A 467,109-nucleotide genomic window follows, 5' to 3' on the forward strand; every position below is an offset into this window, starting at 1 on the left:
CATCCACGGAGCCCCTCCAAGACCTATTATAGAGAAGCTCCTAAACTACAAAGACCGTGATACTATCCTGCGCCTGGCCAGAGACAAAGGTGAACTCCACTATGATGGTGACATAATCCAGCTGTTCCCAGACTTCTCCCCAGCAGTACAAGCCCAGAGAAGATCATTTGCAGGAGTGAAGCGTAGACTGCAAGACAACCAACTGCTCTACTCCATGTTATTCCCAGCCAAACTACGTATCCAATATGATGGGAAAGCACAATTCTTTACCTCACCAGAGGAGGCATACTCTTTCCTAGATTGGCTCGGCTGTAGAACGGCAGATAACTATCTACAACCACCCAGAAGAGAACGCACAAGGACGAATCCACCATGAAATCTCCTTAGACCTGACCCCACTCCGCTCATCAGAACTCAGTGACACACACTGGAAGCCCAAACACGATGTTGCAGGTGAGCCTTACTACCTGGGAGGATGCTAGCACCCCAAGCACAACCAAGATCCACTATGTTGTTATTAGGAAGGTATAAAAATACTGGCATGTTGGGGGTTGCCCATGTAAGGGGAGGGAAAACAAGGGCAAGTTGGGGATTGCCCGGACCAAGAATACGCACAGTTCTAAACATGCACTGCTCGAAGCACAGCACCTGAGATCCGACCTCGCCAAACCCGATGTCCCCAGACCAACCAAGACTATCTACGCGCCAACGATCCACAATCAATGAAGGGATACTACAACCTAACCTCAGCCACAGTCTCCACCAGAAAATCAGCCAGAACAATAGACACCAACCAGCAAATTCAACCTAGCTACATCGAACATTAGAGGAGGCAACGAGCCGACCAAAGCTCGTAAAATAACACAAAACTTGAAAAGACACAAGATTGACGTAGCCTTGATTCAAGAGGCACACCTTCTCCACAGCACCGAAAATGGCTGGGCCCGAGATTGGGGCTGTCATAGATATTTTGTGTCATACTCCTCCTTCGCCAGAGGGGTCGCTATCCTAATCGATAAAAATGTTTCATTCAGACTTATCTCAACAGACAAAGACACGAAAGGCAGAACACTCCTTGTACGAGTAATCATAAAAGGCAAGGAAATCATTCCGGTCAACTCCTACGGCCCAAACACTGATGGCCCAAAAAACTTTGACTGGGTGATGTCACATCTGGAAACCGCAAGATCGGTCACAATCATATGGGGCAGAGACTTAAATACACTGCTAGACCCGACAAAGGACAAATCTCACAATCAATCGCGCCCCCCCCAAAGCTAGTCTTCGACGCCTACAACCTCAGAGACATTTGGAGACACGAACATTGGGAGTCCCGCGAGTTTACCTATCACTCCTGGCTCCACAAGACCAGCTGGAGACTAGACTTCCTACTCGTATCCCAACACAGTCAGCTCCACTGGGGACAAAGCCAAATCCTGCCCAGAACCCTATATGACCACTCAGCAGTGTTGGGTGTCCTGACCCACGTTTGGACTATTATGCTACAACATTTGGTGCTGTGGGCTTAGGAAATCCAAGAGGGCGGAAAAGCCCACATTTGCGCCAGAATCCTGGAGAACTGTGCAGTTTTGCGCACAGCAAAAATGGTCCCCTGACATGCCACCCACCAGTGCAAAGAAAGATGGTTCTGTTCAAAACCCGTTTTATTAATGTCAAAAATTGCTAAGATCATGGGCCCGGAACCACCAAACAAAAATCCAACTCTGGTTGAGTGTTTTACTTTACTCTACTACAGATCCACATCAATGCCATGTCAAGCAAGGATCATATACTATCAAGTAAAATCCTTTCCTTTTGAAATGTATTAATTCAAGACAGCTGTCAAAAATAGGTGCAGTACCGCATTGGACACTGACCGGCGCTGGCGCTCTATAAATCCTGACAGGAGAGCTGTCTTGCAGAACTGTGCAGTGAACAGAAGGGGGTCTTATGTAATTAAAAGTTCAAAAGACAAGCCTTTCCAAAGAACTCTTAACACCCCAGAGACCCACACCAGGAGGCAGGATATCACATGGCCCTGTTAATTGAGAGGGAGGGGTTTCTCCTCCAGCCTGCAGGACCCAACACAATAGTCTCTTTCAATTGAATGGGATATGCTGATTTGGCTGTGGACTGTAAACAGAGCTCTGCCTGAAAGAAGAGACATGTGATCCCTGACTCACTCAGTTCCTAGGGGTGGGCCAGACACTTTTTGTGAATTAAATTGAAGGCAAATATATGTTTTATAAAAACACTGATAACTAATTGTAACCAGATGACAGGAATGTACAATTTGGAGATCCTTAAAATGGAATATGTATCTACAATTTGAGACTAAACTCAATTCTGTATGATGTTCTGGGACCGAACCCTGCAATGTATTCATGTTGCAGACACGGGGTTCACGCTAGAAAGATGAACATTTACTGGAATATGTGTAGAGAGACAGGGTACCTCTGTGTAAATTTGGGTAAAAGTCCAATATTGGGAAACCAACCAAAAAGAGCAAAATGTTGTCATTTCTTAATCCAAGCTCTTAGAAACATCAGAGTTGGAACAGAGACTACCTTATGTGACATATGATGTGTGTATGTAACTTCAACAAATTGTGTATCTGGGAAATATGTATTTGGATCAGAAATAGATTTGTGTGCAATTTGACAAGGGGAGGATCCTCTGACCATAAACCTACCTCATCACTCTGACTCACTGCTCCCTTCTCAAATCAGGTCAAAGAGAAATCCTTGACCTATCAAATCGTGAGTGGGTTGGGCAAAGAAAGTTAGCATCCAACCCCATTTTCAAAAGACATAAAAAGAGCCACTGGAAGCCAGACAGGGACATTCACTTTCCACTTTCTTGCGGGATGCTTTGCCGGGAGACTCCAGACTTCAAATCCATCAATCTCCAGGGACCAGAACTTTGAATCCAGACTCCAGAACTTGTAGCGGAGAGGCCTGAATCCACAAGCTGAATCCTTTTTCAGCAGGCCTCAAAATCATTTGAAAATTATTCAAACAGCTGGGCTGAGCTGTCGGATTCTGGCCTAGAACCCTGTGCCAGAAACACCCAGAAAGCAGAGCTGTATCCAGGACCGCAGACCGGACCCAGACCAGATCGCTGTGAGCAGAACCAGAGATCCAGAACAGACCAGACCAGAACCAGAGATCCAGAACCAGAGAACCAGTACCAGAAACTGCCCAGAAGTCCAGTCCAACCTGTTGACCAGATCCGTGACGAGGCCCATTTCTTCCAAAATTAGGAGTGAGTACCCAGCTAGAAATGTGCAAAACCAATCTCTTAGCTTAAAATAATCTGATTCAAAACATTTAACCTGTCCAAAATTGCATCATAGAATCATGTATGCCTTCTCCGATTTTAAACCTGTAAAAGTGTCATTTTGCCATTTTGAATCATTATTTCATTTCGGAAAATCTACCTTCACGAAATCGTCTGTATCTCTTGAACCGTTTGTGCTAGAAGCGAGATTTAACTTTCATTATAAAGCTATGATTCTAGGCTGTCCAAAGAACCCAGAGGTTCGTATTCAATATACTTTTTCCATAATCACGCTCAACGCACTCAGAAAAAGTGCCGCGATTTGCGATTTGGCTCAAATTTCTTCACGGTCAAAATAGTAGCTTCTTGCTTTCCTTTGCTGAAATTCGTTTGCAACCTGACAATCAGTCATAGAGCATTGCTAAAGTGATCATGAACAAATTTGAAGTAGCTATCACCCACCCTGAATCTCTTATAGAGAATTAAAATCATTTTTAGCATATGTTTCCCTTCTTTGCATACCACCTTTAAAGTACTTTGCCTGTGTTTAAAATCATCCCTGTTCTCTAAGCTTGCTAGGGGGGGGGGGACTGAATTCATATTGTACATTTGATTGTATTCCTGAGAACTGTGTGCTCTCCCTTCCATCTTCTATTGCATAGGGGGGGGTGAGTTGCCAAAAGGGGAAAAGTGATTCTATTACCTTTTGCTGAAATCATATCAAGTTTATTCCTGTGTTGCTTCTTTTCCACCTTGCATGTCCTTGTACCATATAAAGCATTCTCAGCTACCTTATCCTCTATACTACTCCTAAGTAATTACCCAGTGTGCTAGTATCACATCATCCATTGTTGATCACTGTCATATGTCTAAGTGTGATATCAAATATTAATTTATTATAAAAGTGTGATATATATCTATTGTTTAATTTTTCAAATAAACCTTTTTAATTTGCAAAACAAACCTACTTCTTGGCTCAGTCGAGTCAGGGGGATTCTAAGAGAGGGGCGTTATACAAGGGTTCATCATCCAGATTATAACTTGTCATAAAAATATATAAATAAGGGCTTCCCTTGAGCAATCCCAGACAAGGCACTGGCTTAGTGGGAATGCTTGATTGGAGTCATTAACAGAGTGGGGTCTCGTAGCCGGGGATTCTGGATTAGATCTATCACTTGTGCAGATTAATACAGTGTGCTAAGTGACAGGATATATAAATTCTGTTGGATCACCACGCCGTGTTACACTGTAAAAACACCCCTCAAAGGAACGCTCTAAGGAAACAGTCTGTTTTGCAAAATAAAATACGAAATTCTGTAAATCAGGAAGGAAATCAAGTTCCAGAATGACGACGTTGGTAGATATCAAAATAGCCAGAGAACACCTCTTACATAAGCTATTTGTGAGGGGTGAGTGGGCTCATCAGGACCAGGCGGTCTGGTTGCAGGTAATCGCACCACAGATCACTGAAACAGGGTCAGATATATGGAGGGATCAGGTTCCCTTACATGTGGCCCTGAGTGAACTATATATGGCCCCTAAGGCCAAGGATGAGCACAACATGATGCCAGGGTAGCGGCATATTTATATCTATAAATGGGAGCCATGCAGGACAAATGTGCTGAAGGCCAAGATCTGGCGAGTAGGCAACTGCTAGCATTACAGAAGGCCCAATCTGATCTGGTCTCTTCTGAGCAGAGGCTGAACAAAAGCCAGGAGTCCATAAATGAGAGTAGACAGTACATCATTAAATTAAAGGAGGATATGGATATCCTGCAACAGGAAAAGGCTGACCAGGATACCAGAATTCTGGCCTTGCAGAAGGAGCACCAAGACAGTTTAGACTCCTTACTGCAGTGCCAGAAAAAGCTGGAGCAACAGATCAATTTCAACAGAGCAGGTAGCCACCCTGCAAATCCAACTAGACAGAGAAAAAGAGGAAAGCAATAAATTGATTTTGAAAGACCTGGATACCCAGGCAGAGTTTGATGAAGAGCGCCAGAAAGCTGGTGCCCTTCAACGGCAGAGGGTCGACCTGGCGGCACAGATGCAGGCTCTTACTCAGGAAAGGGATACCTTAGGCCAGGAAGTCTGCCACTTAAAAAGAAAAATTCAAGAAAATCACTTGGCCCTCCAGGGACTGGGTGACCTCCAAAAAGAGCATCAGAACTTGGTAGAGCACACCAGGAGGGTGGAAGATGCTCTGACAAGAAAGGAGCAGGCCAGTAGGAATGGTGCCCAGGAGGTAACCACCCTGCAGCAAAGACTGGCCCAGTATTCCAGGACCAACCAGGAAGTGCAGAGAGAAAATGAGGCTCTCTGTCAGCACAATGATAGGCTCCAGCAACAGGTAGCCATGCAGGAGAGACTGATAGAGTCTAGTAAGGCCTTAACTGAGGAACTGAAAGAGCAGGCACTTGCATTGCAACAGGGAGCAGGGGCTGAGAGAGATGAAGTTCGCTGGGAAAGGGAAACACCTGAGCATAACCTCAGGAGCCCTAGTACCAGAGGCCTTCATCTCTCCCAGTCCTTGGACTCTGCCACCCCCATGTCCCCTGGCGCACATGAGCACAGGGCCACAGGGAGGGCAGATTACTATCCGGCCAAAAGTATGGGGTTCATAGGCCAGTACCTCCCAGGAATGGATGGGCGGGCAACTGGGTGTGGGCACCCAAGCACAGTGCAATTTAGTGGGGAACCCCAGGAAAGTAGACCCACTAAGGGCATCCTAAAAACATCTGCCCAGTTAGGTCAGTGGGGGTGGTACCCATCAGATCCTAGCAGCAAGGAGGGATCTGAAGACTCCTCTGAGCGGCCCAGGACACAGGAGACCAGGTGCCCACATTCTGCCAGCCATTCCCAGGCTCACAGAATCCGGGAGAGCCTGGAAGATCAGACGGGCACCTCTGGGAACAGTGCTTCTGAGTCAGAGGAGGAATGGACCAGGGTTACCCGAACCAAAAAGGCCAATAAGGCAAAAAGGGCCTTGCTTAAGGACCCCTTAAAGCAGATCAAGGCAATCAGGAGTGTCATCACGCCTTATCACAAGAACGCCAAGTATTCTGTTTGGGAACACTTGGAGCTCTATGAGCAAATGATGGAGACTTTCCATTTGAAGGACAGCAGTAGCTGCATTCAGTATGTCAAATGGACATTCTCCCCAGAATACTCCAGTTTCTTTGCGGGGCTGGAGGACCAAAAACATTCAAGATGGTCCAAATATAGGGTGGCCATCTTGAAACATTTTTCTGTTCACCGGAATCCCCAAGAGGCTCGCAAGGCAGCCTACAATTTGCAATGTGGGGAGGATCAGTTCCCACAAGAATTTGTGCAAGAATTGAGGCGTGCCTTTGCGTAGACCACCAGAAGGGTGCGCACGGAGAGCAGAGAATTCATCAACACATTTTTCCATGCTCTCCCCAAATACATAATGACCCAGCTCGTGAGAGATTTTCACGAGAAAAGATCTTTAGACTGGGTCATTGAGCAATCCAACAGCATCTATGAGGTGCAGAAACCAGGGGAAAATATGAATCAGCCCAAAAACCCCAAAACCAACAGCACCCCTGCTGCTGCCAAGGTGGCAGAGGTAAAGGTTGCCCCCGTTTTAGATTTGGAGATGGGGGGACCTAAAAACCTGCCTGAACAAAAAAATGTACAACCCAGAAGGCCCTCGGGCCAGTCACAGACAAGGAGTCAAGGAGGTAGTCCCACAAATGGGGTCCGCCGCTCCCCTGACTATGTAAATCCCCGCTATAAGGGAAACAGTCCAATCCTGGGTTATGTGTGGACTCCTCCGACCCAAGGGGGGGAGCCAACCAAGCGCCTAACCCAGGGAACTTCCCTCCACACTTCCCTCAGAGGGCAGAAATTCACCAATCCTGGGCAGAACTTGTTCCCCAGGTATCCACCCAACTTCCAGCCCCAAAATCATCCATCCTTCTTTACCCACTTCCCTGAGCCCAGACAACCTAATCCGGGAGAGGGGAGGCCAAGGGTGGAGGGGTACCCAAATCTTCCCAAACCGGGGCACTACCAGAGAAGGGATAGCTACCCTTCCCGGGATCAGCCCAGGGGAGAAAACAGAACCCTGTATCATCCTGAGCGGGTTTCCCAACTTGAACGCCAGGTCCGAAATATGGCACGGGATCTGGGTCACATACTGAGAGCTCAACAGAACCCTCAGATGAGCATGCCAACGTGGAATGCCCCAAACTCTGGGCCTAGTGCTCCAGAACAATGACGGGGGCAGCATCCCGATAACCCACTGGTTCCCAGGGAGGAGGCACAAGGGGAAGGGGGTGTAAAGCCTTGGAGGAAGCTTCCTTCCCAACTTGTAAACAGCCCCTGGAAAACCAGGAAGCGGAAACAAAATCTCCTACCCCTGGAAGTCTGCCACCCAAGGAGCAGAGAGGAGGTAGGAGAAACAAAGGGCCCAAACAGACCCATTTTGTAGAGGAGGTACAGGTCTTCCAATTTGAGGGAGAGGGATCCTCAGAGGATCCTGGGAAAAGGATTTTCTCCTTCAGAGATTTGGGAACTCCTCCCAGGGAAAAATGGGTCCCAAGGGATTCCAACCTAGACTGGGTAGATGTGGGGATTGAGCTGTCGCCGCCCATCATTCTATCCCAGAACCAACAAGACCGAATACCCCTGGTTCAAACCCATCCAGGTAACTGCCTCCAAAAAGGGGGGGGGGCGGCCCAGAACCGGAACCAGGGGAACCCGAAACCATTTCAAGTTGCCAACTTTTTCTTTCAGATTCCCGAGACTCTCCACAGAATTTTGCCCAAATCTCTTCTCTCTTAATGTCCACAACCAGAAAATTAGCCCACCAGTTGTCCAAAAATGTGCATTATCTGTGCCCCCTTGAGGAGAAGGAGGGAAGATACTATGCCCCGGTACAAGTACAGGGGCAGGGTACAATTTTGGCATTGGTGGACACTGGATCCCAAGCTACCCTTCTGTCCAAAAGGGCCTTTGATGAACTAAATACAGGAAGGGGGAGAATTACCATATTTCTCTCACCTCTCTACCTGGACAACTCCAGAACTTTGACGGGAAGGAAATTCCCGTCGAGGGGACTGCAGATTTGGACATCAAAATTGGGCGACACAAGGTGAAACACCCGGTAATAATAGTGACTCCAGAGGGCACCCCTTGTTTACTAGGGAATGACCTCTTGAGAAGGTTGTCACCCCTAATAGATTGTGTAAACAAGGTCCTCTGGACCCAGACTAGCCGACCAATAAAATTAAAAAAGAGTGTCAACCATGTTAGTTTAAACAGCACCTGCCACATGGTTGAACAAAAATCTGACCAAGTAGAATTTCACTTCCAGAATAACCAAATTCCAGATGTGACAGTAATAGCAGTAGGACAAAATCAACATTCCTTCCAGTTTAAGGTGGTATTCCACACTGGAAGGAAACACTCTGAAATTCTTTACTAATCCACAATCAGACATTCCCACTCCGATAGTCCAGAAAGATGTGAAATCAGCTCAGAGCCTGGCTGATATTCAGCAAATTGGAGAGCAGTTGTTCATCCCTGTTCAGTTAAATGATGGGAAGGACTCTGTTCTTGCCCGAGTGTGTGTGAACAACGGTAAGAGCTTCATCAGCAAAGCCATTTTCCGCCAACTCCCAAAAGATGAAGCCATTCCCACATTCAAACTGATAGACAAATGGGAAATGGATCTGGAAACACCCAATTCCAAACATCTCCTGCCAAGCAGGTGTATGCTCAAAATCTCCATTGGCAACAAGAGCATAGTCCATAATTGTTGGGTCGTGCGAGACGTCACTGCCACCTTTTACTTATGCAGTGACATTCTCAATCGCTTTTCCATTAGTTTGGACCTAATAAACTTCAAAGCTTGGTCCCGATAAGCGGATAATCCCATGGGCTTTGATGATCCAGAAAAAGCATTTAGGTCAGCTCAATTGCTACCTTATGCAGTTGAAATTCAGATTAAGGAGGAAGTCACCATCTCAGAAAGGACCCGACAATCCTCCCTGGAAGTGAAAGTTAAAAGAGGACAAAAATTGAAAAACCCTGATGCTTATATGCATCTAAATGCTTCTCTCCAACAGCAACGGTTGGGGGTAAACCCAACTCCACTAGTCAATATAGAACATGACACCATTCCAATAGAGGTGGATAACAGTGACTTAAAGAGTATTACTTTAGCCGCGGGCACCATTATTGGAATGGCGGTTGATGACTGACATTTCTCCATTGATTTAGGAAATGAACTGTTAGGACCAATCCCCAAGGACTGTTTTGACAGTGACAATGATGACAATACAACACCAGACAGGATCTTTACCCGGCATGGGGGAACTTCCCGCTGTGCACTTCTTGCCCTTATGGTAAGGAAGATGTGACTTGTGACTTCAGAGGGGATGAGGTGATTTTCCAGGTCCATGAGGGCTGCCTTGCTCACCTGAAGCCTCTGGTCCAAATCAGCACTCTGACCAAGGACTTCTCCTCCCAGCTGGAGGAGGCCGTGGAGATAGCAAAACCAGAAGTCTTTCCAGGCTTCAGGCAGATGGTGGAAGAGAGGGTCAACCTAGCTGATGCCTGTGTGACTCTGGAACAGAAACAAAAGTTGAAACAAGTTTTCTTGGATTTCCAAGATCTCTTTGCGGTAGAGTCATATGACTGTGGTCGCACCGACATCCACACAACAACAATTCCCACGGACCATGGCATGACTCCAGTGTTTGTGAAGCAATATCGCTTGCCTCTCGCATCAATGGGGTCCCTTACTGAAATAATTAAGAACCTTGAGTCCCAGGGAATAATCCGTCCAGTCCACAGTACCTTCAATAATCCGGTGCTGGGAATATTGAAGCCAAACGGCCAGTGGAGACTCTGCGCCGACCTTAGGGTGCTCAACAAACGGGTCCATACTTCCCGATGGCCTCTGCCCTACATTGACCAAGGGCTGGCCCAGATTCAGGGGTCACAGGTATTCACTGCAATAGACCTGACCAATGGATACTGGACCGTGCCTGTCAGTAGGGAGGACCAATACAAACTGGCTTTTACCTTTGGGGGCCAGCAGTACACATGGACTCGAACTCCCTTCGGATACCTCAACTCCGGCAATGAATTCAACATTTTCCTACATAAGGCCATGCCCGACCTGGGTACCAGGGCTAACCTGGCTTATGTAGATGATGTCCTCATCAAAAGTTCATCGGTGGAGGAACACATAGCGGAGATCCGTTATGTTCTGACACAGTTGAGGGCCGTCGGAGCAAAACTTTCCTTTCAGAAAGCACAGTGGTGTAGAACCTGTGTTAATTTCTTGGGGCATGAGATTACTCCTCAGGGTCTCTGTCCCCAGGAAAAGAATGTGGAAGCACTTCAGAAACTGAAAGACCCCACAACTCTGCGGGAACTAAGGAGCCTCCTTGCACTGACTAATTACAGCAGAAAGTTCAATATAGGGCTACGCAGAGATCACCAGACCGCTGATTCATCTCTTGAAGGGGGGGGTCAAGTGGGAATGGGGTCCAGAACAATCTGAGGCAGTAAGACAACTCAAAAGAAGCCTCTCACAAGTGCCCTGCCTAGCTTACCCTGTCAGAAACAAGGAGTTTTTCCTGGAGACCGGGTTCTCTAATACATGCTTGATGGCAGTATTATACCAAAAGCATGACAAGGTCAATAAAGTAATCTCCTATGCGAGCAAAACTTTATCCTCTGTGGAAGAAAAATTCAACGATTGTGAGAAGGCACTCCTGGCAACGGTGTGGGCATTGAAGAATTACCGCCCGTTCATCCAGGGGGAACACATCATAGTGGAGACTCCACACCAGCCTCTGCAATATCTCCAAAGTGACAGGCCGGAAATGTGAGTAATTCCTGAATTACTTCCTGGATTCTGTCAATGCAAGGCTTTCCTGTGGAGGTCTGATATGGCCAAAACAAGAAGAGTCCCCTCGCGCAAGGTCTGGCTGACTTGCATGATTGTGCCAGAGAAAACTGTCTCGAGGACGAAAGTCTAAAAATCAAGGACAACATGGAGGCATACCTTAATTCCCCACACAAAGTCCTTGAAGAAGACAAGTGTGAAGGAATACCCACTGTCTATGTGGATGGATGCTCTTACCATGTTGACAACAACGGGGAGAAAGAACTGGTGGCCGGCATAGGGAATGCATGGGTGAATGAGTCCCCAGAACCCTCCGCTGCGTACAAAATTGGTCCCCGAAGTAGTCAGGTGGCAGAATTGATGGCCTTGTATCAAGCCATCCTCACTGCTGTCCAACATCAACTCCACGAACTGGTCATAATCACAGACTCAGATTATGTACGGAACGGGTTTGTGGAGCACCTGGTTAACTGGAAAACCAGAGGCATGTTATGTGCTAACAACAAACCCTTGAAACATGGGAAGTTGATCCAAAACATTGATGATCTGGTCACATCGAATGGGATGACCATCTACTGGAAAAAGATCAAGGGTCATTCTAAAGTAGAGGGACCAGACAAAACTGGAAATGAATTAGCTGATCAGCTGGCCAAAACCGAGGCCATCCAAGGGGATCTAATAGAGATTGAGTCCCTGTTGGGGGAAATCCAGGTCACGGCTATCACTAGGTCCAAGACAAATGCTCACAATGATCTTTCAACTGCACAATGGAGTAAGGAGACCCCTGATGCTGATTTAATTACGGCTCAGAAGGGGGATCCAATAATTGTTAAGTTTTACCAACACATTGAGGACCCTGAGAACTTTCCCCTGACGGATACCGATTACATTGGGAAAGAGGCCCTAAGAGTGTTGATGAAATGTCCAAAAATGTTCCGAATCCAAGACGGGTTGTTGGTATGGAAATCCCAAGCTGGCCATGATCAGTGGGTGGTTCCTACCTCATTCCAAAGCCTGATGTTAAGTCACACCCATGATGCGGCCACAGCCGGTCATAGGGGGTTTCACACAACACTGGAAATCTTAAGAGAGGTTGCATACTGGCCACACATGGGGCAGGACCTTGACCAATACTTGAAGGGGTGTCTGGTGTGTGCACAATTTCAGCCATCATCCCCCACACACCGTGCGCCTCTCCAAAAGAGGGGGATGACACTGCCATGGTCAGATTTGCAAATCGACTTCGTAGGCCCTGTGATTCGCTTATCTCGGGGAAACAAGTACATGTTGACGGTCACATGCTTGTTTACCAAGTGGGTGGAATGTCTCCCGGCCCCAAACTGCAAGGCAGAAACAGCAGCTGCCCTGATGATTAACCACATCTTTTCCCGTTTTGGCCTACCTCAAAGGATTGAGTCAGACAGAGGTAGCCATTTCACCAGCGAGGTAATGACAAAGATGTGGGAGATACTGGGGGTCAAAAGGAAGCTACATATTGCTTACCAGCCAGCCTCTTCTGGTGCAGTAGAGAGATACAACAGAACCATTGTGAGCATATTAAAAAAGTTTGTGGCAGATTCTGGGCCAAGTTGGGATATCCGATTACCTCTTGTCCTAATGGCCATCAGATCTACCCCTTCATCAGCAACTAAAATGTCACCATTTGAGCTGATGACTGGACGCAAGATGGTGCTTCCCCAGCATTTGCTATACAGGACCCAAGAGCAGACATTGATAAATGCCTCCACAACTCATGAGTATGTGGAGAATTTAAGGAAACACCTTCAGCATGCTTTTGCCTATGCTCAGCGGAATCTTGAAAGATCAGCTGATAGCATGAAAACCCATTACGACCTGAAGACAACCAGGAAGGAATATAATGTGGGAGACCGGGTCTATCTATACAATTTCCAAAGGAACCAGGCCAAACAGCGACAATGTTTGCCTACATGGAAGGGACCGTTTGAAATTATAGACAAGATCTCCCCAGTTGCATACAAGATCTGCATCCCCAAAGGTAGTTTGGCGGAAGGGGAAGACAAGTGGGTCCATATAAATCAGCTAAAGTGTTGCCATCCCAGGCACACTCTGCAGCAACTGGAGGAATCATCTGGAATCCCAGAGGGGGCTGCTCCAGAGTAATTCAGTTCCAACCCTAAAATATCCCGCATATAGTCTCTAAAATATCATGATTCTGGTATGAAAATGTTTCCTGTTATATCTTGTTTTTTAAAATAAGACTGCAAAATGTACCCGGATGTATAAAATGTATATGTTTGCCACACCATTAATAGTGGTGGAAAAATGTCTAGGAATGTGTATTGCCGCTTTGCTTTATCATCCTAGGAGAGATGAAACCATGGAGACTGACCAAGGAGAATGACCCGGGGACCGGGAGCAAAGATCCGAGGGGCCCAGTGTACCGCCCAATATTCCCATCAGGACAGGCGAGGAGAACCGATTGATCCAACCGGATGGAGGAAAAGATGCTGAACTGTGCCATCTGCGGAATTGGAAGAAGATGAGACGGACATACCAGCGCGTGGATCAAAACATCCTTTGCACCCGACTCCCCCTTGACTCGAAATCAAAGCGCAGTCGGGCGGGGGGGCTTGTTGGGTGTCCTGACCCACGTTTGGACTATTATGCTGCAACATTTGGTGCTGTGGGCTTAGGAAATCCAACAGGGCGGAAAAGCCCACATTTGCGCCAGACTCCTGGAGAACCGTGCAGTTTTGCGCACAGCAAAATGGTCCCCTGACCTGCCACCCACCAGTGCAAAGAAAGATGGTTCTGTTCAAAACCTGTTTTATTAATGTCAAAAATTGCTAAGATCATGGGCCCGGAACCACCAAACAAAAATCCAACTATGGCTGAGTGTTTTACTTTACTCTACTACAGATCCACATCAATGCCATGTCAAGCAAGGATCATATACTATCAAGTAAAATCCTTTCCTTTTGAAATTTATTAATTCAAGACAGCTGTGAAAAATAGGTGCAGTACCGGCATTGGACACTGACCAGCGCTGTCGCTCTATAAATCCTGACAGGAGAGCTGTCTTGCAGAACTGTGCAGTGAACAGAAGGGGGTCTTATGTAATTAAAAGTTCAAAAGACATGCCTTTCCTGAGAACTCTTAACACCCCAGAGACCCACACCAGGAGGCAGGATATCACATGGCCCTGTTAATTGAGAGGGAGGGGTTTCACCTCCAGCCTGCAGGACCCAACACAATAGTCTCTTTCAATTGAATGGGATATGCTGATTTGGCTGTGGACTGTAAACAGAGCTCTGCCTGGAAGAAGAGACATGTGATCCTGACTCACCCAGTTCCTAGGGGCAGGCCAGACACTTTTTGTGAATTGAATTGAAGGCAAATATATGTTTTATAAAAACACTGATAACTAATTGTAACCAGATGACAGGAATGTACAATTTGGATATCCTTAAAATGGAAATTGTACCTACAATTTGAGTCTAAACTCAATTCTGTACTATGTTCTGGGACCGAACTCCTGCAATTGATTCATGTTGCAGACATGGTGTTCACACTAAAAAGATGAAAATGTACTGGAATATGTGTAAAGAGACAGGGTACCTTTGTGTAAATTTGGGTAAAAGTCCAATATTGGGAAACCAACCAAAAAGCGCAAAATGTTGTCATTTCTTAATCCAAGCTCTTAGAAACATCAGAGTTGGAACAGAGACAACCTTATGTGATATATGATGTGTGTATGTAATTTCAACAAATTGTGTATCTGGTAAATATGTATTTGGATCAGAAATAGATTTGTGTGCAATTTGACAAGGGGAGGATCCTCTGACCATAAACCTACCTCATCACTCTGACTCACTGCTCCCTTCTCAAATCAGGTCAAAGAGAAATCCTTGACCTATCAAATTGTGAGTGGGTTGGGCAAAGAAAGTTAGCATCCACACCCATTTTCAAAAGACATAAAAAGAGCCACTGGAAGACAGACAGGGACATTCACTTTCCACTTTCTTGTGGGACGCTTTGCCGGGAGACTCCAGACTTCAAATCCATCAATCTCCAGAGACCAGAACTTTGAATCAGACTCCAGAACTTGTAGCAGAGAGGCCTGAATCCCCAAGCTGAATCCTTTTTCAGCAGGCCTCAAAATCATTTGCAAATTATTCAAACAGCCGGGCTGAGCTGTCGGATTCTGACCTAGAACCCTGTGCCAGAAACACCCAGAAAGCAGAGCTGTATCCAGGACCACAGACCGGACCCAGACCAGATCACTGTGAGCAGAACCAGAGATTCAGAACAGACCAGACCAGAACCAGAGATCCAGAACCAGAGAACCAGTACCAGAAACCGCCCAGAAGTCCAGTCCAACCTGTTGACCAGATCCGTGACAAGACCCATTCCTTCCAAAATTAGGAGTGAGTACATGGCCTGTTTGTTTTGTTGTGTTAAAATCCAAAAATAAAGTTTTTTTTAAAAAAATGATTGTACAGATGCAGCAGCGCAAGTAGACAAAGTATTCCTAAAAGCTAGCTATGTAGTGAATCGATTGCAGTGATGCACCAACGTATATACATAGGAAATGTAAGGACTATGGATGATTCCACAACGCACTTTAGCAGAGATGGATCCTGTGAGCAGAAAGACTTTTTCAGTGTGTCGCAGTTAGAAATCAGAAAACTTAACCATGGCGGTAGATCAAAGATAGGCTTGGTTGAATCAACACCAAGAAGTCAAGACCACCGTGGGCCTGGATGTGCGTACAATTACAGAACTTGTGAAAAGATCAAACCTGTCTGTTTTATGTGAGGGGCGAGAAGACGTCAGAGGTTCATCAAATAGTAGTATTTTAAATGCAGTAAGACTCGAAAACATGGTCTACAGTCACGTGGTCAGATGAAAATAGACACTATGATGAGCTGTATCGAAACCAAGAAGACAGAGTATGCTGTACCCCCTCGTATTCTCAACCACATAGAACATTTCCAAGGCCGAGTTCAAAGCCTTAATTGACTAGTAGACTGCAAGAGTGATGATGGATGCCAGCGCTAAATTGGTGGGAAGCTATCGTTATGACCAGCCCACCAACACCAGTGTGCCAGCCTGTGTGCTGATTGCGCAGGTGGAATATTACAGAGGGGTACAAGGGTGCCAACCAATTATAGAGGGAAACTTAATAGAGAGCCCTATAGTTTGTATAACTAATGGGATGTCGAGTATTTCATGACGTTCATAGAAACCTGCACTGGAGGTTTTAGTTGCCCACCTGGTGTTAGACACCCGATCACCTTCCCTGAAAAGTATGGAACGTATACCTAGATGTTCCCTGTAAGCCTATCACCATCCCAAGTAGGTTTTTTGTAGTTTGCAACAGAGATTGAAGTCAATAATGATGGGTTTTTTGTATATAACCTGCTTTGTTTATGTGTTGCATTAAGTGTGAAGTTCGAGCGAACGTGTTGATGTTCGTTGTAACTCCCTGTTTTAGATAATTGATATTAATACAGATGCACTTTGCCAAAAAAAAAACCTAGGCTACGGCGTACTCTATTTATTGTGGCCTCACCTCGCAATACCTCTTACTTGCTTGGCCACACTCAAGTCAAGTTCTCAATAACTCCTTAACACTCAACGTCTTGAGTTAATTCCCATTCTCTGTTACTTCTTCTAAGCTACTTATATTTCATCAATAAATATTACTTTTCAAAAAAATGGGAAGGGGGTTGCTCCCATAAGTCATAAAAACTGTTAAGACCGTCAGCAGGTAACCTCAACATATTTTTCTGAGAAGGATTCCCTATAAGTGAGAAAAGGTGGTTTTTCTAGAAAACTTTTCAGAAAACAATCACAAAAATAATGTTCCTAAAATGCATCCCCCAAAAATTGATTTTTAAATAATTTTTAAAAAATGTTGAAGACCCTCGAATTTTTACTCAATTTCCATTTTTTGGAAGATTTCCAAAAAGGGACTTTGAAATATGTTTTTCTGCAAAATTGCCAAAAATAAAATTTTCCAATTCACTCCCCTGGCGCCAAGGCCTTCTGCCATGCTGCTAGGGTCTGGGAGATCCCTTCCCTTACTGAGGTGTGAGCATCTGCAGTTTGACCCCACTTCTCCCCTCTCCCAGAACCCCATAGCATAGCTTACCTATATCTCCAGGAGCTTTGGACTTGAAGAGATGTCATCCTAAGCCTCCTGGCTGTAGCTCGCCAAATGTTCAGGAGGGTCCAACCATCCCCACCCTATCTGGGCCTTGGCATCTCTGGGGTCAGGAAAACACTCTGTAGCAAGCAGGACACTCAGGCTGGTTTCAAGAAGTCATCAGGCTTTATTTCTTCCAACAGATGATACACAGGATACATCCTCAGAAACATCTCTGGACTCTTCTAAAATTACTAGGCTCACTCATCCTTATATACACATCTAGAGAGGTGAGGTAATGGTGTGGTCACAAAGACAACCCCTTTCCTGTCTGTGATTCGTTGATTTATATGGCATGATCAATGTGCTGTTCCTCTCCCTACTTGTGATTCGCTGGCCTATCTGCCACTCGGACCTAGTCTAGACCGGTTTTACCCACTCATTCCCCCCACCCGTGTCCCCTTGGATGAACTTCTTATAAAAAACTGTCCACTGAGGTCAGAGTGAGTTAGCATATAGCGACCATTTTGTCTGCTCAAACAAGTATCCATTTTTTAGTGCCTGATCTTGTCACAAAACCTAAAATGGCAGATCACTTATAAAATATCTGACAAACCCAAATTTGCCTAAAACTTGGGACCTGCTCTAATTTGATTTAGATTCTTTGATAATATATCATAACATTTACTACCTGACACATTCTCTACTGTACATGATATTCTGACTCCATAAACTAAATCATCCCTTAAAGCGCTTTCCTGCAAAGCACTATAATTCTAGTTTCTGCAACATTTGAAGGCATTGATCACCCCACCAAGTTATCTGCACTCGGTTTGAGGGGGAGTGGGTCTATCTCCACCACATTCAGTTTGAGGGGGGTCTAAGCACTTCTGTACACACGGTAGAGTTGTCAATTCTTGATAAGACCAGAGAGATGATTGTGAAGGTTCTGTGTAGGAAGGAGAGGCAGGGGAAGATCCCTCTGAGTAGCCTCAGGTGATGAAGCATTTCTTTACTGAAGCCTTGACTTGTGGTTCCATTGAGAGTCTGTTGTCCATGAGTATTCCCAGATTTTTTACCATGTCTCGGGAGGATAGCTTAGGGGCAACGCACTTGCCTGGGAAGCAAGACGACGTGGAGCAAAACAGGTTCGATCCCGGGTCTGTGCTTAGAAACCTCTGGGTATTAAGCGTTTTATAAATAACCAATTACATTACACTGCTGATGCTTTTGGTTGGGTTCCCATGGCAGGCAGCCAGTCCCGTTATGAGTCTGTTGCGTTGTTCTCTGGGGGTGAGATCAATATTTCTGTTTTGGTCGGATTTAGCTTGAGGTTGTTGGTTGTCATCGAGCTGTTTGTGTCGACAAGGGAGTTGTGGAGGTTGCTGTTTGGGTCTTGGGTTGTGGCTATCTTGACAATGAGTTGGGTGTCATCTAAGGGGCACTTTGAGGAAATCTCACGTTTCCATTGTCAAATGGATATTCTGCAACCCAAAATGAAAAGACAAACCATTAAGTGACACACTTGGTGCAGCAGTGCTCCTGGCTCCTCTGCTGCTGGGCACTGGCTTGGTGCAGTGTTAGCAGGCAACTTGGAAAATTAGCAAGTTCTGCTCAGTTCAAAGTGGAAAGGCCACCTCATCATTACCTCAGTCTTGATTGGGAGGTAGGGGACCACAGGCCAAAGCTGTTTGCTGGCCACAGGAGAAGTTGGGAATCCTAAAGCTGAAAGCTGCAAAGACAGCTCAGCAGGTTAGGCGACTGCTGCCGAGATGTTATCGCTTTAGACATGTCTGTACATTGTATGGCTTTTTTCCAATTCCTGCTTGTGAATGTGCTGTAGAATGTGTTGTTTTAACACGAGATGGGTACGACCCCCTGATTTCGCTCAGTGTGGCAATTTCTGCCCCGTAGCGAAAATCAAAAGTTTGCATCCATGACTGTTTAGTTCTTGCACCCTTCTTTCTCCACACATTTGTAGAATGAAAAGATATACACATGCCCCTAGATGTGAGACCCCTCTCTCCCCCTGACTGCATGAGCCCCTCTCCTACCTGGGACCACCCTTATCTGTACTTACTCGCACTTATGCAGCGCTGGGCATTGGACCAGAGTTTCCCGGATGCAGGATCCGGCAAAACATGTCTCCACCGATTTCAGACCCGAGTAATACATTTAGGGGCCGATTCATGGAACAAACGTGCACCGAAAATCTTCGCGCGATCAGGCGCAAGCAGGCGCAAGCAGGCGCAAGCGCAAAAAAACAGGCGCACGCGTGCGCCACATTCTATGAATTACCCCCTTAGGTTTTTAGCATTGTTGATGTCCTTTTATTGCCCAGGCGGGATTCGATCTCGTGTCACCTGCACACTGTAAATGATTTACAGACAATACCACTCGACCACCTGGAGAGGACATCTGGGAATATGCCTGTTAGGATTATAATATGCATCTGGGAATATGCCTGTTAGGATTATAATATGCAGAAAATATTTCAGCACAGCTTTGAAGGTTTAAAAGGTGTGCACCTTTTTTACTGTCCGTGCAACATTACAGGAAACGATCCTCCTCTTTTGGGTTATTTAGTTGGAGTTAATTCATCTCCTGAAAGGGAAATGTTAATTTATGGGGGTGGGACTGAGAAAAATCTCCTGAGTCACCCCCATACCCTCACCACCTCCCCTCCAGCTGCATCAACTCCCCCCCCCCCCCCCAACTATACACTCTTCTGGTGGGATCCCATGGATATTAATGTCCATTTCCAGCACTGCTCTTACGTCTGCCTATCCCACCTGCTCCTATTTCTAAACGCTCTGCCCAATGCCCACCAGCCCTGCCAGCCTACACCCATCTCTGATAGTAGTACTTTTACGTTCTATGTCTCTGGGCGCTATAGAGGGACCTGTCGGCAAACATTACTCTTCCGTCGATCCCTCCCCCCCCCCCTCCCAGTTTCAGTTGCTCCCTAATCCAATCTGGTCTGAGGATTGGCAGTGCACCCCCTCCCCCTAGTAGACAACACTCGCTCTGCCCCCTTGCAGCTAGAACCCCAGGCGATGGCGCTGGGGGAGGGGGGAGACTGCGGCAGCCAACACCCCTCTCCTAGCACCGGTTCAGCTGGAGGGCCCCATGCAATCCCCACCTCTCTCAGTGTCTCTCCAGCCGTTCTGGCAGTCGCAGGCAGCAGGGTGCTGCAGGGAGGGAGAAGCAGCCTAAAAGATATGATATCTGATATGCATTTATAACGCGCCTACACACAAGTGTTTCAAGGCGCGAAATGGACGCAGTGGCTTTGATGCGCCCCTCACCACCTTTGGTTAAATCTAAAACTACCCCAGATCCGCTGTCACAGGTACAGGAGATCGGAGCAGCCCAAGTAAGCCCAGCTTAGATTTCTTCTGAACCCCCTTAAGAGGCCCCCACTACCCAAGCTCGCCTCTACGCCAGGTCTAGAAGCGCGTGTTAGCATGACAGGGGGAGCCCAGCCACGCTGTGATCTGCGGGTTTGCACAGACCCCTTCCCTCCCCCCTTCCCTGGGTGTAGTTTACTCAGCCCCTCCCCCTCCTCCCGCTCTGACAGGTAGGGGGGCTGGCTAGGGGGGCGGAGGAGGCTGGGATCGCCCGGCTGCCACCGTCTTCTGATATTATCACTGCTCGCGGAGCCTTCCCCAGTTCGCGGACAGCTCCAGCAACAGGAGCCAGGGAGCGGTCCAGACTCTGCTCTCTCCTCACCTGGGGCTGCCTCCCCGAGCCTGGCTATCATCTAGAACCGCTCTCCCCCTTCAGTCTGCTGGGGCGCAGCTCCCACGTGCCCCTGGTGACGCACCCCCCATTTCACAGAGAACCGTGCAGCCGGCGTGTTCATCCTCGCGCGCCCCCTTCATGTACGCCACCCACCTGTTCCCTTTGAGGCGAGACCTGACACTTTCTGGAAGCATATACTCTTGTTATCATGCATGTGTGCGTATGGGCCCCCTCCTTGGAAGACCGACGCTAGTCCGTGCGTTTCAGCGGACGGGTAGAAAGCCAGCCCTCGTGGTCGCCGGTTGCTGCGTTTGACAGTCGGCTCGAGCGCTGCGCGTCTTGACCTGCGGATTATTCAAAAGTAAGGACCGGGGTACCAAGAAGTTCACACTGGGACCCCACCGGAGCGTGCTGGATGTGTGCACCTGTCCTCGACTTCCCACCCTGGCATTGAGCCAACACAGGTGAGTGCCCCGCTTACTTGCAGCGAAATGTCCGCGCAACGTTAGGGCAAAGCATTCGTGTCCCCTTTTGTAGCGCTTCTCTTGTCAGTTGCGTTATTCTAGCAGCAACTAGTGAGCTCGCTCCCCGGGTGCACATGTATTTGCGCATCCCTACAGGCATGGCACAGCTTCGAATGAAACTAAGATAGCTCTTTGTGTTAATGCCCCAATTACTTACCATTAACCCCCATGACTCCAAGTCTTCCTCGTCTCTGTCGCCTGCCTTGCACTGGACCGGGACGAGGAGGTTGCCCGCAACGACTTATGCAGGTCACAGCTTTAACCCCTGTTGGGAAATCTGGGTGGCTTTCTGCACACCCCTCGAAGATGGGTAGGCGACCGGTGCAAGTCTGTCCCCATTTTCTGAATTCCGGTGAGTGTGGCTCAGCCTTTCATCCTCCCGCAGTGGATAAAAGGAGTGCCGCAGAGTTCGTGTGTGCATTCTCATTGCTGTGAAACAGCAGAAGCCACCAGCACCCACGAAACGGACGCATTTGTATTCTCTCCCAAGGGCAGGTGGTTAAATTGCTAACACGTGTGTGATCCTGGCCAAGAAACTCTTATGCTTCCTGATATGTGAAAAATGAGAGTGCTTAGCAATGACCCAGAATGACAATGTAACCACTGGCCAACGTAAAGGCTCTCACTTGTTGCATAGGTACTCCTCCATGCTGGAGTGTGGGTAGGGTATGCACTGCTAGATGCTGCCCTATGCCCCTGCACCTCTTCCAACCGCGTTCCTTCTAACCACGGTGGCGCGTATACAGCGCTTCAATCCCCTAACCCATGGCAGGAGGCGCTATACCAATGCAAGGTAACATATAAAGGGCAGTTTGAGCTGCACCGCATTCACCCATTCTGCCCTTGTTTTTTGTTTTAATTATAATTATGGGTTTCTTGGCGTTGGGTGCAGTGAGGAGGATGATAGAGAACGAGGGACATCCCTGCTGTGAGTTCCAAACCTTTTCATGCTGACCCCCCACCCACTTCTCCCCCAAACATTTGGGCAGTTAATGGACACGAGGCTCCGAGAGATGAAGTGACTTGCCCAAGATCACACGAAGTGGTTGCATACGGTAGCCAGGATACTTCTGATCTCACAAACGAGCACTTAGCCAAGGTGTCATCTCACCTGACTTCGTGCGACAAACAGTGTAAAACGTGTCTATGATTGTTGGGCGTCTTTGAGGGATGTCTGTTTTTGAGGAGGCTAGGTTTTGCGCGGCTCTGCCTTCGGAATAGGACATTACGCAGAGCTTTTGTTCGGGCGTAATAAAGCTACAGACTGTGAATTCTTTATTGAGAATGTGCACTTGCGCAGTTTTTGTGTCTTGCTTATAGGGTGAAATCCGTTCATTAAGGCCCGCAGGGGGCTGCGTGGGGTGTACAGTGTCACGTGGATTGCGTGCAACCTAAAACAAACCCTTGAATCATAGGTGATTGGAGCGCGTGTCTCCCTCGAGACTAACAGGAATAATTCATGTAGGTTCCCTGCCCCAGACACGGCTGCAACTTCCATAAAAAGCCGCATTCCCGAGGGCTGATCCAGTAATCACAGCCAAGCCTCGCGTCGCTCTCCCTTCACGCCGCAGGGGTCCTGTTCCTGATCTCTCACAGTATTGGGCAAATCTCCTCCTCCCACAAATCCCCTCCCCAGAGCCCGACATTGTACAGCGCTCCGCCTTTACCCACCCTTTCCAAAACAACACAATCGCCGTTTCCCCCATCACTAAAATAAATGCAGCCTCCCGCGCAACCCGAGAAAGTAGCTGAGTGGGTTAACGTGCCAGCTGCGTGCGTACGCGTTTAAAGTGAGACGCCCTGGGTCTTTCAAAGGAGTGCTGCTGCGTTGGGCCCTTGTAACGCCGGGTACCAAGTCTGTGGCAGAGATGCTGGTGGCGATGTTAGTTTAAGGGCTAACACAGACCCCAGACGGTGCACGGTGACCCCAAAAAGATGTCCCTTTAACTAGGAAAGTAATTATTAGCTCAGGAAGGCAATGGCGGTGTTAAGTTATAGGTTTAAAGCGCGAGGGCTGTGCCAGGGTGCGTCTCTTATGCAAAAAGACGTGTAGGCTACAGTGGCAAGATATCAAGGGTCCAGGAACCCTGGGTGGACCTGCCTGGCGAAAGCGAGGGCGAGCCTGGGCAGCCAGCTGCCGGGTGACCCGGGTGTGCGTCCGCATCGCTCATGCAGAGGCTTTGCAGCCTCAATGAACACGAGCATGTAGACATTGCACGCAGTGTCTTGAATTAGCTTCTTGCCGCTTAGGAGCGGCCGCGAGAACCATCACAGAGGCTGAGATGTCCCTGGAGAGATGGGAAACTGTGACACGTAGATTCTACACTGATCATTGCGGCAGTCGCGCAACCCACTGAGGCGTCTTAAGAGCAGACGCGGGGCAGCTCGCCCCCCACATGGGAGACCTATGCACGATATTCAGGGCAGCCGAGAGATGTGTGGGGGCGCCGAGCAATGGGGGGACCCTTCGAATTTCACCAAATTGCTTGAAAGTAGTCAACATGATGCATAGATTGATATATATATATATTTATATATTATTTTTTTCAAACGAAAATTGAGCCCCTGGACAGGGCAAAACCAGCGGGTTGCACGCCCGAGAGCAGCTGAATAAAGAGAATCCAATCTTCAGCAAAATGAAAGGCTTGATGGCAAAAACAGGCAGCACCAAATGTTCTTTATTCATCAAAAGTGCGTAAGAAAGAGGAACCTGAAATAACACGACGACGTGTTTCGCGGTACTCCGACCGCTTGTTCACGTATATATATATATTGTATTTGTAAACGGTGTTACTGCATAAACATACAGTTCACAGGGTTTACTTGATACATGTGTCCAGTGGGTGAGCAGTTTTCAGACGCTAATCATATCCTTGATGATCTCAAGCTTTATTTATTTATTTTGGATTTGTAGAGTGCACTACAGCCCACAGGCATCAAGGTGCTATAAGGAAATTTACAAAGGCTTGCTTGAGGGTTACAGAAAGCGGCCCATGGACAGATGCTTAAAGGCAGTTTCATAAGTTACAGTTGCTCATAGGTTACATTACATAGTACAGTGAGTGCATAGCATTGTGTGTCAAACCCATTGCTGTACTGCGGGTTAATTTCAGGACTGACAAAGCCAGAAAGACCTATGAATTCAAATGCATGCACATTTTCAATACACTGGCAGGGGGCTTGAACAGACAGCGCGGTTTCATGAGTCACTATTCCAACTAATAGACTTTCATAGAGATACAGGGATCATAACATCCAGACCTGACGCTTTCCATCATTTTTCCCAAAGCCAGTCACAAACATTCAACTGGCACTGTACTAGCCCCACCAGCCTCCATAAGGCTATGCATTGTTGTCAAACTCCCTCCAACCCAGTCCCATCTGCCAAAATCTTTCCAGAAACGTGTCATGGCCCTTTTCCCTAGTCATACCCCCACCCTTTCCACTTGATTGGGATGTAACACAATCCTGATATGGTATTTGACACAAAGCTACCAGACTGGGCTCCACAGGTCACAGGACTAACACATAAACTGGCTGCATATCCCCTCTTTCAGACCTCTAGAGGCGCACGCCTGATATGTTGATGATTGTGCTACCACTGATCTTGTAAAGGGACTGGCCTGACATACCGAGCTTCAACTGCACTGCACATACAATGACTGACACCCAAGCAACCCCTCCTGCCTTCCTGAGAGCACACTAGCAGGGTGAGCTATTGTTTCATTTCCTTTCCCTTCTCTCCACTTTCACTGACCCTTGACCTTTTTTAACACAGTGTGCCATTTAGGCCTTGAAGATTGCAATGTGCAGGGGGGGAAGGTGGAGGGGAGCTGAACACCCACATGCCTTTCTGAGCAAAACTACAAATCCGGTATAGACAGGCACAGGTAACGGGGTATGTGCAGGAGGGGCTGTGTAATCTGTAATGCTGTGATGTTTTCCAAATGCTTCATTCCATCTCTGCCTGAGGAAGTGGCGACACTCCATGAAAGCTTGCAAATATGCAAAATAAATGACTTTGTTAGCCTAATTAAGGTAAGGTATCGACTCGTTGTTTCTTTCTGAATCAACATTCTATTCAACACTTGGCTAACATGTGATCAACTCTACAAACGTTGGGAACGCCAGTGTTATGGTACCAGTACCCAGTCCAAATGAATTCATGCCCTAATGGAAAGTCCAGTACACTGTAGTGATGTAGTGTGAGTTAAGGTTATAATTGCAGTCTGATGTGCTTTGATAAAGGAATTACTTCAATTTGACTGTGTGCTTGTACCTAAATTGGTATTCCCAGCCTTTCTCTGCTTTACATTTTGGACTGAGTTTCTGGATCTTAACATCGGCATTCCCAACCTTTGGGTGCTTTACATTCTGTTACCTTTGGACTAAGAGTCTGTTCATTAACGTCAGCATTTCCAAACTTTGGGTGCTTTACATTCTGCTGCCTTTGGACTAAGTGTCTGCTCCTTAACGTCGGCATTCCCAACCTTTGGGTGCTTTACATCCTGTTGCCTTTGGACTAAGAGTCTGTTCATTAACGTCGGCATTCCCAACCTTTGGATGCTTTACATCCTGTTACATTTCTACTGTCTGTTCCTTAAGGTCGGCAGTCACCACCTTTGGATACTTTGCATTTTATTACCTTTGGTCTGAGTGACTGTCCCTTAAGGTCGGCAACCATCAGCTTTGGGTACTTTGCATTTTGTTACCTTTGGTCTGAGTGTCTGTTCCTTAAGGTCGGCAGTCACCGCCTTTGGATACTTTGCATTTTGTTACCTTTGGTCTGAGTGTCTGTTCCTTAAGGTCGGCAGTCACCACCTTTGGATACTTTGCATTTTGTTACCTTTTGACTGAGTACCTTTGGTCTGAGTGACTGTCCCTTAAGGTCGGCAGTCACCACCTTTGGGTACTCTTCATTTTGTTACCTTTGGTCAGAGTGACTGTCCTTTAAGGTCGACAGTCACCACCTTTGGATACTCTGCATTTTGTTACCTTTGGTCTGAGTGACTGTCCCTTAAGGTCGGCAGTCACCCCCTTTGGGTACTTTGCATTTTGTTACCTTTTGACTGAGTGACTGTCCCTTAAGGTCGGCAGTCACCACCTTTGGATACTTTGCATTTTGTTACCTTTGGTCTGAGTGACTGTCCCTTAAGGTCGGCAGTCACCGCCTTTGGGTACTTTGCATTGTGTTACCTTTGGTCTGAGTGACTGTCCCTTAAGGTCGGCAGTCACCGCCTTTGGGTACTTGGCATTTTGTTACCTTTGGTCTGAGTGTCTGTTCCTTAAGGTCGGCAGTCACCACCTTTGGATACTTTGCATTTTGTTACCTTTTGACTGAGTACCTTTGGTCTGAGTGACTGTCCCTTAAGGTCGGCAGTCACCACCTTTGGGTACTCTTCATTTTGTTACCTTTGGTCAGAGTGACTGTCCTTTAAGGTCGACAGTCACCACCTTTGGATACTCTGCATTTTGTTACCTTTGGTCTGAGTGACTGTCCCTTAAGGTCGGCAGTCACCCCCTTTGGGTACTTTGCATTTTGTTACCTTTTGACTGAGTGACTGTCCCTTAAGGTCGGCAGTCACCACCTTTGGATACTTTGCATTTTGTTACCTTTGGTCTGAGTGACTGTCCCTTAAGGTCGGCAGTCACCGCCTTTGGGTACTTTGCATTGTGTTACCTTTGGTCTGAGTGACTGTCCCTTAAGGTCGGCAGTCACCGCCTTTGGGTACTTGGCATTTTGTTACCTTTGGTCTGAGTGACTGTCCCTTAAGGTCTGCAGCCGCCGCCTTTGGATACTTTGCATTTTGTTACCTTTGGTCTGAGTGACTGTCCCTTAAGGTCGGCAGTCGCCACTTTTGGGTACTCTGCATTTTGTTACCTTTGGTCAGAGTGACTGTCCCTTAAGGTCGGCAGTCACCACTTTTGGATACTCTGCATTTTGTTACCTTTGGTCTGAGTGACTGTCCCTTAAGGTCAGCAGTCACCCCCTTTGGGTACTTTGCATTTTATTACCTTTTGACTGAGTGACTGTCCCTTAAGGTCGGCAGTCACCACCTTCGGATACTTTGCATTTTGTTACCTTTGGCCTGAGTGACTGTCCCTTAAGGTCGGCATTGCCAACCTTTGGATACTTTGCATTGTGTTACCTTTGGTCTGAGTGACTATCCCTTAAGGTCGGCAGTCACCACCTTTGGATACTTTGCATTGTGTTACCTTTGGTCTGAGCGACTGTCCATTAAACTTTGCCCTTTCCAACTTCTATGGACATCACCTTTCATTGGCAACAACATTAACACTTTAAAAAAAAGAAATTCCCACTGATTTCCTCTGTTGTATATTTGTGTTGCACTAAGTGTTAGTACATCCGTGTGTGTGAACATGAATGCAGGCATGTGTCATGTGCGCAAGCGTTCATTCCCAACACAATGCATGTGCGCATTGCTTGATGTTTCTGCGTGAATGTTGCATGCATGTTGCATAGTCCTCACTTGTGATCCGTGCTTGCGTTCATGCTGAGCTGAGCGCCACGAATGTGCACAGTGCGGGTTGTCAGTATTGCTCACATTTAGTACGAGTGTGATGTGCCTATTCTGTATCCTGTCCATGTATGCATGGTATCTGCATATTGCCTGCATGCTCTGCACACATGATGCATGTGTGTATTACACAGACTCTGGTATTATCCCTGTGTATTTTTTGTGTGGGGTGTATATTTGTAGGGGGCTGTGTTTGTGGGTGGAATGCCGTGCATGTGGGGGCATGTATTTGTGATGAAGGTGGGTGTATGTTTGTGTGGTGGATTAGTGCAGTGAGCGTGTGCATGCATGCACTGTCTTTCTGTGCAGGCTTTTTCTGTGTATAGTGTCCACGCATGTTGTCTGTGCACACATGCAGAGGCAATGCGCTCGTCTTGGAAGCAAGACGTCGCAGAGCAACACAGGTTTGAATCCCGGGTCTCCGCTTAGAAACCTCTTCGGTATTAAGCGCGTTATAAATAACCAATTATATATATGCTCTTTGTCCGTGTTGTCTGAGCACATCATTTTCAATTGCAGTGCACCATTCCACAAGTACACACCCTGTGTGTAGGGTCACTGCGTGTTGTCCGTGCCTGCTGTCTTGGGCTATATTGTCAATGTATATTTGGCACCTGGGCATGCAGCTTACAGGTATTCCAAGCGCGTTGCTCGGGATCACATTACACGTGTTTGGTCGATGTGTGCGGATCACACTGTTTGTGTATGGCCATTGTCCTGAATTGTATTACGCAGTCATTGTTGGCGCATGCGCTGGTGGCGATGATGTGGGTCTGTATGTGCATGCGTCATCCACAATGGGGTGTATTACTTGATACTACACCTGTACTGCGCTTGTTCAAATGTATTGATGTGTTTCTATTTTTCATCAGTGACTATCGGCAGCTTGGTTGCTATTTATTTATTTGTATTTGTATAGCGCACTTACAGCCCAGAGGCATCGAGGCGCTGTTACAGGAAATTGTTATGATTTTGGATAGGTTTGCCGGTCCCGCTAGGGCAAATTGTTTGCCGAAAATCCCATAAATCGAAGCAGAACTTGAGATGTAACTCTCTAAAAAATGATTTTTTTGGAGTGTTCGAAAGCAGAATGCAAAAAACAAACGTTTTTCCACAATGTGTTTTCTACATTCAAGTGTTCTTGGAAATTCACCAGATTTGGCGATGTGACCAGATCAGCCGCTTTTCAAGTTTGTCGACCCTTCATGGACAAGGTCAAAAAGAAAAGGGATTTCTCGTTTTCCTCTGCACAGTGGAATCTGTGTCATTTCTGTGACCCCCAGAAGTCCAACATCCCACTTTACACCACATACATCTGCAGGGGGAGACCGCCACAGCCCCCCATACTTGTATCATATCCCATACTCCTCTCCCACATATATATCTGGTGTAAAGGGGGTTGGAAAAAAAAGTCTGCATATTCGGCAGTCGGAGTTCCGGAGGCAACATTTTTGTATATTTTCAGCAAAAGAATCTATGTCATTTCTGCGACCCCCAGAATTCTGATAGCCAAAAATGCAGACTTTCTTTTTTAAAACCCCTTTACACCACATACATATGCGACCCTTAACTGTAGTGACGCAAGAACAATACTATAAAGTGTTTACTATAAGGGTCTGCAATACCAACTCTTACTGGAATGGTTAAGCTGAACCCTCCATGGGAAGAGGACTTTTTCAGAAGCTTCTGACTTTGGTGCTATTGGGCAAATCTTCTCAAAACGTTCAAAATAAAATATGCAACATTTTGTGTACTTCTGTCTGGGAGGGGCGGGGGGCAAAGTTCTGTCAGGCCATCACAAAACTTGCATTTTATGTGCAATTTTTCATAGGGCATCCTTGACTTCCACATGCAGCACAGCAAAAACTGCTTAAAGATTCACACCACACTTTTGCAAGAAGCTGGCATCTGGTCTAGAAAGTATATTTCGTAAAAATTCACCCAGCTTTAAAAAAAAAACGTCATCCAAAAGTAAGCAAAATCCAGTTATGTATATGTATGGACATTGGGCCTATTTGAGCACACAGAGGGTGGTTAAGGGGCTTTGATTGGCCAATTTGCATTGAAGGACCTGGGGTGAGAATTTTAGTAATGGGCAACCAGATGTGATAACTGAAACACAATCAATCTCATTGGTGCATATTTCTAGTTTGGTTTAATGGGTGGCACTTGCGCAAAGTATAGGCCGAAACTATTGCATTAGAGTGCAGCTAGGGAGAGATGGCATAGGAGGAGGGAATCAAAGCTTGAAGGTGTTGTTTGGTTATTTGCCCTCATGCTGATCCCTATGGCCATTCCCACCCAGCACCTGCCCCCCCGTACCCAAAACGCCTTCTCCTGGGAAAACTTTGAGCCCACTTAAATCAAGTTTTACCATCAAACTGTGCCCTCAAAGTGCATGCCATTGTTTCAGTGTTTTAGTGTTTTTTCAAAGCAGTCTTCTGAGAGTTAATGACTTAATTGGAGTTGTACACGGGCTACTGGTGTAATACAAATGTCTTAACCAGGTCTGTCTTCAGCCACTCGATGTATAAGCACTGAGCCTGTCCTTCACTGAAGTCCTGGTAAAAACAAGAATTGGCAAATCCAACAGTTTTGGCTTGTGTACAAGTATTACACATTTGCCAGGCACTTCTATTAGATGCCCAGGTTCTCGCACCATCTTTCACTTGCTACCATCAATGGCCAGTTGATACCACTACAGAAGTGCCTGGCAATTGCCTTTGCCATGCCTACACAAAAGCCCAAACTGTTGGCATTGCCAATGCCTTTTTAAAAAGTGGCCCCACGACGTGGCTTGCTCTTCCTCCTCGTCCCTAGATAAGGCCAGCGGGTGCCCCTGAGGGGCCACACGGACCTGATCCACAGCCCCTGGACTCTGCCAGTGAGGCGGGTGGTGGCATGTAGGCTTTAAGTGAGGTCCACAGGTTTGAGCCAAGATTCAGACTCCATTTGTGCTAACCTTCGAACCAGTGGAACTGATGCAAACCCACTGACGGAATATATGAGGCTTGTGGTAGCCCGCCGAGCGGACATGGTCACTGGTGTGTCCTGGACATGGCGGCAGCATTGCAGTGGCCATTCCAGGCGTCTTGTAGGTGGACGGGAAATGGCCAGAGGCACAGTCTGGCCAAAGAGGTCACTGGGCATTGCTGGAACATCTTCAATATATGTCACTGGAGAGGAACCAGAATATGATGGTGAGGGGGTGTAGGGTGGCAACAGGTAGCTGGCACTAGACAGCACACACTCTACATGTTCTCTTCATAAATCGGTACAATTAATTTGAGGCACATAGAAATGGAGCGAGTTGCTCTTAATCACACAACTTTGGCCAATGGCCAAATTCGGGATCACACTGGAATCCAGGTCTCTGATCTCGAAGTCACTTATTTGCCCTCTTGACTCCATCAACTTCCCACAATAAAAAAAACACTTCTTGCAAATCACCTTTGTCCAATTCAACACGTGCAAATGCAAAATAGTGCAGTTTGCGTGTGTGCAAACTGAGCCCGACTTTTACCAAGTGAATCTCGCATGCAGAGTCATATAATTCCTTTTATTTTATTGGTGATTTCCAATAGCCAAATTGCAGACAAAGTTCATGGTACTTATTGTACCACTGCAAATGCTCAGTTCGTAATTTGCACACCCCTATATCTTCAACTGAATAGGCAGGAGGAGTTTGTACCTTCGTTAGCACCCAAATTGCATGTGCAAAATGAGTGTGGTTTGGGAAGTGGCAAAAGCCTGGTCGCAATTTGAAGCTGGTCCAACCTGGCATAAATCAGATTTGGAATCAAAACAAATCTGCCGGGGGACATCAAACTTTTTTCAAAGCATGATTCCCTGAAAGTCTTTCATTTCTTCTACCATGTGACACCACTTTCATTGAAAAATATTTAAGGGCCGATTCATGGAATTATCTGCGTGGAAAATCGGGACTTTGTGCACCAAGCCGCATGCAAAATCATGTTTGCAGATTCATAAAATTGACTGAGCGCGACTTTTTCATGCTTTGCGTGGACTTTGTGCAGGCTCAGCAAGTTACTGCGAGAGGCAGAGACACCAAGCAGAGCGTGGGCATGGCTTGCACAGAGAACAGGGTAGGGACAGAACGCAGAAAATGAGGAAGAACAAGGGTAAATGTGGGCGTTATGAGGGACGGCCCGCAGGAAGTCCATCGCACGCCCACTATTACGCGGAACAATACGTATTCATGGGTCCGACCGTGCAACATCTCAGTGGGGAAATGGCCACGCAAAGCCCGCATACTATCTGCCACCCATAGGCAGGCATACAGGCACTTGCGCATAGGATTCAGGTAAGATCGGATGTCAGATTTAGGGGTGCGTGTGAAAGACCAAAGAAATATCAAGGCTTAGTACCACAAAATGAAATACACCAATCACAGCCTGAAAAGATACAAGTATCTTTTATTTCTGTACAGTCAAAGCAAAACAGATAGCTATCTGGCTCCCAACACCTCGCAGTGTTTACCAGCCGACACAGTGAGGAGAGAGAGCTGGACATCTAATCACAGGCATATTTATACTATTTCTGAAACATTGTCCAGCCCGTCTCCACACTAATAGGTTACTGGCTAGAGTTTGTGCCTAGTTCACATGTCAAATATTACAATATTGTACAAGGGATCAAAACAAGTTTGCATGTCCATGAAGTTACAATAAGATTGTTGGTTTCCTAATTCACGGTAAGCCTTGTCCCAAGAATCGCTACAATGTAGTTCAGTCAGACCTCACGGTCTGAGTTTGTTTTCCATTGTCTCTTTGTTTATATAAGGATGAGGCTTGTGAGCGCAGACACCACTTGGATGGCAGTTCATTTCTAGTTACAAGGTTTCTTTACATTGGTCAACAGTCTGCTCTCGGTCAGCCTAAACATTAACAGAACTCAAAGGTCGTCAGCTTGGCTGCAAGTTGAAAACACAGTCCACCATTTTAGAGCATCGAAACAAGAGTTGAAATCAAAATGGCGGACGATTCTTAAAATGGCGGTGACATCGATAAAAAAACGGAACATTTCAGATGCGGTTTTCTGTATAACGCGAAAGGGCTTAGGTCAATATTCATAATAAGGAGGTACTATATGATTACGGTTTAACAAACCCTCCATTCCCTTTACTCAAAACCCTACGTCTCAATGTCCGTACATCCTGAATCACATTCTTCAGAAATATCAATCGCCATTAGATCCTTGATAGTGATATCCTTCATTAGAAAAACATTAGTCATTTTCTCGGGTGCATGTATTTTTGGTCCTAATGTACCTACAGTTTGCGCACAACATCCCCCTAACATCGAATATATGGCAGGAAGACATTGTATGCAACAACAACAGAACAATAGAACACCAACGATTACCACAAAGACTGAAAGGAGTTTCCATCCCCAAGACGGTAGAAAGTCCCAGAACCAAGCACTAAGATCCCAATTTCCCTCAAGAACATGTACTTCTGTACTTAGGATGTGCAGATTTTGTATTGCCTTGAGTATGGTAGGGAAAGAGTCAGGAGCGAAAATGCAACAAGCAGATCCTACCAATTTACATACTCCACCACGCTCAGCCAGGATGACGTCTAACACCATCCAGTTCTGTAGAGCCACTAATGTGATTGCTTACTGTTCCAATGTCATATTGTATAGTATATTAGTGGCTTTGTTGATGGTACTCTCCAATACTCTTGCCAGTCTCCTAATATCCTCAGAGTTCATGATCTGTCCCCAAAATGGCACAAAAGATTTCGCTACCTCACCCATGACCTGTGAAGGAGTATCACCATTAACGTCCCGCCTTGGACAAGCTCTAGAGACCTCAGAAGTGCTAGCTACATATACCCCTGCTAGCAAGATACCCAAATAACAAGTACCCTGCCAATCTCTAGGTAATAAAGGATAAGCTTCATTGCCACAGCCAAAATAAACGGGATCACCTACATACAAAGGTCTGTCCTCACTAGTTAGATTTGCGATGTTGGTGCAACTCTCAAAAGTACCCATTGACTGAGAACCATCCCTTTGTATGCAGAAGGAAACAGAGTTAGGGCTATGAGTGATAGTATAAGAAGGAGGCATGGCATCCCAGTTGCCTACGGGAGCCATCCTGAAAGAAATTAGCGATTGGAAAGGCCTGGAAAATCTATCGGAAGGCCTAATAGAAGCAACATTGAATTTGCTGCTATTTGCAAAAAGGAAACATCCCAAAGGTGTCAGGACTCGTTTCTCAAACTCATTCAAATTAGTCCCATCAAAGTTCCCAGAAATATTATCATTCCAACGACCAAAGAATAATGCCCTTAGTAAGGCGTAGCATGCAGTAGTCAGATGAAGAGGATGAATATACTAGCCCAACCCTTTTCCCCTGTGCTGTGGCAAATGTGAACACACCCAGCAATTTGTTTTGTTTAGAATCGCATGTGTGGCATCATGATTAATAGGAGAGTGTTATTGTGGTAACTCTGTCTGTGTTGGGAATCCCTAGGAGGTAGAGTATGCAGGTACATGAAAATTGAAGACCTAGTGGGTACAGTTTCAGTTGGTAACAAAATCTCAAGTGGACGCACCCCCTCTAAATACCACAACCCAAGCGAAAATACAACTGTCAGACCGATTAATATTATAACAAGAAAACAATGAGTCTTCAAGGACCATGATCTTTGATGAACGGATTCTTTGTCAGCCACACGACCAATAGCTTGCTCCGTACGAGTAGAGTTAGGAAAGGACATTCTTCCTCAAAGTTTGTTTCAAAAAGTTTCTGCGACAGACTCCTTAAGTTCGTTCATTGGTGATCTCCTGACCACGTGGTTTATCTTGATAGAAGGTAACTTTGCCAGTCCTGGCCACTTACTTATGTTTCAGCGAGAGTGGCAAGGGACAGTCGTTTCTTATGGGCACAGCCGTGCTGTGGGTGCAGATCGTATCTCAAGTTTTGAGTTAACTGGACACAGTATTCAGAAAGGAGCAAATGCTCCACGTATTTCATTCGCTTGGGCTTTGGCATGTTCCAAATATTGGTTGTTCTCCCCATTACTTTTTCATAGGGGGAGAGTCCAGTTCTTGTTTGTAGGGTGGTCCGCATGGACAATAAAGCTACCGGTGAGGCATCTGGCCATTTCAAATTGCTACTGGCACAGATCTTAGCTACCTTATTCTTTAAGATACCATTATGGCATTCTACAAGCCCAGCACTCTGAGAATGTCTGGCAGAATGGAACCGTTTATCGATCTGTAATCCCGCGCATATTTGCAGAATAACAGCAGCGATAAAATGTTGACCATTGTCCAACCAAATGACCCTTGGCAAACCAAACCTAGGAAAATATTCCTTAACCATGGTTTTCGCTGTCGTTATTGCTGTGGCATCTTTTACAGGGAATGCTTCGACCCACTTGCTAAAGGCACAAATGACTACCAGAACATACCTATAATTCTGGCAGCGCTCCATTTCGATGAAGTCAAAATGTATTACTTCAAAGGGCACAGAGGGGGCACCAAAATTACCCCTCGGTGTCGATGTACCCTTTCTCACATTATGCTGTAAGCATACCATGCAATTTTAGATCAAACTCTCAGCAGTCGTTGAGATGTTTACATTGACCCAGACAGGTTCTAGCAATTTACACATTTTTCTAGCACATATATGAGTAGGACCATGAGCCATCGTAACCATTGCGGTGATATAAGCATTGGGTAGCACCCATCTATTCTTTATTTTGTCCGCCCAACACCCATACCTCATCCAAACTTGCTAAACCCTCAGCGCAGTGTTTAAGATCTTCTGAAGTGACATCAGCTTGAATATCTTTTATCAAATCAATTCCTTCATCTAATATACAAGTGTTTGTGGCTTCTTTAGTGACATACGTTTCTGAGTATAAATCAGTGGCAGTCTGTTTGGCTATCCTGTCAGCAAAAGCATTTCCTCTCCCCCGCATCATCTGTTACTTTGTGATGTGCAGCGGACTTCATGATTGCTAGTTGAGTAGGGTACCATCACGGTTAAGAAGTGACCTAAATCCATACCCGCACTTTGTTCTTCGGCTGCAGCAGCAGCAGCAACAGCTCTGAGGCATCTCGGCAAAGCGCATGCAACAGGATCAAGCATGGAGGAAAAATAACCGCACAGTCTATACTTCCCCCGTGTTCCTCCATTAACACAGCCAAAGCACATCCATCACATTCATGCACATACAGAACAAAGGCCTTATCATAATTTGGTGTGCCCAAAACTAGTGCTGAACACAGTGCAGTCTTGAGAAGATCAAAAGCTTTCTGGTGTTCCAAGTTCCACGGTAATGGCAAAGAAACGCTCTTCTTTGTCAATGCCAACATTGGTTTTATCACTAGTGAAAAAATAGGGATCCACTGTCCACAGTAAGAAGCCATTCCTATCAAGGCTCTGACCTCTTTCTGTGTATTTGGGACAGACATGCTAGCAATGCTTTTTATCCGTTCAGGTGTCAGTCTTCTTCCCTCCTTTGATAGGAGATAGCCTAAATAGGCAACGTCCTGTCAACAATATTGAAACTTTTTCAATAAAGCATTATGCCCATGCTCTGATAGATGAATAAGCAGCAACACGGTGCCCTCCTTGCAAGCAACTTCTGAGTCTGCAGCTAAAAGAAGACCATCAACATACTGCAATAATGTACAAGTAGGAGGCAACTCAAGTGTATCTAGATGCTCCTTCAAAACTCTACTGTAAATACTCAGACTTTCCATGTACCCTTGTGGCGCATGGGTAAATGTAAACGAGCGCCCCCCTAAGGTGAACGCAAACAAATATCTACTATCCATGTGTACGGGAATACTAAAGAAGGCATTCTTAAGATCCACCACACTGAAATGAGTAGCAGAAGCTGGGATCATTATTAATGGCTTCAAAACAATTTTAACAGGTAAAATTTGCAAAATGCTGACATCATTGTCATCAACCGCCCATAAACACGCCAGAACTTTACTAAATTCAGGCGGTAAAGGTCTAGTCAAAAACTATGAGGCAGAAGATTGCTGGGGTGAAATCGTCAAACATACTCCATCCGAAGAACAATGAATTACCGCATTTAATTCCTTCAATAGATTCAACCCCAAGAAATTCTCACCACAATTCGCTGCTAGAAGAAATGGACAGTGCTCCATGAATGGCCCTAGTGAAATCGGTACCGGCAGAGAAACCAGACTAAACGGAAAACCCTACAGAAACGTTATTCTGCCCTGACAATGGAATATCTGGAACCCGTGAATGATCAATGGAATACTTCTGTGCGCCCGTATCTATCAAAAATAGATGCTTCCTATTCCCCACCTTCATCTCAACGTAGGGCCCTTTTTGATCGACGGGAATAGGTACATTTTCCAGACCCTGCTTCGGGCTGTCCTAGCGAAACAATATATCATCAAAGACAAGATCCTCAGAAAGATAGGCAGTTGAATGATTATCAAAAATATTTCTGCTATCTATACTAGTTTGACTGTCTTGCAAGAATGACTGTGGATTTGGGTGAACTGGCTTCTACCAGGACCCCCTACCCCAGGGCAGCCTCTGGATCATCTACCCATGACACCATATGTGTTATTCGATCTCTGCTGAAGGATCGGGCATTGTGCTCGCCAATTACCCTCTTGTCTGCAATAAGCACATTGGTCACGTGTACAGGACCCAACTGTGTATTACTCGGTGGAACAAACTGGCCTCTAAACTGTGTACTCCCACCTCTGGTTCCTCTATCTGTTGCAATAATAATTTGCTTTTCAGGTCTCCCTTTTTCTTTTCAATCCTCTCTTTTTCATTATTGACCCTATTTTCGTAATATTGAGCCATATGCAATACTTCGGATAGCGATTTAGCTTGCCAAGCACGTTCGGAAGTCATGATTTGTGATTGAATATCAGGCAACAATCCACGCACAAATTTAACCACAAACAACCTTTTCCCTGACTCAGTGCTTAAATCTTGTCCACTAAAATCGGAAAATACTTGTTCGAAACGATTAAAAAATATGCCAGCACCTTCAGATTTCCCTTGGGTACAAGCAGTGAGTTTGTCCCAAACTATCCTTCTCTCTGGAACTAGAGTCTTTAATTTAATTACTATTCTGTCTGGCAGTGTCAGTATCGCCTGTGGTGGTCCTGCACCAGCTTTCCTTTCTCCATCTAACCGTACTAAGTTAACCCATGTGTCACCCAGCCTTGCCTGATCATCTACAGTTCTAATCTGTTTCCATAAATCAGCAGGTAAGATCACAGGGAACAACAAGTCTATATCAACTAGGGTGAAAACTGACGAATGCAAGACAGATTCTATTTCTTTATAAAATCCTGTTGGATTTTTCCTAATGTCTAGAATCGACTGCCTAATAGTGTTCACCTCCTTTCTAGAGAACAGGACAGGAACAAATTGCGATACATAGTGAGCTTCAATAGTAGTGGCTGTTGCGCCTATTGCAGCATTTGCTGGAATCTCAACTTTGGGAACAAATGTCAGAGGAACCTCACTCATAGGCAACTGAGAAGTAGGCAACTCCGAAGGTTTCTTAAGCAATAAAGCCAGATCAAGCGCTAAAATGGTGGAAGCAGTGTCGGGCCCAAAAGGCTCTCTTGTAAATAATCATCAAATATGCGGGACAACAAATCTTTTTCTTCATACACTCATCCTGCAGATACTCTACCATTACCTGTAACACTTTCTTTTGCATTTATGGAGCATACTGACTGAACGTATCATATACTTCCATGGGAGATATCGAAACATCTGTAATCCATTGACGCACATCCCTTTTGCAAATCCGTGTCTCTTCACTCATTGATTTACAAGAAGGACGAAACCGTTTCTGCACATACAGAGCGTCCAATCTATCACCATCTGTTTCATCATTCTGTAATCGATCTAACTCCCTCTTAAACTCAAAAACCCTCTCAACATGCTCATGTACTTTCTCCGCAGTGTCCCTTGAGTAAACTAAGACATTGAAATCGCTCAACCCTTGTGGGACATCCATGTCCATCAAATTATTCCACATTTAAGCCAAGTGCATTCCCATCCCCTCTATAAAAATATTCTGTTCGGGAATACTTTCTTGGTCAGAAATTGTAGCTAAAACAGCTGATTTTTCACCTTCTTCTATACATTTCTTAGCCCATACATACAATTCCCTCTTTCTAGCTTTAGAAACTGTACTACGAGTCACTACTTTTGATTCAGCACTCGCCCCTTCATCTGCTACAAGCAGAGCAGAACCGCTTGGGAAAGAAAGATCCTGTACAACAGGTAGTGGAGACACTACCACTGGCAACAAAGACAGAATCACAGGAACAGTAATAGTCAGTAAAGGTGGAGATTCATAAGGCGAAACAACAATAGGAAGTGGAGCAACAGCTGGCGGCAGAGGATCAACGGGAGGAACAGGGGGAGGTGCAACAACAGGAAGAGGTAAGACAACAGGAAAAGGTACATAAGGAGGTGGTGCAGTGGCACCAGGCCTACGTTCATTTAAAAGTTTATCAATTAGCTCATCTGAGACATGAAAATCTTTAGACGGATATATTTTCTGTACACCAAGTTGAAAAGCCCTATCCATGTTTCTAACAGACTCTGACTGTTTTTGTTGATCATACAATAATGGCTTTTCTGAATTAGACATATGACGACGTGCATGCTTCTCTATACTCTTAAGTTGCTGCATTGCTTCTTTTTTCCAATTTTGAATTACATCAAATGCAGCAGGTCTAGCTTTTTTCTTTAACAATATGGACTCTAAATACTCTATACGGGCAATTTCAAAACTACCATTGATTGGCCACTGAAATTCGGAAGCATGTCTGTGCCAAATATCGTTGAATACTATACTACCAATGCCGTACTTACAGTACATAGTGCATGCCGGCAACCCCTCGTGTGGCGCCGGACGGCCAAATTCCAAAGATTGGCTGTCTCTGCGGAATAATCCCCTGAAACAGGCAGACAATTTCCAAGGCATATCAGATCACTGGTGTTACCTGGCGTCATTTGAACTCGCGAGTGCAAAACTACAACCAAATATCAGGATACTTAGGAATCGGGGCACGACTCACCTGATTGAAAAGGACAAAGGAGGTCCGATCAGATTACAAAGGACAAAGGACCCTCGTGGTTGGTGATTTCGGCAAAACTGGCCGCCTCGATATGTGGACCCTCATCAAGATGCCCTCTCGAACCGCGTGCTCACCGTCCAGGGATCCGATCATGCAGTACTGTCGAGGTGTCACGTCTCATACAAAGGGGCCCCCTTTTTTCTCACCGTCCGCTCCCGGTCCGATAGCCGCATCTTCTCTTCAACGAGGTGGCATCAATCTTGAGGGTCCCTATTCGGGTGCCATCTGAAAGAACAAAGAAATATCAAGGCTTAGTACCACGAAATGAAATACACCAATCACGGGCTGAAAAGATACAAGTATCTTTTATTTCTGTACAGTCAAAGCAAAACAGATAGCTATCTGGCTCCCAACACCTTGCAGTGTGTACCAGCCGATACAGTGAGGAGAGAGAGTGCTGGACATCTAAACACAGGCATATTTCTACTATTTCTGAAACATCGTCCAGCCCCTCTCCACACTAAAGTTAATGGAGGTCATTACGACCCAGGCGGTAAGTACACCAACTTTACCACCATGGTGTAAACTATGTTTACACCATGGTGGATGGCGGATTTACCGCCCCATTCCAAGGTTTGTGGGGCGGTAAATCCCCATTTCCCATTTACCCGTCCCCATTACAATTTTTGCCCCATAGGGCATAATGGGAGTGGGGAAGGCGCTAATTACGGCACCGTAAATTACGGTGCCGTAATTAGCACCAAGGCAGTTTAGCGCCATGGATTTTAACGTCTGCTGAAAGCAGCCGTTAAAACTGGAATCAGGCGTTAAGGGTTAACGACGGCGTTAACCCTTAACGCCTGAGTTGTAATGAGGGCCACTGTGTGGAATCAGAAAATACAATATTAAGGCTTTTACACCATGCAAAGAGAAATACACAACACAGGCTTGTAAAGATTCCCAGAATCTTTATTGCAATTCTGAACAGTTTACGAAACAAAGAACACAAATAGCTATTTGGCCGTCAGTACTTCACAGAGACCACCAGAAGGTTCAATGTGAGCAGTGAACAGGAATTGCTAGCTGGACATCAGCATATTTATACAGTTTCTTCATAACGATGTCCAGCCTCCTACGAGTTAATCATGTACTGGGCTAGGGTTCGCGCCAGGTTCATTCCTAATTTACATATCTCGTGCATGCGGTTTACTTCTTAATACATTTACTAACAAGCACTATGATTCTCTGGGTTTAACTTTACACTCTTTACACATTTGTTTCAATGCAGGTCAAACAGATGTTTCGCATGTCATGTTTAAATAGCATTATTGTTCTTATATACTTGTAGGTTAACATCGCTGACTCAAGTAATCCCCTGATCCCGAGGTCAACAAAGGACAAGGTCTACATGACCCTAACATGTAGCCTGCAGGGAGGTTGGACATTAACTCGCCTACAGAGGTTGAAGAGGTTAAGTAAGAACAAGAGAACATAGGTCGGCCATTTTAGGCCACAGGTGACTTTGCACGACTAACTAAGATGCGGCTTTAACCTAAAATGGAGGCTCGATTAACTTAAGGTTACGACCTTGCGGTGCGGATTTCCTCGCAGAGTGACTGGGCATAGGCCAACATACACAATGAGGACGAAACAATATTATATCAGTTTTAACAAACCCTCCTTTTGGCCTATGCCAAGCGCTAAACTACTTCCAATCACTTTACGACTAACTCCACATTTCAACATCTCTACACCCCGAATCATTATCAGACATATCTATTGCCATCAGATCAGACACTAGTTTCTTTCAACACATACTCCTTGGAAACCTTATCTGGGTGTATATTTTATGCCCTAATACACTTGTTGCTTGCACGCAACACCCCCCTAATACCGAACATATACCAGGGAGACACTGTATACAACAACAAAGGAATAGAAAACTACCCAAGATAATCAGCAGGGCCGAAAACAACTTCCATCCCCACGACCGCAGGAGGTCCCAAAACCATGCACTAAGTTCCCAGTTTCCCTCAGGAACATGTACTTCCGAACTAAGAACATGTAGATTTTGGATTGCCCTAAAGATCGTTGTAGAGGCGTCTGGTATGTAAACGCAGCAAGTGGACCCCACTAATTTACATACTCCTCCACGCTCTGCCAGAATGACATCTAATGCCATCCGGTTCTGAAGAGCTACTTATCTAATTGCTTTCTGTTCTAACGTCATATTATAGAGTATGTCAGTGGTCCGGTTGATGGTTTTTTCCAGTACTCTCGCTAGTCCCCTGATATCTTCTGAATTCATAATTTGGCCAAAAAATGGCACAAAGGATTTCATGATGTCTCCTAGAGTTTGCGCTGGAGTATCCCCCTTCACATCTCGTCGTGGACGAGTCTTCGAAATTTCTGCAGTACTGGCAATAAATTCCCCAGGTAATAGAATGCCTAAATAGCAGGTTCCTTGCCAATCCCTGGGTAACCACGGAAATGCCACATTACCGCAAACGAAATAGACAGGTTCACCTACATACAGAGGTCTGTTCTCACTAGTCAAATTCGCAACGTTGGCGCATCTCCTAAAATCACCCATTGACCGTGTTCCATTCCTCTGTATGCAGAAGGACACTGAATCGGGGCTATGGTTAACAGAATAAGATGGAGGCGTGGCATCCTTATTGCCTATAGGAGCCATTTTGAAAGAGATCAAAGACTGAAAAGGCAAAGACAATCTATCAGAGGGCCTAACAGAAGCAACGTTTGGCTTACTCCTATTTGCAAACAGTGAGCATCCCAGGGGCATCAAAACACGTTTTTCAAAACTATTCATATTTGTACCATCAAAGTTCCCTGCGATGCTGTCATTCCAACGGCCAAAGAATAGTGCTCTAAGAGAAGCATAACAAGCAGTTGTCAAAGGTAAAGGATGAATTTACCAACTTAGCCCCTTATCCCAATGTTGCGGTAAATGCGAGCAGATCCAGCAGTTGGTTATATTAAAAATTGCATGAGTGGCATTCATTATTAACAAAAGAGTATTATTCTGATAGTTCCGTCTATGCGAAGAATCTCTAGGCGACAAGGTATGCAATTGCACGGAAGGAGTAGGTATAACAGATACATTTTCAACAGGTAAAAAGTCCTCTAGCGGATATGCTTCCTCCAGGAACCATAACCCAAAACCAATAGTTACTACAAACCCAGTTATTATTGCTAAAATGCAACAATACATTTTCAGGGTCCCCTTACATGCTTGATCATTGTCTCTGCTAGTCACATATTTATCTAAAAGTTCAGTGCGAGCATTAGTGGCTGCAGGCATCGTAGTCTTCAATCGAAAAACACCAATTGTTTGTTTGCTGGCGACTCCAGTCGCGCATCTTCTTAATGTCTTTCCCACAACCCTTAGCCAACAGAATCCTTTCACACAGTCGGGCCAAAAGGCAAGCCCTCAAATGATTTCCTCAATCGCACAGTCAAACCGTGCCGTACGTCTATCTTCTTGGACGTAAATTATATTTTACAATTTCCGGTGCTGAAGGGTCAGAAAAATGTATGTCGTCACTTCCCGCTGGAGGTGTCGAGTGAACAGAAATAGGATCAGAAAATGGATGATCCGGAAGAACCACTATTAGAGAGTGCGGAGACAAGATGGCCGTTTTGTCTGGCCTTACGAACTCTGGAACGGTCTCCGATACTCTCTTGTCGGTTCTTGCTGTTTCGGGCATGTTGGTTACAGCATTGGAAAGGGATTCTGTGTCTTCTGTATCGTATGGCACGGGCTGCAGGATCCGTTTGGTGTGTGTTGCATGTATCCAGTTCTTTCGCCCTGCTACCTGCACAGCAGTCTGGGTGACTAGCAGGACCTGGTAGGGACCCCTCCACCAAGGTGCAAGGCAATCCGACCTTTCGAAAACTTTTGTGAGGATCCAGTCCCCTGGTCGTAGACTGTGACCGGGACCCTCGTACCATACAGGTAATGCCTCTCGCACCTGGTGATAAATTGAAAATAGATTTTTAGTCAACTGGTTACAGTAATCTGAAAGAAGCACATTCTCTATATCCCGCAATGAGTGACTCTTTGGCATACCCCAAATATTAGCAGGCCTCCCCATTACCACCTCAAAGGGAGAGAGCCCAGTCTTAGTTTGAGGGGTTGTTCTCATCGACAACAACACGATCGGTAAGGCGTCCAGCCATTTTAACTTGGTGCCAGCAAACGTCTTAGCAAGCTTGTTCTTTATAATGCCGTTGTGCCTTTCCACTAATCCGGCACTTTGGGCATGTCTGGCTGAATGGAACCGTTTATCAATCTGCAATCCCTCGCATATTTGTAGGATTACAGCAGCGATAAAGTGTGGCCCATTATCCGACCAGATGACTCTTGCTAGCCTGAACCTAGGAAAGAACTCTTTCAACAGAGTTTTTGCCGTGGTTATGGCTGTTGCATCTCTAACAGGGAAGGCCTCAACCCACTTGCTAAATGCACAAATGACAACCAGTACGTATTTAAGATTGTTACAACGTTCCATCTCAATAAAATCAAAGTGGATGACCTCAAACGGAACAGAAGGTGGAGCGAAACTTCCTCGTGGAGTCGAGGTACCTTTTCCTACATTGTGCTGCAAGCAGACCATGCACCCTTGGACAAAGCGCTCCGCAATTTTGAAAGTTTTATCATTGGCCCATACACTATGTAACATTTTAGTCAATTTACGCGCACAGACATTGGTCGGACCATGATCCATAATGACCATCATTGTAATGTAGGCGTCTGGGAGTAACCATTTTCCTTCAACATTGTCCACCCAACACCCATCACCATCCAATCTCCCTGCACCCTCGACCCATTTCTTGGTCTCCTCTGCAGTAGCATCTGCTTGAATGTCTTTTACAGAATCGATACTTTCACCGAAAGTACAAACATTTACAGTTTCCCTTACAGCATATATTTCTGAACTAAAATCAGTGGCAGTTTGTTTAGCTATCTGATCAGCGAAAGCATTCCCTTTCCCTATATCATCTGTAACCTTTTGATGTGCTGTACATTTTAGAATGGCTAACTGAACAGGGAGTGCGAGCGCTGAAAGTAATCGCACTATTAAAGTGCCGTGCTGTATTTTTGTGCCATGTGAGGTCTAGAAACCTCGTTCTTTCCAAAGCCTACCGAAGTTGTGAACTACCCCAAAGGCATACTGACTGTCGGTATATATATTTACTGTAAGCCCTTCAGAAAGTTCACAAGCTCAAGTTACTGCTATAATTTCTGCGGCCTGCGCAGAATTATGCATAATTCTATTGGTTTCCACAATCGTGCTTAAGGTAGTGACGGCATAAGCAGCCGTGGATGTACCATTCGGAAGTTTGAAACAGGAGCCATCACAAAATAGCTCTCCTTGTGGTCTATTCAAAGGCGTGTCTTTCAAATCGATTCTACCTTTAGTCTCTTGTTCTGTAGTGTAAAGGCAATCATGTGACGTTTCGTCACCATCAACAGTATCTTGCGAGACAGGTAAAAGTTCAGCCGGATTCAATACACAACACCTCTGAATGCGAATGTGGGGAGCAAACAAGATCAATTTGTATATTGCCAATCGTGCGGAAGTAAGGTGTTGAGTTTGAGTTCTATTTAATAAAATATCTACAGAGTGAGGTACCCTTAGGGTTAATGCATGACCCAGGACCATTCCCTCGCTCTGTTTTACAGACGCAGCAGCAGCAGCGACAGCTCTCAAACATCTCAGCAAAGCGCATGCAACAGGATCAAAGACAGATGAGAAATAGCCGCACGGCCTATTCTTCCCTTCATGTTCCTGCGTTAACACAGCCAAAGCACATCCATCACGTTCATGCACATACAACACAAAGGCCTTTTCATAATTTGGAGTTCCTAAAACCGGCGCTGAACACAGCGTGGTTTTGAGCAAATCAAATGCTGTCTGGTGTTCCAAAGTGCATGGCAATGGCAAAGAAATGCCCTTCTTTGTCAAAGCCAGCATTGGTTTAATCGTTAACGAAAAGTTAGGGATCCACAATCTACAGTAAGAAGCCATACCTATCAGGGCTTCCTTCTGCGTATTTGGGACAGACATGCCAGAAATAGTTTTTATTCGTTCAGGTGTCAACCTTCTTCCCTCTTTTGACAGGAGATAGCCGAAATAGGCGACCTCCTGACAACAATATTGGAATTTTTTGAGTGAAGCTTTGTGGCCATGTTTTGCTAGATGACAAATCAACAACATGGTGCCTTCTTTACAGGCACTCTCAGAATCAGCAGCCAAGAGGAGATCATCTACATACTGCAGTAACGTGCAAGTAGTAGGCAACTCAAGAGTATCGAGTTGCTCTTTCAATGCTCTACTATAAATACTTGGACTCTCAGTGTACCCTTGTGGTGCACGAGTGAATGTGAACGAGCGTCCACCTAGGGTAAACGCGAACAAACACCTACTATCCTTATGTATAGGAATACAGAAAAAACGAGTTTTTGAGGTCAACAACGCTAAAGTGTGTGGCAGAAGCCAGAATCATAGTTAGTATCGTTGTAACATCAGGTACAATGGGAAATTGAGGAGCCACAATTTTGTTACTAGCACGCAAATCAATTATAAACCGAAAAGGAATCGCATTATCACCTTTTTTATATACTGGCAAAATCGGGCTGTTACACAAACTACCTATAATTTCCTCAATTACTCCACGATGTACAAAATCAGAAACTATACATTTCAAAGCCTGTTCGCCTTCAACTGAGATCTTATATTGTGAGATGCGAGGCAATTTTACTCCATGTTTCAGAATAATTTTAACAGGTTCAATTTGAAGAATGCCCACATCATTATCATCAATTGCCCATAAGCATTCCGGAATGTTACTGAATTCTGGAGGTAAAGGTCGAGTCAAAAACTGAGAGGTGAGTGATTGCTGAGGTGAAATTGTTAACCGAACTCCGTCCGGGGAGCAATATATTACTGCATTCAATTCCTTCAGCAAACTTAACCCCAGCAAATTCTCCCCACAGTTTGTAGTAAGTAGAAATGGACACTGCTCCGTGAAGGGACCCAGTGTTATTTGTACCAGCAAAGAGACTGGACAAACTACAGGTGTGCCTGAAAACCCTACGGAGACGTTGGACTGCCCTGACAGGGGAATGTTTGGAACCCGTGAATGGTCAATGGAACACTTTTGTGCTCCTGTATCTACTAAAAATAGATGCTTCCTATTTCCCACCGCCATCTCAACGTAGGGACCTTTCTAAAACACTACATTTTACATGATTTGGACTTTTGCAACGTCTATCTAGAAAATTTTTCTGCATTGAGAGGACTGACTTTGAGCGCAAGACACTCCCCCAAAGCTTAATCTTCAAACTATATGATTACGGTTTAACACGTGAACACAGCCGGGGTTCCGATCTCACTTAGGGGTGGGCGTGCACTACGTAGCGGGGTGCAGGGACGGTTTACGGGGGTTTCGCACGCAGATTTTCCGAGTTTTACCCGAGTTATGATAAATCATATGCATGTGGTCGGGTGCCACTAACAGTTACGGGGACCCCGTACAGGGTCCCTGAGAAACAGGCCTGCTTGTGGGGGACTCCACGTACTGCTTAAAGGGTGCATGTATTTGTGCCTGGGGGAGCACGCAAAGGTAGCTGTTTTTGGCTTTTTTTTCTTTGCTTGGGGACAAGTTGTGGGCTTTCCGGATGCGACTTGGCTATACGATTACTTTGCACAGACAATTCCATGAATACGCGGAGGATGCATTTTTTATTCTGCGTGCAGGCTCGTGCAGTGTCCTTCTTGGCACGCTGCCCTTGCAGGATAAATGCACACTTTTCCATGAATCAGGCCCTCATTCTTTTCACTTTTCAAATCCATGGTGAAAGGTGCTTTTTTGCCCCGGATTTGCACCTTGTTCGTGGATCTGCTTGCTTCTGACACATTCATTTTGCTGTAGCTGCAAGATGCACACTGTTCCCCTTGAGTCCTTGTGAAGCACCACTACATGCAATTTGCATCCCCTACATTTTGTGTTCACAAATTTATTTCTTTGAGAATTGGTCTCTATAGGACCAATTAATGGAATTATTTGCGTAGAAAATAAGGAACTTGTAGGCTAAACTGCGTGTGTAACCCATTCGTCGATTCATGGAATTGAAACTGCAGTATTTTCCTTGCAATTGTGTGGATTTTGCAGTGGCCCGGCGCGCCCTGGCGTTGGGCCAAGTGCTTCGCGTGAGACACCATGCAGAGCGTGGGCGTGGCTTGCACAAAGGGCTGGGAAGGGACAGAACAAAGGAAATGGGGAAGAACATGCGAAAAAGTGGGCAGTACGAGGGATGGCCCACAAACAGTCCATCCCACGCCCACAATTACATGAAATTACAACTAATCAAGGACCCACCCGTGCAGCCTCTCAGCAGGGATATTGCAACGCAAAGCCCTCAGAACATTCGCCACCCGAAGACAGGCGTAGAGGCACTTGCACATAGGAATCAATGTGCAGAGGTGGGATTGCATGTCGGATCTGGGGGTACATGTACGCAGCCGGACTTCTGATGTAACTTAGGGGTGTGCATGCGCAGTGTAGAGTGGTGCAGGAATGGATTACAGGGGTTCGCACACAGATTTTTTAAGTTTTTCCTGAGTTACGAAAAATGATACGTATGTTGTCAGGGTGTTGTTGACAGTTGCGGGGGACCCTGTGCAGTGGCCCCTAGGTGCAGGCCTGCTTGCGGGGGACCCCACGCAATGTTTACATGGTGCATGTATGCCCCTGCGGGGAGCAGGCAAAGGTAGCTGTTTCATGCTGTATTGGATTTATGTGGGGGCGTGTCGGGGACATTCCGGCCATGACTTGCGTAAATTGTTACTTTGCACAAACAAATCCATGAATACGAAGAGTGCACAGAAAAACGTCTGTGTGCAAGCTCATGCAGTGACGGTATCCGCACGCGGACGTTGCAGGATTTCTGCACACTTTTCCATGAATTGGAACCTATATGTATAGATTGTAAATCGTGGGACCACGCCCGTAAAAATGCAAGTTGGAGCACCAGTGCACCAAAGGGTTGGTTGGTAGTAATTATTATCGGACAAGAGGGTTCACTATGAGTTTGGCTATAAGGGTCATTCCAGCAGCATTTTAAAAATACCACTGGGATTACCGCCTGCCAGGTTCAGGGTTTGAAGGTATTCCCTTATACCAGCAGAGGTAAAGTACTCCAGCGGATATTAGCCTAAAGTCTGCCTACTTTGACCCTGACCTCAGAGGTGGTGGTAGAAATGTTACCGTTTTTACCCCTCCCGGAAGCATTGGCAAGCACACCTCTTCACCATCAATGCATTGAAAAGTATGTACACTGCGCCACTGTAAGGGGGTGTAAAGGCAGGCATCCCTGGCACCCCCTGGCCCCCTCAACCCATCACTGCTTTGCCAATGTAAGCCATGAAGGGGTCACTCTGGATCTTTCTTCTGTTGTGAAACATGCTACAGTAGTGGTTTGAGCCACTGATGTAAACTATGTTCCACCTTGAAGGTGGAAAGGGACATGCACATTAAAGAGTTTCCCACTGATATCAGGGCCGGGAGGATAGCTCAGGAGCAATGGCAAAGCAACACAGGTTCGATCCCCAACCTCTGGGTATTAAGAATAACCAATTAAAAATTACAATTGTGGCTGGAATAACGCCAGTGCTAGTCCAGAAATCCCATCACCACCAGTTGACAACTCTGAATAAGGCGAATTTGTGAAAATACTGCGGTATTTCTGTAACAAAATAAACCTACAGAACTCGACTCCCTAAGTCTTTTATTTTTATTTTTAATCAGACATTGTCCCATCCCACACTGAGAAATGTGACCGTGCTCTGGAGTACTATGACAGGGATATCATGTAGAGGGACATGCACGAGGCACAGGATCAGACGGGCGTGCTTTCTTGGCTCGCTCATCGACGGTCTCCTCTCCTGTCAATGAAACCCGAGACCTGCGCTTTACAGTTTTGAATGCTATTCTGTTTACTAATTTGTGGGCTCTCAGAGCAATAGTCCAGATTTTTTCACCTCCTTTGTGCCGGTACAGATGGGATGGACACTGTGCAAAGCAGTCCAACCCTGCCCCAAATGGAGCATCCTGCCCTAAGTGCTACTCGGCATCCTATCGAGGAAAGCATGCGAAGTGAACTTTCAATGCCTAAGGTAGCTCAGCGAGTTGAGCGCTAACACTACAACGGCTATATTCCACCGGCAGGACACAGGTTTGGATCAAAGCGGCTCGACTCAGCTTTCCATCCAAAGTCGATAAACTTCATACCATGAAATTGTCTAACAGCCACTATTATCATAGTGCTTTGAAGTAAAAGGAATCCGATGTGAAGTGCTATATGACATTAGTACTTTGCGTGGCACTGGGAGCCTGGGTTAGCATGCCAAGATGCCCACCGCCTCCTAGAAAGGAAGGTTGGCGACAAATTACTGAAAAATAACGCTGGGACTTTAACCCATGACGTTCTGGTGACCACACAGATGGCAGCAGCAAGTGCTTAACCCACCAAGCTGTCCAATGGTGAGCAGCAAAAATACTGAATGGACAATGATGAACTTAAAACATGGAGGATCATAGCGAGTTACTGTGATGCTGGAAATGCATCAGAGGGACAGGGCCTCTGAATCCTTGTCCTTTACTGCTTTTTATCGTGTGATCTGTCATGTTTTCTGCCCAGGAGAGATGTGGGACTCCTGGCAGTGCAGCTCTCTCTTTTGGTTTGGTGAACAGACCCATGGGATACCCTTATGGCACCCATGGGTAGGGGTACAACCCTGTGCCCCTAGTGTATGTTTTTGGGCACCTGTGGGTGGCCCACAGAGCAGGGTATGGGCTGGTGGCAGCTCCATGCTGAATTTGACAGGTGCTCTGGGTGTCCTCCATTTTGGGATACCCAGGCCCTGCCATGGGGATCAGTTGATTCCTGATAGGAAACAAGATGGCCCCTGTGGCCTCTTGGTTTCTATTGCCTGTTACCTTGTTTTCCCAAAGTCCTGGGAAGCCCTGACTCTGTCCCTTCCCCCTGACTGGCTGGTGGGTGGAAGTTCCATATATGGTGTTGTTGTGAAGGCCCAGCTAGACTGACTGGAGCCTTCCCAGTGACTGTATGTTGTGGGTACCTCCTGTGGGTGGGACCTGGGTGAATGGAGTGTGTGACCAATATACACTCCTTGTTGTGGTTGTCTGGTTTCTGGCATGAGAGACAAAGACTGAGACAGCCCCGCCCGAAACTGGCCTGAATGCAGTGTGTAGTGTTGAATGGCTGGGTACTTGTCCCAATCCACATTCCTTGTTGTGAGTGTCTGAAAGGGAGGAGTGTGGCCTGAATGCACTGTGTGCCTGATTGGGTGACTGACTGCATGAATGCCCTTCTGTCTGATTGGCTGCTGAGTGTGTGCCAGCAGTGTGGATGAGAAACAGAATAGTAAATCTGGGGACCTCTCACCACTGGTAGAGGGGTTCAGGGAACGTTCAGAAGCGTTCAGAAGCGTTCTGGGGCTGAGTCTCCACTCTAAGAGTAACTGGAACTGCTGATCCTCGATGTCCAGCTGGAAGAAGAAGACTTGCTGTTGCATTTGCTTCGACCGATCCGAAGGCTGCCGAAATCGTCGAAGACTGACCCGAGAGAGGACCTGGTAAGGCGCCCTCTTCCCGTGCTTCGAAGGACCATCGAGCACCGCTCCATCTTCGCCAAAGCGCCCTGGAAGACAGACCCTCGAAAGGCTGCAAACCCGAGACGGGACCGCCGAGGAGATCGAAGTGAAGCACCCGGACATCGACGCCGTCGAAGTCCATTGCCGTCGACCAGGGTTCGCAGGTTTGTGTAACCGCTGGAGGCCCGTCGAAGTTGTGTTGCCCAGCCGTGGGAACCACTTGATGCCGTGCCGCCGACGACCGGAGCCGTCCGCTCCTTTGCCTAAGAACATTCGAATCGAAGGACTCCCTCGTCCGCACCGTCGACCGCTTTATCCTGCCGGAGAAAGTCGAGGACGACCAACGCGCCGAGGAGAAACCTGCCGGTGGGTTTCCCGCCACCCGAAGACCACAAAGACCCTAATGACTCGACGCCCTTGCTGGGCCTCCGTCTCCACAATCTTTGCGGTCCAGAACTATTGTCACCGAGGTGCCCCGCATGCCTCCGCCTTGCAGGACGCCGACGCTCCGACGCCGACGAGCACCGCTCGGACGAAGCTGCCGCCTCATCGACGCCGTTCTACCTTGTTTGTCGACGGACGTTCGACGCCCCGTGTCTCCCGCTTGAAAGGGAAGGCATTCAAGAAGGGCCGTCGATTCCCCGTCGCCGAACACTGAGTTCCTCAACGCTTCTCGACGCCTCTCGACGATCCGTGACTCCCGCTTGAAAGGGGGTCGCTCAAGAAGGATCTGTCGACGCCTCTTCGAAGAACTCGACTCCACCAGGTACATTGGGGGGGTAAAAACATTGCAGGAGAGAATAAGACTATTGAACAATATATGGACTGGGCTTGTGTTATATCTCTTTATTTTACAGGTTGCCCAGGTGGGGGGATCTCCACACAGAACTGTGTCCAGTAGCTAGGGCCAGTATTCTGCCTATTGTTTCAACCATCTTTTATCTCTCCTCTCTCTATTGCTGGTTTCCTTCTTATTGATCTGTGTGCCATTTCTACAGTATTGTGAATGCACTTTAATGAGGTCTAATATTAGTGGTACCACTTTAGAATTGTAGATATTTACCATTATTGATTTTCCTGAGCACAAAGTGCGTTATTGTGATAAGTGTACATAACCCTTGAATATTAATTATATAAAGACTGTGTTTTCAGTAATACAGTGTGTGGACATTCCTTTGTGGGGGCTTGGGGATACACTGTACTTAAGAACCAGCCTGCATCACCTCCTGAGAAGCTAGGCCTTGATTGTTCGTCCATTGCTACCGTACTAGAGAATCTTGGCTGGGGTCTTCTGTGCCTCTCTTCTACCATATAGGGAGCAGAGGTACAGACGCCCCCCACCGGTCTTTCTTGACAGTTACAAAGATGGAGAAAGAAAACATGCAGGTACCACTATTTTTTTAGGGAGTTTATGGCACTGGCGTGCCCCAAACATGCCAAGGAGTGGCTGGGCGAGGAATATAGCCTGCAGTGTTCGGATGGGAGGGGTAAGTGCCAGGCAGAGGCTAGCGCTTCATTAACAAATTAACGAACCCAGTTACTACAAAAATAAAACGATTTCGATTAAAAAGGAAAATACAAAAAAATAGGAAGTACACTTGCCTTGTTTATTTCTGGTCTGGAGAGTGTGGCCTTCTCCTCGCGGCCTGGAGGGGGCGCCATTCATCTCCCTGGGGACGCTACTTTGAATACCTGACACTAATTGTTCCCAGGGACGCTCCGAAGTGTTGCTACAAAGAGCCGGCCGATCTAATATTTATGGGGAATTAACCTTCTGAGATGGCCCCGCCTGGCACGGGCTGGGAAGCAGCGTCTGGGCGCGAGCGCGGCTCCCTTTCATCTCGCGCCTCGGATGGCAAAAGGGTTTTAACATCGATTTTCGCTTCTTTTCCATTTTGTCTCCTTGAGATGGGGCCGCGCGCCCAGGAGTTCACTTCCTCTAATGCCCGCCCCAGTTTGAAGGGTTTTATCGTCATCAGTGCTGGCTCGACACATGGTCAGTGAGTCGTTGCTACTGCACAGCACGTTCTGCACCCCGAGAGTGGCACGGCGGTATAGAGTGGTACTTAAGTACCACCGTGACTCGCTTCCCTTTAAAAGCTCATAGGGTGCACACAAAAAAACCCAATGAAAGCCACTCCAATAATTGAGTGGGCATGGTGGCTGAAAAATAACACACATAGCTGCAAGAAACAGATGGGGTGGAGTGGCAGAGCAATTCCTGGCTATCCGAGCCCTCAGAATACCCCCATCGGTGGTTGAAAGAGTATGTGATATCAAAAGCCAGTCAGATAGCACAGCAGGTAGAGTGCTCGCTTAGACATCCAACGCAGGTTCGAATCCCAGCAGGACCAAACTCAGCCTTTCATCCTTCTGAGGTAGATAAATGAGCAGCACACACAGTGGGTAATAATTGAGGGGTTGTAGCTGTATAAATCATCATTATTATTATTAAAACCCTCTTTGAAGGGTCCTTGGCTCACGCATAGTAGCGTAGACCAAGCTCAAGGGCTTAACTTCACTGAGATTCCGCTGGATGCAGGGATAGCAAATGTAAACATTTACATTCTCTACGGTGAAAAGAACTTTACGTTCAGATCAAGTTGCCATTTAAACATCATGGTGCAGAGACGCAAAAAGAAGCGCAGTGAATGCGCTTGTTTCATTTGCGCTACTTTTAGAAATGCGCAGGACCCTTTACTCTGAAAGGTGAACTGTGCATTTCAGGAGGGGCTGGACAGTAGAGCAAAGATGCGCTGCCCAGGCCGCTTGCATACATTATGACGGGGGCATTCTGCTCGCTCACAGGGAGGGCATTCTGCTCGCTCACAGGGAAGGCATTCTGCTCACTCACAGGGAGGACATTCTGCTCACTCACAGGGAGGGCATTCTGCTCGCTCACAGGGAGAGCATTTTGCTCGCTCACAGGGAGGGCATTCTGCTCGCTCACAGGGAGAGCATTCTGCACGCTCACAGGGAGGGCATTCTGCTCGCTCACAGGGAGGGCATTCTGCTCGCTCACAGGGAGAGCATTCTGCTCGCGCTCACAGGGAGAGCATTCTGCTCGCGCTCACAGGGAGAGAATTCTGCTCGCTCACAGGGAGGGCATTCTGCTCGCTCACAGGGAGGGCATTCTGCTCGCTCACAGGGAGAGCATTCTGCTCGCTCACAGGGAGAGCATTCTGCTCGCGCTCACAGGGAGAGCATTCTGCTCGCTCACAGGGAGGGCATTCTGCTCGCTCACAGGGAGGGCATTCTGCACGCTCACAGGGAGGGCATTCTGCTCGCTCACAGGGAGGGCATTCTGCTCGCTCACAGGGAGAGCATTCTGCTCGCGCTCACAGGGAGGGCATTCTGCTCGCTCACAGGGAGGGCATTCTGCTCGCGCTCACAGGGAGGGCATTCTGCTCGCTCACAGGGAGAGCATTCTGCACGCTCACAGGGAGGGCATTCTGCTCGCTCACAGGGAGGGCATTCTGCTCGCTCACAGGGAGAGCATTCTGCTCGCGCTCACAGGGAGAGCATTCTGCTCGCGCTCACAGGGAGAGAATTCTGCTCGCTCACAGGGAGGGCATTCTGCTCGCTCACAGGGAGGGCATTCTGCTCGCTCACAGGGAGAGCATTCTGCTCGCTCACAGGGAGAGCATTCTGCTCGCGCTCACAGGGAGAGCATTCTGCTCGCTCACAGGGAGGGCATTCTGCTCGCTCACAGGGAGGGCATTCTGCACGCTCACAGGGAGGGCATTCTGCTCGCTCACAGGGAGGGCATTCTGCTCGCTCACAGGGAGAGCATTCTGCTCGCGCTCACAGGGAGGGCATTCTGCTCGCTCACAGGGAGGGCATTCTGCTCGCGCTCACAGGGAGGGCATTCTGCTCGCTCACAGGGAGGGCATTCTGCTCGCTCACAGGGAGGGCATTCTGCTCGCTCACAGGGAGAGCATTCTGCTCGCGCTCACAGGGAGGGCATTCTGCTCGCTCACAGGGAGGGCATTCTGCTCGCTCACAGGGAGAGCATTCTGCTCGCGCTCACAGGGAGGGCATTCTGCTCGCTCACAGGGAGGGCATTCTGCTCGCTCACAGGGAGAGCATTCTGCTCGCGCTCACAGGGAGGGCATTCTGCTCGCTCACAGGGAGGGCATTCTGCTCGCGCTCACAGGGAGGGCATTCTGCTCGCTCACAGGGAGGGCATTCTGCTCGCTCACAGGGAGAGCATTCTGCTCGCGCTCACAGGGAGGGCATTCTGCTCGCTCACAGGGAGAGCATTCTGCTCGCGCTCACAGGGAGAGCATTCTGCTCGCTCACAGGGAGGGCATTCTGCTTGCTCACAGGGAGAGCATTCTGCTCGCGCTCACAGGGAGGGCATTCTGCTCGCCCACAGGGAGGGCATTCTGCTCGCTCACAGGGAGAGCATTCTGCTCGCGCTCACAGGGAGGGCATTCTGCTCGCGCTCACAGGGAGGGCATTCTGCTCGCTCACAGGGAGGGCATTCTGCTCGCGCTCACAGGGAGGGCATTCTGCTCGCTCACAGGGAGAGCATTCTGCTCGCGCTCACAGGGAGGGCATTCTGCTCGCTCACAGGGAGAGCATTCTGCTCGCGCTCACAGGAAGGGCATTCTGCTCGCTCACAGGGAGAGCATTCTGCTCGCGCTCACAGGGAGGGCATTCTGCTCGCTCACAGGGAGGGCATTCTGCTCGCTCACAGGGAGGGCATTCTGCTCGCGCTCACAGGGAGGGCATTCTGCTCGCTCACAGGGAGGGCATTCTGCTCGCGCTCACAGGGAGGGCATTCTGCTCGCTCACAGGGAGGGCATTCTGCTCGAAAGTAAAGAAGAACAAATGTTCCCGCTTTTTTGGGGACAGAAACGCAAGTGTGAGATCCACGGTGAATCCGTGGCTCTCACACGTGCAGAAGAAATCATGACAGGGTCAGAAGTGATCATGTATGGATTTGCGCCCCTCCCTGCGCCGATTCCCTACAGGGCTGGGGAAGAATTCTCGATGCAATTTAAAATGTGCGGAAACGTCACCTGATTTGCAAAAATGCCCAAACGGGGTGAAAACGAGTATCTGACAGTGTGCGTCTAAGGTGCTGCGCTCAGATGTCCTTTTTTGGGGGCGCAAGGGCGCAAGTGATGAGATGCACCTCATCACGTGCGCCCCCAAAAATGTTTGGCCCCATATATCTAACTAAACACCATCACTCTAAATCATTAGGAGCAAACATGTTGAAAACAGAAAAACATAACCTTAAACGGTTTTACAAAGAGGGTTCAAAAGAAAGCAGATCATCCAACATAATCCAATTGGATTAAAAGATCCCCCCACAGCTGTGTTACTAAAATCAAAAACAAAAGAGAGACCATACAATCATAAGAAGTGATCACGCATCCATGTGTCAAGGAGAGGTCATGAGAAGGGTGGGGCCCATGGGCTGAAGACTTGACGAGAAGCCGGTCCACAACCACGGTCGCACTGGGCCACAAAATTGTCTTGGGCACCAATGAAAAAGTGGCCCACAGTTGCAAATGGCTATTCATTCTTTTTTGTGACACTGTTTGAATAGTACCCAAGGGGGGAGTTTTTTTAATAAAATGTGTTGCAAATTGTGCAATGTAAAATGTAAAGAATATTTATTCTGCAACACTGGTCAAAACGATTAGCCCCATGGTGAAGTAACTCAGCAAACTGGCCCACATTGGCCAAAAAAGTGGCCCACTTTGAACAGAAAAAGTGGCTGACACCAGCATTTTGAGTTTTTGTTTCGGCCATGGGCCTATTGCCATATAGGCCAGTCCGAGCCTGTCCACCAGCATGAGCAGACGCACTCCCCTACGCTTGTGGGCGATAACATTCATTTCATATTGAGTTTTTGTTTCGGCCATGGGCCTATTGCCCTATAGGCCAGTCCGAGCCTGTCCACCAGCATGAGCAGGCGCACTCCCCTACGCTCGTGGGCGATAACATTCATTTTCTATGCTCGGGCCACCAGGAGCACAATCAAACTCTCTTTTAAACATGTTTATAATACAGGTGCCACCCGTGTAAATTCTTAACTTCTAGGTCTGTCTTGTGTCTACCCTGAATTCTGTGGCATTTTGGCTCTACGCAGACGATGTCTCAACACTTAAGGCCCGTTTCGTGGAATTTGTTGCACGGTTCAAAGTGACTTTGCACTGATTTTGCACTGAAATATATACTTTGCACAGTTCCATGAATCAGGGATTGTATCTGCAGTGCAAAGTCACTTTTCTGCAGTGCAAAGTCACTTTGGACCATGCAAAGAAATCCATGAATCGGGCCCTTAAGGTACAATTAATACCGGTGCTAAGTCTGACTTACTCATAACTTACTCCTGGAGAATAACTATTGGACTCACAAAAAAGTTACTGTGAATAACTCTGAACTAATTCAGGTTTTATCCAGGAGTGGGACGATAGGATTCACAAAAACGTGACTATTTATAACCCTGACTTACTTTCAATTTACTCCTTTAAAGATATACTATAGGATTAACAGGCAGGTTACTCCTGACTTCCTCCTGGTTTACTCATGAAGAGAGACTATAGGATTCACAAACAAGTTACTCTGAGTAACTCTGGCTTTCTCTTGACATACTCCTTTAATGAGAGACTATTAGATTCGCAATGAAATTACTAGTGATTTACTCTTGATTTATTCCTTGACAGAGACTATTCGATTCACCAACAAGGTACTACGAGTCACACTCACTTACTCCTGACTTATTCCTGAAAAGGAAGGAGTAAGCCAAGAGTATAACGAGTTACCACCAGCAATTTTCTGGTGATTTTAGCAGACTCCTTTCAGGAGAGAGTTTCTCGTGTTATCATATTTGCCAATCAGACAGGTTTTAAATTAGGCGTATGCCATATTGGGTAGTTTCACTTGTGTGTGAAATTAAGTACTGGCAATTTCACAAAATTGGCAAACGGTTATAAAATATAAAAAATGGAATCAGTATATTTTTGTGAGACAAATTGTACAAACAAGATTTTTTTTCAGGCTTCAAAATCCACTGAATTGCCGGAAAAAGAGAGCAAACGCCCTGTCTCTGTGTTGCACATATTTTGTTGATAAAAAACGAAAACAATAAATTAGCCTCTGCTGGATTTTTTTTCCAGCTATTTTGTGGTGAGCATAATTGTGCAGCTTCATAAAATGATACGTTGTATATATGTTGTCCCATTTCATTTTCACATACTCAGAATTTGATTCCACTTACATGGACTGCCAGGCCGAAGGATTTCCGCTACATCACTTGGCTTCCAGGAGTTTCCCTACCGGCATCAAAAGGACCTGGTGGCTAGCCTAGGCCACTTTGGGGTACATTTTAAGGCCCCAGGCAGAATCTCCCTACCATCAAAAGCCGCATTTAAACAAGGCCACAAAGACGGCTGTGCTTTGGTCTAATTGGTACATATGTGGTAAGCTTCAAACATCACCAGCCAAATAATGGCTGCATTTGCCTTATTTCCTTTAAATCCTAAGAAAAGGGACCTGCGTTCAGAACTGCTACATTTTGCTGTTCTGCCATGTCAATACTAAAAGCTGCGCCCAGCAGTCAAGAAGGTATTACAGTTTGTTCTTTTTCCATTTTAAACACTCCAAAGTTATGCGCTCCATGGAAACACACCCATCCTCGTATATTTCATCTGATTGCCTAGAAGTAAGCCAATACATCTCCAGAACGGCATTATGTTACTGACAAAATACATGAAGAGCAAAGAATTTTGTTTTCACGCAAACACGACTTTTGTGTTCCTTTGAAATAAATCATTACACTCAAATTGCATCAGAGGAAAGAGCTGGCACAACCTTCTCTCTTTTCCTATGTCAATTTCAAAGAAATTCTTTCCAGTATCATGTCGTGTCCATAGAACTGCATTTGTAACTAGAAAGAACGAAAACACCACATGCATGAATTTGCTTTTGGAAAATAAGCAAAAATGTTGTTTAAAGGTGAATGTCAAATGACAGCTGTGGCTCGCACAGAAAGATTATTTTATATTGTATATGTGGGTGGAGGGGCTGCAAAGTCATGTACATTATGCTCTTATTCCCTCCACAAGACTTCAATCAGCCTAGCCGAGGCCCAGGAATTCCAGTCAAACCAGTTTGGCAGGAAGCCTTGCCTTCCACATTTCACACCTAATAGTTAACTGGCGCTGCATGGGCATGTCCTGGGAGTGACAGTGTGATAATTACTGGTTCTGCTAGACTGGCAGGCAGGACTGCCCAAAAAGACAAAGGAAGGGAGTGAAGGCCAGTGTTGATGCAGAGGTGCAATGTCCTTCAGCACCCATTTCCCAAGATGTCCTTTGTACAAGACGATCCATGAGGAAGACAATTTGGATGTGGACTTTTGCAGGACTGCCCACCCAGTGACTAATCCAGCCCATTGACTTTAAAAATTGTTGTACATTAAGACATTTTTCCCAGAACCCTAAATCAACAATAATTATTATGCCAGTATTTCATGGGATTTTTGGACAAACATAAAGAGACCAAGTGCATGTTTCTGGCACTTGGTGAACTGGAATGGCAGGAAAAATGCATTTCAGGGTGAATTATAAATGGCACAGATTTGAAACTTGTTGAAAAGATGTAAGATATTGGTGGGCATGTGTGTAGCTATTTGCAGAATTTTAAATATTACGTTGTTCATGAAAATGACAAAATTGTTCTGAAGGGAGATGCAACATCACACAGAGTTGGCAATTGGACTGTCCAATTCCCTGTGACATATGGAATCTGCATATCTATTTTTCAGGATGGTGACTAGTATAGATTTGAGGTTTTGCTCCATAACTCATTTTGGTAAAAATAAGTCTTGGGGAAACAAAGAAACACATAAATACACACACATAAAATGATGTCATTTCTGCTGAACCAATCAGCCCAGTGAAATGAGGGGACCCTGGGAGACTGCCCTATTACTGCAGAGGGGTAAGTCCAGGGTACTCCCCCCCCCAGGTTGTAAACTAATTATGTCATTCTGACTATTTAAGGGGGAGACAGGGAAACACAAGGGATTGAGACTCAAAAACCAGATCCAGAGGCAGCTGATACCATCCATGCAGAAACACCCATCCAGATCCAGGCATAGCCAAGCATCCAGGGAAAAAGGAGGAACGTCAGCTGATCCCATATAGGAGAGCCCAGTGACCATACCTTGCACAGCTGACCCATCACGCTGTCCACAGAGACCAGACCTTGCCCAGCCGATCCCATCCAGGAGAGCCCAGCTGTCCCAGTGACCAGATCTCTTGACCATCGCTGTCCCAGTGACCAGATCCCTTGGCCCTATTGTCCAGAGATGTTGCTCGCTATCCAAAGTCTGAAACTCAGGCTTAGCCTGTAAATATCACATAACCCAGTACCCAAAAACTACATATCCAGCTCTTTTAATTTTGCATCCTATATAAAATCTCATTGAAAGTCCCATATTGCATACCCCTCTCTTTTGAATCCTACATCTCTTAGAAAATTCTATTGAAAATCCCAATTTGCCAGTATCATCTGTTTGCTTTTCCACAGAAGAATCTGTGTTAGTCTATGTTCGTTTGCACATTCCTTTTATAATTTTGTCAGTTATCTGTGTAAGTCCATAGTATCATTTGAAGTAAATCACTTAATTTCCCCAATGAAAATTCACGTTCATTATTGTTTTCCTTCGAAAGTAACAATTGTGGCGAGGGTTTTAGTAATCATATTATGACCTGGGCGGTAAGGGATACCAGGCACCCGTAAGGGGACCGGTGCTGGTAATCCCTTACCACCCTATTCCAAGGTCCCTTACCACAGTTCCCTTACGGGTCCCGCTAAGGAGCCAGGGCGCTAATAACGGTCTTGCAAGTCGCAAACCCGTTATTAGCGCCCTCCCCATTCCCATTGAGCCCTATGGGGCCTCAAATGGGGAATGGTTTTTTCAATGGCGACTTACCAGTCCCGCCAGGGTCGGACTACACCGGTAAGTCCCCATTGAACGAGACCGGACACGGGCACGGTATGGGAGGCAGCCATGGAGCTAATAGCTCCATCGCTACACCCATCTCGTAATGAAGCCCATAGTCTCAACAGAAATAGTCTAGCGCAACAAAACCAAATTTGCCTGTGCATTGTGCTTTTCTATCAATTCCGATTTGCATTATACAGGGCATACAGTGGAGTACCTGACCACCCAGACATCTAGTGTGCCAGTCAGCTATTTTACACTCCCTCCAGCTGTTTACTGTTCTACACCTGACCACAGCAGGGATTTAAAACAGGGCTTCTGCTATGCTTCCACAATCTGGAATAACCTCCTGATGCATATAAGACTAGAACAAGTGTTGCTGCATTTTAGAAAGGAACTGAAAACCCAGCTGATCGAGACAAATCCAGTTGGTTGCAGACTACGGAGCTCTGTAGCCCCATATATTGCCATCTGTAAGGAATTGCCATGTGGCAAGATTGCAAAGCCCTTGTTTGTTAAATTTCTATTAACGAATGTAATGATGAGGGTAATTCCATCTCCAGAAGCGTAATCTGACAACCGATTTCCCCTTTTACCTTGACTCCATGCCAAAAGCATAGTGCACTCACCCTCTGATGCATCAGTAGCCTGACACGAGGTGCCTGCTCTACTTGTGGCACCAAGAAGGTTTGAGGGTCACAAGATGCCCACTTGACAGCTGCAGTGACAGCCTAGTCCCTGCAGCACAGGGGTGGCATTTAAGATATGCCCCCATACCCAAAACTATGATGATCATAAGTAATCCATGCTGGTGGCGGGGTAACCGCTAGTTTAGGCAAAGTGCACAGCCCTATTTGATATGACATGATATGGCATTTGTTACGCGCCTATACAAAAGTGTTTCAAGGCGCGATGAGGCGGGGGGACAAGGGGAGACAGACAACGATCCTACTAGGCCAGGTGTCATTCAGATCGTGCAAATGCAGGGTAGAGGGGAAGGGAAAAGTGCGGGGGCGGGGGAGGGGAAAGTGCAGTACAGGGTTAGAAGAATATAAGATAAATAATAAGGAAAGTGATGTACAGGGTTAGTAGAATGCATGATAAATAATAAGGGCCAGCTGGTGGCAAGTGCAAGGTAAGTGCAGACAAGTGCTGGGAGGAGGGGCTGTAGGGATACAGAGACAGTCCCACAGGGGTTGCCAGGGAGGCAGTGCACGGTAGAGTGGCTGGGCCTAGGACCGAGATCGGTGAGTGGCCCGATTGCAGATTCAGTGCAGTTTCAGTGATTTTAGCAGGGGAGAGGGGGAGAGAAAGCGGAGGCAAAGAGGAAGGTTTTGAGGTGCTTCCGGATAGGTAGATGGTTCTCCTCAAGTTTCAGGGAGGCAGGAAGGCTGTTCCAGAGGGTGGCCCCTGCTGCGGAGAGAGATCTACCCCCAACTCGTTGCTTGGAGAAGCAGCTGACCCTGAGGGAGTAGGAGGCGGATGAGCGAAGAGCTCGAGAAGGAAGACATTTAGGAAGAGAGAGTTGAAGGTATTCAGGCCCCAGGCCCCAGAAGGCCTTGTGCATAATGCAGAGGGTTTTGAACTTAATCCTCGCAGTCACTGGGAACCAGTGTAGTGATTTCAGTCCTGGAGAGATACAGTACCTGGGCTTGATGCCAAGGACAAGTCTCGCAGTCCTGTTCTGGATGAGTTGCAAAGGGCGGAGAGTAGACGCAGGCAGATTTAGATAGAGGCTGTTACAGTAGTCCAGCTTCGAGAGAACTAGGGCTCTAGAGACAGTGAGCTTCTGGGGGAAGGAGAGGAAAGGAAGGACACCTCTGAGAAGGTGTAGCTGGTAGTGTGACTTCTTAGAGACTTCAGATATGTGAGGAGAGAAAGAGAGTGTGGAGTCGAAGATGACCCCAAGGTTTTTTGCCTTGCAGGTAGGAGCAGGAAGAGGGCCAAGAGAGGCCGGCCAGAGAGCAGCAGGGAAGGAGGGAGTGGGTGTGCCGATGAGTAGAATCTGTCTTACTGGCATTAAGGCAGAGGTCGTTGGTGGCACACCATTCATGGATAGCAGAAAGACAGTCAGAGATGAGGGAAGGGGAAGAGGAGGCTGAGGGTAGCCTGAAAATTAGCTGGGTATCATCCACATAGTACTGAAAGTTGGGGCAGAGAGCGGCGATGCGGTGGGCAAGAAGTGCCAGATACTGGTTGAACAGCCAGGGAGAGAGGTTAGATCCCTGGGGGACACCACAGGTAGAGAAAAAGATGTCAGAGAGGAAGGACCCCAGTTGGACCTGGGAGGGGTGATTGGAGAGGAAAGAGGTCAGCCACGCCAGAGCCTGACCAATGATACCCAGGTTATCACGAAGACGGTTGAGCAGGATGGTGTGGTTGACAGTATCAAAGGCAGAAGAGAGATCGAGCAAAATGAGAACACATGGGGTGTTAGAGTCAAGGTTAGAGAGCAGGTCCTCACGGATATTTATGAACATGGCTGCCACAGCGCATTTGATATCACACATGTGTCAGCCCCTCTGTGTGAGATCTGCTGGTAAAGGTGATGTGTATTCTGGTCAGCCGGGTGTAGACTGCCAAATGACAGGGTAGGAACCTGGAGGGCTGGGCCTCCTCTTTGATCTGTTTGTGAGGGCAGGTAGCACCCTCCACCAGAGACAGCCGCACAGCATTCAGCTATCCTGGGCATCAAATGAGCACACCCCTTCTAAAGGAGTGGCAGAAACATCAAAGATGGGAGAGAAAAGGGACATTACACATATGTGGTGTTGAAACACATAAGTGGCAAAACAAGTGGAGGTGAGCAAAAGAGGGTCCTCTGCCAGAATTAATCAGGAATGATCTGCAAATACAGAAATATCGAGAAAAGATTGAACACACACCATGAACTAGGATTCTTTCTATGAGACGGATGGAATGTGTCCCTCTAGAGACTGGTTTGGTCATCATTGCTCCTGTTTTCATCCAGGATATATCTTTTTGTAGCTAGCGATTTAGCTAGCACCCCTGGAACTACGCTGCGAGGGCTACCTTCTCCAGTCTGTAGCATCTTCTCTGTTCTTCCTTCGGGCTGATTCTTTTTTACAGTGTTCTCTATTTGTTCTACGTGCAGATGTTGTGTTTGATTAAGGTATATATATTTGTATAGAACCATGACTGAACATTCCCTTTATTTTAGACGGTGATTCTGTGTTGTTTGGATCACTACTGGTTCACCTTCACACCCCTCATAAGAGCATAGTCTATCCTTGGCACATCTAACTACAAAAGGCAAAGGAGGTATATCTCTTAACTGTCCCTGTTTTACCTTTATGATTGAGTTGTGTTTTGGTTTGTAGAAGTCTGAGGGCTGATGGGGTCATTTTACCCCTTCTCCTCTTTGTACTCATGAAAAGCAGAATCCAATTAGTCACACAATCCCCAACAACACTCTTATCTTCTTCCTCCCCCACATTTACCCACTTTCTGTATCACTTCGCATCTGGCCCCAATTTGAACTGCGATTTGTTGCTTTCAGGTAACTTTGGGCTATATAATATAATTTAAAACATATGATCTCTTTTCATGTCAGCAGTCCCAGTTACAGTGTTGTCACAATTTAGACGTGATGAGTGGATATTAAATAAAATTAGACTGCTACAATGATCTGTGAGAAACCTGATTGTATCACCTACTCCCTCTGGATCTTCCATTCAGGTGACCAGGGAAGGGCCATCGCTTTTGGATCCTGACCCTGGGGGTCGACACGTGAGGGAGGATCACCTAAGTGGAGGGTCACAGGGGATTGGAGGAGAATACCCAAGAGTGAGACATGGTACACCCCCTTTCCCAATTATACACCAACCCACTCTCCCTAAATCTTAATGAGGTATTTCCAATCGCACCCCATCTGCCCCTGCCCATTTCCAATTAGTTCTAGGATGAAGAAGATGTGATCAAGAGCAATGAGGATTACCCAAAAACAACATAGGAATACAAAGTGAGGCCTACCATATAACACCTTTGAATTGTCCCACTATAGAGTGAGGCAAGGTCAGGTATTTTTCAATTGTGCACACCTGACTCCACTTGACTCCACTGAGGACTATAAAAGGTGTGGTTCTGCACAGGTGAATGAGCGAGCTGGAGGTGCAGTGTGGCGCATTGGGAGCCAAGCAGCAGAAGGAAGCAGTGAGGAAGACCAGGAGCACCTGTTGAAGAACAGAGTGCCAAGACGCTGACCCGGTATGCCAGAGGGGGTGCAGCTTGGCTAGGGAGCCGTGTCTTCAAGCAGCCAGAGCGAGGTACTCGACTGCAAACTGCTGGCTGTGTTTAAAGAACTGCTTGTTCCCTTGGGACCTGTGCTGCTCCCAAGCATCTCACAGGGGCAGGTGATGAGACCTTGACCTCGACCTAAGCAACAGGAGGAAGACTGCTTGCCAGCACTGCACTTACCGGTCAGTTTCACAAGAAAGGAAGAGAGAAACTCGGTAGCGTGCGGGTGGCTGCAGAAGAACTAAAACGTTGTTGCAAGCGGCATGAAAGCAAAGAAAGTTCAAAGGAAAGCATATTGCAAGAAAGCAAGAAGGCAGAAAGAAAGCAAGGTTGAATGCGCTAGACGCGCTGAGTTAAAAGAGGAAATTAATTTTAAAAGTGAAAGGTGCTAGAGGCGAAGAGACAAGAAAAGTGAAAGAAACAATGAGATGGTGCAAGCGACCCCTGAGCAAGGAAGGGGTGCAAATGACCCGAAAGCAAGGAAAGGGTGCAAGTGACCCAAAAGCAAGAAAAGGGTGGGAGTGAGCACGAGAAGGCGGAAAGTGGGAAAGAGGCACAGTAAAGTGAAAAGGAGCAAGAAACAGGTGCAAATGTGCACAATTGCCCATTAAAACAGGACAAAAGTATGAAAGGCATGGAAAGTATGAAAAGGGGTGCAGGAAACCCCAACAAAGGAAAGTTAAGAGACTTTTGAAAGTAGAAGAAAAAGAGAGGTGCTATTCATCAGAGTGCTTGCGCTAAGGAGGAGCAAATAGCCTGGCGTTCTCGAAAGTCTCTTGTCACTGCTGCCCCTTAACGAAGAGCACATCGAGACAAGCTGAACTTTTGTGTTACATAAAAGTAGGCCTATTCTTGGAGAAGGAAACCCTGAGAGGCCCACTAAGGCTGAATACTTATTTGAAAAAAAAGAGGCATGAGCTTGGAGAAGGGAACCCTGAGAAGCCTATGAGGAACTGTGTTGTATTTTGTTTGAAACTTGGAAGAATTGAAGCTTGGGGGAAAGGAATCCCAAGGAACCAGAGACCTTGAAAGTTGTTTGAAAATATTGCAAGAATCATGTGAAGATGTTTTGTACTAATTTTTATGACATTGCCAGAACTACACCTGGTGGTAAAACAACCTAAAACCAGCTTTTGTTTATATTTCTTTTTGGAACCACTATTTTCTTTTAAGAAGACTTCCTACCACATTTTGCCAAAGAGTGAGGGCAAGCATAGGCTTAGACACAGACGGATTTTCTTTTGGATTTACAAACATCGATGGCCCTTAGAAACATCAGCTGCGGGAACTATCCCTTTACGGTTAGGGCTCGTTAGGTATTACACCATCTCCAGAACTTTATTAAATAAAGGTTTTCAAACTGTTACTTTTGAGTCTTTGTCTCTCTTGATACCATGCCTGTCTCACAGAGCTTATAAAAGTGTGTTCCTCCCAGTGTGACTTCACCCCACGCATTCTCCGCACAGCATCCCTCCCCCTCTCCAATGACATCACCATTTCCTTTCAGTGGCATCACAATGACCCCTTCTTCCCATAATGGCATCACAGCCCCTTTCAAGTGACCCCACACTTTATTATCAAAAGCTCTCTCAAGTGCCACTGCACTGACTTGTCTCTCCACAGGCTATATACGCGGGGGAAAGGGCGCGGGAGTCTGCCAACTTGATCCCAGCTACACCAGACTGCACGAAACTCAGTTGGCGGCCACCTGCCTCCCCACCATTCATCTTTCCTGACCCCCAACAAACCCCTGCAGGGTGAAGCCCATGGGGGAAAGGGTGCAGGAGTCTTGCGCTTTGATCCCAGTTGCAGCAACCTCCAGGAAACTCTGCTGGCGGCCTCCCCCACCCCCATCATTCATCTTTCCCGCCCCCACCACCTTCCCCAGCAGGGTGAAACCTACCGGGGAAAGGGCGCGGCAGTCTAGCACTTTTATCCCAGCTACAGCACCCTGCAGGAACCTCCGTTGGTGGCCACGTCCCCCACTATTCATCTTTCCCGGCCTCTGCACGGAGGGTGAAGCCCGGTTCGGGGGGGAAAGGGCGTGGGAGTTTGGCATCCCCCCGGGAGCTCGGCGTACGCAGGATGAGGGGGCATACCACTGGCCAATTAAGGTATCGAGACTGGACCAGCATTCTGGGAATGGACCAAACAATGGGAGACGAGGTGATAAATTCGAATCTTCTGGAATCATACCCAGAATTAAACTGGGCCTTGGCACCTATGGATTTAATGGAATTTGAATGTGTGGAGCCGAAACAGTGCCCTGCTAAAGACTTTGCGTCCATTTTAAGCCCCGACCCACAGGACCTAACCAAACGAGGAACCGTTCCAAGAATACTCTACTGCAGAGCTCTATCCATTCAAGTACCCCAATATTATCTGATCCATCTACTCAGCACTCTGTTGCCCAGCTGTTGAGGGGGAACCCGCATCTTGCAGATGCCAACGTAGAGCTGTTTTTTCTGGAATTTGGGGATTGTAAAGAGGTTACTCATGGTTCTCATTGAGGCCCAGGAGATAGAGGGAACTTTGGGGGGATACCCAAAGGGACTGGCAGGTGTTATTGGGGCAAATCAACCATCTGAGGTCCACCTGGATATACCCATCAGCATCACGAACCCGAGCACAATAGGGATTGGCTCCACAATATGGATTGGGTCCAAGGATTGTCTCGGGAGGATAGTTTAGGGGCAACGTGCTCGCCTTGGAAGCAAGACGACACAGAGCAACACAGGTTCGATCACCGGGTCTGCGCTTAGAAACCTCTGGGTATTTAGTGCGTTATAAATAACCTATCATATCATATCACCCGTGTAAGCAGAGATGCCATCGGCTCCGATAGGAACACGAGGATCCAGGGGCATTTGATCCCAATGGACTGTACAGCCCCGACCGCAAGCTCACAGAACCTACATGTGTAATTGCCAAAGCAGCCCATACTCAGGGGAGTAGACAAGGAACCCGGGGTCAAAACCTTACGCGACAAGCCAGCTCGTGGTGCCAGGCACATAGTTCAAAAACATGCCGCATATTCTGTTTGCCCCAGAGCTGTCAGAGCGCAGTTTGGGCAGGGCCCAAAGAGAGGTGTGGCATACTCACAGCAAGTCCCCAGATGACCTCCAAACTTTCAAAAACCTAGGGAGGACCTGATGAATAAAAGTTTGCACTGGCTCCGTGCTGTACGGGGTTGCCTTTTTGTATCCAGGGAGGCCATCACCAATTGTATTAGATTGCATTGCCACGGAGAGAGGGCCAGGGCTTTATTCGGGTACATCTCAGAGACCAGAGAACAGCTAATGGTATCCTGGGCATTAACAGGAAAGGCCCAATTGTGCTATTTCAGATTTGGGGTTGTTTTAAAGCAGATTAAATGTTCGAGGGAGAAACGACCGAAGATTATTTGTTCGAAATAATCTTTAGTCGTTTCTCCCCTGAACATTCCCAAAGTGTCCAAACCCCTAGACCCCCCCCCCCCAGCCCCCACCTACCCACCCCGGTTTTGTGTATGAAGTGTGTACTTTTATGGCCTTACGGCTGAATAAAGCTAATGATGGTGACTCTAGATATGTGTATCACACGTTTGTAGTGCCTACTGCTTGCAAGCACGTTTTTTGGCGCAGTGGCATACAGACCCGCGCCCACGGTGTCTGATTTTAATTTTAATTTCCCCTTTCCGATGAAACATTTTAAAAACCATTTCTCCGTAAATGATTATTTCAACATAAATTCACTGCTCAAGCCAGGGCGATTAAGCATTCGCTGGAGGGAGCCCAGCCCTCGGGCTCTAAATATAGGAACGCTCTGGATTAATGTTACCTGCCCTGCTCTTAAATAAGCAGTGATCTCATCCACGCGCTCCTTTCTGCCAGATCACCCCTGAGAAGGACAATGAGACTCGGTCCATTTAGAAAGAAAGCCAAACCATTATCACGACTTGAAATGGGATTAGAAATGTCTCATTGGCTGGTTGAATGCCCTGGCATACGTTGCTGGGCCCTTTCCCTCTAGGTCAAAGGTTCTAATTCTTTCCAGGTCAGTGAGACAGTGTGAGTAGTTATGTAGTCCCATGCGCAAAAAGGATGACTGCATAGCCGTCCAGTGCTGCAGCTGGGGGAACGCTACTTGCACTGCTGCAGTTCCTTCTCTCCTTATATTGTGTGTGAGGGAAGATTGCACTGCTTCAGCCTGCGCTGTACCTCCCCTGAGTGGATGAACTCTTCTTGCACTGCGGCAGTACCTCCTCACTTTATATTGTATGTGAGGGAAGCTTGCACTGCTGCAGCACGGACTGTACCTGCTCTGAGTGGATGAACTCTTCCTGCACTGCTGCAGTTCCGCCTCTCTTTATATTTTGTTTGAGGGAAGCTTGCACTGCTGCAGCCTGGAGGTCTGTACCTATTCTGAGGGCATGAACCCTTATTGCACTGTTGCAGTTCCTTCTCCCGTTATATTGTGTGTGAAGGAAGCTTGCACTGCTGCAGCCTGGACTGTACCTGTTCTGAGAGGATGAACTCTTCTTGCACTGCGGCAGTACCTCCTCACTTTATATTGTATGTGAGGGAAGCTTGCACTACTGCAGCCTGGGCTGTACCTATTCTGAGAGGATGCACTCTTCTTGCACTGCTGCAGTTCCTTTTCTCTTTATATTGTATGTGAGGGAAGCGTGCACTGCTGCAACCTGGGCTATACCTGTTCTGAGAGGGTGAACTCTTCTTGCACCACTGCAGTACCTTTTCTCTTTATATTGTATGTGAGGGAAGCTTGCACTGCTGCAGCACGGACTGTACCTGCTCTGAGTGGATGAACTCTTCCTGCACTGCTGCAGTTCCGCCTCTCTTTATATTTTGTTTGAGGGAAGCTTGCACTGCTGCAGCCTGGAGGTCTGTACCTATTCTGAGGGCATGAACCCTTATTGCACTGTTGCAGTTCCTTCTCCCGTTATATTGTGTGTGAAGGAAGCTTGCACTGCTGCAGCCTGGACTGTACCTGTTCTGAGAGGATGAACTCTTCCTGCACTGCTGCAGCTCCTTCTCCTGTTATAATGTGTGCGAGGGAAGCTTGCACTGCTGCAGCCTGAACTGTACCTGTTCTGAGAGGATGAACTCTTCTTGCACTGCGGCAGGTCCTCCTCACTTTATATTGTATGTGAGGGAAGCTTGCACTGCTGCAGCACGGACTGTACCTGTTCTGAGAGGATGAACTCTTCCTGCACTGCTGCAGCTCCTTCTCCTGTTATAATGTGTGCGAGGGAAGCTTGCACTGCTGCAGCCTGAACTGTACCTGTTCTGAGAGGATGAACTCTTCTTGCACTGCGGCAGGTCCTCCTCACTTTATATTGTATGTGAGGGAAGCTTGCACTGCTGCAGCACGGACTGTACCTGCTCTGAGTGGATGAACTCTTCTTGCACTGCGGCAGTTCCTCCTCACTTTATATTGTATGTGAGGGAAGCTTGCACTGCTGCAGCCTGGACTGTACCTGCTCTGAGTGGATGAACTCTTCCTGCACTGCTGCAGTTCCGCCTCTCTTTATATTTTGTTTGAGGGACGCTTGCACTGCTCCAGCCTGGAGGTCTGTACCTATTCTGAGGGCATGAACCCCTATTGCACTGTTGCAGTTCCTTCTCCCGTTATATTGTGTGTGAAGGAAGCTTGCAATGCTGCAGCCTGGACTGTACCTGTTCTGAGAGGATGAACTCTTCCTGCACTGCTGCAGCTCCTTCTCCTGTTATAATGTGTGCGAGGGAAGCTTGCACTGCTGCAGCCTGAACTGTACCTGTTCTGAGAGGATGAACTCTTCTTGTACTGTTGCTGTTCAAGCTCCCTATATATTGTGTGTGAATGAATCTTATTTTACTTGTGTCTGAACTGCAAATTGTATGTGTTTGGGGAAACTTGCACTGCTGCAGCCTGGGCTCTACCTGGTCCGAGTGGATGAACTCTTCTTGCACTGTTGCAGTTCCTTCTCTCTTTATATTTTATGTGAGGGAAGCATGTACTTTTTAGGCAGAATCCGGTGCAGTGCCCTTAGGGACCACTACACACAATTAAGACTACAGGTGGTGATAGAAGTTTTACCTTTGGTACAAGCCTGTACTACTATGTCATAGTGGTAGCAGTGGTGAAGCAGCCATGCCTATCTCAAGACCACAATTACTGTGACTCAAGCAAACACTGACTCAAGGTTTCAGGTAGAAAAATATAAGTACATTTATTTTTAAACCATTCGTTATAAACACAACACTTCTATGAAACTTCAATAAAAAACACACGTTAAATATACTACAACTAACCAATTCACCTTGCACAGTAATTCTCAAGGTAAGTACCCTGTGTTGGAATGAACCGGTGTTAGGCACAAAACACGTTACCGCAAATACGATTCCGATCACTTTTTGACAGTTCGGTCTACTAAACAAACGCGTATCCGTGACATGAAATGCTACCGGTGCAAAAACACACTTAGCACCTGAGATACCCAGAGGGAGTTGGAGGCAAAAATCACAGGCAATATTTTGGTTAGGCAGGCAGAATCAAGAAACACTCAGAGACAGGAGTTCAAAAGTCAAAGGGCCGGAGCCAGGGTCAACAGACACCGGGGCCAGTCGCCGAAGATCACACGGTCAGACAGTTCACGATTCAACGCAGCCAAAAGTACTTCGATATTGTCAATGTTCGGAAGCAAAAGTTATAAGAAGGAGGGAAGACAAGGGCAAGCCTTGAAAATGAAAAAAAGGGATTCACCCAGTTTCCTCAACAGAACACAATACCTTGTTCCAATGGTGCAGCTGGTGCCCTGGCAGTTGTTCCTATTGGTTTCCCGCAGACCCACGATTCCTGGAGCTTCGTCGAGAAGGAAGGACGTCTGAAGGGGGTCTGCACCACACAGGGATGAGGCAGGCAGCAGCGACACGGAATAAAAGGTGCGCTCCTTAAAAACAGGAGAGGCTCGTCAGGTGACTATCCGGACCACTACAGTAGTGTGCAGCGATTTCGACCACGGAAGAGGATCTCTGGCTGAAGATGATGAGCTGGTTATCCCCACCAAGCTCAAGGGAAGAAGACTCCGGACTGGATCTTCTCTGAGTCGTTGAAGGGCAGATAGCTCAGGACTGCAGCAGGGTTTCACCGGGACGGGGTAGTTGCAGCAGCTGTCGTTCTCTCCGCTTCTCTTCGGTTCCTTTTAGCTCCAGTGGCGACTCTCTGACTTCTAGCCCAAGAGACCTGCCTTTTATGCGAAAAAACCCCACTCATGCAGCCTGGCTGTCAATCACCTAGCAGGGGGGTTGTCCAGCCCAGACAACTACCCTGGCCAATCATGACAAAGTGCAACTTGGGTTTCCTAGGATACCCTGTGCAGGGGGTGACTACACCCCTCCCTCACATTCAGCCCACCTAGACACCCAGGCGCCTTGAGGAGGGCTTTTGAGTGGAAGCCTGCCAAAAGACAGTGAACAAAGCAGGCAAACCTGGTTTGCCGCGCAAAGTAAAACACAAGAAGGACTTTAACAAAAAGAAATGGCGAATAGACCCAACCGGAGCCAAAAGAAAGACGATTTAGTCAAGCGGGTTTATGTTCAAGGCTAATATAATAGCCAAGAACAGTACCACGTTTATCTAATATAATCGCGGTAGAAAAGTTAGGGTAGATACCACTGCCACCAGCCAAGTCTAAGGCCCTCATTACGACCCTGGCGCTAAGGGGTCTGCGCCAGCGTTAGCTGCGCCGACCCCTTACCGCCAACTACGAGTTCCCGGAGCGCCATGGTCATTTTTCCGCCCGCTTTTTGCGGGCGGAAAAATCCATGGCGCTCTGGGACCTTGGTGTTAATTACGCCACCGTATTTTACGGTGGCGTAATTAACTCCTTCCCCACTCCCATTATACCCTATGGGGCCAAAATGGGAATGGGGAAGGGTAAATGGGTCAATGGGGACTTACCGCCCCGCCGACCTCGGAATGGGGCGGTAAGTCCGCCATCCGCCATGGCGTAAAGGGACTTTGCGCCATGGCCGGAAAGTCCGTCGATGGCGGTAAAAATCCGCCAGGGTCGTAATGAGGGCCTAAATGTTAAAAGAGTGAAACACTGCTCTAGGAGGTACAGATAAAAAGGAATACGAGTTAACCATTTCCAGTACTCCATTGAAGATGGGGTGTACTGGATCTGTGGTAGATTAACTAAGTAAAGTTAATGGTAACTTTACCCTTTTCTGGGGGACAGTAGTCGCCTCAGAAATGGAGTCTAGGGACGTCTCAAAGACAACCCTGTGCCACAGCACTGAAGGTGCTGTGTGACACACACAAAGAAGGGGGCTACTGAAGTGGTGTACTTCAGAGTCCACACTCACAAAAACAGATGGAAACACCTAGCAAAACACAGGTAAGAGTGGGGGAAAAAGCTCTCACTCTTACCAAGTGGAAAAAAGTAACTCCAGAAGTCCAGCAAAGCTACTGGGGGACTCACTACGTGAGGGAAATTAGCCATAAATGAGAATTCTCCCTAACACTCGCACCCGCCCAGACTAAGGGACAGGAGGATTTAATCCACTCCTGGATGGACCTTATACCTCTAGTCGGTTACAAACATCCTAGAGAGACCATCAGTATTTTGGTGGTGACTTCCTACTCTGTTTTCAATGTTACAATGTAAGGTTTTCCTTTGTAAGCCATATGACCTACACACCCTTTGAGAGACATCTTTCTTTTTGTAAATATAGGGGATCTGGTTGACCAGTCCCTCAGAAGTTGATATAACTCCTAAACCTGTGATAGGCTTTTTCAAGGGGTCCTTATAAAGGATTCCCTTAGATCTAGAGTGGCCTCCAGGGTTCCTAAGCACCTCTCATTTGGGAGCAGGTTGGGTCTCAGGCATCTTGGTTGGAGGGGCTGGGGACAAGCAAGATACATGCTTCCCCTTCCTCTTAGATCTAACCTTACCTATTTTAGGAGTTTCTCTCCTAACATTAGGATTTAAGTTGGGGTCTTCTGTAGAAGGCCCAACAGTCTGAAGGTTTTTGGCCTTAGACTTTTCTTTTCTGGTTTTCCGCCAGCACTGAGAATTACCAGTTCTCTTAGGTCTAGAGAGGGGTCCAGTTGGTCTATCCACCTCTTCCCCAAAAGCAGGGGAAGTCAGAGACTTTAAAACTGGGGGAACAATGATGGAGTTTGTTTTAGGCTTCCATTACCCTAACATACTAGCCTGAAATGTGCCTGGGTTAGAGGTCAACCTACTAACACCAGGGCTTGTAGTGGGTTTCTCTGTAGAGGTTCCCACAGGCTCAGAGTGGTCCCTTAAGGTGGCCTCTCTAGTCAATTTGGTGTGGTTCTGCTTCTCCATACTGGGAGGCCTGGGAGTACTGGATACTACTCCTAGAGTTTTTAGATCATTCCCCAACAGGACTCTCCCAGGCACCTCACTCTGAATACTGACAGGTATCCTCACTGTCGTTTGGTTGTACTGAATGAGAGCTGGTAGAATAGAAACCATTTGGACAGGGCCTCCAGCAAGTTTGGTGGGGCCTCTGGGTGCCTTAGCAACATCCTCAGGCCTGAAAAATCTTTCATCCACAACTGTTCTGCTGGCCCCAGTGTCTCTCATGGCAGGGGTGTACTGACCATTGACAAGAACACTGTCCACATAATACTCCCTAGAGTTTTCAGGAATGGAGTCATACACATCACTATGTGGTTTCTTACCCAGACCCTTGGACTTTAAGGATACAGTTGTTTGAAGAGCCAAAGGTTCTTCAGCCAACAAATGAAAGGGAGCTCTAGACATCTGTACTTCTTCCTCTGGGAAGAAGGCTGAGGAGGTAGTGCTGACCCCTGCAGGGTTACCCTTGCATCTGGGATCTCCTCTCATATGGTCAGTTGACCCACAACTACAGCATTTACCAAATGCTCTCTGGAATGGAGGTCTTTCCTGACTTACCTTTGGTTTGGCACCAGGAGGTACACTAGCCCTGTTTGGTTTCCCTTGTGGCTTATCCTAGTTATGTTTGGGGACCTCTTCTGGATGTGAGGTATTGGAATTCTCTAGGTGGTCTTTCTTTGGCTGCTTCCCCTCATCCTTTTTCTGAGTAGCCCCAGAATCCTTGTGAGTAGCCCTGTTGGCAACCCACAAGTCATCAGCTTTAGCTAGCTTCTTAGGATCTATCTCCTTTGAATCAGCCAACTGCTGTCTAAGCTCAGGAGAGCAGACATCAAAAATAGACTCCAACATTACAAGATTCCTCAAACCTTCATAAGTGTTCACTTTGTAACCCTTAACCCAACCATCTAAGTTTTTCAAACATTCACACACCCAGGTAGCCCAAGGGGTACCATCATGATTTTTGAGGGTTCTAAACCTCTTAAAATACTGGGAAGAGGTCTTCCCAAACCTAGCTATTAATGCTAGTTTCACACATTCATAATCCTGTTTATCCTCCTCCCCCAACTCCATTACAGCATCACTTGCAACAGGGGGAAGCCTAGAGAAAAGCCAAGGAATCAACTGATTCCCTGAGATACCTTGAATCCCATGATTGTACTCAAACATTGCTAACCAATCCAACATATCAAGTTAAGTCTCATACACACCAATCATTTCCTTTGGCATAAAGGGTCTCTTAGGGCTTAAAGACCTAGGGGACTCTGGGAGAGAAGCATTTTCTAGAGACAGTTTCGTCATTTCTAGTTCAGGGTTCAGCTCCATTTCTCTGAGTCTTAACTCTTGATGTTTCATGGCAGTTTGTGCATCAATACGTTTCACTTCTAATTCAAGTCTCATTTTCTCAAGTGCAATAAATTCAGGAGTAAGTGTAGGACCTGTGGGGGTCCCTGTGGACAGAGGTTGTGCATTCTGAGCAGGCAGGGGAGTAGCAGGCTTTCCTAGCAAGGACTCATCTACTTCTTCACAATTAACACTCTCAGAATCAGAAACATCAAAATCCACATTTGCTGGAGTGGTAGGTCCTTCTGACCCACTCTCTAGACGTTTTCCCATTAACTTTGCAACCAGTTCAGATTTCTTTCCTTTACCAGAGATATTCTTATCCCTACACATGGTTCTCAGAACCTCAGCAGTGTAGAGTAAAAGACTCTCTTCAGTGTAGTTTTCCATATTTGACATGATTTCTTAGTTAAATAGAATTAGTGGTGTTAGCCTTGTGGTTAGTTGAACCCAAGCAACAGCAGCACTCTAAGTGTAATCACTCTACTTCCAAATCCTCACCTCTGTACACCAGAGTTAGGCAGAATCCATACAGTGCCCTTAGGGACCACTACACACAATTAAGACTACAGGTGATGATACAAGTTTTACCTTTGGTACAAGCCTGTACTACTATGTCATAGTGGTAGCAGTGGCGGAGCAGCCAGGCCTATCTCAAGAGTATATGAGCAGTAGCAGAGATTGCACAAAGGGACCACAATTACTGTGACTCAAGCAAACACTGACTCAAGGTTTCAGGTAGAAAAATATAAGTACATTTATTTTTAAACCATTCGTTATAAACACAACACTTCTATGAAACTTCAATAAAAACCACACGTTAAATATACTACAACTAACCAATTCACTTTGTACAGTAAGTCTCAAGGTAAGTACCCTGTGTTGGAATGAACCAGTGTTAGGCACAAAACACCTTACAGCGAATACGATTGCAATCACTTTTTGACAGTTCCCTTTACTAAACAAACGTGTATCCGTGACATGAAATGCTATCGGGGCAAAAACACACTTAGCACCTGAGATACCCAGAGGGAGTTGGAGGCAAAAATCACAGGCAATATTTTGGTTAGGCAGGCAGAATCAAGAAACGCTCAGAGACAGGAGTTCAAAAGTCAAAGGGCCAGAGCCAGGGTCGACAGACACTGGGGCCAGTTGCCAAAGATCGCACGGTCAGACAGTTCACGATTCAACGAAGCCAAAAGTACTTGGATATTGTCAATGTTCTGAAGCAAAAGTTATAAGAGGGAGGGAAGACAAGGGCAAGCCTTGAAAATGAAGGGAAGGGATTCACCCAGTTTCCTCAACAGAACACAGTACCTTGTTCCAATGGTTCAGCTGGTGCCCTGGCAGTTGTTCCTGTTGGTTTCCCGCAGACCCACGATTCCTGGAGCTTCATCGAGAAGGAAGGACGTCTGAAGGGGGTCTGCATCATACATGGATGAGGCCGGCAGCAGCGACACAGAATAAAAGGTGTGCTCCTTAAAAACAGGAGAGGATCGAATAGCTAAAAGAAACATTGCGCAGCTATGGGGCTCAGAAGTCACTCCACAATATGATCAATGGATATCGGACATAGACGCAATTATCCTAATGGAACGTCGTGTTTACCAAGCAAGAGGTTGCCCGAGCAAAGCAGACAAAATCTGGGGGAAATGGGAACTAACGTTGTGAAATGCACACATACTGAACTAATGCAACCCGATGAACAGCACTATCGCCGCCCGGGGCTTAACAATTATGTCAATAATACCTCTCACCACCCTAAAGAACCAAATGTGAAAGTGTCAATTGATATTTGATGTGTTTAATGTTTCCTGCACTTCTACCCTCACTGGTGCTCCGAGATGGGTGCACATATATGCAGCAGTACCTCAAACAGCTCTACCACATGTATGCAAAGTTATATGTTTGTGAGTTAAATGTCATTGTATTGTAAGACGAAAATACAATAAAATATGTTATCAAAAACAGGAGAGGCTCGTCAGGTGGCTATCCGGACCACTACAGTAGTTTGCAGGGATTTCGACCACGGAAGAGAATCCTCAGGCTGAAGAAGATGAGCTGGTTATCCCCACCAAGCTCAAGGGAAGAAGACTCCCGACTGGATCTTCTCTGAGTCGTTGAAGGGCAGATAGCTTGTGACGGTTTATAGTCATAATGTCGACAACAAAAATGTCGACAGTCAAAAAGTCGAAAAAAAAATGTCGAAAAAAAAAATGTCGACTTTTTTTTTCAATGCATTTTTTTTCGAAATGGGGGGGTTCCCCCCCCCCAGCCCCCCTTTTTTAAATTTTTTTTTTAATTTTTCCCTTTTTTTTAGACCCGAACCCCTAAAATAAATATATAATTAAAAAAAACGAAAGTCGACATTTTTTTTTTCGACATTTTTTTTTCGACATTTTTGTCTGTCGACATTTTTTTTTCGACATTATGACTGTCCACCGCTCGTGACTGCAGCAGGGCTTCACCGGGATGGGGTAGTTGCAGCAGCCGTCGTTCTCTCCGCTTCTCTTCGGTTCCTTGTAGTTCCAGTGGCGACTCTCTGACTTCTAGCCCAAGAGACCTGCCTTTTATGCGAAAAAAAAACATTCACGCAGTCTGGCTGTCAATCACCCAGCAGGGGGGTTGTCCAGCCCGGACAACTACCCTGGCCAATCATGACAAAGTGCGACTTGGGTTTACTAGGATACCCTGTGCAGGCGGTGACTACACCCCTCCCTCACATTCAGCCCACCTAGACACCAAGGCTCCTTGAGGAGGGCTTCTGAGCAGAAGCCCACCAAAAGACAGTGAACAAAGAAGGCGAACCTGGTTTGCCGCGCAAAGTAAAACACAAGAAGGACTTTAACAAAAAGAAATGGTGAATAAACCCAACTGGAGCCAAAAGAAAGACGATTTGGTCAAGTGGGTTTATTTTTGAGGCTAATATATTAGCCAAGAACAGTACCACGTTTATCTAATATAATCGCGGTAGAAAAGTTAGGGTAGATACCACAGTCACCAGCCAAGTCTAAATGTTAAAAGAGTGAAACACTGCTCTAGGAGGTACAGATAAAAAGGGATACAAGTTAACCCTTTCCAGTACTCCATGGAAGATGGGGTGTACTGGATCTGTGGTAGATTGACTAAGTAAAGTTAATGGTAACTTTATCCTTTTCTGGGAGACAGTAGTCGCCTCAGAAATGGAGTTGAGGGAAGTCTCAAAGACAACCCTGTGCTACGGCACTGAAGGTGCTGTGTGACACACACAAAGAAGTGGGCTACTGAATTGGTGTACTTCAGAGTCCACATTCACAAAAACAGATGGAAACACCTAGCAAAGCACAGGTAAGAGTGGGGGAAAAGCTCTCACTCTTACCAAGTGGAAAAAAAGAAACTCCAGAAGTCCAGCAAAGCTGCTGGGGGACTAACTAGGTGAGGGAAATTAGCCATAAATGAGAATTCTCCCTAACACTCGCCCTCCTGCCCCAGACTAAGGGACAGGAGGATTTAATCCACTCCTGGATGGACCTCATACCTCTAGTCGGTTGCAAACATCCTAGAGAGACCATCAGTATTTTGGTGGTGACTTCCTACTCTGTTTTCAATGTTACAATCTAAGGTTTTCCTTTGTAAGCTATATGTCCTACACACCCTTTGAGAGACATCTTTCTTTTTGTAGCTATCCCTAACAGCACTGATGCAGCCTGCACTGCACCTTTTCTGAGAGGATGAACTCTTCCTGCACTGCTGCAGTTCCGTCTCTCTTTATATTTTGTTTGAGGGAAGCGTGCACTGCTGCAGCCTGGAGGACTGTACCTGTTCTGAGGGCATGAACCCTTCTTGCACTGCGGCAGGTCCTCTTCACTTTATATTGTATGTGAGGGAAGCTTGCACTGCTGCAGCCTGGGCTCTACCTGGTCCGAGTGGATGAACTCTTCTTGCAGTGTGGCAGGTCCTCCTCACTTTATATTGTATGTCAGGGAAGCTTGCACTGCTGCAGCCTGGACTGTACCTGTTCCAAGTGGATGAACTCTTCTTGTACTGTTGCTGTTCCTGCTCCCTATATATTGTGTGTGAATGAATCTTATTTTGCTTGTGTCTGGACTGCAAATTGTGTGTGTTTGGGGAAGCTTGCACTGCCGCAGCCTGGAATTGACCTGTTCCGAGTGGATGAACTCTACTGGCGCTGCTGCAGTTCCGTCTCTCTTTATATTTTGTTTGAGGGAAGCATGTACTGCTGCAGCCTGGAGGACTGTACCTGTTCTGAGGGCATGAACCCTTCTTGCACTGTTGCAGTTCCTTCTCTCTTTATATTTTATGCGAGGGAAGCTTGCATTGATGCAGCCTGCACTGTACCTGTTCTGAGAGGATGAACTCTTCCTGCACTGCTGCAGTTCCTTCTCCTGTCATATTGTATGTGAGGTAAGCTTGCACTGATGCAGCCTGGACTGTATCTGTTCTGAGAGGATGAACTCTTCTTGCACTGCTGCAGTTCCTTCTCTCTTTATTTTGTGTGTCTGAGGGAAGCTTGCACTGCTGCAGCCTGAACTGTACCTGTTCTGAGAGGATGAACTCTTCTTGCACTGCTGCAGTTCCTTCTCCTGTCATATTGTATGTGAGGGAGGCTTGCACTGCTGAAGCCTGGGCTCTACCTGGTCCTAGTGGATGAACTCTTCTTGCACTGCTGCAGTCCCTTCTCTCTTTATATTGTATGTGAGGGAAGCTTGCACTGCTGCATCTTGGGTTGTACCTGTTCCGATTGGATGAACTCTTCTTGCACCGCTGCAGTTTCTTCTCTATATTGTGTGTGAGGGAAGCTTGCACTGTTGCAGCTGGGCTGTACCTAGTCTGAGTGGATGAACTCTTCTCGCACTGAGGCAGTTCTCCCCCCTTTATATTGTATGTGAGGGGAAGATTGCACTGTTGCAGCCTGGAATGTACCTGTTCTGATTGGATTAACTCTACTTGCACTGCTGCTTTTCCTTCTCCCTTTATATTGTGTGTGAGGGAAGCGTACATTGCTTGTGTCTGGACTGCAAATTGTTTGCATGTGAGGGAAGCTTTCACGGCTGTTGCATGTGCTGTACCTGCGCCTTTCTTCTCAACTCAGTGCTTTGTGTTTGCACGATTCTTTTAGCTCCAGGGCCACACATATTCCAGCTTAAATACCTGTGTGGCATTGGGTGGGGTGTTGGGTGGAGAGGGGGAGACAGAGTATAACATGGTGCAATTTCATGCAGTATAAGGTAGACTTCTAGTGGTGTTAGAGAAGGGAGGGGCAAATAGTTGGAGGGAGGCAACGTGTCAGTTTACCACGTGGCTGCACTAGCATGGTCACCTGGTTGTATGATTTTACCAGCATCAGTAGTGTAGAGAAGGAGCCAAGTACCCGCCCTTCAAGCATCTTGCCCATATTGCCTATATTTTGGGAACCAAAGTGTGAAACACGTGCATACCGATACCAAGGAGAATCCTGCAAGTAAGGTACTCATTGAGAAACCCATATCTGCATACTCAACAATATGATGGCGGCCATTTGAATGAAATCCCAGAAGAAAACAGAACAAATGAACGAAAGAGCAGATTGGTGATATTACACGAAGCCAGGCTGACGCACACAGAAGAGATGCAGAGATAAGAGAATGTATATATTCTATACAGCATCAAGAAAGTATCAAAGATAAGTGACATCGCCGGCTCGAGATGAAGAAACCTATGCTACAGAAACGATGAAGATATCAGGTTATTTTACACATGTACAGATGCAAAGAAACGCAAGCAGACAAAGTATTCTTGAGGCTAGCTTTATAGTGAATAGATTGCGGCAAGGGCCAACGTATACATATATAGGAGTAAGTAAAGAATGGATGATTCCACTATGTGTTATAGCAGAGCTGGACTAGAGAAAGAGAAAGAAGGCCTTTTCCAGTGTGTCGAGTTGAAAAGCAATGGAAATACAGAAATTAATCTCAGAAGGGCGAGGCTGGACCAGCCCCAGGAAGGCAAGGTCGTATAGAACTAGGATGAGCAGACATTCGTTAAAATTGTGTGAAAGAATGAAACTCCTGTTTGGAACACATGGATGAAAAGAAGGAAGACGTCAGAGGTTCATTAAAAAATAGTATTTTAAATGCACCAGAGCTCAAATTTGTGGTCTTAAATCACATGGAGTGATGAAGTTGAACAAACATGACGAACCACACCTACGCAGGGAGGCAGAGCAAAGAACATTTCCAAGGCCAAGTTCAAAGCCTTAATTGACACAGACCACTGAGGTGATGATAGCTGATATGCTAAATGGTGAAAAGCTATGGTTATGACCAGTTTACCAGCACCTGGAAGTCCAGCCTGTGAGCTACTATCGTAGGTGGAAAAGTACTGACGGATGTAAGAGTGCCAATCAATTGTAGGGGGCCGCGTAATAAAGGGCCCTATAGTTTGTGGAACCAATGGGACGTTGTGAATTTAGTGACGTTAATAGTGACCTGTTTAAGGGGAGGGCTTAGTTGCCCCACCTGACATTAAAGAGCCTATCACTTTCTTAGACTAGTATGGAACGTATATTTAGATGTTCCTCTAAGCCTATCACGTTTCCCACTAGGATTTTGTAGTTTGCCACGTAGGATGACGTTAGCAAATACATAGGTTGACGTCATCAATGACGAGTTTTTACTATAAGTATGAGGTTTTTTATGAAAAGCATTGAGACCATGCTGTGAGACGTCTGTTGATGTCCGTTGTACTCCCTGTTTTAGATAATTGACATTAAAACAGTCAACGTTTGCCAACTACCTGAGTCGTTTCGATTATTGATGTTTGAGTATCTTCTGCATCCCCATCCATCTCATTGTATTGCTACCTCGTCTTAAAGGGTTGGGTCGGCTGTCCCGGTTCAGTATGCAGCGCTGTCCGCTCGCCCAGTAAGGGGATAACACGAATGGGTCACAGGGACTTAGTTTGGGATCCTGGAATAAGCCGCAGTGGTGTTTGCTCAGATTCTTACCAATTTTTCCTGGAGTTTTGATGAAATGCTGTCATTACCTTCCAGGGACTGCATACATCTGGTAGCTTAGGGAGGAAACCTTCGGGCTCTGGACCCACCTCCCTTCAAATCTCCCTGGGGTTAAAAGAATGATTCCAGGCCTCATATGTTTCAGCAGGAAGCCCCCCTCGGCTCACACTCCCAGGAGTTAGCCACGGGGCTTGTACTTATAGAGAAATCTGACACTGTTTGCTGACTGCGTTTTGCATGAGCAGAGTTTGTGAGGTGCTGTGTTGTGCTAGGCAGGTGCAGGGAAGTCGTTTGTACTGCTGTCTGTACTGTACCCGACCGTGTTTGCGATTTTACTCTTAATGGGTGTGACCCAGGGCTTTAAGTGGGCCAGGGCTAGCCTTAGCAAAGCTCTGGCGGTCTTCAAAAGGGGCTCTGGATCTGGGGCTTCTCCGGGCTCCCCCCCAACCACTGGCTAGCCCTAGAAGTGCTAACAATTCAGGCAGCCCTGAGACGAATAGGCCTGCAATGTCAGAGATTCTAATTAGAAATAAACAGACAGGCCCCATCCTCAAAGTCAGCCCTTTAACCACAAGGCTATATTGAGTTAAGGGCTGCCTGAGAGGTTTGGCACCTCTCACAAAGAAACAAAAGGTGGGCGCTGCAAGTCTTTTGGTGCGCCCTCTCCTTTTGTTTGTTAATCACCGGCTCAGAATTAACAAAACAAAAGGACAAGGCACACCAATAAACTGCCCTCCCCAATTAGGCCATGCCCCTTCGTTATAACCCCCCTTCAAAACCTTGCCCCATTAAAAAAATGATATTTCTTTTATAAAGCGCTTAATACCGGAGACAAGTTTCTATGCGCTAAACCAGGACTCGAACCTGTGTTACTATGCCTTGTCTTGTTTCCAAGACAAACGCGTTGCCCCTGAGCTATCCTCTCGGTCTACATTTAAAGGAGTGCTATGACCGAGCTGCATCTGTGATAGTGATATGCACGGGGAAGCTTTCAGTGCTATTGCCTGTGCTGTGCCTGCTCTTGTTGCCTGTGCTGTGCCTGCTCTCGTTGCCTGTGCTGTGCCTGCTCTCATTGCCTGTGCTGTGCCTGCTCTTGTTGCCTGTGCTGTGCCTCCTCTTGTTGCCTGTGCTGTGCCTGCTCTCTAGTTTGTTAATGTATCCTTCATGGCTGTGGGCCATGCTGTTTCGTTGGTCTACACGGACGAAGCTTTCAGCGCTGGTGCCTGTGCTGTGCCTGCTCTCCTGTTTGTTAGTGTATCCTGCCTGGCTGTGGGCCATGCTGTATCTGTGATCTGCAGGGGGAAGTTTGCAGTGCTAATGTCTGTGCTCTGCCTGTTTTGTGTGTGTTTTTTTTCTTCTGCAGTCACAAATTTGAGAGACTAGAGGATAGTGACGTATATTTTTGTCTTGGGCCTCTTTGCAACAGCCCTCTTCAGAACACAGCCTACAATATGGTATTATGTGTGCAAAGGGTCCCTTGTTTTTCCATCTTCATCCATTTATTGTACCTAGACGCATGTCTTTACCAATTGAACCTAGACATACCACAATTCGATTTTTGTATCAGAAAATATCACAATTTTATTTTCATATAAAAATATAGAACATCTTTCAGTTTTTTTAATATATATATATATATACGAGAAAACACACACTTAATTTGAAAAGATAATCATAAAGAATTTTTTCTTTTTCACTTGTTTTTCTCACATTTTTGTCATATTAAAGTAAAAAAATGATTCTATTCTAACAGTCATTCTCTTAGGGCAAAACATTAAGAAGCAATTCATTTTCAATCTATTGTGCTATTGGTTTAAGTTACACCACAAGATCTTGTCTGTCAATCTCATCTACTATATGATATCGACTGATAGTCTCCTTCTTGTTTTCGCATAGATGGCATTTCATTCATCCATTCTTTCATTACTCCAACAAACATACCCAACATGTTTCATTCCTCATCTCAACTCTCACACTTATTTTCAGGAAATTCTTCATGGGAAGAAAACACAATACAAAAAACACAATTTCTGTTTCAAGATTGCTCCTTGTCCTCAATATTCGCCTGGTTTGAGGATCTCCTTTCTTGTCCCTTTTAAGTACTCTAGGTCAACCTCTGGATGATGTTCTGTGAAAAAACAAGGTATAAAGATGGTTCTTTTAGTAACCAATCTTACAATGTAGTTTAACTTCTACATCTTTTTAGATAATTTCTGATGGGTGCATTAATCCCTATCAGTTTTCTTTTTCACCATTGCATCCCTTTTAAACTTGTTCGTCAAACCTTCACAACATGTTACTGGTACCGCTCTCTCCTTTATATCCCCCTCGTAATTTTGTTTGGAAAAGCTTAAGTTACATTTTCTGCTCACATGTCTGTCAGTTTGTATTCTTGGAAAATCTTATCAAATACTCCAAGGCTATTCTTCACGTTACACTGTCACTGCAACATACTGATGCAGCTCTCTCTTAAGCGCCCCCCTTGCTCATTTGATTGGTTACTTATTGTTCCACAATCTTTAAAATAAACATCTCATAAATACCTGTAGGTTATTTGCAGTTGAATTACTCTTTCACCTCATATGTCTGCCAAATCTTTATTCTTGAAAGGACTTTTCAATCCCTCAGAGGCTTTTCTTAGAGTATTCCACTTCTTCTTATTGTCTGTGTACTAACTTGAAAGAACATCATTTCACCTGTCATTCTAGTCAGCTATTCATAACTTTCGTCACAGTCCCTTATTGTATCTTTATCTTCCTTTATCTCATTAAGAGTTGTTCTTTTTCACAGTGCTCGATTCGAGGGATATCTAGCTTTTCTTTTAGGGTTGCATCGATTGCAGCGGCTTATTGATATCTTCTTAATCAGTCTTGTATTGATGAAATATTCAGGTTTTAATTAGGAGTATCTCCCTCTCATGTGCATTTCATCAACCTACTTAACTGGCTACTTCTGGCCATATGTTTTATTTGACTTACCTTCAGTGGTTTTCCTGATAGTTCCCGTTCTCTTCCTATGTTGAGACCCGCGCTCTGGAAATTTCCACTCCTGCATACTTTTTCCTCACGCTAGGTCAGCCTTTTGTTTCAGCATTCTTTCGGCGTCTTCAACGTCCTGTTTATCTATTGCTGCCGCTTCATAGGAGCCCGTGCTGGAGGAGGCGAGTCCTTATCTTTGTTTCTATTGCTGCCTCTTCATAGGAGCCCTTGCTGGAGGAGGCAAATCTTCCTCTTTGTTTGGGTCCTTCTTCCGCGTCTCCGACGTCCTGTTTTTTTGTTGCTTTCTCTTCCCAGGAGTCCGTGTTGGAGGAGGCAAGTCTTCTTCCTTCTTTAGGTCCTCCTTCCGCGTATTAATTCCACTGTCCGTTCCCTTCCGTCTGCCGAGCCTTGTGTCTGCTGTATTCTCAGTCCTCCGTGATTTCTATCCATAATGACGTCATCATGTCTCATTTACGTTTTTAGGGTCCTTTTTTCGAGGCATGTTCTATGTTTTTCTTGTTTCCTTGGTGATTTCTTCGAAGCTGTGCCCTCATTCAGCACTAACATTCGCTTACCTTTTCCTCTCTGCTCCGTAGTGTGCAAGGTTGCAAATAAAGGGTCGCTGTATAAGACTCCTTTTCTCTTCCCTATTGAAGGTGATCGTGATGATTTCTTCAGGGGTGCGTTTTAATTCAGCACTTGTACTCGCTTACCTTTTTCTCTCTACTCTGCGATGGATGAAATTACATTTGATATTTTCTTCTGCAGAACATTATCAAATGCTGCATCTGCCTTCTGAGTGAATTCTGCCAAAATGCATAATGGAACACAAAGGGGAGCATTTGGTAGCCGCCCCTTTGCAGAATTGCGCACACCCTAATTCACAATTCCCTGTGCACCCCTTAGCACTTTTGAGCATATCGCATTTGCGTGTGCACAGTGCAACCATTTATTCAAGTATGCACTGCTTTACATAGGGCCAGAAAGATTTGGTCCAATTTCAAGATTGTCCAAAGAAGGGCTGTTGCTAGGTCTGGAAAAGATCTGGGGCTACGCTAATATGGGAACTGTTGGAACTCAGGGCTAGCTATAGCCTTTTGGTTGTAGGCCCTGAGATTCTATCTGGGGCTACAACCAAAAGACCTGGGGCTACTGTTATGAAGATGCGGCAGAGGCAGGTAAGTTTTATATGATTATTTATTTAGGTTCATAGGGAGGAAGAAGACCCCCACGCTAAAGGGCTCCCCTTCCTTCAGCTCTCTCCACCAACTGACAAAAACTCGAACAGAAACAAGAAACTGAGATGAACATTCTATTACATCATAAAGGATAACATGTGCTGCATAAGGCCACTTACAATACCTCCCAAGCAGGGTAAAATTACTGCCCTAGTAAGAAGCAACACAACACATCTTCCCCTTTTTTTTAACTCAATTTTTCATTTCATGCAACCTTTCGTTAAAACCATCTAAAATGATGTCGCTATAAACGGATAAAATTCATTAAATCGACTAACAATTTCACACAGAGAGGATCACAGTTTATCAATCTCGCATCCCAACTCCCGGACACAGTCTCATATAAACTTACACATGCCCTCTCCTCACAGATGCAATTCTATCTTTATTCCACACTTGCCCTCCAGACACACGTACTGCCCCCTTCATGACCACCACAACCCTGACAGGGTCCGAATAAAGCGGATCTCCTTTCATTTTCACAACTCCCTTCTTTATTCTGACCCAATCACCACACTCCACGCGTAATTCCTTTTTTCCTCTCCTCAAGTTTTCACGTGCGACCCATTCAGACTTTTTCTTCACCAATGACTTTCTCACTTCATCCACAACCAGATCAGAGTCCCTACATCTACCAAGCCATGGTGGACAAGCCATGGAATATGGTTTCCTTCCCCTCATGAGCTCAAACGGGCATAAACCGGTTGTGGCATGTGGCGCCATCCTCAAGGCCCACATTCTGTTCTGTATCACAGCCAATTTGTCCAAACCACACTCCTCTCCCATTCGTACACTCTCCATCATACACCTAATTATCCTTTCAACTACCCCATTTGACTCGGGATGGTACAATGAAGTCCTCTTATGACCAACCCCACATTTCCTCAAGTAGTTGTTAAAGTTCTCCCCAATAAACTGCGGACCATTGTTCGTCAATACAGTTTCTGGTAAACCTTCATTTGCGAAAATCTCCTGTAGAACCTTTATCATATTTTCACCAGTAATGTCCTTTACAATTTTAAAATCCACCCATCTGGAAAAGAGGTCTACAACCAATACAATAAATTTACCTCGACCATAACCTAGATCCACAGGGTCTAGTATGTCCATGGCAATATCACTCCATACTCTAGACTGGAGACCAACGTCCACCAAAGGCTGCTTTCTGGCTACTACTCCCTTACCACTCTTCTCACAGAACATACAATTTGCCAGACAATTCTCTACCTCCCTATCAAAACCCGGCCACCAGTAATCTTCTCTCAACACCCCTTTTGTTTTGGTAACTCCAATAAGACCACTGTGAGCCAGGTCGATCACTTTCCTTCTCAATCCAACCGGGACTACCGCCCTCCCCCATCTGAACAAAATATTATCGTTTACAGATAACTCATCCTTCACCTCCCAATATGGCTTCATGCCCTCCGTCAACTCCAATTTAGATGGCCATGCTGCCGACGCAACATAGGGAATTATCCACATTATGGTATCATCTCTTTCCATCTCATCCAACCACTCCTGTTTGGACACAATACCATCAGTGTTGACAAACACTAATTCCATTTCTTCGCCTTCCACAAAGTCGGGATCAGCCACCCTTATCCTTGACAGACTGTCGGCCAATACATTTTCCTTTCCGGGTATCACTTCCATCCTAAAGCAATGTGTCTGCATCCTGGTGACCCAACCAGCCACCCTACGTGAAACCTTGTCAAGGCCTTTATTTTCAAAAATAGTTTTATGGGGTTTGTGATCCGTGCGTATCACAAATTCAATACCCCACACAAAGTTTCTGAAACGTTCCACAGCCCAAAAACATGCCAGGGCCTCCTTTTCTAATACAGAGTATCTTAACTCCGCTCCCTTGAGACCCCTCGAAGCATGGGCTATTACCTCTTCAGAACCATCTTCTTGCTTCTGGGATAACACAGCCCCCAGCCCACTCTCACTAGCATCAACTGTGATAATGGTTGGCTTTCTTGTGTCGTAACACCCCAATGGGCGAGCCATATTTATTTCTTCCTTTATTCTATTAAATTCCATATCACACTGACTATTCCATACAAAATCAGCACCTTTCCTTAGGATTTTTCTCATTTCCTGCACCTTGTCCGCATAGTTTATCACAAATTTATGATAAAATTCTGTCATTCCCAAGAATGAGCGCAGCTCACTCTTGCATTTTGGTTTCTCAATGACTCTTACGGTATTTACCATGTCTTCTTTAGGCTTAACACCATCCCCTGACACTTCATGACCCAGATAGTCCACTTTTGATACCGCAAACTTACATTTCTCACCCTTCAATGTGATACCTCTCTCCTCAAATATTTTCAAAACTCCCGTAGGTTCCTGTCATGCTCTTCCAGTGTCACTCCACTAACCAACACATCATCCTGAAAACAAAACACCCCCTTCACACCCCTCAACAGACGATCCATGATTTTCTGAAACACGGATGAGGCAGACGCCAGCCCAAACGGCATTCTCCTGAACTGAAATACACCTTCATGTGTCACAAATGCCGTAACTTTCCTACAAGTCTCCTCCAACTCAACCTGATGATATGCTGATGTCATGTCCAGTTTTGAGAAGTACCTTCCTCCACCCACCTTGGACAACAACTCCCCCATGTTGGGCAAGGGGTGCCTGTCCACCAACACGCATTTATTTAACTCACGCATGTCAACGCATAGTCTTAAATCTCCCGAACTTTTCTTTACAATCACCACCGGGGAGACCCACTCAACCCCCCCAGCTCTTTCAATCACTCCTGCTTCCAATAACTTCTGCAACTCTTTCTTTACACTGTCCCTCAAAGCAAAGGGCACGGGTCTGAGTTTCACCACGGTGGGTATGCGACCTCTTTTTAACATTATCTGGTGCTGAAATCCTCTCACTTTTCCCAACGCCTCATCAAATACTTTCCCGTACTCCGACATATACCGGGCATGAGTTGAGAGTACTTCGGATACCTGCAATACCTGCTCTGGATGATTCGGATCGAGTCTGATCCCTAAGTTCTTCTGCTCTCTCCACCCAAACAATGATTGTCCCTTCTTGGTAACATACACCTTGCCATCACAGCTGCGTCCTTTGAACTCAAACCTACTCCACACATAACCCATCAACTCAATGCGATCTTGGTTATACCCTCCAGGATTAATGTCGGGCTCTGACAACGCAGACACTACTCCACACATTTCACGCTCAAATGCACTCCTGGACACCAGGGTTATTTTCGATCCCGAGTCAGCCATCATGGATACCTTACACCCGTTCACCGTTAACACAGCATAGGGACGCTCACAGTCCCCACAATCCCCACCATCGGTAACTACATTAATAGAATTAACGATAACATTTTGTGACGGCATCACAACTTCATCATCTGATGACCTCCCATCTTCTTTCTCGTCTACGTATAGCACTTTCCTTTGGGCTGACTGTCCAAACTGGTAGTTGCAGCATGACGCAAAATGTCCTCTTCTTTTGCACTTGGTGCATATACTCTTTCGCCCTGGGCACACAGCAGAAGATGCAAAGTGTGTCGCACTGGCACATTGATAACATAGTCTTTCGTCCTTCCTTTCCTCTTTCTTCTCATACTTCTGCGTCAAGTCTTGATTCCTCTTTTCTTCTGTATTACTCCTCCCCGACTGTCTGTTTCTTCCCCTCCTTTTGTTCTTTCCTTCGGCCACCGTCAACACCTCCGGTTTACTTTCTTTGGACTCACCTCCTTCGGTTTTGGAGAGTTTGGCCACACATGCCAGGGAATGTTCCACGCGTTTGGCCAAATCCAGCACCTCGTCTAAGTTCGGCTCATCTTTAAGCCACAGTTCCTCCCGTATCTTATTTGACCGACAATGAGTCATGAATTGATCACGAATATGTTCGTCGAAATTACCCTGAAACTTACACGTAAGGGCTAGGTGTCGCAACGCTTTCACATAATCCTCAACGGATTCACCATGGGCTTGGGTGCGCATTCGGAAGTTATATTGTTCCAAAATCGTGCTTCTTTTTGGGCTGAAATGTTTATCAAGCTTCACTAAGGCTGCTTCGAACTCATTTAATTCATCCCCACTTCCATCACTTGCTAGCGGAGGGAGGGTCTCAAAGATCCTTTGGCCTTCATAGCCCAAAAAGTGAAGCAATAGCGCTAACTTCCTTTCACTGGAATATGCCGTTCCCCCCGGCTGCCTTCATGTAATGCATGAAACCCTTTCGCCACTGGGGCCAGACAATCTTCGCCGCGCCTGGGGTAGGCATAAATATGGGGGGACCTGATATCCCAGGTAAAGCTGCCATATTATGTGCTGGGCGAAAGCAGGCTTGATCTATTCTATTTCCCCTTACTTAATGGTGTCTCTTTACTGGCACCTCTGATGTCTCTCACGGAATGATCAGTGTCAACCCGCACAGGTATGCAGCGCATAGGACGTGCACCACTCCTCTAGCACCAGTGGTGATGCACCAATTCAGTCTTCTATGGTTCTCTGATCCTTCCAACGATTTTAGTTTGCTCCTCTATTATGTGACATTGGGTAATCTCCACGGCACTGAATTCACTTCTCCTGCAATTACATAGAATACGGTAATGCAGCACTGGGCGCTGCTTTCCTCAAGTTCACTCTCCGCCTTCTCCGTTCGGATCCTCGGGACCTGGCTGTGGGGTGGGCGTCAGGTGGGGAAACGGAAGGAAAGGCCGTGGCAGCCCCCCCCCCGCTACCAGGTCGCGGTATTGAAAAAATGAAGTGCACTTACTGCTGCCGAGGCGAGAGTGTCAGCATTCAACGGGTCCGGCACGGGGCCGCTCGACGCTGGGGCCAAGCGGAGCGGCCCCTCCGGGTTGCTCTCCCGGGGCTGGGGTCATTTCTCTTGCAGGGACGGCGGCGCTCGTTGGGCGCAGGGACTTCAGCTCCCAGCGGTGGGCCACTTAGCACAGGGTTGGCGGAGCGGCCAGCAGGCGGGGCCCGTCCTACCCGCCGCGAGTTGCTGACAAGCGTTCCTCTCCGGAGGCCCAGGCACGGATCAGCGGGGTCCCCACCGCAGGACACTCGACGCCGGCGAGGCAGAGCGTACCTCTCGGTTGGGACGGCCGGAGGACCGCAAGGAGGAGGTTCACAGCGCCGCGCTCAACGCAGGGGCTCGGCGGAGCGGCCTCAGGTTGCAGCAGGGGTCTTCCTTTCATCTGCCTGCCATGGCTTCACATCCCATCCTCGTCGCCATTGTTATGAAGATGCGGCAGAGGCAGGTAAGTTTTATATGATTATTTATTTAGGTTCATAGGAAGGAAGAAGACCCCCACGCTAAAGGGCTCCCCTTCCTTCAGCTCTCTCCACCAACTGACAAAAACTCGAACAGAAACAAGAAACTGAGATGAACATTCTATTACATCATAAAGGATAACATGTGCTGCATAAGGCCACTTACAATACCTCCCAAGCAGGGTAAAATTACTGCCCTAGTAAGAAGCAACACAACAGCTACAACACCCCATCCCCCACACCCCCCACACCCCCCTAGCGACACCTCTGGACTCTCAAAAGAAACTCTGCAAACAGCAAGCCACGGATCCTGGGGTCCAATACAACTTCTTGATGCCTTTATCAGTTCTTTACCCTACCTTCAAAGAAATCAATTAGGCCAATATCAATCTGCTCGTGTGCCCTGGTAATTAAGGCTTTTAGAACGCTTTCAGGAGCAAGACGCGAGACTGCGCGTGCGCAATTGAGAACTGAACAAGGGAACAAGGCAAGGCAGTGCAGCCAGAGCCAGCAGGAAGAGGGCGCCCGCGGGAGCAATGGGGACCTCCAGATCGAGCAGCTGATCAGGGACCCCCGCCTGAATGGAGCTGGAAGGAGACGTGGAATTCACTCTGGCAGCCCAGGGCCCGGGGCCCTGCATGGAAAGACTTGCCCAGCGCATACACCAAACTGGAAAGATGCACAGCTCCAGAGACAGACTGACATCCAGAGACGTACCGACATGTCACCCCAAGCAGTTCAAGAGGCAGCCACAAGCATCCAGTCAACACAGCTCAAGAGACAGACTGACATCCAGAGACGTACTGACATGTCACCACCAAGCAGTTCAAGAGGCAGTCACAAGCCTCAAGTCACCACAGCTCCAGAGACAGACTGACATCCAGAGACGTACCGACACGTCAACCCCAGGCAAGTCAAGAGGAAGTAACAAGCTTCCAGTCAACACAGCTCCAGAAACAGACTGATGACCAGACATACTGACATGTCACCCCAAGCAGATCAAGAGGCAGTCACAAGCCTGCGGTCAACACAGCTCCAGAGACACTGTCATATCACTCCATGCAGTTCAAGAGGCAGTCACACCCTTCCAGAGACCTACCGACATGCTACCTCCAAGCAGTTCAAAATGACTCCCACACCTCCAGTCAACACAGATCCAGAGACTTAGACATGTTGACCCTATGCAGCTCAAGAAGCAGTCGCACACCTCCAGATAAGAATGACATGTCATCCCCATGCAGTGCACGGCGAGTCACACATCACCAGTCAACACCTCTCCAGAAAAAACCTAACATGCCATCTCTATGCAGTTCAAGAGGCAGTCACAAGCCTCCAGTCAACGCAGCTTCAGAGATAGTCACCCCATTCAGTCAGGCCCTTACAGAGACATACCGACATGTCACTCACCTTGGAAGCAAGACGACACAGAGCACCACAGGTCCCATCCCCGGGTCCGCGCTTAGAAACCTCTGGGTATTAAGGGCGTTATAAATAACCAATTACAAATGACCCCCAAACAGTTAAAAATGAGTCACACACCTCCACTCATCACAGCTCCAGAGAAACTGACATGTCACCATATGCAGTCAGACCCCTCCAGAGACATACCGACATGTCACCCCAAAGCACTTCAAGAGGCAGTCACAAGCATCCAGTCAACACAGCTCCAGAGGCAGATAGACATGTTAACCCTTTGCATTTCAAGAGGCAGTCACACACCTCCAGATAAGAATGACATGTCATCCCCATGCAGTTCAAAGCGAGTCACACATCACTAGGCAACACAGCTCCAGAGAATTAACATGTAGAGACAGGCTGATATGTCGCCCCCATGCATTTCAAGAGGCAATAGCACCTCCCAGTCAATGTTGCTCCATGGATTGGCTGACATGTCTGTGAGGAATTGAACCATACACACGGTGGGTGTGCGCTCGACTGGACTTTTTTTTTAATTTAAAATGAAATTGAATGATGGCAGATCAACCTCCAGAAAATGTGTGGGGATAATTCACACACATTCTTCATTGCTCACTGCACAACATACACATGGACTGTGTACTCTGGTTGTACACAGCCTACAGCCGCCACCCCCTCTCATATTTAGTTGATATATAACATCCAAGAGTAGAGCATGTCATCTCAGAAGGGGACGGGCAAAGCCTTCCTCCTGCCATGGCCAGCCTAAAAATTGTCGAAGGCTCCATGGGGCACCCTGTCCTTTTGTGTAAGCACTGCAGAATGGTGGCAGCAATTACCATAATTAACTTACTAATAGAGTATACTTCACACAGGCCCACATGGACCTGTCTGCAGAGGTTAACAAAAGACAAGAAACCCCCAACAATCTTTGATTATGTATTTACAGTAGTCATCCCTGCAGGGGGACCCCATTTGGAAGGTACAAGTATGTGGTTTGCCGTGACCAAAAGTCTGGTCTCGTTACAGCTTCAAGGGAGACCTGCTGCTTTAATCAGGAACCACAGAGAGCTCAATTAACCAGAGAGATCCTTTGATCCACAACAGACAGGAAGATGGGTGGGACTTAGTATTACATGTTTTCACCCCTTTACCTTTTCTGTTGAAAAGCACTCTGGTTATGATCTCATGCATACAGGAGATTGTTGATGATAACCCAGGATTGGTTCATTAAGGTAGGCTAAGCCTTCACCAATCACTGGCCATTTGGCTTTAAAAGAGGGTTGAGCCCCTCTTTTGGACAGGTCAACTGAATACTTCGCAAGGAGTAACAAGAAGGACTCATTTGGACCCTGGCTGAAGGTACAGACTGCCTTACAGCTTCTGCCAATGAATGAAGGCCAGGATTTCCAAAGAGGGAAGCATGATCCCTCCCCTAAACATCTCCCAGGGAATAGAGGGAGATACTGAATCCAGAGGACCCTCTAGCAGCTCCAGAACCAGTACCCACAAGCACACAGCGTTCCCTGCTAGGCTTTGCAAGCAAGACTCCTAGGTGGGAAGTGCCAGAGAGTCTCTGAACCAAACCAAGGACAAGGCTGTTGCCTGCAACACTCTCCTTAGTTTTGAGTCATCTGCCTCAAAGGATGGTACAAGTCCATTGAAGAAGCTAGGAGGAGTGCATGGACAAGCATCAACCAGCATCTGCCTTAAAGGACATTTTGGAGCCAGTCGAGCCCCTCAAGCTGCAACCGACTGCACCACTAACTGTTGTCATGCCACAGTCTCTAACGTCGTCTGAGACGCCCTTACCAGTGCTTCAGACCCGCCAAGCAGCACTGAAACAACGATTCCTGGACCAAAGCTGCCATGTAGGCCAGACTGCAGCCGTCCATCCAGTGTCGCTCGACGAACTGCCTGCCGCCTGATACCCGCAGCTGTCTCCCATCTTGAATTCTGTCACAGAAGCTGGAAAATGCCCTGAAACCAACTCGGGCCTGTCAAGCACCAAGAACCTCTACAAGCACAAGGTATATTGTGGATCAGTCCCCCTGAGCCTTCTCTGAAGGCCCCTAGTGAAATTGTGTACAACCCATTGCTCCCGTTGTGTTGAAATGAAGTATCCTTGAACTATTGCGATTAATTACTTTACCAACTACCCTCCTGTCAGTATCCAGAGTGCATCCCTTTGCCTTTGTGAAATTATCTTTCCTCTGTGTTCCTTTTACAGGGTAGGGTTTTATTTTGTAGTGTGCCCGAGCTGTCTGTTGTGATAATAATAAAGTAGATATTTGTATACAACCTTGACTGGCAGTCTCTTTTATTATTGGGTAATAACTGTATTCTCAATGTGTTGCAACTAACCAACAATCCAAGACCTAGCAGAGATAAACCTGTTTTTCTGTCCACGTTACCAAAATTAGAAAAGGATGCTTATCATTTGCTTGTGTTTCAAAACTGTTTGGATCCCTTTTGGTGTAATAGAGGTGTGGGGGCTCATTGATGGTTTAGAAACCGATATTCATCCCTGGACTAGTGGTGCCCCGGTTGTTGACTTGTCACAATGTCATCTCTATGCAATTTGATTTTTACTTTAATTTGAAAATGCTTTACAATTGATGTTTGCATTATAATTATTGTTAGATATAGTGATCCCCCACTGTGTTTGGGGGCAGACAGGGCATGTAATGGCTCACTAGCCTGCCCCCAAGGTAGGACTGTGCAAAGCAAGGGCATCAGGGAGTGATCACCCGCTAGTTCACGGGGCAGTCACGTGGCTTCAGCAACAGGATGACATGTCATTCCCATAAAGTTCTAGATAAGCCGCACATTTCTACTCAACACAACGCCTGGGACAAGCGCAGGCGTGATCGCTATTTGCATCTTGGGGTTCTGCCTAAGGTACAAATGTCTTGAAAGTATTTTTTTTCGGCTCTGGCACTCTGCGCATATTGTTTGCACCACATTTTCCAAAAAACAACCTGAAAAACAAGATGGCGGTCAGACTGTTCCCGCGGCTGTGAGGCAGGTGGCCGTGCCCACGCAGACTGCCGGAGGCACGCGTGCAAGTCAGGTGGTGTGGCAAAGGCAGGACAGGTGTTCAGGATTCCGGTAGGTCTGAGAAGGGGGAAGGGGGAGGTCCCAGAAGAAAAAATGGCGGTCACGCAGGGGAGGTGCAAAGGTGGTGGTAGAGAAAACACAGCCACCTGATTAGCCAGGCACTCTCCCCAGTTGCGAATGAGCACTTATCACGTTTTCCTATTCAACGTTTTCCTATTCAACGCCAAGATATGATGGAAGTGCCAGGAGGGTGTTATGTAAAACTATCAGCAAACCTTGCACTTGGTCGCTTCCATCTATTGCCAGCACCTTTGTATTTGAGTCTCTCTCTGTTGGCACGTTTTTACCAAGGCTGGAGTTGTCTGTCTTGCATAGACCAACCCCTTAAGTGCCAAACACTATTATGCTCGTCGTTTTTGCATAGACTTGCATAATAGCCTGGCACTCAACGCTTGCAAAATGCTAAGTCTGTCTGCAAACAATCGGTCTGCTGACTAAATACTCCACATGCCGCCACCTGTCCCCACATTCGGTCCAGTGCTGTAAAGTTTTTGCATAGCAGTGGCACTTCATAAATCACCATTTAAATTAAATCGCATAACATTTGCCTGTGCTCTCTGTAACTGCATTATAATTACCTGGAGCTAAGAGATACTGGTGGTCAGTGCTTTAAGTGGGGTAAGAAATTGAGGGGGGGGCTCATTTGGTGGCGTGGCTTCCATTGTGGGCATGGCCTGAAAGGTGCATAGTAAGGTGCGCAAACAAATATAAATGCATAGATGGCTTGAAACGTACACAATTCAAGGCATCTTTTACAAAGATTTGCCAACGGACAAAGACCCCTCGGGCTCGGTGATCTGTGCTCTGCAGAGCAGAAAGATCACAGAGCCTGAGGCGTCTTTGACCCTCTGCAAACCACAGGGCTTTGTGATCTAATCTACAGATTAGATCACGGATCTCCCAGGTTTGCTGGGGGTCAGTGACCTGGGGAGGGGAAACAAAGGGACCATAACTTCCTCTTGTGACCCACACAAGAGGAAGGTACAGTGACTGACAGAAGTGCCAGCCAGCCACAGGATTGTGCTGTGGCTGGCACTTCTGTCAGACTACTACTGCCTGACTTTAAAATGGCGGGTGCATCTCCCGTCGCAGCTATGGCCGTGGCGGGATAATGTGTCCTGCCATGGCGTGGTGGGTCTGGGGGGCCCCTGCAGGGCCCCAGCTCAGCCCCACTTTTTAGAGACTGCAGGCCTGGCCCCAGCTGGCCACGGCCCACTTAAAGCGCTGCTTTTGGTTTGAAAAGTTTGTGAGCACTGTAAGAGCACAGCATATGGGAAGCGCTAAGACTACGAGTCTTAGAAAATTACCCACAAAGCTAGTTCTGTTCCTAGCGAGGGTCACTGACACAAACCAATAAAAGAAGAATCCTGACACCAGTGATTAGTATCAAGAAAAACATAAATAGGACTAAAATCATAGAATAATTGCCTCTTAACATTTATTCATATGTATGCGGACACAAAGTAGCATCAAATATCAGGAAATTTGATCATTGATTATCATAATGTAAATTACAGAACTAATATACGCAACCAGTGAAGGGCCATTGGCCAATCAAATGGCTGGAACAGCTGGTGAGAATAAACATTCTCTGCTCGATGTTCCAACCACCTGAGTCCCTTCCCCGGGTGGCGCCATTTCTTTTTTAATGCGGGGAGGCTGTCTCTCCCTGTTGCCTCCCCACCCGCTAAACCAAATAAAACCTCTCCCCCACCCTCACCCTTCCTCCACAGTTACCTGCAGGACCGGAGCTTTGATCTCCGGTCTGCTGCAACTCCCTGTCCGGCCGCCTCCCTCGAAATAGAAAAGGATTTAACCATCTTTTTTACATTTTAAAAAGGAAAGCCATTCGCACCTCGGATGAACACAAGGATGCAAGGAATGGCTTTCACGCCCCGGTGGGTGGACATGGTCGGTAATGACCCACAGCCTTGGCCGAAGGCCTTGCTTTGCTCGGGCCTACCATGGCTCGGGCTGGTGGGGCGTTACCGGCCATGTCTGCCCCACCATCGGGGCATGAAAGCCATATTCTGATCACTGTGTTAGGGGCAATAGGCCTAATAGGAGAACAGCCGCAAGCACCCCAAATCAAGAGTGAGGGCCATCCCTGTCACTAAATAATAAAACCTGAAGTTCTTACATATAGGCTCTCAGCTCCTGGGAATCCTGCTGTAAGCTCTTGGGCATCCATGTTTTGTTCCGCTAAAACACTTTCCATCACAGAAGCACACGTTTCTGGATTCACTCACCCCAGAAGAGGGGCCATTCAGTTCCTCTAACACAGAAGAGTAAAGGTTTGGGCAGTCATAGGGACTGTGACAGATCAGCATCAGGTTCACAGAGATGTCACTGATCCAAACAGAGGCAGAAAGGTGTGGAGAGATGCTTCAACCAATCCCACCACTGCCACCAATGTCACAAATCACCTTCCGGGACACCAGTGGTCCAGGGATGAATATCAGTTTCCAAACCATCTATCAACCCCACACCTCTAGTACACCAGGGGATCCAAACAGATAGGAATAAAAGTGAATTATAAGACCTCCTTGTCCAATTTTGGTAACTGTGATGGAACGGCAGGCTTATCTCTGCAAGGTCGTGGATCATTGGTTAGTTGCAACACATTGAAAATACAATTATCACCCAATGATAAAAGGGACTGTCCCGTCAAGGTTGTATAAAAATATCTACTTTATTATTACTACAACAGACAGTTCTAGCACACTACAAAATACAACCCACCCTGTAAAGGAACACAGAGGACAGACAGTTTCACGACGGAAAGGGAAGCACTCTGGATACTGACAGGAGGGTAGTTGGTAAAGTAATCAGTCTTACTGTTCAAGGTTATTTGGTTTCAGCACCAAGAAGGCAAAGGGTTGTTACTGTCTCTAGGGCCTTTTGGCGAAGGACCAGGGGGGCAGAACCAAAATGTACCTGGTGCTGAAGAAGTTCTTGGTGCTCGACAGCGTCGAGGCCGTCCCAGGGTGCTTTGCAGCCATTGAGACAGAGTTAGAGGAGGGAGACAGCTGCGGGTATCAGGGGCAGGCAGTTCGGCAAGCAAGGATGGACAGACGTCTGCAAGCTGGCCAGCACTGGGGCTCGTGGCCAAGAACAATAACTGCTGGTTGGTGGATCTGGAATGCTGGTTGAGGCTTCTCAGATGGCTCAGGTGACTGCAGCATGACAACAGTCAGCGGTGCAGCCGGTTGCGGTTCGAGGACTCAACTGTCTCGAAAATGTCTTTAAAAGATGGACGCTTTTTCATGCTTGTGTGGCACGCCTCCTAGGTTCTTTGCAGGACTCGTGTCATCCTTTCAAGGTGGACGACCCAAAGCTTAGGAGAGTGTTTGCAGGCAACGTCCTTGTCCTTTGTACAGAGACTCTCCGGCACTTCCCACCTAGGAATCTTGTGGCAGAACCTATCAGGGCATGCTGTGTGCTAGGTGGGTACTGGTTCTGGAGCTGTGGGATGGGTCCTCTGAGTCTGGTATCCCCCTCTGTTCCCTGGGAGATGTTTAGGGGAGGGATCTTGCTTCCCTCTTGGAACTCCTGGCCTTCCTTCACTGGCAGAAGATGTAAGGTAGACTGTACCTTCAGCCCAGGTACAAATGAGTCCTTCTTATTACTCCTTTCGAAGTCATCGGATGATCTGCTAATTGAGGGGTTCAGCCCTCTTTTAAAGCCAAATGGGCCCCAGTGATTGGTGCAGGCTAAGCCTACCTTAATGAACCAATCCTGGGTCAGCACCAACAATCTTCTGTTATGCACGAGGTCAGGACCAGAGTGCTCTGCAACAGGAAAAGGTGAGAGGTGTTAACATATACCTAAGTCCCACCCTTCTTCCTGTCTGTTGTAGATCAAAGTGTCTCTCTGGTTAACTGAGCCCTCTGTGACTCTTGATTAAAGCACAGGTCTTCCTTGAAGTATGTGGTGAGAACAGACTTCCTGTCTTCCTCAAATCACATACGTCTCCCCTGTGAAAGGGATCAGCTCTGCAGGGGTTTGCCTATGCTAAATAGTGGACCGTGACATGCATTTCACTGCCTTTCATACAGAGGGGTGGGAACTAGCTTCAAGTTGACACATTGCATAACAAAGGGGCATTAGCCCTGCCTTTCTGTTGCCTGTTCGGCAAGCAAGCCCCCTCGGCAGGCTTGCCACAACTATCTCTCATTAGTATGCACTGCCACCAGCCAGATTAAACAAAGGGAAAGCAGATCTATGGAGCCGTTGATATTTAAATTAGGATGCCCATGGCTGGGGGAAGGTGTGCCTTCCCCGTTCTTGAGATGCTTTGATGTACCTGTGGCTGTCACATTGCAGCTGAATATGACATGGGAAGACAGCGCCTGTAGGCTGCGTCTTCCTGGAGTACACGTGACTATGCTTTTCGTTCAGGAAGCAGATGACATGTGTGCGGAACGGCCTCACACATTTCTCAGAGGTTGACCTCCAATCATTCATTTTCATTATTAAAAAATCAAAAAAGCCCAGGCGAATGCACTCTCCCCGTGCGGATGGTCAAATTCCTCACAAGAGCACTTTGAAGGTACAGTATGTCAGGGTCCAGGGAACAGAGTGCCTCTCACTGTGTTATTGTGTGCATTTTTACCCAGTGTTCACTCCCTCTTTACGATGGAAGGAGTGGAGGGAAGTCCTTGCGTGATTCTGATGGTGTGTGAAAGGGGTTGCAGTGTTGGGATTACCTCTCTGGATGATGTCAGTGTCTGCCATTTCTGTCTTGCAGAGTGCAGGATTGGTAGACTGGATTGCATGAGCCCACCCTCCTCAAGGTCCTTACCTCCATCTCATGGCACCTGAATATGGCCCACGAGCTTGACGCATTTGAACTGCAGCAAGATGCCTGCTGTGTTTCTCAACCAATAGATGACTCGGTGAAATAATGCACACCGTAGCCTGTTACAAAGCTTATGTGTGTGCGGTTTGGCATCTGAGAAGTCACCATCAGACTAAGCACAAAGGGCTCTCTGTAACCACATTTGGGAGGAGGTTAAGGAGTGCATAGACATCTGCACGCTGGCATGAGGTGATCTAACCCACCCTGGAATCATTGAGACTCTCAAGATGGTGCTGCAGCTTCTCCTGGGTGGAGGTGGATCCAAGCATTTACCATTAAAATTCCCATCTGTATGAATTTTCGAGAATTCTCTGTGACTCTTGGGAAGAGGTGCTGCTTGGTGAGGTCATAAGGTCATTGGAATGTTAGGCCCTGCTATGTAATGAACGCAAGATGGCGATAGCAAGTCTTGTATTTCATGGGAGTCTTGAAAATCCTAAGAATACTGCGACTGTGGTGCTAAGTGGTTAACCCCCTGCAGGGTACGAGCAGCGTGCTGAATTCTTAGGAACCACCCTTTGAGGTATAAACACAATTGCACATTGGGACCACCCAGTGCAGACAATTCTAGTGTCCTGAGGATGTGTCACCAATTATTTACAGTTGTCTGTGTGTGTGAATAAAACGACCCATGATAGATGGTGCTTGAAGTGTTGGGTCCAACATCAGGGTGTGCGGAGGTGGGGAGGAATGGGAAGCATGACAGAATGTATAGGGCCCTAGTATTACCAATGGTCATACTATGGCCCTGTTGGGAGTTTGTTATATTTAGTCACTGTCTGATTGTCTCTCTCTCTTTCCATTTTGCAGACTTTGATTTCTCTGGTGATCAAAATTGAGCCGATGGAAGAAAAAACACAGAAGGACATTTGATGGCTATTCGTACTTCTAATACAGTCTTTAGCAAGATCCACCAACTAGAACAATTCTCAAATGTCCACGACATCTAGTAAACAAAACACAGTGTATCTTAAGTCTTACTTGGGTTATTTGCATTTGAACAGTACTGGCACAGTAGTAGGTGCCTCACACTGTCTACAACTAAGTCTTCCTTCACCAATATTACAAGGAATTTGGTGGTGGACACCATGGAGAAGACCTATTCTTTGACTGCCCACTATGACGAGTTCCAGGAAGTAAAATATGTCAGCAAGTACAATGCTGGCACCACCCTCTCCAATGGCTTCACTCTCCAGGTAACACCCAAGAAGCAGAAGAAAGGTCTTCCACGATGGAGCCGTAGGGAGGTCTGCCTCCTATCAGGGTTGGTCTTTGCCGCTGGCCTATGTGTTATCTTGGGGTGCATGTTGGTGCTGAAGTACATCGCCATGGACCAGGACAGCTACTGCCTGGAGGACTGCCAGGAGAAGAAGGCCTTCAGCCGTGCCTCCAGATTTATCAACAGCAACATTGACCCCACCATTGACCCTTGCAAGGACTTCTATTCTTTCGCATGTGGGGGGTGGCTACGCCGATATGGCATCCCAGAGGACAAGCTCATCTACGGAACCATCGCAGCCATCGGGGAGCAAAACGAGGAGAAGCTTCAGTTACTGCTGATGCAGCCGGTCAAGAGGAACTACCGAGCTTCGGCCGAGCGGAAGGTCAAAGAGTTTTTCAAGTCCTGCCTCAACATGAAAGAAATCGACCACTTGGGGCCCCGCCCCATGGTGCATGTCATTGAAGACTGTGGAGGATGGGACCTGCCAGACAGCAGGAGGAAAGCTATGTGGGATTTTGATGAGCTGCTCTACAAGACACAGGGTGTCTACAGCACAGCCGTGTTCTTCTCGTTGACGGTCAACCTGGACGACAAGAACTCCTCCAGATATGTCATTAGGGTAAGTGAATATGATTGTATTGAACTATAATATATTCTATTGTGGATATATGTAATGCTGCATTTGGGATGTAATCACATTAGGACCCAGTAGGTGTAATTAGATGGGGTTGGTAGATTCTTTGGGAATGTTAGTTGAACTGTTTCTCTTCCTAGTTGACTCAAAAGGGATGTCTACAGTCTATGGAGTCTTGCAAGGAAAGCTCTTTCCACCTTCAGACACAAATGGTCTTTAGGATTTGAAGATGGTCCAGATGGAATGGGTTTAATCCTGTCCAACACTTGATTTTATCACAAAGGAAGAAGCTGCTCCGATCATAGCACATAGCAGGAAATGTAAATCGGGCTATTTTGAATTAGTACATGAAGGTTCCACTATTTGCAATATCTGAAGGTGAAGCACAGTTAGGATTCAAGATATGCAAAGTTAATATGTATGAGAACATTAACCTATATTTAATTTGAAGGAACAATATTTTCATATTCTGTGGTTATTGTGAAACTTGAGTGGTTTTACGGTTGAATCAGTTGATTAGCTCGTTTCCTAGATTCAACAGTCCCTGCTCCCCTTCCCAAAAAGGAAGCTATTCCCTTTGCAGAATCCTGGCCCAAATGCGGAGTAGGTTCCTCTTCTACAGTTATGATGTACTTTCAGTTTGGGTCTATTTCACATTTGATTGAATTAATTTCACATTTTTTCGGTCTAAAATGCAGGAGGAGACTCCCTGCAATCCTCCCACTTCCCCTCAACCTAAGCTATACCCTTACCCACCCCATATATTTTTAATTAAATTTGACCGAAAAAAGGTAAAAAAAATTAGATCAAATGTTTTAGGTCAAATGGTTTTAGGTCAATTATGCTAATACTGTATTTTAAGAGTGCTAGTCCTGCTATGGAGAAGGACGTTTTGCAAATGAACAAAAGATAGCTTGCTGATGGAGTCTACAGGAGGAGCGGTGGTCCATGGCCTAAGTTGTCGACAAGTGAAGCAGGAGACCAGAGTTCTAATCCCAGCTTTCCCAGGTGGCTCAATTTTATTATCCTGGGAAAATAATTTTATCTTCCTGTCGCTCATTTCCCTTAGCTGTCAAAGTTTAAACCTCTTAAAATAGCCCAAAACATAAAAGTAAGTTATAAATACTGGACATTTACCCTATCACGGTGTGTAATTATGATCAGAATTTCAGAGTGTAGTAAGCCACTTCAGCTAAGAAGCCACAGATGCCACCACACCACCCAGTGGCCATTACAGGTGGGTGTTTCTTTGCTCTTGCATTATTTTGTGAACCCACCATAGTATTGATTGGGCCTGGTGGACATAATATGCTGACTTCTGTTAGTGTTATCTCAGGTGAGACTCATGAAAACCTTTGTGTACGGCATGGACCACACGACCAACGCCTGCCGTGTGCTGTGAAGAATATCAGACGTTTCACTCTTCCTCACAGCAGTGTCATCCGCCTCACCTTTACAGGGTTAACATCTCCCGCCTTAGCCAGATCATCTTTTAATGCCGTAACCTAAGTGCTAAGGACGAGTATGGTTGTCCTTTTTGCATAGACTTGCATAATAGTCTGGCACATAAGGGGTTAACCGTAGAAGCAGATCAAAATAAAGTCCCATTTCTGCTGGCCTCTCTTTGCAGAAACGTACCTACCCAGTGTGGTTTATCATCTTCCACTCTATACCTGCTGCTGCATGGGCAAGTCCTCATCTGCGGCCAGGCAGCACCTCCAAATGCAGGACGGGCCAGATGTCCCACACTGTGGTTCAGGGGAGGAGGGCTACCTCACCCACAGTGGCAGACTTCCATTGACAGGGACCGAAATGAGCAGTGGTCTTGACTAGCAGGCGGCGCAATGAGAGCTGATGGTTCAAGCAATGACCGTGTCGCTGCTTCCCAGATGTCTCCATATATCTTCCAATAATAATCGATTTGGCTTCTTGACCGTCCGCAGTTGCCAGATTAATTCACTTGAGCCCTTCTTGGCAAAAGCAGCTAGAAAGCCTAAGAACGTGGAGATTGGGGATCTCTCTGAACATTTCAAGAAAGCTGATTTAAATAAGACAACTCAACTTCAAGTGTATTTCGGAAAGTAAACGGCCTTTCCATAAAAACATCACTGCAATAATATGAAATAAGCAAACAATTACAATGCAGAATACGGAACACCACATGAGTTTGTATCGGGGGTCACCTCGAAAAACTCACCAAAATATTACTAAAGTATTCAAAAATGAGTGTACGCTGCTGCAAGAAGTAACGCAGTTTTATTCAGGGCCCCAGACTCAGCAAATTCAAACAGATCGCAGACCAGAACTGTGTGAAAAGGCGCTGTCAATGAAACGCCCCTAAATCTAGAACTATTGTACAAGGCAAACTAATTAGTATTCGTGATCGTGCGACATGAACAAATCTCCCCACTTAAAGCTGATTGGTCTTAGCACTTCCAACGCTTATAGGAAAGCAAACATTATGTTCAATAATTGAGTCGAAGAACCTTCCCACACTGCCCTCAATTATAACATGTGATGTCACAATCCAGCCCCAATTCCCACAGCAGAAAGTTAATTCATTGAAACTTTTGAGGTGACCAGCAGAACTTTAATCATCTCCCCTGATCGCCTAATCTCTGTTCACGTGAGAAGAGTCAACCACCATGTCACCCCCAGAGCCTTGAACCATGGACGCACTGCTACACAAATGTTGCATGTTGGGGATACTCTAACCCTTTTCCCAGGGAAAATGTCCTACGGAGCAATTTGAAACCGCTGTGTTTCTTTTTCGCCCTCATTAAAAAAATCATATTTTACAAATTATTTTGAATTATAAAATGGTCATGCATTCATTATTCGTTGGCGGAACCTGTGAGCTTTAATCTGTGACCCCGAAAACTAACAACCATTGTATACTTCTTTCAGCACTGACTTGGGATCGCAGGCTCTCTACTAAGTCAAAAGCCACAGCCGCTTTTTCCACACACAAAAGGCTAACACACGTTTAATGCAAAAGCAAGCTTTTAAAGCTTATGTACCGTGTTCTGTTCTACCACTAAGTTTGATTATACTTGCCTGTGCCCCTGTATTTATGGATTCGTTTTATTATGGGTTATATTTTACAACTATCAGAAAGAGCCCTCTGCCCTTTTGCACTGCTACACTTGCAGCTTATAAGTGTGCTCCTTTATACTGCGTTTACAAGTTCATAAAAAGATGTAAAGTAGAGTCACGTAACACATGGTGTACAATAACTTATGTGTCCAATACAAGTCCTTCACTGAGAGCTCCAAGCACAATTGGCAAAGGACGACTTACAACATAAAAGATTGTAAAATGGTTCATGTTGCATCGAAACAATGGCATAAAATACTTTATGAACGGGATAGTAAATATTTTCTTTTACAACAGGCACGTTTAAAAAACGTAAAAGTGCCAAAGCCACTTTTGGTGAGTTTGCCCATAGTCAGTAGACTAAAGCTGGATGATATTGTAAACAATCAGTATCTCCTAATATAGGGATTAAAATTACCTTTCGAATATGGATTTAAACAGGACAGAAAAACAAAAAATGCACAAGGTCCTCTGTTAGTGCAGAGCACAGCGGACAAGATCGATCCATACTAGTACACCCTGTCCATGATTCCATTTACCTCCTCTGCCCCGCCACGTAAAAGCGAAGGGTTTGGAATGGAACATGCTTTGTAATATGATCCACAGATCCATTTTTTCAGGAGAGTCTCCCATCAACTGATGAGGAGCGCCTCAGACTCTCATTGCCACTTAACGCGTTCATTTGATCCACGGTGACCCCGTCACCTCTCGTTGCTAATAGTCATTTAAGACTGGATTGATTTCAAGATGGTGCCAGCAGAGAGGTTCACCATGTTGCGCTGAAAGGGGAAAAAAGCACAGCATTGTTTTGTGAAAGAAAATTGGATTGGGGTGATGATTAAAAGGCATACATTAAAGGCCTGAGGGAGGTGCTGGTTTATGCAGAGAAGGTCCAGAGCAGGGAAAGGGGTTCGTGGATTCACAACACTCTTTCTAAAGGAGGGATGCGGTGCACCCAAAGCTGCCAATTCCCTAGTTAGCTGGCACTTATGAGCGCCAAGAGGAGGGGTGGTGCTCTGACTTACAATCAGGGGAGCATACGTGTTTCCTTCAAAAGCATTATAATGAAAAAAATGTGGCACCCCAACACATTTACTAGGTCAGAATTTGGAGTATTCTCTCTTCAATAGATTTTTTTTTTTAAATGAATAAGAATGTGTTCATTTTCATCCATAAATTACAGAAACAAATGGATGCACCATCCTGGGACTGACAAGTCACATTTAGATATTGAAAGACTTCAGATGGCAAAGTACGCATGGGCATCGCCCAGTAGCCACTGTGCCCACTAGCAACTGTTTTAAGTCTTCATCCTGTGTATTGGCCCCTTATGCTAGTTAAATAAATGCATTCAGGAAGATTACGCAATGCATTCAGAATCTGTGTTACATGCACCGTTTAAAGGTGACTTCCATAGTTTAAATGATTGTTGCTTAAACAACCTTGAGTGCTACCTCAAGTACCAGGGCATTGCCCAAATATGATAGGGTGAAGCTGATAATGGGATGCTTACTGTGACAACATATCAGAGGTGTGACGCCAGCATGCCAGATTAGATAGACATTTGCCAGGATTGCTGTCAAACTGCTATTCTGACAGTTTTAAAATGGAAGTGCCATGTTCCATATTGGCATGTCATGAGATCCTAGATTTGGTCCAATTCATCAAAGTCTCATGCTAAGTTCCATCTTAAACCAACATAAATTCAGTGCCAGTTTCATATTTTTCCTGGAAATAAAAGCGCCAGTCTCACATCTTCCCCGGGAAAAGACCTTGCCAGTTCCTATATGGCCATGGCACTGTCAACCCATTTCATGTTCTTTTTTACATGTCAACAGAAAATAAATATGCGAGTTTGGTTTTGCCCCCAGAAAAGTTCCATGGCCGTTTCAGTGGTGCCACGCCAGTGGTGGACCAGTTAACGTCATTATTATATTAGAGTCCACATGCCTATAGACAATTGTGCGGCCTGAGATGCCAGGTGTCTTGCCCCTAGCACATCTCCACAACAGTTCCCCATTGCCTCAGAAATGTGTGCCATGTCAGTTTGAAACACTACATTGAAATAGAGGGTTGCACACCAGATTTCCCCAATACCATAATACTCGAGTCCTGTCTTACATAGTCTGGACCCTGATCAAGGATCTCCACATGTGCCAAAACAAATACTCCAGAGTGTTACTCTCTGCTGTGCACGGGTATACAAGACCGTGGTATGCAAATGAAGACACCTTTACTTTTGCAATATAACTCAAAGATTATTTGACTTTCTTTATTTCTGTAATATTAAATTCTGGGTTTCCATAAATGCGCCTATTTTGATGAACTGCAAGTCAATAAACATCTTCATGGGGCAACCCAATTGAAATGACATGCCACACTCGAAATGACATGCCACACTCAAAATGACATGCCATTACATGTACATGTTTCGATCCATGTCGATCACCCTCAGGTGGCCATACAATTACAAAACATGCATAAATATCCTAAAGCTATTGTTCATGGTCTTACGCAATCTGTCAGATGTCGTGTGATTTTGATGTGGCATGTCATTTCGAGTGTGGCATGTCATTTCAAGTGTGGCATGTCATTTAGAGTGTGGCGTGTCATTTTGAGCGTGGCATGTCATCTCCAGTGTGGTGTGTCATTTCCAGTGTGGCATGTCATTTTCAGTGTGGCATGTCATTTTGAGTGTGGCATGTCATTTCAAGTGTGGCATTTCATTTCGAGTGTGGCATGTCATTTCGAGTGTGGTGTGTCATTTTGAGTGTGGCATGTCATTTCGAGTGTGGCATGTCATTTTGAGTGGGGCATGTCATTTCGAATGTGGCATGTCATTTCAAGTGTGGCATTTCATTTCGAGTGTGGCATGTCATTTCGAGTGTGGTGTGTCATTTTGAGTGTGGCATGTCATTTCGAGTGTGGCATGTCATTTTGAGTGTGGCATGTCATTTCGAGTGCGGCATGTCATTTTGACTGGGTCGCCCAAAGAAGATGTTTATTGACTTGAATCTTAACAAAATAGACGTATTCATGGAAACACAGAATTTAACTATACGGAAATAAATAAAATAAAATAATCTTCTGAGTTATTATACAAAAGTGAAGCGGTGTTCATTTGGATACCACCAACCTGTAAACCAGAGAGTAATATTCTGGAGCATATGTTTTTGCAATGGTAGTTCAAATTGCCTCCAGGACATTGGAATTCTAGACTCAACAGAGCCATGCCAGTGTTGTCCCAGGTAAGCACAATGCCATGGTAATTTCTACATGGCCCCCAGAAATCGTCCTTCCCATTTTACACCATCCCCAGGAAAATGCAATGCAAGGTATAAAAGGGCAGTGTCATTATTATCCCCAGCTAAGCACGTTGCTACATTTCCCTCAGATAATTGCCATGTCAGTGTTGCATTGCATCTTCAAAAATGCCATGCAAATGACATCTGTCCCATGAAAGAATGGCCTTGAGGTGCTTTGCTGGCGGGTCGGGCATCTTGCTGGCTCTCACTTCACCAAGTAGCATACTTGTTTCACATACCTTGGTGTAGGAATCCAAGTTCATGGGCACACTATGGCGCACATGCGGTCTTTCATGTGGGCATTTTGTGGAACTTTGAAGAGAATCCGTTTCAACTGTGCCATAAGCATTTCACATTGCCTAGTTAAAAGCCTGGCCGTAACCTATGGATAATAACAATGTCACTTTCACAGTGCCTCCTGAAAATGATCGTGCCAGTTTCAATGCAGCCATGTCATTTTGTGCCAGTGTTCAGCATACAGTCGTCTAAGATTTCCCATGCACCCTCGAGAAAATGACCATTCTCAGTATCCCATTTCTTCCAGACATGCGTCATTCCACTTTCAACGGTGACATCCCAGTGTTACCCCAGCCGAGCAGTTTGCCATATTAACCACAAAGAATGTTGCCCCAGAAAAGTGTCATGCCATTTTCAATATTCCAATGCCAGTTGTGCCCCAGCTGGGCACACTGTCATAATATTTTCTACATTGCACCATTCACGCAAAACAGCTAGGAACTCTCATTGGTGCTGTGTGTCTCCTTTTACTTTCTGATAGGAGTGTTTCCAAAGTGTTCAATTAGAGTGTGCCATGCGATGCGTCTTGGAATGATACATTTCTATTGGAAAATATTGTATATGGTTATTCTAGGTTTGATCATGTGATTTGGTCATCAGGACACGTTTTATGTTCTCATTATGGCTGCAATACTTAAACTTCCACATTTGATGCAGTATTCTCAAAAAGCAAGAATTGACACACAAATCGAAAAGAACAGGTAGTTGTAGACCCTGCTGCCTGGTCCTTTTGTCCTTTACAAGATCTGACGTAACACCAAGACCCTCCCCCCCGCCCCACAGAACCTATCCACGTACGACCAACCGCCTTCCATACTGAAAAAGCACCCTCCGTGGGATTCCAACATTCCTGCAGGGCATATGGTATGACGTCCTTTTGCTGAAAAGGATTTTTTATTCGATGGAATTTTTACAGAAAAAAATCAGTTGAAAGAACCCCTTGAAATATAGAGGGGTGGGGGTAAGGGGATTAAAGGACTATGCAAGGGGGTTGGTGAAGGTATATAAATATAGAAAAGGGGGAGTTTGAGGGAGGGGGGAACTCCACCCAAAAAAAACATTCCGATTAGTTTTTACAATGACATTTGTTTGGTAAAAATTCCATAGAAACAACTGTCAGAAAAACGACAAAGAACTGGATATATGCTATGACAATATATGTCTCCAACTAACAAGACAGTCTCTACCGCCAGGGATGCAACCATCACTGCAAGGCAGTCTCCACCTCCAGGGATGCATGCGTCACTGCAAGCCAGTCTCCACCTCCAGGGATGCATCCGTCGCTGCAAGCCAGTCTCCACCTCCAGGGATGCATCCGTCACTGCAAGCCAGTCTCCACCTCCAGGGATGCATCTGTCGCTGCAAGCCAGTCTCCACCTCCGGGGATGCATCCGTCGCTGCAAGCCAGTCTCCACCTCAAGGGATGCATCCGTCGCTGCAAGCCAGTCTCCACCTCAAGGGATGCATCCGTCGCTGCAAGCCAGTCTCCACCTTCAGGGATGCATCCGTCGCTGCAAGCCAGTCTCCACCTTCAAGGATGCATCCGTCGCTGCAAGCCAGTCTCCACCTCCAGGGATGCATCCTTCGCTGCAAGCCAGCCTCCACCTCCAGGGATGCATCCGTCGCTGCAAGCCAGTCTCCACCTCTGGGATGCATCCGTCGCTGCAAGCCAGTCTCCACCTCCAGGGATGCATCCGTCGCTGCAAGCCAGTCTCCACCTCTGGGATGCATCCGTCGCTGCAAGCCAGTCTCCACCTCCAGGGATGCATCCGTCGCTGCAAGCCAGTCTCCACCACCAGGGATGCAACCGTCACTGCAAGGCAGTCTCCACCACCAGGGATGCATGCGTCACTGCAAGCCAGTCTCCACCACCAGAGATGCATCCGTCGCTGCAAGCCAGTCTCCACCTCTAGGGATGCATCCGTCGCTGCAAGCCAGTCTCCACCTCCAGGGATACATCCGTCGCTGCAAGCCAGTCTCCACCACCAGAGATGCATCCGTCGCTGCAAGCCAGTCTCCACCTCCGGGGATGCATCCGTCGCTGCAAGCCAGTCTCCACCTCCAGGGATGCAACCATCGCTTCAAGCCAGTCTCTACCACCAGGGATGCATGCGTCACTGCTGTTCTAATTCTAGTTGGATGGCAAAACAAAAGAGGCGATGGCTGGAAGGTTTAGAACTAACTTTAACCTCTGGCACTGCTCTGGGCAGCCCCCCAGACCATCGTGCCTCAGCAGTGATCGAAGTGAGCGGCAACGGTCGGGAGCGGTGTTCCATTACTTTTATTTTTTTCGGTTGACCATTCCTCTACTTTTTAGGACCATGTTCACCATTCTATATTGAGGATTTGTCCATGCATGTCCCTGTGGAAGTGTAACGTTGTAATTGGAGCCTTAGTTACTGGTCACTTAGATAATTGCAATGCCCCGACCCCAACACTTTGTCATATGTTGCACTAGGCTTCCGCCTACCCCTGCCGAGACCACAGTTCAACTACTTTTTTCTGCACACTTCTACCACTGTGCCTCAGACTGCCAAGCCACTACAAAAAGGGGAAAGACCATATGCAAATCGGACTTGTTCTCAACCCTAAAAGGGGCAGTCCAGCCTCAAGAAAAGTATGCTCTGGTGCAAAGTTATAAAAAACAAAAACAATTATAATTCCACCAACCTCTAAAAATGGCCATATCATTTTAACAGCCCCTCCAAAATATTCCCATTCCAGTAATAGAAATGATGTTATGTTCCATGCAGTCTTCTGGAAGGGCACCCCCACGTTCAGTCAGCTGGGAGAACCAAAGGGGTGTACCCAGTGAAAAAGGGAGAGAGTTCTTGTTACCATTTTCCACAGCTGCGCCAATGTGTGCATTGTCCTGCGGTGTGCCTTTGTAATGCATACCAAAGTTAGGCCATTTTACTGAAAAGGGATTTTTCCGCGCATTTCCTGTTGCCTCGGTTATGCAGAATGACATGACAGTCTCTACGTTGCCCCGAAGCCAAAACGTTGCCTCTGGAAAATTGGCTCACACGGTTCAGTAGTTAACCAGTGGCTGGGAAATGTAGGATCATTGCCACGCTGTTTTCCAAATTGCCTGCAGAAAATGACTGTAGCCGCCTCTCACTGGCTTCAGCACACTGGTGTGTCAGTTTCAACAGTGTCATCCCACAGTTTCCCCAGGCGAGCACAGTGTCATGATCGTTTATGTATTTCCTGCTAAAACTTCTTATGCCAATTTCACAACACTTCTACAAAATGAGCACCCCAGATGTCCGTTTCCCAGAGAAAAGGATTGTGCCACTTTCAAGTTTCCCCAAGAATTGAGCATGCAATCGTCAATATTTTCCCACAAAGGAGGATCTTGATTTCGTCACCTGGATGTTGTTCTGCCGGTTTCACACACCAGAAAATAAAAAGAAAACCAACACTATTACATTTCATAGATATGTTCAGGATGCTCCTTAATAATGCTGAAGAAGTGACGTGCTAATCCAACGTTGCTGAGATTTCAACCTGGGAATACACGTTGCATCCACATGTCTGAAGTGAGTGCTCAACCCACTGAGCTATCTCGCTGGCTTGTCGATGTCACAGTTACCTTCCCCTCAGAAAACTCACATGCTTGTTTCACATTTCCCACCGTAATGTAACACATGCCACACGTATTCCAATTGTATCACAAGAAAATAGCCTCATGTCACATTTCCCTGTGAAAATTGCCCTCTGCTTAAGTACCCCTATGATGGGCAATGCTGTAGGGCCTCCCAAAGCGAGGCGGGGTAACTGCTGGTACCATCCCGCAGGCCCAAGAGAGGAGGCCAGCTTCCCCCCATCCAGAGCTGGCCCCTCTCCGCTCCACCATTTAGACAGGAGACAGCAGTCTCCCCCATCATAAAGCAAAGGAAGGGTGAGGTGAGAAAATCACCTCACCCTTCCACAAAGCATCAGGGTGCTAAGCGCCCTAAGGAAGCTAACAAGGCAGGCAAGGAGAGCAATAACACCACCCCCCCTGCCTGGGAGGCCAGACAGTTGGCTCTGCCGGCCTGGGGGCTGGGTCACAGCCCCCAACAGATACACTTCAAAGACCCAGGGCTCTCCTGGGTCTTATAAAAAAGAGCTACCTGATCCACAGAAAACACTATCTGTTTGTAGACCCTAAACGGGGACTCAAACAGAGGTGCACTGTGAACTCAGTGTCCTCCATTTTTCCCCCTTTTCCGCAAATCCCTCCCACCCTAGAAAAGAAGGGAGAAGAACAAAGGAAGAGAGGAACATGACACTGTACGGTGACCACAACAAGTCGTGGGACAAGAAAGGCGGCACCGGCCAGAGGGGGCTACCTCTGGACCCAGTGCCCAAAAGTACGATATTATTGGGATATATATATTTGTTATTGTTCCCATAACCATATCTGTAACAATAAAATCCTACTGCCTTTTATTGCCAACACTTGCAAACCGTGTGGTCCAACTCACTTATTGCAGGGTGGGTGGGTTGGATATGGTACTTGCATGCATATTGGCCATCAGTTACAAAGACTGCACACAGACACACGCAATCTGTCTCACTTCCTCACCCACACAAAGGCTCACAGACATGCAACTTTGCACACACACAAACACACACAAGCACACACACTTTCACCTGGCCTACACATCTATGCAGCCTTATTTCCCGCACAGTCCTCGGGTAAAGGGACTGCCCCCCTGGGCATTAAGCAGATTTCTTCCTCGGTGGGATGTACTCACTAATTGGTGACTCCCTTCACCCCCGTCCTTGCATATGTGGCGGGTCTGGAGAGGAGATCAGCGAGGTCTGCTTATCGAGCTGCACACCAGTCGGTGACATGCAAGGACATAGTGCAGAAGGAACCGGTGACCCTGACCTGTGGTTACATTAGGGAGCAAAGGCAGGGAGTTGTCTGCTGAGGTCATCGCCTGGCAAACCTCTACTCCTTGGCAGCCTGCCCTCCGCTGCACACATGTGTGCAATAATGGTGTACTTCACTTCCTCCTGCTCTGTCCTCATGCGTCGCATATCAGCAGAGACCCGACAGTCATTACATTTGCAAGCAATCAGCCTGGCACACGAATTCTTGTTATTGAAATCAGTGACCACGGCCTTCAATTTACTTGGCATTCTGGGCCAAGTGTCCGAGAGACACTCTAACGCTAATGCACTCTAAATGTGGAGCGGGGTGCGACCTGGTGGCGACCTGACACGCTCATACATAGGGGCTGGAACCTTGTTGTCATCCATGGACGAACCCCCACTAAACAATGGCAATTGTAAGCACACCAAGGAAGCCTGTGTGTGCATGTTCAGTGCCAAGATGTGTTCCTTATTAATGGGGTTAGTCCTACACCCCTACTTCGGTATCATGAGGCCACTGGGGATTCAAGTTAGATATGAAAGTTTGCCAAAGCGATTAAAGCCTATATTCACTGATTCCATATCCAGGTTGCCGGATACAAGGCTGATGTATAAATTAGGGGTTGCAATTTGTTTTCCAAAACTGAGCTTTAAGAAGTTAATTAAGTGCACCTTTGCAAGTACCCTTCTCTTTTACTATGAATTTCAGTCCAGTCACTGTTGGGTTAATGTTCTGCAGATTCCATTTCCTGGGAGGGGCCTACCCTCTGCAATTTCTGAGACAGATGCGTGAATAGCACCTGAACATTGCCCCCCTCGAGGCCCACAGCAGCAGAATGTCTAGCTGTCCTGCATGAACTCAAGGTACGGTGTGACGAGGCAGCCAAAAGAGTATTTGGGGAAACAGGTCTCAGCCAGGTCAGGTTAGGGAGGTAAGGGGTTGCAGCATTTAATGAGTCTCGACCAAGTATCTCAGTATTGGGGCTAAGCTATCTTACTGAAATTGATATTGGTAGCCAGTTTGTGGCTATGGTACAATAAGTGAATTTGAGGGAAAGGAGAAGGAGCGTGACAACTCACTAATCTGATAGCCCCTGGCCAGAAGCCACAGAAACAGTAACATTTTTGGGGGCTAGAGAATAAGTGTTCTTGGCTTCAATCCTAGAAGCCAACCTATCGGGATGGGACTGCCAACTCCCTGGCTAGTCTCCCAGGAATAGAGGGCCTGTGATGTCCTACCCAGTCTGTTATCTGCACCATGCTACCTAGACCTCTGGACTTCCTTCCTGGGCCAGCCCGAGAACCAATGTGGCGACTAGAGGCCCAAGTGAGATGATAGGATTTTCTAGGACAGGGGATGTGAACTGAAAGTGTCCCCACTCAAATTAAACAGAGCAGCCGAGACCGCTAGAAGCAGAAGTGCAGTGACTCTAAGCCGTGAGCCTTGGTGGTGTGAGCAATTCGACCATTCGCACTGGGGGAGTGAACTCGCCTGGGATTTTTTCAAATTTTGTAAGAAATTGAATGATGGGAGATCAACCTCTGAAAATGTGTGGGGCTAATCTGCACACATTTCCCTATGCTCGCAGCACAGTTAACACATAGTCAAGTGCACTCTGGGGGTTGGGGCACAGCCGACAGGCACAGTCCTCTCTGTCACATTTAGCTGGAATGTGACAGCTAGGAGTGAATGAAAACCTTTCAGGAAGGGGTAAGGCAACACCTTCCTCCTGCCTTGGCCAGCCTAATTAAATATCGAAGGCTCTGTGGATCCGCCGTGCCCATTGTAGTTCTGTGTGGTGGCAGCGCATACTGATGAGAGTTCATTGAAGCACACCTGCAAAGAGGCCTGGTCGCAGAACTAACAAAGGGAAGGAAACCCCAACGCCTATTTGATATGCAATGTGTCAGCTTGAAGCTAGCTCCCACTCCTCTGAATGAAGGGCAGTGGATGTCATGTCTGGGACATCTGTTTACAGTAGGCAACCCCTGCAAGGGGACACCCTCTCAGAGGGAAGAAGTATGTGATTTGATGGAGACAGAAATTCTGTTCTCGCCACAAACTTCAAGGGAGACCTGCACTTTGATCAGGAGCCACAGAGAGCTCAATTAACCAGAGGGACACTTTTATCTACAACTAACAGAGAATGGGTGGGACTTAGTAGTACATGTTGTCACCCCTTAGCTTTCCTGTTGCAAAGCACTCTGGTTTTGACTTCACACATAACAGAAGACTGTTGTTGGGGGCCCGGGATTGGTTCATTAAGGTAGGCTTAGCCTGCACCAATCACTGGGGCCCATTGGAATTTAAAATAGGGTTCAGCCTCTCTTTTGGCAGATCATCCAACGACTTCGAAAGGAGTAGGAAGAGGGACTCATTTGGACCCTGGCTGAAGGTACAGTCTGCCTTGCAGCTTATGCCATTGCAGGAAGGCCAGGATTTCCAAGAGGTAAGTAATATCCCCCCCTAAACATCTCCCAGGTAACAGAGGGAGATAGCAAACTCAGAGGACCCATCCAGCAGCTCCAGAACCGGTACCCAGCCAGCACACAGCATGCCCTGCAAGGTTCTGCCAGCAAGCTTCCTAGGTGGGAAGTGCCAGAGAGTCTCTGAACAAAGGAAAATGCTGTTGCCTGCAAACACTCTCCTTGGCTTTGGGCCGTCCACCTTAAATGACGACACAAGCCCTGCGAAGAAACTAGCATCAACCAGAGTCCATCTTTTAAGGACATTTTTGAGGCAGTCGAAACCCCTGAACCGTGACTGACTGCACCACTGACTGTTGTCACGATCTGCCAACCAGCAGAGAAACAGCGATTCCTGACCCTGAGCTTCCATGTAGGCCAGCATGTAACCGTCCATCCAGCCTTGTTTGCCGAACTGCCTGCCGCCTCATACCGACAGCTGTCTCCCATCTTGAACTCTGTTGCAGGAGCTGCAAAGCGTCCTGGAACTTACTCGACGCTGTTGAGCATCAAGATCATCTCAAGCACCAGGTACATTGTCTATCCTCTGTGTTCCTTTACAGCGTAGGTTGGATTTTGTAGTGTGCTAGAACTGTCTGTTGTAATAACAATGAAGTAGATATGTTTACAAAACCTTTACTGGATAGTTTCTCTTATTATTGGGTAATAATTGTATTTTCACTGTTTTGCAACTTAACCAACGATCTACGACCTTGCAGAGAAAGAAAAGCCTGCCTTCTGTCCACGTTACCAAAATTGGACAAGGAGGTTTATAATTGACTTGTGTTTCCAAACTGCTCGGATCCCTTCTGGTGTACTAGAGTTGTAGGGCTGATTGGTGGTTTAGAAGCTGACATTCATCCCTGGACCCCTGGTGACCTGAAAGTTGATTCGTCACAGCTGGATACAAGAGCTGGGGATGGAATTTCTATGTGCAAAGATGCAATCCCATTAGTGCATGGAGGCTTTAGGATTCAGGTCAGTGTGAGCCTGAGCTATAACTAACACACCTTCAGGATTGTGTTCTTGAAACCCGGCATTCATTTTTTGATCATCATTACAAGACCCCAAAAAGAGAATCTCATCACCTGGGATTTATCCTGAAAACCTCCTGGTAACCTGGTTTCTCCCTTGCACACCAAGCGAGAAATCAGAAACATGTTGGATTTTCAGGCTACCCCTCATTAATATTCATGTGTTATGATATGATAGGTTATTTATACCGAGAGGTTTCTGAGCACAGACCGAGGGATCGAACCCATGGTGCTCCGTGTTGTCTTGCTATCAAAGCGAGCATGTTGCTACCAAAGCGAGCACGTTGCCCCTGAGCTATCCTCCCAACACACTGCATACAATGATTCTAAATGTATGAACTTTTTTTCTCATGGAAATTAAGGGGGATATCCTGAAAACTCGTCAGCATTCTTGCCATCGAGGCCTGGAGTTGGACAACCCACATTGGCAGAAAATATCACACTGGATGATTACAGCTAGGAGGGGGATGGAATGTGAGGAGGGGCATACAACGTGTAGATGTAGTTTGGTTATGTACCCACCCAATGGCTCTTCATGGCCTTGCCGGTCCCTACGGCCAGTCCCACCCATCACGTGCCCCTGCCCAACAAAAGCATATTTTCTATATTGCTTTTTCAAAAAGAAATTAGGCAATCTATACAGCATTTTTTCGTCTTTTTCCATCTGAATGATTTTTAGTTGCAATTAGTTAATAATGTGGACTTTCTTTAATGATAACCTTGCTTTAGAACGTACTTTATTGAACTAATATCTCTATTCCTTTTTGAAATTATAACACCTGCATCCCACATCAATGCTGGGATATGTACGTTTTCGTGGTCGGACTGTGCTACTTACTGGTAAGCCAAAGAGAACTTGAATGGTACGTTTTGACTTGCCTTTGTCGGCAAACCTCCATAAAGGTTTTTTCCAGGGTCTGAGCTGATTGTGTTAAGCCACTATCCAACTTTTGCCCTCAGAGTGGAGGATACTTAGGGCAAATAACATGCCTACCCCTCTTTAGAGGGCGGATTTCCCTACCTACTGACTACAGCAAACTCATAGACCGTCCTTAGGTTCCAGCTCCATCTGCACTACACATGTCCATGCACACTGGAAGCTCCTAGTCTCTCCTTAGTCCCCAGCTCTGTCTTCCTTGAGGTTTGAAGGGGGTATGCCAGGAAGTGGCACAGTTGTCTGGCATGCGGAAAGTTGACTGGCTGGCCAAAAGCTGGAACCGGTTCCTGTGTTCTTTAAACATGACACAGGAATGTGGTTTTGTAAAGACACCTTCACATGGCCCTCTCCATCACTGCCCCTCATCCTCGGCTCCCGTGTGAAGCAGCCCCTCTCCACAGAGTGGGCTTCGTACACAGCCTGGGCGCCTCTTCCTGCTGCAGGAACCCCAGGCACCATACACAGCTGTTAATTAATGAAGTGTTTAAGCGCTGGCGGAGACCCGCAAGTGTGGGACCGATTCATTAATTAAGGCTCGGCTGGGGACGGAGGTCTCATTAGAAAATATGACTCCTTATTGACTCAGTGCGCGTCCGCAGGGGCTGTTTCGAGCAATGTGCAATTGCTTTTAATGTGTTTATTTATTTACGAATGGCTGGGCCCGCCCTGTGTTCATCTGCTCTCTGCAAGTTAACGGTGGGGTGTGATGTGGGACTTGCACGCTGCCCTGAACATGGTACTCTCCCACCCGGATTTTGAGGATGGTGAAGACACTTCCAGTGTGACCCCCCACCCCCTGCTGCAATCGCACCCCTGGGAATCGCAATACAGTACAGTAGAAACATGCTTTCTTCGCATGACTGCACAAAACAAGCAACTGACGATTTCCACCACATATCTGGCATATAATATTCCTATCCAGAGGGCCACTGCCTAATTTGTTTGTATTGTGTTCATATGTTTGACGAGGTGCTTAAAGCAGTGGTGTCTCCAGGAAGGGACAGAAGGGGCCACAGACATAAGTAGGGCGCCGCCTCTAAAAGGGCAATGTGTATGCTTTTCCTAAATTGACGCGGGCAAAGTAGTCCAAAGTGGCCCGGGGGAGGTAAAAATCGTGCATTTATAAAGCAAGCAAATCAGTTTCATCCATGTACATATCTAACGATATTGTCTCATGCTATATAGATATTGAAAATATATATCCACATATCTCCAAAACGCCCTACCCCTGACTCTTTAGAGACAAATAGTCTGCGGGGAGTAAAGGGCGCAGGGTATCTCCTAGAGGCTGGAGCCTCTCTCTGCTTCTGTTGTTGCCATCCTGCTGGTCCCTACCACCCACCCGTGGAATTGTTAAAACTCCCTGCTTCCCCGCGAGGGTAAAGCCCATGGGGAGTCAAGGGCGCGGGTTGTTTGCATCCCGCAGGGGTGTTCGTGGCCCGTGGGGTTCTGTTCCCTACCTCTCCGAAGCTCCAGCTATTGAGTTCTATGCCGTGCCCTGAGGACTGCCGCTCAACTGAATGTACCGACGCCCAAAGCATAGTAGTATCTGTGACCTGCTGCATCAGTATCCAGACTTGCAGCACCTGCTCTACCAGTGGCACGTGGGAGGTTCAGAGGCCACAGATGCCCTGCGATAGCCAGGGCCCTGCAGTGCAGGGGCTGCATTTAAGATATGCACCTCTGTTCCAAAAACGGCATACTTGTGGGGATCCTGTCCTGGTGGCACACTACACTGTAAATATAAGCCAGACCCGAGTTAGGGTATGGTGGCCAGCATCTCTCAGAGTTATCCCAGCCACATTAAACTGATGTTGCACCTGTGTTAGCACTGTGGGCCCAGTTCAGCTGTGAAAGGATTGTGTATTCCTCACAGACAATACCGACCCATGCCCACCGGCAGGGCCCTGGCGTTGGGGAGTTGCTTCTCTTTGTTCCTTTGTAAAGGCAGGTAAGACCCTTTAACCCTGGGACAACCACTCTTGAGGGAGCTTGACTGGGAACAGAAACCAAGAGGAACACCCAGTCACAGAGAGCCAGGCCTCACACCAAGGTGCTGCATTTCTAAAAGCCTTTCTTCTTAAGAGAGAAGAGAAGGAGTGGAACTAGAGTAGCCAGGAGAACACTGTTCAAGGGAAGGAGACTTCCACCATTTTGAATCTCTCTGCCTCTATTTCTCTTTCCTGTCCCCTCCACTTCTTCTGTTGCAAAGCACTTTGTGTGTGAGATCAGAAGGGCAAAGTCTACACATTTCAAGAGCAGGGATTGGACCCCTAAAGCAGGCTGGCTTTAGTCCAATCACCTGGAGACTTTTCCCCATACAAGAAGGGATCTGTCACCACTTCTTGGAATCATCTTGAAGCATCTTTGGATCATCACTTGAGAAGATTCTGTTGGTCCCTGCTAGGCTAGCAGCCCTGCCCAGACTCCTCCAGTTGTGAGGTGAAAGCAGGTGTTCCAAGGCAGAGGTGAGCTGTGTCTCCGAACCATCTCCAGGGACCGCTGTGGTCAATCTGCTGCTGGAACAGAACCTGTCCCTCCCGTGTTTGGCAGCCCGAGAACAAGGACCCTGGGATGGGACTCCCAGCGACCTATGAAGTGACCTGCTGCTGGAGCAAGACCGCCTCTCTGCCAGCCACAGTGGTACTCAGGACCTCACCATCTTTAAGGACCCCCGGAGTTGTGTGCCAGCCTCCCTCATGTTTGGGAGCTTGATAACAATGACCAATCTTGTCCCTAGGGTGGGACTTGCGGCAACCTAAGAAGTGACCTGCTGCTGGAGTAAGACCGCCTCTCTGCCAGTCAGAGTGGTACCCAGGACCTCACCATCTTTAAGGACCCCTGGAGTTGTGTGCCAGCCTCCCTCGTGTTTGGGAGCTTGATACAAGGACCCATCTTGTCCCTAGGGTGGGACTCACAGCAACCTATGAAGTGGCCTGCAGCTGGAGCAAGACCGCCTCTCTGCCAGCCACAGCGGTACCCAGGACCTCACCATCTTTAAGGACCCCTGGAGTTGTGTGCCAGCCTCCCTCGTGTTTGGGAGCTTCATAACAAGGACCCATCCTGTCCCTAGGGTGGGACTCACAGCAACCTAAGAAGTGACCTGCTGCTGGAGCAAGACCGCCTCTCTGCCAGCCACAGTGGTACCCAGGACCTCACCATCTTTAAGGACCCCTGTAGTTGTGTGCCAGCCTCCCTCGTGTTTGGGAGCTTAATAACAAGGACCCATCTTGTCCCTAGGGTGGGACTCGCGGCAACCTAAGAAGTGACCTGCTGCTGGAGCAAGAACGCCTCTCTGCCAGCCACAGCGGTACCCAGGACCTCACCGTGTTTAAGGACCCCTGGAGTTGTGTGCCAGCCTCCCTCGTGTTTGAGAGCTTGATAACAAGGACCCATCTTGTCCCTAGGGTGGGACTCGCGGCAACCTAAGAAGTGACCTGCTGCTGGTGCAAGACCACCTCTCTGCCAGCCACAGCGGTACCCAGGACCTAACCATCTTTAAGGACCACTGGAGTTGTGTGCCAGCCTCCCTCGTGTTTGAGAGCTTGATAACAAGGACCCATCTTGTCCCTAGGGTGGGACTCGCGGCAACCTAAGAAGTGACCTGCTGCTGGAGCAAGACCGCCTCTCTGCCAGCCACAGCGGTACCCAGGACCTCACCATCTTTAAGGACCCCTGGAGTTGTGTGCCAGCCTCCCTCGTGTTTGGGAGCTTGATAACAAGGACCCATCTTGTCCCTACGGTGGGACTCGCGGCAACCTAAGAAGTGACCTGCTGCTGGAGCAAGAACACGGCTCTGGCAGCCACAGCGGTACCCAGGACCTCACCATGTTTAAGGACCCCTGGAGTTGTGTGCCAGCCTCCCTCGTGTTTGGGAGCTTGATAACAAGGACCCATCTTGTCCCTAGGGTGGGACTCGCTGCAACCTAACAAGTGACCTGCTGCTGGAGCAAGAAAGCCTCTCTGCCAGCCACTGTGGTACCCAGGACCTCACCGTGTTTAAGGACCCCTGGAGTTGTGTGCCAGCCTCCCTCGTGTTTGGGAGCTTGATAACAAGGACCCATCTTGTCCCTAGGGTGGGACTCGCAGCAACCTAAGAAGTGACCTGCTGCTGGAGCAAGACCGCCTCTCTGCCAGTCACAGCGGCACCCAGGACTTCACCATCTTTAAGGACCCCTGGAGTTGTTTGCCAGCCTCCCTCGTGTTTGGGAGCTTGATAACAAGGACCCATCTTGTCCCTAGGGTGGGACTCGCGGCAACCTAAGAAGTGACCTGCTTCTGGAGCAACACCGCCTCTCTGCCAGCCACAGCGGTACCCAGGACCTCACCATCTTTAAGGACCCCTGGAGTTGTGTGCCAGCCTCCCTCGTGTTTGGGAGCTTGATAACAAGGACCCATCTTGTCCCTAGGGTGGGACTCGCGGCAACCTAAGAAGTGACCTGCTGATGGAGCAAGACCACCGCTCTGCCAGCCACAGCGGTACGCAGGACCTCACCATGTTTAAGGACCCCTGGAGTTGTGTGCCAGCCTCCCTCGTGTTTGGGAGCTTGATAACAAGGACCCATCTTGTCCCTAGGGTGGGACTCGCGGCAACCTAAGAAGTGACCTGCTGATGGAGCAACACCGCCTCTCTGCCAGCCACAGCGGTACCCAGGACCTCACCATCTTTAAGGACCCCTGGAGTTGTGTGCCAGCCTCCCTCGTGTTTGGGAGCTCGAGAACAAGGACCCATCTTATCCCTAGGGTGGGACTCGCGGCAACCTAAGAAGTGACCTGCTGATGGAGCAACACCGCCTCTCTGCCAGCCACAGCGGTACCCAGGACCTCGCCATCTTTAAGGACCCCTGGAGTTGTGTGCCAGCCTCCCTCATGTTTGGGAGCTTGAGAACAAGGACCCATCTTGTCCCTAGGGTGGGACTCACGGCAACCTATGAAGTGACCTGCTGCTGGAGCAAGAAAGCCTCTCTGCCAGCCACAGCGGTACCCAGGACCTCACCATCTTTAAGGACCCCTGGAGTTGTGTGCCAGCCTCCCTCGTGTTTGGGAGCTCGAGAACAAGGACCCATCTTGTCCCTAGGGTGGGACTCACGGCAACCTATGAAGTGACCTGCTGCGGGAGCAAGACCACCTCTCAGCCAGTAACAGTGGTACCCAGGCCCTCATTGTGTCTAATGACCCCTGCAGTTGTGTGTCAGCCTCCTGCATATTTGGGAGCTTGATAAAAGGACTGATCTTGTCCCTGAGCCCCTGGATTGGGACTCACAGCTCCCTGATAGCAAAGACGGCTGGTATCCTAGTGGTTTTGACCATTGAACTGCTCGGAGTGTATTTCAAGAACTGTTCAACACATTCAAACCAGCAGAACCCTCCGTTGCTGCCTTTTGCTCTTTCCCAATCTTTGCACATCGCCAAGAAGTCTGGACTGGCACTGACGAACCACCGAGAACTGCAAAAAAGGTACCATTGACTGCTAACTGCCCCCATGGTCCTTTTGTGTGCCTTAGAGACTGGTTAGGTCACTTTGAACTTTTTTTGCTCACAAATGCATATCCTTTTTCAAGAACATTGTTGCTTTGGCTTGCCTTTTACCCCTGATTCATTGCGCAGAGTGCCACATCTGCTACCTTTGCTTTTTCCGTGTTCTTTCCTCAAGGGTGGGTTTCGTGTAGTGTTTTTCTAGTTAGTTATTATTGCACCTGGTGTGTCTGATTAAAGTACATATTTTAATAGAAACTTGATTGGGCCTTCCTTTATTTTGGACTGTTACATTCTGCTGTTTGGGTTTGCAACTGAAGCACATTCACACCCCTCTTAAGAGCCCACGTTACCACAAAATGCGAAGGAGGTATATCTCTTGGCGGTGCCTAGTTTACCTTTACGATTGTGTTGGCTCTTGTTTTGTAGAAGTGTGAGGGCTGAGTGGGCATTTAGGCCTCCACTCGTCCTTGTACTCCTGCCGGGAAGAAGTCAATTTGTCACACCCACTCTAATATGATCTGATATGATATGGTATTTATAATGCGCCTATACACAAGTGTTTCAATGTGCGATGAGGAAAGGGAGGGGGAACAGAGGGAAGACAGAGACAACGATCTTACTCGGCCAGGTGACATTGAGATGGCGCAAGTGCAGGGCATGGGGGGAGGGGAGAAGTGCAGGAGGGGGAAGGGGCAGGGGGCAGTGCAGAGGAAAACAGTAAAATAAAAAGACACTAAATAAATGAAAATTGCAGCCAGCTGGTGGCAAGTGCAGACATCAAGTGTCAAGTGCTGGTAGGGGGCTGTGGGTACAGGCAGGTGCTGAGAATATCTTGCCTGACAGCAGCCAACATTCTCCCCCTGGCAACACTACAGCTAGGGGCAACCTTGACAGTATGGCTGATGCGGGGGGCTGGCCAAACAGGCACACAGCAGCACATCAAATATTGTAAAAATATAAAGGCTTATAGATGGATAAGCTTCCAGAAGAGCGGTGAACACTGGCAAGTGGTCCACGGAGATGGACTCAGATAGGAAAAGACAGCTCAACTGATGTAGGCCATTGTTTGAAAGCTTCAGTGAAAAACATGAACACTGGGGGGTACCCATCTTGAAATATATATTTCATCTCCCCCTATCGATCCCAATGCTCTCACTGGAAGCCCATTCTCCTTGGAGTATGTGGATAACGTAGGAGAGGTAGAGGGGAGACCATACAAAATACAATACCCTTCCTTAAACTATCCAATTGAAAATACCCCATAGTAAAATCAAGATGGTAAAAATGAAGCGCTAAACAAACTAACTTTACATAAAAATGTAATCAGAAATAATAAAGTACAATCAAACAAGGCAAAAATATAAAAAGTAGCCATAATGCTTCCATAAAAAGAAATATTGAGAAAAGAATTAAGTTTGAAAAGAGAGGAAGCGTTCATTTCAAGTGATCATAATATAATGTGGGTGCCTGTACTCCCAGGATCCCAAAGCTGTGCCATACACAACTCAGTGTCAAAGAATAAGTGGGGAACCCCCTGTTGTTCTGGTACGTCCACATTAACAGAAAGCATTTTTGTTAAAGTTACACTGTGAACATTGCTTTTAACCTGCCCCTTTCTCTTGCCTCATGCTAAGCAAACAGACACCTTTACTCTTTTGCCTGCCTCTGATGTGTGTTCTTTACATTAAATGCATGTCAAAAGATCAAATACTGTGCTCTATCACCTCTTTCCACTTTATACGGATGACATTTGTTTAAGGAAATTCCGCCACATAGAAGTTGCAGTCTTAATTTGTATTGTCTTCCTTGAATATTTGCCGGGCTTGGTTCTGTGTCTGCCATATATATAGAAGGTGAACATAGTCGCTCGTGCCCCAGCCAAGCTTTTCACCACCATTGTGCACTGACCAGTCTCCCTGCTTTCAGAGGAAAAGAGCCAGAAGGCAGGTGGCTCGGGCCACCAGTGCTTCCCACTGCACCTCCCCTGTACACACCATTGCCTGGTGCACACCTTTGTCCGTCTTCAGGAGATCAGCCCCGTCCCACCAGCAGCCATTTGAGACAACCTCCATGTTACTGTGAGAAATGGGGCCACAAACCCTGGATCCTCTACAAGGAAGGCAGTGAAATGGACAATTCATTCTTCACTGGCAGGACATTGGAGCGTCGCCGGAGAACATTGTGAGCACAGAATGCTGCTGGAACAAGCAGTAGGTCATATAGAACTAGTAGCTTTTTATTACGTTGATAGTCCTTCCTCTCAACCTTGAGGAAGCTTCGGAATGCTGCGAAACATCCTGGAATATCAAACTGTCCAGCAAATGCCTCCTTTCTAAACAAGATGGGTCCACATCTTTTCTTGGCAGCCCTGTTCCCAAGCTCACACTTTTCCACGAGTGAATCTGACTATGAGTGAGTTAGCGAATGACTGGCCGACTGAGTGATAGTGAGCGAGTGAGTTAACAAGAGTGTGAGTGACAAACCATTAGTGAGGGTGCCTGGGCTGATGTTTATTAATACACGTGTGGTCGTCAGCTGATGCATTAGATTACTGGAACAAAGTGTGTTTGTAGGTCATTGCCTACAGATCCGTATAATGCACACCAATATGGCCTCTGGCCTCAAAAGGTCAGACTATGCCCTTCTTTGGGGTCAATGTTGACAGTTGGGTTGTTTTTAGAATATTCAGTTGGCAGATTACACACTTCGCACAGTGCACTGGTATTGTTAAAATGGCCACCTTGAAACTGGACTCCATGACGGAAACAGACAAAGTGCAAGGCAAAACCCAGCTTTACTACCATCAAAATAAAGCAGGGACAGCATACACTCATGGAATTCCTAGTGCTCTCACTGGTTACATAAAAAACAATGGTTTCAACATTTGTCATAACTGACATCAGACTGTAATCTTAGTTACCAAAACCTACGGGGATTGGTTAATAGAGGTGATTACATATACATTCTATAGGAGTTAACATTCTAATTGGGTAACGCTTGTCTGATGACTCCTCCTGCAGTCCACCTCTTAAGTGATAAAGGTAAAACAGCCTAATCTCTACAATATGTAATTGGCTTGCACCATACTTCATGGGCAGCATAACATTGGAGATTTTCATTGTTGTTTTTTTACTAACCAACCTTGGACAACTGACAGGTCGTCAACAGATGAGTCAGACAGGAGGAGGGGAGAGAAGTCCATGGACTGCTTTCCTTTCAATTAAAGAAGATCCCATCCGTCATTCCTAGGCCATAAGCCACAGTGATCATTTTGTATTTGGCCTTGTGTGGCGCCTTATCTCTGGAGATATGTATGAGAGTAAGCAGGTGTTCTATCTGAGTGTGTTGCTAATGAATAGACAGTGTTCTTCAATCATGGGTCACACGTGCTGGGACTGTGTTTGGAAATGTGTCGCCCTTCATTTATTGGGAGTTTAGCTAATATTGATGTGATTGTTATGTTTTCTCTTTCCACTGGTGACACTCTTGAGTTATTCATTATAGAGTATGTTGGCTTATAGTTGTCCTGCACCTGGTTTACAAGGGCTGGTTGTATTCTTATAAATCTTTAATTCAGCTGGCAGCATCCTTCTTGCGCCCCAGGAATTTCTATCTCGTGCTTTCACTGTAACATTCTGATCCTCCCTTAATTCGCAGTAACCTTAGATGTGGTGGCCAACTCCTGCCTGAGCTCTGCATGGACATGCATTTCTGTGGCTTCAGCATTTTGTGTCCTTGTGAAACCTTGAGGTTTCTCATTTAATCAAAAGCGTATTGTGGCTTCCATTTTGGAAAATATGGCTGCCCATTACTGTTGCATTTCTACATTAGTGAGCTATATTTGTTTGTCATTTAAGTTGCATTCAATGCATACATTGTGTATGTTAGTATTCTTCATGTCGGTGGATGTTGTGTTAAAATGCAACATGTATAAATGCATGCATTACCTAGTGTACGCCTTCTTCATGTTGAATGCACATTTGCTTCATATCTAATGCATGCACATGTATGGTCACAATGTTAGTTTGGTTACTTGTGCCATCTTCAGCTTAGATCATGTCCATCTCCCGCTGTACCTGGCTGGGATAAGATTGCCTTATTGAGTAACGTTTCTCACCTGTGCTGTATTGGGCTGGGGGCGGGTGGGGGGGGGCAGAAGCTATGAATTATGTATTCATCTGCCTCCCAACAGTATGAACTTATTTGCCTTGTAATTCCAAGAAACTTCTCACTATTTTGTCTTATGATCACTGCTTTCATGTTTATAGCTGTTAGCCTGTAAAACAAGCATGCATGAACAGAGGGACATATGTATGGACACAAGCACATGTGCCCACCTCACACATAAAGTTGAGGACGGAAGGTAAGATCAGTGTGCAGATCCCAAAGTTCTTATTAGAAAGTCTAAAAGACAAAGTGTAGATTTGGCTTCAAGTCCCAATTTATTGGTCATTAGACAGCCGACACGTGTTTTGACCTTTCAGGCCGTTCTCAAGGCATGATTCCAATGTCGTAGTGCACAGAATGCTAGGTCAAGCAATAGAGTTGTTGCCCTCCAATGGGTATCTTTGTATTGATGTGAAGTATCTGAAGCAGGTAGCTCCGAGATGATAGAGGGGTTAAATCCCCATCTCCATGTCGTAATTAGTAAATTAACACTGGCGCCGTGCCCCAGTCTTTCCTATTGTTGCACCTCACACATATGCTCACCTACATTTTTATTTGCTCGCAGACGCTCCAGCGATCACGTCACCTACAGAATCAAGGTGACCTATGTGAGTTGGCATGAATCCAGGTGCAACCGGCTTCTGATGTGTCAGCGTCTTCTTCGCAGACCTTCAAGTATCCCTGGTTGTAGTGACATAACCGCTGGCATTCCTATGATTTGAGGCGGATAGAAAAAAGCTTTATCATGAGACCACCATCCACCTGTAATCCCCTAGACCTGATCACACCCCAACCATCCACTCTCTTGATTCGGTTTGAGCGTTAAGTGTTCATGCAGTACAATATAAAGTGTGATAATTTATCACATGAAATGCAGGTTTGTGCCGCACCACTGTCAATGCCAAGGTTTGGCTGTATTATGTCAGCAGAGTAAGGGTGACTAAAGGGAACTGAAGTTAAGACCTGTGCGGTGTGCAGACCTGATCTAAACCCTGCAGGAGTTTCTGACATAGCAGGTTGAAGGGTTATTTACAATATGAGTGTGGCATGAGAGCCTGAGTGTTTGCTTGGATTGGCCCTGGCAGGTGGTATATATGGTCCGTCTGCTGTTGGAACCTCCATGGGGGTTGTTCTAGGTGGTTGTCTTCAACATGGTTGGTTGTTGGTCGGTGTGTTAGCCAATGGCCTTTTGGGGAATAATGTGATTTGTGTCTCAATGAGACCACTTCCTGGAATTGCTGTGTTGTTTTGTCCCCAAGTTTGTTATCCTTGTTAGTGCGAGAGGCGGTGATAGGGCATCGGTGGAGTGGCCAAGAATGTGGGTGTGCAATGCGACGACTCACCCCCTGGACAGTTAGATTATGGTGCTCCCTTTCATCGTGTGTATACAAAACTGTGGGAGCCCCTCAACTGACAACAAGCACGGCCAAATAAGCTGCTTGGTGGGTTGGTTCCCACTCAGGAGAGTATACAAGCCTGCTTCAGCTCACTGTACCTGTCACAGAGGAGAAATGCAAATGGATAAAGTAGTCTGGCCCCACCCTATTGGGCAGTCCATCACCGAAATGCTAGGCAATTCTCCTCTGAACAAGAGTGCCAACAGCAACCCCAGACACGTCTTTTATCTTTTTGGGCCTCATCAGTGAGGTGAAGCTGAGTCTTTCGGAGACACAGGCCCTCATTACGACCCTTGCGGAAATCAACCGACCGGACCGCCATAGCGTAAATAGCGTTTCCGCCATTGCCCGATGGAGCAAAGTGCGGCTCATTCCGACCCATCGGGCACGAGCACCACGCCATGGCGGAAGTGCAAAGTCCGCGATGGCGGAAATGACCCCAAAACGGCCCACACTGCCGCCGTACGGCGCCCTAGGTGCAATACCGCCACCCATCTCAGCGGACACTGCAGTGAGCGCCAACCGGAAAGTACGGTGACCGTAAATATACGGAAACGGAAGTAAAAGCATGGTCCCGGAACGGGAAACATCCCGCCGTACACCTATAAAACCACAAATTCCACACAACCATTAAAAATACTACCCTGAGACACATCCCAACCCGTCATCCACCCTAGTGAAACCAAGAAAAATGGGAAAAGTAGCGAAGAAAGCGTGCGACCGCAAGCGGCAGGTCCACTTCTCCCGTGAGGAACTCACCGTGCTCACGGAGACCCTCCAGGAGAATGCTGCCGCCGTCTTCTCCACGCAAATGACCAGGACGGCACTTGCGAACAAGAAGGCCATATGGGCCCTGGTGGCACAGCGGGTAAGTGCGGTGGGGACCGCACCCCGCAACCCACAGCAATGCAGAAAGCGATGGGACGACCTGCGGATACGCGTCCGTAGCATACTTTCTGCCAACCGCAACATTGCCACAGCTACCGGGGGAGGATCGGAATCACCCATCAAGTTGACCCCCTGGGAAGAAATCTGTGCCTCCACCATTGGAATGGAGAGCATAGAGGGAGTCGGAGGGATGGAGAAAGGAGTGCAGACATCCGAAGATTCAGGTAGGTGTCCCAAATAAAACAATGCCAAAACCACAATGTCCAATCATGTGAAGTATCACGTGCCCACATAGTGCAACAGGAACACATGTCCAGGAGAACGTCCACATACATAGGCCTGATAGCACACTTTAAAACTCACATCAAATACATAAATAATTAAAAATCCTAAAAACACCCTCTACACGTGCAGCAGGCACACCCTAACTGCAGGCTGCCAAACAACTGCACCCTCACTCCACACACAAATGAAACCACCTCCAAGGCCCCGACCCAAATCACCCTCAGGTACCACCCCAATGCATGTGATACATTGCCATTCCAATTCCCACAGACCCATTAATAACGCTCGCCCTCCTTTACTCCACCACAGGGTCCGATCCAAACGACGAGCTCCAGGACACCCCTACCAGCACACCTGCAAAGAGGGCCAAGACCAACGGCCAAAGACCCTCCACCTCAGCTGCACGCATCAAGACACGGTAGCAGCACAAATCAAGTGACAGCACACAGGAGGGAACTCCAACAGGCACCCCAGCAGCCAGCATGCCCACAACACCACCACCACAGGTCCCCCCAATGGATGCCACAGTAGGCACTGCTTCTGGTGGCAGCAGCACCATAGGTGATACTGCATTAATGGCAGCATGCTCCGACACAGAAAACGGGGATGTCGAAGTTAGATCCATCCATGACCTGTCTCAATCCCCCTGTCTGTTCCATCCCGTACACCATGAGGATACCACGCAGGGGCACCCACAAGACGACGACTGGCCATCCCCCACAAGCGCTGTGGCAAGGCAACATGAGGTGATCAGCCACTCTGTGACACGACCGCAAATGGCCATGGCCCAGCAGAGGCAACAGTCCCTGGACCAGGTAATTGTGCAACAGCAGCAACTGGCCACGCTCCTCAAGGACCATGCCGATGAATGTGGGGGCACTAAGGCAGACATAGAAACATCAACTGAGACACTTAGGGCAGAAATGGAGAGAAGTACAGAGACACTAAGGGCACAAATGGAGAGAAGCACCGAGAGCCTGAGAGTACAAATGGAGAGAAGCACCGAGAGCCTGAGGGGGGAACTGCATGCGACGTCCAAAGACGTATGTGCCGAACTTTCCGCAGTGCGCCGTGTGCTCACTGAGCTCTCACAAACCCTTAGGGACATGCATGGACGTGAGCAGGCAGAGACATCATCCGTTGCAAGTTCCGTCCAGGGCAGCCCCCAACGTAGATCTGGGAGGAACCTGCGCTCCACAGGCAGGGGTGCCCCTGATACCCGCAGAGGGGGCTTGCAATAGCGACAGCCCACTGACAATGAGCATCTTTGGACACTGGTGTTCGGGGGGGAGGTAGGAGGGTGGAGGGGGTGTGTTGGGCTCACTTGGGTGGCGGGTCGATAGGGTGTTTAACATGATATCACATATGCCATAAACAATGCACGATCATGCAATGAGATGTGTGGACATTGATCTTTGTGTACGAGGCCATTATAGGCGTACAGTCCATATTGTGCATGTTCCAGACACACACAGTGCCACGAGTCCCGTGTCCATGTATCAGCCACCAGGCGTGAGTGCTAGAAGCATGCATCTATGAGATGCTGACGAATGTCACGGCCCTCCTGTGCCTCGCAGACTCCTTGAGGTGCTGCCACATCCCCACCCTCATCATGACCATCATCAGGTGCTTGCAGTTCTGCGTCAGGGGGCATGGGCACATTTCTACGTACGCACATGTTGTGGAGCATGACACATGCCATGACCATCTTTGCAACCTTCACATGGCGGTACAGGAGTGCCCCGCCAGACCTGCTGAGGCAGCGGAAACGAGTCTTCAGTAGGCCGAATGCCTGTTTTATGACTACACGGGTACGTGAGTGGGCATGGTTGTAGTCCTCCTCATGCTGGTCCCGTGGGTTCCGGACTGGTGTGAGGAGCCATCTCTTCAGTGGATACCCGGCATCACCTGTATGTGGACAATAAAGGAATTTTGAGGAATGCCATTGCTACGTACGCACCCCCCCCCTTCCTGCCAGGTCATTGCCGCATCACATACCACACATCATCATGCATGAAATGAGACTCACCGAGTAGCCAGGATCTGTTCCCTGCGTGTCGCTCCATGTAGCGTGGTATAGTAGAGTTCCTCAAGACCATAGAATCATGGGTTGATCCAGGGAATCTGGCACAACAATGTGTAATGATCCTGTTGGAGTCACACACCATTTGTACATTCAGAGAATGAAATTGTTTTCGGTTGCGGTACTGGGCCTCCATGGCATGTGGGACGACCAATTCCACATGGGTGCAGTCGATGGCACCAATGCAACCCGGTATGCCGGCAAGTGCATGGAATCCCACTTTTGTGTTGGTAATTTCCTGCTCCGAGCGTGGTAGAGAGATGTAGTCGTCTGCGTGCTTCAGGAGGGCATCGAGCACTTGCAATAGTGTCCGTGAGAACAGTGGCTGTGATATGCCATGCAACTGTCCGACTGTGTGCTGGTAGGTGCCTGTGGCCAGGAAGTGGAGTACAGACACCACCTTCAGTAGGGGTGGGATGGCGGTTGGGCTATCTATCATGCTGACAAGGTCAGCCTGTGTCATGTCCACAATGGCGGTTATGGTGTCCCGGTCCAAACGGTAGAGGGTGTGGATCTGCTCATCAGTGAGGTTGAACGGATGTGCTCGGAGGCGTGGGATTGCGGGCTGCCTGCGTGGTGGTAGTGGCTGTGCTGGCGGCCCTTGCTGGCCCTGCCTTGCCCTCCTCCTCCTCGTGCTTTTCCGCCGTGCAGCCGGTTGTAGTTGGTGTTCGTCTTCTTCTTGAAGTTGGAGTACTTGCAGTGCTATCAGGTCCCCCAGGGCCAACATAGCTAGTCCTGCCGGTAGCATTTCGGAGTGGGTGTGGTTGTGGGAGGAGACTGGGTGTGCAATTTATGTGTTTTCAGGCTGTATGGCCTCCACCTGTGGTGATTCATTCCACCTGTGCAAGCTGCACTCCCCTTTGGGCGAGCACGTCCCGCACACAACGCTGCAATTCGACGAATGGCATCTTGCTATTGCAATCATGTATTTGTACCCGATGGCAGTGTAACATTGGTTGATATGTTCATTCGGCTATGGTCCCATTGTTTCACATACTATCTTTGCAGTCGCGAACAGACTTGTGAAGGGTCAGTGGAACGTAGTACTCGAGTAACGGTGGACCCTCATGCAACACTGTACCGAGCTTCACCGACGGGCGGGGCGTCCCATTTGTGAGTGAAGGCAGTTGCCATTTTCACACACAGCCGCACTAGATGGATTACTTTGTGATTTCAAGCGGCCACAGATGCCTTTTCGACGTGATGTTGCAAATGAGGAATTCGAAGGGCGGCGCTTTCGGTTTTCAGCTAGCGGCGAGGAGATGCCCACAGGTCTGACTGCAAATATAACGTTCTATTGTTCAATGTCCTTGGGACAGGGGCCATGGCGAGGATGCAATGATTGATATGAATAGTTTGGGATGCGCAATAGCGACGTGGGCGATGAGGCCGGACGTTCCCAAATACATGTTAATTCACAACACTGGAATTACGGGCTGGGGCACAGTGGATTTTGCAAGCTGCATAACGCACAGACTCAATGGAAATTTCACATGTTATGTGAGTATGGAAACAGGCGTTTTCATTCCGGGATGAGGGAATGATGTATGGATGCATGGACAGATGATTTGATACAGAGTTTGCCATGTACAGGGCTTCTTGGAATCTATCCGCCTCCCCTGCGCTATGTGATGCAGGGCTGCCATAGTGGGACCATCGTCTATCTGGCCTTGTTGAGCCCTCCCTGTCTCGACGCGCCTTCAGACACTTGTGTCTATGCACGTTACCAATCCCATCTGATGGATTCTGTTTTAACAGACGCATGCACAGGTACACTCGTTTGTGATAGTGTTTTCACCTCGATATAGATAGTTATGATTCGCAAGTGGTTTTTGGGTGGTGATGATCCTTTGGAGTGGGCTAGCATGCATATGGCTGTGGATTTGGTGTGATCATTGAAGTGAGTAATTCAAATGTAGTTCTGATGGCCATACTATTCTTTTTCATTTAATTTGGTTGACAGGTATCTCCTCCCCTTTTGCCACTGCCATCTGTATGCCACTCCTGCAGATGGATTTTACTCCCGACACCTGCTGCTTCGTGTTAATCAGTGGAGCAGCATTACGATCTTATGGGACGATCGCCAATGGGCCACATGCCCTTACGCAGTACTAGTGGCTAGGAGCAACATTTCGGCCTTTCAGCTGGACTAGTGCCTCCCTATTGGGACGGCCCTGCGGTTCTAGGCGCTTCCATGTTGCCTTTTCGTACGGGAATGTAGCCCCTGTGTACCATGAAGGAACAGGGCGTCACACAAGAAGTAGCTGGTCATTTATTGCGGATGCAGCCCACAATGGTGAAATGTGTTTTGGAGTTCATGGCCTAATGGCTGTATGGGCTTGGAGAATTTGTTGTGCATTAAATTTCTATTCTGATATGAACCGTGTAGCGTTCTTCTTTGCAAGTGATGTGGCATATTACTATTTGGGGAGCGATGTATTGTGAGGAGATCTGCATTGGGTTCCAGCTTCGGGGTATAGTTGCGTGGTACTGTGCTGGGCGCGTTTGTCTACGAAGCCCAGTGAGGTCAGGAATAAGGGCTGCCATTATGACTGTTTTGATGATGTCATGCTCAGGGGCGGGGGATTAGCTTTTGTGTAACAGATGCCGGTCAGCCAGTTGGATTGGTGGAATGATGTGATTATCGGAATATTGCTGGTCACAGGTTCCTGTGTTTGCGTGCGTTTCTTGGTGGGAGACTGAGGTCATGTCCATTTGTATAGCTTCTGTATTCGTGCCATCTGTGCCCTGCAGCTCCCATTGGGCCCTCTTGAGATTCATTTGTTCGTTGGCAGGCATGGATGACTAGTACATTTCACTGGTTGCATTGTGTGACTTCATTGCACCTACGGGGGGTTGTACAATGTGGCCAGGGAGCGGTGTACAAGCACTCAGTAGGGCCGTTTACGGTTGGTTCGCGATGCCGTACTTCTCACCATGGCGGAATGGTACTTTCCGCCGTGCTTGATGGCGTTAGGTGCATGTCCGCTAGGGTCGGAATTCGCGTACCGTTGCGCCATGGTGGTAATTACGGTTTGGCATGGCGCGCGCGCGTACTTGGTGCAGTTAGCGTTGGCGTTCACTACGGTGTCGCTAATGGCATCGTACTTTGCGGTGACGGGTCATGATCGCACCGAGCGCTATTCGATGGCGGTATTGCATTTCCGCCATCGTTTTTCGATTTCCGCCAGGGTCGTAATGAGGGCCACAGTGACTTAGGGTAAAACCCCAAGCGTTTCAATATGTGCAGAGGTGTGGGAGCCCCTCTACTGAGAGTGAACATGGTTCAAATAACTTTTTCTATGGATGTACCCCACTCAGCAGGGCCTACAATCAAGTTTTAGGTCACTGACCCTTCACAGAGAAGAACTATTAATTTGCATGCCAATCTGATCCCGCCCACAAGGGCAGTCCAGCACCGAAACGCTAGGCAATTCTGCTCTGAACAAGAGTACCATCAGCAACCCCAGACACGGGTTTCAGGTTGTGGGCAGTGCAGGAAATGGTCCGGAACAAGACGGAGTGGCGCTCCGGCAAAAAATGTCTTGCCGGAGCCCCCCTCCATTGCAAATTCTGTGCCTCATCGAGCAGACCCCTTTCAGAAGACTCAGTGCTCAGCGCTCTGAAAACAGTCTGCTTGTTCTAGAGCAACCTGCTCCAGCTGCACAACCCAGTCTTCATTGACCGTTCAGAACACTCAGTACTGAAGCCTGCATAAAGAAATTGCAGAAGCAGCACATAGTTTTGCAGTATGTCCTGCATTTTTCAAACATCTCTTTATCAGGGTGAATATTGTGACCAATCGTAATAAGAACATTCCATTATTCGCTTACAAGGTTTCCTTAATGAATCACTTTAAGACATGTTTAACATTTAAAATTGTGGACATTAGGTTGTTCCCATAATGCTTTCTGCTTTTATGCAAATCGCCAGGATTGGGTTCCATATGCAACCTGGCCAGGGGGAGCAGCCCTTGGCCCCGCCCCCTCCTTCCCAAAGCCCTGCCCCTCCTAAGAAGTGACGGTTCCCCTATGAATGTTTTCCATTTCCAGCTCTGGTTGTGGGGCCTCCCCAGCGAGGTGAAGCTGTGCCCCTCTAAGCACAGGGAGCAAGGGGTCTGCATGTGGGTTACCCATAGGAACTTCCATGATGTGTTTTGAGTTGTGGCCGATGGGGATCACATGAGGACGAGTTATCAGAACTCCACCTTTGCAAACCTGAACCATCCTTTCGTGCAGGGGTGTTGCTAGGTCTGGAAAAGATCCGGGGCTACGCTAATGTCGGGACTGTCAGGACTCGAGACTAGCTAGCCTTTTGGCTGTAGCCCCTGATATCTATCCGGGGCTACAACCAAAAGACCCGCGGCTATAGCCACCTCAGACTCCCCCCGCCCACCTAGCAACGCCTCTGCCTTCGTACATCAGTGTTAACAGGTGCTTAAGTCCAATTTGTGTAAAGTGAACCTCTACTACAGCCCCCAGAATGCATTGGTTTGTTATATGAAAGAATAGGACAATAAAAGCAGTGGCACAGTGTGATCAGTTCACCACATCGCGTCCAAACAGTGAGAATAGCGTAGCTGCACGCCCAATCCCAGCCTCCTGGAAGGGGGGCTAATCGTGGGTCTCCGTCGGCTGTAGAAGGAGTGCACTCGAGGCCTACACTGGTGAGAACTGCGAAAGTGCAACGTGCACAATTCGTCAGGTTATTCGGCCGGCCTATGACGCTGAGCGCCAATTTCCTCGCCAGAAGACATCCTCCTCAGAGAGCCACTGGCGTGAGACAGCCTCTTTCAGGCGTGACTGACCATGCGCCCCCCCCCTACAGCAGCCCTCCCCACCCCTGCCAGCTGACTCTTTTCTTTAGTGGCCGCTTCATTCATAGGATTCACTCAGAAATGAAAATAGTATATTCGGGGGATGTGACTTGGAGTTAATTGCCCCTCGGAGCCGAGACGAGGCTGCGGTGACACTCACTGCCTCTGCTGACAGCCGCCATTTGCATAGCAAAAGCCGAGCCGTCAGAACTGCAGAGTGTGGCGTTACGTGCATTAACTACGCAAATGAACGTGGCTCCCAAGTAGGGTGGGGGCGCGGGAATTGGCGCATCGCGCACTTCTGACGCTTTCTTCTTCAAAAATGCACGGTAGAGAAAGCACGTGGAGTGTCAACTATTGCCCACAGACTGGAACGTGATTTCGTTATTTGTGGTGCCTTATACGGCGCCACATGAAGGAAAATAAAGACTTCGAGGCACCAAAAAACGGCATTAGGGATGCAGTGTAGAACAGGACCAAAAAGTGTACGAAAAGAAGTCGTGGAACTATGGGCCTCATTACGGGGTTGCCGGAAAACCCGCCGGTAGGCGGCAGGTAGTAACAGCCGTACCGCTGCCTGATATCCCAGTGCCATCGGATTATCGCACCGGTGGCGGTAACGGTTACTCCCCATTTCCATGGAGTCCCATGGGACTCTATAGAAACGGGGACACGGAAGCAACGGTGCCAGTATTTCCAGGACAACCATGCCGGTAGGGGCCTGAAACGGGTGATCTGTGGCCCGTACCGGCAGCGTTGTAGTATGGCGGTCTAGAACGGGTGACGGTACGTTAATTCCGGCAGCCTTATTTCCGGACCGCCACACTTGGAATGAGGCACTATCTTCCCTACTGGCCTGCCCCAGCGCCCCACAAACCCCATTGCCACACCGCCATCCATGCACAATACAAACCCCCAAACACATGCGGCAGCTGTTTAAGTGAACGTACAGTGCACTGAAGTGCAACATTCAACTTCTTCCTGCTCTTTTATTTTCAAGCTAAACCATTCCAGAAACGATTTCTTTTTAAAAGTATAGGAACAGTAGAAATGTAATTAAAAAAGTAGAGGCGCAGCGCTCCCACCCACTTCGACCACTGGACCAAGACCTGGGTTCGACCTGGGAAAGGGGAAACAGACGCGGAGGGGGTGAGGGTGCATCATTCTACACAAAAGCCGAGTTTTCCCATTCTTGAAGGCCCAGTGGGACTCATTGCAAGATTGGTGGTCAATTGGCCGGAAATCCGCTTCCTGTTACCGCCACTCGGTCTCGTGGCTTTACCATGGTATTACATCCGTGTGGTGGCATGGCAGTGTAAATGCCCTCTTCTGGAGTCCATGCTACACTAGGGGGGATTTCGTTTTGGATTTCCCACAAAGCAGTAATACCGCCCTGTAAACCTGCCCATATTTGGTGGTGTAGTGGAGAATTATTTTGCTGGAGGTGAAAACCCCACTTCACCTCCAAACTCAGAAATCAGAGGTGCAGTAAAATTGTCAGTTATTCCGTTACCGCCAAAACAAGTGGTGGTGACAGAATTACTGCCACATTTTTACAGCGCCAACGAACTCGTATTGAGGCCCAGTGTCTGGTAGAGTTCTTGAGTGCGTTGCAGATCCATCAGTACAGTTTTGAAAGGACCGCAGGTTCGTTATTATTCAGCGGTCATAAAGTCTCGGTAGGGCCTGGACAGGACAGGCCCACCCAAAATCTGTAAATGCCCACTCGGCGTGTAGTGATGCGTTGGCAATTACAGTGCCTATCTGCGTGGAGCGTGTTAGACGGAGGCCTGTGGAGCAGCTGAGGAGGCAGCGGCTAGTTTCGAAGGAAACAGCAAGTACGGATAAAAAGTGTTTTTGTTTGTGTATGCGTGTATTGTGTGTGTGAGGATTGTATGTATGAATGAATGTATGCGTGCATGTGTGTAAGTGCATGCGTTTAAGTGCATGTGTGTATGCATGTATGCAACAGTGGGCCTCATTCCGAGGTTGGTGGTAGTCATGGCGCTGTTAGCGCCATGACTAGCACCATTAACGGTACCGTGTCCGTCCTCGTTCAATGGGGACTTACCGGTCTAGTCCGACCTTTGTGGGACCAGTAAATCCCCATTGAAAATGTCAATCCCCATTCCCATTTGAGCCCCCATAGGGCTCAATGGGAATGGGGAGGGTGCTAATAACGGTACCGTAAATTACGGTACCGTTATTAGCTCTGAAGGCCCATTGCGGATCCCGTCCATAATGCCTGGTAAAAGCAGGCGTTAAGGACAGGGCCGCAAAGGGACCTCGTAGTAGGGCGCAAAGGGTTTACCGGCACTGATGTCCTTAACGGTGCCCGTTATCCCTTTGCGCCCTACTCGGAATGAGGCCCCGTGTGTCTCTAAGTGCCTGCATTTGAATGAATGCAGTATGAATGGTGTACATGGGTGGGGGGGCACGTGTGAATGTTCTGGGTGCTGGTTTGATGAATGACAGAGAAGCTCTATGGGTTCATATATATATATATTGGTGAGTGTATACCTCTGTTTATCAGTGTATGTGTACATCACTTTGTGGGCCTCATCACGAGTTTGGCGGTAGCCCTTAAATCCGGCAGTAGCGCTGTTACCGCCGGATTTAAGAGTCTGCCAAACCACAGCTTCGGCTGATTTCCCTCAGCTCCGAGCTGGGGGAAATCTGTCGAGATTTTGCCGATTTTCAGCGTGTTTACCACCAGCGGGAAATCCGCCGGTGGTAAAAGCGTGAAATTTCCCCATTGAGCCCAATGGGGAATGGGGAATTCCTGAATCGGCTCAATGGGGAATGGGCAATACCCGTTCCGCCAAACCTGTGATCCGGCACTAATAGCGCCGGTGGGTTTGGCGGTAGGGCTAATAACACCAGCGCTTTTAGTGCCGGCGTTACCGCCCAACTCGTGATGAGGCCCTGTGTCTGTTACCTCTGTGTGTGTATACCTCTGGGTTTGTGCTCAGTGTGTGGTTGTATATCTCTGTGTATGTGTATCTATGGGTGTGTGTCTGTGTGCGTATATATATCTCTGAGTATGTTTTTCTACACTTGCAGAGTATTGGCATATAGTGGCATATAGTGGGCAAAGGCATTATGAAAATGCTTTTAGAAAATTCTCCTGTGCTTTGTTGGTGACTTGGCATCTAATGGACTTTTTCTGTGTCTTATTCTTTACGGCCGATTGTAACCTGTGTGGTTTTTACCTTATTTACCTTATTTATCACAGAACGGAGCCTGTAAAAAGCACAATTTTAACTCAAAATTAAAAAAGAAAATCTGTGGGTAACCCCCCCCATGAACCCCCTTTGAATGGTTTGCATTCCTTTGCTACACTCAATTGCTTCTGCGCATTTGGCCATGGTCAGAAAAAGCCCCTTCCATCTGTTGGCCCCCTTTAGGGTGGCCCCTAGTATATTAGCTCCAGGTCCCACTTGTTACACAATCTTGCTGCACCTCTGTCGCTCCTAGGAGGGACGTGTGACGAATCAACTTCCAGGGCACCAGTGATCCAGGGATGAATATCGGTTTCTAAACCATCAATCAGCCCCTCACCTCCAGTTCACCAGAAGGGGTCCAAACAGTTTGGAAACACAAGCAAATTATAAACCTCCTTGTCCAATTTTGATAACGTGGACAGAACGGCATGGTTGTGGATCGTTGGCTAGTTGCAACATAGCGAAAATACAATTATTACTCAATGATGAAACAGACTTTCTAGTCAAGGCTGTATAAAAATATCGACTTTATTATTATTACAACAGACAGTTCTAGCACACTACAAAATGCAACCCACCCTGCAAAGTAATGAAGAGGACAGACAGTTTTGAAAGAAGGAAAAGGGTTTCACTCTGTATACCTACAGGAGGGTAGTCGGTATGGTAAATAATCGAACCTTTCAAGGTTACTTTGCTTCAGCACAAAGGGAGCAATGGGTCATAAAATGTCACTAGGGTCCTTAGGAGAACAGAACCACAATGTAGCTTTCTGCTGTAGACGTTCTTGGTGCTTGACAGTGTTGAGTCAGTTTCAGAGTGCTTTGCGGCTTCTGCAACAGAGTTGCAGAAGGGAGACAGCTGTGGCTATCAGGCGGCAGGCAGTTCAGAAAATGAGGCTGGACGGAAAGCTGCAGGCTGGTCTACACGGTCGGCTCAGAGTTAGGAATCATTGTCTCAGTGTTGGTCAGCCGATCTGAAGTGCTGGTCGAGGCGTCTTGGATGGCATTAGCGACTGCAGCTTAACAACAGTCAGTGGTGCAGTCGGTTGAAGCTCAAGGTGCTTGACTGGCTTGAAAATGTCCTTTACGGTTGGCATCCGTAGATGCTTGTTGATTCACTCCTCCTAGCTTCCTGACTGGGCTCCTGTTGTCCTTTAAGGCAGGTGGCCCAAAGATGAGGAGAGTGTTGCAGGTAACAGCCTTGTCCTTAGTTTGGTTCAGAGACCATCTGGCACTTCCCTCCTAGGAAGCTTGCTGGCAGAACCTGGCAGGGCACGCTGTGTGCTGGCTGGGTACCGGTTCTGGAGCTGCTATAGCATCCTCTCTATTCAGTATAGCTCTCTGTTTCCTGAGAGATATTTAGGGGAGGGATCTTGCTTCCCTCTTGGAGGTCCAGGCCTTCCTTCACTGGTGGAAGATGTAAGTCAGACTGTACTTTCAGCAGGGTCCAATGCTGAGTTCTTCTTGCTAGTCCATGCAACGTCTTCAGATGGTCTCCCTAAAAGAAGGGTTCAGCCCTCTTTTAAAGCCAAATGGGCCACAATGATCGGGGTAGGCTAAGCCTACCTTGATGAACCAATCCTGGGTCCCCACCAACAATCTCCTGTATGCCTGAGGTCATAACCAGACTGCTTTGCAACATAAAAGGTAAAGGGATGAACACATGTAGTACTAAGTCCCACCCATATTCCTGTCTGTTGTGCATCAAAGGGTCTCTCTGGTTAATTGAGCTCTCTGTGGTTCCTGATTAAAGTGACAGGTCACCCTAGAAGCTGCGGTGAGACCAGCCCTTCTGACTTGTGCAAACCACATTCTCGTACCTTCCGAATGGGGTCCACCTGCGGGGAGGAGTACTGTAAACATCTATCCCAGACATGGCAGTTCACTGCCCTTGATACTAAGACGTGGGAGCTGGCTTAAGGTTGATAGAGTCGCATATCAAAAGTTGTTGGGGTTTTCCTGTCTCCTTTGTTAGTTCTGCAGCCAGGCCCCACAATTCTGCCCTCTTCATATCATTATACCCCCATGATGAAGCCAAAGGCTTTACCGCTCTGCTCAGTTTTGAGATGCTTCACACTCCTCAACGATTAGCATCTCTCTGTGAACCTTAATAACCGCAGAAATGGGGTGAACGATGGATCAAATGGCCCAAAGAACGATGTCATGGATATTCAGTCTCCTGGTTTTAGACAGTCGGCAGCAGGTTGACAGCGCAATGGGTTAATGCACCTACTGCAGCTATGTGTAGCCTGGATGCAACACACCACTTTTGTTACTATCCTCCAGTCCCCTAAAATGTGGAGGCTAGCTCTGCCCCGCTTGGGGATAGCCTGTTAAATGGCCTGAACCAAGGGGGCCATGGTAATGTCAGAGCTTCAGTGCCCAAGTCCAGCATATCGAAGAACTAGGGTCACGGCTCACTTCTAGGGTATCAATCCAGCCCTTTGCACCCCTTAAAGTGTGGCATTGTAGCTCTGCCACAGCAACTTGAATTTGCTCTGGGCATCTGCTTGTACCTTGGTAACATGCAGCTCATGTGGTTGTGTGACTGTGTCATAGAAAGAGGCACATAGTTGCAGTTTGTCCACTGTCTTCTCATGCACGGAGGAGAACTGTGCATTATGCTGGATTGCATTATCTGCAGCCCAATATGACCATTTCCATTAAGCGTCAGAACGCGCAACCAGGCTGTTAAATGTCTGCATCTGTCCCCACCCCCACACAGAGAGCTGAAGAGACCCTCTGAGGTCAAATAGTGCCAAGGGTTTATCGATTCCACTCCCCAGGGGATCAAAGGGCTTACCGAGGAGAAAAGTGGAGAGAACACACAGGGGGTTCTGAATATTATGGCTCCCTATGCAGGTGCCTGGTGGTGACTGGATTTGGTACATCAGTGATCTCTCACTAGGTAAATAACTCCAACTTAGATTAACTGTATTATAATGAACTCTGTGTGGATATCCTGAAAACGTGAAGTGGATTTAGACTTGAGGAATGGGCTTGGCGACCCCTGAAGATGCTGGCTGCACTTCCTTAATAGCTTTCCCAAAGGGTTGATCAGTAGCGCAGGCTTGCAAACAACCAGAGACCTGAAGACACTGCTGGGGCTATACCAGGGGGGTGGGGGGAGGGGTGGGGGAGATCTGCCCATTGCAACCAACTGATCGCACCAGCCAAACTCGGCCATGGGGACATGAAATGAAGGGACACAAGCATGCACTGTTGTTAGGAAGGGACAATATGCGTCCGGGACGCTGACTGCGCGCAACACCTTGGAGATATGCATAGCCACTGCTTCTGGCCCATTCTGGGATAAAATCCTGCAATAGTGGCCTGTAGGGGGCTCTGTGATGGCCCACCACATCAGAGGCGCAATGCACAGGCGAGGGACTTCATACATGTGTGCACTTCAGCCCTCGGACTGTTAATCACCGGCTCATTCCAGGGAATGAAAATTCGACTTAGCTTGCGGAGCTGCAACAAGGAAAGCCCAGGTTCCTCGGGCGCACCCTAGTACCTCCAAGCTCTACCTTGGGGGCCCAGGGACTGTGAGCACAATCTGTGCATGCTTCCGTTTGAGCATGAGCTGATATGATATGATACAGCATTTATAACGCGCCCGTACACACGTGTATCAAGGCGAGGCAAGGGAGGGGGAACAGACGATGGACTGAGACAACGATCTTACTAGGCCAGGTGACATTGAGATTGCGCAAGTGCAGGGGAGGGGCAAGGGGGAAAGTGCTGGGGGAAGGAGGAGGGGGCAGTGCAGTACATTGGATAACAGTAAAATAAATAATGACAATAAATAAAAAGTGCAGCCAGCTAGTGGCAGGGGTAAGTGCAGACATCAGGTGTCAAGTGCTAGTAGGGGCTTTGGGGATACAGAAACAGTCCTCGAGTGCAAGGGTTGCCAGGGAGGGTAGTGCAGGTGTGCAGCTGGCGGGGGGGGTCCTGGGCCCGTGATCAGAGGGTGGCCAGGTAACCAGTGCAGTTTCAGTTTCAGCCAGGAGGTCAGCAGGAGAGAGGAGGAGAGAACGCAGAGGCAAAGAAGAAAGTCTTGAAGTGCTTCCGGAAGTGGAGATGGTTCTCCTCGTTTCATAGGGGCAGGGAGACTGTTCCAGAGGGAGGCCTCATCAGTGGGTTTTTTCAAGCATTTGCACATCTGAGGTGCATAGATGTCCCTAGATGGGAGTGTAGGGGGGAAAATTGCCCCCCCTATTGGCTGCTTGCCTCCCCTAATTTGTGGCATGCCACGCTCGCGCCCCCACCTCTGGGAAAGAACTCTTTCCAGGAGCCGCCTGCGCTCAGCTGTCATTCGCGCGTTTGCAGGCTCACTTTGCCTAGCCCGAGGTCTTTCTTCTGGCCTGAAAGCGACACCACGAATCACTGGGCCACGAATATCACTGCGGTGGGGGCCATCGCTGCTAAAAGCAGGCTACCTACATGCTGCGCACACAAATGTTTTCCAAATGTACATCTTAAACTTGTATAGAGAAAAACAAAAAGGACGTTTCCAAACTGAAACATGCGCTTAAACCTACATTCAATATTTTTATTTAAAATGTGTTTCTTTTTTTGTCAGACTACCACACAAACACCCTGTGATTTTTGTGCCCCTTCCTTTGTGTTTTATCACAAGATATATTTCTAAAGCTGTTATATGCTTGTCAACCTCCTTAATCACAAATAAATGCTTCTATTTTGCGGACAGCAGTTATTAGGAAATTTAAACCATGGGTTCATGGGTGCCAGCTTTTGATTTTCACTATGGGGGCAGAAATGACCCCACCCTCACCCTGAATATAAGCAAACTACCACCTCAACCCATCCCCTGGCGGAAACCATTTTATAGCACTTTTTCTTTTTTCTTGTTTAAAGGAATTGCAAACAATCATAAGATTTACTGCCAGTTTTAAATATATAACATCTTAGCAACAGTCACTAAACCGGCTGAGCTACCCTGGTAGCCTTCTATTTTAGGATATGTCTATGGATCCCTAATGTGTTAAATATTGCTGCATTAACAACAGTGCAGTTCATGTAAATGATTTCAAAGTCAATAGTATTTAATCTCTGTCTACACTGACCGTGTGCATAGATTAATATATACTGATGGGAGAGGCACACCGACGAATGGGCACCCTCACCCATTATGGAGGAGCCAAGGTTCCAGACCAGTGTAAACACTGAGCACTCCCTCAGCTGCTTTTTGCAGCTGAGGAAGCGCTCCCCGGCTGGCTTGAACTGTTAAAGGAAAACGTGATTTCCTTTTGACAGTTCTGTTCCCCAGCCTTGCATATCTAATGAGCCATGCAAAGCCGGGGGTGTTTTGCTTCCCCAACATTGCATGGCCCCCTGGGGATGCTAGCTTAGGAACTGCATGTTTGTATGTGCGATGGGAAGCTCTATTGTGCCTCCTCGCACATTCAAGCAGAGTGAGCCACTTCGTCATCAGTGCTCTAGCTCTTGTGCACATGTGCATGAGCCAGGAAGCGCTCATTGCTTCCTGCTTCCTGTTCATGCTACACGGAAGCTGGAGCACTTGGAGAGAACATCAGTACTGGGGCAGAAGGTATGTGCATGTATGTGTTTATGCTTGTGTTGTGTGCAAAGAGTGAGTGTATGATGATAGGTGTGTGTGTGTGAATGAGTGGCTACATGCTGCATGTGAAGGTTTTGTGAATGTGTGTGTACATGTGTTTGTACTGGGACGTGGAACTTATTTTGGCAGGGGGTTGGGGGTTGTGCATCAGCCAAAATCAGCTCCCCGTGTGCAGCGCTGGGGAGGCCCAAGGGATCAGGCATGGTATTTTATTTTACTGCCCATCTATCAAAGATTCCTAGTAGAAAATACCATGCTTCCTTGGGCCCCACAGCACCTCGCATGCATACATAATCACATTGTCTGTGTGTGAGGTGCTGGGGGAACCAGAAGGCAGGCATGCTTTGTTGTATTGGGCATCTTTGATAAAGCATGCATGGTGTTATTATCTAGCTAAACTGGGATTTTAAGGCACCTAGTCTAGCCATTTCTTTCTGTGGCAACATATTTTGTATTGGGCATCAATGATAAAGCAAGCATGATAAGTGTTATCAAGTGGCTAGACTGACATTTTGATACAACCAGACTAGCCATTTCTTATTGTCGTATGCCAATTGTACTGGGCATCTTTGATAAAGCAAGCATGATAAGTGCTATTGTGTAACTAGACTCGTATTTTGGTGCAGCTAGTCTAGCCATTCCTTACTGTAGCATGATATTTTGTATTGGGCATCTTTGATAAAGCAAGCATGATAAGTGCTATTGTGTAACGAGACTCGTATTTTGGTGCAGCTAGTCTAGCCATTTCTTACTGTCGCATGACATCTTGTATTGGGTATCTTTGATAAAGCAAGCATTATAAGTTGTATTATATAGCTAGAATGGCATTTTAAGGCAGCCAGTTGGGACATATTTTCATACTTTGGCAGGGCATTTTTAATGGTAAAGCCAACTGGGGTATGTTCTTACGTGAGGATACTGCCTTGACAGAACAAGTGTGGACATGTTTTCTTATAGTATTATTACTGGTATTATGCATGAAGCAAACATGTATGTCTGCTTAAATGGGAAGACTGGGATAGATTGGTGCAGCCAGCATGGAAATGTATGGGCGCAGCCAGTATAAACATATTTTTATACTGGCACATATTGTGGGAAAAGCAAACTGAAAATGTGTTGGCGAAATGCTCCTCTGCACTATTGATGACTTGCATTTATTGGATGTTTGCATGCTTTTCAGTATGAAAAACCAATAGCAAACTGTTTGGCATTCCACCCAAGTTTTGCACCATTTCAAGTCATTATTTAAATAGAATGTTGTGGGTGGGAAGCACCCATCCCCTCTTAATTGGTTCAGGTTCCCTCACTACATTCTGTCACACAGGCATATTTGGGGGACTTTTTTGTGCCCCTTCAATTAACAGATTCACCGGCCACCTCTGGGGTGAACAGCTGGAATTTGAAAACTATGAGCAATTCTACCGGGGCTAAGTGAGATTCCTCCAACCATTGCATTTTAGGCCGGGAGGATAGCTCAGAGGCAACGCGCTTGTCTTGGATGCAAAACAACATATAGCAACACAAGTTTGAATCCCAGTCTTGTTTAGAAGCTTCTCTCCGCTATTAAACGCGTTATAAAAGAACAATTATACTTATAAAGAGCCAAGCGAGCAGTGGCCTGCTTTCCCTCTGTACTTGGCATCTTTTATGTGATATTTTATCTGTTAAACAGACTGTCCTTGACTATCATTTGAAACGGAGTTATGTGTGATATCTCTTCTGTTAAACTGACTATTTTTGACTAGACGTTATTTACAGCTGATCCGGAAGTGAGGTCTCTTCTGCTAAATGCACATTATTTGAAGCTGTGCTGGGAGTGATATCTGCTTGAAGTCAAATAATGCAGTCTCTTACTGAGTGCATGGGGCATTTTTGTAACTGTTAAGCATGAGTTCACTTTTTAGAATGCATATCAACTTGATGCAAAACATTTATTGCATTAAGCCTACTTTGAACATTCTTAGTGACACTTTTTTTAACCAGATTGGTGAAATATAGGTATACTTAAACCAGTTTGGCCTATTGGTGTGTCACCACCCTGCGTCACCATGTTGTATTTTTCCGCCCCGGCTTGCCCACCCTAATACTGATTTCTAGTGACACCACTGTCTGTGGGTGGAGTTTCCTGTGTAGACTCTTATATGGGTTGTCCAGGAGCTGCTGCCCACAGACCCGAAAGGTACATCAACCGTGCGTCCTTGCCGTGCCTACCTGCATCCAGCACCCAGTTATCCATTGGGGTGCTACTGCACCTGTACTGTGCCTTTAGTCCCACATGCGGGGCCACATTGCGTGTTAAAGCATTTCTGTAAGTTGAGTTCTAGATGTCCGTGTGGTAGGAGCTTGAGTCACGCCTTTTCTTATCTCAATGGCCAGTGCCGCCCCTAGTCTACCAGCGCCCTGTATGCAATTTTGGGCACCCCTACCCCGCCCCAACGGTCTAACAACACTGGTGCATTATTTTACCCCCAGGCGATAGCTAATAGATTTAAATTAACATGATGGCTGGCCGGGAGGATAGCTTAGATGCAACGCACTTGCCTTGGATGCAAGACAGCGCAGAACACAGGTTCGATCCTGTCAAGGACTGCAGCCCCCAGCTGTTCAATCAATCAAGAACCACAGAATTTGAGTGAGCCACCTGCTGTCCTTGATAGTGGGGTTACGGTGCAGCGTGTTTTCCACACAGGCAGCTGCCATGCCAGACATTGTGTGAGCTCGCAGTGCTCTTTATTTGTAGCGCCCCTCTGCTACTGCTCCACTTGATTGACACTTGAGGCGGCTCTATCAATGGTGTAGGCTGGAGAGGGCCTTTCCTTCCCTCTCTTCCTCCTCTGATGCTACCACGAGCACAACCACATCTGCATGACTGTTCCACGGTTTGAGCCTTTTACCAAAAATAGACCTTTTTGGGGTTTCTCGGACATTGAAGCAGGGGGCCTAACTTATATCTTCTAGACCGTCTTTGACTCTCTTGAATTCGCTGGCCAAAGCCTCGGGGGAGTAGCCCCCTCTTGACTGCCCTCACTTCTTAACCATTTCTCTCTTTCTTCTTCACGTTTCTGACCCAAGCGAGTCCTCTTGGTCCCAACAGTCCCCTTAAGTGTGGGAGTTCGTCCAGGCAGAACCATTGCATTTAGGAGAGGACATTTCTTCAAGCGAGACTTGATAAACGGGGAAGTGTGGGAGCGTATCTGTGCCAGTGTCATGTCATGCGCTTTCTGCGGTTCAGGCCGGAATCCCACCTCTTTCCAGCAAGGTGAGGGTTTCCTTTGGAAGTTCTGGATGGATCCTGACCCCAGTGTCTGAGCTTCCCTGGAGCCAGGTTCTGCAGCTCTGCCCACATGCATGAGCAAGCAAAGGATCCTGTTCGCTCCTTCGCATTATATTTGGTAGCGGGAACGAGCACAAGGCAGGATGAGATAGGTTGGTTTATAATCCAGCTCGGCACATTGATCGAAAATGAAGATAAAATGCAAAGCGTCCAAGCACAGGTGTTGATGGGGAACCTATTTTTGAAGTCAGATAATATGACGTAGTCCCAGTGCCATGAAGGCATCGTTCTCCACCAAAACAAAATAAGGACGTCTTTCAGCAGTTCATTCCCAGGCTAGTAGCTATGACACACATATCTCAGTGGCACAAGTTGGGCCTGACTACAGGTTTGGTGGTCTCCCACGGGTAAATCCGATGGTATGCCACCAAACGTAATTACTGTTACCGGCACTTGGTCTGCCGGAATTACCAGCAGATTTCAAGTGCAGTAACAGCAGTTACTCCGCATTCCATGGAGTCCCATCAGACTCCATGGGGGGAGTTGCCGGCAATACCGCTGCCAGTAATACCGGCAGTTTTTGAAGTTGGGTTCCGGAATTACCTCCAGCTCCAAGCTGAATGTAATTCCGGCCACCCCACCACCAAACTTGGAGTTTGCAGGTGCCGTAACGCGCCATTAAGCAGAATTACCGGCACATTATCACTGCACTGACCACATCCTAATGAGGCCCAAGGTCTTGGGTTGAAGCCTGGTCTGGATTTTCAACCTGTTGTCCGTGGGATTTCCCCGCATGGTCAAACTATGTACAATCAGTAGCAGTTTTAGGTGGGACTATCTCCTCCACCTCTCCGCTACATCCTAAACTGTGAAAGGTTTTTCTTCAAGAGGGTCCCTTTATATAAAAGATGTTCATTGACCTTGGTTGAATGCACAGGGGCCCGCAAGTTGGCAAAGGCATCCATTTTCCTTCTTCTAAGGGTTGCAATGCTTTTTGCCTCCTCAACAACCTTTCAGCAAAGCCAGGACATGGACACAATGGCTCTTCTTTGAATGGCACAAGCAGAGAATGGAAATCATTCTGAGCTGGCACTGCCATGCCTTCATGGCAGAGGGTTTGGGTTTCTTAAAAAGTCTAGCTTGTTGGGGGATTGCAACAGCCTAACTGGCAGGCTTCAGTGTTTACCTGAATGGTAGGATCAAGGGTGGCACCAGGAATTGGAAGCTGACACTTCCAAACTCTACATTGAGGAGTTCCTGAAGGCAGGCTTCACTTTTCCTGTTTCCGGAGACTTCCGGAGAGCCGGACACCGCAGACTTCAGCCTAGATGGTGCCGTCCTTCTAGGAACACACGTCAGCCTAGGAAACGTCACTGTGAGGTTCTTCTGCATTTCATGCTTTCTGGGATCCGGCTGCTTTTTGCTAAACTGGGAATGTTTTATGGTAACATGAAGGCAATCTCGGGAGGATAGCTCAGGGGCAACGTGCTCGCCGTGGACGCAAGACAACACGGAGCACCACAGGTTCGATCCCCGGGTCCACACTGAGAAACCTCTGGGTATTAAGCATGTTATAAATAACCTATCATATCATATCAATGAACTGTAAAGTCAGAAATATAAGAATCCAAGCACTGCATGGGGTGGAATAGGTGCTGACCACTTCTCATTATCAAGTTGTGGTTCTTGTCTGTTTCACTGGATGAGGTGGGCCTCCCTTGTGTTCAAATTTTTTTGGTTGCCTTCATCTACCCCAGGGCCTAGATAGAGTTGGACACTCACTTTTGCCATAATGGTAATTGGCACATGGATGTCCTTATTGTCCTCATCTAATCCAATCAGAATTCTTGGAAGGCAATTATCCTTTGTTATCGACCTTATTCCAAGCATTCTGACTTCAGCAGAAGCCATGTATAACAGCATAATATACCAGTAGCCTTGAAGACCACAGGAGAGGGAATGATGCCTTACGATAACATCCTTCTCCAATGAACTGCCATCAGCTTTGCCTCTGGCAAAAACTATGGGCAGACAAATATCCATCAATAATGACCTCACCCGCAGTCTATGGAGCTTAATTGAACACTGATAGAGAGAGCTTGTGGATAGAGTGTACTGTGGTGGGTGAACCATCTCTAGAAGATCCCTGCAGTCGGGAAATACCCAAATGTTGTGGTATCTTTTCTTCCCTGATATACGGAGACCGAGCGCAGGGACGTCATTTCACCAAATTGCCAGAGGTAGCGGAAGTGACATCACACGACCCTTGACCCCCTGATGACATCACAGGAAGTGATATCATTTCACCCCCCCCAAAGGGATATCACAGGAAGTGATGGAACACAACCTTTCACTCGTTGACAAAACAGGAAGTGGCATCACGTAATATTGTACACTACGAAAAATATGGTTACGATATCACTATAATGTGATGTACATTTCATACAAGAATGGATCACCATATGTATCGTTAAGATCCGTGTGTATAGGCCCATATTACCAAATTACTGTGAATACAAGCAGACCCCCATGACCAAATGATAATGATGTGTTATTATATAGCACTCACGCTTAAGCTCTTTATATAGAAAAAATATACACCCAATATCACCCATCCTGTGTTGGTACTCATTTATTGACCTCAGAAGGATGAAAGGCTGAGTTCAGGCGTTTAAGAACAGACTAAATCAGTGACTCACCCCCTGAAGTGAGCCTGAAATAAACCTTTAATGAGTCTAGCATTTATTGTATAGAATTCCAGAAAGACACATTATTTGGTATTCCTATTCTTTCTTATTTAGGGTCACTGCTGGCCCTCCCGTTCTTATTGTTCTTTTTTTTAAGGGGCCTGAACAAGAAAGCCAGCCACTCCAGAAGTAAAGAGCCACATGGTGCTGGCCACAGCCCAGGAGCCTGCATTACAAAAAAGGAGGTCGCAAGGGAGACCACAGAGGTCGCAAGGGAGATCTCAGAGGTAATATTGTCCCTGAGAGGAGGCCCCTCAGTCCAACTTGGCACCAATTTCTAGGTTTGGGGAGGCTAACAGTTGTTGCTTTGCTAATAGTGGGGTGGAGAGATGTGCCTGGCTTCCCCGGCACCAGACCCTCAGCCCTCTGGTTACGGGTGTCTTTATAGGACAGGAAGTGATGATGGGACCAAGCAGGTACATCGGAGGTTGTACCTTTGATCCCGATGTCTGCAAACTCCTCCCCTGCTTTCCCTCCCTCTGGCTTCACCCTTGCTCATGGTATTTTTCTCAGAAGACTGGTGTGGTGATCCTGGGTAGAGGGCACCGTACGCCTGGGGTAAAGATTTGGAACCTTGAAACCTCTACGGTGCTGATTCGAGACACTATAAAAGCATTGCAACATAACATGACATTGTGAGTCCTAGAAGAGAAGGGGGGCTTTTGCCAAGTTTGTAGATGGACTATTGTGAAGGGCATTAAGTGTTCACGGATGTTTACTGTAGCCAAAAAAGAGGGTGACAATGATGTGTGCATGCCTACTGCTCCTTGGTGTGCCTTGATGCTGCAGGGCCATATTGATGTGTAGAAGACCACGACGGATCGTTAAAGATACACTTGTTGTCTGTTTGCAGTGCTCATTGTCATTCTGCACTTCTCTATGGCTCCTTCAGCACCAGCTGTTTGCTGGACAATTGTTTGTATGGAGTCCCTGCGAGTCAGGCACTTTAAAAGACGGCCTTAAAGATAATTTGTTTCCTACTTGTGGCGTTCATGGTCATTTCGGAGTGTGCCACCTCAACCCCCAGTTTACGACCTGGCGGATGGCCAAATGTTTATATTGACCCACCGTGAGGGGCGCGGGTGGAACGTCTGACTGTTCCACCTAAATTGTGATTCACAGCAGCCAGCCGCAGTGGGCACCCTGGCACACGCTGGTCTCTGTGGCATGACAGATGGAGACTGGTGTTCTGATTAGCCTTCTGGAGACTGACCCGGCTGCTGGGAGGTTGCCTTGTCGTACAAGAGTAACGTGTTGGAATGGCGTGTGTCGTTTCTGATTTGCACAGTGTTACAGGCTGCTTGGCTAGGAGCCAAGAGGCCAAGTGGCGTACACCAAAGTCCTTTGTGCTAGGGAATACTGAGTGGGGTCACCACACCATCAATGTCATTTGTGAGGAGTCAACCATCCACACGGTGGGCGTGCGCTTGCCTGGGCTTTTTTAAATGTTTTATTAAATTGAATGACAGTAGACCAAACTCAGGAAAATGTGTGCACTGAATCCATACACATTTTCCTATGCTCACAACATGACAAATGCATAGACTGGTGCTCTCTGGGTGGACACAGCCACAGTCCACCCTGCCATATTCAGTTGGAATGTGACAGCCAGGATTGCACCATGTCATCTCTGGGAATGGGAGGGCTGCCATGGCCAACATGATTAACTAATAAAGGCTCCATGGATCTGCCCTGCTCTTTTATTAGGCCCTGCAGTTGGTGGCATTGGTTAACATACTAATAGAGTGTACTTCAAACAGACCCATGTGGGGCCTGGCTGCAGAGGTTAACAAAGGAGACAGGAAACCCAACAACCTTTCTTATGTAACTGTGTCAACATAAAACCCGCTCCAGCCTTCAGAATCAATGACAGTGAATTGTCATGTCTGGGGCTGGTGTTTACAGTATGCCCCCCGGTAGAGGTGACCACATTCATAAGATGCGAGAATGTGGCTTGCAGGAGCCAGAGAGTCTGGTTTCACGGCAGCCTTATGAGAGGCCTGCCACTTTAATCAGCAACCACAGAGAGATCCATTAGCCACAGAGACTCTTGGATCAACAACAGACAGGAAGATAGGTGGGACTTAGTATCACACTTTTAACACCTTTACCTTTCCTGTTGCAAAGCGTTCTGGTTATTACCTCATGCATACAGGAGATTGTTTGTAGGGACCCCATGATTGGTTCATAGAGGTAGATTTAACCTACACCAATCACTGTGGTCCACTTGACTTTAAAAGAGGACTGAGCCTTTCTTTTGGCAGATCATCTGAAGACTTCACAAGAAGAAAGAAGAACTCAACATTGGACCCTGGCTGAAGGTACAGTCTACCGTACATCTTCTGTGAGTGAAGGAAGGCCAGGATATCCAAAGAGGGAAGCAAAATCACTCCCTTAAACATCTCCCAGGGAACAGAGGGAGATACAGAACTCAGAGGATCCACGAGCCATACCAGAACTGGTAGCCAGCCAGCACACCGCATACCCTGCTAGGCTCTGCAGTAAGCTTCCTGGATAGGGAGTGCAGAAGGTCTCTGAACCTACAACCAAGGACAAGGCAGCTGCCTGCAACACACTCCACAGGTTTGGGCCGCCCGCCTTAAAGGATGACAAAAGCCCATTGAAGAAGTTGGGAGAAGTGCATAGACAAGCATCTGCCACTGTCCGCCTTAAAGGACATTTTCGAGCCAGTCGAGTTCCTCGAGCTGCAACCGACTGCAACGCTGACCGTTGTCAAGTGGCAGTCACTTAAAGACAACTGAGATGTCTCGACCAGTGCTCCAGAACCACTGATCAGAACTAAGACAATGATTCCTAACCCTGAGCAGCTGTGTGGGCAAAGCTGCAGTCATTCGTCCAGCTTTGCTCACCAAACTGTCTTGTCGCCTGATACCCGCAGCTGACTCCCATCTTGAACTCTGTCACAGAAGCCTACAAAGCACCCTGAAACTGATTTGACCCTGTTACGCACCAAGAACACCTACAGCACAAGGTACATAGTAGTACTGTCCCCATGGTCCTTCCCGGAAGGCCCCTAGAAACATATTAAGACCCATTGCTCCCTTTGTGCTAAAGCCATGAAGTGGGAGAATGGAAGACCAGGCTCCCGTCCTTCACCTCTCGCGCTTGGCCTAGAGGGTCACGGCCCAGACACCCGCCGCGAGAAGAGTTCGTCCAGTTACCAGACGACCAGGTACCATGGTACAGGAACATACGGATGTGTCCACCTGCCTGCCCAGCAGCCCGCACTGGCCGTGCCGACACCTGCGGCCCGGATCAGCTAGACTAAAAACCACACGTCGTTAGAGATGCCATGACGACCTAGACAACGGGAAGCACATCTGTATAAATATACACACTTAACATTCCCACACCAATCTACACGAAGAATATACTCAGTGCTCTGACGTAGGCGACAGGCATATTCACGGACATGCATCTTTATTATTTTTACATAGGCTTTCAGAGTACAGAAACGCAAGACGCATCATGAACTCATCTATAACGCTTGCTCATGCTTCCCTTGAAACCCGTTACCACCGTGAGAGGTATAATGGAAACGCGATATTGGTCATGGAAATATATGCCACTATAATCTAAAGCACCCATGCACGAAATGGATCTCTTATGCACCAGGCCCAAGTAGGCCTCAAGCAAGAGTTCCGTGGACATTAACAAAGCAAAAGTCAGGTTGCTGATCCTGCAGAATGAGCCTGGTGGAGCACCCAGCCAAGGTCGCAATGTTGCAAACCCACATCCAAGACCAAATCATCAAAGGCACGATGTTGCAACCTCGCACTCCGCGTACCAACGTTAGAATCATATCTACAAATTAAACCAGACACACAGTGGAAAAACAATATTAATTGTGCAGAATTCTGCCTCAAACACGGTCCCGCCTCACGTGACCAAGCCGAACCTGACGAGATGCCAAAGCCCAGGAGAGACAGGGCGTCTGGGTCCCGCACTACGAGACACAGGCCGGGACACTTGAAAGGCTCAATGGACACCTGCTGCAGTGGGAACGGTCAGCTCCCACCTATGAATAAATCCTCACATTGTCTGCATGTACCCATATTGAAACATTGTTGCAAACACGGGTACACCGAGAGCTGGGAACAACGGTGGTCCCAGGCTGGGGAGCTCACGGATGCACCAATCAGAACATGGGGCTCTTATCTCAGACGTCAGTAACATTAGCCAATCCTCAGGGGTCTTCATGTAACAATTCTTATGTATCTAATTGAAGGGACAACCCAGATATACCACCTGACTACACCTTGACCACTAATATCATCCTCTATATGTGTACTATACTAACCCTACCACTCGAGCAACCAATTAAGAGTGGCGGTAGGTTTTTGTTAACTTTTTGAAGTGACGCAAGTAGCGCGTCATATTACAGTAAAAAGGGCCTGCGAGCCCCACGATCGTGTGTGTGTCAGGACGAACGCGTACGCTCCTTGACCCATCCCTGCCGTTTGCATAATAAACAGCAGAAGTTGCCTTGCTCCTTGTGTGTGCCTCATACTCTGTCTCGATCCGAGATATACACGGGAGGAGTTGGGGCCTCCCTGCCCGGAGGTCTGCGGGCGGCCCGGCCGACCCCGGCAGAATTTCCCCCCGACAGCCAATTAACCTTAAACTGTTGTGATTATTAACCAAACTGACCACCCTCCAGTCAATATCCAGAGTGCACCCCTTTTCCTTCTTTGACACTGTCGGTCCTCTGCATTCCTTTAAAGGATGGGTTGTATTTCGTAGTGTTGCTAGAACTGTCTGTTGTGATATAAATAAAATAGATATTTTTGATCCTACCTTGACCGGACAGTCCCTGTTATCATTGGATAATAATTGTATTTTCGTTGTGTTGCAACTAACCAACGATCCACGGCCTTTTCGGAGATAAGCCTGCCGTTCCGTCCACGTTACCAAAATTGGACAAGGAGGTTTACAATTTGATTTTGTTTCCCATCTGTTCAGATCCCTTCAGGTATATTAGAGGTGTGGGGCTGATTAATGGTTTAGAAACCGATAGTCATCCCTGGACCACTAGTGCATCATTAAAGGAGAGAAATAGGCAAGTTGGGCTTCTCTTTCTTTGCAGTCTTTCTGAAGCACAAACAAGGCTGGTGTGATGGAATGCTGGTATGGGCTACTTCAGTTAGTCCTACTTTCAGCTTTTGACCAACTCTACCACTCAGAATGGCCAACTGTCCCATATTTGCCAGACTGTCTCGATTTCATCAACTGTGTCCCCCGTCCTGCACACAGCCTGTTAGGGGTGGGCCAAATTCACGTCTTTGGACCTCTGAAGCAGCATGAGCTGTCAAAGCTTTCCAGGAAGAAGTTCACACGTTTTACATGTGATGGTTCAGAGCACAAGGCAGTACAGTGGCTCCAGTTTGTGTCAACAAAACATGACAATATGAGAGATTAGAGGTTGATGGCCCAGGCACAGTGATTCCTGGGAAATGTCCATTGTCCCTTGAGATGAGCAAATGGCGGCTGATAGTAAATGGGAGACGAGCATAACACTGCATGCTTTGTGAAGTGATGGTTAGCACAAAGGCATTATGTTTCCTTGCATTCGTTTTCATTGCGAATACAATTTTAAAACTTAAATGAGATTTGTTTAGACACACATAGATCAGCAGGCTGCTGCTTCAATATTCCTTCTCGTTGGGGAAAATAAAGCTACATTCATATTCTTTTCGCTCTGAATATTTCTATAACAATGTATATATTGTCAGGTTAGATTATTATGTGATCTGAGTACTTTTCAAAGTATTGACAAAAAAGCTGGGAAGATATGTGGTCAAGTGCTTAAATCACAGACTGGGCCCACATCCTGATTCACTACTTAAGCACAGTGTGTGATCTTGGGCAAATCATTTAATCTCACTCTGCCTTACCTGCCAAACTTAGGAGTCCTTAGAAGTGATTAATTGCACAGGTAATGCTTTTTAAAATCCTCTCTCTCATGCTTTACTAAACTATAGAGTTGTTAATATTAATAATAGTGACCATTCATATATGGCACACCACAAATTTGGTTGTCTCTTGGCTTACTCATGGAAACCTATTAAAATGTGTAATGATATTTGCTGTAATGTCACTTCTGATGATGTCAGTGCATATGCAAATTAAGGAGTCATTGTGTATTTTTCTGCAGAGAGCCTTGGAAATCCCAGAGGTCCTGAAGAAAAATCTAACACGTTGGTGTTCGCATAACAGTCCCACAGGGTTGTTTTTGTGTGCTGTGTATGTTGTTATGTTACTTGGCATTTATATAGCGCCTTATGTATCATTGGTATTACCTCAAGGCGCTGTGTTAAAATGCCCTTCACCACTAATGTTACCATAAAAGTGGATGGCGGGAGGGGCGAGAATAGTACCACAGGGACCCCCCACGAGCCACAAACTGCTTCTGAGGCACCAGCACCTCCAAAGTGGCATGCGAAAAGATTTTGTAAACGGGGGTTGAGTGGCTCTGTCTTCCACAGCTCCACCGGCCTTCTAGAGTCAAAGGCCATCCGCTCTGGCGGCAGGCCCAGTCTGCCAGCGCGGGCCAGGAAGCTAGAGTGTTCCAGCCCTGGGATCCGAGCCACCGATAGGCGGCAATCTGCAAAGTGCTGCTCAAGGTCGCGGCGACCTTCACGGAGCAGTGCCAGGAACCCCTCCCTGGCTGCGCCCGCCCTGCCCTCATCCTGTTTCCTGGACCCAGCGGGGCCTGAATCGGAGCCAGGCTCCCGCCTTCATTAGCGTCCATCACTTGTGCTGTCACCGCAGGAGCGCGGGCCAGAAGTAGGCTTGCAAGAGGCAGGTTTTTTTTTGTGTGCTATTTTACTGTAAATTCTCTTCTTTTAACCTCAAGAGAAGTGTTCTTTTTTTAATGATACATGTACTTTGCTGATTTAGGAATGTTTGCCACACGTTGGTTGGGCGCCTGATTTGAAAATCTGCGGTTAGTCACACCTGGAGGGCCGACTCCGATTTTCACCCGAGTAAGATCAATTGACGAATTTCAACAACATTATTATTATTTTTCGTCTTTGAATGTGCCAGGGAGTGGTTCAGCCTAGATTGCAAGTGGGTGGGGCGAAGACTGCATTGCTGCAGAGAAAATACAGACTTTCACGGATTCGGACCCCCCAAGAGACTGCTGCGGGTCCTTCTTTAGGCCTCACTTAGTGTGCAGGATGTTTCTGCAACACCATGGGACATCCGTAGGACCAGAAGTCCTTGACGCAGCCCATGGCTGTACGTTTGACAATGGCTGTCACCCCTGCAGTGGGGGGCAGACATGGGGGGGTCAAGTCCTAAAAATTTAAGTGGGGGTACTCATCATCAAATGTAATGGGATGTGAGGTCGCCAAAATTTAGCATATCAATATGCACATTTCATTAAATTGGCTTTGCATAACCACCCAAATTGCACAGGACGAATGGCATTTGGCTTTTATAAAATCGACACACACACAAAGCCCAGAGAGGATTTTTTCTTCTAATAGTGTTTTGAAAACGTTAAAAGGTGTGCATGTTTTAAACTCTAAGAACCAATGCAAATGTTTTCCCTGGGACTTGCAGTACCGAAATGGGACATTTTATTTTGAGTTGTTTGTTACGTTTTATCAGGTTGAATAGTGCAGTGGTGTAGTGTCTGGCCTCCAAACCTCGCGATTGTGGTTCGATCCCCGTGGTTGACTTTAATGCATAAATTCGAAGAGGACATGCAATTTTTCTCATTTTAGCTGGGGGGGACTCAGTCCACCCTCTGAAAAAAGTGGGTGGACTCCGTCCCCCCACGTGTACCCTCGACTTGAGCCCTGGACATGGCCTTTAATGGCCCCCCAACCCGCTCGGACCTCAGCGAGGGCTTTGGCCCGTTAAAGGCCACGTCCGCCCCGCTGCGCACAGTGGTCGTGAAAGCCATTCACACCCCTGGGTGTATCCGGGGGAACACATGCTTTCTTTTTTTCTTGGGAGATTGGCTGTGCAAGCGATGCAAATATCCAGAGAGAAAAAAACACAAAAAACCAAGATGGATGCCACCATAGGGTAAAGGGACTAAGTCTCTTTTCCATTTCTATGTGGATGCTGGGAGCGGGAGGAGTGCGACGACCAGAGCACAAAGGTCTGGTCCAGCAGGTAAGTGGGGAGGGAGAGGGTGGGGAAGAGGTTCAGATAGTTTTGGGGAAGGGAGCAACAGGGTGACACTGCCTGTTGCCTCCCCACTGGCGCTACCTGGGGAAGTGCTTTGGGTGGCTTGAAACAGCGGGCAGAGAAAGTGCATCCTCTCCCACTGACAGCATGTCCACTTGGCACCATTGAGCTTAAGACCACTCCTCACCCTCAAATTCCGACCTCAAACCTCCTTATGGCCCTCCAGGGGACATCTTAGATGCAAATAAAATAGTGTGTCGTCTGCATACAATTCAAATGAGATTCCCAGATCTGCCAGCACAACCATCACTGGTGGAGACAGTGCGGAACCCTAAGGACCCCGAAGAGAACCTGAATTCCCACTCTCTGGTCAGGACCGTCCAAGAACAACGAGAACCTCTCAAATGCTGCCCCGAAGAAACCGGTCTTCCCGAGTCAATGCGACAGGAGAGCCGGGCTGATGATGCTGAGGGCCGCAGAAAGATCAAGGCAGAGGTAGAGGGGAAGAAACCCTTCAACCCCCAAAGCTCAAATATCATCCTAAACAGAAACGAGCAATGGGCCTCATTCCGAGATAGGAGGCAGCCATGGCGCTAATAGTGCCATGGCTGCCTCCAATAACGGTACCGAGTCTGCCCTCATTCAATGGGGATTTACCGGTCTAGTCGGACCTTTGCGGGACCGGTAAGTCCCCATTGCAAATACCTTTCCCCATTCCCATTTGTGCCCCATAGGGCTCAATGGGAATGGGGAAGGTACAAATATTGGTACCGCAATTTGCGGTACCGTTATTTGCTCCCTGGACCCTTTGCGGCTCCCGCTAAGGCCGCCTGGTAAAACCAGGCAGCCTTAGCGGGACCTGCAAAGGGATCTCGGAATAGGGCGCAAAGGGATTACCGGCGCCGGTGTCCTTAGCGGTGCCCGGTATTCCTTTGCGCCAAACTCGAAATGAGGCCCAATGTCTCCATGTAGTGCCTGGGAGGCCCCTGGACATCCAGGAGGCACACTTCCTCTACAAACATTTGAAGATAAAATGTGACCACCCAGCTTTAGCACTGGCAACCAGCCGAGAGCTGCAAAGGGTGAAAAGTGCTCACCACTGAGGAGTCTCAAAAGATTTCTGGAGCCTAGGAGCAAGCTCAGATTTTTGTAGCAAACAACTAGGAACACAAAGAGAGTAGCGATACCTGGCATATCATGCATACATCTCTCTCTTGGTCACTTGCTCTCTCACACTCTCTCTTACACTCTCACACTCTTTCTCTCCTAAAGTGAGGGTGGGAAGAGTCTTTTTTTGGTATAACGTCCTTTCATCGCGGGATGTTTTTTCACTGGGTTTTTTTCCCGCACATTTTTTAATGAAAAAAAAACTCATTTCATTTTTTAGGGTGGTTGGAATAATATATCTTTGGGGTGTGGGTGTTCAGGATCATATCAACAATAAAAGTGGATGGAGGTTTGGGGTTGAAAGCCCACAAAAATAAAAAATATGCTGAGTTTTTTTAGTTGAAAAATCCGCTGTAAAAATCCCTGCTAAAAAACATCCCGCGATGAAATGACATAGAACCAGTTTTTTCTCTTTTTTTGCAAAAGAAGTAATTAAAACACACATTATTCCATTGTACTAACATTGTAAAGTGGCTTGTTTCAACATTTCACAATGTTTGTTTCTAATGTTCACTTACAGTATATATTTTGGTCATATTAAGAATGCTACACTTGTCTCACATGGAGCAAAAGCATTATCAAGCATTATCAAAACCGAGAATAACCAGGTAAATAATTTTCTGATAGAAGGTGTAATTCCAAGATGGATAGTGTGGTACACTCCTCTTGCACTCTTCTGAAACATTCTCATGAGAAAGAGGAAGGTGGCAAAAAGTACCAATCAGGGTTACTGGCTGCTTTGCATAAAATCATAAAATCACTTTGGGAACAGAAGAATGACCGCAGGTTTTTACATTTGAAAAATATATCTGTGATAAACGTGCTGTATGCTTGAATGTGGGGCGCACAGTGCCTCAAACACGTTACGGATCCAGACCCCACAGAAGGACCTACAAAGCAAGTCCTTGAGGCCCAAATCCTGCCCCACCACCTCTCAGAAACTAGGGGTATTTTCACAAAATGGGTTCCAACTCTAAAGGAAAGGCAGGAGTATTAGACTGTGCCATTAGTGGAGACTGGCGAAGTCATTATGAATGAATAGATACATGAATAAATAAGAGGAAGGAAGGTAGGGAGGCAGAAGGGGTGGCTGGAGAGAAGAATACGTTAGAAGAGAGAAATAATGCAATGAAGCAAAGAATGGGAAGACAGAGAAATGCACGGAGAGAATGAATGACATAAGTGGGATGTGCGTGAGTGGGGCATGGATGAAGGAATGGGAAGAAAGCCTGAGGGGGTAAAGGAAGGAAGCAGGAAAGGAAGGAGCAATATATGAAAAGAAGGGTAAGAGGAAGAGAGGTAAAGAGGTAGAAAAGTCAAGAAGGAAGGAACAAGAAGAAGGGAAAAAGGATGGTGAAAATGAAAGACATGGATGTCACACAAAGGAGAATATAAGGAATGGGAGGAAGGAAGAAAGAAAGAAAGAAAGAAAGAAAGAAAGAAAGAAAGAAAGAAAGAAAGAAAGAAAGAAAGAAAGAAAGAAAGAAAGAAAGAAAGAAAGAAAGAAAGAAAGAAAGAAAGAAAGAAAGAAAGAAAGAAAAGAGGAATGGAGAGTGGACACTGGCAGGTCTGGCAACGTGTGGCCAGGGGAGGTTAACATTGTACAAGTGGGGGAAGGGAATCTTTCCCCCAGGAACATTTCTTTAAGAAAATAATGAGTGCATGTTACAGTTCAAATGTCCCAAAAATGGGAGTGAAAAGACATAGGGCCTCATTCCGAGTACAGCGGTAACCCTGCCGGTGCTACCGGCGTTTACTGTTGGACTCAGAATGAATTAACGGTGCCTGACTTCCCAGTAACACCAGGGGATTACAATCCTGGGGGTCGGGAAGTCGGGCGCACGCAATTTCGTAAATCCTATTCCCATAGAGTCCTATATGGGAATGGACACGGGAGCACCGGCACCGTTAACAACGGTGCCGGTGCTCCTGTGACAAGTCTGCCTACCATGGCCAGAACCCAGCAGGGTCAGACTTGTTGGGCACAGCGGTTTAGGCAGGCAGACTTGTAGTTTGCTGGTCTGGAAACAACGGTGCCGGTAAGCTTACCGGCACCGTTGTTTCCAGACCGGCATGCTTGGAATGAAGCCGATAGAATGTAAAATCGGTTCTACAGGGAACCAAGAAATTCCCCAAGAGATGGCAGGTCACCAACAGCACACAGTTTTGCCCAATATCCCTAGCCCTGCCCCAGGTCTGTCCCAGGTGTCTTTCATTGCCCCAGTATTTGCTATTTGCCCTTTATTCTGAGTTCTGACGGAACTAGTAAAATCAGTGCCAAGCACTGCCCCGGAGAGAAGCTCAGGTACTACAACCAAAAGGCTAGCTAGCTCCGAGTCCCACCAGTCCTGACAGTAGCTTAGCCCCTGATCGTTTCCCGACCTAGCAACACCCCTGCACACATGTGTCTCTCGGGTCCGACTTCTACCCTAGTTTGCCCCTCATACCACGTTCTGTCCCATTCTGCCCGGCCGCGCTGAGTTATTCTAAGTTTCAACAAAGAGGAACTCCGAGAGACCCTCCAGGTGCTGCGTGCTCACTTCTAGGTCACACAGACCATCTTATTACTATTATCAAATGAAGATATATTTCACATATGTTTTAGCAAACATTGCATAAACTTAATGCGATGATTCAGTGATGTCAGCATGCATACCGAGGAAAACAGATGTGTCTGTAACATCTCATTACATGTTGTTTGTTAGTAGCGCCCTGATGCCTGCGGGCTGCCGGCGCTTTATAAGCATCCATAACATAACATAACATAACAAGAAAAGCCAATGCATGTCAGACCATCAGTGGCTGACAGAACAGAGAATGAGAAAGAAATATACAGAAAAATAAGGATACACCCTGCAGGGTATCAAACAATAAACATATTATAAACATGTCACAACATGTGTAAGAATAGACCGCATTTGGCTAATGCATACCTGTGCTGCATATGGAACCAGAATCATCAATCAATAATAATAATCATTTTGCATTTATATAGCGCTATGAACCCTCGGGTATCTGAGCGCTGCTTATTTAGTACCACACACTCACAGTGTGTGGTACTCAATCAACCTCGGAAGAATGAAAGGCTGAGTTTGGCCCTGCCGGGTTCGATCCTGCGTCAGCAGGCTCTGTACGGATGTCAAAGCGATCGCTCTACTCGATGTGCCCCTTGACCGGCTATATTGCAGACAACGGCACAGAAGGGCCTGTATGATGGCGCAACACATATGTATATTGATATGTAGGGAAAACGGAATGCAAAATGAACAAATGATTCAAAAGTACAACAAAACTAATGCTTGCATCACTGGTCTACTCAGCAGTGACATCCTTCAAAGGGTTCTCGGTGAAAACGTCCCCAGGAAAATGCATGTGGTCCAATACAAAATAAATAGAAAATGAACAGTGAACCTATCTCCAACCACATCACCAGCTCACCACGAAGTGCATAACCCTTTCCTTAATCCAAACACTTGCTCGAACACTAGCCTTACCTTAGCTGCAACTCTATCACTTACCCGAATGCTTACTTTATCCCAACCACCCGGTTTCTCCTAACCGTTATCCTACGCCAACATCACCAGCCCTCTCCAACCTCCCTATCTCTTTCTTTAAAATGTACTCAAACCATTAAGCTATTAACCCTAGCCATACCATAACCCCTACCCTAACCCGAAACCAGGCCATCACAAGCCTAGTAAATGCTTCTTTACCCTAACAATGACTATATCAACACTACATTTTTGGCTACTTGTCAGTTGTATTTTTTTACTACTTTTTTCACTGAAGAGGTATTTTCACCACAACCTTTTCACTGACTCCATTTTTGTTGGCTACTTTTTCGCTAGATAACCTTGAAATGTATGAAGCACGATGTGTTATTGTCAACCTATTGGAGGTAGCAAAAATGTAGACCGCGACCAAGGACCGTTGTCAGCCTATAAGGGTACATTCAAGCAACACTGTATCATCGGCGTACGAAATCCAAGGTATGGTGCTGGGTCAAATTTTGGGGGGAAATTATGGCAAGAGTTAGGAACATCCTCCCTGTCATATACACATAAGTTAAATCGCAGGGGTGCCAGGACACCCCGCTGCTTCAAGCCACGATTACTTTTAAAGGACCTGGAAAGTAGGCCTTCCTGTTCCAATCTCAAAGTCACCAAAGTGTCCGTACACATGTGCTTTATGAATTGAAGTAGTGGGGGAGCGATGCCCCAGCCGGCCAATGTCCCCATCATTTATCATGAAATACACAATCAAGCTGGGGGTGCTTCTTTTCTGTTCTTTTTTCTGACTCGTCTTTTTTTTCTGACACCCCCAGAATCTGTTTCCCTCGCTATGCATTTTAGTATAAATTATTAAATCACTAAATCATCACATTATGTGTATACGGTATCCAGTGAAAATGGTGCCAAATATGTAGTGCTGCTTGGGTAATTGTTAGGGTTTAAGGAGGGTTGTGCGGACTTGCGATGGCCTGGTTTAGGATTAGTTCTGAGTTTAGGGTAAGGCTAGAGTTTGGGTAAGTGTAAAGATTTTGGTCTGAATTTGGGAAATAGTTAGGGTCACAGTGGTTGCTGCAGGGCTAATAATGTTGGGGTTTGATTAGTTGTTAGGGGTTAAGTGTCAGGGTAAGTGTTAGGGTAGGGGTTACAGTGAGGCTAGGGCTAATACTTATGTTTTGGGTAAGTGTTAAATAAAGGGATTTGCCCAAGTGCCAAGTTCTACCCCAAATTGCCCCTCACGGCCTTGTTCTGCTCAATTTGACTTTCAGTTCCAGTGTCTGGATCCATTTGACCCTTGGTGGCGAGTTATATCCCAGTTGCCTGTTAGTCATAGGTTCTGCCCCAATTTGTGCCTCCCTTTCTAGGACTGCTTCAATTGGCCCTTCTCCTCAAGTTACCCCCTAAATGTCCCCTTCATGCCTTGCTCTGTCCCAGTGTGCCATCCAGTGTCTACTTATTTCCCAATTTGCCATCAGTGGCCAGTTCCAGTGGAGGATTTTCCTAACGTTGCCCCTCCGTCTAGATGTGCCAAATTGTCCCCTGAGAGGACACCGTGCTTGTCTGATTTGCCCCAGTGCAGAGTTTGGCCTTGTCGCTGAAAGACCATCAATGCATAGCGCCTCACCACGTTCGCACACAATACACTCCATAAGCCCACCCACAGTCGCGAGCATTCATACTCTCTCACCAAAACGCACGTGCATACATGCACACACTTTCATTAAAAAAATGGATTCTCATCCTGAATCCCCAACACCGCTTCTGCCCTCTCCTCCAGCTCCCCTAAAGGCCGACACTGAGTACTGACTCCTCGTGTCCAGAAGAGTTTGTGACATATCGAATTTGATGACTCAGGTTGTGCTATTCTGCGCATACTGGGACTCCAAACCTGATGCCCCGAAGGCCTCCTGTGGACAATGCCCCTAAGTGTCGCCTTATGCGCTCAATGGTAGAGGCTCTACCGGGCTCTATGTGGGAAGACGCCTGACCTCACACATTTATTTATTTGAATTTGTATAGCGCACAACGGCCCTGAGGCATAGTGGCGCTGTTACAGAAGGTTTTGTTTAATACACACATGCGTGAGTGAAGGAGCAGTACAAAAAAGGCATAGAGTACATTATATACAGAGAGGGAAGATGTGCATGTTATTTGTACAGTTCATGTAGCAGTGACAACATCTGTAAATGCATATTGGGGGGGTAGTTGAACAGGTTGGTTTTTAGTAGTTTGCAGAAAACATTGTATGATTCTTCATTTCTGAGTGCCGCAGGGAGGGCATTCCAGTTCTTGGGGCTAGGTGTAAGAAGCTGGAGCCACCATCTTTTACCCTTTTGTAAAGTGGGGCCTGGACCTGGTTGGCGAGATGATATCTGATAGGTCTAGATGATGGGTTGCGGGTGATCTTTTCCGAGAGGTAAGGAGGGGCGTTGAGTGACGGGCACTTGTGTGTGATGGCCATAGTTTTAAAGAGGATGTGTTCTCTGATGGGTAACCAGTGCGCTTCTTTCCTGGCCGGGGAGATATGTTCCCTTTTGGGTATGCTCAGTGCCGCTCTAAGGGCATTGTTTTTTTGTTACATAGGGAACTTCAGAGGTACCTGTCTCTCAAGGCAGAAGGTGGCATGTCATGCAGAGCATTGCTGTGCCAGGTTTACAGACTACTGCACATTGCACAGAGGTGGCCTGTGAATACTGGAGTGGCACTTCACCAATGCCCATTATGGGCGGGCCACCGCTGTGTGTGGTCATCCCTGTCCATGCTGTTCAAAGGCAGCGGGAAGCAAGGTAGACCTGTGGACAAGCATCACAGCACAATCGGGGGTTCCCTGTGCCACCTGTTATTTTCTCGATAACTTCTGCCCTTCCTTTAATTGGGCTCACTTTTTACTCGGTTCTCTTTCCCCCTCCTTCCATAGGCTCTTCTTTTGCTGGCTTCCCTGTGCCTCTTTTCATAGGCTCCTCTTTTGCTGGCTTCGCTGTGCCTCTTTCCATAGGCTCCCCTTTTTCCTAGTTTCCCTGTGCCTCTATTAATAGGCTCCCATTTTTGTTGGCTTCCCTGTGCCTCTTTTCATAGGCTCCCCTTTTTCCTGGCTTCCCTGTGCCTCTTTTCATAGGCTCCCCCTTTTGCTGGCTTCCCTGTGCCTCTTTTCCTAGGCTCCTCTTTTTGCTGGCCTCCCTGTGCCTCTTTCCTTGGGATCCCCCTTTAGTTGACTTCCCTGTGCCTCTTTTCTTGGACTTGCTCCCACTTTTTCTGACTTCCTTGTGGTGCCTCCTTGTATACCACGTTCCTTGCTTCCCGTTCCAGGTCTTTCCCTTGGTTTCAGGTATTCGGGATTTCATTTGCCCCACACGATACAACAGCCACAACGATTAGCTTCAACAATGCGTGTTGCGGGATCATCATTGTCCATTTATTTTGACGGTGTGTGTCTTTCAGTGTGTGCCATTGTCGATGGAAGTGTGATTGCCAGTCATCAAATGCGCATCTCTGTGTATGTCCGTGTGTGTGGGTGTGTGGGTGTGTGTGTGTGCGCGTGCATGCGCGTGCGCGCGCGTGTTTGTGTGTTTGTGTGTGTGTGTGTAAATCTTCACAAAAAAGCTCTGAGGCCGAACTGTAAATTAAAGCAAACCCACAATATGCGAGAAGTGCCTTTTGGCTGATCTTAACAATATATTTTATTGAGCGATATTTTTCTCTGGGAAAATAATTGCCATGCTGTGATTATCGCTGGCAATATTATTGTTGGCGTTGTTTAATAGGGAATAGTTTCTCGGGAACTCAGAAGTATCACATTCTGTGCTCTCTGGTAGCTGTGCTTACAAAGCCTTCCTCGTTATAAGACCTTCTACCCTGATGATAAAATAAAGGCTTCATGAGCTGGCTGCATGTTTTCGTGAACATAATTATATGTGTTTGCAATGTAGTAAAGCAAAAGGGAGTTGTGTGCCTCATCGTAGTATTGCACTTTCAGCTCCATGGATAGCACGCTCCCTGCATTTAGAGGGTGTGTGTGAGAGAGTAGGCGGGCGTTATATTCAGCACCATGGATAGCACGCTCCCTGCATTTAGAGGGTGTGTGTGAGAGAGTAGGCGGGCGTTATATTCAGCACCATGGATAGCACGCTCCCTGCATTTAGAGGGTGTGTGTGAGAGAGTAGGCGGGCGTTATATTCAGCACCATGGATAGCACGCTCCCTGCATTTAGAGGGTGTGTGTGAGAGAGAGTAGGCGGGCGTTATATTCAGCACCATGGATAGCACGCTCCCTGCATTTAGAGGGTGTGTGTGAGAGAGTAGGCGGGCGTTATATTCAGCACCATGGATAGCACGCTCCCTGCATTTAGAGGGTGTGTGTGAGAGAGTAGGCGGGCGTTATATTCAGCACCATGGATAGCACGCTCCCTGCATTTAGAGGGTGTGTGTGAGAGAGAGTAGGCGGGCGTTATATTCAGCACCATGGATAGCACGCTCCCTGCATTTAGAGGGTGTGTGTGAGAGAGAGTAGGCGGGCGTTATATTCAGCACCATGGATAGCACGCTCCCTGCATTTAGAGGGTGTGTGTGAGAGAGTAGGCGGGCGTTATATTCAGCACCATGGATAGCACGCTCCCTGCATTTAGAGGGTGTGTGTGTGAGAGTAGGCGGGCGTTATTTTCAGCACTATGGACAGAGCAAACGAGGAGGGTGTGTGCAAATGTTAGCACTATAGATAGTGAACATTGGGAGTAGGTCCAGTAGGGGGGTGTGTTTTTTTCAGCACTATGGATAGTGCACGTTACGTGTGGTTGTGTGTTACTTTCAGCACAGAGAATAGCTCGGATAATGTGTGTGCCTCTGAGTGAGTGTAAAGCGTGTGAACACTCAGCACGGTGTCTAGGACACGTTCACTGTATGTATTATTCAGCAAGAGATAATTTCCGCACCATGGACTGTTTGCATTAAGAGTGTGTTTGTGTGTGTGTTACCTTCAGCGCCCTGGACAATGCACATTAGATGGGGGTGTGTGGTACTAGCACTACCATGGACAGAGCACACGAGGGATGGGTATGTGCAACGTCAGCCCCTTGGACAGAGCACACAATGAGTGGGCGCCTTTACTTTCAGCTCTATTGTCCATGCACAATAGATATGGGCGTGCTTTACTTTCAGGTCAATGGGGGGGGGGGGGTGTGTGTGTGTGTGTGTGTGTGTGTGTGTGTGTGTGTGTGTGTGTGTGTGTGTGTGTGTGTGTGTGTGTGTGTGTGTGTGTGTGTGTGTGTGTGTGTGTGTGTGTGTGTGTGTGTGTGTGTGTGTGTGTGTGTGTGTGTGTGTGTGTGTGTGTGTGTGTGTGTGTGTGTGTGTGTGTGTGTGTGTGTGTGTGTGTGTGTGTGTGTGTGTGTGTGTGTGTGTGTGTGTGTGTGTGTGTGTGTGTGTGTGTGTGTGTGTGTGTGTGTGTGTGTGTGTGTGTGTGTGTGTGTGTTAGGTGCACGTTCCCACGTACATATTTCCGCAATAAATACATTCAACAACATGAACAGCACGTATTAAGAGTTGCACGTGTGTATGTGCGTGTTACTTTCATCAACACGGGGAATGCTCACTTGGGGTGGGTGTGTGGCACGCTCAAAACAATTGACGGAGCAAACTGGGAGGGTGTGTGTGCACCTTTTAGTACTCTAGGCAGAGCGCATGAGGATTCGGGGTGTTACTTTTAGCACTGTGCACAGTGTGCAGAAGAGTGGGGGAGGGGTGTTACTTTCAGCACCACGGGGAGCGCACATTGAGAGAGGTGATGCCACTTTCAGCACAACCGGGAGCGCACATTGGGAGCGCACATTGGGAGAGGAGAGGAGATGCCACTTTCAGCACCACGGGGAGCGCACACTGGGAGCGCACATTAGGAGCGGAGGTGCCACTTTCAGCACAACCGGGAGCGCACATTGGGAGAGGAGAGGAGATGCCACTTTCAGCACCACGGGGAGCGCACACTGCGAGCGCACATTAGGAGCGGAGGTGCCACTTTCAGCACCACGGGGAGCGCACATTGGGAGAGGAGATGCCACTTTCAGCACCACGGGGAGCGCACACTGGGAGTGCACATTAGGAGCGGAGGTGCCACTTTCAGCACCACGGGGAGCGCACATTAGGAGTGAAGGGCACAGGGAAGTGATGAATAGGACCTCTACCATGGACACTAGGAGGAGTGGGTAGATAGAGGGCTGTAAAGTGAGCTCTGGATCCCCCTTTCGGGGAGGGGGAGATGCCAGTGGTTGGTACGTGTAGACTTCGGAATCCACCCCTGTACCTTCAAAAGATGGACGGCGTGAGATTGACACATAGATGTTGTATTTTTTGCGTTACTTTGTACTATTTTCTAACAGGGTATGGAGAGCTACAAAATGACATGTTATGTTTTATGTTTTTGTGTAGTGCACTGTTGCCACAAAAGGGGCTTTTTAGTGCTATAACAGTATAATATAAAGTGATATGGTTCTGTGTAGAGTTGCACAGAACAAAAAAACGAAAGCTGCTAAAACGTGTCTTCTCGATCAATTGTTCTTGTGACGAAAGACATGGAGCCGATCGCAAATAATTAGGGAGAGTGTGTGGGCTCGCCTGCAGGTACAGAAGACCGAGGACCTTTGGCTCGTTAAAGGATGCATTGGTTTTAGTGCATGAACCAGAGGTAAAACATGAAGACCTCCTACCCAGTCTACGTGGAGAGAGAGAGGTTATCAGACCTCCTACCCAGTACACACGAAGAGAGAGTGAGAGGTTATCAGACCTGCTACCGAGTACATGTGGAGAGAGAGTGGGAGGTTATCAGACCTCCTACCCGGTATACACAAAGAGAGAGTGAGAGGTTATCAGACCTCCTACCCGGCATACACGGAGAGAGAGGGGGAGGTTATCAGACCTCCTACCCGGTATACACGAAGAGAGAGTGAGAGGTTATCAGACCTCCTACCCGTATACACGAAGAGAGAGTGAGAGATTATCAGACCTCCTACCCGGTATACACGAAGAGAGAGTGAGAGGTTATCAGACCTCCCACCCGGTATACACGGAGAGAGAGTGAGAGGTTATCAGACCTCCCAGTATACACGGAGAGAGAGTGGGAGGTTATCAAACCTCCTACCCAGTATACAAGGAGAGAGAGAGGTTATCAGACCTCCTACCCAGTATACAAGGAGAGAGAGTGGGAGGTTATCAGACCTCCTACCCAGTTTACATGGAGAGAGAGTGGGAGGTTATCAGACCTCCTACCCAGTTTACATGGCGAGAGAGAGTGGGAGGTTTTCAGACCTCCTACCCAGTATACGAGGAGAGAGAGTTGGAGGTTATCAGATCTCCTACCCAGTCTACATGGAGAGAGAGTGGGAGGTTATCAGACCTCCTACCCAGTCTACATGGAGAGAGAGTGAAAGGTTATCAGACCTCCTACCCAGTCTACATGGAGAGAGAGTGGGAGGTTATCAGACCTTCTACCCAGTATACACGAAGAGAGAGAGGTTATCAGACCTCCTACCCAGTATACGTGGAGAGAGACTGAGAGGTTATCAGGCCTCCTACCCATTATACACAAAGAGAGAGTGAGAGGTTATCAGACCTCCTACCCAGTATACAAGGAGAGAGAGTGAGAGGTTATCAGACCTCCTACCCAGTACACACGAAGAGAGAGTGAGAGGTTATCAGACCTGCTACCGAGTACATGTGGAGAGAGAGTGGGAGGTTATCAGACCTCCTACCCAGTACACGCGGAGAGAGAGTTAGAGGTTATCAAACCTCTTACACAGTACACATGGAGAGATAGTGAGAGGTTATCAGACCTCCTACCCAGTATACATGGAGAGAGTGAGAGATTTTCAGACCTCCTACATAGTATACATGGAGAGAAGAGTGAGAGGTTATCCGACCTCCTACCCAGTATACATGGAGAGAGTGAGAGGTTATCAGACCTCTTACCTAGTAAACAAGGAGAGAGAGTGGTCATAAGACCCCCTACCTAAAATATGTGGAGAGAGTGTGGGTATCAGACCTCCTACATAGAATACACAGGGAGAGAGTGGTTATCAGACGGCCTTTATAGAATAAAGGGGGAGAGAGGGGGAGATGTTAAAATACCTCATACCTAGTACACATGGAGAGAGAGTGGTTACCAGACCTCTTAAATAGAAAACATGGAGAGAGAGCAGTTATCAGACCTCCTACATAGCCTACATGGAAGGAGAGTAGTTATCAGCAGTGGGTTCATCAGTCCTCTGTCCGAGAGGCGGTCACAATCCCTTTACAAGTCTGCTGTGCAGGTCTGCATATGCAGTTCCATCGCACCACAGACTATCATCCACCCCTGCCACATTGCTGCAAACCCACATTACCTCCAGGTGGAGCCAAAGCCCTCACAGAGATGGCATGAAGATGTATGGACCACCCCTTACCAGTGTCCCGCCTCGTTTATGGGTAAACTAGCCATTCCCAGCATAACAAACGCAGTTCTAGCAGATCTTAAAGGTCAATATAGATTGTTAATTCTCAGTTCTGTCCCCCTTCTTAAATATCGGAAATTACCACTGATCACTTCCAGGAAGGGGGTATGGGTCCCTGTGACTTAATAATGGTCATTGAAAAGCCGGAACGTAAAGGCAAGTGTCTTCTTTTGAATTTGAAAGGCATATTTGTATCAGATGGAATGAGAGGTATGCAGGTATAAGAACAGCATCTAAGTTCCATCGATTATACGGGCCTCTATGATGTGTCTTTGTAGATGCGTAATTTCAAACTTGTTTCATTGCAGCGTCCCAGTGATGGCATAAGGTTGCATAGTACCATAATTACAGCACCTACTTTCTGTTTTAGCTCTTGAGGAGGCATTCGTCCTACAGCGTTTGGTCCTACAGCATTTCGCTCTTTAGAGACTGCAACGTTGAGCCGGTAATTAACTGTTAATTGACACTGGTACCGCTGTGCCCTCTGAGAAGTGAAGTGGGGTGGAAAGAAGTAACTTGAAATTATTCCAAATGTTTGCAAAAGTGGAAGGTGAAGGTGACTTTGCAGAACTGTGCTCATTCTATTGTGAAGCGAGTTGGGGGTGGAAAGGAGTAACTTGAAATTATTCCAGATGTTTGTGACAGTGGAAGGTAAAGGTGACCGCGTAGAACCATGCTTATTGTAAAGACTGGACGGGGGTTATCTGTACTATGGCAGAGTAGAAGCACAGAGCACCTCAGCCAAGGTTCTCCATTGTGGTAGCAATGGACGAGCAATCAAGGCTCAAGCTCACAGGAGGTGACGCGGGCTGGTTCTTAAGTAAGTGTAGTCCCCAATCCCCCACAAAGGAATGTCCACACACCATGTTATGTGATAACACAGTTCTTTATATAAATAAGGTTCCATATATATACTCGATCAATAATACACTTTTTGCTTGGGCAAATCTTATATGGTAAATATGTGGAATATCTATGTGGTACCGGAGTTAACTCTTGACTCATTTAAAATGCACAAACTGCTGACAGTTTCAATGGCATATAAGTCAAATAGTAAAGAGAATCAACATCAGGCATAGGAAGGAATACAAGTTAGGTTAAACAATGGCAGAATACTTTGTCCCTACCCAAGACACAGTTCTTTGTGAGGATCCTCCCCACCTGGGCAACCTGCAAATAAAGTGTATCAACAAGTCCAGTCCATATATGTTTAAAATAGTCTTGTTTCCTGCTAAAATGTGCTACTACCCCAATGTACCAGAGTATAGCAGAGTTTCTTCGACGGTTCGTCGACAGATCCCTCAAGGGTGAACTCCCTTTAAAGCAAGAGCCACCGGGCATCGGGAGTCCACGAAGAAAATGTGAGCACTGTTGTTGAGAGAGCAACTTCGACCTTTGCGGTGCTGGTCAACAATCAGTCGTGGACATTCTGCGAGCACTAGGTGTACGGTGCACCTCGATGATGTGAGTTTGTTTCCACAAAGCAGATCGATGAAGAACGTACGCCTGGCAGTGGGCCTCGGGTGTCAGCATTGCGTCAATGGTCAGTACTCGACCACGGCTGGCTTTCGGATCTTCGTTGGTCTATGTCCTTAATAGGGTATGGAGAGCTATAATATGACATGTTATGTATTATGTTTTTTTATAGTGGACTGTTGCCACAAAAGGGGCTTTTTAGTACTCTAACAATATACTTTAAAGTGATATGGTTCTGTGTAGAGTTACACAGAACAATTAAAGGAAGAAAATGCTTAAATGTGTCTTCTCGATTAATTATTCTTGTGATGAAAGACGTGGAGCCGATCGTAAATAATTGGGGAAGAGTGTGTGGGTGCCATTGCAGAGATAGAAAGCAGAGGACCTTTGGTTCTTTAAAGTATGTACCACATTGGGTGGCGGGAAACCCACCAGCAGATTCTCCTTGGCTCGTCAACAACCTTGACTTTCTCCAGCAAGACAAAGCGGTTGACAGTGATGGCAAGGAAGTCCTTCATTTCAAAATGTCCTAGGCAAAAGTTGGAGTGTTGCGGCTCCGATCATCGAACAGCACGGCGCCAAGCTGTCCCTGCTTCTGGGCAACATGACTCGACTGGCTTCCAGCAGTTACGGAATTCCTCCGAACCCTGGTTGACGACGGTGGACTTCGATGTCCGGGTGCTTCACTTCAGGATTCCTCGGTGGTCCCTGTCTCCAGTCAACAGGCTTTCTGGACTGGCTTCCAGGGTGCCTCGGTGAAGATCAGCTTTCTGCACTATGTTCTTTCGTAGCTCGGAGAGAGATCTCCTAGCCAGGTCCTCTCTCAGATCAGTCCTCAACAGACTCGACAGCTTTTGGATCGGGTCATAGGAAAGCCGCAGCAATTCTTCTTCTTCCAGCTGGGCTTCAAGGATAAGCAGCCTCAAGTTTCAACTTCAGCTTCTGAACAATTCTGATAAGTGAGAGGTCCGCAGATTTACAGTCCTGTCCATCATTCACAATGCTGAGCCAAGCTCAGGCAGCCAATCATTCAGAAGGGCATTCATGCCAATCAGGCTCACAGTGCATTCAGGCCATTCACTTCCACCCAGACACCTATAACAAGGAATGTGGATTGGGGCAAACACCCAGCCTTTCAGCACACCACACTGCATTCATGCCAGTTTCGGGCAGGGCTGTCTCATTCTTTGTGTCACACACACAGATACCAAACACCCAGACCATGAAGTGCATATTGGTAACACACTCCATTCACCCCGGTCCCACCCCAAGGGTGTACCCACAACATACAGTCACTGGAAAAGCTGCAGCCAGTCTGGTCTGGTCTTCCCCACAATACCGTACATGGTTCTTCCACCCAACAGCCAGTCAGGGGAAGGGACAGTCAGGGCTTCCCAGGATTTTGGGAAACCAAAATAACAGGTAATAGAAACCAAGAGGCCACAGGGGATATCTTGTCTCCTATCAGGAATCCACTGATTCCTATGGCAGGGCCTGGGTATCCCACAATGGAGGATACTCAGAGCACCTGTCAAATTCTGCATGGAGCAGCCACCAGCCCATACCCTGCTCTGTGGTCTACACACAGGTGCCTAAAAACATATTTATTTATTTATTTATTTATTTGTTTATTTATTTGGATTTGTAGAGCGCACATCTGCCCGGGGGCATCGTGGCGCTAAAGAAGTCTTACTTGTTACAGGCATACATAGTGAATATACAAATAGACAGATTTGCATAGAAGCATATTTTCATACATTTGCTGTTATTTCCAAATATACAGTGGTGAGAATACAGGTGAGGCAGGGTTAGTTGAACAGCGTGGTTTTGAGTAGTCTACGGAAGGCATGGTATGATTTTTCGTTCCTTAAGGCGGTGGGGAGTGCGTTCCAGTTTTTGGGTGCTAGATGTTGAAAGCTGGACCCTCCGGCTTTGCTTCTTTTAAAGGTGGGTACATAGGTCTGGTTGGTCATGTGTGACCTGGTGGGTCTAGTGGAAGTATGGGGGGTGATCCTTTCAGAAAGATAGGGTGGGGCATTGGCAGAGAGGCATCTGTGGGTGATGGTCATGGATTTGAATAGTATGCGCTCTTTTATAGGTAGCCAGTGTGCTTCTTTTCTGGCTTGGGAGATGTGCTCCCTTTTTGGAATGCTTAGGGCTGCTCTTAGGGCATTGTTTTGTGTGACTTGCATTTTTTTAATGTTTTGTGCAGACGTGCCCAGAAAGAGGGCGTTGCAGTAGTCCAGTTTGGTACCTACTGTGGCTCTGGCTACATTCAAGCAGTTTTTCGAGGATAGGAAGGGTTTAACGGCGTTGATTATCTTAGTGGTGAGTGCAGCAGAAGAGGCTACGGCATTGACTTGCCGCGTCGTAGAGAGAGTGGAGTCAAGATATACTCCTAGTGTTTTTACTGCAGTGGAGACTGTGATGGTGGAGTTATCAACGTTAAAGGATTTGTATAGAGGCGGGAGTTTGTTTAGTGTTTCTTTGGTGCCAACTAGTAGGATCTCTGTTTTGTCCCCGTTAAGGCAAAGTCCATTGGCTGCCATCCAGGTTTGAATGGCTGTGTATATTTTTGTTAGTGCTGCGGCGTCTTGTTCATATACCCCAGTAAGGGGGAGCAGGACTTGTGTGTCGTCAGCATAGTTGGTGTAGGCTATGTGGCGATGGTCGAGGTCATTGAACAGTGGGAGGGTGAAAATGTTGTATAAGGTGGGTGCAGTGCAGGATCCCTGTGGGACGCCACAATGGATAGTGGTTGGGGTAGCGTTTGCCGAATCAGAAAAGACTTTCATAAGTCGACCCTCGAGGAAGGATTTGACCCAGGAGACGGCTTCAGGCGAGAAGTGAGCTTCATTTTTGAGTTGCGTGCCTAGGATGTCATGGTTGACCAGGTCGAAGGCAGCAGATAGTTCTAATTGAAGGTGGAGAGCCGGTTTGCCTTTGTCCATGATGTCGTTAAGTTGGATTTTAAGGTCTAATAGGGCCGATTCGGTCCCATGCCCCGGGCGGAAGCCCGATTGCCTTTTGCCTAAGATGCGATTTTTTTCGAGGTAGTGCTGTATTTGTGAGTAGGCGACTTTGTCGAGGATCTTGAGCAGGAAGGGAACTGTTGTGATGGGTCTATAGTTGTTGGCGTTTTCTGGATCTAGAGTGGGTTTCTTTAGAAGAGGGCGCACCCAGGCTTCTTTTAGGCTGGTAGGGACTGAGTTTGAGTTGAAGGAAGCATTGATGAAGGATTTGAGGAATGGTGCTAGTGTTTCAACGCAGTCTTTGACTAGTTTGGCGGGGCAGGCGTCGCCTTTGCAATTGGAGGGTTTGATTCTGTTGACGATATCGATTACCTCTTTATCTGAGACTTCTCTAAATTTGAAGGGTGTGATGTGACTTATCTTTTTGTTCTCAATCACTGTTTCCTTTAGGGATGCAGCTAAGATTTCCTGAGTGAGATTTTTGTGATGGTTTAAGATTTTAGCTTGGAGGAGTTCGATTTTTTTTAGAAGGGCTGATTGTATGGTGTTACACCAGGCTTGGTCTTTGATAATCTCTTGGGACTTGGTGGCCGGTGTGGAGAGTTCCTTGAATATAGCGAAGAGCTCTTTGGATTCTGAGGTGGCGTTGGAGATTCTTTCATTATATGATGCAGATTTAGCTGCTATGATGCTTTTTTTGTATTGGGTGGCCAGTGATTTGTAGGACGATAGTGAGGAGGCATTGGGTGCTTTTTGCCATACGTTGAGGGCTTTGCGTTTTTTAGTTCGTAGTTCTTTTAGTTCTGCTGAGAACCAGGTATTGGAGTGTTTGGAGTTTTTGGATTTTTTCTTTTGTAGGGGGGCGATGATGTCTATGGCAGTGCTAATGGTAGTTTTGTAGATATCTGCCAGTGCAGCTGGGTCAGATGAGGCAGGCAGGTTGTTCGTGAGAGGGACTAGATAGGGTGCGATGCTTTCTTTGGTGAGGTTCTTGGCGCTCCTGGCCATGGCTGGGGGTGCGGGCGTAAGTTTTCTTTCTGAGTTGTTAGGTAAGGGGATGAAGAAGTGAATGAGAAAGTGGTCGGACCATGGGGTAGGCGTGGTGGAGCTGATGTCAATGCCACAGTTGTGGTCAGCTACCCAGTCAAGAGTGCGGCCTTTACTGTGGGTAGGATGGAGAACTTTTTGTACAAAGCCCATTTCTTGGAGAGCTTGTGCTAGCTTGGTGGATGGTTTATCTTTCTGGTCGTGGAGCCCCAGGTTAAGGTCTCCTAGGAGAATGGTTTTGGTGGTGGTTTTAAGGTTTTCACCTAGCAGGTGTGTGAGGTTGTCCTGGAAGTCCAGTAACGGGCCTGGTGGCCGATATACTAGATTCTAAGGCCCTGTTTGCCCCTCTGCACTCAGTCACATCGGCCAGGTGGCGAGGACAGGAGCCCCCACCATCCCGAGCCCAGGACCAGCTCATCTGAGCTGCTGCACCGTGCCACGAGGCACGAAGAGGATCGCCTCCCAGACAGGCCCCCTGCCAGCACGAGCATCCACCCCTGTGCTGCCCACCCCTCCAAGAGCGCCAATCCACCGCCCTGCTGCCCACCCCTCACCCAGAAGCGGCCCAGGTCGCGCTCCTGCAACCGCGCCGACATCAAGGAGAAACAAAATGTCGGGCGCGATGCCCCCACCCATGGGCGCCATGAGGTTAGCCCAAGGGTCTCTGTTCACCACAACCAAAAAGAGGAAAAGCTGCACTGCCAGGAATCCCACGTGGACCCCTGTGCAGAAAACAACACAGAACACACATGAGAGGGAGTACAGGGCAAGGACATGGAGGCCATGTCCCTGCAATGCATTTCCAGCACCACACTCATTAGGTTTGTTAAAATGATAGCTGTCATTGAAGTGGAAGGGCACACAGACGTGAACTTTGCCATTTGGACAGCAGAGGAGCACCCTAACATTGATGAATTACATCAGCCGAGTACGGAAAGATACCTAAGCAGTTTATATAGATAGATAGAAAAATAGATAGATAGATAGATAGATAGATAGATAGATAGATAGATAGATAGATAGATAGATAGATACAGAGGTACATTGTCCAGTAGGCTCAGCCCTGCAGCTCTCAGAACTCCTAATTTCAAACACTGAAACCTCAGGTGACATTCCCACTACAGAGAGCCCTGCTCTCCACAACTTTCACTCTTCTCCTTGGCTAGGATTACATACTGTTTTCAGTTCCAGAGGCAATTAGATGGCGGCAGCGAGATTGCACAGTCCTCTTTAAAGACACCTTCTGACACATCAACACATCTGCCAAAGTGTCTTAAAGGTGCCACCCATTGCAAAGGCGGCACCCTACAAAACCTCCATAAGCAAAACTCTCTGGTCAGGTAGCTCGGTAAGTTTAGTGCTCCTTGTCCTGTGTTTTTTAGGTGACTAGTTCGCAAGCCAACAGGGTCACTGTATCCGTTTATTATTCAAAAGTATATTGAGTGAGCATCGTTAAGTTGGGTAATAATAGCACCTGCTAGCTATAGTGCTGTGAAACGTAGAACGTGAAGTAGTGACGCTACAAAGCGCACACATTCTTACAACTCTCAAAGTTTAAAGTGACATCAGAATGCGCCAACTTAACTGCAATTCAGCATCACGTTGATCTACGTGGGTGGATGGTACTAAGTTGGCACACAGAACTTCTTTTGTGTGTAGTATTACCCTTGCATTTCTTAATATGTAGATATGTATATCACTATGTTGGCATACAGTGCTCTCTCTCTCTCACTGTCTCTCTCTGTCTCTAACTCTTTCTTTCTCGCTTCTCTCCTTCTCGCTCTGTCTTTCGTCCAGCTTCTCTACCCCGTACCTTTGGCTACTTTGCTGACCTATAGCACGCAGCTCTCTACGCGGCTGCTCAGGTGAATTAGAGGAAGGCGCCCTTCCGCGGGGCTCGTCCCATCTGTGCAACTTACACTGCTAGACGCATTGATGATCGGCCCTTCCTACCCCTCACCTCCTCATCTTTATGGAGTACCCCAGGTCTCTATGCTTGGCCAATCCTCTTCTGACATCACACACTTTCCCACTCTTTTACTCTCTTGTTTGACACCCGATGTTCTCGTATTTCTTCTCTTTTCTATGCTGTATGCACAGTCGTCACCATTCTGTTGCTTCGAACTTTGTCGTAATCTGTTTTTCTAAAACCAAACGAGTGACTCACTTGATGTGTGTCTAATGTGAGTGCCTAATGTGAGTGCCTAATGTGAGTGTGTCTAATGTGAGTGTGTCTAATGTGAGTGTGCCTAATGTGAGTGTGTCTAATGTGAGTGCCTAATGTGAGTGTGCCTAATGTGAGTGTGTCTAATGTGAGTGCCTAATGTGAGTGCCTAATGTGAGTGCCTAATGCGAGTGTGCCTAATGCGAGTGTGTCTAATGTGAGTGCCTAATGTGAGTGCCTAATGTGAGTGCCTAATGTGAGTGTGCCTAATGCGAGTGTGTCTAATGTGAGTGTGTCTAATGTGAGTGCCTAATGTGAGTGTGCCTAATGTGAGTGCCTAATGTGAGTGTGTCTAATGTGAGTGCCTAATGTGAGTGTGCCTAATGTGAGTGTGCCTAATGTGAGTGTGCCTAATGTGAGTGTGTCTAATGTGAGTGCCTGATGTGAGTGTGCCTAATGTGAGTGCCTAATGTGAGTGTGCCTAATGTGAGTGTGCCTAATGTGAGTGTGTCTAATGTGAGTGCCTGATGTGAGTGTGCCTAATGTGAGTTCCTAATGTGAGTGTGTTTAATGTGAGTGCCTAATGTGAGTGTGCCTAATGTGAGTGTGTCTAATGTGAGTGCCTAATGTTAGTGTTTCTAATGTGAGAGTGTCTAATGCGAGTGCCTAATGTGAGTGTGCCTAATGTGAGTGCCTAATGTGAGTGTGTCTAATGTGGGTGTCCCTAATGTGAGTGTGTCTAATGTGAGTGCCTAATGTGAGTGTGCCTAATGTGAGTGCCTAATGTGAGTGTGTCTAATGTGAGTGTGTCTAATGTGAGTGCCTAATGTGAGTGTGTCTAATGTGGGTGTCCCTAATGTGAGTGTGTCTAATGTGAGTGCCTAATGTGAGTGTGCCTAATGTGAGTGCCTAATGTGAGTGTGTCTAATGTGAGTGTGTCTAATGTGAGTGCCTAATGTGAGTGTGCCTAATGTGAGTGCCTAATGTGAGTGCCTAATGTGAGTGTGCCGAATGTGAGTGTGTCTAATGTGAGTGCCTAATGTGAGTGTGCCTAATGTGAGTGCCTAATGTGAGTGTGTCTAATGTGAGTGTGTCTAATGTGAGTGCCTAATGTGAGTGTGCCTAATGTGAGTGCCTAATGTGAGTGTGCCTAATTTGAGTGTGTCTAATGTGAGTGCCTAATGTGAGTGTGTCTAATGTGAGTGTGCCTAATGTGAGTGCCTAATGTGAGTGCCTAATGTGATTGTGCCGAATGTGAGTGTGTCTAATGTGAGTGCCTAATGTGAGTGTGCCTAATGTGAGTGCCTAATGTGAGTGTGTCTAATGTGAGTGTGTCTAATGTGAGTGCCTAATGTGAGTGTGCCTAATGTGAGTGCCTAATGTGAGTGTGTCTAATGTGAGTGCCTAATGTGAGTGTGCCTAATGTGAGTGTGTCTAATGTGAGTGCCTAATGTGAGTGTGCCTAATGTGAGTGTGTCTAATGTGAGTGCCTAATGTGAGTGTGTCTAATGTGAGTGTGTCTAATGTGAGTGCCTAATGTGAGTGTGCCTAATGTGAGTGCCTAATGTGAGTGTGTCTAATGTGAGTGCCTAATGTGAGTGTGCCGAATGTGAGTGTGTCTAATGTGAGTGCCTAATGTGAGTGTGCCTAATGTGAGTGTGTCTAATGTGAGTGCCTAATGTGAGTGTGCCTAATGTGAGTGTGTCTAATGTGAGTGCCTAATGTGAGTGTGCCTAATGTGAGTGTGTCTAATGTGAGTGCCTAATGTGAGTGTGCCTAATGTGAGTGTGCCTAATGTGAGTGCCTAATGTGAGTGTGCCTAATGTGAGTGTGCCTAATGTGAGTGTGTCTAATGTGAGTGCCACCCTGACACTGTGGCAGAAGTGGGGCCCTGGTGCACCTCTTGGCAGGTGACAGATTGGGGAGGTTCAGTGCCCCTTCTTCCAACTTGAACACATGTTACATACATGATTACTCACTGCGCGGCCCTGAATTCTGTCCAGGAAGGAGACTGCTGGCAAGCTCCTCAAAAGTGCCCCGAACCTTCATTTTCGGGGCTCCGCTTCAAAGGCTTATATTTTCCCTGCTATGATCCCTACATATTTGGGCCTCATTGCACCCCGTTTTTTTTACATCCGCTAGAGCATTGGACACCTTAACTCATGTGTCTCGTGCCACGTGTGTACCAATTACATGTACAATATATTGGGGACCATGTCTTCTGCCAGCCCTTTACGGGTTGCAGTTTCTGTTGCGCGCAGCGGACCTCTTTATGAGTTTGGTAATAATTTGGCGGTATTTGCATGGAATTACCCAAAACTCATTGAACATTTCCGCCGCTCAGTCCTGCGGATTTACTGAGGGATTACCAGGGCCAGCCCTAGGCATGGGCAGTCTGTGCCTTCGCCCCAGGCTCCACGTTCTTGGGGGCCCCCCGCATCCACCAGCTGCAAAGAGTATATGAAATAATGCAAATTGCTTTAAACGGGGGCTGCGCGTCTGCGCTGCTTCCAGACGCAGGGCTCCCGTTTTAGCGCGGCCGTGCTTTCAGCTCCCACAACCCTGTGACTCTCTTCTAGACACAGACATCCACTCTGACCACCTCTACAGGAGCCCATCAGTCCCTGTGGTGTCTCACAGCTAGGATTTGTCACGCTCTTTGTTTTAGCAGAGCGTTTAAAGTGAAAGCTTTTTTAGAAGTATTTTTTATTTAAGAACCATTGTTTTGGACAAGGCGTTCAAAAGAAGTATTTTATTTTGAAAGCACACACAAATAAATGGTTGCTGCCCAAATATATCTTCTTTGAAGAGAATTAAAATAAGTTAACACACATTTTGTAAACTATCTCTCGCTAGTTTTGATGTGTACGCTTTTAGGTGTGCCAAACAGGTTTATTTTTTGTAGCACTTCACATTTCACTCCCAACACATGAAGCACCATGTAAAACACCCCGATTACCTTTTCACATCATCTCTTGTTATGAGTCTTTTAATCTTGAAAGAAAGCCTACAAGGCATTTTTTATCCTTTTGCACAGTTGCATTCTGGTATTTGATGTCTTGAAGATGGCGGGAAATAACGCAAAAGTTGTACTCTTTCTGTCTAACATTTCTATAACGATTTTTTTGTTTCTGGAGTACTTGAATGATGATGTGTCTACTTTTCAAGTGCTGTTAATAATTCAAAAAGAGTATTGTTGAAAGCCAAACATTGGCCCGAGGAGGGGAAAGGAGCACAGGGCAAACTGCTTGTGATGAAGGTTCATCAATGAAGATACTGAATAGATTGTTCTCCCTGGTCCTTTGCTGATTTTCAGGGTACAATATGAGCGTACATGTGAGTTGACAGCGTCCCCCCACTTTTTTCACGGTGTGGACTGTAACACAACTTTCAGGTCACCAGTGATCCAGGGATGAATATCGGTTTCTAAACCATCAATCGCCCCCACACCTCTAGTACACCAGAAGGGATCCGAACAGATTGGAAACACAAGTAAATTATAAACCTCCTTGTCCAATTTTGGTAACATGGACGGAATGGCAGGCTTATCTCTGCAAGGTTGTGGATCGTTGGTTAGTTGCAACACAGTGAAAATACAATTACTACCCAATGATAAAAGGGACTGCCCAGTCAAGGTTGTAAAAAAATATCTACTTTATTATTATCACAACAGACAGTTCTAGCAAACTACAAAATACAACCCACCCTGTAAAGAAACACAGAGAACAGTTTCAAGAAGGAAAGGGGGTGCACTCTGGATTCTGACAGGAGGGTAGTCGGTAAAGTAATTAATCATACCTGGTTCAGCACAAAAGGAGCAATCGGCTGTAAAAATTCACTAGGGGGCCTTTGAAGGAGGACCAGGGGGACAGAACCACAATGTACCTTGTGTGTGTAGTAGTACTTGGTGCTCGGCAGCGTTGAGTCAGTTTCAGGGTGCTTTGCAGCTTCTACGACAGAGTTCAAGATGGGAGACAAAAGCGGGTATCAGGCAGGAGACCGTTTGGCGAGCAAGGCTGGATTGACGGCTGCAGGCTGACCTACACAGCAGCTTGGGTTCAGGAATCGTTGTCTCAGTGCTGGTTGGTGGGTCTGAAGCACTGGTCAAGGTGTCTCAGATGGCGTGAGCAACTTTGGCATGTCAAACGTCAGCACAGCAATCGGTTGCAGCTTGAGGGGCTCGACTACCTCAAAAATGTCCTTAAAAGTGAATGCTAGTGGAGGCCTGTCAGTGCTCTCCTCCCGGCTTGTCATCCTTTAAAACAATGGCCCAAAGCTGAGGAGTGGTGCAGGCAATGGCCTTGTTCTTGGTTTGGTTCAGAGACCCCCTGACCCTTCCCACCTAGGAAGCTTGCTTGCAGAGCCTAACAGGGCACGTTGTGTGCTGGCTGGGTACCGGTTCTGAAACTACTTGTAGGGTCTTCTGGATTCAGTATCTCCCTCTGTTCCCTGTGAGATGTTTAGCAGAGGGAGGGATCTTACTTCCCTCTTGGAAATCCTGGCCTTGCTTCACTGGCGGAAGCTGTAAGGCAGACTGTACCTTCAGCCAGGGTCCAACATGAACCCTTCTTGTTACTCCGTGCAAATACTTCAGCTGATCTGCTAAGAGAGGGGCACAGCCCTCCTTTAAAGCCAAATGGGCCCCAGTGATTGGTGTAGGGCAAGCCTTCCCTAATGAACCAATCATGTGTCCCCACCAACAATCTTCTGTTAATGCTAAGGTCATAACCAGAGTGCTTTACAACAGGAAAGGTAAAAGGGTGAAAACATGTACTACTAAATCCCACCCATCTTACTGTCTGTTGTGGATCAAAAGGTCTCTCTGGTTAATTGAGCACTCTGTGGCTCCTGATCAAAGCGCAGGTCCCCCTGGAAGTCATAGCGAGAACAGATTTTCTGTCTCCATCAAATCACATACTTCTACCCTCTGAAAGGGGATCCCCCTGCAGGGGTTGCCTATTGTAAACAGCTGTCCCAGACATGACATGCACTGTCCTTCATACTGAGGGGTGCGAGCGAACTTCAGGTTGGCACAGATGTATATCAAAAAGGTGTTGGGTTCCCTGTCCACTTTGTCAGCTCTGCGACAAGGACTCTCGCAGACCTGCTTCAAGTAACTTTCAACAGTATGCGTTGCCACCAGCAGAACTGACAATAGGCAGGGTGGATCCATGGAGCCTTTGATATTTAATAAGGCTGGCCATGACAGGAGGAAGGGGTTGCCATCCTCCTCTTGATGCTTTAAAGTACTCCTGGCTGTCACATTCCAATTAAATGTGACAGGGAGGACTGCACCTGTAGGTGGTATCTGCCCAGAGCACACAGGTCTATGGGTTTGTCATGCAGTGAGCATAGGAAAATGTGTGCGGATTAGCCCCATGTATTTTCCGAGGTTGATCTGCCATCATTCAATTTCTTAAAGAAATATAAGAAAACCCTGATGAGTGCACACCAACCGTGCGGATGGTCGAATTCCTCACATGGACGCCACCCCCCTCGGGTGTTTTTGAGGCTGGAATGAAAGAAAAGCTTGTTTGCTCAAGTGTTCGTCCACTAGGATTGAACCCAGGTGCTAAAGTTCTCTTGGCACACACTTAACCACAGGACCACATTAAAGTGCTTCAACGCACATGTCTTGTATTCGTATTTTGCTTCGAATGGAATATTTCAATATAGATTTTTGGGTTTAAAAATGGCGCACTTTTTATACTTTGCCAGCAGCGTTGCAGGAAAATCTCCTCTATCAGGTTATTTTTGGGTAATTTATGATTCATTTTTGAAAGATAAGGCTCACTTGTTTTGTTGATTTTCTTCTATTAGGGAAGGCCAGTTGAATTATATCTGCGTATTTCACGTATAGACCTCGAGGCAATCCTCCAGGTGTAAGCTTCAGAAATGGACACAGTACTCCAGGTGCAGTCTCCAGAACTGGAGATAAACCAACAGACCTCGAGGCAACACTCCAGGTGTAGCCTTTAGAAATCGACACAGTACTCCAGGTGCAGTCTCCAGAACTGGAGATAAACCAACAGACCTCGAGGCAACACTCCAGGTGTAGCCTTCAGAAATGGACACAGTACTCAAGGTGCAGTCTCCAGACCTGGATATAACTATCAGACCTCGAGTCAACACTCCAGGTGTAGCCTTCAGAAATGGACACAGTACTCCAGTTGCAGTCTCCAGAACTGGAGATAAACCATCAGACCTCGAGGCAATACTCCAGGTGTTGCTTTCAGAACTGGACACAATCCAGCAGATTAGGCCTCCAGAACTGGAGACACTACTCCAGTCATAGCCTTCCGATCTGTCCAGAATACTCCAGATGTTGCAGTCAGACGTGGAGAGAACACACTGGGTGTAGTCTCCAGAACTGGAGACTAACCATCAGACCGAGAAGCAAAGCTACAGATGTTGCCTTACAAACTAGAGTCAATAGTCCCGATGTGCAGAGTTGAACTCTGTTTTGTACCTCTCCTCATCCACCCACGTCTTGGTCTCTCCTTGCCTTTGTTCAATGTTAGGACCTTTGAATCATTAGAGAACCACACAATCCCCATCATGCTTTTAGTGGCCACTGCTCCCCCACCCCCATCCTGTCCAGGGTTGTCGCAGCAGGTGAGATGTGTCCGTGGGTTGAGGCCCTGCTACTGAAATGTGTGTGCAAACTGCAGTACGCAAGTTTGAAAACTGGTAAATTCACCGAGGCATCAATACGACTAATACTGAAGGTTGGTAATGGGAACACCCAGGTTTGCAGTGCTTCGAAGATGAAAGCCGCGGCAGTCGGTGCTATAAATTATTATAGATTGAGTGGAGCGGCAGTCCCGCTGCCAGGAGTGTGCTTCGTCGGGCAGTCAGAGAATGATTGACAGGCTGCGGCTACACGCTGCTGCACAGGTTATTGTCACCTGCCGGCAGTGTAACGCGAGTCTAAGCATAACACTGCGTTCTGCAGTGCCTCCAGGATTGATTTCGGATCCAGGCTTTCAATGGCTGAGCAGGCGGCCGCTCGCTTCCCTGGGAGGCGGGCAGGGCCGTAAAGCACCGAACAGGACACAAGCTACTGAGCTTGAACAAAGTGCTAATTGGTTACAGCGGGCGGACCGCGGGCTCAGGACCCCGGAGGTCCCCGGATCAGGCAGCATTTAAAGGCGCAGGACACCCACAAGCACCTGCCGCAAGCACAGCCATGCTGACAGCCAGCCACGCAGACTAAGGCACGGCAGACGAGCGAGATATTGAATGAAGAACGTGACAGTGCAGTGGCGTGTGTGACATGACAAGCGATCTATCCTGCAAAGCCCCGCAACTCTGTCTGCTCAAATGACGTTGTCTGGCTACTTGTAATGCATTGTATGTAGATATGCATGCATGTAGCTATGTATGATTGGCATGCATAAAGCTGATCTGAACTGAAAAAGGGCTCTGGGGGCGGGGACTATAGGGTGGAGTGATTCGGTAAGGAATTGGCAAGGTGTTTCTGAAGAGTAATGTAATGTATGTGAATGTGTCCTATATTAAAGCGCTTTAGATGAAAGTGCTATACATTTATGTAAATATGGCCTATGTAAAGTGCTTTAGATGAAAGTGCTATATATTTTTAAAAAGAGAGTAGCATCTCCAAGTCCTTCCAGGAGTGTAGGGTGGACATCGTATATGTGTAATAGTGGTAACGTACATTAAAGTGCTTTGAAGCAGGAGGAATCTTGATATATAAGGCTGAATGTGTCTATGTTTGTCCGGCTATACAAATCTACACAGTTGAACCCACGTCTACCAAACTTTGCATGGATTCCTCATTTGTCTGGGGCAGGATTGTAGTCTATGTTTGGTTGCAAAAAATATACTCCGTAGACACCCTCGTTTACTGAGGCTCACCCCGATTCACTACAGTAGGTACTCGAAGGAGGCAAAATTCCGAAAAGTGTCTAAAGCAAAATGTTCAATATGTCAGTTATTACTGTACAATTCTTTACTACTATGTAGATTTTTTTTTTTTTTTAAATTACATTTTTTTTTGTCACACCACCCCAAATATGGGAAATGGCAATGTTACAGTTTACTTAAGTTTATTCACGAGAAGAGAGCACAATCAATCTTTCTTGGATGTTTTATTAAATGTGCTGAAGCCATTGAGTGACTAAAACATGCTGTACAAAACACGCACATCACTTGGAAAAGCTCTATCTAATGCAAAGCGAAAATCAATATCAAGAGCTTCTGAAACACAACAAACAGCAGCACGACTTGCCGACCAGAGGACAGGAGCAACTTTCTCCAGGGCAAATGAGATGCCAGACCAAACTGAAGCAAGACTTGCTGACATGAGGTCAAGAGCAACATCCTCTAGAGCACATGAGACAACACTTCATCAAGGCACGGGCAACGCTGGGTACCTCAGCTAGTCTGGTATAAAATGCAATATATATAAACCTAGTATTATTATGCCACTTGTATTTCTGTTTCTCTTCATATAATATCAGTATTAACAATTTGCGTTCATGTACCAGAACTAATACAATATGAGACTGTAGATACAACTTATCATTTTCTGAGTCTATTTGATTTCTACTACCCCTCTTTTCATCAACATGTTTCTTTTCTCCTGCGTGTCTATAGAACATTCTTCAGTATATTCTTATTATGGGAATGCGATGCTCACATTAAATTAGTTCATGGCAAGTTGTTAATGTTCCCTGTAGTCACATCCAATTGTTCTCGTTTTCAGTTGTTTCCACTGCACCATTCACAATAATAAAATTGAAAGAAGAGATATGTTTTAGACATCAATTCCTTTTTTGATACTCAATTTCACTTTGTGAAAACTTAGTATAACTAATGTTACAAAATGACCTCTTCTTCTCATAGAAGATACACTTTATATTTTGGTCTTCACATTCTGCTCCTAGTCTAATACTCAGTGCTCCCCCATTAAAGTTACAGAATATTTGCACTATTAATCGCTGCCGTACAGGAGTCTTCTCACCAGTTCAAGTCTACCACTACCTCCTACACAGTACAGCTTGTCTTTCAACGTGTCTTGCTCAGTTTTAGGACAACTTTCTTAGAATATTTTGTTTAAACCCCCTTGTTAATTTCTCATCCTATGTATTAATTTTTGTCTTGCTTTTTATGGATTATCTGCAGAAACATAAAGAACCTTTTCGTTAGCACACTATCTATCAATGTATTTGTTGGTTTTTTATCGTGAAACAATGTGGCTGACACTTAAAAAGTGCTCCAGTATTGTTGCTCGTCTTATTAAAATTCGTCCTCCCGCAGATAACAATGTTTGCCATTTTGTTGCCATTATATACCCAAAGTGGACTCTTCCTCACTTTCTATTATTCACTACTATGAGTGGTAGCACGTGTTTCCCTCTACGCGGCCGCCTTACTCTGTTATTTTGCGGTGCCCAGCAGAGTATCTTCAATGATGTTTTCCAGTTTTTATTGGACACTTTATTTCTCGTCAGATTCACTGCTTACAGGCATACCATTTGCCCCCACACTGCATACTTTAATTGCATGACAGCCATGTTTTACTGATGCCAATGGTTTAATAAGGCGACCATCTTAAAGTGGAAGTGATGCATGGGGACTGCACCCGAGTTAAGCACAGGAGCAGGAAAATGTTATGAGGTTTATCAAGAGTACTAATGTTTTTTAAAGAGGTGCAGATTGATAAACAGGTTCACTTCCGAAACCCCAATACACAAGCAGGAAGAAGTGTCTGAACAAGAACGGCTCCGAACTCAACCGCACTCGTCCAGAGGGTGACCACAAAGGTTCAAAGGTAATTGATGAGATGCTCATAAACAATAAAGCAGCAAGTCAAATATCAATTTAATGTAACAAATTTCAAAAGACAAAGAAATAGTGCAATTGGTTTTTGTAAACAGTCTGAATCCCTCAAAGTAGCCCCCGCGGGGATAGTCAAGAACACTATGAAGCAGGTGGGTAACTGCGTAAACAATCCTATGCATTTCAGGACAATCATGCTGCAACCTCAGGGGTGTACCCACATTTTTTCCTGAAAATAACATTAATAATAGTTTTGTGTTTATATATTTTATTAATTTTATTTATTTCATTTATTTATTTTATTTAGGTAGCGCCCAGACCCACAGGTATCACAACGCTTGTACAATATCAGAGAATAAGGGCATAGCAAAACAGTGTGCTTAAAATATATCCATGTTACACATATTTGTTTAATAACCAGGTTTTTAAGAGTTTTTTGAAGACTTGTGTCGGGGGGAAATTCTGCCGGGGTCGGCCGGGCCGTCCGCAGACCTCCGGGCAGGGAGGCCCCAACACCTCCCGTATATCCCAGGTGTGAGATAGAGTATGAGACGCACACAAGGAGCAAGGCGACTCTGCTGTTTATTTATGCAAAACGGCAGGGATGGGTCAAGGAGCGTACGCGTCCGTCCTGACACACACACAATCGTGGGGCTCGCAGGCCCTTTTTACTACATTATGACGCGCTACTTGCGTCATTTCAGAAAGTTAACAAAAAACCTATCGCCACTCTTAATTGGTTGCTCGAGTGGTAGGGTTAATATAGTATACATATAGAGAATGATATTAGTGGTCAAGGTGTAGTCAGGTGGTATATCTGGGTTGTCCCTTCAATTAGATACATAAGAATTGTTACATGAAGACCCTTGAGGATTGGCTAATATTACTGACGTCTGAGATAAGAGCCCCATGTTCTGATTGGTGCATCCGTGAGCTCCCCAGCCTGGGACCACCGTTGTTCCCAGCTCTCGGTGTACCCGTGTTTGCAACAATGTTTCAATATGGGTACATGCAGACAATGTGAGGATTTATTCATAGGTGGGAGCTGACCGTTCCCACTGTAGCAGGTGTCCATTGAGCCTTTCAAGTGTCCCGGCCTGTGCCTCGTAGTGAGGGACCCAGACGCCCTGTCTCTCCTGGGTTTTGGCATCTCGTCAGGTTCGGCTTGGTCACGTGAGGCGGGACCGTGTTTGAGGCAGAATTCTGCACAATTAATATTGTTTTTCCACTGTGTGTCTGGTTTAATTTGTAGATATGATTCTATCGTTGGTACGCGGAGTGCGAGGTTGCAACATCGTGCCTTTGATGATTTGTTCTTGGATGTGGGTTTGCAACATTACGACCTTGGCTGGGTGCTCCACCAGGCTCATTCTGCAGGATCAGCAACCTGATTTTTGCTTTGTTAATGTCCACGGAACTCTTGCTTGAGGCCTACTTGGGTCTGGTGCATAAGTGATCCAGTTCGTGCATGGGTGCTTTAGATTATAGTGGCATATATTTCCATGACCAAGATCGTGTTTCCATTATACCTCTCACGGTGGTAACGGGTTTCAAGGGAAGCATGAGCAAGCGTTATAGATGAGTTCATGATGCGTCTTGCGTTTCTGTATTCTGAAAGCCTATGTAAAAATAATAAAGATGCACGTCCGTGAATATGCCTGTCGCCTACGTCAGAGCACTGAGTATATTCTTCGTGTAGATTGGTGTGGGAATGTTAAGTGTGTATTTTTATACAGATGTGCTTCCCGTTGTCTAGGTCGTCATGGCATCTCTAACGACGTGTGGTTTTTAGTCTAGCTGATCCAAGCCGCAGGTGTCGGCATGGCCAGTGCGGGCTGCTGGGCAGGCAGGTGGACACATCCGTATGTTCCTGTACCAGGGTACCTGGTCGTCTGGTAGATGGACAAATTCTTCTCGCGGCGGGTGTCTGGGTCGTGACCCTCTAGGCCAGACGCGAGAGGTGAAGGACGGGAGCCTAGTCTTCCATTCTCCCACTTCAGTCCCCCCTCTGGTCGACTTGTCGACCACAAACATATCCTTCTCGTTATCTCCTCTTACCCTCCATATCTTAGTTATCCCGCCGAGATGTCCATAATGGTTTACATGATCTTCAAATGACCAATACATGTATTCACATGTTCCTCCAGGAGTACAATATACCCATCTTCCTATGTAGCTCCTGGGGTTCCTTGGGTTTTCGATCTTCACTGATGGTGGGTCTAGATGATTGGTGATAATTTGGGTGCGCAACTTCTCCCTTTCTTGTATTATCACACCTGTATGCTGGCCGTCATCTGCTGGCATTAAGGGGTGCATTCCCACCATTTCCAGCAACTCGTCAGTCGTGCGTGCCTTCCGGGCCTTCCAAAACCTAATTACGATCAGGGCAGCTCCAGCCAAAATAGCACATCCCACTATTATTTTCAGTCCATCTGACAGCCAAGATGGCATCCATGACCATAATAGTGAAAACCAGCTCTTATCCTTGTTCACACCGTTACTTTCGTCCATCATTTTGGAGTGCATCTGGGCCAATTGTGAAACTGCTTCTGTCAGCGTACCATTGTCAGCATCGTTGGCAGGTATGAACGTGCAGCAAGATTGTCCTATCTTTGCACAAACTCCTCCTTCCATTGCTGTGAGGAGGTCCAGTACATATCTGTTCTGAAGTGCTACCATCCTTACAGCTCGCAGCTCCTCTTTAATTGCGTTGAACCCATTTACTGTTGAATTGATGGTCATCATTAGTTCCCACCTGGTTATTTGGAGCCATTTTGCGTTTGCGTATGCCTGCAGTCCCGGATGTATTATTGAGGAGAAGAACATTGCTGCTCTGCTGAATAGTCTATGTTCTGGCGGTATTGATGTTAGTTCCGTTTCCGACCTTCCCCACAGGTAATTTCCTGTCAATGGCTCTCCTTGTCTTTTTCTCCTGTTTAGGACAGTATCATTGCTGTTGGTCCTGTTTCCTTGCTCCTTCTGGAGTGGTGCAGATCTCTTTCTTCTCTTATCCCCTTCATCCATTTTAGGAAATTTTGCCACATCTACATGCTTCTTAGGTACCACTAGTGATGGTACATTGACGTGTACCATTGTGCACACACCATTCCACAGGGGAGGCAATGTATGATATGCCTTTTCCCCACAGGCCCAATAATGGTCCATTATTACTGCTGTTCCCGCTCCCCCCTCAGGTAACTCCATCACGTTTGCACAATTGGTGTTATATCCTACGTCCACCTCTCCTTTATGCTGGTAGCATACTTTGGGTGCAGTCAATGGTAGTATAGTTATCGGGTCTTCATCTTCTTCTACCCATGTGAGCATTGGTACATACTTGATCCACGTCGTCCAACATCGATGATTGTGTGTCTCGATAGTTGAGATAGTTTCTTTTGTTATCATGTTGCTGCCAATCACTCCTATCTCCCAGCTGTTGCCCAGGAACACCTTTCCTGTTATCGTCAGTAGCGGCCTTTCCCAGCATCCTTGTTTACCCGGAACTTCAGTGGCGTACCAATCACATGGTAGGTACTGCAGTGTTACCTTCTTTGTTTCTCCTTTTGCAGGGCCACTTGTTATGTACCTGAATGCTTCAGCATGTAAACTGGTCTTGTGATAACTCAGATAGGTCTTGAGGAAGTTGTTTTCATATGGGTATGAGTCTCGTGTTTTCCATGTCATGTGCACTACTGTTCCTTGAAATCTTCCTTTCGTTTGGAACAGGGCCAAATATATTACGCACTGTGCTGTTTTTTCATCTATTTCTGTGGCAACAAATGTTCGTGAAGCGCTCATGGCGTATGGTATTAAGGAGCAAACGTAACAGCTATCCTCAGTTGTCTGCTTACCAATGCGGGTCATGTGTTGGTACCATATGTTGTTTGTGACGTGTGCTGAATCTTGTACATAATTATCAATACCTTTATTGTCTGAGTATGTGCTGCGCTTAACTCTATTTTGCTTGGGTGCAAAATTACTATTACCACCTGACGTAACACCTGTTGCAGCAGGGGACGGGGGTATATTAAGGTTGGGTGCAGCAATAAAATCAATAGCATAGCTGTACTGCCAGACAGAAGCAGCCAAGAACCCGGTGATCATAAAAATCCCTATTATTTTTATTACATATGCTAATTTCACCGGCATTTTGCTCTTACCTTGCTGCGGTCCTGGCAGCTTATTCTTGCGACGTTACAGTTGCCCGCCTGAAAATTCTCAAAAGTGCTGGTTATTAAATGTTAGTTTTGTTACCTTTAAGCTCTCCCTATTAAGTAGTCATTCAGTGCCCAGGCGAAGAGCTGCTCCCATGCTACTCTAAGTGATGGGTCTCTTAGCACTGGCAAGTATGGGTGGAGGTGGGGCATGTGATATTCTATGGCCAGGAGGAAGGCTATGTAGTATACACGTACCCTTCTCTTTTTTAGGTATGTTGGCCTCTTTATTTCGTATACAAATTGGTGTGACAATTCTTCTGGGTAGTTATCGTCTGGCAGCACCATCTACGCCTGTACACTGAACTTGTCAATTAGCTTTTCTTAACAATACAATATTACGCAGTTCCTGTATGTGCGAGAGAAAAAAAAGAGAACATTCACGTGTTTACATGTGTATTGGTGTGCGCAATGTCCTTTAATTTTAGTTACAATTGTACTTAGGAGTCAATGGGGGGGGGTTTTGCGCTCAGATGGCGAAAGTATTTTTACTCTTTGAGCGCGTGACCATGGGGTGGGCAGTATGGGGATCACCCCTTTCTTCGTCAGTTATCGTCCCCGAGAGAACAATTGGGTCGTTGTCTGTGGTGGAACTTTCTTCCGCTGTCGGCGATGTTGTTGCTGTTCGTCCAACGGACCTGTCGTTGGCGCTGGGGCGGGTCTGCAGTTTGTAGATCTTTACGTCATGTAGGTGGTTCCAGGCACGCTTATCCTTTAGTTTTACTGCTCTTGTTGATACGTCCTCTACCAGATGGGGGCCAGTGAACCTCTTCTCGTGCCACCTTCTATTGAAATTGCGAAGTAGTACGTGGTCACCTTTGGCAAGTTTGCAGGAGTTCTCCTTTCCCAATTCCGTACTTTCGTCTTTTTCTTGATTGCTGGTGGACCCGCCCCGTGTGCGCTCGAGCTGTTGAGACACAAACACCACACTAGTAATCAAAGAAGACACATATTGATACATTTCATCTCCTAGCACATTCGCTGAACTTTCGTTATCGGTGAATGCCCTTGACGTTGGAGTTAGGGGAAGGCGCATTTGACGTCCAGTAACCACTTCGTGAGGGGTGAGGTGGTGGTCGGACCCTGGCCTGTTTCTAAGTTCAAACAATGCCAACGGAAGGCAATACAACCAACTTTTCTTTGTTGTTTGTTGTATTTTAGCAATTGCCTCCTTCAACAGGCCATTCAGGCGTTCACATACACCATTAGCCTGTGGGTGGTATGCACATGCAAATTTGTGTTTAATGTTCAGCAGGGATGTGATATGCTGGAACATTTCATTTGCGAAATGGGGGCCGTTATCTGATCTTAACACCTCGCACACTCCCCATCTGGGGAAGACCTCCCTTACTATGAATTTGGCTGCTCTAAACGCATCAGGGTGTGAACAGGGCCCTGCTTCAATCCACCTAGAAAATGGACATACTACTACAATCATATACCTATTGCCTTGACAGATGTTGATCATATCAACATAGTCAATGTGAAGGTGCCGAAAAGGTCCTTCTGGCCGGGGTATTGTACCTCTTATCACTTTTAAAGTATGACCGGCCGTAAACTGTTGACATGTGAGGCAATTGCTGATAAAATTTGACACATGGGAGGTTAACTCGGGACAAAACCAATCTTCTCTAATTCGTGCTGCAATTATTTCCTTGCCTGTATGGGCAGGGTGATGTAATTGGCTCAAGGCGGTATTTAACAGTGCCACTGGTATTACAACTTTCCCAGTGCCACCCTGGCGCCATAGTGCGTCGGTTGGTGACATTGTGCATCCTCTTTTCACCCATACTTCTTTTTCGGCCATTGGTGCAGCAGCTTGTAGCTCCATAATCTGTGTGGCTGGGAGATGGGTGTACCCTTCTCTTATTAACATCTCCCTCGCTATTCCCCTCCCTCTCCCTCTCTGTGAGTCGGTGGGGTTCCATATCTCACCAAAATATGCAGCATATTTCGCATGTGCGTCTGCTGCTGCATTTCCTTTTGATACATAGTCTTCTCCATTGGTGTGTGCGGTGCATTTTACTAGGGCTAGTTCTTGGGGATCGTTTATTACTTCAATTAGTTCAGCCAACAAGAGGGCATGTTGTACTGGAGTGCCATCAGCTCTCCTAAACCCTCTTCTTCTCCATTTTGATAGCCCTGAGTGGACAGTGGATGTAACATATGCACTGTCGGAATATATGGTTACTCTTTTATTAAAACTTTCCTTTAATGCCAATATGAGTGCAACGAGTTCCGCCGCTTGAGCAGAGTAATGCTGTGGTAATTGTACACACTTCATAGCCACACACACCGGCGCCTCCATCATTTTTACTACTGCTGCCCCAGTCCGTCGTATCCCATCCCCTTGATCAATAGTTGATGACCCATCAATAAACAAAAGCTCACCTCCCTCTAGTGCGTTTTCTTCAACTTTCCTAGTACATGAGTATAGTTCAGTTACTTGGGTGCAGTCGTGGGCGTAATCTCCTTCTTCAATTACTTCTGCTAGGAACCTTGCAGGGTTAACCGTGCTACATCTAACAATTGCTAGTTCAGCTTTAGACAAAATAATCTCATAACCTGATGCCCTCTGTGTTGTTAATGTGGACTTAGGTTTATTCAATATTGCAAATAGTGCATGTTCCACAAATAGTGTAGTTGGACACCCCATAGTTATTGCTGATGCTTTTTCTACTGCAAAAGCAGCTGCAGCGAGACCTTGTTCACAAGAGAAGTGGCCTAACATTATAGGGTCTAAGTGACCGCTGTAAAATGCTACTGGTTTATAGCCCATGCTAGTTTTTTGGGCCAACACTGCTTTCATCACTGCTGAGTCGCAATGTGAGAATATAAAGAATCGCCGCTCATAGTCTGGGGATGCCAGTACTGGAGCAGTTGATATTGCGTCTTTCAATTCGTCAAATGCCTCCCTCATTTCCATAGTCCATCCCAACCTTTTCTCCCCTTTATTTGCTTCCTTCAAACCCTCAAGCAGGGGTCCTATGTATGAGCTGTAGTCAAATACCCATGCTCTACAGTAGTTGCACAGCCCCAGAAATTGCTGTAGTTCTCTCACAGTCTGTGGCACGGGAGTGCTTGAGATGGCCTGTGCTCTTTGTGGTGCAATCCTTCTTCCATGTTGGGATATCAGTTGGCCAATGTAAAGTACCTGTTCCTGACAGTATTGTATCTTTTCCATGTCTACCTTGTACCCCTTTTCTGCCAGTATCGTCAACATTTTTAAGGAGTCCTCTCTACATTTGCTTTCGTTTGTACTACAAATTATTATGTCATCCACATACTGTAACACTGTGCTTTCCACCTCAACGTTACCCAAATCCATCTGTATTACTCTATTGAAAATTGAGGGTGATTCACAATACCCCTGTGGCAATCTGGTATGTTTCCACTTTGTATTTCGGTAAGTAAAGCTTGTCAAATCTTGTGAGTCTGGGTGTAATGGTATTGAGAAAAAAGCATTTTTAAGGTCAATCACTGTAAAACGTGATGCTTCTGCCGGAATGCCACACAATATTGTGGCCGGGTTTGCTGTTACTGGATACTCTGCTTCTACTATGTTGTTCAAGGGTCTGAGGTCCTGTATGAAGCGCCAAGACCCCCCTTTAGCCTTGCGCACCGGGTACACAGCTGTGTTACATGGTGATTCTGAGGGGACCAATATGCCATTGTTTATAAGGGCCGTTATGGTTTCATATATTCCCTCATCTGCCTCTTTTGACAATGGGTACTGTTTCACTCTTGGTAGTATTGCACCCTTTTTCAACTTTATCCTTACGCCCCCTATGCTTTTTATGCATCCTACGTCATAAGGGCTAATAGTCCATAATGATTTGGGCACCTTTGACATATCCTCCTTAAAAAATGGGACTGGGGTGCCTGCGGGTGCCTCAAGTGCCATGGCAATTTTCTGTGCTATTTGTTTGTGAGCCACTCTTAGCCATATTTCTACACTCATCATGAACACCATTTCATTTTCTTCCTTTTCTTCTGAGAACAGCTCTTCATCTGACACCTGGGTCAACCTACATCCTTCTGCTAGTGCTATCACCGCCCTCCATGCTCTCCCTTCTGTATCTTGGGCGTGCACAGCAACATAATCAGCTGTTGCAATAATGCTCTCAATGTCCACTGCAAACACCTTCCCTTCTAGTTCATTACCTGGTGTTTCTGGTCGGAATAGATAGGTTGCTGGTCTCCTCCATATTTTCCCTTCTATCCCTGGCATCCATGCAAATGCCATGTCAGTGCCATATTGAAATATCTCGCCATCTACTGGCTCCGCCCTAATCGCTGTCTGTCCACAGTATGCTTGCAAAATCTGTCGTGCTGCGAGCATATTAATCCCTGGAGTAGAGCAAATTATGCCATCCTCTGTAAACGAGATCGTCATGTTCAACCTGTTCATTATGTCCCTCCCCAGTATATTTACTGGTGAGGCGCTATAATACAAAAGTGGAACTGACAGATCATAATCTCCAATAGATAACGGAACGTTATCAGTAAAAGGAACCAACCCTTTAGCCCCAGAAAATCCTTGGGTGTTCATGGCTTCGCCTGACATCTTAAATTTACCTTCCCTTATGCAAGACCGGGTTGCCCCGGTGTCAACAAGAAATGATAATTTTTTGTCACCTATCGTTACCTCTATGCGTGGTTCCTCCGCACTATTAGGTGTTACTGACAGGATGGGACACACCAAGGCCGTCTGTGGGCTGGCCTATTGGGGGTACAATGATTGGCCATTCCCTGTGTAAGGGTTGTGTCCCAACACCGTCACCCCACCCAATTGTGTTCGTTCATTTTGTGGTGGTGGTTGTATTAACGCTACTTGTTGTTGTGGCGGTGGCAGATACTGTGTTATTTGTTGTTGTGGCAGTGAATAAGTTTGTTGCTGTTGTGGTTGTTGTGGTTGGCCACTCCCTTGTTGTGACATCTGCTGCTGTTGTATGCCCTGCTGTTCTTGTGATGTCCTAGATTGTGCTTGTTCATTCCATGCTGGTGTTCCTGGCCTGACCCTACATGTACGTGACATGTGTCCTAATATTCCGCAGCTCCAACACACGGGTGGTTCCCTGTTTTGCCATGGGAAGCTCCCTGCGTTGTCTTGGTATACGGGTTGCCCTGTGGAGTAGTTGTTTCTAAGTCCCCCAGCCTGTTGTTGGGTATTATATCCATATCCTCTCCCTCTCATAAACCCTCCTCTCCCTCTGTTATAACTATAATACCCAGTTCCTTGCATTGGGTACCCTCCTCCCATGTTTGGTGCATGTAATTGCAGAGGCGGCACTTGCTCTATTACCCCTTGTGGAGGCGCTATTTGAGCGGGATCTTGTGCAGCCACTACTTGCGTTGGGCTTTGGGCCATTGGTGTGGGCGTAGTTATTAGTGCCCCTTCCATTGTGTATTTAGTAAGTTTTTTCTGTACTAATTTGGCCTCTTCTGTTTTCCTATCCTCTTCCTTTTGTTTCATTTTTCCTTGCCATGTTCTGCAGTGATGTACTATAGTCAGTTGTATTTCTGGCCATGGTTTTACTTCCATCCCCACTACTTTCTTTAGTTGTTTTTGAACTCCTTCTGGGAGCCCTTGTACTAGTATATGATAAAATATGGCTGGTGTTTTGTCCCATTGTTCTCTAGTTTCCATGCGCCACTTCTCTTGAATATCCTGGATATAATCAACAGGATCCTCATTTTCGCCCATCTTACGGGAAGTAATGGCTCCTATGTCTGATGTGTCTGGGTACTGTACTCTCAGTGCCTGCCATAGCGCATGTCTGCAATTTGCAAATGGTGCCCCATCATGCGATGTGTTCGTTATTGTTACCCCATGGAATCCCGCTCTTTTCCAGATGTCATCCGCTCTATCCCCTAATATTGATATTAACAGGCCCTTCACGTCTCCTACTGCTAGTTTCTGTCCTGCGGTGTGTTTTTCCATTTCATATATCCACTTACCTGCACCTCCACTTAGTGATGGGAGCCTACATTTTATATTTTCCTTATCCGTATGTTTCCAAGGTACATACTGTGGTCTAGCCCCTCCTCTCTCTAGCAGTGGCATTAAATTCTGTCTTTCGTCACCCTTTACGCTCCATAATGTTGAGTCTTCACACCCCTCCTCTTCCCCCATTTCGTTTACTACTTCAAATTCTTCCTTACTACCTCTGCTCCTACCTCCCTCTTCTTCCTTTCCCCTTTTTTCATCATTTCCTGTGTTCAATATAGGTATGTTTATTTGCCTGTCTTGCCTACGACTAGGGAGGTCCCTAAGCCGACATGCATAAGGTGTAAGTTCATTCATGAAGGGCGCGAGCTTTATTCTGTGCAGAGAGCGCGCGGTAGTTGAACATGTAGGGCGTGACGTGGGAGGGCGCGGTGGTGATGTGGGTGGCGTGGTTTCATTGATTTGTGTTTCCCCTATTCTTTTCACTTCCTCCTTACTTCTCTCCAGCTCCTCCCATCTTCTACTCATCCAGGGCGAATCTATGTTTGTTCTAGTAAGGTATAGTTTATCTAAGCTTTCCCTTTCACTCTTCCTTCCATCCTTCTCCACTCCTCCTTCCTCCTCACTACAAAAATCATTCATAAATTCCACCCCCCACTCTCCCTTTTTTCCTTTTATTGTTACTGTTTTTAAGTCTATTAAGTCTCTTTCTCCCTTTCCGTTGTTACCAACTGTTCCCCTTTGTGCTGATGTTGTTGCTACCTCTCTATTTTTATATACATCTCCCCATTTTTCACTCTCCCAACCCCTCTCTTCTCTTCCTCCTTCACTCCTCTCCTCTATTTCCCTACTATTTTCCTCCCTTTTCCTTTTTAACTCCTCCATTACTTCGTTGCTCATCTGTTCCAATATCCTTTCATCCTCTTTCTTCCTTTCCCATTTCACCCTTTCTCTTTCTACTATACTCTCTATTACCTTCCCCTCTTCATACTTCTTAGTTGCCTCTGATATTATCCTCCTCCTCCATATTTCCATTTCTTTTTCCTTTTCTTCTTCTTCCTTCTTCTTCTCTCTCAGCACTACTCTCGATATCCTATCTGCTGCTCCTTTTACCCTTTCAGCTTCTCTCTTTTTCTCCTCACTTCGTTCCCTTAATTTTTCCAATTCGTCCTTACCTTCTTTCCTTTTCCTCACTCTCTCTCTTTCCTCCCGCTCAAGTTGTTTAACCAGTTCATTCTGCTCATCCCTTAGTTCTGCTAATCTTCCCTCCAAAATCTCTTCCTTCTGCCTTAGTAGCTCCCCTCCCCTCATTTCACTCTCTCTGGCATTATCCTCGTTTGTTCTCTCTACCGCCTCCCTTTCTTCTCCAGTTAGTGAGCCTCGTAACTTCAGCAATATCTGTGCAGCTATCCACTCATCGTTTCCTATCTCTACAGTCTGTTCTTCTCTAATCCTTCTGTCCCCCATTGGTATCTTCCCATGAGCCACATATGGTGGAGGGCTGTATGCCGGGTTTGAGTATCCTTCAGCCGCCCTTAACTGTCCTGCTATTTCTCCTAATTCTCTTAAAGGGTACAACCCTCCTCCCTCTGTTTTCACTCCCGGTGTTATGGGTATCCCATTTGTCGGTTCCTTTTTTATGTCGTCTGATTTATCAATCTTTTCTCCCCCCTGTCTTTCGTTCCCCGTATTCTTTGTTCTTTCGCACTCCTTTTCCCCATCCGTTCCTTCTTTCTTAATCTCCTTTTCTTCCGGTGTTTCCCCCATAGTGAACATTCCATTCGGTCCTGGTCTAGACCCCTGGAACATCCTCCATAAGTTAAACACCTCCACATGGTTTGCTAACTTCTTCCCCTTGTATGTATTGTGCAGATGGTTTAGTAGTGAATGTTGGGCATATGGATCGAAACTGCCATTAGGCGGCCATGGTGTTAGCATTTTATTGTCTGTCCCCTGGGTCCACTCTATGCTGTACTTAATTAACTTCTCCCTATGTGGTGGCAGTGTGGTGCATATGTGCTGTAGTGGGGTAGTGAGGGTGTTCCCCCACCCTCCCGACCCTTTCCCGTATGACATAATTTCACTCCCCGTGTTGCCCTTCCCCTCACTTAGCAGTTTACAATATACAACCTTGTATTGCTTACCTCGCCCCGTAAGTGTGGGGACTTACGATAATCCTCTGACAAATTATGCAATAATAATAGGTATGATGTTATAATATATATTCCTTCCCCTACGGCCCCCTGCGGCCGAAGCGCACGCAGCCCCCTGCGGCTGCGTACCCCTTACGATGATATTATACAGTCGTCCTGTTTCTCCGTTCTCCTCCCCCTTTTACATTTGCCGTGGCCGGCGTTCTCCGTGCGCAGCCACGCCCCTTTCCCCTTCTTCTTTCTATCCACTGGTTTATAGTTTATCTCCGTACCAGCTCCTTTATCATGCTTCTCTTTCCCACCACTCTGAAATCCAAAATTCCTTGTGCTCGCTATATCCTATTAAATCCCTACTGGTGACGTCACCTATTCCTTCGAGCTACTGGTATATACTTGTTATGGTTTTTTTTTTTTTTAAGTTCAAAATACACTTACAATCTACCCCGCTAACCCTACAGCTGTCTTCCTGTCTCTCCTGGAACAAGGTAATCTCATCAATATTATAACCGGACTGCGCACGCTGCGTCGCCTCGCGTGTGATACGCCCCTCAACAGGAGGGCTTAACCAGCCAATTATCTTCCGTTTTGGGCAACTATGTGACTAGCTACCGGCCACAGGGAAACGTCATCTACCTATCGAGTTTCTTGCTCGAACAATAGGGAACCTCATCTACCTATCGAGTTTCTTGCTCGAACAATAGGGAACCTCATCTACTCATTGATCAATAAATGTCAAGTCGTAGGAAACCACACACACCCATCCTCACTCTTAATCGCAATTTAGATCATCAGTGTCTTACGAGCGGCTGCACGTGATGTTTTCGTGCCCCGCCCCCCTCCTTCGCGTAACGTTAGCTCACTTGTTACGAGCTGCTGCACGTGATGTTTTCGTGCCCCGCCCCCCTCTTTCGCGTAACGTTAGCTCACTTGTTACGAGCGGCTGCACGTGATGTTTTCGTGCCCCGCCCCCCTTTTTCGCGTAACGTTAGCTCACTGTTCTCGCACTCGTTTCGCTACCATTCATTCCATTTGCACCACTCAGTTAAACCTTCGCCGCACATCTCTACAATACCTCCCCCCTCCCTTATTTACTTCCTCCCCCTCCCTCACAATTTCGCATTGCTTGTTGTGCGTGTCATGCTCACCAAGTTCTCTCGATGCAGGGCCGCTCGACTGCGTGCACCCTCCAAGCGGCTCGCCACCTCCCCTCGTCTGGACCACGTCTGGACACTCGCCGACCGCGGGCGGGATACTTCTCAACCGGCTCCCGAGGGCCAATATCCGGATTGCGCTGTCCGGTCTTCTCGCGGCTCCGCGATGGTCCTGTAGTCCTCAGAAGGGGGCAACGGCAGAGGGGGCCGCACCGCCGGGCCTCCTCGCAACGGGAGTGCCTGGAAAACTAAAAATAAAAGTTGATCTTAAACAGATCTCAGCAGTGCCTCCAACTTGTCGGGGGGAAATTCTGCCGGGGTCGGCCGGGCCGTCCGCAGACCTCCGGGCAGGGAGGCCCCAACACCTCCCGTATATCCCAGGTGTGAGATAGAGTATGAGACGCACACAAGGAGCAAGGCGACTCTGCTGTTTATTTATGCAAAACGGCAGGGATGGGTCAAGGAGCGTACGCGTCCGTCCTGACACACACACAATCGTGGGGCTCGCAGGCCCTTTTTACTACATTATGACGCGCTACTTGCGTCATTTCAGAAAGTTAACAAAAAACCTATCGCCACTCTTAATTGGTTGCTCGAGTGGTAGGGTTAATATAGTATACATATAGAGAATGATATTAGTGGTCAAGGTGTAGTCAGGTGGTATATCTGGGTTGTCCCTTCAATTAGATACATAAGAATTGTTACATGAAGACCCTTGAGGATTGGCTAATATTACTGACGTCTGAGATAAGAGCCCCATGTTCTGATTGGTGCATCCGTGAGCTCCCCAGCCTGGGACCACCGTTGTTCCCAGCTCTCGGTGTACCCGTGTTTGCAACAATGTTTCAATATGGGTACATGCAGACAATGTGAGGATTTATTCATAGGTGGGAGCTGACCGTTCCCACTGTAGCAGGTGTCCATTGAGCCTTTCAAGTGTCCCGGCCTGTGCCTCGTAGTGAGGGACCCAGACGCCCTGTCTCTCCTGGGTTTTGGCATCTCGTCAGGTTCGGCTTGGTCACGTGAGGCGGGACCGTGTTTGAGGCAGAATTCTGCACAATTAATATTGTTTTTCCACTGTGTGTCTGGTTTAATTTGTAGATATGATTCTATCGTTGGTACGCGGAGTGCGAGGTTGCAACATCGTGCCTTTGATGATTTGTTCTTGGATGTGGGTTTGCAACATTACGACCTTGGCTGGGTGCTCCACCAGGCTCATTCTGCAGGATCAGCAACCTGATTTTTGCTTTGTTAATGTCCACGGAACTCTTGCTTGAAGCCTACTTGGGTCTGGTGCATAAGTGATCCAGTTCGTGCATGGGTGCTTTAGATTATAGTGGCATATATTTCCATGACCAAGATCGTGTTTCCATTATACCTCTCACGGTGGTAACGGGTTTCAAGGGAAGCATGAGCAAGCGTTATAGATGAGTTCATGATGCGTCTTGCGTTTCTGTATTCTGAAAGCCTATGTAAAAATAATAAAGATGCACGTCCGTGAATATGCCTGTCGCCTACGTCAGAGCACTGAGTATATTCTTCGTGTAGATTGGTGTGGGAATGTTAAGTGTGTATTTTTATACAGATGTGCTTCCCGTTGTCTAGGTCGTCATGGCATCTCTAACGACGTGTGGTTTTTAGTCTAGCTGATCCGAGCCGCAGGTGTCGGCATGGCCAGTGCGGGCTGCTGGGCAGGCAGGTGGACACATCCGTATGTTCCTGTACCAGGGTACCTGGTCGTCTGGTAGATGGACAAATTCTTCTCGCGGCGGGTGTCTGGGTCGTGACCCTCTAGGCCAGACGCGAGAGGTGAAGGACGGGAGCCTAGTCTTCCATTCTCCCACTTCACTTGGTATGATAGCTAATTTCTCATGTGATCGAGGAGGGTATTCCAGAGGGTGGTAGCAGTGTTACAAAAGCTAGTGCCTCCCACACACTTGAGGTTGAATCTGGGAGTGAGCAGAACGTGGCTGGATAAGAAGCGGAGGGATCGAGTCACTAGTTTCGCAGAGATCCAGGGGATGAGGGAAGAGGGGGCATTCTGTTTCACACATCGGTGAGCGATGGTTAGTGGTTAGTATTTTTAATTTGATTTGTGCTTTTATGGGAAGCCAATGCATCTCCCTTCTTGTGCTGAGATGCGGTCGCAGAGATTTAAGCTCACGGCTGCTCATAGGGCCTTATTCTGTAAGAGTTGCAGTTTTGCAAGTTTCTTGCAGGAGGTACCAGAGAATAGCACATTGCAGTAGTTGAGCTTACTGCCAATAGTGGCTTGTGCAAGAGTGAGGCAGTTTGGAGGAGAAATGAATTTCCAGCTCAATGAGATGAAGATGAGCTTGGCAGTGTAGGCTGTGCTGGATGCCAATGCATTGACATAGCGGGACATGTTGAGTTCAGCATCGAGATAAACAGCCAGTGTCTTCACATGCTTGGAGACGTAAATGGTAGTTCTGTTGATGGGGAAGGAGGAGAAGGATGGGTCCAAGGAGCTCAGACGATGAGAGGAGCCCACGATGAGGAGCTCGATTTTCTCATCATTGAGACAGAGGTTCTGGAAGGCCATCCAGATCTGAATACAGTAAGTCTTGTTGATCATTTCGACATCCTGGGCTACTTTGTTACTAACAATATTGAATTTTCATAAAGAAGCCATGATATTTACAAGCACAATAAACAACAAACAGACACAACCTTGAGCTCATATACCTCTGCCAGAGAGAATGACAAATGTAGTGTAACTACTCATCTAATACTAAAGGGGTATACAAGATTAATGCATCAACAAAAGAAATGATCCTGTCCTGAAGAAGGCCAAGCAAACTATTTGGAAAAAGACACTAGACATAGTGTCAAACAGACAATATGGCCGAAACATGTTAACTATCTATAAGACCATAAATCAGAAAGTCTTCTATATAATCAGAGATCAAGTCAGGTTTCTCTGTGTGTTTTGTGATTGAAAATACCAATGAAAAAATATGTCATCAATGACTCTTGTAGAAAGTTATCCGAGAGCTATTTTGACTGCTAAATATACATTTATGGTATTGATGATGAATTACATTATAACAACAGAACCGCCACCAAATAACCCCACTGTGTTTGATTCATTATTTGTTTTGTCTTCTGATTCCCAGTATCTGTGAATCTTATGATGTGTGATGTTTTATATATATATATATATATATATATATATGTGTGTATTGATGTATAATAAAGTATTTTTTCTTATATAGATCACCAACCTTATGTCTCGTGGCTGAGATAATTTTGAAAAATGAATTTTGAGTAAAAGGTTTTTTAGATAATTGTCACCAGTCAGAGGTGCATGGGCCGAGAGAGGGGTAATCAATTTCCCATTTTTGTATTTCGATTTCCATTTTTCCCAATTGGAAACTGATCCCCCATAAACAAAAAAGAAGGGAAAATACAAATTTTTTGATACCAGGAAAGGAGACCTACAAATTAACCAATATCTGTCAATAAAGTCTTAAAGAGATACAAACAAACGAGCATCTCTAAGAAAGTGTGTAAAGCCACCATCGCACCTGTAGTGCCATTCACATAACAACATACACCTTATTCAAAGAGATTGAGAATCAAAGTGACACAGCGGCTCCGTGCCTGTTGGTCCACTATAAAGAAAACAGAAAATAAATAATAAGGAATAGAGGATACCCAAAAGAACTTGGCAAACACCCAAAAGAGCTCAAAACGGAAAAGAAAACTGTACCTCACACGATATGTCTTTTTTCAACACGACCAGTTATACCTAAGAGTAGGCTGTTACCAAAAGAAATACAGACAAAAAGGCAGTAAGTGAGCTGCCAATCTTCAGAACAATGCTAAAAAAACACTTTCTAGCAAAAGGGGAGTAATCTACACTCACCAGTGTTCACCCATTGTCTCGCGGTATGTAGCGCCGGTATCACCGAGCAGAATACCGGATTGCCGGCTCTATTGCCAAATTAATTATGTCAGGAAGTCACGTGTATTGTCACTACTTAGATCACAAGAGTACCAGGGCAGACTGACCGCCATATTGGAATGGCTGAGCATTTCTGAGAAAAACCCTTAAAAAAGACAGAAAGGCCGAACAGAATTAGCCAAACCCATTATCTAGGGAAAGAAACTCGACTAAAAAAAGGATAATGTACTGCCCATATCACAGGGAATGCTCCTGGGCGTTTGGCTCTGTTGCCAGATACACCATGACAAAAAGGTCGCAAGTGCTCCCAAAGTGTAAACCTCAAAAGCATGTGGACGGAGCTACCGCTCTGTGGGTGTGGTAGGAACTATTGATAAAAGCCATTAACCAATCAATAAGCAAAAACGATCAAGATAAGTCTAGTATTAAAGAAAAGTACTTGAATAGAAATATTAAGAAGAGCAAGGCAAAGAGAAGATAGGATATGAAGAGAAAATAAAAAATGCGACAGAAAAAAGTGACAATCGTACTTTGAAAATTGTTATTAAAAAAATGGTGAAAAAAGAAAATTAGGCCAGCATCTGCATCAGTGGGCGCTGGGTGCCCAGCTACCAAGGAAGCCAGGCAGCCGGACATCACCACCAGCAGTGGCTGCCCCAAAATAAACTATCACCAAGTATAAAACAGGTACCAGTCTAAATACCCCACAGTGCGCAGAATCAGCTGTAGGAAGAGTCATAGTGATAAACTAAAATAAAGAGAAATAACTAATCAGTCAAGTTTCTTGGAGACTTTACACATAAACAAAAAACCAACCAGTGAAAACAAATGTAAAATAACGGGTAAGACAACGCTCAAGCAAAATAAATACATATCTCCTTTGCAGGAAAAACAGTCTCACCAATCAGATAAAACAATATAAATCGAAATCCGGATGCATGCCTTTGGGGTGAAGAGAGGAAAGTCTGCCCATCCGCCATGCTTCCCGTTGGTGCATTAGTCTGGCAAGGTCGCCGCCTTCCCTGGATGGTGCACTTGCCCTAAAATGCCAACTTGTAGTTGTGCCAGCGAGTGTGTCTAGTCTTTGAAGTGCATCGCTACTGGAGAGTGTGGGTTCTGAGTCCGAATGTGTGGCTTGTGCTCTGTCCATCTTAACTGAGCTTCTCGTGTCGTGAGGCCTGCGTAGAACAAGCCACATGGGCGTTTCAGTCATTGGTTGAACCACATGTGCATGCAGACTTGGGTGAGGGTGATTGCTGGTAGGCCCCTTGATGATGTTATAACAGTGCTGACACGAGTAGCACGGAAAGGTGCCTGATTTGGTAAGCCTCGACTGCTGAATACCCTGACATACTGCATGGACTAAAGACTTTCAGGCCCAATCATTATTCTTGTAAGCAAAACTAGGTTTGTTGGGAAAGAAGTTGGCAGTAATGTTATCATGTTGCAGGATATTCCAGTGTTTTGAGATAATTTTCTTGACCCTGGTGCTTTGGCGTGAGTGGGTGTAAACATACACTCTACCAGGTGCATCTCGTTGGGTCTCTCATGTAACAGAACATCACGTGTCAAGCTTTCTCCTTGAAGACTGTTAAGACTGTAGGGTTGTTATCTCTTGTCCGGAATCGTTCTAACATAAGTCCACCTTGATTGCCATACCCAATGGCGTCAGAAACTATATGGCGAAGTCTCACCAGTTGACTAAAAGGGTAACCCTTCCAGGGTGCTCAGGGGATGAAAGCTTAAGGCATGTGGAAAGTTATTCTATGCGTTGGCTTGGTAAAAAGTGATGTTGTAAACTTCCCCTCAACAAATCGCAAATGGGTATCCAAAAAATGTATTGCATTCTTAATGCTCTCATGTAGAGAGTTCAGGTCCTCCAAAAAGGAAGGTAATTCCACATGTGTCCCTTGCCAGACTCCAAAAATGTTGTCTATATACCGTTTATAGAAAACCAGATGTCCTCTAGCCCTCTCAGTCGACTGTATCATGTGTTGCTCAAAAAAGCGCATGAACAGGGGGACATCATTTTGAAAGCGAAAAAAGTTATTATTCAATGTCAGTTTCAGTAGGGTTAGTACAAAGCTCTTATCTGCTGGTTTGTCTGACATTTCGGTGCCAGACTGCCCTTGTGGGCGGGTCAAATACTGATATGCAAATGGTTATTCCTCCTTTGTGAAAGATACAGTGAGCACAAAGCGATGGCTGCAGACACTCAAAGTGGGAAAAAAACACAGAACAGCTTATTATGCCATGTTCTTTTTAGAGAGGGGTGCCTGCTACCTTTTTTGCATTGTGCAAGGAGCCTGGGGTTACTCACCAGAAGTTACCTGGGGAACCGAGACGTGGACCCCTTATTCAATGTGCTCAGAGAGGCACAGCTCCACATCACTGATGTGGCCCAACAAGGCTGAAAGACATGTCTGGGGTTGCTGTTGCTACTCTTGTTCAAAGGAGGTTTGCCTGTCATTTTGGTGCTGAAATGCCCTTGTGGGCGGGACAAAGACTGACATGCAAATGGATATTCCTCCTTTGTGAAAGGTACAGTGAGCAAAAAGTGATGGCTGCAGACTCTCAAAGTAGGACGAAACCACAGAACAGGTTATCATGCCATGTATTTTCTAGAGAGGCGTGCCTTCTACCTTGTTTGTACATATCTGCTCCTATGGTTTTGTGTGGCAGGAGAAACCACTCCATGAAACTCAACCCCACATCATTTGACATTGACGTATATAAACTGGTCACATTAAAGTTCAATTGCCTTAAAAAATCTCCTGTATCTTTCAAAAAGGAAGGAGTAGATGCAATCAGGGGCTGTATAATCTTGTCGATGTATTTGGAAAGTGGCTCAAATATACTTTCTGTTGCTGCTTCAATAGAACAAACTGGAGGGTTTACTACAGATTACGGCATTTTTGGCAATGCATACAAGATTGAAGTGAGGGGGTTCTTGCATGTCAAAAAGCTCTTTGTTTTGGCTGAAATAAGTTCATTTAGTTCGGCTTGGTCTAATACTTCTTTAATAAACAGTTGTATAGCTTGTGTAAAATAACCATCTAATGGTAAGTAGGTATTGGTGTTCCTTAATTGTCTATGACTTTCAAGGACATAGTCCATTGTGTTGAAAACAACCGAGGCACCCCGGCTATCTGCCAGCTTGAACATAATAGCCAGATTCTCAGCTAGATTTTTCAAGACATTCCATTGATTAAAACTCAAACTGTCCCTACTGATGGACCTAAAGTGTAACTTCTTAAGGTCATTTATAACAATTTCCTCAAATATATCAACCGGTCTATTAGCTACAGGTGCATAACATTTACTTTTGGGTTTAAGTTCCCCAAAAGCGCGAGAATCTTCTTCTGAAGATGATGGCAATTCTGTCATAGCAAAAAAGACTGTCATTTTACGAAGAAATTTGTGTAAATCAATACATTCCTGAAACAGGGTTGAATCATGTGTTTTGACCAGTGATAATCCCAATGCTAGAGTTGGTTGCTGGAATTTTGTCAATATAATGTCAGAGAGATAGACAAGGAAGTCTTGCGTGAGGGCTGCTTGCAAGGCAGTCGTTTTCCTCTGCCATCGTCTGGTACCAGACCACTTTCTAAAAAAGGGGTAGGTGATATTAGTGTAATTTTACTTGTCCCAGTTGGACAAATGATGGTGTCAGGAGCGGGAATTAAGATCTCTGTAGTGGTAGAGGGAGGAGATGCTTTGCAACTAGTCAAGGCCGGTGCTACCTCACTATCACTACTTGGTTGGTATACCAGATGATGAAGAGCCAATCTTGGGTTGATTGGATGAGGGTTTTTTGGAGTAAAACTCCTGCCAGGTCTAGAGGATGTGTATTTATAATCTAGAGTATCACGTCTACATTTCCTCTGTTTCCGTTCCTCTAGAATCTTCTGGAAGCCTTCTAGCTTAATATTTACAGGCGCCCAAATATAATGGATTTCTTCCCCACTCATTAACTGTGATGAGCTTAATTTAATAGAATTATTGTCACCGTCTAGTGATGATACATTTTGATGCAATTCTTCAATAGTTAGAAGTATAAGATCTAACGAGCATGTATTCAAAATGGCACACCACTTCTTCACAAATTGCGGACTATCCTTAGAGAGAGACTGATGTAGTGCTATTCTCCTCACCCGTGGAACACGTTGCGCCTTGTATTATTGACTCAACATCGTAGCTGTCGTTTTGTAAAAATGTCCCTACGAATTAGATGCTCTAATTGCAATATTAAGTGATCAGGATTGTCTTTAAATTGTTTGTCTTGACGGGTCCCTTTACTGAGGCCGAGTATGCGGGTAGCCCCCTCTGCTGAGAAAGCTAACATTTCTGCACTCTTATCAATCAGGTGATCAGTCTTAGAAAATGACATAATATATCAATTTTAATCACGATAATCAGATGATATAATATATAGATTATTAAGTAAATTGGTGCATACCATTTTTTCCTCATACTGCATACTTTAATTGCATCAACAGCATGTTCTAATAATGCCAATGGTTTAAAGTGACCTTAAAATAGCCCTTCTGGCTTTTAATTTACCCTTCATTTCCATGTCATTGATTTCCATTGATAACTGACCAGCGTACTCTGGCAAATAGGTATTACACAGATTGTTTCTCTGGTTTTTCAGATTTATGTATGTGCATTTTCAGGCATGTCCTGCCTGTATATTCTTTTACAGAATTAATCAAAATATGTTTTGTCTGTTTTCTAGGTTTTGCTCAAGTTTCCTTCTTTGGCTAAGAAATAGCCAGTCTATAAATACATTGAATCCCTTTCTTTGGCTTTGAAGACTGAAAGGCAATTGCTGCTCCTTTTGATGTAGTATTGCTTTTCAACTGCCAGCATTTAAATATGGTTTCTGAATGATGTGTGGCCATGCTTGAAGTGAAAGGCCTCAAATAAAACCCTGGATGTAGGTAAAGAGTAAAATGTAGTCTTCTTTCAGGGGGTGGTCAAATGGGATCCTTCTGGGATCTCTTTAGTGCAGGTTCTGCTTAGCACTAATATCAAGAATGGAAAAAGGGCTACATTTGATGCAGTTTCTCAGGATATGCTAGCAAGTAATTTTTTAAGGGTTTTTTCTAAAATGGCAGGGCACATGCCTACATGTCACAGCATTTGTAAATAGTCGTCTAGAAAACTTTAACTGTGGCCTTCACTGAAATGCAGCCCAGCATGGATGCCAAGGAATTTTATGACATTTTTACAGCATGTTTTTTTTGTGTGAAATGAATGTTCCTCTTTTGAAAATATGAAACTTACAAGAAATTTGAAATCCAAATTTCAAACACTGTGGTGAGGTTGCACTAATAGCTAAGATTAGCACCACAGATCGTGGGTAATAATAAGCAGCGCTCAGATGCCTGAGGGTTCGTAGCGCTATATAAATGCTAAAGTATTATTATTATTATTATTATTGTTATTATTATTATTATTATTATTATTATTATTATTATTATTATTATTATGTGCCAGTTGGTGTCTATTTTCTAAGGTTTTGCAGCGAGAGGGAAGTCAACTGGAAAAGCTGGAGACTCTAGTAAGAGGCAGGAGACTTGGTTTATGTCATCCATAGAAACCCCCCATGTTTTTCCTGCTGGACTGCACCCCTCTTCGACCTTGAGTGAGGGGTTAAGCCCCAGAATGTTTGTCCTCAGACCCTCAGGTGTCCAGTGGCATGTGAGCTTCTTTTGGGAACTGGACTGCTGTAAACAAGGTCAGCCATGACTGTCCCCACCCACGGGCGGCCATGTGGAAAGGTCACTCGCAGCTGTTTGCAATCCAGAGGTGCTGTGGCTGTTTCCGGCCTCAGCACTGCTGCGAATAGCGAAGGTTCTCCTCTGGGGCTGTGGCAAGTGTAAATTAGAAGGCAGGCGCCCTCCCCCATGTAGTCCCCCCTCCACAAGGCCACCCTTCCAAGGCGTGACGATGCCTACCAGGGTTGGACTGGGAACCACAAGGTATGTGAGAGAGCAGCCCCACGCCCCCCCCCCGTGTCTGATGCATTGCGCTTGCACAGTGAGGACAGGGGTAGTGCCAACAGCTTCTCTGCCCCTGCACAGGCCTCAGCCATGTGGCTCAGTGGACTAATGCCTCCACTAGAGGTGCCTGTGTTTGACCGCACGGTCGCAGGTTCGAATCCCACCAGGTCCACTCAGCCCTTCTTCCATCTGAGGTCAGTAACATGGGTACCATTAAGTTGGGTAACAATAAACATCTGTTATCTGTCAATAGTGCCAAGGTCCCCCTCTGGGGGTGAAGGTGCGTTCTGCAAATACACCTGTTATGTTATGTTGCAGGGCCATTATTTATTTGGGGGTGCTGTAACATGCTACATGCCTACAAGATGCTTCAGAGCGCCATCTTGCACCGTACAGAAATAGAGAAACACAGTGGCCTGGATCAGGCTGCTATCGCATCAGGCTGTGAGGCAAGCATGAATTCATGGCTGTACGCACCCCCTGAACCCGCCCCTGTGGCCCTCGAATGCCAGAGGACGGTGCTGCCCATTGCACGAGGTGGGTGGGGTCCATGCTAGCTTCTGAGGTCCACTGGCGCCAGCCCACCCCAGAGCCCTCTGTACCGTGGGCCTCTGAGCTTTCTGACAGCCCCCAGTCGGGGTGTCCTGCAGGGCCTCGCCATCACCATTGTGGATGGTCTGGCACGGTTCCAAGTGTTAATACCGCGAGATAAACCACCCGCACGTGCAGAGTTTTCCAGCAAGCCAGTAATGCATTCATCATTTTTACAAATTCTGATGCTTGTGCCACACCATCTGCTACTGCATTATCGTGCTTTGCCCACAATGTGCCAGGCAGAATAACTCGCCCATCACGTCGCCGGATTTCCGTTTTTCAAGCCAAGCTAAAGTGTCCTTCTTTGAAACACTTAGATGGAATTTCTGGATGCCCCCCCGCCCCCCGCCCGCCTCCGCTTCCAAAAATAGCTAAGGATTGTTTCAAGAGCTGGGGAATCCGTTGTCCAGGACCAGCCGCAATCTGTTCACCTGTGCAAAAACCGGCGCCCGCTTCACTTGTTTTAACCCAAAGCTCCTGGAAGGCCAGGGAGCAGTGCTTGGCGCTGTTGTGCCCACTGCTCCTAGATGAGGGCGGAAAGTGGTTTTGGAAAGGACCCCACATACAGTGTGTGGGGCAGAGCAACAGAATGGGTCCTTGCAGCTCCCTTGTAGCCGAGGGCTGGGGGCCGGCATCGAGGCGCTGGCCTGGGGCTGGGGGTCTGCAGTCTGCTCTTTCTGCTTGCTGGGAATGCTAAGGATATTGATCTTGTATGGGTGGACTATTCCATCTGCGCTGGGGGGGGGGGGACTAAGCACATGCATGAGTGTGGGGACTGAATGAGCTCCCATGACACCTCATGTTCTCTGTGCAACCCTGGCGCATGCGCATGGTGTTGACAGCAAAGACCAATGCTGTTGTGTCTCTTTCCCACTGACATCTGCACCAGCCACGCCCAATAACCTGAAATATCAATACGGCCTCAGAAATGCTCCTGCTTGGAGGTGTACCAGGTATGATGTGGCATAGATTTTCCCATCGCTGCACAGGGGTTGTCCCTCTTTGTTTGTCCCAAAGTTTTGGACTACACCTCCCATCATCCCTAGCCAGCATAGTCAGTGGTGAGGGTCATGGGAGTCATAGTCCAAAACATCTGCAGAGCAACAGGTTGCAGAGCCCTGCCCTAGCACGTCACAGATTCTGTACTCTTCAGCTGCACGGACAGTCGTCATGTATGTCCCGGCTTGTAGATCCGTGTGTAGGGTTTCCACATGTCAAGCCGAGCTCCTGCGGTCCTGTGGGCACACCCCTTGTAGACTCCATTACATCTGGGAGAATATGTTGATACGAAGCTTTTCCCCCAATTTATCAGCATCTGAAATACTTGGAACGTGGGCACACGTGTGAATCCACTCAGGTAGTTCCAAGAAAGTGCACTGTTGCAAGTCTGCAAAGTTGGATTGGTGAGTAAAGAATTCTGGGGGAACTGCAAGAGTTTAGTTTTACCCTCTTAAGCCTGAAGTGCTTTTTTGTGCTCCAAGACATGAAAAGAGAGATAGCTTAATTGTTTTTGTGTTTCTAAATGTGCATGAAAACAATTTAATTCATAGGGCCTTAAGACTGGTCAGGGTTGAGGAGTCTCCAGGCTCTTGAATAACCGGTGTTCGCTTTTCATAGCAGTAATTGTATTCTTGACTTTTCAGTACGCTCATGTCCCATGTCAAGCGTGAGTAGCCAATCCAGTCCTGTTCTTATTTGTTCCTTTTAACTCTGGGATTGCAGTTTTGCTTGTCCACCCTAATTGCAGGAAAGGACCCATTGCCACGGGACCAGTCGAACGCTCTGATTTTCTAAAGGTGGAAGCTAAGTCCATGCTCAGCCCACTGGGCTGCCTCACGGGGAATGCCTTTACTATTGGGACGAGGAGAAAGAGATTGCTGTGGCCAAGGGTAGGAGGTGGGCGGGGTCGGAGGATGTACAATAGCACCACTGGCTGAAACTGAAAGTGTCACAAGTCAAGAGTGAGCATGCCATCAAGCTCTTTTCCCCCCAGTATTCAGGGTAGTCGGAGTACCCCTCACACCTTACTTGTGATGCCATTGACATACACACATGCCAGTTGCCACAGGTCATTTGGGAGTTGACCATCCCTTCCTGATTTTTCTTTGCATTCTAGTACTTGTAGTTTTGCAGTTGCCATTTTAAACCCAGAGGAACAATTCCTGTGAAGCAAAGAAAAAACAAGAAATGATGATGGCATGGGGCATTTTGGTATCTACAGGCTTAAAATCTTGGTGCCTGTATTAAACTCACTGTGCAGCCATGTATAGTAATTTCACTCGGTTATGTGTGATCTTACCGACCACAATTACAAAGTGGTAAATTTCATTGTGGACGAAACACCAGAAAACACCAATTTATTTTTGTTTTTTTTTAATTTGGGCGGCCACCCCCATCCGGCCTTTTTTCCATCCTTTTAAAGCCTCCCCATCCCGACCCATTTTAATCCCTTACCCCACTACCCTTTATATATTTATTTAAATTTTTCTGTGTTTTTTAGTGTTATTGTGCACTCTTTTCTGTTTTGTTTCAGATAAAATGACTGGATACCATTTCACTGTAGATCACTAAGCGGCACCAATTTATTAAGGCGCCATTTTGAAAGTGCTGAATTTGAATAAGCCAGGGTTGTTACTCGGAAAGGAAATCCTAGCAGTTTATTCGCTCTGGTGATGTTCAGTGTCGTGAAAGGAATGGTGAACATGTAGTAAAACCGGCATTCTTTATTTTAAAGAGTTATTTTGTTTTCTTTTGCCATGGAGAGACAATAACAGAGAGAACCCGGTAAGCGCCGATACCGACACCTGTTTCGCCCATACCGGTTTATCAAGGCAACCTAATATTTCAATACATAAATTCTGAACCTTGGCATGGCTAAGTACTTTGAGTTACGGTAGACGCATGGGTATTTTCTATCTTCCAAAGAGTATTCCTGTGCGCTCTTCTGCAGAATGCTCATTTCTTACAGGAATTAAAGATATGCTCAATTGTATTGGACCCAACCGTGGCCAGTTCAGTAATCATGTATATGAGTCCAGTCCAATCTGCTTGCTCATTGTGTCCATTTTGCATTAAATGTTGGAGCGATGATCCATTTCCCCCTAATTAGGCTGCGCTTCAAGGTTGGTAGTTACTTGTCAATGATTCTACTCAAGAGAGTTAGAGTAACATATTTTATATATTTTATAGATCGACCAAGATGGCCTCACACTGCCAGAGCGAACCCTATACCTTGGACAGGACGAGGAGAGTGAAAAGGTGAGAGAACTTGGCCCCAGTCACAGGCATCACTTTTGGGGTAACCCTTGTTTTTCAAGGTGACACCCTCCCATCCTCACCCTGATGGCATGCGCCCCTGTACACCATGGTCAAAGGAAACGCTGTGTCCTGAAGCATGTTGGCGCCTGTACCTGGAAAGCAGCCACACCGAATTAGAAGGTCAGGCAAACGACTAGCCAATCATGTAAACTCGTGTGCAGTAGCAGACGCGGCCCAATGGAGGGGATGTGGTTTTTGGTGGGTGACAACATGGATTAGTGGAGGAGACTTGACACAGTGCAGGAGGTGTGGTCTTGTAGAGTTCTAATCTAGTTGAGTAAGTGTGATCCAATGGAGGACATATAGTTTGTGGGGGAGTTGTGATCAAGTCGAGGAGACTAGTTGAATGCAGGACGTGTGGAATGTGGGCTTGATGTTTTCTAGTTTAGGAGAAATGACTCCTGGGTGAAACATGGGCTAGTGGTGAAGATGTGGTCGAATGGAGAGATGTCGGCTAGTGAAGGAGAATTCTTCTAGTTGAGGGTATGCAGTATTGTAGAGGAAGTGCAAGCGCAGGATGTGACCCAGTAGAGCAGCAGAGGACTTGTGAAGGGGTGGCTGTCTCCTGGAGGAGTTGTGGTCTCATGGGTGTGGTCAAGTGAATAATAGGTGGAATAGTGGAGGGGAATACTTCTAGTTGAGGACAGGGAGTCTGGTAGAGGAAGAGGAGCCCAGTGAAGGCGGTGTGATACAGTGGATGAGTCGTCCACCTGTAAGAGATTTGTGGTCTCATAGGTGGGCTCTAGATGAGGAGATGTGGTCTACTGGAGGAGAAGCCTTCTAGTTGTGGCCAGGCAATCTTGTAGAGGAAGTGAGGTCCATTGAAGGGGGGGTGTTCCAAACGTGTACTTTCAAGGGACTTTTTGTCTCCTAGTGGAGTTACAGCCTCATGAGTTTGGTCTAGTCGAGGTAAGGATGTCTGGTGAAGGAGATGTGGTTCATGGTAGGATGTGTTCTAGTGGATGAGTTGTGATCTCATATGTGTGATCTTGTGGGGGAGATGTGGTCTAGTTTGGGAGATGTGGTCAAGTGAAGGAGAATCCTTCTTGTTGAGGACAGTCAGTCAAAGAGTGGAAGTGAAGTTCCTGGTTTATAATCATTACATCAATAATCTACTCTCTTAAACCGTCCAAATGCCAAGGCGACACTTGCCCAGCCCCTATCATTAAAGATGCAGCCAAACAACTTGCTCCCTTCATCACCTCCCTCATCAACGCATCTTTCACCTCCAACATAGTGCCCAACAACCTCAAGGACTCCTGGGTTCTTCCTTTACTTAAGAAGCCCACCCTTGACCCTAATGTCCCCACCAACTACAGACCCATAACGACTGTACCCTTCCTACTAAAAATCCTCGACAGAGCTGCCTATCTCCAGATACAGAACCACCTTGAGAAAAATAACTTACTAGGACTCAGACAATCAGGATTCCGCCCCAAACACGGCACTGAGACCGCCCTGATTGACCTTAAGACACAGATGGACAACATTAAAGACAATGGTAAACTAGCACTCCTTCTCCTCCTTGACTTATCGGCCGCCTTCGACCTGGTCAACCACGACATCCTCTGCAAACATCTATCCTCAGCAGCCAAATTTTCAGATAACGCCAACGCATGGATCCATTCCTTCCTTAACAACAGATCCATGAGAGTCTTCGCACCCACAGCCTCTACCATCCCAGCCCCAGTCACTTGCGGTGTCCCCCAGGGCTCCTGCGTCTCCCCCACTCTATACAATGTATTCACGAAACCCCTCTTTGACATACTGGACCGTTTGGGTGTCATCTACACCAACTACGCAGATGACACCCAAATACTGATCCCTTTAACAGGCGACTACTCCACCGACCTCACTGCTCTCAACAACATCTATTCCATTATCCAAGAATGGATGGCCAAGCATGGCCTATGCCTTAATGACGACAAGACCGAGCTTCTTCTCCTAGGTTCCCAACCCAGACTTAATAAACTCGACAAACTCTATCAAGCATTCACTATAGACGGCAATAACATCATCGTCTCTAACAGCGTCAAAACCCTAGGAATCTACCTCGACTCCTCCCTCACACTGACAAGACAGATCAATTCCATCTCATCAGCCACTGCTTACACTTGTAAACTTATCAATGCCAGCAGACCTTACCTCTCACCATCCAACTGCATCACCTTAGCCAGAGCGCTAGTCCTTTCCAAAGTTGACTACTGCAATGCGCTATACTTGGGAACCAGTCAGAAAAATATCAACAAACTACAAGTCATACAAAACAACGCCTTGCGAGCAGCCCTGAACATACCCAAACATGAACACATCTCGGACGCCAGACGCACCTGCCATTGGCTATCCATACCACAAAGAATTGAATATAAAACCATCTCACTCACACACAAAAGCCTAGCTAACCAAGCACCCAGATACCTATCCGACAACCTCAAGCACCACACCCCAGCGCGCCCTACCAGATCAGCTCAAACACACTGCTTAAATATCCCAAGATTTAAGCTCCAAAAAGCAGGTGGCTCCAGCTTCCCCGTGCTTGCCTCCAAACTTTGGAATTCACTTCCACTCGAGCTGAGATCTGAACCGTCCTTTCACAGATCTAGACACAACACCAAAACTTGGCTTCTATCCAAAGAAACTGCCTAGCCCTACCGCACTAGCATGCACCAAGACTGTAAATTTGTAAATATGTAATCGATTTGTACATTTCTGCTGCATTATTCTTGTTGTATTCATTATTCCTGTTGTATTCATCGCAAGCGCCTGGATGCCCTAGGGCCAGGCGGCGCTATACAAATAATAAACTAAACTAAACTACATCGAAAACAATAATGTCGAAAGTCAAAAAATAGAAAAAAAATGTTGAAAAAAAAAAGTCACATTTCTTTTTCATTACGTTTTTTATTCGAAATGGGGGGGTACCCCCCAACCCCCCTTTTTTCTATTTGTTTTTGTTTTACCCCTTTTTTTACTTACTAAACCCAAAAAATACATATAAATAAAAAAATAAAACATTCAACTTTTTTTTCGACATTTTGTTTTCGACATTTTTGTCTTTCGACTTTATTTTTTCAACTTGTTGACTGCACACCAAGTTCTCTAGAATGCATGTGTGCCGATGGAGAAGTGAACGCATGAAGGATTTGTGTTCTGGAGTAGTGGAGGTCTCATGGGTGTGGTCTTGTGAAGGAATTGAGGTCAAGTGGAGGAGGGTATTCATATTTTAGAAAAGGAAATCTTGTGGAGCTAGTGAAGCCCAGTGGAGTGGTTTTGGTCCAATGGAGGAGTAGTGGGCTTGTTGTCTTCTGGAGAAGTTGTGGTTTTATGGGTGTAGTCATGTGAAGAAGATATGATGAAATGTGGTCAAATGGAGGCAATGTGGTTTGTGGTGGAGATGTAGTCTAGTGGAGAAGAATACTTCTAGATGAGAAAAGGCAATCTTGAAGAGGAAGTCTAGAACAGTGCAGTGGGCGGGGTGTTCCAATGGAAGAGAAATTGACTTGCGAGGGACTTGTGGTATCCTAGAGGAGTTGTGGTCTCTTGGATGTGGTCTAGTGGAAGGCATGTGTTGCATGGTAGCATGTGTTCTAGTGGATGAGCTGAGGTTTTATGGGTGTGGTCTAATGGAGGAGGTGTGGTCTAGTGAAGAAGAATCCTTTTGGCTGTGGACAGGCAGTCTTGTAGATGAAGTGACTCCCAGTTGAGGGGGCATGATCCAATGAAAGTGCAATGGATTTTCAAGGGTTTTCGGGGTCTCCTGTAGGGGTTGTGGATTCATGGACGTGGTGTGGGAAAGGAGGCATGGTCTTCTGGAGGTGGCATGGTCTAGTTGAAAGAGTGTGTTCTTGTGGTTGAAGGAGATTCTCATTGAGGAGAAACATCTTAATGCAGGAGATTTTTGTGAGTGGACTCTAGACTAGGAAGTCTGGTCTAGTGGTGGATCGTCTCTCCACTTTTCCCCTAAATTGTGGCATGACTGGAGCTTAAAGGAACTACATTGGGGCATCTTCCCCCACGGCTCTTGCAAAGGGTGGCATTGGATTCCCGCATTGAACTCTGCCCGAGAGAATCCATCTCCAGCAGAAGAAGCAAGGGAGGGTGTCCCTTGAAGTCTCTGGTGCAAGAGACGCCTCAGGTTCTACCATGATGCTAGAGAACTAGGCAACATAGCTGCCATCACCATAAGTATATTCCAATAATGTTTCCCTTTGCCGTAAATCTTCCCAACTTGAGAATGTCTGTAGGGGCTACAAAATCGAAGTGCATCCTCAAAAGATGGCGCCCAGAATTAGGTGTCGAATATACCCGTGATAGACCACAATTGAGGGGTCACGCTGTAGCATCCATTTTCAAAAGAATAATAGGTGCACACATGCACCGAAGCACCTGCTGTCACTTGACGTTATGCAGAAGAATTTGTAGCAGACACACTGTCCCTGAACGATACGTTTTCAGCCCAGCTCCCTCAGTTTAGCAAATGGATATAATACAGAACACCCAAGAAAAATAACTTGAGATCCATGTATCTGTAATAGGATCTAGAGTCTGGTAATAGAAGTCCTATTCAATGTGTCATCTCTGTGAATGATGCGTAGCTGTAGCCAGAGGAGCAGCAAAAACAGACGAACTCGAGCACAAATGGCAGTGCCGTTAACCAGACAATGTGGTCCTTTTCATCAACAAAGGGATGCCCCAAGGGGTTAATTCAGCGAGACGGGCATGGAATAAGAGTCGTGGGCGATAGCTTGATGGAACACGGCACAATGTCTAGGGCCCCTGTGTGTATGGAAACTACTGTACCTGAAGTTACCAAATCTGAGGTTCATGGACCCCTGTGCCCTTCTACCACTAGTACAGAGCCACCCCGACATTATGCTGCCAGAATCCATCCTTAAGCACCTGGACGTGCATTTTCTTCTGTACGACTGCCCTGCTGCGAAGTGACACCCCAAACCGCAACACGGTCAGAGAATAATGCTGTAGAATGCCAACCAGTTCACAAACCCATGCTAAGGCCTCAAAGACTGATCATCTCAGCTGCAGAGCTGTGTCAGCTGATAGCTGCATCCATGCAGGACCTCACAGTCCACCCTCTAGCCAGATCCTCCATCATAAGGGACCCACCCTCTGCAGAGCTGTGTCAGCAGAGAGCTGCATCCATGCAGGACCTCACAGTCCACCCTCTAGCCAGACACTCCATCATAAGGGACCCACCCTCTGCAGAGCTGTGTCAGTATGATAGCTGCATCCACGCACGACCCACAGCCCACCCTCTAGCCAGATACACCATCATAAGGGACCCACCCTCTGCAGAGCTGTGTCAGTATGATAGCTGCATCCACGCAAGACCCTCAGCCCACCCTCTAGCCAGATCCACCATCATAAGGGACCCACCCTCTTCAGAGCTGTGTCAGCATGATAGCTGCATCCATGCAGGACCCACAGCCCACCCTCTAGCCAGATCCACCACCATAGGCGACCCACCCTCTGCAGAGCTGTGTCAGCATGATAGCTGCATCCATGCAGGACCCACAGCCCACCCTCTAGCCAGATCCACCATCATAGGCGACCCACCCTCTGCAGAGCTGTGTCAGCAGATAGCTGCATCCATGCAGGACCCCACAGTCCACCATCTATCCAGACCCTCCATCATAAGGGACCCATCCAGACCTTCCGATAGAGCTCCTGCACATCCTCTGCAGAGCTGTGTCAGCAGGATAGCTGCATCCATGCAGGACCCCACAGCCCACCCTGTAGCCAGACCGTCCGTCATAAGGGACCCACCCTCTACAGAGCTGTGTCAGCTGATAGCTGCATATATGCAGGACCCACAGCCCACCCTCTAGCCATACCCTCCATCATAAGGGACCCACCCGGGACTTCCGATAGAGCTCTTGCACACCCTCTGTAGAGCTGTGTCATTGTGATAGCTGCATCCATGCAGGACCCACAGTCCACCCTATAACCAGATCCACCATCATAAGGGACCCACCCTCTGCAGTGCTGTGTCATCGTGATAGCTGGATCCATGCAGGACCCACAGCCCACCCTGTAGCCAGACCTTCTGTCATAAGGGACCCACCCTCTGCAGAGCTGTGTTAGCTGATAGCTGCATCCATGCAGGACCCCACAGTCCACCCTCTAACCAGATCCACCATCATAAGGGACCCACCCTCTGCAGTGCTGTGTCATCATGATAGCTGGATCCATGCAGGACCCACAGCCCACCCTGTAGCCAGACCTTCTGTCATAAGGGACACACCCTCTGCAGAGCTGTGTTAGCTGATAGCTGCATCCATGCAGGACCCCAAAGTCCACCCTCTAACCAGATCCACCATCATAAGGGACCCACCCTCTGCAGTGCTGTGTCATCGTGATAGCTGGATCCATGCAGGACCCACAGCCCACCCTGTAGCCAGACCTTCTGTCTTAAGGGACCCACCCTCTACAGAGCTGTGTCAGATGATAGCTGCATCCATACAGGACCCACAACCCACCCTCTAGCCATACCCTCCATCATAAGGGACCCACCCGGGACTTCCGACAGAGCTCTTGCACACCCTCTGCAGAGCTGTGTCAGCATGATAACTGCATCCATGCAGGACCCACAGCCCACCCTGTAGCCAGACCTTCTGTCATAAGGGACCCACCCTCTGCAGAGCTGTGTTAGCTGATAGCTGCATCCATGCAGGACCCCACAGTCCACCCTCTAACCAGATCCACCATCATAAGGGATCCACCCTCTGCAGTGCTGTGTCATCGTGATAGCTGGATCTATGCAGGACCCACAGCCAACCCTGTAGCCAGACCTTCTGTCATAAGGGACCCACCCTCTACAGAGCTGTCAGATGATAGCTGCATCCATACAGGACCCACAACCCAACTTCTAGCCAGACTCTCCATCATAAGGGACCCACCCTCTACAGAGCTGTGTCAGCAGATAGCTGCATCCATGCAGGACCCCACAGTCCACCCTCTATCCAGACCCTCCATCATAAGGGACCCATCCAGACCTTCCGATAGAGCTCCTGCACATCCTCTGCAGAGCTGTGTCAGCAGGATAGCTGCATCCATGCAGGACCCCACAGCCCACCCTGTAGCCAGACCGTCCGTCATAAGGGACCCACCCTCTACAGAGCTGTGTCAGCTGATAGCTGCATATATGCAGGACCCACAGCCCACCCTCTAGCCATACCCTCCATCATAAGGGACCCACCCGGGACTTCCAATAGAGCTCTTGCACACCCTCTGTAGAGCTGTGTCATTGTGATAGCTGCATCCATGCAGGACCCACAGTCCACCCTATAACCAGATCCACCATCATAAGGGACCCACCCTCTGCTGTGCTGTGTCATCGTGATAGCTGGATCCATGCAGGACCCACAGCCAACCCTGTAGCCAGACCTTCTGTCATAAGGGACCCACCCTCTACAGAGCTGTGTCAGATGATAGCTGCATCCATACAGGACCCACAACCCACCCTCTAGCCAGACTCTCCATCATAAGGGACCCACCCAGGACTTCCGACAGAGCTCTTGCACACCCTCTGCAGAGCTGTGTCAGCATGATAACTGCATCCATGCAGGACCCCACAGCCCACCCTCTAGCCAGATCCACCATCATAAGGGACCCACCCTCTGCAGAGCTGTGTCAGCATGATAGCTGCATCCACGCAAGACCCACAGCCCACCCTCCAGCCAGACCCTCCGTCATAAGGGACCCACCCTTTGCAGAGCTGTGTGAGCTGATAGCTGCATCCATGCAAGACCCGCAGCACACCCCCAAGCCAGACCCTCCATCATAAGGGACCCACCCGGGACTTCTGATAGAGCTCCTGCACACCCTCTGCAGAGCTGTGTCATCGTGATAGCTGCATCCATGCAGGACCCCATAGCCCACCCCCCACGCGGGACTTCCGGTAGAGCTCTTGCACATAGCTGCAGAGCTGTGTCATACACAACGGCTTCCACTGCACATGACCTGGAGCCCAGGCTCCACCCATCTTCAGCACCAGCCGCCTGCCACTCTTAAGAAGTCGCCGGGAGATGCCCCTCCTGAACACAGGCAGCCCTTCATCTACCCCGGACCCAATTCAGAGAGCGTTTTCCCCAACTAAGGAATTATCCAGGCCTGGTGCAGCTGATGGTCTCGTGATAGAACTATTGAACTTTGCCTAACTGTAAAAAAAATGTGTCTGGCTTCATTTCGATTCATCGTGCCAGTTCGCCATTTCCCCAGGCTTCAATAAACGTCAATAAACGTTCTGTGCTTGGCCTGCCTCAGTGGCACAACACAAGATTGTGTAGTGGAGGGTGGGGGCTGAGATGAACACTACCCACACAGATGTATAGTCAGTAGGAATATTAATAGCCCGCCACAGTGTAGGTGATGCAAGGTGTCAGTGACATCCCTTTTATGTCTCTCCTAGCAGACACAGAACAACAGTTAGTCTTAGGCAAAAGGCCCTAATTTTCATATATTTTGCCTTGGTCAGGGTTATGTGGCTTCTTGCCCTGCACCACGCCCTCCCCATCACAGAGTGCATCATTGACTTGCTCCTCAGGTTCCAGGTGATGTGAAAGGCGTTCTGCACAGAGTTTTCCTGCTTAACCACGGATGGCTGGATCCTGGATCTAGGGCCTTGCGATAGCTCGTATAGGACACAGTCAAGCGCAATGCCTCCTCTTTCCTGAGCTGCCCATTGGAACAGTGGCCATAGCAACACAAAAGAGGTGATGGCTGGAAGGGTTAGAATTAATCTTAACCTTTGGCATTGCTCTGGGCAAGCTCCAGACCATCGTTCTTCACCTGCCAAGCCATTACAAAAGTGAAAAGACCATATGCAAATCGCAACCCCCCAAGGGGCAGTCCGATGGAATAGTGACACAGTATAACTGTATTTCACACCTTAAATGCACCCTACTTAGCATTCATGACATGCAGTGGCATTCAGCCACCGCTGGAATGTATGCACATGGCATCTACGGGGCAATCGACCATTGGGTTGAATGATAAATGCTAATGTAATGAACCATGAAACTATACCTTTGGTTATTGATTGTCTTTTGTTTTTTTACCAGATTTTAGCTGCATACAAGATTTTTATGGAAAAACTGTTGGGTCTTCTTGGAGCTGACAACGTGCAACAGAAGGCAGAGGAGATCCTCCAGCTGGAGCAGCGGTTGGCCAACGTAAGTGTTTATGCCGCATGCGCATTCCTCGGCCATATGCTGTGAGTCTGGCGGTCCTGCTCGTTTCAGGATCTAAGGGAGCCTGCTTTGGGGGTGATAGATCTGCTGAGTCTTCGCCACCTGTTACCCCTTGGTAGCAGCTGTGGTCCCCGACTTCCAAACATTCATGAAGCCAGTGCACTTTCTAGCCCGGTGACTGCAGGACACCCAAACTCAAAAGTGGGAACTTGACATACGAGGTTCTTCCTGGAACCAGATGCCCCGATTGGCCCATCCGCACTGACTCAGATGTGTGGAGGAATCCAGGAGAATGAGGGTTTAAAGTGTGCTCTTCCTCTGAACCAGTTTCCGGAAGGGATGTAATTGGCTCATGAACCTAACGTTGTGCTGTCCCTTCGGTGAAGACATTCAGTTCACACCACCTGAGGTCAGCCATTACGCAGAGTGTTGAAGATGTGTTTGCTGCTTTATGCCCACCCATCTCCCAATCTAAGCAGCAATCCTTACACTTCTGACTTCATTCCTTTTCTGGACCATCAAGTGTGGGGATCTCCAGTTCTTGGCCCAACTGAATCATGAACTGATTGATATTGAGGGACCAATCAATTTGTCTGGGGAAGGGAGATAATGATGGCCAATGGAAATTGGAAATCATATGATAAAATACTTGATTAAAAGGGAGTTTAGAGAAAGAAGCTTAAAGGACACAGAATCACCTCCAATGGCATCTACCAGGATCCCTTTGTTGGCTGCCCATTCACACAAAAGAGGACCTTTCAGTTCTGGATCTCACCACGAAATGATTGGCCCATCAGGTGCCACAATGGATGCCTAGTAACCCGACTGATCCATGGAGGTGGCCATCTTGGTAGTCCAAAGGTCTAGATTTGTACTAAGCAGATCTCATGCATTGTCAGGGGATTTTATATTTGCTTGCCTCGCTACCACCCATAGCCATGGGCGTAATTATAAGGGGGGACAGGGGTGTTTGTCCCCCCCCAACTTTCATGGCACACCATTTTGTCCCCATTCATTTGGCTGGGGCACCTTTTCTACAGATTTCATGTCCCCCCCAACTTTTTCAGCAAAGTTACTCCACTGCCCATAGCCCTTTCTCTTTGGGATTCCAGGAACTGCCTTAAATCTCATCTTCTTCCCTGGTCTCCTCTTCATCCCAAACACACGTGATGATGTAAAGTTACACCTGCATCTGGCGACTCCTGTCTGCAACATCTGGGAGTGCATGCTGTACCCTTTACCCCTGGTCTGCACTAGACCACTGGTGTGCACTGCATCTCAGTGCTATTAACAACATTTGCAGTTTCTATTTTGTATCCCCTCCTCTTTCCCTTGGTTCAATTATAAGAGTATATTATTTTACGTTTTAGTATGTATGTATTGGATATCCTATAGTACACGTCGAGCTGGGGGGGCAACCAGAGAGCGATGTACACGTGGCACAGTAGTGGGTGCAATATGGAGATGTTTACAGGTAGGGGATAAATGGTGCCCCTCCCCCTGTTAAATTATGACACAAAAGTGCTTTAAAATGCATTTATTTTAAGCAAAAAGGGGTTCATTCTGGCCAAATAAGTGCAAAACTGTACTTTTTGGAGCTTCAGAAATCCACAAGCATTGAGTCACGTGGGCATATTGTTGGAGGACAGTTTAGGGTTTCACTGGCAGGCAGGAAATAATGACCCCCCGAAAGGGCGGAGTGTGAGGGTCTGAGCAGGTCCAGGATGGGACTGCGCCGAAGTGCATGTAGGTAGCAAAAGTGGCCCTGCGCTTCACTACCAGGACCTAAGTGTGTTACCAGTGTAGAATGCTCACAAAACACTTACTCTGCTTCTGTTAAATGTAATGCAATGCAATGTACCCGGGGCTAGTACAGCGCATTTATTCTCATTCAATGGCCTCTTGGCTCTCAGAGGTCGGCGTCCTTTGACTCACCCCTCCGCCACAGCCAGCATAGTGACTGATGGAAGTTGTAGTGCAAAACATCTGGAGAGCTGCAGGTTGCAGGCTGGATCTGCAATGGGGGCAAGGGGTAAAGAGCAGTTAGTGGGAGCAGATTGTGAGGAAGATGTGAATCCTGCGATGATGAGGAGTAAAGATTCCGAGTTAGGCGCTTTCTGGCCTCTATTGCGCAATAGCGAGATTCGCCCTGCAAACATGGGCCGGAGTGGGAATGTAACGTGGTAACGTGGTGGCTGATAGGTCAGGTAAGAGTGGCGAGTGTCTTGCGGGTGGGTTTGAGCAGCTGAGCTGCTGCTGGGGTTCTCTTAGTTGGCTGATGTATGGAGTGTAGCCTGGTTCAGAACTCTAAAGATGGCCTGGTGTGGTCCTATTGAATAACAGTATCAGGTGTTCATGATAGTTTCTCCCTTTTTGAGTATGAGTTCAAAAGATTTGGGTATAGGTGATGACCGGTTAGAGTGTCTGCTTATTGACGTGTGATCTGTCGGTGGAATGTCCGAGTTGGGGTTTAGCCCAGGACCTCCGGTGATATGTCTCTGATGAGGGTAGAGGGGCAGTAGTGATTGCAAAGTAGCAGTCACTATGTGATAGGAAGTACGGTGAACACCCCAGGGCAGGTAAAGGACCACACGCACTCTATTGGCTCGACCTCTAGGAACAGTGCTCTCAAATGCCAGTCCTGGAAGCTTCGCCTCAGAGAGCGTCATGTGACCATGGGGTCTCCTAGAGCCTTGGTGGCCAACATCACAAGAGGGATAATGAACGGAAACATTGATCAGGAATATACACTCCAGAATACAGCAGCCTTGTTGCCCTGCTAGTTTGTTCTTGTTGAGGGGTGCCAATGGTTCATGGTGTGTGTGATATCTGGTTCATGTCAGTGTCTAGGGGTTCATGTCTAGGTTAATTGGGTGTTATCCTAGGCATGGTGACTATGGAATAAGCAGTACCAAAAATTGTGTTCATGATTATTTTTGATTTGTGTGGAATTCTGCTGTTTTATAATTAGGTGCAGCACTTTTGTTATATCAGCAAATGGAGAAAGTTATTGACCTCCTCCCAGCCAATCAGAATGTTAAGAGTGCAGTCAACAACTACTGATATTGACTCAATTGGGAAGATTCTGTCTTTAGAAGCAGACATGGAAACAAAAATGCAATTTCCAGTTAGGATTCTTTTCAACCAGACACTTCCTCTCTAGGAGGACCTTCTTTACTGCAACCTGCTATTCAACGCATGAAAGAGAAAACTAAAACACTTAACATGCATTCACTTGCTTATGAAGAACCTGTTTACTTTTACATGGATCCACTTCAACCAAGTTGCAGTTGAAATGCTTAATAAATCAAGACAGGGATGTTATCTAAATACCATAAAATCAAACCACATTTAATTTACTAATTCAGTTGTCTGTTTACTTTTCTCACTATTAAAGTAACATTGTTTACTTTACAGACTAAACTCCAAAACAAGTATTTCTACTACCACCATGTGCTAACAGCTTTACACACCTTGGGAAGGTACATTATCGCTTAGGATAATGGCCCTTCCACAACTTATCGCCCTCATCTTCGTCTCAGGCCATAAATTGATTGAGAGTCATTATCTCGCTATAATGACCCCTTCCTAAGTCTATAACCCTATAGTCATTTGCCATTGTTTGATAGCCTAAAGCCATAGCATTGACCAAGGATTCACAATCGAAAAGAAATAGTGGATTAGAATTCAAGAACAGAGCTTTAAGTGGGTGGGGTCCACAGGGCTGGAACCCAGCAAAGTGTTCAGTTCTTCTAATCCAGCCTCCCCCCTGAGGTTATAGAAAACTGTGGTTAGATTTGTAAGCCTCTTCGGACATCTCACTCCTCTTCTGTCATCTCACTCCTCTTCTGTCATCTCACTCCTCTTCTGTCATCTCACTCCTCTTCGGACATCTTGCTCCTCTTCTCTCATCTCACTCCTCTTCTGTCATCTCACTCCTCTTCTGTCATCTCACTCCTCTTCTGTCTTCTCACTCCTCTTCTGTCATCTCACTCCTCTTCTATCATCTCACTCCTCTTCTGTCATCTCACTCCTCTTCTGTCATCTCACTCCTCTTCTCTCATCTCACTCCTCTTCTGACTTCTCACTCCTCTTCTGTCATCTCACTCCTCTTCTGTCATCTCACTCCTCTTCTGACATCTCACACCTCTTCGGACATCTCGCTCCTCTTCTCTCATCTCACTCCTTTTCTGACATCTCACTCCTCTTCTATCATCTCACTCCTCTTCTCTCATCTCACTCCTCTTCTGACTTCTCACTCCTCTTCTGTCATCTCACTCCTCTTCTGTCATCTCACTCCTCTTCTATCATCTCACTCCTCTTCTCTCATCTCACTCCACTTCTGACTTCTCACTCCTCTTCTGTCATCTCACTCCTCTTCTGTCATCTCACTCCTCTTCTGTCATCTCACTCCTCTTCTGTCATCTCACCCTCTTCTGTCATCTCACTCCTCTTCTCTCCTCTCACTCCTCCTCTGACTTCTCACTCCTCTTCTGTCATCTCACTCCTCTTCTGTCATCTCACTCCTCTTCTCTCATATCACTCCTCTTCTGTCATCTCACTCCTCTTCTGTCATCTCACTCCTCTTCTGTCATCTCACTCCTCTTCTGACTTCTCACTCCTCTTCTGACTTCTCACTCCTCTTCTGTCATCTCACTCCTCTTCTGTCATCTCACTCCTCTTCTGTCATCTCACTCCTCTTCTGTCATCTCACTCCTCTTCTCTCATCTCACTCCTCTTCTCTCATCTCACTCCTCTTCTGTCATCTCACTCCTCTTCTGTCATCTCACTCCTCTTCTGTCATCTCACTCCTCTTCTGTCATCTCACTCCTCTTCTCTCATCTCACTCCTCTTCTGTCATCTCACTCCTCTTCTGTCATCTCACTCCTCTTCTCTCATCTCACTCCTCTTCTGTCATCTCACTCCTCTTCTGTCATCTCACTCCTCTTCTCTCATCTCACTCCTCTTCTGACTTTTCACTCCTCTTCTGTCATCTCACTCCTCTTCTCTCATCTCACTCCTCTTCTGACTTCTCACTCCTCTTCTGTCATCTCACTCTTCTTCTGTCATCTCACTCCTCTTCTCTCATCTCACTCCTCTTCTGACTCCTCACTCCTCTTCTGTCATCTCACTCCTCTTCTGTCATCTCACTCCTCTTCTCTCATCTCACTCCTCTTCTGACTTCTCACTCCTCTTCTGTCATCTCACTCCTCTTCTGTCATCTCACTCCTCTTCTCTCATCTCACTCCTCTTCTGACTTCTCACTCCTCTTCTGTCATCTCACTCCTCTTCTCTCATCTCACTCCTCTTCTGACTTCTCACTCATCTTCTGTCTTCTCACTCCTCTTCTGTTATCTCACTCCTCTTCTCTCATCTCACTCCTCTTCTGACTTCTCACTCCTCTTCTGTCATCTCACTCCTCTTCTGTCATCTCACTCCTCTTTTGACTTCTCACTCCTCTTCTGTCATCTCACTCCTCTTCTGACTTCTCACTCCTCTTCTGTCATCTCACTCCTCTTCTGTCATCTCACTCCTCTTCTGACTTCTCACTCCTCTTCTGTCATCTCACTCCTCTTCTGTCATCTCACTCCTCTTCTGTCATCTCACTCCTCTTCTCTCATCTCACTCCTCTTCTGACTTCTCACTCCTCTTCTGTCTTCTCACTCCTCTTCTGTCATCTCACTCCTCTTCTCTCATCTCACTCCTCTTCTGACTTCTCACTCCTCTTCTGTCATCTCACTCCTCTTCTGTCATCTCGCCCCTCTTCTGTCATCTCACTCCTCTTCTGACTTCTCACTCCTCTTCTGTCATCTCACTCCTCTTCTGTCATCTCGCTCCTCTTCTGTCATCTCACTCCTCTTCTGTCATCTCACTCCTCTTCTGACTTCTCACTCCTCTTCTGTCATCTCGCTCCTCTTCTGTCATCTCACTCCTCTTCTCTCATCTCACTCCTCTTCTGACTTCTCACTCCTCTTCTGTCATCTCACTCCTCTTCTGTCATCTCACTCCTCTTCTGTCATCTCACTCCTCTTCTGACTTCTCACTCCTCTTCTGTCATCTCACTCCTCTTCTGTCATCTCACTCCTCTTCTCTCATCTCACTCCTCTTCTGACTTCTCACTCCTCTTCTGTCATCTCACTCCTCTTCTGTCATCTCACTCCTCTTCTCTCATCTCACTCCTCTTCTGACTTCTCACTCCTCTTCTGTCATCTCACTCCTCTTCTCTCATCTCACTCCTCTTCTGACTTCTCACTCCTCTTCTGTCTTCTCACTCCTCTTCTGTCATCTCACTCCTCTTCTCTCATCTCACTCCTCTTCTGACTTCTCACTCCTCTTCTGTCATCTCACTCCTCTTCTGTCATCTCACTCCTCTTCTGTCATCTCACTCCTCTTCTGTCATCTCACTCCTCTTCTGACTTCTCACTCCTCTTCTGACTTCTCACTCCTCTTCTGTAATCTCACTCCTCTTCTGTCATCTCACTCCTCTTCTGTCATCTCACTCCTCTTCTGTCATCTCACTCCTCTTCTGTCATCTCACTCCTCTTCTGTCATCTCACTCCTCTTCTGTCATGCTGCCTGTGCACTTAACCGCCAAAGCCTGCAGGCACCGAGATGCAAACGGAGCCAATTACATACATGAACACCTCGGTGACTACTCTAGTCCCCGAGAAATGAAAACCTTTGTTTTGCTACATTTCCGCCTTCCACTTTTCTGAGTGAAAATATTTTCACGTGTTTTTGTTTTTTCATGAGCAGCTTCCTGGAGAGTGTATGTTTCAGTTTTTTGGGGGTGGCCAGAAATAATGAGAGTGGACCCACTGTTTTTCTGTTTTGGCGGCTGCAGCTGTGCCATGCAATGCACACAAACATTGCCACGGCAGGCACAATAACCCAAGAGCTATCTTACTGGTATGGGAAATTCTGACCTGCAGGGTATAAGAATGCCATGTCACTAGGCCCTCGTAATATCTGGAGCTGTCTTTCAGAGCAAGGGCCCTGGACTAGTCTATTTGGATTTGATATTTTATTTATTTATAGTAATTATAGTTCATTATATTTAATAATAATCTTTATTGTGATTAGTTCAAATTGAACTTTACACAAATACTTTTGTCAATCAAACAATTAAATTCAAACAATTCATCTTCAATAAGCATGCAATCAATCAATTAATGTACACAGTTTAAATACATAAAATCAACATACAATCAACATACAATCAACATACAATCAACATGCTGTAACACATTCCAGTATAGCCACTCATTTCAACTTTGAATTTCATCTCAGTGTTCAGAAATTAGATGGTATACAGTCTTTATAACGAACATTTAATAAAGAATGACTATATAGTGAACATTTTCTAATGAAAAAAACAACAAAAATGTATGTGGGTTTAGGGTAAAGGGTTCAATCTTGTGGGGAAACGGTTGGGGTCGGTTTTTAGCTTAGGGAAACGGGAGTTTGAGAAGCCACTCTCCCCCAAAAATAAAAATATAAAATGCATGTTTTTTCGTTATGTATTAATTCGTTTTTAAATGATTTGTTATGAAGACATGTAACCAACATTACAGTTCGTTTAAAATAGATCGTTTAAAACATTCTGTTTCAATTGTAGCAAGGCAGACGGTTCATATGTGGTCTGCGTTTGCGCTCTTGAATAGGTTAAAATGACGGCCCTTGCCATTACCTTAGCCTGATGTGCCCGCCTTGCCAGGCAACCATTTCTTCACCTGAAGCAAGACACGATATAGTGCGATTTGCGATGAAATGGAGCCCATATTCCGACAATAGTCCCAGAAGCATTCAGATAAGACAGTCGTTATTTATAGATGTTTCTCCCTTTTATGCAGGTAGATTTTCCAAAACCTAAGTTAGAAAAGGCTGCACCAGTCCCCTTTGAAGTTCCTGTCCCAAATGCTGTTTCATGACTTGTTATGGTCACCTCAATTTCTCATCCCGCTCAAAGCATTGTTTAGAACCTCAGCATTTGCTGAAGCCTTATAGTGATGTTCATACCATCACTGCTGCCTTACAGAACATGTTGAGGTACTCCTGAAATTCCAACCGACGGACACAGGCAGGTACCACTACCAGAAACCTCCATGCAACCCCAAATCCCTACTGAAGTCCTGCCCCTTTCTTTTAACTTTAGCCTAAGTCGGAGCTCAATCTATTCTATGGAATTGATGTCCCAGGAAAACAACTCCCAGAATGCAATAGATGAGGGAATGAAAGCACATGACTGGGTTATGATGTCCCTGATGACATGGACCTTACGTGCAGGGGTGTGGGACATCCACCTGGACCGGCTGTTTCTCCAGGTCCGGCATCAGGTTGAGCACCATTCCAGACTTATCTGGATGTGCCTTCCGGCGATTCTGGCTATTACTGGGCTGCCCACGTGACCCCGAACATATGAAGTGTACATTGCAATCCGTATTATGGGATGAACTATCAGCTCACAGCACTGAGTGTTTTCATCCACAAAATGTGACTGTAGGAAAAACCCTGGAAAGGAGGCCCCACCAGGACAGTGCAAAAGCTGCAGAGTAACTAACAATCGCATGCACTTATATCGCACTTAATCACAATAATAATAATGTGTTCTTATACAGCACTTTATGCTGTATTCCTCCAGCTTTTAAGCCCCCCCCACAGCACTTGCACGATCTGAATGACACTTGTCCTTTCCTCCCTCTGTCTTACCCTCCCTTGTCTTGTTGTGCCTAGAAACACTTGTGTACAGGCGAGTTGTAAATGACTTATCACATCGTAAAGGTGTTTTTATTCTATATGCATTTGTACCCAGTTCATCAACCACACACCTCATTGTGCCAGAAGGATAGCTCAGGGGCAACATGCTTGTCTTGGAAGGCACACATTGCTGAGCAGCATGGGTTCAATTGCCAACCATGCCTTTGGAGGTTGGACTCTGGCATGAAGAGTGATATAAAAACCCTATTTAATTTATTTATTTTTTAGGAGGATACAAAGGTAAGTGAGCTTTGCCGGGGATTCGAACTTGTGAACTCCAGACTCCAAGAAGGCCCAGCTAGGATTCAAATGAGTGTCCTGCAAGCAGAGCAAAGACCAGAAGCAGGCCTGAACTGCTCTCATATTTGGAAAAACTAATGGCTATTTGTGGAGAAATCGGCTTCAGTGCAGCCGAAATTCGCATTCCCCTTTCGATTAGAGTGCGCGTGGTGGGAGTGCCCCTTTATGATATATGATAGGTTACTTATAAAGCGCTTAATACCCAGTGGTTTCTAAGCGCAGACCCGGGGATCGAACCTGTGTTGCTTCCTGTTGTCTTGCTGCCAAGGCGAGCATGTTGCCCCTGAGCTATCCTCCCGAGACCAATAAAATAATTAAAATAAATAAAAACACATTATTTTTAATATATTTATTATTAGGCTTACAATATTAAGTAACTTGGATGGGAGTGTTATAACATCTCAGTGCCATGATGTACCTGGCAAGTGGCACACCTCGATTAAAAAGGCTGGGCCCTCATTCATTGGAGCCATTTGGGAGCCTCACTTTGCAGCTAGCAGCACCATATTGGTTTTAACGCGTCCCTTTCCACGAAGTCTATAAATGACTTTAATGACCCAACCGTCATTTCAGACATGTCCCTACCGACTTCAATATTAGGACTCAGCCCAAACACCTTGTAGTTTAAAGTATTCTTACTTTATAATTGCTGCTGACCCTCCCTGGACTGGAACCGCCACCCCGCTTTCCCCAAAACAGGGACAGGTTTTTTTTTAATTAAAAAACTGTCGGGATGGGGAAACGGGGGGCCCAAGTCCCGGACTGTCCCGACAAAAGCAGGACATCTGGTCACCCTAAAATAAGCCTGGCACTCGAGAAAGAAACTGGCATAACATATGACATACACTACGGAGCGAGGGCCATGGCAACTGGTAATTAACTTAATATGTACTTGTAGATTTCATAGCAGAAAGGCCCCCATCCTTCGCCTGGAAGTGGCAATAGGGTGCAATGCCCTGCTGGGGTGGGCTTTGCTTCTATGCAGGCCCCCACGGTGGCATCTGTGATGGATGAACGTGTGCCACCCAAGCTTAGCAGCCTCTAATGATAGCTGAGCTCCCATGGAACAGCGAAGGGGAGAGTAATTGAATTGAAAGTCTCCCAAGGGTAAATAATAGTGATTTCAATTATGGGCCCCAGTGGGGGGCGGGTGTGGGGGGCCAGAAGTGTGACTCCATCAGGAGGCGTGAGATGATGTCGATCTGATGGAGTGAGGACAGACAAAGCAAGAGGGACGGCAGCAGACACCCACCAGGAAGACTGGCACTGGCTCTGATGAGGGTGACGGTGGACGGGTTGGAGTGCTAGTGGCCACGCGAGCGTCCATGCAGAGCCTGGGTCCTTTTATTAACCATTTGCATGCAGAGGTTGTGATCTGTCAATATTATTATAATTATTATTATTTATTATCATTATTATTTATTATTTTATTTTTTATTATTTATTTGTTTGTAAGGCACTGAAAGCCCGCAGGCATCAGGGCACCACATAGAGACATTAACTTACACATAACAGTTGACCACGTAATGGACAGAACACAAGACACTTGGGATGACCACGACACAGAGAAGGACAAGTCATACTCCGGGATGACTAGTTCATTTGAATAGGAGGGTTTTTAATTGCTTTCGGAATCTGAGGAGGTTTGATTCGGATCTCAAGCTCAATGGCAGTTTATTCCATTGCTGAGCTGATCAATTGGGGAAGGCTTTACCTAACCCATTTGTTTTCCCATGAAGGTTTGTTGTAACAAGTCCTTGCATCTCAGATCTAAGGGTATGGGTGGTGGTGTAGCCCACGATCTTGGACTTCAGGTATGCCGGTGCTTTACCGTATAGGCACTTGTGCGTGATTGTCGAAGATTTAAAGATTACACGGTCTTCGACCCTAAGCCAGTGCGATTCCTTTCTTGCCTCACTGATATGGTCACTTTTTGCTTTGCGCTTGATTATCCGGACAGCGTGGTTCTGAATATGCTGGAGTTTTGTCAGGCATTGTTTACTGGCCCCCAGTAGTAGGGCATTACCATAGTCCAACCTAGATAAAATGGTCGCTCTGGCAATGGTAGCACAGTTATGTTCACTCAGAACAGGTCTAATGGCTTTTAGCAGTCTTAAGTAGTATGAGCAATTTTTGTTGACATAGGAGGTTTGAGCATCTGAGCACAGAGAGGCTTCTAGCGTCATGTGCAGGGTTTTTACGCTAGTCATTACTTGGATGTGGGACTCTTTGATCATGAAGGCATCACAGCCGGATGATAGTTTAGCCCTGGCTTGTTTGGACCCGAAAACCATCATCTCTGTTTTCCTTCCGTTCAAACACGTCCAGCTATGATCCATCCATTGTTCGATGATGTTGTATAGTTCATTGACCATTTTGTTGTCTTTTACGTGGTCTCCACTCAGTTCCACTACCAGCTGAGTGACATCAGCATAATTCGTGAAAAAGGTATTGATGTTATCTAAGACCTCACACAGGAGGCATATATATAGGTTGAAAAGAAGTGGCAAGAGACTGGCTCCCTGGGGGACGCCACAAAAGATGTTAGATTCGCTAGAAAATGTGTCGCCCCAGTGGACTCTGGCAATTCGGTCTGCTAAGAATGACGATAGCTGATGAAGGCTTCACTAGAGCAGTTGGTGATTTTCTCCAGAGCTTCCTGTAGTAGTTGGTGATCTAGACCAATATACATTGGGGAGGAGGGATAGCTCAGGGGCAAGACAATGTAGAGCAGCACAGGTTCCAATCCCGATTCCCACGCTTGGAAACCACTCCTGGTATTAAGCGTGTTACAAATGACAAATTCCTTATTACATTGACAGGTGCATGCAGTATCTGGGAATGGCCTTTTCCATAAACATGGCGAGTCTTTAACATTGGAGTCTGGCCATGACAGCATTGCACTGATAAGCATGCAGAAGGTAGAATCAGGCAGTGGCAGCATTGATAAACATACAGAGGGTAGAGTCTGGCCACAGAGGCATTGATAAACATGCAGAGGGTAGAATCAGGCAGTGGCAGCATTGATAAGCATGCATAGGGTAGAGTCTGGCCACGGCAGCATTGATGAACATGCAGAGGGTAGAGTCTGGCCACGGCAGCATTGATAAACATGCAGAGGGTAGAGTCTGGCCACGGCAGCATTGAGAAACATGCAGAGGGTAGAGTCTGGCCACGGCGCCATTGATAAACATGCAGAGGGGAGAGTCTGGCCACAGCAGCATTGAAAAACATGCAGAGGGTAGAGTCTGGCCACAGCAGCATTGATAAACATGCAGGGGGTAGAGTCTGGCCACGAGAGGATTGATAAACATGCAGAAGGTATAATCTGGCAGTGGCAGCATTGATAAACATGCAGAGGGTAGAGTCTGGCCATGGGGGCATTGATAAACATGCAGAGGGTAGAGTCTGGCCACAGCAACATTGATAAACATGCAGAGGGTAGAGTCTGGCCACGGTGGCATTTATAAACATGCAGAGGGTAGAGTCTGGCCACGGCAGCATTGATAAACATGCAGAGAGTGGAGTCTGGCCACAGTGGCATTGATAAGCATGCAGAAGGTAGAATCTGGCAGTGGCTGCATTGATAAACTTGTAGAGGGTAGAGTCTGGCGATGGCAGCATTGATAAACATGCAGAGGGTAGAGTCTGTCCATGGAAGCATTGATAAACATGCAGATGGTAGAGTCTGGCCACAGCAGCATTGATAAGTATGCAGAAGATAGAATCTGGCAGTGGCGGCACTGATAAACATGCAAAGGGTAGAGTCTGGCCATGGCAAGATTGATGAACATGCAGAGGGTAGAATCTGGCCACAGTGGCATTAATAAGCATGCAGAAGGTAGAATGTGGCAGTGGCGGCATTGGTAAACATGCAGAGGGTAGAGTCTGGACACGGCAGCATTGATAAACATGCAGACGGTAGAGTCAGGCAACAACAGCCAATGATAAGCATGCAGAAGGTGGAATCTGGCAGTGGCAGCATTGATAAACATGCAGAGGGTAGAGCCTGGCCATGACGGCATTGATAAACATGCAGAGGGTAGAGTCTGGCTATGGCAGCAATGATAAACATGCAGAGGGTAGAATCTGGCTATGGCAGCATTGATAAACATGCAGAGAGTAGAGTCTAGCCACGGCAGCATTGATAAACATGCAGAGGGTAGAGTCTGGCCACGGCAGCATTGATAAACATGCAGAGGGTAGAGTCTGGCAACGGCAGCATTGATAAACATGCAGAGGGTAGAGTCTGGCTACGACAGCATTGATAAACATGCAGAGGGTAGAGTCTGGCCACGGCAGCATTGATAAACATGCAGAAGGTAGAATTTGGCAATGGTAGCATTGAAAAGCGTGCAGAGGGTAGAGGCTGGCCTCAGCGGCATTGATAAACATGCAGGGGGTAGAGTCTGGCCACGGCGGGATTGATAAACATGGAGGGGGTAGAGTCTGGCCACGGCAGCATTGATAAACATGCAGAAGGTAGAATCTGGCAGTGGCAGTATTGATAAACATGCAGAGAGTAGAGTCTGACCACAGCAGCATTGATAAACATGCAGGAGGTAGAATCTGGCAGTTGCAGCATTGATAAACATGCAGAGGGTAGAGTCTGGCCACGGCAGCATAAACTTGCAGAGGGTAGAGTCTGGCCATGGCAGCATTGATAAAAACGCAGAGGGAAGAGTCTTGCCATGGTGGCATTGATAAAGATGCAGAGAGTAGAGCCTGGCCTCGGCAGCAATGATAAACATGCAGAGGGTAGGGTCTGGCCACGATGCCATTGATAAACATGCAGAGGGTAGAGTCTTACCACAGTGACATTGATAAACATGCAGAGGGTAGGGTCTGGCCACGACGCCATTGATAAACATGCAGAGGGGAGAGTCTGGCCACAGCAGCATTGATAAACATGCAGAAGGTAGAATTTGGCAGTGGCAGCATTGAAAAACATGCAGAGGGTAGAGTCTGGCCACAGCGGCATTGATAAACATGCATGGGGTAGAGTCTGGCCACGGCAGGATTGATAAACATGCAGGGGGTAGAGTCTGGCCACAGCGGCACTGATAAACATGCAGGGGGTAGAATCTGGCCTCAGCAGGATTGATAAACATGCAGGGGGTAGAGTCTGGCCACGGCGGCATTGATAAACATGCAGAAGGTAGAATCTGGCAGTGGCAGCATTGATAAACATGCAGAGAGTAGAGTCTGACCACAGCAGCATTGATAAACATGCAGGAGGTAGAATCTGGCAGTGGCAGCATTGATACACATGCAGAGGGTAAAGTCTGGCCACGGCAGCATTGATAAACTTGCAGAGGGTAGAGTCTGGCCATGGCAGCATTGATAAAAACGCAGAGGGTAGAGTCTTACCAAAGCGACATTGATAAACATGCAGAGGGTAGAGTCTGGCCACGGCGCCATTGATAAACATGCAGAGGGTAGAGTCTGGCCATGGCGGCACTGATAAACATGCAGAGGGTAGAGTCCTGCCATGGTGGCATTGATAAACATGCAGAGGGTAGAGTCTGGCCACAGCAGCATTGATAAACATGCAGAGGGTAGAGTCTGGCCATGGCGGCATTGATAAACATGCAGAGGGTAGAGTCTGGCCATGGCGGCACTGATAAAAATGCAGAGGGTAGAGTCTGGCCATGGCGGCACTGATAAACATGCAGAGGGTAGAGTCTTGCCATGGTGGCATTGATAAAAACGCAGAGGGTAGAGTCTTACCACAGTGACATTGATAAACATGCAGAGGGTAGAGTCTGGCCACGGCAGCATTGATAAACATGTAGAGGGTAGAGTCTGACCATGGCGGCACTGATAAACATGCAGAGAGTAGAGTCTGGCCATGGCGGCACTGATAAAAATGCAGAGGGTAGAGTCTGGCCACAGCAGCATTGATAAACATGCAGAGGGTAGAGTCTGGCCATGGCGGCATTGATAAACATGCAGAGGGTAGAGTCTGGCCATGGCGGCACTGATAAAAATGCAGAGGGTAGAGTCTGGCCATGGCGGCACTGATAAACATGCAGAGGGTAGAGTCTTGCCATGGTGGCATTGATAAAAACGCAGAGGGTAGAGTCTTACCACAGTGACATTGATAAACATGCAGAGGGTAGAGTCTGGCCACGGCAGCATTGATAAACATGTAGAGGGTAGAGTCTGACCATGGCGGCACTGATAAACATGCAGAGAGTAGAGTCTGGCCATGGCGGCACTGATAAACATGCAGAGGGTAGAGTCTTGCCATGGTGGCATTGATAAAAACGCAGAGGGTAGAGTCTTACCACAGTGACATTGATAAACATGCAGAGGGTAGAGTCTGGCCACGGCAGCATTGATAAACATGTAGAGGGTAGAGTCTGACCATGGCGGCACTGATAAACATGCAGAGAGTAGAGTCTTGCCATGGTGGCATTGATAAACATGCAGAGGGTAGAGCCTGGCCTCGGCAGCAATGATAAACATGCAGAGGGTAGAGTCTGGCCACGGCAGCATTGATAAACATGCAGAGGGTAGAGTCTGGCCACGACGCCATTGATAAATATGCAGAGGGGAGAGTTTGGCCACGGCAGCACTGATAAACATGCAGAAGGTAGAATCTGGCAGTGGCAGCATTGATAAACATGCAGAGGGTAGAGTCTGGCCACAGCGGTATTGATAAACATGCATGGGGTAGAGTCTGGCCACAGCAGGATTGATAAACATGCAGGGGGTGGAGTCTGGCCACAGCGGCACTGATAAACATGCAGGGGGTAGAATCTGGCCACAGCAGGATTGATAAACATGCAGGGGGTAGAGTTTGGCCATGGCGGCATTGATAAACATGCAGAAGGTAGAATCTGGCAGTGGCAGCATTGATAAACATGCAGAGAGTAGAGTCTGACCACAGCAGCATTGATAAACATGCAGGAGGTAGAATCTGGCAGTGGCAGCATTGATACACATGCAGAGGGTAAAGTCTGGCCACGGCAGCATTGATAAACTTGCAGAGGGTAGAGTCTGGCCATGGCAGCATTGATAAAAACGCAGAGGGTAGAGTCTGGCCACGGCGGCATTGATAAACATGCAGAGGGTGGAGTCTGGCCATGGCAGCACTGATAAACATGCAGAGGGTAGAGTCTTGCCATGGTGGCATTGATAAACATGCAGAGGGTAGAGACTTGCCATGGTGGCATTGATAAACATGCAGAGAGTAGAGCCTGGCCTCGGCAGCAATGATAAACATGCAGAGGGTAGGGTCTGGCCACGATGCCATTGATAAACATGCAGAGGGTAGAGTCTTACCACAGTGACATTGATAAACATGCAGAGGGTAGGGTCTGGCCACGACACCATTGATAAACATGCAGAGGGGAGAGTCTGGCCACAGCAGCATTGATAAACATGCAGAAGGTAGAATTTGGCAGTGGCAGCATTGAAAAACATGCAGAGGGTAGAGTCTGGCCACAGCGGCATTGATAAACATGCATGGGGTAGAGTCTGGCCACGGCAGGATTGATAAACATGCAGGGGGTAGAGTCTGGCCACAGCGGCACTGATAAACATGCAGGGGGTAGAATCTGGCCTCAGCAGGATTGATAAACATGCAGGGGGTAGAGTCTGGCCACGGCGGCATTGATAAACATGCAGAAGGTAGAATCTGGCAGTGGCAGCATTGATAAACATGCAGAGAGTAGAGTCTGACCACAGCAGCATTGATAAACATGCAGGAGGTAGAATCTGGCAGTGGCAGCATTGATACACATGCAGAGGGTAAAGTCTGGCCACGGCAGCATTGATAAACTTGCAGAGGGTAGAGTCTGGCCATGGCAGCATTGATAAAAACGCAGAGGGTAGAGTCTTACCAAAGCGACATTGATAAACATGCAGAGGGTAGAGTCTGGCCACGGCGCCATTGATAAACATGCAGAGGGTAGAGTCTGGCCATGGCGGGACTGATAAACATGCAGAGGGTAGAGTCCTGCCATGGTGGCATTGATAAACATGCAGAGGGTAGAGTCTGGCCACAGCAGCATTGATAAACATGCAGAGGGTAGAGTCTGGCCATGGCGGCATTGATAAACATGCAGAGGGTAGAGTCTGCCCATGGCGGCACTGATAAAAATGCAGAGGGTAGAGTCTGGCCATGGCGGCACTGATAAACATGCAGAGGGTAGAGTCTTGCCATGGTGGCATTGATAAAAACGCAGAGGGTAGAGTCTTACCACAGTGACATTGATAAACATGCAGAGGGTAGAGTCTGGCCACGGCAGCATTGATAAACATGTAGAGGGTAGAGTCTGACCATGGGGGCACTGATAAACATGCAGAGGGTAGAGTCTTGCCATGGTGGCATTGATAAACATGCAGAGAGTAGAGTCTTGCCATGGTGGCATTGATAAACATGCAGAGGGTAGAGCCTGGCCTCGGCAGCAATGATAAACATGCAGAGGGTAGAGTCTGGCCACGCCAGCATTGATAAACATGCAGAGGGTAGAGTCTGGCCACGACGCCATTGATAAATATGCAGAGGGGAGAGTTTGGCCACGGCGGCACTGATAAACATGCAGAAGGTAGAATCTGGCAGTGGCAGCAATGATAAACATGCAGAGGGTAGAGTCTGGCCACAGCGGTATTGATAAACATGCATGGGGTAGAGTCTGGCCACGGCAGGATTGATAAACATGCAGGGGGTGGAGTCTGGCCACAGCGGCACTGATAAACATGCAGGGGGTAGAATCTGGCCACAGCAGGATTGATAAACATGCAGGGGGTAGAGTTTGGCCATGGCGGCATTGATAAACATGCAGAAGGTAGAATCTGGCAGTGGCAGCATTGATAAACATGCAGAGAGTAGAGTCTGACCACAGCAGCATTGATAAACATGCAGGAGGTAGAATCTGGCAGTGGCAGCATTGATACACATGCAGAGGGTAAAGTCTGGCCACGGCAGCATTGATAAACTTGCAGAGGGTAGAGTCTGGCCATGGCAGCATTGATAAAAACGCAGAGGGTAGAGTCTTACCAAAGCGACATTGATAAACATGCAGAGGGTAGAGTCTGTCCACGGCGCCATTGATAAACATGCAGAGGGTAGAGTCTGGCCATGGCGGCACTGATAAACATGCAGAGGGTAGAGTCCTGCCATGGTGGCATTGATAAACATGCAGAGGGTAGAGTCTGGCCACAGCAGCATTGATAAACATGCAGAGGGTAGAGTCTGGCCATGGCGGCACTGATAAACAGGCAGAGGGTAGAGTCTTACCACAGTGACATTGATAAACATGCAGAGGGTAGAGTCTGGCCACGGCAGCCTTGATAAACATGTAGAGGGTAGAGTCTGACCATGGCGGCACTGATAAACATGCAGAGGGTAGAGTCTTGCCATGGTGGCATTGATAAACATGCAGAGAGTAGAGTCTTGCCATGGTGGCATCGATAAACATGCAGAGGGTAGAGCCTGGCCTCGGCAGCAATGATAAACATGCAGAGGCTAGAGTCTGGCCACGGCAGCATTGATAAACATGCAGAGGGTAGAGTCTTACCACAGTGACATTGATAAACATGCAGAGGGTAGAGTCTGGCCACGGCGGCATTGATAAACATGCAGAGGGTAGAGTCTGGCCATGGCAGCACTGATAAACATGCAGAGGGTAGAGTCTTGCCATGGTGGCATTGATAAACATGCAGAGGGTAGAGTCTTGCCATGGTGGCATTGATAAACATGCAGAGAGTAGAGCCTGGCCTCGGCAGCAATGATAAACATGCAGAGGGTAGGGTCTGGCCACGACGCCATTGATAAACATGCAGAGGGGAGAGTCTGGCCACGGCAGCATTGATAAACATGCAGAAGGTAGAATTTGGCAGTGGCAGCATTGAAAAACATGCAGAGGGATGAGTCTGGCCACAGCGGCATTGATAAACATGCATGGGGTAGAGTCTGGCCACGGCAGGATTGATAAACATGCAGGGGGTAGAGTCTGGCCACAGCAGCACTGATAAACATGCAGGGGGTAGAATCTGGCCACAGCAGGATTGATAAACATGCAGGGGGTAGAGTCTGGCCACGGCGGCATTGATAAACATGCAGAAGGTAGAATCTGGCAGTGTCAGCATTGATAAACATGCAGAGAGTAGAGTCTGACCACAGCAGCATTGATAAACATGCAGGAGGTAGAATCTGGCAGTGGCAGCATTGATACACATGCAGAGGGTAAAGTCTGGCCACGGCAGCATTGATAAACTTGCAGAGGGTAGAGTCTGGCCATGGCAGCATTGATAAAAACGCAGAGGGTAGAGTCTTACCAAAGCGACATTGATAAACATTCAGAGGGTAGAGTCTGGCCACGGCGCCATTGATAAACATGCAGAGGGTAGAGTCTGGCCATGGCGGCACTGATAAACATGCAGAGGGCAGAGTCCTGCCATGGTGGCATTGATAAACATGCAGAGGGTAGAGTCTGGCCACAGCAGCATTGATAAACATGCAGAGGGTAGAGTCTGGCCATGGCGGTACTGATAAACATGCAGAGGGTAGAGTCTGGCCATGGCGGCACTGATAAAAATGCAGAGGGTAGAGTCTGGCCATTGCGGCACTGATAAACATGCAGAGGGTAGAGTCTTGCCATGGTGGCATTGATAAAAATGCAGAGGGTAGAGTCTTACCACAGTGACATTGATAAACATGCAGAGGGTAGAGTCTGGCCATGGCAGCATTGATAAACATGTAGAGGGTAGAGTCTGACCATGGCGGCACTGATAAACATGCAGAGGGTAGAGTCTTGCCATGGTGGCATTGATAAACATGCAGAGAGTAGAGTCTTGTCATGGTGGCATTGATAAACATGCAGAGGGTTGAGCCTGGCCTCGGCAGCAATGATAAACATGCAGAAGGTAGAGTCTGGCCACGGCAGCATTGATAAACATGCAGAGGGTAGAGTCTGGCCACGATACCATTGATAAATATGCAGAGGGGAGAGTATGGCCACGGCAGCATTGATAAACATGCAGAAGGTAGAATTTGGCAGTGGCAGCATTGAAAAACATGCAGAGGGTGGAGTCTGGCCAAAGCGGCATTGATAAACATGCAGGGGGTAGAGTCTGGCCACGGCGGCACTGATAAACATGCAGGAGGTAGAATCTGGCAGTGGCAGCATTGATAAACATGCAGAGGGTATAGTCTGGCCACGGCAGCATTGATAAACTTGCAGCGGGTAGAGTCTGGCCATGGCAGCATTGATAAAAACGCAGAGGGTAGAGTCTTACCACAGCGACATTGATAAACATGCAGAGGGTAGAGTCTGGCCACGGCGGCATTGATAAACATGCAGAGGGTAGAGTCTGGCCATGGCGGCACTGATAAACATGCAGAGGGTAGAGTCTTGCCATGGTGGCATTGATAAGCATGCAGAGGGTAGAGTCTGGCCACGGCGGCATTGATAAACATGCAGAGGGTAGAGTCTGGCCATGGCGGCACTGATAAACATGCAGAGGGTAGAGTCTTGCCATGGTGGCATTGATAAACATGCAGAGGGTACAGTCTGGCCTCGGCAGCAATGATAAACATGCAGAGGGTAGAATCTGGCCACAGCGGCATTAATAAGCATGCAGAAGGTAGAATCTGGCCACAGCGGCATTGGTAAACATGCAGAGGGTAGAGTCTGGAAACGGCAGCATTGATAAACATGCAGACGGTAGAGTCAGGCAACAACGGCCAATGATAAGCATGCAGAAGGTAGAATCTGGCAGTTGCAGCATTGATAAACATACAGAGGGTAGAGCCTGGCCATGACGGCATTGATAAACATGCAGAGGGTAGAGTCTGGCTATGGCAGCATTGATAAACATGCAGAGGGTAGAATCTGGCTATGGGAGCATTGATAAACATGCAGAGAGTAGAGTCTAGCCACGGCAGCATTAATAAACATGCAGAGGGTAGAGTCTGGCCACCGCAGCATTGATAAACATGCAGAGGGTAGAGTCTGGCAACGGCAGCATTGATAAACATGCAGACTGTTGAGTCTGGCCACGACAGCATTGATAAACATGCAGAGGGGAGAATCTGGACACGGCAGCATTGGTAAACATGCAGAAGGTAGAATTTGGCAGTGGCAGCATTGAAAAACATGCAGAGGGTAGAGTCTGGCCACAGCGGCATTGATAAACATGCAGGGGGTAGAGTCTGGCCACGGCAGGATTGATAAACATGCAGGGGGTAGAGTCTGGCCACAGCGGCACTGATAAACATGCAGGGGGTAGAGTCTGGCCACAACAGGATTGATAAACATGCAGGGGGTAGAGTCTGGCCACGGCGGCATTGATAAACATGCAGAAGGTAGAATCTGGCAGTGGCAGCATTGATAAACATGCAGAGAGTAGAGTCTGACCACAGCAGCACTGATAAACATGCAAGAGGTAGAATCTGGCAGTGGCAGCATTGATACACATGCAGAGGGTAAAGTCTGGCCACGGCAGCATTGATAAACTTGCAGAGGGTGGAGTTTGGCCATGGCAGCATTGATAAAAACGCAGAGGGTAGAGTCTTACCACAGCGACATTGATAAAAATGCAGAGGGTAGAGTCTGGCCACGGCGCCATTGATAAACATGCAGAGGGTAGAGCCTGGCCATGGCGGCACTGATAAACATGCAGAGGGTAGAGTCTTGCCATGGTGGCATTGATAAACATGCAGAGGGTAGAGTCTGGCCACGGCGGCATTGATAAACATGCAGAGGGTAGAGTCTGGCCATGGCGGCACTGATAAACATGCAGAGGGTAGAGTCTGGCCATCTCGGCACTGATAAAAATGCAGAGGGTAGAGTCTGGCCATGGCGGCACTGATAAAAATGCAGAGGGTAGAGACTGGCCATCTCGGCACTGATAAACATGCAGAGGGTAGAGTCTTGCCATGGTGGCATTGATAAAAACGCAGAGGGTAGAGTCTTACCACAGTGACATTGATAAACATGCAGAGGGTAGAGTCTGGCCACGGCGGCATTGATAAACATGTAGAGGGTAGAGTCTGACCATGGCGGCACTGATAAACATGCAGAGGGTAGAGTCTTGCCATGGTGGCATTGATAAACATGCAGAGAGTAGAGTCTTGCCATGGTGGCATTGATAAACATGCAGAGGGTAGAGCCTGGCCTCGGCAGCAATGATAAACATGCAGAGGGTAGAGTCTGGCCACGGCAGCATTGATAAACATGCAGAGGGTAGAGTCTGGCCACGACGCCATTGATAAATATGCAGAGGGGAGAGTCTGGCCACAGCGGCATTGATAAACATGCAGGGGGTAGAGTCTTACCACAGTGACATTGATAAACATGCAGAGGGTAGAGTCTGGCCACGGCGGCATTGATAAACATGCAGAGGGTAGAGTCTGGCCATGGCAGCACTGATAAACATGCAGAGGGTAGAGTCTTGCCATGGTGGCATTGATAAACATGCAGAGGGTAGAGTCTGGCCACGACGCCATTGATAAACATGCAGAGGGGAGAGTCTGGCCACGGCAGCATTGATAAACATGCAGAAGGTAGAATTTGGCAGTGGCAGCATTGAAAAACATGCAGAGGGTAGAGTCTGGCCACGACGCCATTGACAAACATGCAGAGGGGAGAGTCTGGCCACGGCAGCATTGATAAACATGCAGAAGGTAGAATTTGGCAGTGGCAGCATTGAAAAACATGCAGAGGGTAGAGTCTGGCCACAGCGGCATTGATAAACATGCAGGGGGTAGAGTCTGGCCACGGCAGGATTGATAAACATGCAGGGGGTAGAGTCTGGCCACAGCGGCACTGATAAACATGCAGGGGGTAGAGTCTGGCCACAGCAGGATTGATAAACATGCAGGGGGTAGAGTCTGGCCACGGCGGCATTGATAAACATGCAGAAGGTAGAATCTGGCAGTGGCAGCATTGATAAACATGCAGAGAGTAGAGTCTGACCACAGCAGCATTGATAAACATGCAGCAGGTAGAATCTGGCAGTGGCAGCATTGATACACATGCAGAGGGTAAAGTCTGGCCACGGCAGCATTGATAAACTTGCAGAGGGTGGAGTCTGGCCATGGCAGCATTGATAAAAACACAGAGGGTAGAGTCTTACCACAGCGACATTGATAAAAATGCAGAGGGTAGAGTCTGGCCACGGCGCCATTGATAAACATGCAGAGGGTAGAGTCTGGTCATGGCGGCATTGATAAACAACAGAGGGTAGAGTCTTGCCATGGTGGCATTGATAAACATGCAGAGGGTAGAGTCTGGCCACGGCGGCATTGATTAACATGCAGAGGGTAGAGTCTGGCCATGGCGGCACTGATAAACATGCAGAGGGTAGAGTCTGGCCATGGCGGCACTGATAAAAATGCAGAGGGTAGAGTCTGGCCATGGCGGCACTGATAAACATGCAGAGGGTAGAGTCTTGCCATGGTGGCATTGATAAAAACGCAGAGGGTAGAGTCTTACCACAGTGACATTGATAAACATGCAGAGGGTAGAGTCTGGCCACGGCGGCATTGATAAACATGTAGAGAGTAGAGTCTGACCATGGCGGCACTGATAAACATGCAGAGGGTAGAGTCTTGCCATGGTGGCATTGATAAACATGCAGAGAGTAGAGTCTTGCCATGGTGGCATTGATAAACATGCAGAGGTTAGAGCCTGGCCTCGGCAGTAATGATAAACATGCAGAGGGTAGAGTCTGACCACGGCAGCATTGATAAACATGCAGAGGGTAGAGTCTGGCCACGACGCCATTGATAAGTATGCAGAGGGGAGAGTCTGGCCACGGCAGGATTGATAAACATGCAGGGGGTAGAGTCTGGCCACAGCGGCACTGATAAACATGCAGGGGGTAGAATTTGGCAGTGGCAGCATTGAAAAACATGCAGAGGGTAGAGTCTGGCCACAGCGGCATTGATAAACATGCAGGGGGTAGAGTCTGGCCACGGCAGGATTGATAAACATGCAGGGGGTAGAGTCTGGCCACAGCGGCACTGATAAACATGCAGGGGGTAGAGTCTGGCCACAGCAGGATTGATAAACATGCAGGGGGTAGAGTCTGGCCACTGCGGCATTGATAAACATGCAGAAGGTAGAATCTGGCAATGGCAGCATTGATAAACATGCAGAGAGTAGAGTCTGACCACAGCAGCATTGATAAACATGCAGGAGGTAGAATCTGGCAGTGGCAGCATTGATACACATGCAGAGGGTAAAATCTGGCCACGGCAGCATTGATAAACTTGCAGAGGGTGGAGTCTGGCCATGGCAACATTGATAAAAACGCAGAGGGTAGAGTCTTACCACAGCGACATTGATAAAAATGCAGAGGGTAGAGTCTGGCCACGGCGCCATTGATAAACATGCAGAGGGTAGCGTCTGGCCATGGCGGCATTGATAAACAACAGAGGGTAGAGTCTTGCCATGGTGGCATTGATAAACATGCAGAGGGTAGAGTCTGGCCACGGCGGCATTGATAAACATGCAGAGGGTAGAGTCTGGCCATGGCGGCACTGATAAACATGCAGAGGGTAGAGTCTGGCCATGGCGGCACTGATAAAAATGCAGAGGGTAGAGTCTGGCCATGGCGGCACTGATAAACATGCAGAGGGTAGAGTCTTGCCATGGTGGCATTGATAAAAACGCAGAGGGTAGAGTCTTACCACAGTGACATTGATAAACATGCAGAGGGTAGAGTCTGGCCACGGCGGCATTGATAAACATGTAGAGAGCAGAGTCTGACCATGGCGGCACTGATAAACATGCAGAGGGTAGAGTCTTGCCATGGTGGCATTGATAAACATTCAGAGAGTAGAGTCTTGCCATGGTGGCATTGATAAACATGCAGAGGGTAGAGCCTGGCCTCGGCAGCAATGATAAACATGCAGAGGGTAGAGTCTGACCACGGCAGCATTGATAAACATGCAGAGGGTAGAGTCTGGCCACGACGCCATTGATAAATATGCAGAGGGGAGAGTCTGGCCACGGCAGCATTGATAAACATGCAGAAGGTAGAATTTGGCAGTGGCAGCATTGAAAAACATGCAGAGGGTAGAGTCTGGCCACAGCGGCATTGATAAACATGCAGGGGGTAGAGTCTGGCCACGGCAGGTTTGATAAACATGCAGGGGGTAGAGTCTGGCCACGGCGGCACTGATAAACATGCAGAAGGTACAATCTGGCAGTGGCAGCATTGATAAACTAGCAGAGAGTAGAGTCTGACCACAGCAGCATTGATAAACATGCAGGAGGTAGAATCTGGCAGTGGCAGCATTGATGAACATACAGAGGGTATAGTCTGGCCACGGCAGCATTGATAAACTTGCAGAGGGTAGAGTCTGGCCATGGCAGCATTGATAAAAACACAGAGGGTAGAGTCTTACCACAGCGACATTGATAAACATGCAGAGGGTAGAGTCTGGCCACGGCGGCATTGATAAACATGCAGAGGGTAGAGTCTGGCCATGGCGGCCCTGATAAACATGCAGAGGGTAGAGTCTTGCCACGGTGGCATTGATAAGCATGCAGAGGGTAGAGTCTGGCCACGGCGGCATTGATAAACATGCAGAGGGTAGAGTCTGGCCATGGCTGCACTGATAAACATGCAGAGGGTAGAGTCTTGCCATGGTGGCATTGATAAACATGCAGAGGGTACAGTCTGGCCTCGGCAGCAATGATAAACATGCAGAAGGTAGATTCTGGCCATGGTGACATTGATCAACATGCAGAGGGTAGAATCTGGCAGTTTCGGCATTGATAAACATGCAGAGGGTAGAGTCTGGCCACGGCAGCATTGATAAACATGCAGAAGGTAGATTCTGGCCATGGTGACATTGTTCAACATGCAGAGGGTAGAGTCTAACCATGTCAGCATTGATAAACATGCAAAAGGTAGAATCTGGCCACGGCAGCATTAATAAACATGCAGAGGGTAGAGTCTGATCACAGCAGCATTGATAAACATGCAGAGGGTAGAGTCTGGCTAGGATATCACATTGTTTGTTGCAGGGAAAAGCACAGAAAGGACAACGTAAGGGTGAACATTATTCATATTTGTCGAACAACCCAGTTTTTACACATTTTGTGATTCGTTTCTGATGTGCAGTGCAAGAGAGTCCCAAAGGGGGGGCGCTACGCTTTGACACAGAAACTGACACCTCCTCTCTTTCTGTTGTATCTCGATGTGAGTAGCAAGATTATAGCGGCGGATCTTGCCGCGTGCACATGCTGTTACAAGGCAATGGTGTTATTGAGGTAGAGTGGAGCCCCTTTGTAGTTGTTTTGGTGTGCCATAGTTGGAGTTTTGAAGTCAATGCATGCTTTAATGGGTAGCGAGTGCACCTCTTGGTCAATTGCTGAGATGTGCTCTGATCTGTGTAGGCCCAGAGCCGCAGGCATCATTTTGTTCTGAAGTAATTGGCGTTTCACCAGGTTGGTTGCACAAGTGCCCACGAGGAGTACCTTACAATAATCCGATTGACTGAGGATAGGGCTTTAGCACGAGTAAGGCAGTTACTAGGGAAGAGGAATTGTCTGGTCGGGGAGATGAATTGTGTGGTGTGTGCCGTAGCCGAGGACAGGGCATTGTTAGCTTTGGTCATTGTCATCTCTGGGTCCAAATGCATATCCAACATTTTTACATGTTTCAGGACTGATATCACAGCTTCATCAATGCAGACGGTGGAGAAGGCTTAGTCGAAGCTTTTCAGTCGGTAAGGTGAGCCCACAATGTGAGCCCACAATGAGCAGCTCAGTTTTATCATCATTAAGGCACAGGTTGTGGGTGGCCATCCAGTTTTGGATGGTATTGTAGACATTGTTTATGAAATCAGAGTCACTGGAATGGTTACCAATGATAGGAATGAGGATTTTGGTGTCATCTGCGAAACTGGTATAGATGATCCCAAGGGAATCCAGGAGGTCGAATGGGGGTTTAGTAGAAGTATTGTAGAGGGTTGGTGAGAGGCAGGAGCCCTGGGGAACACCAAGGGGCACCATTATGGGGTCAGCAGCAGTGTCGCCGATGAATACTCTTGAGGTGTGATCACTGAGAAAGGACTTGATCCAGGTTAGGGCCTCTGTGAGCGACTGCTTATGACTACTCTGTGTAATTCCACTGTACCTGACTGCCACCAAGGAGGGATGAGGGTGAGTGTGTTGGAAGGTGTCACCAGGATACTGCAGGCCCTGCTCGCTCTGCGTCCGTCATACAAGTGCTGAATCCACCTCTGATCAGAGGGTGGCTCATGGCTCCACTGGGAGGTTTTACAAAATGGGGGGGCCCTGCTGCTCTGGGATCAGGTGGCCTCCAATAGCTGCCACCCTCGCTCAATGCATCCTGCATGTGCCATCATCCTGCTCTCCAGTGCTTTAAGTGAAGTGAGAAATCGAGGGGGGCGGTGGCCTAAATGGTGGGCATGGCACTGAAGTGTCCCCAGCATGGAACAATAAAAAGGTGCCCATTTTTGCCCTCTGGTTGCTTTTATTTTACTTGTCCCGTGCTGGGGATGTTGCCGCTAACCAGCCAGTGTTGCCTTGCACTGTGCTATTTCATCAGTACTCAGTTTCCTTTGTTTCATTCAATAGGCTATTTGACACATAAGCCCGCTAAAGGCTTTGTGTGTCAAGCAGTTTATAGAACGAAACAAGAGAAAATGAACACTGAAATACTGACTTGTCACCAGCAGGCCTCAGCCCCAGTACAGGACAGTAAAAAAAGTATTCATTGTTTTGGTCCCTTCCTGGGGATTCCAACCCAAGCCCTCCTCTCACTAGCCAGTGCCATTCACTGTGCTATTTCTTAAATTCATAGATGCTCAATTTCTATTGTTTATTCAGTAGACTGCTTTACACATACAGCCCCTAACCAGCTTTATGTGTCAAACTGCCTGCTGAAAGATCCAGCATCTCTGAAATAGCACAGTGCTACATGACACTGGCTTATCGCCAGAGAGCCAGGAAGGCTTTGGGTTCAAATCCCCAGCACGGAAAATTTGCAGCCAGGGCCGCAGGAACAATCTCTGCACACAGTCTGCTCCATGGGTCATGGACATGCACCTAACCTTTCCTCTATCGATTCCCAGCTTTCTTATCGAAATTGTGAACTTCATTCAGATGTGCCAGGATTGTCCATGTGAACACCTTCTGCTTCTTAGCTAGGGGACATGCTGGCGGCATTTTAAAAGAGACTGCCCTTATTACGAGTTTGGTGATCCGGAAATAAAGGTGCTGGTAGCAACGGAGCGGCAAACTTTCTGGACCGCCAAACTATAAATATTCCGATAGGGCCGTGGAACTCCCGGCAGGCTTTTCCCTTAAGCACCGGCACCGTTACTAACCCACCCCAATTCCCAAATCCAGACATTGGACTTCATCAAATTGTGTAAACAGTATTACAAAAGCATGAGGTCCTATGAAAGAGCAAACCCTTAACCCCACCCCTTAATTCTGTGTGTTTACGTTGTATCTCCCAAAGACTACATCAAAAATATTGATGATAAACATTTTGAGGCAGGTTTGATCTTGGGCATTGCTAGCCAGATTTACGTTAATCTCCCTAGCCTTGCGGTCTTCACGCGTGTCCTCTGCTTACAGTGCATGATGGTGGGTGGGCTCCATCCCCTTCTGCTCTTTGCAGGAGGAGGACTTCTGAAGTCATTTTAGGTGCACTGGTGATTGACTGAACCTGTGATTTTGTCCTTTTCTCATGCAGATCACCATCTCTGAATACGATGATCTGCGCCGTGACATCAGCTCCATGTACAACAAGGTGACCATGTCTGAGCTGCAGCAGATCGCCCCTAATGTGAGTACATTGCACACGTCTTCCCTCCCACTGCGGGGGTAGCAGTACACCTGTGCACCAGGGCATGGCATGAAGTCTTTATGACACTCAATCGTGAGCAGAATCTGTGACTGCGTTGTTGGACTGGTGATACATTACATAGCTGTATGTTATGTTATGTTATGTTGATTTATACAATGCACGGCTACCACCCAGGGGCAGTCTCCAGTCGCACTGTAATGTCAAAGGTACAAGCATTGCCTCAAGGCGCTATCTGCTGCTTTATCAGGTAAGAGGTCTTAACTTTTTATCACATATTCATGGGTCTGATGTACAGAGCTTCTTTATTAGATGTCCATACAGCCTGTAATTCATCTTATCTTGTGTCCATAGCCCCGTTATCTTGTATCGCCAGAGCTGCCAGCGGTTCTCACAAGTACCATTGGTCGGTGTTCATCAGCCACTGTATTCAGCGTCCATATTTCCTATAAGCATCATCTTTCTATATTGTGTTATAGCCCCACTACAGGATTCCCTAGCCACTCTCTAGGGCCCCCTAGCCTCCTTGTCAGATGACCTAGCTTCTCTGTTGGGTGTACTTGCCAGTTTCCTGGGTGGCCGAAGTCCCTCCCCCTTCAGGTGTCTAATCATGTGGTCTTCCTATTCTGACTATTCTTTTCATATGATGCCCCAAGTTCTACTTCCAGTGGGCCTGGTTCTTTTATCAACTACCACAAGTACTCAGCATGTTTTTGGGTATCATTGTGGCAGAGCATGGGTGGGAAGGTGGGGCACCCCCCCCACTGGTCTCCCCCTTATGCCAGTGCACTCACAGCCTCCCGCTGATGCCCTATTATCCCCCTGCCCCCTGGCACCAAAAGCTGTCTATGCCACTGGTCTAACCCCCTCTGTCAGGTGCCCGCTCCTCTCTTATAATGACCATAGCCCTTGTGGCATGTGTGCCCCACTCTCTCTCAGGCAGCGATGCCTTCTTTCATGTGTCTAATCCCCTCTCTGAGGTGCCCCCGCCCCCCTCTGGGATTTGACCCTAGGTCATCCATCCTGTGTCATAAACAGCAGGAACCTCATCCGGGTGACTAATCCTCTCTTTGATGTGGGTTGCCCCCTCTATTAGGGGCCCTCAAGAGTCTATCCAATAGTTTGTCCGAGTCATGAGTTTGAGCCTTGAAACACCATTTGCTGTATAGGCACATTATAAATACCCAATACATAAAATGAGTCCCAAACCTTCCGCCAGTTAACCCTTTGCCTTATTTGAGAAATCCATCTGTCCAGCAAGTGATGCTGTCAGGTCAGACAGGGACATAAAATAGTGTCTGGCAGTAAGCATTGGCACAGGGTCCTGATTCCAAAACGGAAATTTTGTGGGGTTTCACAACAAACTGAATAGTTCCCTTGGGATGCCTTTTAAGGAAAAATATGTAGAAACTGTTGGTACTGAAAATACATCAGGACAGTAATATTGGTTTAAGCCTCTATCTGCTCAGTGTTTAGAAAAGTGTCCCGCGTTGGTCTCTTTGGGCCTCGACCTATTGTCCGATGGGCAGTTCCAGTCTGATTGATATTAAATGTTTAGTCTTTTAATTTGGTGAGATCTGCTTTTCTGCACAGGGGGTGTAATTGGTTTCCTGTGTGGAATAGATGGAGGAACATTGGGAGGGGGTGGAGGGGCTCTACTGCCCTCCCCCTTGTGGCTGAGGCCTGCAGCACTTTTGTGACTGCTGCATTTCACTCTGACTCCATGTTGTGCTCAGGGAAGCTGGTTTCTCTGTGCATTGTGGGAGGTTGGGGTGTTTTTGTAGCCCCTTCTGTGCCCCTCTACTAGGAGCGTCATTGTTTAATGTCCCAGGAGTGTTTGCAGCTGGTCATTCGGGTAAGGTGAGGAAAATACTTTCCAGGAACCAATCCGGCAGAACCCTGAAATGTCCTACTCCCCTGCTGCGGGTTTGGGCATGGAGGGGAAAGGTTGGGGCTAAGTCCCCCAGGCGCAAGTAAATTAAATAATCTGGACGTGTGATAGCTACAAAGGAATCTCTGAAATAATAACTACGCTATCTGCAACTTGCTCTCACTAAATACGGTCCTTCAAGATCTTTACGTTCCTCTGGCACAAACTCTGTGTGTGTCAAGCGCTTTTCCAATCTGCGAGCTAGAGGCCAATCTCTTTCCTCAGCTGGCTCCCTACTATGGAACAGCCTCCCCCTTCCTCTTCATCTTGAGCCGGATCCCCTCAAATTCTGTAAACTCCTCCTCAAGACCTTCCTTTTCACCTCCTCCTTCCCTTCCTCCCTCCCCTGCTAAACCCCACAGTTGCTGAGATTGGTGACCGGGGCCCGTATGTATTCTCCTGGGTCCTGGCCTCCCACACCCAATCTCCTTCAGCCTCCGCCCTCTCCCAGCACTTGCCTTGCCATACACTGGCTTATGCCAAAACAGGCCTGCACTTACTTATTTTTTGGAAGTTGACCACTCTCACCAAATCACCAAGCAGCTGCTTACTCCCTAGCACTTCCCTCTGTGGTACTCGTAGCACTTACCACCACTCCCTCATCCCTTCTCCCTCTCTGCACGTGCACATTCTGAATGCTCACAAGGCCTAGTAGGTCCGCCTCTATCTTTCATTGTTATATTTGCTTTCATTCCCATGCTCCCTCCCTATTGCCCTGTGGGCTCTTTGAAACACAATTTACCTGATGTACAAATTATGAAGGAAGACTTGAGAGAGAAGGTTCAGACAGCTAAGCCTGCGGCTGCCTCTTGGCTGGTTTCACGAGGCCAGTGGGCATCCCCAAACTCTGTTTTAGCACTTAGAAGGTCTCCATGTTGGCAGCAGGGTTGGTCCTCTCCAGTGGGGTCAGCTAGTGTGTGCTCAAATACTATTCCTACATCGCTGTCTGAAAAACCTGGTGCAGCAAACAATGCCCTCCCTTGGAGAAATTGTTCTCTGTGCACTATTCCTCCCCGAATTGGAGCAGCTCTTTTAATTCAAAAGGATAGAAAAATAATTCTTTTTCTAAATTCTCCTAATTAAAAGGACCAATTAGGAAGCTTCCCTTAGGGTTCCAAGCAATCAGCGAACAGTCAGTGATTAAATCAGAGTCTGCATCGCTGGCTTAGTGGAGAATCTCCATGCGTCGTATTGGCTGAAGCGCTTCACTGACAGTACTACCAGCCAATCAGCAATCATGGTGCCGAATTCAAAACCACAAAAGAAAATGGTCTTTTGTGCTTAGAATTTCCACTGCGGTTTCGTGGTTTTTAAGTGAGTGATCCCACATGGGTGACCCTGGGTTCTGGCCTTATGTTTGACATTCTAGAATCCTCTTTCTACAAAGAGAGCAGCGTGTTCTGTCCTTCAGTCAGGCACACATGCCACCCCGCCCTCCCTGCAATTGAGGTGAGGGGCAGGACCTCCGTCATAGCTTTTTGTAAGTTTGAGAGGGGAGCAAAGCCATTCCAGAAACCGCCGGCTTCAGAGTGTTACTGTGTTGTGCAGGAAAATGTATGTGCACAAACACAGCAAAACTTTAAAGTTGCTAGTTTCAGGAAAGGCTTCCCTCGCCTCTCTGCCTAACAAAAATCAAATGCACACATCAGCCCCCTCCCCACGGATGCGATCGAACGATAACAACGTTATGCCGAGGTGAGGGGGCTGCTGATGTGCACACTTGCTTTTTGTTAGGCAGAGGGGAGAGGAAGCCTTTTCTGAAACTGGCAGTGTTAAAGGATGTTCCATGTTAGCTCATTATCTATGTATGCATGTGTGCAAGGTGTGTGCATGTGATGTATGTGTGAATGAGCTAGTGTGTGTGAATGAGTGCATGATTAATGGGGGGGCTGGATGCACATGTGATGATGAATGGGATGTTTGAGTGAATGTGTAAATGTGTATGTGCATGTGGGTTTATGTGTAATGCTGGGCTGAGGAGCTGATTCTGGGCGGGTAGAGGGAGGGAGGTGGAGGTGTGGTCATTGGCCGGAGAGGGATGTGGGAAAAGGGGGATTTTGCAACACATAACATTTTAGTGGACATCCATAATAAAGTAAGCATGATATGTGTTATGTGGGTAGAATGGCATTTTGGTGCAGACAGTCTAGTCATTTATCACTGTGCCATGACTTTTTTGTTTACTGGGCATCAATAACAAAGTAGGCTTGGCATGTGTTATTATGTGGCTAGACTGGTGTTTTGGTACAGCCAGTCTAGCCATTTCTTGGCATTATGCTCAAAGCAAACATGAGTGTGGTCATATATGGCAATATTGGCATATTTGGGTGTAGCCAGAATGGAAATGTATGGGCCCAGCCAGCATGAAAATGTGTATACTGGCATATAATGGTATAATGTAAAGAAATGTATGCTTTGTACCTCATGTGGAAGTTGGATCAGTGTCACACCGTACTTGCACATGGTCCCATGGTGGTCAATTTTCCTTAAAGGGTGATGCCTGATCGGTTACCTGGGCTTTAGATATAAAAATGATCAAAGCAAATAAATGTGTATGTTATCTTTCAATCTAATCACTTTGTCATTTTCACTGGCATATTTCGCTTTAAGATGTATCATTTGATACTTGGACCCCATGCAAGAAAACCCTGGGTGTAGTACAGAGCGGGAGGGACCTCCAAGTTTGCCCCACCCATTTCCTGAAGTGGCCCCTCCCAACACCAGTTAGCCCCTCTAAAATGTAGGTTTCGTTGCGCCCTTGCCTTCAATATGGTAGAGTGAGAGACTGTCAAACTGTGGCTCACTACCAGTACCTAACAGTGTGAAAGGGTGGGGTAGCCTGTTTCTCACCTGCATTTTGTTAACAGAGTCAGAGACAATCCATTAAGTAGGATACAAAATCGAAGGGGAGGGAGGTACTGTGGGAAAGCGGCGTGGTCAACTTCTGCTGGGGATAGCCTAAAGGAGGGGCAGGTGACCTCAACAAAAGGGCCACCTGTCCCAAACAAACAGCACATAATGAGGCCCTATAAACATGCACTTTGGAACCCCGAGCATGGTCTCAGGTGGTCTTGTTTGCATCCCCTCTGCATAGTTTAAATACAACTCTCTCTGGTTCACTTTCTAAATGAAGCTCTGTCTATAAATACATCTTTTTCTGACGATCTGGCCTTGTGTACTAAATAGCTTATCTTAAGTGCTCATTTAGGGTTTCAGCTCCCTTGTGGTCCGCCTGTGCCTTGATAATCTGTTGCTTGAATGCTCTGCAAGGAAGGACTAATAGTATCTCATATTTCAGAGCGAAGCTCCAGTCTCCTCCAACTAAAGTCTATGGCCCTCATTACAACACCGGCGCTAAACCATGGCGCTATTAGCACCATGGTTGGTGCCGGTGTTGTAACGGGTCCGCCATGGTTCAATGGGGAATTACCACCCCATTCCAAGGTTGGCGGGGCAGTAATTCCCCATTGAACCGTGGCCCTTCCCCATTCCCATTTTCGCCCCCTAGGGCTCTATGGGAATGGGGAAGGCGCTAAGTACGGTACCGCAAATTGCGGTACCGTACTTAGCACCAAGGTCCCTTTGCGGGTCCCTACTTTAATGGCTGGTGTAGACCAGCCGTTAAGGTCGGGTCCGCAAAGGGACCTCGTAGTAAGGAGCTAAGTGTTTAATGGCGCCGCAGCCTTTCACGGCGCCGTTAAACACTTAGCGCCAGGGTCCTAATGAGGCCCATTGTCACTTTAAATGTACTTATGCTGACCTTTAACGGCAGCTTCTAGTAAGGCGATGGCAAACTAAGAGTCGTATATACAACACTGGAGCGAGTTCTCCTTTGGGAGTCAGGTGCTGGCTCCCTGGCAGGCTGGCTGCTTCCTTGTACGTATTTCTTTCACAGTGTTCCTATCGCACTAGTAGACTTTGACTAAAATCAGTCCTTGAGCTGTGGCTCTGCCACGGTTCGCTCAGTCCAAAGGGCCCCTGGTACTACGGGGACTGAGGGGGCCGGCACACCCCTGCCACATTCACAAGCTGTGGCTAAACTCGTATTTTCTGCTACTGGGGCTGGTGTAGCCCAGGAAACAGCATGGTTCTAGGAGAGTTTCTGGAGACTGTCGGGGCTCTGCACCTGCTAGGCCCGGTAAACTTAAATCCAGGTTGAAGCTCTCAGGTTTCCCAACACCATGCATGAAAAGGCAATCCAGTCCTAGTGTTGCATGGAATTCTGGGGCATTTAGTTGTCCTACATTTCAAACGGAAAGAAAAAACTACACGTTCCAGAATCCAATGGTAGAACACAGTACTGTATGGCCTTCTCACGCATGGCCATGGGGGACTTGAGAGTTCTGGAGGATATGGAAACCAGAAGAGCTACTGAATGCGTAGTCTGGACATATTATACATTAATTGTAAGTGGTTATTTATATTGTGCTTAATACCCAGAGGTTTCTAAGCGCGCACACGGGGATGAAACCGTGTTGCTCTGTGTCTTCGTGCTTTCAAGACGAGTGTGTTGTCCCTGAGCTATCCTCCCGAGACCTGCTTGAAAGAGTGTAAGAGGTCCAAGCATGAGGGCCCTTGAAGAAGCCACAAAAACCCTCTGGGTTGTGTCAGATACCGCTAACCCTCCATTGGAGCCCTCGTTTAGTCTTCGACAGATGCTCCCACCGAGGGCCTCTGTTATGTGCCCACAGTCAGTGGCAGAGCCAGGGTGGGGGTAGGGTGAGCGGCCGCCACCACTTAATCCCCTCGGGTGCCCAGTGCATGCTTGGTGCACCCCCTACCCTCCCGCGGGTGCCCTATTATCCACCCTGGCACCAAACGCTATCTCCACTACTGCCTACAGTCACCCCCCAACGGTATGTGTGTCTGCAGAACCCCCTACTAGTTGTGCAACTCTTCTGATTGTTAGGCCCATCCAGGCTCTTTTTACTTTGTATTTTTTACATTCTCTGAGCCAATTTAATTCTATTGCATTGTACTGGCTGCACATTTTCAATGTGTGCGATTCACTGTCACGGATTATCATTTATTTATTTAACTGCAATGGTAGTATCGTTTGTTTTAAATGAGCCTCTCTGTGGCCCTCTATATTGATGATGGTGGGCAAGGTGTGACCACCCGTTTCCCTCTCTCAGGCGTCCATTTCCTCCTTGCAGGCATCTGTAGCTTCTCCATCATGGGACCTCAGAACCCCTGATATACTCTCGATCTTTGTGAGTCCAGGTGGTTGGTCCCTAAGCCTCAAGGACATTTAGGGAGATCCCGAAGGGCTCAGCGTTACGTGGCCTGATGTAAACCGAACTCTAAGCTCAAGCAAGATGCTTCCGGTGTCCCGTATTTACACCGCCAGTTAGTCCTCTACTTCCACGTAATTACTTCGAAAATACTTCGAAAATATATAAGGGGTTGTTGGTAAAGGGGCCAAAAGGGGTTGGGGGATTTGGGATCAGGGTAGTAGTGTAGGGGACCAGGGGTACGGGGAAACCACCCCCCAATTAAAAAAAGAATCGTAGTAACATTTCGAAGTAATTATTTCAAAGTAAATTATTTCATAGTTATTACTGACCTTGAAATGACACGGAACCCTGTGTTCACCTTCTGGTAGCGAGTTGGGCTTCTCAGGCTGGAGATGAGTGGAGAAGTCATGGGTGCGTTGCGGCTCCTCAGTCCTAGATGGACTGCGATGGGCCATAGGTCTGTTTAGGTTCTCTGGTTTGACTCCAAGCGTTATGTAGAACTGAGCCCTTGCTTGGTGCTTGATGAACAGCCTGGTGGTAGGGAGGTCTTCAGTGCACGCAAAGCATCTGGATGACTGGTTCCACCAAGAGGCACTGGGACCCAATGCACGGTGGAAGGAGAGGGTGCTACGCAAACAGGGACCTAACAAGGAGGGGTGTTAGCAGTAGCAGCAGGATTGGGAGGGGCACAGGATGGCCCTTCAAAGGGGTGACACGTGATGGCACTGGTGCAAGCCCGCAAACAGCCCAGTGTGGAATTGTCCCGGCAGGCAACGCAGCTAGTGGTTGCTGCAATGGATTGGCCTGGACTCTAGTGAGTAGCCGGAAAAGTATACTTATGGTCGAGCAGAGGCGTAGACAGGGCAGGGCCTGAGTGGGCAAGGCCCACCAAAAATCTGTAACTCAGCAGCGCTGTGCGGGCATTTACAGATGCTAATGTCCCTGTGGTGGGCCCAATTACATTAGCTTCAGGCCCCACTTGTTAGACAATCCTGGCTATGCCTCGGTGGTCGAGTAGGCATGGGCAGACAAGTGGGAGGGTGCTGGCATTGCACCTCAAACACTGGAATAAGCCTGCCCGCAATTCCAGCCAGGCGAACGCAGACCCCAGAAACTGTGGTATGATTCAGAAGTGTCCTGACAAAGGTTACTTGCAGTAATAGTGCAACGAGGCAGGTCGCACGTGGTGGACACCCACTGCACCAGCAGGACATTCTTGCCAGAAATCTGGGGATCCCCTCCCACTACTGAGAAACGTCTCATAAATACGTGGATTCTGCCAGGGGTCTGCCACTGCGGTGAGTGCCTTCGATTGGCATTCATTCACGCCAGTGTTAGCAGCACACAGGAGGTAGTGATAGGGTGGCTATTTCTTTCAGCAGTAGAACGTGGCATCACTTGCCTAGCACCTGCCAATGAGGTACACCTGACTACCTTTGAAGTGCCTATCCCATGAGCTTGATTGATTCAGTTCACAATCAACACTGCCGTCTGGTTGCCCGGGATTGTGTTGGGCAAGTGTCCAATAGCAATGGTCCTTCACACATAGCAATAGTCAATAGGGCTCCTGGCTAAACCCTGATCTACCCAGGTTGGTCAAATAGTGAAAATAACAAATGATCAGGGTGACCAAACAAAGCTAACGCACTCTAATATGCATTGATTCATCACATTATCAATCAATCTTTTTGGTTAGACAAATCAGTTTTAGTTTTAACCACATTTTTTACAAATACATATTCGTAACCGGACAAAATTCAACAGGTCAAACTGTGGTAAAAGTACAGTGCCCATACATCATGGAGTGACATTTTGGTCCATGTATTTTAAACTAGACAGGCATAAACAAAACATGGTCCCTTGTAACATTTTGGGATCAAACAATCTGGTTCATACAGAACAATGTTAGTGTAAATCAATTTACAATAGTGACAGTGTTTGTGCTAGACACTCATTGAGAGGGATGTTGACACAGAAGTGTTTCGGCCAATTGATAGCTGGTCTATTGTGCTGAGAAATGGATAGCCTTCATCAGGACAGAAGGGAACGTATTGGTGTAAGAGTGTGTATGTTCATTTGGATAGTAGTTCATTAATTCAACTGAACATTTAATGCTATTTACTCATAAGAAAGAAAAAATACCCTCCATCTAGAGGGGTGATTTTTCTTGCCGTGTTTATTTGATTTCACATGGTATAGCTCCATCAATGTGTGACCTGGACTGGACTGGCATATAGGGAACTTTGGAGATTTCCTGATATTCCTCTGCACCCTGGGCCTTCTTTGTGTGGTACATTATTTTATTTCCAAATTATCTCAAAAGGAAAAGGGTTGCTGAAAATGTGTAATATGGGGCCACTTTGAACATTATTTCCAGGGCCTCTATTGGTTCCCAGTACACCCAGTGTGTGCCTACACTGAATCCATGCAAGGAGAAGGGTAATGCAAGTACAAATATACCCTGCAAGTGGGGGCTTTCCAACATAAGGTCACTGCTGCCACCTGCTGTGAGCGTATATTGATACACCTGTGAATTGCAGCACCAAATTAGACGTGTGCAACTCGCACATCCCTCCAATGACTGGAAATTAAGGAGCCATTAGATAAATGTGCCAACACTTTATCCAAAACAATAGTACACAATGAAAGCTATGGTGGCACACAGCACGGGCTTAACTAGACCTAAAAGCTGTATGTCAGGTTTAAACAGGCTGCCGCTAAGGTAGACAGCATCGCTCTATCGAGTGTCCCCCACCCTTCCATTCGGTGCCCAAGTAACCCCTTCATGTGACGTCACTATCCCCTGTGTGAAGCTTCCACAGACCCTCTCCCAAGTGTTCCCCACCCCTGCATCATATGGTGAGCTCTTTCATTCAAGTGGCCCTGTCCCCTCTTTATGGGGCCCCAAGCTTCCCATTGGGTGTCCTAGAACCTCTGACCTGCTCCCCAAGCCACTTGTCTGCTGCCCTGGTCCATCTTTCAGTAGTTTTATGTCCTCTATATGGTGCGCTTGCCCCTCACTCAGGTTTTCCAATCCCTATGTTAGATACCCAAGACCAGATGCCCTAGCACCTCCTCTGCCAGGTACCCTAGGCCCTCTGCCACGTGCTCCAGCCCCTCTGCCAGGTTCCCTAAACCCACTGTCAAGTGTTCATAATCGCTCTATCATGTGCTCTAGCCCCTCTTTCAGATACCCTAGACCTTCTTCCTTGTTTTCATAGTCTCTCTGTCAGGTTCTCTAGCCCCTCTGTCAGATACCCTGGATCTTCTTTCCTGAGTCCATAGTTTCAGCCAGGTGGCCTAGCCTCTCTGTCAGATGCTCTAACCCCTCCATCAGATACCCTAGACCTTCTTCCTTGTTTTCATAGTTTCTCTGTCAGGTTCTCTAGCCCCTCTGTCAGATACCCTAGACCTTCTTTCGTGTGTTCAAATTCTCTGCCAGGTGACCTACCCTCTCTGTCAGGTGTTTGCGTCCCTCTGTCAGATACCATCAACCGTTTTCCTTGTTTTCATAGTCTCTCTGTCAGGTGTTCTTGTGACGAATCAACTTCTGGGGCACCAGTGGTCCACAGATGAATATCAGTTTCTAAACCATCAATCAGCCCCACACCTCTAGTACACCAGAAGGGATCTGAACAGATTTGAAACACAAGTAAATTATAAGACCTCCTTCTCCAATTTTGGTAACGTGGATTGAACGGTAGGCTTCATCTCCGCACTGTCGTGGATCGTTGGTTAGTTGCAACACAGCGAAAATACAATAATTACCCAATGATAAAAGGGACTGTCCATCAAGGTTGTATAAAAATATCTACTGTATTATTATTACAACAGACAGTTCTAGCACACTACAAAATAAAACCCACCCTGCAAAGGAACACAGAGGACAGACAGTTTCTCTAGGGACAGGGATGCACTCTGGATACTGACAGGAGGGCAGTCAGTAAAGCAATCAGTCGCAACTGTTCACGGTTATTTGGTTTCAGCACCAAGGGAGCAAGGGGTCATAAATGTCACTAAGGGCCTTCGAAAAAGGACCAGGGGACAGACCCACAATGTCCCTGGTGCCTGAGAAGATCTTGATGCTCTACAGTGTCAAGTCGGTTCCAGGATGCTTTGCAGCTCCTGTGACAGAGTTCAAGATGGTAGACAGCTGCTGGTATCAGGCGGCAGGCAGTTCGGCAGGCGAGGCTGGATGGACGGCTGCAGGCTGGCCTACAGAGTAGCTCAGGGTCAAGAATGGTTATCTCTGTGCTGGTTGGTGGATCTGGAACGCTGGTCGAGGTGTCTCATACGGCTTTAGTGACTGCGGCATGAAAACAGTCAGTGTTGCAGCCCGTCACAGTTCGAGGGCTGGACTGCCTCGAAAATGTCCTTAAAAGATGGATACTGGTTGATACTTGTTGTGGCACTCCTCCTAGCTTCCTTGCAGGGCTTGTGCCGTCCTTTAAGGCAGACAGCCCAAAGCTGAGGAGAGTTTTTGCAGGCATCAGCCTTGTTCTTTGTTCACAGACCCTCTGGCACTTCCCATCTAGAAAGCTTGCTGTCAGAGCCTAGCAGGGCACTCTGTGTGCTAGCTGGGTACCGATTCTGTAGCTGCTGGATGGGTCCTCTGAGTCCGGCCTGGGAGATGTCTAGGGGAGGGATCTTGCTTGCCGCTTGGAAATCCTGGCCGTCCTTCACTGGTGGAAGATGTAAGACAGAATGTACCTTCAGCCAGAGTCCAAATTAGTCCTCCTTCTTACTCCTTTCAAAGTCGTTGGGTGATCTGCCAAGTGCGGAGCTCAGCCCTCTTTTAAAGCCAAATGGGCTCCAGTGATTGGTGCAGGCTAAGCCTACCTTATGGAACCAATCCTGGGTCCCTGCCAACAATCTTCTGTTATGCATGAGGTCAGGACCAGAGTGCTTTGCAAAAGGAAAGATAAGAGGTGACAACAATTACTCCTAAATCCCACCCATCTTCCTGTGTGTTGTAGTTAAAAGTGTCTCTCTGGTTAACTGAGCCCTCTTTGGCTCTTGATCAAAGCGCAGGTCTCCCTTGAAGTTTGTGGTGAGAACAGATTTCTGTCTCACTCAAATCACATATTATGTCCTTCTGAAAGGGGTCCACTATGTAGGGGTTGTCTAGGGTACATAGTGGACCCAGACATGCCATTGAACTAGCTTCAACTTGACACATTGCATATCCAAGAGGTGTTAGTCCTGCCTTCCTCTTGTCCATTCCAATTAACTACTATTAGTATGCACTGCCACCAGCAGTTTAGACAATAGGAAGGCAGATCCATGGAGTCTTTGAAATTTTAATTAGGCTACCCATGGCCGGTGGTAGGTGTTGCCTTCCCCCTTCTTAAGATGCTTTGATGTACCCTTGACTGTCACATTCCAGCTGAAAATGCAGGGGAGGACGGCGCCTGTAGGCTGTGTCCTTCTGGAGTACACATTACTATGCGTGCAGTGAGCAGGGAAAATGTGTGGGGAATGGCCTCACACATTTTCGGAGGTTGATCTCTCATCATTAATTTTTATTTCCAAAAAATCAAAAAAAGCCCAGTCGAGTGTACACTCCCTGTGCGGATAGTCGGATTCCTCACAGTTCTAGCCCATCTGTCAGATAACCTAGACCATCTTTCATGTGTTCATAGTCTCTGCTTGGTGCCCTAGCCTCTCTGTCAGGTACTCTAGCTCCTCTGTTAGATACCCTAGACCTTCTTTTGTGTGTTCATAGCCACTCTCTCATGTGCTCTAGCCCCTCTATAAGATACCCTAGACCCTCTCTTGGATGTTCCTAGTGCCTCTATCAGGTGCCCCAGGCCATTTGCCAGGTGCTCCAAACCCTCAATCAGATACCCTAGACCCTATTTGAGGTGTTCCATGTCCTCTGCCAGGTGTTGCTACTCCCTCTACCAAGTAACCAGTTCTATCGGGTTTCCAGTCCCTCATTCCGGATGCCCAAATCCCTTTTTGTTGACCTCCCAAAGAGTTTTGCTTGGGGCTCGCCCTCTTAGGGTTCCCATCTAACCCATAGTTTCTGAATCTGACTTGCAATTGGCAGGTAATTTTCAGAAGCCCCCAAAGCTGCATGTAAACTGAAGAGGCAGCACCACTGATTGTTCGATGGCAGCCATCACCTGCCACACCCCCTTTGGGACACCTAATATTGCTGCTGTGGCTGGCTGTCTTTAGATTAACACTGCAATCCTTTGATTCTTCTCTCTCTTTTTCCCTCCATAGTGCCTCTATTGCTACTAAACTTCTTTTTTCTCTGGTCTTCTCATGCATTGATTACTACGCATCATTATTACTTGGTCTCCCTGCTTGTCATCGTTTCCCTCTTTGATCTATTTATAATTCTTCTATTCGTATTCTTTTTTCTCTACCTCCCTGTCCCTCTATTACTTCTTCTTTACTCTCAACCTCACTACTTTCCTTTGAATCCCGTCTTTTGTATCATTTTCTCTAGATTGTTTTTAAGTGTACTCACGGCCTGCCCCCCCCCCTTTATCTCTCCTCTTTACTTTCATTCTATGTTCCCTCATGCTCCTTGCAATCTCAGAATCTATTTATTTTGACTGTTCCTAAGCCACCTTGTGCCTCGTCTCGTTTTCGTTCTTTTTCTCTTTTAGCTCCCAATTTGAATTTTGAATCATTTATCAGAATGAGCCAAACAAACTTGATTGTGTCTGTGCACTGATGGCATAAGTAACAGTGAGTCTGCAATCATCACGATAGTATCCAATTATATAGTAAATTGCACAAGCCTGAAACAAATCGTACATGTTCCCTAGCAAAACAAGTGGGTCTTCACAGCCTTGCGGAAAGCAGTGAGTGTCTTCAACTCTCAAATAGTTCCTGGTAGCTTATTCCAAAGTCTTGGTCCATATACCCCACATCTTCAGTCCCCTTTACTCACATCTTTAGACCGTGGGACCTGCAACAGGTTCTTGCCACTTGAGGGTAGTTGACGACATGGAATATAACTCATAATTTTATCCGATAGGTACCTTGGGGCAATTTTATTCACACATTTGAAGACAAGGAAGAGGATTTTAAAATCTATGCGCTCTCTCACCGCCAGTCAGTGTAACAATCTTCTTAGATTCGGGATGGGAACTGAAGTTCAAAAACCTTAAGAGCCAAATGTTGCAGAACCCTGGCAAAGGTCTAGGAAGCAACAACCACTCCCAGATTAAATAGAGGGGCTTGCTGTTGACTCTGCTTTTTGTTTCTGCTGAGTTACTCCTTTTTGAAGCACCCCCATTACCTCCAGATTGCTATGTTTTTCTCAGTGACTTAAAAACGCAATAATGTGCTCTGGGATGGAAAACAGCATTAATAATGCGTTAGTACCTCGTTGCAAGGCCTGGTATGTGGATTACAGGTCCGAGAGCCCGAGTTATTGGCCCAAGCAAAGCTATTATCACCCTGGGTTACCGAAGCGTGACCCGGGGTGTTAAAAAAATTAAGTATTTTCATTCATTGGTCACGGCGCGGTGCACGTCCCGTTTAATGAATGAAAATACTTTTCAAAGATGGCCACCATTGTTGTAGAAGGCCTGGCTTACGAATGGAGCCCATCTTTTGTTACCTTGGTGGCCAGATCAGCGACATGACCTGAAACTGTTGCGGTGGCGGGTGCCACCCTAGCAACAATCTGGTAAGTGGGTCAAGGGAGGGGGGGTAGGAATAGATATTTTTTTAAACAAACTGGAGGGTGGAGGAAGATGGCTCTGCAGGGTGGGGGAGGCAGCCTGTGGGTTCCGTGGATCGCAGGCTGTGATCAGAGATTCCAGTTCACAATCTGCAGAACCTGATTGGCTGTGCCCCCTACTAATACAGCAGATTGGCCCTTATCAGGAAACCTGCACGTTTGTTGTTAATTCAGAGATGTGTTTCTCAAAACACTGTGATGCTTTGACGCTTTCACTGGACTGTGAACGTCTTCACAGTCACACCCAAACACCCCACGATAAACTTCAAAATGCTAGCGCTAAAAAACAGCGGAAGCTACGGTGTTCGGACCGGCGCCTTATACACTTAACGGTACAGTCACATCGCTTCATGGATCACAACCTTAAAATGTTGCAACTGGGGTCTTCGGACGTGGGGGACTTCTCCAAGTGCTGCCCAGAAGGGAAGTCCAATAGAAATATAGAGGAGTGGATGAATCGTGTGGAGGGAAATGGCAGGGGTCCTGTCATTTATAGGGTCACATGAGGACAAGCCCTTGCCATGGGGCATGTGTCTGTCGATGGCCATGCAAGGGTTGGCAAAGGCCGCTGCCCTTCTTGCGGCCCTCTCCACACTGACTGGAAAGATGGAGGTTGCTTTGGAAACTCATCAGAAGTTGGACTGCCTCACGTGTTGGTGTTGAAGGCATCGGGAGGATAGCTTAGGGGTAACGTGCTCGCCTTGGAAACAAGACGACACAGATCACCACAGGTTCGATTCCCGGATCCGCGCTTAGAAACCTCTGGGTATTAAGCGCGTTATAAATAACCTATCATATCATATCATACATCCATACAGCCAGTGTGAAGAGGTGTGCAGTGCTGTGCAAAGTTTCGTGGGTTGTGTTACCCACCCCGTGTTGACGGAGATTGGTGGTTCAATTAAACCAATTCCTTTTATGAACTGTTTATGATTAACTCTAATTTGTGACAATTATACTATATTCCTCAGTGTTTGTCTTACACGCATCTTTTTGTGCTTAAATGGTGACACTGTTCAATTGGTTTTATGTATTACTGGGAAAGTTATGTATTTTGTGCTTTGCCTCGAGAAGATAGCTCAGGGGAAACGCGATCCGCGGAGTAACACAGGTTCGATCCCCGAGTCCCCACTTAGAAATGTCCGGGTATTAAGCGCATTATAAATAACCAATCGTACTCAGTTATGTAAATAGGTTTTTGTTTTCTTTCAAGTTTTTTTGTGTTTCTACACATAAGTGTTTGTTCTATGTTTAAGTCACACATGGTATTTGTGGTCTATGTGTGTACGTTTTTGAATGTCGCCTTTCATCCTTAATGTAGGTTTTGTTCAATGTTGTTGATTATATTAAACAATCAATTGTGTTGATATGTAAGTGTGTGTGTGTGTATAGTTGTAGAGGACTTAGTCCACACGATTTAAAGAATATCTAAACACTGACTTCATCTGTGTCTAATTTCTAGACATCATATAGTGGTTATCTTTTCTTTGGCACATATGTGCTGTGCAAAGAACCCAATGTTTTCAATGAGCAACAGGGGATGTCATGGTGGTCCTAGCAGGGGGTGGGTAGAGTGCACGAGTCTCTGCATCCCCCTGGTGAAAGGTTGGCATCTGTGCTATTTGGCAGAGTCTGCTGGGGTCTGTTCTTCAGGGGGAGACTCGTGTTCCCAACTGAAGTGCCCTCAGGACCTGGGCTTGAGTGCTGAGCGATGGTCTATGGCGGAGTGCGCGGGAGGGGAGGAGGAGGCTCCCGGCCTGCCGCTTCCACACGCCTCTTGATCTGCTGGGAAGGAGGCTACTGACAGGCCGCCGGGAGGGGGTGAAACGACGCTTACTCTCTGTATTAATAAATGATGGGCTGGGACGGCGATATTTATCTTTACTACAGAAGAGACACCTCGTGGGTCTAGGGCCATTCATCTCCATAAGAGGCGCGTGTCAGAACTGAGGCAGCCGAGCGGCCCTCGCCCCTCCCTCCCACGTACCCCGGCTCCCTCACGCTCCCGGCCCTGACTTCTTCTTTCTCTCTGCCAGAGATATTCTGGCAGTGTGTTTTTTGGATGCCAAGGCTTTCGCGTTGTTACGGACAAACAAGGCAGGGTTGTGAGAGTTTATCTACCAGCCTATATCCCGGTTTAGAATCTCAATCAAATTCTTTTGATCACCATCCTTTTCACAGAAGAGAAATGTCCATTACATGTCAGTCTTTGTCCTGTCCAAGGGCAGTGCCAGGCAATTCTCTCTGAACAAGAGTACCAACAGCAACCCCATACACGTGTTTCGGCCTGGCTGGGCCTTGTAAGTGAGGTGGAGCTGTGCTTTTCTAAGAACAGTGAGCAAGGGTTCCACGTCTGGATTACCCTAGTAATTTAGGTTGAAAATCCAAAGCTACTTTAATATGCACAAACAATGGGGGGTTCTGGGAGTTTCTCTATCTGCCGTCCTATATCCCAGGTTAGAGTCTCCACCAGATTCTTTAGCTCGCCATCCTTTTCACAGAAGAGAAATTTCCACTACATATCAGTATTTGTCCTGCCCAAGTGCAGTCCAGCACCGACATCCCAGGCAATTCTCTTCTGAACAAGAGTACCAACAGCAACCCAAGACACGTGTTTCAGACAGGTTGGGCCTCGTTAGGGAGGTGGAGATGTGCCTCTCTAAGAACAGTGAGCAAGGGTTCCACGTCTGGATTACCCTAGTAATTTAGGGTGACAATCCAAAACTACTTTAATATTCACAAACAATGGGGGATGTGGGAGTTTCTCTATCTACTGGCCTATATCCCGGGTTAGAGACTCAACCTGATCCTTCAGCTCACCATCCTTTTCGCAGAAGAGAAATTTCCACTACATATCAGTCTTTGTCCTGCCCAAGGGCAGTCCAGCACCGAAATACCAGACAATTCTCTTCTGAACAAGAGTACCAACAGCAACCCAGACACATGTTTCGGCCTGGTTGGGCTTCGTTAGTGAGGTGGAACTGTGCCTCTCTAGGAACAGTGAGAGAGGCACAGCTCCACCCTACTGATGAGGTCCAACCAGATCAAAACACGTGTCTGGGGTTGCTGTTGGTACTCTTGCTCAGAGGAGAATTGCCTATTATTTCTGTGCTGGACTACCCTAGGGCAGGACAAAGACTGATATGTTTTGGATATTTCTCCTCTGTGAAAGATAGTGAGCTAAAGACTCTGGGTAAGTCTCTCATAACTGGGACTAATGTCTGGCAAATGGACTCCCAGGGCCCCCCTTGTTTTTTGCATATTTAAGTAACTTTGGGTCTCACCCTAAGTTACTAGGGGAATCCAGACGTGGACCCCTTGCTCACTATTCTTAGAGAGGCACAGATCCACCCTACTGATGAGGTCCAACCAGACCGAAACACGTGTCTGGGGTTTCTGTTGGTACTCTTGTTCAGAGGAGAATTGCCTAGCTTTTCGGTGCTGGACTGCTCCAGGCAAGGGCAAAGACTGATATGTTTTAGATATTTCTCCTCTGTGAAGGATAGTGAGCTAAAGACTATGGGTAAGTCTCTCGCAACCGGGACTAATGTCCAGCAGATGGACTCCAAGGACCCCCCCTTGTTTTTCGCCTTATTACTCCAATGTATCTGGTTGAAGTTTTAAGTCGCGTTTAAGAATACATCTTGGTCTGCGTTACATGCCGCTGCTGTCTCTCTTATTTATAGCACGTAAATGCAACATACTCCCATGATCTGGTCACCGTCACTTTCCCTCGCTCCACCCTCTCCATCTCTTTCTCTCTCCCTGTCTCTCTCCCTCTCTGTCCATCACCCCACTATCTCCAGCTCTCTTTCTCTGGCTGTCTCTCTGCCTCGCCCCCACTATCTCCATCTCCCTCCCTCTCTCTCTCTCTCTCTCTCTCTGTCTCTGTCCCTCGCCCCACTGTTTCCATTTCTCTTTTTGGCTCACATTTCTTCTCTCTTTCTCGGTCTGTTTGTTTGACTGTCTCTCATTTTCTCTTTCTTTTTCAGGTTCACTTTCTTTCTCCACGCATGTTCTCAGTGATGTGTGTCTCTTTCTCCTCTCTCCCTCTTTGCAGTTCTATTCCCTGCTTTATTATTTTGCTTTGATCTTTCTTTCTTTCAATGCAATCTCTCTCTCCCCCTCTCTCTGCCTCTGTCCCCATACTATCTTTGTTGCCTTTTCTCATTCTTTCCCTCTCATTTTCACTCTAACTCTGTACCGATCGTTCTCTCTCTTTCCCTCTTTGTCTCTCTATTTCTCCCTCCCTTTCTCTTTCTCTTTCTCTCTCCCTCTCCTCTCATTGTCTATATGTTTCTTCCTCACTGCCTCTCTCATTCCGTCAATCGAGCTCCCTCTTTAACAGTCTGTAACTTTCTTTCTCCATCTCCCTCATTTGCATTTTTCCCCAACTCTCTCTCCATCTCTGTCTCTCTCTCCTTGACTCTCTAGTCTGTCTTCTGCCTGCTTGGATGACATGAAAACAACATACTCGCTTCTTCAGGCCTTGAATAACATGATGCAGGCCACTGCGAAGCAAGGACTGACAGACGTCTGTGTTTGTCTCATGTGGGGTATGAAATAATCAGCCAGTCCAGGCTGGCAGGCTCACATCACATTGCATTCTGGTACTTATAGGCTCAGCTTAATAATGTGGAAAGCTGCAAATATACAGGAAAGCTAAATGGCATGCAGTTACAGTCCTGCACATAAGAGCCCTGACTCTGCATATTATTTAAGAAACAGGTGTGCAGTGGGTTGTCTGCATTAGTTGCTTTAGTGGTATTGTGGCCGATGGAGGGGCACCCAGTGGTGCTGGGATAGAGATGAAGCAGGCCACGGTTACTGTCCAATGAAAGGAACTGCAGTAAGGAACCGCGCAAGTCTCCACCTAAGAGCAAACGTTTAAGATGAAAGGAGGAGGAATCTAGTCGCCTAGGTGATGGCAGTCTGCATTTTAAAGCAAATGTGGTGCTGCAATGGGCTTCACTGACTCCTTGCTGAGATAAACAGACATGGGGGTGAAATGAAGTCATAAACAAGGAAAGGGAGCGCATACAATAATGAGGAGGAGAGTGTGTACCACATTAGGCTGAGAGTGCCACTACTGCCTCAAAGCCCTAGGAGCAAGCTTTTCTCCAGCAGAGGCATTGCTATACTGGCGGCGTGGCACTGGGCATTGATCTTCCGATGGCCATTACAGTGCCTTGTGTAACATGGGGCCACCTGGCCAGTGCCCCTCACCATGATGCTGCCCACCCTTCCCTTGCTTGAGTGATGCCCCCTCCCCATGCACTAACAGATGCACGAGAAATCTCAGTGCCATCGCAGCTTGGAGAAGGACCATCATGATTGCAGCTCCTCTGCTGTCTTGCTCTGTAGAATGCAGAGGAAACATGCCTGAATCCCCTGGCCCCAGCTTTACCAGGCCTCCCTGCACAGAAGCCTGGCCTGCCCGCTGAAGTCACAGGCCCCAGCTTCACCATGCCTCCCTGCGCAGATGCTTGTCCTGCCTGCTGAAGCCACAGGCCCCAGCTTCACCAGGCCTCCCTCAGAGCCGCTGCACCGCACCAAAAGATAGCAAGAAGGTTTCTCCGTGCGAGGCTGCCCTGCGCTACTGTGCCTGTCATCTCCTCATCTCGAGCCAGGCAACACAGTTGAATCTAAGCAACCCTTTCTAGTGCGGCACACGCCATTTGAATGCCTTCATTTAGCCCGAGTCAGACTGGTTTTAGTGCTACTCTTGCACAGCCGGCGGACTTCTGACACCTTGATTTTCACCAACCTGAGGGCCCTCCAAATTGTTGTTCAACAAGTACCCATCCAATAAGTAGCGGCTCCATTTCTGAGAGGCTGATCCCTGGCTGCCCGGGGACACGTGCTGTGCTCTCCTTGCTAGTGGAGGGCTCCAACCCCTACCTACATGGGCTTGTTTCAGTCCCTACCTACTATTTGGGATCAAGTTTAATCTTTCTCCCTGTTCCCGCCCTGATGAAGGCTGCATTTTAATCAACCTGCCCGGCAGGGGGCTAATCCGAAACGTGACATGGATGTTTGTTTCCACAATAAACTGGAAGAGCCTACTTTTTGAACTATTTTTTGAGCTAATTCTTGGCTGAGCTCTACTCATTTCGTTTTCAGGCTATCTTCACAACACACACACGTCGGCAGACCTGCATTTATGGAACTGCGGAACCTGGAATATTAATTAAGGTCGCAGTTTTCCTCTTTTTTTCCTTTCATTTCTTACTAATCTTTTTTGTGTATTCATTTATTTCAAAGATCTGGTGCTTTATTCAATAAGGTCGTTCTGTGTTTTTTCTGCTTGCATATCTATTTCGAATGTATATGTCCTGATGATTATTTTTTTTTTTACTTCATTGAATTTTGCTTTACTTTTTGCTTTCAAGCTCTCTATTGCACTTGTGTTTAAATTTGTCACACTTTCTTTCATGTGATTTTTTTAATTTAAGCAAAAATATTTTGGAATCTGTTTCACCAATTGTTGCGCCATTGATGGCTGCTAAGAAATAAAAAATAAAAAATAAAAGATCCCATTCAAAAAAATTATTAAAAAATCCTTTTTAAAAAAAAACAAGGAATGTTTTCAGTATTGAGAGTGGCATTAAATAAATGTGATATCCGCTGTTAGGATACACCATAACTAAAAATGTCTTTTAAATTACACTCAATTTTTTCTATAAAAGCATAGTGGATACCATTGGTATAACGATTTTCATATGTCCCAATCCATAGTATGCCTTAAGGGACTATCCCTACCTCTTTTTATGTATGAAGAAAACTCCCTGTGCAGAGGCCTGGTCTGCCTGCTGTATCCCCAGGCCCCAGCTTCACCAGGCCTCCCTACACAGATGCCTGGCCTGCCTGCTGAATCCCCAGACCCCAGCTTCACCAGGTGTCCCTGCACAGAAGCCTGGCCTGCCTGCTGAATCCCCAGACCCCAGCTTCACCAGGCCTCCCTACACAGATGCCTGGCCTGCCTGCTGAATCCCCAGACCCCAGCTTCACCAGGTGTCCCTGCACAGAAGCCTGGCCTGCCTGCTGAATCCCCAGGCCCCAGCTCCACCAGGCATCCCTTCACAGAAGCCTCTTCACAGAAGCTTGGCCTGCCTGCTGAATCCCCAGGCCCCAGTTTCACCAGGCCTCCCTGCACAGATGCCTGGCCTGCCTGCTGAATCCCCAGTCCCCAGCTCCACCAGGCCTCCCTGCACAGAAGCCTGGCCTGCCTGCTGAATCCGCAGGCCCCAGCTTCACCAGGTGTCCCTGCACAGAAGCTTGGCCTGCCTGCTGAATCCCCAGGCCCCAGCTCCACCAGGCCTCCCTGCACAGAAGCCTGGCCTGCCTGCTGAATCCCCAGGCCCCAGCTTCACCAGGTGTCCCTGCACAGAAGCCTGGCCTGCCTGCTGAATCCCCAGGCCCCAGCTTCACCAGGCCTCCCTGCACAGATGCCTGGCCTGCCTGCTGAATCCCCAGGCCCCAGCTTCACCAGGTGTCCCTGCACAGAAGCCTGGCCTGCCTGCTGAATCCCCAGACCCCAGCTTCACCAGGCCTCCCTACACAGATGCCTGGCCTGCCTGCTGAATCCCCAGACCCCAGCTTCACCAGGTGTCCCTGCACAGAAGCCTGGCCTGCCTGCTGAATCCCCAGGCCCCAGCTCCACCAGGCATCCCTTCACAGAAGCCTCTTCACAGAAGCTTGGCCTGCCTGCTGAATCCCCAGGCCCCAGTTTCACCAGGCCTCCCTGCACAGATGCCTGGCCTGCCTGCTGAATCCCCAGTCCCCAGCTCCACCAGGCCTCCCTGCACAGAAGCCTGGCCTGCCTGCTGAATCCGCAGGCCCCAGCTTCACCAGGTGTCCCTGCACAGAAGCTTGGCCTGCCTGCTGAATCCCCAGGTCCCAGCTCCACCAGGCCTCCCTGCACAGAAGCCTGGCCTGCCTGCTGAATCCGCAGGCCCCAGCTTCACCAGGTGTCCCTGCACAGAAGCCTGGCCTGCCTGCTGAATCCCCAGGCCCCAGCTTCACCAGGTGTCCCTGCACAGAAGCCTGGCCTGCCTGCTGAATCCCCAGGCCCCAGCTTCACCAGGCCTCCCTGCACAGATGCCTGGCCTGCCGGCTCCAACTGTGCAGCCATCTCTAGTGGGCCTCCCTACACAGATGTGAACAAAGTGTTTTTTTGTGCTAACTCAATTGGACCGTGTGCCTTCTTTACGCTTGAGTTCTCAAAACATGTTGCAGAAATGTGAGGCAAAGAGCAATGACCCCAACCTCTTGTTATAGCAATGGGAACCAGTTGACCTCACACAATAAAGAACTGCGCCACACTTGTTCCGTGTGAAATAATAATTGTTTTAGTGTTTAAAGTCACACAAAAAAGAAGGTAGATGAAAAACAGTGCCAATTGGATTACATGTGTTATCCATTAGGGCACTGTTTTTTTTCATTTCTTTTTCAAAAGGAACAAGTGTGGCGCAGTTCTTTATTGTGTGAGGTCAACTGGTTCCCCCTCCCTACACAGATGCCTAGCCTGCCTGCTCCAGCTGTACACTCATATCTAGCAGGCCTTCCCTGCACAGATCCCTGGTGTAACAGTTTATTGAGAGGCCACCCTCAACACGGGGTGTTCCTTCCCTCCCCAAGCCAGGTGTCGCACAATAAACTGTTTAATGCCAGTTCTTTATTCAGCCCGTTTTCCAATTCATCTCATACCCCTTGGATCCTTCCCCCAGAGCTACCAATGAGCCAAGAACCAGGCTGGTGTGCAGGAAATATATTTGTTTTTATTTGGAAGATAATGGAGATCACTCTAAATGACACATGCCACCTTCTTTGCTGTGAATTAACAGAAACAGTTTACATATGCAATGCTGTGCAATTTCGATTTTCCTGTGTGCTTTAAAGGCTAGCAATTTGGTTTACAGAGGTGTACATATGCACGTGGCAATTATTATTTTACCCACACCTTTGCTTTAAATTAAACACAGGGTGATGTATCAGCTGGGTCTTCAGACCCCCCCTACTTTGGTCTGTGTTGAGGTAGTGGGATGAATGATTTGGGAATTTTGGATTTCAGACCCACCTGCATTTAAAGGCCTAAGGGGGAAGGATTGAAGGCAAGCAGATTTCCCTCCTTTTGGTTTCAAAGGGCGCAATTCTACTTGCATTGAAAACCTTTGTTTAAAGTTCAGGAAAGCCAGGTGCATTTCAGGACCCTCTGGGAGGACAGGGCAGGGGTCTGGTCACGCCAATCTCAAGGATGGTCCCCAGCTCTTCACCATAGGACCAAGTCAGCTTTGCGGTCTTCCCATCAATAGGCACGTCCACCCAGATGCAATTTCAGCAAAATCTCATTTTGGTGTTTCCTTGCGGCTGTCAAGTGGTAATTCCCAGCAGCTCTTCCCTTCTCTCATAGTGCATCCACTTTATATACAAGTGATGACACCATCAATATCTCAAAATTGAGCAGTGCCCTGCAAGAAATCCTGCACCTTTGATTGGTCCTTCATATTACTCTCCAAACCCCAGTCCATCCCCTGTCTAAGGACTGGTTCAACAGAAATATTGCAACTCCCCTTTGAAATTCCTTTTTTTTCTTATGTCAGCGTTAGCCAAAAAGTAGCTATGTGACAAAACTTTGTGATTTACTACTAACTGCCATAATGTATATATTTTCTGATTCAGATAATCATGGGGAATTAAATAAAGTGAGAGCTGTGTCAGCATCATTTTGCACGGGCATTTGGCAATTTGTCTGCCATTTTTACAAAAATCATAATAGTTATGTACATGCAATTTACTCTCCACATACCTAACTTTACCATCCACCAGCATGCCAATTCTGAAATTCGGGCATGTCCAGAGCAGCCAGAAACGCATGTTAGCTTGCCATTACATGTTCCTAACTTGCAGGTGGATGTATTTTATTTCAACAAATTGCCTTGAAACTATCTAACAAATTACATATACATGTATGCAGCACGACCTGCGGTTTCTGAGAAAATGCAACAATTTTGATAGTCCACTTAACTAAGGGGTCATCTTCATATGTGCAAATGTGAACTTCCCTTTCTCCAGACCATTTGCCATTCCTGTGCAGCATGTGACAAAGCTTCCTGGACTGTGTTTTTATTAGCCTCTGTGCTGTTTGAAATTGGTGGCAGCTGGTCATAAACGTTTGGGAGGCCTTGGAAACACAGAGATCTCCCTCTTTCCCCACATTCCAGACACACACTCGCTATGCCATTTGTCTTGCACAGAGTCAAGCCTTGAGAGACAGCATGTCTGAGTGACAGTTTGTTTTCAGTACCCTTCAGCCAGGCCACATTTTATTGCAGTTGGAAAAAGTTGGTATACGCACACCAGGCTTGCAGTGGCTGCAAGCCATTTGCGAATTCTGCCCAGAGACCCACCGATTATCCTTGGCTGAAAGGAACTCACATATTGCATTTTCTAACATCAGCCTTTCTTTTTTGGCATACTGTGTTTTTTACTGATCAGGGTTCACTTTGCTTTTGCATCAATGGATTTATTTTCTAGTCACATGGATTTTTTTAAAGATGATGGCTGAAGGTGATGATGATGAAGGTGAAGATGATGGCTGTTTCGTCCAGTCAAAAATACTCTTTTAATTATCTGCTATTTGTTTTTCTGCTGAAAAGTGGATCTGAATTGTCACCGTGCACCACCTTTTGATGGGTGAAAAATGCAGCATTTATGTCTCAGACAGCAATCTGATGTGCTTTTCCAATCTGCACTTGGATTACATTTTATTTAGCTTTCTCTGGATTTCAACTGCAGAAAGGCACCCACATAGTCTGCCAAGATGGGCTCATTTTCTGCGTGAAGGTTCTGTTCTTTTTTATGAAGGCTGGCAGGTCATTTTTCCAGTGGGCTCTTCCGTTCTGATGGCTTAGGGCCATTGATTACACCCCACACTGGCCTACCTGCTGCTGCTGTAGACCCGTCCCTACCATACTTCCTTGCACAGATGCCTGGCCTGCATTAAAGTTGCTGTCTTTTTTCTCAACGTGATTCTGTAAAGATTTATATTTTGCCATGGCAGTTTATTATGTGATATGCACATTTAATGTAATTTTGATAAAGCAAAGTGTTAGTTTAGCCCTGCAAAGACAAACATGAACACATATCCATACCAACTAGCGCTGGTTAGATGTGTGGTCTAGTGCATAATTTCCATCTAGTTATCCAATCCTGGTTTCCCCACTTAACCAAAGTGTGGGATCCTGGGCAGTCATTTAATCTCACTGTTCCTTATCTGACAAAATTATGAGTCACTAGAAGTGATTGAGCTTAGAGTGTAGACTGTAGCATAACATTGGAATTGCCGAAGATTATGGCTTCTGAAAAGTGAGCATTGTTTTGTTCTTGTAACCTAGTCACCATAGAAATAAATATTTATTGTTCCCAAATGTATGGGTTGCCCTGAGCATCTTGCTTACAGTTGCTGTTATAAGATGACAGAAGTTTCATTAAATACACATTAGTCTTTTGCATCTAGTCATACTTTAATTGAGATCAAAATAATCGAAAAAATAGATAATGCAGCAGCAACAGACACTTTTGCAAATATAAAACCTATGAGAGTGTGATTTAAACAATGGAGATATACATCAGATGGTACGACGTTCTTTCATCGTCAGGCATTGCAAAGCCTGCAGTTTAAACGTGTTTGCCAGTTCATAGAATTTTTGGGGGGGTGGTGGGAAAGGGTAGATAAGTGGTTGGGTGGGTTGGGTATAGGTAAAAATAGGTGCAGGAGGGGAGATTGAGGGGATTGGGGGTGTTCAAGGGGGATTGGGGGGGCACACCCCAAAAAACAAATAAAGAACTGTGAAACACGTTTCAATTGCAGGCTTTGAAATGCCTGATGATGAAATGACATGGAACCCCTGAGATAATGATGCTGGATTCGTTTTTGAAATATTGTCTCCTTTGCGCTGTCTATGTATTACTTTTAAGCAGTTTCATTGTTTATATTGCAAACCCAACATATTCTATGATTGGTATAATTATGTAAACAAACTCCAGTCGTAAACTAAGTGTGGTAAGTGCTGGGCAGTGGGAGAACGATGCTTAGTAGGTATGATGTTTCCTTATGTTACAGGCATGGATTTCATCACTTCGGGTGGGGTTGCAGCACAGGGTTTGTGATATAGGGCACACGCTAGAGTTTCAGCCTTGGCACTATATTGCCTAGATACTGTCCCGGAGAGAGGGCCCACAATAAGTGAGGGAGAGGAGAAAGTATTCTATTTACGCTACAATGCAGGGTTCTGAGGTCCATACTACGTGGTAATGGCCTGCAGCTCAAGGTAATAGAAGTCCTTACCTGTCAGAAAAATGGGGCATTACCGCTATTAGCATCCTGGGGCAAATATCAAGTATGCTACGAGTGAGGTAGAAGAGCTTACACATGGAATGGGGGGAAACCCACAATCCGGGTATTCTGCTTATGGGGAAAAAAAACATGGCTGTCGTGCAAGTGGAAGCCAGCGTTCTGAGCGGAGTCCCATTCCTGTTCCATGGCATGGGTGTTGAGGTGCTAGCGAGAGTAAAGGGCCTTTGTGGAAGACTAGGCCCGTGCAGTGCTACTTTGGGGGTATGTGGGCAGCAGGAGGGTGAGCAGCGGGAAGGAGCAGGGAAGAGGTGGCAGGTTCCAGAGGCAGGCCAGCAGATAGGGCACACAGGGTCCAGGCACAGGCAATCAGGGAACTAGGCACCAGCCACCAGCTCTGAACGCGGGCCTGCCTCTGTTAAGAAAGCCTGCCTTCATTCAAACCTGATTGGCTGTCGCACATGTATTTATTTATTTATTTGCACCGAACATCACTAAAAGGCCGTATTTGTGGTATTATGTGTCCTGCGATGTCATGAAACCTGGGCTTATTTCCACAGGTTTTGAGTAAAAGGTTCAGGTGGAGGCACCGATGGAATTAATTGCCGAACATGCCTGTCCAATGGGCCAGGTGGGCGATGCCACAGAGCTGCCAGCACTACCCATTGGGAGCGTGCTCGTTTGAGCCTCTATGCAGATATTAAGGGGGTCGGGGGGAAGAGTGGCCCAGGGCAGGGCAGCAGGTGCCCAGGGCACTGGTGGCAGCAGGCACTGGCAGCGCATTTCTTCTTGGTGGTGCTGAATATTGAAAGAGAAAAGGACAGAGCGTTTTTAGAGCGAGGAGAGTGCTGAAGGGTAGGGCGAGACGTAAAGGGATAGAGGGGCGAAAGATCAGCACACGGGGAGGGGTTCACTCGGCTTCACCAGTGATCACTGTGCCTCCCCCATCACTGTAACCGCCAGGTGGGTGACTGCACACCTGGAGGCGTGGGGCAGCCTGGGCAAGGTTTTATATCCACACGTCAAGACATTTCCTGTTTCTGTGAGTTAGCAAGTCCTTGCACCTCTTTTTTTATTTCTTGGACAACCTTAAAACTTTTAAAGTTATTTTCCCTTCCCGAGTGGGAGCTGCAAAACACTTTGCAGGTGAAAGCCGGCAGATGGTCCTCGGGCAGGCGAGGAACTCAGTGTGGATTAACTACTGCCCAAGTGGTGGTGGGAGGAGGTGGGTGCAAGGAGAAAGGAAAGGCTGGCAGCACTGGCAGTCTAGGGGGCATACCGCTCAACCTTTGTGAGTCGCCAGAGTGGGCGAAAGCAAATTATAAGGAGACTCATTTCTGTTAGGGAAGTAGCGTAAGGACAGTGTGTGAAAGCCTTGCGCGAGACCTTTGAGCGTGTTTCTTACACCGCGCCCCATTTCTATTAATGTGTATGGGGGAGAGGCGGAGCGGGACGCAGCTTGCATTTCTGCCACCTCCCTTCCTCTCTGCCATGCAAATACTCTTGCATTTGCCCTCGCTTGCATTTGCATGCTGGCACAAATGCTAAGAATGTCAATGCGGTTCACCGGCTTTATGCGCAAAAAGCTGGCACACCCGTACATGGCAGGTGGCGTTTACTTCTTTTGCATGTCAGAGTGCAAAACTGCAGGGCCGCCTTTTGCCCTGCACTTATGCCCTGCAATTCGCCTATGTGTATGTCCACATAAAATGACCACGCCTCAATGAAAGGAGCTCCACTGTGTTTAGCTGGTGAGAGCCCGTTGAAGTCTATGGAGAGCTGTTGGGCTTGTGGTGTGTGTCAGTTGCCTCCATGGTGGGTCTCACCACCAAAAAACATGTGAGTTGAGAAGGGGCAGAAGGTCTGTGTGCATAGATAACAGACACTTAAGGGGTACACTGGTACATCTACACTACACCCTCTGCCTTTCCTCCCCTGTTGGTGAGTGTAGGCCATGAAAGGTACGCGTAAACCCTCCATCTGGTGGTGAGCTGAGTATCTGCTCACAAGCCTGATGAGTAATTGTGTGTCCGCGCGGTAGAACTCCACAAACATCCAGAACATAGTCGCCACACACGAGCAAAGAATGGTGCATGAACCTTCACGACGTATGTGGCGTCTATGCGTACACCGTGGGCTCGGCAAAGATGGACGCCTTCATTGCTCCATTGAGTTCAATGGATTACACCTGCTTTTTACTGTCAGTGGAGAAACGGGCACTGAGTAGGTGGGACTACAACGCTGACCCCTTTCTAGTTAGTGGCATAAGGAGTTCATGTGGGGTAACTCAGGGGAACTCCTCCACACACCCTGATTGGGAGTGGGTTGGATGACAAGAGTGAAAACCTCGTTAAACCCTTTTGACTCACACGTGCCTGGATCAGAATTAGAGGGCTGTTATGTTACAGTCCAAAAAGAGCACTTGTGGTCCCAAGCTGCACTGCAGGGGGAAAGGGGCAGTGAGTTTGGCGTCGAGAGCCCCCACGCGCTCTTCCACCACCGAGCAATATAGAAACAAAAGTGTACTACTCGTAGCATCAGGGGGCGCCAAATCGGAGGGAGGCAGGTAGGATCTGTGGGGAAAAGGCTGGTGTACGAGAGGACTGCCGCAGGTGTGTGAAGAAATGCCAGGCCACGAGAGCTCACGCCAATGGCGTCAAGCAGATTAATATTAAAAAAGACACATGGGGCCAGATTCATGAAGCGCTGAGATGCAACCATTCAGATGCCCTTTTTCACCCCTTTGCACATTTGCATTTATAAACGAATCCCGAAGGAAAGCACTTTTAAATGCACCGAAATAAGGCACATTCTCCAATGGAAGTTTGAAACAGGTGCAAGGGTATGTGTAAATCATGTTGGGGTCATTTCTGACCCTCTCTTGTATTTTCCTTTAAGTGTGTTATCCATGATTTAAACTGTGGCTGTCACCCTTGTATTTCTATTCCCCAAACAGGGATAGAAATGCTTTTTGTTGTTGACAATCCACAGTGATGGGCAGTTAAAGGGCCCATCACTGTAAAACGCACTCCCAGCACTCACAAGGGAGATGGAAGCCAGTCATGCATTTGTGTTGGCAACACGACCCTTACACTAATGCATGCAAGAGGGCCAGACCATGTGTTTTTGCACAGCTTCACAGCCCCAAGAATTGCGCAGGTCACCTTTCAGAAGAAGGTGACCTACGCATTTCTAATAGTAACACAAATTACACGAGCACATCCTATGCACTCTTCTAACGTGTGCTACTTTTTTGACAATCCGGGTACGGAATGTAAACAATGTTTAGATAACGTAAAATGCAAATGAATTATGAAGCATTGAACAATACTTTTGAAAAATGTGAAATCTACAGCGTTCTTTCAAACGGCTTATTTTAACAAAATAATCAAGTGTAATTATCAAAACTCGTCAGAGTGATCCACTTGCACGAGTTGGTTCCAGCTCACCCCAAGTGGCACTGTGCCCAAGCGCCCTCCCTGGGATGCACCGTCATGATTGCTTGTGTAAGTAGCGTGCACGTATCGAGGGCTAATGCCTCGAGACTGCAGTGCCCCTCCGAAGCAGGGTGAAGGTGCATTGCCGCGGGGCGTGTCATGGCTGAGAGGCGCCCCTAAGAGGAAGAGAGAAATGGGGAACGAGGAAGACAGAGAGAGGAAGGCAGAGAGAGAGAGAGAGAGAGAGAGAGGAAGGTAGAGAGAGAGAGAGGAAGTTAGAGAGGGAGAGAGAGAGAGAAAGAGAGAGAGACAGAGGGGGGAACAGAGAGAGAGGAAGGTAGAGAGAGAGAAAGGGAGAGATGAAGATAGAGAGAGGGGGGAGCTAGAGAGAGAGAGGAAGGTAGAGAGAGAGAGAGAGAGAGAGAGAAAGGGAGAGAGAGGAAGCTAGAGAGAGAGGGAGCGAGAGAGAGAGAGAGGAAGAGAGAGAGAGGAAGGTAGAGAGAGAGAGGGAGAGAGAGAGGAAGAGAGAGAGAGGAAGGTAGAGAGAGGGAGAGAGGAATATAGAGAGGGGGGAGATAGAGAGAGAGAGGAAGGTAGAGAGAGAGGGGGAGATAGAGAGAGGGGGAAGGTAGAGAGAGGAATGGAGAGAGAGAGAGAGAGAGAGAGAGAGAGGGGGGGAGGGAGAGAGAGAGAGAGGGAGAGAGAGAGAGAGAGAGAGAGAGAGAGAGAGAGGAATATAGAGAGAGAGGGGAGCTAGAGAGAGAGAGGAAGGTAGAGAGAGAGAGAGAGAGAGAGAAAGGGAGAGAGAGGAAGCTAGAGAGAGAGGGAGCGAGAGAGAGAGAGGAAGAGAGAGAGAGGGAGAAAGAGAGAGAGAGGTAGAGAGAGGAAGGTAGAGAGAGAGAGAGAGGAAGATAGAGAGAGAGGGAGAAAGAGAGAGAGAGGTAGAGAGAGGAAGGTAGAGAGAGAGAGAGAGAGAGGGGAAGGGAGAGAGAGAGAGGAAGGTAGAGGGAGAGAGGGGGAGAGAGAGAGAGAGGGGAGAAAGAGAGAGAGAGGAAGGTAGAGAGAGAGAGGGGGAGAGAGAGAGGGGGAAGGTAGATAGAGGAAGGGAGAGAGAGAGAGAGAGAGAAAGAGAGAGAGAGAGAGGGGAGATAGAGAGAGAGGAAGGTAGAGAGAGAGAGAGAGAGAGAGAGAGAGAGGAAGGGGGAGAGAGAGAGAGGGGGAGAGAGAGAGGGGGAAGGTAGATAGAGGAAGGGAGAGAGAGAGAGAGAGAAAGAGAGAGAGAGAGAGAGAGAGAGAGAGAGAGAGAGAGAGAGAGAGAGGGGAAGGTAGAGAGAGAGAGACTTTTCTGTCTTTGGAGGTGTGGGAGTGCATGCAGATGCATGTGAGTGTGTATATCGGAGTGTGAGTGTGCACAGAGTGGGGCAAGGTGCGTTCGCCCAAGTGCATGTGCATGATGCTTATGCCACACACATGCACGAAGGTCATGGGCACAAATGGGTGGAATGAGCGTTGGCACTTGCACGTGGGCAAGATGTCGGATGGGATCCCACATGTTGGTATATGAATCAGGGGCACGGAAGGAGCCACGCCCAGCGCCCCCTCGTGAGTCCATGCCTCTCCTTGTGTGGAGCCATGTGCACTGCCCTGTGGAGGCTCACATGCATCCCCGCATGTGGGCCCCTGCTCACCACCATGCACACATACACAGCTGCTGCAGAGAGAGAGAGAGAGATCAAAGCGTGCCTGCTTGTAAGTTTGCTTGTGTCGCCCCATATGCAGTATTTCACGTGGGGAGTTTCTCCGCTGCCCAAAGAGGTTGGAGTGCAGAGCTCAAGAGGGCAAAGGATTGGAGTGGCCTGATGCTGGCTTGTGGAGGCCTTGCTCTAGGGTATTACAGATTCCATTTAAGGTTTTCACTCCTGCAGTGCTGTGCAGACACTGGGGCAGTACAGTCTGTCTTTGGACAGACTCCGCTCCAGCAGCTCTTTCCAGCCCTAGACATCAAGTGCAGTGTTTGCCCCGCAAGGTGCATAAGAGTGACATTGCTGAGCCCAGGCCTTCCCGAGCCATGCCCTAGAACTGTGCTGGACAACCCCCGTCCCTCCAGATGTTTTGGCATACAACTCCCATCACCCCCAGCTGGAAGAGTCAGCAGTGAGGGATCATGGGAGTCAGGAGCCCCAACTCCCGGAGGGCTGCAGGTTCCCCACCAGTCCGCGAGAAGGGTTTCAACCGCGTAACTGTGGGGGAAGCAGGTGTCTGCATCCTCGCCAGGAGCCGTGCATTGGGGAGTAGGTGGACGTCCACATGCTGGGGGCATCGCTTATGCATGAGCGCTGCAGTGTCTGTGTGGGAGAACATTACACTGTGTGCCTGTCCGTGCCCAGAGTCTGGTCTGCATGCCAGGTGGCAGCAAGTCTGGCTGCTGCAAGAGACCCCTGTAGCTTGAGCTCTTGCACCCATGCAGGTACTGGAACCCTGCTGGGGGGCACTGGTACTCCACTACCACTGACATCTTGCTTGATCCCTGCTGCTTGGTGAGCCTTCATGGCATCTCTGCCCTCTTTCTTGGCACGGGAGTTGTCCTGCTGAACGCTCAGTGCTAGAGCGAGGCGAGGGTCCACGGTCCCCGAGCATCAGCACTGCAGGGTGCCCTGGTGAGTGACCCAAAGTGCTGTTTACAGCAGAGAGAGGGGCAAATATGTAAGATCGGGCACCTTAGCAAGTCTGCCTCTGTCCCTTTACGCGTACTATCACTGCAGGCGCGACAGTGGATTTCTAGGCACTGTAATTGGACTATCAGCACTTGGTGGTGGCTAGAGGTCTCCCACTCTTCACCTGCTCCAAGCCAATCATCCCTGGTGGCCCCACCTGCCTGGGCAGAAAGCCCATGTATAGCGCCTCCACCGCACACCCTCTGGGATGCTTAGGAGAGTGGCAGCACCACTGTGAATTTAAAGCCACAGCACAATTCTGTCAATGAAAGAACGTGCCGGCCTCGCCCGGAGTCTGGGCCTGACAAAACCTGGCACGATCGGTTTTATTATTGAACCCCAGCTTTAGCTGATTCTCAGGGAGGTCCCCAACCCCGGTTTAGGAATCATGATGGGATCGTACCCAAGGGTTAGGTGTGCTATATAAATGTAATAAATAAATAAACAAGCCGCAGAGTACCCCAGATCTTCATTTGTAATCAATAAAGTTACGTCCCCTGCCCTTTATGGGTGTCACTGTTCCACAGCGACCCAATTCTCAGGGTCCTGACCCCAACTGGAACTTTTGATCTCCAGCTGCCCCCTACCTGCACCCTTTATTTGCCTACCTCTCACTCCCTCCCTGGCGTAATGTGCCAGTGTCAATTTGTCAGACAATGTTCTGCCATAGACTGTAATGGGCTACCACTGCACCCTAAGGGGGATTTCTAGGGGACCGAAGACTTGGCATGAGATCCTAAGAGCCGCTGTGTTGAATGTCAGGGCTAAGGATCTTTCTAAACTGCTCCAGTGACCTCAGATATGTGCCTTCTTGCTACATGCTATCATGTCTGTAATGCAATAGCTTAAAACATGATTTCTCAGATACTGCCGGGATCCAGTGGGCCTCCAGTCTCTGCCTGTGGTGAGCACGGGATCTTTTCTACTTAAAATAGAATATCTTGACATCTCTATGTTTCATTGGCTTGGCACACACCATTAAAGCACCGAAACTTGTTTTAAGGTGGCCTGGCCCTCACTATGTTTTGTCCTTTTGAAAACCTGGTGAGGGGCCTGGTTGGAAGTTTGGGGGATACCCGAGGTATTTCTGCGGAACTGCTGCCAAACTCCTTTACGGTTAGTCACTCAGACCACCAGATCCCTTGGTCAGGAGGGGGGGGAGGCTGGTGTTAGCAGTCATTTTTGGAGTCCAGAAGAGTCCCTTGGGGATTTGGTGGATTCTGCCGGGGTAACTCCTGGATATCCTTCATTTTGCCGCAGCGTGAAATTGCCGAATTTGAAATGCACGCCGTCGTGAAATCCCGATACTCCCACCCTCGCCCCTACTCACCTGTTGGTGGCACACCTTATTGGGTGCCGCCGACTGCCCCAGCCCTCTGCGATGCTAATTCCCTTCACTTACGTGGATGTGAACCGGCGCCGCAGGGTCCTCTTTTTTTTATTTACAAAAAAACGTTATTGTAATGGGAACGGGGGACACCCCCGCAAACCCAGCTCCCCTTGTTCACTGTAATGGCACCAAATGGTATATTTGTTAGAAATGTTCGGCTGTACGATATTTTCGTACAACCGAAATTCGAACAAATATACCATTACGTTTTTTTTTCTTCGAACAATTCTACGGAAACTGTCATTCCTCCCACGGTAAAACCAGCCACTACTGGAGGCCTCTCTTCCACTTTACCTCCGACCTTTATTTGGCGGTGCTGGAAAGTGGCAGTAACAAAAGGACCGCCATTTTATTGCCACATGCCAACTCGTTATGAAGCCCTATGCATTTTAAGCGGGGCGTGTGTGTGATTCTTTGTGTGTGGTGGTCAGAATCGGCACGTGTGCAAGTGGCAGGAACAATGACGCAGTTAATGAGCGTGACAAAATGCCCATTCCTAACCCCCTTCATCTCCTCTCATTTCTTGTCCAAAATAGTTGAAATGGAAGCGACTGCTGGACCGAATCTTTCATGATAATTTCTCCGAAGAGGAGGAGGTGGTGGTGCTGGCAACAGACTACATGCAGAAGGTGTCCGAGCTCATCAGGACCACCCCGACTCGGTAAGGTGGGACTGCGGGCAGTGGCTGCTACCGAGGGGGCATGAAGGGATGCAGTGGGCAGAAAAGGGGGTCTTTTTTCTCTAATTAAACAGAGACATTTGCTATTCTGCGTTTGTTTACTAGGTAGAGGGTAACAGACAATGGTTGCAATAAACTATCTATATGTGTTGCCAAATGCACATTGCAATACTTTTGAAGAAACTCCCGCCACTCTCACGCCGCGTGGCGGCATACACTGAGGTATTTAACTTCCTCGGCTTGTTCACAGATAGGGGTGGGCAATGGGGTATCCGCACAGGATTTAGGGTACTAACACGAAAACAAAGCACCACACTTCCTCCACTTCGCTACCACCAAATGCCTGCGGTGTTGCAGAACACAGAGCTTCTGCGAACACAGAACCTTACCGCCTAAAGCTATAATCAAGCAGTGTTCATCCCATCCGATTGGCCAAAAGATCTGACTTTGTATGGTGCATATGTCCCAACTGAATTTGAGAAACTGTAGAGCGTTCAAAAACTAGCATGCAAATTAGTGTTTGGTGTAGAGGTGGCCGGGATACTTCAACCCTTCCTACCTGGCCAAGCATACCATAAGAAGCGTACTTCAATAAGGGCTAGCAAGAGCAAGCCAGTCCTAGCTGGGGCAAGGGTCCCCTCGTGTAGACTTTCCTTCAGTGATGGTGGGTAGAGGTGAACGTGATACAAACATTCTCTTCCTTCCTTGCTTTCTTCTATTGTTTGTGGCTTCATGATAAGCTGGGATCACTTTCCAACACAGGTTACAAAAACATAGCTAATCATCACAAGAGAGCTGTATTGCATAATCAGCAACACGCTTAAACACGCACTGGCAATGCCAACAGTTTGGGCTTCTGTGTAGGCATAGGAAAGGCACTTTCCAGGCACAGCTCTAGTGCTATTAACTGCCCATTGTTGGTAGCAGCTGCAAAATGGTGCAAGTACCTGGGCATCTAATAGCAGTGCCTGGCAAAAGCTTAAAACACGTGCACAAGCCAAACATTTTGGCTTTGCCAATGCTTGTTTGAAAAAGACCTTCAGTGGCTTTGCCAATGCTTGTTTTTAACTGGACTTCAGTGAAGAACACACCGTTTTTATAAATCAAATGGCTGAAGGCAGGACTGATAAGACATGTTTCTGATACCAGTAGCGTGTTTACAGCTCCAATTAAGTCATTCACTCTCAGAAGACTGGTTTGAACAATCACTCGCAGACACTTGAGTGCAAAATTTGATGGTAAGGCTCGAATACAGCTAGATCAAAGGGTTCTCATGAGTAGATGGTTTGGACGGGCAGGAATGGGTGGGCATGGCCATAGGGACTAGCATGGTCATGGGCAGACAATGGGTGGGCACATTCCCGCCCAACACCTCTAGGCTGTCTGTCCCTCCTCATATGCCATTCCTCCCTATCTGTACGCCAATGCAGAAATCACTGCTTCCCGACTGCACTCAAAGGGTTTCTAGGCACTCTGCCACACATGTCCAGCAACGGTGTTTAAACATGGTGGCACCCAGTTTAGCATTATAAAGATCAAGTCAGCCCTGTGATTGGTGTACTTGCAAGTCAAGCTTACTGACCATGAGAGCCTGTATTCCTACTGAGCAACCTCTCATTACCAAGTGGCGCCATTACAAAGCGGCATGTCACCAGTGCACATCATTCTGGTGGAATTTTGGTTCTTTTACCGTAACAGAACAAACCGTGGCCGAAAAGACCATAGTGGAAATACAGTTTCCCCATTACCCACTCACCCCACCTTACTTTGCTGTGTGCCGTCGACTTGCTGTTTCCCTGCAATGCAAGTTCACATTCGCTTCTGTGATCGGGAACCGGCGCCGCAGAGTCCTTTCCTTTTTTTGTTTTTTGCTTTACGCAAACGGCTGCGGGAGGCGCTTCCGCAACCCCCGCTGACCGTATATTGAACAAAGGTGCAGGGGACACCCCCGCAGCCCCCGCTGCCCTTGTTCACTATAATGCCACCAAATGGGAGATGTGGTCCAAATTTTCGGACGTGCAAACTTTTCATACAGCCGAAATTTGACCAAATCTACCATTCGGTAATTTCCTTTCGGTCATTTTGGCCACTTCCATTCTGGTGTTTGTTTGTTTGTTTGTTTGTATTGCGCACCAGACCCTGGGGTATCAGGGCGCAGCAGTTACAAGAAGGTACCAAGCTTAGGCTACAGAGTTACATATTACATAAAGGGAAAAACATCTTAGTTACAAATGTACACAAATTTACACGTAGAGTACATGTAGATAAATGTCAGTAAGGCAACAAATATATTTACAGACCTTACACTAGATTGCAGCTCCTTCAATAAGGAGTGAACGGGTCTGAATTGCTGAGAGGTGGCCATATAGAAGATGGATGTACTGAGTAGTATAGGTGGGGATGGCCACAATCAGTGCTGGTCAGAAGATTTAAGCCAGGAGATAGTGTTGGATCTAAAGTTCAGGTAGGGTTGGGCTTCTCGTAGTGAGTGTGGCAGGGCCTTCCAAAGCTGGGTCACTTTGACAGGAAAGCTGCAGCCTCCAACTTTAGATAGCTTAAATCTGGGAATAGAGAGGGAGTTTGAATTGGCTAGTCTAGATGATCTGGTTGAGGTCCGCCTGTGGAATCTTTCAGAGAGGTTGCTGGGAACTGCATTGTTCAATGCTTTGTGGATCATCTACACAGATTTTAGCTGTATTTTGTCATTGGTGGAGAGCCGGTTGTTTTGTCATCTAATCTCGGAGATATGCTCTCTTCAAGGTATTCCGAGTGCTGCTCTATGTGCGTTATTTTGGAGAATTTGAATTCTCCCAATGATGGATATGTTGGAACCTATGTAGAGTGTGTTACAGTAATCTAGCCTAGACAGAATGAGGGCTCTGGCCAAGATGATGCAGCTGTTGTTAGACAGGAAGGGTTTGCCAGTTCTAGTAAGTTTACAGGTGTACGCAGTTGTGGAGGCCAGAGTGTTGACTTATTTGGTGAAAGATAAAGTGGAATCAAGATAGAATCCAAGGGTTTTTACATCCTTAGCCACTTTTATGAGGTTACCATCAATTATGAAGGTGGAGTATTCAGGGCCTAGTTTTCTGAGGTTGGACGGGGTGCCCAGGATGATGAGTTCTGTTTTACCATCATTCAGGCATAGACCGTGTGTAGCCATCCATGCCTGGATGCTGAGGTACGCTCTGTCCACCAAGGCCAAATCCTCGTTGTAATTCCCAGAAAGTGGTAAGAGAATCTGGGTATCATCTGCATAGTTCGTGTAGGTGATACCAAGAAGGTCCACATCATCAAAAAGGGGCTTGGTGAATATGTTGTACAGGGTGGGCGAGACACATGACCCTTGTGGCACTCCACATGTGATAGGGATAGGGTCAGCAGCAGCTGAGAGAGAGAAGACCCTCATAGTTCTGTTACTGAGGAATGACTCAATCCAGGTTATGGCTTCTTTGGAGAAGTGTGCTGCAGAGTCGAGGTGACCGCATAGGACCTTGTGATCCACGAGGTAAAATGCAACTGAGAGGTCAAGGAGCAAGAGTAGGGCTGATTTCCCTTTGTCCCTTAACTCGTCAACCTGTGCCTTCAAGTCAATAATCGCAGTTTTCGTTCCATGTTGAGGGCGAAAGCCTGATTGGCGAGCTCCTAAGAGGTGATGTGATTGTAAGTATTTCTGAATTTGAGTGTAGGCCACTTTGTCTAGTATCTTTAAGAGGAAGGAGACTGTTGTGATTGGCTATAGTTAGTAGGGATCTGGGGATCTAAGGTCGTTTTATTTTAGCAGTGGGAGCACCAATGATTTTTTGAGGTTAGTGGGGATGGTCCCCGTTGCAAATGAAGCATTAATAAGCTTTGATATGAAGGGAGCTAGATCTCTAGCTGCGTCCTTGATGAGCTGGGCTGGGCAAAGGTCTCCTTGACAGTTGGAAGGTTTGAGTGACAGTATAATTTTTTCTACCTCAATAAAAGAGGTTTTGGAGAAGTTGAATCGGGTAGGTTGGTTGTTGGGGCTGTAGGGGGAATTGTTAAGGGAGGGTAAGGTTTTTATAGAAGCTTTTTTTGGGGCTTTTTTTATTTTGGAGGGTGGTTACTTTGTTAGTGAGTGCAAGTTGGATGTCTGAGCACCATTTTTTGTCTTTGATGCATGTGTCAGGCACCTGGATGGGGGTCTCAAGTTCTTTGAGTATTGTGAATAATTCTTTCATGTTGGAATTAGATTGGGAGATGTGGATGTCATAGGATTCGCATTTAGCTAGGCAAATTTCTTTTTTGTAAAGGGATGATATCTTGGTAAGTTTAGACCTATTAGCTTCGGAGGTGTCATGATTCCTGCCCCTCATGTCCCCAGCCCTCCAAGATGTCAGGCTGGAGCCAGGCCACAATCACCTACATGGCCCTCAAGGGCCTCTCCATCCGTCCAAAGACCCACTTGGAGTCATACTTGGCGCTTGTGGCACCAGACTCACTCACCCCCATAGGATAACATTGGGGATTGGACTTGTAGTGCTTTGATGGGGACAAGATGGATGCCCCCACATATTTCGGTTCCCAGAACTGCATGTGCAGTCTAGTCTTTTGGGTGTGGTTCAGCCCAGAGACACCTGGGATACCGAGAGACTATTTAAGCCACGCCCAGGCTGAGAAACATGCTTTGTGTTTTCTGCACCTGCAGCGTGACACTCACCGTGTTCGGATCGGTCTCCAGTAGGCCTGCATCTTTCTTCTGTGCTCAGCTCCTGCAAGAACAAGAACACCGTTAGGAACAGCCTTACCTTGCGGCGCTTCTGCCCATCATTCATCGCTTCTTCTGTTCTGCGGGCATCTTTGGCGGTGTCATTCCCATCCCGGCACGCCGCTTCCTAAGGAAAAGGGAAAAGAACAGAAAAAAGGCATTAGTAAGCATTCAGCAAATCTTCGCTTATTTTTAAAGACTGTACGAGCTTCAAACGCTTACCTGAATCCCAGCCACTCTGGGGGAACTCTGTCTCCAGAACTTCTCATCCATCTGCAAGAGGGAAAAGACACTCCAGGTTAGCGTGGAAACATCTAGAGGCGCTGCATACCGTGCTTACTCACCGCATTTCTTCTTCATAACCGGCATCCACGCTGAAAACGTCGCGGCACCTAAAAGACACAGAAAAAGAACTCAGTTCAATACAAATACGAAAGGGTCGCATCATGCATCGTGCTCTCACTCACCTTCAGCGCTACTCATCGCAGTAGCACGTCGCCATCCCCGGATTATGGCCATCATCTAAGGAAGGAAAGGAACGAAATTAGAGAACTGTTCAAAAGACTCATTATACTTACATGTCGGACTCTTGCCAGGGAAGTAACTAGACAGCAACGAGCCCGCATCAATCAACGCGCCCCTGCGCTGAAAGCAGGACGGAGAGCACACTTTCCAAGAAAACAAGGTGAGCTGTGGATCAAAGGGAAGGGTTGTACCCCGGGGAAGAAGGGGTTCAAGCACACAGAGACAATAGGGAGTTGAACTCTACCAATCCTGTGTTTCAAGCCCAGTCTCCAGTCGAGTAGACTAAAGGGAAGGGTTCGAGGTCGTAAGAGGTCAGAACAGGCTGAGTGACATCCCCATGGATACCAGGTGAGCGTTACAGAACACAAAGCCTCACATCAAAATCCACCCGGGCGTCATGGAAACATCAGAAACCGACCAGTTAGCCCACATGTTGGGGCAGCTACGTTCCAAAGTACATGCAACCAGGCAGGAGACCAACACCCTGAGGAGAGAGCTGATAGTAACCAAAGAACGCACTGATGATTTAAGCCAGCAACCTCTCCAGTCACAAGCAGGGCATGCACCATTGCCAGGAAGCGTGCCCCCGATGCCAGCACCATCAGCCAATCCCGTTCAGATAACCCTTCCTGGGGCAGTTCCCTTGGCCCCGCCCGAACGATTTACGGGGGATCCCAAGAGGTTTGCAACGTTCATGAACCAGTGCCGCCTGCACTTCCTTTATAGACCAGTGGCCTTTCTGAATGACCAATCATGGGTCGCTTTTGTGCTATCCTACCTGAGAGGTAGCGCCGCAGACTGGTCTGTATCCTTTGCTGCATGACTTCAGGGGCTTTCAGAAGGAGATGGAAAAGCTGTTCACCCATCGTACTCAAGGCCAGGCATTAGACAACGAACCTCTGTCCCTACGCCAAGGAAATCAAGACCTATTAACATACATAGCCACGTTCAATAGACTCGTAGGTGAAGCAGAATGGCCAGTGGAGAAGAGACCCATGTTATTTCATCAGGGGTTGTGGGGGGAGCTCAAGGATGTTCTCGCACACATAGTGAACCCCCCGAAAGACTGCTCAGAATTAATTGACCTAGTTGTTCGACTGGATCATAGGTTGCAGGACCGAAGAGCAGATTGAACCAGACCGGACCCTCGCCCTATGTATGTGCGTTCAAAGGACAATATTGCCCATACAACGGAAGGTTCAGGAGAACCAATGAAAATCGGGGGCTCAGATCCCCCTTGACTAAAGCGGAAAGGGATAAAAGGAGACAGCAGCAGTTATGTATGTACTGTGGAAGGTCAGGTCATTTCCATAAAGAGTGCCCTGTGAAGCCACCGAGGAGGACGGTAGGGGCCACGGACAAGGAAGATACCATCAAGGAATCGGAAAACTCCCCAGCCCGGCAAGTGTAGGGGTCCACTTGTCGAGCGAAGAAAGTGAACTACAGACCTCCCATTTTGCACTATCTGTGGTCTTGATCAATCACCAACAATCATCTCGGATGCACGCAGTAAGAGCGTACATTGACAGTGGAGTCGTTGGGAATTACATCGACCAGGATCTTGCGGCAAAGATGGGGCTTCCGTTACGCCCTAAATCAACCACTGACACTGTTACCACTGTTGACGGCACGGAAATAGCTTCTGGTCCAGTATCCCAATGCACTGCAGCTTTAACCCTTCTGTGCCAGGATGGACACCAAGAATCTATCATTTGCAACCCCATTAAGGCACCACAGTTCCGGTTGATTTTGGGAATGCCATGGTTGGTAGCTCACAATTCTCGAATCGATTGGCGAGCAAAAGAATTGGCCTTTCCCGAGACTTGTGCCCACACATGTTATCGCCAAGAGAAACAACCAATAGACACCAGAACCTCCATGCTTGCGACTGTGGCAATCGGCGCCCTACCAAGTGAATACCAGGACTTTCAAGATGTCTTTCAGAAAGAACAGGCTAATACCCTGCCACCGCATAGACCATACGATTGCCAAATCGACCTGATACCCGGCGCACAAATCGATTGTGGGCGAATTTACGCATTCACAGAACCAGAAAACCAGCACCTGAAGGCCTATCTTGACCAATGCCAGGCCAACGGGTTCACCCGTCCCTCGAAGTCTCCAGCAGCCAGTCCTCTATTCTTCGTACCGAAAAAGGAGGGGGACTTGAGAACGTGCATCGACTATCGCGCACTGAACCAGATTACTGTAAAAAAACACTACCCACTGCCACTGATCCCTGAATTGCTTGATCAAGTCAAAGATGCCCAAACTTACACAAAACTAGACCTGAGGGGAGCATATCACCTTGTTCGTGTAAAACAGGTGGACGAATGGAAAACCGCATTTCGCACCAAATACGGCTTGTACAAATATCAAGTAATGCTCTTTGGCCTTTGCAACGCACCTGCAGCATTTCAATACTTCATGAACGATCTCCTAAGGGAATTGATTCTCTGTGCTCTAGTGTACATCGATGATATTGTAGTATATTGCGCATCAAAGCAGGACCACGTTAAACACGTACGATCCGTATTGGAGAAACTCCGTCAACACCAGCTCTACGCCAAGCTCAAAAAGTGCTCATTCCACGTCTCCGAGGTGGAATTCCTGGGCTTTATTCTCAGCCCGAATGGAATTCGAATGGATGTACGCAAGGTAGATGCTATCCTGAACTGGCCATCCCCAAATTCATTCAAGGGGGTTCAAAGTATGCTGGGTTTTGCAAACTTCTACCGCCGGTTCATCCCAGGATTTTCGCAAACCTCCATCCCATCACGTCATTGCTAAGGAAAAGCAACAAAAAGTTCCATTGGACAACAGAAGCCGAGGAAGATTTCCAGGAACTCAAAGCAAGATTCACATCTGCCCCAATCTTACGCCACCCTCACCCTGATCTCCTATACCTGGTGGAAATGGACGCCTCAAGCATGGCTATGGGAGCCGTCCTCTCACAAAAGGACCCCGAAACTGGCCAGTTACACCCTGTTGCCTTCTGCTCGCGTTAATTCACACCCCCTGAACTCAATTACACTATCACAGACAAAGAACTCCTGGCCATTAAGTCAGCCTTTAAGGCGTGGCGGCACTACCTCTTGGGCGCCAGACACACAATCACCGTAATAACTGACAACCAGAACCTCCAGTACCTAAAAACAGCAAAGGCCCAATCCTCACGACAACTAGATATGGCTCTTTTTTTGCTGAATATGACTACGTGATTACATTTCAACCAGGGGTGAAAAACGGGAAGGCCGATGCCCTTTCCCGTATGAGGGTGGAAGAGCAAGGGTATCAGACCCTTGACCCAATAGCAATCATCCTGAGTGACAAGCTCCTAGGGATCACAGCAACCATAACTCAGAAAGAATTACATGAAGAAATCCAAAACCTGATGAGTCCGGAGCAATTACAAGCGTGGAGTGCACAAGGAGAACATTACACGATAAAAGATCAGTTGCCCTACTTCGGGAATCGTTTATTCTTACCAAACCAAGAACTACGAGAACAAGTCATGTCCGGTTATCATGATTCCTTGATCGATGGCCACCCCGGAATCCCTAAAACCCTAGCCAAGGTAAGACGAAATTATTGGTGGCCCACCTGGCGTAAAGATATTATCTAATTCATTCTATCTTGTGGAGTGTGTGCTCAAAACAAGTCATCCAAGCAGAAACCGGCTGGGCTATTACAACCATTGGAAATCCGACCAGCACCCTGGCACACGTTGTCCCTCGATTTTATTACTGACTTACCACCCAGTCAAGGGTTTAACACTATTCTTGTGGTCGTGGACCTATTTTCAAAAATGGCACATTTCATTCCTCTTAAGGGGCTCCCAAATGCTTCCACTGTGGAAAAGGTATTTCTTGAAGGCATCGTACAGCTCCATGGGTTTCCTTCAGTCTTAGGGCCTCATTACACGGTAGGCGGTGAGCCATGGCGCTATTAGCGCCATGGCTCATGCCGGTAAAATACCGGCACCGCCTTGGCGGAAAGGGGATTTACCGCCCCATCCCAAGGTTGGAGGGGCGGTAAATCCCCCTTCCGCCATTGCCCTTCCCCATTCCCATTTCAGCCCCATAGGGCTCAATGGGAATGGGGAAGGCGCTAATTACGGCACCGCAATTTAGCGGTGCCGTAATTAGCTCCGAGGTCCCTTAGCGGGTTGGTATTTAACGCCTGCAAAAAGCAGGCATTAAAGTACCAACCCGCTAAGGGACCTCGTAGTAAGGCGGCAGGGATTTACCGGTACCGGTATCCGGTACCGGTAAATCCCTACCGCCTACCGTGTAATGAGGCCCTTAGTCTCAGACCGAGGTCCTCAATTCGTATCTAACTTCTGGAGAAAATGCTGCTCTGTGGCCCAGATCGACATCCGACTATCCACCAGTCACCATCCCCAAACGGATGATCAAACTGAGAGGACAAATCAGACGCTCGAGCAGTATCTGCTTTGCATGTTACACCAAGCTGAAGGAAGCTGGTTCAACCTATTAGGGATAGCTGAATATGCTTATAATAATTCCCTACACACTAGCACTGGGCAGACACCCTTTTATACCATGTATGGCAGTCACCCACGTACTTCTGAGTTGGACGTTCCTACAACCCTGGAAATGCCAGCAGTCAAAACCTTGCACACAACCATTTCTCAAACCTTTAAAAGGGCAGCTGAACACCTACTTCAAGCTAAGAATCGCCAAAAGAAGTTTGCTGATCAACACTGAGCAAAGTCCCCCAACTACCAAGTGGGAGACAAAGTCTGGCTGGCGTCTAAACACGTGTCCATTAAAGGAACCCGAACTTTCCATCCAAGATACCTGGGTCCATTCACTGTCACCTCCGTGATAAATCCTGTGGCGGTCAGACTAGCTTTGCCTTCAAACATGCAGATTCATCCTGTGTTCCACGTGTCTCTCCTTAAACCTGTTCAACCTGGGACTCGGGTAACAACGCCACCGCAGCTAGTAGTAGTCGCCGGGGAGCCAGAATTCGAAGTCGAGGACATCCTGGATTCAAAGTACGTCAGATCCAAATTATACTACTTAGTAGACTGGAAGGGGTATGGTCCACAAGACAGGACATGGGAGCCTTGTGAGTACATCCATGCACCTTGCTTTCCTAGACGATTTCATCAAAACCATCCAAACAAACCAGGACCAGACAGAAGAGCCACCTTCAGAGGGGCCTTGGGGGGGAGTGCTGTCATGATTCCTGCCCCTCATGTCCCCAGCCCTCCAAGATGTCAGGCTGGAGCCAGGCCACGATCACCTACATGGCCCTCAAGGGCCTCTCCATCCCTCCAAAGACCCACTTAGAGTCAGACTTGGCGCTTGTGGCACCAGACTCACTCACTCCCATAGGATAACATTGGGGACTGGACTTGTAGTGCTTTGATGCGGACAAGATGGATGCCCACACATATTTCGGTTCCCAGAACTGCATGTACATTCTAGTCTTTTGGGTGTGGTTCAGCCCAGAGACACCTGGGATACCCAGAGACTATTTAAGCCATGCCCAGGCTGAGAAACATGCTTTGTGTTTTCTGCGCCTGCAGTGTGACACTCACCGTGTTCGGATTGGTCTCCAGTAGGACTGCATCTTTCTTCTGCGCTCAGCTCCTGCAAGAACAAGAACACCGTTAGGAACAGCCTTACCTTGCGGCGCTTCTGCCCATCATTCATCGATTCTTCTGTTCTGCGGGCATCTTCGGCAGTGTCATTCCCATCCCGGCACGCCACTTCCTAAGGAAAAGGGAAAAGAACAGAAAAAAGGCATTAGTAAGCATTCAGCAAATCTTTGCTTATTTTTATAGACTGTACGAGCTTCAAACGCTTACCTGAATCCCAGCCGCTCTGGGGGAACTCTGTCTCCGGAACTTCTCATCCATCTGCAAGAGGGAAAAGACACTCCAGGTTAGCGTGGTAACATCTAGAGGCGCCGCATACCGCGCTTACTCACCGCATTTCTTCTTCATAACCGGCATCCACGCTGAAAACGTCGCGGCACCTAAAAGACACAGAAAAAGAACTCAGTTCAATACAAATACAAAACGGTCGCATCGCACATCGCGCTCTCACTCACCTTCAGCGCACTCATCGCAGCAGCACGTCGCCATCCCCGGACGCCGGCCATCATCTAAGGAAGGAAAGGAACGAAGTTAGAGAACTGTTCAAAATACTCATTATACTTACCTGTCGGACTCTTGCCAGTGAAGTAACTAGGCAGCAACAAGCCTGCATCAATCAACGCGCCCCTGCGCTGAAAGCAGGACGGAGAGCACACTTTCCAAGAAAACAAGGTGAGCTGTGGATCAAAGGTAAGGGTTGGACCTCGGGGAAGAAGGGGTTCAAGCACACAGAGACAATAGGGAGTTAAACTCTACCAATCCTGTATTTCAGGCCCAGTTTCCAGTCGAGTAGACTCCAGGGAAGGGTTTGAGGTCGTAAGAGGTCAGAACAGGCTGAGTGACGTCCCCGTGGATACCAGGTGAGCATTACAGGAAGGGTTTAGTCTCCAAGTAGCCTCACAGTTTCTCTTCTTTTGTCGTAGGTTTTTTAGGTGCGGAGTGTACCACTTATTCAAGTGGGTTTTAGGTTTGCTTGGTCTCAGTTTGACGGGGACGATGGAGTCTAGAGATGATGACATAATTTTATTAAACTCTTTGACCAATCTTTCAGGAGTAGTGTTGTCCGGGAGTGAGTTGAGGGTGGGGAGGATGGTGGGGATGAGTCTTTCCACTGTGATATGCTTTTTGTTCCTAGTTAGCGTAGGTGGGGCAATAGGTACAGGTATAGGCATGGGTCTGCTGGTAGAGAGCGTGAATGATAACAATGAATGGTCCGTCCATATTAGGGGGGAGATAGTGGAGGTGTTCACCTGACAATTATAGTCCGCTACCCAGTCTAATATTCTCCCTTTATTATGCGTAGGCATATTGATTCTTTGGGTTAGGCCAAGTTCTTGTAAGATGTTGGCGGTTGTTGTGGCATGTTTGTCTGATGGGTCGTTGAAGCCCTAATTAAAATCGCCTAATAATAGAACTTGTGAGGTATTCTCGAGGCTGTTAGATAAAATGGTGTAGATATACTCCTCAAAAGTTCCAGTGGGACAAGGGGGTCTATAGATCAGGTGGATGGTGAGGGACTGGGAATTGCCCAGAGGTAGTTTGACTAAAATAGCTTCGTAGGATTGGATATTTTCGGGTGTGGCCAGTCTTATAGAAAAGCTGGATTTGTAGATGATAGCAATGTCTCCTTTCTATCATGTCTTGAGATTGTGTAGCCATCTGGTACAGCTAACATGAGTATGAGACCTGCTGCGGCATGCAGCCAGGTCTCGGTAATGGCGAGAAAGTCTACATCTTCACTCACGATCATATCAGCAATCTCTGTGGCATGTGCCACCAGGGACCTGGCATTAATTAGGGCCCCTTTGAGGGGGTGCTAGAGTGGTCTGAAGACAATGTATGGTGGATTACAGGTTCTTTCCCTTTATGTTTGTGAGCAGTGAGGTGTTTGGTAGTGGCGTGTGTGGCTGGGCGTTTGTTTGGCAGGGTGGAGCTAGTGGGGATTTGGCCAGGCAGCGTAGGAGGGGTGGTCTTTGGATAAAGTGTCGGCAAGGATCTGGTAGGAGGTTCGAAGATTTTAGCAAGCCTGGCACAGAGTCGTGTGTTCCTTATAACTGTAGTGCAGGGATTACTTGTAATAGGGTTTTGGGAAGTCATGGTAAGATTAGTTAGGCTCGGGTAGTCACAGGGGTCCGAGTTAAGGGGCCAGGCAGAATACAGTACAAAGCTCAGAAGGAAAAATAAGGCACTGTGGTTAATGACTGAAGTCAACATACTGGGTTATGTATATAACGGTGCAGGAAGGAGAATCTTGTCCTAATGCAGAGGGCAGATTAAGTTTGAAAACTTTCAGTGAAGCATGTGCACAGAGTGGGCTAGTCTAACTAGTCTGGCGTTGGCAAGAGTTCAAGCAGGCAGAGCGAGGCAGATCTAGTACGGCTACACAGTCTATCACCGGCAGGGGACGAATATAACAACATAGTAATCGAGAACGTAAGCAGGGTCTATGCATAGGCATTAGCAAAACAGTGCTGTTGCAAATCTGATAGGTGTTGGCACAAAGTAGGCTAATCTGCCGTAGGCGTAAATTCAAGCGGGAAGAGCTATGCAAATCATTACATTGGCACAATAAACAGTGATGAAGCAAATCTAATAAGTATTGGCTAAAAGTAGGTTAGTCTACCGTAGAAGTAAATTCAAGCAGGCAGAGCTATGCAGATCCTGTCAATCATAGGTAGGGGCCGGCTGCAACAATGTCGTAAATAGGGATTGTAGGCAGAATAGGCTGGTGGAACTTTAGCCCCGACAAGCATTGCCGAGGCGTGATTAGGTTATGTATCAATAGGAGAGTGTTATATGTGGGCGTAACCCGTGATATATCATAAATATGATCAAAACATTGACTCTACATAAGAATAGGCTAGTCCCGCATTCGTTGCGAGGGGACGTTGGGTAAAGATACAGGTAACATCAGCCGAATTACATATGCTGGCTAAGTGATATATCATATAGAGGTTACATAACATGTACAGGTAGATAATGGTGGCAGTACAGAGCGGATTGTGCAATTGGAGTAGTATAATGCAAGTAATACCATGCCGCGCTGGTGGGTGATGTAGAGTTGCAGGTTTAGTTCGGTGCTCATAGGAATATGTTCGTGAGGTGGGGCACAATGGCGGCAGACTAAGGAGTCTTTCCACGGATTAGGATAATGAAGCTTAGTTTAGTTTGTTTATTTGTAGAGCGCAGCCGAACCCTAGGGTAACTGGTCGCTAATACTTAGGATCAACAGTGGTTACAGAATGTTGCACATACATCAGAGGATTAGGCATTAGGCAGATGTATATAGTACAGTACAGTGAGTGGTTCACAGGGCGTAGTTACAGAGTGGTCCAAAGTGTGGCATAGTCGGTTGTTGCGGGTACCGGGTTACAGTTTGGTTCTCCACCATCATCGCATACATATGATACAGCTAACATAATGACTGACAAAGGCTTAAATAAGATGGTGGGCCAGTTGGGCGTAGCTAAGTGCAGTGTCCTGACTATTGTTGGTTTATGAGCAATTCCTTGTAGTTGGTGTTAGGCGCATATTGGTAAGGCATAAACAGTACTTACACGGGCATGGTCTGTGGCTCCACCGGCCTATACAGGCACAGACAGGCCTGTGCCTTATTGGTGTGTTTTCCTCCACTGTGAACATCCAGACTGGTCTACTAGAACAGCTAATAGTCACATATTGCAGTGAATAATGCAGTCAAAGTGGAACATTCTACCCTTTCTAACATTTTGCTTTTGAAATAAATTTGATAAAAACATTTGCTTTACTGATCTTTCAAATGTAGGCCCTTAATCTATGCTACCACCAAGATTTTAATGGATACGTTTTTAAGGGAGGTAGTTCTTGGGTAGCATGTGGACACTTCCACACACTATGCTGGTTGTCCAGCAGAAAGTACAGTGTATTAGACCACAGGCTCTCTGCAGCACCTCCCTTACAGGTCAAGCATGCCACATGGCACCTGAGAGCCCTGTCTTGCTGCACTGTAGCTGTTCCAGGGGCCATAGGTGGCCTGTCAATTTCAGAAGAACCTCCTATGGTTGTCCTGCATATGGTTGGGAACCCCTTCTGTAATGGCTTGGCAGGCTGAAAAATGATGTGCTGGAGGGTTGCCCGGAGCTGAGCCAGAGGTTATGATTTATTCCAAATCTTCCAGCCATCTACTTTTGGTTTTACATTTTGCTTGTAAACGGGACAGTCTGAGCTGGATCATGGAAAGGTCAGTGAACGCATGAGGTGTTAGTCTCAAGATTCAGGGGCGCAAGTCATGAGCAGAAGTCGCAATGGGACGAATTAAATAATGTGCATTACAGCACGACAGATCAATTTCTAACATTGATGAAACTAAATATTAAAAACAAATTATTATAATTAAAAACATATTTTGCTAGGTGAGTCCCTGTTTACTTTCTATTTCTGGCTGCTGTGTCACACTGCAACTTGAAACCCTTTGCAAAGATGTCTGCAGAGCTTAAGCCTTAAGTTGGGCTGCGCTACCAATGTGAGCTCAGATAACCCATAAAAAATTATGCTGTCAAGTGGTTTTTCTGGTTGACAAGGGGTAACATCAGTACGCATTATACTTTAGGACGGTTTTCCTTCCCTTACTAGCATCCCTTACTAGCTTCCTCACATACTGGGACACGCAAACTGTTCATACGGTTAAATCAAGCCTACGGGCTTCACGTTCAAGAGCGTAACCACTAGCTCACATGCTCTCTGGCGCATACCAAGTGGTATTCTAGCGGTTCTCCAACCACTTCCCAGAGGCGTAGCAAAGTGGGCTATTGTCCCTTTCCTACAAACCCCCACTTTTAAAACATACTTGTGTGAAGTGGCGTTGTTTCAATTGGGGCCACAGGTCCCCCCCCACAAAAAATCCAGGAACGCTGGGGGACCAATAGTCTAAAAGCCACACATGATTGGCATCAGAGGGGCTATATTTCTGAAAAAAATCGCGACTTTTTTTTACCCCCTTTACACTGCATATATATGCGGGGGAGACCCCCCGCAACCCCCACATATTACTATATTATCAAATACCCCCCCACATATATATGTGGTGTAAGGGGGGTGTTAAAAAAAAGGTGGGATTTCGCCCGTCGGAATTATGAGGGCGACATTTAGGGCCATCACCTATTTCGAGTGGCCGGGCAACCAAGAGCTTTATTTCTGAGTGATTTTGATCAACTAAGTGTAAATATATTGCACTTTTCAGAGGCTGGAGCTCAGTTTGACCTCGTCAGACTACTGATGCATTTTGGGACTGGCCAGACACCCAGGGAGCATGTTATGTCCAATCTAAGAGGGATACATTTGAAGCACAGAAACCAATCCTGCGACCGCCCCACCCCACACAACCCACACAACCCACCCCCTGCACTTACTTTCTTGGGGAGCACACTTTCATGTGATGTCACATCCTGCTCATCAATGGTTAATCTGCTTCCCCCAAAACAGAACATCATCAGTAAAGCCCTCATTTAACTCTTGCCAGACTACTGTGCCTAGCGCGGCACACACTGAATTGCCCCTTAGCTTGGTCCTGGCACCGGCACTGCTGAGCCACGGTTTCCTCCTAACAGGAAAGTGAAATAAATGACTCAAGACAATGTTTGGTGGGCAAGGGGTCATGCCTCGGTCATGAGCCTGGACTGCGTAAGGAGCTTATCAACCCTCTCTGCCACTGGCCTAGGTCCAGCTGCCTTGGGGTCTCCGCCTACTGACCCAGTGTGTGAGTGGGTTGTTGAGGTCCACGCTGGTCTTGGGTATGTTGATGTTTGTCGCGACCTGAGGTTTACAATCTGCCACACATTCATTTAATGTCCTCTCTCTCCCCCCTCATCCAGGGTATGTGGGGGCCTCCTGCTCTTCCCACATTTGCCTGTGGGGGATTACTATGAAAAGCCATCATTTTTTTAGCCCATCTGCGTCATTGCTGAAGAGAATCAGCCATACCCAAATCAACGTGGGTCCACGCTACGAAAAGGAGCTGTCAGTCCAAAATTATAGGGTGTACCCCCTTTAGATGGGTATACAAGCTAGCCCAAACACTTTTAGGCCTTGTGCCCTACCAGTTGGGCCTGACTACTCACAATGTTACCAAGACTGAGAATGATTTGTGTATAGCGGTAAGGAAGGTTCCCCAGAGCAATGCCAGTGATTATGATGAATACACAGCTTTCAATCCATCACTTACTTTTGCCATTAGTCTGTCTCCCTAAGTGAGCGAGTGTGCCGACATGGGTTCCGGGATTGCCACGCCTACGGAACCAAGGTGCCCCTCACTGATTAAATGCCACAATGCCAAGCCATTTCTGGGGCTGCTTGAGTTCACATCCTAAGGAACATGGCCTATCAGTTCTGGCTGGGCGTCTCCTGTGGTGCATTATATATGACTACTACATTAGTGGTGGTGGGATCAAATGGCTGGTCCCCTTCTGTAATGGTGATCAATGTAAAATAATGATGGTATGAAATGTTGCCCAGAGTAATACTAGAGTTGCTGAGGCAGTTGAAAGCTTCCATCAATCACTTTTTAGTTTTGGTGGAAAATGGAGTTTCATAAAAAAAAAATCTACGTAGGCCGCACGTAAGGCCTCTGACTTCACTTCCTGTGATGTCACTTTCTATGACATTATCTGGGTCAAAAGTAGCGCCATAAAGTTAGGCCTGCCCTAGAAAATGTCAAAGTTAGGACCTTGGATGGTAAGGGGTGCAAATGGGCCAGTACGACCGATAAAGGGAGTTGTGAAATGACTAATAGAATGGGGCTCTACCCTGTGAGAAGAATGAAACATTTTAGGGTAATGATCAAAGGGTAAGGTACATTGGGTCAAAGGGCGTGGCCTCTGGGTCATAGCCTTAGGTGGCCTGGCCCTAATATGGTCCACTGCCTTCCATCCACCTTTGTTCTTTCTCACTGCAGATGTCCCCTGACAGCCTACATGAGACTGCCTGCACACCGTGATAAAACTGCATGGGGTGCCTTCGGAATCTATCGAGCTCATGTTGAGCCCATGGAGAGGCCATAACGGCACGAAACCAGCCTTCCTGCAACGACCAAAGAGACTCTCCTAGTGTACAAAGATGGCGGCCGAGCTGGCTCCATTACACAAGCTCTGAGACCCAACATCAGGGAAAGCATCTGAAGAGAGCCAAAAATCCAGCCCGCTCTTTCAGAACCTGCTGGGAGCTGCAGCATCGCAGAGTAACTCATCGAGAGTTCTCGCTACAATCCAATTGGTGGCTGGGGGGGGCCGAGAATTCGCAGGCTAGCGGCCCGCAGCGCCATTTTGGAAGATGGCGTGGTGTGTACATTGGCCCACTTCAACTGACCCCAACCTCCGCAGGCGAAAGAGGATGGGAGTGAGGAGCGTGACTGTTGCCAGCGGCCACAGTGCTAATCCTGCAGGCCAGACGCCGCTGAGGGTCAGGGTGTCCTCCTTGCCAAGTCGAGTGGCCTCCCCCAAGCCCCCACTGGCCTGCTTCAGCCTGCTTGCGGCTCTCCTGGTGCTGCAGGAGCGGCAGCTGCCCTTTTTGGAAACCTCTGAGTCGAGACTTTCCTAACGGACCAGTCCTCATCTAGTGGGGTTCAGCAGGGGCCACAAGTATGTCACACGGCCACCCGGGGGAAGCTGGAAATCACTGCAGCGATTTTGCTGGGCTTTGCAGACTGGCTGGCTGCAGGCACAGCGAAGTGGCCCCAATAGTGGAGGGCTCTTGATGGTGCACCCCACTTCTGAAAGCCTGGGAGGCCCTGCTACCCCAAGCATCTAATAAGTAGAGACTCTGCAAGCATCAAGCTCCCCATCAGCACATCACTACTACACAGCAGGGAGGATGATGCTGTGCTTGAAGACCGGTCTGAAGCAAATTGCTGGGATCATGACCAGGCTGTGGAGGAGTAACAGTCACATTGTTGTGAGTCCTAATCCATCACCTGCTGCAAAATCTTCAGTACTTCCAGAGAGCGGCCTTTGTTACAATGGCCAAAAATTGAAAAATGGGGGCAGAAGATGGCGGCTGCTGCTTGACCACCACCGGGAAACCTAATCCAACTAGAAGGGAGTACATTGTGCCCCCGCAGAGATGACACCACTAGGTTCACCCCACCGAGTCACCTTCCTTCCTCCTCTGCTGCTGGAGCAGTGCAATACCCTGTTTGGTGACCTGTGTGACATTTTTCACCTGATCTTGCTGCTAGGCTGCCTAATGAGGTCATTGTGCATTGTGCAGTCTCTCCCTCTCTCTCTCTCTCTCTCTCTCTCTCTCTCTCTCTCTCTCTCTCTCTCCCCTTACATCTCTCTGCCCTCTCCATCCATGGTGCTCCCCATTCCCCTATTTACTAAAAGAAACAGCTACTCTATCACCTATCCTACCTCTCTTTTGAAGCCTGGTCGAAAAAAAGTTCAAGAAAAAGCTCCTTTTCTCCAACCCAGGACTGCCCATCGTTGACACCTACTTCAACGCTTCAGGCAGAATCACTGACATCCTCTTTGTCGTTCCCTCTCCGTACCTATGGACTCCCCAAATGGTCTCAGTCCTCTCGCCTTTCGCTTCTGCGCCCATTACGGGTGGCACCTGATGGGAAGTGCTCTTGGCACACTTCCCATCTTCTAGGTGCATCATTAATGCCTATCACAATGGCACCGTTATGGCCCGGGGCTGTCAGCCTAACCTTCTCATTCTTGATAAGAGTCTTCTATCGCTCATCAACTTCCTCCTTTCTCCTGCCACTCCTTCTTCTGCCAAACCCCTGCCCTCTTTGCCAACACCGATGGGTGTACCCCATCCCTGTAACCCTGCTCGGAAGACCGTAAAAGGTGACAACCAGCTTCACTTAGCTACCCTCAACTCTCGCTCCTATTCTGGATTAGTTCAAGGGGGCAAAGGGAGGAATTAGGTAGGTTGAGGAAGAGGCTGTTGCAGTAGTCCAGCCTGGACAGGACCAGAGCTCTGAAGACAGGGGGTCTCTTTCAAGTATGCCAGTCCGGAAACAACAGTGCGGGTAAGCTTACCAGCACTGCTGTTTCCAGACCGGCATACTACAGGTCTGCCTGCCGGAGCCACCGTGCCCAACAGGTCTGACCCTGCCGGGCACAGCAGCCATGCTAGGTAGACCATCATGGAAGCACCGGCACCATTAGCAATGGTGCTGGTGCTTCCGCGGTCCCCACTTCCATGGGAACACCATTTTACTGGCGCCTGACTTTCCGTTCCACCGGGGTTGTAATCCAGACCCGTAATTAGCCCTATTGAGTTTTTGGGGGAAGGTGAGGAAAGATAGAATGCCTCTGAGGAGGTTCATTAGATGCTTCTCAAGACCCTCCTTTTCTCTTCTTTCTTCCCTCTCCCCCTCCCCTGCTAATTACCCCCTCTGCCGCATTGACTGGCTGCATGGTCCCATCTGAGTGCTACAAGGCACCAGGCCCTCCTGGCCTAGTCTACCAAGCACACAAGCACACCGGTCTCCCTGACCCCGCAGCTTGCACATGCCCTGTGTGCCCCGTCCCCTGGCTAGCTTGGTGCGCCTGGTCCATCCCCGTCCTTGTGTGGTCCTCGCTCCCTGCATTCCCTGCATCACCTGGTACTTTCCCACCTGGCCTCCCCTTAGCACTTGCCTAGCCCCAGGGGCCCTCTTCTTCCCCTCCTCCTCGCCCCCTGCACTTGCTTGCCGCCCCCCGCCCCGCACTTCCCTCTCGCCCTAGCATTATCCCTTCCCTTTCCCTCCTCCTTGCACTTCTTGATACTGCACTTGCACGACTCGAATGATACAAAGACTAGTAGGACCATTATTGTTGTTTACTTCCAAGTTCCCCCCCCCTTTTTTGTCTTGTGGCACCTTGAAACACCATTTGCTATATTGGTGATAAATACACAATAAATAAATAAATAATGTGGACCTGCATGGTCCTTCCAGGTCTCTGCCTCCTAGAGTCAGGTAGCATAGATGCAGGAGTCAGTCACTTGTCATGTCACGTGTATCACTGTGCGCCAGCCCTGCGCGCCTTTGCTCATGGGAGGCAGCGACCTTGCACGGTCCACCCCGTAGCCCTGTCCAGTCCTATGTCCCTCGGTCCTCTCCTGCCTCTTTGGATCAGCAGAGGCGAGGGCTAGAAGAGGCTTAGAGTCTTGTCTCAGGGCTGGGCTCATCACATGCAGAAGGAGAGTGCATTTAGCTAATGGGCATTGATCTGTGGTGGGACCATGTGCTCTGAATGCCAATGTGGCCATCTGCAGTGTGGTTACTGGGCAGGTCTGGGCACTCCTCTCCTCCTTTCCCTCCTCTCCCTTCCCAACAGCTGCCTTCTACTGCCCCCTTCACCCTGTCCATGTAAATTTTCCTGGGGTGTTTGTTGGAATTATTATGAAACATAAGGGTTAGCAGTGCTTTAAGTGGGCCGGTTCTAACCGGCCCTAAGAACCTGCTCTTCTTATTTTTTGCCTTAACGGGGGCCTGGACTGCTCCTAGTTTGAGGAGAGTACTTATTTCCATGTCCCAGATAGGCGAGCGTTCACACTTTCTCCTGTGTGAAAGCGCAGCCAGTCCCATCCTCCTGAAACCTCTCGCAGAGGTGGAGGTTTCATTTTGTGTTAACAAAGCATTACGATAAGGGCAATTAGAGGTTGATAGCCCAGGCACAGGGGGGCCAGGGGAAGAACTATTGTCCATTAAGAGGTGTGAATGGGATGATGATAATATATGGGAGGGGTGCATAAAATTGCACATTATTGTGTGATATCAAGACTTTGGGCCTCATTACACGTTAGGCGGTAAGGGTTTACCGGTACCGGTAAGGGCACCGGTACCGGTAAACCCTTACCGCCTTAATAGGAGTTCCCTTTGAGGGACCCGACCTTAACGGCTGGTTTTACCAGCCGTTAAAGTCGGGTGCCGCAAAGGGACCTCGGTTCTAATTATGGTTCCGCAATTTGCGGTACCGTAATTAGCGCCTTCCCCATTCCCATTATGCCCTATGGGGGCAAAAATGGGAATGGGGAAGGGCCTTGGTGAATGGGGAATTACCGCCCCCACTCACCTTGGAGTAGGGCGGTAATTCCGGCATCCACCAAGGCGGACACGGTAAAATACCGGCGGCAACCATGGCGCTAATAGCGCCATGGTTACCGCCTACCGTGTAATGAGGCCCTTTAGCAGGAGACATATTGGGCCTCATTACGACACTGGCGCTAAGTGTTTAACAGCGCCGTAAAAGGCTGCGGCACCGTTAAACACTTAGTGCCTTACTACGAGGTCCCTTTTCGGGACCCGACCTGAATGGCTGGTCTAGACCAGCCGTTAAAGTAGGGACCCGCAAAGGGACCTTGGTGCTAAGTACGGTACCGCAATTTGCAGTACCATACTTAGCGCCTTCCCCATTCCCATAGAGCCCTATGGGTCGAGAATGGGAATGGGGAAGGTCCATGGTTCAATGGGGAATTACCGCCCCGCCAACCTTGGAATGGGGTGGTAATTCGCCATTGAACCATGGCGGACCCGTTACAACACCGGCACCAACCATGGTGCTAATAGCGCCATGGTTTAGCGCCGGTGTTGTAATGAGGGCCATTGTGTTGCATTTTCTTTCAATCTGAATACAATTTTAAAACCCATTTTCTTTCACTGTGAAAACATTTTTAGAAACGTAAACAATTAAGTACACTTTTACTGCGATCTAATCAGGATGAGTAAAATAAAGTTAGTCCTATTTTTCCTCAATATATTTTTTGGAGGGATTTACATAATGTCAGGTTAGTGTTTTATGCAAGTGTTGCACTTTTAAATGCATTGCTATTAGCATATTATTAAATCGTTTTAATCCCAAACCTTAACAAATACTTATATTAACTATAGATGGCAAGATATGTGGGCAAGCGCTTAAATCCCCTACTGGTCCCACTTAAGGAAGTGTGTGATCCTGAGCAAATCATTTAGTTTCACTGGACCTTATCTGGAAAAATTGGGAGTCCTGCGAAATAAATCCTCCCAAACAATGGGCCAGATTTAGGAGGTAATTTTCCAATTTCCCAGGGCGGTAAATGGAGAGTAAAAACTATGTGTAAAATGTGTGCACATGGTTTTTAACCACATTTGTCACTCCAGGGAAATTTCAAGGTTTTTAGTGGCTTGGTTGGGTACACAGAACAAAACCTACATGCCCACCCCCCTCCACCATCCGCCTTTCAAAAATATGAATGCATATCCGTCAGCATCCGATTCTGACGATAGCAAATATGCACTAATATGCACTAGATTCCTCTGGAATCTGCCAGCTTTGAGCAACTGGTAAACGCTGGTGGATTCCATAGGAATGAAAGGAAATGGGGTTACACATCTGAAAGTCTGCAGAGCACCTGATGAGGATGACCAGGCCTGCAGTTAGGTTACACATCTGAAAGTCTGCAGAGCACCTGATGAGGATGACCAGGCCTGAAGTTAGGTTACACATCTGAAAGTCTGCAGAGCAGCTGATGAGGATGACCAGGCCTGCAGTTAGGTTACACATCTGAAAGTCTGCAGAGCACCTGATGAGGATGACCAGGCCTGCAGTTAGGTTACACATCTGAAAGTCTGCAGAGCACCTGATGAGGATGACCAGGCCTGCAGTTAGGTTACACATCTGAAAGTCTGCAGAGCACCTGATGAGGATGACCAGGCCTGCAGTTAGGTTACACATTTGAAAGTCTGCAGAGCACCAGGGTAGAAGGCAAGTTGTACACCTCCCTGCTCACTGTTTCATTCATGCAGCCACTGTGTGTTCCTCAGCAGGTTTCATTGGGGAACGTGACTGTTTGTCAGTGACTTTTCTCTTTAAGCACCCTAGTTTAGGCATAGCAGAAATTGCAGAGAGGGTGTGAATCCCAGCCTTTTAACCAATGTGTGATCCTGGGCATCTCATTTAATCTTGTATTGCCTCACCTGTCAAAATTGCCAGTTGCTAAACCTTTCACAATTGTCAGCCCTTCAGAGTGATTTCATTCTCAGGGTATAATCTTTAAAAAATACTCACTGGTGGTTTTGTTGGCTATATACAGTGTTGCTTCCTCTATAATGGTAGTGAGCATTGATATATTGCACCCCAGAGCCATTTGTTTATTTTCTCTGTAAAGGCAGCACTACTTGAAAACCATGCCCCCCTTTTAATCTCAGTCTGTTTGGATACGGATACCTTTTTGGTATCTTCAAATTGTCATCCATTCTCCATGCTATGGCATGTGTAGCTTCCCCCTTGCTTCCCATTGGTCGCCTGCCTCCATGCTTGGACACGTTTGCATTCTGTGATCAGCTAATCTGAGTCATTTGTCTATTTTAGATTACGTGCCTCTTTTTCATACGATCTGCGTCCTGCATGTATACTATGTCCGATATAACTTCCAGGTCGCTCCTCTTGATGAAATGTTTCCTGTACCTATGCTAGAACACAAGTACCCTTGTTTTAGACGGCTGATGTTGCCCTTGGAATGCTACTTTTTTAATCATTCTGATTACAGCAAGAATGAAGAGGGTAAGGAGACTGAAAGGGAGTTTGCCATGCTTAGTTTGATCTCTGCAAGCAGCAATCAAGCTAGGGGTTGTGATCGCGACGGGTGGGGGGCACAGCAAGTTATTCTATATCCCTTAATTCCTTTGGTCCAGTGGAGGGGGGCCCGAAAGGTGTCCATGCCCGGGGCCGGAAAAAATGGTTAAAATGGCCCTGCATAGCTCGTAGTTATTCGTATGGAATTAGTGTCTTTCTGGCGCTTGTTTCCTTCAAAGCCTGCGGATTTTTATATTACATCACAATATTGGTGCTAAAACTGGATGCGTTCAATCTATGATTGATCGACTCCTTTGAGGGGTGACTGCATTAGGTTAGCAATCAAATTTCACGCGAATGACTTGCAAATGCACCATTATACTGAGCTTTTGGTTGGAATCACTGATTGCAATGTTTCAGTGTGCCAGGGCCGCAAGGCGGGAGCTCAGAAAAAAAGGACACACACAGACAGAGACAAAGAGAAAGCGATAAAATAGATGCTGAGACGCAAAGAGCAAGAGACACATAGAAAGTGATGCAAATAGAGAACTGCATGGCTGGGAGAGAGGGGGAATTTCATAGAGCTGGGAAGGGGAGACCCAGCAGAACCCCAGCACAAGGGCTATTATTGGACCTTACTGCGACTAAGCCCTGGCCCACTTAAAGCCTAGGTTGGTGAGTACATGCACTTATTCTTTTTCCATTTAAAGCACTGGGGGCTAGAAGCCTCTGTTGTAATAGCTGGACCGAGAGACCTAATAATGCAGTTATAGAAGCTGCAGAAACAGATTAAGGGGAGGAGATGGAAGTCAGGCTCGACAAAGGCCCCTCGAGCACATGCAACATACGCCAAAGCGACCATTTCAAAACCACTTCCACATTCTCCTCCTCAATGGTTGTACGCCGCGGACACGCGCGCTAGCGAACAAAGAGGAGCGGCCTACACTGGTAGTACAGGGGGCTGGGGACTGGAGCGCGGAGGGCCAACACGGGGTAATGTGACGGGCCCACCCATTGAAACTGTGAACAACACCCCCACCTTTGTAAATACCCCAGTCCAAAAGCAGAACCTTAGCGCCTGCCACTGCAAAGACTTGGAACCGCACCCATAGGTGGCCAGACACCCAAGGTATGGAAGTGCCCCCTCAAGTGTTCTTGAAATGGCTCCTATTTATGAATCGCATTCACGGGGGCAAGATCATATTTCAAAAGTGTCACTTTTTTTACCAAAAAAAGTTCTACAAACTAAATTTCTACAAAATAATAAGATTTGTAGCAACAGTGCCTGTCATTTAAGCCATACTAACGCAGTAATGCTCTCATTGGGAGACAGTACAATATTGTGTATTGACTTTCTTTGTACCACACTGCCTATCATAAAGTCATAAAGTGTGGGGGGAGTGGGTGTGTGGGGGTGCTAGACATTATGGAAGAAGGAGAAGCCACGAATGGAGGGGTACGCCCCTTATCCAGCAATACATGAGACTAATTCAGCTCACCTAGAGAGAGAGAGAGAGAGACAGAGAGAGAGAGAGAGAGAGAGAGAGAGAGAGAGAGAGAGAGAGAGAGAGATTGATTTTGATGCCTACACAAAATCCACATCTACTATCCATGTCATGGCATGTTTAATTAGTATTAACAAACTAATGTCCTGCTCTGGTATTATCTGTAATACCCAGAGAAGCAAATAATATTTGTACTAATCCCAAACAGGACATTAGTTTATTAATTATAATAAATTCCAGAATATTAGGATGCAGAGCGTATCCCCTGAGTGTATAGAATGGCATGTGTCATTAGCATTATCTAAATATGAATAGTGTTTGTTTTAAAGGGAAATAAACTTTGGATATATCCTGCTTATTGGGCAAAACCCTGCACACCATGTCTCCCTTCTTTGTCTCACAGCTAGCCTCCAATTCCATGAGCAAACGGCCTCCTCACTCCATTCACCCTGAACACTCAGTTCTCCCGCCGCCTCACCCCATTCACCCTACACTCTCGCTTCTCCCGTCTCCTCGCTCTATCCACCCTGCATTCTCGCTTCTCCCGCCTCCTCGCTCCATCCACCCTGCACTCTCGCTTCTCCCGCCGCCTCACCCCATTCACCCTGCACTCTCGCTTCTCCTGCCACCTCACTCCATTCACCCTGCACTCTCGCTTCTCCCACCTTCTTGCTCCATCCACCCTGCACTCTCGCTTCTCCCGCCGCCTCACCCCATTCACCCTGCACTCTCACTTCTCTCGCCGCCTTCCCCATTCACCCTGCACTCTCACTTCTCTCGCCGCCTCACCCCATTCACCCTGCACTCTTGCTTCTCCCACCACATCACTCCATCCACCCTGCACTCTCGCTTCTCCCGCCTCCTTGCTCCATCCACCCTGCATTCTTGCTTCTCCCGCCTCCTCGCTCCATCCACCCTGCACTCTCGCTTCTCCCGCCTCCTCACCCCATTCACCCTGCACTCTCGCTTCTCCTGCCACCTCACTCCATTCACCCTGCACTCTCGCTTCTCCCACCTTCTTGCTCCATCCACCCTGCACTCTCGCTTCTCCCGCCGCCTCACCCCATTCACCCTGCACTCTCACTTCTCTCGCCGCCTTCCCCATTCACCCTGCACTCTTGCTTCTCCCACCACATCACTCCATCCACCCTGCACTCTCGCTTCTCCCGCCTCCTCGCTCCATCCACCCTGCACTCTCGCTTCTCCCGGCTCCTCGCTCCATCCACCCTGCACTCTCGCTTCTCCTGCCGCCTCACCCCATTCACCCTGCACTCTCGCTTCTCCTGCCACCTCACTCCATTCACCCTGCACTCTCGCTTCTCCCACCTTCTTGCTCCATCCACCCTGCACTCTCGCTTCTCCCGCCGCCTCACCCCATTCACCCTGCACTCTCACTTCTCTCGCTGCCTCACCCCATTCACCCTGCACTCTTGCTTCTCCCACCACATCACTCCATCCACCCTGCACTCTCGCTTCTCCCGCCTCCTCGCTCCATCCACCCTGCACTCTCGCTTCTCCTGCCGCCTCACCCCATTCACCCTGCACTCTCACTTCTCCCGCCTCCTACCTCCATTCACCCTGCACTCTCGCTTCTCCCGCCTCCTCACTCCATTCACCTTGCACTCTCGCTTCTCCCGCCTCTTCACTCCATTCACCCTGCACTCTCGCTTCTCCCACCTTCCTGCTCCATTCACCCTACACTCTCGCTTCTCCCACCTCCTCGCTCCATCCACCCTACACTCCCGCTTCTCCCACCTCCTCGCTCCATCCACCCTGCACTCTCGTTTCTCCCGCCTCCTCGCTCCATTCACCCTGCATTCTCACTTCTCCCGCCTCCTCCCTCCACCCACTCTGCACTCTCGCTTCTCCCGCCTCCTCGCTCCATCCACCCTGCACTCTCATTTCTCCCACCTTCTCGCTCCATCCACCCTGCACTCTCGCATCTCCCGCCTCCTCGCTCGATCCACCCAGCACTCTCGCTTCTCCTGCCTCCTTGCTCCATTCACCCTGCAGTCTCGCTTCTCCCGCCGCCTCACTCCATTCACCCTGCAGTCTCGCTTCTCCCGCCTCCTCGCTCCATCCACCCTGCACTCTCGTTTCTCCCGCCTCCTCGCTCCATCCACCCTGCACTCTCGCTTCTCCCGCCTCCTCGCTCCATTCACCCTGCACACTCGCTTCTCCCGCCTCCTCGCTCCATTCACCCTGCACACTCGCTTCTCCCGCCTCCTCGCTCCATCCACCCTGCAGTCTCGCCTCTCCCACCTCCTCGCTCCATTGACCCTGCACGCTCGCTTGTCCTGCCTCCTCATTCCATTCACCCTGCACTCTCACTTCTGCCGCCTCCTCGCTACATTTACCCTGCACTCTCGCATCTCCCACCTCCTCGCTCCTCCATTCATCCTGTACTCTCACTTCTCCCGCCTCCTTGCTCCATTCGCCCTGCACTCTCACTTCTCCCACTTCCTTGCTCCATTCACCCTGCAATCTCGCTTCTCCTACCTCCTCGCTCCATTCACCCTGCACTATTGATTCTCCCGAACTCCTTGCTCCATTCACCCCGCACTCTCACTTCTCCCGCCTCCTTGCTCTATTCACCCTGCACTCTCGCTTCTCCTGCCTCCTCGCTCCATCCACCCTGCACTCTCGCTTCTCCCACCTACTCACTCCATCCATGCTGCACTCTTGCTTCTCCCGCCTCCACGCTCCATTCACCCTGCACTCTCGCTTCTCCCATCTCCTCACTCCATCCACCCTGCACTCTCGTTTCTCCCACCTCCTCACTCCATCCATGCTGCACTCTCGCTTCTCCCGCCTCCTTGCTCCATCCACCCTGCACTCTCGCTTCTCCCACCTCCTCACTCCATCCACGCTGCACTATCGCTTCTCCCGCCTCCTTACTCCAGTCACCCTGCACTCTCGCTTCTCCTGCCTCCTCACTCCATCCACGCTGCACTCTTGCTTCTCCCGCCTCCTTGCTCCATCCACCCTGCACTCTCGCTTCTCCCACCTCCTCACTCCATCCACGCTGCACTATCGCTTCTCCCGCCTCCTTACTCCAGTCACCCTGCACTCTCGCTTCTCCTGCCTCCTCACTCCATCCACGCTGCACTCTTGCTTCTCCCGCCTCCTCACTCCATTCACCCTGCACTCTCGTTTCTCCCGCCTCCTCGCTCCATCCACCCTGCATTCTCGCTTCTCCTGCCTCCTTACTCCATTCACCCTGCACTCTCGATTCTCCCGTCTCCTCACTCCATTCACCCTGCACTCTCGCTTCTCCTGCCTCCTCACTCCATTAACACTGCACTCTCGCTTCTCCTGCCTACTCGCTCCATCCACCCTGCACTCTCGCTTCTCGCGCCTCCTCGCTCCATCCACCCTGCACTCTCGCATCTCCCGCCTCCTCGCTCCATTCACCTTGCACTCAAGCTTCTCCCACCTCCTCGCTCCATTCACCCTGCACTCTCGCTTCTCCCGCCTCCTCGCTCCATCCACCCTGCACTCTCGCTTCTCCCGCCTCCTTGCTCCATTCACCTTGCACTCACGCTTCTCCCACGTCCTCGCTCCATTCAGCCTGCACTCTCGCTTCTCCCGCTGCCTCACTCCATTCACCCTGCACTCTCGCTTCTCCAACCTCCTCGCTCCATTCACCCTGAACTCTCGTTTCTCCCGCCTCATCACTCCATTCACCCTGCACTCTCGCTTCTCCCACCTCGTCACTCCATCCACCCTGCACTCTCGCTTCTCCCGCTGCCTCACTCCATTCAGCCTGCACTCTCGCTTCTCCCGCTGCCTCACTCCATTCACCCTGCACTCTCGCTACTCCAACCTCCTCACTCCATTCACCCTGCACTCTCATTTCTCCCGCTCCCTCCCACACACGGATTGCGTTCTCGTCAGACTTTGGACTTCAAAGAAATCTCCATAACTCTCAACTCTCGCCCTTCAGCACTTCAACTATCTGCTTTTCTATTTTTTACTTTTTAGAATGAATTTTCAAAGCACTTATTTTTTAATCTAGGTTTTTGTAAAATGAGAGTCGCGGCACGAATTTGTCAGAGTTGAGGTTTATTGTTCAATATTTTCTCTGGACATCATCCACGTGCATTGTCCGCTGTCCCACAGAGGATCCCTATGAGATGCGGGGTGCGGAAGAGAAAAGGTTTACTTCCAACAAGGGTGAAATGAAGAGGCATTGCCAGGGTGGGGCTCAGGGGGCTGTAGCCCCGGGTCTTTTGGTTATAGCCCCAGATAGATGCACAGGGGCTACAACCCAAAGGCCAGCTAGCCCTGAGTCCCGACCGTCCAGACATTCGCCTAGCCCCGGATCTTTTCCAGACCTAGGAACAGCCCTGGTGAAATCGGCTCTTATCCATGACTGTGAACTGCTGAAAGACCTGTGAATGGCTGTAATTGGCACGGCCATCTCTTTCACACTCTTATCAGAGCATTTGCAGTCAGAGGCATCGTGCTAGTGAAGGCACGCACCAATAAACGTGTCTCATAAAAAGCAAAAGTAAAGAGGACACATCCCATCAGGGAATGAGACCAAGAGAGGAGTTGCAAGGATGACAAAGTTTATATAATAAAAAATGCCAGCAAAGAACTCTGCTACCCCAGAGCGCTTTGCCAAAAATTACACAGGCAGCACATTATAAGACGCAATTTCATCATAAATGACATCACTACATATAGTCATAAATCACAGTGCTGTTTGGAGGGGCCATATGGCGCAGCCTGCTCTATAGGGTATTCAGGCTCTAATTGGCCGCTGCTTCCCAGTTGATTTTGTGGCACATGGGTCAGCTGAGCTCATCTCCTCGGTGAAGGAGAATAGAATAATGGCGAACGTCAGATCCTTGCATGAATGGGGGTACTCAGAGATAAGGGATTAATATATTGACATTCCGACCTCTACATTCAGGGCTTCATTGATACGGAGGGTCCTGCTCCCAGGTGACTGCCCTGGGGGTATGATCTACTGTTTACTGTCCCTGGTGCCTCATGATACCAACAGATGTGTATTGCATTGTGGAGAATATATTGCGGCACAGGATTAGAGTTGTGGTTGGTGTCCTGGAATGGTCAAGGCAAGGGGGTCAGATGTGTATCGACATGAAAGGCATTGAGGGGTCGGGGTTGAAGGACACTGGGCCTGGTAGGGTGGGGGTTAAGAGGGTACAGGCAGTTTAGTGGATATGGATGAGCACTGGTGCTGGGGCCTGCGTCGGTTTTCACGCTCTGCAGAGAGCCCATTCTACGAAAAAGATAATAAACAATTGCAATAAATGGCTGGACTTGCGAGAGAACAAGGCTTGTGCGGAGCAGGTCTGGGACAGCGATGGCTTGGGCCTTCTGTGAGAAATGCTTGGGTGGGAGGGCTGCAGGAGGATGAATGTTTGGGCCTATTAAAAAGATGGCAGCTGCTCTAATACAAAATGGCGTCTCCTTACAGGGACATATGCTATGTTATTCGTGTAATTCTATATGTTATGTTGTGCGTGTTGTGTACGGCGGGGTGGGTGTGTCTCCCCCCTTTGTCTACATGCAATGTTGTAAATGGTTTCAACCCAGCACTCCACCTAAGTCAATGCCTAGTATGGGATGCCCAATGGAAACCCTTATTTATATATTTTTATGTCAAATGTTCTTTTATTTCTGGGTGATGTACATTTATATAACGGCACTCTCTTTGAATCCCCCCGGTCTCACTGAACCAAGAAGGTTTGTTTTGCAAATTAGAAGATTTATTTGAAGAATTGAACAATATATATATATATATATATATATCACTCTTTATAAATATGAACAATATCTAAATATCACACTATCATGAATATGAACAATGATCAGCAATGGGTAGTATCACAATATCAACAATCTCTTTAATCAATTAGGAGTAGGAATAGGAAGAATAATGTAGCAGAGAATAACTTTGTATGGTTCAAGGAAATGCAATGATATGAAAGAATGCAACACAGAAATAAACTTGATGTGAATTCAACCAAAGACAATGTAATCACTCTTTCCCCCTGTTATTACTCACTCCCCCCAATATGCAATATGAAGAGATGGAATGAGGGCACACAGGTTTCAGGGTTAACAATCGACAATTGCAGTTTCAATCCCGATTCCCCCCCAGCAAGCTTAGAGAGAACAGGATGATTTTAAACAGGTCAAATACTTTTGAATGTAATATGAAGTGATGGGAAAAATGCGAAAAATGATTTTAATTTGCTAAACAGGATTCAGAACTAGTGAGAGTTGCTTTGGATTGGGTCAAGTAAACACTAGCAATGATTGTAGAATGATTAGCAGATGGAAAACGAAATTCAGAGGTTAAAAGCAAGAAATAGCTATTTTACCTGGAGTGAAATTGAGCCAAATGCAAATACGCGGCAACGTTTCCGCGCGCGAGATATGCGATTACGGAAAAACTATAAGGAGTTGGAAAGCGGTTAGTTAGTTTTAAAGCTGAGGATGTCAGCTTCAATTTGACATTTAGAATTCGTTCCTAGCACGTACGGTTCAAAATTACAGAGGTTTTAATAAAGGTATATTTTTCTCAAAAGAGTCAAGGTTTCAAATTGAAAGATGCGCTGTTGAAGATTTGGAACAAAGATTTCTTAACACTAAAGAGTCTATGGAGCCGCAAACTACACGGACAGCACAGCCACCTATCCAGAGGTGCCTCCGGATGGTTTCTATCTGCCTGAGATGATTGCCTTTCTCCAGAAAATATATATTAACGCCAAGAGGATTATCACTACAATTATCATAGGATTATGTGGATGAGAGAAGAATTTAAGATAGACAAAAGAGATTCAATAATGCAGTTATGGATTGTTGGAATGGTTTGGATTGGGTTACTTAATACTAAGAGATGACTATGGACAGTTCTATGCTAAATACTCACTACTATGGCTTTGTAATTGAATGGACCTGTCAAAGATCTGGTCAAAGGTTTGGCTTGAATTCGCTCGCCACCGGACAGGATTCAGGACACCTGGACTGCTCTGAGAAAGGCACTCTGGTCTGCACAGGCTCTTGGACTGGATCTGACGGGTTCTGGGTTGCACCTCTGCCGAACTGGATCTGGATCTTGGGTTCTAGCAAGGGCTTTTGGCCAGAGGTAACCAACACAGCACAGCCAGGCTGTTGAATTGATTAGGCCCCGTGGAAGTTTAGGGGTTAAAATCAGATTGCAGGATTTTAAAAGCCTGCTGAAGAGGGTTCAGCCTTTTGGGTCAGGCCTCTGCTTCAGGGATCTGGAGTCTGGTTCTGGAGATGGGTTCTCCCTGCAGAGCGCTTCGCCGGTAGATCAGTGATGAGTGAATGTGTGTCTGTCTGGGTCCTCAACAGTCCCTATTTATCCATCTTCCAAAGGGGTGGGGAGGCTGATTATGCTATGCCCAACCCTCTAAGGATCTGATAGGTCAGAGAATTCCTCCTCTACTGATTTGAGAAGGGAACTGTGTGTCATGATGTGTCATCATGTGTCAGAGTGACACAGTGTTTAGGGTGCAGAAAAAATCCCTCCCCTTTGTTCTTACCCAGAAAATCTATTTTCCCCAAAAACATATTTCCAAGATGCACAACTTGTTAATAATACATAATTACATGACAGATTGACTAAGGTACGTTTCTGTCCAAGACTGCTCTTCCTACGAGTTTTGGTTCACATGAACAGGGTGGTGTGTTCTCAGTGGGGGAAAACCTCTTTGAAGTTTTAGCTGAATCAGGTTACCTTATAGTCAAATGTGAAATTGTTCCTTGTGAAAAATTACAGTTACAAATTTAAAATAAGAAAACATATCTTCAATTCCAGTCTTTTTCAACATGAAAATCAATGTGTGGCACCCTATATTGCATTTGATGGAAGTCCCTTCTTTGGAATATTTAGCTTTTGAAAAACAAGTTTCACCTGACAGGTTTAGAGATCGCCAGCTTCTGACAGAGGCGAGTAACAGTATTGCACGCATTTTTGAAATATTTCTTTCCAGCAAGCATCTTTAAAGTGGATTTTGTTCTGATAAAATATACTTCTGCTGACATATATATATTTATGTGGATTCTTGAAGTAGAATGATGTTCAACACCCAACAAGGAGCTTGGATCTTTTGGGTGGTTTGTGAACCATGATTATTGCAAATTTGACAACCAAGAAAAACAGATTTCCACAGCTCTGTGTTTCTTTTGCAGTCATTTTGCTCTGTGGGCAGCCAACTGATGGGTTTTGGCAGTGGTCTCCTGTGTTACCACTGACATAGGCAAAAGTGGATGGCGGTCTATTTTTCAGATTTTTTCTGTGCACTTCTGGGTGATTTTAGCAAGCAGAATGCTTTCCGGCGGCCATTCTGATGTTACTGATGCAACCAGCACACAGGAATGTTGCAGGGCCTGGACTAGTGGTGTAAAAACATCCCACAAGCCCCCCCTTGCGATTTGGCATTGATCATCCATCAATGGCAATTCGCAAGACTTTGATGTCAGTTTCATCTCTTCTGATTCCAAAAATGGCAAAGTTCTTCCTCTTTTCCTCCATCAGGAGTGGATCGATCGGTTCTCCTCGCCAGTCCTGATGTGAGTATTGAGAGATACTCCGGGCCCCTCGGATCTTTCCTCCCAGTCCCTGAGTAGTCCTCCTTGGTTAGTCTCCATGGTTTCCAATCCTAGGATGACAAAACAAAAACATATTTGTAGACATTTCCCCACCACTATTAATGTAGTGGGGAGGACACATACATTTTTATAAATCAGGACACATTTTTATTATTGTATTTTATAGACTACATGGAATATTTTAGAGTTGGAATTTTATGGAACTGGAGTGGGCCCCCTCTGGGGTTCCAGAAGACTCCTCCAGTCGCTGCAGAGTGTGCCTAGTTGATTAATATGGACCCGCTTATCTTCCCCCTCCACCAAACTGCCCTTGGGGATGCAGATTTTGTAGGCGACTGGTGAGATTTTGTATACAATTTAAAAAGGACCCCTCCAGGTAGGCAAAAATGTGCGCTGTTTGGCCTGGTTCCGTTGAAAATTGTATAGGTAGACCCGGTCTCCTACATTGTATTCTTTTCTGGTAGTCTTTAAGTCATAGTGGGTCTTCGTGCTGTCTGCAGATCTCTCTAGATTTTGCTGAGCATAGGCAAAAGCATGTTGAAGGTGTTTTCTTAGATGTTCAACATAATCATGAGTTGTGGAGGCATTAATCAATGTCTGCTCTTGGGTTCTGTAGAGCAGATGCTGGTCAATCACCATCCTGCGTCCAGTCATCAGCTCACACGGTGACATTTTAGTTGCAGATGAAGGGGTATATCTGATGGTCATTAGGACAAGAGGTAATCAAATATCCCAACTTGGCCCAGAATCTGCCACAAACTTTTTAAATATGCTCACAATTGCTTTGTTGTATCTCTCCATTGCACCACTAGAGGCTTGCCAGTAAGAAATGTGTATCTTCCTTTTGACCCCAAGTATCTCCCACATCTTTGAAATTACTTCGCTGGTGAAATGGCTACCTCTGTCTGACTCAATCCCTTGGGGTAGTCCAAAACGCAAAAAGATGTGGTTGATCATCAGGGCAGCTGCTGTTTCTGCCTTGCAGTTTGGGGCCGGGAGACATTCCACCCATTTAGTAAACAAGCATGTTACGGTCAACATGTACTTGTTTCCCCTAGAGGAGAAAATCACAGGCCCAATGAAATCAACTTGTAAATCTGACCATGGCATTGTCATCCCCCTCTTTTGGAGAGGCGCACGGTGTGTGATGGATGTTGGCTGAAATTGTGCACACACAAGACACCCCTTCAAGTATTGGTTGAGGTCCTGCCCCATGTGTGGCCAGTATGCAACCTCTCTTAAGATTTCAAGTGTTGTATGAAACCCCCTATGACCGGCTGTGGCCACATCATGGGCGTGACTTAACATCAGGCTTCGGAATGAGGTTTGGACCACCCACTGATCATGGCCAGCTAGGGATTTCCTTACCAACAAACCGTCTTGGATTCAGAACATTTTTGGACATTTCATCAACACTCTGAGGTCCTCTTTCCCTATGTAATCGGTATCCGTCATGGGAAAGTTCTCAGGGTCCTCATTGTGTTGATAAAACTTACCAATTATTGGATCCCCTTTTTGAGCCATAATAAAATCAGCATCTGTGGTCTCCTTACTCCACTGTGCAGTTGAGAGTTCATTGTGAGCATTTGTCTGGGACCTAGTGATAGCAGTAACCTGGATTTCCCCCAACAGGGACTCGATCTCTATTAGATCCCCTTGAATGGCACCGGTTTTGGCCATCTGATCAGCTAGGTCATTTCCAGTTTTGTCTGGTCACTCTACTTTAGAATGACCCTTGATCTTTTTCCAGTAGATGGTCATCCCATTTGAGGTGACCAGATCATCAATATTTTGAATTAATTTCCCATGTTTCAAGGGTTTGTTATTAGCACATAACATGCCTCTGGTTTTCCAGTTAACCAGGTGCTCCACAAACCTGTTCCGTACATAATCCGAATCTGTGATTATGACCAGTTTGTGGAGTTGATGTTGGACAGCAGTGAGGATGGCTTGATGCACAGCCATCAATTCTGCCACTTGACTAATTCGGGGACCAATCCTGTACGCAGCAGAGAGTTCTGGGATCTCATTCACCAATGCATTCCCTACGCCGGCCACCAGTTCTTTCTCCCCATTGTTGTCAACATGGTAAGAGCATCCATCAACATAGACAGTGGGCATTCCCTCATACTTGTCTTCTTCAAAGACTTTGTGTGGGGAATTGAGGTATGCCTCCATGTTGTCCTTGATTTTTCGACTTTCGTCCTCGAGACAGTTTTCTCTGGCACAATCATGCAAGTCAGCCAGACCTTGCGCGAGGGGACTCTTCTTGTTTTGGCCATATCTGACCTCCACAGGAAAGCCTTGCATTGACAGAATCCAGGAAGTAATTCGGGAATTACTCACATTTCCAGCCTGGATTCTGTCACTTTGGAGATATTGCAGAGGCTGGTGTGGAGTCTCCACTATGATGTGTTCCCCCTGGATAAACGGGCGGTAATTCTTCAATGCCCACACCATTGCCAGGAGTGCCTTCTCACAATCGTTGAATTGTTCCTCCACAGAGGATAAAGTTTTACTCGTTTAGTAGATTACTTTATTGACCTTGTCATGCTTTTGGTATAATACTGCAGTCAAGCATATATTAGAGAACCCTGTCTCCAAGAAGAACTCCTTGTTTTTGACAGGGTAAGCTAGGCAAGGCACTTGTGAGAGGCTTCTTTTGAGTTGTCTTACTGCCTCGGCTTGTTCTGGACCCCACTCCCACTTGACCCCCTTCTTCAGAAGATGAATCAGGGGTCTTGTGATCTCTGCGTAGCCCTCAATGAACTTTCTACTGTAATTAGTCAGTCCAAGGGAGCTCCTTAGTTCCCAGAGTTGTGGGGTCTTTTAATTTCTGGAGTGCTTCCACTTTCTTTTCCTGGTGACAGAGACCCTGAGGAGTAATCTCATGCCCCAAGAAGTTGACAAGGGTTCTACACCAATGTGCCTTTTGAAAGGAAAGTTTTGCTCCGGCGGCCCTCAACTCTGTCAGAACATAATGGATCTCCGCTATGTGTTCCTCGACAGTTGAGCTTTTAATGAGTGCATCATCTACATAAGCCAGGTTACCCCTCTCACCCAGGTCGGGCATGGCCTTATGTAGAAAAATGTTGAACTCATTGCCGGAGTTGAGGTATCCGAAGGGAGTCCGGGTCCATGTGTACTGCTGGCCCCCAAAGGTAAAGGCCAGCTTGTATTGGTCCTCCCTACTGACATGTACAGTCCATTATCCATTGGTCAGGTCTATTGCAGTGAATACCTGTAACCCCTGGATCTGGGCCAGCCTTTGGTCAAAGTAGGGAAGAGGCCATCGGGAAGTATGGACCTGTTTGTTGAGCTCCCTAATTATTTCAGTCAGGGACTCCATTGATGCGAGAGGCAAGCGATATTACTTCACAAACACTGGAGTCATGCCAGGGTCTGTGGGAATTGTTGTGTGGATGTCGGTGCGACCACAGTCATATGAGTCCACCGCAAAGAGATCTTGAAAATCCAAGAAAACTTGTTTCAACTTTTGCTGCTGCTCCAGAGTCTCACATGCATCAGCTAGGTTGACTCTCTCTTCAACCATCTGCCTGAAGCCTGGAAAGACTTCTGGTTTTGCTATCTCAGCGGCCTCCTCCAGCTGGGTGGAGAAGTACCTGGTCAGAGCGCTGATTTGGACTGGTTGCTTCAGGTGGGAAAGGCTGCCCTCATGGACCTGGAAAATCACCTCATCCCTTCTGAAGTCACAGGTCACATCTTCCTTACCATAAGGGCAGGAAGTGTACACCAGGAAGTTCCCCCAATGCCGGGTAAAGATCCTGTCTTGTGTTGTGTTGTCATCACTGTCACTGTCAAAACAGTCCTTGGGGATTGGTCCTAACAGTTCATTGCCTAAATCAATGGAAAAATGTCGGTCATCAACCACCATTCCAATAATGGTGCCTGCGGCTAGAGTGATACTCTTTAAGTCGCTGTTATCCACATCTATTGGAATGGTGTCATGTTCTATATTGACTAGTGGTGTTGGGTTTACCCCCAACCCTTGCTGTTGGAGAGAAGCATTTAGATGAATATAAGCATCAGGGTTTCTCAATTTCTGTCCTCTTTTAACTTTCACTTCCAGGGAGAATTGTTGGGTCCTTTCTGGGATGGTGACTTCCTCTCCAATCTGAATTTCAACTGCATAAGGCAGCAATTGTGCTGACCTAAATGCTTTCTATGGATCATCAAAGCCCATGGGATTATCCGCTAATGGGGACCAAGCATTGAAGTTTATTAGGTCCAAACTAATGGCAAAGCGATTAAGAATGTCACTGCCTAAGTAAAAGGCGGCAGTGACATCCCGTACGACCCAAAAATTATGGACTATGCTCTTGTTGCCTATGGAGATTTTTAGCATACACCTGCTTGGCAGGAGATGTTTGGAATTGGGTGTTTCCAATCCATTTCCCGTTTGTCTATCAGTTTGAATGTTGGAATGGCTGGATCTTTTGGGAGTTGGCGGAACATGGCTTCGCTGATGAAGCTCTTACCGTTGTTCACACACAATCGGGCGAGAACAGAGTCCTTCCCTTCATTTAACTGAACAGGGGTGAACAACTGCTTTTCAATTTGCTGAATATCAGCCAGGCTCTGAGGTGATTTCACATCTTTGTGGACTATAGGAGTGGGAATGTCTGATTGTGGATTGGTAAATAATTTCAGAGTGTTTACTTCCAGTGTGGAATGCCACCTTAAACTGGAAGGAAGGCTGATTTTCAGAAATAGAGAGGACCCCTTCCCCATCACCAGGTTGTTGTCCTACTGCTTTTACTGTCATGTCTGGAATTTGATTGTTCTGTAAGTGAAATTCTACTTGGTCAGATTTTTGTTCAACCATGTAGCATGTGCCATTTAAGCTAACATGGTTGACACTCTGTTTTAACTTTATTGGTAGGCTAGTCTGGGTCAAGAGGTCCTTGTTTACACAGTCTATTAGGGGTGACAACCTTCGCAGGAGGTCATTCCCTAGTAAACGAGGGGTGCCCTCTGGAGTCACAACTATGACCGGGTGCTTCACCTTGTGTCGCCCAATTTTAATGTCCAAAAACGCAGTCCCCTTGACGGGAATTTCCTTCCCGTCAAAGTTCTGAAGTTGTCCAGGAAGAGAGGTGAGAGGAATTTGGTAATTCTCCCCCCTTCCTGAATTCAGTTCATCAAAGGCCTTTTTGGACAGAAGGGTAGCTTGGGATCCAGGGTCCACCAGTGCCAAAATTGTACCCTGCCCCTGTACTTGAACCGGGGCATAGTATCTTGCCTCCTTCTCCACAAGGGGGCACAGATAATGTACATTTTTGGACAACTGGTGGGTGAGTCTTTTAGTTTTGGACATTGAGGAAGAAGAGATTTGGGCAGAATTCTGTGGGGATTCTAGGGAATCTAAAGGAAAAAGGTGGCAACTTGAGATGGGAGAAGTTTTGAGTTCCCTTGGTTCTGGTTCTGGGCCGCCCCCCTTGTTGGAGGCAGTCACCAGGATGGGTTTGAACCAGGGGATTTTCATGTTGTTGGTTCTGGGATTGGATGATGGGCAGCGTTAGCTCAGTCCCCCCATCTACCCAGTCTGGATTTGAATCCTTTGGGATTCATTTTTCTTTGGGAGGAATTCCCCCATCTCTGAAGGAGAAGATCCTTTTCCCAGAATCCTCTGAGGATCCCTCTCCTTCAAATTGGAAGATCTGTACCTCCTTCTCAAAATGTTTTTTTTGGGTTCTATGTTTCCCCTACCCCGTCTCTGCTCCTTGGGTGGCATACTTTCAGGGGCAGGAGATTTTGTTTCCAGTTCCTGGGTTTCCAGGGGCTGTTTACAAGTGGGGAAGGGAGCTTCCTCCAAGGCTTTACACCTCCCTTCCCCTGGGAACTGGTGGGTTGTCGGGGTGCTGCCCCCGTCATTGTTCTGGAGCACCAGGTCTGGAGTTTGAGGCATTCTGTGCCGGCATGCTCATCTGAGGGTTCTGTTGAGCCCTCAGCATGTGACCCAGATACTGTGCCATATTTTGGACCTGGCACTCTAGCTGTGAAACCCGCTAAGGCTGATGCAGGGTTCTCATTTCTCCCCTGGGCTGATCCCAGGAAGGGTAGCTATCCCTTCTCTGGTAATACCCTGGGTTGGGAAGATTTGGGTACCCCTCCACCCTTGGCCTCCCCTCTCCTGGATTAGGTTGTCTGGGCTCAGGAAATTGGAGAAAGAAAGATGGATTGTTCTGGGGTTGAAATTTTTGTGGGTACCTGGGGAGAAAGTTCTGCCCAGGATATGGGGAAATTCTGCCCTCCTGGGGGAAGTGAGGAGGAAAGTTCCCTGGGTTAGGTGCTGCTTGGTTGGACCCCCCGCCCTTGGGCTGGAGGAGTCCAAACATAACCCAGGATGGGTCGGTTCCCCTTGTGGCATGGACTAATATAGTCAGGGGAGTGAGGCATCCCATTTGTGGGACTACCTCCTTGGCTCCCTGTCCTGTCTTTGACTGGCCCGAGGGCCTTCTGGGCTTGGAATTATTCTGCTGTGCAGGTGGGTTTTTAGGCCCCCCCATCTCCAAGTCTCAAATGGGGGCAACCTTTACCTCTGCCACCTTAGCAGCAACAGGGGTGTTGGTTGGTTTGGGGCTTTTTTGATCATTCTTGTTTTCTTTGGGCTTTTGCACCTCATAGATTTGGGTGGCCTGTTCAATGACCCAGTCTAGCGATCTTTTCTCATGAAAATCTCTCACTAGCTGGGTCATGAGGTATTTTGGTAGAGCATGGAAAAAAGTATTGACAAATTCTTTGCTGTCCGTGCGCACCCTTCTGGTAGTCTGCGCAAAGGCGCGCTTTAATTGCTGCACAAATTCTTGTGGGGTCTGATCCTCCCCACATTGCAAGTTGTAGGCTTCCTTGTGAGCCTCTTGGGGATTTCTGTGTACAGAAAAATGCTTCAAGATGGCCGCCCTATAGGTGGACCATCTAGAATGATTTTGGTCCTCCAGCCCCGCAAAGAAACTGGAGTATTCTGGTGAGAATGTCCATTTCACATACTGAATGCAGCTAATGCTGTCTTTCAAATGGGAAGTTTCCATCATCTGCTCAAAGAGCTCTAAGTGCTCCTAAACATAATACTTGCCGTTCTTATGATAAGACATGATGACACTCCTTATTGCCTTGATTTGTTTTAAAGGGTCCTTAAGCAAAGTCCTTTCTGCCTTATTGGCCCTCTTTGTTCGGGTAACCCTGGTCCAATCATCCTCTGACTCAGAGGCAATGCTCCCTGAGGTGCCCATCTGGTCTTCCAGGTTCTCCCAGATTCTGTGAGCCTGGGAATGGCTGGCAGAATGTGGGAACCTAGTCTCCTGTGTCCTGGGGCGCTCAGAGGAGTCTTCTGATTTCTCCTTGCTCCCAGGATTTGATGGGTACCCCCCATTGTCATAACTGGGCAGAGGTTTTTAGGATGCCCTTAGTGGGCCTACCCTCATGGAGTTCCCCACTAAACTTCACAGTACTTGGGTACGCATACCCAGATGCCCGCCCATCCATTCCTGGGAGGTACTGGTCTATGAGCCCCATACTTCTGACTGGATAGTAATCTGCCATCCCCGTGGCCCTGGGCTCATGTGCGCCAGTGGACACGGGGGTGGCAGAGTCCATGGACTGGGAGAGATGAAGGCATCTAGTACTAGGGTTCCTGAGGTTATGCTCAGGTGTTTCCCTTTCCCAGTGAACCTCATCTCTATCAGCCCCTGCTTCCTGTTGCCATGCAAGAACCTGAGCTTTCTGTTCCTCAATCAAGGCCTTACTAGTCTCTATCAGTCTCTCTTGCATGGCTACCTGTCTGTGGAGCCTGTCATTGTTCTGACAGAGAGCCTAATTTTCTCTCTGTGCTTCCTGGTTTGCCTTTGAGTACTGGGCAAGTCTTTGCTGCAGGAGGGTTACCTCCTGAGTCTTGTCCCTACTGGTCTGCTCCTTTCTTGCCAGAGCATCTTCCACCCTCCAGGTGTGCTCTAACAATCTATCATGCTCTTTTTGGAGGTCACCCAGTCCCTGGAGGGCCAGGTGATTTTCTTCCAGTTTCCATTTTAAGTGACAGACTTGGTACTCCTTCTGCAAGGCCAGTATTCTGGTATCCTGTTCTGCCTTTTCCTGTTGCAGGATACCGATATCCTCTTTTATTTTATCTATATACTGCCTGCTTTCATTTTCTGACCCTGGCTCCTCTGCAGCCTCTGCTCAGAAGAGTCCAGATCAGATTGGGCCTTTTCTAATGCCATCAGTTGCCTACTTGCCAGATCTTGGCCTTCAGCATATTTATCCTGCATGGCTCCCATAGATAAATATAGATATGCCTCTATCTTGGCAATCTTATTTTGCTCATCCTTGGCCTTAGGGGACATATATAGTTCACTCAGGGCCACATGTAAGGGACCCCGGTCTTTCCAGACATCATACCCTGTTGCAGTGATCCGTTGTGGGATTGCCTGCAACCACACATTCTGGTCCTACTCAGTCCATTCACTTCTCACAAATAATGTAAAAGGTGTTCTCTAGCCATCTTGATGTATACCAATGTCGCCATTTTGGAAATATTGATTTCCTTTCTGACTTACAGAAGTTTTTTATTTTATTTTTGCAAAACAGACCATTTCCTTAGAGCGTTCCCTTTTGAGGGGTGCTTTTATAGTGTAACACAGCGTGGTAGCCCAACAGGGTTTATGTATCCTATTAGTTATCACACTGTTAAGCTGCACAAGTGGTAGCTCTAATCCAGAAATCCTGGACACGAGCCCCCAATATGTAAGTGGTTTCAACCCAGCACTCCACCTAAATCAATGCCTAGTATGGGATGCCCAATGGAAACCCTTATTTATATATTTTTATGTCAAAAGTTCTTTTATTTCTGGATGATGTACCCTTATATAACGCCCCTCTCTTTCAATCCCCCCGGTCTCACTGAACCAAGAAGAAGGTTTGCTTTGCAAATTAGAACATTTATTTGAAGAATTGAACAATTTATATATATATAGATCACACTTTTATAAATATGAACAATATCTAAATATCACACTATCATGAATATGAACAATGATCAGAAATGGGTAGTATCACAATATCAACAATCTCTTTAATCAATTAGGAGTAGGAATAGGAAGAATAATGTTGCAGAGAATAACTTTGTATGGTTGAAGGAAATGCAATGATATGAAAGAATGCAACACAGAAATAAACTTGATGTGAATTCAACCAAAGACAATGTAATCACTCTTTCCCCCTGTTATTACTCACTCCCTCCAATATGCAATATGAAGAGATGGAATGAGGGCACACAGGTTTCAGGAATAACAATCGACAATTGCAGTTTCAATCCTGATTCCCCCCCAGCAAGCTTAGAGAGAACAGGATGATTTTAAACAGGTCAAACGCTTTTGAATGTAATATGAAGTGATGGGAAAAATGCTAAAAATGATTTTAATTCGCTAAACAGGATTCAGAACTAGTGAGAGTTGCTTTGGATTGGGTCAAGTAAACACTAGCAATGATTGTAGAATGATTAGCAGATGGAAAACGAAATTCAGTGGTTAAAAGCAAGAAATAGCTATTTTACCTGGAGTGAAATTGAGCCAAATGCAAATTCGCGGCAACTTTTCCGTGTGCGTGAAATGCGATTATGGAAAAACTATAAGGAGTTGGAATGCGGTTCGTTTTAAAGCTGAGGATGTCAGCTTCAATTTGACATTTTCGTTCCTAGCACGAACGGTTCAAAAGTTACAGAGGGTTTAATAAAGGTAGATTTTTCTCAAAAGAGTCAAGGTCTCAAATTGAAAGATGCGCTGTTGAAGATTTGGAACAAAGATTTTTTAACACTAGGGAGTCTATGGAGCCGCAAACTACACGGACAGCACAGCCACCTATTCAGAGGCGCCTCCGGATGATTTCTATCTGCCTGAGATGATTGCCTTTCTCCAGAAAATATATATTAGCGCCAAGAGGATTATCACTACACTTATCACAGGATTATTTGGATGAGAGAAGAATTTAAGATAGACGAAAGAGATTCAATAATGCAGTTATGGATTGTTGGAATAGTTTGGATTGGGTTACTTAATACTAAGAGATGACTATGGACAGTTCTATGCTAAATACTCACTACTATGGCTTTGGAATTGAATGGACCCATCAAAGATCTGGTCAAAGGATTGGCTTGAATTTGCTCGCAACCGGACAGGTGTCAGGACACCAGGACTGCTGTCAGCAAGGCACTCTGGTCCGCACGGCCTCATGGACTGGATCTGACGGGTTCTGGGTTACAGCTCTGCCGGACTGGATCTGGATCTTGGGTTATAGCAAGGGTTCTTGGCCAGAGGTAACCAACACAGCACAGCCAGGCTGTTGAATTGATTAGGCCCCGTTGAAGTTTTGGGGTTAAAATCAGGTTGTAAGATTTTAAAAGCATGCTGAAGAGGGTTCAGCTTTTTGCGTTAGGCCTCTGCTTCAGGGTTCTGGAGTCTGGTTCTGGAGATGGGTTCTCCCTGCAGAGCGCTTCGCCGGTAGATCAGTGATGAGTGAAGGTGTGTCTGTCTGGGTCGTCAACAGTCCCTATTTATCCATCTTCCAAAGGGGTGGGAAGTCTGATTATACTATGCCCAACCCTCTAAGGATCTGATAGGTCAGAGAATTCCCCCTCCCCTGATTTGAGAAGGGAACAGTGTGTCATGATGTGTCAGAGTGACACAGTGTTTAGGGTCCAGAAAAAATGACTCCCCTTTGTTCTTACCCAGAAAATCTATTTTTCCCAAAAAACATATTTCCAAGATGCACAACTTGTTAATAATACATAATTACATGATAGATTCACTAAGGTACGTTTCTGTCCAAGCCCCCTCTTCCTACGAATTTTGGTTCACAAATGACAATTTTTCGCGCTTTTGGGCTGTTACTCAAAGTCAGTTCTGTACCAATTTGTACACATGCATACACATTCCATCTGGGCATATTCCTGGAAATGTTCATGTTCCTAACATAATCACAATTGCTAGAATATGAACTTTTTCGTGGTTCAATCTCTGAAAGTCACAAAATTTCCAGAGTAGTTTCTACTTGTGAGCAATATTTTCATTTTAATAATCTCTAAATTCCATATTTGTGTCAGTTTGGTACAATATTTTATAAGTCTTTTCCCAAAACATACAGTTACTTCAGTTTCAAATCTACATTTTCAGTCTGGCCTGCCTCCAAGGCAGAGAGTCACATGGGCTTGTCTTCTTGGGCAGTTGGTGTCAGTCACACCCGAATTAGCATTTTCTTTCAGTTCAAGGAACCCATTGTCTCTTTCCGAGAGCAGCAGAGGAAGTCTCCTCCCCTTCTCATTAGCAACCCCATGAGATATTCTCTCCTTTTGGTGGGAATGAACAGGGTGTTGAGTTCTCAGTGGGGGAAAGCCCCTTTGAAGTTTTAGCTGAATCAGGTTACCTTACAGTCAATTGTGACATTGTTCCTTGTGAAAAATTACAGTTACAAATTTAAAATAAGCAAACATATCTTCAATTCCAGTCTTTTTCAACATGAAAATCAATGTGTGGCTCCCTATATTGCATTTGATAGAAATCCCTTCTTTGCCATATTTAGCTTTTGAGACACAAGTTTCGCCTGACAGGCTCAGAGATCGCCAGCTTCTGATGGAGGCGAGTAACAGTATTGCACCCATTTTTGACATATTTCTTTCCAGCCAGCATCTTTAAAGTGGATTTTGTTCTGATAACATATACTTCTGCTGACATTATATTTATGTGGATTCTTGAAGTAGAATGACGTTCAACGCGCAACAAGGAGGTTGGATCTTTTGGGTGGTTTGTGAACCATGATTTTTGCAAATTTAACAACCAAGACAAAGGGATTTCCACACAGCTCTGTGTTTCTTTTGCAGTTATTTTGCTCTGTGGGGAGTCAATTGATGGGTTTTGGCAGTGGTCTCCTGTGTTACCATTGACATAGGCAAAAGTGGATGGCGGCCTATTTTTCAGATTTTTCCTGCGCACGTCTGGGTGATTTTAGCGAGCAGAATGCTTTCCGGCGGCCATTCTGATGTTCCTGATGCAAGCAGCACACAGGAATGTTGCAGGGCCTGGACTAGTGGTGTAAAAACATCCCACAATGTATTTACTGCGGGAAAGGCGAGGGGGTGGGATAGTACCAAATAAAAGCTCCATTTACTCCCTTATAAGGAAAGGTGTAATATTGGAATGTTCAGCTTACCCCAAGTCTGTTTTTAGTTGTCATGATTTACAATCATTACTAAGTTCTGTGTACTTGGGATGGTACATGTGATTTACCTGTGACCTTTTGTATTTCCAAATATTGGCGTTGGACTTTCTTGAGTACTACAGGTACAGAAGCCAATCCAGCTCACTCCAAGGTCAGCCTGAACCTACCGATTAAAGCACATGGTCAGAGAGAGCCATGCACCCATCACAACACCCTCCATTTTGTGTGCCTGGCGGGCCCCAGAGCTCACCTGCTCCCCAAGCCACAAACTCACCCACCGCACCAGAGCCTGCACACATACCTGCCTGCCAGTCTCTCCGGCTAGAACCACTCCCCCATGCTGCTCCCCCTAGCCATCCATTTAAATGGAAGCATAACTCTGCATGGAACCCCACTTCCATTTTCATAGCGGATCATTTGGTGAGTTTTGTTTTGTCCGAAAAAACTGGTTGTGCCTTCGCGCGGCTAATTATTTGAGAGAAAGAAATTGCTGTCACTGCTCCTGTTCGCAAATCCGGTGTGCCAATACCATTAATGTCCCCTTACATGTGGTAATGTTCAGTACTCCTAATTCCCAGTATCACCACAGTCCTTGTGTGCGGTTCCTCCTTCTCCCACCCGGGCTGGTGCTTGCGGCCTTTGCTGAGAAAATCAGAACGTGGGTGGGAGGGACTTGTATGAATTAAACTAGAAATAGCAAAAGGTGTACGTTGAAGGAGAGGATGGGCAGGGCCTTCATTGTGTATGGACTGTGGTGAGAGGGGGATGGGTGGTAATCACTTGCTCCACATGCCTCATTCACTGTGGTCAGGCATATTAACTCGGGCCCAGGCCTTGGTCCCCACCCACCCAACCCATAGTACAGCCCATGGATTGAATGTTCATTGCCAGAGCTGGAAATGGAAAACATGTATTGCGGGAACCGTCACTTCTTAGGAGGGGTGGGGCTTTGGGAAGTAGAAGGCGGGACCAAGAGGCCTGGCCCCCGGCCAGGTTGCGCAAAGCAGTATCTCTGAATGGAACCGAAGCCTGCCAATTTACATAAAATCAAAGAGCATTATGGGGAAAAACATAATGTCCACAATTTTAAATGTTAAACATGTCTTATAGTGATTCATTAAGAAAACCTTTTAAGCAAATAATGGACTCTTCTGTTTTAATTGGTCACAATATGCACCCTACTAAAGAGATGTCTGTAAAATGCAGGATATATATACCAGTTTGAACAGTTGTTAATTTGTATGTGACTTTTGCTGTCACCCTGAACATTCTTCTGGTCCAATTCATGGAGTTTTTGCTTTGATTCATTGAACTGTGCAAAGTGTATTTTGTCAGTTCAACGTTATTTTGTACTGCACAAATAACCACTTGCACTGACTTTGCACTGCAAAAATACGCTTTGCACAGTTCCATGAATCAGGGCTTGTGTCCGCAGTGGAAAGTCACTTTTGCGTGTGATAGTTGTTAAGGAGAGCTGAGCTGTACATATGAGGAAGGTCAGTGATTACTAGCGCTATATGCATGTGTCTCGAAAATGGATGCCTGAGGTCTTTGAGTTGTCCTCAAAAGTGTGTATAAATTTATGAGGGTCCCTAATCCTGCTGGACATATTGAGTGCCCTCCGGCTTCAAGCGAGAAGCGGCCCTGGGAGAGTTCAGTCCACTGAAAGGGGAGTCAGGGCCAAAGTTAGGCTGTTTGCAGATTGTCTGTGGCGGGTTGGAGTGGGACAGGGAGAGAGTAATGGTGTCTCCCCACCCTGAGCACGCACTGGATCTTCCCGTGTGGGAAGAGAGAGGCTGAGTCTGTGGCATGCCCAGGGTTGGTGTGGACATTATCGTGGATCTTCTCGTGTGGGAAGAGAGAGGCTGTGTCTGTGGCATGCCCAGGGTTGGTGTGGACATTATCCTGGATCTTCTCGTGTGGCAATAGAGAGGCTGTGTCTGTGGCATGCCAAGGGTTGGTGTGGACATTATCCCGGATCTTCTCGTGTGGGAAGAGAGAGGCTGTGTCTGTGGCATGCCCAGGGTTGGTGTGGACATTATCCCGGATCTTCCCGTGTGGGAAGAGAGAGGCTGTGTCTGTGGCATGCCAAGGGTTGGGACATTATCCTGGATCTTCCAGTGTGGGAAGAGAGAGGCTGTGTCTGTGGCATGCCAAGGGTTGGTGTGGACATTATCCCGGATCTTCCCGTGTGGGAAGAGAGAGGCTGTGTCTGTGGCATGCCCAGGGTTGTTGTGGACATTATCCTGGATCTTCCCGTGTAGGAAGAGAGAGGCTGTGTCGGTGGCATGCCAAGGGTTGGGACATTATCCTGGATCTTCCAGTGTGGGAAGAGAGAGGCTGTGTCTGTGGCATGCCAAGGGTTGGTGTGGACATTATCCTGTGCTGTAGGGCACACTCCAGAGCCACACAGGAAAGCAGCCTGAGATTATGCTGTTTATTAAGGGAGACGAATCTCTTTCTGGGGCACGAGGTCAGTGCAACCTCCCCTCCACATGATCTCATGATGGCGGTCCTCCGAAAAGAAGAACAGGTGCAGCACGTGAAGGTAAGATGCCAGACAATTACCCCTCTGGAGAACATCGGGCCTCATTCCGAGATTAGAGGTAGTCATGGCGCTTTTTGCGCCATGTCTGCCTCCAATAACGGGTCCGGCACTGGTGTTGTCCAATGGGGACTTACCGGTCCATTCCGACCTTGGAGGGACCGGTAAGTCACCATTGGACACACCATTCCTCATTCCCATTTGAGCCCCAATAGGGCTCAATGGGAATGGGGAGGGTGCAAATAACTGGCTCACGAATGGCAAGACCGTTATTTGCGCCCTGGTCCCCTAACGGGACCCGTAAGGGACGTTTGGTCCAACCAAACGTACCTTACGGGTCCCATTAGGGGACCTCGGAATCGGGCGGTAGGGGATTACTGGCACCGGTCTCCTTACCGGTGTCCGGTATCCACTACCGCCCGACTCGGAATGAGGCCCATCTAGTAGATGAGTACTGCCTCCCATGAGTACTGTATTCCATGAGTACTGCCTCCCATGAGTACTGCCTCCCATGAGTACTGCCTTCATGAGTACTGCCGCCCACGAGTACTGCCGCCCACGAGTACTGCCTCCCATGAGTACTGCCTCCCATGAGTACTGTATTCCATGAGTAATGCCTCCCATGAGTACAGTATTCCATCAGTACGGCCTCCCACGAGAACTGCCTCTCATGAGTACTGTATTCCATGAGTACTGCCTCCCATAAGTACTCTATTCCATGAGTACTGCCTCCCATGAGTATTGCCTCCGATGAGTACTGTATGCCATGTGCTGAGGCCTAGGCGGCCTAATGGAATGCCACCAATCCTTGGCCTCAGTAGCTTCCCTGGTCCCTGGCCGCCTTTGCTTCTTGGCATGATATATTTTATTGCAGAGGGTGTCTGCCCCCAAATAGCTCTCTCTGGGTGTGGCTTGAAAAAGACTACCACCTTGCCCAATAAACCCATGTTCAATCAGGTCCTTTCCCTGAAAGGCTGGCGGGCTGGGCTAAGTCAGTCACACGTACCGTGGAGCCACTCTTTCCCTGCCCAGTCGTGCTTTATCTCCCCATTATTTCCCTGAAGCCCAGCCCCGCCTCTGAATCTATGGCACTTGCTCTTGATCTCAAGCGCTTAAAGTGCAGTGTGCTGCTGATTGGGAGAGAGTGTTTCCCTTCTGCTTCCATCATCATCCTCAGTGATTGTTCATCTTCATCAGGCAGACCCAAGAGATCTGATCATCCCTGACATCATTTGACCTCCCCCCACAGCTCCCACCCGGAGTAACTTGATTTGAGGCTCTCTGTGCCTGACAGTTGTTTCTTCGTGGACAAGGGGGAGGGAGCGGGCATTACATCATTTGCCATGGGCGTGCGCGTGCATGTGTGTCTCGAATCAATCGAGCTCATTCCTAAGGGTGGTGGGAAAGCCATGAGGGGCTGCACTTTTCTACAGCACTGCTCGGTCTTGGCCTCTGCTATAGGCTTTCCTGTGTACGTGAAATTAGTTGGTGGTCTTAGACTGGCTCCCAGTGGGTGTGGGGGGTCCCAGTGTGACCCCCATCACTAGCACCGCTTCCCCAATGTCGCACTAGTTTGCGTAGGGCGGGGGAGGGGGGTGTTACAGAATACTGCGCTGCTGGAGTATTTTGCATGTCTTCTTGTAAGGGAGACCCCCATTGGTGGTCTTCACCATGAATAAGGGAGCGCAATAGTGGGAAGGGGTGTCAGTGATCCTTTTGTTGCAGGACTTCCCATAGTTCCTTGTCCCAATCGTGCGCTCCTCTCAAAAACTAACTTTCAACCTGTTTGGTGAGGGATGTCACTGGCATTTTGAGGCTCATGTTGGTCAGTGGCGTAACGTGAATAAAAGGCGTAAAAGCCTTGCATAGGGCTTTTCTGCCTTTCGGTCACGCCACGCAACAGGTTCATTCATTTGCATAGCGGAGAGGAAGGGCGGAACGCCACTTGCGTTTCCTCTGCCTCCTTTCCTCTCTGCATACAAATGCCCAAGCATTTGAGCCGGGGAGCTTTTTCATGCCAGCGCAAATGCTGGGGATCCCTATGAAGCCTGCCGGCTTTACACATTTGCACGGCGCACTGGAAATGACCAACATTTGCCAGCAGCGACCTGGCTCCACCTCGGTGCAAACATACAAGGTCACACGCGGCGGCGCACTGGAAATGACCAACATTTGGCAGCCGCGAGCTGGCTCCGCCTCAGTGCAAACATACGAGGTCACACGCGGCGGCGCACTGGAAATGACCAACATTTGGCAGCCGCGAGCTGGCTCCGCCTCAGTGCAAACATACGAGGTCACACGCGGCGGCGCACTGGAAATGACCAACATTTGGCAGCCGCGAGCTGGCTTCGCCTCAGTGCAAACATACGAGGTCACACGCGGCGGCGCACTGGAAATGACCAACATTTGGCAGCCGCGAGCTGGCTCCGCCTCAGTGCAAACATACGAGGTCACACGCGGCGGCGCACTGGAAATGACCAACATTTGGCAGCCGCGAGCTGGCTCCGCCTCAGTGCAAACATACGAGATCACACGCGGCGGCGCACTGGAAATGACCAACATTTGGCAGCCGCGAGCTGGCTTCGCCTCAGTGCAAACATACGAGGTCACACGCGGCGGCGCACTGGAAATGACCAACATTTGGCAGCCGCGAGCTGGCTCCGCCTCAGTGCAAACATACGAGGTCACACGCGGCGGCGCACTGGAAATGACCAACATTTGGCAGCCGCGAGCTGGCTTCGCCTCAGTGCAAACATACGAGGTCACACGCGGCGGCGCACTGGAAATGACCAACATTTGGCAGCCGCGAGCTGGCTCCGCCTCAGTGCAAACATACGAGGTCACACGCGGCGGCGCACTGGAAATGACCAACATTTGGCAGCCGCGAGCTGGCTCCGCCTCAGTGCAAACATACGAGGTCACACGCGGCGGCGCACTGGAAATGACCAACATTTGGCAGCCGCGAGCTGGCTCCGCCTCAGTGCAAACATACGAGGTCACACGCGGCGGCGCACTGGAAATGACCAACATTTGGCAGCCGCGAGCTGGCTTCGCCTCAGTGCAAACATACGAGGTCACACGCGGCGGCGCACTGGAAATGACCAACATTTGGCAGCCGCGAGCTGGCTCCGCCTCGGTACAAACGTACGAGGTCACTGCTGTCAAATTACGATGTTATATTAAATGAGCTCCTTTAGGGTTCCACCTGGGAAGTCTGTTTGGATGAGACAGAACTTTGCGGTCTTAGATTTTAGCCTAAAGTTCTGCATTGGTTATCGATAGCTACGCTGTCTTAGTCTGTATAAGGGTGGGAACGTTTGTTGTCTTAGGTCTAAGCTTTCGAGATGTCTGTTGCAAGGGGAGAGTTTTGCAGTCTTCAGTATGCGCCATATAAGTAAGGGACAGCTCTGCTGTCTGGGCTCTACGTCTGTGTGGTATGTGTAGGTGACGGAGCGCTCCACTCTCTTATATCTGAGTGTCGAAGTTCTGTGCAGGTGAGGGATAGCACTGCTGCCTCAGGAATGAGCCTGCAATATCTGTGCAGTATGATGCAAAACTTCACTATCAAAGATACCTTTCTATCAACCTCTTGTTACCTAGGGTACAGCTCTGCTGTCTCAGGCACGTGACCCGAGAGACAGCTCAGCAGGTTAAGGCATAAACCTGTGTATTTCATGTGTTTTTATATGGTGTTGCTCTAATTTCTGAGGCTTGCACTTGGAAGATTTGCTCTGTAAAGTGATCTATCTGAAGGGGGGCCGCCCTGCTGTGCAACGCACCTTGACGAGATGTGTGTCATAAGGCAAGAACCCCTCAGACCGGAGCACCCCGTGAGATAGCTCCACTGCCTTAGACCTGCTTCTGTAAATATGTCGGCACTGAGCAACAACTATGCCGGTGTTAGCACTCGCATTCAATAACTATGCAGCTCCCCAGATGTTTTGGACTACGACTCCCATGATCCCTCATCATTGACTGTGGTGGCTAGGGTGAATGTCCTTGTGGTCCAAACCCCTGGAGAGCCGAAGGTTGCAGACCCCTCTTCTAGGGAGACACTTGAGGGTGAATCTGCTGCACCTGTGTGTGGATAGAGATGTCTGTCATGAGTATAGAGTGTGTTTCCAGGTACTGCTGAATGCCATCTTCTGGGCCAGGCCCACAGCAGGAGGATGGCACAGCACCAGCCCTGAGGGTTCTGGGCCTGTGTGCCCTCTGGTATCCTCTAAGTCCAGAGGCCGGGTGGCAGATCCATGCCCTTGCCGCCAAGTCCACGCCTGCAAAAGAGTGGGCTTTCCCTGAAAGTACCTCCTTCAATAGGACAGAGTGTGTTTCCGAACAGGTTCCCCCAATACAAAAGGTTCGAGAGGCATCCATCCCCCTGTCATAGTGCATCCCTAATTATTTTAGGGTGCCAACACACATGGGAAGTGGAGCTTGATGGTCTTGGGGGGAGGTGGTCCTGAAGAAGCAGGAGTACACTTGGGAAGGGGGTAGAATGGGGTAATACAAATGTGATGGTGTTGAGATTGCATTGTGCCCCCTGCTGGGCTGTAGCCTGCCAACGCCTCAACTAACCCGTATCTCCTTTGTCTTCTCCCCACTGGCTTCCAGGATCCTGCACAACTACATGCTGTGGCGCATCGTGGTGGTCCTGAGCGAGCACCTCTCCACGCCGTTCCGCGACGCCATCCACGAGCTCTCCAAGGACATGGAGGGCACGGAGAAGCAGGTGGAGCTGGGCAAGATGTGCCTGAGCCAGGCCAACAAGCACTTCGGGATGGCGCTGGGCGCCCTCTTCGTGGAGGAGCACTTCTCTTCTTCCAGCAAGGCCAAGGTGCGGGTGCTGCTGGTGGTCCTTGTAGACACTGCGAATAAAGGGAAACTCCATTGCACAATCCCTCAAAATAGTCAAAGAAGCCCAGGCTTTGTCCAATTGGAATTGGTTATTAACGCCCTTAATACCCAGAGGTTTCTAAGCGCGGACCCGGGATCGAACCTGTGTTGCTCTGCGTCGTCTTGCTTCCAAGGCGAGCGTGCGTTGCCCCTGAGCTATCCTCCCATAAAAGCCACACAGTCAGTATAGCCGGAAAGTGCCCGAGTGAGGTATGTACGTTCAAACTCAATGTGGCAAAGCGAGTCAGCGCAAGGTCACAACCAAGTATCCTGAGCAGAACCCAGTGCATTTGTGAACAGACAAAGCATTGTGAGACCGGTGGTCCTTCAACGTTCATCTCACATAGAATATCCGGTACTACCCCCGGGAAACGTGTCTGCACCATATGGGGGCGTGGGAAGAGTCCACCAGGTGACATGTTTAAAGATCTACAAAATTAAAAAATAGATGTCCTTGGGCCTTACTTATTACAGAAACAGGGCACTTGTGCTAGTGCAATTTGGCACAGTAGTGGCACTGCCCTAAAACTACCCTAGTTTTAAAATCTATTCTTTCAATGCATTTTTGCACCAGGGCAAAGTGTGTCCTAATACTGGGCAGAGTTGCACTTAACCCCAGTACACAGCTTCTGTAATATGGTCATGTGACTTCATGGTGGCTTATATTTCCATCTCTGAGCCGCAGTTCTTTTTTCTGATGGCCTAATTCCGACCACCACCCTGTGGATGTCTGCTTCACAGAGCCTACATCTGACCTTACCCACCCTGTGGATGTCTGCCATCCCAGCCACTGGATGTCTGGATTATGGAGACCTCATCCTGACCTTACCCACCCTGTGGATGTCTGCCATCCCAGCCACTGGATGTCTGGTTTATGGGAACCTCATCCTGACCTTACCCACTCTGTGGATGTCTGCCATCCCAGCCACTGGATGTCTGGTTTATGGAGACCTCATCCTGACCTTACCCACCCTGTAGATGTCTGCCATCCCAGCCACTGGATGTCTGGCTTATGGAGACCTCATCCTGAACTTACCCACCCTGTGGATGTCTGCTTCATTAGCCACTGGAAGTCTGCTCCACGGAAGCCCAAATCTGCCCTTGCACACCACGTGAATGTCTGCCATCCCAGCCACTGGATGTCTGTTTCACCTTGGCCTGAACCAGGCTTTCCCCATCCCTTTGATGTCTGCATTGCAAGACACTGTAAGTTTGCTTCACAGTGGCCTAAAGCTGATGTTGCCTAAACAATTACAGACATGTTTCGCCCCGATTAGCGTTTGCTAGAAGGGAAATGTGAATACCGTCCATATATATTAATATCACGGACGGACATATCACACCACTCATAGACTCATAGACTTCAATAGTATTCCTCTGATCTGGGTGAGGGTGGGCGGTGGGGAGGGTAAGGCCGGACACCATTGGGGGCCAGGGGCAGTGGCGCAACAGCCATTGGTCAGATGGGCTTTAGCCCCCCCCCCCGCCCCACCTGAAATATTGAGGGTATGTTGACTTGACCTGGCTGAGGTAGAGTGCCGGGACAGGACACAGACAATAAACGGTGTCTGCGGCCGCACAGTTAACAAAGACCCAGCATGCGGGCATATTTAGCCAATTGAAATGGTGATGGAGGATTAGTCATTGCATGTCAGGGGAGTTATTGGAAGGATTGGGTGGGGCAGGAAACGGTTCATTCTCACGGCAGTTCTAAAGTGCGTGGTTTCAGATGTGAAGAAGAGAGTTAACTGCTTGTAACATTGAAGCTTCACCAGAAGCGTCTCATTAGAATGTGTAAATCAGTTAAATACCCCCACACGAGTAAGTGTACCGCTCCCCTAAGGTCTCTGGTGTTCGTGCCTCCCCCAACACTTCAACGGTTAGCCCTCCCTCACCCCTTCCCCGCCCCCAAACCCCCACCCACCTAGAAATGTCAGTCTAGGTCTCTAGGCGCATCTCCAGCCAGGGAAAATATTTAGCAGGGCAGTGGCTTTTCGCCGATTTCGGGATTTCTGCGGTTTACTTCTCACTGTAAAGTTCGTTTTTGTCCGCCCTAATCTGGAACAATCCAAAATATCCGAACATATTCGCTTAAAGCCTGGCCACTTACTCTCGGCCGTACATACATTCACCCGCTCCAGTTCCCGTGTTCGGCAGGACGATCTCTAGAACAGAGAACGGCTGCCATCTAGTGGTCATAAAGAGGCATGGCATGTGAGCATGGCTCCCGTCCAGCAGACACATCTAATCTGTGCCGTTCCAGGGGCCACTAAAGGAGGTGATTATTTGGGCGGAACAGCGTGTTGGAAATAGATGGTTTGGGTTTACGCCCTATGTTTTGCTTTCAGTTCACAAATAAGCTTTGCAGCTGCTTCTCCTGCACATAGATCGGGGCGGTTTTGTATTCTGTTGGGCACCACGGTTATTCTTGCGTGTGTCCAGTGCCCTGCTCGTTATTTTTTGGAGATAATGCAGACAGAGATATTGAGAAAAAGGCAAGTTTAGAGGTCTGTGCACCCCCCCCCACCTGTCTCTCCCCTCTCTGCGTCTCTCTCTTGCCTTCTCGCCTTTACTGCGCTCTTTGCCTGTCTATTCGTTAGCTATTTTTTTCCTCCATTTCCTCTCCCTCTCTTTCTCTCTCTCTTTCTTTGCGGGGAACTTTTTTCTCACGCTCTCTTTCTATCACCCTTTCTTTTCGCACTATGTATACACGTCTGTCGCCTTTCTTTGCACTCTTTCTCGGTCTCTCTATTCATTTGCTTGGTGTTTACCCTGTATGTCCACGATCTCTCTAGAAGGGGCACTCTGTTCTCTTTCTGTCCCTCTATCGCCCTCTCTTTTCCCACTATGTATACACGTCTCTCGCACTCTTTCTCGGTCTGTCTATTCATTTGCTTGGTGTTTACCCTGTATGTCCACGGTCTCTCTCGAAGGGGCACTCTGTTCTCTTTCTGTCTCTCTATCGCCCTCTCTTTTCTCACTATGTATACACGTCTCTCGCACTCTTTCTCGGTCTGTCTATTCATTTGCTTGGTGTTTACCCTGTATGTCCACGATCTCTCTAGAAGGGGCACTCGGTTCTCTTTCTGTCTCTCTATCGCCCTCTCTTTTCCCACTATGTATACACGTCTCTCGCACTCTTTCTCGGTCTCTCTATTCATTTGCTTGGTGTTTACCCTGTATGTCCACGGTCCCTCTCGAAGGGGCACTCTGTTCTCTTTCTGTCTCTCTATCGCCCTCTCTTTTCTCACTATGTATACACGTCTCTCGCACTCTTTCTCGGTCTCTCTATTCATTTGCTTGGTGTTTACCCTGTATGTCCACGGTCTCTCTAGAAGGGGCACTCTGTTCTCTTTCTGTCTCTCTATCGCCCTCTCTTTTCTCACTATGTATACACGTCTCTCGCACTCTTTCTCAGTCTGTCTTTTCATTTGCTTGGTGTTTACCCTGTATGTCCACGATCTCTCTAGAAGGGGCACTCTGTTCTCTTTCTGTCTCTCTATCGCCCTCTCTTTGTTTAACTGCATTCCTCTACCCGCGTCTCCCTCCAATGTATCCCCCTTATCATCTTTCCATCCCTGTCTCCCCCTCTCTTTCTCTCTCATTCCCTCGCTCTGTTTCTTTCTGTCTCTCCCTGACCTCCTCTTCCACACACTCTTTCTTCCATGTCTCTGCCATGCTCTGGAATTGGAGGTGCATTCTCACTTATGGGTCCTACCCACTGGAACTCAATCAGAGTCTTTCTGCATCAGACTGGACCCTCAATGCAGTACAACCGTTAGGACCATGTCACATTCCCTGTCATCTGGAACCAGCGGGGACCCAATGGTCCTTGATAATTAAATATGCCAGATAATCTGAGCCAAAGACATACTTGCCTCATGAAAACATTTCACACAGATGAGCGCTAGACTATCACTATATACAGAAGGACAGACATCTGGCCCTCCCCTCGCTACCTACCTGCCCTGTGTGTCTCACATCCATGTTCGACTGTCACACTGTACAATGGCAACGGCCTGTACACTGAGCTAAGGGTGCGTTTGCTCACTGTACACGAGTTTGCATTACTTTACTTTGAAAGCCTCCTCCCAACTAAGGGACCGGCTATCACACCGTAAACTAAAATAAAACCGAACAAACTCTTAATAATAATGTTTTTGCCACTTAGATTTTCAGTTCACTGAACTTGTTTGACCACCCCTGTCCCTCACCTTCTGTTACCAACAGCACTCACCTGTATACACAGTCTGTTCTTGCCTACACCACGCCTGAAACCATCTTGGCAGTCACATTCCGGAGTCTGACCTGGGCTACAAATTATAGAGATGCCCGGGCAAATAATCGAGCCAACTTCCACCATTGCCCAAGCGCGCTCCTCAGCCCGTCACGCATCCAATATTGCAATACATTGCAAATTAACACACAATTCTCCAAATCTACCTTGGAGGCACTACCCGATTATTAGAACACTTTAGGACATATCAGCCTCCTCCCTTTTGCAGAACCATAGTCCATCTAACAGGGCTGAACATACCCATGCTATCACAAAACATTCTCCCACACTCGTTCCCTCCATCCCTGTGATCGTAGCGTCAATTCCCTGCTTTCCTATCCTCTTATGTTCCCTCGCACAATTCCTACCCACGAGCAAGCAAAGCTCTGATTACTCCTGGCGTGGGCACAGTGCGTGTGAGCCTAGGCCGCTCACACCACTACAGTGGTGCTTTGGTGCAGTGCAAAAACATCTTAACAGAACATAACCAAATACTGGCTTTCTGACCAGGAGATTCAGTGACGAAACCCATCTCCTCCAAAACAGATGTTCCAGGTAAATGAGCAGTAACATAACCAAATATTGGCTTCCTGCTAAACAGATAGTTGTTCCAGTTAAATGACCCCTGGGGATTTTTCGTGAGTACTTGGGTGTCCAAATAGGTTATAAAGCAACACTGATTGTAATATGTATATTCACGATTTCTCCATGGTGGGCCCATGTGTAGAAAATATATATGTACCCTTTAACATACACAACCTGGACGTTGCACCGGGCTAGAGTTCATGACCTCAATAACCTTTCCACCTCCACCAATGGCCTTTGCAGCCACATATAAGCTCTCCAGAAAAGCTGCTGCCCCCCCCCTTTCCGGTAGATGGAGTGGAGGTTTGGTTCTGCATGCAGGGGATGGTGTGAAGATCAGAACAGCAAATCTGTTATCTGGCTTCAAAACGTAGTTATCTGGCATTTTATGAACCTAATGGCACTATTACCATGATTGACAGGTTCTGGTTAGTGGGGTGCTGATTAACAGAACCTTAACACCTGATCCTCGGCTATAAGTTCAAGTCTAGGGACACAACCCTAGTTAAGAGACAGGTCAGCCACAGAGGTTTGAAGAGTATAGAGGACCAAAACTACTGGGCCTCACCGGTTCCATAAAACCTCAGGCATGTGGACGATCCGCTATCTGGGCTTTTACATGCAACTAGGGACAAAATATCCAACCCAGAAGAAAAACGGGCATTGTTGGTGCCTTTTTCACTGACTGGAGAAAACAGTGACATTTTGATGTGAAAATGCACTCCTTGCAAGAGAGCTGCCCTTCCTGGCGACTGGCGATTCTTTTCTCCAAAAGAGACACTGACTCAGATACACATTTCACAGCTTATTAAATAAGTGCAGCATATTTTAACTCTGAAATACCGCTGATAAAATTGTAATGAAGTATTTCAGGTTTTGCATCCCTCTCTCTCTCTCTCTCTCTGTCTCTCTCTCTCTGTCTCTCTCTCTCTCTCTCTCTCTCTCTCTGTGTCTCTCTCTCTGTCTCTCTCTACCTCTCTCTCTCACTCTCTCTCTCTGTCGCTCTCTGTCTCTCTCTGTCTCTCCCCCCCTCTCTCTCTCTCTCTCTGTCTCTCTCTCTCTGTCTCTCTGTCTCTCTCTCTCTCTCTCTCTCTCTCCCTCTCTCTCTCTGTCTCTCTCTCTCTCTCTCTCTGTCTCTCTCTCTCTGTCTCTCTGTCTCTCTGTCTCTCTCCCTCTCTCTCTCTCTGTCTCCCCCCTCTCTCTCTCTCTTTCCCTATCTCGCCCTGTCTCTCTCTCTCTCTCTCTCTCCCCCGTTATCTCTCTCTCTGTCTCTCTCTCTCTATCTCTCTCTCTCCCCCCTCTCTCTCTCTCTCTGTCTCTCTCTCTCTCCCTCTCTCTCTCTCTCTCTCTCTCTCTCTCTGTCTCTCTCTCTCCCTCTCTCTCTCTCTCTCTCTCTTTCCTCTTTTCCTCCTTCTGGCATATCTTTCCATATTTCGCTTTACTTCTCCTTCCTGTATGCACATTTCTCTTGATAATGTCCTCTCCACCGACTCCAGGTGTCTCCTCCTGGTCTCCTCTTTGTCTCGAATATGTCCTCCAATCTCCCCCTGATGTCTCACTCCGCTCTCCTCCTTGTGCCTCCCTTTTCTGCTCCTGGTTGCTCTTTTGAATATCTCCCCCACTACTCTCTAATGTTCCTCTCCCCAGCCTTCTTGTTTCCTCGTCCCACGCCTACTTTGGTTTGCACGTGGTTCTCCTCCTCCACTCACCCAACGCCCCTTCTAATGTCTCTCGGTTCTCCTCCTCCACTCACCCAACCCCCTTTCTAATGCCTCGCGGCTCTCCTCCACCACTCACCCAACGCCCCTTCTAATGCCTCGCGGCTCTCCTCCTCCACTCACCCATCCCCCTTTCTAATGCCTCGCGGTTCTCCTCCTCCACTCACCCATTCCCCCTTCTAATGCCTCGCGGTCCTCCTCCTCCTCCACTCACCCAACCCTCTTTCTAATGCCCCTCAGTTCTCCTCCTCCACTCACCCAACCCCCTTTCTAATGCCTAGCGGTCCTCCTCCTCCACTCACACAACTCCCCTTCTAATACCTTGCGGTCCTCCTCCTCCACTCACCCAACCCCCTTTCTAATGCCTCCCGGTTCTACTCCTCCACTCACCCAACCCCCTTCGAATGCCTCGCGGCTCTCGTCCTCCACTCACCCAACCCCTTTCTAATGCCTCACGTTTCTCCTCCACTCACCCAACCCCCTTTCTAATGCCTCGCGGTTCTCCTCCTCTACTCACCCATTCCCCCTTCTAATGCCTCGCGGTCCTCCTCCTCCACTCACCCAACCCCCTTTCTAATGCCCCTCAGTTCTCCTCCTCCACTCACCCAACCCCCCTTCTAATGCCCCTCGGTTCTCCTCCTCCACTCACCCAACCCTCTTTCTAATGCCTCGCGGTTCTCCTCCTCCACTCACCCATTCCCCCTTCTAATACCTTGAGGTCCTCCTCCTCCACTCACCCAACCCCCTTTCTAATGCCTCCCGGTTCTACTCCTCCACTCACCCAACCCCCTTCTAATGCCTCGCGACTCTCGTCCTCCACTCACCCAACCCCCTTTCTAATGCCTCGCGTTTCTCCTCCACTCACCCAACCCCCTTTCTAATGCCTCGCGGTTCTTCTCCTCCACTCACCCATTCCCCCTTCTAATGCCTCGCGGTCCTCCTCCTCCACTCACCCAACCCCCTTTCTAATGCCCCTCAGTTCTCCTCCTCCACTCACCCAACCCCCTTTCTAATGCCTCCCGGTTCTCCTTCTCCACTCACCCAACCCCCTTTACAATGCCTCTCGGTTCTCCTCCTCCACTCACCCAACCCCCTTTCTAATGCCCCTCAGTTCTCCTCCTCCACTCACCCAACACCCTTTCTAATGCCTCTCGGTTCTCCTCCTCCACTCACCCAACCCCCTTTCTAATGCCTCGCGGTTCTCCTCCTCCACTCACCCAACCCCCCTTCTAATGCCTTGCGGTCCTCCTCCTCCACTCACCCAACCCCCTTACTAATGCCCCTCGGTTCTCCTCCTCCACTCACCCAACCCCCTTTCTAATGCCTTGCGGTCCTCCTCCTCCACTCACCCAACCCCCTTTCTAATGCCTTGCGGTCCTCCTTCTCCACTCACCCAACCCCCTTTCTAATGCCCCTCGGTTCTACTCCTCCACTCACCCAACCCCCTTTCTAATGCCCCTCGGTTCTCCTCCTCCACTCACCCAACCCCCTTTCCAATGCCTCTCGGTTCTCCTCCTCCACTCACCCAACCCCCTTTCTAATGCCTTGCGGTTCTCCTCCTCCACTCACCCATTCCCCCTTCTAATGCCTCGCGGTCCTCCTCCTCCACTCACCCAACCCCCTTTCTAATGCCCCTCGGTTCTCCTCCTCCACTCACCCAACCCCCTTTCTAATGCCCCTCGTTTCTCCTCCTCCACTCACACAACCCCCCTTCTAATGCCTTGCGGTCCTCCTCCACTCACCCAACCCCCTTTCTAATGCCTCCCGGTTCTACTCCTCCACTCACCCAACCCCCTTTCCAATGCCTCTCGGTTCTCCTCCTCCACTCTCCCAACCCCCTTCCCAATGCCTCTCGCCACCTTCTGTTTGGTTTGTCCCTGGTCTATACCCTCCCCTTTTTGTACACCTCATAAACCGTCTCACCTCTTGGCCTCATCTTTGTGTTATTGTACAGGTGCCTTTCTGAGGAAGGCCTCCGCCATCTGGAAACTTGTTAATGTACTTCATTTCTGAACAAAAATTATATCCCCTTTCCTCAATTAAATCCAAATACAAAAAATACCTCTTCTCCTTTCCGAGTGTCCTTCCTCCACCCTTTGTTTTCTCTACTTCCCACCTCCCTTTGTCCTTTCCTCCTACTCCTCCTCGCCTCAGCCATTTCTCCTCCACTGACGTCCGCTGCTCTTTGTCTCTGGCAACCTCCTGCACAACACGCTGGCCAACTCCTTCCACAAAGGTCACTTTGGAAGTATCCAAATCTTTCACAAGGTCATGGCCTCTCCGCTTAGCCCCCCCCTCCGCCCAACCCCCGTGCAGAAATGGCCAACCCGTTATCTTGTGATTGATGTAGTACCAGTACAGGAGTGGCAAGTCTTGAATCCACAAAGCCCCCAATTATAATACTTTTCCACCTCAGTACCGGGCCACCCATACATAGACTATTGGCGGCCCGGCCGCCATCTTTGTTTCCATCTGCGTACCCGGGACACTGGCAAGGAGCGAGTTGCACAGGTTTCTCCTCTGACCGCTGTAGTGGGTGTGTCTCCCTGAACGTTGCCCCCGGCAACCAGAAACACTTCAGGACCCCTCAAACTCCCCTCTACACCAATCTCCCCCCTCCTATGACCTGCAGCCAGACTGACCTGCCACATCAGCAACAGAAATTTTACATTACAACTTCACTAGTGCCCAGACCTGTCACACAAAACTACCAGACAATAGCTCCTTAACAGACACCAAAAAAGAAATCCCCGTAAAAACTTAACCCAAAAGAAAGGGGTGGGAGGGTGGGACAATCTCCAAGTCCAACCGTCGCCTGCCTCCCGAACCTTCCCTGGAACCTTAAATACCCAAGGAGGCGCTCTGCCCCCCACGGCCACTCGGGGCCCCCCTTTTGGCTTACTGCACAAAAACCCAGACTCATTTAAAAGTGGAAAAGTTTGCTTTAATGTCACAGGCCAAAGCTTACAATTAAACGCTTACCTGGCTCCATGGCCTTACAGACTAAAGAACTATTTTAAACAACCAATTAAATAATTAAACATTTTCATTTTCCCCTAACAAATAAATAATTAAATAAAGCCACTTCCTCCCTAACTATCCCTTGGACCCTACCGTCTCCTTACCCCTTTTCCAGGCGTCCCGCTTTCTCCCGGGGCCATGCCCCTCCAGGCTCAATACCTGTACCCCCGGGGTGGCTCGCTTGTGCAAACAGCACCACCCCATCCTTTCCCGTGCCATTCCCCCATTGTGCTTACCTCCCCCCACATCTAAAGGGGCCTATCCCTCCCTAACTCCCCTTCTCCCGTTATTTCCCCTACCGCCCCCCTCAGAGACCTATCATCCACCAGCCCCTTCTTACTTGCTCCCTGTCCCACCATTGTGCACTAAATATTCTTAATGTGCACTAAAATATGCACCTTGAAGCTAAAATAGCTACCCTTAGCCCCCGAGCCAGTGCCTACCCGTGGACCAGTACCCCTAGAACTGTGTACCTGAAAGAAAATGAAAATCCCAGAAACAAAATGCAAAGGGGGGAGCTTAGCAATAAAGCTATCCTAAATAGATTCAATTATCAATAACAGACAAATATTACCCCAGAATTATGCTTACCTATTTAATTTTTATATTATGGTTATTATTATTATTATTATTATTTTTTTTTTTTAAATCTTATTAGAATAGCCTGCCCTTGTAAACACCCCCTCCCTACTCCCTTGACAAGTTCCCCAGAGCAAAAATCCCCAAACCACAAGCACAAAATAGTGCTAAATAAACTGCGGTGCACACTGCCACCTAGCGGCGAACAAGCAGTACCGCACCGCTCCCCCAGAAAAACAATGTGGTCCCTTTAAGGTAGCTGCACTGCCCTCTATGAAACGGAGCTGCTACCGCGCCCGCACTCACAAGCAGGCGCTGGGAAAACAACACGCACTGCAAACTAACTGGAGCGGGACCCCTGCAGCGGAGGCACTACTGTCTGCTGTGGACAAATTAAAAGAGCCTGACACGTTGCTCGCACCCCGCCCTAAACAAAACACCTCCCCCGGGTATGGAAGAAATCTTTCCTTCCAAACCACCAACTAATTTGTGACAAATGCAACCCCCCGAGCCACGGCAGGGCTCCAGAAGAAAGACCGCTGAACGCCCTGGCCACATCAAGGTAAGAAATTGGAGGTACCTTATTTACAGTACCTCTGGCTAAATTCCCAACAAACTTTTTTTTTACTAAACTGCCTACCCAAACAACCCGCTGATACTTATCTACCCTGCTCCTCACTTCTACTCACAAACCCCACACAGGCCCAAGAACAGGGAAGGCTTGGGAGGAGGCGACTAGGACTGAACAATCTCTAAGTCCAACCGTCGCCTGCCTCCCGAACGTTCCCTGGAACCTTAAATACCCAAAGGAGGCGCTCTGCCCCCCACGGCCACTCGCTGGCCGTGTGCAGCGCCAAAATAATCCCGGGGGGAAACGCTTTGCGTTCCCCCCCGGAGCCCCCCTTTCGCCACCATACAGCATATGTTCCCGACCCGCGAGGCTCATCTTCTGCCAGCATTGGCTGCTCCCAGCCTGTTGATGTGGACTCAATACATCAATTGCCCGGGATTGCCACGGGCATCTCCTAAAAGGGCTGAGCCAGCTGAGACCCAGCGACCGCCCTAGCCTTTAGTCCTGGGGAATGTCGGGGTGGTGCAGGGGTTCCCCTGTGCACTTCCTCCAGGACCAACAGCCCACCACAGACGGCTCAGGCTAGGGGGACTTAGTTTCAGTGTTGAAAAGTAATAACAAACGATTACAATAATACACTTAAATATAGTACAGCCTGAACAGCATGTAGATGTTTTGAAGAATACACAAACATGGGGGATGTTTGGATACTCTTGGATAATGTCTCTCTCTCTCTCTCTCCTCTCTCCCTCTCTCTCTCTCTCCTTCTCCCTCGCCCCCTCCCTCTCTCTCTCCTTCTCCTTCTCCCTCTCCCCACCTCACCCACCAACCCCAAGTGGCAATAGGAATTGGTATAGCACTAGGGAAAACTTTTCCATGGCTCAATTTATTTTTAAAGCATGTGTGTTTTAAAGTTAAAAATTCTTTGTCCTGCGATTAAACAGTGCAAAATTGGACTTGCCCCGGTGCACAACTTCTGTGACCTGGCCCCTGGATGTTCCAGGTGTTAGTGTTTTGTGAGAGATATGAAATTAAATAAAAATGTATGTAACTCCCAGTAACAGAACACGTGCACTTCGAAGAGAAGTATAGTGCACACTCCTTTTGGAACACGAGGAAAAAAGGTTCATTGGAAAATTAAACTTTCTCACTAATCCTTTGTTTTGAAACTCTTTTCTTAATATGTAGCAGCTGTAAGTGCAACTTTTAGTGTCACCGAGCACATGTAGTCGCCTCAATTTGCTGTGGTTGCCTGTGCAAAAAAGATAATTATTTGGTATTAGATTTACTATTAATCGAACCTGTGTTGCTCCGTGTGTCGTCTTGCTTCCAAGGCGAGCACGTTGCCCCTGAGCTGTCCTCCTGAGATTGATAGCATCATGCTCCGAAACAGCCATTGAGGGGTTCTGGTAACACATGTAATACAATAAATTCATCAAGAAAGCGTCCTGACCCTCTTTTCAAAGATTCCATAGTTGGGACTCCCATGGTGTCATTTATGATGGAACACAACTTATTGCAGACAACGCAGAGCAACACAGGTTCGAATCCCAGGTCCGTGCTTAGAAACCTCTCCGGTATTCGCTGTACTGTAATTAGGGGTTTTTCATACTGCGCCAGCACCACCATGGCAGTCCTTCAGAGTTGGTCCAGAAAGTGACACCTCGTACGCCCTCTGGGGGCAATAGAAAGGGGCAGCAGGCGAAAGCAATGGCGAGGAGAGGCTAAACACACATGATGGAAGGTTTGCACCTGTAAATAAGGGAACGAGGGGTTGGGCTTGAGGTTGTGATCCTTTGCGTTGCTCGTAGAGTCCGTGCAGAGCGATCAAAGCCGAGCACGGATCAGGAAAGGGCGAATCGTAACGCTCTTGCCACAAGCGTTTACATGCGCGGGCGGTTCGTTGTACCTACAAGGAAGTAGTGACATGAGTCCGTTGAGTGGTTGCATGATGTCACACTCACTTTGCATCAGTCTTATGTGCAGAAATGTCATTACCCACCAACACCACATGCCAGATCCCTCATTATCTTACAAAACACCATGCACACCACCTTTGGACATCATTTCAAACAGTGCCAGATTGAAGCCTGGTGAGGGTCCTAGGCAGTCGAAATTTCAGGGGCCCCCCTCGCAAATTACTTTAACTCTGGTTTTCTCGAAACTTCTAATCGTGAATATTCTACTAAGGTCTGGTGTCGGCGGGAACTGTTGCAGCATGCTAAATCACACAAAGCTTTGTTTCTGGAGGTTTCCTATGCACGGCACTGCGCACGCTCTAGTGGGATAACATTGAACTAAGTAGTGTGCACGCCGGCCACCAGATGGAGATGACCATCGCTATTGTACATTACACGTATGTAGTAGTTTGCAGCGGATATTTTTACAAACTGCCAGCTGCCAGAAGATGAGCTTTTAAGAGAGAAACTGTTATGCGAATCTGATGTCTCTGGTTTACGTACTTTACGTTGCAATGGGTACATTACATTAATACAGTATTTTCTCTATAGAGTCTTAAATGTAAAGTTTTCGCTTCTTTGAGTCGATTCATTTTTTTTCTCTCTTTTGGAAACAATTTATGAACGCTTGATTGTCATTTTCTTTCATGAATCAAATCAATATTATTTTGATTCGTTGTTGCGGGGCCCCTAAAAGGAGTGGGGGCCCCTAGGCCGGGGCCTACTTTGCCTATTTGGTAACACGGGACTGATTTCAAACCATGGTTATTATGTCTGATGTCTGCTCTACCTGTAGTCGCCCATCACCTCTGTACTAGTAGCCGTGTCGCCTTGACTTCGCTAGCAAGCCATGACACCGAAAGGCGAACGGTTTGTACATGTTACTAGAACCGCCAGGCAGCATTTTGGCACGTGTGCCCCACTTTGTTGTGTCATATTGCACATAAAAAGCAAAGTGTTTTTGAGGCCTAGATTGAGGACATCATACCATGAATTAGAGGTAATTATTTACCGACATCATTGCCATGCGTTTGGGGGCGTTGAAGGTGCTTCTGCTTATGGAATAGTAACAGATAACATGTCTTGTAAATAAGTACAATTATGATCTCTCTGGCAAAAGGCACGAATTAATATCCAGCAACCTGAAAATGACAGCCGGTGGTAGTGGCTCTGTTCAGATAGTTTTAAGGACCTCCCTAGTAGATAGGTGGTTTGCGGGAGGTCTCTATTGTTGACCCTCTGGACTCATTTCACCGCTTTGGACTGAACTACATTAAACTTTCCCCAAAAATATACAGCACCTGCTGAATTTTTTTTTTAGGATTTCGTGGGGTTATGGCAAGAAGGGCCAATGTTATAGAGTGGGTCCAAAAAGACAGAATCTCATTTAAATCTGAGCAAGGAATGCTTGCGTACGGATAGGCCAAAACCCGACTGATGCCAAAACTTGGGTTACAAACTGGAGATATGGCTAGCGTAAAGCTTCAATTCGTTTAATTAAACTTCCTGCAGCGGTTTTCTTAAAATGTTTTTTTTAAAGTGAGCTAAAAATATGATAAGGATCTTTCTTCCACTGGGTCTGCGGGCAGTTCCTGGATCCAAATTGAAGTGGTTATGCAGGAACGTGATTGGTGGATGCAAGAATGAACTAGTTCCCTCTGACAGCCATCTAAGCCATGTCATGCTGGACCCTTTTCATGAGTAGATGTTCAGTATATCATTTTCATTAGGGAGAGGGTCTAAGTTGACCCAACGGTTGGGGCTTATGCAATTTCTACACATGTATTTTTTTGGAGATTTTGTAACATGTTTCAAGCAGACATAAGTTGCTCTTGAGGGACAAAAGAAAAAGGTTTGCGTGAGGTAGGGTAGGGATGGGAGGAGTGGACTAGAAGGCCAGAGAGAAAAGAAGCAGACAGTGGGATTTCTTTGCGTGCAGCAAGTGCTGCGCCCAGGCTCCCAAACTAAACTCGGGTGTCTATAAACCCCCATTACAGTGAACCTCTGGCTGAAGCCTTGGTGCAGCAGCCAGAGTTCATGAACACATTTAAGCAGTGCCTTGCAGGGTTATGGGGGCATATGCTGGCTACTCCCTCGCAGACCCTGGCAGCGCCAATGGATGCTGCAGAGAGTGCATGCAGGTACCCTTTGCCCGCTAAGAGTGGCTGCATCCCATGCTCGTGTGCATTGCGGGCAGTTTTACCACACAAAGTGTATGGCCAGGGGCCCTTCGGGCACATTTACTGTGCCTGAGGCACGGCTCCAGACCACACCCAGAAAGCACTGCAGGGCCACAGACCCGCCATACACAGGTAATGACACCACACACGACATCATGGATAGCATCTTAAATGAAGTCATTCATTACAACACCAATAACGTCACCATTCACTTAGTCAAAAATATCAATACGGTCATGCTGTTAGTCTCCTATGCAAAGGGCGTCCGCTACAACAGGGACCTGCACTCCCTACTCTACCACAGTACTCACAAAGCATGCCCTGTGAGTACTGTGGTACAGTACTGACTGTGGGCCATGGCCATCCCTTGTGGGTACTGTGTTACAGTGTTGAGTGCGGGCCGTGGCCATGCCCTTTGGGTACTGTGGTTCCATGTTGAGTGTGGGACATGGCCATGCCTTGTGGTACTGTATAGTGAGTATGACTTTTCATCTGAAAACACTGCTTCTTTTATCATCTGGCTGAGCAGGTGCAACAGCTGGTGGAGGACATCAAACACATCCTGGATCAGAGGTTGGATGAACTGGACTGGATGGACAAAGAAACCAAATCTGCTGCAAGAGCCAAGGTAATCGGCTGGGGATCTGGTGGGACCGGATGCACATGGCCCAGATGGTACCTTGGAAGGACTTGTAAAATATGGGGGACAGTAACATTCACTAATGGAGAATGGGTTAGGGCGCCAGGATTGGCGACCTCTCACACCACCTTCTCCCCTGAGAAGGGCCATCACCAGAAAGCTTCTGATTGGATGATGTTCCTTGTTATGATGAGCTATACCACTGCTGCGGCATGCACAGCAAAATGCTAAAAAGGCATCAAATACGTGTTTGTGATGGGTAGGGTGGTGATCTAAGGTAGATCATGATTTGGGTTGGGTAGACTTGATCCTGGAGGGTACCCACTCAACCCCTCTCTTTTTCAGCTGCAGTACATGATGGTGATGATTGGGTACCCAGACTTCCTGCTGAAGCCCGAGGCGATCGATAAGGAATACGAAGTACGTGGGGCGACAGAGAACAACGGTGCTGTAAGAGGAAGGGCGAGTGTGAGGCGCTCCACTGACCACATCTACCTCTTCTCTTTCCTGCAGTTTGAGGTCCACGAGAAGGAATACTTCAAGAACATCCTAAACAGCATCAGGTTCAACATCAAGCTCTCGGTGAAGAAGATCCGGCAGGAGGTGGACAAGTCCACGTAAGTATTTTCCAAGGAGAGAGATCATGTGACTAGAAGTGCGGCCATATTGGCTGGAACCATAGCTTGGATGGAGGTGCAGGGAGCAGGCATTCTGGACACCTGGATTAAGGTCCCTTCTCGTGGCCCAATGGTCTGGCTCACAGATGGATGGACGTGATGAGTGCAGCCATGGTGATATCCTGAGGGGGGTGCTGAGAGCAGGCTTGCAGGTAATCAAGTGTAAGGTCCTTCATAAATGCCTGAGGGTCTGGCTCACATCTGGATGGACACGATGAGTGCTTCTTCAGGTGTAAAACTCTTGTCAAATTTCAAAGCTTTCAAAAGACCACTAGTCATTGCGGGCCAACAGCAGTATCTGGATGGAAGTCCAGTCAACATCAATGTTGGTTATGTGTCTTTCACTGACATCAAAGGCTGATCTCCCACCTGTCTGGAAATTGTGGGTGTGGCCAGTGTGGCTATTCCATCTAATTCTCATGCCATAGCCTGGCAGGCTGGGTAGGCGTCATGGCTGGTGACCGAGGCCACATGCGCTCAAAACGTGGCCCAAGAGTAATCGATTGCTGATTTAGTTCTGATAAATTTTCTCATGAAAGAATTTTGGAAGAAGGAACAGCAGCAGGAGTTATTCAATTGTGGCAGGTTTTCAGGCAAGGAAATGGTACCAGTGGACGCCTTTTAAACACACGTCAAGTCTGAAGAACTGAGTAAGATGAATGAATACAACAGACAATAGATGATAGTTTGCATAGTGTTAAAACATTGTAGGTTCTGTTGCCTATATTGAACCCTCTACATACTACAAAATACTTTGAAGGTCTACTAGACGAGTGTAATATTGTAATTGGTGATTTATAACAAGCTTAATACCCAGAGGTTTCTAAGCACGGACCCGGGGATCGAACCTGTGTTGCTCCAGTTCGGCTTGCTTCCAAGGTGAGCACGTTGCCCCTGAGCTATCCTCCCGAGAGTGCACTCCCGTTAATGAAGAAGGCTGCATAGCTCACATGATGGCAGATTTTTGGATTATGCCTCTGGGATTTAACAGTTTGTGTCCCTCTGGACTTCAAATAAATCCTAAATTGGATGCAATATTTGCTCCCAAAAAGCGTTAGAGAGAATTGATGACAAGGAAAGTCTATTGGTTCAACGGCAGCCTGCTCTGTCTTCACAATCACCAGAGCCCTTCGTTGTTGAAAGCCTGGTACGTCTTCCAAAATAGCGATAGTAGTCCTAACCTAAAGTCAACCCAAGTCACCCGTTCGCAAGCGTACCCTCTTCAAAACATTGTCCATTACCCACAAATGTCCTTCTAATTCTGCCACACCTTGCGATGAAAATCTCCAGAACACAGTCTTCCAGGCCAAGAAGAACCCCCTATGCCCACCGACTCCTTCAACCCAAGGTCAGAGGAGCTAAAGCCGGTGGTTCCTACTTCCCGTACATTGCGGCCAAACTGCGGAACTCACTGCCTCCCGCACTTAGAGCGGAACCCTCATACTGGTATTTCGAAAAGCCCTCAAAAGACTGTTGTTTCCGTACAATGTTCACCTGCCTATTCCTCACCTGCATGTTTGCTGTCTTTCTCCCCCTGTTTATACTGCAAAGAACTGGTCTGTAACAGCGCCTCGATGCCTCCGGGCTGTATGCGCGCTGTATAAATGAAAAAATAAAATAAATAAATAAACGTGTAGTCTCATGAAAATGAAGGACGTAGCATAACCCCAGTAACAGAGGACCCAGACAGCTGCCTCTTCAAGGCCCAGTTTTGTAATTGAATTGTCAAGTCTATATAAACCTGCCTTTACACGGTATGGCAGCCTATATAACCTGCAAAGTATTGCATTTGGTGGGACGGGCAAAGGGTCGGATGCATTAGGATGCATGCGTGCATACGTACACTTGCAATAATCTGGTTATTGATCCAAGGCGTGGACCGATGCATGGTCCACGTGTGGCGATTGGGTTGTGCACATCCAGTTTGGCAACTGCGGAGGCATGAGCTGCCCTCAATGGGGAGTCCTCCAGGGGGTACAGTTTGGCCACCATTGATCTAGCCAATGAGTTCCTTTCCGGAAGTACGGGTGGAGCATGTGGGATCTGCACCATTTTGTGCAGATTTGTAGCCTTTCTTTGTGAACCTTAGCCATGGATTGGCAACAACGACATGTGAGACCCTCCTTATAGCCACAGAGGAGTTAGAGGTACCATAGGGCAGCATTACCACAGCTAATGTTGCACCAACCCATCTCTATTGGGATAGGGGGCAATAAGACCCCTGCTAACTCAGCCCAGGCCATTAGTAATGAAGCTGCCACCAAGGGTGCCAATTGGTGGCCGTCGGCCAATAAAAGACTAATTGAAGCAGTCACTCATTTTATATTGGCTTCTGATAATGTCAGGCATGCATGTCAACTCCACCCACAACCCTCCGCCCCCCGAAAGCACTAATGTTGTTGTGTTTTGATTGGTGTTTTTCTGCAGGTGGCTCCTCCCACCCCAGGCTCTGAATGCATACTACCTACCCAACAAGAACCAGATGGGTAAGTCAACTGTAAAATGGCTCTGGTGGTGGGACAGCATAGATTGTGCCCTCTGTGGTTGCATGCCCACCGGCTTCCACAGGGATCTCTTAACTGAGGATGCAACCTCATGCTGCTGCGTGATCACCAATGCACATGCCCTCCCCCCCACAAATGTGATCAATAGAACCTGGCCTTCCATAAGTAACCTATAATCAAAGGGTTATTGATAACCAGGAGCTCTGCGTACACTCAAGCGTTTACTCTCATTAAGAGCAATTTGCGATCATTGGGGCCCACGCATTCTAAACTCCTCTTAGTTCGGTCCCCTGAGGGCTTTCACCTACAGCACTTTGAGACCATGTCAATGGGAAAAGGCACTATACAAATGACACATTACATTGCCTTACCTTGGTAGCCACATGGCATTGGGGTCAAAGAAGCATTTACTGCTAATCAGGAAGCTGCGTCCCGATAAAACCAAATGGAGCCAGTGGGTAGAAAAGAGGTAAGACCTCGGTTTACTCTGGGACTTTATTTATTTATTTATTGTGCATTTGTTAGGTGCTTATACAGTAAGTCAATTCTGTTTCAAAGCGCCCACAGGGCAACAGGGATGGAACATGGGATTGAAAAACTATGAATGCAGTGGAAGATAAAGACGAACCTTCTATGCGTTGTGGGTATTCAGAACGTGCAAGTACAGCGAGAAGAGGGCAAGTGGGGGGTGAGGGCAAGTGCTGGAATGTCCGTGCTCGTGGGTGAGCAGCAGAAGAAGTGCATATTATAGAAGTGCTTTGCGGCCGGAGCCGCAATGGGTAGAAAGTGCAAGCCTACAGGTTTGAGGCCGGTGGGTGCCGAGGCAAGTGCTGAGAGGTAGGCAGAGGCTGGGGCGATTGGGTATGGGAGGCCAGGGCCCCGAGGATACTTAAGGGCCCTGGCCACCAATCACAGCGACTGTGAGATTAGGAGAACAGGGATGAAAGGAAGGAGGAGGTGAAGAGGAAAGTCTTGAGAAGCTTCTGGAATTTGAGGCAGTCGTGCTCAAGATGAAAAGGGAGGGGGAGGCTGTTCCATAAGAGGGAGCCAGCTGAAGAAAGTGATCGGTCTCTGGCCCTCTGTTTAGCAAAATGCTTTACACACAGAGAGTCAGTATCAGAGGACTGTAAAGGCCTAGAGGGAGAGTGTTTAGCAAGAGGAAGTTGCAGATAGCGTGGTCCCAGGCTTCAGACAGCCCTGTGGATGATGCAGAGAGATTTGAATTTAATCTGTGCCGCATCCGGGAGTCAGTGAAGAGTTTTTAGGGCAGGAGTGGTGTGGTCCCAGGGCTTACGGCCAAGGATAAGTCTTGCTGCTCTATTCTGGCTTAGCTGGGGGGGTCGTTAAGTGGAAGAAGGTAGATTCAGGAAAAGGATATTGCAGTAGTCCAGTCTAGCGAGAACCAGGGCTCAGATAACATTGAGCTGCTGGGGGAAAGTGAGAAAGGGGAGAATTCATTTGACAACGAAGAGTTGAAAGTGGAACTTCTTGGCAATATCCTGAGTGTGAGGGAGGAAGGAGAGAGAGGAGTCAAAGATGACTCCAAGGTTTCTGGCTTCAGAAGAAGAAGCAGGGTGGGAGCCCATAGAGGGTGGCCGGAGTGCAGAGAAAAAACGAGGGAGCAGGGGTCCCAATGGGAATGATCTCAGTCTTGCTGGCATTGAGGCAGAGAACGTTGGAAGGACACCAGGACTGGATGGCAGATAGGCAGTCAGGGATGATGGAGGATGCAAGAGGGTCAGCAGAAAGTTTGAACAATAGTTCTCTGTCACCCGCGTAGCACTGGAAGTTGGCAATGAAGGAGGAAATGAGGAGTTCTAGCTGAGCAAGGTAAGTGTTGAAGAGCCAGGGGGAGAGGTTTGAGCCCTTGGGGACTCCACAGGTGGAGAAGGAAGCAGGTGAGGACAAGGTGCCCAAATGATTTTGTTCTAATGGTCAGTTAGGAAGGAGGTAAGCCAGTCCAGCGTCCGCTCCGAGATACCAAGGGTATCATGAAGCTGTTTTATGAGGATGGAATGGTTAACCGTATTGAAGGCAGAGAAGAGATCAAGAAGGATTGGACAGTTGGACAGTTAGAGTCCAGAGATCCCAGCAGTTCTTCACGGGTTTTCAGGAGAGCAGTTTCCATGCCTCTGGATGCAGATAGATGGTTGAGACCACCAACAAGTTCAGTGTGTGAGGTAAGTTGTGGAAAGGCCAGCTTCCCCAACAGTTTCCAAAGGAAGGGGGTGATAGAAATATGGCGGTAGTTGGCTGGACAAGTAGGGTCTGATGAAGGTTTGTTCAGGAGGGGATGGCACAAGGGAGTGCTTGAGGGAGGATGGGAAAGATCTAGTGGCAAAGAGTGGTTGCAGAGATCAGCAAGTGCAGGGGAAAGCGAGCCAATGCTGTCCTTGATGGTTTTGGAGGAGCAAGGGGACTCCTGTTTGGACGAGACCTTCATGTAGCGGAAAACTCTGGTGACTTCTTCAGATGTGACAGGGGAGAAGTTGGAGAGAGAGGAAGAAGGAGGGTGAGAAGCCGTAGGAGGCAAGGGAGTGAGGAAGGGGTTGGGCGGGAGGGTAGCAGGGGTGCTCAGGATGGCTAGTTCCCTGCAGATTTTAAAGAGTTAATCTGAGTTGTTCGATGCACCCGATATCCATGCCTGGATGCAAGCCCTTTTCTTGGCATGGATGGAGAGTCAATATTGCCTATGGAACAGGCGCAGGGACGTCATTTAGGGGTCGCCAGAGGTCGCAACTGTGACCTCTGAGCTCTCCCTTGCGACCTCTGTGGGGTACCTTGCGACCTCTGAAATTTTTTTTTAAAAAAAGATATATATATTTATATATTTTTTTGTAATGCAATCTCCTGGGCTTTGGCCAGCACCATGTGGCTCTTTACTTCTGGAGTGGCTGGCTTTCTTGTTCAGGCCCCTTTAAAAAAAAGAAGAAAAATAAGAACAGGAGTGCCACAAGTCTAACACTTTCAGCACTGACCCTAAATAAGAAAGAATAGGAATACCAAATAATGTGTCTTTCTGGAATTCTATACAATAATTGCTAGACTTATTAAGGGTTTATTTCAGGCACACTTTAGGGGGTGAGTCACTGATTTAGTCTGTTCTTAAACACCTCAACTCAGCCTTTCATCCTTCTGAGGTTGATAAATGAGTACCAACACAGGTTGGGTGATATTGGGCTTATATTTTTTCTATATAAAGCCCTTAAGCGTAAGTGCTATATAATAACACATCATTATCATTTGGTCATGGACGTCTGCTTGCATTCACAGTAATTTGGTAATATGGGCCTATACACACTGATCTTAACAATACATATGGCGATGCATTCTTGTATGAAATGTATACATCACATTATAGTGAAATCGTAACCATATTTTTCATAGCATACAATGCTATGTGATGCCACTTCCTGTTTTGTCAACGGGTAAAACGTTGTGTTCATCGCTTCCCGCGATATCACTTCGGGTGGGGTCAAATGACATCACTTCCTGTGATGTCATTAGGGGTCAAGGGTCATGTGATGTCACTTCCGCTACCCCTGGCATTTTGGTGAAATGACGTCTCTGAAAAGGCGGCAAGCCAATTTGTCAGAGGGTGAGCCTGAGGTTTGCCACTTCCATTCCACAGCTGTGCACTTACGTTTCAGGTCTGCAAGTTCAATGTCATACCAGGTGTTAGGTTTGGACGCGTGTTTCAGGCGGATCCCCATGACTGGGGCAAGAATGTCAAGGGTGTTTGTAATCACCAAATGGAGGTTGCTCAGAGCAGATTCGGTCGTAGAGTCTGGGAGTTGGGAGGATGAAGTTGGATACAAAGGCAGCAGCTGACACTTGTTTCATTGGACGGATGTTCATGAGCACGGTTGGCAGGGCTTTTGGAGGGGTGGTCAAAGGGCTGAGGGGAGTGACCAGAGGCGGGGAGAGAGAGAGGTCAGAATGGAGCATCCAGAGTGTCTCTAGCCGAGTGGGTTGGACCAGAAGGGAGAATCGAAAGGGATAGTGGTGTGCAAAGGTCAAGGAAGAGAGCGGATGCTGTGACGGCGGAGTCCAATTTTTGTTTGCTGACTGTATTATTTAATTGCCCATGAGGAGGAGATTAGATGTGGTTAAGAGTAGGTGGAACAGAAATCAGCCCATTCAGAGAGGAACAGGGTGGTAGTGCCAGGAGTCCTGTAGATGGTAGCAATGGTAAGAGAGGAGGAGTGAGCGATGACCAGCTTGCAGACCAGGCTCTAGAAGGAAGAGTAGAGCTGGGTGGGTATGGCGGAAGAAGGAAACCACTCAGGGAAGATTAGGGCAACCCCACTGACGGCATGGTAACGTCATGGCTTGGAGATAATCTTGAAGCCATCAGGGAGAAGGGAGTCAAAAGAAGTGACTGAGCTGCCATTAAACTGTATCTCGGCAACAGCAAGAATGTTGAGGTCAGTGTCTTCAAGAAGGAGGCAGATGTCGGCAGAGTGTTTGTTGGCTGAGCGAGCGCTAAGAGTAGCCAGCTGAAGGAGGTCTACGCCTTTGAAGGTTTTCTGAGGTGGAGAACAGGGGCATGGTACACCAGTGAGAGGGGGGGGACAGAGAGAGTGGTAGGGAGAAGTTAATGAAGTACGGCAGGCGCCGGTCAAAGAGGAGGACGTTAGGTTGAGGACCCTGAACCAAGATAGTGCCTGTGTGGTCGTCATTAATGATGCAGCGTGATGATGAGAAGCTGGCCAAGAGGACTTCCCACTTGGTGCCACCAATAATGGGTGACTACCTGTCTGTGTTTATCGGGGCATTTACGACTTCAGTCACCTCCAATCAGACGGCAGGCGGGCGTTGATAGCCACATTGGCTCGTAATCACAGGTGCTTTGCTTGATAAAGCCACAGGGCTGAATTCACGGTGATATTGCAAGACCTCCGTCTGAATGCTCCACTGTTTGTGTGGCGAGAGACGCATCACACACTCACTGGTGCACTCACAACCACATCAATCAGTCATCACCATGTCAAACGGCCCTTCCGCAACTTTCCTCGACTGTTGTTTTTCAGGTATTAAAAAAAGAACCCAAAGTCTTCCCGTTTATCAGTGCCTTATCAATAATCTTCCTAGGACTGCGCTGCTGGATACTAAATTTGAAGCAGAAAAGTCAGAAGAGGCTGGTCTGGAAATTGCACCCATCTCAATATTTGGGGCAGCACTGCATTCCTTACTGGGAGCGAGCGTGGCTGCATTTCTGAGGATGGCACTGTGGGTTATGCGCTCTCTGCCTATCGCTGCACACACGTTGACCCAGTCCTTACATTTACCACACAAGTAATCTGTATTGCTGGGGGTCCACTTGACTTCATCTTGGTTAGCTATGTGACTTCTTTTTTAAATCCCAAATTTTCCGCAATATCACAAGAGGATTCAGAGGTGACTCGAGATTTGGGAAAGAGACATATTGAAAAACCTCCATCACATAATCTCGATTGTTTTGACCCCTTGGATCAATGGTTCCAGTTGCTTTTATGACATGCAGTCCTCGTGCTTTCTTCCTAAAAGTGTCTTATTTATTTATTTATTGTCTTGGGTAAACCCAGCACTGAATTTGGTTCATTGTTGCTAGTTTCCCCAAAAGGTCCTACTCACAGCTGATCTCTTCCACAAAAATAGGTTGGTGCCCTTCCTAACTGGAGTGGACCATGATAACATCGTCCATATAAAGTGCTGAGGTTGCCTATGGTGGCACTGCGGCCATAGAAACACAAGACACATTTGATACATTCTCTCCATGACATGACTTGGGGCACCATTGCAAGATGTGCAGGAACAGTAAAGACAAACCGAAGAACCGATATCCCGCACCCCCAAAACCGGAGGGCCTCATTCACAGCACCATCTCCAATGTGGTTTTGCCATTATAAAACACTTCTGTGAATTAAGCAACTAGTGTCAATTGGGGCCGGTGGTATAAATCAATAAGCATACCATTTCATTTATTTGACTCACAAAACTTAATATGTAGAAACAGTTCAATACTAAACAGAATCATCAATATACACAAAGGACAGTGTGGTAACAGTAAAGCGGGGGGATTTTAGAATGCCCCCTTCTTTCCTGCTCTGCGCAGTAAGGCGTGTTGCCTTCCGCATACCAACTTCCACTCAGAATGCCGGCAATTGCCCTGGCAGAATCAGCACATGCATTTATTCCACCTGTCCTCCCTGGTGTCCAATTGGATTGCTAAATGGGGAAGAACAATTACCCTAATCTGGCAGAAAATGGCTGTTACCGCATGTGGTAACCATACTTGAGTTTGGTGGTATTAGTACAGTCAACACAGCCAAAATTGTCCTGAGACCCCTGGAATAGACCATGTTGCCCCTTTCGATCAAAATGTTTCAGATTGCCTGGATGATATTGGGTCTCATTACGGGTCTGGTGGTATTACCCATGGTTATACCGCCAACCTCTTTTTCTGTTCCTTCAGTTTGTAAATACTGATTATCACCTGATTTTGAGTTGGCGTTACTCCATATTTTTGGTGTCCTATTGGGGGATGATAGGTGGTGCGGTAATACCGCCAACTATTACTGAGAAATTGCCACCACATTACTCGCCTGCTTTACCTCCACTGGCAAGCAGATGGCTTTTCTGGGGTTGGGTTGCCAAATCCTAAAATCAGGAGCAGTAAAACTGGCCGCATTTCCAAATACCTCCTGTCTGACCTCTGCTGCCAAACCCATGAAGAGGCCTTTAGTGTGTCCCTGAAAAGGTGTTTGTTCGGATGAAGGCTAAGTGTGCCCTGTTCTGTCCACTTCTATGACATGCCCCGGTCCCCTTTATGGATTGTTAAGTCCCATGTTCACATTTTCTATGAAAGGGCTTGTTGTCCTCCATGTATCAGTGAACCCATTGTTGATTGCTTACATTAAAAGCCCCCTCCTCAGTTCCTTTACAAAAATGTGGTGATTACCTTTGCAGCTTAGTGGGTCTCTGTTCTTACTCTTAAGAGGAGGGTTCTTCTTCCTTCCTCAAGTTGGTCTAAGTGTAATCTGAACTCTTGCTTCAAAGTTTCGGGTCACCTTCTTGGTTGAGCCCCAGTATGTTTGGATTTGAAGTCCTTTTTTCACCTCAGGTTTATGGGGTCCATATCTGGACACGTGCGTATGCAATACATGTAGTGTTGCTTCTCTGAAAATAGCCAGGAGACAATGAGTTGCCATCAAATTCAATAACTCCAGTTAGGCGGATTAAAATGGCGGGCAGGGGATGATTGCTCTCACTCTTCCTGTGGGGTTGAGAACCTTGCAGGTCCTTCTGGTATTTTTTGTAGTGACCCTGCTTTTCTTTCTTTCTCAGTGTTCCCAGCTGGGATTCTGCAGCCAACCCTCTACGATCCGGATTTCCCACAGTAAGTACTTACTTTATCCCCTTTCGCGCCTTGAAACACTTGTGTATAGGCGCGTTATAAATCCCATATCATATCCCTTCTACAGTATTTCTGTGATCCTGGCACTCACTCCTGCCAGATGAAACGAGACATCAGAGTCAGTTCCTGGAAACAGTGAACTGTGTGAGAAATTTGGTGGCTCTTTAAATCCTGGGCTGGGGTCCTCTGTCTGTCAGGAGTGCTGGGGATGGATCTCGCTTAAACACAGCATTATAAGGCACCATATACCCTACCCTGATCCCCAGGATTCACTCAGGAAGACTCAAAGTGTCAGTCTGTAGCAAGACTGTGGGCCTCATTACGAGTTTGGGCATGGATAAGGGCATGGATAGCCCCAAACCCGGGTCCGGGTTCCCTGAATGGGGAAATACCAGGCCATTCCGACCTTGGAGGGCCCAGTATTTCCCCATTCAGGGAACCCGGACCCGGTCCATCCCCATTCCCATTTGAGCCCCCGTAGGGCTCAATGGGAATGGGGAGCATGATAACAACGGGCCCGTTAATGACGGGCCCGTTGTTAGCATGCTGGGCCGCTTGTAAAACCAGACGTCCAGACATTTACCAGCGCCGTTAACCCCTTACCGCCCTCCTCGTAATGAGACCCTGTCATTCCCTGTGTGTACCTTAGAAGACATCTCATTGCTAAGGAGTAGAAGTGAAAGGTACCAGGGGATGCCAGCGGCTAACATCACTTGTGTGCTCTTATACCAACAGGTCTCTCAATTACGGGGGGATCGGGACCATCATTGGCCATGAACTGACGCACGGATATGACGACTGGGGTAAGCCGGCCAATGTCTACGCGTAGAAACGCTGTACTCTGTCACATCACGCAAGGGCTTGACTTAACCAGACTACACACCGGCCACTAAAGGTTCTGCATGCCGGAATGTGGGCCCACTTTGTCCGGACTAAATTACATCTCAGTTTTTACCTGTGGCTCCTCTTTCATTGATTACCCACATGAAACTGGGCACCCTCAGCAGCCCTTTCCAGCTCCCCATCACTCATTTAGACCAGAGTTGCCTCCCCTGGAGGGTAAGCACACAGAAGGTACTTTGTGATGGATTCTCCAGGTACCGAGAAGAACCACCAAAAAAGAAAGACCTTGTCCAGGGGTCCCCTGGGAGGTCCTTCCTGAGGGCAACAGAACCTGATTAGTGAATGAAATGTCTTCTCCGTGAGATAATCAAGAGTGATGGAAAGGGTCTGGGGGGTCGGGGGCTGCCTGTTTAGGCATTCTCTTAGCACACAAGTATACACGTGTGACAACGCTGTCGCTCTACCACAAGCAAAGTCGTGTTGGCACACTGGGTTTCTGTAGTATCATTTGCTTATTTGTTTTGTGGAAGTGCAAAAAGGCTCTAGTGGTAGAAAGGCACTTTCTTTTAATCATTTTACAATTTACAATGTATCCACCTCTATCATACTTTTTTCTTCAGTAAAATAGTAGAGTTGGACTCTCCAACCCAGAAGAGAGTGACACTGAATCAGAATTTTTGGAAATCCACAGAGAAAAAGCTTGAGAAAAGTAATTACATTTCATTAATTGCAGTTGGGATAATTTGTATGTGTGTTGGGAATTCTGAAAACCTGACTGCTTTCTACCACATAATGAGCATAATGAGTCAATGATCACAACCTTCTTAGATCTGTGTAGTATATTGTTTCAGTGTTTCTGGTCACCTCCCGCCCTCTTCCGGAGCATTGCTTTTGTGGTGTATGGTAGTTCTTGTGTATCTCACCAACCTGCCGTGCCCCATTTTAACCCGCTGCTTTGCAAGGATAAGTGAACATGCACGAGCCTGCCCAGAAAAGCACAACGAGCAGCTTGTCAGGCATAGTTTCAGAAGCCCCCCAGGATGCCCATGGATTTTGTGGTGCTCTAACCTGTGTTCAAGTGTCATTGTGTCAGGAAATCACACTCAAAAAATGTTTCCCTGCGCTTGAAGCCCCATGGTGGTTTGAGGAGCCAATCGGGAGTTTTGCAGTGTAGAGTGGTAGTTTGATCAGCCAATGAAGACCCTTGAAGTTCCAAAGAGAAGTGTAAGGCTCTGTGAAAGCATCACACCACGTATTGTTCCCTCGTGGGTTTGCTAGGGTGCTAGAGGCGAGCTGAACATAATAGTGTAGTGGACTTCATTTCAGGAGTGTTGGGCAGTCAGCATCTTCCACCTGTCCTGAGGGTTGTTCTTGGTTTTGGAACAGAGATGTCTTGCCATAGTTCACCAGGATGTCGTGAAGGGTTGTTTGAATGCATGTGAATTGCATGACATCGCACTTAGAAAAGAATCTACTACAGCCAAACACAGTGGACCTGGCAGCACTCGAGACTGTCTCACACTGGACACAGGCATGGGAGCAGCTTAGGTTCTCAATGGCTAAACGGAGGAGTACTGCTGGTCATGCGTTCCAATTACTCAACCACAGCTGAAGGGGATCATCGTCCCTTTCCAGATGGCATGTTCAACCAGACATCCAGCCTCATGTTCTAGAACTGCAAAAGTGAGCACATCAGCGGAAACACCTCCCTGAGTGACAAAGCATACAGGCCAACAGGCTGGGGGGCCTCCTCAGAAGCTCAGAGACCTTGGGCAGCAGCTGCTACTGAGTTGGTGTGAGGCATGCTCCTTCCAGTGCCCGGCTATAACTGGCACAGTCACCAGCCAGTTCCCGACACTAGCAATGAGCACTAACTGAAGCCCCCTGCCGTGATGACGATGCTGAAGCTTGTTTCTTATATAATTGTGATCTCACACTCGCTGAAACCTCATTTACCCGAACCTTAAAGATTGAGAGGTTTGGCGTGATCAAAAGCGCAGACGTTAGAGGGATTAATGTTTTGCTTAATCATGTTGGCACTTAATCAGGCACAGCTTGCCTCCACGGCTTAGTAGGAACCATTCGAAGTAAACCACACGTTCTCCAGCAGAAGGCCTGGTGTCTGGGGTGCCATGTGTTTTGTCTGTTGACACAAAGAGGCCACTGCATTCTAGTTGTGTATTCTACAAATTCCTTACAATGACATAGCCCTTTTCTTTCAACTCTACAAGGTTTAGTGCCTTTTTCATCTCGTTCGTTCCCCTCTTGGTGCTATAATTTGTACTCTTTGTAATGATAGGTCCTGTGGTTTTCATGACTCATTGAGCTCGGGTGTTCTGTAGAGTTGGAAAGACTGGGGTCACTTCTTTGACCTAATGTCAGTGATGGAAGTGAGTTAGAACGGGTCGGGAGAGGTGTTTCACTACTTGTACATGTATCTGTTCACCATTCCTCTACTTTTCACAACCATATTCACCATTCTATGTAAAGACTTTGTCCATGCATGTCCCTGTGAAAGTGTAAAGTTGTGTAATAGGAGCCTTAGTTACTAGTCACTTAGACTACTGCTGTGCCACGGCCGCAACACTTTGCCACATGTTGCGCTATGCTTCTGCCTACCCTCTCCCCTTCCGAGGCCACAGTTCCACTACTTTGTTCGGTCCACTTCTACCGTTCGGATCTTTGTTTGAAAGGTGGTGCTCTCTTTGGCTTGGCATTGTCCACTTTGCTTTTTGGGTGGGAAGGCTGTGGGCTCCTCTTTGGCTTGGAGTTTTCCACTTTGTTTGTTTGGTGGGAAGGCTGTGAACTCCTCTTTAGTTTGGAGTTGTCCACTTTTCTTGTTTGGTAGGAAGGCTGTGAGCTCCTCCTTGGCTTGGAGTTGTCCACTTTGCTTGTTTGGTGGGAAGGCTGTGAGCTCCTCCTTGGCTTGGAGTTGTCCACTTTGCTTGTTTGGTGGGAAGGCTGTGAGCTCCTCTTTGGCTTGGAGTTGTACACTTTGCTTTTTTGGTGGGAAGGCTGTGAGCTCCTCCTTGGCTTGGAGTTGTCCACTTTGCTTGTTTGGTGGGAAGGCTGTGAGCTCCTCTTTGGCTTGGACTTGTCCACTTTGCTTGTTTGGTGGGAAGGCTGTGGGCTCCTCCTTGGCTTGGAGTTGTCCACTTTGCTTGTTTGGAGGGAAGGCTGTGGGCTCCTCTTTGGCTTGGAGTTGTCCACTTTGCTTGTTTGGTGGAAAGGCTGGGAGATCCTCTTTGGCTTGGAGTTGTCCGCTTTGCTTGGTTGGTGGGAAGGCTGTGAGCTCCTGATTGGCTTGACATTGTCAACTTTGCTTGTTTGGTGAGAAGGCTGTGAGATCCTCTTTGGCTTGCCATTGTCCACTTTGCTTGTTTGGTTGGAAGGCTGTGAGATCCTCTTTGGCTTGGCATTGTCCACTTTGCTTGTTTGGTGGAAAGGCTGAGATCTCCTCTTTGGCTTGCCATTGTCCACTTTGCTTGTTTGGTGGGAAGGCTTTGAGCTCCTCTTTGGCTTGGCATTGTCCACTTTGCTTGTTTGGTGGTAAGGCTGTGAGATCCTCTTTGGCTTGGCATTGTCCACTTTGCCTGTTTGGTGGGAAGACTGTGAGATCCTCTTTGGCTTGGCATTGTCCACTTTGCTTGTTTGGTTGAAGGCTGTGAGATCCTCTTTGGCTTGGAGTTGTCCCCTCTGCTCTCATGTTGGGAAGGTGGTGATCGCAGCCTTGCATTGATGCTCTGCTTGTTTGTTTGAAGGCTAGTGGTTGTCTCTCATTTGCTTGGAGTGCTCTATTCTGCACTCTTGCATTTCTTCTGCAGTCTAACTTGGGTGTTTCCAAGTAATGGTCTTGCCCACCTAAATCTGTTCGATCAAAATCAGTGTGTGCGTCCGTGGTGTGCACTGTGTGCCAAGGGCCCAGGGCATCAGACAGCCTTGAAGTTCTATGCAGAGAACCCAGTTTAATATTCAATTTCTAGAAGAGCTTAGTATGGAATTTATAAGGTCCCAGATGGTTCTGGTGATTGGTTTGCCTTTTGGATAAATGCCACATTGTCTTAAAAAACACTAGAAAAGCTGCAAACAATTTAGAAAGTAAAGCGTGTTACAAGATGGTCCTGGATCTGGAGGGCTGGTGTGTAATGAGATGGTCCTGGATTTGGAGGGCTGACGTGTATTGAGATGTCCTGGATCTGGAGGGCTGGCGTGTAATGAGATGGTCCTGGATCTGGAGGGGTGGCGTGTAATGAGATTGCCCTGGATCTGGAGGGATGGAGCGTAATGAGATGGTCCTGGATCTGGAAGGCCATCATGTAATGAGATGGTCCTGGATCTGGAGGGCTGGTGTGTCATGAGATGGTCCTGGATCTGGAGGGCTGCAATGTAATGAGATGGTCCTGGATCTGGAGGGCTGGTGTGTCATGAGATGGTCCTGGATCTGGAGGGCTGCCATGTAATGAGATGGTCCTGGGTCTGGAGGGCTAACATGTCATGAGAATGTCCTGGATCTGGAAGCCTGGCATGTAATGAGATGGTCCTGGATCAAGAGGACTGGCGTGTAATGGTTGCCAGTCAAAGGATCGACAGTGAAAGGGTCGACAGGTCAAAGGATCAAATTATTTTTTTTCCACATATTTTTTTTTTTGGGGGGGTCCCCCCAAACCCCTTTTTTGCTAAAAAAAACACTTTTTTTCCCTAAACGAAAACCTAAAAAAATATATATAATTTTAAAAAAACCTGATCCTTTGACCTGTCGACCCTTTGGTGTCGATCCTTTGACCTGTCGACCCTTTAGATTCGATCCTTTGACTAGACACTGCATGGTCCTGGACCTGGAGGGCTGGCATGTAATGAGATGGTCCTGGTCTAGAGGGCTGGCGTGTAATGAGATGGTCCTGAATCTGGAGGGCTGGCGTGTAATGAGATGGTCCTGGATCTGGAGGGCTGGCGTGTAATGAGATGGTCCTGGATCTGGAGGGCTGGCGTGTAATGAGATGGTCCTGGAACTGGAGGGCTGGCGTGTAATGAGATGGTCCTGAATCTGGAGGGCTGGCGTGTAATGAGATGGTCCTGGATCTGGAGGGCTGGCGTGTAATAAGATGGTCCTGGATCTGGAGGGCTGGCGTGTAATGAAATGGTCCTGGATCTGGAGGGCTGGCGTGTAATGAGATGGTCCTGGAACTGGAGGGCTGGCGTGTAATGAGATGGTCCTGGATCTGGAGGCTTGGCGTGTAATGAGATGGTCCTGGATTTGGAGGGCTGACTGCTTTAAGAAGCCTTCAACAGCCGCTTTTACAGGACAGATTCGGCTGCGTGGGTTCTGGACACATCTTTCTTGAAGACTTTCTGATGATTGTTGCCAAGCCTGTTCAGGAGTCCCAGGCATGCATAAAGTACTTGCCTATGCAGTGCCTGTGTTTTATGGGTGTAGGGTCCACTGAAAGTGGACATTTTCTGTGTAGAATGGATACATATTGATTGGAGTAGCAGGCACCAACTGTGCAATCCATATAGAAATAGCTCATTGTGTTTAACCCGAGTCATATCTCTTCCCTCCCGCATCATGATCCCTTGTACTAGAACCTTGGGCTCTCCAGATGTTTTGAACTACAACTCCCGTCATCCCTCACAGTTGACTGTGCTGGGTTGGGATGATGGGAGATGCAGTCCAATACATTTGCAGAGCCAAAGGTTGCAGACCCCTGTGGTAGGCATCTAAAGATAAAAAATCCTTTGTTTTTTTACTGGCAACTAATTGTGGTAGTAACAGTCTCTACTTCTCGATAACTAGTAGAAATGCATAGCCGTAGAGGTGCTAAAGTGCCAGGCCAGAATTATGTGATATCAGTCCTCACTTTGTCCACCAAGAATATGGCCTCCAGCATGTATGACCTCCAAGCATGTATGACCTCCACACGCCTGGTTTTATTTATGTATTTATTTTTATTTATTTTTACGTTTGTAGCAGCGCACAAGAAATGAGGGCATCTGGGCGCTAGTTGCGAGCATCATGTAACATTTAGAAATCATTGGGAGGAAGGCAAATACATAGTCAGATCAGCAAAAAGGGTACTTGAACAGATATGATATGAGTCATTTATAGCTGCCTGTACACAAGTGTTTCTAGGTGTGACAAGACCAGGTAGCGAGACAGAGGGAGGACAAAACCAACAATCTTACCAGGCCTTGTCATTCAGATCATGCAAGCGCATGGGGAGAGGAAGAGAAGGGCCAGCGGGAGGGTAAAGGGGAAGTGCCATCAAGGCAGCATAGCTCTGATTAAGTGCAGCAAGGGGAGACGGCTTTGGGTGAGTGCAGGGAGGAAGGGGACTGTATGGTTACAGATACAGCCCCTAAGTGCACGGTAGGCCCGGAGGCAGTGCAGATGCTAACAGGTTGTGGAATAGCCCGGTGCCAATTGAGTTCAGAGGGTAGCCAGGCAACCAGTCAGTGCAGCAGACAGGTGGGTCAGCAAGGGAGAGAAGGAGAGAAAGCAGAAGCGAAAAGGAAGGTCTTGAGCTGCTTTCGGAACCTGAGGTGGTCCTGCTCGAGTTTGAGAGGGGCAGGGAGGCCATTCAAGAGGGAGGCCCCGGCTGAAGACATAGATCTACCACCTATTCTCTGCCTGGAGAAGCGTCTGATCATCAGAGAGTTGGAGGTAGATGAGTGAAGGGCTGGAGAAGGAAGGTGTTTAGGAAGAGAGAGTTGGATGTAGTGCAGGCCCCAGAAGGCCTTGTGGACAATGCAGAGGGTCTTGAACCTGATCCTTGCGGGCACCGGGAGCCAATTTGGAGATTTCAGGGCTGGAGAGATACGATCTCTGGGCTTGAGGCCAAGGACAAGTCTTGCAATCCTGTTCTGCATTAGTTGCAGAGGGCGGAGTGTAGAGGAAAGTAGATTGAGAAAGAGGCTGGTGCAGTAGTCTAGCCTAGAGAGAACCAGGGCTATGGAGACGGTGAGCTTCTGGGGTAAAGTGAGAAGAGGAAGAATACCTTGGAGGTGTAGCTGGAACAGGGACTACTTGGAGAGGTCCGTGATGTGAGGAAAAAAGGAGACAGTGGAGCCGAAGATGACCCCAATATATTTTGCCTCACAGGAAGACGCAGGAATAGGGCCTAAGGAGGGCGGCCAGAGTGAAAGAGGAAAAGCAGGAGAAGGGGCCCAATGAGAAGATTCTCGGTTTTACTCGCTTTTAGACAGAGATCATTTAGAGCGCACCACTCCTGAATCGCTGATAGACAGTCAGGAAAGAGTGGGAGAGGAGGCAGAGGGGAGCCTGAAGGAGATCTGAGTGTCATCTACTTAACACTGAAAGTTAGAAGAGAAGGTAGAGATGAGGTGGGTCAAATGGGCCAAGTAGACGTTGAAAAGCCAGGGTGAGAGGTTGGAGCCCTGGTGAACACCACATGTGGAGAGAGAGGTGGTGGAGAGAAAGGAACCCCAGTTGGACCTGAAAGGGACGGTCTACTTAACACTGAAAGTTAGAAGAGAAGGTAGAGATGAGGTGGGTCAAATGGGCCAAGTAGACGTTGAAAAGCCAGGGTGAGAGGTTGGAGCCCTGGTGAACACCACATGTGGAGAGAGAGGTGGTGGAGAGAAAGGAACCCCAGTTGGACCTGAAAGGGACGGTCTAGGACAAAGGAAGTCAACCATGTGGGGGCCTGATCTGTGATGTCTTAAGTTTTTTCCTAAACAGTGGAGAGGATCGGATTAGAGTAGATGATAGAAAAACATTTGACCTTTTCAATCTGACCCAATTTTTTTATTGTATTTCCGTCAATTTAAATTAAATAAATATATGGGGAGGGGTAAGGGAATAGGTTGAGGTGGGCGAGGTGGTGGCTGCGTGGTGTCTCACCCCCCATTTTTGACCAAAACGAGGACCAAAATAAATTAGGTCAAATTGGAAAAGATCAAATATTTTCGATCAAGTAGACCTAAACCGATAGGTTGACTCGCACAGAGAGCAAGAGGAAGATTGTCACAAAGTGTAGCTGCAGCCACAGGGAAGCTTGTGGCACCCACTTTTTTACAGTTGAATCCAGGAGTAATAAAGCAGTGGCGGTGTTGGGTGCAAAGGGGCCTCGTCGGCATGTGTCTGGAGAGCCTCTGGGCGAGGTAGGATGGAGCATCATTCGAGAGGCAGCAGTGTGTGAAAGGATTGTTCTACTTTATCTTATCCTTTGCACCCTAATTTCTTCACTTGCACCCATTCATCTTTTTGGACTGTGTGGTCAATTTCAAATCATCACATTTACAAAGTTCAAATCTTTGCTGACTGTATTATTTATTTATTTTTGTTATCTGCCGCTGCTGTTCGTGGTCAAGGCCCACTTTGCTTCTGTGAGGGTTGAAGATCAATTTCTTTTCCACACAGCCCACAATGATCCCTGTTTTGTGGTGAATCTGACTTGGTCTCTTTTATCATAGCACTTTTGACTGTCAAAGCACTTTGGATACAAATAATCTATATATAAATATGTATATAAAAAGAATGATCAACTATAAGCTGGTGTACAATGTAATACAAGATAAGGTTCTTTGCAGAGCCAGTTTAGATCGTCAAGTTACACTTTTGACTGTAGCAACTATGAAAATCCAGGTAAATATTTGATATCATGGGTGTACTGTCCACCAGGGTGGGTCAAGATGGAGTCAAGATGGTTTTGAAACATTATGAAGGATATACTCTCGGCCAGCCTGGCAATAATAGTGGGGAGGGAGGTTGCTAACATGATCCACAATAATCCATCTCTCTCTACAGGAGGTCAGTACGATCGTCATGGCAACCTGTTGCACTGGTGGACCGAGGATTCATACAGCAAATTTCTGAAGAAAGCAGAATGCATTGTGAACCTGTATGATAACTTCACCGTCTACACACAGCGGGTAAGTCATTACTCCACTTTTGCCCTTACACACACAACGAGACCCCAAAACAACTGGGGGATCCAGTAGGCTGCAGGGAGAAGTCTATGAAACAATGCTAGGCAAGACCACAACTGATTATTCCACACTAGTGGGGCTTTGTTTTGTACCAACTATGAAACGTTTCCATGCGCCTGGTTAGCTATTAAAATTCAAAAAGGTGTCGCAGTTGATGTGGGGCAGAAAGGGGCTTTTGACCCCTACCCCTTGAGAAAACAGTTGAAGAAAAAATGCTCCACACTTAAGGAACTGCGCTACAGTATTTATATGGAAGCTGAAATGTATTGATTACAATGCCCTTTCGGATAACACGTGTTTCGACACACCAGTGTCTTTTTCAAATGAGGGCTGGTAACAACACTAGTAAATGTGTAGTCAAATTCACAATGAAAAACATATATCAGAAATCCTTGTGCACAGTGAAACAATTATAGAAACAAACCATGAAAAAAATTGAAAGTGGTCACAGTGAAATGAGGAGGGGTGAAGGGGAGGAAGTTCAAGGTAAGTACAAAAGAAGGTACAAAAATGATAAACAACGCATTAGTACATACTAGGTGAGTGTCTATTGATATATAAACAAAGTATCATGTTTGCTTAAGGTAACTAGTATAGAAGTGTACCCATGGGGGCCTTACCTATATTCCAAATCAAAAATCTTCAATTCAGTAGAACAGAAAGTCATGGGTTAAATCCCCCTATTAAAATTTATGCCAAAAAATCACATTTTAGACAGTAATTACAATGCGTTGGACTCATCATTTATAAAGTCCAGTAATATCAAAGTCTCCCACATTGCATAGTATTGAGGATGGTGGCTTAAATCATGCTTATCCATCACGTGAATTTAGGCTATGTGCCTGAATAGAAAATCGTACATTAGTGATATGCCCGAAATTCAACTAACCTTGATTTTATTCATTTAACAATTTCTAAAAAGGTATCCGTGTAGATACTGGATATTATCCTAGCATGGGGAAATACCTTTTACGCTAGCCAGCGTTTTAATAGAACGTGGCAAGACATTTCATTTAATGTACTCGTAGACCAAATAATGCTACGTCCAACAACACCGCAGTTACGTGTATGAAATATACGCTTACTCTAGTTCAAACACGGCTAGGGCATTGCTCGGATTGCAGCCCTGCGACAGAGAGCGCTCAATTACATAATAATGAAACATAAGATCAAAAGACCGCTAAAAGCACAAAGGATAAGTGCTGCAGCTTACCTTAGGCTGTGTACTCAATCCCCTTTCGTCTGTGTCCGAAAAACGCTGCTTCTCCAAAGTTTACAAGGGTTGTCTTGACAACCCTAGTCCTATTGCTATTTCCATTAGGTCCTGCTTTGAAAGTCAGGCAAAAATAGACAAGCGCCATATTATGAGTTTGCATAAAGGTAAAGTCGATCCAAAAATGTTGGAATAATCAAAAGGGTCCCCATGGGGCTGTAATTTTAGCATGTTAAGAAGGTAGGACTTGAATTAAACATAGGAATTTAACCTGAAATCTACAAATGATTATCAATGTAAGGTGAAATACTATAAACGGTTGGTGTCGGCAAAAATGATGAAAAGGAGACATACAAATATTAATAGATGTCTATGTATATTGCCAGATACCTGGAAGCAGCTAGGTGGCTGATGAATATAAAAATGACAAAGGTGATGGGGGCAAGGCTAAACACAATACCGTTTACGCTAATCCTGTAGTTCATACCCGAAACTGATTAAAAACATATATGAATTGAATTATGTAAACAATTTTTCTGCAAAGTCAAAAGGCATCAAAATGACTTCAATATTATAGATACTGATCGAGAACAATGAATAACAAGTAGAATTCTAGTGCAGATTGAATATCAGCTGGAACAAATAAATGCATTTCTTAAAAAAGGGGGACAGTATTATCCCTCAGAGAAAATACGCCATTTCATGGTCTTGATTCAGGCCAAACTCATTTGCTCTAAATTTGCAAATTGTGCGAGCTTCCACCTGGCGAAGGAGGATCTCTCTATTTCCACCTCTCTCGCCTAGAGAAGCTTGCCTCAATCCGATGAACCTCACATTCGTTTTATCATCTAATTGATGATTAGTTTGCCAATGTTGTGCAAGTGGTAATGTTGAATCAGATTTACTCATAGCATAGATATGCTCACGTATTCTACACCTGAGATCTCTTGTGGTGCTCCCAATATATACGCGTGCACATGGGCATATTATGGCATGCACAATGTATTTGCTGCGACAATTAATGGTATCTTTAATCCTGAGAGTAGTTCCTCTTGAATCCGAAAAAAGTCTCCGTATTATGGTGCGCTAATTTCCACATGCCACATAATCCACATTTCCTGAATCCTGTGGGTTTCTTCGGTAACCATAATTCTGGTCTTGGTTTTGGCAAATTAGGGAGTAGGGATGGGCTGAGTATATTTTTCAAGGATTTAGCTTTTTTGAAGATCAGTTTAGGTTTTTCATTGATATGATCTTTGAGATGATCATCCAGTTTGAGCAAATGCCAGTATTTGTTCAATATGTTTCTAATTTCAAAATTGGCATGTGAAAATGTTGTAATGAAGCTGACTTTGTTGAATTCCTCTGATCAATAAAAATTCTTGGGTATTAGGGTTGCATCCTTATTCATGGTATCAACTTTTGCATGTGCCATGTCTATATATTTCTTATTGTAACCTTTCTGATGAAATCTGTGTTTCAATAGATCGCATTCCTCATTAAAGTCATTAGTGTTGCCACAGTTTCTGCGGGCTCTCACAAATTCACCCTTTGGTATGTTTTTTATTACTGTTTTTTGGTGACAACTAGTTGCAAAAAGGGTTGAGATTGCCTCAGTTGGTTTTCGGAAGGTTTCTGTCAGTAATTTGCTGACCACAACTGGCTGGGATATTCTACGGCCATTTACTCCAGTGCCTCATTATTGGCAAGACTCTATCATAGTTTATTTACACCAAGTACAGTGCTTTCAAATAGTGCATTAAAGTATTTGGAGTGTGACGGATCAACTTTCGTGGCACCAGTGGTCCACGGGTGAATATCGGCTTCTAAACCATCAATCAGCCCCACAACTCTAGTACACCAGAAGGGATCCAAACATATTGTAAACACAAGCAAATTATAAACCTCCTTGCCCTGTTTTGTTAACGTGAACGGAACTGCAAGCTTATCTCTGCAAGGTCATGGATCATTGGGTAGTTGCAACACAGCGAAAATACAACTATTACCCAGCGATAAAAGTGACTGTGCAGTCAAGGTTGTATACAAATATCTACTTTATTATTCAACAGACAATTCTAGCACACTACAAAATACAACCCAACCAACCCAACAAATGCAAGGAATGCAGAGAATAGACAGTTTCAAGAAGGAAAAGAGATGCACTCTGTATACTGACAGGAGGGTAGTCGGTAAGGTAATCAATCGCAGTAGTTCAAGGATACTTGGTTTCAACACAAAGGGAGCAATGGGTTGTAAAATGTCACTAGGGGCCTTTGGAGAAGGACCAGAGGGACAGAACCACAATGTACCTTGTGCTTGGAGAAGTTCTAGGTGCTCGACAGCATCGAGTCGGTTTCAGGGTGCTTTGCAGCTTCTACGACAGAGTTCAAGACGGGAGACAGCTGCGGCTATCAGGCGACAGGCAGATCGAGAAGCGAGGCTGGACAGACAGCTGCAGGCTGGCCTACACATCTGCTCATGGTCAGGAATCGTTGTCTCAGTGCTGATTGGTGGGTCTGAAGAACTGGTCGAGGCGTCTCGGATGACGTTAGTGACTGCGGCGTGACAACAGTCAGCGGTGCATTCAGTTGCAGCTCGAGGGGGCTCGACTGGCTCAAAAATGTTCTTTAAGTTGGACGCTGGTTGATGCTTGTTGATGCACTCGTCCTAGCTTCTTCTCTGAGCTCATGTTGTCCTTTAAGGCAGATGGCCCAGAGATGAGAGTGTTGCAGGCAATGGTCTTGTCCTTGGTTTGGTTCAGCGACTCGCTGGCATTACCAACCTAGGAAGCTTGCTGCACAGCCTAGCAGTATACACTGTGTGCTCATTGGTACCGGTTCTGGAGCTGCTGGAGGGACCTCTGGATTCAGTATCTCCCTCTGTTCCCTGGGAGATGTTTAGGGGAGGGATCTTGCTTCCCTCTTGTAAATCCTGGCCTTCCTTCACTGGCGGAAGATATAAGCCCGAATGTACCTTCCGCCAGGGTCAATGCTGAGTTCTTCGTGGTACTTCTTCATATGATCTGCCCAAAAGAAGCACTCAGCCCTCATTTAAAGCAAAATGGGTCACAGTGATTGGTATAGGGTAAGCCTACGTTAATGAACCAATCCTGGCTCCCCACCAACTATCCTCTGTATGCAAGAGGTCATACCTAGAGTGCTTTGCAACAGAAAAGGTAAAGGGGTGAAAACATGTAATACTAAGTCCCACACATCTTCTTGTCTGTTGTGGATCAAATGGTCTCTCTGGTTAATTGAGCTCTCTGTGGTTCCTGATTAAAGCGGCAGGTCTCCCTTGAAGCTGTGGTGAGAACAGACTTTCTGTCTCCATCAAATCACATACTTCTATCCTCTGAATGGGGTCCCCCTGCGGTGGTTGCCTACTGTAAACAAATGTACCAGACATGACCGTTCACTGTCATTGATACTGTCATTGACACTTTAGGGTGGGAGCTGGCTTCAAGCTGACATAGTGCATATGAAAGGGGTGTTGGGGTTTACTGTCTCCTTTGTTTTAGCCTCTGCAGACAGGCCCCATGTGGGCCTGTTTGAAGTATACTCCATTAGTATGTTAATTATGTTAATTGTCACCACCATCTGCAGAGGGTAAACAAACTGACAGTGCAGATCCATGGAGCCCTTGATAGTTAATTAGGCTGGCCAAGGCAGGAGGAAGGTTTTGGCCCTCCCCCTTCTGAGATGCATCATGTACTCCGCCTGTCAGATCCCACCTAAATATGACAGGGAGGACTGTGCCTGTAGGCTCTGACCACCCAGAGTACACATGTTTATGTGTCTGTCATGCAGTGAGCATGGGAACATGTGTGCAGATTAGCCCCACACATTTTCCAGAGGTTGATCTACCATCATTCAATTTCATATAAAAAATGTTAAAAGCCCAGGTGAGTGCACACCCACCGCGTGGATGGTCGAATTCCTCACAGGGAGTGATATATTAGTGCATGGTTTTCCGAAGCTTTAAAACCCGTATCACGTGTGCTGATTAAAAAGGCTGCTGCCTATGGCATCATTTGGATGTCTAACAATGATTTGGTCTCGGCGTAGGTGGGGGGAAAGGGTACCTTTGGGATGACCCTCGGCACTCTTACAGACAACTCACCGAATCCACATTAAACAGTGCGAACCAGTGATGCAGCACTGTCTGTGCATTCTTGTACAAAGCACTATTTTTATTTAGCACAATTGTTAGGAATCGCACTGTTTTTAAAGAATGCATTGTAAATGCATGCAGTTCATGGGATATTAACACACTCTTGTGGGCGATTATTATTATTTTTTTATTTTGCTTTTGTTTTGTATAGCGCTAAATTGTCTGCATAATACTTCTAAGCGTTTAACGGCCTAATTCACTGAGCATTTTCCAATAGGAATGCGCCATTATAGAACACTTCTATAAATCAGGATCTAAGTGTCCACAATCTCTTTCTACGGTGTCAACAGGGGCACTTCTATAAATCGCACTCACGACAAACAGATAAAAGCACTTTACAAGAACAGAACTATTCAAAAGTGTTTGGGGTATATAGCCTAGAAAATGGTCTTTCTCCTTTTGTAATGGCTTGGCAGGTGAAGAACGATGGTCTGAAGGGTTGCCCAGAGCAATGCCGGAGATTAAGATTAATTCTAAACCTTCCAGCCATCGCCTCTTGTGTTTTGCGATAGTCCAACACGAGGAAACATATTAAAACATGTTAAGTACATTTGGAAACCAGAGGGAAGGTGTAGACACCATCATAGGCCCTCTTTATGGGACTTGCATATTATTTACCCTGATTACCGCATGCAGTTATTACCATTAGCTCATAGGCTCTCCGACCTATTAAAGCTACCGCCCCATCAGTGGTAATACATGCAGATTTTCAAAAACACCAAATGCCCTATATATCAAAATCAACATATTCACATTTGGAATAACTAAAAAGTCCATTCTCATCCCTGTTTGGGGGTCGAAATGGATAATGCCTTTACTGTAAGAGGTACAGTAATGTACAGAAGCTTGGGCAGTGGCCCTTCTGTGCATTTCACTGGGAAGGGGTTGGGAAGGTGGTGCAAAGGGAGGAACGAGCACAATGGAGGGAACACATTCCAGGGGCTGTGCCATGAAGCCAGCTGGGATAAGCACAAAGAACAGGGAACAGGTCCCACAAATGTAGGGGTCCTCATTTAAATATGTAATGACCTCACAGGAAATCAACATATCAGAAACATATCAGAAAGTGAAATATGCAAATGTCATTAAACTGGCCTTTCCTAATCGAAGAAAGTGAACAGGACAAATGAGCCTTTGCCTTTCAGAAAATAAATAATCAACAAGCCGAGAATTAGCCAGAGGGAGGAGATCACTCACTGACATCACTAACAAAGTCTAAACGGTGCACAGCATGGAAACCCAAACATCTGTATTGAAATGCTCCCTGCAGAGTGGACTCCCATGTGGTCTATGAATCTGAGTGAGAATCGACCTGATTAGTCTGTATTCGTATCAGCTGACCACGCACTAAGCAAGTAATTCAATGCAAGCATTGGCAATGCCAACAGTCTGGGCATTTGTGTAGCCATGGGAAAGGCACTTGAGAGGCATGGCTGTAGTGGTAGTAACTGGGCATTGATGGTGGCACCTGTAAAAAGGTGCGAGAACCTGGCAAATGGTGTAAGACATTTATATCACACCAGTTGAACGTTTACATCTCTAATTAAGTCATTAATTCTCAGAAGACTGCTTTAAAAAAATGGTAGAGCGTCCTTTCATCAACAACGATATTCACGACGGGTGTTTTGCCGCTGCATTTTTTCCCAAAATAAATTTCTAGGTTTTTTTGGGGGGGGTTGGGAAATAAAAAAATAAAATAGGTAAATGACAGGAGGTTGTTGGATGGAACATCCCCAAAATAATTTTAAAACATTTTGAAACGTTTGTTCAGCAACGTTTCCTGGCAAAAGATCCTGTCGTAAAAACGGTTGTCGATTAAATGACATAGAAGCAAAAAAACACTGCAAGGCTCTTTGAGTGCAAAGTTTGATGCTAAGACTTGATTAAAGCGAGCGCAAAGAGTTCCCATGAGGATGTGTTTTGAGTGGGGAGGGGCAAGTGCTGCGATTAGCATGACCATGGGCACTCCATGGGTTGGCAAAGAACCAAACAACACCTACAAGCTGTGTGTCCCTCCACATACGCCATTCCTCCCTATCTGTAATCTAATGCAATAGTTTCAGCTTATAGGTGGCGCAAGCAACACCTAATAGCTCAAACTAAAAAAGGGGCAGGATGCCTTTTTAGGTTCCCGGTTACAAAAAACACCCAAATGGGAATACATCTGCCCAAAGTGGATGGACACCGTCCACCCACAAGTACCCTCAACTTGGTCCCTGACAAAGAATGAGAAATACAAAGGGGGGACTAGGTTGGGAGAACAGCATGAAGGGAACAGGGGTCAATGGGACAGCAGCACAACAGAAAAGGGGCACGCGGCGAACCCCCACATCAACACAGAGCACAAAGCCCAAATCTTATGGGGGACTGATTCCCCACGGGAACTTTAAAAAGCTGAGAGGATATTGAGCTTGTGAAGTCAAACCGATTGAAAGGTTTGATCCCCAGTATATAAGATTTAGTGCGGAGAAGGAGTGTATGACTTTCTGTGCATGTGCGTCCCTATGTCCGCTACATGTCCACAACAACCAGGGAAACCTCCACACATATTTCAAAAACTCTATAGTGCCACCTCCACATCTCTGCAGAGAGGAAACAGCAGCCTGTGATTCGAAAAAAGTCTCTCCCCAAAAATTCAATGTGCATTTCTCCCACAGTTATGAAATGCCGGTCGCTCCTAAAACCCATTCCCGAAAGCCCATAGTATACAGCGCCTTTCCATCTTCCCTGAATGTAAAAAGTTGCATGCTACTCTCATACTTCCTTCTAACAAATGGTAAAATGCAATGCAAACATGCTGTGTTCACGGCTTCCTTGTAAAGGGCGGTTTGATTTAGTTTTACGCTGACTGTCTGAGGAAGGGACCTATGTTGTCTTGAAAGCACGCATTGACAATATATTTTTTCTGCCTTAATAGGGGGGAGAGGTCAGCCTTTAAAAATGGATCACTGTTCATTTGGTTTATTGAAAAAAACAATCTATGGGTAAAGATACATAAAGCACAAAGGAGGGACCTTCACACAGATGCCCGTCACAGTTTGTTCAGTAGCAGCGGAATGACGCCCACGTCTGCCCATCCAAGGAATTGTATAGAAAAGCAATGTGCACCCACTGGGGTGAAATTTGTGGCGTGATATTTTAGCATCAGGCTCTGCAACCTTTCGCTCTCCAGGAGTTTTGGACTCCGACTCCCATGATCCCTCACCATTGACTATCCCGGCTAAACCTGGTGGAAATTGTAGTCCAAACCGGCCGGAGAGTCCGAGGTTCCAGACGCTTGTCTTGGAGTGAAAGAAGTGGCATTCTTGCCTAACAGCCAGTGCCAACTCTCCCCACCAGACCACAGTTATCTCACTGGTTGCCCAAGCGGGCATCGAATCAAATAACTCCAATAGTTGAAGAATACAACTCAAGAATCAGCCCTGAAGAAAAGAATTGGCTCAAAACACGTGTCGGCTGGGCTTATATTCATGACAGCTATTCATTTATTTCAAGTTGTAAATTTAGTTCTATTGGGTAAATTTGGTTGGTTACTCCACATTCATGTCTGAAGCAATATCATATATTAAGACCATTACAGGTTTAATACCACTAACGAACTGAAGTAGGGGCGGGCACAGGGTAAAGAGATAAGTATTTATTATATAGTTTCATGCATCTTTAAGTATATAAGAGATTAAATATGATTAAGAAATGAAGGGGAAAGGGGGCATGAATATCTTCGTTGCTTCTCCATCTCAGTCTTCTCCAACTGTCCTTTCCTCACGTTCTATCCACGAGATCATTCTTATCCCTCGCGGATGCTGGCTCCGTTCCCTTGACCGTCCTTCTTCCATTCCCTGTGTAGCCTCTCGTGATATGCAGAACTCATGCAGACACGAGAAATTACACATCCCCTTTCCTTAATGAAAATATGTTTGAAATTAAAAGAAATTAGTAATCCACATAGTCCATCATATGTCTTGGACGCCTGTAGTTCCTTCCGCCTCTGGATTTCTTCTTGGATTCCTCCAGATGCATATCTGTACTGTTCGCCAAGGAAGATGATCTCACAGACTGATGACTACAACCAACCCTGGGCCTGTCATCATCATTTCCACGTTCTCTCAGACCATCACTTCTATCATCGCTCCTCCTCATATCATTTCTAGACACATTCCATTCGCCGTCATCAGCATGAACTCCTCCTAATACCATCACTCTCTCATTGTTCCATACTCTAGCATCCATGGTTTTCACTGCATGACTGAAAACGTCCACTACTTCCACTGGTGTAGACCAATGACAGCCATTCTCTCTTAAAGGATAAGGAACTTTAATCCGAACAAAACATCCCACATACGGTTCATTACCTTGTCTAAAACATCTGTTGTCATGTTGTCTTTTATTGGACATTTGCATTTGTACGATATTCTTCCTCATACCATCTAATTCCACAGCCTTGCCAGCTACCACACTCATCCACCCAGGGAATAATTTTGTGTTTGCCTTTCTCCCTCTGCTCAATTCAAATGGTGAGACTCCCATGGTGCTGTGTGGAGTGAATCTATAGGCCAATACAGTTTCTCTCACCACCGTTTTCCATTCTTTTCCATTGGCCCGGGCCCATTTAATGGCATCTTTTATTATACGATTGTATCTCTCAACAATCCCATTAGATTGTGGGTTATATATCGCACACACTTTGTGCACAATTGATCTATCACTCAAATACTTTTCCATGGTCTTTGACTTAAACTGTGACCCATTATCAGTGAGCACTTCTTCTGGGTACCCCTCACGTCCACACAACTCCTCAAGGAAATCAATCACTTTCTGTGTGGTAACTTGAGACATTAAAGTTACTTTGACCCATCTTGTTAACACTACTATAACTACAAAACAGAATGTGGAACAGCCATCACTCCAAATCGGACCCAACACATCAATAGCAATTTTTTTCCACGGTGCTTCTGGTATATCTCTCAACACCATTGGATAGCTCATTCCCACACACACGTTGTCACTCTTTGAGCAAAGGATACAGCCTCTAATCTTCTCTTCTACTTGTCGGTCACACCCAGGCCACCAGTAGGTGTTTCTAATTCTTTGTTTAGTCTTCACAATGATATGATATATGATATGATATGATATGATATGGTATTTGTAACGCGCCTATACACAGGTGTTGGCCTTGATGGCCTTCATGGCCAAGTTGAATTATCCTCTCTCTGAGACCATTTGGAGGAATTCGTTTGTCTCCTCTCATCAGATACCCACTTCGTATATACAGTTAATCTCTGACATTCCAGAATTTATCAACTCCATCTTCTATCATTTTGCTTCTGTTCCACTTTGCTTCCTCTACATTTTTCATCACTTCCTTCAACACTCCATCTCTGCTCATTTGTTCATCCCATTCCTGTCTGGACAATGGGCCTCATTACGAGGTTGGAGGTAGCCATGGAGCTATTAGCTCCATGGCTTCCTCCAAAACCCTACTGACTCCGCCCTGGTGAATGGAGCAATTACCGGTCCATTCAAAGGTTGGCGGGACCAGTAATTCACCAGGGCCCTTCCCCATTCCCATTTGAGCCCCCATACGGCTCAATGGGAATGGGGAAGGCGCTAATAACGGTACCGCAAATTGCGGTACCGTTATTAGCTCCAGAGTCCCTTTGCGAGTCTTGTCCTCAATGCCTGGAAAAACCAGGCGTTAAGGGAGGACCCGCAAAGGGCACTCGTAGTAGGGCGGTAAGGGATTACCGGCACCGATGCCCTTACCGGTGCCAGTAATCCCTTACCGCCCACCTCGTAATGAGGCCCAATGTTTGATCTGAGATCTCACAAATCAATTCCTGTTCTTCTGAACTATCATCAACATCACTGTTGATTAAACGGGACAAATAGTCCGCTGTATGATTCTTGATACCAGGAATGTAGATGATACTGAAATTAAACTCTTGAAGCCTGGACACCCATCTTCTGATCCTGCTGGAGATCTTGTCCAAGCCTTTTGTGCTGAAAACTTCCACCATTGGCTTGTTATCGTTGTGGATTTCGAACTTTACACCCCACACAAAACTCCTGAATTTCTCAGCTGCCCACGTTATCGCTAACACTTCTTTCTCTATGGTTGCATAGTTATTTCCAAGCCCTTGAGCAACCTAGAATCGAATGCTATCACACATTCTCTTCCATCATGATATTGAGTCAGTGCCGCTCCAAGCCCTACATCACTTGCATGTGTTGTGATAATAGTTTTCCTTCCCCTAACATAAATCTGAAGAGCTGGAGCCTCAGCAAGTGCCTCCTTGATGAACTGAAATTCATTTTTGCATCCTTCATCCCATGCAAATGTCTTGCTTATTTTCAAAAGAGCTCTCAAATGAACTGTTTGATCTGAGAAATACTTTATGAATTTGGCATAGTACTCAGCCATACCTAAGAAGGCCCTGAGTTGTTCCTTGTTTGTTGGTGTGATCATGAGTTTAATTGAATCTGCCAATTCTTTTTTCAGTGAGATCCCTTTGCCAGAAATCACGTGTCCTAAATATTCAATCTCTTTTCTGTTGATTTTTTATTTTTATCTTTGCTGAGCACCATTCCAGCTTGATGTAATTTTCTTAAAACTTTGTTCAGTCTCTTATTGTGTTCTTATTCATCTTTGGCATATATTAAGACGTCATCTTGAAAAAATACAACTCCTTCTTCATCTTCCAGAATCCTATACTTGACTTTCTGGAACACAGAAGCTGCAGAAATCAAACCAAATGGCATCCTTCTATATTGATGAAGACCCTCAGGTGTTATAAATACTGTGAGATGTTTGGACCCTTCATGTAATTTCACCTGATAAGTAGCAGTGAGATTCAGAGTGGAAAACATTCTTGCTGCACCAAGCGTCGATATGAATTCCTGAATAATAGGTAGAGGATGCCTCTCTGGTAATATGCATTTATTTAATTCTCTCATATCTATGCACAGTCTCACCTTCCCGGAGCTTTTTCTGATGACCACCATAGGTGACACCCATTCCGCTGCATCTATCCTCTCTATTATTCCTTGGTCCTCCAACTTCTTTAATTCTCATTTGACTTCACTTCTGAGTGCTAAAGGTATATTACACAACTTTCGAGCAACAGGTCTGGAGCCTGATTTGAGCAGAATTCGATGAGAAAACCCTTTTAAACATCCTATAGTGTTTTCTTTAAAAACCTCATCTCTGATCTTCTGTATGTGATCAATTTTTGTAATTCTTCTCCTTCATCATTGTCACCAATCCAATTCAAATTAGGATCATCTCGTCGACTACTTCTACAGCATTTGGCTAAGTGTCCCCTTCCACTGCACCTTCTACAGATTATTTTCAGAGCAGGACAATCTTTACTGCTCGCCCAATGTGAAGGGCTGCCACACCTGTAACATGTCCTCAGTCTGGCCCGTCCTCTTCCTCTCTAGGCACTCCGTCCTCTGTATTGATGTTCAAACTCAAGCGTGGCCATTCTGTATGATTCAAACCGAGTTGTTCTCTTATCAGACTCCTGTTTCTCATCTGTTCTCATATTTGCATCTCTCTGGTGAACTGTACCTGTTCTTGTCGACATTTTCTTGTTAGTGCCTCCTACTACTCCTATGAATTCGTCCTGATCAGATAGCACAGTACTGACTGCTGATTTAATCAAAACTTCTTTCATCCTACTCTCCAAGGTCTGCACACATATTTCTGTGTGTTCTACTTCTTTGGCTAGTCTTAACACTACATCCAACGAAGGGTCATCCACTGACCATAATTTCTCTCTAACTTTCCCACTTCTACATTCTAACATAAACTGGACCATGATCCTTTCTTCCAATTGTTGGTCAAATTTGCAGGTACGTGCTAATTTCCTTAAAGCTGTCACATATTGTTCTACAGTCTCACCTTGTTCTTGAATTCTCTTGCCAAATTTGTATCTTTCTAGAACAGTACTAACTTTCTTCTCATAGCGTATGTTGAGTTTTTTTATTGCTTTTTCATATTCATTCATGTCCCCACCTTCTTCCTCTGTTAGATCCGGCAGATCTTCATATTTTTCTTGTCCTGCCGGTCCTAGGCAACGCAACAGTAAAGATTTCTTCCTTTCAACACTGTAATTGGTCCCACAGACTACATGTGTGTAATGCTCAAAAGATTTGAGCCATCTTTTCCAGGGAAGGGAAGGTTCTCCCACCTCTGATAAAAACATTTGAGGAGCAGGAACTCCATGTAGTGCCATGTTCTTTGTCTCGCTGGTTATTGCTGTGATTGGATAGTTTGTTTGTCTCCTTTGAACTCCAGGTTATTGTTCAGTTAAATAGAAGACTGAATGGATGGAACACTGGTGGCAGGTGATAAGCACAATACTCCTTGTTTGTTGCCTTCTTCAATTAATTATTGTACTGAATGTACTGAGAGGAGGATGAGGTTGACATGTAATGAAAATTACCAGCATCAGGAGTGCTTTCGTTACTTTCCTCAACTTTTCCAGGTTGAACAAGACAAACCGCCGAGTGGGCTATGGAGTGCACATGCGGTGTCTTCTAATATTGTTCTGTGTGTTGGGCCTCTCACAGAGCAGAACTCAGAACGCATGCGCCGCTCTTCACAGTGTTGTTTCAGCTGAGCGTAGCCCGTCTGAGGTTTCACTTCCCCCTTTTTTTTTTAATAAAGCGTGCGGAACTCAGGACGCATGTGCGGCTCTTTCCAGTGTTGAATCAGCTGACTCGTAGCCCGTCTATGCGTTTCTTTTATAACGTGTAGACCGCTGTACGGAGGTAGGCGTTTGCAGAGCGTTGCAGGGTAACAGAGGACTCGCACAATAAGTGCCGCTCAGAGGCTGGGTCTGCCTCCACTGGACACGCATGGGCTATGGAGGGGGGTACCCGCTCCTACCTGCTCACCGGCCGGAGATCCCTCTCAACGGCCGGACAATGTAATCCTAATCGCCAATGAAGTAGCGGCGGACGCAGGGTAAAGAGAAGTATTTATTATATAGTTTCAGGTATCTTTTAAGTAAATAAGAGATTAAATATGATTAAGAAAAGAAGGGGAAAGGGGACATGAATATCTTCGTTGCTTCTCCGTCTCGGTCTTCTCCAACTGTCCTTTCCTCACGTTCTATCCACGAGATCATTCTTATCCCTCGCGGATGCTGGCTCCATTCCCTTGACAGTCCTTCTTCCATTGCCTGTGTAGCCTCTCGTGATATGCACAACTCATGCAGACACGAGACACTACACAAACGTACAATGTATTTTTAGTTTGTGAAGCGCCCGGTGTGACAGAGTGCTTGCATTTCAGTTAACTGTGTTTGGTGTGCCAGGGATACGCGCCATTGCCGTCTCCGGTGCGACTCACCGGTTCTTGATAATTTCCCCATTTGCAGCACAGTTGACTAGGACACTCCCGATTCCTTGACCTCATAATGAAATTTGGTGAATGCCCATTAGAAATACTGGTGACTTCCTTAGTGAACAAGCATGACCGTCTTCTCAGTCGCAACGTGCTTGCCTTGGAAGCAAGATGCCACGAAGCAACACAGGTTCGATCCCCGGGTCTGCGCTTAGAAACCTCTGGATATTAAGCACGTTGTAAATACCCAACTAAGACATGTTCCTGTAACAGCACCTCGATGCCCCGGGCTGTGTGAGCGCTTTACAAATGCAAATAAATAAAATAAATAAATATGGTGAAATGGGTGACTTTCTTACTGTAAAAGGGGCGATTGTGTCGAAAGGGACAGTGCTTGAATGTAAAAAAGGAGACTGCCTCTGTGAGTAGGGAGGGTCAGTGTAAAAAGATGACACCCCACGTTGAAAGGGGGTGACTGGCGTATAGCAAAATGTGGAACTCTCTTAGTGCAGAGTCAGTTAGTGCCTTAATTAAAAGTGTGATGGACTCACTGTAAAAAGTGCTGACTGCCTTATAGTGAAGAATGTGCATTATTGTAAAACAGGTGGACAAGTTGTCGCAAAAGGGGTGACAGTCTTAATTGAAAAGGGTGACAGCCTCGGTGTCAAAAGGGGTAATTGTATTGGAGTACAAAAGTGCCCTGCATCCCCCACGTGCCTTCGAGTTGGGACAATAACATAATGTAAGAAAGTCAAAGAAAGGGGTGACTGCCTTAGCATGAAAGGGGTTATTGTCTGATGGTGAAAGGGCTGAATTCCATTGGTTACAATCATGTATTTCCTTAAGGTTAACAGGGCAGTGTGGAAATCTAACTGGCTTACAGTGGAAAGTGTCACTACATTCATGTGAAAAGTGCTCCCTGCCTTAGTAAAAGTGCGTCCTGCCCTAGTAAAAGTGCGCCCTGCATTATCAAAAGGGATCCCTGCCTTAGTAAAAGTGGTGACTGCCTTCGAGTCAAAGTGGTGAGTGACTACCTAACAGTCAAATGAGTGACTGCCCAATCGCAATGCCGGCGACTTCCCAAGAGTGTCCTTAGTATAAAGGAGCTGGTTGTCTTGGGATCAAAGTGGCGTATGACTTGGGAAAAGGGTCAGCCTTGGACTAAAGGGAGTGACTGCTTTAGGACCGTGCAGTACTGCGGAATGCAGGGATGCTGTGACCACAATTCGGAATCATTTATTGGGCAGGATTCTGTGCAAACAGCACTTCTCTGTACACGTTGCTGTGCCAGTGAAAGATAACACGGTTACTGGAGCCAAGTGCCTTTCCCTCGTCTTCTCCCTCTCTCCCTGCATGGGCTTAACCCGTCACATCCCTGCAATGTTCCCTGTTGCCCACAACCTGCTGCATGGTAATCAAGCATTGGCAATGCCAACAGTTTGGGCTTTTGTGTAGGCATGGGATGGGAAAGGTATTTGGCAGGCACTGCTGTAGTGGTATTATCTGGCCATTGATGGTAGCAGCTGCAAAATGGTGCCAGTACTGGGGCATGTAATAGCGGTGCCTGGAAAAGGCCTCATACTTGTACAGAAGCCAAAACTGTTGCCTTTGCCAAAGGTTGTTATTAACAGAACTTCAGTGAAGAACACACATAATGCTTGTAAATGGAGTGGCTGAAGGCAGATCGTGAGTAGACATGAAGTCATTAACTCTCAGAAGACTTCATTGAGAAAGCACTTGCAGGCACTTTGAGCACAAAGGTTGATGGCAAGGCTTGATAAAGCTTGTTCAAAGACATCCCAGGAGGATGTGTTTTTGGCAGGAGGAGCAGGAAGCGCGAGGGAATGACCATAGGTAGTTGCTGGCTGTCAATAGATGGTTCAATAACCAAACCATACCTGCAAGCTGTGTGCCCCTCCTCATATGCCACTTGCCCCCATCTCTACTCTAATGCAATGGTTTGGCTTCTAGGTGGTGCTTTAGTGCCGCCTAATAGCAAAACTAAAAAAGGACTATGAGCCTATGGGGTGAGGTTCCAGTTTTGGGGTTGCAGTCCGGGTTCTTTAAAAACGTATCCCACTCTCTCAACAAACTTCCTAAAACAGCCAATGTCCCTGTTTTAATAAATGTTTTCGAAGCAAGATTAATATCCGAGAGATGTTCTAAGAAAGGACGAGTGCTGGGCCGGTAGCAGTTGCAGAGAAAGCCAGGCGTGAAGTAGAACCATAAATACGCACCTCTTATTGATGCGAGAAGGTCACATGTCACAAAGAAGTGGAAAACAAGGAGGGAGAAACGTGGGTGAGTGATCGAGTAGAATAGAATGGTGGGAACTGTCTGAAGGAGAGAGTAAGGTCTAGACGATGCATATATTACATTACGGCATTTGTATAGCGCATTGCGGACCCTCAGGCATGAGGGCGCTGAACAGTTGCAAACACTTTAACAGATAACAGTTATCACATGGCGAGTGTCAGAGGAATAAGTGCCAACAAGGGTCAGAGGAAGCAGACGACAGTTATGCAAAAAGGATTTTTTTTTTTACAATGAAGGATGGGTTCAAGGAGTGTAAGGCATGGACGTGATGTGTACACCCTTTGGCCCAATAGTCCCGGCACTATTGGGGTACTCCAGTACGCTGCAGAAAAATATCCCAAATCCCCCTGAAAACCGTTAAACAATTGCAAATGCCGTGAATACCTGTAATAACCCTACCAGGATCAGGAAATAAGCTAAAGACCCCCCCAAAATGAAGACAACGCCTATATACCCATCATTCTCTGTGCGTGGCCATTCTGAGCTGCAATACATATTTAGTGCTTGGCCTTTGAGGTTCTTCTTCCATGGGATGAGTTTGCAAAATTGTCTCGGTTTTTGAACCTACAAAACTGTGGGAGCCCCTCTACTGAGAACGAACATGGCTCAAATAACCTGGTCTATGGGAGGTTTCCCACTCAGGAGGGTCTACAACCACGATTTAGCTCCCTCCACCCTTCCCAGAGGAGAAATATCCATGTGCATATCACTCTTTGTCACACCGACTAGGGCAGTACAGCAGCAAAATGCCAGAAAAAGTCTCCTCTCAACAAGAGTACCAACAGCAACCCCAGACACGTGTTTCGGCCTAGTCGGGCCTCATCAGTGAGGTGAAGCTGAGCCTCTCGAAGACACAGTGAGCAAGGGGTCCACGTCTGAATTACCCTGGGTTACTTAGGGTGAAACCCCAGGTTTTACTAAATTAGAAAAAGGAGTGTGGAAGCCCCTCTACTAAGAACAAACATGGGTCAAATTCCTTCAGGATGGTCTACAACCAGGTCTTAGCTCACTGCGCCCAGGGGAGAAATATCCACTTGCATATCAGCCTGGTCCCACCCACGAGGGCAGTCCAGCTCCGAAATGCCAGGCAATTCTCCTCTGAACAAGAATACTAGCCGCAACCTCAGAATCACGTTTCCACTTTGTTGGTTTTTGGCTTGGAAAATGTGATCATCATAAATGATAGAGAAAGAGAATAGATTGACCCATATGTAGAAGAACTAGGGGAATACATGAGATAAGGTGGGGGAGGAGGGCAAGGGAATAGAGAGAGGGTAGGAGACATATTGGGTTATGAAGGGTCAGAAAGACAGGGAAGGAGAAAGCCCCGGAAGACGAGGCACAAGGAGAAGGAAGCCAACGGATGGGAAGAGAACAGCTGCCAAGAGAAGGGGGAAGAGAGAGCAGACAGGGCTTGCTAAAGAGCTTTCTATATTACATTTGATGTAAATGAAAGTTTCATATTTTTATCTTGCTCTATAAATAGTGGCTATAAACGTTATCATAACACCGGCCGCACACATCCCGGCAATGGATTTCCTCGATACAGCCTGTTTTATGAACCTATCCTTTTTTATTACGCTCCCCCCTGCTACTTTTATTGTTATTAAGGACGGACAGGGGTTTTCTTATTCATATATTCAGTTCCTATTTCGCGTCTGGAATATATTTTTCATTTTAAGCAGGCTGAGAGCCAGATAAGATCAATAGGCCTCCAGCACAAAGTGATTGCATTAAAGAAAGAGGGCCTTATCGGACCGGCTAATCTTTGATCATTACCAAGAACAAGGGCCATTATTAACAGGCAACAATAATGTTGCACTTTTATCAATATCTAGTGCTCTTGCAGATGGGTCATGATATTTAGCGGAATATAAAAACAGCACAGGCAGGCGAGGACACCCGCACACCCGCATTATGTGCTTTAGAGAAGAGACTGGATCAGAGGGCTCTACTGTGCGGTAGGTGACCGCCACCCAAGATAGTGGTCAGCCGAAGGCCAGGGCCTCCAACAGGGGTGACGGTTGCCTAGCGCACAATAGAGGCTGGCGGTAAGAGCTCTACCGCTATTAGTGCTGGTGCAGGGGAGAAAATGAAGCCTCATCTGGTCAATCCTGTGTCCTTGCCCAGTGTCCAGTGTGTGCACTTCACAAAGGGAAGCTTGGAATCCAGGCTTTTACAGACAGTTACGGCCTGCATCCCAGGTTTGCTATTTGGCTAGAGAGTTGAATGCAGTGCGAAGGACTCAAAGAACAGCAACCATTGCAAGCTTTCACTAAAATGTTTGCACCTGCACCACAGTACTCAATGTGACCGCCACCCAAGTTAGTGGCCCCTAGCCAAAAGCAAGGGCCCCTTATGAGGGCAAAGGTCACTTTGCAGACAATAGAGAACAATGCTAAGGGTTCTAATGGTGTTAAGGATGGGGCAGGGGGATGAGGGTCACCTTAGGGTTCCAGTGACCGAAGCTTGTCCATGTCTCCCTGTCCAGTGCCTAGTGTGTACACATCACACTGGGAAGCTTTCAACGCACCATTTTATAAATGGTTAGAGTCTCCGCTCCAAGCGTACTGATGCATGACAGGCATGAAGATGACACAGACAACAGAGTGTACAGTCAACCGTCAAATCTTTATTAGGTATCAGGATGGGTGTAATGCCTAACTTGCCCTATAACAATGGTGGGAATTGCCCGACCCAAAGAAACTAAGGAAAGTCTGTGTCTAAGTCCAAATCAAGAGCCCGTCTCTGTCAAAACCTTTTCTTGCTGTGAGAAACCTGAGGGTCTTCTCATTTCTACTCCCCTTGCATCCTCTATGCAGGTGGCCAGGGAAAGGCCATCACTTTTGGATCCTGCCCCTGGGGGTGGACAAATGAGGGAGGACCACCTGGACGCAGGGTCCTTGGTGATTTGAGGTGGTATGCCCCTAGGTGAGAGACGGTATTCCGTATCATCCTTTCCGAAAGCAACCCCTATCCCGGAAGTGTTTATGGGATGTTGCTTATCTGGTCCCCTAGTTTTAGAGAAGGGAAGGAGACATTATCATACCAGACATGTTGAACAAAGGACGAGAAAGAGTAGGGATACGATACTTGCGAATACATCTTGGCATCCCCCTTATACTCATGCTAACCAACCTAATCCTTCCCCAACCTTTATGGGTCAAAATAAAAGTGTTCCACTTCACTCCTCCTTTAAAATGCATAACAATAGTGAGACGAGGAAGAAACAACTGAGAGGTGTGAAGATTACCTCCATTACCCATGACGGTCAGGCATGTCCCATTGGTTTGCTTAATTACGGTCAGGCAAGCCAGGCAAGGTAAAACCTTGACACGCACCTGTAGTCCAACTTGTTAGTCCAACACAGGTGTATAAAAGTTGGCGCTGCAGGCAGTGGGCTGGACAGGAGAAGAAGAGTGGAAGTCATGCTAGAGGAGAAGCTGAGATTTCAGTACGCCAAAGGAAACCCAGGGAATCCCGCTGGATGCTGAATGCTGATCAGAGGTCTCGTAGAGGGGTAGGTGGGAAATAGGTGCTGGAGGAAGGCGAAGGCGAGGCTACGCATAACAGCCAGCGAGTGAGAGGTGACGCGCCCAGCTATTTGGCTGTACCTCGGAAGTAGGAAAAGGAAAAAATAAGTTTCAGAAGGAGCTGCCAAGACTGGGTAAGTGTCGCAGACACTTAAACTACCTGCGGCGCTCAAAGGAGATTGTGAGAGTCAGAACGGTCAATTAAATTAAACGAAACAAGCTATAATGATTAAATAAATGAAATAAGTGAACGTAACTTACTGAACTAAATGAAACAAACCAAGTTGTTTGTTTCTATTGAATCACAAACGGAATGAAATAAGTCAAAGCAACTTATTGCCTTGAATGACGGACCACGTTGCTTTTTATTTAATACTGACTGAATGAAATAAGTGAAAGGAACTTTAATGGAATACAATATTGAATAAAATAAGCAAAAGCCATCTTTATTGAACACTGCCTTGAATGAAACAAGTAAACTGACCTCTATTTGAATACAGAATTGAAAGACAAAAGCAAAGGTATATTGAATTGAGTGAAAACAATACATATAGCAAACTGAAGAATTTATCTGAATGCAATGATATAACACGAACCATCACTGATGAAATCAACAATGAATTGAAAATCAAAAAGGAAGATAAAAAGAAGGAAAGAAAGAAATGTGGTAAAGTTGTGAAGCTGCCCTTTAAGAATCTGCTTGTTGAGTTAAATACTGAACTTTGGAAGAAACCTGAAAGTTCCTGGTTGCGTGACCTGTAATGGGTGGACCGTGTGATCTAAAACTGCCCCAAGACCAGAGTGAAACAAAAAATCATGGAAGAATGAATGCTAAGTTCCTGATAGCGTGACCTATAACGGATGGACCGTGTGGTCTTTAACTGCACCTTGACCAAGGAACCTTTCTATGTCAACAAGGAAGTTTGCTGTGTGGAAAGCAGGAAAACCAATATTGACAAGCTTCAGACTTGCGGACGGGAACCCTGAGTTGTGAAAGTCCAGTGAAAAGAGAGAAGTGTCAAGATATTTCCTTTTGATATTGACATTAAGCTTGTGGAAGAGAAGCGTAGATTTCTGTGTCCTAGAACTGTGTTACCTTAGAACTGTGTTACCCTAGAACTGTGTTACCTTAGAATTGTGTTAACCTGGGGACGGGCATCCCGATCTTTCACAAGGTATAAAACTGTATTTCATCTAATGTTCAAAGAAAGAGAAATTGAACTTTGTGGTGAACTTAGTGACATTTGGGAGAAGAAGCCAACGAGGAAGCCAGGGCTTGGAGTAGCTCAGGACTTTGTAACACTATTTGAGTTATGGATGACGTCCCTACATTGTTTTGTATTAGTTCTGAGGGCAAGTATAGGGTTTGAACACAGACAAACTTTTAAGTTGGACTTACTGACACAGACTTTACTTTAGGTAGGGAAATCCCACCTTAATAATAATAATAATAATAATAATAAGGTATTTGTTTTTAGCTCACATAATGAATTTTTACAAAACATTTCATTGATCAATTACGCATAAGTCAAATCAATTAAATTCTAAAATAGTTCCTGCCACTTCAGTTACATCATTCTGCAGTTGAACTTCAGTATATGCAAACACTGCTTTTCATCAACCAATTGTACATTTTTTTAGACATGTTAGTGTCATCATACACTGACATTTCTGTGCTAATAATAATACCTATACAAAACATTTATGTAAGCTCCAGCACTGCACTACTTATTGTAGTTTAATCTGAATTAGAAGCATTCACACTTTTCTCAGTTATATACCCAGTTCAACTTTTGCCTCACACCAGAGGCGGTATAATGCAATCTGTATTCACTCTGTGTCTGTACTTACACAATAATTCCAGAAACCCTCAGTTTTATGGAGTCATACCGACTCACAAATTTAACCAATAGGCACATATACCTCGTGCTCATTTTTACACATTGGGTCAAGACGTGTCTGGTGGTCTTTGGTTTATCTGGGTCTTTACATGTGCGACAGATTTGTTGGTCGATTGGCATTTCGGTAAAAAAAGCGCTGCACAGTAAGCAGAAGAAGTTGATTCATCCTAAGGCGCAACCTGAAACTGCGCACCAGCAGACTGGGATTTTTGAGGAGGTATAACTGGCTTTGTAGATATGTATGCGTGACTCCCACCACCAGCTTGTAATTTTATAATTTTTCCTGCGCAGTGTAGTTAGAAGCCGAGTCACACCTTTTCATTTTCTTTACAAAAATGCCCTTCAGTATTTCGTACTGGGTACCCCTTTGAAAGTCCTGAAACCAATCGATTTGTTGAAAACACTCCTCACTTAGTCCGCGTTCATTTTTATTTTTAGGTACCCTGTGCATCGCTTTGTAGCTTTCCCCCAATATGTCCAACAAAGGACTCCTTGGCCTCAGTGGGTTTGCGCCTGATCCTTCAGTGATACCAGGCCTAATTCCAATCTCAGGAGGGCTATAGAGGTCGCCGGAGGGAGGCTTAATATTTTTCTCCAAAAGAGCCCCTCCAGTACCCACAACCAGGCCAGGTCCGCTATTGCTAATGCTTCAAGTCCGTACAGGTTTGCTGGTACAAAGTACTTCTTATAGAGCTTCAATATACCCTCCATTGTGTATCCTGCTGATTCTCTAGCAAATCTGTTAATAACATGTGTTAGTTGTCTCACTTTGCATCTCTTCCCTTCTATGATCGTATCATAAGTACCTCTGTCTGATAATTCTATCCCCAAATATGGGTAACAGTTCACAGATTCCAGTGTACCCACTTCTAAGACCAATTTAAATTATAGGGCAAGTTAGGCCTTACTCAACCCTGACATTTTCTTTTAATAAATCATTGTTCAACTTTGAATCTGTTGTCTGTGTCTCCTTTCATGATGCCAACCTCACATTTCCATCATGTCTTCTACATAAATATAGTCTAGGGTTATTCTAACTCAAATAGCGTTAAAAGGGAACATCTTTGCAAGTTCAAGATACAGTTCCAACAATGTCAGGTTTCAAATGTTCCTTCAAGACTTAGGGTTCCCCTCCTCAAGCTTAAAGTATTGGTTCACAGAACGATGTTCAAAAAGAGCTCAGGGATCCTTCCCCAATGTTCAGGCACAGTTTCACAAAATCAATGTTCCAAAAAGAGCTCAGGAGCCCTTCCCCAAGCTTCAAGCAGTTTCACAAAATCAGTGTTCTACACTGTTCAGCTTCATCTTGTTTTATGGTGGCTTTCATACTTTTTTACACAATCAATGTTGGGGCTTTAGGGTCTAGGCAAAGTTCACAGGCCATAGAGCCCACCCATTACAGGTCACGCAAGCAGCTGCCCATGTCCAGCTTTATGTCCTCTTGGCAGTTTACAAAGACTCAGGAGCTCATAGATTCTTGGTTTACCTTCTTGCTATTTCTCTATCTCTCTTTTCCCAGATTGTGCTTAGTTGGCTTTCAGATACAAACGTCACTTTTGATCCACTTGTTCTGCATTTTGCTCACACTTCACTGGCTCCCCTCAGCTCTGCGTCACTTTCCCAATGTTCTTAGTTAATCAGAGACTTTTGAACATGTACCGCTCCAACGTGACCACTCTGATATTGTATTTCTACAAAAAGTCCTTTCAAAACACTTCATTCCTTTCAGTTCATTCCCATGCTTCAATAACGCGCAGATTGCACACGACTACTATGATGCCATGCACTGGACTGGCCTTCCTGCTGCTCTTTCTCTGATGCTTTCCTCTCCCTTTTAATACACCTGTAACCCATCAAGGGTATTCAGGTGTGCTTCTCTTGCTGGTTTTGCCTGACTCCAATAAAGCCAATTACTGGGACATGCCTGACCTTCAGCTCTGCAGTGTTCAAGCTCCCTCTTCTTTGTCCCAGTACTAAAGTGTTGTTTGCAATAGGAAGTGTGCATTACTCTTAGTTGTCCCTTCCTCACCTCAGTACTTGAAGTAAGATTACAGTTAAAATCTGGAAAGGACTGACAATATCCCATAAAGACTAAGGGAGTGTCTGATAAGTCAGTGTTAGTGAAGGGGGATACCATGTCTCGCCTTCAGGTACCCTCTCTCCATTTCTCAAGGACCCTACACCCAGGTGATCCTCCCACGCTAGTTCACCCCCAGAGTCGGAATACAAAAGCAATGGCCCTTCCCTGGCCCCCTGAACAGTAGATACCTGGGGAGTAGATGTGAGAGTACCTTCTGGTTTTTCACACTAGAAAGCAGCAGTGAGAATAATACAGGAAAAGTCTCTGTATCCCAGACTGCCCGAGTATCTAAAGGGAAGAGAAAATGGTCTAATTATATTTAATAATGCATGTTGCAAAATAGTTTGATTTTCTGAGTACTTTTTAAATTATTTGCGGATATGTGGTTTTAATTTCATTTTTTTAAAAAAAATATGGCCTTTTCCAAATTGATCTCAGGAAGACCAACCAAACAGGTTCCCTTTTGCTTCCCATCACCCTTCCCTATTATTTCAGACTCATCCCAGCCCTTGTTCTATTCTTAGTTTGATGTATTAGGTGCAACACCTATAAGCCGAAATGATTGCATTGCAGTACAGATAGGGATGAAGGGCATATGAGGAGGGGCAGAGAGTCTCTAGGTGTTGTTCGGTTATGTGCCCGCCCGTTGCCTGCCCATGGCCAGGCCAGTGGCTATGGCCATTCCTGCCTCTTCCCCCCCAAACATCTCCTCATGGGAACTTTTTGATCTCACTTTATTCAAGACTTACCATCAAACATTGCACTCAAGTGCCTGCCAGTGTTTGTTCAAAGCAGTCATCTGAGAGTTAATGACTTCATTGGAGTTGTAAATACGCTACTGGTGTAATAAAAATGTCTCACCAGGACTGCCTTCAGCCACTCGATTTATAAGCACTCTGTTTTCCCTTCAATGAAGTCCTGTTTAAAACAAGCATCGGCAACACCAACATTTTTGGCTTGTGCATACGTTTTAAGTTTTTGCCAGGCACTGCTTTTAGATGCCCAGGTACTTGCCACATTTTGCTGCCAACAATGGGTAGTTAATACCACTACGATGGTGCCTAGACAGTACTTTTCCTATGGCCACACAAAAACCCAAACTGTTGGCATTGCCAATGCCTTTTTACAAACTGATTCCATGTCACGACTCCTCCATTCTGTTCTCTTCAGTCTCTTTCCTGGCCAGTGCACTTCCTAGTTGAAAGGAAAGAAAGACTACATGCCGGTCAAGTGGCACAGCGAGTAGAGCGCTCGCTTTGACATCCGTGCAGAGCCTGCTAACGCAGGTTCGAATCCCGGCGGGGCCAATCTCAGCCTTTCATCCTTCCGAGGTCGATAAATGAGCACCACACACCGTGGGTAATAATAAGCAGCGCTCAGATACCTGAGGGTTTGTAGCGCTATATAAAAGCCTAATTATTTATAAAAAGCCTAATTACATCACCTGGTTGGTATCCACAGAGCATTTGTTCGTGAATGAGGTGGTCTTGAACCAGAGTTCTCCTACAGTAGAACTCTGTGTCTTGAACACTTCCCACAGGCTTGTCCATCTTTTCTTTCTAGTCAGGAAAGGAATCCATTAGAGTTAAGAGACAAGGACATCCTCTATTGCAACAGCCTTTGACCCGCAGGCTGCGGACATCCTTTTTATCGGACTCATTCTGAACCCTATGTTAGCAGAGATTTCCCAGACAAAAATAGCATGGCCATGCCTGAAAAATGTTTATTATCGTGGATTTATACTCCTCGGCAGAGAGGGCAACTGCTTGTATGGAGACGGGCCTCAGGTGTACAGTGAGCGCGTGGCAGCAAGCCATGTTCTGGCTCTCTCAAACTGATCAAGTGGATTCTCCTCGTGGTCAAACCACTGGTCACAGACATGTCAAGGAAGCTTCATCCTAACAGCATCACTAGCCCCACAAAATGCAGTAAAGTCCTCTCTTTACAGCATGACTGGCCCCACAAAATGCAGTAAAGTCCTCTCTTTACAGCATCACTGGCCTCACATACTTCAATGGGGTCCCTATGTCCACAACATCACTAATCTCACACATTGGAGTGGGCATCCGCTCCTCACAGCATCACGGGTTTCACACTTCAGTGGAAGCTTCCTCCTCACAGCAGCATCACCCTCACGCACCTCAGTGCATGCCCTCTCCTCACAGCATCACTGGTTTCACACTTCAGTGGAAGCTTCCTCCTCACAGCAGCATCAGCCTCACACACCTCAGTGCCTGCCCCTCCTCACAGCATCACTGGTTTCACACATCAGTGGAAGCTTCCTCCTCACATCAGCCTCACGCACCTCAGTGCATGCCCCCTCCTCACAGCATCACTGGTCTCACACTTCAGTGGAAGCTTCCTGCTCACAGCAGCATCACCCTCACACACCTCAGTGCATGCCCTCGCCTCATAGTATCACTGTTCTCACACTTTAGTGGAATCTCCCTCTCCTCACAGCAGCATTACCTTCATGCACCTTAGTTCATGCCCTCTCCTCACAGCATCACTGGTCTCATACGTTAGTGACATTTCCCTCTCCTCACAGATTCATCATCCTTATGCACCTCAGTGCACGCCCTCTCCACACAGCATTAATGGTCTCACACTTTAGTGGAAGCTTCCGCCTCACAGCAGCATCACCCTCACACACCTCAGTGTATGCCTTCTCCCACCATCACTGGCCTCGCACTTCAGTGGAGTCTCCCTCGCCTCATAGCAGTATCAGCCTCAAACACCTCAGTGCATGCCCTCTCCTCACAGCATCACTGGTCTCCCACATTGGTGTGGACGTCTGCTCCTTACAGCATCACCTCTGGTCTCACACTTCAGTGGAATCTCTCTCTCCTCACAGCAACACTGCTCGCACACTTCAGTGGAATCTTCATCCTCACAGCAGCATCTGCCCAACACACATCAGTGCATGCTCCCTCTTCACAGTACCACTGGTCTCACACTTCAGTGGAATCTTCCTCCTCACAGCAGCATCAACCTCACACACCTTGGTGCATGCCCTCTCCTCACAGCATCACTGGTCTCACACTTCAGTGGAATCTCCCTCTCCTCACAGCAGAATCACCCTCACCCTCATGCACCTCAGTGCATGCTCTCTCCTCACAATATCACTGGTCTCACACATTGGAGTGGAGCAGACCCACACAGCATCACTGGTCCCACACTTTAGTTGAAGCTTCCGCCTCACAGCAGAATCACCCTCCCACATCTCGGTGTATGCCTTCTCCTCACACCATCACTGGCCTCACACTTTAGTGGAGTCTCCCTCACCTCACAGCAGCATCATCCTAACACACCTCAGTGCATGCACTCCCCTCACAGCATCACTGGTTTCACACGTCAGTGGAACCTCTCTCTCTTCACAGCAACACTGCTCGCACACTTCAGTGGAAGCTTCCTCCTCACAGCAGCATCACCCTCACAAACCTCAGTGCATGCCCTTTCCTGGCGGTCTCACTGGCCTCACACTTCAGTGGAATCTCCATCTCCTGACAGCAGCGTCACACTCACACCTCAGTGCATGCCCTCTCCTCAAAGCATCACTCGTCTCACACATCAGTGGAAGCTTCCTCCTCACAGCAGCATCGCCCTCACACACCACAGTGCATGCCCTCTACTCACAGCATCACTGGTCTCACACATCAGTGGAAGCTTTCTCCTCACAGCAGCATCGCCCTCACAAACCCCAGTGCATGCCCTCTCCTCACAGCATCGCTGGTCTTACACATCAGTGGAAGCTTCCTCCTCACAGCAGCATCATCCTCACGCACTTCAGTGCATGCCCTCTCCTCACAGCATCGCTGGTCTCACACATCAGTGAAAGCTTCCTCCTCACAGCAGCATTTCCCTCACACACCCCAATCCATGCCCTCTCCTCACAGCATCACTGGTCTCACACATCAGTGGAAGCTTCTTCCTCACAGCAGTATTAACCTCACACACCTCAGTGCAAGCCATACCCTCACGGCATCACCGGTCTCACACTTCAGTGGAATTTCCCTCTCCTCACAGAGGCATCACCCTCACACACCGCAGTGCCTGCCCCCTCCTCACAGCATCATTGCTTTCACACTTAAGTGGAAGCTTCCTTCTCACAAAAGCATCAACCTGACATACCTCAGTGCATGCCCTCTCCTCACAGCATCACTGGTTTCACACTTCGGTGGATTCTCCCTCTCCTCACAGCAGCATCACCCTCAAAAACCTCAGTGCATGCCCTATCCTCACAGCATCACTCGTCTCACACTTCAGTGGAAGCTTCCTCCTCACAGCAGCATCACCCTCACGCACCTCAGTGCATGTCCTCTCTGCACAGCATCACCGGTCTCACACTTCAGTGGAAGCTTCCTCCTCACAGCAGCATCACCATCACACACCTCAGTGCATGCCCTCTCCTCACAGCATGACTGGTTTCACACTTCAGTGGAATCTCCCTCTCCTCACAGCAGCATCACTTTCACGCACCTCAGTGCATGCCCTCTCCTCTCAGCATCACTGGTCTCACACTTCATTGGAAGCTTCCTCCTCACAGCAGGATCACCCTCACACACCTCAGTGCATGCCCTCTCCTCACAGCATCACTGGTTTCACACTTCAGTGGAAGCTTCCTCCTCACAGCAGAATCAGCCTCACGCGCCTCAGTGCATGACCTCTCCTCATAGCATCACTGGTGTCATACTTTATTGGTATCTCCCTCTCCTCACAGCAGCATCATCCTCACGCACCTCAGTGCATGCCCTTTCCTCACAGCATCATTGGTCTCACACTTTAGTGGAATCTCCCGCTCCTCACAGCAGCATCAGCCTCACACACCTCAGTGCATGCCCTCTCCTCACAGCATCACTGGTCTCACACTTTAGTGGAATCTCCCTCTCCTCACAGCAGCATCACTTTCACGCACCTCAGTGCATGCCCTCTCCTCTCAGCATCGCTGGTCTCACACTTCATTGGAAGCTTCCTCCTCACAGCAGGATCACCCTCACACACCTCAGTGCATGCCCTCTCCTCACAGCATCACTGGTTTCACACTTCAGTGGAAGCTTCCTCCTCACAGCAGAATCAGCCTCACGCGCCTCAGTGCATGACCTCTCGTCATAGCATCACTGGTGTCATACTTTATTGGTATCTCCCTCTCCTCACAGCATCATCATCCTCACGCACCTCACTGCATGCCCTCTCCTCACAGCAGCACCTGCTTCACACTTTAGTGGAATCTTCCTCCTCACAGCAGCATCAGCCTCACGCACCACAGTGCATGCCCTCTCCTCACAACATCACTGGTCTCATACTTTAGTGGAATCTCCCTCGCCTCACAGCATCATCATCCTCACGCACCCCACTGCATACCCTCTCCTCACAGCATCACTGGTCTCACACTTTAGTGGAATCTCCGGCTCCTCACAGCAGCATCAGCTTCACACACCTCAGTGCATGCCCTCTCCTCACAGCATCACTGGTCTTACACTTTAGTGGAATCTCCCCCTCCTCACAGCATCATCATCCTCACGCACCTCAGTGCATGCCCTCTCATCACAGAATCACTGGTTTTACACTTTAGTGGAATCTCAATTTCCTCACAGCAGCATCACCCTCACGCACCTCAGTGCATGCCCTCTCCTCACAGCATCACTGGTTTCACACTACAATGGAATCTTCCTCCTCACAGCAGCATCAGCCTCACGCACCTCCGTGCATGCTCTCTCTTCACATTATCACTGGTCTCACATTTCAGTGGAAGCTTCCTTCTCACAGCAGCATCACCATCACTCACCTCAGTGCATGCCCTCTCCTCACAGCATCACTGGTTTCACACTTCAGTGGAATCTCCCTCTCCTCACAACAGCATCACCTTCACGCACCTCAGTGCATGCCCTCTCCTCACAGCATCACTGGTTTCACACATCAGTGGAATCTTCCTCCTCACAGCAGCATCAACCTCACCCACCTCAATGCAAGCCCTCTCCTCACAGCATCACTGGTCCCACACGTTGGAGTGTTAGCCTGCTCCACACAGCATCACTGGTCTCACACTTTAGTTGAAGCTTCTGCCTCACAGCAGCATCACCCTCACACACCTCAGTGTATGGCTTCTTCTCACACCATCACTGGCCTCACACTTTAGTGGAGTCTCCCTCTCCTTACAGCAGCATCATCCTCACACACCTCAGTGCATGCCATCCCCTCACAGCATCACTGGTCTCACACATTGGAGTGGAAGTCTGCTCCTCACAACATCACTGGTCTCACACTTCAGTGGAATCTCTCTCTCCTCACAGTAACACTGCTCGCACACTTCAGTGCAAGCTTCCTCCTCACAGCACCATCACCCTCACACACCTCAGTGCATGCCCTCTCCTGGCGTTCTCGCTGGCCTCACACTTCAGTGGAATCTCCTTCTCCTGACAGCAGTGCCACCCTCACACACCTCAGTGCATGCCCTCTCCTCACAGCATCACTGGTCTCACACATCAGTGGAAGCTTCCTCCTCACAGCAGCATCTCCCTCACACACCCCAGTGCATGCCCTCTCCTCACAGCATCACTGGTCTCACACATCAGTGGAAGCTTCCTCCTCACAGCAGCATCGCCCTCACACGCCCCAGTGCATGCCCTCTCCTCACAGCATCACTTGTCTCACACATCAGTGGAAGGTTCCTCCTCACAGCAGCATCACCCTCACACACCCCAGTGCATGCCCTCTCCGGTTCCTCCTCACAGCAGCATCACCCTCACACACCCCAGTGCATGCCCTCTCCTCACAGCATCACTTGTCTCACACATCAGTGGAAGCTTACTCCTCACAGCAGCATCACCCTCACACACCTCAGTGCATGCCCCTCCTCACAGCATCACTGGTCTCACACTTCAGTGGAAGCTTCCTCCTCACAGCAGCATCACCCTCACACGCCTCAGTGCATGCCCTCTCCTCACAGCATCACTGGTCTCACACTTCAGTGGAAGCTTCCTCCTCACAGCAGCATCACCCTCACACACCTCAGTGCATGCCCTCTCCTTACAGCCTCACTGGTCTCACACTTCAGTGGAAGCTTCCTCCTCACAGCAGCATCACCCTCACACACCTCAGTGCACGCCCTCTCCTCACAGCATCTCTGGTCTCACACCTCAGTGCACGCCCCCTCCTCACAGCATCACTGGTCCCACACGCTTCAATATGTGACATCTCACAACGTCCGCAGCCTCCCACAATCAAGTGGATGCCCGCAACTGACAACGTACCTACGGCAAATCGTTTATTTCAGATCATTACGGAACATAAAATCAGCAAATAAATCACACATAAAACACATTCAAATGCAATTTAAAAAAACGTTCTAGCTCACAACCAAAATCATAATTTAAAGAGCAATCGGAGTTGAATATTAACAGCACCGCCGCTGCCATAAAGCCTTGTTTTGTTGCATCTGTCTACAAGCAATTCATGATTTAAGTAAGTGCTCGCACCCTCTCCTGCCCCCACATAATGGGACGTCTCTTGCAGGCTCTTTGTAAAAAATAAAGGCAAAAATAAGCACCGTCTTGGACGAGGACAGCAGGAACATTAGTGCCGGCAGCGAGCTTTCCCGAAACAAATTCATCAAAGGTGTGGCACGCAGATAATGAAAGAGTGGACAAAATAAGGCAAAGTGAGAAGGTTTCTGGGCTCCTGCACTTACAATTAAAACCTATGCCCCCCTCCCTACCCTTAGACCAAGTAGAATTCCACTCAAGAGCAAAAGACACTTTACAACACATAACAGCGCCAAGAGGGAGTACATTTGGGGTTGCTCTCTGCAGACGGACGATCACCAATTGGGGATATTTAAATTATTTTGTGTCAAAACAATGGTCAATTTTTACGTTTTACTTTCCAACTTTGTAGGTGAATGGAAGACTCACTTTGGGCGAGAACATTGCAGACATGGGTGGCCTGAAACTAGCTTACTACGTAAGTATATGCCTGCTCTGCTCTCTGTTTCTGCGCTCTGACAAGGTTGCACGGAAACAGAAGAAATACTAAAACGCCAAATCTCCTTCCTCTTACAAGTAAACATGTTAGAAAAAAAGATCTCGAACCACGCGGAAGAAAAATACAAAGACAACTTCAACATAACCAACTGCATGCAAAATAACAAGTCAAATACATTATGGGAGAAAGAGGCACTGTATTGGTGCTGTAATTACCATGCAAGGGGCTGTTCTATACAAGAAGGTGCCTGGGCCTCAGCACAGAAGAAGATATCGTGTCACAGTCAGGTTACAAGTACTATACTGGAAATATGTCAAGCTGTCATGTCTAGAGCATGGGATAGAATGAAATACATGAAGCAAAGACGGTAGTTGCAAGAAAACTGTGAATTCTGAACTTTGACAATGCAATGGTAAAACGATATTTCAATCAGAGTGACTGAGAAGAGAATACAGAGTGATTGAAAAGAGAATACAGAGTGACTAAGAAGAGAATGCAGAGTGTCTGAGAAGAGAATGCAGAGTGTCTGAGAAGAGAATGCAGAGTGTCTGAGAAGAGAATGCAGAGTGACTGAGATGAGAATACAGAGGGATTGAAAAGGGAATACAGAGTGACTGAGAAGAGAATACAGTGACTGAAAAGAGAATACAGTGACTGAAAAGAGAATACAGAGTGACAGAGAAGAGAATACAGAGTGGCTGAAAAGACATTACAGAGTGACTGAGAAAAGAATACAGAGTGACTGAGAAGAGAATACAGAGGGACTGAGAAGAGAATTCTGAGGGACTGAAAAGGGAATACAGAGTGACTGAAATGAGAAAATAAGAGTGTCTGAGAAGAGAATACAGAGTGACTGAGAAGAGAATACAGAGTGACTGAAAAGATAATGCAGAGTGACTGAGAAGAGAATGCAGAGTGTCTGAGAAGAGAATAGAGTGACTGAAAAGAGAATACAGAGTGACTGAAAAGAGAATACAGAGTGACTGAAAAGACATTACAAAGTGACTGAGAAGAGAATACAGAGTGACTGAGAAGAGAGTGCAGAGTGACTGATAAGAGAATACAGAGTGACTGAGAAGAGAATTCTGAGGGACTGAAAAGGGAATACAGAGTGACTGAAATGAGAAAATAAGAGTGTCTGAGAAGAGAATACAGAGTGACTGAGAAGAGAATACAGAGTGACTGAAAAGATAATGCAGAGTGACTGAGAAGAGAATGCAGAGTGTCTGAGAAGAGAATACAGAGTGACTGAAAAGAGAATACAGAGTGACTGAAAAGAGAATACAGAGTGACTGAAAAGACATTACAAAGTGACTGAGAAGAGAATACAGAGTGACTGAGAAGAGAGTGCAGAGTGACTGATAAGAGAATACAGAGTGACTGAGAAGAGAATACAAAATGACAACAAAGCTAAAAAGCAAAGAGAACGAACAAAATCAAGTTTTGTATACACGAGAAGAAAGATGGGACGTCTTTGTTCTCTACAGTCTCCAGTCCACACTATCTTTCAGAGTGTACATAGTAGAGTACATATAGTAGAGTGTATAGACTGGGGTGTGCATGGTAGGGTACGTGTAGAATTGTAGTTTCGAATAATGAGTGAGCATTGTGCATTGCCTCATTGTTGTGTTTGGCACTCATGAGAAACCACTATTTCCCTTTCCGAATGCATTATCCTCCTACTGTGATGTCCCTGCAGTGCATTATGGAATTCATCATCAATTTCTTTGACATCACAGGAGGGAGAAAAAAAAACATGTTCTCTGACAAGTATTAGTGTTTCTCCCTTTGTTGTTTCTGTGGGATGATTTAACAAACATGGCAAGCGTTGCTGCGTTGCTAGACAGGAGTTATTTGCTGCAGCCAGTCTGGGTACGTTTTCTGCTTCTGGCATAGCATTTTTTACTGGGCATCAAGAGTAAAGCAAACATGATAAGTGTTGTTACCTAGCTGGACTGGCCTGCATTGCTGCAGCAAGTCTGGTTATGTGTTCCAACCGTGGCACTGGCATGGCATTTCTTGCTGTGCATCATGGTAAAAGGAAACATCATTGTTATGTGCATAGAAGGGCCTATATATTGCTGCAGCCAGTCTGGTTACTTTTTCTTACTTTCTTATGGCATTTTAGTTTTACTGGACATCAAGGGTAAATGAGCATGATGAGTTTTATTACGAGGCTAGACCGGCTTGCCTATAATGGTGCAGCTAGTCTGGAACTATCTTCTAACGCCAGGATGCCATGTTTTATTGGCAAAGCCAACAGCAGCATGTTCTTATTTGGTAATTCTGGAATGTGTTGGTGCGGCCAGCATGGACATAGATGGGCACAGCCAGCATGAACATATTTTTTAAACTGGCATATATTGTGAGCAAAGACATCATGAAAATGAGTTCTAAAATATTCTGTGCGCTATTGGTAACTTTCCCCTATTCGAATTTTTCATGTGTTACTCTACAAATCCAAATGTAAACTGTGTGGCATTTGACCCAATTTTTCACAAAGGTTGCTGTAAAATGCACCATTTTAACCAATTATGTTTTAAATGTTCTCGGGTGAGAGACCCCCTAGCCCCTCGTGTTCGATTCGAGCTACCTCTCATTGGAAAGATTTACGCCCCTCCAATTAAAAAACTCATCAGTCGCCTCTGTATGCCTTTTAAACCGGCCCACTTTTGGGATTTTTTTTAACATGCTGATTTGGGATTTTTCAATGAAAGGTCATAAAGTTGGCAATATGCAAACGATAAACCAGGACTAGATGACGAGAATGACACGGGGCAGGTTGCCATGTACCACTTTGGTATGACTGCGCACGTGTACCTCTGGAAACAAATGGATTGATGAATAGAACTTAGGATCAGGCTTCACGACTTGGTGGTCATTTGCTCATCTTTTCAAAAATCTGGATTTCATCATCTTTTGACCCTGTAAGTTAACTAGTTTTGCCAAAATATTCCTCAGTTGGAGAGAGTGCGATGGCTGTGCAGTCCATGCTAAACCATTTAGGTCACGTGTTAATGTAATTGATCATGGGACCTTTGAAATGGACACTGGTCAATGGGATATGATATGATATGGCATTTATAACGCGCCTATACACAAGTGTTTCAAGGCGCGACGAGGCAAGGGGGGGAACAAAGGGAGGACAGAGACAACGATCTTACTAGGCCTAGTGACATTGAGATTGCGCAAGTGCAGGGGCGAAGGGAGGGAAAAAGTGCCAGGGGAAGGCGAGGAAGGGTAATTGCAGGACAAAGGATCAAAACAAATTAGTGGGGCCAGCAGGTGGCAGTGCAAGGGTTAGGTGCAGACAACAAGTATCAGATAAGTGTAAGGGAACTGTAGCATTGCAGATACAGACCCAAGTGCAAGGGTTGCCAGGAGGCAGTGCAGGTGTGTAACTGGGCGGGCAGGGACCTGGGCCCGAAGTTCAGAGGTTGGCCAGGTGACCAGTACAGTATCAGGCAGGAGATCAGCAGGGAAGAGAGCAGGCAGAAGCAAAGAGGAAGGTCTTGAGGTGCTTCCGGAACTGGAAATGGTTCTGCTCAAGTTTCAGAGAGGCAGGGAGGCTGTTCCAGAGGGAAGCACCAGCCGAAGAGAAAGATTTACCCCCAACTCGTTGCTTGGAGATGCGCCTGACCCTCAAACCGTTGGAGGTGGAGGAGCGAAGAGCACGAGTCGGAAGATATTTCCGAAGAGAGTTTTTGAGGTATTGTGGTCCCAGGCCACAGAAGGGGGCATGGGACCACTGGCACATCCATCCCACCCAGAGCAGGGCCTACATGTGTAATAGAGTGATGTAATCAAATTGCACTCCCTCCTGCCTGACTACCCCTCTGGGCAAAATCTCTTTGCATTAAAAGGTAAACACATTCTAAATGGTTATATGTACATTATGCGATTCTGCTATGCTCGCTCACACAATGTGGTGTTTGTTATTGTGCGGTGTGACTGCTGTGCCAATGTGGAATATACGTGTGACACTGTGATTTGTTGTGCCTTGTTGGACTGTAGCCCGCCTGAGGCCCGGAACTTGACAACACTGCACACTCCAAGAGAGCCACACAGGTAGCAGATGAGTGCACCATTTTACCACTCCAAAAACCACACCCAATAGGAGCAGTATCAATTGCGGAAATCCCAAAAATACCCTCAACGTGAAGCGTCTACCACATGTGCCTCTGCAGATGGTTTTGGACTACAACTCCCATAATCCCTCATCGTTGACCCTACTGGCTAGGGCTGATGGGAGTTGTAGTACAAAACATCTGGAGCACCAAAGGCTGCAGGTCCCTGCAAATCTGTCATCTTAGGAATGGAGGTCATCATGTTGGCACTCACACCTTCCCTGAAGGTAGCAGAGCTCTCATGTGTGAGTAGCATGTCCAGCGTGTGCAGCCCCAGTGTTTGCTTTGCTTTTCATTTATCATGGGAAAGACGAGGCTGCACATGCCAGGCTGCAAACACTGACACCAGGACTGGACTACTCAAGCCTGGCATTGGACAGCTTGAGACCTCATCCCCACAAAACCTACCAGGGGAGCACCCTTTCACAGGTGAAATAGTATTAATTATAAACAAGGCAACGTGTATGTATAGTGAGCACCCTGGGCATGTGTGGCAGAGAATCCGTTTGCTCCAAACGTGGGCTCCAAATCCAAGGCTGCGGTCTGAGGAAGTTCCGTGCTGCGCCTGCTTGCACCCGCCCACCAGCCCCTCCCCGTCCCTCCCGAACTGCTTGTCCTGCTCGGACCTGCTCACACATACTCTGCCCTGCCACCAATCCCCTCAACCCCTTCTGCGGCACCGCTCCAGCACGCCGGGGGCCTGCCACGGAAGGAGCAGTGGAGCTCAGCATGAAGTCCCCTCTTCCATTTCAAGTGCAAGGTTTTTTTTCCGTCCACATGGATTCTTTTTTTTATTTTTCACAATGATTCATGTGCTCGCGGCAGCTCATTATTTCAGTCAAAACAAGTGCTTTAATTGGGCGAGTCTCGTCAGTCTCCAAAAAGTGGGGCTGAGCCGGGGCCCCCGCTCCCACCACAACATTGACGGGACACATTATTCGGCCACAGCCGCTACGGGCGATGCACCCGCCATTAAGTCAGGCACGCTGACCGTCACTTCCTCTGGTAATAACTCACGCTAGGTGTCACGGGGTCACCAGAGGAAGTTACTGTCCTATTGTTTCCCCACCCCCTCCCCAGGTCGCCGAGGCGTCTTTAACCCTCGGCGAACCTTGGGGACTCCTTGACATATTTCAAGGTTTATAATAAAAGATGGCTTGAAAAGTACACAATTAAAGCCATCTTTTATAAAGCTTTGCCAGTGAACAAAGACGCCTCGGGCTTTGTCCGTCAGCAAAGCTTTATAAAAGATGAATTGAATTGTGTACTTTTCAAGCCATCTTTTGTAAACATAGAAATGTTTAAAAAAGATGGCTTGAAAAGTACGCAAACCATAAGGTATGCACACAAATATATAAATGTTGCATATTTGTGTGTCCACCTTACTATTGTTTGTGTACTTTTCAAGCCATCTTGAAGTACACAAACCATAGTAAGGCACGCAAACAAATATATAAATGTTTTATAAACATAGAAATATGTCACATATTTCTATGCTTATAAAAGATGGCTTGCATTTTACACAAACCATAGTAAGGTACACATACAAATATATAAATGCTTACATGCATTTATATATTTGTTTGCGTACCTTGCTATGGTTTATGTACTTGTTTAGGCCACGCCGATCCCACAAGCCACGCCCCCAAATAACGGCCCCCCTCTCAATGTCTTACCCCACTTAAAGCCCTGGACAAAACTATTGGTCTGAACGCCCTGTTTTGTGAAGCCAGGTGTCAGTAGCACTGTGTGGTAACTACCGGGGGACCCACAGTACCCAGCAGCACCACCCGGCAGTGTTCGCACGATGCAGTGGCCAGAAAGACATGGTATTTGTGAGAGTGCGCTGTGTCGTGGTCCATGTTGTCCAATCCGTTACTTGCTTCACAGTTTCTTGCTTCATCATCAAAGACAACAAATCAATAATTTCCAATGAAGGCGCTCTGTTGTAGAGAGAGAATAGTGATTAATGTCAGGTGGTGGCTTACCAGCCTGAGGGTTGAGGGCAGGGGTCGGCAACCTTGGGCTCTCCAGATGTTTTGAACTACAACGTCCATTGGCCCAATCCAGGGCAGTCAATTCTGGGCAATGCTGCAGGGCCACCCAAAGCGAGGCAGGGTAACTGCTGTTACCATCAGCAGGCCTGGAGAGGGACAGCATGTCCTCTCCCCCTCTCTGCTCCTCTCCTCCCCCTCCTAGTCATAGAGACACGCAGTCTGTCCTGCGCAAAGCTGAGGAAGGGTGAGGTGTGAGCAATCACCTCACCCTTCCTTCATGCAGCAATGTGCTAAGCACCTAAGGAAACCAACAGACAGGCAGGGATCAAGTTCCAAGACCTGCCCCCCCCAGGGGTCCAGATAGTCAGCTACCCGGCTGGGGGCAGGAACATAACAGTCCCCAGTACTATACATATCAAAGACCCAGGGCTCCCCTGGGTCTTATAAATACAGAGCGGCATGCTCAGAGAAAACACAAACAGTTTGTGGACCCTGAACGGGGACCCAAATGCACAGGAGGTGCACTGTCTACTCAGTGCCTTCCAAACCTTTGCTTCTTTACCACAAAACCCTCCCCCCCTACAAATAAGGGAGAAGAACAAAGGAAAAGAAGTACAGGGCACTGTGCGGTGCCCACAACTAGTCGTGGGACATGAGAAGGTGAGCACGAGCCAGAGGGGGGTATTGTTATCTCCATAACCATATCTGTACAATAAAAACCTACGGCCTTTTATTGCCAACACTTGACAAACAATGTGTGAGCCAATTTATTCTGGGTGAGGGTACGGGGTCGGCGAAAAGTATGCATGCATATGGGTTCAGCAGTTAAGAAGGATTAGGGTACTCCTAGTCTAAACCATCTGGAGAGCTGCAGGGTGCAGACCCCTGGGTTAGGGTCATTACTAGCCTCGTCAGCCCCCCAGCCAAGCCATTAATGATATTAATGGCCCCGGCAAAAAAAATCCAATTTCCAATGGAACGCAGACTTTGTCAGATTCAGTCAGCGTTACGCCATCTGATAGGCTGCCGCCTCTCCCCCATGTGCGTGTCTGCATTAGTAATGGCTAATACTGAAACCAGTTGCTGATGGCGGGGCTGTAACACTACCAATTAAACTTCAAACTGTGCAAACTTGATTATTGCAGTGTGGTCCCTTCTAATTAGTATTTTGTCTAACAACATTCGATTCATTAAGAAAACCAAAGAAGCATTCTGAAATTCTCAACCAAGTGAGTAACTGCACCCAAGCCTGTAACATTTTAAATAAAATGCCGCCACCTGCTGGTAACACTGCAGAAATTAACATGCATGCTCAAAGACAGAGGAGACATCAAAGCAACTTGAATACTCGCCTAATGGAAAATAATCCATCTGTAAAATTGAAAGAAATATACATCTATAAAACACTTTCTACAAAAACCAAGCAATTAAGCAAAACTCCAAAATAGAACGACAAGTTCTGTTTGTAATCCTTGGTTTTGTTACGCTGCACAGCATGTGTAAAGCAGAATATTACCCATTTGTACCGCCTTTGTCCCTGTCAGGTTGGTAGGTTCATTAATTAGTTGTGGGTTAGCCTGTGATATACGTGTGTAAGAGAGAGAGACACCCACCAGCACTCCATCATCCACCACTACACGGAAACGGATGCTCGCCAATGTCTGCTCAGTAATCAACGATACAGCAGACATCACCAACCTCATCACTACACATGACTTGGATTCCATCTTCATTACTGAAACATGGATGACATCCAGCTCTGTCCACATGTCCTCATCCCCAGCGGCTGCAGAGTTCTACAACAAGACCATCCAAAAAAGATCATTAGAAGCCTCACCATCTGTGGTGATTTGCCTGTCGGAACGCTGGGATGCATGAATGGAGTGTTTGATTGGAATGTCAGTCTAGTGCTGGGGAAGTGTTCCAAGGGCGGCAGTGAAGAGAGAGCTGGCGGGGGTGTGTGTGGATGGTCCTGTGTATGGATCTGTCTCTGTAGCATGACTAGAGTGACTTTACCTGCGGAACTGGAATAAAAGTACTAATGTACCAACAAGAGCAGAGCGTGGTATTTCCACCAGGAACCAGGCTACCACACCATCATTCACAAATTATCCTGGCCATGCACCCAACTGGATGTTGCCATCATTGGCTTTTTCAAAAACGTTTCCTGGCCCTTCCTGCTCTTCCTAACGGACACAGTCACTTTTCACCTTATCTATAGGCCACCCAAGCCAAACACCTACTACATCAAAGACTTCAGACACTTGGTCAGCCCCACATCTCTCACGCATGCCCACACCCTCTTCCTCATTGACTTCAACATCCCTTGCAACCCAGCAACCAAGTCAATGAAGGACGCCACTCTGAACCTCACACAGCACAAAGACACAACTCACAGGAAAGGTAATATTCTCATACTCATCTGCACCAACCTTCCCACCCTCCATCACAGCACTCCAATCCTGCTTGACTGGTTAGACCATCTGGCAATCCCCTTCGAGATTAGTCACGTCACACAAGTCAGGGAAACCCATCAGAAACCAAGCAAACAAGCCTTCAGATCATTTGAGAACTTCCCAGTAGATGCTCTCATGGAAGACCTCACCAGACTCCACTTCACACAGGCTGATTTACCTCTGACGAACCAGAACTGTGACTCACTTCTCCCAAGAACTCAACATCACCCTCACAACCACCATTAATAGTCATGCTTCTGTGAAACAATGTACCCTCAAGTCTAAACCTTCTGAGAACTGGTGCACTTAAGAACTCAACTTCAACAAACGAACCATCAAAAAACAAGAATAAACGTATTGAATATCCTGCATCGCATCCAACTACGCCCTGCTCAAGGAACTACATGCTACATATAGATGACTGAACACCACTGCCAAGCCCAATTACTACCAAAACACCATAGCCATGGCAAACAACAAAAGCAGCGCATCAAGCACTGCATCAACCCTCTACCAGATACGCCAGTACTGCATGCCACTGAAAAATACTCTGCCATCAACTCTTTGTCATCAACAAGAGAAGCATGATCGGAAAAAAACAGACACCAAAACTACAACTGATAGCACACTACACATTCCACCTCACAAAACTAAAACTACCTGGACATCTTTCAAGACACTCACTATGGAAGACCTCACTGCCATCCTTGGCATCCCTCATGGCCACATCGTACATGGGTGACATCCTCCCTGTCTCCATACTTAACACCCTTCCAAATGAAGCACTCCTGTCTTACCTAACAATCATCAACATCTCCCTAACTCAAGGTACCTTCCCCTCGACTCTCAAGATCGGCCAAATCCTCCTGCTTCTCAAGAAACCAACACTGAACCCTGATGACCTCAGCAACTACTGCCCCATCACCCATCTTCCCTTCCAATCTAAGAACCTTGAGAAAGTAATCACCACGCAACTCCTCCAACACATCGTAGTCAACAACCTTCTCCCGTCCTACCAACCTGGCTTCTGGCCCAGATTCAGCACAGAAAAGGCTACCATAAAGGTGATCAACACCCTTAAAATCCTTGATGATGGCCATTCTTGCATCTCAGCCACATTCGACGGAGTAGACCAGCAGACACTCACTGACAATCTACATCGCTGCATGTGGATCCTCGAGATCGTCCTCAGCTGGTTCAAATCCTACATTATTACTTGCCACAATGTACAAATGGATTCCTCCAGATCACCAACTCTACCCATCAGGTGTGGAGTCCCACAAGGATCCATCTTCTACCCTGTGATCTTCAATCTTTACATGGAACTACTCTGAACCATCCTGGCTCCACACATCATCCACATCCACCAATACACAGCTCTACCTCCAGGTATCCTCCATTGAAAACATCCACAGGCTCGGGGCCTGCCTCACCTTGATCCAGCCTTGAATGTCTAGTGCCTACTTGAAGCTCAACCCCCTCCAAGACTGAATCGCTACTGTTGACCAACAACACTGAGCACCCTGGCATCCACGTTTGTCTCTCTGCTATGCACCAGGAGGGCTTCACACCCCAGCTGGCCACCTGCGCCAAGTCATTGAGTTCAACATTGACAGACACCTCTCTTTCAAACAGCACATCACACAGGAAGTCACAAACGGATTGGTACTGACTGTCTCGCCTGTAAAAAATTAGCCATTTATCCCCAAAAATAACTTCAGACCTGCTGTCCAATCCTGCTCTCCTCCCATCTGGATGGTAGCAATGCCCTTTTTGGAAGGCCTTCCAGCCATTGCCCTGGCACCCCTGTGATGTGTCTTGCATGCTGCAGCACGACTCATCAAAGCACTGCACAAATTCAACCACATCCCTCTGACCCTCATCAACATGCACTGGCACCCCTCTGCAAGCCTGTGTCAACTTCAAATACTGCTGTATAATCAACAAGGCTGCCCCTCAGATGTCCCAAGTAACCTCACTGAGGAACTCAGCATCTCTGGAGGCCTACGATCCACCAGAATTAGGTCACTACTGTCAATGTGCAGACTTGAACTCCTTCCATTGCAGGAAGGAAACAACTGGAAGACAGACCTGTCTATGCCCCAAGACTCTGGAACCTCCTCCCTATCAACATCAGACTGAACCCTCACTTCTACAGTTCAGGAAGGAGATCAAGACCCACCTCTTCAAGGAATGGCTCCTCCTTAACCCTTAGGTCCACACACTCTACCTAAGACTGGGCAATCTGCTTCCCATTGTTTCCTCCCCATGTTGCTTGTTGATAACTTGCTGCCAAATGGCCCACCCTCTCCGTCTCCCATTATTATCTCCCTGTTCCCTTGTAGCTCCTCTCCCCTCTGTGTGTCATGGGCCCTATGACTATAAGTGCTCTGTTACTTCATGTAGCTAAATCTGCAGTCAATGAACACACTAAAATTAATAATAGCTGGACAGTCATTAGAGTATCCAACATTGGCCAATAAAGGTGGTCCTCTCTAGTTTGTCAGGGCACTGCTTAAGGCAGTGCCCTACTGCTCTATGTGCCAGTGTGATCCTTCTGGGGGCTGCTAATGAACTCTGTGAGCAACACGCAAGTGAAAGGTTCAAATACCACAGAAATAACTCGGGCTTTCACCATTTCAAGGTTGATAAAGGGAGCCCCTTTTTATGGGAGAAATCATAATGCTGGTTTGAATGCTTCAAATCTGCATATCTTCGGAAGTAAGCACTACCAATAGGAACACTTCCTTTTTTATTTCGCCAGGCCTATCAGAAGTGGGTGACAGAGCACGGCCCTGAGCGCCCCCTACCCCGACTGAAGTACACGCACGAGCAGCTCTTCTTCATTGCCTTCGCTCAGGTAACACCCAGATTCTCCTCCGATGTGCATGTGGTCAACATATCAAACCTCTCTGCCCTCCCTGGGGTCTTCCTTACTGCTCAGCCATCCCTCTGGAGTGGATGGGATGAAACTAAAATGAATGCCTGTGGTCATACTAACAGAAAGAGGCGCTACCTTTTGCATTGCCTCTCTGCACAGATGCATTGTGTCACCTTGCACATTAAGCGTTATCCAGCCCAATGCACCCCCCTCTAACGCAAGGCAGGGCAGATATCTTTGTTAAAGTGGGAGGTGGGAAAAGGTGTAGATTTTATGCATGAGGTGGGCGCAAGCTGAAGGGTGGGCCATGCAGCGCTTAGAGTGGACTGATTCCTTCATCTAGTCGCTGGTCCTATTTTCCGATGTTGTTCATGGTCCGCTCAGTGATAGACTAACATGAGTGGCTCTCACATTAAACCCATTCTCTTTTATATATAGAATTGGTGCATCAAGAGAAGATCCCAGTCCATCTACTTGCAGGTCCTGACAGACAAGCATGCACCCGAGCACTACAGGTACAGTACTACTTCTCTCCCTGTCAATGATTGTTTAATCCACAGGTGCGTGATCTTATCCCGGCACCGACCAAGAGAATTCCTGTGAACCGCTGGTCCAGTATGCCCCGTGCCCCCACTGTTGTGCAGCATTCCTGCACTAATGCTTCTGAGTAATCTAGCAGCACTTATGCGCCGTACTCCAGACCCTGGACTACCTACAGTGCTAAGGAGTGTGGGAGCCCCTCTAGTGAGCCCCAAAATGGGTCAAAAACCCTGTTCTGTGGAATTTATTTCACTCAGGAGGGTCTACAGCACCGTTTAAGCTCACTGCACCCTTCACAGAGGAGAAACATCAATTTGCATATCAGTCACTGTCCCACCCACAATGGTAGCCCAGCACCAAAATGCTAGGCCCCAGAAACTCAACATCTCCAAAGCCCTGATTCTCTCTGGGCTGGACTACTGCAACAGCCTCTTCCTCAATCTGCCTCTTTCCTCTCTCCGCCCCCTATACTAATCCAGAATAGGACTGCAAGACTTATCCATGACCTCTAGCCCAGGTACTGCATCTCTCCAGCATTAACATCTCTCCACTGGCTCCCGGAGACTGCAAGGATCACAATCAAGACCCTTTGCATCATCCACAAGACTGTCTGGGGCCTTGGACCTCTCTACATCTAGCTTTCCCGCCCTGAATACCTCCTGGTCAGAGTGCTTCAATCCTCTGGCTCCAACTCTCTGCAGGACAAACGTTTCTCCAAGCAGAGTGTGAGAGGTAGACCCCTTTCCTCAGATGGTTCCTCCCTCTGGAATGGCCTCCCTGCCCACTCAGACTTGAGCCTGTCTTCTTAAGTTCCAGAAACTTCTTAAGACTTTCATTTTCTCCTCCTCCTTCCCTCTACCCCTCCCATGCCAACTCTCCCTCTGCCACTGCGACTGGGGCCTGGCCCCATCAGAGTCATACAGGGGCCAGACCACCCCTACCAGTCCCCCCAGCAATTACATTAAGGCTCCCTTACCAAGACTAGCCCAACCTGGTCCTCCCTTACGTCTGCACCCATCCTCCCTTCCCCCCTCCTCCCCTTGCACCTGCCCCCATGGCACTTCTAGCACTTGCCTGCCCCCACACTTGGGGCACCTCACTCCTGTACTTCCCCCACTAACCCCCCCTGCACTTACCACCTTGTCATGCAATTGCACGGTAGGATTGTCACAAGGCATCAGTGAGGTGAAGCTGAGCCTCTCTAAGCAACAGTGACCAAAGGGTCCACATCTGGATTACCCTGCGTTGCTTATGGTGAAACCCCAGGTTTTACAATATTACAAAGTTGTGTTGGAGACCCTCTACAGAGAATGAACATGGGTCAAATACCATGTTCTTTGTAACTAAGTAACTGGAGTGCTGCCCTGCAATGCCTTGGTGAAATCTGCCAACTACTATCTTATTCCATTGAGAGCCCTTAAATCTTTGATTAAATCACAGAATGTTCAGACTTTGATAGGATATGATATGATATAGTACAATCTTTACTACTTTCTCAAATTGATTATGGAAATTCTGTTTTAGTAGGGACGCCTTACTCCCATTTGGGGTCCAGTTTTCCATGCTGCGGCACGGGTGGTGACAGGGGCATGCAAAGTTGAACATATTACACTGATTTTAAAATCTCTTCATTGGATTCCGCTTGAATCCAGGATTATGTTTAAGCTTTTATGTATTACAGGCCTGCCCATTGCCGACACCTACATCAATGCTTCTTCCAGGCAGACTGTTACTGACATCCTCTTTTACGCTCCCTCTATGGACTTATGGACTCGACACATGGTCTTAGTCTTCTCCCCTTTATCCTCTTTGTCCATTAATGGTGGCACCAGATGGGAAGTACTCTTGGCACACTTCCCTTCCTCTAGGTGCATCATGTCTACCTGAATGGCACTGTCATGGCCTGGGGCTCTCAGCCCACCCTCCTCCTTCTTGATAGACATCTTCCGTCTCTCATCAATATCCTCCCTTCTCCTTCCACTCCTCCTTCTGCCAGCCCCTGGCCGATTCGCCACCACAGACGGGCACACCGCGTTCCTGTACCCCTCCTCGGAAGACTTTCAAAGGTGGCAATAAGCTTCACTTATCTACCCTCAACTCTCGCTCAGTTGTCAAACACTCCTCTGACATCTGCCCCCTCCTTGAATACCTCAACCCTGACATCCTCACTCTCACTCAGACGTGGTTCATTGCCAACTCTGTCACTGTTTTTGACACACTCCTCCCGAAGGCTACAATATCCTTTCTAATCTCAGGTCTATTCGGTCTGGAGGCAGAGTGGCGCTGATCTTCCCTGAATGTGTCCCTGCTACTATCATACCCACTCAGAACTACTATTCCTTCTAATGCCTTGTCTGCAGGCATGGTGTCTTTCCAATCCTCTCGCTGACTCTTTCCACCATCTACAGGACCCCTGGTCTGGTCTCCCTCTTCCTTTCAGAGTGGTCTGACCTCACTTCTTCTCTTCTGGCCTCCACTTCAAAGCTTCTCTCCCTCAGAGACTTCAATATCCACCTTAACTCTCCTGATGTGGCCACTGGACTCTTCCACAGCCTTTGTGACTCTCTTTCCCTCACCATTCTTCCCTCCAGTCCAACGCACTCAGCCAAACATACCTTGGATGCTCTCATCACAACAGACATTCCCAACTCCAACCCTCTAACTACACATCTCTCCTGGTCTGACCATGCTCTCCTGTCCTCTCACCTGGATCTATTGGCTCCCCGGCTAAGCCTTTGCCTGCACTGCCAGTCTCCTTTTCTTTAATTCGACCGATGAAGCGAGTGTCAGTTGCTGCTTTTGGCGCCACTTTCATTGCCCCTCCCACTCCAGCCTCTGACTCTCAGATTGACACAGCCCTTGCTAACCTTCACCTCTCCATCTGCAACACCCTGGACATCCTTGCTCCTGTCATGAGGATCCACATGAAGCCTGCCTCCAAGCGCAACACCTGATTTTACTTCAACCTGGCCTCTCTGAAACGCAGGTGAGAGCTGCTCAGCTGAAGTGGCAGGCTTCAAGCACATCCTCTGACAGACTGGCCTACTGTCTGCTCCAAAGGCAATAAAGATGCTCCATCCTCTCAAAGAAGAAGGCCTATATCGAAGCCTACATCTTTGGGGCCATTAACAATATGGCTGAACTGTTCCAAATCTGCAAGGAACTCGCCAATCCTTCTGCAGTCTCCACTTTCTGCATTCCTTGACCCTCTGCACTGCACTGCCCTCCCAGTTCATAATCAAAACTCAGGACATCCTGTCCTCACTCTCCTCTACACCCCTCCCAACTCCCTCAGATGCTCTCAGGCCTCCCTTGCCCCCCCTCTCCTCTTCCCTCCTTTTCTCTTATTTCTCACCCAAAGAACCGGATGAGATCACTAGACAAGTCCTCTCTATGAAAGACTCCTGCAAACAGGTGCTCCCCTGCTCCCCCAGAACCATCAAGGGCAACATTGCCTCCCTTCCACCAGCCCTGGCTTATTTCTGCCATCACTCCTTTGACACTGGCTCCATTATGCTACCCCTCAGCACTCTCTTGTGCACTCCCTCCTCAAAAAAACCTTCTGCTGGCCCTCCTGCCCCGCTAACTACCACCCTATCTTCATTGCCCCCTTCCTAGGCAAACATTTCGAGAAGCTTGCCATCTCCTAACTAATCCCCCAACTGAATCTGTTGGTTGTCTCCAGGACCACCAGTCTGGCTTCAGAGCAGCCAGAGGCATGGAAGCTGCACTCCTGAACACCCGTGAAGACTTGCTATCAAATCTGGACTCCAACTCTCCTTCCGTTCTCCTCCTTCTTGATCTGTCCTCTGCCTTTGATACGGTCAATCATTCCACCCTTATATATCGGCTCCATGATACCCTTGGCATCACGGACGTGGCACTGGACTGACTGGTTGTCCTCCTTCCTCTCTGCCCGACCTTCCCAGGTTCAACTCGGCCCTTTTCTCTACTCTATCACACTCTCCACCGGCGATGTCCCTCAGGGATCTATCCTCTCGCCGTGGCTTTTCAATATCTACCTTGCCCCTCAGGCCCACTCGATCTCTGCCTTCTCTCCTCACTTCTAGTGTTATGCAGACGACTCGCAGCTCTCCCTCAAGCTTCCCTCCACTTCTTCCTCCCTCATTCCCGACTGTCTGGCTGCTATTCTGGCATGGTGCACTGCTAACAATCTTTGCCTTAATGCCAGTAAGATTGAGATCCTTTTCTTTGGGACCCCAGGTCCCTTCTTCCCTCTGGCCGCCCCCCCATGTGTCACCTCCCCTCAGCCCGCACTTCAGTACTGTACACCAGGCCTTTCACTTCTGGAAACTGCATGAGCACTTCAGTACTGTGCACCAGGCCTTTCACTTCTGGATACTGCATGAGCACTTCAGTATAGTACCCAGGACCTTCCACTTCTGGATACTGCATGAGCACTTCAGTACTGTACACCAGGCCTTTCACTTCTGGATACTTCATGAGCACTTCAGTACAGTACACCAGGCCTTCCACTTCGGAGACTGTATGAACACTTCAGTAAAGTACCCCAGGCCTTTCACTTCTCGAAACTGCATGAGCACTTCAGTACTGTACAGCAGGCCTTTCACTTCTGGATACTGCATGAGCACTTCAGTATAGTACCCAGGACCTTCCACTTCTGGAGACTGCATGAGCACTTCAGTACAGTACCCCAGGCCTTTCACTTCTGGAGACTGCATGAGCACTTCAGTACAGTACCCCAGGCCTTTCACTGTGGAGACTGCGTGAGCACTTCAGTACAGTACCCCAGGCCTTTCACTTCTGGAGACTGCATGAGCACTTCAGTAAAGTACCCCAGGCCTTTCACTTCTGGAGACTGCATGAGCACATCAGTATAGTACCCCAGGCCTTTCACTTCTGGAGACTGCATGAGCACTTAAGTACAGTACCCCAAGCCTTTCACTTCTGGAGACTGCATGAGCACTTAAGTACAGTACCCTAGGCCTTTCACTGTGGAGACTGCATGAGCACTTAAGTACAGTACCCCAGGCCTTTCACTTCTGGAGACTTCATGAGCACTTCAGTAAAGTACCCCAGGCCTTTCACTTCTGGAGACTGCATGAGCACTTCAGTATAGTACCCCAGGCCTTTCACTTCTGGAGACTGCATGAGCACTTCAGTACAGTACCCTAAGCCTTTCACTTCTGGAGACTGCATGAGCACTTCAGTATAGTACCCCAGGCCTTTCACTTCTGGAGACTGCATGTGCACTTCAGTACAGTACCCTAAGCCTTTCACTTCTGGAGACTGCATGAGCACTTCAGTATAGTACCCCAGGCCTTTCACTTCTGGAGACTGCATGAGCACTTCAGCACAGTGCTCCAGGCCTTTCACTTCTGGAGACTGCATGAGCACTTCAGTACAGTACCCCAGACCTTCCACTTCTGGAGACTGCATGAGCACTTCAGTACAGTGCCCCATGCCTTTCACTTCTGGAGACTGCATGAGCACTTCAGTACAGTACCCCAGGCCTTCCACTTCTGGAGACTGCATGAGCACTTCAGTACAGTACCCTAGGCCTTTCACTTCTGGAGACTGCATGAGCACTTCAGTACAATACCCCCAGGCCTTTCACTTCTGGAGACTGCATGAGCACTTAAGTACAGTACCCCAGGCCTTTCACTTCTGGAGACTGCATGAGCACTTAAGTACAGTACCCCAGACCTTTCACTTCCGAAGAGTGCATGAGCACCTCAGTACAGTACCCCAGGCCTTCCACTTCTGGAGACTACATGAGCACTTAAGTACAGTGCCCTAAACATAACAGACCTGACAAGCACTTTGGAACTTAAGTGCAGTAGACCAGCAGTGTCATTTCTCGAGATCTTGTGAGCACCTAATCACACTGCCCCAGCCATACCAATTATTTAGTCTCTCTGAGCACTTACGTACTGTACCCCAACATTGCCAGCCCTGGAGAACTCCTGAGAAGTGCGATACCACGCTGTGATGCTGGAAATGTTTTTGGAGGGGCAGGGCCTCCTCGTCCTTGTCCCACTACTTCTCTGTTGGTGTTTTCTGCACAGGGGTTCAGTTTGGACCCCTGGAAGTGCAGCTCTTCATCTTTTCCTTTGGGTGAACAATACCCATGGGATACCCTTATGGACCCATGGCTAGGGGTACACCATGGTGCCCCTAGTGTATGTTTTTAGGTCACCTGTGTATTGCCCACAGATCAGGATATGGGCTGGTGGCAAATACATGCTGACTTCACAGTGGCTCTGGGTATCTCCATTTCTGAGCTTCCCAGGCCCTGCCATAGGATTGAAGGGATTCCTACACAGAGGCAAGATGGCCACTGTAGCCTCTTGATTTATTTATTTCAGTTCTTATAAAGTGCTGCTCACCCAAAGGTCTCGGAGCGCATTACATAAAGACTCACAAGAACAAACACAATCAGACTACAAACTCTTAGTCAAGTCCTTTGTTGAACAGGAAGGTCTTAAGGTCCTTTTCAAACTTCGTAAGAAAAGAGGTGTCGTGCAAAGTGCACAAAAGCTTGTTCCAAGCCTGCGGTGCCCAGTCATCAAACCCTGTGGCACCAGATCTCACCAGCTTGAAGCGTGGTTGAGTGAGGCAAATACCCTTATTTGAGTGTACCACTCTCACAGGAGTTTTAATATGTATCCTGTCGTTCAAATATTGTGGAGCAGGTCCAGTGATGCATTTATGTGTTAACGGTAGGACTTTGTGCTGTATATGATGTTGTGCGAGTGAAGGGAGCGCCTCAATGATGTCACTTGCTCTAAACGATGAATGGCCCTCACTGCACCATTTTGTAAGATCTGTAGTAATTTGCTTATTTTATCTTTTGATGTGGCTTCAAATAAACTATTGCAGTAGTGAAGACAGGAATTGATCAGGGCTGTTCCTAGGACCGCCCCCTGCTTTCCATAGGTATAAAAGGGCTTATTTGGCGCAGCAATTTGTTTATATATGAGCATGAAGACCTAAGTGAACCCATCTTCATCTGCACGTCCATGAAGACCCCCAATGAGAGTAACTGGGTGACCTTTTTTTTATCCTGGGCCCGGAGCCAACAATGAGAAGCTTTTTTTTTTATTGCCATTCAGGGCGAGTGAGTTACTTGCCTTCCAAAGCTGCACGGTCAAATAAATCTCATTTATAGCTTTAGAATCATCAGTAAAAGTACCAGTCAATGGGCCTGATCATGAGTTGAGTACTAACCATTACTACCCATTACCCCTTGGGTCCATTGGGGGGAGCCCAGGAAGTCCACCAGCATCATCCAAGGTCCAGAGTGTGTGTGGCCGCTGGGAAGACATATTTCTGAGTATCACCCAGAAGAGAGGATACCCTGGCATAATACTGCCTGATGCCGGAGCTTGTCAAGTTCCAACAACCTGAAGACATCTTCCAGGGGCACTGCAGCCCTCGACATCTGTCCACATTTCAATGGCTGAGGGAGTCTAGTGTCTACGCCTGCAGAGAAGTGCCTGCCTGAGGTTTACCCGCCATTCTGAACTGAAGATCGAGTCCAGACTTGGTGGAGGTCTGCAGAGCAGTCCAGTGCTCAGGTCCAACTCACCAGGAGCCATCCTGTCACACGTGCTGCCGCTGCATCACTGAAAAACCGAACAGCAACAAACCACAAACAAAATCGACCCGACATCTACTTCTGCCACTGCACCCACCGCCATTGAAAGTCATCGGCAGAAACCAAAGAACATATCTTCTCTCCCAAGCCTTGTTGAGGAACACAGCAAGTTTTATCTCTGTGGGACATCTACAGCCAGCATAACAACCTGTCCAAGGAGTCTACCATGACAGATCTTCACTGCTGCCTTTCTGACACGGCTCAATTCCCTTCTCCTACTCGACAACAACGTCCCAGCGACTCCTTCTTGCAGCGCGGGTCTGTCCTCAAGGGGCATTGACGAGTGAAAACCACTTCGCCCTCCAGGGCACCAAGGTACTGTGATGAGGAAGAGCATCTTCCATCCTCAGGGTTCATCCAAGGATCCCAAATTCATCTTGGATCCTGTTCTCTTGAGGCTTCCCAGGTACTTAGGGGTGTTGGGTTATTTAGAAACAAAAGCAGGCAGTTACTGAACATCTATGGACTGGGCTGTATATACAAAGTAAAGTACAACTAACTGTTCACTGCATTTCTACATCAATGTCTATGAGGTTAAACATTGCCTAATAATATAATGCATTTTAATAACTGTCAGCAGTTGGTGCATTACAACTGATTATAATGGTACGACATAGAACGGTATACATTGAGTTAAACGAGTTGATTAGATTTCTGATTACAAAGTGAATCTTATTTATTTGTATATGTCCACCTGACTTTTTATCCTTCAATAAAATAAGTGTGTTAGCAAATAACAGAGTGTGGACATTCCATCGGGGAGGGGCGTGGGGATTCACTGTACCTAAGACCCGGCCTGCATGACCTCCCTTGAGTCTCAGCCTTGGCTGAGAGCTTTGGCTGGGGTGCCTCTACTCCACCCATGGAGTGGGTAGTAGTACAGACACCCCCTCCAGTCTTCACACGTGCGTCAGGCAACACCTAGCAATCTATGGAAAATACAGGTGTAATATGACAGGTGTGCCATCCGCCGGAGAATACCCCGGCGTATCAGGTGCAAATCCCACCCCTGCTGCCTCCTGTAGAATCCCTCTGCTTTAAGGGTTTATAATAATAATTAGGGTAGTTATTGAATGCGCACCTAGCTTTGGGAAGTAACCGCGTGCTTTACAGGTCACACAGGGAAGTACACAGCGAGGGAGGCAGATCGCAAGGGATCAATACAAGGTAACAGGGATCGGATTATGGAGAGGGGGAGGGTGGTCGATTCGCAAGCAAGGGTTCTACAAGTAAGCAGGGGAGGAGATCACCCAGTCTCAGGCTAGGTGGAGAATGGAGGGGCGATATCCAAGATTGCAATATCCAAGCCTTCACTCTTCTAAAACATCCCAGAGCTACTCTCCCACAAAGATCCCCTGCCCTCTGATGTCGCATCATTGGTGCTGCAAGTGCAATACTCAGTCTTAGCCACTACTGGGAATCTGTGGCAACCTCCCTTTATGACCCTTTACACTCTATGAGCGCCATTGCTGCATTCCCTAATCCTTCTGCCTCCCCCCCTATACTCTCAAGGAAGTGCATGTGCTGCATAACATCGATATCTACCCCCGAAGTGCCAGAATGGCATATGTACTGACTTACCCATGGCACTCCAGTTTAATACTAGAGCATTTTAGTACCAGTGTGCCCGGCGTGCCCGTTTTGCATAACTCTCGGTAGTGCAGCCACAGTGTCCCAAGTCCTGTCCAAACCTGAACACTCCTCTGTTGAACGGTGTGTGTGGCCAAGTCCATCCAGCCGCTTGGGATTTCCGAAATACATTGCTAGGAGTAGAGGAGGATAGCACAGGGGCAACGCGCTGGTCTTGGAAGCAAGACCACAGGTTTGAATCCCGGATCCACGTTTAGAAACCGAACTCAGGTGTGGTATTAGGCATGTTATAAAAAAAAACAAATAAATACATTAAATAAATGCACCCATGCCGCCCCAGTTACATTACTAGGAGTAGGGGGGTATCGTCATCATGAAAACCCTGAATACCCGGGTATTACAGATGCGCACCTATCAGATGCACTTATACCAATCCTGATACCTTACTAGGAGTAGAGTATCATCATCATGCTCTCCCAGAAGAATACCCGGGCAGTGCAGAAGCATTTAACCACTCCTAATACATTACTAATACCAATCCTGATATGCCGATCTTCCGGATCCCCCAAAATTCAGTGATGCAGGTACAGTAGTGCAGGTACAGTAGTGCAGCCATTTACCATCTAGAGGAATCCCATAATGCAGTGCTGCAGGTACAGCAGTGCAGCCATTTACCATCTAGAGGAATCCCATAATGCAGTGCTACAGGTACAGCAGTGCAGCCCTGTATGATCTAGAGCATGGGTGCACAACATACGGCCCGCGGGCCAGTTGCGGCCCGCCATGCTCTTTTGTCCGGCCCGCGAGGCACAAAGACTTTCCTAATGGAGGGCGGCCCGCGGCCGCCCTCCATTAGGAAAGTCTTTGTTGTCTTCCGGGCCGGACAAAACACTGGCCCTCATTGGCTCAGCAAACACACGCATTACGTCGCTCCTACGAGCCACGTAATGCGTGTGTGCTGCACCAATGGAGTGCCAGCACTACGGCTGGCGTGGTCCATAAGGCTTGATGCCGGAAGGCATTTCAGCCTTGGACCACGCCAGCCGTAGTACGAGTCCAGCGTTCCTGCTTACCTGCCTGCCTTCCAGCACGTCTCCGGTAAATGGTCTGTTTGTGTATGTGTGTCGGGTCTGTTTTGCTTTGTGTGTGTATGTTGCGAGGGGGTGTCGGATGTTTGGATTTTAATGTTTTTTGTGTGTATGTTGCGAGGGGGTGTCGGATGTGTGTCGGATGTTTGGATTTTAATGTTTTTTGTGTGTATGTTAAGATGCGGGGGTGGGGGGGTGTCGGATGTGTGTCGGATGTTTGGATCTGAATGTATTTTGTGTGTATGTTGAGATGTGGGGGTGGGGGGGTGTTGGATGTGTGTCGGATGTTTGGATTTAAATGTATTTTGTGTGTATGTTGAGATGCGGGGGTGGGGGGTGTCGGATGTGTGTCGGATGTTTGGATCTGAATGTATTTTGTGTGTATGTTGAGATGTGGGGGTGGGGGGGTGTCGGATGTGTGTCGGATGTTTGGATCTGAATGTATTTTGTGTGTATGTTGAGATGTGGGGGTGGGGGGGTGTTGGATGTGTGTCGGATGTTTGGATTTAAATGTATTTTGTGTGTATGTTGAGATGTGGGGGTGGGGGGGTGTTGGATGTGTGTCGGATGTTTGGATTTAAATGTATTTTGTGTGTATGTTGAGATGCAGGGGTGGGGGGGTGTTGGATGTGTGTCGGATGTTTGGATTTGAATGCATTTTGTGTGTATGTTGAGATGCGGGGTGGGGGGGTGTTGGGTGTGTGTGGGGGGTGGGGGTTTGGGTCTGTATGTTTGCATGTTTGAGAGTGTGCTGAGTTGGGGGGTGGGGGTTCGGGTCTGGTTGGGTGCTTGTGTGTGTGTGCTGATTTGGGGGGTGGGGGTTTGGAGTTGGGGGGGTGGGGGGTTCGGGTCTGTATGGGTGCATGTTTGTGTGTGTGCTGAGTTGGGGGGTGGGGGTTCGGGTCTGTGTGTGTGCTGAGTTGGGGGGTGGGGGTTTGGGTCTGTATGTTTGCATGTTTGTGTGTGTGCTGAGTTGGGGGGTGGGGGTTCGGGTCTGGTTGGGTGCGTGTGTGTGTGTGCTGATTTGGGGGGTGGGGGTTTGGAGTTGGGGGGGTGGGGGGTTCGGGTCTGTATGGGTGCATGTTTGAGAGTGTGCTGAGTTGGGGGGTGGGGGTTCGGGTCTGGTTGGGTGCTTGTGTGTGTGTGCTGATTTGGGGGGTGGGGGTTTGGAGTTGGGGGGTGGGGGGTTCGGGTCTGTATGGGTGCATGTTTGAGAGTGTGCTAAGTTGGGGGGTGGGGGTTCGGGTCTGGTTGGGTGCGTGTGTGTGTGTGCTGATTTGGGGGTGGGGGTTTGGAGTTGGGGGGGTGGGGGGTTCGGGTCTGTATGGGTGCATGTTTGTGTGTGTGCTGAGTTGGGGGGTGGGGGTTTGGGTCTGTGTGTGTGCTGAGTTGGGGGGTGGGGGTTTGGGTCTGTATGTTTGCATATTTGTGTGTGTGCTGAGTTGGGGGGTGGGGGTTCGGGTCTGGTTGGGCGTGTGTGTGTGTGTGCTGATTTGGGGGGTGGGGGTTTGGAGTTGGGTGGGGGTGGGGGGTTCGGGTCTGTATGGGACATGGGGCATAATGTTTGGTTGGGGGTGAGGGAGCCATGGGGCATAGTGTTTGGTTGGGGGTCAGGGGGCCATGGAGCATAGTGTTTGGTTGGGGGTGAGGGACATGGGGCATAATGTTTGGTTGAGGGTGAGGGGGCCATGGGGCATAGTGTTTGGTTGGGGGTGAGGGACATGGGGCATAGTGTTTGGTTGGGGGTGAGGGTGCCATGGGGCATAATGTTTGGTTGGGGGTGAGGGAGCCATGGGGCATAATGTTTGGTTGGGGGTGAGGGAGCCATGGGGCATAGTGTTTGGTTGGGGGTGAGGGTGCCATGGGGCATAGTGTTTGGTTGGGGGTGACGGGGCCATGGAGCATAGTGTTTGGTTGGGGGTGAGGGACATGGGGCATAATGTTTGGTTGGGGGTGAGGGAGCCATGGGGCATAGTGTTTGGTTGGGGGTGAGGGAGCCATGGGGCATAATGTTTGGTTGGGGGTGAGGGAGTCATGGGGCATAGTGTTTGGTTGGGGGTGAGGGGGCCAAGGGGCATAGTGTTTGGTTGGGGGTGAGGGACATGGGGCATAGTGTTGCACTCCAAGAGTGAACCCAATAATAAAGCTAAAACAGGCACAGTTGGGAGATGTTCATCTTTGGCTTTTTGAGGAAACCTGACTCAACGAAGGCCATACTCCTCTTGGGCAACCCAAACAGCAAACTATAGCAGTCCAAAATGACGGCATGTCCAATCTCGGGTCAATAAAATATATATAAGTTAACTAAACATGCGAGATACAATAACTAAATAGAAATAAATTATAACAATGGAAAATGTGTAGTACAAAATGTAAGTTTGAAATGCAAATAAAAATCGTTACCCCTCAAAAACATTATTTTTCCATGTGTTTAGTAGAAATTGGGGGTTTAAAAAGCCTCCTGCCACGCCCCGCCTACAGCCCCGCCCACATTTACTTTTCGGCCCACTATAGCCCTCATGTAAGGTACTTTCGGCCCTCTGTCAAAATCAGTTGTGCACCCCTGATCTAGAGGAATCCCATTATGCAGTGCTACAGGTACAGCAGTGCAGCCCTGTATGATCCAGAGGAATCCCATAATGCAGTGCTACAGGTACAGCAGTGCAGCCCTGTATGATCTAGAGGAATCCCATAATGCAGTGCTACAGGTACAGTAGTGCAGCCATTTACCATGTCGAGGAATCCCATAATGTAGTGCTACAGGTACAGCAGTGCAGCCCTGTATGATCTAGAGGAATCCCATAATGCAGTGCTACAGGTACAGCAGCGCAGCCCTGTATGATCTAGAGGAATCCCATAATGCAGTGCTACAGGTACAGCAGTGCAGCCATTTACCATCTAGAGGAATCCCATAATGCAGTGCTACAGGTACAGCAATGCAGCCCTGTATGATCTAGAGGAATCCCATAATGCAGTGCTACAGGTACAGTAGTGCAGCCATTTACCATCTAGAGGAATCCCATAATGCAAGTACTGTAGTGCAGCCATTTACCATCTAGAGGAATCCCATAATGCAGTGCTGCAGGTACTGTAGTGCAGCCATTTACCATCTAGAGGAATCCCATAATGCAGTGCTACAGGTACAGCAGTGCAGCCCTGTATGATCTAGAGGAATCCCATAATGCAGTGCTACAGGTACAGTAGTGCAGCCCTGTATGATCTAGATGAATCCCATAATGCAGTGCTACAGGTACAGCAGTGCAGCCCTGTATGATCTAGAGGAAACCCATAATGCAGTGCTACAGGTACAGCAGTGCAGTCCTGTATGATCTAGAGGAATCCCATAATGCAGTGCTACAGGTACAGCAGTGCAGCCCTGTATGATCTAGAGGAATTCCATAATGCAGTGCTACAGGTACAGTAGTGCAGCCATTTACCATGTCGAGGAATCCCATAATGCAGTGCTACAGGTACAGTAGTGCAGCCATTTACCATCTAGAGTTATCCCATAATGCAGTGCTACAGGTACAGTAGTGCAGCCATTTACCATCTAGAGTTATCCCATAATGCAGTGCTACAGGTACACTAGTGCAGCCATTTACCATCTAGAGCAAGGTTGTCCAACGTACAGCCCGCGGGCCACAATGCGGCCCTCCGAGCCATTTCATGTGGCCCACGAGGCCATAGCCTGGTTTATTTATTTATTTGCTTGATGTTTGTCGAGTCCGTGGACCCGATTAATTAATGCATTTCTGCAATGCTGGGTCCGATCAGCATTGCGGAAATAAATAAATTAATCAGGTCCACGGACCCGACAAACATTGAGCAAATAAATAAATAAACCTGGCTGTGGCAGAGCACTGTTACTGCCTCTGGTGCCCCCCTTCGGGGGGGCACCAGAGGCAGTACAAGCCATGGCCTGGTTTATTTATTTATTTTTTCAATGTCGTTGGGTCCGTGGACCCGAATTCTGGGCCGTGGCGGAGGACTGTTACTGCCTCTGGTGCCCCGGGGGCACCAGAGGCAGTCACAGGCCATGGCTAGTTTATTTATTAATTTGTATGGGTGTGGATGTCCTGTGAGTGCGCTGCTTTCCCTATGTTGCCAACCTCTGAACCCTGAAAAGTAGATGTATGCATGCTTGACATGCGGCCAACTTTGCACCAGACCTGCAGATGAACTTAACTGGTCTGCTGTTAAATCTCTGTTACCAGTTAAATGGTATCCACTACCGAATAATCGCTCATTTTACTATAGCCAATATGATAGCTCAGTGGGTTGAGCGCTCACTGCTGCGATGTGTGTGCTTTCAGCTTTCAGCATTACATTTAACTTCTCTATGCTGTGGAATGCTTTGTACTCCTTCAGGATATTTGGCGCACGCCGATGCCTCTTCAGGCATAGTATGCGGAAAGGTGCTTTCTCTGAAATCATCCTGAGATACACAGAGTGTATTGTTCAATACAAGTTCCTTTTCAGCCGAAAGATGGATTTGATTCTCCTCTTCTGACCCTGTTCTGCTATTCCTTCCTCTTATTGTCGCACATCCTATGAGAATAAGGGCCAGCATTCATCTCTTGCTATCTGAATTGGTTCTGTTTGCTTCAAATGTTTTCCATTAATTTAGTTTGGTGTTTGATGGAAAATTGAAAGCTTGCATTGCTAGGCACATTTTTCCCATCGATGCGTCTTTCTACTTAATTTATATGACAAAATCATTGCTAACAAAGTGGCTTGGCGCGTTGTGTAGGGGAGGCATGGTATCACAAGTATAACACGTATACAATAGGTACAATATGAAAAACCTTTATTGAAGTTTTCTCGGGTTGGACAAACTCCTACTTTGCCCTATGACTAAGATGGGAGGAGTGTTCAGTTGGGTTCACCTTTGGGCGATACATTTTCCACATTTTATCTTTTAAATGGGATTATGCTTCTTTCATTACCACAGAAGTAATGAATGTGTATTACAGAGATAAGCTGCCATATGTATTAGGCACACTGCACAGGCAGCATCAATCATTACCACAGAAGTAATGAATGTGTATTACAGAGATAAGCTGCCATATGTATTGGGCACACTGCACAGGCAGCATCAATCATTAACACAGAAGTAATGAATGTGTATTACATAGATAAGCTGCCATATGTATTGGGCACACTGCACAGGCAGCATCAATCATTAACACAGAAGTAATGAATGTGTATTACATAGATAAGCTGCCATATGTATTGGGCACACTGCACAGGCAGCATCAATCATTAACACAGAAGTAATGAATGTGTATTACATAGATAAGCTGCCATATGTATTGGGCACACTGCACAGGCAGCATCAATCATTAACACAGAAGTAATGAATGTGTATTACATAGATAAGCTGCCATATGTATTGGGCACACTGCACAGGCAGCATCAATCATTAACACAGAAGTAATGAATGTGTATTACATAGATAAGCTGCCATATGTATTGGGCACACTGCACAGGCAGCATCAATCATTAACACAGAAGTAATGAATGTGTATTACATAGATAAGCTGCCATATGTATTGGGCACAACACTGCACCGGAAGCATCAATCATTAACACAGAAGTAATGAATGTGTATTACAGAGATAAGCTGCCATATGTATTGAGCACAACACTGCACAGACAGCATCATTCATTATTAGGCACACTGCACAGGCAGCATCAATCATTACCACAGAAGTAATGAATGTGTATTACAGAGATAAGCTGCCATATGTATTAGGCACACTGCACAGGCAGCATCAATCATTACCACAGAAGTAATGAATGTGTATTACAGAGATAAGCTGCCATATGTATTAGGCACACTGCACAGGCAGCATCAATCATTACCACAGAAGTAATGAATGTGTATTACAGAGATAAGCTGCCATATGTATTGGGCACACTGCACAGGCAGCATCAATCATTAACACAGAAGTAATGAATGTGTATTACATAGATAAGCTGCCATATGTATTGGGCACACTGCACAGGCAGCATCAATCATTAACACAGAAGTAATGAATGTGTATTACATAGATAAGCTGCCATATGTATTGGGCACACTGCACAGGCAGCATCAATCATTAACACAGAAGTAATGAATGTGTATTACATAGATAAGCTGCCATATGTATTGGGCACACTGCACAGGCAGCATCAATCATTAACACAGAAGTAATGAATGTGTATTACATAGATAAGCTGCCATATGTATTGGGCACACTGCACAGGCAGCATCAATCATTAACACAGAAGTAATGAATGTGTATTACATAGATAAGCTGCCATATGTATTGGGCACACTGCACAGGCAGCATCAATCATTAACACAGAAGTAATGAATGTGTATTACATAGATAAGCTGCCATATGTATTGGGCACAACACTGCACCGGAAGCATCAATCATTAACACAGAAGTAATGAATGTGTATTACAGAGATAAGCTGCCATATGTATTGAGCACAACACTGCACAGACAGCATCATTCATTAACACAGAAGTAATGAATGTGTATTACAGAGATAAGCTGCCATATGTATTGAGCACAACACTGCACAGACAGCATCATTCATTAACACAGAAGTAATGAATGTGTATTACAGAGATAAGCTGCCATATGTATTGAGCACAACACTGCACAGACAGCATCATTCATTAACACAGAAGTAATGAATGTGTATTACAGAGATAAGCTGCCATATGTATTGAGCACAACACTGCACAGACAGCATCAATCATTAACACAGAAGTAATGAATGTGTATTAGAGAGATAAGCTGCCATATGTATTGGGCACACTGCACAGGCAGCATCAATCATTAACACAGAAGTAATGAATGTGTATTACATAGATAAGCTGCCATATGTATTGGGCACACTGCACAGGCAGCATCAATCATTAACACAGAAGTAATGAATGTGTATTACATAGATAAGCTGCCATATGTATTGGGCACAACACTGCACCGGAAGCATCAATCATTAACACAGAAGTAATGAATGTGTATTACAGAGATAAGCTGCCATATGTATTGAGCACAACACTGCACAGACAGCATCATTCATTAACACAGAAGTAATGAATGTGTATTACAGAGATAAGCTGCCATATGTATTGAGCACAACACTGCACAGACAGCATCATTCATTAACACAGAAGTAATGAATGTGTATTACAGAGATAAGCTGCCATATGTATTGAGCACAACACTGCACAGACAGCATCATTCATTAACACAGAAGTAATGAATGTGTATTACAGAGATAAGCTGCCATATGTATTGGGCACACTGCACAGGCAGCATCAATCATTAACACAGAAGTAATGAATGTGTATTAGAGAGATAAGCTGCCATATGTATTGGGCACACTGCACAGGCAGCATCAATCATTAACACAGAAGTAATGAATGTGTATTAGAGAGATAAGCTGCCATATGTATTGGGCACAACACTGCACCGGAAGCATCAATCATTAACACAGAAGTAATGAATGTGTATTACATAGATAAGCTGCCATATGTATTGGGCACAACACTGCACCAGAAGCATCAATTAACACAGAAGTAATGAATGTGTATTACAGAGATAAGCTGCCATATGTATTGGGCACACTGCACAGGCAGCATCAATCATTAACACAGAAGTAATGAATGTGTATTACATAGATAAGCTGCCATATGTATTGGGCACAACACTGCACCGGAAGCATCAATCATTAACACAGAAGTAATGAATGTGTATTAGAGAGATAAGCTGCCATATGTATTGGGCACAACACTGCACCGGAAGCATCAATCATTAACACAGAAGTAATGAATGTGTATTAGAGAGATAAGCTGCCATATGTATTGGGCACAACACTGCACCGGAAGCATCAATCATTAACACAGAAGTAATGAATGTGTATTAGAGAGATAAGCTGCCATATGTATTGGGCACACTGCACAGGCAGCATCAATCATTAACACAGAAGTAATGAATGTGTATTAGAGAGATAAGCTGCCATATGTATTGGGCACAACACTGCACCGGAAGCATCAATCATTAACACAGAAGTAATGAATGTGTATTACATAGATAAGCTGCCATATGTATTGGGCACAACACTGCACCAGAAGCATCAATTAACACAGAAGTAATGAATGTGTATTACAGAGATAAGCTGCCATATGTATTGGGCACACTGCACAGGCAGCATCAATCATTAACACAGAAGTAATGAATGTCTATTACATAGATAAGCTGCCATATGTATTGGGCACAACACTGCACCGGAAGCATCAATCATTAACACAGAAGTAATGAATGTGTATTAGAGAGATAAGCTGCCATATGTATTGGGCACAACACTGCACCGGAAGCATCAATCATTAACACAGAAGTAATGAATGTGTATTACATAGATAAGCTGCCATATGTATTGGGCACAACACTGCAGCAGAAGCATCAATTAACACAGAAGTAATGAATGTGTATTACAGAGATAAGCTGCCATATGTTTTGGGCACACTACACATGCTCAGGCAGCATCAATCATGCATTGTACAGGACATGTTGGCCTAAATTGGGAACAACCAGCATAGACATGTTGCTACAGAGGCATATTTTGGGCACAACCAGCATGCCAATGTGTTACATCAGTGACAGTGCTGTCTTACACTGTGGACACATTGATCATTAAAATGTGTTGTGCTCTACAATGTTCTTGTCTGCTGTTGGTGATATGGAATGTACATGTTCCCCTTTAGAACTGATTGTAAACCTATGGCTTTTTGGCCACTTTTCCTACTGTAAAATGCACCATTTCAGCTTATATGTGATGCTATTGTGTCAAAGGTCACACACCATCGATTTTGAATATACTGCTTTTGGTGAGGGCGTTGACTTTTGGCTCGCCGGCCCACCGGGAGACAAAAAGTTAAGGCTTCGGCCCCACATTCAAAAAGGTTGGACAAGCCTGATCTAGAGGAATCCCATATTGCATTGCAACAGGCACAGTAGTGCAGCCCTGTAACATCTAGAGAAATACCATTTATTGTTGTATTAATGTATTCGTGTAACGTTATGTAACTCTGCTGTGCACATGATTATGCACCCAGCTACCTGAGGGTTCGGACGCGCTTTATAAATAAACAAACTAAACTAAATAAACTACCATAATGCAGTGCTACAGGTACAGTAGTGCAGCCATTTACCATCTAGAGGAATCCCATAATGCATTGCGACAGGCACAGTAGTGCAGCCCTGTACCATCTAGAGAAATAACATAATGCGGTCCTGCAGGTACTGTAGTGCAGCCATTTACCCTCTAGAGGAAATCCATAATGCAGTGCTACAGGTACAGTAGTGCAGCACTGTACCATCTAGAGAAATCCCATAATGCAGTGGTACAGGTCTGTCGCACTCCCAGCGAATACTTGATCTGTTCAGGGACACAATCCCATTCATGCCAATCCTGACAAAAGCTTAATCACTGCATGTGCAGTGTCGTAGCCCATCCAGTCCTGGAGGAGCTCAGAGCATTGCTGGCAATGCATGTCAATGAAGCACGTGCCTCGGAAGCAGACACTGCACAGGGAACACAGTCAGGGGTAGAAAGTGCATGTCTGCATTCTACAGAGCAGAGTCTGTGTTAAACTGCAGACTATGCCTGCCACCATTTCCCAGCGTGAGGTCTGTATTGCATCATTTCTAGGGGTCAAATCTATGTACTCTAGTTCAACCATAGACTATTTGAGAGTGACATGTGTGCAGACTGCTCATTTTTTGCACAAAATAGCAATTTCATCAACACATATCACCACTAGTTTGGCATAAAAAAAACCTTGTGAAGCGCTGTCTATCATTTACTCAATGACAGTAAATAGCCGCTATCGTTTAGCCACCTCTGCTAAATAGCTGTTGTTTATCATTTATCCACTCCCACTAAATATCAACTGTCTATCATAGCTAAATAGCCACTATCATTTAGCCACTGCCGCTAAATAGCCACTATAATTTAGCCACTGCCGCTAAGTAGCTGCTATCATTTAGCCACTGACGCTAAATATCTGCTATCATTTAGCCACTTCTGCTAAATATCCACTATCATATAGCCACTGCCGCTAAATAGCCACTATCATGTAGCCTCTGCAGCTAAATAGCTATCATTTAGCCACTGATGAATAGCTGCTATCATTTAGCCACTGACGCTAAATATCCACTACCATATAGCCACTGCCGCTAAATAGCCACTATCATTTAGCCGATGCAGCTAAATAGCCACTATCATTTAGCCACTGCCGCTAGATAGCCACTATCATTTATCCACTGATGCTGAATAGCTGCTATCATTTAGCCACTGACGCTAAATATCCACTACCATATAGCCACTGCCGCTAAATAGCCACTATCATTTAGCCGATGCAGCTAAATAGCCACTATCATTTAGCCACTGCCGCTAGATAGCCACTATCATTTATCCACTGATGCTGAATAGCTGCTATCATTTAGCCACTGACGCTAAATATCCACTACCATATAGCCACTGCTGCTAAATAGCCAATATCATTTAGCCACTGCCGCTAGATAGCCACTATCATTTAGCCACTGCCACTAAATAGCTGCTATCATTTAGCCACTGATGCTAAATAGCTGCTATAATTTAGCCACTGCCGCTAAATAGCCACTATCATGTAGCCTCTGCAGCTAAATAGCTACTATCATTTAGCCACTGATGATGAATAGCTGCTATCATTTAGCCACTGACGCTAAATACCCACTACCATATAGCCACTGCCGCTAAATAGCCACTATCATTTAGCCACTGCCGCTAGATAGGCACTATCATTTAGCCACTGACGCCAAATAGCCTGTGTCTATCATTTAGCCATGACCGCTAAGTAGCCGCGCTATATGAAAAAAGAACGGGCTACTTATTCCCCATCTTTATGCATTTCCTTGAGACCTGCTTCAAGATCAACTTTGGAGAATAAGCTACTTCCCATCACCCGCCTGCCTTGAGTAAAGAGATAAGACAACTATTCACATACACATGTATTTTCCTCAAGAGTTACTGTGAACGACCACCAACCTGGGTATCCACAACTTCTTCACTACACACCCCCAAAACATGCTCCTTCTCACAGAAACATTGCTGGAACCAACCCCACCACACATCCATCATGCCAGACAGGCTACACCTCCACCATCTCATCGACCACACAGACCAGCCACACAGGTGGTGGTGGTTTCACCATCATTTACAAAGGCTCACTCACATTCACCAACCCCACCTACCCACCATGCCATGCACATCCTTTGTAGCCCTCTCCCTCGGCTGTCTCTGTCAACCACACTCGGACCCCACAATTATCCACCCCATTTACTACCTCCTAACAAACAACCCCAACTTACGCTCTAAACGGTCTGATTTCACTACAAGCAAACACAGCTCACCTTGCACCCCAAATTCCCCACAGTTATTTCCCACCCAGACAACAATCCCATATTTAACAGCATCTTCACTCCACTCTCCGCCGACAACCTGACCCAACACATTGCCTCCCCCACACAACACAGCTGGCAACCCCCTTTAACTTCTTGGTTTCCTGCCAACACGTGGGTTCCATGCAAAATAAAATCTGGGTATCAAGGTTAGACGACTTTGCCACACTCTTAACATTCAGTCTCGCACACAACATCCCCCCCCCCACCTGCCACACACCCATCCATCCTACCAGTCAATCAAATCAACTGCACGGTGAACACAGCACATGCACCACTCATGCCATCGCCACCTCCCCTCAGCCCTACTCCAATTTTCTCCACAGCAATTACAACACCACCAGCACCCAGGCACCCAGGATAGCCCTCCTCCAAAAACATAACTTTCAAAACGAAGCATGGTTCAATGATGACCTCATCACCATCAAACAAGGGCCAGATTACAGAAACCTTGCATTGGTGCAAGCGCAAAGTTGCAGGATATTAGCACTAGGGCAAAAATTGCCCTATTTCTAAAAACACTGGGACATGTTATAAAACCATGGCACCAGGACAAGTGCAGTTTGTTATGTTACATGCACCAGGTGAAAAAATGCCCTACTGCAAAAAGATCCATTTTCACTGCATTTTTGCAGCAGGGCAGAGTTTGCCCTAGTGCTGATACGGAATGGTATCAGCACTAGGGCAAACTTTGCTCGGGTGAAAAAATGCATCAAAAATCTATCTTTTTTGCACTAGGGCAATTTTTGCCCTAGTGCTTGTAGCAAGCCACGTGGCACTTGACAGGGTGGAATGGGTTTCTAATATATCCCAGTGATTTTAAAGACAGGGCAAACTATGCCCTAGTGCTAATACCGTGCATCTTTGCACTTGCATTGGTGCAAAGTTTCTGTAATCTGGCACCAGGAAGGCACATGCATTGAAAGAGCCTGTCAAAAGCACCAATGTCCCTCCTCCTTGAACCCCCTAAAAAACTGCTGGTTCAAATGCAAGAGGGCACTATGCAGTGCCAAAGGCCCTCAATACTCCCAAGATCTTTAATCCACACTGACTCGCACATAGAAACTTTTTAATGTCATCATCTCCCTGTCTAACGCACCACCCCCACCCTTAGCATGCCGCCATCCACCTCAGTAAGACTAGTTTGACTCAAAAATACACTACACCAGACAAGCCCTCCCTCTGCATACCCAACTCTCTCACCCTCAAACACATGGAACGCACCTGCCCCATTGACCAAGACACACTCATCGCCCTCACAGCCAAAAGTAAAACCAGCTCATTTCGGTATCCGGTAATAATGTCCCCATGAAAAAAGTCATCAGGTTGCCACTCATTTCTTGGGCAATGGTATCTGTTTGTGCCAAATCTTTCCAAAAACTCACAGTAGTGAATATTCTGTTGAATGTATGTTATTGGTCCTCTTGAGTTGATTGTGACGATAATAGTCATCATAAATGGCTCACTCAAAGCCCCTCCTCCTTACCTCTCTGAAAGGATCACCCGCAACCCTTCATCCAGACCCACCAGAACACATATCTCTAACAAGATCTATGTCCCCTCCTTCAAAAGGGTAAAAGCAGGAGGCTCCAGCTTCCAACACCTAGCCCCCAAGAACTGGAATGCCCTCCCCACTGCACTCAGAAATGAAGAATCCTATAATGTCATCCGCAAATTGCTAAAAACCAAATTGTTCAACTAACCATGTCATCCCTATACAACTGACAAGGAGGTTTTTTACTGCCACATTAAGCTGTTCCTCTCCAACAAAGAACACGCACATCTGCTTTTTCTGTATATAATGTATTTATGGTCCCTTTCTGTATTGTACTGACCCACATGTATGTACTAAGCAAACTCTCTGTAACAGCACCACGATGCCTCAGGGCCGCTGTGCACTATACAAATTCAAATAAATAAATAAATAAATGGTTGAACATAGTGGGGCTAGGTGCAGCAGTGAATTATGCGGCTCTCTGTGGATAAATGTGCTGGTGACCTGGGGAACCAAAGCTGTGTATCGTTCATGTCTACTGGCTGTGCACATGTGCTTCTGTATCCTTTCATGCAGCCCACCTCCCCTCACTAACCCTGTCATTCTTTCCTGTACACAGGGTCATCGGCAGCGTCTCCCAATTCGAGGAGTTTGGAAGGGTCTTCCACTGCCCAAAACAGTCTCCAATGAACCCTGTTCACAAGTGCTCTGTGTGGTGACCTGCTCCCGCCTAAACACCTCGTGTAAACACTGGGGGTTCTTGCTTGTGTGTTTTTGACTTTTTCCTATCAGCGGCGCTCCACCAGAACGAAACGACTCCTCGCGTAGTGGGACGTGAGAAGATCACAGACCTAAAGTGCCAATTGTTGCCTATCCTGCCCTGCTAGTCTGGGCCAATGGTGTCTTTGAAGCAATTTCATATGTACTGTATAAAGAGTTGAATCCTGCCAGCAAACCTAGCTAAAACAGCAAGATCCTGGTGGAGTAACGAGCCGGCTTGCCAGTGGCTTCAGCCGCAGTCGCGACTAGACCTGGTGAACTCATTGGACGCTACACAACGGCACTGCGTCCACCACGCTCTGCTCTCCTGCTGCCCCAGTATCAGCATTTTCATGTTCATTTTCACAGGCAAATACTATTAAATGCCTCTGATCGACGCCGCACGGCACGCCACTCCTGCTCAGCGAGAGCATTCCTGAAGCCGGCCAACAGAATGTGCTGAACCGAGCCGAAACATGTGCATAGTTCAAAATACACAAAAAGGCTGGTTTCTAAGCTGTGAAAATGTATGGGCGTGCTACTCACCACAACACGCACTGGGTTCTTATAGTGTTGTTGGTGGAAGAAGCGTCTCATGTCAAGGGGAGATGAGAGTTGAGCCACAATGTTGAGTGTGATTTTGTGTTGTTGTGACAATTGGGCATTGTGACCTTCATCCTGCATCCCCTCGAGGACCGAAGCATGAAAATCGGCCAATCTGCAGAAGCATCAAAGCAGGAGAACTTCTGATGTTCTCCTTGACTGTGTCTTCTACAGAGTGTTAGTAGAAGGAGGAGTGGACCTGTCATTTTGAGCTACAACAAGGAGGACACTGGTATGGGCCCTTCCAGCACTTGCTCCTTTAATTTGTGCCCTAGTTTTGTGATGGGTCTGAGCTCCAAGAGCTATATATTGTCAACCGAAGAAGTTGCCAGGTGACAGCGGAAGACCAGAAGGAGTTCCACCTGGCTGGTTCGATGTCCCGGCTCAGCTTTTAGGGACTAACTTTGATGGTGAGCTGAACAAGGGTCTAATCCCAGAAAACAAGGGAACATGAATGCCTTAAAAGGATGTCCGCTGGTGACCGAAGGCTCTTCTGGTATGTCTGGTCATGCACCCTGAATATTGGTCCTCTTTGGGCAGTATCTGAGGTTCTTGAACATGTGGTCATGCGTTAATGCATTCAGCATCTGTTTGAATAATCCAAGAATTGATGTGGTCTTCAATATGTAGCGCTCCGACACCTAGCATCAAGGGGGTGAGGATGGCTTGAAGAAGCAGAAGGACTCCCGTTAAATTGAGCGCATCCGGTTGTGAGGCCAAAGCCGAATATGGGCAAGCACCTCTCCCCAGAACCCCTCTTTCATCCCCGATAATAACTATGCTTTGTAAATGTCCTATCTGGGAAAAGGCTAGTGTTTGCAAATGTGTGACCCTTATTGGGCAATATCTGTGCTCCTGGTGTGCTTTGGTGTGAGGCAAGGAGAGAGGTATTCAATAGAGAAACATCAAAGGTGCGAATGCTTGTGATGGTGATCAACGCACACACGCACACACTCATGTTCACCAATTGCTGCATCCAATTTGCACCACCGCATTCATGATGCCATGATTCAAAATACAATTGCCTATCAGTTTTTCTCCAAGTATCACAAATCAATATTGTCTTGAGGGTAATTTACACTAAAGTCCACATTACCAAAAAAACGTTTCGGCTCGCTGCTCTTCATCAGGTACCATGTGAACACCAACTTTGGAAATTAGCTGTTGAGTGCTAGAGTGGCTCATATCAATGGGTGTCACACAATCATAAGGATCCAGCCGCTATATTCAATTCGGTCAGTGTGGTATGGGCCTATAGGGGCATCAAAAGATTCCTAGAAATACCGGTTGGAGGAGAAAAAGTCAGTCAAATGCATAGTCACTGATTCTGCAAAATCCCAAATAGCCATTGAAAGTGGCTGTCATGTCTGGAAACACCAAGATTTACTTGCACACAAGACTGGCTCTGTTTCAACGGCATATGGGGTGCAAGCAATCAGGGCCATGATTGCACTCTCTGCTGGGTGCAGATCAGTGTGCAAATTGCAAAATGTTATTGCACCACACTTGGGCATGGAAGATACTCAGGGCACATTTCAAACCTTAGGGTCGTTCCTGGACTCAACATGCTTGTTCTCTTCAAGCATTGACCTTGTTAGACTGATTGCCTCCAGAGTAACATTGATGCTGGGTGTTGCAGCTCAACTTCATCAATGAAGGGTACATTTCATGATTACAAAATACACATAGACCGGTCACAATCAGAACTTCATCGCCCCACAGTCCTAATGTCAACTTTAGACAAAATAGCTGTCTTGTCCTTCCAGGAAAAATAGTTCATCCTTGCCTATTCTACGATACATGTGGATGGCCGAAACTTACTTCCTCTGCATGGTCACCTCCAAACAGAGTTTTGAAAGGCTATGAACGGCCCAAAACATGTACATGTCTAATCGCACATAGACCTGCCACTCTCTCCCCGCCATCTCCCCCCACTGATCACTGTGAAACTTCTCAGAGAAAGCGCACTGAAGCTGTCTCAAGGCCTGAAGTAGTGCTCCACCCTAAAACCCTAAATAAAATAATCAAAATACTACACCGGTTATGTTGTGATGAAAATAGGTGAATAAGCAGATTTTGGAGGATGTAAAATGATTGTGTCGACTTGAGTGAAATTGCATTCTGGGAATGAAAGGGCTTCTCAATAGTTGATATTGTGATTAATGATGTGCTTGAAAGAATTTATTCGAGAAGCACTTTTCCCAGAAGAAGCTGTTCCACCACAGTGTCTCTTCATGAGATTATAAAGAACAAACCCAGATCAAAGATGAAATGACAGAATTTGAGTTTTTCCTATACTTTTAGGTGAAAAACAACCATCAAGATTGGACACCAGAGGCCTGAAGGCCACAGATCCACAAGGGATTGAGGTGGACCCAAAGGGCCCATCTGCAAAGGCAACATCTGATGCCACGCAAGACCTCGCCTCTGGACTGGGAGAACCATATTGACTTTGGCCTCACCCTCTGTCACTGGGTGAAACACGTCTTTGTTTAATTCTGGTCGGAGAATCGTGATTATTCGTTACGCGGGCTTGCATGTTTACTTTCTGAATGTATTGCCCAGTCGTGCTTGACCAGTCCGTGTTTTTGGATCTGGGTGTCGGCTTTCTTAAAGTGGGCGAGGCACAGGCGTGTCTGCGTCAGTTACTTGTGTTGTCCTAAAATGTGGTCACTGCCCCATTAATATTAGTGTCTCATAAAATGGTATATAATAGAAATGCTTCCTTTTTTTCTAGCACAGAATTTGAGTTTACCCAAACAAAATGTAAAAAAGCCTTGGCAAATAAATTAAACAAATAAATGTAAAACAACAAAAATAGCCAAAAATGTATGAACTAAATAAATTTAAATTTTTTCAGAGATTTTGAGTGTTTTATTTGTCCACGTTGGGTTAAGTTGTGGCTGAGGTTTGATATATTGGTAGGTATTGACTACACAGTGAGTACTATATAGATTTACTCAGAAGCCCTTCGATTGCAATATCATCAGGGAGTGAGTGAATATGAGGGGAAGAGATGAGGACAAAAGACAGTGCAGGTCGCGAAATGCAAGACAACAAAAAAAGAACAAATAAGAACTAGCCACTGGATGCGATTATTGCCTCCCATGTGTATCTCTGATGTGCCCAATACAGATACAAAGGAATGCCAGAAACACAACCACAGGAGCCATATTGCAAAAACCTTGCACCACAGTTTTGCACGATATTAATAATAATAATACTTTAATGTGATACAGATTGAAAAGAATTCAAACTTTACACGAATTACAAATTACATAGAAAAATAAACTTTAAAATAAGGCATAAATATATCAATACATAGTTCCTTTACATACGTCAAAAATACTCCGGAGAGAAAGAAAAGTAAAATACAAAATGATATATAGCCAATTATCCTTGGCTACAGATTAGCACATGCATAGTGGTGGTTATGCAGGAGTTGTACACCCCTACAACAGACGCCGTTTCTCCAAACCCATTAACTGTGTAGGAGAAGTAGGACCTCTTCCTAATCAGAGTAACTCAGTTAATAGTTAACCCACCCTATTAGGACGTTTCAAATCAAGGCGCCCATAACTTGTTCAGTCTGTAGCCACACATTATACAGCGCAATGAACAGATGCATGTTGGAAGGATTAGTACAATAGAGCCAGAATGGTCTTTCACATATAGTTTGCGGGTCATGCACAAATTCCCCAAGATATTTAGAAATTGAGGAACCCAATATAGAGCACTCGGTCAATAGATGCTTAGCGGTCTCCAGGCATTCAGGAAGTTTGCATAAACGACATACTCGCTCAGTAGCAGGGATCTTTTTCCTGGCTCCTAAATTATACAGAGTGGGTAATTGCTCCAGACGGAACAGAGTAATAAAATGTCTGAGCCTTATGGTGGGGCAGAGGTACAAATAGGCTTGGGGTTTCATAAAATTATAGAGTCTATATTTAACAAAGGAACAAGACTTTAAACTACTCAAGTGTGAGAAGTTCTCTAACCAGTCCCAGAGCTCTACCTTTTTACCAAGCGCTATTAAAACGTCCTGGGAGACAGTTACCCCTCTATGAGTCCAACCTATGTCGCTAAGAAATTTGGTCATATCTTTCTGGAGGGGGGAAGTGGTATGTTTTTTACTCACTTCTTGATGTATAACAGCCAATAACGGGTTAGGAGAACTGCTCTTCATTTTGAGATAGAAACCCGCCCTCTTTTTAAGTACCAGTGCTTTAAGTGATGGAAGGCCCAACTCAAGCCTAATCAGGGCCATTGGGACACTCGGAGGTAATCCCAGTATCCGTCGCCAGAATTTACCCTCCATCACTTGTAGCCAGGTCAGATCGAATGAAGTAAGGGCCTCAAGCCCATACGTAATCATGGGCGCAAACACTTGAATGTATAAGTGTCTCGTCCCCCATAGGGTAAAACCGGCCTGCTTGCAGGTAAATGACGCCATTAGTGCTGTTACTTGCTGCGCCCTAGTTATACGCCCTTGTCTGCACAGGGAATAGTCGCCCAGCGGTTCAATTTCAACACCTAGATACCGATAGGATGGAGCATATAGTATATTGTTGTTATACACCCACAGCTCGACTCGGCATACTCTTTTCTTCGTAAATCTGAGCACCTTTGTCTTGTCTAGGTTAATCGACAAACCATTGATCTTGGAGTATTCCCATAAAGTCATCGCAGAGCGCCTAATACCAGCTATGGTGTTATCAAAAACGACAAGGTCGTCTGCATATGCTAAGACAGTGCACGGTGCTTCCCCCATTTTAGGTGGGCAGTTGTTCGCCTCGGCAAGTGCTGTTGGAATATCGTAAACGTATAGATTATAAACCAGGGGTGCCGTTACGCATCCCTGCTTTACCCCCCTGTTCTGTCTCACCTGTCTAGTCATACTGCCCTCTTGGTTTAATCTGAGGCACACCGTGGTATTGTAATGCAACTGTCTTAGATAGTATAGGAGACCTGGCGGGCAGCCCATGGTTTCTAGCTTAGTCCACAGCCTAACTCTTGGGATGGAGTCAAAGGCAGCCTTGAAATCAATGTATAGCGCATAAAGCGGGGGCTGCCCCTTGCTAAGCGCCCGCGTTCCGAGCGTATCCATCACCCAAAGGTTATGAGTGGTAGAGAAGCCACGGCAAAAACCACATTGGAATTTGCTAAGAGTGTTGGTCTGTTCTACCCATTTCTGCAGTTCAATAAGCAGAAATGCTGCAAAAAGTTTTCCCGTGGTATCAAGCATGGAGAGGAGCCTATAGCTATTTGGATCAATGCGGCTACCCTTTTTGAACACCGGCACCAAAATAGCCGTTTGCCATGAGCGGGGAGTCGTCCCCTGAGCTAAGACCTTTTTGAAAAGAATAGAGAGGAGGTTTGCCCAAAAAGCAGGGTGGTTCTTAATAACTGCATTGGCCAGCCCATTAGGGCCAGGAGCTCTGGAAGCTTTCAGTGTGGCTATTTTATTATATATGGCCTCCTCTGAGACATCAAGAGGCGGGGGAAAGGGAGCCTTCACTACAGGTATATTAGGATCATCCGCCTCTCCAGAATTACGACCTAATAAAAATGTAACCCATGCTTCCGCACCAATTGGGCTGACTAAATGGCCCTTAACCTTCTCTCTGTTCTCATTTAATAGTAGCCATATATTACGCGAGTTTCCAGAGCAGATGGTTTTGACAAGCCTTTGATTTCTGTTATGCCTCTCTGTTGTTTTGATGTTCCTAATACAAGCTCTGTATCTATTTTTAGCTTTTCTGACTTTCTCATAATAGGTGGCTCCCACTATATGCAAGTGCTTAAGACCCCGAATCTCTGCTCTTAGCCCTCTCTTGGCGTCACGTATACCCTTATTATAAGGGAGTGTTGTACCTCCCAATTTTAGCATATGCCTCTTTTTTTTTTATAGTGGCATGTAAGCCCGAGAATCCCAGGATCCATTCTTCTATATCATTAGCAGTCATCTGTTCGAAGTGAGGAAGAGTCCAATGAGCGGCAGATTTAAGTGCTTCTGTGGCCGCTCTAATGCTCCTCTCCGACCAGACTATTCTGGATCCTGAGCAATTGGTTTGAATATTGCCAATGTTCAAATGAGAGGCGGAGGGGAGAGGGAGGCGGAGTGAGCAAAGAAGTAACGCATGGTCGCTCCAATTATTGGGCATTACACTCATATCAGTAACTCTGGACTGCATTTCAGGGCACATAAACATGAAGTCCAAATTGCTAAACGATGTGCCATTAGTCCATGTGTGTTTCCCCGGCCGATCACCTAATGTTCGACCATTAATCATGGTTAATTCCCAAGTATCGAACAGTTGTAACCACCCTAACCCTTCGCTCTCCCTTCTCCCATGAGTCATCAAGCATATTTCACTCAGGACGGGGTTAGGAGAAACCAGATGATCGCCCCTCATATGACATTTAAAGTCCCCCATAACCACTACCGCTATATTGCCAGACCTTTGTGTCCAAGATGACAATAACTCCTGAATAGCCTCTTGTAGTGGTTCTCTTGACAATGCTCCAGGGGGATTATAGAGGTTAATCAATAGGAATCTGCTTTGTCCATATTCATTTGGATAGTCCACCTCAACCGCCAGAAGATAATCAGCGGCTTTGGACTGTATCTTCCGTGAGTTGACCGTGCTAACCACCCCTGTGAGTAAACCCCCAAATGGGCGAACCTTATCCCCCCTTTTGGCAAGTGACTGGTATACTACAAAACCATCAAGCAGTAGTGGATTCAATGTCCATGTTTCCTGGAGACATATGCAACTGTGCTTAGACAGCAAATCCTCTGATCCCTCTGGTCTCAAGAGATGAACAAAGCCTCGACAGTTCCACGAAATAAGAGAAAAACTTCAATGGTTCTGTGTAATTCGCGGGAGAGCTTCCAATAGTGTTTTAAGAGCTTGTTGTATTTCAGTCACCGCAGAATTTTCCAGTGCCACCATTTTGGGTTCTTTGGCAGTGGGGGCTTGTGTATCAATAGCCTCAGTTTCCTCATTTGAGTCCCTCTCCTGTGGATCAACGTCAATGGCAATATCTACCGCTATCAGTTCTTCTTTAAATTTTCTAATCATTTGCGCAGAAGCCAAAAAGGTGCAATGTATGGCAGAGACATGGGAATTAGGCACCTGTAGGGGTTCAATAAACAAGAAGTCATCAGATTTCATAACTCGAAGTTGAGGAATATAGTGGAGTCTGGTTAAGAACTCTGAACGTGACAACCAGGGATTTTTTCCACTAGGATAGAGTTTCTTAATATAACAGTTGCGATTCAGATTACATTCCTCATCTGAGCTTCTTTTTACGGGCTGTGTAGGCTCAAGTGCTTCTCCTGTTCCCCCCGACCCTAAGAGATCCTCAGGATATGGTGTAGCACTGTAGTCTAGGCCTTGCTCAGAGTCCACCCGTGAGACTTCATCTAGATCCACCACACTAGACTTCTCTCCCGGTACTAGCCAGTCTGACAGAGGCCCCTTTGCCTTTGTAGCTCGAGCTGCCACTTGTGCCAGTCTTTTTCTGGCTTTTTTAGAGCGAGTCTCAGGGGCAGACTGGGGTCCCGCGATAGGAAGTGGGGCGCTCATTGACCCTTTCTTGCTTTTTGAGTGCCCTTTTGGCTAGTCTACGTTGTTTCCGTGTAGGAAAGGTCCCAGGACTTTGTGCAATCTCTAGATCTTCTACATTTGCTACTGATGGTTCCTCATCTAGGGCATTACCACTAGGTACAGGATACTCAGCGGCTTCCTCAATAATCTTTTCCGGCTCTTCCATCTCTTCCACAATATGAACTGCATCCGAAAGGTTCACTTCCACCTCGTCTCGAGGGAAGTCCTTAAGCTCCAAAGCCCTCGTGATGGTATTAGTGTTTGTCAATATGTGCCCTGACATTTGCAGAAGTATTTTGAGTGCAAATTGTAAAGAGGCTACTGACGATTGGAACTCGGCTATTGCCGTAACACTGGTGTGCGGACTATTTTCCTCTTCGGCCTCGTTTTCAGGGCCGTCCTCCATGGAGGCCATCGCTAGATTTGGAGAGGCAGATAGGCGACCACTGCTGCCCTCGGGATTAAATACCTCCAATGTTGTACTAATGCTTTCTTTTTGATGAGTTAGATTGTTAGCTGCCCTCTGTGGATTCTGTGATGCCATTCCTCTCTGAATACTCAAACAGAGGTCAAGTAATTAATTATTATCAATATCCTCAAAGTTCGTGGAGTTTAATGAGATGCTGCCATTAATGCCTGGTACAGCTGTTTCCTCATTAATTGTTGAATTTATTTCCAGTGGTGGATTCACACCAAAAAAGTCTGTGATAGCTCCTTGTACCACAGGCACCGGGTTTATTGAATTCTTCTTGCATGTTTTGCCTTTCTTATTGTTCTCCTTGCCTTCCTTCAAAGGTTGTGTCTTGCCGTTCCGCAGGTTGTAATTCGACTGGGGAACTCTTTTCCCACGCTGCATGTCTGCAAAGTGACAACACAATCTGTAGGAGGTTCCTTTATCAGAGTCCTACCTCAGTGGAAGAAGTACTACTCGGAGCAAACTATGAGGGCACAAAGAAGTTATTCCCTGCAATCACTCAGTTGAGGGTTGATTGAGTGATATGTCCTGTTGTTATTTAGACAGCGTTAGTTTACTTCTCTACCCGGATCCAAGGCCTAAGGTCCACAGTCTCCGGGCAGCCAGAACACTGTACTGATACTCCGCAGGTAACCCCTGCGTGCAAAGAGCTAATGGCGCCCCGGTGTGGGGGAGTGGGACCCTCGATGTAATCCTAAGTATCAGTTGCCGCCTGAGACGTTACCAACACCCCAAAGTGGTCGCTTCCAGGACCAATGCCGGGTGTGCAGACAGACAATGCAGTTGCTGTACCAGCCGTGCTGAACCCCTCCAGTTCCCCACACTCCCCTACTATATGTATTCCTGTTCCCTAGGGGAGCGGATACCAAGGGATACTTGCCCCACCTGATCCCACCTCCAAGCTCCCTATCCCCACTCCTCGCGGTCACTCCCGCGCTGACCCACCTGTCCTCCCGGCAGGTACCACGACAGCTCAGTGTTGAGTGGGCAAGTCAGAAGGAATACATGGGAGGGTATGGGATACCGGAGGCCAATACGGGGGGCCACCGAGGGCCACCTAGTAGGTGTATTGCTGGGCAGCTGAACTGAGTGCAAGGTGCAGGGAGCCTCCTTGCCTCCCTGCTAGTTTGCTTACCCACGGGCGCGTTCCTCGCGGTCAGCGTTCCTCGCGGCATTCCTCACGGCGTTCCTCGCGTTCCTCCACACGCTCGCAATCTCGCCAGCCGTTCCGACACACGCTCTCTTTGCCTTCAGCTTGATACATTTGCACGATATTAGCACTAGAGCAATTATAAAATACTGCAAGGCAACATCACTTTGAGCTAAGTAGAGTTGTTCAATAGTGACACAGCTGTGTCTCTACGTTTGCATAGGTAACATCATAAAAGCAACAGTAAGAAGACCAACCAAATTGCTTGCCTTGGCTTGTCAGACATTCAGACTCTGCTACCATAAAATATGTGACAGAGTAAAAGAAGACTGCTGCACTTCATACATAAAGGTTTCACTCTGAAAATAGGTAACAGGGTTCATTTCAGGAACTCATTGCAGATATAAGTGAGGAAAAGTGGTTTTGGCATTATTTTCCAACTCTACAGAGTGCACCTTGCTTGTGGCACATGTTTTGGTGCACTCGTTTTGAAATGAGTGTTAGAGAACAGACTGCTGGATGACTCTTAGGATGATCAGTGAACTGATAGTAAGATCTGTTACTGCAGACTGTAGTACTTGAATTGCACATGGCTTTAGAGAGGCCTCTGGGCCATTTGATAGGATGGTGTCCCCTGGAAAGAAGGTGGCCATTAACACGAGTCTGAGCGGTTTCAATATACGGCCAGTGCCACTGGGCTAAGCACACCTCCGTGCCACAACACCTCACACTTACAGAGAGGACGCCCAGATGACCTTTAAATAGCAGTTATATATAACTACCAGCATGAGACCAGCAAGAAAAGGCATCTGAACCAACAGATGTCCACTCACATTGACCACAACCTGAGAAAGCTTCGCCTCCATACTCATAAAAACAAACTACACACACAAACGCAACTCACCAGCAAAGGGCCATTGGAGACAGGGCGCGTTCAGGTCACGCTCCATGTGCTCTAAACGGCATCAAGTCAAAGGATACACAATCGCGTAACAGATCAGTGAGGGAAGTATTACTGCCATGCTAAGTGCCTTTCCCCATGTGCCAGGGATAAACCCATTCCTTAAAAGAGGGCACCATGCATGAATGGCACCGTCCTGACATCATGTTTCTTGTGGTGTTGTTGAGCACTCTCAATTGTTTTATGAGTTAAATATGGTCACTCACCTAACTCCCATGTAAGAGGAGAGACATTTTTAGGATTGGATCTGCTGAAAAAGCAGACATTTTACAGGAGAAGGAGATTTAAAAGTATCTGGTAGCAGTAGTGTTTTTTTCGGTATTAACAGTAATGGCAAAAAGACATAAAGAGCACATGTAACATCAAGTGAACAATCACATCAATCATAGGTTTCTCTTACTACAAATGCCATAGTCTCATTCAATGAAAACACATATGCATTGATTAAAACACGAGAACATACACACATGCCATATGAATAATCTAATATCCAGCTGCTACCAATTACACTACAATCTAACCATAAAACAAAATTAATCAGATAAAGAAAATAAAGAAAATAAGATTGCCTATATAGAAATACATTCTAAGAACATGTGTGGAAAACCCACACAGCATGATCCATGGGTGATTCAAGGAGCAAAGCATAATCTGGATTATAAGGGAGAAGCTGCATGATGGAAGCCACCTCAGATAACCACGCGGGCCGTGACGCTTCTTCTCGTCAGCCGTGCAGCCAACTCATTACAGTAACGGCGTCACATACGCCTCGCCGCGCACCCACAAAAGGGAGCTACCCTCATCCCGCCAGCATCGAGATTAGCATCGGAAGCCGCACCCTCTGCTCCTCTGAATCAGGAAATAAGGTCCAGTCTTCAGAAGGCAGGGAGGGGCTTCAGGTCCAGCCCACTTCCATTTGCAGACTCCTCAATCCAAAACATGGTCAAGAGAAGACGCATGAAAGACTGCACCAAGCACCCAAATATACAGTGTGTAGAAACAGAGGGGAAGCGTTGCAACCCCGCAATTGATATGACATGTTATTTCCATCCAAATATCCTGCACTTTAGTATTTGTACTCATATTTATCAGAATAGTGCATTTAGAAGATAAATGGAGCTCATGAAATGCACATTTGTAAATTGTTAGTTATCAACTAAGGAGCTATATGCCACATCAGGGTTCCAAGTGACATCATAGAGTATATGCCACATCAGGGTTCCAAGTGACATCATAGAGTATATGCCACATCAGGGTTCCAAGTGACATCATAGAGTATATGCCACATCAGGGTTCCAAGTGACATCATAGAGTATATGCCACATCAGGGTTCCAAGTGACATCATAGAGTATATGCCACATCAGGGTTCCAAGTGACATCATAGAGTATATGCCACATCAGGGTTCCAAGTGACATCATAGAGTATATGCCACATCAGGGTTCCAAGTGACATCATAGAGTATATGCCACATCAGGGTTCCAAGTGACATCATAGAGTATATGCCACATCAGGGTTCCAAGTGACATCATAGAGTATATGCCACATCAGGGTTCCAAGTGACATCATAGAGTATATGCCACATCAGGGTTCCAAGTGACATCATAGAGTATATGCCACATCAGGGTTCCAAGTGACATCATAGAGTATATGCCACATCAGGGTTCCAAGTGACATCATAGAGTATATGCCACATCAGGGTTCTAAGTGACATCATAGAGAACTCAAGCCTCACTCATCTTGTCCATCAGATGTCACTCTGAACCGCTTGGTGGACAACATCACCATAGAAGTTTCTCTACCTATTTAAGCAAAAACCCTGATATGGGGTGGCATTAGGTTCCAGGGCAAAGTGATGCGAGCGCCTTAACAATAGCCCTGAGGCATTACCTGAATCTGGTAATCCCCCACCCCAGGGGAAGGTTTATTATAATTGATCATTTATAACACGATTAATACCAGGAACGGTTTCAAAGCATGGGATCGGGATTTGAACCTGTGTTGTGCTGTGTTGAGTTGCTTCCAAGACAAACACATTGCCCCTGAGCTATGCTTCTTCTCCATTTTTACCATTATGCTATGAGTTGTTTTTTCTCAGGTTGAGAAACAGCATCTTTGCCGTTTCTCAACTTTAAAAAAATACTACAATCTAAGATGGCCTTTATGGTCTAGGGAGAAGGGAACTATACATAGTCCCTACTCCCTTTCCACGACTGCCATTGCTGAGTCGGAAATGCGCCGGGAACTCTGAGTGTACTTGTGCCTGTGAGGGACAGAGAGTGACAGGTAAGTGTGGCGGGGGGTGGCGGGTGAGGGTTGTGGAAATTGGGGGAGAGGGAAGGGGCACCCTTAACTTAGTACTGGTGGGGAAGATGGCAGACTACTGCTTCTGAGGAGCCTTGGAAATGGCGGCTTTTACCGCAAGGTAAAGACCCTGTTCTGAACTTCCTGATTGGCTGGGAGGCTGCCACAACCCTCTCACCCGGTGCTAATTATAATTAAGCATACTGTGCATTCATTATTTCAATGAATCACACAATTTTCTGATGGGCGCAGATTTGCTGCAGTAAAATGTTCCTACTTACCTTTAGTCACCGGGTATAAGTTTGTGCTGTATTTTGCCAAGGCTTCAGGTAAGAAAAGGGGATCAGAGGAAAGTTGGATCCTATAACTAGGGGCTTGTAAACATGCTGGAAAGGAGTGTAGTGCCAAGTGCACATAGGGTGGATGGGAGTTAGAATGCCGTGGGCACAACACCGGCGTCCCACCACGCTGCTGCCCTGCTGCTGACAGTCTAATAACTAACTCCCTTTCCACAAGGTAAAACCCTAGTGGATCCTGCCCCCCCCCCCGCTGATGCTGCTTACTGCCCTCAAGCTTTCATGGATGGGACCTCGCCCCCCAACAACCCATGTCCCCACTCTACTGCAAGCTCTCTCTCTCCTCATTTACTTACCTGTGGTGAGTCTGCCATACCTTGGCCGCCACATCATGGATTCCCGGCCAGCGACATCTTGGCGTCATTTATGGAGCACTATCGCCTGCACACGTCTATCTTGGTATCCGGTAATATTGTCCCCATATTTATGGTCACCATAGAAAATGTCACTGGGAAAAGGTTGTGGCGATATTATATATGGTGACTGCTCCCCTTGGGGAAAAAAGGGTTTGGCGGTTGCGGGGGTGTCCCCCGCATGCTCCATGTGAGAATGTCCCTGCAAAAAACAGACATTTTTTGGTAACTTTTTTACAAGGCGATATTTTTGTGAAGACATTATCACATGGAACCTCCATCTTCCAGCAGCATTCTACGCACCGGCATGTAGCTGCTAGCATGCAGACCTAGCAGCAAAAAGGTGCATAGCAGCACGCCTAGACAATAGCAACCTTGAACAAGTAATGCTGGAAAGAGACTTTGCTTCGGAGGACCA

At 47.2% G+C, this 467,109-nt stretch overlaps 1 protein-coding gene across 2 annotated transcripts; it reads left to right on the forward strand.

The window, feature by feature from the left end:
* The first annotated feature begins 20,476 nt into the window (after positions 1–20,476).
* ECEL1 (endothelin converting enzyme like 1) lies at positions 20,477–456,343 on the forward strand. 2 transcript variants are annotated; one of them, XM_069617544.1, is made up of 18 exons: positions 20,478–21,508; positions 103,533–104,563; positions 220,504–220,572; positions 229,713–229,823; positions 258,597–258,689; positions 294,015–294,139; positions 348,072–348,294; positions 363,771–363,869; positions 364,227–364,301; positions 364,395–364,498; positions 366,986–367,044; positions 374,392–374,443; positions 375,197–375,264; positions 384,072–384,196; positions 416,712–416,777; positions 428,143–428,238; positions 428,698–428,774; positions 452,738–456,343. In XM_069617544.1, exons 2-18 carry the CDS (start codon positions 103,811–103,813, stop codon positions 452,835–452,837), a joined length of 2,295 nt encoding a protein of 764 aa, XP_069473645.1. In that variant the 5' UTR covers positions 20,478–21,508; positions 103,533–103,810; the 3' UTR covers positions 452,838–456,343. The 2 variants fall into 2 exon arrangements, with proteins under 2 accessions (XP_069473646.1, XP_069473645.1); XM_069617545.1 differs by lacking the exon at positions 416,712–416,777 and having other exon boundaries at positions 20,477–21,508.
* Positions 456,344–467,109: the final 10,766 nt, after the last annotated feature.

Source organism: Ambystoma mexicanum, chromosome 10 (genome assembly GCF_040938575.1).
Source record: "Ambystoma mexicanum isolate Mex_15411 chromosome 10, UKY_AmexF1_1, whole genome shotgun sequence".
NCBI classification, from domain to species: Eukaryota; Metazoa; Chordata; class Amphibia; order Caudata; family Ambystomatidae; genus Ambystoma; species Ambystoma mexicanum.

Bases quoted from the DNA above. Each gene is read 5' to 3' on its own strand.
- ECEL1 (XM_069617544.1), top strand. From the start codon at position 103,811: ATGGAGAAGACCTATTCTTTGACTGCCCACTATGACGAGTTCCAGGAA. The intron at 374,444-375,196 runs GTAAGTACTTAC...TTATACCAACAG, and splicing joins TACGATCCGGATTTCCCACA to GTCTCTCAATTACGGGGGGA. The intron at 428,239-428,697 runs GTAACACCCAGA...TTTTATATATAG, and splicing joins TCTTCATTGCCTTCGCTCAG to AATTGGTGCATCAAGAGAAG.